The 576,716-nt window shown below is 42.9% G+C and overlaps 4 protein-coding genes and 1 non-coding gene across 7 annotated transcripts in view; 4 read left to right on the forward strand and 1 right to left on the reverse strand.

Moving 5' to 3' along the window:
* Positions 1 to 2,237: 2,237 nt before the first annotated feature.
* Positions 2,238 to 336,728, forward strand: DAB1 (DAB adaptor protein 1). Of its 2 annotated transcripts, XM_040231048.1 has the most exons (16): positions 2,238 to 2,289; positions 21,326 to 21,528; positions 176,966 to 177,105; positions 186,136 to 186,234; positions 260,691 to 260,822; positions 261,452 to 261,571; positions 262,033 to 262,071; positions 263,644 to 263,709; positions 270,729 to 270,788; positions 299,857 to 299,907; positions 299,999 to 300,046; positions 305,432 to 305,494; positions 307,705 to 307,813; positions 315,777 to 316,325; positions 319,976 to 320,103; positions 333,326 to 336,728. In XM_040231048.1, exons 2-16 carry the CDS (start codon positions 21,462 to 21,464, stop codon positions 333,368 to 333,370), a joined length of 1,716 nt encoding a protein of 571 aa, XP_040086982.1. In that variant the 5' UTR covers positions 2,238 to 2,289; positions 21,326 to 21,461; the 3' UTR covers positions 333,371 to 336,728. The 2 variants fall into 2 exon arrangements, with proteins under 2 accessions (XP_040086982.1, XP_040086983.1); XM_040231049.1 differs by lacking the exons at positions 2,238 to 2,289; positions 299,857 to 299,907; positions 299,999 to 300,046; positions 333,326 to 336,728 and adding an exon at positions 320,459 to 321,647 and having other exon boundaries at positions 21,456 to 21,528.
* TRNAR-ACG lies at positions 173,380 to 173,451 on the forward strand. The gene has a single exon. It is a non-coding gene; the product is annotated as a tRNA-Arg (tRNA).
* A 27,104-nt stretch (positions 336,729 to 363,832) lies between the features above and the next one.
* On the forward strand, positions 363,833 to 409,058 carry C8B (complement C8 beta chain). Its single transcript, XM_040231050.1, has 12 exons — positions 363,833 to 364,010; positions 370,892 to 371,048; positions 374,162 to 374,303; positions 376,248 to 376,389; positions 379,243 to 379,375; positions 382,339 to 382,536; positions 388,136 to 388,376; positions 390,430 to 390,558; positions 393,162 to 393,325; positions 402,913 to 403,066; positions 405,443 to 405,511; positions 408,494 to 409,058. The coding sequence occupies exons 1-12, from the start codon at positions 363,919 to 363,921 to the stop codon at positions 408,643 to 408,645; spliced, it is 1,773 nt and encodes a 590-aa protein (XP_040086984.1). The 5' UTR covers positions 363,833 to 363,918; the 3' UTR covers positions 408,646 to 409,058.
* Positions 409,059 to 413,263: 4,205 nt separating this feature from the next.
* Positions 413,264 to 491,959, reverse strand: C8A (complement C8 alpha chain). Of its 2 annotated transcripts, none has more exons than XM_040231051.1 (11): positions 491,804 to 491,959; positions 475,543 to 475,645; positions 469,740 to 469,884; positions 468,213 to 468,360; positions 462,465 to 462,654; positions 458,421 to 458,621; positions 456,459 to 456,699; positions 430,370 to 430,495; positions 429,078 to 429,235; positions 424,753 to 424,975; positions 413,264 to 413,774 (listed from the first exon to the last, which is right to left on the reverse strand). In XM_040231051.1, the coding sequence occupies exons 1-11, from the start codon at positions 491,878 to 491,880 to the stop codon at positions 413,482 to 413,484; spliced, it is 1,905 nt and encodes a 634-aa protein (XP_040086985.1). In that variant the 5' UTR covers positions 491,881 to 491,959; the 3' UTR covers positions 413,264 to 413,481. The 2 variants fall into 2 exon arrangements, with proteins under 2 accessions (XP_040086985.1, XP_040086986.1); XM_040231052.1 differs by lacking the exon at positions 413,264 to 413,774 and adding an exon at positions 420,118 to 420,851.
* Positions 491,960 to 521,685: 29,726 nt separating this feature from the next.
* Positions 521,686 to 576,716, forward strand: part of FYB2 (FYN binding protein 2) — a 151,668-nt gene continuing 96,637 nt past the window's right edge. Inside the window, exons 1-2 of the mRNA XM_040231938.1 lie at positions 521,686 to 521,834; positions 538,039 to 538,471. Coding sequence (XP_040087872.1) covers positions 521,686 to 521,834; positions 538,039 to 538,471 — 582 coding nt within the window. The remainder of the gene's footprint in view (positions 521,835 to 538,038; positions 538,472 to 576,716) is intronic.

Genomic DNA, 576,716 nt, shown 5'->3' on the forward strand with positions numbered 1-576,716 from the left:
CATGATTATCTGGGTCATGAGATCTTTTTTGTATAGCTCTTCCATGTATTCTTGCCACCTCTTCTTAATATCTTCTGCTTCTGTTAGGTCCATACCATTTCTGTCCTTTATCAAGCTCATTTTTGCATGAAATGTTCCCTTTGTATCTCTAATTTTCTTGAAGAGATCTCTAGTCTTTCCCATTCTGTTGTTTTCCTCTATTTCTTTGCATTGATCACTGAAGAAGGCTTTCTTATCTCTTCTTGCTATTCTTTGGAACTCGGCATTCAGATGCTTGTATCTTTCGTTTTCTCCTTTGCTTTTTGCTTCTCTTCTTTTCACAGCTATTTGTAAGGCCTGCCCAGACAGCCATTTTGCTTTTTTTGCATTACTTTTCCATGAGGATGGTCTTGATCCCTGTCTCCTATACAATGTCACGAACCTCATTCCATAGTTCATCAGGCACTCTGTCAGATCTAGCCCCTTAAATCTATTTCTCACTTCCACTGTATAATCATAAGGGATTTGATTTAGGTCATACCTGAATGGTCTAGAGGTTTTCCCTACTTTCTTCAATTTGAGTCTGAATTTGGTAATAAGGAGTTCATGATCTGAGCCACAGTCAGCTCCTGGTCTTGTTTTTGTTGACTGTATAGAGCTTCTCCATCTTTGGCTGCAAAGAATGTAATCAGTCTGTTTTGGCTGGCCAAAAGTTAATTCTGTTATTTCACTAACACTTTGCAGGTTGTCACATTTAATGGTTATAACTGACACACCTGTAAAATATTTTAATTTTTGTATAATGTTGTCTTCAATGCAGTTTTCTCAGAAGGAATGGAGCATACTCCAGCACCATGAGTTTCATTTTCCCTTTACATATCAGAGTCAATTTCTAAGGTTGTTTGTCTGTTTGTTGGTCTAGTATTCACATTATCTGAATCAGAACTATATTCTGAAGTACCGTCATCCCCTGAGACACTAATATATATGTTGCTCCAACTATCGGAAAGTATCTGCTTAAAACTCACCGAAAAATTCTCCTTCACTCAAAATTTTGTGATGTGTCATTTTTAAAAATGTTGCATTTGTAATATACACCAGGCTGGAACAGAAACCTAACGGAGCCAAATGTGAATGATAATGACAATCGTAAGTTGTATAATGAACCCTTCATCAATTTTAAGCTCTAACAGCTTTGCATGGTAATGTTAATTACATCACCCTCTAAAAACACTCTCTAAAACTCTAACACTCTCTAAAAATGTCTTCAGTCAATAACATCCAGGTAACAAAAGACCTAACCGCTTCCCTTGGGGCTCAGTGGTAAAGCATCCGCCTGCCAGTGCAGAAGTCATAGGTTCAGTCTCTGGGTCAGGAAGATCCCTTGGAGGAGGAAATGGCAACCCACTCCAGTATTCTTGCCTGAGAAATCCCATGAACAGAAAGAGTCTGGAGGGACACAGTCCATGGGGTCACAAAAGAATTGGATGGGACTTAGCGACTAAACAACAGTAATGAACGATGTATTAATATATCTCTGGTCAGTAATGTGTTAACAGATTGACAGTGTGGGGAAACCCTGTGTTGAACAAGTCTATCCTCAGCATTTTTCCTACAGCATTTAGTTACTTCATATTTCTGCGTCACATTTTGATAATTCTTGCAGTTATTTCAAACGCTCCACTAGCAAAAAGATTATGACTCACTGAAGGCTCAGATGATGGTTAGCATTTTTCAAGTAATAAAGGGTTTTTAAATTAAGGCATGTATATTGTGTTTTTAGACCTAATGCTAATGCACACTTAATCGACTGCAGTATAGCGCAATCTTAACTTTTATATGCACGGGGAAACCAAAAAACTCGCGTGACTTGCTTTATTGTGCTGTTTGCTTAATTGCAGAAAGTCTGGAACCCACATCTCTGAGGTCTGCCTACACTTGACTTTTTCATTTGTTTTTGTCTGTCTTCTGTCACTAGGACAGAAGCCACATTCCCACAACTGAGCAATGCATGGCAAACAGTCTGCAGTCAGTAAATTAAACTCTTTTGACTGAATAAATAAAGAAATGTATTTGGAGTTGGAAGGGGGCGGGTGCTCTGCTTGCACTTCCTTGCTCTGATGGTGTTCATGGCAGAACACGTATGCTTCTCCCCACGTGATCACGCCTTGCCAAACCCCTTCTCTGGCAATCACTGAAGCTCCTAATTATGATTCCCAGCTGTGAACTTTGCCCTTCCTTCTTTGTGGGGTGGCTCTGGGCTGGGCAGTTGTCCCTTCAGAAGCTGTTCTTTGCAGGCTGATCATATGGGTAATGTAACATTTAATTTTTAAAAATCTCTGAGTAGAGCTCTTTATTAGAAATTAATCTGCTCAGGTTCTCGGGTGTTGTTTACTTCTAGTGTGCTGAAGTGTCTCCCCTGGTAGGATCTCTTTCTGTCCTCTGCCTGAAGTTCTAGGGAAATGCTTTCTAGAATGTCACCCTGTGCAGCTCAGGTTTTGTAAATTATGTTCTGAGCAGGGGGCACCTTCTGTCTATATCGTGAGCTGAAGTCTAACTCTCCTTTTTTTTTTTTTTTTTAAAGGTTTCCTTTATGCTTTTTGAAATGTTTAAAAAAACAGCTTGTTCTTGGGGCAGGAATTTTGTTAAAGCAAATGATACATTAGAAATTGTCTAATAAAATGAAACTGAATAGAAGTGTTTTCTATGGCTTACATTACAAATGGTGTATATGTTGGACCATGGTGGTATCAGAAAAGGACTAGGAATCAGATGACCTGGCTAGTTGTTTTATATAGCTTATTATTTGGGTGACTCTGGGCAAACCATTCAGTCTCTCTAAGATACAGTTCTTATTTGAAAATGAAGTCTCTAGGCCATGGTCTTAATGGCATCCAAGATCCTTTCTAGCTTTAGAGCTGACTGGAAGCCTAACAACTTCAGTCTTAACTTGGATATAGCTGGTTACTAGTACTGGGCCCCTGGGTAAGTCAGCTTCTTTCTCAGAGCTCTAGCTTCTCAGTCTTTCAAAAAGAGACAAAGAGTTTGTGTTTTTTCCAAGGGCATTAAGAGAATTTTATTTGGACACACAAAGGTGAGCATACTTTTTAGCTGTAGAATCCTGATTTATTAGAAGCAACTTCTTACTTTATTGTGATTTCATGGCACTGTGCCAACAGAATGGTTGGATAAAAGGAGATGAAAAGTCATTACATATCAAATTGGCAGTTTTTAAATGGTACTTAAAAATATATGGATGTTATGATTCACTTTTGATTTTTTTTTTAATTCCCATCTTAAGTTCTTGACTTGAGCTTGGGGAAGGGATTCAGGCATAGCTTTCATTTTCAAAGGAGTATTTTCAAAGGGGTATTTCATGTCCCCGTTTTTAACCACTGAATTTTTTGTGGGTGTTTCTCCCTGGAATTCCTGGGGAAAGAGATCTTTTCATGCTTCTTCTGATCATGTATCCCTTCGTCTGTGGACAGATATTAGCAGGTAATACCTACAAAATCACAAATGCCATGCGAATGACTCTGCAGGACCTGCTAGCTGCTTTCTGGAAACCTATTGATAGGTACCTGATTGACAATGACTCTGTTTTTTTTTTTTTATTAATTTATTTATATTTTATTGAAGGATAATTGCTTTACAGAATTTTGCTATTTTCTGGACACAACTCATTTTTTAAAGATAAGCCTAATTAAAAATCTGGAGTCATTCATTTACCAGTTTGGCTCTTGGAAGTCATTTAGTATTGTTATCTCTATAACAATAGAGTTAACATGGGTATTATTTCTAATATAATGAATATTCCTGATTTAGACTGTACATTTGAAATGATGAATATTCCTAATTTAGACTGTAAATTTGAATGACCAGAGGCTGAAGTTCCCTCCAGGGAGGGAAAAGGCATCATTTTATTGGGGCCAGTGACCCTACTGGCTTGGCCCAGGTGGCTGTGCAAAGGTACAGAGCTCCATCAGACCGGAGGAGGTGTGGCCTGGAGTAAGCAGATAAAGGAGGTGTGGTCTTGGCAGCTGGGCGTGAGAGAGGAGGGTTGGGACCAGCTAACAGGCCAGGCATCCTGGCCATAGGGTCCTGCCCTCTTATTCTCATCCTGCCCTCATCCCCATAGTATTAATTTTAACTCTAGATGATCCACAGGAAAACATAAGACAGAGCTAGGTGTCAAGGTATGAAAAAAAGATCTTGGAATCCAGAAGATGTGAATTCCAGTCCCAATTTCAACACTACCCAGCTGGCAAACCACTGGCCCATCTCTTCTTGTCCGAACCTGGCGAAATAGGGACAGCAAAGCCTACCTCCCTGCAGTGTCGTGTAGATGAAATGAGTGTGTGGACCGGAAAGTAGTTGGCAAAACGTTGACAGTCTTTAGAAAGGAAATGTCAAATGAGTGCAGAGATGAAGGGGAGACCAGAGGGTACCGTCTAAAGAGAAGCAGGAGATCTTTTCCTCTTCCTGTTGCTGTGTTCTGACAAGGGTATGTTGTCTTCCTACCAAATGAAGATGGGAGTGTGGAATAGAGCTGTTTGGGCTTCAGACCTCAACCTCCACGTGGAGCTCAGGCCAGCTCACCTTTGCCTCCCTGCAGAGAGGGCTAAAGGAGTTAATGATAAAATATCAGAAAGGTATTTGAAGGCTTTTAGAAACACCAGATAACATTGCACACATGTAACCATGTAATATCAGCTATTCAGAGCTGCATGGTTGTGTTATTTATTAATCATATTGTGTGTGTGTGTGTGTGTGTTTTCAAATTAGTATTAAAGTCTTGAACCAGAGCCCATTAAAATAAAGAAACTATTGTTGGGTGTGCTTAAGGAAACTAGCAAAATATTTCTTTTAAAACTTTGTTTAAGAGAAGTCTACCCAGAATCCTCATTCTTGGCAGGCAGAAATTCATCTAAATTGTTTTCCAGATTTACCAAGTGCTTTCCTGAATAGACAAGGAGCCTGGGGGTATTTCTTGCAGGAGTGATGAGTTGTGAATCCCAATATGAGATGTGTGTAAAAAAAAAAAAAAAGTCTGTTTAAAGAGGAAAAAGAAGTTTCTGACTGGCAAAACAGGTTATTTTTAAACTGAAGAAAAATAGGATTGTGGGGATTTCAAAGATTTTTGTGATTTTATTTGTTCATCTATAGGTGGGACTTTCTAACATCTCATTAGCACAGGGCAAACTGAGATGTAAAAGGAATGGAAGACTGTCCATCACCTCAGGTGGCCTTCATGCTCATCAAGGGACAAGTTGTAGGCAGTTCAGAAAGTGTCAATGTATGCAACGTAGGGTGAATTTATGGAAATAGTGTGATGTTGGGAGATAGGTACACGTGGGTTCTAGATCTGGATCCACCTGGAGCTTGGTGTTTCATCAGTTCGATGCCTCAGTTTCTACTTACTCAAAACAAAGGTAATAAACCTTCCTAGGTTGTAAAGATGAATGAGACAAGGCATGTAGAATGCTTATCACAGGATGTGGCATGTAGTAGTACAATCACAACTGTAATTATAGTTTCCTTTCTTTGTTTCTCCCTTCACTTTCATGCTCTGTCACAAGAGACATATAGGCTTAGGAATGCTGAAGGCTGTGACTAGCTTTCGTGGAGGAGGAGCTGCCCTTGGACCTTGAACTGGCTGTCTTCTGCCAGCTCTTCCAGGATGCACTCTGCTCTCCCTCTTGCCTTCCTCCCTCTACATGGACTGCTTCCATGGGCTTCCTGGCCTCTTGGCCTCTTCTTAGAAAGAGCCAATGCTGAGTTCTAGCAAGAGGCTGGAGGGTGGGCCGGAAGGAGAGTGAAGAAGTCTGTGTGCTTTGCTCAGCTTTTCGGCTTTCTCTTATCTGGGTTGCCTTGGACTTGCTATATCCTAGACTGAATTTCACCACTCCATTTATGGCAATGTTTTCTACTGAGTTTGCTCCCCATTCTGGTCACCCTTCCCTTCTCTAACCCCTTTAAGCCTAAGAGAAGTAACAAGTTCTGCTATGCTAGCCCTGGGATCCTGGCCTGTCCTTCAAGGTTAAGCTTCCACTCAGCCCACCCTTGGGCACATAATCTTTGTACTAACTCTTTACAATAGTACTATCTTCAGTTTGTCATCTGTTTCAGGATGGGCCCTCAAAGAGTGGGCTGTGTTTGAGTAGGTGAGGAGGTATGGCATTGGGTAACCAAGGTGTGCTCTGGGGTCTATGACTGGCGTAGTGTGGCCACAGTGTGTGTTTCCTTCAAGGAGAATGGACTGGACTGTAAGTCTGGGGAAGATGTGCTGGATGAGAGCCTGAAGGTCTGGTTAACATATCAGACTTCACATCATAGCAGAGGTGGTTCTTGGTAATTGTTTCCTGATTCATTTTGACAGGTGTCTATTGAAAAGTTAATAGGTATATGGTATAGGAAATAAATAGCAGAAATTTCTCCCCTTTCCTTCCAAATAATGATATGCAAATGAACTAGAGGGAAGGGAAAGAGAACAATATGGAATGACTCTCTCCTGTACAATTTGCATATATCATCTTATTTATTCTGCTCAGCAGCCATTAGGGGTAAGGTACAAACTTCAGTGGAGTTGCCAAAGGTCACAGAACTTAGTGGAGCCGTAATTTGAAAGCCCAAGGCCAGTCTGTGAAATGGTGATGTTCATGAATTTCCAGCATTGTCAGCTGCAAGATATGAAGAGTGATGCAATTAAGGGTTCAAATGAGAGGTACAGGTAAGAAAGCAGGGTGTGAGTCATAGGTTGTTTGTTATAGCCCCACCCCAGGAAGGAGTGTGACATTGTAAAGCCATGCACAGCAGGAATTTCTGCAAGAGTAATCTATGCAGAAGGTGTTCCTCTATAATCTCAGAGTAGTCACACAGCCTGGCATCCCAGACATTGGGGTGTGATTTCATAACAGAAAGGATCCTGGATATCTCTTGGGAACTAGGTCAACTCATTCCAATTGCACAGGACATCGTTCTCTCTGCCATTGGGTTCCCTGTTTCTACTTCTACTGAAAGTTATCCCTGTTTCTCCCCTGCTGCTGCTGCTGCTAAGTCACTTCAGTCATGTCCAACTCTGTGCGACCCCACAGACAGCAGCCCACCAGGCTCCTCTGTCCCTGGGATTCTCCAGGCAAGAACACTGGAGTGGGTTGCCAGTTCCTTCTCCAATACATGCATGCTAAGTTGCTTCAGTCATGTTCGACTCTGTGCGACCCCATGGGCAGCAGCCCACCAGGCTCCCCTGTCCACGGGATTCTCCAGGCAAGAATACTGGAGTGGGTTGCCATTTCCTTCTCCTGTCTCTCCCCTAATTGTACATATATTTCTCTGCCTGGTGGCTTCTCCACTTCTGCTAACTCACTCATAACTTCTGCTCAGTCTCCCCTTGCTGCCTCAGAGCCTCTTTATGTGTATCTTTTCACTTCTGGCCCTGTTACTTGTGGACAGAATCTGTATTAATGAGTTCAGATTCTTGGGAGAGAGAATATACCCATCTTTTCATAAGTCCAATCTGGATCTAACTCTTTCTGAGAGGCCAAACTGTGACTCTGATCATCCAGTCAATTGTCCTTGGGTAAGGGATAGACTTAGTCAAAGCTATGGTTTTTCCAGTAGTCATGTATGGATATGAGAGTTGGACCATAACGAAGGCTGAGTGCTGAAGAATTGATGCTTTCAAATTGTGGTGCTGGACAAGACTCTTGAGAGTCCCTTGGACTGGGAGGAGATCAAACTAGAATGTTCATTGGAAGGACTGATGCTGAACCTGAAGCTCCAACACTTTGGCCACCTAATGCGAAGAGCTAACTCATTGTAAAAGACCCTGATGCTGGGAAAGACTGAAGGCAGAAGGGTATGGCAGAGGATGAGATGGTTACATAGTATCACCAAATCAATGGACATGAATCTGAGCAAACTCCCGGAAATAGTGAAAGACAGAGAAACCTGGCATGTTACAGTTTATACAAAGAGTCAGGCACTATTTAGTGACTGAACAACACAAAGAATAGACTCTGTGAAGCTGAAAAGTTTGTGCCTTACCCCTAATGGTTGCTAAGCTGGGACTCAGATTAGGGAGTGGACATCTCCAGGAGGGGGCATTATTCTGACTATTCTGGTCCACTTTCTGGCCCCCTCAAATTCACATCCAGTCCAAATGCAGAATACAGGCAAGGCCTCTCTATGACCTCATCAGTTCAGAAGTCCAGCTTCCCATTATCTAAATTATCTAAAATCATATTCCAGTGACCAGGGCATGGACGTCTTTGCGAGGTAGGGTATTTTCCTACCTAACCCCAGCACTTACCACTGTGTGTTAAGCATCTTAAATAAATTATGTCATTTAATACACTCACCATATCTGGTGAATATTCTCAGAGCCGTTGTATTTTGCAGTGTTCAGAGTCAGGGGAATCCAATAAAAGGCCCAGTCATGTGGAACCAGGGAGTGGGTCACAAAGGCCTGGAAACTTGTGAATTCTCTTTACCATTGTGCCTGCATTTCCCTACTATGTTGCCGCATATTCAGATTACTTGGGGAGATCTTTAAGCATCCCAGTCCCCAGGTGGAACCTCAGAGCAGTTAAATGAGAACCCTGAAATGGGCGTATGTGCTCAGTTGCTAAATTGTGTCTGACTCTTTGCAACCCCATGGACTTGAGCCTGCCAGGCTCTTCTATCCATGGGATTTGCCAGGCACCAGTACTAGAGTGGGTTGCCATTTCCTCCTCCAGGGGATCTTCCCAGTCCAGGGGTGGAACCTGGGTCTCCTGCATTGGCAGGCAGATTCTTTATCACTGAGCCTCCTGGGAAGCCAAAAGTAAGTAGTCTTTCTACCTCCTCAGATGATTTCAACATGCAACAAAGCTTGGGAGCCTCTGCCCTGCATTGTTTTAGTCATCACTAGAGGCCAGTGCTCCAGGGGAAGGGTACTGATGGTAAGGAAGCCTTCCCCACGGAGGGGCGCTTCAGCTGACAGTCGAAGGGCGTTGGCTGGGTGTGACAGTGAAGAGGGTATTGTGTGGATAGGAGACATCTACTAGCATATGGCAGGCTTGTCTGATAGCTCAGTTGGTAAAGAATCCGTGTTTGCAGTTTGCTCGTTATTTGCTGAATGTGATAGAAGTTTTTTAAGATCCCGTGAGAAGGTTCACATAAATACATTCACAAATCAGGAAACAACGGGAAGTACGTTCTCCTTTGTCAGAGCATCCGTCCTCATTTATGGCTTGAGCAAAACACAGACCCACGGTTATCATTGTTGTGGATATGTTTTGTGAGCGAGATAATTGTGGAAATTGGGTTGCTTCCCATCAAGACCAAATCCTTTTGTAGAGAAAATCTGAGCTATCCATGTATTCCATTTTACAGTAATTGAGATTGGACTAGTAAGTCATTAGTGAAGCAAAGGAAAATGATGGGCTCTTTAGTTTTTTTCCCAAAGGAAGGTAGAAAAAATTGATGTTTGAGAAGAGAGAAGAATTAAAATGGGTTGTCAGTGGTGGGAGGGAACATGCCCATCTCTTGGCTCTCTGGTTAATGAGAGGGTGGCATCTCTGTGCTGAGATCTCCCTTGAGTGCAGCCAGTGGGAAGGTACCCCCTGTGATCAGAACAGGCACTGGGATGTAGACCATCTAGGGATGAGCCCATGCCCAGGGCCACCCTGGGTACCGCACAGCTTGGGGACATCTGTCTCTTTCTCACCCAGCTTACCACTGGCAGATGTTAGTCTGTGTGGTTCTCTTCCCCACTGTCAACTTTGAAGATAATGAAATGCAGCTTGAGCAAAGGAGAGCCAATAACAGCGGTATATATTTTAGATACATCAGTAGGTGAAGCTGCCAAATGCGATGCTTGCTTATTTAAAATCTGCTTCACTGGGAGGGCCTCATTAAATACTTGTCTTTTCTTCCTATAAGGCCTCAGGGAATGGCCATAGTTCCAAGTTACTCAGTCACATCATGGAGGAAGTGGGGATGATAGTAGAGGACATTCAGTCTCCAAGAGCAAACAGACATTGTGCCCCGCAATGTCCTGTGGCTTGTGTGGTTAAAATGAGGACAGGCATTGGCTAAAAAGCTAGGTGATGAGGGAGGTAGAGTTTTAGGACTGGTGTTGGGGAACAGGTAGGAAGACCACCTGAGGCCAGTCCCTATTCCTGGGAGGGTGTAGCAGTCACCAGGCTTTGATTCATCTCTCTCTGTAACTCGCCCATGTAGTCTTCTGGGTACAGAGTAGGTGCTTAGAAACGTATATAGAATTGATTTGGTTTACAGAACCAGTAACTTGCTGGCTATGTGCTGAAGGAGTTAGAGATGTTTGTTCTTTGAGTATCTTTGGAAAGAACAATTGAAGAGCATAAGCTTTTTAACTCAGGGGCTCCGCTGATGCAAGCAGTCTCCCAGTTGGTCCCCTTGTCCCCATCATTGTTGGTCTACAGCCCCAGGGTGATTCCTAGGTTAGCATCTTCTTGAAAGAATTGACTGTGTCAGCCACCCTCCTCTTCAATCACTTTGGTAGCCCTCTGTCACCTCCTGGTGAGGTGAAAGTCGCTCAGTTGTGTCCGACTCTTTTCGACCACGTGGACAATACAGTTCATGGAATTCTCCAGACCAGAATACTGGAATGGGTAGCCTTTCTCTTCTCCAGGGGATCTTCCCAACCCAGGGATCAAACCGGGGTCTCCTGCATTGCAGGCGGATTCTTTACCAACTGAGCTATCAGGAAAGCCTGTCACTTCTTTCACCCACTAATGAATCAATCTGAAGTTTGCACCTGTCAGCAGCATGTGAATTTTTAGATACAAAATTTATATACATACGCTACTGTGAATCTTCATGTTAAAACTATCTATTTTTCATATTAAAATAATTATAAGTATCGATTACAGAGATTGATGTCTTCACTCCAGTGGACTTTTTTTCAGTCCTGCCTGGGGTCTCCGGATTGCCCATTTTACAGATGAATAAATTGAGGCTCAGACTAGTTTGATAGCTTAAGTGCCTAAAAGTACATAAGCGGTCAGTGGGAGAGTAAGGCAAGAGTCCAACCCAGCCCTCAGCTATTGCTTTAGATTCTGCCAGTTTCTGATACACTTTTGTAAAATCATAGGTAAAGATTTTAGAAGATTGGTTAGAAGTCAGGCCCCAAGAATTGAAAACACTAATGGAATTGTTTTAAGCTTATACACTTTTTCTGATCCTCTATTAGTTTATGTAATGAATTTCCATGGTGCAGTAAATACTCAATGAAACTGTGTGATCCATTAGTTAAATGAAATGTTCCTAAGTATGCCATGTTGCTGTCACATAAATTCCTTCAATATTGCTGAAATCTGGTTCTGACTTTTGTGAGCTTTGAGTTTGATTAAAGAAACACCTTCTGTTCCTCCTGTCATCTCCTTACTAAATGATGTCAGATACCTGAGTAATAACAGGACCTGCCTTCTGGAGTGGAGCATTTTATTTTCTCCAAAGTACTTTCATTTATTCCTGTTCATTTAATCCCATGAATTATAGCCCACATTATCCCATTTTACAGATGAGTAAACTGATGGACTATTTAGGTTTTTTCATTCTAGATCTGCCCTAGAAATGTCAGACCACCAGATAATTGTATAGCAAGATCCCAGTGGTTTATTTTTCAAGTTAAAAGAAAGCGTGCTTTGTTCAGAGAGAGTTTAAAACAACTTGAGTCAGATTGTTTTGACTATATTTAAAAATACTACTGCTATTATGCTTTAGGGGCTTCCCTGGTAGCTCAGCTGGTAAAGAATCTGCCTGCAGGGCAGGAGATCCCAGTTTAATTCCTGGGTCAGGAAGATCCCCTGGAGAAAGGGATAGGCTACCCACTCCAGTATTCTTGGGTTTCCATGGTGGGCTCAGTCAGTAAAGAATCTACCTGCAATGTGGGAGGCCTGGGTTTGATCCCTGGGTTGCAAAGATCCCTTGGAGGAGGGCATGGCAACCCACTCCAGTATTCTTGCCTAGAGATTCTCCATGGAAAGAGAAGCCTGGCGAGCTACAGTCCATGGGGGTCACAAAGAGTTGGACATGACTGAGCGACTGAGCACATTAGGCTTTAGTATTATACTCTTCACATAGGTTAAGGAACACTGAAAGTTCCCTGTTGGATTTTTTTTTTAAAGAGAGAGAGTGCTGATGTTCATGTCCATGGTACCATACACTGTTGATTTTATGAACGCCTATAGACCCTTTTCATTTTGTGTCTGGCTTCAGGTTATTTGGGCATGGCCTTTGTGGAACCTGTAACCGATCATATGTCCATTTTTGCCCTGTCCTCTAGGACTGTCAATAAATTTACAGCTTATTTTCTGCAACTTCAAGATTGTTTTTGTGCCCTATTCTTTTTTCTACCTCTAGCTTCATTTCCAATTCTTTGTTCCTCTTCACTCCAGTTTTCTTCATTCATTAATTTTATCCTTTTCTGGAGAATGATTGTATATAAAACTTTATATAAGCTCCCTGACTTCTTTTTATTTTTTTTTCATAATGTCAGGTGAACATAACCAACAAGCAACACAATAAACATGATGTCTCAGGCCAAGAGAGGTCTCCTACTTCTGTGATTATTTTCCATCATTTTCTGACATATACAGTTGTGGCAAAACAGGTCTGCTGTGAGGCTGTTAATTTATCAACTTTGTGGCCTTCAGAGTTTTAAAACCCAGGATATGTTCTATCAATGTAGGTATCTTTCTGGATGGGTTTGGTCTAAGCAAATGATGGCTATGAGGATGGTGCTATTTTATCAGTAGAGATGTACTACCTTGAGATATCCTACCACGGTTTTTATAGTCTTTGTACTTCTGATATCCCTGGCAGAATTAAATAAGCACTGCCATTGGGCTCCACAAAACCTTGCTCTTTCCTATTCTCTTGACCCTGAAAAGAAGGATTATAGAGAAGGAGCAAATTTTGGGCAGTTTCCAAATGGAATATATCAGATCAGTTAGCCCTTGACATTAAAAAAATAGAAAAAAGGTTGACAGTTTAAAGTCATAGTCCCAGGCATGGAGAGGGAGATGGTCCAACAAAGGCTGACTCTGGCTACATAATTAGTGCTACCAACCAGGGTTCTTGGCCTCTTTAATCAATAGAAATTGATCAGAGGCCAGACAAGAAATCCTTTATTGGGGCACCTGCTGCAGCAGGGGTGAATGAGAACAAACAGTAGGTTCCCTTGCTGGCTGGCTCCCAGAGAGGGGCAAGCTTTTTCCTTATATGGAGTGAGGATAGGGGTGTGTCCAGGGGTCAGGCTGGGTAGATGGCTTAGGTGTTTTGCCCACCCCTTAGGTGGTGTTGCATGCAAGGGGCATGCACAGTATGCTGCTTTTTGCTCCCAGCTCCTCCAAAGTAGCAGTTGGGTTTTTGGTCTCCTTGTATCTTTGGGGTTCAGAATTTGCCCCAACTGCACATGCATGCAGTTCCATACAGTTTCTTTGTATTTTATTGTTCCAGGAGAGGTATGTTCAGTTGCAGGCATTGAAACACTGAAGCAAAGGGTCCCTGTTTCCAGGCCTGTCTCAAAAGGAGCTTATGGTGATTTCTGGGGTTAACAGATTAAAAAGTCTTGGGGTGCAATTCCTGGCATGGAGGGAAGTCTGGAGGGGAGGTCCAGGGCTCAGGAAGAGAGAGACCTGCTTGAAACAACCTTGGTCAAGAGACTTGTGTCAAGTCAAGCATTCCAGGCAGATACAGGATGAAGTTGGAATCTATAATAAGAACTGACAGCCATAAACTAATTTTAAACTCAACTAGCCTTGGGAATTAGAGAGCAGTCCATCCAGGGAGCTGGAATTGGGTCTGAGATTTTTTTTTTTTTTTAAAAAGGTGTTGCCAGAATTTGCTTTGTTACATACTTGGGTGTGTTATGGCCTGAGCTAGGCTTTTTTTTTTTTTTTTTTTAATTTGAAGATAATTTCAGAATTACAGAAAAAAGTGTAAGAATATACAAAAAATACCCTACACCCTTTACTTAGGTTCACCTGCTAATATTTTTATCACATTTGCTTTAGCATTTGTGTATTCTCTCTGTGTATATCCATAGATACGCATACATGTATGCTGCATATACATATATACCTGTCCGAGATTTGTTTTTCCTGAATCATTTGGATGGTGCATGTAGCTTAGCCCTTTCTACCTAAATATTTGGTATGTATTCTCTAAGAACGGGCTTCCCATGTGGTTCAGTGGGTAAAGGATCTACCTGCAATGCAGGTGATGCAGGCAGATGCGAGTTTGATCTCCAGGTCAGGAAGATCCCCTGAATGAGGGCATGGCTGCTGCTGCTAAGTCACTTCAGTCGTGTCCGACTCTGTGCGACCCCATAGACGGCAGCCCACCAGGCTCCCCCATCCCTGGGATTCTCCAGGCAAGAACACTTCCTTCTCCAATGCATGAAAGTGAAAAGTGAAAGTGAAGTCTCTCAGTCGTATCTGACTCTTAGCGACCCCATGGACTGCAGCCTACAAGGCTCCTCCGTCCATAGGATTTTCCAGGCAAGAGTACTGGAGTGGGGTGCCATTGCCTTCTGCGGAGGGCATGGCAACCCACTCTAATATTCTTGCCTGGAGATTCCCATCGACAGAGGAGCCTGGCAGGCTACAGTCCAGAGGGTTGCAAAGGGTTGGACATGACTGAAGCAACTGAATACGCACACACACGTTCTCTAAGAATAGGTATATTCTCTTACATAGCCATAGGAAACTTATCAATTAAAATAAATTTAACATTGATAGAATATTTTTACCTAATTTGCCATCCATATTCAAATTTGTCGATTGGCTCTCTGATTTCCTTTGTAGCATTTATTTTCTCTCCAAAAAGAGGACCTAATATTTCATTTAGTTGTTGCACCTGTTTAGGTTGTTTTCATCTAAAATATTTCCACAGCCTCCCTTTGTCTTTGGTTTGCCATTTTTGAAGAATGGACTTTTCTCCACATTTTTGTGTGCATGTTCTTATTAGATTCCTGGCCAGGATACTACCTCACAGTGATGTGGTCTTGTCAGGATATTACCTGGTATCCATCGGCTCATCTCTGTTAATGTTAATTTTGATAACCTGATTGAGGTGTTGTTCAGTGTCTCCATTATATGATCACAGATTTTCTGCTTGCAACTACAGACAACAAGTGAGAACACATGTTAAGACCTATGGATGGCTTCCTGGATTTAGCATTTACTGACTTTCTGGGACAACAAGATACGTTGGACTCATCTTGTACCTGCCCTTCACAGCTCTGGAATAACCCACTTCTAGAAACTCTCAGTCTTTTGACTAAGAGTTGTAGTAGAAACTAAAATCTGAGTATTAAGGTATCACCTTGTCACTAGGAAATCTTGCTTCTAGACCTGTTCAGTGGACAGGGCTAGGAAATATATGCATATAAACACGTGCACACACACCTACATGCAGATGCATGTTTATTTTATAAACCATGAGTTTAAACCCTGAAATCTCCAGTTTCCAAACTGTCCACACAGTGCTCCTTCCTGGCTTCCCCCTTCCCCCTTTCCATATTTTAATGGTTATTCTTGAACAGTGAAAGTCTTAGCTCCCAAGAACATTAAAGAATTTTCTTCTTTGCCCAATCCTATAATACATTTAGAATAGTTTCGTAATTGCTTTTCCCATAACACTACCAAAAAAAGCCTACTAAAAAGAGTTCCAGGTTTGTTTGTGGTGTTCCCTGCCCTGGTCCTGTTCATGACAGGTTGTAAACAGTTAAATTCTGTGTTTGTAAGTTATTCATATTAATGATTTCTCTCCCACCCCTTCAGTGACTGTGTTTATGATGCTCCTTTGAAATACAATTGAATTTGTTTCAGTTCACTTCCAGTTTTAGCCCTTCCCCCACTTTCCATTGCTGTATTTTTTATCTAAGATGTGAAGCATTAATATGCTTCCACATGTAGAAATTAAGTAAAAATCTACTCTGATAAGTAGGACCCTTTGCCATGTCTTTCTACCTGGTCATCCTGTCATTTTAACATCTAGGATCTCCCCATGTAGAGAAACAGCTTCATTGTTTTCTGGTTTGTTTGTCCTGTTTCTTAGCAGATTTATATATCCTCCTTTCTTACATAAAGCCTGGCATACTATATATTGAGCTAGGCTTTAAAAGTGCCCAAATCTCATGATCTTCCAAACCTTGCACTCTTGGTGGTGGTCTTCCCATTATACTGATGTGGAAACTGAGACTCCTTATCGGTACTGTTGCGAACCTTTGTGCCTTATTGATAAATAGCCTGTTTTCAGTGGTTTATACTTTAGATGAAAGTAAGATGTGCCAAATCATGAAGCATCAGTTAGTAGTACATACAATTTTTCATCCTTCAAATTGCTGCCACTTGAAGTCCTACTTCTTGGAAGTCTACCTCTTCATCTGGTTTTTAAAACTGGGTGTCCCTTTAGACTGGAATTTTCAGTGTCTTAACATCTCACACAATGCTTAAATAAGGATGCGGCACCTGGCCCGGAGACTTGTTTTTGACTTTCTGTTTTTCCTTTTTAAAATTGAGATGAAATTCACATAATGTGAAATTAACCATTTTAATGTATATAATTCAATGTCACTTACTTTACTTATAATGCTGTTCAACCATCACTGCTATCTAGTTCCAAAGCACCTCGTCTCTACCACAGGAGACCCTGTAACCATGAAGGTGTCAGTCCCCGTCCCCTGCTTCCCCCAGCACCTGGCAGCCCCTGCTCTGCTTTCCATCTCCCTTTGGATTATTTGTTTTCGATAGTCTGGAGTAAAATGGAATCATTTTCACAATAAGTGACCTTTCGTCTTAACTTCTTTCACTTGGCATGTTGTTTGCCGAGTTCATTCACCTTGCAGCCTATATTAGTACTTCATTTTGTTTATGGCTTGGATAATATTCCATTGTATAGATAGACTATTTTGTTAATTCATTCTCCAGCTGATGGACCTCCAAGGGGGTCTTGAATGAAACTGGGGAGAAGAGTGGCTTGTACCACCCTGCCTTGTTCTGCAGCCTACTAGCCACATGACTGAACAAGCTGCTAAACTGACTTGTGCCTCCCTTTTCTCATTTGTCAAGTAAACATAGTAACACTATATAACTTCAAGTGACTGAAGGGTCGGATAAGATAATATATGAGAAGTTCATAGAAGAGAACCTGGCGAACAGTAGTAGTAATAGCAGAGTAGTAGTAGTAGTGTTAGTCGCTCAGTTGTGTCCGACTCTTGCGACCCCATGGACTGCAGCCCGCCAGGCTCCCCTGACCATGGCGTTCTCCAGGCCAGAATACTGGAGTGGATTGCCATTCCCTTCTCCATGGCAAATCGTGGGTCCTCATAAGATTAGCTGTTTGACCTTTGGATTGTATGAGGGTGGGAGGGAGGGAGTGTGAACATAAGTGTGTATTACAGTAGGTGTTTCAGTGAGTGTTTGTTGGAGCTGCTCAAACCTTTGTACTTTGTTTTATTAAAAAAGGCCTATCTGTTTTCTCTGCTTTGTGGTTTGGTGTTTTTGCACCCCGGTCCTCCCTCCATCACTGAACATGGGGTTTTACATTTAGAAGCAGTTCAGTAGACAGAATGTCTGTAGTGGAATGTTACATAATTCACATTTAGATTTGAAGAGCTCATTATAAAAAACCTGACACACTTCAGGAATATTAAATTACTGCAGATTGTGTGGAGCAAAGAAACATTATTGAAGCATTTCAAAATTCTAGGCGAGCCTGAATTTAACTGATAGGGTTTCACAGCTTTTACTGGGGAAAAATGATTTGAGTTGTCACGTGGTTTTCTGGGCCTCAAGGACTTTAATCTCCTTAATTACAAAGAAACGAATTTCCTAAATAATTTGGAGCTACTTCACAGCATTTGCTCAACCTCTGGCTTTTGGAAAATTAAAGGGAATGCCAGGGCCCTGGCCGTAGAATGTTCTCTTCTTACTGAAGCTTCCTCATGCACATTTTTATTCAAGATGATGCTAGTTTCCTTTCTTTATTGATATGGGGATGTACTTCAGGAATTCACAAGTAATGCTTATAACACCTGAACACAATCTCATTTTGTTAAACAAGTCGGACACTGGAGATGCCCACAGAATAGACAGAGGTGCTATATTATGGCTTACAAAGTCAAAGGGAAGAAAATGGTGCAAATCTAATCCCGTTTTTTTTTTTCTTTTCTAACTAACTTTTTTTTTTTTTTACTAATCCAGTTTTATACACTGACTTTTAAGAGTGTTTGGAATGGTTTAAAACCCACATATTTCAGTCCATGACAATGTTTAGGATCAGGTACCTACTGTGTGCAAGCCCAGCATGATGGAAATATCTTAGCTCCTACCATTTCCTACAATTTGTCTTTAGAAAGCAAACCTAACCTGCCATGGTTTCCTCCTCTGTGAAAAGAGGATAGCAATATGACGCTGGGTCTGTGTTGTGACCTTGTATTCCTGTGTTTATAACACAGGAAACTATTAGTGCCTAATATTTATTGAGTACCTGCCAGGAGATATGTCAGACACTCTTCCAAGCATGTTACATGTGTGATTACAATTTCCTTAGCCACTCCATTAAGTTGATACTGTTACTCCATTATAAAGGTAGAGAAACTAGGCAAAGAGGGGTTCAGTTATTTCCTTAATATCACATTGCTCTTAAGTGGCTCAGACTATGACGGTTTCCAAGAATCAGATCATAAGTAAGAAGATACACTGTTTTCAGTGAAAGCTCATACTGCTGCTGCACAACAGGCCCCAATAAGTCAAGAGATAAGTTGTTGAGGCAAGGAATAGTGACTTTATTTAGAAAGCCAGCAGAGCAAAAAGATAGTGGACTAGTTTGTCAAAGAACCATCTTACCTGAGTTAGAATTCAGGCTTCTTTTATACTAAAAGGTGAGGGTATATGGTTGGTTGTTGCAAACCTCTAGATGTTTTAATCCTTTGTTCTTGCAGCTGTCCATGTAGGTCAGGTCGCAATGTTCCTCTAAACCTTCAACAAGACAAATGTTTCTTTCTGCCTTACAACTTTTTATCTCTATATGAATGGGAAAATGTTACACCTTTAAAGGTCAGAGCCTTGTGAATGGGCTATCCTGTATATTTCAGGCTATAGACAACATTCTTATCTTATAGCAAAAACAGTAGAGTACAAAGGTTAAAGTAAAAGAAACAGATCTAATATGGAGTCAGATTTGTTCTTCCCTATTACAGTTCCATTTAACAGAGAGATCAGAAAATCTTTCTGCCTAAGATACCTCTTTGAACTGAACCTTGAGAATGTCAAGGTAGGCTTGAATAATTCCACAGAAAAGTAACAGCACAATTGAAAATTGGGAGGTTAGGAAAGTATATCACCTCCCTACTAGACTTCTGCTTCCTTTTGTTGTTTTGGTTGTTAACTTAAAGCCTCCCTGGACATGCTGATACTTCTGCTTGAGACAACCATTTACTCACTTATTATACGTGCATTAGTACCCGTTGGTCCTTTCCCTTGCCTTCCACCTGACGAAAGCATCATTCTTCAAGATCACACAGTTCATAGCTTCTTGTCTGTGAAGCTTTATTGACTCTTTCAAACAAAGCAAAAAACCTTGCTCCTTTGTGCCCCAATCTGGTTTTGTTCTGATCCTGTGTATTTCAGTCTCTTACACGACTAACACCTCTGCTAGACTGAGCTGCTTTGAGGATGAGAGGTCAGGCCTTGACTCTGTACTCTTGGGTTGCATGGTTGTACAGTACACATCTGTTGACCTGAATGAGCCAGCACTTGCACCTGGCCCTTCTTATGTTCTTAGTAGATATCTGTTACAATGAAGTGACTAGTATCATTAATAAAATTATTTATTCCCTTATAGGACCAAATTTTGTGACTCTGTCGTCTCTTAGGGAATGTTGTCTTTTGGGGGCAAGAGGTTAGGAATGAGATGAGAGCTTTAGTGGCATGATACAGATAAATGGCACAAAAGTGATGGGAAAAGTGCTCATTTTCAAATAGTTTTCCATTCGAGGAAAGTAATATTCCATTTTCTTTAGTTGCAGTCTTAGGTACTATACTTTAAGTACATTCATTCAGGGCTACTGTCCTTGTTAAAAAATAGTTTGTTAACAACAAGCAAATAAGATATCTTTGGATAAAGGTGTGAATTTCCCCATATTTAAGCCCTATTACATTTTTGTGTGCCTTTTACATTAAACGTTTTCTAGTTAAACCATCTTTAATTGGCATGATTAAGGGGCTTGGGTTATTATTCTTATCGAGCTGAAACTGGCATTCCGGGTCACCTTTTTCAGATTAAACAGTTCTAGATCTATTGCAGGAGCTAAGAATTGGCTGCACAGTTTGAAGATCCATTTCCAGTAGCTTTATCTTAATATTCTTCAAAAATGGATAACTCCTGAATGTTTATTTTCAACTGAACTCTCACATGTAACTATCAGAGATAGAGAGTCACTGGGAAAGATTGTTGACTTGACACCGGGAATACATTCATTCAATTTAAATGAAATCAAATGAGATAATGTATGTGCAGCAGGAGCTGAGGGCACAGTATATAGTAAATGTATAGTAAATACTGGCCGTAATTGAAGTGGTATTATTATCATTATTATCTCTTCCCAGCACAGTGTCTGAGCTTAAGAGTATCTAGTAGTGTGCAATGCATGTTTATTACAGAAAGAGGGGTGAAATGTGTGTCTGCCTGCTCCTTTTCCTTTTCTCTCCCTCCCCACATTAAATGCTTGTCTGCTCATATAGCTGGGGGGGAAAGCTGACATAAAAATTGGCTTGCTGGAAAGTTTCTCAGCCCCATTTGTCACCTTACCCTTGAAGCCCAATTGTATGTCAACTGCATGTCCCTTCTGATGCCTGCTCGTGAGGGACACACCACAGGTCACTTCCCTATGATCTGCTTCAGCTGCCAAGGCTCTGGTCAAGCTCGCCTGATGGATGGGTGCCTTATTGTTGGAAATGCCTCCACGGAGCTGCTCAGGAAATACGCCTGTGCTGCATTTTCTGGGTGGTTTTCCATGCTTGACAATAAGAAACATGGAAAATAAAGCATTGAGTTTTGCTTTTCTTGAAAGTCCAGTGTTTTAAAGGTCTGCTATTTGTTTTCTAGTTTGAGTTTTGCAAATAAGGCCTCTCAAGCTCTTTGTTTGAGAGCATATGGCCCTGTCAGTGGCTTAATGAAATCATGTGGGCAGTTTATACATGGAGACCAAGGTTTTCCTGTTTTTTTTGTATGTTTGACAGTTCCTTTTTGCCCTTCTAATTTCTGACTTCACCAGGGTGGTTATTCTTAGTATTCTCTTCTCTTTTTGCAGCGCTCAGAAGGAGTGAATGAAATGTGCAACTCGGGGTGTCATTTCTGAAAGGAGGAGTCATTTTCTTGAAGAGGAGTCCTCAATGAGCCTGGCCAAGGCCCGGGATCTGTGTGAAGTGGACTAAGGATTTAGTAGGATGTCAACTGAGACAGAACTTCAAGTAGCTGTGAAAACCAGCGCCAAGAAAGACTCCAGAAAGAAAGGTACGGCTCAATCTGTTCCTTTCCCAATGGCTACTTATTGTGCAGGAGTGGGTTTTCGGTCTTTGGAATAGTACTTGGTACTATCTTTGTGATTGCATATAGTTTTAGAGTCACCAGCATTATTTGGTGTCTTTTGTATTTACAGCACCATGTTTTAATGGCTCATCCTTCTCTGGGTAAAGTCAAAAAAAAAAATCTTCATAATATGCAAGGCCCTTCTTAACCTGGCTTCTACCTATCTCTCCATCCCTCTAGCAATATCGCTGCCTAAATCTGTGCCACATCCCCACCCTATTTGCATTCCAGGCATTGTGTCTTGTAGTTCACATTTGAATATATTAGGTTTGTCAAAAAGTTTGTTCAGATTTTTCTTTAAGTCTTACGTAACAAACAAACTTTTTGTCTAGCCCAGTGCCAGTGATTCTCGAACTCCAGGCATGCAAGCATGACATAGAAATTTGTTAAAATACAGACTGCTGAATCTTGTTCTTGGAGTGTTTGGTTCACTAGGTCTAGGGTGGGGCCCAAGATGCATTTATAACAAGTTCTCAGATGATGCAGATGCTGGTAGTTCAGAGACCAGATTTTGAGAGCACCTAGGCTATCAGTTAAGCCCCAGATCCTTTTGTTGCTCTCCACTTTTCTTAGACTGACCTTCTCCTCGTTATTTTTCAGGGTTAAGCTTAGAAGGGCTCCTGAAGGGCCTTTCCTTACTCCCCAAATTGGGTTACTTCTTTTGTTTTCACCAGCACTTTATTAGTATCTGACTTTATTAAAAACACCCTGTATTTTCACTGGAGAGCTGTACTATACATTCCTTCAGAGCTGGATCTCTCATTCACCCTTTTAACTCCCAGCAATTAGAAAGTGTCTGACATAGAGAAGGCACACAGGCATCTGGTAGAGAAGACTGGCGTGCATAGTGTGATAACAAAATGATTCTATTGCTGTTCATGATTTTTGGAGGATTTGTTGCTATGGCTTTATGACCATGTCTCCTTGTTATAATTAGATGTAAGCAACTTGTTGCTTGGTGTATATGTGTGTGTGTCTGTGGTGTGGTGTGTGTTTTCTGTCTGTGTCTTCTCTTTTCCTCCCTTGTCTTTAAGACTGTGTGGAAGAGGATTAATAGAACTCTCTTTCAAGTCTTAAAATCTGTCAGTATGGGACTGCAAACAAGCTGTCATTGGTTGCTTTGTATAGGCAGTGATTTGTCTGAGACATAGCCATGCCTGCCCAGTCATGTTTTCTGATGGCATTGTCTGATGCTCCGTAGGAAGCAAAGGACATATATGTAATACATATGCAGTTCTTGGACAGTCAGAACCCTAAGAAGGACTACAAATTTTGCTTTAGATGTTTATTTGAAACACAAGTATTTTGGAAGAAGTCTATTTTATCCTTTAAAACCTAATACAAGCCTTGCTTTTTATGCATGAGAGTATAAGAATAATAGAAGGAAAGCAAGTGAGAGAACAGGTCTTAGGAGAACTGCTACATGGAAAAAAAATTATTGCAGAGCCCGGTATGTACTAGAATTCAAATGCTTTTTCACTGGAAACTGACAAGTTATATTTTTGCTTCAGATTTAACCTTTCCACTAAACTTATGCTCTTGAATGCTTAATACATTAGAATTGTACTTAATGCATATCTTTTCATTCTTAATTTAAATACACAAAAGCTGCAGCATTCTAAAGAGAGGATTCAGGTTTTTCAGAACATTGGCTTAGTTAAAGATTTGGAATGGGACTGTGAAGGTGACCTTTTGAACTCCTCGTCTTTACGTCTTTGGTAGGTCTAAAGTCAACAGCGTACCTGTGCAAAGAGTACCCTCTAGTGAGTGGCTAATACTGTGAAGGCTGGGCAGGCAGACCTGTGTTCATATTCCGCTATATTACTTCCAGACTGTGTGACCATAGCAGGTGACTTCACCTCTCTGAGACTCAGTTTCCTTTCCCTTAAAATGAAGATGGAATATTACAACGCACAAAGGCTCACTAGAAGATTAATTGAAATAAGGCAAATAAAATACGTAATATAGAACTTGGCATATGCTAAAAACTCAAAAAAGTTTATCTGTAATCTTCTTCTTCTCTTCTTCCCATTTCCCCCTCCTCTTCTCCTTCCTTCTTCTCATCTTCTTCTTTCCCTGTCATCTTTCTCCATCTTTCCCACCTATTGCTTCTTTTTCATATTTCTCTTCTGCCTTTACCATTCTACCTTCCCCTTCTTTGTCATCTTTATCAGAATCATCACACTGTTTTCTCTTACCCAAGGGGATCTTAAAAAGTATATAGCTGATTTGTCCAGAACAAGATTTTACAATTATTTGAAATTATGCAACAGTGTTCAGTTCAGTTGCTCAGACATGTCCGATTCTTTGCGACCACATGAATCGCAGCACACCAGGCCTCCCTGTCCATCACCAACTCCTGGAGTTCACTCAAACTCACATCCATCGAGTCGGTGATGCCATCCAGCCATCTCATCCTCTGTTGTCCCCTTCTCCTCCTGCCCCCAATCCCTCCCAGCATCAGTGTCTTTCCAGTGAGTCAACTCTCCTCATGAGGTGGCCAAAGTACTGGAGTTTCAGCTTTAGCATCATTCCTTCCAAAGAACACCCAGGACTGATCTCTTTTAGAATGGACTGGTTGGATCTCCTTGCAGTCCAAGGGACTCTCAAGAGTTTTTTCCAACACCACAGTCCAAAAGCATCAATTATTTGATGCTCAGCCTTCTTCACAGTCCAACTCTCACATCCATACATGACCACTGGAAAAACCATAGCCTTGACTAAATGGACCAGAGTCGGCAAAGTAATGTCTCTGCTTTTGAATATGCCATCTAGGTTGGTCATAACTTTTCTTCCAGGGAGTAAGTGCCTTTTAATTTCATGGGTGCAATCATCATCTGCAGTGATTCTGGAGCCCCAAAAAAGAAAGTCTGACACTGTTTCCCCGTCTATTTCCCATGAAGTGATGGGACCAGATGCCATGATCTTTGTTTTCTGAATGTTGAGCTTTAAGCCAACTTTTTCGCTCTCCTCTTTCACTTTCATCAAGAGGCTTTTTAGTTCCTCTTCACTTTCTGCCGTAAGGGTGATGTCATCTGCATATGTGAGGTTATTGATATTTCTCCTGGCCATCTTGATTCCAGCTTGTGCTTCTTCCAGCCCAGCATTTCTCATGATGTACTCTGCATAGAAGTTAAATAAGCAGGGTGACAATATACAGCCTTGACGTACTCCTTTTCCTATTTGGAACCAGTCTGTTGTTCCATGTCCAGTTCTAACTGTTGCTTCCTGATCTGCATATAGGTTTCTCAAGAGGCAGGTCAGGTGGTCTGGTATTCCCATCTCTTTCAGAATTTTCCACAGTTTATTGTGATCCACACAGTCAAAGGCTTTGGCATAGTCAATAAAGCAGAAATAGATGTTTTTCTGGAACTCTCTTGCTTTTTTGATGATCCAGCCGATGTTGACAGTTTGATTTCTGGTTCCTTTGCCTTTTCTAAAACCACCTTGAACATCTTGAAGTTCACGGTTCATGTATTTCTGAAGCCTTGCTTGGAAAATTTTGAGCATTACTTTGCTAGCGTGCGAGGTGAGTGCAGTGGTGCGGTAGTTTGAGCATTCTTTGGCATTGCCTTTCTTTGGAATTGGAATGAAAACTGACCTTTCCAGTCCTGTGGCCACTGCTGAGTTTTCCAGGTTTGCTGGCATATTGAGTGCAGCACTTTCACAGCATCATCTTTCAGGATTTGAAATAGTTCAACTGGAATTCTATAACCTCCACTAGCTTTGTTTGTCGTGATGCTTTCTAAGGCCCACTTGACTTCACATTCCAGGATGTCTGGCTCTAGATGAATGATCACACCATTGTGATTATCTTAGTCGTGAAGATCTTTTTTGTACAGTTCTTCTGTGTATTCTTGCCACCTCTTCTTACTGTCTTCTGCTTCTGTTAGGTCCATACCATTTCTGTCCTTTACCGAGCTCGTCTTTGCATGAAATGTTCCCTTGGTCTCTCTAATTTTCTTGAAGAGATCTCTAGTCTTTCCCATTCTGTTGTTTTCCTCTCTTTCTTTGCATTGACCACTGAAGAAGGCTTTCTTATCTCTTCTTACTATTCTTTGGAACTCTGCATTCAGATGATTATATCTTTCCTTTTCTCCTTTGCTTTTTGCTTCTCTTCTTTTCACAGCTCTTTGTAAGGCCTCCCCAGACAGCCATTTTGCTTTTTTGCATTTCTTTTCCATGGGGATGGTCTTGATTCCTGTCTCCTATACAATGTCACGAACCTCATTCCATAGTTCATCAGGCACTCTATCAAATCTAGTCCTTTAAGTCTATATCTCACTTCCACTGTATAATCATAAGGGATTTTATTTAGGTCATACCTGAATGGTCTAGTGGTTTTCCCTAATTTCTTCAATTTAAGTATGAATTTGGCTATAAGGAGTTCATGATCTGAGCCACAGTCAGCTCCCAGTCTTGTTTTTGCTGACTGTATAGAGCTTCTCCATCTTTGGCTGCAAAGAATATAATCAATCTGATTTCAGTGTTGACCATCTGGTGATGTCCATGTGTAGAGTCTTCTCTTGTTTTGTTGGAAGAGGGTGTTCGCTATGACCAGTGCGTTTTCTTGCCGAAACTCTATTAGCCCTTGCCCTGCTTCATTCTGCATTCCAAGGCCAAATTTGCCTGTTACTCCAGGTGTTTCTTGTCTTCCTACTTTTGCATTCCAGTCCCCTATAATGAAAAGGACATCTTTTTTGGGTGTTAGTTCTAAAAGGTCTTGTAGGTCTTCATAGAACCATTCAACTTCAGCTTCTTCAGCGTTACTGGTTGGGGCATAGACTTGGATGGTGATATTGAATGGTTTGCCTTGGAAGCGAACAGAGATCTTTCTGTCGTTTTTGAGCTTGCATCCAAGTACTGCATTTCGGACTCTTTTGTTGACCATGATGGCTACTCCATTTCTTCTAAGGGATTCTTGCCTGCAGTAGTAGATATAATGGACATCTGGGTTAAATTCACCCATTTCAGTCCATTTTAATACTGATTCCTAGAATCACTCGATGTTCACTCTTGCCATAGCAGTTTTTTTTCTTGATACCCTTGTATCTGGACCAAGGCACAGGAAAGCACACATATACATTAAAAAGAGAGGAAAAGAATGTGCTGGAAATAGGATTAATTCATTTCCTGTTCTTTGGTTTCAGCTATGGGATTGTATAAGTATTCCATTAAACAAATGTTGCTGGCTGGGCCAAAATAAGTAGAACTTTAAAAGGAAGTAAGTAGTTTATGTATTCATTGGTCTTGAATCTTGAATATAATAGTGTTACTAAACTCTTTTAGTAATAGTTTTCTATGACTCCTCTTTGATTTTCTAATGAAGCAATATATAACCTTATAAGTAAGTTTCAGGATTCTTCCCTATCTTTAAATATTTGTTCTCTTTCTTATTTTATTACATTGTCTCAGCCTGGTAGTACAATAGACTTTCCTGGTGACTCAGATGATAGAGAATCTGCCTGCAATGCAGGATACCTGGGTTCAGTCCTTGGATTGGGAAGATCCCCTAGGGAAGGGATTGGCAACCCAGTCTATTATTCTTGCCTGGAGAATTCCATGGACAGAGGACCCTGGTGGGCTACAGTCTGGGGGCGGGTTATAAAGAATCATTAATATGATATTTAGTAGAGAGTAGGTCATGGCATCTGGTCCCATCACTTCATGGGAAATAGACGAGGAAACAGTGGAAACAGCGTCAGACTTTATTTTGGGGGGCTCCAAAATCACTGCAGATGGTGACTGCAGCCATGAAATTAAAAGACGCTTACTCCTTGAAAGGAAAGTTATGACCAACCTAGATAGCATATTCAAAAGCAGAGACATTACTTTGCCGACTAAGGTCCATCTAGTCAAGGCTATGGTTTTTCCTGTGGTCATGTATGGATGTGAGAGTTGGACTGTGAAGAAGGCTGAGTGCCAAAGAATTGATGCTTTTGAACTGTGGTGTTGGAGAAGACTCTTGAGAGTCCCTTGGACTGCAAGGAGATCCAACCAGTCCATTCTGAAGGAGATCAGTCCTGAGTGTTCTTTGGAAGGAATGATGCTAAAGGTGAAACTCCAGTACTTTGGCCACCTCATGGGAAAAGTTGACTCATTGGAAAAGACTCTGATGCTGGGAGGGATTGGGGGCAGGAGGAGAAGGGGACAACAGAGGATGAGATGGCTGGATGGCATCACCAACTCAATGGATGTGAGTTTGAGTGAACTCCGGGAGTTGGTGATGGACAGGGAGGCCTGGCGTGCTGCAATTCATGGGGTCGCGAATAGTCGGACACGACTGAGTGACTGAACTGAACTGAGGTATCCTTAACTTTTTCTTAAGTTAATGAAAATGCCTTAAATTACCTGTAAGTGTGATATTTAAGTTTGTTTTAATATTCATTATTAGTTCCCCTTCATTTATCATTTCTGGGAATTATTTTTTAAGTCTTGAATTTTCATGTTGAAGTTTATGATGCTTTTTCTATATTTATTTCAATGATTATACATGTATTTTTTCGTTTAGTTTAAAATCAGTAATAAATCATGTATTTTACTGATAGATTTTCTAATCTTCATTTCTGTTTATATCTTATTTTATAAACCCTGTGGTTTTAGTTTGATGTTTTACTTAATATTTTGTTATTTATTTTCATCAGCAAGGTTGGTATATATTTTTCTTTTCTTGAACAATCTTCGTGCCTGACATAGGTCAAATTTAATAACCTTACATAATGATATTGGTGGTAAGGAAACACAATAATTTTAAACTTCTTTATGAACAATAAATATTTTTTTCTTTTTTAATAGTTTCATTAGACTTTTTAAAAGTTATAGATGCCTGTTACTGAAAACTAGAAAAGACAAGGTACGCATGCATTATCCTAAAAATTAAAAATAACTTAAGTTACTTCCTTCTGAACTGACTTTCCTGGGTAATGTATATACTTGAGATTATGCTGTTCATATGATTTTACATGCTGCTTTGTCATTTGACATTCTATCATAAGTATATTTCTCATTTTACTACCTGGTATTACAGAATGGAAACGTTTTTCTTTTCTTGGCAAGATTTAGATGGTTGGTGGGGCAGAGATTTTGCTTCCTAAAAAAAAACACCTTGACAATGTGAGACATCTATCATGACAAACAGCGGCATAAAGAATGTTAATAGGCCATTAATAATTCTTCAAAACCCTATCACCCTAGTTCTTTGACCCATGCTGTTGAAAGTAAGTCAGACAGATTCACAAACAAGTCACACTGGAGCATATTTCACCACAAAATGAGTTTCTAGACAGGCCATGTATGAGATGCAACTAGAGTATTCATAGTTCAAATAAGGAGGGGATGAAAGTAGTGAGAAATAAAGTTGTTTCCTTCATTTCATTTTTATTGGGTTGTGTCACTAGACATACAGCTTGTCAGAGGAGCCTATTCTGGGAGTGGAATTTGATGGAGGACCAGAGAGAAAGAATGTATACTTTCAGGTTCATTATCTGCTGTTAAAGGGAGAGGTTTAGCCGACACAGTTTGTGGTGATCCTGGCCTTAGGACACCCAGTAGAAGACTGGGGTAGAGGAGTGGGTCCCAGCATTAACAGACATATCTGGGGGTGATTTTAGTCAGCACCATCTGGAAGCTTAGTGTCGTGGAAGAGCACTAATTGTGGAGTCCAGCAGACCTGGTTTTTCCTCTGTAACTCTTGTTTTTATCTATTGTGTAACCAGAATTTAGCTCCATTGACCCTTGTCTTTAAGTGTGTGATTCAAGTGTGTGTGTAGGGGGAGGTGGTGGGCGTTACTACTCTGCTTGTTATCAGAAAGGTGAGTGAAATTATCTTGGATAAAGGGCCAGCTTGGGATCTGCAATATGGTCAGAGTTAACTTTTTTGTCCTCTTCCTTCTGAGATCACGGGTTAGTATTTTCTCCCTATTTTACAGAAACACTTGGACATAAACTTAGTCACTTTCCTTATATTTATTTTGGAGCTCTACTCAAGGATAATTAATGAAGAACAGTGACACAGCAACATGCTACCTGATTATTTCCTCCCAAACTGTGTTTGAACCCTAGCTGTGTGCCTCAGTAGCTGTGCAGACTTTGGGGAGGTTTCTTATACAATTTCTGTCAGTTGTGGCAAAGGAATGGTTTCAGGAACGGCATGCTCAGGGTCCTAATCTTACCTCCACTGACTGGTGAGTCCTGGGAAAGAACTCTGTTAATAATAACTGGCTTACCACTTAGAAGCTCATAAACTTTCATATTTATTATCCCACTGGTCCTTAGGAGCTTGGGAGAGTAAATTTGGAAAGTCATTTTATCAGCCCTTTGGTGCAGAGAGAGCTGCTATTTCATCACTTTTGTCTGCTGCTTTTATCCTGCAGGGAGGCAGACTTGGGGTCATCAAGACCTTGAATTTGTGTTTGTACCCCAGACTCCCGCTCTCTCATTGTTCGTCTCCAGGCAAGTCACTTCCACACTTTGAGCCTTACTTTCCACAGGCACTCAGTGGATGTAGAACTTATATTTTCCAAGTGTGACATGTAGAAGAGGCATATGTAATTAATTACTTTGTCTGCAAATGTTTATTCAGTCCTAGCCATGAGCCCAGTGGGAGCTTGGTGTTCTGGAATTGGAGCTGGGGGACAGAGACACTGGAGAAGGAGATTCGGACTCCAGCCAGTACCTATAGTCCAAGAACTTCTGCCTGAGGGGAGGCTCTTCAGACTTCTGTGGGTCTCATCCTTGTGGCTCAGTGGTAAAGAATCCACTTGCAGTGCAGAAGATGCAGTTTCGATCCCTGGGTCAGGAAGATCCCCTAGAGGAGGAAATAGCAACCCATTCCAGTATTCTTGCCTGGGAAATCTCATGGACAGAGGAGCCTGGCAGGCTACAGTCCATGGGGTCAAAAAGAGTAGGACCTAACTGAGTACACACACATGCATGTATCCCTCAGGGAAAAAAAAAAAAACAAACATATATATATGTTTCCATGTTACTACTTTTCTTCATTTCCATCTGTTACTATTCATAAATTTTGTGTTTCATTTTTACTCCAATTTATATTTACCAAGTAAAATACTTGGACTGTGAAGAAGGCTGAGCGCCAAAGAATTGATGCGTTTGAACTGTGGTGTTGGAGAAGACTCTTGAGAGTCCCTTGGACTGCAAGGAGATCCAACCAGTCCATTCTGAAGGAGATCAGCCCTGGGATTTCTTTGGAAGGAATGATGCTAAAGCTGAAACTCCAGTACTTTGGCCACCTCATGCGAAGGGTTGACTCATTGGAAAAGACTCTGATGCTGGGAGGGATTGGGGGCAGGAGGAGAAGGGGACGACAGAGGATGAGATGGCTGGATGGCATCACGGACTCAATGGACGTGAGTCTGAGTGAACTCCGGGAGGTGGTGATGGACAGAGAGGCCTGGCATGCTGAGATTCATGGGGTTGCAAAGAATCGGACATGACTGAGCGACTGAACTGAACTGAACTGAAATTATGAAAACTTTTTTCACTGCTTTCCTGACCCAAAGCAGGTGGATTTCAGCTTAATATAAGTAACATGATACTCCAAATGTCTCTTTACGTTAAAACATGAATAACTTGTCTAGAAGTACAGGGAAGTTTAGAAGGAATTAGTGTTTGGGGGCTGGAAGAGCCTCTCTTTCAAGACGCGTTCTTAAGAGAAGAATGACTTGCCCCGTTAGTCACTCAGTCAGTTAGTGGCGGAGACAGAGCTGGAAGTCAGGAATAACTCCTGGATGGTGTTGCTTGAGTTTATAACTTCTCAACAACTTCCCTTCTTAGGATTAAGCTCTTCATGTGTTCGCTTCCTCTTTTGTATTGAAGCCTCCTGGAAGAGCTCATGCTTTAGAAGCAGACAGACTGACATGTGCCATCAAGGCTCAGGACCTTTATTACATGTATATCTCAGGCTAACTGCTTAATTGTTTCAAGTCTCAGCTCCTTCATCTTAAAACGGAGGTAATAATACCTGTCGCAAAGTGTTGTCATGACTATTATATGCGTCAAACATATAAAACACTTAACAGTTCTCTGTATACAGACTCAAGGAAATTTTCCCTTTCCCCTCTGGCCCCCCAGCTGCCTACCTGAAAGGTGACCTTTTTCTTAGTGCTGCAGGATATAAAAAAAAAACGTAGAAGGTACCCTTTTTCCAGAGGTGCATGGGGGTAATCAGGCAGTGAAAAAAACATACTGGTCAGTCTTCAAAAGGATGCTTTTTCCAAGAATAACTGGGAAGGTAAAGAGGAGATACAAGGAAAATGGCCCATGTTGTCAAGCTACATTCATTAATAACCATCATTTCTTGTGTGCTTTCTGCATGCTAGCCATTTTCGATAAATTGTCCCCAATGAGCCCAAACTTTACATTGCCCCATGGAACATATAAGAAAATAGTGTTCAGAGAGATCGAGGGACTTGCCTGAGGTCATATAGCTGGTCTACGCTAGCTGGAATGCACTAACGAGTTGGTCTGATGTGTAAGTTGGTGCCCTCTAAACACATGTGTTGGCTCTGTTCCTTGATGTGGAAGGTGAAAAATGTGAAAAAGGGCCACACTCTTTTGGGGGGATGGACACAGAAACAGGTTAGCCACTTGAAGTCAATTTATGGCACCATTCTGTTTTCTCAGAGTTGGATCTTGGTGAGCTAATCACTCTCTACTGGTGGTGTGATTTGCAGGCTTTGGAAATTCAGTGTCAAGGATTCAAGGATTTAGTAGCAAGACAAGATACATTTCTCTGGGGTTGGTCCATGAAGTTCTTGGGCTAAAGAGTTTGAAAAGGAGGAAACACCATTTTGGGTCCCAAAGTCTAGTTTTTATGGAAAGACTGCTGTATCACGTTACATGCAGTAGGCAGAGTCTTCTGTATTCTCCACAAGCACGTGGCCTTGAACTTATTACAGGACACCTCACCCACTGTGGCCATTCCCTGAAGATAAATTCGTTTCTGGCTTCATTGGTGACTTTATTTTAACTGATTTCTTTAGAAAGTCGGTTTTCTTCAAATCCCATTGCACACCTGCTCTCCTCCGTGAACATATTTTGTAACCCCAGCAGAGCAAGCTGCAGCAGGCAGAGCAGAAAGCCAGCCTTCTGAGACCTGGTCCATGCCTCTATGTCCCTTTTTCTCTCCCCATCCTGCACCATCAGAGCCCTGGTCTCAGGACACACTTCTGCGACTTTCATGCATGCTGCTCCCTTACTTGGATCATCTTTCTCACCCTGTTCTCTGGGCTGACTCTTGGTTATCCTTCAGAACCCGGCAACCATTTGACAGATCCATCGTCCTTGACAGTTAAAGCTTCCAAGTGCCCTCGATGAATTAATCAATGATATTAGTTCCTGCAACCTCCTAAATATCTCTCAAATCCACTCATCCTCTCTCTCCACACTCCCCCTCTCCTCAGGATAGTTTGGGCTGCCTTCATCTGTCATCCAGACCATCCCATCACCCTCCTGAGCAGTCCTCAGGTTTTCAGAATCATCCATCTCCAAGCTCTTCCTGACACTGCTCACTAATGGGAAGATCTGATAAGTTCTGACCTTTGCTTCAGACCCTTCTGTGAACGGTCCCCACTGCCCTCAGGATAAAGTCCACCAGGTTTATCAGGGCTTCAGGGAAGCCCTGCCTGGCCTGTCCCCTTCTTATCTTTCCAGTCACATCCCTCACCACTCTTGCAGAATGATACTCCACTCCCTGGCTTAACCGAATTCATTTCAGTTTCCTGATTGTACCATGGTATATTTTGCATTTGGAATTTTGCAAATGTTTTTTCTTCTTCCAAGAATAGTGCTTAAAAATAATTCTCTTCAAAGCAACTCCACTTCTGCTTTAGCTTCAAGTTAGCTATTACATCACTGGAAATATTCAGGGGACCCATTGCAACCCACCCAATACGATCCCCAGTTGTGATCAGGACCAGTCTGTGTGCTCACAAAGCACCTCATTTTGCCCATCTTAACACATGGTTTTAATCATCTTTCAGTTCCTCTTTATCCCTCACTACGCTGGGAGTTCTGTGAGTGCATGAACTCTATCTGGCTTCAGTTTAAAAAGAATAATCACAATTTAAAATTTTTATTTATCTTTGGATGTGCTGGGTCTTTGTTGCAGCAGGCTTTTCTCTAGTCGTGACCAGCAGGGAGCTACTCTAGTTGCAGTTCTTGAGCTTTCATTGCAGAGGCTTCTCTTGTTGTAGAGCGTGGACTCTAGGGCACTCGGGCTTCTGTAGCTGTGTTTCCCAGGCTATAGAGCACGTGCTCAATAGCTGTGGTGGCTGGGCTTAGTTGCTCCATGGCACATGGGATCTTCTCTTACCAGGGATCAAACTCATTTCTCCTGCATTGGCAGGCAGATTCTTTGCCACTGAGGCATCAGGCAAGCTCCTAACTTCACTTTTACCACTAAGCACAGTGTTGGAAGATGTAGGTGTACAGCCTTGTTGAATGAATAAGAGAATGAATGACTAAAAAAGCCTCTCATGCCTTGATTTGTGAAGGCTCTTATAGCACACTTCGTTTATTCAAATCATTACATCTACCACATTTTTCTTATGCTTTTTTGTTTATTTCTCTGCCTCTGCCACTAACTATGAGTTCCCAGCACAGCATTTGGAGCGTGGTAGGTATTCATTAGATGTTTGTTGAATTAATTATCATAAAGTGTGGGGGAGAATGATTTGCACAAGCAGAAAGAAAATTTAAAACCATAAACATTTCTCTTAAGAGCTTGCTCTAGTTCTATCTTATTATGTGGCATTGAAAATTCCTCCCATTCAGTGAACCACCTCTCCCTTTTGCAGTGTGTGTCCAATCATGTTTGGTGCTATAATTCAGCATGATATGGGCCATATTGGTAGTAAGAGCTATAAGATTTGCCATATTAGTTCATCCCACTGCTTCATTAAGCTCAGTGTGCTGCCTCTGGCAGTGGCTGGGCTTGAATTTTGATGTTTGGAAGAACAAAGCCCTTCATATCAGCCCTCCGATTTCTATGAGTCAGGTAAAGTTACAGTCCTACCTAGTGTCTGAGAGTCTTCATCTTTGCAGATAATCAGTAAGTGGCCCAGAGCATGGGGTTTTATTATCTGTGTGGATTTCTGAGCAGACAAAGAAAGCCCCAGGTGTGTCAGGATGTGAGCAACCCCATCCTATAGTGACAGTTTCTGGGATGGTCAGAGTACAGCATGTTGCAGGATTGCATGTTTCTGCCCAGTCCATGAAGAGAGCACCCATAGGTCAAAGGGAGTGGTGAGGGTGGAGTGGAGATGTCTCATTTAAGCTTGAACACAAGCATCCCCTTATTTCATGAGAAGCAGCTGAGGCTCAGATTGGTGAACAGCTTGCTTGAGATCACACAGCATGTGACAAGTTAGGGACACATTTGCACCTTAATCTGTCTGACCGCAGAGCCTGTGCCTGTGCTGAACAGTGGACTGAACTTCTCCCTACTGAATGACTGTCCTCTTGTTAATTACCGAGTGATACTTACACTGAAAGACATCTTCCTACAGATTCCAGTAGCCACAGCATTGGGCTGAGATGGCCTCGGCAGCATAAAGGAGTGATAGTAGACCACGTGGTGGAGGCAGAAAGGGAGTTAGCAAAGCATAGAAGCCCCAGCACTTTACCCCTGTGACTGTGGTGTGTGAAAGGCTGCTAGCTATAAGGGTTCTAGAAGCTGAGAAGGAAACATTTTGCTTTCTTTAGGAGGATGCCAGAGAGTCCAGGCTTTCCAGATGTTTTCCAGTTTTCACAGAGTTCAGGATGAGGGGTACTTGAAGGATTTTGGCTGCATATAAATCAAAATACATTTTGATCTGAATTTGGAACAGGTGCTCTGATTTTGCAGGTGCCCCAGTTCCATGAATAGTGTCATTGGCTCAGTTTACCTCCCAGTGGGCACCTCCACATCAGAAATACCAATGAGGATGATGGTGATGAAGGTAACTACTCTCTGCACACAACTACAGAATAATAGGCAATGTATTCACGCCTTTATATATTTTTTCTCTTGCAGAAAAACCCCTTGAGTTAGCTCCTTATTTGGAATCTCATGTTTGCAGGGGAGAAAACAGAAATAGAAGAAGGGAGACAGAGTGAATGCTGTAATCTCAGAATCAATGCTCTGAAGAGCCCTGTGGTTCTGTCTCATGCATCCATGTAGCAGGTATTACATGTGCCTTACATGTACCTGGCACATTCTGAACAGGGTGACCTGCTTGAACCTCCTAAACATGCTTGAGTTTGCTCCAGCAGCTCTCCTTTCAATCTGAAAAAAATCCCCTTCTCTCCTGTCTGCTTTCAAGGTTCATCTGATCCTCTGAGACCCAGCTAGATGGCATCCCCCTCCTGCATGTAATTCAACCTTCCTTTCTCCATGATTTTCAGCATACCATTTTAGAACATTTTTAATTTAGATGAAGCTCTCCTTCCTTTCTTCCGTCTATTAACATTTGACTTACAGACTTCTCTTCCTTGCTGGATTGATAGAGGGGACTGTGTCTTGTGCATCATTTTATCCTCTCAAAGTTGAGAGGAGGAGAATTTTTAAGAATTCCCAGTGAGAGAAATGGGAAATGGCATTAATTAGTTGACCACTCAATACAGGCAGAGAATGCAATGAGAATCCAAAAGATTTATGAAGTCTGTAGCACTCCCATTTTTCAGATGAATAAACATACTCAGATAAGTTCAAAGTTTGTTCAGCATCACTCATCATATGAATGGAAGAGCGGAAATGTTAAACTCAGGTCTAAATGATCCAGAGCACAGGACCTTTTTGATATATTCTGTATTTTCTCCACAGTGGTCATTGAATAGAACCTCAGTGCAAGCTCATTTCCTAGGGGTCTGGTTGCTCTTGCAAAGCAGTGGCAACATACGCAGTTTACTTTTATAAAGAGTTTCTATATCAACAGAGATTTCACTTCCTTCTACTTGGGGACTGTGGTCACTTAAGTCTTTCAACCTTTCCTGGCTGGCACTGCTGCTCTAGGAAGAACATGCATTCCAATTGTTAAACCAGAGGCAAGAAAAGCCACGCAGGAACTCACATTGGAAGAAGCCCAGCGGATGATGAATAGCAGACCTGAATCTTATCATGTATTTCAGGATGATGTACGGGACTGTTGGAAACTGCCTTTGACAAATGTGCCCGGGAAGGGGAATTATCTCCAACAATGAAAAATGTTCTTATTATGTGATCCTAAAAAAGGATCAAGACCCCTATCATTGGGGAAATGATTATCCCCACATCCTTTATTAACAGAGATATGGAAGCGTGTGCTAAAGACGATGGACATGGCAATGATGCTGTGATGGATAGCTGTGAGTGCTGGAGTCAGGCTGGACTTAGGAAAGGTAGCTCGATGCTTGATGGCAGACGGGAAATGTGTAACTCTCTCAGGTCGCTTTTAGCCCTTGCTTCCTAAGCCCTGCAAGACTTGTCCGTGCTGTCTTAGTTGAGTATTCAGTGGCTTTTGGTCAGGCTGAGGCTCTGATTAAATAGTAGGAGGGATATAAGTTTGTAGGAAATAAAGCTATTTTTATAGGGGGAAGAAAATGGTGTGCCCAGCATGTTAAATATTTAATCTCATTTTATTTTCACATTTCACATGCATATGTAGAAACCTGGAGTCATAGAGATTCAGTAGCCTGTCCAAGGCTGGAAGCCAGCAAAGAGAGGATTTGAACCTGAGCAGTCTGATTTCCGATTCTACGTGCTTTGGTAGCTTTTAATAAATAACGTTCTGGCTGGAGTTCAAAACAGTGGGAGAAGCAGCTAAATGAGGTGTGTATATAAAGGTGCCTACTGTCATCTTTAGTGCAGAGTAGATGTTCAGGAAATGCTAGTTAGGTCAAGACTTTCGAGACAGCAGAGAGAGCTCAAGTGGGTGCTCTGTGATGACCTGCATGGGTGGGATGGGAGGTCTTTGAAAGTTCCTTCCTTTCTTCTCCCCTCCCCTGTCTCTTTCCTACCTTCTTCCCTTCATTCCATTTGTGAGCTTTTTCTAAAGCCAGGCAGAGTGCTGGCCACAGAAGAAGATTGTAAACAAGTCCCTGGCTTAAAGACCCTAAAATCTAATGTGAAAGGCAGACAACTGAGAAGCAATTATAGTTCCTTGGAGTTAAGTTAAAATCCCCAAACAGAGATAACCAGGTTTCCAAGGACTTCCCAGGGTTTGTGAGACTTAAATAAGATTCTTGGAGTTCAGATTTCTTTTTTTTTTTTCAATGAATGCTTTGTGAAATATCTCCTATTATTACAGGCATTATCTACCTATTAGATTTAAGCCCCCAGTTGTGAAAAATAAATCTTACTCTGTCTTCCAGTGAATGGAAGGCCAGTGGACCAGACCTCTCACTGGGTAGCAACTTGCTCCCCCTTCTTGAGTAAAATCTCCTTCAATATACGCATATATTTTATTCATTTCCTATTATGCATAGGACCAGGTACATAGTATGTGCTCATTAAGTGTGTGTTGAACAATAGAGCAGCCTATATTAGAGGTGATTCTTTGGCCTTTGGCCTACATTTTACTAGAATCAGTAATTTATATTCCATTAGTTTTCCTTTGATGTTTTAAAATAATGATTACTGTAGTTTCTCCTGCTCTCAGAGTTATAGATTGCAAATAGATTTTGTGTAATTCGCCAAAGCCAGTCAATTTTAATGGCTGCTTGGAGCACTGTGTAGAGGATTCTGAAATCGTATCCTAGCTTTGAGTGAAAGCAGTTAACACTCAGGTGTGTACCTTTTCAGTCTTTTTAGTTTTTTTAGTTTTTCTGCATAAAAGTCTGTGCACACAAGCCTGCAAACACATACCTTCTAGTTTGATCTTCCTGCGTATTTAATTGCACGCTTTCTCACTAAACCTTACATTTTAAGCTGTTTCATGTCGTTATAAACTTTTGACAGTCATCATTTCCAAAAAGCCCAAGTGATCTCGTTTTCTTTAGCTTTTACTCAGGAAATATCTCTCCCAACCCTTCTGTCACTGTTGCCATTCTTCAGTGGCCCATTCCCAACTTTGTCAAATCTTGCTGAAGTTGGGGCATATACAGGACAGTTTCAATAGCCAGGGATTCATTTTGCTTTTCCTCCTTCAGCTGATGCAGTGTTTGTCTTCTGTATTTTGTGGCCTAGGGAAGATGGTAACTTATTTCCTACAGTGAGAAGAAAATGAGAGATTTGGGGGTGGGCTTCCCTTTGTAGGAGGGCCACCAGCATGGGCCGCTATTCTGGTACAACCTTGGCCTTGAGCTTTGCCAATGGAGGCCTCTGAGCTCTAGTGCTTTTGCCGTTCAAATCTTTTAACCTCAGCTTATCAACTTTAATACATTGTCCTGGTGCCTTGATTTTTTGGTTCATCTATTTTAATGTGATGAAATGTAAAAACCAAGAACAGCCTTGTCCCCTCACAATGACTTTAGAGTTTTTCAGCTGATTAACGTAGCTTTCATCTGTTAAGGATTCGAATTTTAAACAGTCAAAAATACATTTTCCTGGTATCTATCATCAAGTGATTAGTGCAACTATTTAGTTCTGGTCATCTTTCCTATTCTTGGTAGATTTATTTTCTCTTCTTAGAATTCTCCCATCGCCCTCTCTGTCTGGGAGACTGGAGATGTCATTTAAACCTTGCTTATTAGGATTCCATTATTTGTCTCTCATATACAGTCAGCTAAATCAAAAAGTCAGACAGTGTTTTTCAATTGCAAATTTAAATGACAATTTATAGACCAGGTCTACTGGAAATTTTCTGTCCTTGGCATCCATCATTGTTTCTGTGTGCATAATTTTATGTTCTCCCTTTTTATCTTCTTGAGAGCACAGCACACATGTCTATCAGTAGAATCAGAACTGCTTGCAATTGAACAAAAAAGGCAATAAAGATCTTGAAAGGAAATGAAGACAAACACCCTATACCAGATCTTACTTAAATATTAGCTCTTTTCCTCCTCCTTCCCCTCCTATGCCTCTTAAAGAAGAAACTTGCGCTAGTCACTTTTCCTTTTTTTAAGTATTGAAACTCGTGGTTTAGATTCAGAGAAAGTAAACATTTGCCCAGGGCCTGAAATATGCCAAATACTCTTAATCTCAGTTAATCTTTGTGATAAACCAGTGATCATGACACTGTTATTGATATTGTGATAGCTAATATTTATTGAACACTTACTCTGCACTAAGGATTCTTGTATCTTTTGCTTACTGTGACTCATTCAAAATAATAATAGATTGCTTTCTGAAGGGGGAAACTGACATTTCATGGGAGGCAACTTGCTCAAGGCCCAAAGCTGAGTGAATGATGCAACTCCCGCTTCCAATTAGAACTCTGCCCACCACACTAGTTTCTATTTTTATTTTCAGTAAAGAAAATTTTATTTCACTAAGAAAATTGGGGACCTATTTAGTATCTCTATTTTATAAGAATGACAGGCTGAAAAGTCATCTCACTATGCCTTGCTGAGTTTTAATTTTGAGCAGGTTGCCTTCGATGGGGTAGCTTTAAACTTTGAAATCATCTTCTTTTATCGGTCCATTTTCTCTGGGATCAGAGTAGATTGGCAAAAGCATTATGATCTTCCATTTCAAAGTTGAAGGATTATGTATCTTGATGGGGCAAATCATCTCTAAAATCCTTCTAAAGCCGGCTGCAGAGGTTGGTACATTTCAGAAAATAACCTGTGGTACCCAGGAACTTCAGTGATGGGAACCAGTGGAATAAGATTTATATCGGGAGGGCCCACCTTTAACACATGGTCCCAGGGCATCTGTTGTGTTAGGCATTTCCATCTGTAGCAGGAGCCTGAAGTTCCTCCTTGCAGCTTCAGCTCACTGCCCGGCTACAGTGTCAGCAGCAGCTGGTGGAGTCAAGAACTTGTAGGATTCCAGTCAGACATGGGAGATTAGGATATGGGGCCATGAGGAGATTTCCTTGTGTCTGGAAAAATAAAAAAGAGAGGGAGCCAGAGGAGGCTAAGGGAGCCATAAGACCATAAATGCAGGTTTGACCTTATATGCAACAAAGAGGAAAGGAAGGAAGATAGGATGGGTGGAAGCATCTTAGACATCAACAAGGTCTTTGTAGAGTCATTGAGCCAAAGTCTCTCATCAGAGGAATCCTGTGTCTCCTGGGAATGGGTTGGCCAGAGTATTCCTGCCCTGATCTATTTTTTGGCTGGAAACAGCTTGTGGGAAGCATAATCTTGGTGCAGATGGATTTCTTTCTGTTTCTGATTTTTATTTTATATTGTACTATAGTTGGTTTACAGTGTCATGTAGGTTTAAGACATTTAGCAAAGTGATTCAGTTATACATAGGCATATATCTGTTTGTCAGATTATTTTCCCATATCGGTTATTGCAGAACATTGAGTAGAGTTCCTTGTGCTGTACAATAAGCCCTTGTTGATTCAGTTCAGTCTCTCAGTTGTGTCCAACTCTTTGCAACCCCATGGATTGTGCACGCCAGGCTTCCCTGTCCATCACCAACTCCTGGAGCTTACTCAAACTCACATCCATTGAGTCAGTGATGCCATCTAACCATCTCATCCTCTGTCATCTCCTTCTCCTCCTGCCTTCAATCTTTCTCAGCATCAGGGTCTTTTCCAATGAGTCAGTTCTTTGCATCAGGTGGCCAAAGAATTGGAGTTTCAGCTTCGGCATCAGTCCTTCCCATGACTATTCAGGACTGGTTTCCTTTAGGATTGACTGGTTTGATTTCCTTGCAGTCCAAGGGACTCTCAAGAGCCTTCTCCAACACCAAAGTTCAAAAGCATCAATTCTTCGGTGCTCAGCTTTCTTTGTGGTCCAACTCTCACATCCATACATGACTACTGGAAAAACCATAGCTTTGACTTGACGGACCTTTGTTGGCAAAGTAACGTCTCTGCTTTTTATATGCTGTCTAAGTTGGTCAAAGCTTTTCTTCCAAGGATCATCTATCTTATATATAGTAGTAGTGTGTATATGTTGATCCCATCCTCCTAAATTTATTTCCCTGCCACCTTTCCCTTTTGATAACCATAGTTTATTTTTCATGTCTGTGAGTCTATTTCTGTTTTATACATAAGTTAATTTGTATATTTTTTAGGTTACACATATAAATCATATTATATCATGTTTGTCTGAATTACTTTACTTATTATGATAACCTCTAGGTCCATTTGTGTTGCTGCAAATGGCATCATTTCATTCTTTTTTATGACCAAGTAATATTTCATTGGATGCATGTACCATATCTTTATCCATTCATCTGTCGACGGTTGCTTCAATGTCTTGGCTGTTGTGAGTAGTGCTGCAGTGAACACTGGGGTGCATGTATCTTTTCAGATTATGATTTTCTCTGGTTATATGTCCAGGAGTGGGGTTCTTGGTTAATATAGCAGCTCTAGTTTTAGTTTTTTAAGGACCCTCCATACTGCTCTCCAGAGTGAATTTCTGAGTGTAGCACCTGGGGCACCAGGCTGTTTTCTTCCCTGCTGTTGGTTGTCTGCAAGATGCGTCCTCACGGCCCTCTCTTGCCACCAAACTGATACTCATAAAGCCCAAGTATGATAAGTTGTTATCAGATGTTCCCTCTGACTTCTTCATCTTGCTGCCATTTGGTACAAACCAGCCATTCAGAGTCCTCTCCCCAGGTCACACTATTCTCAGATAGAAGTGGGCAACTGTGGGGTCGCAGGTGAAGCTCAATGAGCTAGATTCTCTGGCCAGTTAGTCCAACAAGTTCCAGAACATTCTGTCCTTTCACAGCCTGCAAGGACCAAATAAGAGGGGAGCTACAGCAGCTATTTGGTTAACAACCTGAGAAGAAAGCCTTCTTAGCACCTACCATTCTTCCTGCACACAAAAGGAGAATGGCTATCCCAACCCCTACTGCTGCCCCCGGCCACGAAGGCCTGGAGTCACATTTCTTGAACATCTTGCTGATGGCTGGTGTGCACAGGGCCTTATGTAAGTCAGCTCCATCAGCCTTCACAACCTGTGAGGCATATAGCCTAGTGATTCTGTTAATGTCTTCAGAATTACAAAGTGACTAGTCTCACCCCTTTCTATTTATTAAGTTATGTGACCTTGAAAGTGAAAGTCACTCAGTCGTGTCTGACTCTTTGCGACTCCGTGGACTGTACAGTCCATGGAATTCTCCAGGCCAGAATACTGGAGTGGGTAGCCATTCCCTTCTCCAGGGGATCTTCCCAACCCAGGGATTGAAGCCCTGTCTCCTACAGTGCAGGCAGATTCTTTACCAGCTGAATTACCAGGGAAACCCTACGTGACCTTGGGCAACTTCTAAATCCTTTAAGCCTTACTGTTCATATGTAAAAGGGGAGTGATAGGACTCATCTCTGGGGGAGATAATTCAGACCAAATGAAATCATATATGTAAATGTCAGCACACACACACTCTAGTTTGCTGCTCCTGTGACCTTGACAAAACTAAAGCCCATGTATCATGACTGATTGTTGGGACCGTAAGGTTTTGAGGGGTAGACTGTGCAAGGCCTTGTGTGTCTGTCCGTTGCTGCCTGGCTTTGTGCTGGAGGTGCTGCTGGTGGTGGAGAGATACCATCTGCCCCCTGCCTGCCTTCAAGGAGGTCACAGCTGAGCGTTCCAGTGTCACCTATTGGTCTCTAAGCACACCGGGCTACTTCACGGCTCCCTGCTCAGCCTTCACCTTGGCCTCCCTCAGAATCACTGTTGCTTGGAACAGAACCTACTCATAAAAGAAGCAACCTGGAAGGCTGGGCATCCTGAGGGCACAAGCCCCACCCTGAGAAGCCAGACACTGACCTGTCCCCTTTCCATCTCTCCAGAGCTGTTCTTGCCTTTTTCAGCTCTGCTTCCTGCTTCTCCCTCCCTGCAGCAGGCTTTCCTCGGTCACTGTGCTCGTGGCCAGCTTTACTGATTTGTTCATTCAAGATCCCAAGTAAGACCTGAGTCACAAAATCTCAATTCTAGGGAAAGAAATTCTGTACATCTCAGCCCAGTTCTGACAGTGGTCACTCCTGGTCTTCAAGAGTTAGGGATATGTAATATGAGCCAGGTATTATAGCCCACCTTATGGATCATGGGAGGAGATCACTGTGCAAAGTAAGGAGGCACAGGCTGAATACAGCTACTGAAAAGGCTCAGTTGAGATGTCACTTCCTCCAAGAAGCCTTCCTGGACCAAGCTAAACAAGGTGCAAGGATGGTTTAGACCCTCCTGTGTGCCACTTGAAGTTGGGGCTCTCGCCTCTGTTACATTAGATCTCAAGTTGTGCTAATGCGCTTTCCTCAACCACATGTCTGTCTTCATACCACATCCTGCCTCCTGCGAGCAGGAACAGGATATAGTTCCTCTTTGCAGTCCCTTCCTGTTGCACAGTGCCTGCTGCACAGTAGTTACTCTGTAAGTGTTAACAAAGTTGAGCGTCACTGGGGATACAGACACATAATTGCAATGTGGAATGAGAAATACTTCCTCGTGACAACACGAAATGGTCCCTTGGGCAAAAATAACAGTTGTCCCCAGCCTTCTCCCACCCAAGGTGCCTTCAACATCCATGGATAGCAGCAGAGTGATGGCCATTTTACCATTTATACTCATGTTCTGTGTCTTTAACATTCAAAACCTAAAGAGTTTGGAATCAAAGAGCTGGCTGCAGTTCCTCACTTGACAGCCATCCTGTGCCCCACCCATTCGTGCCAGTTAGCCACCAAAAGATGAAAAGTTGGGGTTCATAATGAGCTGAGTTGGCACTTGTTCACTCAGCATCTCTTGAGCTAATTAAACTGCTGGAAGGTATCAGGCTTAACCTTTCTGAGGAAGGGCTTACAAAGGCACTTTTGCTATAGCTTTTTCCAACCCTCATTTTATTTTGGGTGACTGACCTAAAGATCTTAAAGTGAAAAATCTTACAAACCCAGGGCTCAAGCCATTCCCATATGCAAATACCCATCTCAGACACGGCCCATGAGAGCTGAGGCACTGAGAACAGGCAACAAGGCAGAATGTTAGTGCTGGACACAGAACAGGTGTGACCTTCCCACTGGCCTGGCCACTTAGGAGAAGTACAATAGACCAAGTGTGGTACCTGGTGCCAAGGTTCTTGTTATTTAGTCGCTGAGTTGTGTCTGACTCTTTACAACTCCATGGACTGCAGCACATCAGGCTTCCCTGTCCTTTACCATCTCCCGGAGTTTCCTCAAACTCATGTCCATTGAGTTGGTGATGCTATCCAACCATCTCATCCTCTGTAATCCCCTTCTCCTTTTGCCTTCAATCTTTCCCAGCATCAGGGTCTTTTCCGATGAGTTGGCTTTTCACATCAGGTAGCCAAAGTATTGGAGTTTCAGCTTTAACATCAGTCCTTCCAATGAATATTCAGGATTGCTTTTTTTTTTTTTTAGGATTGACTGGTTTGATCTCCTTGCAGTCCAAGGTATTGTCAAGAATCTTCTTCAGCACCACAGTTCGAAGGCATCATTCTTTGGCAGTCAGTCTTCTTTATGGTCCAACTCTCACATCTGTAGATGACTATTGGAAAAACCATAGCTTTGACTTTGCAGACCTTTTTTGTCAAAGAAATGTCACTGCTTTTTAATAGGCTGTCTAGATTTGTATTGCTTTTCTTCCAAGGAGCAATTATCTTTTAATTTCATGGCTGCAGTCACCATCCACAGTGATTTTGGAGCCCAAGAAAATAAAATCTGTCACTGTTTCCATTGTTTCCCCATCTGTTTGCCATGAAGTGATGGGACCAGATGCCATGGTCTTCGTTTTTTAAATGTTGAGTTTTAAGCCAGCTTTTTCACTCTCTTCTTTCACCTTTACCAGGAGGATCTTTAATTCTTCTTCTCTTTCTGCCATAAGGGTGGTGTTATCTGCATATCTGAAATTATTGGTATTTCTCCCAGCAATCTTGATTCCAGCTTGTGATTCATCCAGCCCAGCATTTCTCATGATGTACTCTGCATATAAGTTAAATAAGCAGGGTAACAGCATACAGCCTTGACGTGCTCCTTTCCCAATTTGGAACCAGTCTGTTGTTCCATGTCCAGTTCTAACTGTGGCTTCTTGACCTGCATACAGTTTTCTCAGGAGGCAGGTCAGGTGGTCTGGTATTCCCATCTCTTTAAGAATTTTCCACAGTTTGTTTGATCTACAAAGTCAAGGGCTCTAGTGTAATCAATGAAGCAGAAGTAGATATTTTTCTCTGGAATTCCCTAGGTTTTTCTGTGATCCCGTGGGTGTTGGCAATTTCATCTCTAGTTCCTCTGCCTTTTTTAAATCTGGCTTGTATATCTGGAAGTTCTTGGTTCACTACTGTTGAAGCCTGGCTTGAAGGATTTTGAGCATTACTTTGCTACCATGTGAAATGAGTGCAATTGTTTGATAGTTTGAATATTCTTTGACCTTCTTTGGGATTTCCAGTCCTGTGGCCACTGCTGAGTTTTCCAAATATGCTGGCATATTGAGTGCAGCACTTTAATAGCATCATCTTTTAGGATTTGAAATAGCTGAGCTGGAATTCCTTCACCCCCACTAGCTTTGTTTGTCGTGATGCTTTCTAAGGCCCACTTGACTTCATACTCCATGATATCTGGCTCTAGGGAGTGATCACACCATCGTGGTTATCTGGCTCATTAAGATCTTTTTTGTACAGTTCTGTGTATTCTTGCACCTCTTCTTAATATTTTCTGCTTCTGTTATGTCCATACCATTTCTGTCCTTTATTGTGCCCATCTTTGCATGAAATGTTCCCTTGGTATTTCTGATTTTCTAGAAGAGATCTCTAGTCTTTCCCATTCTGTTCTTTTCCTCTATTTCTTTGCATTGTTCACGTAGGAAGGCTTTCTTATCGCTCCTTGCTGTTCTTTGGAACTCTGCATTCAGATGGGTCTATCTTTCCTTTTCCCCTTTACCTTTCACACGGTGCCAAGATGCTCCATCCCTTTTGATGGAAGGATTGTCCCCAACACCCTGCAATGTCACAAAAGAGAGAGTCTCCTTCCCAAAGACACTGCTGTGTCTGTGGCAGTGTGACCAGCACCTCCACCAGTGCCCAGCACACAGCACATGCCTGATAAATATCTGCTGAGTGAACAAACGAACCAATGATGAACAGTGAATAAGAACTCTTGAAGGAGAGAGACTTCGATTTGAATCTTGCTTCTCCTACTTCTGAATGTGGTTAACACAAGCCTTTTATGCAGGCTCTTTCAGATCCTGGTCCTTCATTGTTCATTGAGAAGACCAGTATCTCTTATGGTTTGAGACTTAACTATGAAACGCTTGGGTTGGTGTCTGGTGTCTGGTATGTAGTAGGGCTTCCCTAGAGGCTCAGATGGTAAGGAATCTACCTGTAGTGTGGGAGACCCTTTTTTGATCCCTGGGTTGGGAAAATCCCCTGAAAAAGGGAATAGCTGCCCATTCCAGTTTTCTTGCCTGGAGAATTCCATGGACAAAGGAGCCTGATGGAGCCTGATGGGACAAAGGGTCACAAAGAATCAGACAAGACTGAATGACTAACACTTTTGCCTTTTTTCCCTCATGGCCTGGGGCTTAACTGTGGAACACTTAGCATGGTGTGTCGTATGTGCTGTGCTGTGCTTAGTCACTCAGTCATGTCCAACTCTTTGCAACCCCATGGACTGTAGCCCGCCAGGCTCCTCTGTCCATGGGGAGTCTCCAGGCAAGAGTACATATCTAACAAATATAGCTGTTTTTAGTAACTTCTATTGTTAATGGAGTAACTTTAAATACAGCACTTGATACCATGTCTCAATCTATTCATTTACCAAATGAAAATACTCTTATGTGCTATACAGGGTGAGGACTAGTATAAGATGGGGAACAGACTTATATGCCTGGGATCAGTGGTTCATAAATGGTGTATGAGACACCAGCACCTTTAGTAGAAGACCTCGAAGGCTCAGCTAGTAACCCCTCACCTCCCAGAGCAGCAAGCATGTTTGTAGCCAGGCCTGTCTAGAATGTGATGGCAGCTTTCCTGGGCAGACACCCAGGTTCTGCCCTTTCCTTGGCCTTTCTCCCTGAAAGAACTGAGGCTTTTCACAGGCATCTGAGACTGTATTATCAGACTTTCACCTAGCAAGCTGTTCTTTTCAGCAGCCCGACTGTTACAGTTCTCATGACTGAGCACCAACCCTTCTTTACCAAAAACCCCTTAATCCTTTGATCTTGTCTCAGTCACAAGAAATAATTGTCTGTTACCTCTTGCCATACAGGAGTTAGAGAGGATTACCAGGCAGCAGCCTCAGTCCAGCCTTAACCTTCTTCTCCCCCAACAGCCAGTCATTTCCTGATGTGAAATCCTTCTCCTCTCTCCAGTCCCTGGAAAATATCCTTGGGAATAGCAGAGCTGAGCAAGGTATCTGGGTTAGAGCAAAGGGCATCTCAGGATGTGGCTGATGGGAATATCCTGGTGGTTCCCTGGTATGCTCAGAGGTTAAAGCGTCTGCCTGGAATGCGAGAGACCGGGGTTCGATCCCTGGGTCAGGAAGATCCCCTGGAGAAGGAAATGGCAACCCACTCCAGTACTCTTGCCTGAAGAATCCCATGGAGGGAGGAACCTGGTAGGCTACAGTCCATGGGGTCGCAAAGAGTCGGACACGACTGAGTGACTTCACTTTCACTTTCACTTTCACTGGAAAGATATACAGTACTGCTAAGTGAAGGAAAATCTGCTGTGTGGTTCAGGAGCACACCAGGGCCTCACAGTCGACAAAGGCCCGGTGTCCAGGCCATCCTGCCTGGCCCTCAGATCAGCTCCAGGAGTTGGCAGTGCCAGGCGTAACAAGGACACGAGGCTTTTCCAAAACAGGCCCAGGACTCGTGCAGCTCGCATGTGGTCCCGTGGTGGACAGTGGCCTCTTCAAGACCAGACCTCAGCTGCTTCTCATGATGTAGTGTTTTTCTGTCGGCAAGGCCAAGGGCTGAGAAGTAACCCAGGTCTTGGCATCCTGATCACTTGCTTGTTTGCTCTCAGATGCATCCTCCTCATGCGCATGGCAGGGTACTCTGTGTATCCCAGGGAACGGACATTGCAAACTCCATTCCCTTAAGCTCTCCGGACATTGGGTCTTCCGGCGGGGCTCAGCCAGTAGGAGGTCATGGGGGGAGCTTGGGTACTTTTCCCTCTCCCTCTTCTTCCACTTGTGGCTTTGGCAGGCACTGCGTGTGCTCTGTGGATCTGGGTCCTGCTGGACGGTGACGCCGCCCTGGACCACACAGCCATAGTCCCCGTCCCTTGTCTTGCATCCTGGTCACAGCATCTCCTTTTTCTGTTGGTCTAATCCCAGGACTGCTCACAGCTTCCTGCTCTCGCTAATCCCTGGATCAGTTCCTTTTTCCCTGGCTTTTCAGCTTTTCTAACACCATTGTAAGGGTTCCCCACATAAAATTCTCTCTTTGAAAAGTTGGCAAGGACTCTGCTTGTCTGATTGGCCCCTGACTGATTCCTTTGTTTCAAACCTGGCTCCACATTATATGAGAAAACTTTGGACAAGCTGGTTAACCTGCAGAACCTCTTTACTGATGAGATACATATATAGAACCTAACAGAGGGCTTGGGACATAGTAGGTATTTAAGAAGTGACAACTCTTATTATTATTATTGCTAATCATTTAGGGAGAGAGTCAGAACGTCTCAAGGAAGGAACCTGGTCTTTTTATTTTTCAATTCCTTGCAGGATGCCTCACATTTAATAAAGAAAACAAACTTAATAAAGTTATATATACATACATATATTTATATACACACACAGAGACACACACACACAGATGTCTCAACTGAAAGAGTTGGATGAATTGAGAGACTCTGCCAACATTATTCTAGGATTCTTTTTTCTTAATTAATTGACCATATATGTGAGAGTCTATTTTTGTCTATTGTTTTCTGTTGGTCTAAATGTCTGTTTTTATGTACCATAGAGCACCACATTTTAAAAAAATTGTTTATTTTTGGCTGTGCTGGGTCTTCCTTGCTACACATGAGCTTTCTCTAGTTGCAGCAAGCAGGGGCTACTCGTCCCTGTGCTGCACTTTCTTATTGAGATGGCTTCGCTTGTTGCAGAACATGGGCTCTCGGGCATGCAGGCTTCAGTAGCTGCAGCGTGCGAGTTCAGTACTTGTGGCTCAGAGGCCCTAGAGTGTGGGCTCAGTAGTTGTGCGTGGGCTCAGTTGCTGTGTGGCATGTGGGAAGCTTCTGGACCAGGAATCGAACCTGTGTCCCCTGCATTGGCAGGCAGATTCTTATCTACCGTACCGCCGGGGAAGTCCTATTCCAGGATTCTTCAATTTCTTGGTGAATTCTCTAGTGAAATTATATCACTGTTTTCACTTTGGAAGCCCGTTTTAAATGTTAATCACCATAAAGTTAACAATTGGAAAATACCACAGGGTCCTTTGGAAGGTATTTACTATAGCAACATTGTCAGTTTCCCCTTTTTATGGAGGGAGGTGTCACTGATTCTTCTTCCCTAAACTCGCTGTTCAAAGCTGAATCCCTTAGCAGTTCTCAGTGATCATGGCTGCACCCCAGGCTCACACACACTGTTCCTTGCATCGGGACTCTTGCAGGAGTGGGCAGATGTTCCCCGTTTGGGGGGTAGGGGATTGTAAGGTTTCCTTAGTCATACTTGGTAAAACTGCACAACTTCCAGGGGGCTTGTCAAACATGCAGAAATCTCTATGTGTAGATATTTATGGATTAGGAATCCAATGTTAAATATTTACTTCAGCTCCTTGGAATTAGAAATGAATTAACAAACACTTTGGGGAGTTGGAATGGCTTTGGTTTAGAACCAGCCCATATATTTTTCTTCCCGGCCCCCACTCACTCTTTTATGACATAGCAGCATTGGGGAGATGCCCATGAAAAAGATGGAGAGCTCAGCTTTTAATTTGGAGGTTGGGTTCATTCGTTTTTGCTTTCTATATTGCATAATCTGTATTTTCAGAGTGGCCATTCACGCAGGACTGTGAGGGCGAAAACTCCACCCTTCAGTGGCAGCCTTCACAACCACACTATAACACAAACCACCTGGATGTTTATCAGAAGACACAGCCCTTCCTCAGATCCAGTGAGTGGGTATCTCCACAGGTAGGGACTGAGCATCTGTATGCGTCCAAGCTTGCACTGAGAACCTGAGGAGGTTTCTCTCTGTGGAGCCCCTGGGAGGATCCTGACGTCACAGAGAACACAGTCTTCAGAATGAGACAGGCCCAGATCTGAATCTCATCTCTGCTGGTGGATAGCTGTGTACCTTGAAAAAACTTTTCCTCTCTCAATTTCAATTTCCTTGTCTTGATAGCAGAGATAAAGGTAACTCTCTGTACTAGTTTCCCAAGGCTGCTGTGAAAAATTGCCACAAGCTTAATGGCTTAAAAAAACAACAGGGACTTACTTGGTGGCCCAGTGGTAAAGAATCTGCCTTGCAATGCACAGGACATGATTCCAATCCCCGGTCTGGCAAGATTCCACATGCCATGAGGCACCTAAACCCACACACTACAACTAAGATTCAGTGCAGCCAAATAAATAATTAATATAAAAAAAAAAAACAGGAATGTATTCTTTCACAATTCCAGAGGCTGGAAAGTCAAAATCAAAGTGTCCATGTGAAGGTTTTAGAGGAGAATCTGTCCCTTGCCTTTTCTGGCTTCTGGTGTTGGCTGAAATCCCTTGGTGTGTGGCCACATCTCTTTATCCTCTTACTCCTCTAGTTTGTCCTTGGATTTAGTACCCACCCAAATAATCTAGAATGATCTCTTTATGTTGAAGTACTTAAATACATCTGTAAAGACCTTTATACTAAATAAGGTCACATACACACACAGGATCCCCGAATTAGGACACGATAAAGATCATTTAAGGGTTGCCATTTAGCCCATTATTGTTGTTCAGTTGCTAAGTCGTGTCCAACTCTTTGCAACCCCATGGACTGCAGCATGCCAGGCTACTTTGTTCTCTACTATCTCCTGGAGTTTGCTCAAAATTCATGTCTGTTGAGTCAGTGATGCCATGTAACCATTTCATCCTCTGTCACCCCCTTCTCCGCCTGCCTTCAGTCTTTCCAAGCATCAGGGTCTTTTCCATTGAGTCAGCTCTTCACGTCAGGTGGCCAAAGTATTGGAGCTTCAACTTTAACACCAGTCCCTCCAGTGAATATTCTGGGTTGATTTCCTTTAAGATTGACTGGTTTGATTTCTTTCTTTCTTTCCATCTGTTCTGAATGGCTAGTACCCATGCCATGAATTTACTTGTAACAAGTCTACTTTGTAGAGATATTGTGGTTGATTGAAACTATATGCATGTACCTATGTGCCTGGGGCATAGTAAGCATTTATTAAACAGTAGCTTCTTTTGTTGCAGTTTGCAAGGTCTTCGCATGTGTTATTCATCCTTCATTTGGTTGTTTATTCATTCATTCACTTTATATTAATTTAAACAGCAGTTGGTGGAGTACCTGTCTACCATGGGCCAGTCACTAGCCAGGCCGTGAAGATATAAAATGTAAAACACAGTTTCTTTCTTGAGACACCAGCCCTATGTGAGAATAGACAGTGACTATAGCTCGGTGTGACATCTTCATGTAGGTATTTACCAGGGATTGGAGAACGCTTCACAGAAGAGGTAGCCTTCAAGCTCACTTATGAAAGTTGATTAGGAGTTGACTAAACAAAAGGAAGACGTGCATGAACCGCTTGCAATGCTGCATGTATTGAGGCAGAAGAAATCTTAGCGTTTTTGAGGGATGGTGACAAAGTCAGGGTGTGGGGGCACAAGGTTTATGCAGGGGAGATGGGACAGCCATAGGAAACAAAAGCCAGATTTTATGTGATGCTCACAAGGTAAAAGTAGAGTTGATCTCATTTTACTGGGGAAGAAAGAGAAATGGACTTGCCCAGCATCATGTACCTGGTTAGCAAGAGGGCTTGTGCTCAGCTGTCTGCCTCTCCTTTCTCATAAGACGAGCATACCTGAATGCCCTTCTTTCACTGTCTGCCAGGATTCTCTGCAAGGTAGTTTTATTCTCTCTCTATTGTGGTCCCTTTGATGCTAGGGGCCATGCCTTGTGACTAGCATGCACCCCTGGCCTGCCTTGTGCCTGGCACCCATTCGGCTTCAAGCAAATCTTTGTTAAATGAGTTTCATTGCAGCTGAAATTCTGGTATCAAGCAGGAGAGCTCACTGTGATTCTTTTTTAAGTCCGCCCTGACCTCAGGCGTCTAGATTGAGTTTGCTTATGTGGGAAGGTGAGGTTTTCTTTGGGGGTCAAAAGACATGGATACCACCTGGGGCCTGTTGTTACTTATTTCTCTGGGGTAGCAGGGGAGTATTGTTTCCCTGCAGAGCCTACTCCCCGTCTGTCACATGCTTTTTTATTGGTTTACAAGGATAGATCTATTTATATTTGCCGTCCACGAGTGCTGCTTTCTCAATAATTCATGGAAACGTCGCGCAAAATTAATCTACAACAAGAACTTGAACTTGACTGAAGCTGAAGCCCTTGCTTGCAAATGTCTTTGTTACTGACAGCATATCCATTGGAGCTCTTTTCTGCATTTCCCAAGTTCCGAATTCTCCTTTAAGAAGAAGCAGATTGAGGAAATCATTAATCTCTGACAGTTGTATAGATATAATTAAAGATATATGAATTTAAAAATACCTGCTCTTTCAAATTACTTCCTAAAAGAACAGGGAAGGGAAGAGAGAGTGCTATTTAAAATGTCAGATACAGACACATTAGGCTGGGTAGTCAAAGCACTGTATGCCTGTCACTCATGAAAACTGACAATTAGGTCCATAAATAGATTTTACAGGCTTCCACACAAGAACACACATCCTGCTCTTCTTATCCGCATAAAGATGAGCGTGGATGGCAGCCTCCCCTGACTCGCTGACTCACGGGAAGGGAGCAGGGCTTGGGAGATACTGAATGAGACATTCAGAGCAAATTCACTGTGCCTGGGGGCTGGGTGTGGGGCTGGTGGGAGGTGGGGAGCCCACTGATGTTGGAGAAGGATGTGTCAGAGAAGCCCTTCCTGGCTCTTTCATGTAGCACCCATGCAAACCCTAGCTGGTCTCATCTTTCCTGTTGTAGGTTTATTTCCCCATGTGCAAAATGAAATTGGCAGTAACCATCTCTACCATTCCCATCTCCTACTTCTAAGGGTTGTCAGATCAAATGAGGTTAGAGAACTCCTTGGAAACTTGGAAAGACTGTACATACATAAACCATTGATTTATTATTACTAACTTGTTAATATTGACAGCTGAGATATTGACATATATACCAGGAAGAGATTGAGTAGATGATCAGAAAGGTGTTAAGACCAAGACAACAGAGGATCAAAGAGAAATGCCAGAGTTACACTGAAATTTGCCTCACCTTTGAGAGAAGAAAATTCAGCCACACCTGCATGGGTGAGAGCCTGGGAGGTTGGGGGACAGGATTGGGAGATTAGGAGACCAGCTTTCAGTGTTTAGGCTGCATGCTCAGGGGTCTTTACTCTCTAGGGGTCAGTCTTCTTCTCCACAAAATAGGGCACATGGTTCTGTGCTTCCCTTCTCCACAGGATTGATGTGAAATCAGTTAAAATCTCAGATCTGTGTTACAAATTATAAAGCCAATATAAACTTTCTGGTTGAAAATAGGTTCATAATCAAATTGAAAAGGGGTCAGAGTCAGGTCAAGCATTCACCTTCTGGCATTCATTCATTTGTTTACCTCATTAAATAAGCATCTATTTATTTATTATGTTTCCTGTGTTGATTGGATGTTAAATTCCACAAAAGTGGGAATATTTTTGTGTTTATTGTTCATTGAGGTTTCCCAAGTGCCAAGAAGGGTCCCCATCATCTGGTAGGTGAACAGTAGATATTTCATGAGTTAAGTTTGTTACATGTTAGGTATTAGGATTTGGGCAGGTGCTTGGGTACAGAGAAGACTGTTGTCCTTCAAAGAGTTCATCATTTGGTTGAGGGGTTAGTGTACGGGAGATATATGGACAGATGACTCTAAAGCAACATGTTAAGAGCAGTATGATATATACAGAAGATATATACACTGTTTGGGCTTCCCTGGTAGCTCAGCTGGTAAAGAATCTTCCTGCAATATGGAAGACCTGGTTTCGATCCCTGGGTTGGGAAGATCCCCTGGAGGAGGGTGTGACAGCCCACTCCATTATTGTTGCCTGAAGAATTCCACGGACAGAGGAGCCGGACAGACTACAGTCCACGGGGTCACAGAGAGTTGGACACGACTGAATGACTAAGCACAGCACAGCACACACACATACACCATATACATATAATATTGCTTATTATATGTATATAAATATATGTTAAGATATTTGGGATTGACAAAAAAATTCAGGATTTTCCATAACAACTTATAGAAAAACTGAAAGGAAGCTTTTGCCTATCTCAATAAACAGATTCAGAGATATATAGAGAAAGTAAGAAGTGAATACAGATGTATCAATATTTATAGTGAATATATATAGAAAGTCGGGGAGCATAAAAAAAGGTATTCTCCCAGGCCAGAATAGGCGTCTGTATTCCTGGTGTCTCCAGTTTGCCCACTGTGTTCTGTTGTATGGCAAAGAGCCTGGTATTCTTGGAGTGTGGGACCCATATTTCCTGAATCAGAGACGACTGCCAAGGGACCTTCTGTCTTAGCCTTGGGCTGCGGGCAGAGATGCGAGGATGGTGAGCCTCTGCCCACGCACCCTCTGAGATGCTTTGGATCCCACTTCACATGATGGGCTCAGTACCTTACAAAGAGGAAGAGCAGCCCCAGTGGCCTGGCTTGATGCAAATGAGCCTCTTAGAGATGCAAATGACTTTCCCACAAAGAGCAAAAGAGCTCTGGGTGTGAGCTGAAAGACTGAGTGACTTAAACCACTGTCTGCTAAAAAAAAGGAGGCAGACTTCCCTCAGGTACTTGCCAGCTCATTAGCAGCCCTGCTTGGTGGCCTGTGGAGTGAGTTAATCTGTGGGTCTAGTTCTCAGTCTTCATCCTTGTGGGCAGCCCTGGGGAGAAACCCCCAGGCCAGAGCACAGATCTTGGGCCCTGGAGTTCCAAATCACATGGCACCAGTGTTGTTCACAGCTCTCTGGCAAAACTAAACTTCTCCAGGACTGTTTTGCCTAATGATTCTTATATGATGTGATTGCACTCCAGCAGGCCTGGTTCAAATGTGGCTTCTGTCATATAAATCTGTGTGACCTTGGGTAAGTTACTGAACCTCTCTGAGCCTTGATTTCCTCATTGGTGTCATAGGAATAGCAATGCTCCGTGACAGGAGTAGTTCTGAGTATTAACAGGGACAAGCTCCTTGGCATGTTGAATAGCTTCGTACACAGGAGGGCCTAGAGGAGCTATCCCACGTTGAAGGTCAGAAACGGCGGCGGTAAGGAGATACCCCTCGTCCAAGGAAAGGAACAACAGCTGTGCTTTGCTGGAGCAACCATGAAGAGATACCCCACGCCAAGGTAAGAGAAACCCAAGTAAGATGGTAAGTGTTGCAGGAGGGCATCAGAGGACAGACACAATGAAACCATACTCACAGAAAACTAGTCAATCTAATCACACTAGGACCACAGACTTGTCTAACTCAATGAAACCAAGCCATGCCTGCGGGGCAACCCAAGACGGGCGGGTCATTGTGGAGAGGCCTGACAGAATGTGGTCCACTGGAGAAGGGAATGGCAAGCCACTTCAGTATTCTTGCTTTGAGAAACCCATGAACAGTAGGAAAAGGCAAAATGATAGGATACCAAAAGAGGAACTCCCCAGGTCATTAGGTGCCCAATATGCTACTGGAGATCAGTGGAGGACTAACTCCAGAAAAATGAAGGGATGGAGCCAAAGCAAAATAATACCCAGTTGTGCATGTGACTGGTGATAGAAGCAAGATCTGATGCTATGAAGAGCAATATTGCATAGGAACCTGGAATGTGAGGTCCATGAATCAAGGCAAATTGGAAGTGGTCAAACGAGATGGCAAGGGTGAATGTCGACATTCTAGGAATCAGCAAACTAAAATGGACTGGAATGGGTGAATTTAACTCAGATGAACATTATATCTACTACTGCGGTCAGGAATCCCTCAGAAGAAATGGAGTAGCCATCATGGTCAACAAAAGAGTCCAAAAGGCAGTACTTGGATGCAATCTCAAAAACGACAGAAAGATCTGTTTGTCTCCAAGGCAAACCATTCAATATCACAGTTATCCAACTCTATGCCCCAACCAGTAACGCTGAAGAAACTGAAGTTGAACAGTTTTATGAAGACCTACAAGACCTTTTAGAACTAACACCCCAAAAACATGCCCTTTTCATTATAGGGGACTGGAATGCAAAAGTAGGAAGTCAAGAAACACCTGGAGTAATAGGCAAATTTGGCCTTGAAATGCTGGAATGAAGCAGGGCAAAGACTAATATTTTGCCAACAAAACGCACCGGTCATAGCAAACACCCTCTTCCAACAACACAAGAGAAGACTCTACACATGGACATCACGAGATGGTCAACACCAAAATCAGATTGATTATATTCTTTGCAGGCAAAGATGGAGAAGCTCTATCAGTTCAGTTCAGTCTGCATATAAGTTAAATAAGCAGGGTGACAATATACAGCCTTGACGTACTCCTTTTCCTATTTGGAACCAGTCTGTTGTTCCATGTCCAGTTCTAACTGTTACTTCCTGACCTGCATACAGATTTCTCAAGAGGCAGGTTAGGTGGTCTGGTATTCCCATCTATTGAACAATTTTCCACAGTTTATTGTGATCCACACAGTCAAAGGCTTTGGCATAGTCAATAAAGCAGAAATAGATGTTTTTCTGGAACTCTCTTGCTTCTTCCATGATCCAGTGGATGTTGGCAATTTGATCTCTTATATGCAGAGTATATCATGAGAAACGCTGGACTGGAAGAAACACAAGCTGGAATCAAGATTGCCGGGAGAAACATCAATAACCTCAGATATGCAGATGACACCACCTTTATGGCAGAAAGTGAAGAGGAGCTAAAAAGCCTCTTGATGAAAGTGAAGGAGGAGAGTGAAAAACTTGGCTTAAAGCTCAACATTCAGAAAACGAAGATCATGGCATCTGGTCCCATAACTTCATGGGAAATAGATGGGGGAAAGTGGAAACAGTGTCAGACTTTATATTTTGGGGCTCCAAAATCACTGCAGATGGTGACTGCAGCCATGAAATTAAAAGACGCTTACTCCTTGGAAGAAAAGTTATGACCAACCTAGATAGCATATTCAAAAGCAGAGACATTACTTTGCCGACTAAGGTCCATCTAGTCAAGGCTATGGTTTTTCCTGTGGTCATGTGTGGATGTGAGAGTTGGACTGTGAAGAAGGCTGAGCGCTGAAGAATTGATGCTTTTGAACTGTGGTGTTGGAGAAGACTCTTGAGAGTCCCTTGGACTGCAAGGAGATCCAACCAGTCCATTCTGAAGGAGATCAGCCCTGGGATTTCTCTGGAAGGAATGATGCTGAAGCTGAAACTCCAGTACTTTGGCCACCTCATGCAAAGAGTTGACTCATTGGAAAAGACTCTGATGCTGGGAGGGATTGGAGGCAGGAGGAGAAAGGGCCGACAGAGGATGAGATGGCTGGATGGCATCACCGACTCTATGGACATGAGTCTGAGTGAACTCCAGGAGATGGTGATGAACAGGGAGGCCTGGCGTGCTGCAATTCATGGGGTTGCAAAGAGTCGGACACGACTGAGCGACTGACCTGAACTGAACTCACTGGGTGCATCCCTTCTTCCTCTCTCTGCCTTGCTTTCCTAGATTCCACTTTTGTGGCATTGGTTTCCTCTGTGGACTGGCTGGAAAACACCCCCCCCGCCCAAAGCCTCTGCTATTTTGTCCTCCGCACCAGTAAACTCCTCGAGGACGGTGGCTGCGCCATGTTCACTTGAGTTTGTTCAGTGCACGTCCTAGATGAATGATGAGTAAATGACATCCCTGTCATTCCATACACAAGAGCAACAATGACATTTCTGTACTACACTTCAGTTTGGAAAAGTAATTTTACTATTCACTTGAGACAGGATATATTGGTATCATTGTACAGTGACTTGCAAGTGACTTGTAAGTTGCAGTGACTTGCCCAAGGTCAGCCTGCTGATGTGGCATGTCTCATGCTTCATTCGCTTGTTAGCAAGTGTGCATAGAGCACTTCCTGTGTGTTTGCAGAACAAGGACTGCCTTTGGAGGTTCCCATGGGAAGCAGATTTGATTCCTGCTGAGACCCATCTCTTCAATGACTATTTCTAGCTGCTTGAGATGAGCCAAAATAAACATGGATCACTGCCTTCATAGAGCTTGCTTTCAGTTCATGGGAACAGAGTGCAGGGATAAGCAGCACCTTCTGAGCTTTCCTGGGGACTCAGACTGTAGTCTGCCTGCAGTGCAGGAGACCTGGGTTCAATCCCTGGATCAGGAAGATCCCCTGGAGAAGGAAAGGACAACCCTCTCCAGTATTCTTGCCTGGAGAATTCCATGAGCAGAGGAGCCTGATATGCTATAGTCCACGGGGTTGCAAAGAGTCAGATATAACAGCGACTAACTTTCGCTTGTTAAATGAGTAAGTTGTCAAGAACATTAGAAGATGTTACCAGATATAGGAAACAGATGAGTTAAGGGCTCTGATAGCTCTGAAAGGACTCTGTAGCCTCTAACATCTCTGGTTATAAAACAAATTTTCTTTGATACTGATCTGCTGCTGCTGTTGCTAAGTTGCTTCAGTCATGTCTCACTCTGTGCGACCCCGTAGACAGCAGCCCGCCAGGCTCCCCCGTCCCTGGGATTCTCCAGGCAAGAACACTGGAGTGAGCTGCCATTTCCTTCTCCATTGCGTGAAAGTGGAAAGTGAAAGTGAAGCTGCTCAGTTGTGTCCGACTCTTAGCGACCCCATGGACTGCAACCCACCAGGATCCTCTGTCCATTGGATTTTCCAGGCAAGAGTACTGGAGTGGGGTGCCATTGCCTTCTCCGATACTGATCTGCATTTTGAGAAAATATATGCCAGATCCCGAGGAGATTCATTGCCAAATGCAAGAATTAAATCCAGGTAGTCCATGCTTTCTTTCAAAGGCTGGGGTGGTAGTGGTGGTTGCAGGAGGGTATCAGAGAACCAGAGTGCCAGTGTATCCCAACAGATTAGGAGGGTATCTTAGATATCTGAGTTCCTTACATGTAGTAACTCATTTAATCCTGAGAACAAACCTGATTGATAGCTATTGGGCCTCATTTCATGCAGTGGAAAACTAGCACAGAGAGGTTAATAACTTGCTGAAGTTCACACAAGAGATCTAGGCTGGGAACCCAGGCTGACTGTCTCCAGAATGAGCTCCTTTAACCGCGCTACCTGCTGCAGAGTAGAAACCAACCCTCTCTGATTAAAAGAGCTGGCACTGTGTGGCCTGAAAACAGCCCAATTCCTGTTGACATGGGCCGCAGAGTGATAGGGGCAAATGTATAGCAAAATCACTCTGAGTGTGAGGAACCAAGAGCGCTGGACACTTCCAAGTTGTTTTTGAACTTTAGAGGGTCACCTGACTGCTGTGTGCCTCAGTTTTCTAATTCATACCCTGGGGGGTTATTGGGTTAGAGGATCTTGTAAAGACCCTTTTCTGTGCTATGTAGCCTCAGGATCTTTGCAATTTATGCTGTTGCATTGGCTCTTGACAGTCAAGTTGTCAGTGGCAAAGGTTCTAAGTTTGGAATTCAACCTCATTTAAGTTTGAATTGTGAGTCTATGTTTTCCTGAGGGTAGTGAGGTGGCTTGGAAAAAGAGCTTAAATTGGGTAACTTGAGACTCAGTTTTATGGTCTGCTAAATGGATGTGCCAAATGATCCTGTCCCATAAGCTTTTTATGAAATTTAAATGAGATCATGCATGCAGTGAGTTTGCTATTCTCTCTGGCATTCAATAAGCATCCAGGTGCTGGTGGATTCCTCTAACCATAATATGGTGAGAATTGTCCGGATCACGCACCCTAAAGTGTGGTCATCTTGACGGAAAGCAGGGACTGTGTTCTCCCTTTCTCCCTGCTCTGGACCCGAGGACGGCACCTGGTGTGGAACCAGCCTTGTTGAGTGTGGGTGAAGCAATGGAGGCTTTCTGTCTCTCTGCCCATTGAACTGGGCAGCAAGATGCTTCTTGGCAGTGTTCTTAGTGTACCTGAGAGTCAGTGCTGCATATATTGTAGAGTTCTGAGTCTTTAAGGATGCTTTCCGTGTTGATTAGACAATGAAGAACAACCTTGACGTTTGCAAACTTGTGTCATTTTTAAAAAATCACCTCACTCCTTTCTTGCTCAGTATAATAGCAAACAAGAATCAATACAGGATAATGTAAAACCACAACTACAGCAACCAAAACCCAGACCTGATTATCCTGAAGCTGTGAAAGCCATCTCAGTTAGTTTTGAGGTCCCTGTCTGTTTTTAATCATTCAGATCCCACAGCAGGATTGCATAAACCTGCAAAATCATTGGCAGCAGTTGGCAAGGCAATAAAGTTCTCCTAAAACTTATTCGTAATCTTTTTACTACTTTTTGTGCACTAGTTGGGCTTCCCAGGTGGCTCAGTGGTAAAGAATCCACCTGCCAAGCAGGAGACATGGATTTGATCCCTAGGTAGGGAAGATTCCCTCAAAAAGGAAATGGCAACCCACTCTGGTATTCTTGCCTGCGAGAATCCCATGGACAGCGGAACCTGGCAGGCTACAGTCCATGAGGTCGAAAAGAGTTGGACATGACGTAGTGACTAATAGCAGCAGCACACTAATTGCCTTGTGACCCAAGTAAATTACAAATGACAGTGCCTTCACTTGTGTGTTATTTAGTCTGTTTTCTGCAGTTTCTCACCATTGCTTTGCTTTGCCTTTGCCCACCAGGAACTAGCAGGGCCTCGAACCTCCCAGAACCTTCCCTGCCCTCTCCTCCTTTAGGTCTTTGCATGTGCCCTCTTCTCAGCTGGGCGTGCTCCTCTCCCTCTCTCAAGGCCAACTCCTGCCTGCCAGTTAAGAATTAGTTCAGCTATCCCTCTTTCTGGAATCGGATGCCCTGATGGGCTGGCCCCAGTTTGAATTAGGTAACTTTCTTCTCTACTCTTCTAGAATAACCTGCTTCCCTCCTCCAGGCCTCACTTCACTGTTTCAATCACTTCTTTACTTGTCTGCCTTGCATCTAAACTGTGAGTCTCCCAAGGACAAGAGCAAGTTCTGTGGCCATTACGTCCTCAGCTGGTTCTTAGTATATTTCGTTGGCTGAATGGTTCATGAACAGGAAGAGATCAAACAGGGGCCTGGATACAGTGAACACCCTGCACAGGGAAGGCAGAGACCAGAGGATATGCTGTAGACACAGGGACTTCCACTTTTCACAACAGCTACTGTGCAACTTCATCTAGTTGTCAATTAACTGTGTCGTGTTGCTCTCCAAGGTGCTTAATCAAACCCATCTCATTAATCCTCAGAAATCTTCCAAGGAGGCGAGAACGTAGAATTCATTTCTTTGTAGCATGAGGAAATGAGACATCAAAGGTGCCAAACCTGCTGCATTTGGATATTCATACAGTTAACTCCCCAGCTCCTGCGGGAGTGGGTCCAGAATTCACTCCCCACCTCGAGCCTGCGCCTCCCATTCTGTCTCTGACATCATCCTGACACGTCTCCCCCACCTCATCCCATCACCCACCTTCCCACTGCCGTCTATTTATGATTTGCTGTGTCACATCCAGGTTCACAGATGATTTTAGAAGTGGAAAGCCAGCAGTTTAACCAGAATCAAAAGGATTTGGATCATTTGCGTAATTGGGCTAGCCAGATGGTAAATGTAGTTCAAAGTACAAAAATGTAGAATAATTACAAGGGGAAAAAGTAATGCAGTTTATAGATGAGGGAAGTGATTTGGGAGAAAAACTCATTGAAATCATTATCTCGATGTGTTAGAAATGAAGGAGAAACAGCACCACTCTGGGTAATAGAGCACGCAGAGTGCCCTGGTGACTCCCCACCTGCTTGGAATGCGGGAGAGAGGACATTTCCTGAAGCTAGGAAGGGAATGGATAGGGTGGAGAAGGGTCTGGGAGAAGGGATGGTGATTGGTCAGGCAGAAGAGCATTCATGCTAACCTTATTGGGTGCACGCCTCACATGCTTCCGTCTTAACTTGTGACCCTCAGTGAAAATCTGTGTCCCCCTGAGCTTCGATTTCCCATGCGGTAGCATGAATAGGCTAATGCCTGCTTTCCTGATGCTTTGAAGAATATATGAGATCTTGGATGTGAGAAATACATGCACATTGTTCTGGAAACTGAGCAAGTTAACTCTTATGAATATTAATACTATATTTACAATGCCAAAAAAAGAGTCCAGTGCTTTCAACGAAAGGAAGTTGGGAATGGATTGTTTACCAATATGATAGGCTGAACAATGACCCCCTAAGGTATCCATGTCCTAATCCTAAGATCCTGTGAATGTTAACATTTATGGGACTTTGTAGATGTGATTAAATTACAGATCTGGCATTAGGGAGATTGTCCTGCATTATTCAGGTATAAATTAAATGCAATCACAAATGTTTTGTTTTTTTTTTTAAAAAAGAGGGAGACTAAGGGAGATTGACATAAAAGAATGTAACGTAACCACAGAGGCAGAGATAGGAGTGATGAGGCCATAAGCCTAGGAATGCCAGCAACCATCAGAAGCTGGCAGGGACAAGAATAGGATTCTCTCCCAGGGCCTCTGGAGGGAGCAGAGCATTTCCAGGACTTTGATTTCAGCCCAGTGAAACTGATTGTAGACTTCTAGCTTCTGTAACTCTTGAGAGAATAAATAGCTGTTGCATTAAGACACCATGTTTGGGATAATTTTTTTACAGCCACCACAAGAAGTTAATATAAATAGAGAATCCATCCAGCGCAGTAAAGATCTGGATCAAGTCCAGTCTCTAATTTTCACTTCAGTGGCACCCTGGATCATCTAATTTTCTTCGTCTTTAAAATGGGATAAAAGCATTTTCCATATGTGGATTGTTGGGAATACATAAAAGAGATAATGCAAGTACCTTATCCACTGTAGATACTTTAAAAACAATTGCTATGCTTAGTTTTACATCAGGTGCTATTTAGCCAGTTCTCAAAGTTCCAGAGAAGCTGACAGGGCAAGTTTTGGAGAATGGAGGTAAGAGTCAGTACTGTGGAGGCTGCCGGCAGTGTTAATATCCCCTGCACAGTGTGTTAGGAGAAGGCAGGACCATGGAACCAGAAAGAGGCTCAAGTCTGACTCCTATCCTAGAGAAGGTTAGGGTGGTAGGCAGAGCAATCCAGCAGAACCCAGGATTTGCACAGGGAAGTCATTCTGGGCCTCTTGATCCCAGGTCTGACTGCTAGCTGAAGAACCTCAGGTAAGACTGCTGGGCCCAGAGCCTAGGTTTCTAAGGACAAATAATGCCGAGCCATAAGATTTTGAAGTCAATGATATAAATCCTGCTTTTATCAGAATGGGCCCAGGGACTGATATGGGTCTGGTCCAGGAACAATGACTGCCAGACTATTGGGTCAGTGAAGGCTGCTTTGAAAAATGGGACCACCTGGTTAAGGAAGTCTAAGCTGGACTTAGATGCTTCTAGAGAGGGCCAGGGTTTGTACCACTTCAAAAAACAGCCAAGCTGATCAGTTCACACCTTGATCAAGAAGGAAAACCAGAATACAGAGCTGGCCACAGTCTTCAAAGATTTGAGTCTGAAGGACAAAGCAAGGTGACAGGAAGTGAGGCACAAGGTCAGGATCTGAAAAGATCAGCCATGTCTAGAAAGCTGGGTGCCAGATGGGTGCGAGCTAGCAGTTCTAGCTAAAACTGTGGCTGAAGGTAGGGCCTGAGGGACCCTAGGTGTGTGGGGGTGTGATGTTGGCTCTGATACAGGGAGGCTCTGATGGATAAATATGGAACCCAAAGACCAGAGGGATTTAGCAACTTGCTTAAGGATGTGGCATGTTAGAAACAGAGCTGGACCTAGACATTTTGTCTTTGGCCAAATTTTTCAGCTGATCAAATATCACCTTTTTGTAGGTTTCAGAGACACTTTGCTCTTGCATTTGCAGAGCTTCAGTTCCAGATCTTGCCTCTGTTCTAATTAGCATTCACCATTTAACAACTTTTGTGCTCTCTGATTACACCTCAAGTTTTTGACCATCATTTGAGGAAAGAATGAGCAGGGAGAAAGGGAGGATTCAGGAATAAAAAGTAATTAAACATAATAAGTCTGTTGAGATTAGCCATTAATTTGGATGTGAAATATAAAATTGCCTTTAAAGTAATAAGGGATAATATTGAGCAATTGTAATATCCAGCCTGGGAAGTACCATGCTGATAATATTGCATAGGGCAGGATAATACATGTGGCAGTTCCCTGATTTTTGTAGAATTAATGATGTTGGTTTCATTTCACTGCTGATTTAAGATATACATTTCACAAATGGCACATTAAAGCAAATGTATCAAAATTGCACCAAAAGAGCTGAATAGTCGGGAAATGGCAGCCCCTTGAACTTAGCAATTTGATGATATCTTATGTTTAATGCTTAATCAGTAGATATTTACAACTGTTTATTTTAATGTCTTGAAGTCCCAGTTCAAGAGAATTATCGGAACTATTATAAGAGAGGCTTTTTAGTATGCTGGGATAGCATTCTGATTTAGACAGTAGACTGGAAAAGAGACCAGATACTCTTAAAGAAAAGACACAGTATTTTTTTTTTTTTTTAACAGAACAGAGGGCCTGGATTTTTCTTGTCATCCTGGAAGAGATGTGTTGTTTGGATTTCAGAGAATATATTGATACATAAAGCATATAATAAAGTGAGTTAGGACAATTTCATAACCAGGTTTGACACATACTATATTAACTCCAGACTTTTATCATGATGGTGCCTGCTTCTGACCTAATGGTTTCTAGGAGAAGCAGTGGGATTGTACAGCTGAATTATTTCAATGTTTTCAGGGTAAAACCATTCATTCATTCATTGTTTGTTCTTTTATGCTATTTAATTTATCCTTTCATCAGATGTTTATTGAGTGCCTGCTAACTGCCAGGCGCTGTTTTGAATGTTGAGGATTCAGTAATTAAAAAAGAATCAGTAGTCTCTTAAATTCTGTGTTATGGTCTTAAGATAGAGTATCATATGCCATAAGTTTTTTAAAATGGTTAAGGACTTGACAAGATTCTTAAGATCTCAGTGCAAAAGCAGAATGAATGTCTGCTTCAGTTTGAATCTTCAGTTTTATCTCTGTGTGTATGTATGTGGATAGGAGTAGAGGAATTAATTATTAGAGTGAAACACTCCAGATAGTAAATGTGTATACTTTGATTTTGTAGATTAAGTGTGCATTTTGTTTTCATTTTTGTATTTGTATTGTCTTCCACAGTAAATATTCATGGCTTAGCAAGATGAGAAAAGGAAATGGGTATCCAGAATGATTACTGGTTATATAACTGACCAGCATGGATGAGTAGAGGATTTTTAGGAGGTTAGCTAGGGTACAGAGGAAACTTTGTGTAAAACAGTAATGTATTTGGATCCTTTGTTTATCATGTTTTAAAGTCAAGAAGTCCTCTCCTTTCTTTGGCACATTCTTATCACTGACAAGAGCAATGATTTCTGACATGATGAAGGGATTTCACATTAGTGAAGGATTATTAAAAACTGGCCGCTTTTGGTAATTGATTATTTTGTGTGTGTTACCTTAATGATACTGTCTGAAGGATGAAATATCTTTCCTGCATTTGCCAAAGCAGCCTTCTGTAACCCTGGTGACACTGGGTTTTCCTCACTGCCTTTAATTACTCCGTGCAGAAGCCCCTGTTTCAAGTCTGAGTGTGCTTCATCCACAGTGAGGGGACCCAGCTGATGAACTAGCCCACAAGAGCTTCCAGAGCTAGTCATGGAATTTGGAAACCATTAGAAAGCCGGGCAATTTCATTATTCATTCACTTGAAATAATCCTGAGACTGCTTTCAGTGACATGGTTCCTTCAGCAAATAAAGATAAGGCAAATCCCTGGGCACTCGAAGAAGGAGAAGATTCTCTAAATTAATTCCAGGCTCAAATAATTCAGCAGTATTTGTAATATTCTGTGCATAAATTGGCAATTTGCTAGAGAGATCAGGAAATGATAAAGGCTTTCTTTCCCCTCCCCCTTCTCATCTTAACAACTGCTGAGGCAGCTATTGGGATAAAAGAAATGTTTTATCCTTAATAAATGTCCTATCGGGTAATGCGCTGATTAAGGATGTCCAAACAACATCCGCCCCTCCCCCTTCAAAGCAATTATTTTTCATCAGAGAGACTGAAATACTTGGGACGTAGAAGATGGTCTTAACATGTCTTTTTTTGACACAAAGAAGTTTTATATGAAAAATAAATATATACCAACAATATAAAGAAATATAGAAATATTAGTGCTAAATTCCAGGGTTTCCTCTTGGCAGTTGAAAGGTGTTTTAGTGGTTTTGTTTTGTGGTGACTTTTGAAAGATCGTTCACTGATGTACTGCTGATCCAGATCCCAAATCCAGCCTTCAGTATCTCTGAAATCTCTTTTTGTCCTTTTCAGCCCCACTGCCATTTGTATGATTTGGATTCTTCTTGGGGAATCTTTATAAGAATTAAGTACTTGTGTGTCCTTCCCTCTCTGCATTTTGAGCTAACTGCAAATGCGACATGGGGAACCAGATATAGAAAATACCTACATGTTGCTGGCAAAGCTGGGCCTGGAGTATGTGGCTTAGATTTAAGGTTGCAATCAGTCTTCATCCTCCTTGCCCTCCAACTCTGGAGAAGGCAGTGGCAACCCACTCCAGTACTCTTGCCTGGAAAATCCCATGGGTGGAGGAGCCTGGTAGACTGCAGTCCATGGGGTTGCACAGAGTCAGACACGACTGAGCGACTGCACTTTCACTTTTCACTTTGATGCATTGGAGAAGGAAATGGCACCCCACTCCAGTGTTCTTGTCTGGAGAATCCCAGGGACGGGGGAGCCTGGTGGGCTGCTGTCTATGGGGTCGCACAGAGTCGGACATGACTGAAGCAACTTAGCAGCAGCAGCAGCCCTCTAAGTCTGTATCTGGAGACCTCCTGGAGTCAAAGTTCCAGTTACTCAGCTGGTCAAGGAGGGGTAAAGACAGTGTTATACTAATATCCTCCCCTTGCTTCTTCCCCACCCAAACAGGGGCAGAGGCAGGACTTGCCCTGATTAGCCCAACACTAGCGCGCTCACTCTCATTATGTAGATCCTGAAACAGAACCACAGATGGTCTGCGCTCCACTCCCCACATTCATTCCCAGTCCCGAGGATCAGATCACACACCCCTTCTCTTACTAGAAATTGCAATAGAGAGGGATGAAAGGGCTAATGCTACCCTCCTGTCCTTTGAAAGAGGGTGAGGGGCTCCACTGTGTGGACTCACTTCAGCTTGATCCATACACCCATCTACCTGGCCCTTGGATGTCTGACATCATCTGTCTACAACACAGAACTGGTCCTGCTACTCTTCTGCTTTCTAGTCTTCCAGGTTAGCATGGTTTTAAGCCCATTCATGATGTTCCTGCCATCTACTCCCCCTGATTCATAGCTACACTCCGGCCATGCGCAGCTATTTGTTGGTAGGACCTTAGAGCCTATGCTCTCTCAGCCCTGAAGCTTTGCCTCTAATTCATGCCCCATTGTGCTGGGGGTGGGTGCCCTTCATCTCAGAGAGCCAGGCATCTGCATTTATTTTACATCCACTGTGTTTCTTACCACAGCGTATTTTCACTGGCAGTATACTTTTCCATATCTCCAACTAGACATGTGAGATGTCATATTTGGTACACAGTAGAGGCTCATTAACTTATAGTTGAGTAAGTAAATGCATGCACATTTGGAAATAAAGAGGAATTAGCCTTACATTGAATCCATCTGAAGGGAGGTTATCAAATTGATTTCTTGTTGCGATCTGCTTTTTTGTTTTCATGGAAATAAATACTTCCTAATGCAGTTCTTCATTGTTTTAAAGATACCTTTAAAATAGCCCTGAGGTTTGTTGTTATGATCACTGGAATCAGAATAATAGCCTTCACCTCATCTTGGCTCCTTTGTAATAAGCTGCATGAGTTCTTCCTCCAGTACTTAGGTTGCAGGGACTGGTTTTACTTGCAGGACATTTTATCTTGTTGGATGCAGAATCACATAGGAGAACATGGGCTGTGGGCCAGGTTTGTACTGATAATTAGCAATGGATGAAAGATTTTTTTTTTTTTTAATATAAGAGAAGGACAAATGAATGTATCTTTGTATTGGCTGCAATAGGAATTTTCCCCTATTATTAAATGTGTTCTTTTCAGTTATAGAGAGCCCTTCTTTGATGTCTCTGACTCACTAATATTGGGGTAACAATGGCTGTGATTTATTCTTAAGGACTTAAAGGAAAAAGAAGACAGCCGCAGGTGTGTTTTACTTTCATCCTGCCCAGAGAGTCTCTGCTCAGTGTTCAGGCTTGTGGTCCCAGAGGTTTCTATGGAGCGCGGCTGCTGGAGGGCTCACGGTGACAAAGGTCATTCCCTATTAGTGCCTTGCATCAGTGAACACGGGCCCCTCCCACACCCTCTGATCGCATAGAAAGGCCACCATTTTCTGTTTCCAGAATCACTGTCTCCAAAGAAAGAAAGAAAGAACTTCTCTCAGCAGGTTTTGTTTGGAAGAAAATGGTTTCAGGGACCAGGAAGGGAAAAAAAAAAAAAATCCTTTCTCTTTCCATAAGCAAGTTAAAAGGAAGGATTTTTTTTTTTTTTTTTTTTTTGCTTTGCTTTATTTTTTGTTAAGGCTGAGCTGATAAAAGTCCTGAAATGAGAAAATCAGGGGGGCAGCAGTTATAAGCACTTGTCTAATGATGTCTTTTTCTGTCTCCTCAAGAGCGAGTTTAAGCTTCTTACTGGCCATTTCAATGTTCTCGGGGTTACTCGCTGTATCACACACTAAACCTTTTAAATACTTCGTTTACAAAATTATTCATCTCCAGCAGGCTAGACAGTTTTAAGAGGTTGGCCTCTTAAGGAGCTGTCTGGTTAGAAGATGAAGCTGTGTACATCCTTACAAAATATTCCATAAATCTCAGCATTTCAATAGGTGCTAAGGACACTGGTGAGTAACAGTGATATCAAGGCAGTATGATGACTGGGTTTTCAGAAATGGCCCTGGAAGCTGGCAGCCCCAATGCCATTGTTTTTCTGCTTTGAAGCAAGACTTTCCACTTCAAAAAAATGTTTCACATTTACACAGACAGTTGACTATTTAAACTAGCATATTTAAGGGACTACCATTCACATTGGTAAGATGTATTGACTTTTTTGGTAGCCCAGGGTGAAATGTGGACAACTAAACATATCAAGGCCTTTATTTAAAATAATATATGGGGACTTCCTTGGTGATCCAGTGGTTAGGTTAAGGCTTTGTGCTTCCGTGTAGGAGGCACAGGTTTAATACTTGGTCAGGGAGCTAAGATGCCACGTGCTGCACTGTGTGGTCAAAAAAATTTATTTGAAAAGTTTTTAAAAGATACATTATTTGCTAAAAAAAATTTAAAAATAATATATGATTTTGTCTATGAATTCAGTGATACCACATTTTGTTTTTCCCAGCCAATTAATACTACCCCTTCCTGCCCCCCACCCTCATGGCACTACCACACACACACAATTTTTGAACAGTTTAAATTTTGGGTCAGAAAAATGCTGTCTGGATAACTTTAATCAAGTTAGTTCACCTTTATGGATATCAGATTTCTTTTCTGTAAAATAAGGAATAGAAGCATTTCCCTTAAAAGAAATACATGAAATTATGCATATAAAGCTTTTAATAATTTACTGATGTAAAAAAACCTAACTATGTGTATTTACCAAAATAATGAATTAATGAAAAGCTGTTGGCTGGTGAATGAATCTTTGCTGTGGGCCCATTATTCTGTATTGATAAGCATGCACAAATTATGAAAGGCTATAGATTTTTGCTGTAATGTCAGGAACTGGAATATCTTAAAAAGATTTTTAGAGTGAGTCTGTTTTATATAGACTTTATTGGAACCTAGCTTTCTGTGCTAGGTAATAGGAAAGTCCCATTAAAGAACTCTCTCAGTTTGTCCTTAAAGGATTTTATAGTAGGGTAGAAAGAGGAAGCTAAATGTTCTAGTTTTTAGTATATTTGCCATCTCCCTAGGTTATGACCCCCTTGTATAGGAACTACCTTAGTTTTACATATTTTTATTCCTTAGTAAATATTATCTGATTATAAAAGATTGAAAGATTACTGACATAAATATAGTACAAAACCTAGACAGATGGATGCACTATATTCTGCCAATTGAAATGAGGAACTAACATTTGTCTCCAGACAAAACTGCAAACCACAAAGTCCATGGCAGTGTATTTGATTCATCTGAGCAAGGGCATGAATTGGTTTCAGCTCTTCTACCAACTAGTTCTGTTGTCTTGGGCAGGCACTTCCATTTCAGTGGGATTTGATTTCCTTCTTTGCAGTTGAGCTTAGGACAGCAAAGATTGACTGAAGTTTTGTGGGCCAGCTGATTCTAGGCCCTGGGACTTACTCAAGCCTTGCCTTCGGTTGCCACCTTTGGAGAAGAGGTAGACCTGTACATCCCAATTGTGTGTTAGTCGCTCAGTCGTGTCTGGTTCTTTGTGATCCCATGGCTCCTCTGTCCATGGAATTCTCCAGGCAGGAATACTGGAGTGGGTAGCCATTCTCTTCTCCAGGGGATCTTTCCAACCCAGAATCAAACCCGGGTCTCCTGCATTGCAGGCGGATTGTTTACTAGCTGAGTCACCAAGGAAGCCTGAATGCAAAAAGAAAATTATTGCAAGACACGGGTTTTAGTCTAAAAAAAATAAATTATCAGAGCAGTATAATAGAGGAGGAAATGCCCAGGCAGAATTTTGAATGGAGATAGTTGTCAGACACAGGAAGTTAAACAGATGGAGTGGAGTAATGGAAAGAGCACCAGGCATTCTGGGTAGAGAGAGAACATGTACAAAATCAGAAGAGATATGGTATGTTAAGATCAAATTATAAGCAGGACTGTTTTGTTGAGAGCTTCATGAGAGTGGGGGACATTGTTTTATACAGAGATATAGCTCCAGTTCCTAGAATAAGGTCTGAGACATGATACTCAATAAACTAAAACATGATGGAGGAGATAAATCAGCATAATACAGAAAATGGATATTTTTCTCTATATGTCCAAGGACCACATCAAAATTCTGTGCCCGTGCTCAATTGTTTGTCACATTTCACAAGTAAATCATGCATTCCTCACCAGCAAAAACCACTTGGAAGGCCTTCAGTAAACACGTGACAGTTGAATAATCAGTTCAAGTCTGAATCACTGCTTAAAACCTGTAGAGAAGGTCTAACTTGGCATTGCCCATATCTAGTGTTCCTGAGCTTAACATGCCTCCCTTGTTGAGGGGCATCACAGATCAAGAGGGTTAATTCTCATGATTGTCCTGGGAAGCCTGTTAGTGAAGGCAACATAGCATCTGCAAGAGACTTGACTGGGTTTCATAAGGAGGAGAAAAAGTGTTAGGGAAAAATTCATTGAAGATTAAATAACATCCCATACACTATAATGAGGGCCTGAGCAAAGGCAGATACCTGTGGTTAAAGAAAATCACAGCTGCTACCCTCCCAGCACAATTGTGGGCGTCAGGGACCTTCCTGCTTCATTATTCTGAGGAATAGCATTATCAGGGAATTGCAAAGATTTGAGCTTCAAAATCAATATGTGCTGAGAATTACACGGCAGGAAAGCAAGAAACTATAATACTTTGAACACTGTTTTTATAGTCAATTTTGACAAAGTCCATGAAGTCAAACTCAAGGACACATTTTCAGCCCTGACACTTGTTAGCTGATGTAGGTGTGGGTTTCTTCATTTTTTTTTTCCCCTTCATTTCTTTTAGAATCCTTAGATGAGTATATACCTTTGGCCAAGCACTGTTCTGGTTCTATGGTATGTTCAGTGCTGTGGATCTGGGTGTCAAGGAGCATACAGTGATATTAGTTTAGGAGAATTCCAGCCACTCAGCCAAAATGCATAATTTAAGAGAAAGCAGAGTGAACTTCTTTATCCTGTAGTAGCCCTGGACAGTTGATCTGATTGGCAGGCATCTCTTTTCCATGAGCTGTTCAGGAATATAGGCTAAGGGAAGTCCCACCATTTCCTGTAAGTAGGTCCAGGGCCTTCCTGGTGCTGGTTTCCATTCCAGAAAAGTAAAAAAGGCCAAAGGAAGAGGGTCTTTATGAACAAGAGCTGAAAATGGCCCTTTTCATTTCTATTGATACTTTTGGTCCATGGGCTAGAACCAGTCAGAAGCCCACACCTAGCTGCAAGGGAGGTTGGTAAATGTGGCCCAGTGGAGGGGTACAGGTTGCAGTCTCTACCATAGCAGACTACACGAGAAGATAAGTTAGATTCAGAACCCATGGTAATATAAGAGAAAGGAGGACCATGTGCATTTATTGGCTACTGGGTGATAAGCCCCTCGCTTTACACTGCCCCATGAATTATAGCATGTTGTCCTCCAAGTAACTTCAAATTATATATTAAAGTTATTTTACAAAAGAAGAAGTGGAGATGTGGAGCATTTTAAGTGACTTTTGATGGTGTTTATTTGAAGCTACAGGTAGAGAATGAAAGGAAGATTTGATGCAGTCCCTGTGTCTATGATTTGCAGGGCAAATGTTTTCACTGGTCAGGAGTAACAGTGCAATGAATACTATTCTGCATCTCTCGAGACAGGGTTTTCAGCTGGAGATCATCTGCCCAGGTTCACCATTAGCATATTTTGGTGATATGTGACTTCCAGTAGCAGTTTAGTGGATAACACTCCTCTAAGGCATGGAACAGAGAGTCATTCACTTGTTTGCCCATCTATCCACCTTTCCTTCATTGGTCCATTTGTTTGTTTGTTCATTTTTTCTTTTATCAAACATATCTAATATTTACTGTGCACATTGAATGTGTTTAGCACTATGTTAGGTATTTGGAATACAAAGGAAAGTGTGGTGCCTTGCCTTTGACAAGTTCACTTTGTAGCCAGGCAGTCAGACATAGAAAACAATAATTAAAATGTTGTAAGATTTTGAAAAGGACATGAGGCAGAAAATGCAACTGGACTGAGAAAAGGGAAAACTGATTCTTCCAAAAAAGGGTCCAAAAGAGAGGATGCACAAAAAAGGAATACATAGATTTGGGGAAATGGAAAGTTTTCCCAAATTAAAGAAGCAATGTGCAGAACATTACAGGTAGAGGAAATGGCACAGATAAAGGAAAAGAGGCATGTGAAAATGAGGTATGTTCAAGATTGGTTTAAAAAACAAAAGCCATGAGGTAAATGACTGTGGGGAGTGGCAGGAGATGTGCATGGATTGGCTCTGAATGTTAAGAATGTTCATCTGTTTCAGTGATGAGCTGGGGTCCAGGTGGTTGTCAAGGTTGGTCTGTACCCTTGGTATGCAGGATGTCACCACCACTCCCACTGTTTATGTCACATAATAGGCAGTGCCAGGATCCGTCTGCCCCAGTGGACCTCTCCAGAGTCTGAAAGAAGACATGACCTCTGCAAGGAGTAAATTTCCAGTGCATCAAAAACTGGAATTGCCTTGTCCAGCAGGCAAGCCTGACATGCAGAATGAGTCCTAGAGGTCAGACATTGGACAGATGCAAGATTTAAGGAGACAGCAGCAGAGAAGGGACAAGGGCGGTGGGGAGCCAGGACTTGACCGCCCCCCATTCCTGGCATTCTTCCTCCTTCCCAAAAACGTGTATGTGCACACATATGGATTGTGATTCTTCTACTTAGTGAGAGCTTAGAATTTTTAGAATTTTATTAGCTTAGTCATAAGGAAGAAAACACAGACTTGGGGGCCAAAAAGTGTTGGAAAAACTACCGTGCATGTCAGGATGCGTGGGAGAGATGCACCATTAACCACTAATCCTCTATGGATTTTTTCCAAGTATGTCTCAGCTGTTATATTCATTCACAGTGATTTCAGGGACCACTCATAATTACAAGTAAGGCAATCTTTAAGAATGATTAAAGCAAAAATAATAAAAATAAACATGAAGGTATTGATGCATCATGGCTGATCAGTCATATCTTTTCCATTTAGCGGGTAGTTAGCACCGTTAACAGGTGGGATGGCTCAAACGTAAACTAGAGTAGCTCAGTCGAAGGAACCTCAGAGCACCCACTTTAGGACTCTCACAGCTGACAACCCATTTCAACCCATTTCAACTCACAGCTGACAACCCACTCTCACAGTGACAACCCATTTCAAGTCAATTCAGTAAGTATTTATTGAGTATATACTAAGCAAGCACATGAATTGTGCTGCCAGAGTAAGAGTGATCAAAGGATACTGATCTGAATGAAATTCTGCTTGAAGTTTTTTCCAGTTGGTTAATTATGTTTAGAATTGTGGCTCTAGGGGATGACAAATGGAGATAGTCTAAGAACATAGTTCTGTTTAGATGTGTTTTGAAATGCTTTGTGAGACTTTTGGCTCTTTTATAATGAAAAGCAGGTTAAAAGTTGCTTGAAGAATGGCTGGAAGGTTAATGACCTTTAGTATTAAAATATTTGGCAGAAATTAGGAGTCATAATAAGTGACTCCAAAAATTTTAAATGGATTGGGAAAAATTAAGTTACATAGATGAATTATTTAAGCATGATGAAGCAGCCAGCAAGGGGTTGTATGTAGACCTGAGGAGTTACATGCATGTTACTCTTGTCATTGTGAATGTCCTTGTATTTTTCTTCCTCCTGTTTTTACTTTTTTCTTAAGAAGTAAGAATAAGGAAATTGTAAGGGCCAATAGGTTCTGAGATGGTCTGTGTTCTGAGCATCTCCTTTAGAAATGCAGGCACCTCCTGTAGCTCCCTGATGTATATCTCCCTCCACCCCCACCCTAGGAAAGAGCCTTGGCCCTTTTTCCACTCCAGAGGACTCCCTTTCTGTCTCTCTGCCTTTGCCCAAGCAAAGTCCTTTATGACCCCTTTGCCCAGAGTTAGAAGATTAAAGGCAGAAGGGAAGCACCTGAAAATGCTTTTGTCTCCAAGATGCTCTGAATCCCCGAAGGGGGAAATCTGTAAAGATGCTTTCAACTCTTAGAAATAAGTTCAGGGAAAGTTTGAAGTTTGCTTTTTTCTAAGACCTTGGAGTTGGGCTTTAATAATTTCAACCATAAATCTATAACCATTTACTTGTGATATCTTTTTCACGTCCAGTACCTAGAAAAAAGTATATGAAATGATGCACATATACACATATGAAAAGATCATACGAGTGAAACTAGCTCCCGCAAACCTGAGACTATATGGTTGTCATAACTCAAGCAGACTCTTCTATGAGATTTTGTAACTTTAATGTAAGATTGAGAAATAGGAATTAGGGGAAATTACTTGACTGAGACTGAAGGCATTAACAAGCCGTAGATAGCTCCTGAAAATATGGGCTTTCCTTCAGCTGGTCTTAGAATGCAGGGGGATTAATAATGTAGCTGGGGCCTCGCTGCAGAAGGGATAAACACTGGGTGTTTGAATCTCTGCAAGTTAGAGGAACAGCCCCATGGCTTCCTTTCCATGGCAGAACCCTGCCAAGAGCTCATAGCATGGAGAGAAGAGAAGTGAAGTTGCTTATTCGTGTCTGACTCTTTGCAATCCCATGGGCTGTGGCCTGCCAGGTTTCTCTGTCCATGGGATTTTCCAGGCAAGAATACCCGAGTAGGTTGCCATTTCCTGCTCCAGAGGATCTTCCCAACCCAGGGAGTGAGCCCAGGTCTCCTGCATTGCAGGCAGACTCCTTATCGGCTGAGCCAGAGGGAAGTCGTAGTAAGAAGAGTAAGGCCCTAATTCCCAGGATAGGATCTGGCAAGGGCTAGATGGACTCGGAAAGACCCTCTGTGTAAATAGTGACATTCCCATTTCCAGTGAGAAACACTGTGCCGCTGCCAAGCAAGTTAGCAATACAGTCCTATCCTCAGGGCCAGGTTTGCAGACAGATAGTAACTCAGTTATTCTCTGGATGTCCAGGCCCTGTTCTAAGCCCAGTGGCTATTAATTAGATCTATGGCCAGATGACCAATTCCAGGCCCTACATTCTAGTGAGACTGATGATCTATTTTCTGCTCCGGGTGATAGACTTGAGACTTGATAGGCTAGAACCTGGGATGTTTCAAATGCATGTCTTATTTCTCGATTAGAGGAGGACGGAAGAAGGCAGGAGAAGGCTGACAAAGGTCATAGCCATATAGAACAGTTTATTTCTCAAGGCCTTATTCCTGTTCTTCTTCCTCCCTCCCCTTGTTACATGGAATATTTGTGTATTCCTTTTGGCTGTTGTGCAACACATACTGTGTTGATTAATAGTTGGCAAGAAACACAAAGCAGTTAAGTTCATGAGTACAGTACACTTATATGGAGCACCTAATCTGGGTCAGGAGATACAATGGTGAATAAGATAATATCTGCCAGATTTCTATATTGCACCCTCAGTTTTCTTTCTTAATATACCTACTGTGCTAGTGGTTACATACATAGAAAAGATATATGCACGTGTAACTGTTGTCCATTATTTAATATATTTGGATGTGCACAGCTCAGATAACCGTACCAGGAGGTACAAGAAGACACAAGGTCTGCATTTATCTTAAATAAGGCCTTTCCCAGAACAACAGTTAATCCCAGAGGGAAGGTTGATATAATTAACCAAACGTTGATAACAATAGTAATCTCTGTAGTTTAATCACATACACTGAATCTGCAATGGTAAACTCCATGTAATGACTGAAATTTTAATTTCCGTAGTACTATCATATCCATCCTTCATTTTCCAAGCCCATCCTCCTCAGCTCATTCTAGCCTATGTTCATCATTCTTACCTTTCATTAGTTAATTTGTAACATTAGAGGCAATGTTGTCTAGTGGAAGAAATAGTGGATATGCAGTCAGAACACCTGAGTTTGGGTCTTGGTGCCTGTATTATTTGTGACTTTGGTCCAGGCTTTCCTGAAGGCTCAGACAGTGACGAATCTGCCCACAGTGCGGGAGACCCGGGTTTGATCCCTGGGTTAGGACGATGTCCTAGAGAAGGAAATGGCTGCCCACTCTAGTGTTCTTGCCTGGAGAATTCCATGGACAGAGGAAGCTGGTGGGCTGAAGACTATGGGTCACAAAAAGTCAGCCACAATGGAGCCACTAACACTCTCCCTTTCACTGGTCTGGCTACCATCTTCTGAGCCTGAGTTTTCCTCATCTGTAATGATTCTGGCATTTTAGGGTTGGTGAGTCCAATCAGATGATGCATGAAAATTGCTTAAGAGTGGAGCTGTTTTTCCAAAACACCTTGCACTGTGTATGGCACTTTGTAGACGATCGATAAATGTGTGCAGTAAAACCATTATTTGTCATATATCCTGTATGAGATTCAAATTTGCCTTTTTGAGTGTATTCTTCTCTGATTTATTACATTTCAACTTTTTATAAATGTCTTGTCTCCCTAATCAGATTCTCTACTCCTTAGGGAAGTGCCTTTTCCTTTTATTTGTTTTGTCCCTCTTTCTCTCTGCTCCCACGTCTTATCACAGTGTAGAGATTTAAGAAATGCTCAGTAAATAGTAAAATAGTGCTTCTAATTTCTTTTCTACCACCAATTAATACATATTTGTCATCAGTATGAATGATGTCACTGCTAGCATGCCTAGCATGTTTGATGGTGAGTGAGGTTTGCAGTGTGCCTTAGACAAATGAAATTAAAAAATGAATACTAGTTCAATTCAAAATAATCAGGGTCAAGAGACAAGAAAGCTTAAGCTTCTAGAAGATACAGGCTGTTTCCTTTCTCATCTATGAATTCCGGGTAGAGGGACTGGTTCACAACAGGGGCTTCTTAAAAGTTTGCCAGTTGGATGGATGGATAAATTAATTAGTTAACTGACAAATGACTTGACAAACAGCAAAAGTCTTTGAGAATCAGAAGGCAAAGAATTTATTAATAGAGTTTTTTTTTTTTTTTTCTGAAGAGTAACCTAATTAGTCTGTTTGGATTCTTTCAGGATGAAATAATCCTTTGGGTAAATAAAAAGAAAAAAGGGAATATCTCTCCAGGCAGGGGAAATAGAACAGGCAAAACTTGTCTTTAATTTTCTTATGTTGAAATCTAATCCAGTCTTCGAGATCTACATATAATTCATTCTAGTTAACTCAAAGTGTTTTCTGTACATTGGTAGGAGCTTCTTAGATCAACCTGGTTTTCAGTTTTAACTCTACCTCATAAAGCTTTGAATTTTTGAATAATTTGGAGAATTGCTCTGAGCCTTTACTTTTTCTGTAAAATGAAAATGATGATTAGAAACTTTCAAGGCTATTGTTGGGATCAAACTCATCAGTGCATGGGCAAATGTTTCATAAACTGTGAAGTGCTACTTAACACTAGTTATTTGGGCTATTATTTTTTCTTAGACTGTGTCCTATATACTCAAGACTATTAGGAAAATTATAATGAACATTTTTGCTTAGCTCATTAGCAGTAGGAAATAGGAGTGGCCTTATGAGAAAGAAAGAAAATCTTCCTGTTTCTTTATATAGAGCCCTGATGCTAAAAAGAAGCAAAGAAATTCTTTTGGTTGGATGATAAATGTAAGCAGGGATAATTTATTTTCCAACTTAGCTTACTTCTGGGCTATTAAAAATAAGTCTCAGAGGTGGTTTGTGTTTAATTATAAAGCTTCCCTAAGAGACGATAAGTCATCTCCCCGTGGGGAAACATTGCCTTTCATCTGGGCAGTACTGCTTCCGCTCAACATACGTTCCTCATGTCAGGTCCTGAGCTGGGCACTTTGGGTATACTCCCATAGAAGAGGGACAATTTCTGCCCTCAAAGAATTCAAATCCAGTAGTGACAGGGGTCAGAAATGCCCACCACCACCATGGGATAGTCTCTCTTATCCACATGTACGGGGAGGCTGGATCCCTTGAGAAGAGAGAGTGGAGATGGAAACACCCAAAGAATTCTAACTCAGTGTTCTCCTATAAAGCTGCTGCTTGCCACACATGGCAAGTTTAAAATTCAATTAATTTAAATGCATTTACATGAAAAATTCAATTCATCAGTTACACTAGCCACATGTCCATTGCTCAAAAGCTTCATGTGGCCCACAGCTACCCTATCAAACAGCACAGAATATTTCCATCGTGTTAGAGGGTATGATGGGGAAGCTCCAGGAATCCAGTTCCTGTGCCTTCTCTAGGGGACTAAGGACCTGGTGGGATCCATGGTGTCTGTTTTCACTAGCTTTCTGTCCCTTCATCTTGATCTACCCTGGCATCAGAGTGATATGTTCTACTCTCAAATGGCAAGATTTCTCATTTAGAAGAAAAATCAGTCCTTAGCTTCTTATGCAGTGAGAAAAAAAGAATGTGTTCAGCATGACATAAAAAGAGCATCCTTGGGATTCTTCCCTGTGCCCTCCCTATCCCATGCCCCATGTGTGCTATTGCTGGGTTGAATTCACCATTTTTCAGTCACAACTTGTAGTTTCATTCTCCGAGCCCTTTGCCTGCCTCTTACCCCTTCCCTCTTATCCACATTCTTTGTGTCCATCCTTCAAGGCACCTGTTAAATGTCTACTGACAGGGACTTGCCTGGTGGTCCAATGGTTAAGAGTCCATCTTGCAATGAAGGGGATGCAGGTTCAGTCCCTGGTTGGGGAACTAAGATCCTGCATACCGTCGAACAACTAAACCCGTGTGCTGCAATTAGAGAGCCTGTGCACCGCAACTAAGACTCGATGCAGCCAAATAAAAAAATAAATTGACTTTCAAAAAAAATGTCTACTGATAGTTGGTCTCTTCCTTCATTGTGCTTTAGAGCTTTGCTGTGGCATTTCCCATGTCCTGCTGTAATGAACCTTTAATACGTCCCTCTTCCTCCTCGACGGAGAGCTCCTTGTGAGCAAGACCTCACTTAGTCACCTTCGAAGGCCATGCTTCTCATAAAAGACAAAGTCGAAAGTGACTGTTTGAATGAATGGGTTCCCACATGAATGAATGAACTGCAATGCAAATGGGTGAACGAAAGAGTACACGTGGGACTTCCCAGGCCAAATGAGAATGAAAGAGCCTTGTTAAAGCTTTTGGATCCCCAGACCAATTCTGTTATTTTCTTGGCTATAGAATTCTAGCTGATCTCTCAGTGTCCAGAGCCAAATACCTTTGAACTTAGGGTGTTAACCCAAATACTAGGGCACTACCCCCCCAAATGAGTTAATCATACTAGGGAAAATGTAGGTCGGAAATAAGGAAGCTTGCTGGCTTCTGTTGAGACAGATGTTGCTAACAGGCCCTGTGTGTCCTCCTAATGAAGTGGACTATCAATTCTGCGCTGTGCACACCGCAGCAAGCGGGGACGCTGGCATTGTGATGAGTCTGCATGATTCTGTGAGCTTAGCGGTAAGGGGATTAAAATGCAAGCCATAAAATTGTGCTTACTGTGGTGGGTGCAGCAGACGTGATTCAGTAATACACTAGGCGATTGTTATTTGAAAGTTTCAGATGGAAAGCACAGTGCTAAGGACTAAGACAGGTCTAAGTTTGAGTTTTGGCTGGCTCTGCTCTCATTTAATGAGGGACACTGAATAAATTACTTGACCCTTTCTTACCTGTAAAGCACCGGTAATAATAGCTCAACACCTGACATGGGTTTGTGAAACCTACATGAGAAGACACACCACCATGTTCAACACAGACTCCAGGAGGAAAGGAACTGTTGTATATCAGGCACCTTCTGTGACCCAGGCCCTATACTAGATGCTGTATCACAGTTAATTCCCATCACAATCCTCAAAATGTAATGTGATCATTACCACAAAATGATGTCTCCTGTCTTAGATCATTCTCTCCATTTCTGACTTCTATCAGACATTAGTTAATTTCCCAGGTGGAACTTCAGTAAATCCTCATACTAGGTAAACTAGTTCATAACATCCTCCACTTAATTATGATGAGCTGACTCACTCGAAAAGACTTTCATGCTGAGAAAGATTGAAGGCAAAAGAAGAGGGTAGCAGAGGATGAGATGGTTGGATGGCATCACCGACTCAATGGCCATGAGTTTGTGCAAACTCCAGGAGAGAGTGAAGGACAGGGAAGCCTGGCGTGCTGCAGTCCACAGGGTCCCAGAGTTACTTAGCAACTGAACAACAACAGCAAAACTATGATGAGAGAGATGTTCAGAGAAATTAAGTATCTTGTCTAGAGATTAAATGGCAGAGCAAGAGTCTAACCCAACATTACAACTACAACTGAGACTTGCCCCACTGACTCAGTTGGCCATAGCTGTGTGCAAGGCAGCACTTCTAATATTATGCCCTGATCTCTGGAATCTGTGCTACAATGAGATGCCAGCCTAGTGATTACATTAGGCTATGTGGATAGTTTACATTAAGAAGGAAGATTTTCCAGGTGGGGATGATCTAATCACTCAAGCCCTTGAAAGCAGAGAGATTTCTGCTTTTAAGGTAAGATTTTAAGATTTCTGCTTTAGAAAAGGAGTCAGAGAGGTTCAAATCACGAGGGCAATTTACTGTGCTGCTGCTGTCTTAGAGATGGAGAAGGGTCCCTAAAAGGTATTGGCATGAGCTTGAAGAGCCGTGAGTGGCACTAGCTCACAGCTGTAACTACAGAGAACCAAATTCTGCCAACAACCTGGATGTGTTTGCAGGTGGGTTCTTCTCTAGAGCCCCAGATGAGAACACCTCTGGCCAGCACCTTGATTTTGGCCTGGCCAGACCCTGAGCCTGGCCCGTTGAGCCTGCCTGAGCTGTGAACTCATAAACAGGTGTGAGGTTAAGCTGCCAAATTTGCGATAACTTGTTACTCAGCAACAGGAAACTAATACAAATGCTTTAAGATTAGTTTCTGTTCGTTAATAGCATCTATCTGATGAGGTTATGAGGTGAAAAAAGTATAAAGCACTTAGCACTATTCTTAACATTTTGTTGTTGTTATTTAGTTGATAAGTCATGTCTGACTCTTTTGTGGCCCTGTGACTGTAGCATGCCAGGCTCCTCTGTCCTCCACTATCTCCCGGAGTTTTCTCAAATTCATGTCCATTGAGTTGGTGATGCTATTCAACCATCTCATCCTCTGCCACCCCCTTCTCCTTTTGCCTTCAGTCTTGCCCAGCATCAGCGTCTTTTCCAATGAGCCAGTTTCTTGACATTTAGGAAGAACTTAAAAATTGTTCTTCCTTTTACCATTGCACTGATTTTACAGATTGGGAAACTGAGGTTAAATAGGTTAAATAGCATGCCCAAGGCTGTAGAGCTGGAGGGAGTGATGGTGAGAATCTGCAAGAAGGGCTGCCCTCTTATAAAAGTGTGTGATTTTTAACCAGGAATGCATGTTGGAATTATTGGCAGAACTTGCTGAAATACCAGTTCTTATGTCCTGATTAGTTATTATGATTCAAGGTCTTGGGTGATCTTGGGCAGCTGTCTTTTGTAATAAAAAGCTTTGTGGACACTTTTAATGTATACACCTGTAGAGTTATTGCCCTAGACTATGAGCTTCTTGAGTTTTTTTTTTTTTTTAATTGAAATATAGTTGATTTATATCATTGTGTTAGTTTCAGGTATACAGAAAAGTGATTCATATGTGTGTGTGTGTGTTTCAGATTCTTTTCCACTATAGATTACTATAAGATATTGAATATAATTTCCTGTGCTATACAGTAGGTCCTTGTTCTTTATCTATTTTATATATAATAGTATGTATCTCTTAATCCCAAACTGCTAATTTATCCCTTTCTTGATCCTTTCTGCTCGGGTAATCATAAGTTTGTTTTCTGTGTCAGGAGTCTGTTTGTATTTTGTAGTTAAGTTAATTTGCATTTTTTAAAAGATTCTATATATGTGATATATAATATGTGACTTCCCTGGTGGCTCAGATGGTAAAGCGTTTGCCTACAATGTGGGAGACCCAGGTTCGATCCCTGGGTCGGGAAGATTCCCTGGAGAAGGAAATGGCAACCCACTCCAGTATTCTTGCCTGGAAAATCCCATGGACGGAGGAGCCCAGTTGGCTACTGTCCATGGGGTCGCAAAGAGTCGGACACGACTGAGCGACTTCACTGTCTATCCACTATATAATATTTGTCTGTCTGACTTACATCTCTTAGCATGATAATCTCTAGGTCCATCCATGTTGCTGCAAATGGCATGATTTCATTCCTCTTTTGTGGCTAACAGTCCATTGTACCAATACACCACATCTTCAGTATCCACTCAACTGTGGATGGACATTTAGGTTGTTTCCATGTCTTGGCTATTATAAACAGTGGTGCTGTGAACACAGAGGTGCATGTATCTTTTCAAATTAGTTTTTGTCTTTTCCAGATACATGCCCAGAGAGTTTGCAGGATCATATGGTACTTCTTTTTAAGTTTTTAAGGAGCCTTCATGCTGTTATCCGTAGTGGCGTACCAATTTATGTTGCCACCAACTATGTAGGAGGATTTTCTTTCCTCCACACCCAGTTAGGGGCCTTTTTAATCATCATCATCATCACAAAAGGACCTGGACTTGTAAATACATGGATATATATGCTACATATTATCCTTCCAATGGATTGCTGGGACTTTACTGTTTCAGCTAAGGTCCCATTGACCTTGCAGTGGTTGTGGGTGAAATGCTTCCCTACCTTTCTCCTGAATCGCCCCCATCTTGGTGACTAGCATGAGGCCAGCATTTAATGTATCTGACAACTCTCAGCCCTTATGGGTAAGCTTCCCTGGGCCCTACCTCCACACTTATATCCATGTCTATAGTTTTTGTTTTTTTTCTTAGTCCATGGAGGAGGCCTTGCCACTCATCTGACAGCAGCAGGTTTAAATAAGTTTAAGAATAGGAGCAGGAGCTTGCAGCTGTATTGCTGCGATGGGCAAAGCCTTCTTGAGCTGGCAGAGCTGTTGGAGAAGGGCAGTGAAATGCAGCGGGGAGCAGGAGCGGGGTAAGCCCGAGAGGGAGCCCAACTTGGAGTGCTGGCACTTGGCTTTTCATTTCAGGCTCAGAAGTGGGTGCCAGTGTCTTTCGGTTTCTCCTACTCAGTTTTACCTTTAAAACAGTTCCCTTTTCTCCAGACAGCCCACACAGTCCTGTTAGTAATAAATCATGCAATGAACACCTTCAAGGAGACAAAGGAAGGCCACTCCACCTCCTCAGAGACATTGGCTGCCTGCTGAAAGTTTGACTGGACATGGTCGTGATAATGACAGTCCCGTTCTAAAAAATTTATACGGCTCCTGCTGTCTTTCCAAAGAAACCACACTCTGCTGTCAAATTAGTTTCTAGTGCTTCTGGGGAGCTGAATGCCAGGCCTTTTGAAATGTCCCTGCTTACATGGTGCCTAATAAATGCCAACTCACATGTTGCTCATCAGATGGGCGCCGTCTGGTGTATTGGACAGAGATTTCAATTGGAAACAGCAGAGAAACGGGCATTTACTAGACTTCTGGGTCTGAGTTTCCTCTCTAAAACTGGGAAAGAGTGTTTAGACAATCTTTAAGGTACATTTCATCTGTTAGAGCTCAAGCAATATATTAAGGATGGAAGTAAGCTTCATGAGGGGTGGCCATCTGTCTTGTTCATTTCGTATTCCCATTGTCTGGCATGGTGACCAGCAGGTAGCAGTTGTAGAGTAAATATTTGTTGAATAATGCCTGACTGACTGAATGGATGACTAAACTAATGTCAAAGTAATGATGAAATCCACGGCATGTATTATTGTCTTTTATGCTCATTTTAATGGGATTTATGAAAAAAAAAAAAAAACCACAGGAAAAGGAAAAAGATGTCTGCTTATATAGTGCCTTTGACAAGTGTATTAGCTGTGATGTATGAGAGTAATGATAGATTTGTTCCTCTTGACTCATCAAACCCCTGGACAGTTAGTCTCTTTATTGGTCTTGGGTGTTTTATAAAACCTTGCAGTGTACCAGTCTGAAATAAATGTCCTGATGGGCTATGGTTGGCAGTGGCCACCAAGGGTGGTGAGTGAGAGAACTCAGAATTCATTTTCCCCTTAGACCTCAGGTTTAAGTTGCTAAGAGATGAAATCTAAGAAACTCAGTTTAGACAAAATAGAGAAACTTTACAGGTTAAGAGCTTAACCTGGGCGGCTTAACCTGGGCTTCCCAGGTGGCGTTAGTGGTAAAGAACCCATCTGCTAATGCAGGAGATGGAAGAGATGCTAGTTTAATCCCTATGTTGGGAAGATCCCCTGGAGAAGGAAATGGAACCCACTCCAGGATTCATGTCTGGAAAATCCCATGGACAGGGGAGCCTGGCAGGCTACAGTCCATGGAGTCACAAAGAGTAGAACACGACTGAAGTGTCTTAGCACATGCCCTACAAGTAATCCATAGGTTAAGGGAGATGGTGTACAGACCCAGTGAGTGAGGAACTCAGGAGAAACAGTTAAGGAATAGGGAGCTTGGTATCTGATATCAGAGTGAAGACTGGATGAGTCAGAAACAGATGTTTCATTCTAGGGCCCCACACGTGAGAGTCTTCATTCTAAAAGTTCCTGTGTGCCTCCATTTTTCCCAAAGAGAGTTTGTTCTGTAAGGTGGGTGATCTAGATGAATGGAGAGAATAACAGTTTGAGCATTAGACCAAAGCGACATTGAAAGCTGGTGCCATCATTTACTACTTTCATACTCTGGGATGGCGTCTTTCTCGGAATCTTGGTTTCTCCATCTTTAATATGTAGTTAGTAGCAGTGCCTACTTGCCAGTGTTACTGTCAAGACTAGGTCAGGTGACAGGTATGTAAAGCACCTAACTCTGTGTCTGGCACACAGCAAGTACTTGGTAAATGTTTGTTTTATTTTCTCTTTCTCATTCCTAACAGTCATTAATTATTCATTGAGCACCCAGAGTTTGGTAAGCTCTGTGCTTGACACAGACGTGAAAGGAACAGTCTCTTCTCCCCTGTAGCTCACGGCTGAGTGGAAGGAGCAGTAAAAACAGTAAGTATAGTAGAAATATAGAAGTATGAACTGGGAGTATCGAGAAAAAGAAATGCTCAGTTCTGTTTTGAGGAGTCAGGGAATTTATCCACTTCACTCCATGTCAGGTATTTTGAAGATGCCTACGAAGATCCCCAGTTTGGGGAAAGAAAATGTTCTCTCACATCTTAAATGTTGTTGCGTGGGATTTTCATTTTAAAGGTTTTAATTCTTCGAGTCGTAGGAATCAGGAACACTTTCTTGATGATCTGTTAGAAATAGCAAGGTCTCACACATGTCAATTATGTGTGGCAAGTGATAATAATAATAGCTAATATTTATCCCTGGTGGCTCAGACAGTAAAGTGTCTGCCTACAATGCGGGAGACCCGGGTTCGATCCCTGGGTCGGGAAGATCCCCTGGAGAAGGAAATGGCAACCCACTCCAGTATTCTTGCCTGGAAAATCCCATGGATGGAGGAGCTTGGTTGGCTACTGTCCATGGGGTCGCAAAGAGTTGGACACGACTGAACGACTTCACTATCTAAGAATATGACTAATAATGACTAATTCATCTTTATTATGTGACAAGCATTTTTGGAAGCCCTTTCATTCATCATCTCAGTTAATTCTTCACAGATTCCTATAATATACATTTTATTATCCCATAACACTTTTGTTATCCCCATTTTACAAGGGAGGAAAGTGGAGTTGACAGAAGTTAAGTGATTTCTGTAAGGTCACCAGTTAATAATTTGCAGAATTGTGACTTGAACCCAGTTTTGTCTTCAAAATTCATGCTCTATAAGAGAACATGCTGCCTCCAGAAATCTCTTTATTTAGAAAAGAGAAATAGCATGGTTGAGTTTAACTGCAAATCCAAATTAGAATATTGGAAATGATGTTTGTTCACTTCTATATAATCATTTAATTTTAATGATCCTATTTCCTTATCAAGATGACATTCTTTTGGAAGATCTGATGAATACATTTGATATCTTTGTTGTCATTTAATTCACTTAACATCTGGAGCAGCTGTTCTCCCCACCCCACCCCTGCCCTAAGGGGTGGTAATTGTAATCTTTAGGGAAATTTTTTGCTTTTTCTTATACATCTTCAATATTGAAAAACAAAGCAAATGGTTAAACCAATCTCTGAGTCATAGCTGACACATTTTCAGAGTAGTTCTTAGCTTGCATAAAAAAAGATAATGTAGACACTGTCAGAATGAGAGTTAAAGAGCTCAATTTTGGGTTGCTAGAGAAATCATCTGTAATCAGGAGAGAGATTACTTGGGTGTTCATTGAGTTTAGAGCTCAAATATAGAATTTTCTGTAATAGTCACATATTTTTCATATTTTGGGAAGGAGAAATGTATGCTTCAATAAACAAGTCTTGGTGATAAAGACCAAATAAGGAAGGTGGGAACTGTGCATAACTCAAATCTTAGGCTCTTGCAAATTTCCCTCTGATGTTTGGGGCAACAAATCAGGGGTGCTCATCTCAGATAGAGTTCAGTTGAAAGACACTCAACTCAAAGTGAACCCTACAGAAAAAAAGGCAAATTCAACTTTTTTGACAATGAATGTAACACAGGGTTTTTGCTTTTGCTTGGAAGCAGAAACATAATTTTGGGAAGATGCATATGGCCATATAGTTCTACAGATGGCCACCAAAATGTTGAAAAAGTCTCACTTGCAACCCAAAAAACCATTCTGATGTTTCATTGTTGCTTTTTAAAATTATGCAGATTTTAAACATACAGATAAATACAGAGGCTATTATTATAGATATCAGCATATCTACTTCCTGGTTTGGACAAAGCTTCAGATTTTTTTTCTTTAAGAATTGAACCTATTCCAACTTTCCTCAAGTGAAAATCAGTATTTTGAGTATGATGTTTGACGTTTCTTCAAGAGTTTAAAATTTTACTGCATATGACATATCTAAAACAAAATGTGCTTTAGATGTTGTGTATTTTAAAACTTTGCAAAAATGCATTCATACTTAATATGAACTTATCTCTTTACTCTTTGGGTTTAGTATCAATTTTGAGATTTATCCCTGTTGATATATAAGTAGTTCTGATTCATTCATTTTAACTGCTACTTAGTATTTAGTTAAATGGATATAAAAATATTTATTTACCACATCTTCTGATGATGAACCCTTAGGTAGTTAACAATGTGGGGCTATAAACAATCTTTAATAACTATTTTTATCTATCCCTTTGGCCTCAAGTGAGAAGATATTGTAAAGCAGAATGTCTAGGACCAGATTGTTGGATCTTGCTATATATGCATTTTCAGTTTTAGTGGCAATTTCCAAATTATATTTTAAAGAGGGTTTCCCAATTTATATATCCAGAAGTAGGGTGTATAAGAGTACCCTGTGCTCCATATAAAAAGCAATAACTAAATCATTTGTTACTGTTAGACTTTTAGTTTTTGCCAATCTTATGGGCATAGAATGATTCCTCATCTTCGTTTTAATTTGCATTTGCCAGAAATACATTTGAGGTTAGGCTATTTTTATCTGTTAATTGGCTATTCAGGTTTTCTCTTCTAGGTTTCATGTTCATACCCCTTGCCCTGTTTTTATCTGGAGTGAATTTCCTTTTTCTTATTGATATGTAGATCTTATGTGTTCTATCTACAGATTTTTTCTTGGTGCCTTTTAAAAATTTTGGGGGTGTTGTTTTTGCAGATGATACAATAAATTCAGTGCAGTCCAGCTCAAAATCCTAACAGGTATGGGTATGTTCGTGTGTTATTTGATGGCTTCTAAAAACTCAGCAGTGCCCACAGGACTGGAAAAGGTCAGTTTTCATTCCAATTCCAAAGAAAGGCAATGCCAAAGAATGCTCAAACTAGTGCACAATTGCATTCATCTCACATGCTAGTAAAGTAATGCTCAAAATTCTCCAAGCCAGGCTTCAGCAATACGTGAACCGTGAACTCCCTGATGTTCAAGCTGGTTTTAGAAAAAGCAGAGGAAGCAGAGATCAAATTGCCAACATCCACTGGATCATGGAAAAAGCAAGGGAGTTCCAGAAAAACATCTATTTCTGCTTTATTGACTATGACAAAGCCTTTGACTGTGGGATCACAATAAACTGTGGAAAATTCTGAAAGAGATGGGAATACCAGACCACCTGACCTGCCTCTTGAGAAATCTGTTGCAGGTCAGGAAACAATAGTTAGAACTGGTCATGGAACAGCAGATGAGTTCCAAACAGGAAAAGGAGTACGTCAAGGCTGTATCTTGTCACCCTGCTTACTTAACTTCTATGCAGAGTACATCATGAGAAACGCTGGACTGGAAGAAACACAAGCTGGAATCAAGACTGCTGGGAGAAATATCAATAACGTCAGATATGCAGATGACACCACCCTTATGGCAGAAAGTGAAGAGGAGCTAAACAGCCTCTTGATGAAAGTGAAAGAGGAGAGTGAAAAAGTTGTCTTAAAGCTCAACATTCAGAAAACGAAGATCATGGCATTCGGTCCCATCCTTTCATGGGAAATAGATGGGTAAACAGTGGAAACAGTGTCAGACTTTATTTTTTTGGGCTCCAAAATCACTGCAGATGGTGACTGCAGCCATGAAATTAAAAGACGCTTACTCCTTGGAAGAAAAGTTATGACCAACCCAGATAGCATGTTCAAAAGCAGAGATATTACTTTGCCAACAAAGGTCTCTCTAGTCAAGGCTATCGTTTTTCCTGTGGTCATGTATGGATGTGAGAGTTGGACTGTGAAGAAAGCTGAGTGCCGAAGAATTGATGCTTTTAAACTGTGGTGTTGGAGAAGACTCTTGAGAATCCCTTGGACTGCAAGGAGATCCAACCAGTCCATTCTGAAGGAGATCAGCCCTGGGATTTCTCTGGAAGGAATGATGCTAAAGCTGAAACTCCAGTACTTTGGCCACCTCATGTGAAGAGTTGACTCATTGGAAAAGACTCTGATGCTGGGAGGGATTGGGGGCAGGAAAAGAAGGGGATGACAGAGGATGAGATGGCTGGATGGCATCACTGGAAGTGAGTCTGAGTGAACTCTGGGAGTTGGTGATGGACAGGGAGGCCTGGCATGCTGCGATTCATGGGGTCGCAGAGTCAGACACGACTGAGCGACTGAACTGAACTGAAAATTTATATATCAGAATGCAGATGTCTACGGATAGTGAAGACTATTTTGAAAAAGAACAAAGTGGCAAATATAATAGTTCTGGATATCGGTCTTATTGAGCATATATTACATGCCAGGTATTATTACAGACACTTAGTCTGTTAATAAAATGGAAGATTAGAGGTATTCCTTTTAATGCCTCAGTTTAGTTCAGTTCAGTCACTCAGTCGTGTCCAACTCTTTGCAACTCCATGAATCGCAGCACGCCAGGCCTCTCTGTCCATCACCATCTCCCGGAGTTCACTCAGACTCATGTCCATCGAGTCAGTGATGCCATCCAGCCATCTCATCCTCTGTTGTCCCCTTCTCCTCCTGCCTCCAGTCCCTCCCAGCATCAGAGTCTTTTCCAATGAGTCAGCTCTTCGTGTGAGGTGGCCAAAGTACTGGAGCTTCAGCTTTAGCATCATTCCTTCCAAAGAAATCCCAGGGTTGATCTCCTTCAGAATGGACTGGTTGGATCTCCTTGCAGTCCAAGGGACCCTCAAGAGTCTTCTCCAACACCACAGTTCAAAAGCATCAATTCTTCGGCACTCAGCCTTCTTCACAGTCCAACTCTCACATCCATACATGACCACTGGAAAAACCATAGCCTTGACTAGATGGACCTTAGTCGGCAAAGTAATGTCTCTGCTTTTGAATATACTATCTAGGTTGGTCATCACTTTTCTTCCAAGGAGTAAGCGTCTTTTAATTTCATGGCTGCAGTCAACATCTGCAGTGATTTTGGAGCCCAAGAAAATAAAGTCTGACACTGTTTCCACTGTTTACCCATCTATTTCCCATGAAGTGATGGGACCAGATGCCATGATCTTCGTTTTCTGAATGTTGAGCTTTAAGACAACTTTTTCACTCTCCTCTTTCACTTTCATCAAGAGGCTTTTTAGCTCCTCTTCACTTTCTGCCATAAGGGTGGTGTCATCTGCATATCAGACATTATTGATATTTCTCCCGGCAATCTTGATTCCAGCTTGTGTTTCTTCCAGTCCAGCATTTCTCATGATATACTCTGCACATAAGTTAAATAAGCAGGGTGACAATATACAGCCTTGATGTGCTCCTTTTCCTATTTGGAACCAGTCTGTTGTTCCATGACCAGTTCTAACTGTTGCTTCCTGACCTGCATACGGATTCCTCAAGGGGCAGGTCAGGTGGTCTGGTATTCCCATCTCTCTCAGAGTTTTCCACAGTTGATTGTGATCCACACAGTCAAAGGCTTTGGCATAGTCAATAAAGCAGAAAGAGATGTTTTTCTGGAACTCTCTTGCTTTTTCCATGATCCAGTGGATGTTGGCAATTTGATCTCTGGATCCTCTGCATTTTCTAAAACCAGCTTGAACATCAGGTAGTTCACGGTTCACATATTGCTGAAGCCTGGCTTGGAAATTTTTGAGCATTACTTTACTAGCCTGTGAGATGAATGCAATTGTGCGGTAGTTTGAGCATTCTTTGGCATTGCCTTTCTTTGGAATTGGAATGAAAACTGACATTTTCCAGTCCTGTGGCCACTGCTGAGTTTTCCAAACTTGCTGGCATATTGAGTGCAGCACTTTCACAGCATCATCTTTCAGGATTTGAAACAGCTCAACTGGAATTCTGTCACCTCCACTAGCTTTGTTCGTAGTGATGCTTTCTAAGGCCCACTTGACTTCACATTCCAAGATGTTTGGCTCTAGATTAGTGATCACATCATCATGGTTATCTGGGTCGTGAAGATCTTTTTTGTACAGTTTTTCCGTGTATTCTTGCCACCTCTTCTTACTGTCTTCTGCTTCTGTTAGGTCCATACCATTTCTATCCTTTATCGAGCCCATCTTTGCATGAAATGTTCCTTTGGTATCTCTAATTTTCTTGAAGAGATCTCTAGTCTTTCCCATTCTTTTGTTTTCCTCTATTTCTTTGCATTGATCGCTGAAGAAGTCTTTCTTATCTCTTCTTGCTATTCTTTGGAACTCTGTATTCAGATGCACATATCTTTCCTTTTCTCCTTTGGTTTTTGCCTCTCTTCTTTTCACAGCTCTTTGTAAGGCCTCCCCGGACAGCCATTTTGCTTTTTTGCATTTCTTTTCCATGGGGATGGTCTTGATCCCTGTCTCCTGTACAATGTCACGAACTCATTCCATAGTTCATCTGGTACTCTATCAGATCTAGGCCCTTAAATCTATTTCCCACTTCCACTGTATAATCATAAGGGATTTGATTTAGGTCATACCTGAATGGTCCAGCGGCTTTCCGTGCTTTCTTCAATTTGAGTCTGAATTTGGTAATAAGGAGTTCATGATCTGAACCACAGTCAGCTCTCAGTCTTGTTTTTGTTGACTGTATAGTGCTTCTCCATCTTTGGCTGCAAAGAATATAATCAATCTGATTTCGGTGTTGACCATCTGGTGATGTCCTTGTGTAGAGTCTTCTCTTGTGTTGTTGGAAGAGGGTGTTTGCTATGACCAGTACATTTTCTTGGCAAAACTCTATGAGTCTTTGCCCTGCTTCACTCTGCATTCCAAGGCCAAATTTGCCTGTTACTCCAGGTGTTTCTTGACTTCCTACTTTTGCATTCCAGTCTCTTATAATGAACAGGATGTCTTTTTTGGGTGTTAGTTCTAAAAGGTCTTGTAGGTCTTTATAAAACCGTTCAACTTCAGGTTCTTCAGCATTACTGGTTGGGACATAGATTTGGATAACTGTGATATTATATGGTTTGCCTTGGAGACAAACAGAGATCATTCTGTCGTTTTTGAGATTGCATCCAAGTTCCACATTTCAGACTCTTTTGTTGACCATGATGGCTACTCCATTTCTTCTGAGGGATTCCTGCCCACAGTAGTAGATATAATGGCCATCTGAGTTAAATTCACCCATTCCAGTCCACTTTAGTTCGCTGATTCCTAGAATGTCAACGTTCACCCTTGCCATCTCTTGTCTGATCACTTCCAATTTGCCTTGATTCATGGACCTGACATTCCAGGTTCCCATGCAATATTGCTCTTTATAGCATCGGACCTTGCTTCTGTCACCAGTCACATCCACAACTGGGTATTGTTTTTGCTTTGGCTCCATCCCTTCATTCTCAGGAACCAAAAGAATTTCTGCTGGTTCTCTTTCAGGTGATGAGGCAGGCAATAACTAATGCTTCTCTCCTCACTCTTCACCATTAGATGTAATGTTTCTGCCCAGTTTTCACCTGGCAGCTCCTCTGCTGAAGAATAGCTGGCCTCTTGCTGTTGCTTCAGTGCACTGAGCGCATCCCTGTCTGCTGCTTTACAGTCCTCATTCTCTGTTGCTCCATCTTCTGTACCCAGCTCTATCACTCTGTTTATTTTGTTGTAGTCACTAAGTTGTATCCTGTTCTTTGCAACCCCATGGACTGTAGCACACCAGCCTCTTCTGTCTTCCACTATCTCCCAGAGTTTGCTCAGATCCATTTCCATTGAGTCGTTATCTGTTTTGTTTTATTGTACATCTTCCTCTTTAGACTATAAGTTCTCTGGGGATAGTTTCCTGTATTCATTGCTGAACCAACAGGTCTAGAGTTCTGTAAGATATGTAATAGATTTTCAAATAGTACCTGCTGCATGAATCTATTCTATACTTCAGAATCTTGTCTATATATTTCAGTTCCACCAAGGCCTAGTATATAAATGTAGTTTGCATTGAATGTACCAGTGGCTTCTTGACAGTAGGGACTTATGATTGAGAGTGTGGGCTTTGCATTCAGGAGGAGTTGGTTTTCAATCATTCTTTCTGTACCATTTATTGGTGGTATGATTATTTACTTAACCTAAGACTGTTTCCCCCCTTGTAAATGTTGCCACAATTACAGCAGTCTTGAGTAACAAGATCTGACTTGCTTTTTCAAAGACTTGCTGTGGTGACTGCAATGGGGGTAAGGGAGGTAAGGGGGTGGTGAGGGAATGCGTGTGGAAACAAGGAGATGATGAGGGGATGTAGACAATTGGGGTGATGAGCGTACTCGGCTTGCAGAGGAAATGATGGAGGGGATGAGAAACAGCCAACTTCCCCATTAATTTTGAGGTTAGAGCCTGCAGAGTGTATTAAGAGTTTCACTTGTAAAAAAGCAATTGAGAATGTCTCCAAACGTTTTGGGCTGAGAAATTGGGAAGGTTGGAGTTGCCATTTACTAAGCTGGGAAATGTTCAAGGAAGAAAAGGTTGGGGGAGTGTTACTATGGACATTTAAGTTTGAGATGTGGTTTAGAGGCCCGTGCGTAGTTGTGGAGTCGGCAGCTGGGTGGAGGAATCTAGAGGTCAGGAAGGATATAGATGCAATCAGAAACCATGAGAACGTGTAGAAGTATTGAAGCAATGAGTTTGAGGAGAGAAGAAAAGAGTTTTGAGGTCTGAGTCGTGCTCTCTCAACATTTAGAGGGTGAGGAGATAAGAAGGAACCAGTGAAGAAGACTGAGAAAAGTGGCCAGTAAGGAAGGAAAAAATCCAGGAGAGTAACAGCCAAGAGAAGAGGTGTTTCCAGGAGGCAGGGGAGGCCGACTATGTTAGTACTGCTGGCCTGTCAAGTAAGATGAGGACTAAGAATTGACCCACATTAAGTTAAATGTAAATAGTTCTATACCTTGTCTTAAAGGTAAATGCTGTGGTGGAGTTTGACCCAGGAAACTTCTGAAAACCTCTTTTATAAAAAATAAAAAATAGACAAAAATTCTCTCCATAATTGATCTCTTTAAAATGTTCATGAATTATGCTTTTCAGAGACCATTGATTTACAGCTGGGTGCACTTGAATTGGCAATCACTTAGTTGTGTTTTTTATTTTAAAGACTTTTATAGAAAACTTTTAGGTTTACAACAAAGTTGAGAAGAAGGTATAGAGACTTCCCATATCTCTCCTTCCCGCACACAAACATAACCTCCTCTGTTATCATTATCAACAAACTGAAGTGGTACAACCACTTTCACGAAGGATGAACTTACATTGATACATCATAATCACCCAGAGTCCATAGTTTACCTTGGTATTCACTCTTGGTGGTGTACATTTTATGGGTTTGGACAAAAGAATAATGACATATATCCACCATTATAATACATGCAGAGTGTTCTCACTACCGTAAAAATAGTTTGTGCTCTGCCTGTTCATGTCTCCCCTCTTCCTCCACATGCACCCCTGGCAAACACTGATCTCTTTATTGTCTCTGTAGTCTTGCCTTTTGTAGATTAACATATGGTTGGAATCATATTCACCTTTTTTAGATTGGCTTCTTTCACTCAATAATGTGCATTTAAGGTTCATTTCTTTTTAATTGACTAATATTCATTGTCTAAATGTACCATTGTTTATTTATCCATTCACCTACTGAAGGACATCTTGTTTGCTTCCAGGCTTTGGCAATTACGAACAAAATGACTATAAACATATGAATGCAGGTTTTTATGTGGACATACATTTTCAGCTCCTTTCATTAAATGCCAAGGAACACAATTGCTGGATCAGATGGTAAGAGTGTGCTTAGTTATGTTAGAAACCTCCAAATTGTCTTCCGTACCATTTTGGATTTCCACCAGCAGTGAATAAGAGTTCCTGTTGCTGCACATCCTTGCTAGCACTTGGAGTTATCAGTGTTTTAGATTTTCCCATTCTAATAGGTGCATAGTGGTATCTCATTGTTGCTTTAATTTGCACTTCCTCATGATATGTAAGGTAGACTGTATAAGTTTTCATACACTTATTTGTCATCTGTGTATCTTTTTTAGTGAAGTGTCTGTTAAAGCTCCCAGCCCATTTTTTATTTTAATTTTTCACTTTTTTAATTGGAGTATGATTGCTTTACAGTGTTGTATTTGTTTCTACTGTTGGGGAAGACTACCCCTCCCCACATCAGACCCCAGCTGCAAGAATAACCAGAAAAACTATTTAAAAAAAAAGGGGGGGGGTCTTAATGACCCAGACAACCATGATGGTGTGTGACTCACCTAGAGCCAGACATCTTGGAATGTGAAGTCAAATGGGCCTTAGGAAGTATTACTATAATCAAAGGCTAGTGGAGGTGATGGAATTCCAGCAGAGCTATTTTGAATCCTAAAAGATAATGCTGTTAAAGTGTTGCACTCAGTATGGCAGCAAATTTGGAAAATTCAGCAGTGGCTACAGGACTGGAAAAGGTCAGTTTTCGCTCCAACCTCAAAGAAGGAAAATGCCAAAGAATGTTCAAATTACCACATAATTGCACTCATTTCACATGCTAGCAACGTCTTACTCAAAATCCTTAAGCTAGACTTCAACAGTACATGAACAGAGAACTTCAAGATGTACAAGCTGGATTTAGAAAAGGCAGAGGAACCAGAGATCAAATTGCTAACATCCACTGGATCATAAAAAAGGACGGAAATTCCAGAGAAACATCTACTTCTGCTTCACTGACTACAGTAAAGCCTTTGTGTAAATAACACACACACACACAAAAAAAAAAACTGTAGAAAATTCTTAAAGAGATGGGAATACCAGACCAACTTACCTGCTTCCTGAGAAACCTGTATGGAGGCCAAGAAGCAACAGGTAGAACCAGACATGGAACAATGGACTGGTTCAAAATTGGGAAAGGAGTATGTCAAGGCTGTAATTGTCAGCCTGCTTATTTAACTTATATGCAGATTACATCATGCAAAAATGCCAGGTTAGATGAATCACAAGCTGGAATCAAGATTGCTGGGAGAAATATCAATAACCTCAGATATGCAGATAACACTACCCTAATGGCAGAAAGGGAAGAGGAACTGAAGAGCCTCTTGATAGGTGAAAGAGGAGAGTGAAAAAGCTGGCTTAAAACTCAACTTATAGAAAACTAAGATCATGGCATCCAGTTCCATCACTTCAGGGCAAATAGATGAGGAAACAAATGGAAACAGTGACAGACTTTATTTTCTTGGGCTCCAAAATCACTGTGAACAGTGACTACAGCCATGAAATTAAAAGATGTTTGCTCCTTGGAAGAAAAACTGTGACAAACTTAGAGTGGAGACATTACTTTGCTGACAAAGGTCCATGTGGCCAGAGCTACGGTTTTCCCAGTAGTTGTGTACCAATGTGAGAGTTAGACCATAAAGTAGGCTGATCACCAAGAATTGATGCTTTCACACTATGTTGCTGGAGAGGACTCTTGACAGTCCCTTGGACAGCAAGGAGATCAAACCAATCAATCCTAAAGAATTTCAATCCTGAATATTCATTGGAAGGGCTGATGCTGAAGCCCCAGTACTTTGGCCACCTGATGCGAAGAGATGACTCATTGGAGGAGACCTTGATTCTGGGAAAGATTGAGGGCAGGAGGAGAAGTGGGTGACAGAGGATGAGATGATTGGATGGCATCGCTGACTCAATGGACATGAGTTTGAGCAAACTCTGGGAGACAGTGAAGGACAGGGAAGCCTGGTGTCCTGCAGTCCATGGGCCTGCAAAGAGTCAGACACGATGGAGCAACTGAACAACAACAACAAAATAAACCCACACTTCTGTCTGGCTCTCTACAAGCTGCAGGATTTGCATGGCCTCTTCACGTTCAGAAATTTGTTGGAATACCTCCCAGAATTCAAGAAAGCAGTACACTTGTGATCCTCCTTTTATAATAGAGGATCCAGATGAATAGACAAATGAGGAGATACACAGAGCAGCCAAATGGGGGAGGGGAGGGTGTAAGAACATTCATCCCTGTGGAGTCAGGGTGCCCTCCAGTACATCGGTATATTCATCAACCAGCAACCTCCCTGAGCCTGACTGTTCAGAATTTTTGTTGAGGTCTCACTATATAAGCGTTATAGAGTGCGTCATTGGTCACGTGATTAAATTCAATGCCCACAGAGGGCAGGGGACCAAGCTGAGGTTCCACCCCTCCAGTCACGTGGTTCGCCTCTCTGGTGACCAGCCCCCATCCCGAGTCTATCTCAGGGCCCTTCCAGAAGTCACCTTACAAGCAAGGGATTTTTGAATTCTCTTTCAGGAACTGGGGATATATATTTTTTGTTAGACCACAGTGATCATCTTAAAGAGGACTGGAGGAATAATTGAGCTCCAGATCTGCCTCAAAGGAAGATGCTAAAAGTGAAATGCTGTCCAAAGAAAGGCAGGGGAAGGACTCCAGTGTGACTCAGGTTGGCATTGATGACCAAGGAAGGCCTGGCTTTTGGGTGGTGTTGGGTAGGACATGGCAGTCAGACCAGTTAGTTGGCAGCATCTTGGCTCAAGAATGGTCCATCCTTTTGAAACAATGTTCTACCATTGTCAGAAGGGAGGTGGAAGATAGGTTGATCCTATTCTCAAACAGTGGGTTAACTAAGATCCTATTCTCCAGCCAGGGAGTTATTAGCTAGGATATATCTAGTAGGTAATAACTGAGGTTGGCCATAATCCCAGCAGAACCCAAGTAGTAGTCAGGGAAGGGAAGGGACAAGGTTAAGAGAAACAGCACTTATTAAGGGCTCCAATGATGGCCCACTGTCCCGGGTTCTTTACACCTTCCACGGCCGTGCTTTTAGGTAGAGATTCAGTATTCATCTACATAGGTTTGTTGAGTTATGTCATGTCTCAGGCACTGTAGTAGTCGCTGGGGATAAGACTGTGAATAAGCCTGAGGTGGTATCTATTTGAGGAACTTTAAATCTAGTTGAGGATAGTTACAAACTGACCAGAACAGTAAAATATGTTACTCACAATGCAGGATGCTTGATAAATGCATAGAAAGAAGGTGATAAGAATTAGCCCAAACAGTAAAGAATCTGCCTATAATGTGGGAGACCCAGGATCGATCATGGGTTGGGAACATCCCCTGGTGAAGGGACTGGCTACCCACACCAGTATTCTTGCCTGGAGAATTCCACTGGACAGAGGAGCCTGGCAGGCTACAGTCCATTGGACCTCAAAGAGTTGGATACGACTGAGCAACTAACACTTTACTTACTTAAGTCTGTCTAGTTAAGGATACCTACAAACTGGCAAGAACAGTAAAATGTGTCAAGCATAATGCAAGATGCTTGGGAAATATATAAAGAGAAGGTAATGTTAAAAGAATCAGAGAGAGGCTAACTTACCTACAGCCACCTAGCTGATAAGTGGTGGAGCCAAGAATTGAACCCAGGTTTTTCTGACTCCACAGCTAGTCTTTCCACAGTGTCACAGTCTACCCTGAAGAGGCATGGTGGTGAGAAGAACGGCTATGCACCGTGGCTCCCAGCCCCAGGGACTGTGGCCCTGGGACTCACTCCAGCCATGCCCACAGGTGTATGGCGATTGGCATGTGGACTGAGTGAAGCTGGGAGTGCCCACCGAAGAGCCCCTGTGCTGCCTGCTAAGTAGGACTGCCCCAGAGGATCCACTGGGGGTGCTTCTCTTGGTTTATTACAGGTCCACTGCAGAGCCCTAGGTGTTCTACAGCACCTGCCTGCCTCTGTCCAGAGTCTGCTGAGGCAGCACATTCTGGGATGGGCTTGTCTTCCATCCACATTGCTAACTAGGAGGTGGTTGGTGTGAGAGACCACTTCTTTTTACTTAATGAATGGATAGCTCTGCTGAGCATAAGAACCAGAGACAAGGCTCCAGTCTGGTCACTTGTAGCTCAGAAAGGGAGTGACAGATAGAACTGCAGCGACCTGCTGTCAGTTTCTAAGCCAGCAAGGCTAATTTCCAATTTCTGGTGGGGGGAGACTTGGGCCATAAGGCCCTGGCAGATCCTGTACTTGGGGACAAAAGCCTTGCTGTTACCACACAAAGCATCCTCCTCTGTAACACCTCCTGTTTTGAAATCTCTTTTTATCTATTTTCTTCTCTCCTTTAAAAATAAAATTGATTCCCAAAGTTGTCACTGAAAGTGCTTTTGGAAACCTCCACTGTCCAGGGTGGTGGTTATTCTCCTCGGCCTCTTGGTCCCTTCTCCCTTTTGCTTCTCTAACAAATGACCATATTGATCGTACTCTGAATAGCACTCGCCTCTGGTTTCTGACAAGCTGAAACAGTGGAGAGGTTTCTGTGCAAAGGTGAGCTAAGCGCTGAGCCCTATGTAGTGGGGCTCTTGGAGACGTTCTCCTGCCAGGGCATCCAGAGGAAGGATGGGGAGATTTTATACTGCTACAAGTACCACTGCAAGGCTCCACCAGAAGCCATGCTGGAGTCTTTGTGCCCCGATGAGGCATCTGGTGTGGGGCAGCTGTGCCCAGACTCAGGCGTGAAAGGCATTATAAGTCATTAATAATAAAATACAAACAATTGCCAATATGTACTTGTTAAAAGAACAGTTAGATTGGATATAGGATTGTTCCTGTCATTAATTCCCATGATGCTTAATCCTTTCATTTCCCAATGGGACAAAAATGGGGATAGATTTTCCACTCGCATGCGTGAAATTGAACATCGTTATATTTACATCTATGAGAATGGGTCAACTGTGTGAATGTTTTGTGACTTGTGAGTCTAAAGGAAATCAAAACATGTGAGCCTGGGCTGTGGTGGAATAACTGTAGATTCCTTAGCATTGCATAAACGGCCCTAGCCTGGGTTGCCCTGTCCAGCTAGCTGTATCTCTGCCACCCGTTATTCACATTCTGTATCCCAGATTTGCTGACCACTGATCTGCTGGTGCCAAGCCTCCCGGGCTTATGTCCACCTGCACTGTGTTACCTGAAGCTCATGCCCACCCCTAGCCCCGTGGAGGACTCGGCTGGGCTTTACCCACAGTTCAGGCACTGACCTGTTCCAGCTTCCACTCCCCGTGTGTAGTCCCCATCACAATATTGCAGACTTTTCTATTATTCACTACATCAACACTCCTTAGGATAGAACCAGAACTTTGTATCCCTAGTGGCAGAATTTGTTCATGTATTTGGAAGGAGGTCAAAGGGAGGGAGGAAGGAAGGAAAGAAAGAAAGATGAAAGACAGGTAGGCTGGAGAGTCCTATATGCTTGGTACCTTTCAGAGTTTTTCTGTGTCATCTCAAGCAGATCTCTTCAACCCTTAAGGTTTTGTTTCTTCAGCTGGGAAAAAAAAGGAATAACAAAAATAATATTTTCCTCACTGAAGTATTACATTTGTAAAAGACCTAACAGTGCCTGGCCCTCGGAAAGTAAGATTAAATGCCAGTTTCCTGCCCAAGTAGTCACTTTGGGCAAAGAAAAATAAAAAGGAATTCTTGTGAAAGGAACTGGGAAAAATAATCTATAAAAGCCCCACCCCCACCCCCACTGCCACAATCAACTATTAACTACTGCCCATTTTAGGGTTAAAAAAAATTCTGTTCTTTAAATATGATGCAGAGGGCAGTGTTGCAGAGAGCAAATGATATCTTGGGATATTTTGTGGCAGAGAATGAAACGATGTGTGTATTTTTAATCTTTTTCTTAGAACAGTTAACAGTTCAGTCGCTCAGTTATGTCCAACTCTTTGCAACCCCATGGACTGCAGCACACCAGGCCTCCCTGTCCATCGCCAACTCCCAGAGTTTATTCAGACTCATGTCCATCGAGTCAGTGATGCCGTCCAACCAGAACACTCACCGCAAATTTTGTCTTGATTTCTCAAGGCTAAAGTAGGGAGGGTGTGATTGTACTGAAAGCATAAGTTAAGTATCTTCATGCTACCATTCTCCAGGGTCTTAGCTCACACTTGCTAGCTCAGGAGGGAAGGATGTGGAGATTAGGATTCTCATAAATTGTGGACTTAAGCCCCATGTGTGCCCGACAGTATGATTCCAGAGCATCATAGTTTTGTGAAAATATCACTAGATCTGGGGAAAAGAGATTGTTTATATTATTACTGATTAGGTGACCTTGGTCATATAGCTCCTCTAAACCTTAGTTGTACAGTGAATATACTGCTTATAATATCTGATGTCAGAAGATTGCCAAAAGGATCACGAGTGATGCTGAGTAAGCAGTCTTTTGTGAAATCTGCATGGTGTACCAGGGTCAGTCAGGGTTATGGTTGCTACCAAACATGTCCACAATTCAGGCCTCACCCCATCCAACCTTCTTGGGAATTTTTGTCTTAGACCTCGGTGAAACAGTGCAGTTGAATGTCTGATTTACAGCTCAGAACACACAGTCTACAAATGCTCTTCTACTAGTGTCCTTGGGAAGATCCTCTTGGGTTTCCAGAAGGATTCTTGCAACATGACTGCAGCCCAGAGGGATGTCAAAGGATTTGGGAACCAAGGAGACCGCCATGTCATAGCTACAATTGCATGGTTTCCAGGGCTTTGGAAACCTGAAAAACGGAGGCAACTGTTACTGTCAGCCTTAAGCCAGGGCTCCTCCAGATCAATCTGGAGCGTTTATTCCCTAGCATTTATGTGCAGAACCATTTCTAGCCCTGTGAAATCTTTTCTGAATAAGCTGGTGAAAAGGTTAGTTGCTCAGTCCTGTCTGACTCCTTGCAATCCCATGGAGTGTAGCCAACCAGGCTCCTCTGTCCAGGGAATTCTCCAGGCAAGAATACTGAAGTGGGTAGCCATTCCCTTCTCCAGGGGTTCTGCCCCACCCCGGGATTGAACCCGAGTCTCTCACATAGCAGGCAGATTCTCTACCATCTGAGCCTCCAGGGAAGATAAGAGTCTTGCAGAATTTATGTAATCACAGGAGTCAGTGACTGCCCTCTCACTGTGCTGTATTTTGTTGAGAAGAAAGAAGTAACAGGACCTGTCAGCACTCAAAGGCAGCAAACTATACAGAGGCGTGGGTCACATCAAGTGGGTCTCCTTTGGGTGGATCAGTCCCATATGGTGTCGGGTAGGGTCTCTAAATAAAGAAATTTTAAAGCACTGACTTGCCTAATCTGAGCTGGTCTCGTTTTTAGTAGGAAAAATAACAGTCTTGTGTATTTTTCATAAAGCCATATTGATTATTTTGAGACAAAATTTTATTTTGAGACATTTTCTATATTTTAGTGTTTAAATGCCTTTCTTGGATGAAACAACAGCCATAGTACATATATTTAAAAAAAATTCTTGGTGAGTTAAATATGAGGATAGCAATACTATAATAGTTCTTGTGAATTTTTTTTTATTGAAAATTTCACTAATGTGTAAAAGTCCACGACTGAAACTCCTCATTTAACATTAGCACTTGATTACTGTCCACTTGAGAGACCTAGATGATCTTGTATCAATGTAATAGAAAAAAAAGTTAACATGTTTCACTTAGGTTATTTATAGACTAAGCATAGTCTTGTCAGTGCCCTTCCCCTGCAAAGCTTTACCTTTACCCTGAAGAATACCCTGATGAGAGAGCAGAGAGTACCGATCTGGCTCTGTAAGTCCCTCTCCCACACCTGTGCAGCCGTCATCCTAAGGGAGAGGAATGGGGACTAAGACCCCAGCATCCTTTGTCTTGGCCCAAGCTGCTTTGTCAAAGCACTGCTCCTGTCACCTACTCGTGAGCCCAGCTCTCTTCTTGACACTGTTACTTCGTTTCCTTGTCACCATGAACACAGAGCAGACTGCAAGGTGCTAAAATGTGGGTTATGGGAGCAAAAAGGAAGGAAGAGAAATTTTGTCTTTAATAGTAAACAAAGATGAATTAGAATCGTTCAAGCTAGGTCCTAACAAAATAGGTAAAATTTTAAGAAGTAGATGGAGTGAAGATATTTTAAGTAGATAAAGGCTTAGGTGGTACTAGTGGTAAAGAACCCACCTGCCAGTGTAGGAGACATTAAGAGTTAAGGGTTCAATCCCTGGGTTGAGAAGATTCCCTGGAGGAGGGCATGGCAACCCAATCCAGTATTCTTGCTTGAAGAATCCAATGGATAGAGGAGCCTGGTGGGCTACAGTCCATAGGATCACAGAGTCAGACACAACAGAGGTGGCTTAGCATGCACGCATACAGAAAGGCTTTTACGCCAGAAGACACAAAACCAGGAGATGCTTTTTCTCTGCCCAGTGCCTGTGCACGCACTGTGTCTTCCCCCTTCAGTGCCTTTCCCCAACCTTGTCCCATTTGTGAGCACCATTATTGACTTTCACAACACGGCTCAGCTGTTTGAGACCTTTTTTGCTTTCCTGTAGCATGGTATGGTACCGTCCTAAGGTACTTGTCAACCTTCTGTAATTATGGGCCTCCTTTTCTAGACTGTGAGCTCTTAGAGGCCAAGGATTGTCATTTGTTTTACATCCCCAGTGCCTGGAGACAGTGTACCCGTGTTTGGATGTATGAATCATGACTGAATGGTGATTTGGCAAAGGCAGTGTGAATGTGCGCTCTGCTGCTGCTGCTGCTGCTGAGTCGGCAGCAGTCGTGTCCGACTCTGTGCGACCCCATAGATGGCAACCCAACAGGCTCCTCTGTCTCTGGGATTTTTCAGGCAAGAACACTGGAGTGGGTTGCCATTTCCTTCTCCAGTGCATGAAAGTGAAAAGTGAAAGTGAAGTTGCTCAGTTGTGTCCGACTCAGCGACCCCTTGGACTGCAGCCCACCAGGCTCCTCCATCCATGGGATTTTCCAGGCAGGAGTACTGGAGTGGGGTGCCATTGCCTCTCGTGCCCGACTCTTTGCGACCCCATAGATAGTAGCCTGCACCAAGCTCCTCTGTCCATGAAATTTTCAAGGCAAGAGTACAGGAGTGGGTTGCCATTTCCTTCTCCAGGGAATCTTCCCAACCCAGGGATTGAACCCAGGTCTTTCGCATTGTAGACAGACACTTTATGGTCTGAGCCACCAGGGAACTGCGCCATTGCCTTTACAAGGAGGCATATCTGGAGATCAGGGGGTGGAGCGGGAGAGGGCGCTGGTGCATGGGATCAGATCTTGGAAGAGTTTTAATGCAATTGCAATCATTTACTCCTCAGATTAGGGGGCTGTTGTCTCTGAAGAAGACAGTGACTGTCAGAACCATGGCTTAGGGCGATCATTTTATCAGGGGGGTGAAAAACAGTTCCCAGCCTTCCCCTTCCCTGGCCCTGTGGTTCCGTCAGCCTAGAGAGTTGCCAGGTATCTTCTGAACTCTCTTTCCATCATCGTGCTCTCCGTGCCTGGCCTGTTTTGTGTCTCAGTGCTCTGCTTCTGTGTTTTCAAAGTGTTTCTTTTTGAATTCCTATGGCCAAGGAATATAGTGACATAAGTTGAAGTTAACGTGATTTTGTTTCTGAACCAGTTGGGAAGTGTTCCTCGGGAACCTGTATCCACTGCCGACAGAGAGCCCAGCTCTGTCTGGTCCGTTGTAGCAGGCTGACCTTCCCACAGCCCTCAGGAGGTTGGCCAAGGTATACTAGAGTTAAAATCAATTTCCTTAATGCACTTTAGTGTAGAACCTAAAACACATAGTCTTTAATTTAAATATTCCTATCTTAGAGTGGCATAAGAAGTCAATTAAGATACCAAGTCCTTTAAGTATTGTGAAGTAAATAAGAGGTATTTAGGGAGGAAATTACAAGTGATACCCTGCTTTATGAAGACTAGTTTCTTTTCTTAGGCAGTCTTCCAGTAGAATTATCTGTGCCAGGCTGAGAAGGCCAGTTGGTTTGGCCTTCCACTTCAGATCCTAGAGGGGTTGTGCTTAGGGCCCTTTGCAGGTGTGCTGATCAGTAATAGGTTCCAGTGCCACTCACCCTTGCCACACACAATTACTTGTCTGGGCTGGTCCAAAAGGGGACTTTCTGAAACCTCTGGATGTTCCCCAGAATATATGCAGAAGGAAGAAAGGAGGTGCAGATCTGCCTAGGTCTAGTCATGGAGGAATAAGGTTGATGGAAGGAGGCAATTTTTTACTTTCAGTGATCATCGTGTTTCCATTAGGAGCAGATGACCTTCTCAGAAAGGTTATAGGATTGTTATTAGAGATCGTCAGAGCTGGGTAGACATTGGATTAATGGCAATTTGCTAAGTTTCTATCAAGAGTGCTTGAACGCAAAATTCATGGGCCAGCACAAAGACATATTTTCAAACCTCAAAGATTGTGTGCTCAAAAGTTTTGGGCTTTAGGAGGCTAATGTGTGTGTGTGTGTGTGTGCATGTGTGTGTGTGTGTGCATGTGTGTGCATGCACACACGTGCGCTCAGTCCTAATTCACAGTTCGGAGTTTTCAGGTGAACTGATCAAGGGTGGGGCTGGCTTTCCTGGTGATGCTTTGATTTGATTTCCTCTTCTCCCACATTCTGAGTGCAGTGTCAAACATGGAACAGTTGGTTTGTTCTAGCAAGTCCTCCTGGGAACAAATGTTTTCTGTTTTTATTAAGTTTCTACTTGCAGATTCTTCCCGAATGCTTCGTCTCCATCTGATTTGGAAAACTGTTTTTCCCCTCCATGTTTCATATCAAGCTAATATTATGCATCCATCACAGCATGGAAAACTGTGAGATCACAGCTTAGGCTGAAACCCCAGTGCTAACAGTCTCCAGGGGATAAGTGGACCTTCACCATCTCAATCGGAGTAGGAGAGAGATTGTAAGGCAAGTGATCATTGCCTTACAAGTGCCTCAGTTGCCTTAAGGCAAGTGGCCATTCCCCATTCTGGAATTCCACATGGCCCCTGATGCTCAGATCTCACGAACCCTCATGATTTCTCACTCTGTGTTTTGTTTCATTGTGTTTTTCTAATCTGAAACAGAAACCATGCCTTCGTCCTCTAAGGCTGGATTGGCGAACATCAATGTCAAGTTTCTTTGCTTTGGATTTGGATTTATCAACTTACTGTGACCATACTGGAAGGCTCTTGGTTACACTGGGGAAGAAAACTGGAAAAAAGAAATGATGACTTAGTAACTGAGGATGACAGATAAAAAAAAAAAACCTCACCTCTTTGAGGCTGTTTATGATCCCCCTCAAACCAAAGGATGGTCACATTCTTTCTCCTTGTTGACCCCGTTATACTTTGCATCCCTCTAAAATACCTTTTTGTTCATCTGTTTCCCACCACATCTAACTTCTGAGGGCAGGGACTGTGTTCCTCAACTCTAAGTCCCCAACAACTAGCCCAGGGCTTGTCCACAGCACATGCTCAGTGGATGATGACGTTTATACAGGAGGAGGACCAGAGGGAAATGGAGGCAGGCAGGGAGAAAGAGATTGGGAGAGAAGGCATATTAACAAGTTGATCAGTCTAGACTCTCCAGAACCCATATGATATAGATATATGGAAATATTTGTGTATATGTGGGTGTATATATATAAATATGTGTCATATCTGTTTATGTGATATATAAATGATTATAAATACAGACATACAGAGAGAGATTTATTAATATAAGACATTAGCTGACATGATTGTGGAGGCTGTGACATTCCATCATCTGCCATCTGTGAGCTGAAGACCCAGGAAGGCTGGGAGTGTAGTTCCAATCTAGCCCTAAGGGCCCTGAAGGTGCAAGTTCAGGGACAGGAAAAGACAGATGTTCCAGATCAAGGAGTTAGGCAGAGAGCAGATTCTGTCTTCTTTTGTTCTATTTGGGTTGTCAGTGGATAGGGGAATGCCTGCACCCCCATCAGGGAGGGCAGTTAGCTTTACCCAGTCTACTGACATAAATGCTAATCTCTTACAGAAATATCCTTCCAGACACACCCAGAAATAATGTTTAGCCAGATAACCAGCTGGTTATCTCATGGCCCAGGCAAATCAACACATAAAATTAACTGTCAGAGTCACCCAAGAATGGAAAAAAGACTGGTGAAATATTACAAGGATCCTGGGTTAGTCAAATCATCTCATTTTATAGGGAAAGCCTCAGGGTCTAAAAGAGGTCACCTGCCTATAACACACTGCACCCCAAGCTTTGTTCTGCAGTTTTGGTACCTTCTGCTTCCTCTCTCATTCTTTCCCCAGGGAGAGAAAGGAGGAAGACCAGGCCAATGTGATGAGCTTCCTTTTTGTGTTCTGGGTGGAGACTGCGTGTTGTGTGATGGTAGACTCAGATGAGTTGTAGGAAAAGTACTGTCTTTCTCCCCTTCCCTTTGGGTCTGTCCAGGACCCAGAGATCAGGACCTGGTCCCCTACCCACTACCTGAACTCTAGATCTGCACTGTCCAGGATGGTGGCCATGGAGCACCTGATTGTGTGATTCGTCAAAAATGGGATGTACTGGAAGCAAAAAAATACACCCCAGATTTTACTACCTTGGTGCATAAGAAAGGAGTATGGTGGGAGGGGGGTGCAGGATGGGGAACACGTGTACACCCATGGTGATTCATGTTGATGTATGGCAAAACCAATACAATATTGTAAAGTAAAAAAAAGGAATATGGAATATCTCATAAGTGATTTTTGCATTGAGTGTATGTTGAAATGATAATATTTTGGATGGGTTGAATAAGATATATTTGTGAAATCCACCTGTTTCTTTTTACCTTTTTCAATGTGACTAGGAGAAAGTGTTCAATTGCATCTGTAACACACATTTGATTTCTTTTGGACCTCAGTGCTCTAGATCTGCTAGTAATATGCTGGGCCTTCAGCCACACAGTGCACCTAGCGCTTGGACTCATCTCCCACCTGCTGACTCTGTACCCTCCTGTTCTCTGTTGTGGCCAGCCGCTACCCATCCCTATTCCTGCCACTTTTCACTGGCCAGACTAGGTCCTCAGGTTCCCGGTGCTGCCTTTTCTGTAGCTCAGTTGAGGATGGTAGAAATCGAGGTCAGATCCAGCCTTCAGTCCACATTCTGCCACTGATTAGCCAGTTAACCTTGGAAAGGTCAATGCACCGCTTTGAATGCTGGATTCTCCCTTGTTTAAAATGAGAGTAACAGTATTACCCTGCCTGTCTCATAGGGTGCTGTCAAGATAAGAATAAAAGAGAATTAGTCCATGTGAAGGTGACTTGTAAATTATTGGGTCGGCCAAAAAGTTCATTTGGGTTCTTCCAGAAGGAAACGGCAACTGACTCCAGTACTCCTGCCTGGAAAATCCCACGGAAGGAGGAGCCTGGTAGGCTACAGTCCATGGGGTCGCAAAGAGTCGGACAGGACTGAGCGACTTCACTTTGGGATGTTACAGAAAAACCTGACCAAACCTTTTAGCCAGACCAGTACAAAGTGACATGCACATGTAATATTACCACTGGAGATGTTTTAATTTTTAAGTTCATAATCCTTATTGCCATTATTTAACTCCTGCCTCTAAGTTCCTTTGTGGCCATTTGAAACATAAAAGGATGGGCTAGGTATTCCTCCAGCTCTGTGACTTTATGGCAGGATGCAGGATGCTATGACATAGAGAACAGGAGTTTGAAAACTGCCAGCTCCCTGCTCTGTAACCATAGTTGGGTCTCTCTTTCTGGCCCCCTCCACAGAGTGGCTGGAGTGGTCAGTGTTCCTGCTCATGTGAACACTATAGTCTCTGCAGTGGTGCTGGGGGCAGCTTCATCCTGGTTGGTATTGTATCATGGCCCTTGAGATGGGGAAACACATTGGGGCCTTCCCAGACCATGGCTTCTTCGGGACTGGAGCTCAGGAAGCTGATCAAGGCTGGTTAGCAGGGCATGGCAGATCACGGCAGTGCTCAGCAAGGACGCCTTCTGGTGCCTGCAGCCCTTTTATCCTCACCAGCAAGAAGCCCAGTCTCTCAAGGTGGTGGATCCCATCCCCAAGTAGCTGCTACTGCAGTACCCTGCTCTTGGGGTTTCCAGGCCAAGGGCTAAGTGTAGTGACGGATGTGCCCTGCCCAGTAGTCAAGGAGGGAACGAGAGAGGGTCACATACATTTTTAAAAAATTTTACTGGAGTATAATTGATTTACAATGTTGTGTTAGTTTCAGGTGTACAGCAAAGTGTCAGTTATATATATCTGTGTGTGTGTGTGTGTGTATCCATTTTGGGGCTTATTCATTTAATGACCACAATCATTTACCTTTTAAAATAGAATTGTAGTTGACATACAATAGTTGTTTCAGGTATATATAGTGAGAGATGTTTACTAAACTTCTGCCCATTGTTTTTCAGATTCTTTTCCCATTTACATTATTACAGAATATTGAGTTGAGTTCCCTGTGCTATACAGTAGCTACAAAAACCTAGGTCTTTGTAATCTGTTTTATACATGGTAGTGTGCATTTGTTAATCCCAATCTCCTAATTTGTCACTCCTCCCCTCACATTTCCTCTTTGAAAACCATAAATTTGATTTCAAAATCTATGAGTCTGTTTCTGCTTTGTAAGTTCATTTGTATCACTTTTTAAAAATTGGATTTCACATATCAGAAATATCATACGGCATTTGTCTTTCTCTAGTTTACTTCACTTGGTATCTCTAGATACATCCGTGTTGTTGCACATGGCATTATTTCATCCTTTTTATGGCTGAGTAGTAGTCCATTGCATACGTGTACCTCATCTTCTTTCTCCATTCCTCTGTTGATGAACCTAAAGGTTGATTGAATGTTTCCACAGCACTTTGGAATTCTTATTCTGTAGCCCTAGTTTGCAGATGATTTAATGGAGACACCCAGTAGTTAAGTGATGTCTCCTAGGTCATTCATCTGTAAAATGGGAAGGAAGGTTTGAATGGGTACCTCATATTCCTTCCTATGCATCATGTTGTATCTGGTAAAATATAGAGAAGAGGAAAACCTTCCTTTATAGTTCAGTGTAACTCTCATCCCTCTTCCCAGTATGGCCTCTGTGCAGATGTTCCCAGGTGGTCCCACCTCTTTCCAGTGGTGAAGCATTTTAGAGACTCCAGTTCTTTCTTCCAAAAGCTTCCTCACTGAAGAGCCTAAATGAACCCTCAGTGTTTTCATTGACTTTTCTGATCTTCCAACTCAAGTTAAAAGCATCATTTTGCTTCACTGTCAGTCAATTTCACTTTTGTAAGAATTTTAAAGATGTATAAGCCCCTAAGGTGACAGTCTCAGCCTGATGCTGTCACACTGAGCTGTGTCATATTGAATTCTGTCACTGAAAAGAAACAAAATGAAATGCGCCCAGGTGTAAAATTCCAGGCCTTGTTCCTTCTTATCGATACCAGATTAGAATGGCAATGCCTAATATTATGAAATGGATATGATGAAGATGGATGTTTTCACTTTAATGGGCGGGTAGTAAAATGTACCATTTGTGTATTTGTGCACACATGGTGAAAACCAGTTCAGTTTTAAGTGTGTTCTATTGGTAATTAGACCTGATGCCTGTTAAAATGTAAATACTCTCTTTTTACCCTCTTTTTGAAAGCCAATGAATTTGATTGCAACCACATGGTGTTTCCATCAAATTTACTGATAAGTCTATTGGTTTGAGATGAACTTTTATCTGCGTGTGTATATGGGTATGTGTATTTAGGTCTGATGTCTTGCCGTGTTTCTCAAAATGCAGATTATTTTTTGAGATGGCAAGTTGATGAATGAGGCCTTTGGTATACTGCTGATGAGACACAGCAGTCTACAAGACATGAGGCTCTTATAACATTTACCAAGAAACCACTATCCCTCAATCTCCATGTCCCCCAGCAAGCTGGATAGGCTAGCTCCTGCTGACTTTACCTCCCAGGAAACAGGCTGGGATGTTTTATTTATTATTTTTGAGTTTTATCTTTATTCAGTAGAACAGTTTATTTTCAAGAGTTTAATGGCAAGAAAATTTTAAACGACTGTCTTATCTTACCATCTTTTTCAGGTATGATTTTGGTTATGTTTTCAAATTATAGCAATAGACGTTTTCCCCTAAAATATTAATGGAAAATTGTATGTCTTTAAATCACACAATAATGATGACTCTAGCAACATGATGCTTATTAATATTAATACCAGTGCTAATGAGAGTAGCTTCCACAGGTCAAGTTTTTAAGCACTCATTCAGATTTTTTTTTTCTATCTTCCCATTTAATCTTCACCATAATCCTAGAAGTTAGACATTATTATCTCAGTTTTCTTAATGAGGAAACCGAGGCTTAAAGAGGTTAATTCATTCGGCTAAGGTCACACCATTTGTAAGAAACTAAACTGACATTTTAGTTTTAGGCTTTTTATTCCAAGCTATGTGACTTTTCTATAATCATATAAAGAACTTTTCTTACAAAATTGTGTTGTGTTTATATCACAGTAGACCAGGTATACTGAGGAAGTGCCTGGTATGTATGAGGGAAAGATTGAGGATGCAGGTATTGGGATCAGAGGAGGAACAATAGTGAGCCATTGAATTAAACAACAGTAAGAGGGCAGTGTGTTGTGAACCAGGCATTACGCCCATTGGTTTCTCCCACTTTGTAGTTGCTGGTTATCCAGTAGCAGTAGTCAAAGTTCAAGAGCAGATTAAGGTCAAATAAATCAGCCAAAGTTAGCTGTCAGATCTGTTCAGCTCAGTGATGGGAGATGTGAGTTATATTACAGGGTGGTCCCTTAGCTGGCAAAACAAAGGTATGGTGAGGAATGGAAGCTGACTTCTAGGCATTCACTCCTTCCTTAGGTAAAAGACATTATTGATGGCACCAAACACAGGCCACAACAGAGGCACAGTTTTTGGTGAGAAGGTCGGAGTGATAGCTTACTGTGAAAGGTGTTGGATTCATGATCGCTGAAGAAGAAGATGTAGCTTCGGGACCAGGGACTAGGGTTGATCACTCAAGAGCTTTTGTGTAGCAGAGTTTTATTAAAGTGAAAAAGGGAAGAAAAACTTCTGACATAGACATCAGAAGACGGATGGGGAGTGCCCCCTTTACTAGTGTTAGCGAGGGAGTTATATACTTTTTAAATTATTACAATAAATCTAAAGAATGTCTCAAGGTTGTAAAGATCTTACTAGACCCACTCCCATAATTTACATTTTAAGATAACAGGATTAGCCAGAAGGTTTTCAGGAAGGAGAAACTGTCCTCAAGCAGGATACATTGTTGTTACATAATCCTTAGCACAGAGTTTAAACTGAGTTGTTTGTTGTGTAATCATCAGTTCTGAGCTTAAAGAAAAAAATATTTCATGTGACTTACACTAAGGAATGTAGGTCTGCCCTCTGATGCCCTTTTGCAACACCTACTGTCTTACTTGGGTTTCTCTTACCTTGGACGTGGGATAAGATCATGGCATCTGGTTCCATCACTTCATGGGAAATAGATGGGGAAACAGTGGAAACAGTGTCAGATTTATTTTGGGGGGTTCCAAAATCACTGCAAATGGTGACTGCAGCCATAAAATTAAAAGACACGTACTCCTTGGAAGAAAAGTTATGACCAACCTAGATAGCATATTCAAAACCAGAGACATTACTTTGCCAACAAAGGTCCATCTAGTCAAGGCTATGGTTTTTCCAGTGGTCATGTATGGATGTGAGAGTTGGACTGTGAAGAAGGCTGAGCTCTGAAGAATTGATGCTTTTGAACTGTGGTGTTGGAGAAGACTCTTGAGAGTCCCATGGACTGCAATGAGATCCAACCAATCCATTCTGAAGGAGATCAGCCCTGGCATTTCTTTGGAAGGAATGATGCTAAAGCTGAAGCTCCAATACTTTGGCCACCTCATGCGAAGAGTTGACCTATTGGAAAAGACTCTGATGCTGGGAGGGATTGGAGGCGGGAGGAGAAGGGGACGACAGAGGATGAGACGGCTGGATGGCATCACTGACTCGATGGACGTGAGTTTGAGTGAACTCCGGGAGTTGGTGATGGACAGGGAAGGCAGGCGTGCTGCGATTCATGGGGTCGCAAAGAGTCGGACATGACTGAGCGATGGAACTGAACGGAATTGAAGGAATGTAGAGAAGAAAGATGTTTGTTCTTTTTCCTCCTTGAGAATTCCAGACCCCTATCTCCTCCTCAGGGACCCTGGACTTCTTATTAACCTGCCCAGGAATTGACTCTCTCTGGAGGGAGTTTGTTTTATCTAAGGGAACATTATGATCTGTGGCATTTAGATGAGAAACCTTTTTAGGAAGGGGAGCAGATGCTCCAGAGCCCTTCCGTATCCAGATCCATTGTCTTCTGCCATTCCAGTACCATCCATCGCTGCATTTCTGTGCCAACTTTTCTGGAACTAAGGATAGCCATTCTGCTAATCAGGATTGTTAACATCTCTTGCAGCCCTTAACCAATGACTCTGGCCATTATTATATAAATACCCCAGCTCCTTCATCCTTTGGGTAGAATAGTTGAGGTTGTGTGTTTTACTCTATTTTCTAGACTTTTCTGGCTTCTGGTTTAATAATGGACTTTCTACTGGCCGTCTTCCTTCCCTGAATCACCTTTCCTTCCCCTGCCAGTGTTTCTTTCCTCTCCTGAGTCAGTTACCTGCACTGGAATCCTTATTTCAGGGCCTGCTTTATGGCATCTAAAAGTAAGACAAGGAAGTGTTTTCCCAGCTTGGTGTCCCAGAAGGTCATATGCTATTTCAAGGTCTTTGACCTTTGTGAACACTTTGCACATGACCTGACAAATCGGCCATCAGTTTGTCTTTAGCTGTGGCTTTATTAAACTTTTAAGAACTAAGCCCTTTAAGATATAAATACCTAGTCCATCCCAAGACTTGCAGCTTAGCCAGAGGAAATAAATATCTAGCAAAGCTTCCTGGTAGCTCAGTTGGTAAAGTATCCACCTGCAATGCACGAGACTCCAGTTTGATTCCTGTGTTGGGAAGATCTCCTGGAGAAGGGAAGGGCTCCAGTATATTCCAGTATTCTGGCCTGGAGAATTCCATGAACTATATAGTCCTTGGGGTTGCAAAGAGTTGGACTGGACTGAGCGACTTTCACACTTTCACAAAGGCAGCTTAAGCTCCTTTTAAAAAGAGAGAGAGAGGTTAGAAATTTAATTCATTAAACTACTTCTGTAAAGGGACACACACTTTTTTTTTTTTTTTTTTGCTGCTCTTCTTTTGGGGAAAATCACGAACTGAAGAAAATGTCATCATCTACATTCCCATGATACCTGGAGTAAATGGTATTTGTTAACAATAAAAATAAGTGTGACTTTCTTTGGAATGTTCTACACAAGTCAGACATTGTACACAGATCATGACACGTGCCTGTTGTGATGCCCTATCTGACACACGAACTTCAGAGGGGCTGCAGGAGCATATAATTAAGCCCAGGTCTTCCTGACCTCAAAGCTCCTTCATGTTTCCCTTTGTCTACACACTGCCTCTTGATGGAGCCCCACGCTTGGGACTCAGCTCTGATCTGTAGACACAGGCCTGCAGCAGAACCGAAAGGATCGTGGACTTTTACATGTGTCTTTAGAGGCAAGAGAAACTGTGTGAGAGCCAGATCTGAGCTGCAGCACAGTCCTTTGAGGAAAAGAAACAGCCACCAACCACAGCCTGGCATGTGATGGTGCTCCTTTGTCTCGTCTAGTGAGAGAAACAGCACATGGAGGAGACAGGCCTGGGTCCTAAAATGTTCACTGAAATACAAAGGAAAGGTGAAAATAACCCGAGTGGTGTTGAAGGCTCAACGGTTTTTTTGTAGAAACTTAGACTATTCCCACATTACCACTATGCATGTGTGTATAGTCATGTCTGACTCTTTGCAACCCCTGGACTGTAGCCTGCCAGGCTCCTCTTGCCCATGGAATTTTCCAGGCAAGAATACTGGAGTGGGTTGCCATTTCCTTCTCCAGAGGATCTTCCTGACCCAGGGATCGAACCTGCATCTGTTGTGTCTTCCACATTGGCAGGCAGGTTCTTCCCTAGCTGAGCCACTGGGGACACATCTTATCAATAAGGCAGTCAGAGTTAGGCATTTGGGTAACCAGAGCCTGGATCTTGGACTGCCCAGTGAAGCTCTGTCTGGTAGATGGAGTCCCCATTCCTTCAAGTTGGGGAGGAGGGTGGTGATGAAAGAGATCATCTGGTCCACCCTGATGTCTTTAGTTCTATTTGCTGAGCATTCCTTCCTTCCTTCCCTTCTCCCTCCTCTCTCTCCCTGCCTCCCTCCTATCCCCACCTCTTCCGCAAAGCCTTTCTAACAAGCTCTCTCTTACCTAAATTACAGAACAAAACCAGCTTCCTGCTAACCCCTTTGGACTTCAATTAAAGGCATATTTAAATGTGTTCCGTGCTCCAGTACCATCAACCCTAAAGAGCACATAAGCACTTTTGCAGTGCTTAATGTAAATTTGTTGAAAATGTACATTATTCTTCATTGACTTTAAATTGGATAAATGCTCATTGAAAAGGATAAAGTGAATTGATATTGGAGAGAGCTTTAAAAAAGAGAGTGACCAAGAGAAGAGCCAAGAAAGGCGTGTGGTTTCTAAATGCAGATACGCTCATTTTTCTTTTCGGCCCTCATTCGGTTGCACTGTGTGAATGTACTTGGAGATGTTGTACATATTAATGAAATGAGGTTTGTTAAGCTTGTGTGCTGGAGATCCAAGTTGAAATAGCATTGCCTTTGAGACTAAACAGTCTCAAGTGGCCGCTTAGTTAGGTGCCTGACCTGAGAAGGGAAGTTTACCTTTTTTGAGGTTCAGTTTTGATTATTAGAAAATCTGGCTGAGATGATGTATTGAAGGTGGTTCAGATGGTGAAGAATCTGCCTGCAATGCGGAAGACCCAGATTTGATTCCTGGGTCAGGAAGATCCCCGTGGAGAAGGGAATGGCCACCCATTCCAGTATTCTTTCCTGGAGAATCCCATGAACAGAGGAGCCTGGTGGGCCTAGTCCATGGGGTCACAAAGAGTCAGATGTGACTGGACAACTAATGCACTTTCGCTTTGGTTATTAGAAAACTGGATGAGATGACGTATAGACACATCCTGGTCTCTGATGCATAGTAGGTGGTCAGTTACTCAGTTCTCTTTCTAGGTAAGTAAAGTCTCTGACTTTGGGGGCTCTAGTAGGGGAACTTTGACACCTGATCCCCTATTGCCTCTTTTTAAAAAAATTTAGGGTATAATTGCTTTACAATGTTGTGTTGGTTTTTGCTGTACAACAACATGAGTCAGCTATAATTATACATATGTCCCCTCCCTCCTGAGTCCCCTACTTGCCTCTTGATTAAGTTCAGAAAGTGCTAGACCTACCTCTTTTGTTTACTGCCTAGCACCTGGAAGGTAAATAATAAATATATGTTAGAAAGAATAATTGGTGACATTAGCTGAACCAGCACGCTGCAGTGGAGGTAGAACTGCCGGGAAACCCAATTTCCCGTGAGAGGTTTTGGTTTTCAGGACTCATGAGGTACCCTGCCTTTTATTAGATGGTCTCACAAATTCTCTTTTGTGTTGGGTGAAGAGAGACTTTCCCCCCATGCTTTAAGATAACCAAGGAACTCTTTAATAATGAGAGAATACAGGAAGGAACCCAGTGCCTTCAGAGGAGCCCCATTTTTTTTCTGGAATTCCATTAACACCCTTCAGTGGATGGTCTTGAATTTCCCACACAGCAACTTTGTTTTTCAAAGGTGACAGACTCCTCTGGGAAATTGCTGCAACCATCTTTTTTTCTCTGTATTGAAATCTCCTTAAAATTAGTGTTGCTGATGCTGCTGCTAAGTTGCTTCAGTTGTGTCCGACTCCGTGCGACCTCATAGATGGCAGCCCACCAAGCTCTCCCGTCCCTGGGATTCTCCAGGCAAGAACACTGGTTGCCATTTCCTTCTCCAATGCATGAAAGTGAAAGTGAAGTTGCTCAGTCATGTCCAACTCTTATCGACCCCATGGACTGCAGCCCACCAGGCTCCTCCGTCCATGGGATTTCCAGGCCAAGAGTACTGGAGTGGGATGCCATTGCCTTCTCCGAAATTAGTGTTGCCATTTGTATTTTAATAGGGGAGGGCGGTTGAAGATCAATTGCCATTTTTCAGAGCCTCCTAGACATATATCTGATCACAATCAATAAAAGACAACTTCGGTAAAAGTCAATGGCAATAATAGACAGCACATCAGCCTTAGTTACATATGCTAATTCAACTTATATTTGCTGCTTCCCTACTCTATGAAATATTTTACATACACTTCTTTAACCCTCCTGACAGTCCCAGCAAAGCCTTTTTTAGGGTCCCCATCCCTGCTGTGCCTAGAAGGAGCCTAAAATTATTTTTCTGAGATCATGTCATCAAAGTGCCCAGGTCTGGAATCAAACTCTGCTGACCCCATCAGAGGACCACGTTCCTTGATGTTTCAGGGATGGACTAATTGCTAACCTCCTAGACCCACTTGGAGAGACATTTAGCATTTTTCTAGACTGATATTTCCATTTCTTGTTCTGTGGATCCTTAGATCTGTGGAGGTTCATCAGGAGTGGAAGCAAGGGTGAGTCTGAATAAATGCTACCCATCCCCCCCTACTCCCATTTCAAAAGATCTTATTATTTTTAGATTTGGGGGTTTCTAAATACTATTTAATTTGGAAAAAATATGCTCTTATTGTTTTTAAAGCACAGCTCTAAGAAGACTTTGAGCCAAGCCCACAGAGTGTGCCTCCTTGTCCTCACTAGTTTTCTAGAACTAGGCTATGTTGTGTTATATCCTTCAAGGAAGGAGGCCTTGGGAGTCTTAGAAGATGAAAAACATAATGATGTTGGCTTGGGTTGGAATGGAGACAGTGTGTCTGATGCAAAGGCCACAGAATGCAGTAAGCTTTACCATTAACAGTCCCTCAGAGGCCTTTCTCAGCGGTCACGTGGTGGGGTTGTGTAAGGATCCCCACTGGCCAGTTTGTTCTTGGTCAGTTTAGTTTAAAGGCTGGCTCAGTTGGTTTTCTAGCTGCCACTGCAACTGCATGGTGACAGCTGGTCTCAGGCGTGACTGATTCCTACCCCTCCAAAGTCCCCTTTCTCACTGTCCCAGACAGAAGATCCTGCTCAGCTCATCCACACACTTGGGTGTCAAGTCCCACACTTTCCTCTCCCTTCCCTCAGGGAGCTTATAGTCTAGCAGAAAGGGATACATGCATAAGCAAAGGTAAATGGAGAAGCCAAGAAAATGGACGGGGAGATGACAAGAGGGGACTTGAAGGATTAGTAAGTGTTTATCTAGTGGAGAGAGAATGAGGGATCTTTCTATCAGATTGTCTGAAACTTTGATGTGTGACCAGTGGCTGGCATTTAATTTGGGGGGTTGTGTTTGGGGTTGTGGGCAGGTGACATTCTTTCTCATACTGCTTTGTAGCCAGTTTCCTCTGCCTGAAACCATCTCTGCATGACTACTCCAAACATTTCATCCACGTAACACAGGTCCCCACTTAACACATGTCAACTTAAATCCCCTTTCCTACAGAAGTCCCTGTGATGGGACTTCTTAACATGCATTTGCTCAGATTGATTGTCTGTCTGTCTTCCCTGCTTCTACTGAAAGATCTTGGGAAACAAGGCCTGTGCCTGCATGCTCATCACTGAGGAATGAATAATGGAAGACACATCTCGGAATGTGGGTTAAATCCAGTTACGGCAAGCCTTGACTTTGGACTTCAACTTGAAAGCAGAAGGATTCCTCTGAATTTACTGAAGTTGGGGAGCTACATGATCTGATTTGTACAGAAAAAAGATAATTGGTGCCTATGTGATAACTTAACCATAGGTTTTCAATGAGAATCAAATGAAATAATGAATAGATGTGTATTTTTTTTAAATGCTCTTCTAAACTGTAAAGTGCTTATCCAAATGGAGGGAATAGCCACTATATATATTTTTTGACATCTGCTGTTCAGAATTAGTATATCAGAGAATGAATCCTCTGCATCATCTTGCAGTTTCTAATCTTGATTCAACTGTTAATTCAGTGATTAATTCCACATTCCATTTTCTCTTCTTCCTGAGTGAATGCAGGTAAAGGGATCCTAGTTAGAGACCTGGCCTCTCTTTGCATCTCAATACGCTCCCACGTGGAACTGCCAAATTCCAAAATGCTATTAAAATGAGCAGCACACCAGCAAAAATCTGTCCTCATCAAAAATTCAGGAAAATAAAATGAAAAGATGTAAGGCCACATTTTCAAAGGATTCTGCTTGACCCCCTTGTATTTCTTTGTGTATGCGAAATGTATTTTTTTGCACCTGCAAGCACAGTCTCTATAAGCCAACTATAGCCTCCAAATTGCCAGGGCTTAAAAAAAATTAATCTGCTTTTCAAATCCAGCCCAGAAACCAGCAATGAAACAAGAATGGGGTGGAGGGCTGCCTAAATCTATTTATAGGAATATTGGGCAAGATAATTACCACCTTGCAGCTTGTTCTCAAATACCTCTGCTTGGCAGAAATATGTATACCACACTCAGAGATTGAAGGGAATCCTTAAAGATGGCGGATTACTTGAATTTGTGACAGTAGCAACTTGAATGCCTTCTTTTTCCTTGTGTGTGCTTGCATGTGGTCAGTTGTGTCTGTGTCTGACTCTTTACAACCCCATAGACTATAGCCCACGGGGCTCCTCTGTCCATGGAATTTTCCAGCCAAGAATACTGGAGTGGGTTGCCATTTCCTTCTCCAGGGGTTCTTCCTGACCCAAGGATTGAACCTGTGTGTCTTGTGTCTCCTGCATTGGCAGAGAGATCCTTTATCACATGGGAAGTTCTTTCCTTTGACCTATTTTTAAAAACAATCTATATAAGATGTTTTTGGAATTTGAACTGCTCACTCACTCATTCATGTATGCAGTCATCTTTCATTGGAACTTCATAGAGCTCATCTATTAAGTACCTGCCAGGTTTCAGGCTCTGTGCTAGGCTCTGTGGATTTATTGGTGAACACGAAGCCAAACCCCTATTCTTATCCATCTTCCACGTGAGTATGAATTACGGCCAGCTATTGATCATTCAAAGAATTCTTTACAGTTGTGATAAGAGCTCTAGGAGAACATGCTACCTCTGTCTAGAAAGGAAATTTTGATGAGAGCAGTGAGTTTATCTGTTGTATTCCTGCTGAATTCTCAGGTCCTGCAACTAACTGTCCTCACATACCTTTCTGCGTGAATTTAGAAACACAGAGTGTACTTTCAGAGTACAGATGAGAGGGCTGACATGGACAGTGAAGCCCAGGAAAGTGGATTCTTCTCAGGATGTGACATTTAAGCTGAGACCCGAGGAGTGACTGGGAATTTGCTGGTTAAGAATGGGCACAGGTAGGGAGTGGAGAGTTATGAGGGAGGGAAGAGTTTGTGAGAAGGCCTTCCAGGGAGACTGAGCTGAGTGCCCTTGATGAGCAAGTCTGGAGACAAAAGCAGGACCTGGGTCATGTGAGTTGTTGAAGGTGACAACCAACATGTGGAAGAAGTGCTTAAAAGGGTCCTGCTCTGGGATAGTCCTGCTGGGGGAAGCCAGAAAACTGTGCAAGGTGGTGGCATCATGTGTACTGGGTCTTAACCGGACTGGTTCGTGGGAAAGATTTGGAAGCTGATGGATACCGTCTTTTGGCCAAGGCTGTAGACACACAGCTAAGTTCCAGGGGAGTAGGGTGGACACAGTGAATGTTTTTTGCCTAACAATGAATGAATGAATGAATGCTACTCATACCCACCGTGAGGGCCTACTGTGTGTCACGCAATAAGCGGTTTTATTGACAAAGGTACAGAAACTTGATGGCAAGGGGGTTTCTTTGCACTTTTTCTTTTAAATTTTATTTATTTTTGGCTACTCTGTGTCTTTGTTGCTATGCATGGGCCTTCTCTAGTTGTGGCGAGCAGGGCTGACTCTTGTTGTGGAGCATGGGCTCTAGAAGGTGCGGGCTTCAGTAGTTCTGGTGTGTGGGCGCAGTCGTCACAGCTTATGGGGCACATGAGCTTAGTTGCCCTGCAGCATGTGGAATCTTTGCAGACCAGGAATTGAACCTATGTCCTCTGTACTGGCAGGCAGACTCCTAAACACCAGAGCACCAGGGGAGTTGTCTTTGTGCTTTTTTCTGATGGTTTTGCAGAAGTAGCAGTAGCTTCTGATGTCAGACTTAGCCCCTAGTGTTGCTTAGCTGTATGGCCTTGAGAGAATCACTAAGCTCTCCAAATTTAATGTGTGTAATGCATCAAGCATAGTGGCAATCTCATAGGAAATGATACCTCAATCCTCTCATCTTCATTTGTTCATTCAAGAAACATCTTTTGCACACCTAGTATGTCTCTCACCCTGGGCTTAAGTGCTGAGGACCCTATGAAGAATTAAGACGTTAAGAAAAATGTCTTGCCTTGCCTACCTACTGCAGGTAGCTTTGTTTTGATTATCAAGTGAAAATATGTATGAAGATGTTTTGTAAATTGGAAAGTCATGTATAAACATGAGTTGTTTTTTATTCTGTAACTTTGCCTGTTTATTGACCATCACCTTCAAGCATTAACTTACAAAATTACAAGTGAAATAACTTGTGGGGTTGGTCAAATGTAATTATTAAAATTTTCACTAGCATTTATTTTAGTTCTTATTAAGTTCTAGGTGCTGTCTTAAGGGCTTTATGTATATTAACTCATTGAGTCTTTGTCACATCTCTATGCAGAAACTGAGGCCCAGAAGGACAAAAACTCTTGACCTAGAGTATACCATGGCAAGCACCAGACTGGAATTTGTACCCAGACTGAACTGCCTCCAGATCACACTCTGGTCACCAGTGTATAACATAGTGTACCAAGATTAGATTTTTATTTCATCATCAGGTTAATCCTGGCTTAATGCCTCCCCTCTGTGTCACAGACTGAACTGCATGTTACATGAGGGCTGAGACCATGGAGATGTTTACCCACTTTGCCTAGAATGGTACCTGGCGCATAGTACGTGTTCAATAAATATATGCTGGATGCATCCTTTCTAGCAACTTAAACACATTGTTTGAGGCAAACCGGTTGACCTCAGGCTAGAGTGTTGCTGAACCACGGCTATGCAGCAGCTAAAGATAGTCAAGGTGAAGGGGGGACAGGTGTGTGTGCGTTCCAAGTTCTTCAGTCATGTCCTATTCTTTGTGACCCTGTGGACTGTAGCCTGCTTACCTTCTCTGTCCATGGGATTTTCCATGCAAGAATACTGGAATGGGTTGCCATTTCCTTCTTCAGGGCATCTTCCCCGACCCAGGGGTCAAACTCGCATCTCTTATGTCTCCTGCGGTTGGTAGGTGGCTGCTCTGTGTGCATGTACTTAGTTGTTTAGTCATGTCCGACTCTTTGCGACCCCGTGGACTCTAGCCCACCAGGCTCCTCTGTCCATGGAATTCTCTGTGCAAGGATACTGCAGTGAGTTACCATGCCTTCCTCCAGGGATCTTGCCAACCCAGGGATCGAACCCAGATATCCCAAACTGTAGTTGGATTCTTTACCGTCTGAGCCACCAGGGAAGCCCAAGAGTACTGGAGAGGGTAGCCTGTCCCTTCCGCAGGGGAAATTCCCTACCCAGGAACTGAACTGGCGTCTCCTGCATTGCAGGCAGATTCTTTACCAGCTGAGCTGCCAGGGAAGTTTGTGGCTGCTGCATGGTCACCAACAGTTTTGTATCCGGTAGGGGGCAGTATTCCGTTTTGCCTAAAGCTGCTCTAATGATCTCATCTGAAATATAGGGACTTGATTAAATGAAATATTGATTTGCTTCACATAGGCCTACGAGGACTACAGCATTGACAGGGCTGATATCTTAGAGACCAAGATCTCTTGGTTCTAAGCCCATAGGCTTCAGGAGTGCTCACAGTTCAGGAGCTTGGGGACCTGTCCTTGGCCACACAGCTTGTTGATGGCACAGAACTAGGGTTTTGGCTCAGGAAATAAAGTGGCGATCTGCTATACCCATAGTTCTGGGACTGCTGTTTTAGTTCGTGTCCCATGTTTTCCGAATTTTGAGACTGACTGATTTGGAGGTCAGGTAGGTGATCAACATGGGGATTGACAGGAGAGCAGGAACAGCCCCAGGGCTTCTCATTCGGGTCCGCATTCGTTATTCCCCTTCTTGGTGAACTGAAGGGAACATATTGTTCCCCTGCTTTAAGCCCTCGTTGCCTGCTAATATGGTATAGAGAGATTCCCGTGTTCGCTTTGCAGATGGATTCTGCAGGTTCTGACTCCTGCCTAATTGCCACCATGCCCTGCTCGTAGCACCCTCCTGACCTCAGGGCACCCCTCTACCATATCTGTGCTCTCGCTTCCTTCCTCCAGCTTCCAGCCCTGCTCACCTCCTGCTCAGATTATTAAACTCAACACAGACATCACCTCCTCCAGGAAGCCATCCTTGAGTTCCCCTTCCCAAGCTTTTAGGGCCAATCCCCTTTCCTCCCCTACTATCTGGTGCTTGCCTGGGGGTGCTAACTACTGTGAAAGTTTTGATAGAAGGCGTAGTCTGGATTCTTCTGTGAAATCAGAGTTGATTTCAGTATATGGCACACAGTAAATACCTAAAACATGGCATCATGGACTCGATGGACATGAGTCTGAGTGAACTCCGGGAGATGGTGATGAACAGGGAGGCCTGGCGTGCTGCGATTCATGGGGTCGCAAAGAGTCGGACATGACTGAGCGACTGAACTGAACTGATATTTGTTCAAACATGTAAGTAACGAATTAAGTATTCTGCTAGGTGGCAGATTACATTGGGTGGGCCTCAGCTGTCTTTCACCTATCTTTGGAACTCTTTATTTTATGCTCTTTCCTGTACCTTTCTACTCAAGTGACCCTTATGGCAGAAAGCGAAGAGGAACTAAAGAGCTTCTTGATCAAAGTGAAAGAGGAGAGTGAAAAAGTTGGCTTAAAGCTCAACATTCAGAAAACAAAGATCATGGCATCCAGTCCCATCACTTCATGGAAAATAGATGGGGAAACAGTGGAAACAGTGGCTGACTTTAGTTTTCTGGCTCCAAAATCACTGCAGATGGTGATTGCAGCCATGAAATTAAAAGACGCTTACTCCTTGGAAGGAAAGTTATGACCAACCTAGATAGCATATTAAAAAGCAGGGACATTACTTTGTCAACAAAGGTCTGTCTAGACAAGGCTATGGTTTTACCAGTAGTCGTGTATGGATGTGAGAGTTGGACTATAAAGAAAGCTGAGCACTGAAGAATTGATGCTTTTGAACTGTGGTGTTGGAGAAGACTCTTGAGAGTCCCTTGGACTGCAAGGAGATCCAACAAGTCCATCCTAAAGGAAATCAGTCCTGGGTGTTCATTGGAAGGACTGATGTTGAAGCTGAAACTCCAATATTTTGGCCACCTGATGGTGAAGAGCTGACTCATTTGAAAAGACCCTGATGTTGGGAAAGATTGAAGGCAGGAGGAGAAGGGGACCCCAGAGGATGAGATGGTTAGATGGCATCATCAACTCAATGGACATGAGTTTGGGTAAACTCTGTGAGTTGGTGATGGACAGGGAGGCCTGGCGTGCTGCGGTTCATGGGGTCTCAAAGAGTTGGACACAAGTGAGCGACTGAACTGAACTGAGACTGAATCCTCAACCTGGCCAGACCTTCCCCCACCCCCAACAGACTCTGGACCCTCCTTGAGAAGGTTTTTGAGACTATATATTGCATCTTGGATTAATTTGGACCCCTCAGTATGCTGTTGTGTGTTAGCTCTACTTGGCACTAGGCTAGACCATCCTGCAATGGACCAGTCATTCTTCTCATTTAATGGACAATGAAGCATGGGCTCAGACATGGGAGTCTCTTGCCTCACAGTCACAGAAGTGGTCATGGGGCTGCCATTGGGCCTAGGGCTTCTGACTCCAGATCCCATCATGTCTTCTTTCCACATGGCCCCATTTTTGGTAACAATGATCTTATTCCCTAGGCATCCACAGTTGCGCTACCAATGACTTCCGTGATTGCTATAGTCAGAGTTGTTCTTGCACCAAGAAGATGTGGAAGAAATGATCCATCCTCTTGCTTACTCAGGGGCTTCCCTCATAGCTCAGTCAGTAAAGAATCTGCCTGCAATGCAGGAGACCTGGGTTCAGTCCCTGGGTCAGGAAGATCCCCTGGAGAAGGAAATGGCAACCCACTCCAGTATTCTTGCCTGGAGAATCCCGCGGACAGAGGAGCCTAGCAGGCTACAGTCCATGGGGTCACAAGAGTCAGACAGGACTTAGCGACGAAATCGCCACCACCACTTGCTTACTCGTGGCTGTCATGGCTGTGGTCACATCCACCCCACCCCCCCACAGTGTGACACAGTTTCACGTAATGATGGCCACCAGACCATTAGGAGACAAGCCAGCTGTCGCTTCCCTCCAGGTTGTTAAGTGAGGGTGACAAAGTACCCAGATGTTGGGCACATCTCTTTGGAACTGCCCTTGTGAGGCCTTTGTGAGCTGCCCTGGGCACTTAATGATACCCTGTTCCTGGCCGAAGTATCCTTTATGTGGGTATCTTAAAAGATAGCCACTAGTTCATCCGCCTTTTCAAAAGCTTTAGTAGTTAGAATTTTTACTTTGCAAAAGAAGTTATTCAAAACTTTAGGGGCACTGTTCTTTAAAAAAATTTTTTTATTGAAGTATAGTTGATTTACAATGTCGTGTTACTTTGTGTTATACAACAAAGGGATTTAGTGATATATATATACATTCTTTTTGAGCCCAGTTCTTTTGGTTCCATTTCAGAGGGAACTGCTTAACAGCTTCTTGGCAAGGTAGCAAGGAAGCTACCTAGACTGTGGAAGCTACCAACTGGGACTCAGGTACAATGGTGGTTTTTGGTCCACACACCATTGTAACCTTAGAAAGTGTTTCCCTTCCCCAGCCCATTTCCTCATCTGGTCAAGCTTAGTCTCTCCTCCACACAGCTGCCACAGGCTTTTTCTTTCAAAACAAAGGTTTCTACCACCACTACCTTCCTTTGTTCCTTTCTGGGGCCTGGCAGAGTGCACACAGCTCACTGCAGGGTACTGACCTTGACAGGCAGACCTTTGGGAGCTGGATTCCTTCTTGTCTTATTTGCACTCCACCCATCCTTCCATTCTAGGGCTTCCCTGAGAGCTCAGTTGGTAAAGAATCCGCCATGCAGGAGAATCTCTGCAGTGCAGGAAGACTCCGGTTCGATTCCTGGGTCAGGAAGATCCACTGGAGAAGGGATAGGTTACCTACCCACTCTAGTATCCTTGGGCTTCCCTTGTGGCTCAGCTGGTAAAGAATCTGCCTGCAATGTGGGAGACCTGGGTTCGATCCCTGGAGAAGGGAAAGGCTAGCCGCTCCAGTGTTCTGGCCTGCAGAACTCCCTGGACTGTGTAGTCCATGGGGTCGTAAAGAATCGGACACTACTGAGCGACTTCCACTTTCACGTTCATCCTTCCATTCACTGAGTCTGCCTGCTTTCTCGGGGGTCAGCACCTCTCCTCACCAGATCTCTGCCTCTCCTCTCTGTCCCATTTGAAATAGCCCATCTCCTCTAGATTCCAGCTGACATGCCACTGCCGCGCGTGTGTGTGTGTGTGTGCGTGCGGTGCGTGCGTGCGTGCGTGCGTGTGTGTGTGTTGGGCCAGGATGGGATGGAGAGGTAGTTTCCAGGAAAGGAAACAGAGACTGCAGAGGAGAAAGAATTTGGTGGCTGTGTGTGTGTTGGGCCAGGATGTGGATGAAGGGGGCATTTCCAGGGAAGGAAAAAGAAAATGCAAAGGAGAAAGAGTTTGGGGCACTCACTGAGGGACCGAGGAAGGCTTATATTCCTGGCATGTAGAGAGAGTAGCGGGAAATGAATCTCTAAACTTAGGGCTTTGGGACTATGCTCAGGAGTTTGGATTTTACTCAATGTGGTACAGAGGTTATGAGAGGTTATATTATATTTTGCTTTAGGACTATGTCTGTCTTCCCCTCTAGGCTGTGAATTTCTTGCGGATGGAATCATACCTTCAGCACCTCCCTTGTCCCCTCCCCACCCTCCTGCCATCTCTTACTCTGTATGTGGTGGGTGTTAGTACAAGTTCAGTGTTCAGTAGAATAGGTGCCAAGGAGGGACGGCTGAGGTAATGAACCTAAAGATGCTAGAAGTTATTGAGATCCCTTCTCATTTCTCCCAGCTCATGGTTTAATGTCTTTGAACTCTATTGGTATAAGTTCAGCAGACAGAATTTATAAGAAAAGCAAGTTTTCATTGATTGTAATTGATGTTTATTATGGGTACTGTAGCCTCATTATTTTATATGCAAAGAATGTTTCTTTAGTGATACTCTTTGGGGAGATAATATGCAAAGAGTTCTTCTCTTTCATTTTTACTAACACCTCTGCAGTTTGCTAAATCATCACCTTCAAACCATAGTCTAATCCACTGGATTGCTTTCCAAAGCACTTCTAACATTACATTCCCTGGGTATTAAAAAAAAAAATAACTGACTCTAAAAGAAATAATAACTGACAAGTGAAGCTAAACAGGTGTTTGTCCCCTTCAGCCTTTTGGTGTCTGTGTGCCCATCTCTCATAGCTGAGTGATGGAATTTGCGGTCTTGAGGAGACGATGTTACTCAAAGGGGAGGTGAAACCACGCTCTCTAATGAGTAGTCTCTGGATATGGAGGGAGCTGAATCTGGTTCTAAAATCAGGCTCTACTGCTAATTAGCAGTGTGAGATCTTGAACAAATGTCCTAATACGTGAAAGCTCCAGTGTCCCCATTTGTAAGTAAAGTAAGTATTCATATTGTGGTTTTAACATCAGTGTTTGAAAAGAAAATGTAGAAAGTGCTAAGAAGAGTTCAAACAATAGCAAGTACTAAAGACACAGCAGTTGTTGTCATTTATAGTTAAAACCTTGCTTCTTGCCATGGGGTTTTAATTGAGTTAGTGAACTTTGGTGCTTCCATATCTTTATCTCTAAAATGGGGAGTAATGTTAGCAGTAAAAGGTGTATTAAGTGGATCACGTGATCAAGAGTTTAGGAAGTGCTTGGCATATGGTAAATCCTCGATTAATGTTAGCTTCTCTTATTACTAATATCAGTTATCATCAGTATGGTTGCTTCCTACTTTCAAATGTCAAATAAAAGTGAATTTCCAGACTACATAAAGACTAAGTTTTGAACAAGCAAAAGGGACTGTATCAGACATTATTGATACTTCACTTAATGTGATATGCCTGGAGCTAAGAGTATTTTCAGTTTCTGATTTATCTGAATGGTTGTCTGTGTTGTGGTAACTGTAGTATTCTGGAGTCTCCCCAGTTTGGTTGATGCCATTGAAAGATGCCCAATAACTCAAGGCTCAAAAATTATCTTCATTAAACAGAATTGTTACTTCTGCTTAGATCAGTGTTGGGTGAAGACCAAGAATTATTAAAATGGTCCAGTCACAAAAGGACAAATAGTGAATCATTTCACTTATATGAGCTACCTGCTAAGTCGCTTCAGTCGTGTCTGACTCTGTGCGACCCCATAAACAGCAGCCCACCAGGCTTCGCCATCCCTGGGATTCTCCAGGCAAGAACACTGGAGTGGGTTGCCATTTCCTTCTCCAATATATGAGCTACCTAGAGGTGTTAAATTCATAGAGTCAGAAATAGATTGGTAGTTGCCAGGGGCTGGAGTTGGGGGGGAGGAGAAATGGAAAGCTATTATTGAATGGATACAATATCTCAGTTTTGAAAGATGAAAAGAGTTGTGGAGATTGGTTGGACAACAATGTGAATATATTTAACACTACTGAACAGTATACTTAAAAATGATTAAAATAGTAAATTTTATGCTATGTGTGTTTTATCACATTTTATAAAAATACAGGATGTGATAAAAAGCACAGCTTAATGGCTTTTAAAGAATAGGCATGATAGTGGAATTGTAAGGTTTTTTTTTTAAGCACGGAAGGGCTAAACTGCACCCCCTCTGCGCATATCATCAACACTGCTGTGCCCCTTGTGGAGAAAGGACAGGAAGGTACCCAGAAGGGCCCTGCCAGCTGCAGGTGGAGAGCATGGAAGGAGGGGATGGCAGTGCTATAATAAGAAAGACAAGTAGCCAAAGCAGAGGAAGGATGATATGGATGGTGCTGGTACAGCAGTTTGCCTTTCCTGGGTGCAGGGCACAGTTCACAAGGCTTTGCCTGTTTTAACTCAGTCCCCTTTCACAGGTGAGTAACCCAAAGCCAAGAGAGAGTAAATGACTTAGCCAAAGGCACACCTATAGTTAATGGAAGAGCTGGGATTTAGCTTATGTGCAGAGTACATCATGAGAAATGCTGGACTGGATGAAGCACAAGCTGGAATCAGATTTCCAGGAGAAATATCAATAACCTCAGATATGCAGATAACATGACCCTTATGGCAGAAAGCGAAGAAGAACCAAAGAGCCTCTTGATGAAAGTGAAAGAGGAGAATGAAAAAGTTGGCTTAAAACTCAACATTCAGAAAACTAAGATCATAGTATCTCGTACCATCACTTCATGGCAAACAAATGGTGGAAACAGTAGAAACAGTGACAGATTTTATTTTGGGGGGCTACAAAATCACTGTAGATGGTGACTGCAGCCATGAAATTAAAAGACGCTTGCTCCTTGGAAAAAAAGTTATGACCAACCTAGACAGCACGTTAAAAAGCAGAGCATTACTTTGCCAACTAAGGTCCATCTAGTCAAGGCTATGGTTTTTCCTGTGGTCATGTATGGATGTGAGAGTTGGACTGTGAAGAAGGCTGAGCGCTGAAGAATTGATGCTTTTGAACTGTGGTGTTGGAGAAGACTCTTGAGAGTCTCTTGGACTGTAAGGAGACATGAGTTTGAGTAGACTCCGGGGGTTGGTGATGGACAGGGAGGCCTGATATGCTGTAGTCCATGGGGTCACAGAGAGTCAGACGTGACTGAGCGACTGAACTGAACTTAATTTTCTGAAGGGCTTCCTCAATGGCTCAGTGGGTGTGAATCCACCTGCAATGCAGGAGACATGAATTTGATCCTCAGGTCAGGAAGATCCCCTGGAGAAGGAAATGGCAACCCACTCCAGTATTCTTGCCTGGAGAATCCCATAGACAGAGGAGCCTGGTGGGCTACGGTTCATGGGGTCACAGAGAGTCAGATGTAAGTTGGCCTGCACGCACGCACGCAGGCCCAGAGCCCATAGTTTAAGTACTGTGCTCAGCCGCGGTGCCGTGTTGTTTTTCTGACACTAACAGCAGTTCCTATGGTTTCGTCTATTGCAGTGCTGCGCTGTTGTTACAGTAAGGCCCTCTGTTCAGTCTCACATCCATCCTATCTTTTGCTTTTCACCACAACCCTGGGAGATGAGCAGGAGTGGGCATTATCACCCACTTGTTACAGATTAGGCAGTTTGCAGCTCACTGACCCAAACAGAGTCACCACCCCCTTGAACACCAGGATTTTCCCCTCAACTCTGCACGAGTGGTCCAAGACTGACTGTACACTCTAAACTTTGCACAGGTTTACTTCGACATTAGGATCAAGATAGAAATCTCCCATCACCGTTATGGAACTATACATGGTTCAGAACTTTGAGTGGAATGGTGATTATAAAGGTTCGTTTAACTTTCTCTGAGCAGGGGATAGGCAGGGGAGGATGATGAGAAGTTATCAAGGAGGCAGGAGGACATGGTTCTCAGAGCCTTGCCTCAGGAGCATGTAAGAAGGCACAGTCAGGGTGACCCTCAAGACATGAGTCAGTGGTAAAGGAAGGGCTAATGGACAGCCAGACCCAAGTACAGACTGGACAGTGACCGGGCTATAGGTAATGCTGAGTTGTTGTTTTGAGTCTTTAAATCTGTTTAAGCATCCCCTAAAAATTCTCAGATCTGAAAGTGTGCCATGAATATAAAAAGATAAAACGTTGTACCATTCTGTGAGGTCTTGCAGGTGGAGGCATCTCCATATCTTAGTTAAGGAAAGGCAGTCCAGGAAGGTAATAGCTTTTTGATAAAAATGCAAAATCCCAAAGTAAAGAAGTCAAAGTCAAATTCTCCTTGAAGAGCTCCTATCTTCAAGTTCCTTTCTCATGAGCATGCATTCCCCATCACTCTTGATTCCTATTGCTTTTTATTGTTTTGGCAGCTGACAACTCACCAAATATATACATATTTCACTGTATATATTTCACCATAGCATTATTTCACTCCTTCTGTCCTTTGTCCTGTGAAGTAGTGTGGCTCATGTTGGCAGCTCCTGTTTTCAGGTGAAGAAACTAAAACTGACTGGAGTTAAGGGACTTAACTGACAAATAAGCAATTACTTCCCGATATTAAGTCTCATCTTTAGACCAGGTGCACAGTCCTTGGTACCAAACAACATGTAATTCTGAAGGATCTCCAATTTTGCACTTAGACGATAAGTCACGGAGCCCCTTAGATGGTACTGTAGCACGCCACTCTTCCAGACCCCCAACAGAACCCAGCTCTGAATTGCACATGGTTCTGTCTGTCTGTACTTCGTTTGTGGTCGTCTCTGGGTGGTGCATGTGCCTTCCCCTGTGCATTTCATCTTGGGTCTGTTGGATGTGGGCAAAAGTCTCACAGAATGGATTGAGTTGTTGTATACTGGGGGAAAGCTCCAAATGGGCATTTTACAGAAGATGGAGTAGTCTCAGGAGCTAAGAGGTCTTCCTGAGGTTCATCAGGAACTGGAACTTTTTCTTGAGAACAAATGTGGCTATTTTAAGGTCTCGAGGACCCTGATTCTGATCCTGGATCTGCTCCTTTATTAGCTGTGTGACCACGACCAGCTCACTTCACCTCTCTGTGCCTTAACGTCCTCATCTGCAGAATGGGGTTTAGAAAGTCTGCTTTTGTGTTTAAAAAAATTGAGTGAGAGCATCCTTATGGAGTGGGAAGCACTTTGGCACATGTTGGTTATAGTTGAAGCTGACATAACCCTCGTTGCTTTCCCTTCTCTTCTCGGAAGCAGTGGTTCTCAAAGTGTGGCCCCCAGGCCAGATTAACCTCACCAGTATACTTAGCAGAAGCAGAAACTCACATTTTAGGCACCTACTCTGGGGACTGGGTCTGTGATCCGTTCCTTAACAAGCCCTCCAGGTGATGCTATGCTCACTCATATTTGAGAACCACTTTTCTCAAGTCACCTCCCTTTAGGAGTCTGTTCCTGTTTCTAGCTTCTGAGTGGGAATGAACACTGATTTAAGCATGATGCCTCAGGCTCTGGGTCCTTCCCTAACACCAGTTTCTGTTCAGCCCTAGCGTGAGCTGCTCTACACTCCTGGATATCCTGCATGGTCCCTCGGGCATGATGGGCCATTATGGTAGTTTTGTTTAATTTATTTTTCCCTCTGCTATTCTCTGCCAACAAATGTTGAACACTTCTGCGAGCCAGCCAAATATCCCGGTTTTAGACAAGCCTCCTTGTCTTCTTAATTGCTCTCCTGTGTGTCTCCCTGGAATGGCTGTGCCCATCCATCCAGGCTCCTCTGCAGACGGTGGGTGGACGGGCCTCATTGTCCTCATCAGTGACAATGCGGTGGCACCTTTGTCGCTCCAGGCTCAACATCATGACCTGCCTGCCCTCTCGCTGTCAGAGATGACAGGGGTCTCAGGAAAGCAGGTGGCAAGTGCTGTGGAGAATCTATTAGGGTTAGTGATTCCTGCAAAACCATTTGCTCCAGACAAGAGATTGCTTACAAATAACTCTGTCTCAACAAGCCAGGGTCTGTTATCCACTAATTATTTTTGGATTAGGAAGGGCTAACAGGACTTGGCCTCGGGAGGTCCGAGTAGTTTGAGTAGATAACTAGGTTGCTAGGTTCCCCAGAGGAAAGAAGCATCTGTGAGATCAAGGCTTCAGTGTTTTGACTGAAAGGAAACCATGCTCTTGTTTTTTCTCTGATAAATGTGGATACAGGACTACCTTTGTATGATTTGCCAAATGTCAGCTATTGTATCTTGTGGTTGAACCACTTGGAGGATACTGATGCTGTGGCATCAGCAGCAAAACTCTTAGTAGGTGACAAGGAGCAGGAGAAGAAGGAAGAAGACTAATGATTAGGAGGTGACTGGGATCATCCAGATAAGTGGTAATCATGATTAAGGCCATGGAGTGGAGTGGTCAAGTGAAGTCCATCAAGCCTGGACTTGAATTTCTGTGCCCTCACCCTCCCCTCTCCTCTGAGACCTTGGACAAATTAAGAAAGAGTCTCTGCTGATTTCTAAACTAAGAGAAAATAAATAATCCTGTGGCATCACTATGAAGATTAAGTAGAAAACTTTTTAAGATGAATTTATTTTAGCAAAGGATCCAGTACATAGTAAAGATTCAACAAAGGCGAGCTCTAGATATTCTTACAGGAATAGTGGTCATGAATTGATGTGGTGAGTGAGGCAGAGAGTAATGTCTAGGACTGTACCCTGGGAGTCTTGGGATCACTGGTAAATGAAACAGTTTGGGGTAATGAGAGAAACAAGATAGAAATCAAGCCAAAGACCAGAAAGTAGCAAGGAGAAACCAGGTAGATGTGAATAAAAGCACTGAGACTTTGAGTAAGTCACACACACCCCCACACACACATACCCACACACACCCACACACCCACACACCCACACCCACCCACCCACCCACTTTGATGATGACATCAGACAAATCAGGTGTGAGAATATTTAAATAATGGCTCCCAGTGCCTCTTCTCTGGGTCATTATGAAACAGTGTCCAATTAGCTATGAACCAAATTCTGACCTTATTTTTTTCTTTAGTCCGGGACACTTTTTTCTCTGTAAAGCCCCATTTATAATTTCTTTCTTCGTACCTTCTCTTATAGATCACACACATTGAACTATTATCATATGGTAGTGACTCATGATGAAAAATTCCATTTCAGAGTGTAAATAGTCAATGTACTTAATTGAATAAGAATTCTAAATTAATTCTGAGGTGGATTATCAGTGAAATGGTTTGCCTGAGCGGTCTCTGCATTGTACTCAGGCACGGCACAGGGCCATAGGGCATGGCCTTTCCCTTTTCACTCTGTTTGCTAAAGAGCCAGACAGACTTTGGGTGAAATCCCAGCTCAACCAATTATTGGGCAAGTAATTTTTGGCAATTTACTTAACCTCTTTGTTAGCCTTACTTTTGTCTGCCGTACAGTGGGGATAAGAACATACATGTGTGTCTTATATTTACAGAGTCTTCCCTAATTTCCCAAGCCTGGTTTATATGTGTCTCTGCTGTGTTCCCACAGCACCCTAGACCTTCCTTGTCATGGGCTTTTGCATGTTCACTTAGAATTATCCGAATATCTGTCACCCTTAGATGTCTGTGTTGTATATCGCTGTGTCCCCGGCTCCATCCTGAGTGTGCAGAATATAGTAGCTGCTCAGTAAAGACTGGCTGAGTTGAATTGAATAGTGTGTCTTGGAGAAGTTGCTTTGTCCTGCCCCTTTCATGTGCCTCTCAGTCATCTTCAATCTCAGGAGGTGACCATGGAAAGATTCTTTCCCTGCAGATTTTTATTAATAACAGTCCTTTGAATCCAGTGACTGCTTCATTGTTCCCATGGCCCTTTTGTGTCTGGGGCATCCGTGGGGGTACAGGGCTTGTACAGCTGAAGGGGCAGAGTGGAGCTCAGCAGACAGGCACTAGGTCTCTATCATCACAGGTATGAAGTCAGGTCAGTTGAAGAGCTGCTATCTGCACCCGAGCTGGCATGACTCCACAGCCCTGGTTCTTTGCACTCTGTGTTCCCTCTCCTAATTCCTCTCTGTCTTGGGGTTTGCTCTTAGATGTATCTCCATCACTTTTCCTGCCAGTATTCTTTGCCACTTCTGTAATGGTTGCCTGAAAGAAGATGACATTCTACATATGATACGGGAAAATTTGCTCAACCTAAGGATTTAAAGATCAGAGACCCACCTCTTTCTTTAGAGATAAGCACAATCATTTTGATAACTTCGGTCAGTTGTTTTAGAAGTTGATCACTGATGTGCCAGGGTTAAAAAATGGAGGGAAACTTCTTCCTTTCCGTAGTTAATTTTGAACTTCTATCCTCAGCCCCCAGACTTTATTCAGAAATTAATGCTTTTATTCTTGACTCAGATTTTCCTTGTGGTTATTTGTGGGGCACTCTCCAGCCTTAACTTGGCAATCTCAAAGGACAGGATAGCAATTCTCAGGGGGATTGCCCTAAGGGAGGGGTGCTGTGTGAGCAGTGGCCACATGACCAGATTCCCTGGGAAGTTTCTAGTTTTCAGTATGCTGTTGCACAAGCCAACAACATTGACACCTTTGGTACGTGCACTTTCCAGAATCACTTGGAATTTGCTATGATGCATTATCATAAGATGCTGTGGAGTTTCTTTACATTCTACCTTACTACAAAGATGGTGTGAGTGGATTTATAGTGGTACCTAATTATAAGGCATATTAGTTACATAACTAATATGAAAACAAGAGATAGTGGATAAAAATCATGCAGTCAGGTCCTGTTTGGTGTGAGCTACAGTTTTGATTCTGAGCTTCCTGGTGTTCACAGGAAAAAGACAAACACAACCAGTTTTAATATTTATAGTGTCAGCTCAAAGCAGAGTTGGTCAGGGGAGTCACAGAAGGTATGTGCTTCATTTAATGTGGCTGCACATTTTTAAATTCAACATGCAGTATGAGGTTTTTATACCACATGCGTGCTAAGTTGCTTCAGTTGTGTCCCAAACTCTTTGCAACTCTTTGGACTGTAGCCAGAGAGTCTGGAGCCAGGCTCCTCTGTCTATGAGATTCTTCAGGCAAAAATACTGGAGTGGGTTGCCATGCCCTCTTCCAGGGAAGTTGTTATACTACGGACTTAAAAATTGGAAAATGTGTATCCTGGGATCTTTTCAGAGTGTACCTTTCTGGGTGGGGAAATGACAATAGCCATCAAAATTTGGCATTCCCATACAAAATGGAAATCAAACAGCCTTGAACTAACAATTTAGGAATTTTCTAGACCCACTCAATAGACAAATAGACTGTTATTCAATTATAGAACATATATTATTTCTTATGTAATTGAAAGAGAGTAATTTTCCAGCAAAGCATCCTAAGACTGCTGGCAAGAGTTCATTTGGAACACAGATGTCTTTATATCACTAATGGAACTTCACTAATGCTAAAATTCTTTAAGTTCAGCACTGAAAGAAGACTGTTTTGCACACTTTACAAATAATATGCCTCTGTGGGGGTGAATGCTGACTCGTACAATTCAGGTGGTGGCTTATTTGGATATTCATAAGATCCCTCTTTGCTGATTATGTCAGCACAACCTCTATTGAATTATGGATTGGGTATTTAATCAAGGCCTGTACCTTATTATTAGCTGTGTAACATTCCATTGTTTCAGTGGAAAATGAAATTTGTAAAACCTGATTCACATGAAGAGCTAGGGGTCCACTAATAAACAGTGTTTTACAGGGTACTCTCTTTTATTTTTATAATCCTTACCTGCCAGGGAAATGAGAATACATGAAGTACACCTCGCACCGGTGGATCGGGGAAGCACTCCTGTCAGTGGTGGCCAGCTAGACCCCATGTGCGTGTTTCATGAGCTTGCTTCTCCTATCATAATCCTGAACTTTGAGTCAGGGCTGTTTTTGGAGAAACACTAATATATGTTAGAGAGAGTTTGTATTCTAATGTAATCACTCAGGAGGTTTGATTTAGTCCGGTGATTCTGACCTCTTGGTTGCATCTTAAGTAGAACACTTAAAAGTACCAGTGCCAAGGATGTCCCTGGTGATCCAGTCGTTAAGACTTTGAGCTTCCAATGCAGGGAGCATGGGTTCGATCTCTGGTCAGGAAACTAAGAGAGGAGACCAAATCAGAGGAGAGCAGGGATGGAGGCAGTATAACCTCTAACGCGTGCTCGCTCATTGAATTAGAGAATCCTTTCCCTCTAAAGTATGTTACAAGTTTCTACCTGAATCAAACTGTTGTAATTTGCCAGGTCCTGAAATACCTATGACTCACAGAGGGCTTTCACCCACATTCTCCTTCCCTGGGTGGGAGGGGAGAGTTTTCTCTAGCCCCGAGGCCCATGTCAGTGTAAGGAGGAGTGAGGTGCCTGGATGTGGAGAAGCAGAAGTTCTGACTCTTTTCACATTCTTGTTATGTGATGGGCAATTAACTCTTTTTAGGAAAGTCTTGATTAAACAAAAACAAAAACAAAATGATGGTAAGAAAAAGTGGAGTGCAGCAGGGAGAATTGGTCCATTCTTAATAAATTCCCTACCCACCATCAGTCTTGTCTAACGATGCCCTTTCAGGCTTTAAGACAACTGCATCTCCTCCATGAAACCTCCCGCATTCTCTTTTGCTTATCTTCCTCTCCATTCTCCCATCATTTTGCTGACTTCTTCTGGTCTCCCTAATAGCGTCTATTTCATGAGAGCACTGCCTGTCTCCCCTGGAAATCATGAATCCTCTGGAGAGAGGGATTAGTTACTCATTTTTTCTAATTATTTTCCTCCACAGTCAAATGCTTGGTGCGCAGAAGGCTTTATTGCTCCAGGTGAGCTGGTTTATGGCTCACAAGTTATTAGGAAGCAACTGTAGTTTGATGAAATGGCCCTGGGGTTTCTGCATCTGATTGCCTGGTGGGCATCTCCATCAGAATATGCCAAAGGCAAGAGGTAAACGTGCCCAGAAAGGAAGGGATCAACTCTCTCAGCCCCTTTCCAATCTCCCTTCTCTGTTTCTCGCCCCAGGTAATAGTAACGTTATACAAATACGTTTTCTCAGCCCATGATCCTGGGAATTCTTTATTCTTCCCCTCTCAATACACCCAATAGTAATTCTCTGACTTCATCTCCTGCGTATATTTCTCCATATGTTCCTGTCTCTCCATCTCTACAAGTTTAAGCCCAGGTTTCACTGCGCTTCCCGCAGTATCTATGCCTTGTTGTCTGCGCCTTGCAGCTGGAGTGACCTTTCTAACACCCAGACATGTTACCTAAGTTTTCTATTTAGAATTCTCAACAGCTCACCATCATCTTTGCCTCCTCGTGATCAGCTCTGTGCTTCCCCCTCTAGCCTCTTCTGTTTGTGCTATAATGCTTTGTATTTTATTGTCTAAAAATCTCATCCTCCCTTGCTGTTGCACTGAATTTTTTGTGATGATAGAAATAGTCTACATCTTTGCTCTCCAGTATGGTAGCCATTAGCCACATAGGCCTGTTGGGTACTTGAAATACGGTTGATGTGACAGGTAAATCGAATTTTTAATTTTAGTTAATCTTAGTTAATTTAGATGTGAATAGCCATATACTCGGAGAAGGCAATGGCACCTCACTCCAGTAATCTTGCCTGGAAAATCCCATGGACGGAAGAGCCTGATAGGCTGCAGTCCATGAGGTTGCTAAGAGTCAGACACGACTGAGCGACTTCACTTTCACGCATTGGAGAAGGAAGGCTTCTCCAATGCATGAAAGAGGCTGTCAGGCTAGAGTCCCTGGGGTCACAAAAGAGTCAGACACAACTTAGCGACTAAACAACAACCATATTGGACAGCACTGTTCTGGGCCCTTTATACTAAAGTATCCTTTACCGCTGTACCTTGGATCAAGGTTTGCTCTCTTTCCAGAATGCTTGTCACTGAATCCTTTCCAAGAAAACTCGTACCGGTCTGTAAGAATCAGCTCTGCTACTCTCCCTCACTCCTGCTAAAACCTTTCCTGAACATGAGGCTGAATGTGGTGCTGCTTCAGCCTTGTCCTCACCCCCAGCATAAAACTCATCGTGTCTTTTACTTTTACATTGTACAGTCTCTTGCTTCTGTCTTTTCCCTTCCATCTCCTCCACTGAACAGAGGCTACCTCCGGCATGTGCATGCTCCAGTCGCTTCTGACAGGTCTGATTCTATGCAAACCCACGGACTGTAGCTCACCAGGCTCCTCCGTCCATGGGATTCTCCAGGCAAGAATACTAGAGAGGGTTGCCATGCCCTCCTCTAGGGGATCGTCCTGACCCAGGGATCGAACCCACATCTCCTGCATTGGCAGGCGGGTTCTTTACCACTAGTGCCTCCTGGGAAGCAGCTGCCTCCAGAGTAGGGACTAAATCTCTCCCTCATGGTATCCCAAGGATATTGCACAGTACCTGCTGCCCCCAACACAGCAAGGAGCCCTGTGATACAGGGTAAGTGGACAGGCAGTTCTACATTCTGGCCCCCTTTCTGCTACTTAACAATTCTGCAGCTTTGGCCAAGTCCACCTCCCTGAGCCTTAATTTTTTTTTGCCTGTCAACGGACCTTCATTGTTCAAACGATTATGAGGATTACTGATAAAGTACATCAAGGCCCTGGGACATGTGCACCTTTGGTAACTGATAGCTACTTTTATTAGATGTTCTGAACATGTTTGAGCTTTTCGCTCTGCAATTCCTCAGGTACTTGAGTGCTAATCAGTGTGTTAACTAGTTAATTAGGATTCACTTTTTACGACAGCCCTAATAAGGCAGTTATGACTATCACATTTGATGGTTGAAGTCATACTCCACAGCTAGGAAATGGCTTAACTGGGATGCAAACCCAAGTTTGTTTGAATGCAAAGCCCATGCTAAATTTCCCCAAGACCACTCTCACATGAATTTGTACTTAATTCCAGGCAATGATGCACATATTCAATTAAAGCAAATCATGGGGGAGATCATTTTAACACAGCCAACAGAATAAGTGGAGAAGGTAGTGGCACCCCACTCCAGTACTCTTGCCTGGAAAAATCCCGTGGATGGAGGAGCCTGGTAGGCTGCAGTCCCATGGGGTCGCAAAGAGTGGGACATGACTGAGTAACTTCACTTTCACTTTTCACTTTCATGCATTGGAAAAGAAAATGACAACCCACTCCAGTGGTCTTGTCTGGAGAATCCCAGGGACAGCAGAGCCTGGTGGGCTGCCGTCTATTGGGTCACACAGTCAGACACGACTGAAGCAACTTAGCAGCAGCAACAGAATAAGCAGAAGAAGTACATTTGGGAGACTGCAGTTGCATGCTTTGTACAGAGTTTCCATTCCCTGCCTGCAATTTTTAGGTAAAGAGATAAGGAAACATTTAATCCTTCCTCTCAATTAGCCTGTGTAATAGATTGTCATGAGCATTTTCAAGATAAGTGTTCAATGATAGTGTTGTGAAGTGCATTGATCACCTGCATTCCCAGAAGTCTCATTGATTATCAGGTCTGTGTAAAGCAGAAAGGCTGCTACTGTCTGAACCTTGGAGGACTCAAACTTGAGGGTTTGAAGGTAGTTCATAGGAGCTTCAAGTCAAGCCCTCACTTTCTTTATTTGTACAATAAGCTTTGCTTTTGAAGAGACTCAACTGGAGCCGAGATGCTGGCCCCTTTATTGACATCACTGGGTTCCTTCCCCTTCAGTTGCTTTTTGTTTTCTGAACATCAGTTCCCTTCTCTGCCACTTTAATGGAGTATCTTACTATATAAAGGCACTAGGTTTTATGGGCACTGGGTCAACCAGCTCTGGAAAGGTACCTGTCACTAAGATAGAGCTCAGCATTGACGTTTGAGTAGACAGCACCAAGATAAAGAGGCCCACATGTGATGTTAGTGAACACCTGTGGTAAGAAGCATCCACCACACCTAAGAGCCTTACACAGAGCAATCCATTTAATCCCCACCACAGTCCTATGTGTTAGATACTGTCTGTCCCCATTTTATAACTGGGAAAACAGACACACAGAGATTGCATAACTTGCCAAAGATCACACAGCCAGTAAGGTTAGAGCTTTAGAGTCTTTGCTTACACTTACAGCGCTGTATTGCCTTTCCATTGTCATATAGACGATTATAATATGAGGTCAGATGGTGTTAGTGGTTAAGATTGGTTCCCAAAAGTCTACATCACAGGACTACTCATATATTAAAAGCTTTTTAGTAAAGACCACTGCAATGGATCACTGTAGGTTTACTGAGTCTGAATCCCTAAGAGAGGGCCCAAATTAAAAAGTATCTCCAATTGATTTATATGGACAGCCAGATTTGGGCATCATACCATGAGAAAAGCACAAGCTGGAATCAAGATTGCTGGGAGAAATAACAATAACCTCAGATATGCAGATGACACTATCCTTATGGCAGAAAGTGAAGAGGAACTAAAAAGCCTCTTGATGAAAGTGAAAGAGGAGAGTAAAAAAATTGGCTTAAAGTGAAAACGAAGATCATGGAATCTGGCGCCATCACTTCATGGGAAATAGGTGGGGAAACAGTGGAAACTGTGTCAGACGTTCTTTTTTGGGGCTCCCAAATCACTGCAGATGGTGATTGCAGCCATGAAATTAAAAGATGCTTACTCCTTGGAAGGAAAGTTATGACCAACCTAGATAGCATATTGAAAAGCAGAGACATTACTTTGCCCAATAATGGTCCGTCTAGTCAAGGCTATGATTTTTCCAGTGGTCATGTATGAATGTGAGAGTTGGACTGTGAAGAAGGCCGAGTGCCGAAGAATTGATGCTTTTGAACTGTGGTGTTGGAGAAGACTCTTGAGAGTCCCTTGGACTGCAAGGAGATCCAACCAATCCATTCTAAAGGAGATCAGTCCTGGGTGTTCTTTGGAAGGACTGATGCTAAAGCTGAAACTCCAGTACTTTGGCCACCTCATGCGAAGAGTTGACTCATTGGAAAAGACCCTGATGCTGGGAGGGATTGGGGGCAGGAGGAGAAGGGGACGACCGAGGATGAGATGGCTGGATGGCATCACTGACTTGATGGACGTGAGTTTGAGTGAACTCCGGGAGTTGGTGATGGACAGGGAAGGCAGGCGTGCTGCGATTCATGGGGTCACAAAGAGTCGGACACGACTGAGCGACTGAACTGAACCATGAGAAAACAATACACCAAGTGCTGTGACGGTGCGGATGAAGGAGTGAACCAAAGGCAATACTCAAGAGGCAAGTGTTGGTTAGAAAAGGAGAGATTGCTTTATTCAGGAGGCCAGCAACCTGGGGAGAAGGTGGACTTATGTCCCACAATCAACTCCGTAGATTCTGCTTGGCCATGAACGTTTTTAAAGGGAAAAGAGGGAAATGATCTTAGTTAATCTTTGAGGTTGGGGGTCAGACTCTTCCTCATTTTCCATTGCATGCAGATATGCTGACTCACTGTGGCCTTTCTTCCGATGCCGTCCCGTTCACACAGTTTGCTTACAGTGTTACTGAAGGGGAAGCTGGCCAAGAGATGCAGTCACCTGCTGATTACTTATTCTTCATTCCTACTTCTTTAACCTGAGAAGAGAGTCAACAAGTTCTAGACAAGGCATTGTATGATCAGGGAGTTGCAAATGCCATCCAGTTTTGATGCATGGGGCATGTGCTCCAGGGGTTAGATTGAATATTGCCTAGTTATCTCACAGCTATAATTAAGATTTTAAAGTTTGAGGTGAACAGAAATAGGCAAACAGGAAACGGCCAAAAGAGCTAATTCTTCTGCAGAATTGTGAAGTGAGGAGAGAGCAGGTTTTAAGGAGAGTTGGCATTTGAACTGGTATTGAAAGATCAATAGTGGTTAGCTTGGTTTCCTCTGTGGGAATAAATCTGGACTGTGCCTGGAAGGTTATGGGCTCTCAGGGGAGAGTAACAGGGACAGAGACACCTCTATTACTTCCTCTTCAGTTTTAAGTGTATGTAGGGAGCTTAGTGATAAGAATGTCATGTTACCCAGGACCAAAATTAGAGTGAAGTGTGTGCTGCAGTTCAGAGGGTTGCAAAGAGTCAGACATGACTGGGTGACTGAACAACGACAAGCATATCCTATATGGAATGACATCAGAGCCTTCACAAAATTGCTTCTGAAAATCCTTGCCCATATGTCCAGAAACCTTGAAATCTCTCCCAGTTTTGCTTTTTGGCTTACTTTTGTTTGCAGCTGGAAAATAAAAAGTCTTGGGTGGCTGACACATTAAAACGTTAAATATTAATAACATCACAACTGTTTTAATCTTTACGGCATATACCCCTAGGGCCATAGCAGAACTGAGGGTGCAGGTAAAAATTGTTATTCTACAAAATAAAGTTTGGGTTAAAACTACTTGTGAAAATAGAGTGAGATGGTCCTGGTTGGGGAGGGGGATGGTGGAGATCAGAGGTAAGAGGACAAGACAGGGATCCCTTGGTCCCCTTTGCTGTGCTCTGTTACCTAAGACTGGCTGGTCATTTCCATAGCCTGTAAACCAGATTGTTCTTAGAGTCTGTAGAAGAGCAAAGAGAAGATTTATAGCTTGGCGGGAGGATTAACACTTTAGCTGGGTGTGAAGAGTGTGTGCTGAGGAAGGGGTTCTTGCAAGGCTGCCATGTTTTCATTTTTCTTTCCCTTTCCCTCCTTCAACTAGGACAAAAAGAAAACAGAAAGACTAATTTGAAAACACTAGAACTGGTTGGTGAAAATCGGCATGCTGCTGGCATCCTCTGGTTGACTGATTAATATCCTAGGATCCGTGTTCACCATCTGTCCTTATGCTATTCTTGTTTAAATAGTACTTTTCCTTATTAGATATAAAAACAAGCCATTGGGAAAACAACAACAACAACAAAACAAGCCATTAGATATACTACTACAAACTTACAGGAAACTAAAACTTCATACTGCCTCTGTCTCCAGCACACATGCCCACACACACAGACGTGCACACACACCCCACGCACACACACACACACACACACACACACCAGGAAAAAATTCAACTTAATAGCTAGTCATTGTCTCAAGTGCACAAAAATATTTCATGTATGTATTTTCTAAAGAGGATTTCACTGCTTTCCCCCGGCTTTTAAAGCAGGTAGAATTGAGGATTAGAGGTGATTTATTTGGATGATTTCAATAATAAAACTCAAGGGGAAAATTGGTTCATACTGAATACAACCACTTTTCATAAAATGCAGCTAAAGGCCTAAGAATGAATCTGAAATGGAGACTAGACCTGCCATTTGAATCAGGGACAAATACACACTTTGCATCTGACATAAATTCTCCCAGGCTCCCATTAGGAGTGAGGCAAGCAGGCAGTGAAATTGATATCTCACCTGTTGTTGCCCCTTCCTGAGCTCTGCTTCTAGAAGCGATTAAGTGACTCCAGGTACAATGGCTGGGATGTAGCAGTTGGGGGTTCCCCCTGTCCCTGAGATGTTTAGCAGATTGCTGCATTTTAGGCCTTGATCCATCATCCACCTAGGCTGCTGCTGCGCTGGAATCTCCTTTAAATAAAAGCAGCAGGGGTCTCTGAGCGCCACAGCCTGGAAGAACAGCCTTATGTCATTAAACAGGGTGCTGAAGCCTCACTTCTAATCCACCTCAAATCCCCAGGTGCCCTTAGGCTATGTGGTAAAGTCTGAATATGGAATTTCAGGATTGCTATGTAAGATTGAACTCTGATGATACTCTTCTCCCCAAACAAAATATTCATTCCTCCTCCATTAAAAGTAACCTGAGTTTATTGTTTTCAGTTAAAGAAAACCTTTAAATTGTTATATAATATTTTGTGTCTCATTCTCAGTGAACCTTTAATCTCTAGGAGGTACAGAAGGGGTTGGGGGGGCAGCTCCCCTTTTATTTCACCTAAAAGATGCCACACACTTTGCTAGGTACCTGTGTGATTGGGTATCTTTGAGTTATTTTCAGTTTTGTATTATGTAACATGATAAAAATAAAAAAGTACAGAAACATTAATAAGACATAAATGGACAGCCTAATGAATGATTATAAAATGAATGCTTATAAAACTCATATCCAAATCAAGACATTATAACATAACCAGCATCCTTAGAATTTTCCCATGTCCCTTCTTAAGCATAGTCCCCTCCTTTCCTCTAAGAGAAACACTTCTGTTTTTTATGACACTTTCTTCCTTGCTTTTCTTCATGTGCTGCTGTGCTTAGTCACTCAGTCGTGTCCAAGTCTTTGTGACGCTATAGATTGTGGCCTGCCTGGCTCCTCTGTCCATGGGGATTCTCCAGGCAAGAATACTGGAGTGGGTTGCTATCCCCTTCTCCAGGGGATCTTCCCAACCCAGGGATCAAACCCATGTCTCCCAGATTACAGGTGGATTCTTTACCATTTGAGCCACCATAGTTGATCCATAAATAAAACAATCCATAGTTTTATTTTTCAAGATTTTGAATTTCATATAAATGTGAGCACACAGCGTATATTCTATCAGGATTATCTAGTTTTGCACAACTCTATAATGCATCCACATTGCCGCAGGTAATAAAATATTTTTTAGTTCATCTGTTTTTATTGGCATAGAGTATTCCATTGTGTAAATATGCCACAGTTAAAAAAATCCATCCTAAAACATCTGTGCTTGGAGCTCCTAGAACAATTTTTTAAAGTGTATACTCTCATTTACATTAGCTTACATTCAGATGAAATGGGACTGCTAGGTTGGAGGATGTATATATGTTTATATTTAAATAGAGGGTTTATATTTAAACATATAAGGACACACCTCTGCAATACTGGTTAATGCTGAAACTAAAATGCCAGTCATCCAAGGGAAGCCGAGAATATTCCTACCCTGACATGCATCCTCTTCTTTGACCCTCACAATCATCCCATGAAGTAGATACAGCCATAACTAGTTGTTGATGGGGAAACTGTTCTTTAGAAAGGTTCAGTCGCTTGCCCCAAATCACGTGGCTTCAATGTGACAGAGTCTGCATTTGAATCCAGGTCCATCTGTGTCGCGCTTAACTGCTCTACAGTAATGCTCCAGATAAGGAAGAAAAATTCAAGGAGGAAAATCTAGCCTATTAAGAATGTCAGCCTGGAAGCCAGCTTTCCCGAAAAGGAGACTGCAGGGACTGTCATTCTGCTAGGTTTTGCATTGCGTGTCCAATATTTGATACTCTCTGCATCGTCCAGTAGTATTTGAAAGTGAAAGTGAAGTTGCTCAGTCGTGTCCGACTCTTTACAAGAATGCTATTAGCAGAGAACAAGCAACATCTGGAATTTGCAAGGAACACTGCAGTCTTTCTGAGAAATTCTCCAGGATTGGCCATTGTGATGCTATGTTGAGGCCCTTCTATTTCGGTGCAGATATGCCATGCAAATGGTTAAATTTTCCTCCTGTTCACCACAGAGCTAAATGCAAAGGCTTTAGTTGTAATTTGGATGTAATTTTTTGTGGTGATATAAATACGACTCTATTTGAAGTGGGTTGAATTAGAAAACTCATGAATAAAATGCTTTGACATAATCAGAATTATAGAGCAAGGAATTGACCTACTTTGCAGGAAGACTCCCCCAGAGTTCCTTAGCTAATAGTACATTAACCCAACAGAGAAATCTTCTTGCTAATAGCACTTAGCAGAGAAGATTGGAATCTGCAGTTGGTCAGGTAATCAAAAAAAAAATTATTTAAACTGGGAAATCATTTAAGAAATGACTCATGTTCCCTTTATATTGCATTTCAACTGAAGACATATAATAAATGTACATAAGGTTATTGACCTTTTGATGTCAATATAAGGACTTTTCTTGGGATACAGATTTGCTAATTGCAGTGCTATACACTCTCCTAATAAACTCCATGCCTGTAAAACATATCTTCTATGATCACCAGTTTTGGTTTCTTATAAGTGGCATGAGGATTTACAAACATTTCCAAAGTAACCAGAGGAGAGAATCCTTCTGGGTTTGTGTGCTTTTTCACCTAATTTTTTTTTTTTTTTAGAACACTTTCTTTTCACAACTTGCCCATTTTGATTGTTTCCAGTTGTTGAACTTCATAGAAATAACACCTCCCCTTTCTTTTTGTATTCATGTTTCACTGATACATGTAGTATTTACTGATTATATACTTAATAATAACAAGTATAATTCTCATAAGCAGGTATGGGAACAAATGTGTGAGATTCTTGGTAAACACCTAACTTGACGGAATCAAACAGGAATCAAGTAGCCTACCTAACCGTGTGAGGAAGGCAGCATCAGATAGTGAGGAAGGCAGCATCAGATAGTGAGAAAGGTCAAATACATTACATTGGTTAGCTTAGGAGATTTTTTTTTTCCTGTATGTCTTCTATAGAGTTATTCTGTGGATATGATGTATAGTAAGGCATATATAAACAGACTAGCATAAAAAAGTGATGAGTACATAGTAGGATCTCAGAAAATCATAGCTTAATTTTTTCATCTTTTCCCACACCTATCAATTCATTCTCACTGGACGGTTATCATTGGTTTCCATATTTAGTTTTTCTACTAGCCTGTGAGCCTGTGGGGATAAAGGGCATGCCAGAGTCATTTGCTTTCTCTCCATTATATTGCTTAGCATCTAGTAGGCAACCTGAAAATGTGTTTTAACTTTTGCACTTGGAGCAGGATAGGGATTACTCTTAGGGGGAAGAGCAGGAGAATTCTGGTCAAAGGGCCTGTGTCTGGGGTGGGGATGCCAAGAGCAAATGCTAGGGATTGGCACGTGACAGGCGAGGGGATAAGTATGGAGATACCATCACAGGTACCAAGGCTGTAACGCCCATGACTTGATCCTGATGGGGTTGGTGGGGCCACAAAGTGCCAAATCAGCCTGATTTTCTCAAGTACCCTTCTGGGAGCTTCTTCCCTTTGTGTTTTAGTCTAGCCTGCTGCCAGGTAAGATCATTTTATCAAAGTTTATGGAGAGGTTTTCCACCAGGCAAGAGGATTCTTGCAAAAGTAACCAAACATAATTCCAATCCTAGAAACTTCTTAAGAGCAGTGACCATATCTTATTCATTTTTAGGTCTGTCTCTTTAAAAAGACAAATTGGAAATTCCATGAGTTTCCAGACTTTCAACAGTCAAAAGCCTCAGAGCCCCCTGCATGGACTGAACTTACTGTGATGCTTCCTTCCTGGGAGAAAAATATATTTTCCAGTTGTTGACAACTCTGTTAATAAGAAGCAAACCCTCTTTATTAAAGCCATGTGTAAACAATAAAATGTTTCTTGGACCCTATGCCAGGTTACAAAGAAAAGAAGTGGAATGGCCTTTATGAAATGTGGAGAGCAAGACCCTTTCTGTGTTAGCTTGCTTTAATTTGAGAAAGCTGTCTTGAGCGAGTCACAGAATGCAGTCTCCTCTCTCTTGCTTTTCTCTCTGGCAAGTCTCTCTCTCTCTGTCTTTCTCTCTCTGTCTTTTCTCTCTCTCAGTCTTTCTCTCTCCACCTGCTTTTCTGTCTGGCAGTTAGTCTCTCTCTCCACCTGGGGGCTGTTTCTAGCTTTAATAACCCATAATTTGGAATCCGCACAGTATAAGGGGTAAGTGGCTGATAGCAAGGGCCAGGTGCCTCTGATCACTATGCCTGTCACATACAGCGCTGTTTTTCTGATGTCGACACTCAATATCAAGGACCACTCCTTGGGACCAGTCATCAGTGGCAGCAGGCAGATCAAGTAACCAGTTTCATTATGGTCAGAGGTTATATAGCAGAAAGGGCACAGATGGGCTCATTAGGTTCAGGTTCACAGTTCAGCTCCATTCTTCCTACCTCTGCAGTTTGGCCAGATCACTTCGCCTTATTGAGCCTGCCCCTCTTCATCAGTAGACAAGAAAGCGTTATGTCTTTTCTTTTCCATGAAATTGTTTTGAAGATGAAATGAGCTAACATGGCCAAAGCACCTGTGTAATGAATTGTGTACCCACCATCCCTTCCAGTTTTCATGTGTTGACGTCCTAACTCCTGGCCCCTCAGAATGTGACCTTCCTTGAAAAATAAAGTTGTTGCTGATGCAATTAATTAGCATGATACCATTAGGGCGGGTCCTAGTCCAATATGGCTGCCGTCCTCACAAAAAGGAGAAATTAGTACATAGAGACAGACATACAGGGAGAATGCTGTGTGGAGATGATGGCAGGGATTAGAGTGATGCATCTGTTAGCCAAACAGTGCCAAAGACTGGCAATAAAAGCTAGGCAGGAGCCTGGAACAGAGTTTCAATTACAGTCCTCACAGGGAACCAGCCCTGTCGACACCTTGATCTTGGACTTCTAGCCTCCAGAACTGAAAGACTATATATTTCGGTTGAAAGCTGCTCAGTTTGTGGTACTTTGTTCCAGCATCCCTAGGACACTAATGCACATGTCAGTCCATCTTAGTTCCTGACCTTTCTTCCATCTGTCCCTCCTTCTCTCCTCTTGTTCAGGCGCTCAGTCGTGTCCAACTCTTTGTCACCCCATGGCCTACAGCCATCAGGCTCCTCTGTCCACGGGATTTCCCAGGCAAGAATATTGGAGTTGGTTGCGATTTTCTTCTCCAGGGGATCTTCCTGAACCAGGGATCAAACCCACACTTCCTGCTTGGCTGATGGATTCTTTATCGCCGAGCCACCTGGGAAACCTCTTTCTCTTTCTGTGGCCTCCTTTAAATGTATCATGTAAGTGTGCTGCAGGACCCTTTTCGGGGATGTATATCTGGGTGTGCTGAACATGACATTTATGCTCTTCCTAAGAACGCAGAGAAGAGGGGTCATCTTTTCTCAGATATGTAATGTGTATTTTTTAATCCTCTGGGTTGTGCATGCAGTCATCTTCAGCACACACATCCTGCTGCAGGAAATTTGACAATAAGAACAGACTCATGATACCAGCCTGAAAAGGAACAGATAGAAACACACTACTGTTTTTGTCATCTTGAAACAGCATTTTTAAGGCATCTCAGAGAGCTGGGAAAAGAGGAATTCTTCTAGGCCTCCTGTTTTTCCAGTGGCAGGAAAAGATATTTACAGGTGTGCAGAGGCCGCTAGAGGGACCAAGGAGAGTGGCTTTCCTGAAACCATTCTGAGTGATTTGCATTGTACAGAGAGAGCACAGAACATTTCACTTTGCCATTCATATTTATTGAGCAATTTTTAAATGTAAAAGGGAGTTTCTTCTGCGTGGATAGTCAAGGCCATGCCCCAGTGCATCACTGGACATTTCCTTAATATTGTCTTTATTTGGTACAGCTTCACTTCAAGTTGGTGCTCCATGGAAAAACCTCCACCAGACTGGATGACAGCGTACTTGTTGTCACCACTCTCAGCAGCTTTCTCATAAAGAAACTCAGACTCTGGGAACCAGCAACCCTGATCCCCTGACTCAGAGGAGTTTTCCAGCCACAACGCAAAACAGTTTCTCTTTTCTCCTGAGCCATATTGAACCCTTTGCCTTGATCTGAGAACCTAGGATTTTAGCTCCTTCAAGTGTTCAGGTAGCAGTGAGGGAGCCAGGGCTCCTGCAGAGCAAGCCGCCTGCAGGCTGCAAAGTTCCAGCAGAGAGAGGGTTTTTGAAGTATCAAAAGCTCCCCACCTGTGGGTGATTTCCATGCAGAGACTGAGAGCAAGAGTAGCCAACCCATGACCTCTCTAAAACTCACATCTATCCCAGCCCTTTGAGGAACAGAACCATCCCTTTTGTTTTCCCAGACATTGCAGGAATATAAAGAAGATGAAATGTGTATAGATTAGGGAGAGAAAAGAGACAATGGGGCCATCTCAGAGGGCACTGGAGCTGGACTTAGAGATGTGCGTTCCAATTCTGCACTTGCCAAGTTACCAGGTGGGGAAGCTTTTCAAATACCCTGTAGCTGCTAGCATCACAGTATCTTTATTTGTAACATCAGTTCATAATAAGTACCTGGCAGTTCTGTTGCCAGGATTTTGTGTTGCAGTGTATATGAATGCATCTTACACTTTTGTATTTATCTGTCAACCTGTTTTCTCTCCCCCATCTATCATCTGTCACATTTATTGAATGATTACTTTATGTCAGGCACTTTGCTAAGTATGTCATATTTATCAGTTACACACTTAAAGGAGGCAGGGTGTTGTTAATAGTTAAAAATCACACTGAAAGTGAAGTCGCTCAGTTGTGTCCGCCTCTTTGCGACCCCGTGGACTGTAGCCCACCAGGCTCTTCTGTCCATGGGATTCTCCAGGCAAGAATACTGGAGTGGGTTGCCATTTCCTTCTCCAGGGGATCTTCCCGACCCAGGGATCGAACCCAGGTGTCCCACATTGCAGGCAGGCACTTTAACCTCTGAGCCACCAGGCACTACTTAAGTTCAAATGAATTCCAGCTGCCTGTGTGACCTTGGCCAAGCCCTTTTTATCTCTGTAAGCCTTGGTTTGGGCTTCCCAGGTGGCGCTAGTAGTAAAGAACCTGCCTGACGATGCAGGAGACTTAAGAGACACAGGTGTGATCCCTGGGTCAGAAAGATCCCCTGGAGGAGGGCATGGCAACCCACTCCAATATTCTTGCCTGGAGAATGCCATAGACAGAGGATCCTGGCATGGTACAGTCCATAGGGTTGCAAAGAGTCAGATATGACTGAAGCAACTTAGCATGCACACATGCAAGCCTTGGTTTCCTCAGTGTGTATAATGGAGAGAATAACAGTGTGTTCATTAAGGGATTTTTGTGAGAAATCAGTGAGACGGAGTTTGCAAAATATATGCACAAAGCCTGGCACACACTAAGTGCTCAGTTCAGTTCAGTCACTCAGTCATGTCCAGCTCTTTGTGACCCCATGTACTGCAGCACGCCAGGCCTCCCTGTCCATCACCAACTGCTGAAGTCTACCCAAACCATGTCCATTGAGTCGGTGATGCCATCCAGCCATCTTATGCTCTGTCATCCCCTTCTCCTCCTGCCCTCAATCCTTCTCAGCATCAGGGTCTTTTCAAATGAGTCAGCTCTTCGCATCAGGTGGCCAAAGTAAATATTAGTAAAAACAAAAAGAACTCGTTGAAGAGTGAGTTTCTCCATAACTGCTGAAGGGATACACATACCTATAAGGTTGTCAGGTACCTCTCTCTGTGTCTAGATTTTAGCTATGTTAGAAAATGTATTTTGTAAATCACTTGAGTTCTTTGTTAACATGCATGTGTGCCCATTTCAGTTTAATCTGTATTTCTTTTGTTCATAAGAAACTTTTCAGTATGAACTAAAGAGAAAAGGACATTTGGCAATGTCTGTGAATGGAATTCATAGATTGAGGGAGAGAGATCAAGGGAAAAATGTATTTTGGAAGAAACTCAATTCATCACATAAGAGAAAACTAGGAGGCAAGACTCTAAAGATTTTGGACTGGTGGACAGAGGTGGGAACAGGAAGGTGATTGGCAGGTGGGGTAAGACAGACTCTTGCTTGTGCCGGAAAACGTGCAGGAAAATTCATGGATATGCAAACATGGAGAATGTATTTGGGGACCTGGCTTCCAGTGGGCTTTGCTTGACTGAAGCAAAGATCTTATGTTGGGGAAAATAGGAGTGAGGAAAAAGAAATGAAATTTTTTTTTTCCTAATTGAAAAGGCTGTGGTCTTCACAAGGGCAGGGAATTTATCCGTAAGGTTCTCCTCTAGCTCCCCAATATTTAGCAAGTAGGCGTATAGTAAATATTAATGAAATACTGAATCATTGACTGAGAAATTTCTGTTTCATTTGCTTTGGAGGGAAGTGGAACCATTGAAGACTTGTGAATAATGGAATTGCATTTATAAGAGTATACTGTCTGAAGAGCATCTTATAGTTCTTTATCAAATGGGCTTGAATAGGCAGAAATATTAACAGATAAACCAGGATACCATGGAATTATCTAGGGAAGACTGAGGACCTGAATAAACGTGGTGACAGTGAGGATATTTTGAAAATATTATTTAGAGTTCTTATAATGTGTGTGAAAGCTATGGTAAGGTAAAAGGGAAATAAAAGTCTTTCCAAGGTTTCTACCTGAATAAAGGGTGGACTGCTTGTGACAGTTATTTGACACGTTACCTGTATTACACTGGGCATTGTCCTAGACACTGAGGACTCAGCGATGAGTGAAAATCACAAGTGGTACCTCAAACCTGCGAGCCCAGTGCGCTCAGTGCTTTTGCTGATGTTGCCCTAAACGAACAGTTAGGTGGTGGTGACTGCACTTAAACTCGGCCTGGTGAGGCTTCGTGGAGGGTGGGGAGTTGGCAATGGCATTGGGCATTGAGATGGAAGAGCTGGTTTGAGTAAAGGAGAAATTAGTCATCTGAGTTGTATACATATTGAATTTTGCTCATTGTAATAAATTCAGATGGCGGCATTTATAAGGCAGTCAAAAAAGTGAGCATGGAGCTCAGGAGAGGCATTAAAGCTAAATATATTAACTAGGATGTCATCTAGGAGAGGTGAGATTGTCCAGTGCAAAATGAAGACCACAGACAGAATGTTAGGGAAGACCTCCGGTAAAGATCTGGCAAGAAAAGATACAGCAGTCAGGAAAGGAGGAGAACCAAGATATTAGTCACAGAAGCATAAAAGGGGTGATACCTTTTGGAAAGTGGAGACAGTGAGATGTCCAGTTGTGTGCAGGGGTCGAGAAGAGTGAGCGTGGCGAGAGGACTGTTGAAATAATAATTCCTTGATGTGTTTACCTTCATGAGAACACATTGTATGTCATCAACTCCATAGTGGTCTGTTGCTGTGTCATTTTTAGTCAATCTGGAACCAGATATGTCTGTTTGCAGATCTGGTTGCCTTTACGATGCTTCACTTCTCATTTGAGTCCTAGCCTAAAATGAGAAGTAAAAGACTGAATTTCCACCTTAATTCCTCTTATTTCACCCAGACTTAGACACTTTCTCCATAATGCGGACCATGTGACAATAGTGTTGCTTAGCGAAGATACCCTGAACACCCACAGAAAAGAGGTGGTCTTCAGGTCCCTTCAAAATCTAAGCACAGGTAATGGATCATACTGGAAAGAGAGTGAACTTTGGAGTCAAATTGGCACCATTGAATGCAGCTGCCTGTCTTTCTTGGCCAACTCATGCCCCCTCTGATGCCCAGTATATTTTCTGTACATGAGGATCATTTACCACGTGCCTAGTATCCGGAGGGGCTCAGGAGGGATGCCCAATAATGTGGGGCAGTTATTACTGTGCAGAGTTAGGTAAAGGCTCCCTTGCGGCTTTTCTCATCTTGCTTTTGCCTTTAACCAAGGCAGAGACTGGACCTCTATCCCCTACTTGATGTAAATTGTGCATCATTTGAAACCAGACTTCTTCAGTCTCACCTCTTCCTGAAAATTTTCTCCAAGGACCTTGCTTCAAAGTCCTGTGTCTTTTCTCCAAACCCCTAGGACGCTGCTCAGTATAATATACGTGCTAGTTATTCCTGGGCTGTGATGTTTTTTGTTCTTAACTTGTTTTTCTACCTTGATTTCTTGTTTCAGAGTGTATGTTTAGTTCCTTGACTTGACTGTAAATTCCCTGAGGGTAGAAAGAGGCCTTATAATTTATTGCACCTATAATTTGTAGCTATTGTTTTTTCCTTCTTTGTCTTTCCATTCTTTGGAAGATATGACCTAGCAGGGGAAAATATATTATTTAGAATAAAAAATGCCTGGACTGGAAATAATTAGCAGCTAAATGAAGATTATGTGACATGGGAGAAATTACCCTCCTACTGGGAACACAACTTTCTTCCTCTGTAAAATTGAGAAAAGAATAATACCTCCCTCATAATGTCACTGATGGCCTAAACACTGCATAACTGGTCCTCAGTTATGATGTTTTCACCACTTCCCTAGATCTTACTAAGGTGTGCAATACTGAATATATCTATTTTCTCTGGACTCCTTAAAAGATTTGCCCTGGAAGCCTGTGCATCCCATAGTCCCCCACTGAAATGCCACCTCTTTGATACAGCCAGTCTGTGTTTTATCCATCAGAATATGAGATTCTTCCCTGGTCCTCCCTTTTCACATCGGTGGTACCTTCATTTGATGAAACACCACCTTTGATGAAACTGTACTTCTTCCATTAGACTGTGATTTTCTTAAAGGGAGTAATTCCATTTACTCACTTTCTCAGGGAGAAAACTTAGGCAGAGCAGAAATATATACAGATATGGAAATAATATACCTGGAGTGAATCCTGTGCATCATATCTCTTTATTGGCTATGTGAACTCTGGGCAGGTTTCTTGATTTCAGAAGTCTTCATCTGCACATAGGAAGGTCATAGCACCCATTAGGGCTGTTGTATGAGATAGATGAAAAGTAATGTATATAAAAATGTTCATCACTGTATCTGGAGCACAGTAGGTGTTTAATACATGGCAGCTCTAGCCCCGGGCATCGTATCAGTTACATGAAAGATGCTCACAAAATGTTGGCTGAATTAAACTGAAAGGGATTTAATACTTATTTGTTTTCCATTGATCTGTTATATCATACTATTGCTGATTATCAACATTTGTCACATTTTCTCCCTGGCACTTTACTACAGTGGTTTAAGAAGCATTAGGATTGTGCTTGCAATCCTATGTTGAGCTCTTTGGAAAGGAGGTGCTTTGCTGAAATCACCAAGGCCGTGTAGGCATTCAAGCTTTTGTTATCCGATCAAATAGACTTGTCTATTTTTCCTTGTTAGCAGAAAGGAGACCAAAAGAAGTTGCTTAGAAGATAATTGGCTCTTATACATAAAATTAACTGAAAGCTAAAGTTAATCTCCAAGGAGATAAACTACAAAATTAAACAATTTGTGGCCTGAGATCTTGGTGATGACAGTGGGGAAAGATCATCAAAATTGGAATTCTTTCTCTTTTCCTGGCTTTATTAGCAGGTATGAAGCTAGGTAGAAAGACTCAAAGATAAAGCAGATTCCCTGGGGCAGTGCCCTGAGTACCACCATCTACATCCCTTCCGTTCGACAAGCATTTACTGACTGTCTGCTGACCACACAGAGGTGGGCCAGGGGCCAGATGTACAGAAATTAATATCCATTATTAGTGAAAGCTTTGTAGTTGCAAGTAATGAAAGTCGACTTGAATGGACTTAAATATAACAAAGGGACACATTATTAGTACTGAGAGTTGTCTCACAGACTTAAATAAGGGCATGTGTGAACTGAGCCTCTGGAAGATGAATCAGGGGTTGGGAATCAGTAAGGATATTCCGGGGTTTCCCAGGTGGCTCAGTGATAAAGAATCCACCTGCCAATGCAGGAAACACAGGTGACACGAGTTCGATCCCTGGGTTTGGAAGATCCCCTGCAGAAGGAAATGGCAACACACTCCAGAATTCTTGCTTGGAAATCCCATGGACAGAGGAGCCTGGTGGGCTGCAAAAGAGTCAGACACGACTGAGTGAGTGAGCAGGAGCACAAGCAAGGATACTCTACTTTCTGATTCTTCTTTCTCCTTTTCATTTTTTTACACTGTTTTTTCTCTGTGGTCACCCTCTTCCAGAACAGCTTTTCCCTTGGCTTTTTACAAGATTGCCTTTCTGTTACCCAAGCCAATGGCAGGAAAAGTTGGCCACCCAGAATTCTATAATCTAGCCACAAGGAAAGATTGACTCCTTTCTGCTTCGGTTCTCAATTCCCAAGGCTGGGGCTCTGATCACCACAGCCTGGACCAGGTGTTAGCATCTGGTCTGGTCAGCAGGGGCCTGAGGGGTCAGGTCATATTGTATAAACAAGGTCACTGTAATGATACTGCTGTGTGGGAGGGGGCAGTCAGCTGGGGGTTCAGTCACTAAGATTGGATAGATATCTTTAAAGTTGTCTAGTCTTGCTGAATGAGGCCAAGTCCCAAATCTCACACAGTCAGTGAGATAGGGGAAAAAAAGTGTTTTTAGATGATGATATGGTTTTTCAGCATCGACATAGCTCAGTCTGTACTCTGGGGCTACATTTAAACTGGAGGGAAAAGACCTCATACTTACGGAGCACCACTCTGCCAGATGGACTCCTCTCCAACATCCTGGTTTCATACTCACACATCCAGGTAGGTCTTGTCTATTCCTTACGATAAATAAGAAAACTTCCCGAGACTTGGTGGGGTCTGGGGCCCTCATGACAGAACCAGCATTTGGGGGTTGCATCCATCTGCTTCTGAATTCCACACACAGTCCACAGAGCTGGAATCTGAAAGGTCTTAAAGGGAACCTGAAGTAACCCGGATCCCTTGACTCTGTCTCCATCACTGATTAGAATGGCTTTATCTCAGGAAGGGAGCCTGCCTTCCACTTGGCTCCCTAAGCCATAATCAAGAATCATACTGGACTCCTTCCTTTTCCTGTCTCTCCCACAGACAATCTGTGAATGAGTCCTATCTGCCTTCCTGCAGTGTCTGTTTTGATTCAGCCCATTTTTCTCTGTGTTAATCCATGAACCTGATCTCTTCTCTCACCTGGATCACTACCTTCACCCCCTTTTACCAAAGAGCAGTTGGAGAAATGGTTATAAATGCCATCATGTACCTGCATAGCGCCGTCCCCCCTCAACGCCATGGCTTTTAGATGGGCTTAGAAACAAATCCACACCCCTTACCTGACCTCCTAAAGAGACACATGCGAGAGGCCTGCCTCTCTCTTCCCTGCAGCCCCCGCCCCTCCTTCTTGGATCGGCTTCCATCACACTAGTGTCTTTCTGTTTTGTAAACAGGCCAAGCACATTCCCTCCTGGCACGACTGCCCTTTTCTTGATGTTCACATCTCGCTTCAAATGTCATTTCTCCCGAAATGTCTTCCTGGGCCAGCCTGTCGAAATTAATTGTTCCCCACCCTGCCCCAGTCACTCTTCATCTCATCAAACTGTTTTATCATCTTCATAACACTTATCACTCTCTGGAATGAGCTCGTTCATTATTTATTTATAGGCTTATTCACTTTCTTTCCTGTTCAGGTCTGCAGCTCTAGGAGAGCAGGAGCTTTCTCTCTCTTGTCCGTGACTGTTGCCTGAGACCTGGGCCAGTGTTGTGTGGCGGGCATTCAACACATGTTTGTGGGGTGAATGGATGAATATTAGGCTGCCTGTGTTAGAAATCCAGGGGTGTCAGGGCTGGGCCTGTGCCCTTGCATTCATTACTGGCAATGTCGGGGGGCACTTAGTCACTGTCTCTTCCAGCACATTCCACTTAAACCCTCCATCACTGTGATTTATCTCTGAGTTTAATCAAATGTAATTTATATCGCAGCCTCCTCAGTAAATAATTGATTTGCCCTCTCTGTTGTCTTCATCACAAATACTTCTTTGTACTCTAAAGAAATCATTTAATCAGTCGATAGCATACACAGCCCTCTTGTTTAAAAGGCAGATGGAAGATAAAGAGTGAGTCTCGCTCCCACCAGAATCTTTTAGGACCAAAATAATCTCCTTAAAAAATAGTCTGTGGGCAAGTTGGCAGCAGAGAGACTCAATTAAACCCTCTTCTTTTTTTTTTTTTCCTCCTAATGGAGATGACCCTGTGAAAGTTGTGACTACTGCAGAAGAAAGTTCTTGGCCAATTGTAAGCTCATACGAAAATAGAAACCCTTGTTCATTTGTGATTTAATTAACCAGTGTCTGGGTCCAAAAACAGGCTTTCAGATGTTGGGTGTTTGTGCATGGGGGGTGACAACTTAAAACTGGGAGTTTAGCTGTTCTGTGCTGTGCTATGACCTCAGCTTACTGACTAAAGCTGACTCTACTGCTTCTCTCTCTGATCTCAGTTGTCTGGCTTCCCATGGGCAGCATGTTCAGAGCTTACAAGGGATTCGTGTGTGATCCAAACCAGACTTCCTTCCTTCACCCTCATTGCTTCTCCCGCTGAAAAACTCTGGGAGAGGTAAATTTTGCATTCGTTTTCACATTTGCACTTGTCTGTCTGAGCCCACACTTCTCTGGAGCGGAAGGGTAGGGGGAAATAACGAAACATCATCGCTGATACATGTAGAAAGATTCCATGAAGTTGTTCTCACAGGGAAAATCCATCTTCCTCCTGTCTTCAGCAGAAATTCTCAATATTGTATCTCTTTGCACTGTTTTAATGGGAAAGATCTTAACTGTCCAATGATAGGGAGTTGGTTAGATAAATTACACCATGTCTATAGAATGGAGATATTAGGCAGCCACTAAGAATCATGTTACAAAAAAAAATCAATATGGAAGAAAAGATGTCCTGCCCTGCCAAATGAAAGAAGCAAACTGCAGATGTATAGTATGAAAACATTTTTGAGAAATGTACATTTTTGTGTGTATACTTAGGAAATTTTAGTAGGGCATGTCCTCAAATGCAACCATAGATATCCCTAGAAGGAATTCTGGATAACTTGCCCTCTTTTTCCTCTCTTGCATTTTCCAGATTTTAAGATTTTGAGCATGTTTGTTTTGAAATTGAAAAGGAAAAAAAAAGTTGTGTTTTTTTTTAAAGAATGGAAATAGAAAAAGTGTTAAAATATATCTGTTATTTTTCATTGGAAAACAAGATAACCTTCACTTGTCATCAGCTCCCAGGGCTTTGTAGGTGCCTACTCCAGTACTCTTGCCTGGAAAATCCCATGGACAGAGAAGCCTGGTGGGCTGCAATCCATGGGGTCGTGAAAAGTCAGACACCACTGAGCGACTTCACTTTCACTTTTCACTTACGTGCATTGGAGAAAGCAATGGCAACCCACTCTAGTGTTCTTGCCTGGAGAATCCCAGGGATGGGGGAGCCTGGTGGGCTGCCATCTATGGGGTCGAACAGAGTTGGACACGGTTGAAGTGACTTAGCAGCAGCAGCAGCAGTATCTGCTATCATGTGCATTTGCCAAAGGGAGACAAGTTGTGAACTTTAGAAAAGCAAACCCCAGTGGACTTCCCAGTTCTGGTGGTGGCAGGGATGCCCTTGGATGGGTGATCACCTAGCTGACTCCTACAGACTCAGCTGCCCAAAACAGCTTTGCCAGGGGCCTTTGAGTTGTATTTGGTGAGTGTTAGCCCTGGATTTGCCCTTTTGATTAGGTTTAGCCTCATGGAGTATCAAACCTGGTTACATTATTGGCACATTCAGCGCTGCTCCCCCAACCCCCACCCCCAAGCCCTCTCCCTGTTACTCTTGGGTTATTACAGACACTTGCTGGCTTGCATCTCCATGTCAAGAACTCCTCGGTATCATCTATCAGAATGCTTTCTCTCAAATGCACTGCTTTTGTACTGTCTTCCATCACGTTCCCAGGAAACCAGTGGTGGAGATGGAGATTTGCTTAGGAAGCTTATTGGGCAAGTGCCTCAGAGTCAGTGCTGATGAGGAGTGTGGGTGGCAGGGCTGGGCAGAGGGAGGAGTTGACCCTGATGCAGCTGCAACAAAGGCCTCAGCTGATCCCCACCATTCCCCAGGGAGCTCTTGAGCTGCCTTCAGCGGCATCCCCAGTGGAGGGCTGGGCTGTGGGTCTTCATATTCAACCTCATCTAATCAGCCAGTTTTTGATTGGATGCAAGCTTTAGGGGGGTGACAGAGTGAGATGAGGGGAACCTGGCCTTGGGTGAGGGACTCTTTGGTGGTGGACAGTTCTCTGAGAGCAGCTTACCCAAGAGCCTTCCTGGGTCAGCATGTCACCTGGGGGAGGAGTCTTCAGACCAGAAACTGGGTCTCACCACATGCAGACTGCAGTTCACAGGGAAGAAAGTGAAAATATTATCAATATATGATGTGAGCCAGGAGGTGTACGGCTCTGTTAGCTGCTTCACCCCTACAATGGCATACAGTTCTTCCAGTAATCCTGCAGGAGGAACATTGTTAACTGTCTTCTGTGGAGAGATGAAATGACTTGCTCCAGGCCAGGAGCCTTCGAATGACAAGTCCCCCCTGAACTCCGTTCTTTCCCTTTCATCATCCTGCCCCTCCCCACCCTTATGTGCATCATCCTGACCTGCCTTCATCCCTGCAGCCCTGCAACCATAACAGGACCCTTTCTTTTGCAAATAACAGAATCAAAAATGAATTCCATGGCTATGGATTTAGACCTGCCCTTCCCTTGCTTTTTGTTTCTTTCTTGCTTTTATGGGTTTTTGTTGTTGTTGTTTTGTAGTTTTTTATTGGTGTAACATTGGTTTGTAACAATATATAACTTTTTCATGTGCTCAACCTTATAGTTCCATTTCTATATCCTCTACAACATGTTCACCACTAAGACTTTCCATCCATCACCATGTAGTTGATTCCATTTACCCATTTTACCCTCCCTCTAGCCTCTTCCTCTCTAGCAACCACTACTCTGTTCTCTGTATCTACCTGTTTGCCTTAAAACTTTGACTTCAACACTATTGATTTTCCATCACTCCTGGCTCCACCTTTTCTGAGCTCTGTGGTCTTAGGCCAAACTTTACCTTTTGGAGCCTCTATTTTCTCGTCTGTAAGAAGGGACTAAGAATGCCTGCCATGCTAGGTTGTTGTGAGAAACAAAAGAACAGTGAAGGGGAACATACACATTGTTTAAAGCACATTCTATGCCTTGCACTGTGGCATCAGCATGAGATAAAATATTGCACACCTGGTGCCTTCCCTTACACACGGTGGCAGCACACACTGGTTTTACCCTCTCTGCCCCATGACCACTAAGAAGAAGACACACACCCAGCTACCCAAAGACCTGAGAAGAAATGGTGTTTGCCGTCCTTAGGCTCTTGGTAAGCAAGTGAGAACAGAGAAAGCTTCAGATTAGAGGCCAGGATGGTTAATCCTTGAAAGAGGCTCAAGTTAGCAGGATCTACCAAGCTGGTACACCTTCATGGAGGACTTCAGGACTCAGAAATGGAGGATTATATGTATCTTTATAATCTTAAACCAGAATAGCTCTATTTTTTTTTTTCCATCTCAATGTTCCTTCTTACATGGAAATATGATTGACATTATGCCTGACTTCTGATTGAGAAACATTGGTGGGTTTGCAGTGCCGCTAACCTGATTAATAACACCTGAGACTTTGGGCATCATGATGAGAACTTAAACTTGACTTTCCAAAGTTATAAAAGGCTATGTCTGTGTGTTTGGGAGAGAATATTGAAAACTCAGGATTAGTGAGAGCAAGTTCCCTTACTGAGTATATCTTTAGTCAGCAAGTATTTGTTGAGTACCCACTCAATGCCCGGACTGTCCTAGATGCTTGGGATGCACAGGATGGCCACACGAGCCCTGTGGGAGCAGCTGCCAGTCCAGTGAGGGGACTCCTGGGCCCAGATTCTTCCTGCCACAACATGCCTCCCGGCACCAGGAGTCGCCGCAAGGAGTACAATTCACACCCCACACTGACTTAACATGATGGTCTCTGCAGTTGTCCTTCACAGAAACTTGAAAACGGGGTTTGAAAGAGTGCTGGCAGGAAATTGTTGGTTTAAGGATCTGTCAGAGTGGCATGACGTGCCCAATGATTGTTTTCAGCTGTTATTGAGCTTATTAATGATGTCATACAATGTTTGTAATAGATTTGTTAAATGAACACCTGGCAGAAAGAAAACAAGCACTAGTAGACCTCTGTCAGGAAAATGAAAGAAGGGCCAATTATCCGAGCATAAGAATTGGCTCACGTATGTTTCACTGAAGGACCTGCCTTGTTCCTGTGTGGTTCCTAATCTGACTCTGCCTAGGAGTCAAGCTTTGAAAATGCAGATGGCCAGCCCCTCACATTAGAATCTGTAGAAATCTTGGTGCTCCATTCTCCAGATGCCCTTTATATGGAGAGCATATTTCCAAAATTACCAGAGAGGAGCATTTTTAAAGAAAATGCCTGTAGGAGTTACAGGTTGAATACTTATTTTAGTTCTCTAATTAGTTTACCTTTTAGCAATGATGACAGCAACCATGTTCATAAAAGTGCCTTTTAACAGCCCCTTAACAGTGTTGTTCCCCTTCTTCTGCTCACTGCCCAGCTAGTTAATTACAGAAAAATCAGCATTCTCCCCTACACAGTCAGCATACATAATTTTTTGTCCACTGCAAATCAATACCTGGATAACTGCAAGATAGAATTCTAAATAAAATAATGCTCCTGGGCCCTGAGATTCTCCCCACAATCTGTTCTTAAATCGGACAACATAACAAACAATAGAGCTTTCTCAGCAATGGACAGAATGATGTTGGTAGGCTCGAGGTGGGGAACTGTTTGAAATTTTCTATCATCAAGATGGATGGCCTAGTAATTCAGAGAGATATGCAGAAGAAGGGAGGGGTTCTGTTTGGATACTGTGTTAATAATTCATAAGGTCATTTCCCTGTAGCCTTCAGGAAGGAACTTCCTGTTCCTAATTGCAACCTTATTCCCAGGAAACCAAAAAAAAAAAAAAAAAAAAAAAAATCCCAAACAGCTGGGACCATTACTTCTAAAGTGGTATGACTTTGCTATGTTTAGCTTTGGGCCACTGGTCCTTAATGTGAAATATATTATTTGGGGAGGAGGAAAGCAGTAAATACTTATTGAAAGACTGCCATGTGCCTGGGAGTGTGCTAAGAGCAAAATGTGTATTATCTCACCAAATCCTTCTAAATGTTCTAATTGTTGTTTAGTCACTAAGACATGTCCAGCTCTCTTGCAACTCTTTGGGCTGTAACCTGCCAGGATCTTCTGTCCATGGAATTGAGTTCTCCAGGCAAGAATACTGGAGTGTGTTGCCATTTCCTTCTCCAAAGGATCTTCCTGACCCAGGGATCAAACCCTTGTCTCCTGCATTGGCAGGCAGATTTTTGACCACTGAGCCACCAGGGAAGCAACTACCATAGTTCAGTTAAGTTTAGTAGCTCAGTCATGTCCAACTCCTTGCAACCCCATGGACTGCAGCACGCCAGGCCTCCCTGTCCATCAACTACTCCCAAAGTTTACTCAGACTCATGTTCATCGAGTCGGTGATGCCATCCAACATCTCATCCTCTGTCGTCCCCTTCTCTTCCTGCCTTCAATCTTTCCCAGCCTCAGGGTTTTTTCAAATGAGTCAGTTCTTCACATCAGGTGGCCAAAGTATTGGAGTTTCATCTTCAGCCACTCAGTCCTTCCAATGAATATTCAGGACTGATTTCCTTTAGGATGGACTGGTTGGATCTCCTTGCAGTCCAAGGGACTCTCAAGAGTCTTCTCCAACACCACAGTTCAAAAGCATCAATTCTTCAGTGCTCAGCTTTCTTTATAGTCCAACTCTCACATCCATACTTGACTACTGGAAATACCATAGCCTTGACTAGATGGACCTTTGTTGGCAAAGTAATGTCTCTGCTTTTTAATGTGCTGTCTAGGTCGGTCATAACTTTTCTTCCAAGGAGCAAGCATCTTTTAATTTCATGGCTGCAATCACCATCTGCAGTGATTTTGGAGCCCCCAAAAATAAAGTCTACCACTGTTTTCACTGTTTCCCCATCTATTTGCCATGAAATAATGGGACCAGATATCATGATCTTAGTTTTCTGAATGTTGAGTTTTAAGCCAACTTTTTTGCTCTCCTCTTTCACGTTCATCAAGAGGCACTTTAGTTCTTCACTTTCTGCCGCAGGGGTGGTGTCATCTGCATATCTGAGGTTATTGATGTTTCTCCAAGAAATCTTGATTCCAGCTTGTGCTTCTTCCAGCCCAGTGTTTCTCATGATTTAATCTGCATATAAGTTAAATAAGCAGGTTGACAGTATACAGCCTTGACGTACTCCTGTTCCTATTTGAAACCAGTCTGTTGGTCTATGTCCAGTTCTAACTGTTGCTTCCTGACCTGCATACACATTTCTCAAGAGGCAGGTCAGGTGGTCTGGTATTCCCATCCCTTTCAGAATTTTCCACAGTTTATTGTGATCCACACAGTCAAAGGCTTTGGCATAGTCAATAAAGCAGAAGTAGATATTTTTCTGGAATTCTCTTGCTTTTTCAATGATCCAGAGGATGTTGACAATTTGATCTCTGGTTCCTCTGCCTTTTCTAAAACCAGCTTGAACATCTGGAAGCTCACAGTTCACGTATTGCTGAAGCCTGGCTTGGAGAATTTTGAACGTTACTTTACTAGCATGTAAGATGCGTGCAATTGTGCAGTAGTTTGAGCATTCTTTGGCATTGCCTTTCTTTGGGATTGGAATGAAAACTGACCTTTTCCAGGCCTGTGGCCACTGCTGAGTTTTCCAAATTTGCTGGCATATTGAGTGCAGCACTTTCATAGCATCATCTTTCAGGATTTGAAATAGCTCAACTGGAATTCCATCACCTCCACTAGCTTTGTTCATAATGATGCTTCCTAAGGCCCACTTGAGTTCATATTCCAGGATGTCTGGCTCTAGGTGAGTGATCATACCATTGTGGTTATCTTGGTCATGAAGGTCTTTTTTGTATAGTTCTTCTGTGTTCTTACCACCTCTTCTTAATATCTTCTGCTTCTATTAGGTACATACCATTTCTGTCCTTTATTGAGCCCATCTTTGCATGAAATGTTCCCTTGGTATCTTTAATTTTCTTGAGATCTCTAGTCTTTCCCATTCTGTTGTTTTCCTCTATTTCTTTGCATTGATCACTGAGGAAGGCTTTCTTATCTCTCCTTGCTATTCTTTGGAACTCTGCATTCAGATGGGTATATCTTTCTTCCTTTGCTTTTCGCTTCTCTTCTTTTCACAGTCATTTGTAAGGCCTCCTCAGACAAGCATTTTGCCTTTTTGCATTTCTTTTCCCTTGGGATGGTCTTGATCCCTGACTCCTGTACAATGTCATGAACCTCTGTTCATAGTTCTTTAGGCACTCTGTCCATCGGATCTAATCCCTTGAATATATTTCTCACTTCCACTGTATAATCGTAAGGGATTTGATTTAGGTCATATGTGAGTGGTCTAGTGGTTTTCCCTACTTTCTTCAAGTTAAGTCTGAATTTGGCAAGGAGTATCCTAGAGAGGACTACAAGTAACTATAGACTCTACAGATGGAGACTAACACTTAAAAGTTAAATGACTACCCCGGAATCCCATATACACAGGTAGGCACAGAGCTACTGCAGTGCCTTCTCACCCCGGAGTTAGGCAACCATGCCCCTCACTAGCAGTGTGGCCTTGTATTCAATACCACTGACCTCAATTCCCTTCTGACCTCCATTCCCTCATCTCTCAGTGGGATGCAGTCTGCCTCCAAGGTGGTTCTCAATTTTCAATTAAATAGTTTATGATTATGGAACAGACACACCTGCTTTCGGATGTCATCCAGCTTTTCCCTTTTCCTTCCTCATTCCAGCCTCTTGTTACAGAATGAACGTTTGTGTCTCCTCCCCCAACACCCTCCAAAAGTTTATATATTGAAGCCTTAACCTCTGACGAGATGACATTGAAAGTGGGGTCTTTTGGAGATAATTAGGTTTTGATTAGGTCATGAGGGTGGGCCCCCATTGGTGGGATTCATGCCCTTAGAAGAAGAGGAAGACAGAATCAGAGCTCTCTCACTTGCTCTTTATCTCCACTGTGTGAGGATACAGCAAGAGGGTAGCCATCTGCCAGCAAAAAAGAGGGACCTTCCCAGGGTCAAGTATGCCAGCACCTTGCTGTTAGACTTCACAGACGTCAGAACAGGGAGAAATCGATGCCTGCCATTTAAGTCACCCTGTATGTGGTATTTTGTTATAGCAGCCTGAGCTAAGACACCTCCTTAGGTATTTAAGTATCTAAAAAAGAGAATTGAACATTCAGCTTAACATAAGAAATATGTTGGTGTTGACCTCTGCTAGACAGAGAAATATGGTAACTGTCAAAAGTTAGATGAATTCACAGCCAGACTGCCCACAGTAGAAAAAACAATCCTGGCTCTTGCGTGGCTTTCGGTGGCCATGATCATTATAATGTAGGATGCATGGGGGAGGTAAAGAGAGAACAATCGTGGGTGTGAAATCTCGTTTATTTGGCCATTAGCCGTCCTGAGTGAACAGCCTAGAGTGGGAGACCGATTATGACTCCAGTGAATTCTGTGGGCTCTCTGCCTCATTGTCGCAGGAAATGCTAATTGCCTGCTTCTCTGTAATCTAGGCTTCCGGCCAAGGGGCTTGTTTTTATTGATGTTTCTACAAGGTCACTCCCAGTGTGGGACTTCCATGCTGGGAGTGCCTTCTGCTCCAACACAGGGACATGGTCTTCTTCCTGACAGCATCCTTGAGGCCGCTCAAAACAGGGAGCTTCCTGGGTGTCCTCAGCACTGTCTCCATCTAAATTCAGAGGGTCATTTCTCGGTTATGAGGTGAGCAGGTTGTGATGAGACTGAGGAACGCTCTTCCCCTAATGGCATGAAACGAAGGCAACAGTGAACTTAACTGCAGGTGTGACATTTGCTTCCTCCCATTAGGGATTTTATTCCTTGAAGACTTAGAGACCCACGCTCATGCAGTGGATTGGAGATAAAGTCTGTTTGGAAAGGGTTTATAGTGACCCTGTCCACTTCCCCAGAGTGATCCAAACTCTGGGAGTCAGTGGCCTCTTTTGAATCAATACATAACTGTATTCGTGTATCCAGTTATTCAGTAGAGCTGGGAACCGTGGGTCCATTCTCTGCCTGGAACCATGCTACGTTCAGAGAACGCACCCCATCCACAGGGATCGAAAGTGCAGAGAAAGAAATAGGCTTGAAGACAAAGTCGTTGAGGTGCCACAGTACTGTGACAGATGCTGTGAGGGAATTGAGTGAAAACGTGTCTGTCTGTTAGGAAAACGCCAGTCTCCAGAGTCTAATCTCCAGATTCTCCAGGGATACCTTGGCTAACAAATCTAACAGAGGCCTGGGCTTTCTGGACCTTCCAGAGGGATGAGAAGGAGGAATTTAAACAGACGATTACAAATGAGATTAATTTGTTGCAAGAAGGCAGGGGGCTTATCAGGAGAGTACTGTGGTCACATCTCAGAGGGGACCTCCTAGAGAGACCGCTGGGGTAGAGAATCCTGGGCCTGTGGCATTGTGCTGAGACTTCAGGTGTCAAAGGGAAGTGGGGAGGGGCTAGGGGGATGAGACAGGATGAGGATGGGGGTGTGGTGGCTTCAAGGTCTGAAGAACAGCAGGTGCAAAACTGCAGAGCCCAGCATACATTTGCTCAGAATATGGCTTTTTGGAGAGACGGGATGAAGGCCATTGTGGCGAGAATGTGAGAAGTAGAGGGGAGGGTGGTCCAAAAATGAGGCCATGCATTCAACAAGGACCAGATTTGTCAGGGCTTTGTAAGATATGTTAAGGACATTAATTTTAATTATATTGAATATATACCTATCTTAAAGTTGTATGCTCACTCTAGAAAAATAAAAATAAAAAAAAATAAAGTTGTATGCTCAAAAATATTTTACAGATAGAGATGTGATTTTAAAAACTAAAAAAATTCCCAGAGACCCTGCTTCTGTAGATTTAGGCAGACCTGAGTTTAAATCTTCGCTGTAGAATTTATCTGCTGCTACTGCTGCTAAGTCACTTCAGTCGTGTCCGACTCTGTACGACCCCATAGATGGCAGCCCATCAGGCTCCACCGTCCCTGGGATTCTCCAGGCAAGAATACTGGAGTGGGGTGCCATTTCCTTCTTCAATACATGCAACTTACCTATATGAGTCAATTTAAGCTACGTGACCTCTCTGAATTTCTGGCTCTGGATTCAAAATATGTGGACAGCATCACATTTAATGTGAAACAGTATACTGAGCTCTACAACGCGCAACCATACAGGTCTGGCCATGGTCAGAGTCTCTAAGTATTAGTTCTAAATGGCAAAACTTTGTTTTGAAATTCTCATTCTGAGGGCTCAGTTTGAGAAATAGCACCTCCCAGGAAATTTTCTGCATAAGAAGGTTGCTGTTTGACTTCTTTCTGTTCCTGGTGAACTTCCAGAATTACTAGTGTCTGAATCAACTCAATTTGCTGGGTCTCTGCCACTAGTTTCAGTATCTGAATGGGTGGGATTTAGGAATCCCTGCTTTTTGTGTGTATGTAGGGTGTGTGTGTGTTTTAAATGGGCAGTTCTTAATTAAACTATACTTAGAAAATGACTGCAATAATCTATTGATTTTTCCACCAGCATGTAAGCTCTGTAAGTACAGAGATATTTCTGTATTTTGGTCACTACTATATCTCTAGCACCTTAGAACTTATAGTGAGCACTCACTATATATATACACACACACACATATACACATATATATTTTTGAATATGAATGATCTATCAACCAATAAAGAATCAATGAGAGTTTTATACTTCTCCAAATGTTGCTACACTATTGTTACTATTTTAATCTAATCTATCCTCACAACAGACCATAGCATTAATAGCTCCTGTGGTCTAAAGAAGCCCAAAAGCTTTGGCTTGACTTCTAAAACTCTTCTTGATCAAGTCCCTCCAGCCTTTGTTAGCATCACTTGAGCTGTGTGCTTAAACAGAGTACTTTGCAAGCATATTGATTGGCTCAGGCTCACTCCAGATCAATATACTAAAAATCTATGGAGTAGTATTTGAAAAAGTTGCCAAGATAATTCTAAAACATGTCTAAAAGATGTGCATATATACAATGGAATATTACTCAGCCATTAAAAATGAAATAATGCCATTTGCAGGAACATGAATGGCCCTAGAGATTATAATACTGAGGGAATTAAGTTGGTCAGAGAAAGAGAAATATCATATGATATCACTTATATGCAGAATCTAAAAAGAAATGATACAAATGAACTTTTTACCAAACAGAAACCATTGAGCAAACTTATGGTTACCAGGAAGGAGAGGTGGGAGGAAGGAATAGGCAGTTTGGGATTGACTTTTAAATTCTACTGTATTTTAAATGGATAAGCAACAAGGACCTACAGGAAACGCTGCTCAACATTATTCAACAACCTAAATGGGAAAAGAATTTGAAAAAGAATAGATACATGTATATGTATAACTGAGTTACTTTGCTGTACACTTGATAGTGTCACAGTATTATTAATCAACTATATTCCAATATAAAATAAAAGTTTAAATAAAAGAAACAAATCCAAGCAAACAAATAAAACTTAGCTAGGGTTGAGAAACAGTCTAACATGACTACTCCCTGTCTTTGAATATTACCATAATCTTAATTCCTCTAGAAAACTTCTTCCTTACTTTTCTATTTGTTGAATCTCTGCTTCTTACAATCCTTCCTCAAATGTCATCTCACCTCTGCAGCGGTTGCTCGTCCTCTCCCGGTCAAGCAGAAACAATTTCTCCTCCTTTCAGCTCTATATGACGTTCACAGTTCTGATCACCTCAACATTTTGTAAAGCTATCTGTGTCTCTTTTTGAAATGTGGCTTCCAGACCGGAGAAGAGACACTTCTCACTCCCCCAGGTGCCACAGGAATCTGCACAGTGCCTTGCACAGAGAACATGCCGAGGCAGTACAATGTACAGATGGTGATAATATAATTCGGGTGACCACACACTTCATCATCCAAACTGGGATACTTCTCAGAATAATGAGCGGTGCTACATAGCAATGTCAGGACATAAGGTATAAACAGGGACTGTCCCAGACACACTGGGAATATGAGCATCTAGATGGCAGCAGCCAACATCGATTACCTCTTACTGTTTGCCCCTCACTCTCCTCCATACTGTCTGTGTGGCATTTCGTTGACCTACACAGTGACCCTATATGGGAGCAACTGTCCTTTTCTACACTGAACAGAGAAAGATGCTGTGGAAGACATTGTAAAGGAACTTACCTAAGGCAATGCAGTTACGGCAGGGGTGGGAGAGCTGGGACTTGAACTCAGGTCATCTGAATCCAGAGCTCAGGGCTCCCCGTGGAGGAGCTCAGGCCTCAGAGTACCACAGGATGAGGCTCTGTTCTGAGCCCTAACTGAAATAACTTTAGTTACCTTTCTGGATTTAATTTCTTCCTCTTGAATAATGATGGCATGTCCTTGCAGTAACCTTAGAAGATTAAATCAGACAAGGTACGAGAATATCAGGTGAGGTTTATGTACTTGTGCTTGTCTTAGCAGTAAGCTATCTTGCAATTTACAACAAGCTCCATATGACATCTACTCAAGTAACCGTGGCACAAAGTGAGAAGTAGTGCTGTGACAGGTCACAGGAGGCCCCATAGCCTAATGGTTAAAAAAGCATGGCATTTTGCCTAAGACCTGGAGTCAAATTCAGCATATCATGTTTGAATAGGCATTTCACCAAAGTGGATAGGCCAATGGGCAATGAACACATGAAAAGATGTTCAACATCACTAGTCCTGCAGACAGTGCAAAACACAACCATGGTGAGATATCATTAAACCCCTACTGGGATGACTAAAAAGCAGTGACGATAAGAGATGTTGGCAAGAACAGCTGGTGGAGAAATTGGAACCCTCATACTTTGTGAGATTTTAAACTGGTAGAACCACTTTGGAAAAACAGTTTGATAATTCTTCAAAAAGTTTTAACAGAGTTACTGTATGACCCAGCAATTTCTCTCCTAAGTATAATCCTAAGAGAACTGAAAAATATGACTATATAAAAACTGGTACAAAAATAGTTCATTTTAGTATTATTCATAATACTAAAGAAATAGAAGCTAAATGTCCACCAAGTGTTGTGGTATATCCTTACAATGGAATATTATTCAGAAAGAAAAAGACAATAATGATACATGCTATTACATGGAATGATCTTGAAAATGTGATGCTAAGTGAAGGAAGCCAGTCACAAAAGACCACATATTACATGATCCCATTTGTGTGAAATGTAATTGGCTCCAGAGGCAGAAAGTAGATTAGTGGTTGTCTAGGGCTGATGGGTTTGGGGAAGATAGGGAATTACTGCAAACAAGTACAACGTTTCCTTCTGGGTTGATGAAAATGTTATGAAATTAGCTACCAGTGATGGTTGTATAACTATGAATGTACTAAAACCACTGAATTGTATACTTTAAAATGGTGAATTGAATGGTATAGGAATTAAATCTCAGCAATGCCCTTGGCATTGCCCTTGGCTTTGGGCATTGGTGTCATCTTCTATGGGGCTTCCCTGGTGGCTCAGAGGTTAAAGCGTCTGCCTACGATGCAGGAGACCTGGGTTCGATCCCTGGTCTGGCTTTGGGCATTGGTGTCATCTTCTATGGGGCTTCCCTGGTGGCTCAGAGGTTAAAGCGTCTGCCTACGATGCAGAAGACCTGGGTTCGATCCCTGGGTTGGGAAGATCCCCTGGAGAAGGAAATGGCAACCCACTCCAAAATAGAGCTCATGACAAAGACAAACTCAAAAAGCAGATATGAAAATTAAATAAAAAATTGCATGTAAAACTTCTGGCTCAGTGACCAATATCATAAATGCTTGATGATAGATGATTTTCCTTAAACACATGGCCTTTCTCTTGCCCATCCGAAAACAGAGGGTCAGTGGTACTTTCAGCCGACAAAGCTGGGGATTCATGATGACTTCGGATGCGTGAAGATTGACCCTCCCTTCAACACCCTCAAGTCATATGTGCCCCTGAAGGAATAGCCTATGGCTCTGGTATCTGTTATTTATTTCTTAACTTATATATCTGAGACCTCGCTCAAGATGTGCTCATGAAAAATTACCCTTTTAATGGTGGAGCATTTAATGAGAAACTGGATTATCTACTGCATAAGTGCCCTTCATACAAATTAGCTTGGCCCTGGGTCCTAATCTAAATTGGACTCTCTACTTTCCTCTAAATGGCCTAATATTTTCTTATTAATCTCTGCCCTCATTCACCTGATCTCGCTCTGCCTCCTCTTACAAAGTGTGCTCCTCAGCAGAGCTCTGTGCCCTGACAAATGTTTCTTAAGGCTGTCTTTGTATCTGACTTATGGACGTTTTTGGGACATGACCTGGAGTCTGGAATGTGTATGTTCTATTTTCAAGCCATCTCTCCAGTGGCGTTTTAATGCTGCCAGTATATTAAAGATTTGGGTGAGGTGAGTTTTTGTATAAGTATCATCTCAAGGGCTTCCCATGGTGACTCAGATGGTAAAGAATCTGCCTGCAATGTGGGAGACCCAGGTTTGATCCCTGGTTTGGGAAGATCCCCTGGAGAAGGGAATGGTTACACACTCTAGTATTCTTGCCTGGAGAATTCCATGGACAGAGGAGCCTGGCAGGCTACAGTCCATAGGGTCACAAAGAGTTGGACATGACTGAGTGACTGACACTTTTATAGGGAAGTCGGATAGATGAGAAACAATTAATCATTATAATTAAGAGAACAAGCTTGAAGACATAGACCATAAGCAAACTGCAAGCATGGGCTTTGGCATCAGACAGATCTGGGTTCAGGTCCCACTCAGTGAGTGTGTACAAGTTGCTTGGCCTCTCAGACCTTCAATTTAGATCCTAGTCTGGAAGATCTGAGTAAGAGTACCTACCTCTAGGATTATTTTAAGGACCAGACAAATTGATGAATATAATGTGCTGTACATAACATGATAAATACTATCTGGTATTGCCATTATAGTTAACTTTTAGAGGAAGTTCCAGATAGTCAAAGAGATGTCATTAGTGATTGAAATAGTGTCAGGAATTGAAGAAAGAGTAAGATAAACTTCCCAAGAAATAGATCAAACCATAGGCCACTCCTACCAAATATTGTTTAACAATGCAGGGAGAGGTGACCTGTAGTGCCCACAGCTAGATGTCAGTATAGGGTGTATCATGGCAAATGTTATTCTTTTTGTTCTTAGCTTTAGTCTCTGACATCTGCCCTCACTGATCCCAGAGGCTTAATTTTTACATTGATTACACATTCAGACAAACCATCCATGTGTTATATTTGCTTAATGGAATTAATTCAGAGACTTCAATATACCAGGAGTCAGCAAGAGTGTGGTAGAAAAAATATCAAGTGGGATTTGGGGACGACAGGTCCAGGACTAACTCTGCAGACACCCCTTCTCTGTGCTCTCCTGCTCTCAGAACTGTATCTTCTAGGTGCTTCTTTTACTGAGCTGATAACAGGGGCGGCAGCTACCGTGTATAGAGAACTTACCATGTGAATGCATGCTATTCACATGCTATCTCATGTAAGTTACTGTTCATAATAACTCTGAAAGTGAATATTTAATCTTCATTCAATAGTTAGGAGATGGAGGCTCAGCAGACAGTTTAGTTGCCTTACAAGTGAGAGCCATGATTTGACATGAGGATGTCTAGCTGTAAAGCTTTTGCCTTCTTGTATACCTAGCATAACACACTACACATTTTTGTTTGCAGTCATCAAAAACTTGAGCCTCTAGGGGCATAGACTTTGTCTCATTCATCTATTGCCAGTGAGTAATAGCATCTGGCACAGAGCTGATACGCAGTAAGGGATGAGTGAATAAGTGAATGAAATGATGCCGTGTTCTGTCAGTAGAAAAGCATCACACAGTGGTTAGCTACTACCGTGGTGTTTTTTTTTTCCTGTTTTAATAATTCTCAGCCCCACTTAATAGAAGGGCCTCAATACGTGCATCATGTGGATAGAGAGAAATAGGCTGAATTATCTCTGATATCCTCACCTCTAAATTTCCAGCAGATGAAGGAAGGCATGATGGAGGGGGTATCAGAAGTTGAAGTCCATGATGTTCCAGGGGATGAATATCAGAAGCCTATGGCATTCCAGGCTTAAGGACCGCGTGTTTGGGACTTCCCTAGTGGTCCAGTGATTGTGACTCTGTGCAGGGGGTACAGGTTTGATCCCTGATCAGGGAACTAAGATTCCATATGTGACCCCCCCCAAAAAAAAGAAAAAAGAAGCACAGGAGCAATGCCCCAACCTGTGACTCCTCTGATGGACATGTGATGAAGTTAGAGATTCAGATTCCTATATATTCTGTTTCTTCTGACTGTGTCAATATGGACAAGCTATTTGAATTCCATGACCTTCATCTGGGAGCTGGATATGGTTGAGCTGTGAAGAATGGGAATAAAGTTTATAAAACATCTCACAAGAAACACATTCTCTGTTCACAGTAACTTTACTGCCTTTATTTTATGTGGATGTGTTTGAACTTCTGGTTGATGTGTCGTAGCAAAATATTATGCTAATAATTACTTGGAAATCCCACTGCAAGTTATGGGGGCACCATACCAAGGAGTGTGGAAGCTTATTTCTGTGCACACATGAGTTAACAGAAGAGATATTGTAAAACCATTCTTTGATAATTGACCCTGGGTCATTACTTGATACAAAACAATTACTCTGGAGCCTCGTTATAAAACCGCCCATAGAATTGGGTATAAGGAGGGTCTTGGACCCTGGCCAAAGTCATTTTAAATGCTGGAAATACCAGAGAGACTCACGGCTAATACTATTCTAACAAGGGTGTCAGACGTAAACTTGTAGTGGGTAATGATCATTTGTTGACAGTCTAGTGTGCATCAGACTCCATATTGGATATTTTATATGTGTTATCTGGCTTTTTAAAATCTTAATGCCACTTTGTGGTTTGTTACTTTTTAATTTTTTTCTTTGTTTCTGCCTGAGAAAACACAATTTTAGAGAAAATCATGTAATCTTCCTGAGGATTTGGAAGGATAGAGCCAGAATTTGCATCCAGGAGTGTCATCATTCTTTTGTACATGATCCAATGATTTGACTTGCCTTGAACTTAGGTAAACCAGAGAACCAGTCTTGGAACTGTGGATATTTAAAGTCAATGGGTCCTGAACACCTACACATCCAAATGCTGCTTTTCTTTCTTTTTAGGTCAGGATCGCAGTGAAGCCACTTTGATAAAGAGGTTTAAAGGTGAAGGGGTCCGGTACAAGGCCAAACTGATTGGAATCGATGAGGTTTCCGCAGCTCGGGGAGACAAGTTATGCCAAGACTCGATGATGAAGCTCAAGGTACTGTGCCAACATTTTATTTTAAACAGTGTACATTTGATATGACCGAGAGGGAAAAATGATTACAATCACTCTGGCAAACATATTTTTATTTATTCACATACTGCTATACTACTTAGTATCCTGGTGACTCACTGCATTTATATATTGGGAGGATATGTCCCTCATTTAGCAAATATTTATTAAGCATCTCCTATGGGGATGTGTTTTGCTACTCCATGTTTTGCAGTTATTGATATGATAAAAACACATCACATTTTATTCAATTGTATCTTCATTGTGTGGTTCCAACAAAAATAAAAGTACCAAATCATCAAATCCTACAGTCACTCAGATTTTATAGATTTTTCTACTTTATTTTTAAATAACTTTTCTATATTCTACCATATGAATATGATAAAAGATTTTATGTTAATAAAACTTATTTTATTCATCCATGTAATTTTTAAAATTTTATTTATTATTTTAATTGGAGGCTAATTACTTTACAATATTATAGTGCTTTTTGCCATACATTGACATGAATCAGCCATGGATGTACATGTGTTCCCCATCCTGAACCCCCCTCCCACCTTCCTCCCCATCCCATTCCTCAGGGTCATCCCAGTGCACCAGCCCTGAGCACCCTGTCTCATCCACTGAACCTGGACTGGCGATCTGTTTCACACATGGTAATATATATGTTTCAATGCTATTCTCTCAAATCATCCCACCCTCGCCTTATCCCACAGAGTCCAAAAGTCTTTTCTTTACATCTGTGCCTCCTTTGCTGTCTCGCATACAGGGTTATCGTTACCGTCTTTCTACATTCCATATATATGCATTAATATACTATATTGGTGTTTTTCTTTCTGACTTACTTCACTCTCTATAACAGATTCCAGTTTCATCTACCTCATTAGAACTGATTCAAATGCATTCTTTCCAATAGCTGAGTAATATTCCATTGTGTATATGTACCATAGCTTTCTTATCCATTCATGTGCTGATGGACATCTAGGTTGTTTCCATGTCCTGGCTGTTGTAAACAGTGCTTCAGTGAACATTGGGGTACATGTGTCTCTTTCAATTCTGGTTTCGTCGGTGTGTATGCCCAGCAGTGGGATTGCTAGGTCATAAGGTAGTTCTATTTCCAGTTTTTTAAGGAATCTCCAGACTGTTCTCCATAGTGGCTGTACTAGTTTGCATTCCCACCAACAGTGTAAGAGGGTTCCCTTTCCTCTGCACCCTCTCCAGGATTTATTGTTTGTAGACTTTTTGGTAGCAGCCATTCTGACTGGTGTGAGATGGTACCTCATTGTGGTTTTGATTTGCATTTCTCTGATAATGAGTGATGTTGAGCATCTTTTCATGTGTTTGTTAGCCATCTGTATGTCTTCTTTGGAGAAATGTCTGTTTAGTTCTTTGGCCCATTTTTTGATGGGTCATTTATTTTTCTGGTATTGAGCTGCTTGTATATTTTTACGATTAAGTCTTTGTCAGTTGCTTCGTTTTCTATTATTTTCTCCCATTCTGAAGGCTCTCTTTTCACCTTGCTTATAGTTTCCTTTGTTGTGCAAATGCTTTTAAGTTTAATTAGGTCCCATTTGTTTATTTTTGCTTTTATTTCCATTATTCTGGGAGGTGGGTCTCCTTGTAATTTTTATTAATATTCCCCTCATACCTTACAATAAAGGGAAAATATTTTTTTAAGTGATGTATAACCAGATATTGGTATTTGGAGATAGCACAAAGAGATTTCTGATTTAAAATGTTTTAAAGAAGCCTTTTCCTTGAGAAATCTAAGAAATTGGGAAAAATTTTAATATAGAAAATAAGAAAATTATATTATTAAGCAGCCTTTAAAAGCATACAAAATCATGTATTGTCTGTTCCCAGATTCCAGTCTCCATGTAGTCTATGCTTCTTTTTTTAAAAGAATATAAAATATTAGAAAAAATAATTAACAAGAAATCTATAAGTATCATATACATTTAAGATCTATAATTTAATTCTTTTTTTGATTATAGAATTCAAAAAAATGCTGTGTAAAAAGTTTGAAAATACAGAAAAGTGTAAGAGGGAAAATTAACTTATAATCACACTACACAAAGAAAATCAGTATCAACATTTTTGTGTTATTAACAATCTTTGTATTTTTATATACATTTGTGTATATATATGTGAATCATATGCATATATGTAGTGTAATTGGAATGACCATTTATAGTTTCATATCTTATTTTCTTCCTTACCTAATAATATACATCATATACATTTTTTTCATATTTTCAAATAGTCCCTGAGGATACAACTTGGTCAATATAATTTTTTTAATGTAAGAAAAAGGGAAAGAAAAAACGGCTGGCCAAGTGCCTAGTAATATTATATGGGATAGTGTCTATAAAATGACTTCTCTGCCTTTTCTTTGATAAATGTTTAATAAGGCACAGTTATTATCTTTGTTTATATTGTACACATTTTCTCAATGGTTTATTTTAACATGTGTGTCAGATTCTAAGACTCTTTGTAGTCTAGCTATAGGAATCATTCTTTTTAAAAACTCTTAATTTTCTAAACTGTGTATCCATTACTTTCTTTTCTGTTACAAAGCAAATTTTATTTTAATATTTATAAATCTACCAGAAGGCATACCAGAAAACGTATAAAAGATGTTAAAATCACAAGTTCACAGATTGCCTCCTTGGAAGAGGTTAATGTATCTTTTTATGAAAAGAATAATTAAACGATGTTATGAGATTTTAGGACAGTCTAATAATGAGCCCTCTTCTTTTGCCAAATTCAAATCTGGGTAGTAAGCAGACAAAGGAGTCCAACAGGAAGAACTCTAAATTTCAGCTTTATGACTGATAAATGCTGGTCTGGAAGGCATGATACAGCTACACAGCCACAAGGCATCCTTGAAGAAGACAGGCTGTCCAGTGGTTCTGCAGGACAGTTGGCTAACTGCAGCCCTCCCTGTTCACTCCCACTGCCCTAGAGCAGCACTGTGACCCATGTATGAGATCACATCAGAACTCACCCTCCCTACCAACAGGTGGATTTTAGAGAGAACCCAGAGGAGACTGTGCCATGCCTGCTTCCCCACTGAGACTCTAATCAAGGATGGGGATAAAGGCCAGGACCTTAATTCTTGGTGAAGTTGGTCCTTACTGAGTATGAGGCCAGGCAGGTAAAGACGTGCTTTTGACAAATATGAATTAAAAGACATCAAGAAAATCTCCAGGGACTGTTTCTCACCCAGAGCTACAAGTCTGCTCAGGACAAGAACGAGGCTGATGCATCCTCACCCAGCATCCTGATAGATAGCATTCACCAGTCATGGGTCACAGACAACCTCATTGGCCATCTGCCTCCATAGAAGCATAGAGGTCTCAGCAGATGTGAGGCAGGAGTTGGCTTGTGTGCCCTGAAGTCCTCCCTAAAGATTAACATTCACACAGGCTAGCTGGACCAGCCTGGTGATGACTGCTAAGCTTGTACGTGTGTGTGTGTCTTGGTTACCTGCAGTAAAGTGTCCTACACGTCACCCCTTGTAACCAAGTGGTCCCCAAACCCCTGAGGCTTGGTCTGACCATAACACACTCCTGCCAAATGCTCTGAACTTGTAGAGAGTTCTTGGTTTCCAGACAACTGTCTTTCATTATTTGCAAGTTGCAGAGAAGAATGTTGACATTTCTGCTCCCCGTGGTGTTTCTTTAGGAAGCACAGAAACATAAATGATCGATTCTCCATTTGGCTACCGGCCCAGGAAAGAAAGACAAAGAAGTAAAAAATGTCTGTTAGCCTTGCAAAAAGGCCCACTTGTTCATGTCAGGCCATATGAGAAATTTTAAAAAAAAAATTCTGTTTGCTAGACTCTCTGACGCTGGTGCCTGTTATAGAGGTTTTTCTCTTGGATTATAGAGATTTAAAAGGGGATTCGTAATGTGAGTTTGCGTGAGCCATTGCCTGTCCACCAGCGAAACCTCTTTGTCATTGTATTTTAATTTAGTCAAAAGCACTTTTATATATATTATCTCTTTTGATCTTGTGAGGTAGCTATTAGCCTCCTTGTTTGTAAGTAAGAAATCTGAGGCTCACAGAAGTTATAGGATTTGCCCCAGAGCCTTCATTTTAATCTGGAATAAGCCCAGAATTCACACCCAGATCTCCAGATACCTCGTGTTTGATGGGATATTGTTCACTGCTTCCTTCTATTCTGTTTTGTATCTGCACTGAAATCTCTCTTGGTTGCCCAGCTAGATTTTTAAACCCTACCTGTAAGCTACTATGCAGTAGCCCCACATCATTAACTTACAAAGTACTCACCTCTCAGAGATATTGGGCAAAATGGTGTCTCATAAAGACAATGCCTGGAGGACTGATTGCAGAGCCTCAAGTGAATCTATTAGTCAGGATCCTGTAGGAAACAGTCACCCCAGCTAGGTCCGATGAGGACACTTTAATGAAGGAGCAACTCGTGCAGGGTAGGCCAGCTTAAGGTAGCAAACAGGCTGGTGAGGCTCCAAAAACTAGAAACAGTGGGAAGCTGTTCCACCCCAAGGAGAGATGTTAACTGGAACCCAGGGAGGGTGGGGTTGAGGAGGAAGTCCCCTTGCCAAGCAAAAATATAGCTACTGCTGGAGATTGTAGAACAGGGATGGGAAGGAAGAAGAAAGAAATACCCAGACCTCTCTCCTTCCCCCGCTCTGACGTCCTGTCTGTGCCTTCCTTGGTGGAATCCAGAGGACGGGATGCTCAGAGGACCTGAAAGGGTAAAGCTCAGGGGCCAGCCTCTGGGTGTAAAGTGAGGAAGATATCTGTATCCCCTTCTTAACTGGGAAAAAGTGAAACTTACCATGAGTTTTCCCCCAGAGACTGTACAGCTGATTTAACTCCTAGGGCTGAGATTGGAGACCAGGTTTAGTTCATGGAGCTTTCTGACATACCATTCTAGATATATGCTAGGCCTGCAGCCTGTTGTGTGGGCTCACCTGCTTGACCTGTTCCCTGGGATCACAGTCATCCCATCACGGGCATGCACCCTGGTGCACGAGGTCTCAGTTCTTTCCTGTGCAGCATCTTATTGGACTCTCATGGCAATCCCTGACCGGACAGGTCAATCCTGCCTGGTGTGCTTGACCCTGTCTGCGTGTATACATTCCTTCAGTAAGATGCTGCCTTGGTGTGATTCCCTCAGGGATGCCTGCATCAGTCATTCCACACAGTGCCCAGCACATAGCATTGTTTCACAATATCAGGATTAATACCAGTGGCGATGGTCAGTCAAGTTTGCTGGCTCTCCCTGCATGCTGCACCCCATGATATGTGCAATACGTGCACGGTTTGCTCTTGTTAAAAGTACGAGTAATCTCCTTCACTCTTAAAAGTAAGAGTTCTCCTTCACTACTGCATCTGGAAGCTGGGGGTTCCACCTTTTTTCCATCCATGCTACCCCATAGAACCCTTCCATAGGAAGGAACCCTAACATTGAAATTCAAAAGATCGCTGTTGGAATTCCTTCTGTGTTTTCTTAGTTCTGCAAGGTTTGAGGCAGTCACTTGACCCCCTGACCTTATATTTTGTCATATGTAAAGTAAGGGAGGTAATTCTTCCTTCCTAGAACTGTGGGATGAGCTAAGTTATATAACATGTTAGAGAACTCCTTCCACTTGGTAGATACCCAGAAAACACCTGACTCTCATTTCCAGGTTCCCAACAATGACTTCATAGGCCAGGTGGCTAATATTAAACCCAGAAACCCCAAAAGATGCCTATATACATATCTTCTAATTCTCCAACCAGCCCTGTCACCTGATCCTCCGTTGGCTCTGCAAAACACCATGGGGAGGTGTGACCCTCCGGCAGGCTATCTGGCGGCAGGCTTTCTTGGACTTCGAGTAGTTTTTCAGGGCTTGACTCAGGGTTGTGTCTCACAGGAGAAATGTGCTTGGTAGAACTGGAGTTTATTTTCCCCAAAGATTGTACCATGTACATCATCCTTCTCTCTTGTATTTGTCCTGGGAAGCTGTATCACCAACAGTCCCAAGTGGAAATGCTCTCAAACATGCTCTTTCTATCCCTCTTTACCTGCAGCCATATTCTGCCAGGGAATTCTTGGAACCATTTGGACCAGAAAGTGAAGGGTAGCATTAGCTAGTCAGCATCACTGTGTGTTGGGAATTAGTGCTGTTTGATGTTAGGTAATTCCAAGAGCTGGGGGTTGTTAGGACTGTTTCGGAGATGGGGTCGTTGAAGCTACTCTTTTTGACCAGAGGAACTGTGATGTCTTCACGTTGGAAGGTCTCAGACAAGAAAGAGAGGCTTCCTACCCATTGCCACAGTCCTTCCAATGCCTCCATTTATAACAGGACTACTTCTTGTTCTCTCTTTTGCATACTTCTGGATCCTGAAATTGAAGGTCAGGCTGCAGAGGGATGGCAGCATCAATTACTTTTCTCCAAATCAAACTAAGAACACAGATCTCAAAGTCAAGGTTTTCATAGATTCAAAACCTAGATTGTTCACTACTCGAGTGAGGGGAGAGTCACTTCACTTGTTTGAGTGCCTTTTTTATTCCAGGCTCCATTCTTGACACTGAGCACACAGAATGAATAAAACAGAGTTCCCATTGTGCCTGTTGAGCTTTTGTCCTATTGGACAGAGGCAGACAGTCAACAAATGAATATACAGTATGCCAGAGGGTTCCATAATGGAAAAAGATGCAGGGAGAAAGATCAGATGCAGTTTGGAGTGGAGGGTGGAGGGGTCAGAGACAGCATCTTTGCTTGGGTGACACTGAAGAGAAATAAGAACTACCCCTGGGATTGCAAAGACTTTGAGCCTTCTCCCATGGCCATAAAACCATCTCTCAGTGAATTTATGGGAAAGCAAGCAGCACATTGAGGAATCTAGAGACCTTTGAACAGGAGGAGGGGTTGAAGACACAGAGGGCTTCGCTTGGAGTAAGTCACCCTGTAACTATGTAAAGGGCAGTCATTGAAGGAGAGATCTTATGTCAGTGGGTACATCCCTAAAGGTCAAAAGAAGAACACCAGGTAGGATTACAGGAAAGAGCTCTGGGCTTATTAGAAAGAAGACATATATAAGGAAGTAATGACTCTTGCACCAAGAGTCTTGAAAGTGGATGTGTGGTCTCAACTTTCTAACCAGTTCTCTGTACCATCTTGAAACTGTCTACCCAGCTTATAGAACATCATTTTTCTCAGCTGTCAGTTCAGAAATTTAGACTGATTACTTTGAAGGTTTCCTGTGACTCTAACATTCTGTACATCTGTATGTCGGAGGTGCCTGAGGATGAATGGGTGACTCCCGAGGGAGTGAATTTCTTGTTACTAGTTCCCAAACAGAAACTGGACCACAAATGCTAAGGGTTGGTTATGACATCCTACAGTGTGCCAAGCACAATGTACTAGGTACTTGCCATGCATTTTCATTTCCTTTTCTCAAACATGCAAGAGAAGTATTTACATTCAAGAAAGTAGAGCTAGGAGTTAAGTCATTTGTCCAAGATCACAGCCAGAAGTATAATCCAGATGTTTTGATTCCATAGACTGTTTACAGTACCCAGAGTGAGTATGATCACACAACCTTAAGAGAATGCCCCTTCCTTGTGCTGGTCATACTGCTGACTCTGTTCCAGAACATGCTGTGCTGAGAACGACACAAAGGACTCTTTTCTCTTGGGAATATGAAATCATTATGATTTTAGACTTTCCTACTCTGAAAAAAGCCCAGAATGATTACTGGTTAAAGATGGACATAATCTCCCCTTCTGTGGAAGCCAGTAGGGATGAACGGGTTAGAAGCTTCAAAACTCCTAATGCAGAGTCTGCAACAGTCCTAGAACGTAAAGCCCTTGAATGTCCTCATCCTCTGAGTTGTGCCCTAGTATGATGCCCGTGAAAAGGAAGTGAAAGTGAAAGCTTCTCAGTCGTATCTGACTTTGCAACCCTAAGGACTATACAGTCCACAGAATTCTCCAGGCCAGAATACCGGAGTAGGTAGCCTTTCCTTTCTCCAAGGGATCTTCCCAACCCAGGGATCAAACCCAGGTCTCCTACATTGCAGGTAGATTCTTTACCAGCTGAGCCACAAGGGAAGCCTGTGCTTGCCTATAATTGGCCACCACAGAGGCTAATTTAAGAAACAAGTGTTTTTACTCTTAACTTGCATCATATCAACTTTGGAGGGGACTCTTGATAGCACATTCATTTCATAATAATCTCTTGAGTGTCTCCCACCCTCCAGGGACTGTCCTAGGTACTAGAGAGACAGTAGTGAGCAGAGTAACATACCCACCTTTTGTGACATTTACCTTCTAATTGATTCATACACATATCTTCAGTATATTAAAAAAAAAATTGGAAAAGTGGGGAAACAGGTTTTTGAGAAATAGAAGCTCTTGGTAGGTGCTTTTATTGAAAGCACAAGAATGATTGGGAAAATGGTAGACGAACATACAAAATGTGTGGGTAAAAACTCAAGCCATAGGCAGATGACGATCACATTTTTCTAAACAGACTTGAGACATGCAGTCTGGCAATATTTTTTCTTTTCTTTTTAATCTCTATAATTAATTCATATGAAAAGTTTTTTCCAGAAGTATGAAATTAAAATCACATTTAGGAACATATCCCATGACTTATCTTTATTTAAAAGGTTAAAACCATATCTAATACAAAACCCAGAAAAGATCTTAACAAGAAAACCATATTGTGTTTATCCTAGGATCTCAGATTCTGAGCCGACTATCTAGGCACAAAGTAGGCACTCTGTAAATCTTGGTTTGCCCAATGAATCTAAGTTCAGATATTTGTTTATACAGTTTTTGAGCAGTGAGGACAAGTGTTACCCTGAGACATCAAGAGGATGCAAGCCCATTGGGAAAGATAGTGTGGAAGTGGGGAGGAGAAAGAGTGTGCGTGATTGGTAGCATTGGTTCATGGTATCTGACATGCCTTTGGGACCAGAGGGAATTTTCAAATGAAAACACTAAAGTAAAAACCACATCCTTCTTTTCCACAGGGCGTTGTTGCTGGCGCTCGTTCCAAAGGAGAACACAAACAGAAAATCTTTTTAACCATCTCCTTTGGAGGAATCAAAATCTTTGATGAGAAGACAGGGGTAAGTAAAAGAATCACATGGCATGGTGAAATTGAATCCATTGACAGATGTGCCCTTAAAAGCCTCCGCTCTTCTGGGCAGGAATATCAAACAAGCATAAAAACACATAAAGCAACTGACAAACTTGATCAACTGTGATCGTTCATCAAAGGGAGGCCCTTCCCTGACTTGGCCACAGTATGACTGCACCGTGTTTCTTACAGTGTAATTGGGATAAAAGTGTCACACAGTCCTGGTAATGCAATGGGAGATTGATGTGCTTTGAAGAGCAGTGGGTAATGTGACAGTTTCAGTTAAATTTCCTTGTGTGTTGGCAACTTTAATGACATGCGTCCTAGAGGGAGATGTACGGGGGTCTTTTGACTTGGTCAAATCATTCAGACTCCCTTGAATTGAACCTGTGGCACCTTGCAATTGGTGTCATCAAAAAGAATAAATGGAGTTTTCAATGTTAAAAAAAAAATCTATCACTGCATGATGAGGAAATGTAAGGGCTGATCTGTGTGTTGAACCCACTGAAGATGTGGTTTGTATTTTCATCCACCTCCTAGCAGCAATTATCCCCTAGGTTTATCCCCAGGACTTGCCTAGCATTGTTGACCGTGTTCGTTGATGGTAAGGGAAAAAGAGAAAAGGTTTTTATGATCCGTTTTGTCCAGAGAGCAAGAGTCAGATGGACATGATTTTCTTTTATCCACTCAGTGCTTTATAGGTTCTAATATACTTCCACTGTATCACCTCCTATGAACTTCACAGGTAGTTTATCAAGCAATGTATAAACAACACTCAGTTAACCAAGCTACTTAACTTTGTCATTTTGCATTACAAAATTTCCCCTTTTGTTCTGACTCATATTAAGAGACCATAAGGTTAGCAGGATGATAATTTAATAGTAAAAAAATGATTTTCTTGAAGAAAAGTTACTCCTGATTAGTAATAGCACGGACACGCCATGGCCTATTGCGATCCTGGGTAACACACAGGGGACAGAGAGCTTTGGAACTGTAGAAACTTGGAGGATATTATTCATCCTTTATCACCCTTCATGGGAGGCAACCAAGTAATGTGGACCATGCCTAACTGAGAGATACTTTCACAAGGATTCATACACCCCAATATATGTCATCATCTCCAGTCTCTTCCCAAGTCCACACCTGCCCATCACTGTCACACTGGCATCCCCAAAGGGACAGAAACGGCAGGGATAGAGTATCAGATACTTTATCTCGTATATCTTACTTTTTATTCTTGTGTTTTGGGGTCCTGTTATTCCATCATGTACCCCAGCATCAAATAGTCCTAATCACCCAACTTTAGCTAATGAGTAGAGGGAATTTATACTCTTTACTTTTATCTAAATCCTCACTCAAGGGTGGCTAAACTGGCCCCGAAGAAAGATACCACCAAACCTCGAAATGTGATTTTTGATTCTTTCTTTAGACACACACAAAAAAATACCTGAAAAATCATCGTTTCGGCTCAAAGCCATTTGGCTTTGTGGGGGAAAAAATGTCATATCATAGTGGAGATTGAGGATGAAGGCAGAATTAAATGTTATCTGTCTGACTTAGTCTGCTGACTTACCTTAGGCTCTGACCTTAGGGCTTTTGCAACCATAGCTTGTTAATTTGTCTTAACACAAGTCTAGGGAAGACTGGTAGAGAGGGCTGAACGTTTTAACCCTGAAGTAGAGGTGAGTGTGGGGCAAGGCACTCTGTATTAGTAGGGTTGATCTCTCCAAAGCCTTGTTCAGTGTTCTGTGTGACTCAGGGAACAGAACCAAGACTTGGTGATAGAAGTTTCTAGGAAGCGGTTTCAGTTTATGAGGAAGAAGAGTTTCCCACAAGTCAGTGCTGTTCAGCATTGAGATGGACCACCTTCTGTGCCAGTGAGTACACCATCCCTTGGAGGATTCAAGCAACAGTCATACGATGGAGATATTGTGGAAGGAAGTCAAGTAGAAGATGAGGTGTTGACCAAAGTCACATCTTAGTCAATTGCCCAGACTAGTTTTGATAGTTTGTTTCTCCTTTAAATCTATCCCTATTGGATGTGAGTTATCTTCAGATAACTGGAGGTTTTTCAAAACCTCCACTGGAGGTTATGAGCATGAACAATTTACTAAATTGTTATCATTGCCCAGCAGGGACCCAACTGAGTTTTGCAGAATAAGAGTCTCAGTGGTGTTTTGTCCTGCTTATCAAAGAAGTGGAAAACTGGGTCTTTTTCATTTGGAATGACAAATTTTAGTTGTTTATCATGTCAGAAGTATTCCTGTTCAAGCTTGGCTGTGCTATGTTTTTCAAAACCAAGAAAAGAAACATTAGCAGAACGTGACAATAGCTAGAATTTTAAAAATCCAAAAGCTGTCAAAAATGTTTTGATCCCAATTAGAGAGACCCTTTGCAGCAATTTACACCTTGTCTTGTATTTCAAAGGGGTTCTTGATCCCAATCCTTATGTGAGTAAATTTTATTAGTAGTATGTTGCAGGAAATAAATCAATATCAAAGGCTGTCCATATGTTCAGATATCTAGGTATTGCTAATATATCAAAAGTATCAGTGAGAATGCAGAAAATGTCATAAATGAGCTCATGGTTACTAGTAATAGTAGGAACAATAGCAAATTAGGAGTAGAAATGGTTTCATGTCAGTATGTGACTAGGTCCTCAAAGCAGACCAATGCGGGAGTGATGTCATCTTCATTTCACAAATAAGGAAATTGAAATTCTGGGATTATTCCTGATTTGACTAGAAACTCAAATCAGACCTTCCAATCCCAAATGCTATGTATTTCCAGGGAAACTCACTAGCTTTCTTCTCTCCTCACTTGCAATTTTATTCTACCATATTATTATTATGTATGCCATTAAAAATCATAAATATTGCAGGAGCCTAAAGTTAAGTCTGTTACTTGGGATAGAGGGCAGTGGTCTGATTCAACTATTTAAGATAATACCACATTCTGTTGCCAGTCACAAATGGATTTTGCCTGTTCACTTAGTTTAGCTGGCACTGATTTGTCACTATTATGTGCACTATTTTATGCATATTTTGTACATTACAGCAATTCTATAAAGTACTATTATTAGCACCATTTTACAGATGAGAACACTGAGGCCCAATCAGTTTAATTATACAGTGCTCAAATGGCAGAGCTGAGATTCAAACCCAAAGTCCTTGGTGCTAGTAAGGTACAACTAATAATTACATATTTTTCTTAGTATTTGGACTCCTAAAACAGAAACCTTATAAACTAGGTGGCTTATAAACAAAAGATATTTATTTCACAGTTCTAGAGGCAGGAAAGCCCAGGATCCTGGCCCCAGGATTTGGAGTCTGGTGAGAGCCCACTTTCTCCTAGATAGTACCTTTTTACTGTGTCTTCTCATGGTGGGAGAGGGAGAGGGGGAGGATGCCTTCTAGGGCCTCTTTTATAAGGGTTCTACTCCCATGTATCAGGGCTCCACCCTCAGGACCTGCAAAGGCCCCACCTCCTAATATTAATGCCATCAGAATTTCAGCATATGAAGTTTGAGCACACACTTAGAGTCAGACACAACTGCAGTGACTTAGCAGCGGCAGCAGCAGCAAACAGACCATAGCAATCTCAAAGTTTATAAATGATTTCCTTTCATATGTATTAGAGCAGATTCACTATTATCCCTGTTCTACTGTCATCATTATTCACTTTCATTTTAATGAGCTTTCCTGAGTGAAGATAATGGGGGTGGCGTTACCACTGGGACTGTCTTGTGGGTAGAATGTTGGCAGGGTAACCATGGTTACCATGTGGTCAGGAAAGACTGCAGTGGATGCTTGTTCTGTGCTGCATGATGTTCTGTTTCCTGAGGATCAAAGATGAAGATGTGTCCTTGTCCCTGAGGTGGTGAAACCAGACTCACAAAATGAACTGACACGTGCTGAGACACAGGTGTGAATGGAGTTGTCAGTACTCAGGGGATGCAGATAGAGCTTTGCTTGAAATAATCAGCAAAGTTTGCACAGAAAATGGCACACTGATTTAGCCATGGAGGAGTGAATTGGAGAGGACCAGATGAGCAAGTAAGGGAAGAGGAAAACGTATACTATCATGTAAGAAACGAATTGCTAGTCTAGGTTCGATACAGGATACAGGATGCTTGGGGCTGGTACACTGGGATGACCCAGAGAGATGATATGGGGAGGGTGGTGGGAGGGAGGTTCAGGGTTGGGAACTCATGTACACCTGTGGTGGATTCATGTCAATGTACGGCAAAACCAATACAGTAAAGTAAAAAGATAAAATTTAAATTAAAAAAATAAAATAAATGCACAGATGTCTAAAGGAGAAAGGTGTGTGTGCGTGCGCACATGTGTTCCTTCTTTCTTCAGGAAATATTTATGGAACACGTGTATCAACACACAGGTTAACAAGGCTGTGTATTTTTGTTTATCACTCCTATATGTCTGGTTAGCACTTGAAGTCTACATAGTAGGTGCTCAGTAGTACCTATTGCACACAAACTAAAATGACTTAATAATCATGAATCAGCAAATGTATGCAGAACAACTAGGGCATAACAGGGGAGAGGTGGAGAGTGGCCCAAGGTTGAATGTTGTCCCTCATAATAGAGGGGTAATGATGTTTTAAATGCAGTGGCTACCCTTACATTTCAGGACTGATTTAAGCTCTTATTTTTCAGTGGAAACCAGATTTTACCCTTGTTTGTATCTCATCGAAAGCAGGACTGTTCTCCCTTTATTTCTAACAGAATATTTGGAATGGACTTGGGGAGAGCAGTTGAGGTGGAGCAAAGGAAAGTGGTCCTAGGGAGGGAGACAGGAAGGTGGATAAAGGGGCTACAAAGCAGGATGCTGGGACCTGGGATACCCCTGTCATCCTAGAGCTGCTGAAGCAGTACACAGGACCCTCAGGGACTGGATATGATGATTAGCCTCTAAGCAAGACCATATGGTCTATAGCAGGTCTGTAGACAGGCTTTCGTGATCCTGTCTCATTTGACACCCAACAATTCTTGGAGGTTTTATTACCCTCCTTTTACAGATGGAGCTTCCCTGGTGGCTCAGACAGTAAAGAATCTGCCTGCAAGGAAGAAGACCCAGGTTTGATCCCTGGGTTGAGAACATTCCCTGGAGAAGAGAATGGCTAGCTACTCCAGTATTCTTGCCTAGAGGAGAATTCCATGGACAGAGGAGCCTGGCAGGCTACAGTCCATGGAGTTGGACATGACTGAGTGACTAAATGTTTTACAGATGAGTCATCTAAAATATAAGTGGAGTGTGTGGCTTGCCTGAGGCTACACTGAGTAGCAGAAATTGAATTTAAATTCACATTTGTAACTCCTAAGCTTGTTGTCTTTCCTTTACCCCAGAGATTCTCCACTTGATTGGTTCCATACCCATAAGGGCTGTTTTGGAACTTAATGTAGGCATTTTGGATGTTCACAACTTTTGGGGAAGGGCGTGCTTATATAGGAATTCAGTAGAGGCAAGGATGCTAGACACTCCACAACATACACACATTCACACACAATAAAAACATTTCCTGGCTATATGACTTTAAATGCCTTACCACACTTTCATGTACGTGAAAATTTTATTTATAATTATCTGAATGTAAAACCCAACTCTACAAATAAAAATGTAACTTCATATTCATAATAGTGCATTTTCCAGAGTGCACCTAAACAGAAAGATGTGCTTTGTTTTGATGGAAACTCACCAAGAGTCGGTGGTCACTTTGGAAAACCACCCCCCTGTGATTGCTCTTCTTACTAAGTCTACAATAGGGCGCAGCTCTATCTGTTCCATGTCTAGCTATCATGTTCACAGTTCAGTTCAGTTCAGTCACTCGGTTGTGTCCAACTCTTTGCGACCCCATGGATCACAGCACACCAGGCCTCCCTGTCCATCACTAACTCCCGGAGTTCACTCAAACTCATGTCCATTGAATTGCTGATGCCATCTAACCATCTCATCCTCTGTCATGCCCTTCTCCTCCCGCCTTCAATCTTTCCCAGCATCAGGGTCTTTTCAGATGAGTCAGCTGTTCACATCAGGTGGCCAAAGTATTGGAGTTTAGGCTTCAACGTTAGTCCTTCCAATGAACAACCAGGACTGATCTCCTTTAGGATGGACTGGTTGGATCTCCCTGCAGTCCAAGGGACTCTCAGGGTCTTCTCCAACACCACAGTTGAAGAACATCAATTCTTCAGTGCTCAGCTTTCTTTACAGTCCAACTCTCACATCCATACATGACTACTGAAAAAGCCATAGCCTTGAGTAGACAGACCTTTGTTGGCAAAGTAATGTCTCTGCTTTTTAATATGCTGTCTAGGTTGGTCATAACTTTCCTTCCAAGGAGTAAGCATCTTTTAATATCATGGTTGCAGTCACCATCTGCAGTGATTTTGGAACCCCCCAAAAATAAAGTCAGCCACTGTTTCCATTGTTTCCCCATCTATTTCCCATGAAGTGATGGGACCAGATATCATGATCTTTGTTTTCTGAATGTTGAGCTTTAAGCCAACTTTTAACTCTCCTCTTTCACTATCATCAAGAAGCTCTTTAGTTCTTCTTCACTTTCTGCCCTAAGGGTGGTGTTATCTGCATATCTGAGGTTATTGATATTTCTCCCAGTAATCTTTTTTTAAATTTAAATTTATTTATTTTAATTGGAGGCTAATTACTAATTACAATATTGTATTGGTTTTGCCATCCATCAACATGAATCTGCCACAGGTGTACACGTGTTCCCCATCCTGAACCCCCCTCCCGCCTCCCTCCCCGTACCATCCCTCTGGTTCATCCCAGTGCACCAGCCCCAAGCATCCTGTATCCTGCATCGAACACTCATTATCAGAGAAATGCAAATAAAAACCCCAATGAGGTACCATTTCACACCAGTCAGAATGGCTGCGATCCAAGTCTACAAGCAATAAATGCTGGAGAGGGTGTGCAGAAAAGGGAACCCTCTTATAGTGTTGGTGGGAATGCAGACTAATACAGCCACTATGGAGAACAGTGTGGAGATTCTCCTGGTAATCTTGATTCCAGCTTGTGCTTCCTCCAGCCCAGCATTTCTCATGGTGTACTCTGCATATAAGTTAAATAAGCAGGGTGACAATATATAGCCTTAACATACTCCTTTTCCTATTTAGAACCAGTCTGTTGTTCCATGTCCAGTTGCTTCCTGACCTGCATACAGATTTCTCAAGAGGCAGGTCAGGTGGTCTGATATTCCCATCTCTTTCAGAATTTTCCATAGTTTATTGTGATCCACACAGTCAAAGGCTTTGGCATAGTCAAAAAAGCAGAAGTAGATGTTTTTCTGGAACTCTCTTGCTTTTTCAATGATCCAGCGGATGTTGGCAATTTGACCTCTGGTTCCTCTGCCTTTTCTAAAACCAGCTTGAACATCTGGAAGTTCATGGTTTATGTATTGCTGAAGCCTGGCTTGGAGAATTTTGAGCATTACTTTGCTAGCGTGTGAGATGAGTGCAATTGTGCGGTAGTTTGAACATTCTTTGGCATTGTCTTTATTTGAGATTGGAATGAATACTGACCTTTTATCTGGACTTATTTGACTTCTTTATAAACATCAAATATAAAGGAAAGTTACTCTTCAGTTGCTAAGTTGTGTCCAATTCTTTTTGACCCCATGGACTGCAGCATACCAAGCTTCGCTGCCCTTACTATCTCTCAGAGTTTGGTCAAACTTGTGTCCATTGAGTCAGTGATGGTTGAATGCTTTCTTAAACCAAAATTTATTCATTAATTAAAAGAAGGCTCATTGTCATTATGTTCTTCATTTGTAGTTGTAACTAAGCCTTTATATATAGAAACACATAATTTTTTGATTGGAAATCATCTTTTTTTTTATTCTTTGTGTTTTAATTAGGACATTTTGATTTGCTTGAACTTTATATGTGTAGTTAGATTATATAATCACTACCAGACAATACAGTAAGATACAAGATACTGTTATATAAAAAGGAGATAAGGTTAAGAATCCATGTATAGATCATGCTGCCACTTTCTTTGGTTTATTCATTTATTCATTCCACAAATACTTATTAAGGGAAAGGGACATTCTACATGCTGGGTGGGGATGAACTAGCCTGAAACCTTTTCTTCAAGAAACCTACAGCCTAGGAGGTAAGACATATATAATTAAAAACTCAAGGCAAGAATAACAAGAGAAAAATGCAAAGTGATCATGAGAGTTCAAAAGAAGAAATTATTTCTTCCATCTGGAAAAAAAAAAAAGATATGGAATGATTTAGGACCAGAGGGTTGACCTTGAAGAAAGAGCAGAGTTTCAAGTTGGAGACGTAAGAGGACCAGTGAGTGACCAGACAAAAGGAATTATGGGAAGTGTTTACTGAGGCCCTAGAATGAGAAAGCAATGAAGGAGGCCAGGTGTGGAGAAGAGAGATGGCCAGATATTCTGGACTGGAGGATGTGAGTTTGCTATCAGTGAGATAAAACTGAGAAGGTAGGCAGGGCCCATTTGTGAGACCTGGGATGTAAGACCAAAGAGCTTTGGTTGAATCAGGTCCATTACAGCTCAGTTATTATTCAGTATATGCTATGGCCCTGAAGCTGCACTAGTTACAGAGAGGTAAGTACATGACTGTAAGGTCGTCCTTCACCTGTAAGCTGCCTTTGTGCAAATCAAGGGAAAATCCCTTTCTTTAGGGCTCACTGCCTGGGGTGACTTCTGTTGGGAAATGGTTACAATAATTAGACACGTTTTTGATGACTGTGTGGTGACTGGCTCTCCATAGAGCTGTGCAGTGCACCCCCTGCTCCATGGAAGGTAGCAGATCTGGGAGCATCATCCGTGAATGAGCAGAAAGCTGGGGGTCCCGTCTTACCATTTCTTGTACCCACCACGCACTGCCCAGCTTTCAGGACTAGGTCAAGGAGACCCCTCCACTCTGCACATCCCTTTGCCCTTCATCACTCAGTGAATACCTCAAGGTCCGCTAATGTCAACAACGCTAACAACAGCAACACAGGACAATAGTGACCACACTTATCAAGACCTTTCTTGGGCCAGGTACTTTGTTAAACTAAGTGCTTTATGCATTTCATTCTCCAAGCAGGATTCATACTGGGTCTGTCTGAATCTACAGCCCACACTCCTCACCACTGTGGTACGGGCAGCAGAGAGTGAACAGAGTGGAAGGAGCTGCCTTGGATCTGGTCATGCCCAGCTATGTGGTCATAAAGCAGTGCTTTTTATGAATAACTTTGTACCTCTTTTGCTCATCTGTAAGATGGGGATTATCAAAGCACCTATGTTTTAGGGTTGGTCCAAGATTAAATTTAATCACTTTAAATCATTTAAATTGTGATTTAATTTAATCACTTAAGACTTAGAATTGTGCCTGTTATAGTAAAAAGCTCTAGATGTTATTAATAGAACTATTATTAGTTCTATTAATAACAGAATAATAATAACAATCTATTGTTCTGTCTCTGATATGGGCTTTCTTGTGTCCTCCCCTCAGAATTAAGAAATCCTATCACATTCATCCTGCATCATCCTCCACTCACCTTTATCACAGCACATGGTGGTCCGCATCATAATGAGCTTACTCATGCTTCCATCAGACTACAGGCTCCATGAGGTACCTGGTCTCATCCATTGCGGTGTCTGCAGGGTTTACCACAGGTCCTGGCAAGTGACAGAGATGAGAACGGCACACGGAAGGAAGGGAGAGGGGAGGAAGTCAGAGAGAGATGGAATGAAAGAGGAAAGGAAGGAAGAGGAAGTAGTGAATAAGTAAACTTATAACAAAATACTGATTGTCTGGGCTAGATATTGGAGCCCAAGATGCTGTGTACCAAAGATGCTAGTTTTGCCAGGCAGGCAGTGAGCATGGAAAAAAAATATGTACATGGTTCAGGGTTCCTCAGTCCTAGGATGTCAGGGATGGAAGGTTCCTTAGGCATTGACTCACCCACAAGGGAGTCATTTACAAGTGAAGAAATCCAGAACCCGAAGAGAGGAAGTGGCTCCTGAACCTTTTATTAAATGATGTGCAAAACACCTAGGTTTGAACATCTCTCGGGACAGATCTGAGTCACTCCCTGATGCTCACAAAACAGAAAGTGGAAAGCATCCTCTTCCCTCCCTCCTCTTCCTCACTTTACCTTCCTTCCTCTATGCTTTTTTCTCTTTCTGTCTCTACCATCTCTGTACTTTTTGCTCATTTGCTTCAATGTCGGGCTCCCACAGCCTGGTAGCTGCCCCAGATCCATTTTAATATCAAAGAGAATGAACATCTAAGGGGAAAAATTGGGCCTCTGTATGTTCACTGTCTTGTTGGATGATATTGGATTTTAATTTATCACAATAAGAAATCAATTTATAGCTCAAAACCAACATATTTTTAGAAATTGGCCCTGTCACGAAGCTGCCACTGTTAGATAATTTAGACAGGATAATTCATGACAGAGGAGAAAGGATGCTCATATTACTCTGGAAAATGAGACCACGAATGTTGTCAAGTAGATTCGGTAAACTCAGAAATATACTGTCTTTCCCCTTAATGAATCATTTTTATGAATTTTGGTCTTTAAGGAGATAAAGAGATGATATTTTCTGGGCTAGCTGCTTTTACATGTTTGGTCTCATTTAATTCAATGCCCTAAGAACTCAGCTACATATTATTTTTCCCATTAAACAGAAGGGGAAACTGAGAGAAGTTAAGGAATTTAAACAAGGCCAAGTGACCAACAAATTAGAGAGCCAGGCACTAACTCTAGCCTGGCATGGGGGGAGGGCCCATGTTCTTGTCAGTGCCCAGCAGTGGTCTTTCTCTTTTCCTGTTTTTAAATTAAATTGGAGTTGTCTTACAATGTTATTAGTTTCTCCTGTGCAGCAAAGTGAATCAACTACATAATGTCCATCCCCTCTCTGTCACCACGTAACATTGAGTAGAGTTCCCCGTGCTATGCAGTAGGTTGTCATTAGTTACCTGTTTTTTACTTAGTAGTGTATATATGCGAATCCCAATCTCCAAATTAATTCCACTTGCCCTTTCTCCCATTGGTGCCCATACGTTTATTCTTTATGTCTGTGTCTCTATTTCTGCTTTGCACATAAATTCATCTGTACCATTTTTTTAGATTCCACATATATGCATTAATATACGATATTTGTTTTTTCCTCTTTCTGACTTATTTCACTGTGTATGACAGTCTCTAGCTCCATCCACATCTCTGTAAATGGCATAATGTTGATCCTCTTTATGGCTGAGTAATATTCCATTGTATAAATGTGCCACATCTTCTTTATCTCTTTCTCTGTTCATGGACATTTAGGATGCTTCCACACCTGGCTATCATCTGTATTGAACCCTCTTACAGTTGGTGGGAATGTAAATTGATACAGCTACTATGGAGAAGAATATAAAGGTTCCTTAAAAAATTAAAAATAGAACGACCATCAGTTAGGTTCAGTTTCTCAGTTGTGTCCGACTTTTAGCGACCCCATGGACTGCAGCACGCCAGGCCTCCCTGCCTATCACCAACTCCCAGAGTTTACTCAAACTCATATCCATTGAGTCAGTGATGCCATCCAACCATCTCATCCTCTGTCATCCCCTTCTCCTCCCGCCTTCAGTCTTTCCCAGCATCAGGGTCTTTTCAGATGAGTCAGTTCTTCACATCAGGTGGCCAAAGTATTGGAGTTTCAGCTTCAGTATCAGTCCTTCCAATGAATATTCAGGACTAATCTCCTTTAGGATGGACTGGTTGGATCTCCTTGCAGTCCAAGGGACTGTCAAGACTCTTCTCCAACACCACAGTTCAAAAGCATCAATTCTTTGGCCCTCAGCTTTCTTTATACTCCAGCATTCATACATGACTACTGAAAAAAACATAGCCTTGACTAGATGGACCTTTGTTGGCAAAGTAATGTCTCTGCTTTTTAATATGCCATCTAGGTTGGTCATAACTTTCCTTCCAAGGAGTAAGCGTCTTTTAATTTCATGGCTGCAGTCACCATCTGAAGAGCTTTTGGAGCCCAAAACAACAAAATCTGCCACTGTTTCCACTGTTCCCCCATCTATATGCCATGAAGTGATGAGACCGGATGCCATGGTCTTAGTTTTCTGAATGATGAGCTTTAAGCCAACTTTTCCCCCTCTCCTCTTTCACTTTCATCAAGAGGCTCTTTAGTACTTCTTCACTTTCTGCCACAAGGGTGGTGTTATCTGCGTATCTGAGGTTATTGATATTTCTCCTGGCAATCTTGATTCCAGCTTGTGGTTCCTCAAGCCCAGCATTTCTCATGATATACTCTGCATAGAAGTTAAATATGCAGAGTGTTTATATAAAGCCTTGACGTACTCCTTTTCCTATTTGGAACCAGTCTGTTGTTCCATGTCCAGTTCTAATCGTTGCTTCCTGACCTGTATACAGATTTCTCAAGAGTCAGATCAGGTGGTCTGGTATTCCCATCTCTTTCAGAATTTTCCATGGTTTATTATGATCCACACAGTCAAAGGCTTTGGCATAGTCAATAAAGCAGAAATACATATTTTTCTGGAACTCTCTTGCTTTTTTGATGATCCAGCGGATGTTGGCAATTTGATCTCTGGTTCCTCTGCCTTTTCTAATCCAGCTTGAACATCTGGAAGTTCACGGTTCACTTATTGCTGAAGCCTGGCTTGGAGAATTTTGAGCATTACTTTACTAGCATGTGAGATGAGTGCAATTATGTGGTAGTTTGAGCATTCTTTGGCATTGCCTTTCTTTGGGATTGGAATGAAAACTGACTTTTTCCAGTCCTGTGGCCACTGCTGAGTTTTCCAAATTTGCTGGCATTGAGTGCAGCACTTTCACAGCATCATCTTTTAGGTTTTGAAGTAGTTCAACTGGAATTCTGTCACCTCCACTAGCTTTGTTCGTAGTGATGCCTAAGGCCCAGTTGACTTCACATTCCAGGATGTCTGGCTCTAGGTGAGTTATCACAGCATCGTGATTTCTGGGTCATGAAGATCCTTTTTGTACAGTTCTTCCGTGTATTCTTGCCACCTCTTCTTAATATCCTCTGCTTCTGTTAGGTCTGTATGATTTCTGTCCTTTTTTGTGCCCTTCTTTGCATGAAATGTTCCCTTGGTATCTCTGATTTTCTTGAAGAGATCTCTAGTCTTTCCCATTGTATTGTTTCCTCTATTTCTTTACACTGAACACAGAGGATAGCTTTCTTATTTCTCTGCTATTCTTTGGAACTCTGCATTCAGATGCATATATCTTTCCTTTTCTCCTTTGCTTTTCTCTTCTCTTCTTTTCACAGCTGTTTGTAAGGCTTTCTCAGACAGCCATTGTGCTTTTTCATATTTCTTTTTCTTGGGGATGGTCTTGCTCCCTGTCTCCTGTACAATGTCATGAACCTCTGTCCATAGTTCATCAGGCACTCTGTCAGATCTAGTCGCTTAAATCTATTTCTCACTTCCACTGTATAATCGTTAGGGATTTGATTTGGGTCATACCTGAATGGTCTAGTGGTTTTCCCTACTTTCTTCAATTTCAGTCTGAATTTGGCAATAAGCAGTTCATGATCTGAGCCACAGTTAGCTCCCAGTCTTGTTTTTGCTGACTGTATAGAGCTTCTCCATCTTTGGCTGCAAAGAATATAATCAATCTGATTTGGTGTTGACCATCTGGTGATGTCCGTGTGTAGAGTCTTCTCTTGTGTTGTTGGAAGAGGGTGTTTGCTATGACCAGTGCGTTCTCTTGCCAAAGGTTCAATGAGCTTTTGCCCCGCTTTATTCTGTACTCCAAGGCCAAATTTGCCTGTTCCTCCAGACCATATGGCTCAGCAATCCTACTCCTGGGTATATACCCAGTGAAAACCATACTTGTGAAAGATACATGCACCCCAATGTTCATTGCAAAAGTATTTACAATAGTTAGAACGTGGAAGCACTCTCTTCTTTCCATGGGCATAGTTGGGGCCTCTGGCAAGCAAGCAATCATTCATTTGTTCTTCAGGGGAGAGCTCTAACTGCTCTTCGGGTTGTTGTTATTCAGGCCACCCTTGTGACGAAGGGTTTATGAGCTACCATTTGGGCCTCTGAGGGGTGTGTGGGGTGCTGGTCTCAAAGTAGTAAGTGCCTTGATGTGCAGTGTGACCTTGGGTGGCTCCTCTGCCCACTCTTTGGTACTCATTCCTTACCTGAAGACCGTGGTCATTCCTCAGACTTCTTATTAAGGTCCAGGTAGTAAACTTGGCAGCCTTATGGCCTCCTAACCATTTTTTCTTGCTGGTTTCATTTGAAGGCCCCCACAGATGGTATGTAGACAAATGAGCTTGGCGAGTTCCCATAAAACTTGCTTTGTGAAAATGAGTAGCTGGCCCACGAGCCATAAGCTGCTGGCTCTGTGCTTGATGGTTACTGTGGAATCTTCTAATTTCCTCATTCTCACCCCATGACAAGCCTTGCAGGAGCTTGGGGTGAGCACTAGCTGGAGATCTCTGGTTTCTCATCTCTGGGCCCTTGCTCTTTCTTTGGTGGCTTACTTTGGGGATGACATTGAAGATAAATATTCAGCTTTAGGAATCGTGTCAGTTAGTTCTACCATTTGTGGTAGAATAATTGCCAGACTCTGTGCTGAGTGCTTCATATATATTTTTCTCATGTAATTCTTACAGTCCAAGGGTTAGTTACTTGTTATCATTCCCATTTTACAGAGGAGGTGACTGACTACCCTTAAATTTTAATCCATTTGTGAATTCAGCAAATGTTCATTGAGTACGTACTATGTGCGAAGTAGTATTCTCAGGGGTGAGCATACATTGATGGATAAAAGGAGGTTGTCTCTCTAGTGTTTATGTTTTAATGCAGGGAGACATACAAGAAACAATGCACGTAAATAATATGTGCATCTAATACTTTTTTAAAAAGTAATGAGTGCTAGCATTTCCCCACTGTACCTCGTTTGTCCTTGCAAAAAGGCCTGTGACATACGTGCCTTGTAAATCAAAGATATGTATGTGCTCTCGGAGCTTCCTTTAGATTTGAGGGTCAACTGAGTAATGGAAAAAGATACTTCTGAAAATTCTCATCCAAGTTCCAGAGGCCGTTATACTTGATAAATCAGAGCTGTCCATTTGGCTGTCTCTGCCTTTGTTTAGATGGCTGATTGCTTTATATGGGGTCTGCTATTTATTGTTTTTCTATCTTACATGCTTATTTTAAATTTTAATTTAGAACTCATTTTCTAAGACTGTGCCTCGTTTATTTAATAGGTACTTCTATTTTAATGAAAACATGCCTTTCAGGAGCTGTTTGTATTGAAATGGTGATGCTGTGATTAGGCCCAGCCCTGATCAGATGGTTCTTTGTGTTTGTCTCAAGTACTTCTCGGTGGCAGCCAGAGGTGGAGCAGCATTAATAATTCTGGGAACAGTAGAGAAATGCATGTCATAGAAACTGAGACCCCCAGGTCAAGGTGAAAGTGAAAGTGTTAGTCGCTCAGTTGTGTCCGACTCTTTGTGACCCCTGACTATAAGCAGCCAGGCTCTTCTGTCCATGGGATTTCCCAGGCAAGAATACTGGAGTGGGTTGCCATTGCCTTCTCCAGGGGATCTCAACCAAGGGATCGAACCCTGGCCTCCTACATTACAGGCAGATTCTTTACCATCTGAACCACCAGGCAAGTCCCAAGTCAAAGTGAGAGCTGGTAAAATCCACCTCTCAGAGGAGAAACTCTGTCTGGGGAGATGTGAATGGTGGAACCTGGGGTCTGGATGACCCGTGTCATGCAAAGAAGTCTGGGCTTGTTTTCAGAGGGCCTGAATTCTTATTGTCACTTGAGCTGTAATGATAAATATAACAGTAGCCATAATAGTGATGATAGTGATAGCTCTTACTGTTGTCCCAGATCTTGTTGTATGTGCTTTACACACATCTCATACTTTTATGAATCACTGAACCTCTTAGTGGCTCCATGTTCTCCTCTAGAGTGTGAAGGCATAGTTAACTAACCACACTTTATAGCAGTCTTACCAAATGGCGTATTATCTCTGGCTTACACAGGATGGCACTGAGTTTCAGAGAGATGTAATGAACTGCCAAGATATCTCGGTTAATGAGGACTGCCCTGTCCACCACATTATTTTGTACCACACTGGTTTGCTGACCACGACAGGGAAGCTGATGTGTGGTTGTATCTCATGTGAGTGGTTAGGTTACCTGTAACAAAACACTTCAGTGATATCCTGGCTGACCTTTTCATCAGTCAGGATATCACTGAAGCTCCTGTTGTTTTGTGCTATAGTTACAGACTTTATTTATTTGAATTTGAATATTTATATGTTGATGCTAAAATTTAAAAATACATATTTTTTTAAAAATCTAGCATCATCAGTGAGATGAATCTAATGCCCTCCCATTTTTTGTCTTATGCTCTTGGTCACTACTTCTTTCTTATACCTTTTCCTGCTTTTCTATAAATGAGGAAAAACTGTGCTAAGCTGTTAAACCAGTTGCCCTCCCTGATAACTTCCAAACATGAAAAGTAGAGAGAATTTTAAACAAGAAACAAAAATGCTACGTGTGAGTAATTGGAAGCCAGAGTCCACTATTGGGTCACTCTTGTATCTACCACCTTCTGGCACATAGTAAGCTCCCAGGAGATATTTGTGGAATTTCACTGAATTCCTTCATTGTAGACATCAGGCAGCCCTCTGATCCACCTTCTTGTCTAGCTGTGTCCACTTGAAACCTTTGGGCACTGTGGGCGGCATCTGAATTTTAAGAACAGTTATCTCCCTGAGAACAGTAAGTAGCAGCTCTGCTCCCTCTGCCATGGGAAGTCATATCTGCCCTTCCTAGAGTTCCTTTAACTTCCAGATGAATAGAAGGTTCCAGAAAATGCCTTAAAGTTTTCATATAATGTATTCAGCCTCAACTGTTATTAATGACCTTTATGCATATGTAACTTGTTTTCCCTCATTTTCCTTTTCCCCATCCATCTAATTTACCTTTGTCGTCGTCGTCTTCCCTTTTCTCTGCTCTCATATGCATGTAGGTATAGTCACTTTTTCCCTATTGCCATATATGTTTTCCAAAGACATTACTAAGTACCTACTAGGTATATAACATAGAAAGTAAAGAAATATAGTGTATTATGCAAATAATGGAAAGGTAGTATCTAATTTAGGGGAAGGAAAGACTAATATTTTGACCATCTACTGTCTGTTGAACTCTATACTGTGTGTCCTCAGATCATCAGTCATGTCTGACTCTTTGCAGTCCCTTTGGCTATAGCCCACCAGGCTCCTCTGTCCATGGGATTCTCCAGACAAGAATACTGGAGTGGATTGCCATTTCATCCTCCAGGGAACCTTCCTGACCCAGGGATCAAACCTGCATCTCTACGTCTCCTATGTTGGCAAGCAGATTCTTTACCACTAGAACCACCTGGGAAGCCCCAACTCTAAACTAAATATTACAATATAAGTTCCTGGAGAATAAAAATCCTTGCCTTCTCCCACTCATCCTGTACCCTGCCAGCAGGCGGAGCTTCCCCCAGGGATAGGAGTCCCTTCAGGGTCCGGGAATCTGTGCCTCAGAATTTTGATACCTGGGCTCCCTGCAGCCTGGAACATGTGCAGATATGCTTTGATGCAAAGGATGAGAGAAAGGAGGTTAGCCTGGGAGAGGGGGTGAGGTTGTGAGGGATGACCTAGGTTATATCCATTGTGCTGAGTGAGTTACATGCATGGTCTCAATTCCTTTAGGTCACACTGTAACCATGAAAGTGAAAGTGAAAGTGAAGTCGTGTCCAACTCCTTACGACCCCATGGACTGTAGCCTACCAGGCTCCTCCCTCCATGGGATTCTCCAGGCAAGAGTATTGGAGTGGGTTGCCATTTCCTTCTCCAGGGGATCTTCCCGACCCAGGGATCGAACCCAGGTCTCCCGCATTCCAGGCAGACACTTTAACCTCTGAGCCACCAGGTATCAACAAACCCATTCTAGATGGAGTCCTGATCATGGCAGGTGGCAGAGAATAGAGGTACTCTAGGCACTGAGGACAAAGACCAGTAATCTCTCAGTTCTGACTCGAGCCCTAGGTTTCCATCTGTCTGATGAGCCCACATTGGATGCAGCATGCAGCCATCTCAGCCATAGGCAGCTCAGTCAATATTTCTTTTGGGATCACCCCAGTACTCCCTTCCTTCCAGCTGCCTCACTCACATAGCTCAGGGATTTGCCTGGCAGGATGGATTTGACTTCTTAAGTGATTTAGAAAATCAGATTTCAGAGGTGCAAGAAATTACATGAGAAGCATGGCCTCAATATCTAAATACAAAATGCCTGCCCCTCCAGAGACGGAGGTTTGAATTTTTCATGATATCTAAGAGATGTGTAGACTATTTTGAAATTACATGTTTAAAGTTTTGAAAATAAAGATTGTATTGGCTAGTGTCTAAACTCAAGACAGTCGTAACCTCACTTTTAAGGAAAAGATGCTTCATCTTCAGTATAAATGGGTCCAAGGAGAGTGTCTGAGGCTCAGATACAGAGATATATCATCTCATGACTCCATGCAGGGTCATCTGTTCACCCACATAAATGGACATGCACATTTTTTCATGTGTATTTCTGTGCTGTCAGAGTCTGTGCCTGTATTTTTTCCTGCCTATCTCTGGCCTGTGATACAACCTCCCTAGCACTTAACAAAAGTTTCTTCATCAGATACAATGATTTAAAAAAAAAACAAAAAAGTATCTCTTAGGTTTGAGAATCTCTTTGTAGTTTGGGAAGTATTTTCACTTTTTTCTTATAGCTGATCTTTGCATTAATCTTACAATATGTGGACAGAGGAGCCCAACAGGCTACAGTCCATGGGGTCACAGAGAGTCAGATACAACTTAGTGACTGAACAACAATGCGTATTACACGTGCAGTTTTATTGGTGATAAACCTGGAACCCAGAGAGTCTTAATTGCCAGCCCAATGTCACACAGTGATAATGGACAGAGACTAATCCTTATTTGTATTTTATGCCTTTTCTATTTATAATATAAAAGTAGCATATATTTATTATAGGCAATGTATAAAATATAGGAAAGTCATAAGGAAGAAAATGCAAGTTACCTGAAATCCCACCACTGAAAGAGAAACCCAGTCATTATTTTGGTGTATATACCAACAGTCTTCTTTAATGTGAGTATATATATATTTTTTTAATTGAAATTATACTATAATACTGCTTTGTGATCTACTTTATTACTTATCCACATTTTTCCTTTTACTAAATATTTTTAAAATATTTAAAAATTTGTTTTTAAAATTTTAATTAAATCTAATTAAATAAAATTTAAATAAAAATTAAAATGAAATATTTCATTTTATTAAATGTTTCTACGGAATCAGTTTTATCTACTATAAAGAATTCTAGTATGAGTGTAATGTTTTTTAATATATACCATATTGTTAGTATCTGTATCTGTGGGCACATATTTTTATACACATCTGTTTGTACTTCTTTTAGTTAATTTCCAGAATTCCTGGGTCAACAAGTATGTATATTTTTAATGCTTTGGTCTTTTTTTCTCCAGGGAGGTTGATATTATGTTCTAGAAAGTTGTACCACCAGAGATACAAATACTGTCTGTTTCACTGCATATTTGTCAGCATGAAATATTACCATTTATTTTAAAGTATAAATTTTTAAACTTTATGATATTAAACTTTAGTTTTAATGCCTCTATCTTAATTTCCTTATCTGTTCATAATAGTCATTATAAGGCAGCGGCATAATAATGGAAGAATCTGTCTTCTGCGCTGAGACTAATGGTCCATTAGTTTTACCTGCAGATCTGAATGATGTCAAAGGGCATTGAGAATTGGCTGAAAATGAATTTCTCATAGGCCTTGGCTTATCAGTTCTCAAGGTGTTAACTAGCTGTTATCTATTTTGCCCTTGGTCATGTACTTTATCTGAGCAATATTTAGGGCATTATTATTGATTCTCCATATCTGAATAAATGTCACCAAGAAGAGAAAACTTGGCAATCTTTACTGTTATAATTTAAGATTTATGATCTTCGGCTTTCAGGCAGAATAAAATTTTTTTGTATATTCATTCCTGCACATAAAGCTGTACAATCTTGGCCAAGACCTTTGATAACTCTGAGTCTGTTCTGCAGAGGTCTGTTGCAGTAATTCCAGGGAACAGAGTGTGTTTGGAAGTTCTTTCCAAATAAATGCTCCTTGTTGATGTATTAATACATTATTTTTGTCAGAAGAATGAAGCTGGCACTTACCAAATGTTTAGGAATGAATAAATTCCTCCTTTGACATTCTTTCTAAGAACTTTGTCTAACTTATGCAGAACAGTTTTATTGAGCAAGAGATGGTGCCTAGGTCCCGACATTCAGAATTAGTAGGATCTAACCAGTCCATCCTAAAGGGGATCAGTCCTGGGTGTTCATTGGGAGGACTGATGCTAAAGCTGAAACTCCAGTACTTTGGCCACCTCATGCGAAGAGTTGACTCATTGGAAAAGACCCTGATGCTGGGAGGGATTGGGGGCAGGAGGAGAAGGGGACGACCGAGGATGAGATGGCTGGATGGCATCACCGACTCAATGGACATGAGTCTGAGTGAACTCCAGGAATTTGTGATGGACAGGGAGGCCTGGCATGCTGTGATTCATGGGGTCGCAAAGAGTCGGACAGGACTGAGCGACTGAACTGAAAATAATGAGATTTGACTGTAGCCCTCTTTAGGACAACTCTGGGATCCTCAGGGCACTCATCATGTTGGTCTTCTGCCTCCAGTGCCTATGTTCCAGCCACCTAGATAAGGTCTTCAACAAGAGAACTGAATGTACCTTACACCTCATTTCTCTAGCCTCAGAGTACTTTCTGCACAAATCTGCCTTTGTGTATATTTCTCTTTGTGAAACTAGTATGTGAATATCATTGGGAAAGTTAAGGTTAATTATTTTATAGAGAGTAAAATTCCACCCTTAAAAAACCAGAGCTCCCATCGGCACCTTGGTGAAGTCATTTGTTTTTCTTTCCCTGATACTCTCATCTGTAAAAATTAAATTCTTCTATCAAACATTCACCTAGTGTGCCTTGTGTCCCAGTCACAGAGATATGAAGATGTATTGGAAAAACCCCCTTCCTCCCCAGGACTCATGATCCAGCAGCTGAGTAAACAGTCAATTATATGACTGTGTGATAAGCAGGATCATGGGATGACCGCCTCACCTCAGGTTCATATGTGCATGCTTCTGTACTAATGACCTGAAAAGGAAAGCAAACAGAGTTATTCTAATTAAACCAGCAGATGATACTTAATTGGTCTGTATGGAGAATGTTGGTGAAGTAGACATCTAATGCAGATACTGTGTAGAGAACAGAATCACCAACATGATCTCAGATCATTTCAAAAATCCTCTCAGCATCATCCCCAACTGACCCCCATGATGAAAGAGAACCACTGTCATTTCTAAATGTGCCTGTCTTTCTCGACCTTTGTACATGGATTGGTGTGGTTTGGCTTTATTTTTTCCCCTGCCTTCCCTCCACCTACGCTCTCTGTGCTCCTTCCTTTATTTGGCTCACTCCCGTTGCTCCTCAAGTCTTCTCAGCTTGGGTACCATTTGTTAGAAATTCTTCCCTAACCTACCAAATTAGGTATGGTTGTTTATAGTTTCATACACCAGCCACTTTGATTACAGTAGTTATTAAACTCTATTGTACCAAAGGTAGAAGCAACCCAAGTGTCCATCAGTGGGTGAATGGATAACCTAAGTGTGGTCTATACAGACAGTAGGATAGTGTTCAGCCCTAACAAGAAGGGAATTCTGACACGTGCGATAACATGAGTGACCCTTGAAGACACTGTGCTAAGTGAAATGAGTCAGTCTCACAAAAAAGCAAATATTGTAGGGTTCCACTTACATAAGGTTCCTAGAGTGGTCAAGTTCATAGACACAGAGAGTAGAAGGGTGTTTTCCAAGGGTGGAGTTGGGGGAAAAGGGGAGTATTTGTTTGACAGGTACAGTGTTTCAGTTGGGGATGATAAAAAGGTGGTGGAAATTGTTGGTGGTGATGTTGGCACAACAGTGTAAATATGCTCAGTGCCATTGAACTGTATACTTAAAATGATTAGAATGCTGGTTTCTCTGTTATGTATGTTTTATCACGGTTGTTTAAAATGTGTTATAGTTGGGTATATCCTGACAGCATTTTTTCCAATACATATGTGCCCTTGGGAGCAGGAACCAGGAATTTTCATCAGTATATCCTCAGTGCTGGCACACATCTTGCAGATAGTAGGTACTCAATTAAAAAAAAAAAAACAGTTGAGTAACAGAATAAATGTAGAAGCTATCTTATTATGACAATATCAAGGTAATCCATCCTGATTTTATAAAGGAAACTCAAACTATGAAAGGAAAAGTGCCCAGACTAAATCGCACAAGTAGTTAGTGTCCGAGTCAGGATCGAAACTCAGGTGCTGTCAGCTCCAATCCAGAGATACCCTTTTCATCATGCCAGGCTTTATGTGCCATCGCTTTTCACATACAACTCAATAGAACCAGAGGAGTTGGATGCCGATAAGTGAATGTAAAATGCCATATCTTAAATTAAAAATGATTTCAGAAGACTGAAAAGAGGATGGAAAAGGAAGGGGGGATAAAGAGGCTGATGTCAGACTTTCCCTGTGAGAGAGTCACTTTTCATTTGCTTTTTGTTTTTTTCCAATCTGTTGCTGTGTAACCAAAAGAATTGGAATGGGGAGATTGATTGGACAATCAGCTGTTTCCCAAGGGCTGTAACAGAATCCCAGTCTTTTAGGTAATTTAACCTGGAAGGGGGTTTTGCTATAGGGAACAGCCTACATGGTTGGGGATGGACAAGATGATTTAATAGGCCTCTTTCTGCCCTAATTGCTAATCTTCCTTGTGGGAACCCCCTTCTTGTGCTGCATTAAAGACTCCATTAATTTGTTTGTATATAAATTCAAGCCACTTTGGTTCTGTCACACTTCTAAGAGGCTCCCATTCAAGAGTCTGTGGCTTGCATCACCCATTAGGATTTACTGATAAGAAAGACACATTGTATATTTTATTACCTTGTCTGTGAAGCACATGTGACAACTATAAAGTACATTCACGTATAGTATGAATAACTGTCAGGGTAATTGATAAAGTAGTCTGTAATAAAGGTAACTAGAATGGCATTCCTAAATGCTGAGGTCTCTAAGTGCTGAAGGGGGGGTGGTGGTGAAAGGCACTAAATAAATCCAGTCTTTCAGAAATTGCTGGCATTTAAAAAAAATAGCCAACCAGAATCCTTAGGCCTGCATTTCACTTTCAAGTGTAATTATTTTATGTTGCAATTCATATCTGCTGACACATTGGAATCAACTCAAATAAAGGAATGCTATAAATCTTGCATTGTTTGGATTAAGCACATGTTGATGCTGGGACAAGTCTAGGAGGAGGCTGCTCCTATGTGTAAATAGTTGAAGAAAATCAAATGGCTGGAAAAGATGAAGATGCAGTTAAGATAAACGGTCTACCAGCAGCCTTCCAGCCTGTTTAAACATCCAAAGATGTGAGAGGCTCAGTACTTTATCCTGGTAGTGAATGGTAGCAGGCCATTATAATAATATGAATAATAATATTAGCTGACACTATCAATTATTGGGCTTCCTCTACATGTCTGCTACCTACATATATTAGCATTTTATCCTCAAGACAGCCTTACATGGGAAGTATAACCAGTTGTGTTATCTGGAGCATGCTATTTAATTTATCTATAACCCAGATTATTCATTTGGAAGTGGAAAATGATTACAACAACCCTCACAAATGCCATGGGGTTGTTGAAAGTATTCAGTGAGGTCAGTGAACATATAGTGCCTAGAACAGTGCCTGGCACACAGTAAGTGCTTGAAAAGTAGAAGCTGGCAGTATCATTTTCACTTTAAAGAGGAGAAAGTTATAGAGAGGTTCTGAAACTTGCCTATTTGGAAGATATGAACTTGGGTCTTTTTCATTCCAAAGTAAATCCACACCATACTGGCTGCCTGTGTGCTACATGTTTTCTGTGTTAACATCATGCTTTGGTCTTTGTTCTGATTTTTGAGCCTGAGATGCAGTAGCTTTGTCTTCCCTTCATCCCTGTTGGTCTCCCAGCCTGTCAAAGCTGGGGAAGGTGATGGAGCAAGAGTCCTTGGTAGAATCTTTTGTTTTCAACTGATAACCTGCTGGCATGCTACAGTCCCTGAGGTGCCTGCCATGCTGCAGTCCATGGGGTTGCAAAGAGTCAGACAAGACTGAATGACTGAGCTGGTCTGTTACCTGCTAGTACCTTACTACAGCTTGTGTCTTGTCCATATGTGAATTAATGTGGCCCCTCAGGGGGTGCATTGGTAAAGAATCCACCTGCCAATGTGGGAGATTTAAGAAATGTGCATTCAAGATCCCCTGGTGTAGGGAATGGCAACCCACTCCAGCCTTCTTGCTTGGAAAGTTCCATGGACAGAGAAGTCTAGCAGGCTACAGTCATAGGGTCCCAAAGAGTCAGATGTGATTGAGCACACATTCACTCTTTTTTGTATTTTTTGAAGGATAATGCTTTACAGAATTTTGTTGTTTTCTGTCAAAGCTCAACATGTATCAGCCATAGGTATACATTTATCCCCTCCCTTTTGAACCTCCCTCCCATCTCCCTCTCCATCCCACTCCTCTGGGTTGATACAGAGCCCCTGTTTGACTTTCCTGAACCATACAGCAAACTCCTGTTGGATATCTATTTTATGTTCACTCCTTTTTGCCCCATGATCTGTCTGCACTTCGTCACCACCCCACCATGAAAATCCATTGGCAGTTGTGATGGCAGCTCTATACTCTTAACTAGAAAGTCTGTTTGAATGATGACAGACATTGTTGACTTTGGCCAAATGTTTTTCTTCTCCAGCTGTTTGTAATTATACTGGTTTTGTGAGCTAGAAAAAGTACTAGAGACAGGATTGGGCCACCTCATATACCTTTATCTAAATGTCCTGTATCAAAAGACATAATAAAATGCAAGCTCTTCCTCTGATGGGCTGTGTATCCTTGAAGGCCACTGGGCTACAGTTTCCCCAGATGTGCCAGGCTATATCCTCAACTCTTTCTGCAAATGTACCAACCAGCAGAGCTGCGGGTCACAGAGTACAGGCTGAGGACACGTGAGGACTGACTCTTCACACCCCTTTCCCTACATTGTGTTGAAAATCCCACTCTTTTCATAAGACTTTTATAACTAGGGCTGGAAAAGAAGTAGACTACAACATTCTAGAAAGATTTTCAATGTGAGAGTGCAGATAAAATAGCTTAGGAACAGAACGAATGCTTGGTATCAATACAGAATCAGAAGGGAATGTACACGGTCAATCCTAGTTATACTTGTCAGCTGCATTGTCCTGGCAGGTGATACAAATGCTCTGGAAACTCAGTTTCTTCAGTTGTAGGTAATGATATATATTGCACTGCCCTGAGGATTTGAACTATACTATGTGTGTCAGAAATGCCTTGAAAACTGCAAAATCCCATGCGAAGTGTTAATTGCTGCAAAAGTGGAAAGAGGGTGGCATTTAAGGACTGAGACAGAAGCTCAAAGAGCAGCTCTCCAACTGACCAGTTGTGTGATCTTGGGCATTTAACCTCCATGAGCCTCATTTTCTTTTTCTGTAAAATGGTCAAAATAATCTACATACCCCACACCTCTTTCCCAGAGTGGTTGTCAGGCTCCAGTACAATGTAAGTGAAAGTGTTGGTTTCAGACTTGAACTCTAGAGTTCTACAAACGTTAACAGGTTTATTATAGGGATGGCCAGGCCACGGAGTGGCTCTGTTGTTACAAATCCAAAGGGCATCTCTGTAAATGCAGTTAATTTTCCCATTGAGAACCCCTTACTTTTTACTACAAGACAATTTCCAGCTTTCTCAGCCAAATGACTCTTCTCATCTATTTCATAACCTTCACTAGAGAAAGTATAGAGAGGAAACAGAAATCAAAGCCAGGAATCATTGGGCTTTTCCACATAAGTGTGAATTAGAAGAGCTGTGACTGTCTTGGCCTCTCATTTTGCTGTCTGCTGGTCGATGTTTGTACAGGGGTGGGATGAAGTCACTGAGATCTCTATTCAGGATAAATGCTAGTTCTGCTTTGTAGCCAAAGATATATGCCAGGACATAAAAAGAATTCTTTCCATGGTGCTCCTATTAATTCATAGCAGTTATAGAGAGCTGTAAAAAGCCACCTAATTACTTCTTCTTCCTGTGTATATTTCAAAGATGGCAAGTATCTTAGTAGTTCAAGGTAAGTCTAGTATTAAAGCCATTGGGCTATAATCTTCTTTCTTTCTCCTGTCTTGTAACCATCAGCTGAGTCAGTGAAAGAGAAAAGCAACTCCAAGAACCATTTTTATCCTTGTGCTCCCTTTATCCTTGTATGAGCAGATGAGTCCCTGAGTTGTCCTCTTTGCTCCTGCTGTTATCTGTTTGGCCACTTGTAAAATGAGGACAATTGTTGGAACAGCTTCTAAAGAAGTGTGGTTCGTGAAGGCAGTATGGCTGAGGGACCCTGCGAAGGCCTCCACCTGCCTTCTGAGCTAATCTGTGTACAAAGGCAAAGCACTCTGAGATGAGAACTATGTCTCTAAACAATCCCTGAGCACAGTCTGCTGAGCTGCAGAAAGAGTATTTACACATGTTGTTGACATGTATTTGTGATGCATTAGCTCATGGATGGGTGAGGAGAGATGGGCTAGCATGCCCATGTAACACTTGGCAGTACAGGCAGGAACTACTGTTTCATGTCATCTGCTCTCTGTGGAACACCACATGACCTATTGGGGATCCCTCACTAGCTTGGTAGGGCTTTCCAGGTGGCACAGTGGTAAAAAAAAAAATCCACCTGCCAATGCAGCAGATGTAAGAGACGAGGGTTCGACCCCTGGGGTGGGAAGATGCCCTGGAGCAGGAAATAGCAACCCACTCCAGTATTCTTGCCTAGAGAATTGCATGGACAGAGAAGCCTGGGGACTGTAGTCCATGGGGTCACAAAAGAGTCGGATGCAACTGAGCACTCACATCAGGTTGTTAGTCAGACCCTTCCAAGAGAGGCTCCAACCCAGCTCAGCTTCACATCCTTTTAAGAAATGGCTCGTTTCCTGTCACTCAAAGTGACGACCAGCCTTCTACAGGTCAGAATCTGTTCTTTAAGGGGCCAGCTCAGGAAAAAACCCTAGCCCATTTGAAAACCCTGCTTTTGCCTTCTAAAGACCCGAGAAACTTTAGCTCATCCTTCTAGAACTGGTGTTGTCCAGTGTAGTAGCCTCTAGCTGCGTGTGGCTATCTGGGTTTAAAGTAGTTAGATTTTGATAAAATTTGAGAACACAGTTTCTCACTCACCCCAGGCACACTTCAAGTGCTCAAAAGCCATATATGGCTAGTGGCTACCTGTGAAATAATAGGAGAGAGAGAGAGAGTGTGTGTGTGTTTGTGTGTTTGCGTGCGTGTGTGTACGCTCATGTGCTCAGTCGCTCAGTTATTTCCAACACTTGCAACCCCTCAGACTGTAGCCTGCCAGATTCCTCTGTCCATGGGATTTCCCAGGCAAGAATACTGGAGTGGATTCCCATTTCTTCCTCCAGGGGATCTTCCTGACCCAGGGATTGAAACTGTGTCTCCTGAGTCTCTGGTATTGGCAGGTGAATTCTTTTAACACGGAGCCACCTGGGAAGCCCAAAATTATAGGAAATATATACATATTGGTCTCTACCTCCAGTTCTTTGCACAGAGCTCCTAAATCCCTCAGAATTTCCTGGGTGTTAGAGTTTCATCTGTTCTAATGGAGCGACTCTGTGTGGGCTTCTGGATGGCTCTTACGTGGGGGCTGGACACACCAGGAAGATCAAGCCATGATAAGAAGCTTGCAGTTTTCAGCGTGACCCCCTTCTCCTGAGAATGGGAAAATGGGCTGGAGATTGAGGTACTGATCAGTCATGCCTACGTGACGAAGCCTCCACAAATTGACCAGAAATGTGGGGTCAGAGAGCTTCTAGGTTGGTGCCCAGGGAAGTCCTGGGAGAGTAGCTCCCTTGGGGAGGTTGCAGAGCTCTATGCTCCTTCCACAGACCTCACCCTGTGCAGCTCCTCCATCTGGCTGTTACTGTCCTATCCTTTTATACCAAATAAGTATTCTAGTAAGGAAATGGTTTTCCTGAGTTCTGGGAGCTGCTGTGGCCGGTTAATCAAGCCTGAGAAGGGAGTCATGGGCACTTCTGACCCATTGGTGAGAAGCTCAGGTAACAACTGGGACCTGTAAATGGCATCTGAACAAGGAGAAAGTTTTATGGAAACCAACCCTTACCTGTTCTATCTAACCCTATGGCCAGGTCCTATCAGAGGTGAGTTACATTGTAGCTCACCCAGCTGTTGTCTCAGAGCATTGCTTGTTGTATGTCGGGAGAACCACATACATTTAATGTGAGAAGTATAGTAAGCATGGTTGTAGTGTAAGTAAGAGTAAAGGAAAAACATATAGGAGGAGTTATTTTTTTTCCTAAAAACTACCATATTGGAAAGTGTGCATATATAACATTTCCTTCATTATAGAAAGTTCATTCAGACAGGACTGTTCTAAAGAGTTGGTTTCACACCACCCTGTGATGGAATTGCCCACTTCACACTGTGCCAAACCCATGCTAAATACTTTATAATGCCCTGAACATTTTTAGAACTAAGTGTGATTTAACACACGAGCAGCCTGAGGCTTAGTGGTGTCAACCTGCCTGAGGATACATGGCTCAGAAGAAGGTGAGCTGGGACTGGATTCTGAATCTCTCTGCTCTGAAACTCACTTTCTGAACCGCTCTTCTGCACTAGCTGTTGGTGTCTGTGTCCTGCAGTAGATGCAGTCATTGCCTCTGTTAGTTCCTGCGTAGCATTTTCTGTGAGCCAGTGGGATGTGGCTGGGCTGAGACGGTCTAGGCTGATGCTGGCACTAGGGGTGCTGAGGATGGTTTTGGCCATCCATTTTGCACGTGCTCCTTTGTTAGGAACTTAGCTGACTAAGCACTTTCCATGCACATACCATATTTAACTCTCCTAATAACTCCATCATGTAGATACAATTATCATCTTCCCCCTGCAGATGGAAAACATCACAGCTTAAAAGTTAAATAATCATCATGGTGGTTGGTATGTGACAGAGGTTGAGACCCAGGTGTTCTGAACGCAGAAGCCCCTGTTGTGTCTGCTGGGTCTTGTTACTTTGACCCTCTTCAGTCTGATTTCAGTCTTAGTACCCACAGAAGGGTTTTCCACCTCTTTTGAAATGTAGAGGACCTTGGTGCATCTTCTGCTTGCTTTGGGAGAGTAAACAGAGCCAGGTGTCTGAGTGCAGTGGATGCTTCTGAGCATGGGAACTTATCTAGTCTCTGGAGAGCTGGCCTTGTGCAAAGGCTGGCCTTCTCCCTTGGCCACTGAAGTGTCAATCGATGCAGCAAATACAGCTGATTTACTTCTTGTCAGAGCCCCATTTCGCAACAATGGACAACATCTTCTGTAATTTGAAAACTGATTACAGACCTGCAGTACTGGTTTGCTTTTTTTCCCCAAACATAAATGGAATTTCTTGAGCAAAAGCTTTTCTGGTTGATTCTGATACATGTCCAAGGAGGTTTCTTTGCCAGCCCCCTTTAAGTTAATCTGTTCAATTATAGTAACTGAACTTGAAGATACAGCAAAGAAGAAAATAGCACCATGTGCATTCCATTTTCATTCATTAAGAACTCTGAGCCTAATAAAAAAGATGAACCTTCATGAACAGTGTTTATTCATTCCATTTTCTTGTTTATCTGGAGTGGTCTGTTAACTAATAAATTATATCTATGAAGTTGGTGTATCTGAAGTCCTAAATACAAGATGGCTGGGGAGGATAGATGCAAACATAGTAGGTGGTCCCCACCTCTGCATTCATATTTTGGTCAGGGAAGAAAATTTAAACAAGGATCACCAAGGCATAGGGACCAGGTCAGTTGCCATAGAAACTGCTTCTTACAGTGACTCTAAGGCATCACCAAAAGCAGTAAGAAAGTGTTCCAGCCCCAAGTTGAATTCCACTCTGAGAGTGTGTACATTCTGTATTCCTTAGCCATCCTTGTCAATACTCTTCAGGAATAGGGGCATTTATGAGAACGAGCACGTGCATTGGAATGAGAGAAGTTTGGATTTTGAGGGTGTGCCCTGTACTTGCTAGTGAAGAGAACAGCCTCTAACATCAACTGGAATGGATTTACATCCTGGATCTGGAGTCAGAGTCAGCCTGTAGCCTAAATGGAGTCCACCACCTGTGTTTGTACAATCACAACTTAAGAATGCCTTTTATGTTTGTTCATGGTTGGAAAAAATGAAAGAAGAAGATTTCATGATGTGTGAAAAGTACATGAAATTTAAATTTCATTGTCCATAAATAAAAGTTCATTGCAGCACAGCTAGTCTCCTTGGTTTACATGGCTGCTTGCATACATCATGGCTTGGCGGCACTCTCCATCCTTGCTTCTTGGAAGTCCAGCAGGATTTCTCAGGTGGAAGATACCATGAGGGTCTGCGAGGCCAGGAAGTGGTCCACCCCCACATTGATTCACCCACTGGGCTGAAACAGGAGACATTCACGGGCATGATGAGAACTTGCTAAGCAGCTGTGTTGATGTCCACTGACTCAGGATGGGCTGGCCTGGAGATTCACAGTGGATGGCTACAGCCCCTCCCCTGAAGCCCATCTTTGACTGTCAGAACACAGGTCCCTGAGGCTATTCTATACTCTTAGCATCCAAGACTGGAAGCAAATTTCTAGATAGGTGGAAAGGATATTGAAATTAAGTAGACACTTTGACTTTCCCCGTTAGACCCTAGAGTAAAAGAAGGTGTGACAGCAAGAATGTCATAATGATATTACAGACTTTTAGGTGTTCGAAACTCAATTTATCTGTAAGTGCTTAATGGGAGGAGTATTACCTTAGTTGGCAGATGCTGAAACTGAGATTCTACTAATAGAATATTTCAGAGCCTGGAGCACAAATTAAGTTTTTTGACTCCTGAACCTTACCAACAAATCCACCCTAAATTTTAAGCAGAGATTATTTAGTCATTTATCTGTGCAACAACTATTTATTGATCATCTATAATAAGCCTGGAGGCTTCAGCACTCAGGGAACAAGACAGATGAGGCCATGATCCTTTTTGCCTTCTATTTTATTGGAGGAATCTGACAGTAACCACATAAGTAAATAAATAATTTCAGTTAGCAGTAAGTATTGTGATTTTTTTTAATTCAGGGTAAACTGATAGGGAGTGGCTGGCAAAATTAGATAACAGGAATGAGGGAAGGCATCTCTGAATAGGGGACACAGGCTAGAGCTTGAATTGGATCAGAATGAATGAATGAATGAGAGCATGGGATAAGGGAAGAGTGCTGTGGGGAGACAGGTACCAGCAGGCACTTGTGCTCACAAGAGGAAACTGATATATCCCAGGCTTGATGGTGCAACAAGGACCATGTCACCAGCTGAAGAGGGGCTGAAGGTGCAGATTGGTCAACCTTACTTGCTCTTGTTGACAATTCCATCTCTCCCCTTTTCTCCCATCCAAAACCCACCCATCTTTCAGCTCCTCTCTCAGAAACTTTCCTGGGTTTCACCACCAGTAAGTAGTCTCCTTACTTAAACCCTTTATCTATACTCCTCTTTTCTTTTTAATTCTAACATATTCTCTCCTGTGTTGTATATCAGTTCAGTTCAGTTCAGTTACTCAGTTGTGTCTGACTCTTTGCAACCCCATGGACTGCAGTACACCAGGCCTCCCTATCCATCTCCAACTCCTGGAATTTGTGAAACTAAATTCCACATATATGCATTAATATACAATATTTGTTTTTTCCTCTTTCTGACTTATTTCGCTATGTATGACAGTCTCTAGCTCCATCCATGTCTCTGCAAATGGTATAATGTTGTTCCTCTTTATGGCTGAGTAATATTCCATTGTATAAATGTGCTATATCTTCTTTATCTCTTTCTCTGCTTCCATGCCTGGCTATCATATGTATTGAACCTCTTACACTGTTGGTGGGAATGTAAATTGATACAGCCACTATGGAGAACAATATAAAGGTTCCTTAAAAAAACTAAAAATAGAACTGCCATTAGTTCAGTTCAGTTCCGTTGCCCAGTCGTGTCCGACTCTTTGCGACCCCATGGACTGCAGCACGCCAGGCCTCCCTATCCATCACTGTCTCCCGGAGTTTACTCAAACTCTGGGAGTTGAGTTGGTGATGCCATCCAATCATCTCATCCTCTGTTGTCCCCTTCTCCTCCTGCCTTCAATCTTTCCCAGCATCAGGGTCTTTTCAAATGAGTCAGTTATTCACATCAGGTGGCCAAAGTATTGGAGTTTCAGCTTCAGCATCAGTCCTTCCAATGAATATTCAGGACTGATTTCCTTTAGGATGGACTGTTGGATCTCCTTGCAGTCCAAGGGACTCTCAAGAGTCTTCTCAAACACCACATTTCAAAAGCATCAATTCTTCGGTGCTCAGCTTTCTTTATAGTCCAACTCTCATATCCATACATGACTATTGGAAAAACCATAGCTTTGATTAGATGGACCTTTATTGGCAAAGTAACATCTCTGCTTTTTAATATGCTGTCTAGGTTGGTCATAACTTTTCTTCCAAGGAGCAAGGATCTTTTAATTTCTTGACTGCAGTTACCATCTGCAGTGATTTTGGAGCCCCCCAAAATAAAGTCTGTCACTGTTTCCGCTGTTTCCCCGTTTGCCATGAATTGATGGGACCGGATGCCATGATCTTAGTTTTCCGAATGTTGAGTTTTAAGCCAACTTTTTCACTCTCTGTCCATTTATCAAGACCAGAGTGTAGTGTAGTAATTAAGACCATGGCAATGGAGTTAACACTAACTCTGGGTTTGAGTCCCAGCTATCTAATGGATTATTTGAGATAATCGCTTGATCTTCCTAGACCTCAGTTTCATAATGCATGAATGGGCATAATTATAATGCCTATAGCATAGGGTTATAGCTGAAACTGAAATAATACCCATCAAACACTTAGTTCATAGTAAGCACTCAATAGATGCAAACAATTGTAATTATTATGCCTCATAGCCAGTTGTTTGAGAGCAGTGACTGTGTATCATAGACGTTTATGTGTGCATTACCTAGCCTAGTGCCTAGAACACAAATTCAGTTCAGTCACTCAGTTGTGTCCGGCTGTTTGTGACCCCATGAATGGCAGCACACCAGGCCTCCCTGTCCATCACCAACTCCTGGAGTTTACCCAAACTCATGTCTGTTGAGTCGGTGATGCCATCCAACCATCTCAACCTCTGTCGTCCCCTTCTCCTCCTGCCCTCAATCTTTCCCAGCATCAAGGTCTTTTCAAATGAGTCAGCTCTTCGAATCAGGTGGCCAAAGTATTCTAGTTTTAGCTTCAGCATCAGTTCTTCCAATGAACACCCAGGACTGATCTCCTTTAGGATGGAATGGTTGGATCTCCTTGCAGTCCAAGGGACTCTCAAGAGTCTTCTCCAACACCACAGTTCAAAAGCATCAATTCTTCAGTGCTCAGCTTTCTTTATAGTCCAACTCTCACATCTATACATGACCACTGGAAAAACCATAGCCTTTACTAGACGGACCTTTGTTGACAAAGCGATGTCTCTGCTTTTTAATATGCTGTCTAGGTTGGTCATGGAGAAGGCAATGGCACCCCACTCCAGTACTCTTGCCTGGAAAATCCCATGGATGGAGGAGCCTGGTAGGCTGCAGTCCATGGGGTCGCTAAGAGTCGGACACAACTGAGCAACTTCACTTTCACTTTTCACTTTCATGCTTTGGAGAAGGAAATGGCAACCCACTCCAATGTTCTTGCCTGGAGAATCCCAGGGACGGCGGGGCCTGGTGAGGTGCCATCTATGGGGTCGCACAGAGTCGGACACAACTGAAGTGACTTAGCAGCAGCAGCAGGTTGGTCATAACTTTCTTTCCAAGGAGTAAGAACACAAACAGTGCATAGTAAATATTTTGAGCAAATGAATGAAATCTTCATTTTCTCTGTAGATGTAACACTGAAACATTATAGGATTTCAGAACTAGAAGGAACCTTTAGCTGTCAAGAGGAAATGGAGGCCAACAGAGATTCAAGAGTTTAAGCCCAACATTACAAAACCTATTGGTGGTAGATCTCAAAGCAATATCTAGTCCCTCTCAGAACAGCAGTGTACATAAAAGCAAGTTATTGATAGCTCTGAGGCTAACAGAGCTCCAGTTCTCCAAGATGAGCCCCAATTTAGAATATTGTGTCCCATTAGAATACCTGTTTCTCTTGAACATATGGCCTAGTTTTTTTCTAAATTAATTTATTTGTTCTAATTGGAGCCTAATTACTTTACAGTATTGTGGTTTTTGCCATACATTGACACGAATCAGCCAAGGGTGTATATGTGTCCCCCATCCTGAACCCCTCCTCCCACCTCCTTCCCTATCCCATCCCTCTGGGTTGTCTCGTGCACCAGCTTTGAGTGCCCTGTTTCATGCATTGAACTTGGACTGGTGATCTGTTTCACATATGGTAATAACATGTTTCAATGCTATTCTCAAATCCCACCCTCACCTTCTCCCACAGAGTCCAAGTCTGTTCTTTATATCTTTGTCTCTTTGGCTGTCTCGCATATAGGGTTATCGTTACCATCTTTCTAAATTCCATATGTATGTGTCAGTATACTGTATTGGTATTTTTCTTTCTGACTTACTTCACTCTGTATAATAGGCTCCAGTTTCATCCACCTCATTAGAAACTGATTCAAATGTGTTCTTTTTAATGGCTGAGTGATATTCCATTGTGTATATGTACCACAACTTTCTTATGCATTCATCTGCCGATGGACATCTAGGTTGCTTCCTTGTCCTAGCTATTGTAAACAGTGCTGTGATGAACATTGGGGTACATGTGTCTCTTTTTATTCTGATTTCCTCAGTGTGTATGCCCAGCAGTGGGATTGCTGGGTCATAAGGCAGTTCTATTTTCAGTTTTTTAAGGAATCTCCGCACTGTTCTGGAAATGGTGACAGAGGCTGGTCTCATTCATCTTTTCATTCTCAGCAGAGCACAAACCCTTGGACAGAATAGATGCTCTGTCTACATACAATAAACGAATGGACACATATGGCTACCTTACTTACAGCTCATTAATGTAAAGTGCTTATGTGCAAACTCATGTCCAGGTTTGAGCAAAACAAAGTGTCTGTTGAGTTACGCTTCCTGTGTCACAGAGTAACTTTCATAATCTCGGGCCTTGCCCTGTCCCCATGGCCCGTCTGATAAGAAAAATGTCTCCCTGGAAATTTCCTCCTCCCTTGGAAGTAATATGCATTGATCCATCCGTGATTTGACAGCTTGTGAGCCTTTAAATGACAGCTGGGATATTGATTTTTGAAGCACAGCAGATTGTCTTTAGAAATCATTTAAGGGGTTTGGATTCATGTAATCATTCAGCAAATACAGAGGAACACCTACTGTGTGCAAGGCCCTTTTCCTTTTCCTATTTAGAAACTAAGAATTTAGAAATTAAAAATTAGGAAAAATAATATCTCCGTCACAAGGCTGCCGCAAGGAGGGATAAGTGAGACAGAGCATGTAGAGGACTGAACACAATGCCCAGCACACAATAATTCCTCAGAATATAGCTGGCATTTCTAAAGTCTCTATATTCAGAAGATTGTGACAGTGACTTCAGTGATGAAGAAAGTGATGCAGAATACTTGGAATTTGCACACTGCAAAGCTGCTTTTCTTCCTTACTTTTTCCTATTTATTTTTTTGAAGTATAGTTGATTTCCAGTGTTGTTAACTCCTATTGTACAGCAAAGATATTCAGTGAGGCTCAAGAAGAATGGGAGAGGACATATATGTATATACTTATAGCTGAGTCACATAGTTGTACAACAGAAACTGTACAACACTGTAAAGCAGTTATCCTCCAATTAAATAAATATCCTATGATCAACCATAATGGAAAAGAGTATTTTTAAAAATGTATATATATGTATGACTGAATCTTCCTTATTTTTTAATACACCTTCTCATTAAATCACCTTACCTATGAATCAGGGATATCAGGCAAGATGATGCCCGAAATCCTCTCCATTCTCATGATACCCTGACCCCCTCTGTATTGATACAGCCCTGCTCCCCGGAGACCCTGATGGTACTGATCATTCTTCTACTGCTCCCTCTCTTCCTTTTTGTCTGCTTTTGTTTATTTTGTTATAATGCACTTGTTTATCTGGTTCTGCCCTCCGTCAATCTGTGAGTCTTGAGGACAAGAGTAGGTTCTAATCCATCTTGGTTTCCACCAAGTTTAACAACAGAAGTTACTCAGGAAGTGAAAGATGTGTGGGTTCTATTCCTTTAGTCCTTTATCAACTTTATGCCTTTAGAGGGACCTCTTTTCTTTCTACCATTCAGTCAAAAGGAAGCCACTCTATATGTCTCAAACACTTTTCTGTCTTTGAAGGCCTCATACTGTATAAGTGAAAATTCACATTTTTATGATCTCTGATCCTTCATGGCTCTCCTTGGACAAGAAACAGAGAGGAAGCTCCACCCTACCAACTGGACCTCTTTGGGACTGATCCAGACCCACATACATCAAAGATGGGTTATGCTTGTTGTTTATAAAAGAGCCGCACACCCTGTGGAATGTGGGAAATGACCTAAAATTTGTGATGCAGTAGTTAAATTGGGCGAACAGAACACTCACTCCTCCCACCCACTGTGTGGAGCTGGTCTTAATGAGCCTGGGTCTTGTTGAGATTAAAGGAACTAAAAATTCCCCCCCAAGGTTTGGTGCAAAGAAATAATACTGGGAGAAAATAAATGAACAGAAAGAGAGATTTCAAAACATCAAATAAAATAGCAGAGGCTTTATGTGTCATTTCAGATCTTATTTCTTTTTTAGAAAAGGTTAACCTGATGTGATCATGGTTGCCTAAGAGAAAGAGAAAGAAATTAACAGGAGCTGAGCACCTACCACATAAGACAGATGAGGCAGCAAGGCAGAATTTAGTCTTTGTGTTTGACAGATACGGATGCTGAGTCTACCGAGGGCAAGGCATCTGCCTGAGGTCATCCCAAATAGGAAGCAAGGGAGCCTGGATTCAGACTCTGGGCTCCCAGCCCCACACTCATGTTTTTCTCCCCAAACCCATCAAACAGGGGCATTAGGAATAGGGCTCTGAATGCCATGTATGCACTAGAAGGAAATCATATCAGTTATCAAATTAGAATAGGAAAACAGAAAAAAGCAAAAGGACAGAAAGAAAACTTTAAGGAAAATCAAAGTGGCACGGTACAATCAAGCTGGGTTGTGGAGGCTGTCTTTGCACAGACTGTTTAATTGGCATTGTATTTTGAGGGTTAGATTAGAGGAAGAAGAAAAAAGACAGTGTTCAACCTGATTTACATGAAAATGAGAAGAAGGGGAAAAAGTGGGGTATTAAAATATGTGAGTTGAATCCTTAGATCTCTGCTTCGCGAGTGGTGCACGGTAGAACTTTTAAATTGGCTACATTGCTTTAATTGAAATATAGAATTGTAATAACACAATGTGACAGGCACCTACTGAGGAGGACTGCGGCTGCTCCCACCTCTCCCTGGAGCAGCAAACAACAGGAGGATGGAAAAAATATACACACCGAGAGCACTTGAAAGGGCTTTGTTCTTTTCCAGGCTCTTTTGAGGTTGGCTTTTTGAAAACTGCATTTTTTTTTCTCATTTGCTCCAGGGTCCAATTAATCCACACCACCCCACACCACCCCCATTCCCAGCATGTGCTTCCTGTAGAGGTATTTTGCATCAATTAGGGTGTTTGTTGTATACTGGGTACAAGCAAAAGAATTTGTAAAATATCCAGATTTGTCTGCAAGGATCCTGAATCTGTTGATAGCCTGAACTAAACTGAAGAGTTGGATGGGATCTTAGGTCCCCCTGAGGTTCCCCTTCTGTCGCTGCATGGCTGTGATCATTTTAAGTGTACCTAGATATTGACGTTTATTGCATAGATACTTGACCTAGAGTCAGCACTGGGAGATGGGCTTTAGTGATCAGGGATAGATGTTCATGAGGGCATGCAGTGAAGTGACCTAATACTGGAGGTGGACAGCTAGTTTTCTTTCTGACATAGCTTCTGAAAGTCCCAGCACACCTCTATTGACAGAATTTGCACTGTGATAGGATTTAGTTATGACCAATCCTGATAGAGCACTCCCTCAGCCCTCTTCCAGCTTTTTCTATAACACACACTCATGTCTCATTTCTCAAGCCTCTCCTTCCATTTCTTAACGTATATCTCAACCAGATGCCAGGGAGTCCAGGTTGTCTTGATGTCAATGTTGACCCCATCCTGCTTTATCCTATAGGTACACTGGCTGGTAACACATCAGCTCTGTTTCTACTCACTTCATCTTTTCCCATAGTTTATGCCTGAAACATACAGTTCCCTGGAAATATACAGCTTTTCTAAACCATAGAGCATAGATTCAAGTAGGAGGCTGTGACTGAAACCAATTTAAGCCCTTCCTACCTTCATTCCCAGCACATCTTGTCTTAAGGTCAACTCGCTTTAGTGTTAAAAATCAGCAAATGTTAATTGCCAAAAAAAAAAAAAAGGTAAACTGTCAGGTATAGATTACGATGGTGTTCCTCTTTAAGCTAGTTGTGAAGGACAGGTCACTTAATTTTCTAATTCATCGAGGGCCAAGAGGTGGTCTTGCAGTGAATGCCCTGTGCCACGCATGACTTACCATGTGAGTGCCATGGTAGCTAACCTCACCAGCACCCCTCTCAGTGAGATGGGACTGCTGAGCACACACCTGGATGCTGCAGCAACATTGTCATAGAAGTTTCTGGACAACGTCTTTGTACTTACCTTGTCATGCACTAGTAGTAATTAACAGGCCATTTCTGGTCTGCAGACCACAAAATGTGATTCTGGACATTCTTACCTTCTCATTCCCCATGGCACATGGTGTTCTGAGGTGGAAGAGACCCGTTCCCTCCAGGACCTCTTGTCTCTGGCACCGTTGTTCATCCATTCACACAAGCCATACACTTGATCCCCACACTCTGTGTTAAGTCTTGTTGAATTTGCCTCTTACCCATCTTAGACCCACCCAATTGCCTCATCTCACCGTCCATCACTGTAATCACAGCACCACCATCTCACCTGGATGCTGGGCCTCCTACTTGGTTGGTCTTTCTTACAAACTCTCTGGACCTAGTTCTCTCTATTCTGCAAAATCAAGCCCCAGCAACCTCTTTAATATATACACAGAGCAGGTTTCTCTTCTACTTAAAACTCTTTGGTGGCTTCCTTTGCTAAAGATTACAGCACTCAACATGGTCTGTGAGGTGCTGGGGGCCTTCGTCCCTGTCTGCCTCCCTGAGTCACCCTGTCCCCACTCAGTCCTCCCCAGCAAACCTGGCCTTCTCTCAGTTCTTTGTAAGTCCTCTGCCTTCCCACACAAAACCTACTCAGGGCCTTTGCTCCTGCTGTTCTCCCCAGAAACCCAGTACATATCACTCCTCTACTCTAGGGCTCTGTACCTAGGTACTTTGTAAAGAGGGATCACACTTAATCCTTATATCCACAAGGTGTGATTAATCCTATTTTTAAAATGAGAAATCTGAAGCTCAGGGTAAATAGCTTGCTGTGTTAGTCGCTGAGTTGTGTCTGACTCTTTGCAACCCCATGGACTGTAGCCTGCCAAGCTCCTCTGTCCATGGAATTCTCCAGGCAAGAATACTGGAGTGGATTACCATCCCCTTCTCCAGGGGATCTTCCCAACCCAGAGATCAAACCTGAGTCTCCTGCATTGCAGGCAGATTCTTTACCATCCAAGCCACCAGGGAAGCCCCAAGAATACTGGAGCAGGTAGCTATTCCCTTCTCTGGAGGATCTTCCCGATCTAGGTATCAAACCTGGGTCTTCTGCATTGCAGGCAGATTCTTTCACCATCAGAGCCAAGCAGCTTGCCTGGGGTAAAATGAACAGCTTATTAGTGAGATCCACACACAGCCTGGGAGATCCTGGGGTCTCTCCAGAGCCCTCACCTAGTTCTGGGTCTTAGAGGGCCTACGTGTGCTGAGATTAGGGAATCATACTGTCTTCCTGTCTGCCTCCTCCCTTGCCACAATGAGATATGCCCTTCCATGAATCTCTGGGTTTTGCTTTTTACCACCATCCTCCCCACCAGAGCTGACCCTACTTTCCTTTTAGCCTCTCATCTCACTTTCTAGATGATGTTAGCACCCAGGGATTCAGTATTAGGCAGAGACTGAAGAATGACTTGAAATATTCCCACTTTGTCCATTTTCTTTGGAGAGGCCTGGGTTTGTGGATTTCATAGATGAGGAAACAGTGGAAACAGTGTCAGACTTTATTTTTTTGGGTTCCAAAATCACTGAAGATGGTGACTGCAGCCGTGAAATTAAAAGACGTTTACTCCTTGGAAGAAAAGTTATGACCAACCTAGATAGCATGTTGAAAAGCAGAGACATTACTTTGCCAACTAAGGTCCGTCTAGTCAAGGCTATGGTTTTTCCAGTGGTCCTGTTTGGATGTGAGAGTTGGACTGTGAAGAAGGCTGAGTGCCAAAGAATTGATGCTTTTGAACTGTGGTGTTGGAGAAGACTCTTGAGAGTCCCTTGGACTGCAAGGAGATCCAACCAGTCCATTCTGAAGGAGATCAGCCCTGGGTGTTCTTTGGAAGGAATGATGCTAAACCTGAAGCTCCAGTACTTTTGCCACCTCATGCGAAGAGTTGACTCATCGGAAAAGACCCTGATGCTGGGAGGGATTGGGGGCAGGAGGAGAAGGGGACGACCGAGGATGAGATGGCTGGATGGCATCACTGACTCGATGGATGTGAGTCTGAGTGAACTCCGGGAGTTGGTGATGAACAGGGAGACCTGGCGTGCTGCGATTCATGGGTTCGCAAAGAGTCAGACACGACTGAGTGACTGAACTGAACCGAAGACCAGGTCTTAAATTCAAGGACTTTCCTCTCCCTGATCCAACTCTGCCATTTTGAGGAGGAAGCTGTCTGACTCATATCCAGGACTTGGCCATTTTCCACTTCTTGTCTGGAGCTTCCTTGGGCACCAGACAGAAAGCTTCTGAGCTAACAATTTCCAGGAGGCCTCAGCATATTCTGGCCTCTTCACACATGTGAATATAAAGTTAAAAATGCATTTACATGAATAAATGAACTATTCAGGAGATGAAAAACATTTTTTTTTCCATTTAAAATATGAGAAAGAGAATCCCCTGAACTTTGCAACTTCATGATATCCTATACTTTGTGTCATGGGCCTCCACTGGAAGCGAGAAGAGCTCTGAAAAGAGGAGAATAAAAGCTTTCTTGATGAAAATAGTTGAACAGGCACTGGCAATGGGAAAAATTCATGTGCCGTAATTATAGATTTTTGTTTGTTTTAAATCCTGGCACTCAATCTGTGAGCTCGGTTTAATAATAAAATACTAGAATTATGCATGCAAGTGCAAATTTGGTACCATGTCAGTCAATTCCAAACACTATTTACAGACTGGAATCATTACAGTGCATTAATATAATGAAGACGGCAGTGTAGTCTACTTCAGTGTAGTGTCGTTAAAACATCACCATAGGGTGGTGGCTGTAGCTCTTCTCAAGCTTTTAAGTTTATCTCAATCCATCTTAACATCTTTTGAGCTTTGTTACTGAAATGGTTTGGATTTTGCTATTAGCAAAATATGTGTATGTTAATTGTAATTCTACAGAGAGAGAGGGAGGGATGGGGGGTGAGCAGGGTGGGCCGAGAGAGCTTGGGGAAGGGAGAGAGAGAGAATGAATGAATGCAGCAGGGAAGATCCTCTGGCCAAGGTTTTATATAAACATGCTGCCGTCACTGCAAAGATAACACTGCTTTGGCATTCGATTGATCATGTGTCTACTGCCTCACTAGTTGGGGAGCTCACTGAGAGCATGGACCCTTGTTTGTTTACCCCCAAAATAGTAGGCAGTGTGATATAGTGATAAAAGCAGTGACTCTGGAGCCAGATAGCCTTCATTCAGTTCTCAGTCCACCAACCTATGAGCTTGGCAGCTTTGTGTAGTTAGTTCTGTTCTCTGTGCCTCAGTGGCCTGACTCATAGAGTGGTTATGAGAATTAAATAAGTAGGACCCTAGAAATAAGCCTGGTGCATCGAAAATGCTCACTGAATATCAACTGTAATCCTTATCTCTCTACTCCTAGTGCCCTGAACAGTGACTGGTATAGAGTCAATGATGAACCAGTGTATGAAGGGTGGGAGGATAAATGGATGGTTGGGTGAATAAACAGCATAGCTATAGTCCAGAGCACACATTGCTTATTTGCATCTATAGTGTTCTTTGTATTTCAGTGGCTCTGCCAGAATCCAGGCCTCTTTGTTGAAACTTGAGGCTGCCTGGAGATGACTGGACTTGGTTCAGATAGCTAACAGAGAGGCAAAGAAGTTTGCACATTAGGGACTGAAGTTGAGCCTTTGCAAATGTGCAAAACTGAGAACTGATGCAGAGGTCGTTATTAACTCAGACATTTAACAGGATGTTTGCCTTTCAACAAAGGGTGACTAATTAACGTAACAGTTGATTTTGTAGCTCCCTTAATTTGTTACTGATTTTCAAATACCAAAGTAATTATATCACTAAGGGAGGACAGTTCTTAGAAAGTCAGTGTAGAAAAGAGATGGAAAAGGGCTTGACTGTTGATTCTGAGTTCTGTTTGAACAGAGCCCTGTGTTGTGTCTGACTCAGTAGCAGTTTCCAAGGCCCTGAGCAGAAGTCAAACCCTGTGCCCTGGCAAGGGTGAGACTCAAGGAACAGGGCCTGGTGAGTGGATATGAAAGAACTTTGGAGTCAGGCTGACGGTTCAGATTCTGCCCCTGCTGTGGACCTAGAGTGTCTCCAGCACCCACCTCTGGAAATGGGACTACTAAGAGTATCTCCCTCATGGTGGGGAAGTTGGAAGGATTGCAGTGCTTAAACAGTGTCTGCCTTACAAGGGCTGAAAATTATATTTGATGTTATTATTTATGATCTGATAAATCTGCTGCAAAGAGATGACTCACCAGAAAAGGACCTGATGCTGGGCAAAATTGAAGGCAAAAGGAGAAGGGGTTAGCAGAGGATGAGATGGATAGATGGCATCACCGACTCAACGGACATGAATTTGAGCAAACTCCAGGAAATAGTAAAGGACAGGGAAGCCTGGTGTGCTGCAATCCGTGGGGTTGCAAAGAGTTGAACACAACTTAGCAACTGAACAGAACAGAATTATTTATGATCTATCTTCTGCTTTTTCTCTCCAGTTTCATCTCTAGCCTTCTCCTCTGTGGATCTTATTTCTCATTCCCTGCCCTCCACAGTGAGCCATGCCTACTCATACCGCTCCCTGGGACTCACTGCTTCAGTCTCCTGTCCCCACCTCTCCTGCCCGTACCCCTCTTCCAGCTTGGCAAGCTCCTATTTAACCTGCGTTCTTTTTCTCAATTTTTCTTATTGAGGTATATGTTGATTTACAATACTGTGATTATTTTAGGTATACAGCAAAGCAATTCAGAGATGTATATGTATTTTTTTCTTATTTCAATTCTTTTCCATTATAGGTTATTACAAGACATTGAACATAGTTCCTTGTGCTATTATTGTTTATCTGTTTTCATATATGATAGTGTGTATCTGTTAATCCCATAATCCTAATTTATCATTTCCCTTTTCTCCTCTTTGGTAATTGTAAGTTTGTTTTCTGTATCTATGAATGTCTATTTTGTAAATAAATTCATTTGTACTAATGTTTTAGATTCCATGTATAAGTGCAATCATACAATAGAATATTTCTCTTTGTCTGATTTACTTCACTTAGTATGATAATCTCTGGATCTATTTATGTTGGCATTATTTTGTTCTTTTTTATGACTGAGTAGTATTCCAGTGTGTGTGTGTGTGTGTGTGTGTTATACATGTGCATGCAAGCATGTATAGCGCATCTTTTACATTTCACCTGAACACTTAGGTTACTTCTACGACTTGACAGTTGTAAATAGTGCTGCTGTGAACACTGGGGTGCATGTATCTTTTCAAATTAGAGTTTTCGTCTTTTCTAGATATATTCCCTGGAGTGGAATTTCTGGGTCATATGATAACTATTTTTAGTTTTGTAAGTAACTTTCATACTGTTCTCCACAGGGACTGTACCAGTTTATACTCCCACCAGCAGTATAGAAAGTTTCCCTTACTTTGCACTCTCTCTAACGTTTATTATTTGTAGAGTTTTTGATAATGGCCATTCTAACTGGTATGTAGTGATACTTCACTGCAGTTTTGATTTGCATTTCTCTAATAATTAATGATGTTGAATGTCTTTTCATGTGCCTGGTGACCATCAGTATGTCTTTGGAGAAATGTCTATTTAGGTCTTCTGGCCAATTTATTGTTTTTTTGATGTTGAACTATATGAGCTATTTGGAAATTAAACCCTTGTCAGTTGCATCATTTGCAAATATATCAATAGGTGTTCTTTTAATTTTGTCAACAGTCTTTTGGTGTGAAAAAAAAACTTTTACATTTAATTAGATTCCACTTGTTTATTTTTGCTTTTGTTTCCTTTGCATTAGGACACATATCCCAAAAAATATTGCTACGATTCATGTCAAAGAATGTTCCACCTATGTTTTCTTCTAGGAGTTTTATGGTTTCCAGTCTTACATTTACATCTTTAATCCATTTAAAGTTTCTTTTGCTTTGGGAGAATGACCTAGGAAAATATTGTAATGCAAAGAATATTGTGCCTACATTTTTTCTAAGAGTTTTATGGTCTCATATTTTATTTTTAAATCTTTTAGCCATTTTGAGTTTATTTTTGTGTGTGGCATGAGGGAGTGTTCTGACTTCATTGATTTACATGCAGCTACCTGGCTTCCCCCTCACTCCTTGTTGAAAAGACTGTCTTTTCTCCTTTGTACATCCTTGCCCCCTTTGTCAAACATTAGTTAGCTGTAGTTGTGTGAGTTTATTTCTGAGTTCTCTATTCTGTTCCATTGATCTATGTCTGTTTTTGTGCCAATGTCATGCTGGTTTGATTACTGTTGCTTTGCAGTATTGTCTGAAGTCTGGAAGAGTTATTCCTCCAGCTTTGTTCTTTTTCCTCAGCATTGACTGCTTTGGCAATTCTGGGTTTTTTATGGTTCCATATACATTTTAGAGTCATTTGCTCTAGTTCTGTGGAAAATATCTTGGATAATTTGAGAGGAATTACATTTAATCTGTAGATTGCTTGTGTAGTATGGCCATTTTAACTATAATAATTCTTCTAATCCAAGAGCACAGGATAGCATAGGATATCTTTCCATTTCCTTGAATCATCTTCGATTTCCTTTATCAGTGTTTTGTAATACTCAGTGTGTAAGTTTTAAACTTCCTTGGTTAGGTTTGTTCCAAGGTACTTTATTATTTTTTATGTGATTCTCCATGGGATTATTTTTTTACTTTCTCTTTCTGGTATTTCATTGTTAGTGTAAAGAAATGCAGCAGATTTCTGTATATTAATCTTGTATCCTGCTACCTTGCTGAATTGATTTACCACTTCCAGTAGTTTTTATGTCTATAGATTCTATAGAGTTTTCTGTATAGAATATTACATCATCTGCATATAATGATAATTTTATGCAGAGGTAATTTTGTACCTCTTCCCTTCCAATTTAGATACTTTTATTTCTTTTCCTTGTCTGATCACTGTGGCTAGAGCTTCCATTACTATGTTGAATAGACGTGGTGAGAGTGGGCATTGTGTCTTGTTCTTTTAGCAGGAAAGCTTTCAGCTTTTCACTGTTTAGTATTATGTTGGCTGTGGGTTTTTTCATAAATGGCTTTTATTATACAGAGGTATGTTCCTCTATACCCACTTTGGCAAGAGATTTTTACCATGAATGGATGTTGACTTTTATCAAATGCTTTTTCTGCATCTATTGAGATGATCATATGGCTTTTGGTTTTTGTTGATGTGGTATATCACATTCATTGATTTGCATATGTTATGATCCTGGGATTAATCCAACTTGGTCATGGTCTATGATCCTTTTTATACATTAGTGGATTTTGCTTACTAACATTTTGTTGAGAATTTTTGCATATATATTCATCAAAGTTATTGGCCTGTGATTTTCTTTTTGTTTTTAGTGTCTTGGTTTTGATATATGGGTAAAGGTGCTTTCATAGAATGACTTGGGCAGTATTCCTTCTTTCTGCTTTAATCTTTTAGAAGAGTATGGGAAAGATCAGTATAAGTTCTTCATTGTATGTCTAGTAGAATTTCCCAGTGACTCCATCCAGCCCTGGAACTTTGTTTGTATAACCTGCAGTTCTTAATCTAACTAAACCTTCTTCCTTGAAGCAGCCCTGTTTCTTCCAGGCAGAATTGGGCACTCCTCCCCTTCTACTTCTTTATATCTTGAACATATTATGTTTCAGTGATTTTAAGATATTTTTTCTTTCCCAGTTTAATATTTCTGCAATAAGCAGTTAGCTTACAGTCTGTAGTATCTTGCAGTCAGTGCAATACAGTTTGTTCTGTGTCTAGTATCATTATTTATATCTGAACCACCTGAGGATAGAGACTGTGATGTATTGTCTTTGTATTCCCTAGTGCCTAGACAAAGCACACAGCCAGGGCTGTTAAACAAATAGGAAAATAAATTGACATACAATATGACTAGGAGTCTGACTTTGTTGGATAGTACTATCTTTTTGGATGTATGCTACCATCTGAAAAATAATAGCAGCTATGTAGCACTTACTATGTTCCAGGCAATATTTAAAGCACTTACATATATAAACTGTTTACTTACTTCTTCTTTGTGATAATCTGATGAGGTAGATTCTATTTTAATCTTTGTTTCATAGATAAGGAAACAGGTTCAGAAAGGTTATGCAATGTAGTGGAGCTAAAATCATCACCCCAAAATGTCTCTTTGGCATGTGAATTAGTTCAAGCTAAAACAGTCAAGCTCAGGAGAGTCAGGAAGAAACTTTGACCTTCCCCCTAATTCCCTAAAAAAAATTTAGAGAGAGGACCTCTTTCCAGAATAGAGCTGTCACCAGAGATAACCTGCAAAGAACATGAGCTAGGTAGGGCAAGAATACAGGAGTCCATTCGTTTCCCATTGTCTCCGCATGGCCCAGAACATTTATTTACCAAACCTTTGCTTTTGTAACTCCATGTGAATTGTCCTCCTCCCATTTGAAGCCCCAGACAAGTACCCCCAACATCCACTTTTATCTTTAGCCATTCTGAAGATCAGCCCTGGAGTTTCTTTGGAAGGAATGATGCTAAACCTGAAGCTCCAGTACTTTGGCCACCTCATGCAAAGAGTTGACTCATTGGAAAAGACTCTGATGCTGGGAGGGATTGGGGGCAGGAGAAAAAGGGGATGACTGAGGATGAGATGGCTGGATGGCATCACTGACTCGATGGACGCGAGTCTGAGTGAACTCCGGGAGTTGATGATGGACAGGGAGGCCTGGCGTGCTGCGATTCATGGGGTCGCAAAGAGTCGGACACGAACTGAACTGAACTGAAAGATGATTTTTAAGGTGATGGCTTCAGCTGTTTTCGCAAGTTACTTAGATTTCCTCAGTCTTTCCCGTGTATACATGTTACAGACTTTTGTTAGATGTTTTCTCCTGTTAATCTGTCTCATGGAAGTTTAATTCTTAGACCAGCCAGAAGAATGCAGAAGGGTAGAGGAAAATTTCTTCCTCCCAGACAGCAGCATCCCCAAGATCCTATAGCTTAGTGATGATGGAGCTGGTCTTTGACCCCAGGTGGTCTCGCTCCGGAGCCTGCAAAGCTCAAATAATATGATCCCCAGGGCTGTCAACAGTAGGTATATTTAGTGTATAATCCTAACAGTTTCCCCAATTGTTGTTGATTATTATTTTGGTTTCCTAAATGGGGTCCCATGATTGCTCATGGTCTGATAGAACATCAGTCCTTGAGTTGTAATCTTCCATTTTTCCTTTCACAACTTTAAACAAGGAATAAGCCATAACTTATTCATGACAAGTCAGTGACCTTTATATAATACAGTTTGAATTTTCTCCACTGTGGCTTATGCTTTCATAGGATGTTAGGGTTCAAAGGGACAGTAGAAAGAAACAATCCCAGCAGTTTATTTCCTCTTTCCTTCACATACACTGGGCCCCAGTTAGATAATTATGGGTTCTAAGAGCTGTTGTCACATAAACTTGAGTTCAAACTCCAGTTGGATTCTTATTATTTGTCTGTCTTTTTCAAGAATCTTAATCCTTCTGATGCTTAGTCTCCTCATTTTTAAAACTGGAGTTATAATATTATTTTATATGGGTGTTGGGAGGATTAGATACTATATAAATAAAAGACCAACCACAATGGCACCAAGTAGACAGTAAATAAATGTGAGCTATTATTTTAAAAAGAAAGAGGCTATATATCTACCTTCAATAAAGTTGTCAACAGTAATCAAAATGGAATTTTTTCCTGCCTTTGGTTGAAGTTATATCAACTGTGTGAAGTCATACTCTATAGCCTATTCAAGAAAAATAAAGCTCCAATTGGTAGTTAACCATGTCTTTAACAAATAAATAAAAGTTAGACAGTGATGAACTACTACTTTGTAAAACTAAAGTGTTGGGTGACATGTCCCCAAACCTGGAACTCATGTAAGTCTTAGTGCTTCGTGTGGCTTTTAGGAGTTATGTAATGCCCAAGTAGGGAAGAGACTTGCTCCCCACCTCATACCCAAGGCTCCTCCGCATTTTCAGCTCCTGCTGGAGCCACAGGAGTATATCTGACTATGAACTGAAGTGACATACATCACTTTTTGGCCCCGCTCATAAGCATCAGATGCAACCCTCTGGCTACTTCTTCTCCTACCTTAACAACTATAGGGCCATGGGATGTGACTTGAAGGCATCCATTAACCTGAGCCCAGTGAGACTGTACATCAGAGCCCCTGCCAACCCGTGTAGCTGCGATCCAGTATGAACTTTAGTTGTAACAAGCCATTTAGTTTCATGGTTAATCTACTATATATTTAATATAGTAAATCATAGACCTTCAAAGGTACAATATTTCAGGCAATATTTGTAAATGTTAATTTTTACAAGTGAAAAAAATTTATTATCCATTCTTTCTTTACTTCCTTTATTGTATCCATCCATGCATCAATCAGCCTATGTATTCAACAGACATTTTTCTACCACTTGCTCATTGCTTTGTTCTTGTCTGGGTGCGTATATGCATGTTAAGTCAGTTCAGTCATGTCTGACTCTTGGCGACCCTGGGGACTGTAACCCACCCGGCTCCTCTGTCCATGGGGTTCTCCAGGCAAGAATACAGGAATGGGTTGCCATGTCCTCCTCCGGGGGATCTTCCCAACCCAGGGATCGAACCTGCATCTCTTATATCTCCTGCATTGGCAGGCAAGTTCTTTATCACTAGCACCACTTGGAAAGCCCCTCTAGTCCGGATACTAAGGATATAATACTTAAAGGCTCCATCATCCTACCTTCTTGGGGCTGGGATCTAGCTGGAGAAACAGGCAAGAAAAATCTAGAATTATAATTGATAAGAGCTGATAAATAAGAAAAGTGTTATGGGAATCCAGAAAGAAGGACACTGATCCCAATTTGGGGAGGAAATTGAACTGGGTGTTGGTGGATAAGCAGGAGCTTTTTGTTGGTTCTACAGCTGTTAGTCAGCTACTATATGCTAGGTTCTAGGCACTGTGGATATAGTAACAAACAAAGCAGGCAAGACAATATATAAAGACATAAATAAGGGAACAAATTAATTTCAGAGTAATATTATGAAGCCCACAAAAAAAGGTGATGTCTTAGGGATGAGCTGAAGGGGGCAACTTTAATTGGGGTCAACAGGGAGGCTCTTGGGAGGAAGTGACCTATGAACTGGGTTTACCAGGGCCAAGGGGCTTCAAGGCCCCAAGGAGACATGAAAAATGCAGCCCTCGGGGTAGACAGGGATGTGGAGCAGAATCTTCACAAGCTTAATGCTATGTCAGGTATGGCTGGGACACTTCATTTTTCTTTTGCTGAGTGTTTTAAGTTCCTTTGCTTGAAACAGGGAGTTTAAATCTATTTTCATGCAGCGGCATGCATGCTGTCACTTCAGTTGTATCCAACTCTGTGTGACCCTGTGGACAGCAGCCCACCAGGCTCCTCTGTCCACAGGATTCTCTAGGCAAGAATACTGGAGTGGGTTGCCATTTCCTTCTCCTCATGCAGTGGGGGTATCTATTATTGGACTTACGTGTGTTTACTGTAGGCATTTCAGAAAGCAGTATTCTGAGAAGAACCAAGAAAGAATGAGCAGTAAGCATTTAAGCAAAGAAGTTGAGCTAGGCAATTGGTGTGCTTTGTGCATTTGGAGAATCTACAGGCTCTGTTGTTAGAAAGGCCTGGGTATGAAGCCTAGCCCCAGTGCCTTTCAAACTGGTTGATGTTGGGCAAAGGATGATCTCTCTCTGCTTCAGTTTCTCATCAATTAACTGGTGATATTAATAATAATAGCATCTTTTGTATAGGCTAATTATGAGGCTGAAATAAGATAGTACATAAAAGTTCTTAGCATAGCAAGTTGCAAGACTTCCCTGGTGGTCCAGTGGTTAGGAATCCACCTGCCAGAGCAGGGGGCACGGGTTTGATCCCTGGTTCAAGAAGATCCCATCCTTACCAAAGCCCATGTGCCTAAAGCCTGTGCTCCCCACACACTGCAACTAGAGAGTAGCCCCTGCTCGCAGCAAGTAGAAAAAGCTGGTGCACAGCAGCGAGGACCCAGCACAGCCAAAAATTAATTAATTTTTTTTTAAAAAAGAGTCAAGTGAGTCAGCTCAGAATGAGGGAGAGTGTGAATTTTAGTTGATGGAGAAATTGTAGTTGATGGAGTCTTGGAAAGCTGTAGCCAAAGAAAGGGTTTTAACAGGAAGCCATCAGTTGGTAAAACAGGGAAATTATGTGGGTGAGGATGCAAGGCAAGTGATGAAGATGTAAGGTTGTCAACAGTATCAGCCAGGGTGATTGGAAGGTGCTTTTCTGTGTTACAGAAGGAAGGCAGGGCTTCTTTCCCTGAAACCAATTCTGCAAAGCCCTGCCTCATGACTACCCAGCCTGGCCTCCTGGGAATTTGCCTCCAGTGATCCTGGTGTGATTCAGGCATGAGAGACAAGGGATGGAGCATAGGCAGTGATGAGGTCCTTCAGGACCTGACCCCGGAGAGTTCCTCACAGGAGGCACTCTCTGGTACAAATTTCCAAATAATTTTAGGAGATATAAAGTGGTCAGAAGGAAAGCCTACCCATCCTAAGAAAGTTAGTATGTCATGGAAGTCTAGGATGGAACTGGCTGATTTCAGCATGACTGCACCCAAAGTTCCCCCTTCTTTTCCTATCTGTAACCGCTCTGATCTCAGACCCTCTAATCTTTATAGAGAGGCAGCTGAGAAAATGCATCTAGAAACCAAATCTCCATGCATGTAGATGAAAGGAACAAATGTTTGGATGTTGCTGCTAGAATTGCTCAGACTCATGAGGAGGGGAGAACGATGGAAAGGTTTGCAAGGTGATGTTGGGCTCTGTTTCTTCTTTGAAAATGGCTGTAGTAAAGGAGACACAACCAAAGCTGCCCTGCAGTGTGTCTGCCTGAGAGCAAGTACTCCATAAATATTACTGAAGGAGTGAAAAAATAATGAACAAGTAAAAAAACTATGTTCAAGTGGAAGAAAAAGGAAAAATAAAAGGTTTCAAGATGTCAGCTCCTAGATTCTTGGCAGTAGATCCCAGGGACATTCTGAGCCCTCTCCTAGGTTCCTACAGAAATCATCTTATTTAACTCACAAGTTTATGATGTGAAGTTTATTAGTCCCCATTTTACAGATCAGGAAACTGAGGCACTTAGAAGTAAAATTATTGCCTACAGCCATACAGGTTGTTGGAAGACTGGGATTAACTCATCACCACCATTGATTGGAAGCTTATTAAGAGGCTGATCATGTGTATTATATGCAATATCCATTTTATTCCTCATAGTCACCCTGCATGGAAGCTGTTGTTCCTAGCCCCATTTTGTAGATGAGGAAACTAAGGCCAGGTTTCCCATTGCATGTTAGATGAAGAGAGAGTCCTCCAGTGCTGCTTCAATGTCTGGCTTCCAGGCATGAGTCTGGAAATGGGTTCACAGGGCATTCAGTTCAGTTCAGTCGCTCAGTCGTGTCTGACTCTTTGCGACCCCATGAACCGCAGCACGCCAGGCCTCCCTGCCCATCACCAACTCCTGGAGTTTACACAAACTCCTGTCCATTGAGTCGGTGATGCCATCTAACTATCTCATCCTCTGCCGTCTCCTTCTCGTCCTGCCTTTAATCTTTCCCAACATCAGGGTCTTTTCCAATGAGTCAGCTCTTCGCATCAGGTGGCCAAAATACTGGAGTTTCAGCTTCAACATCAGTCCTTCCAATGAACACCCAGGACTGATTTCCTTTAGGATGGACTGGTTGGATCTCCTTGCAGTCCAAGGGACTCTCAGGAGTCTTCTCCAACACCAGAGTTCAAAAGCATCAGTTCTTCTGTACTCAGCTTTCTTTGTAGTCCAACTTAGCTATATGTTGTTTCTATGCTAAGAAGCCTCCAAGCCAGCAAAGGACAACAGCTTTTCAGCAGCATAAGGTGCTCAAACTCCCAAATTTTTGTCATGCCTCCATAATGCCACAAACGAGGTGATGGGGAGCCACCTTCCTCTCCCTGAACCTGTGTTTCACTCCTGTCATCTGTGCTGCTCAGCAGCTCTGGAATCAGCCAGAGAAAGAACAGTCTGAATTCAGCCAGGCACTGGCGGAGTAGCTGTGAGCACCCAGCACTGTCTGGCTTTTGCATTGTCTCATCAGGCCTTTTACCTGTTTTTCTTCTCCTTGTGGGAATGATGTGAGTGAAGCCCCCTCCACCCCCTCTCAGTCATTTGTCACTCCTTGCCTCAACCAGAAACAGACTACTTCATTTTGTGTATAGGAAAGGGAGGCCTAAGAAGAATATATATATTTTTTTAAATTAGGAAAAGAAATTGTATGATTTCTAAATGCTTGTGTTTAGTCTCAGAATGCAAGTACTTAGGGCTTACCCCATCCCTATACTGGTTAAAGGCATCTCCCATGGATTCCTCATCAATCACCCTGTACTTCCTCTCTCAGGGCACCTAGCACATCACATTGCTATTTCTCCTGTATGGCTTCCCACTAGACCTTGAACCTGGGGGGTGGGGTGGGGGACAGGGGCCATATCTGTATCATTATCGTGTCCCTAGGTTCCAGTGCAGTGCTCAAAACATAGCAATTACTCAATGAATAATTCTGTTGAATGAATAAAGACATATATAGAGTGGAGATGACTCATGTCACCCTGAGAATGTGTCCTTATGATGCTGTGGTTCTCCCAGGAGGCACACTTCCTTTTTCTGGCTCAGTATAGAGACTCAGCTTCAGTCTTTTTCTACAACTAACCGCATGTTCCATAAAGAGAGGCATGCAAGTGAGTCTTCAGGATACACCTCAAAGTGTCAGACAAGCCTCAGTTCAAATCCTAACTCTACCAGTTCCTTTCTGGGGAGTTTTGGGCCAGTTACAGGATGCTCTCCAATGGGGAGGGGTGGGGGAGAGGACTTCCCACAGTAGGAGAAAGGTACATATTCAAAAAGAAATAAGAACTGAAAAAAATAAACAAAAACCTAAAACTTGAATGATATTTACTAGATGTAAGACACTATTTTAAGTGTATTGAATATTATAATCTACTTAATCAGTGAGGGACAGGGAGGCCTGGCGGTGCTGCAGTCAATGGGGTCACAAAAAGTCGGACACAACTCGGTGACTGAATAACAAGGATCATCACAGTTCCTTGTGGTGTAGGAACTTTCTAACCTGAGGCTCATTTTACAGACCTGCAAACTCAGACACAGAGAGCATACATGTTTACCCAAGGCCCCATAGCTAGTGAGTGGCAGAGCCAAGACTTGAACCCAGCAGCCTTATTCCCAGAGTCCATATTCTTAACCCCTGCATGTATTGTTTCTATCAAGATGACACAGAAGGAGCTTGGATGTCAGCCTCAGAAGGTCTTTATGGGTGCTGATTTCCCATCTGCTGCTACATATGACTTTGGGCAGAATACTTAGCCGCTCTGGGCTATGTAGGTTCCTTATCTTATCATGAGGGGAACAAAACAAGATAGTGAATGAGATAATACATTAGATAGAGCTTGAAAAGCTGTAAAACTCTTAGCATCTCTAAGTATGAAGTGGATATTATTTGTAGATGTCAAAAAGCCTTGAATGATAAGATGAGATACTTGCCTTATATGCATGCCTTGAGCCTGCAAAAACAGTGTTTTTTTTTTTTTTTTCAAAACAGGTCAGGATAGAGGTGAGGAGGGAGAGTATGTGGATGGATGGAGAGAGAATTTATCAGTATTTTAGAAGACATACTTCAAGTAGAGGACACTTAACAAAGGAAATGTATAAGAAACAGCATATTATCCTGGCCTTGGATTTGGGGATTAGGCAGTTGCAGTGGGTGTGGTGGGTTGGATGTCCAATCCCAGGGCTTCCACCTTATAGCTCTTGGAGCCTAAACCTGCAGCTTCACCTCTCTGAGCCCCAGTATCCTTTTCTGTCAAATAAGTGAGAATAACACCTTTCTCATTGGCTTATTAGAATTAAGTTTGATCCTGTAAGAAGAGCATCAGGCTAGTAGGAGGTGCTCCAAGATGTCCCCCTCTTTCCCACTCACTGAGCCCCTTTTCCTCTTGCATCAACATGATGTGAAATTTCTAGATCCCTACTTTGTTGGAATTAATTTCCTAAAGTGGGGAGATGGCATCCAGAATAAACACTGTGTATTTCACCCTTTTGCTTTCCTGCTGCAGATGCAACTGGTGGGGGCAACTCTCTTCAGCAGGGGTCTTTGTTCTGCAGCAATTAAGGCACCTCGCTAATCCTTCTCCTTCCCAGATGCTCTTGAAGCTGTATTTTTAGCTCATCTCTTTTATACGCCTCACTCAAAAAACATCTTATTATTCATTTCAAAACTTGACAACTCCTATCACTTTGTCCCCTCGTTCCATTCTCATACACAAAGGAAGAATGAAATGTAGCAGCCTCAAGGCAACCTTCTGCTCAGTGGAGACCAGAGATGCAACAGTTTCTTCTGGCCGCATCCACTCCTGGACTAGTGCTGGGAGTCAGCTGGGAGGCACAGATGTGTGTTCCCATCCGTATCCGCCTTGTATTATAAGATGTGCAATTAGATGTGGTGTGTAGATGCACTCAAGGGTCCCGACGTGCTCCTGTGCAGACACAAGCCAGGAGTGGCCACACAGTTCTGGGACCAGACTGAAAAATCATAACAGAGCAAGGATGAGCATTTCAATGTTGAGTCACCTACTCAACAAACACTTATTAAGCATTGACTATGCATAAGAGTTTGTGCTAGGTTAGGGCACGTATTTTGCATAAACAGAGAAGATATTCCCTCACAGGATATGTTTTGAATGACTTTGAAATAACAATGGCACATTTATTAAGCCCTTACTGTGTTCTGGGCTCAACATGCTGTGTCTGTGTGTGTGTGTGTGTGTGTGTGATTCATATAGTTCTCATAACAACTCTGAGAGATGGAGACAGTTATTCCCAGGATCCAGGTGAGAAAGCTGAGTCACATAAAAGGTTTGTGCCTAACCCAGGGGTCAGAGCCCATGAATCGAGAGGCCAGGCCTTGACCTCTGGCTCCAGAGGTCCTGGGCTCTTAACCTTAACCACTGAGTCATCCCCTCCCTTTTCTCTGTGCAGACTGCCTTCCACTCCAGGGCCATAATAAATGAGGTCAACCCATTTAGCCCAGGGCCTGGGCTTTGCACTGTGGTTGGAGATTGTCATCACTTGTATGGTGTCAAAGATAAACACAGCTGGATGTGACCATAGTAAAACAGATTTTGTTTAGGAACTCCTCCCAGTAGGGAAAAGAACTGAACTTCTTTCCAGTTTGGGCAGAGGTGACTGGAGTTTGAGGTGAGAATGACAGGATGGGGACCAGGGGAAGTTGGTGAGTGGGGACCATGTAGTGTCAGGGAGCAAAACGACAGAAAGCAGGAAATGGGGGAACTCATCTGGGTTTGATAACTGGCCCTTATCCAAGCTTAGGCGCTAGCCTCTCACAGAGGGTGGACACAACCCTGTCTCCAAGTGTGGCTGGAACAATCAATAAATTCTTTTGGCAGCCTTGAATTTTCTTAGGCAGGGACTTTGATGGGTGCCAGGGCCATTAGGAATGTGGCCTTGAGCTGTCAGAAATGATGTTAGTGATTTATTCAAATCTTCAAAGGCCAAGGTGGAGGTCTCATCCTACAGAGGGCTAGACAAGAGGAGGAGTCCAGCAGAGAAGTCTGGCTGGAGTTAGACAAGGAGAGTCTTTATCACTAGTTCATCCTGCTTTCCATTGCTGGTCCCCATGATCCTTGCACCAGCTTGGCTCTGGGTGAGCCACTACTGTTCTTATTCTCATGAAGATTCCTGAATGGACAGCCAGACAAGGTACAGAAAGGTGCACAGATAACAGGTCACCAGGTGACAAAAGGGCAAGTGTTTTGAGCATGAGGACAGCAGACAAGAGGCTTAGGGTACAGATTTGTTCAGTTGCTCAGTCGTGTCCAACTCTTTGTAACTCCATGGACTGCAGCACGCCATGCTTCCCTGTCCTTCACCATCTCCTGGAGTTTGCTCAAACTCATGTCCATTGAGTTAGTGATGCCATCCAGCCATCTCATCCTCTGTCACCCCCTTCTCTTGTCTTCAATCTTTCCCAGCATCAGGGTCTTTTCCAATGAGTCATCTTGTCACATCAAGTGGCCACAGAATTGGAGTTCAGCTTCAACATCAGCCCCTTCAATGAATATTCAGGGTTGATTTGCTTTAGGGCTGACTGGTTTGATCTCCTTTCTGTCCAAGGGACTCTCAAGAATCTTTTCCAGCACCATAATTCAAAAGCATCAGTTCTTCAGCGCTCGGTAACAGAAACCCGTCAGAAGTCCCAGCACCTTCCTCAGTGGTTCATCCCCGAGATCTTGGTAGAATCCTCAGAGCCACGTGACAGGCCTCTGCAATGGGCCCCTGCCAGCCTCTCTGTCCTTCAGATCACACTAGAAGGTAGTTCTGTAAAGAATACACAGAATGGTCAGGCAGATAACCTCATATCTGTACCCCTTGACCCCTCAATCCCAGAACCCCTCAAAATTACTTCAAGTCAACTATTTTCCTTCAGCTTTTGCACGTGCTGCTCCCCTTTCTTGCCTTGCTAGCTCCTTATCTTTTTGCGAGTCAGCCCAAATGCTGACTCTTCCAAGCGGCCTGCCCGGCAGGGTTAACTGCCCCTATTGGCAGTTCTTAGCATCTCTAAGTAGGCACCACACCTGACTGTGATTGTCTAGCCCCAGCTGTGTCTTTCAGACTATGTGCTCGGGAGGGCAAAGACCGCCTCCAGCCACGTGCCCTTCATGTGCCCTGTGCCACCATGTAAGTCACCTCGTAGCACGCCTTCAGCTGAGGCCTGATGTAAGAACCCGGTTGTTCACCTCTTTGCCTGCGTGCTTCCTGGCCCTCCCAGATCCCCCATCACTTAAGGTCCCCAGCACCTGACGGCAGGCACGTGCAGTCCTTCCGGTGGCCTTCTGAGCCAGCACCTACCGAAAGGGCATGTGGAGGCCTGTTACCAAGATGTTCCAGACCCATCTGACCCTGGCACGCAGAGCCTTGTGCTGTGAGATTGGGAGCATTTCCAGTTATCTTCAGAAACTACCAGGGCAGCCAGTGAAACAAAGCGGCACCCAGCCCTTATCACTGCCACCACCAGCACCGCCATTCATGTTTTTGTAAGGCAGAACTCCTGTTCATCTGTGGATCTTGGATGGTGGGCAGGGAGCAGGGGTTAGAGGTGGATGAAGGTGGGACCTATCTTCAGCTTGCAAACGTTTTTGCCATGTTGTCACCAGACCAGAGAGCATCCGGCTTTTAGAAGCCCAGTCTGCAATCTGACCAGTGCCCTCAGGGCCTCCTCTCCACAGAACAGCCCAGGTCACTTGAAACCATCTGTCCACCTGTGAGCCTCCATCTCAGATGCCTCAGCTATGCTGATGCTTGGCTCCCATGCTGATGGCCCCCAGCAAGGAGGGGCTGCTCAGTTCTCTGTCCTTCTCTAGCCTGAGTATGGACTCCCTTCACAGCCTCCTGAAAGGGTCAATTACAGAGTTGAATGGGGCTTTCCAGGTAGCTCAGTGGTAAAAGAGTCTGCCAGTCAAGCAGGAGACATGAGATATGATCCCTGGGTCAGGAAAATCCTCTGGAGAAGGAAATGGCAACTCACCCCAGTATTCTTGCCTGGTAAATCCCATGGACGGAGGCAGGGGATTGTAACCCTGGCAACCTGCAGGGACTGTAACCCTGGCAGGCTACAGTCCATGGGGTTGCAAAGAGTTGGACATGACTTTGCGACTAAACAGCAGGAGCAGAAGAGTCAAATAGAAAGCCACTGACAATTTTAACCACCTTAGTGTTTTAACGGGCTTCCCTGGTGGCTCAGACAGTTGCCTGCAATGCGGGAGACCCGGGTTTGATTCCTGGGTTGGGAAGATCCCCTGGAAGAGAAAATGGCAATGCACTCCAGCACTCTTGCCTGGAAAATCCCATAGACGGAGGAGCCTGATAGGCTACAGTCCATGGCGTCGCAAAGAGTTGGCCACGACTGAGCGACTTCACTTTTCTGGTCGCTCAGAGGGTAAGGCATCTGCCTGCCATGCAGGAGACCCGGGTTGGATCCCTGGGTCAGGAAGATCCCCTAGGGAAGGAAATGGCAACCCACTCCAGTACTCTTGCTTGGAGAATCCCATGGACGGAGGAGCTGGGTAGGCTACAGTCGATAGGTTTGCAAAGAGTTGGATATGACTGAGCGACTTTATTTTCACTTTTTGTAAGTTTTTTCACCTGGCCTTCAAAAGCCTACATTCCCTGCTCTCAAGTCTATCTTAGCACACTCCACTCTCTGCTAGCCTTATGGATTAACCATCCCAAACTGATTATAGTTCCCTATCTGTAATATGATGTTTGATGCCATCAGGTCTCTTTGGTATGCCTTTAAATGGAACATCGTTCTTTTTTTTTTTTTAACTTTTTATTTTATATTGGAGTATAGTTGGTTTACAATGCTGTGTTAGTTTCAGGTGTACAACAAAATGACTCAGTTATATATATATATACACATACATATCCATTCTTCCTTCAGATTCTTTTCCCATATAGATTATTAGAGTATTGAATAGAGTTCCCTGTGCTATACAGTAGGTCCTTGATGATTATCGACTTTAACAACAGACTGGTTCCAAATAGGAAAAGGAGTGGGTCAAGGCTGTATATTGTCATCCTGCTTATTTAACTTAAATGCAGAGTACATCATGAGAAATGCTGGACTGGAAGAAACATAAGCTGGAATCAAGATTGCTGGGAGAAATATCAATAACCTCAGATATGCAGATGACACCACCCTTATGGCAGAAAGTGAAGAGGAGCTAAAAAGCCTCTTGATGAAAGTGAAAGAGGAGAGTGAAGAAGTTGGCTTAAAGCTCAACATTCAGAAAACGAAGATCATGGCATCCGGTCCTATCCCTTCATGGGAAATAGATGGGGAAACAGTGGAAACAGTGTCAGACTTTATTTTTGGGGGCTCCAAAATCACTGCAGATGGTGACTGCAGCCATGAAATTAAAAGATGCTTACTCCTTGGAAGAAAAGTTATGACCAACCTAGATAGCATATTCAAAAGCAGAGACATTACTTTGCCAACTAAGGTCCGTCTAGTCAAGGCTGTGGTTTTTCCTGTGGTCATGTATGGATGTGAGAGTTGGACTGTGAAGAAGGCTGAGTGCCAAAGAATTGATGCTTTTGAACTGTGGTGTTGGATAAGACTCTTGAGAGTCCCTTGGACTGCAAGGAGATTCAACCAGTCCATTCTGAAGGAGATCAGCCCTGGGATTTCTTTGGAAGGACTGATGCTAAAGCTGAAGCTCCAGTACTTTGGCCACCTCATGCGAGAGTTGACTCATTGGAAAAGACTCTGATGCTGGGAGGGATTGGGGGCAGGAGGAGAAGGGGACGACCGAGGATGAGATGGCTGGATGGCATCACTGACTCGATGGACGTGAGTCTGAGTGAACTCTGGGAGTTGGTGATGGACAGGGAGGCCTGGCGTACTCCAATTCATGGGGTCGCAAAAAGTCGGACACGACTGAGTGACTGAACTGAACTTTATATATACACCAATCTATATATGTCAACACCAAACTCCAATGACAGGTAGCATTTAGATTTATATGTGGAATCTAAAAAACTGATACAAATGAACTTACTTACAAAACAGAAACAGACTCACAGACTTCAGAAACAAATTTGTGATTGTAAAAGGGGAAGGGTGGTGGGGGAGGGATACATTAGGAGTCTGGATGGAACATCTTAATCCCCACCACCCCCAGGAGCACTAATTTGTAGCTAGTCAACTCTTACTAATCTAGTCCATTCTGGCTTCTGTTCCCACCCTGTTTATACCTTTATTATGGCATGAACACAGTTTTCTCTTATTCACTCAAAAAACTGTGACTGGGCACCCACTAAGTGTCAGTCACTGTGTTGGGGATGCAGAGATGACCAGAGCCTGACGCGAGGACTGCTTCCCTAGTCTTCACAGACCAATGGAAGATACAGATGGTAACCAGGTGATCATGCCCATGAAGGGATAACTACAGACTGTGCTAGGTATTAGGAAGAAAGAGCGTGGGTTTCTTTGGAACCATTAAACAAAGGCACCGAGCACCCCATCTTCCCAGAGATAGGAGATTCCCCCAGGGCCAGGATTCTGCCCTGTATTCCCCCCACAGTGCCTGCCACAGAGTCAGGGGAGATGCTCCGTCACTAGAGCTGAGTTGTGGAAATAAGTCAGAGCTGGCCCAGCAGGCTGTGGTATTTGGTGCAGGAAGTGCAGAGTGACCAAGCCAAGCCTCCTGATAGCTGCCCTCACTTGAGTGCTGCTCTCTCTTGAGTCCAGTAGAGACAGAGGCCCGAAGGAGGAGATGTGAGGATAAGAGAGTAGAGAGGTAGGCAGAACCTGCGGATTGCTGCCCTGCAGGAGGCACTCTGATGTGATAGAATGGGCGTGGAGTTTGCTGCCATCCCACCTACTTTCAGCACCAGCTCTGAATTTCACCATTGACTGAACATTGACTGTACAAGTGGCTTACCAGTGAGCGGTCCCCAGCATTTTTGGCACCAGGGTCCAGTTTCGTGTAAGACAATTTTTCCATGGACGGGGGGTGGGGGAATGGTTTTGGTATGATTCAAGCACATTACATTTATTGTGCATTTTATTTCTTACATTATTACATCAGCTCCACCCCAGATCATCAGGTGTTAGATCCCGAAGGTTGGGGACCCCTGGGCCCCTGTGAGCCTCAGTTTTCTCATCTCTAATCAGAAAATAATAGGGCCAAGGGTTGGAAGGTATTACTTCATGTCAGTTTTGCCCCTGAGACCCTGAGGTGAGTTGGAGGACACAGTTGCAGGATGGTGTTTGGTGCTTTTTAACGAAAGGGGCGATTTTGTGCTAATTTCTTTTCCTGACAGTTCATTTTCCAAGGCAGCAGCCTAACAAATCATGGGGCCAATTAGTGTAAAAGAAACAGTTGATCCTGGTTCTCAGCTCAGCCCACCGCCTCAGTGGTTTGGTGGTGTTTATTCAGGGAAGCGCTACGCAGCACTAAATGGGAACTAATTGGATAGACACTATTATAAATTGCATGGCCTTGCAACCACACTCAGCGTCTGAGTCAAGTCGCCAGGTCTGGCAGAAATAGGAGGACTAAAGGCTTTGCTGTCCTGCATTGACAAGCGGAGCAAAGCTGGTAGGGGCCCATCTTGCCCCTCATTTTACAGATGGGAAAACTGAATCTCACTGAGGGAGCAGAGATGGGGCTAGAAACCAAAGATTTTATTGTTTCACTGTGGTATTCTTTTGGTAAACTCGTCAAACAAAGGGATCTGGAGATAAAATTAAGGCGATTGTTGTGTTTCTTTCCTGGAGCTGCTGTCACAAAGTATGACAATCCAGGGGTTTAAACAGAAGTTGGCTGGCTCATAGTTGTAGAGGCTAAAAGTCCGAGATCAAGTTTAGGCAAGGTTGAGTCCTTCTGACCACTGTGAGGGAGGGTCTGTGCCAGTCTCCCGGTTCTGGTGGTTTGTTGGCAGTCCTGGGTATTCCTGCACTTTTGGACACATGGATCTGTGCCTTCAGGTTTGAAAGGCAATCGTCCATGTGTCCGTGTCTACATTTCTTTTTTTTTTTTTTTTAATTGTTATAAGGGCCTTAGTCATATTGGATTAGGGGCATACCCTATTCTAGCACATGGCACAGTGGTAAAGAATCTGCCTGCCAAGCAGGAAACACAAGAGATGAGAGTTCAATCCTGGGTTGGGAAGATCCCCTGGAGAAGGAAGTGACAACCCACTCCAGAATTCTTGCTTGGGAAATCCCATGAACAGAGGAGGCTGGTGGGCTGCAGTCCATAGGGTTGCAAAGAGTCAGACATGATTTAGCAACTAAACCACCAACATGTCACTGTTTAGTTAACCCTTTAATAACATGGGTTTGAATTGCACAGGTCCACTTATATGCAGATGTATGCAACAGATACATATTCCAGTACACACAGTGTGTGGTTGGATGCAGAACTGCAAATACAGAGGGCTGACTGTAAAGTTATATGTGGACTTTCTACCACACAGGGTGGGGAAGAGTGGGGCATAGTGTCCCTAATCCTCCTGTTGTTTAAGGATCTGCTGTATTTCCAGATAAGGTCATAAAGTCCCAAAGTTTAGGACTTCAACTTAAAGAGTTTGGATAGGCTACATTAAACATGTAATGATGACAGACAATTTACAGAATAAAATCTTTGAACTACCATTTATTAAGTGTGCCAGGCAGGGTACCAGGATCTTACTTAGTTTCCCCCCAAACAAGTGGACTTACAGGTGAAGGTACTAAAGTTTAGAGAAGCTAAGTAATTTGCCCAAGGTGGCATAAGTAGTACAGAATAGATTTGAATTTCAAGTGCTGGCTTGTGTCTATCCAAAGTCATGTGTTTCTTCAACATGCAAGTATCTAACTAAAATGGATCTTAGAAGCCATATTCACCACCACCACCTGCTATTCACCTCAGTCTGTTAATATAAATGAAAACACCAGCCTTCTCACTCCTAATCCAGCGTTCTTTCCACTGGCTCCATTTTAGTCACATCACTTTCTCCTAAGTTTCTGTCTGGCGTTCAAGACTTCTTTGTGACCAAGGCAGAGGTTAATTTCAGGCTGGTTACAACTCAAAAAGTAATTTTCCATTAAATATAATGACCTCGTTTCTGCAGTGACTTGTGGCAAAACATGCTGTTTCATTTCTATTCATTCACACTCATTTGCCTACTTGCTACAATAATTTTACACCATAAGCTGAAATGTTGAAATCATTGGTTACATTACTAAACACCTACAATGGTTATTAGGATCCTTCATGCAGAAAGAGACAGAAATAAAAACACGAATTTTAGGAGAACGAGAGTAGAGGCAGTTAAAATACATTGGATACTGTATTCAAGTGCACAGAGGCTACCAGCCATACCTGGCGTCGGTCCAGGGTCTACCTTATCAGCAGTGTGACCTGAAGTGAGTTCCTCAGCCTCTCTGTGTCTCACTTACCTCATCAGTAAAAGGAGGGGAAATAAATAACATGTAAAGCTGTTGGCTGAGTGAAATAAATGAGGATTACATACGTAGAGAACCTGGCGTGATGCTCAACACATAGTAGTCATTCTCTGGATGACTACTGTGAGGGAGGGTCTGTGCCATTATATATTTAAAATATATAATGAAAGTTAAATCTGAATCTGTATGAATATTTGGAGAATCTTCCAAGTTTGGGATATTTTCCCATCCAGAGTTTTGAAAGTATAAATTGTTCTCATATTTATTCATCCTGTACTTTTACAAATATTGTTGCAAATAGAACCACAACTGGCTGATGTTTATTTATGCTGGCCTTGGGAAAGCACAAAGGAACAAAGGAAACTGGCAGCTCTGTACTGAGCTCTTCTGAATGCGCTGAACGACCTCTTGTGTTTTGGACCAATGGCTGCCTGAGGTGGACTTGATAAAGGCCTTTTGTCTGCAGCCTACTTTCAATTAAGTCATTGAAGTGTTCAGTGCCTTGATTTCTCCTGTTCTCAGAGAGAGGAAAAGGGAATGGGACATAGAGAAAGGAGCACATTGAGATTTTCAAACACACAGAAAATTTCACCTTTTGCCATATTTGCTTTACCTGATTCTCCTTCTCTTTAGATAGGTTAAGAGATCAATAGATAAACGGATATCTAGCTAATAAGCAGCTGCCTTAGGTGTGCTCATTGCTCCTGGGGTCTCATGCTTCTAGTCCCTTTCTGCAAACAGTGCTAAGAATATAGTTTTTAAATGATGAGCTCATATTGATATTTCCAATTCAAATTACAATTATTGGCTTATTTCTTAAAGTCTATATATAGATCTAATTTTTCTTTCACTGGAAAGCTTGCTTTCTAATAACATTGTATTTGTATATATATTTATCTTAAAGTATAACCAAAGCACTTTCAAAATTGGAATTCCAACATGAATTACTGCTAGCAATAAACCAGGCGTAGATTTGAGTGACAATGAAATTTGCTAAAATTTCCTGTTAGCCTGATATTCCCTGGGCGAGTCACTTCTTGCTAAGCCTGCTTCCTTTGGTCTAAGATAGGGATAATGATGATCACTGATTCTGAAATCTTTTCATTGCGAGTAATATGAAACTCACCTCAGTCTTAAGCAATGAAAGGAATTCACTGATTATGTAACTGGAAACTGCAGGGTTAAATTTCCCAGGATAGTAGGATCCAGCCTGTTAGATAGCATCATAAAGTGTGATGCTCTCTCTCTCTCTCAGCTCTTCTCTCCTTCCTGATGACCTGATTTCCCAGCAGATTTTCTCACCATCCTCTGGTTACTCCAAGATTCTTATCCGGGGAGCTCTAGGGAAGGCCTAACCTGTGGGAACCATGCGTGGTGACTGAACACTGTGTCACATAGCAATTAGATCTTAAACTCAGTTGTCTGAGGAAAGATCCAAAGTATGAAAACCTTACTGTCTATCAGACACTCTGCTAGACACATTAAGTGATCTTCTTCACATTCCTTTGAGGGAGGGATCATTCCCATTGTACAGATGAAGCAACTGAGGCTCAGTGAGGTAAGGTGACTTGCCCACGGCCACATAGATGAGATCCAACTCCTTTCATCACACGACATGCTTTTTTTGAAATGGGGAAGGACAACACGATATGCGGAGTACTCTGAGAGTGAAGCAAAAGAGGAGCACCCTGACTTATGCAGGCACACTTACTGCCAGCTTTTGAGAACACAGACTGCATCTTCTTCATCTCCATATTTCCAGGGCCTAGTGTATCCTAGTCCCGATGGGCCTTTAGGCATGAATGTGAACTGAATGTGAGAGGATAGCTAGTCCACCTTTCCGCCAACTGTGACTATGTGATAGCACATCCTAGGTCATGGGATGTTGGATTTTGATTGAACCCCAGTGTTAGGAAACTAGTACTTCATACAGAAGCTGCTTTCCTGTGGAAGGTGGTTTTTATTTCTCCTGAGCAGAAATCTGCTTCCTTGTCACTGTGGTGATTGCTAATTGATTCAGCACACCTGGCTCCACTTTGCCTGTTAGACAAATTTAAGCCAAAATCATAGGTTGGGAATGCTTTCAGCCAGTTAACTAGTTCATCTCCCTATTTTTAGGCTAGAACTTTACTCACACGGTTGCAGAGCTGTTTTCATAACACATGTTCAGAGAGTTACTGAGAAGAAGCTGTCTTTTATAACTGTTGTCTTGTTACAAAGTTTCAGAAGAAGTGTCAAGAGCAGAAAAGGACATGAGTATTTATTGAATTCAACCTCCTTATTTTAACAGCTGAGAGAATAAAGTGTTAGAGAAACAGAAGTAGAGCCAGTAGGGTTTTGTGTGTGGGGGTGGTGGGGTTCAGGGACAGACTTGGACTCAGGATTTTGCTGACAGATTCATTCATTCACATTATTCATTTAAAAATAGATACTGACAAAGTCATAGCGACAGAAAGTAGAACATGGTTTCCAGGTTGGCTGTAAGAAGGAGAGTGAGAAGTTAGTGTTTCATGATACGGATGGTCACTCTGGGAAATGGATGGCGGTGATGGTTGCAGAGCAGTGTGAATGTACTTAATGTCAGAGAACCATGCACTTCATAATGTTAAAATGTAAATTAAAATTGTGTATCTTTTTCTATGATAAAAATATGTAAGTACTAAATCCTTGCTATCTATCAGGCACTTTACCTGATTTGGGGATAAAGATGAGAAAAATATTGTTGCTACCACTCTGGAGTGGAAATATCTATGTCTTTATATTGTTGTTGTTTAGTTGCTCAGTCTTGTTTGACTCTTGTTGCAACAGCATGGACTGTAGCCCACCAGGCTCCTCTGTCCATGGGATTTCCTAGTCAGGAATACTGCAGTGGGTTGCCATTACCTACTCCACGGGATCTTCCCAACCCAAAGATCAAACCCGAGCCTCCTGCGTTGCAGGTGGGTTCCTTACCACTGAGCCACCAGGGAGGCCTTATATCCATATATACAACATGGCAAACTAAAGAATGGTACCACGTGGTAAAGTCCAGGAAGCTTAGTATTTTTATGTGACTTGTATAAATTAGAATACTTTTTTGCAAAAAAATTAGTATAAGTGAACAAACGTCCAGTTTTTAAAATCACTAGTAAATTCACCATTGAAAGGAAAAACTCCTATTAAGATTTTGTTGAATGTACTTCCAGACTTTTTATACACATACATATATGGAGAATCATACTTTTTTTTCAGAAACAGGATTATACTGAGCATACTATTTGGTGATATGCTATTTTTCATTCATTAGGATGTTTTAAATATATTTCCACGGCAAAAAGTACATACATTCCCAAGATGATTTTTGGCTAGCTGCATATTATTTCATCTTATAGCAAAATGCAGTTACTTCAACCAGTTAGTTAATGCTCAACACTTCAGACATTTCTAACTTTTCACTATTCTAAACACTGCAGAGAATATCTCATATCTAAGTCTTTTACCACATCTTGCATTATTTATAGATACTTGAATCCCTACAAGAAGAATCATAAGGTCAAAATTTATGCATATCTTTAATGCTTTGAGATAGCCAGTCTGCCCTTCAGAAAAGTTGCACCAAGTCACACTCCCACAAGTAACAAAAATAACCGTAATGGCCAACATTTACAAAGCCCTTGCAGTACGTGCCTTGCACTGCTCCAAACCCTTTACATATACCAGACTAACTCCTCAGTCTTTCTAACAGGACCATGAGAGAGGCACTCTTTGTCCCATTGTATTAATACATATATTAATGAAATCCAGTAGCCCAAGAAAGTATCTGTTTCCCCACACTTTTGTTAACACTGTGTATTACGTTTTGTTTTTTTTTTTTCATTCTGGTGGAGAAAAGTGGCATCTCACTTGTATCTGGTATATTTTATATGAATCAATTTAATATTCTCAACAATTTATTGGGTTCTGTATCATTCTTTGTATACTATAAAAAGAGAAGGCTCAGAAAGTTAGACATTCCCAAAGCTATGCAGTCGATGATACAGCTTGGATTTGAATTATGTTCTCTCTGGCTTCAGTGTTAACATTCTTTCCTCTGTTAGCATGCTACCTCTTTAGCTAGAGTCTGGGATCTTTGGAAATCTGGTCTTGTCCTTGAGTAAAACATTCTAGAAGATTTCAGGATGGGAACTTAGAGAAAAATTTACTCTGACCTGCTCCATTGAGTCTCAGATAATGGGGTTCCTGGGGGCTGGTACAGAGGTTGCCTCCCAGTCTTGCTGGCACTGCCATATAGCAAATGCATCCAAAAATATGTTGAAAAAGAGAAAGGCCTTTATAATGAGCCTGGGCCTCTCTTTGTCTAGTGAGATTTTAACTACTGTAATTGCCTGTAGTGTGAAGTAGTGTATTTTTCATGTATCTATTTTTATTCTGTATCTATCTGCATATCTGTTTTTTTGTTTTGCTTTTTTGTTAACTCACTTGAATCCTGGTGGGTATTTTTCCTGTGAATAGGATAGCCTCGGGAAACCACACCCTCTCATACACACATATACCCACACACAATAATAATATGAAGGCTAAATAGGCTAGAATTTATTCTTTAAAAAAAGCTAATGGTAAAGTCTGAGCAGATGACTTTCTAATCCATACTGTATTTAATTGGCTGTATTGAACCATACTACAAATTAAGTCTTCTCCGTAATTTATTCTGTCAGACAATAACCCTGCAAACAATTTGATACTTCATTTAAACATTGGTAAATGGCTCATGGAAATGCTAAGAAAAAAATGGTAATCAGAGAAGGAACCCTCTGTTTACAGAATAAATCCTATGTGAAATATCATGAATTAACCTGATGTAGTCAGTCATTGAGCATTTATTGAGTGACTACCTTGTGCACTGTATGTCTTTGGATAGCTTGGTTCCCCCTTTCTCTCTCTCTCTTTTTAAAAATTATTTCTTTATTTATTTTGGGCTGTGCTGGTCGTCATTGTTTTTTTGCGCAGGCTTTCTCTACTTACAGCCAGCGGGGACCACTTTGTTGTGGTGTGCAGGCTTCTCGTGTTGCACAATGCAGGCTCTAGGCACACGAGCTTCCGTAGATGCAGCTCATGGGCCCTAGAGTGCTGACTCAGTAGTTCCGGGGCACAGGCATGTGGAATCTTCCCAGATCAGGAATTGAACCCATTTCCCATGCATTGGCAAGCAGATTCTTATCCACTGAGCTACCAGGGAAGTCCCTTTTTTCCTTCTTTAATTCACGAAACCTTACTTGTGAATTTGCTCAGTCGTGTCCGACTCTTTGCGACCCCATGGACTGTAGCCTACCAGCTTCCACCATCCATGGGATTTTCCAGGCAAGAATACTGGAGTGGGTTGCCATTTCCTTCTCCAGGAGATCTTCCCAACCCAGGGATTGAACCCGGGTCTCCCACATTGTAGGCAGACGTTTTACTGTCTGAGCCACCAGGGAAACTTTAGTTAGCACTTGTTCAAAAGGAACAGTATTAGGACCTAGGATAAGGCTGAGGAGAAAACTGACATTATCTTTTTTTTTTTTTTTTGAAGAGTTAACATCCCAAAGTAGAGAAAAAACATGTGCACAGGTGTTCTTCAGATATTTTTTTTCAGGACCTAGAGGCATCTGCCTGCTTCATTCTTTCTGCCTAGAATGCCCTTTCTCTGGTTTTCTAAGGATTTCCCCTTTATCCTTGGAGACTGAGTCCAAGGTCAGCTCCTTTGTCAAGTCTTCCCTGATGCTCCTGCCCATTTCTCCTCTGCTCCTTTCCTTCTCCAGGGGATCTTCCTGACCCAGGGATTGAACCCGGGTCTCCCGCCTTGCAGGCAAACGCTTTAACCTCTGAGCCACCAGGGAAGCCCTCTGCTCCTTTACAACACCTTTAATATCAAGTTTGTCTTAGTGTGATTGTTAGATTCTTTGCCTGCCAAGGGTCTTGAGGAAGGGACCATGTTTTAATCATTTGGGCAGATGTAGCACTTAGAATGAGACCTAGAAAGTATTAGGCACTCAGTAATACAGTTATACAGTGTGAATAACTATATGCATGGACAAATGTGTAACAAAACTAAGAAGGTTGGAGCATCCCAGATAGAAGAAAAAAAGTACAACCCAGTGAATTCTAGAGTTGGGAATTATTATTACAGGGAATAGGGGAGTTTAGGAAGGTCCCTAGATGAGCATGATGTTGGAGCTAGGCCTTGAAGCATAGGTACAATATAGTTAGGTAGAGTTGATGAAACATGGTTAGGGTAAGAAGAGGCAGTCAGCAGAGAAAACAACATACATAATGGCACAGAGACGGGAAAGTCCAGAGCCCAAAGGGGATGATGACCCCTTCAGATTATTTTTATTCCTAGGAGGAAAGTCAGACTGGGTTGGCAAGGCTGATCTCTGAATTGGCCTTGGAATTCTGTAGCAACAATCTCATCCACAATGAGAGGGTTCAGAATAGGAGTAAATGAAGCGGTAGCAGAAAAATCGGGAAAACTCTCTTTTTAAAACCAAATTATCTGCTTTGATTTTTCGGCAGTGGTTTAACACCTAGATTTGGCTTCCCCGGTGGCTCAGATGGTAAAGAATCTGCCTGCAATGCAGGAGACTCTTGTTTGATACCTGGGTTGGGAAGATCCCCTGGAGAAAGAAAATGGCTACCCACTCTAGTATTCTTGCCTGGAGAATCTCATGGACAGAGGAGCCTGGCGGGCTACAGTCCATGGGGTTGCAAAGAGTTGGACATGACTGAGTCACTAATACCTAGATTATGTTTTTCCAAGACAAAAACTCTTTTCTGAAGGAAGGGTGGAAGAAGGGCCACCAGCACCTGCCTTTCTTCCACTCTCTCCCTCTCCCTCTGGCCCAGTATTCTCTGCATCTCCAGAACATGTGATGCCTTGAAACTCCGCACAGAAACACTCTTGGGATGAAATGGTCTTTTGTGTTTTCTGTTACCAAGGACTTCACCTCCCCTTTCTGGCCTTGGCTGCTCAGCAGATACTGCAAGTGGCAAGCCCCTGAAAGTGCCCCTCCAGACCAGGTGGTCTTGACCTTTTTCTTTGAGATCCTAATAGCTGGCCTTGACCCCAGACCTTCTGACTGGTGACCCTTTCTGACCTTAGCAATCTACTGGAATCCAGAACACCCTCAGTTTGACCTCCTTCCTTAGTTTCCCTTCCTCATCCTAACTTATCAGGGATCATGGTTTTGTTGTTGATCTATGGAGCCAAGAGTCTAAGGAAAGGAGACCTTGGTTCTAAATGACCTTGTTTCCTTTATTCAATGCTTTTCCATTATGAGTAGGGAGAGTGGGGCCTGGATTAAGTATTGGTCCAGCAGAACACCTTCTGGCCCTCAGTCCTTCCATGAATGAACTCACAGTTAAACTATATGATGTTTACATTTCCTCTGGCTCCACCTGCCTTTGATTTGTGCTGATAAAACCTCCTTGAAGACATGGAGCAATTTGGAGGCTCAGTGAGCAAGTATTTGCAATGTCCTCTGAGTTGCCAAGATGAATGTGATGATATGGGATTAGAAGGATTCTAATATGTTTGTATTTCCAAGGATCTTTATGATGTTTGCATGGTTAAGGTTGGAGACAGTGGAGACATAATCCCTATCTGACTTCGTTTCCAAATGATTGAGCCAATTTCAGAGCAATCCTTTTTAACACATGATAAAATTAACTATGGGAAAAGATAATGTTACAATATTTTTAAGCCCTTCATGCGCACACACAGCTACACCTTGTGAGGAAATATTAGGTATAATCAGGCATTAAAAAAAAAAAATAATCAGGCATTAAAAATGTTTTGACTTTAAAACACTTAATGAGGATTCACAGATAAATTAAAACATCTCCATCTGCTGTCTTGCATAGTAGGTGATATTTTACCATTGCACAATCATCTCTGAATCTAATTCCACCAGGAAGACTTCTAATCGTGGTTTAATTTTAGAGCAATATTCCACTTGGCAATCAATAAAGTACTGTCGTCAAACTTTGATTTAATAGGATACGTGGATAACATTCACTGTATTATGCAGAGAAAGAAATACTTGCAGGAAAGAAAGAGAAGGAGGATGCCTTTGTCTCTCACTTTTCTCTGCTGTATCCCATTCAAGCTCACAAAAGCCTCTAAATCAATACCGCCTTGTTTCGTGAATATAAATCTCATCAATTTTACATCATTAACACCATGGAAAAGCTACTGCTTTCTGAGCAGTTTTTCTCTGCTAGATAAATATGCCCTCTTAATAAAGCAGAAACAAATGGATCCTGGTCATTTTACTAATAAACACTTGCTTCTTCCCCAACTTTGTGTCAAAATCCACTAAAATTATAAAGTTGTCTTATGGCCACTTAAGGGGCTAGGGTGACCAAGTAGTGATACCACCCTCCATGCTTTATGTCTAGTTGACAGTGGACAACCTAGACAGGCATGAAACCCACAGGGAGCATCTTAAGAGTAAGGAAGAGGTGAGCGAATGGCTGGCCTCTGGAAGGTAAAGGTGCAACAGCAAATTCTATTGCAGAAATGATTCCTAAGGGCAGAAGCCTGAAAAGATGGCAACAGGCCGGGAATGGACATTTCTGAAGGTCAGGGCCAGCAATCCAGAACTAAGTAGTGGTCATCATAAGAGGCAGGCGCCACTGTCCTGAGAGGCTGGCTGTGTGATGTGAGATCTAGATGATTAAAGGATCTGGGAAGATGGAAGGAATCCTGCGGGAAAATCTACTTCAGTGGTTCTCGATATTTTCATAACCAAATTCTCCTCGTGTTAAATTTCTCCTTCCCTTCACAGATTCAGTAACATAGGAGCCTTTGTTCAGTAAAATTCATTTATACTCATTTACTTTCCGATTTGGATTATTTGAATCCATCACTGATTGCCAAAGAGAATCTGCTCCAAGGTGAGCTAAGGGGTACAACAGTAACCAGATATAATTCTCAGCATTTTTATTTGTGTGCACAATAAAAGAAGTCATCTTATTAGGAATAGTTATAAATTTATGTTTAGCTTTTTGAAATGTTGAAAATTGTCTGGGACCTCTTTTTTTTATTTTTAATGATCCCTATAGATCCAAGACTTTGGGTTAGAAGCCACTGGTCTGGTTCAGAGTTGTCTTTTAATAGAGGAATAAACAGAGATCCAGAGAGATACAGTGAGTGCCTTGTGTTCACGTATAGTGGCTAGAATTCAAGCTTCTTAGCACCCAGTATAATGAAAAGGTCCTTTGTAAGGACTTGAAACACATCATATAATGCCTAGATACATATATAAACCTTTACAGAGTACTGTTTAATGAGGATTATTTTAGGTACATTTAATCTAGAAAAATGACTATAAAGATCACCATCGCTTAATAGGATGGTGGATATTGCTTGTTGAAGTTTAGTTAACAAGGGCAGGAAGGTCAGTTTCAAATGATGTTTGAATTACTGATCAGCAGTCCCAGTTTAGTTCAACAACTGTGGGTCAGGCACAGCACTAGGTACTAGATGACAAAGATGAAGACAGAGTCAGGTGTGGAAGACCAGGATTTAGGAAAATGTATCAGAGAAGGAAGATCCATGAAAGCAGGAGCCCAGGGAGCTGTGTGTAAGAAATCCTTTGGGAGTTCCAGTACCACTAGACTGAAGTTCTGGGAAACACAGAAGAGGGAGGAATCTCCTCTGCAGGGAAAGAAAGGGCAAGCCTTGTTCAGGGGATTTCACAAGGTGGTGTGATTTCAAATGGGCTTTTCAAGAGCAATAGAATTCAGGCAGGTGGGTGTCTTGCAGACAGGGGACCAACGCACGAAAAACCTCAGCGGTATGGGTCTAACCCAGTTGGTGACCTGGGACAAAACAAAGAAGGGTGTTTGATCCTCAGGTCAGTCTTATCACTGCCACCTGTTGGAAGATTGGCATAACCGTGCACATCTGTGGTTCTCTGAATGCAAAGGGCACCCCTGGTCTTTGTACAGTGTACCCCGTCCAGCAGTACAAGCAGAGGCCCTGGTTACATGAGTGAACTAAATATCAGTGCAGAGCTTAGACTGGGCTGTGTCATGAGGAAAGATGTGGAAGGAGCCTCTACCATGGAGTGAGGCCCAGCAAGCGGAAGAAAGAGCCACCATCACAGCTGCTCACTCAGCATCTGAACAGTCCTATTTATCTCTCTGGTCACAGCATCAAGACCATGGAAGGAAGCCTCCATTTCTCAAGGGCAGGCACAGCTCTTTTTTTCCTTCCATCTGGACCAAACAGCTTTTCCAAAGCCCTCTGGGCTTGTTCACACATAGCAGAAACACATCTCTTATTGATCAACAGCTCGGAGGGAAAGTCCCCTGAAATAGGCTCTTCTTTTTGTCTCTCACAGGCCCTTCAGCATCATCATGCTGTTCACGAAATTTCCTACATCGCAAAGGATATCACAGATCACCGGGCCTTCGGATACGTTTGCGGGAAGGAAGGGAATCACAGATTTGTGGCCATAAAAACAGCCCAAGCGGTGAGTAGCCCCCTTCCAAGGAGGATGCTTTTCCTCGTACCTTTTCTGGGATAGCACAGTCACACCATTAGTCTTCGGGGGCCGATTGTGACATGTGACTCAGTGATGCTGACACTCAGCTTCCCATCTAGAAAAGATAAACAGCCTCAGAGCAAAGAAACAGGCTCACGCCCATCCAGTTGTGTTGTTGTTGCTTTTTCTAATGGGTATTTCGTAATGACTAATTATTTTCCTTTCTGATTAAGCTGGATGGAGGCGCAGTATACAAATAAGTTTCCTTGTGTTGCTAGCCTCATTTAAAAAGAAAATAAGAGAAAACAAATAGCTGTTTTGCATAAGGCCTACCCTAATTTTATTGTATTCGAAATTACTAATAAATAAAAGCAGTGCCTTTTATGCTTATGATTATTATGAATTTGCAAATATAATTAGTTGAAGAAATGAACTTTAGCCTAGATGCAATTTGCTAAACCAATATAACAAGGTAGAATTAATTAAAGATGGAATGCTTTCAGTTTAATAGAAAAAGGAAGGGCTGTGGGTTGTAACCAGCAAAAACAAAAATTGGTCGCTGCAGCTCAGTAAGTAACCATCCCCTTATTCATGTGCTTTACCACCTTTTACTCCAGGCTGAACCTGTTATTCTGGACTTGAGAGATCTCTTTCAACTTATTTATGAATTGAAGCAAAGAGAAGAATTGGAAAAAAAGGCACAAAAGGATAAGCAGTGTGAACAAGCTGTGTATCAGGTATACCTGTGAATTTATCCTGGTACCAGAGACAGCAGGGGCTTAAAATAAACAGATATGAAAACTGACAGTCAAGGCTTCTCCTCCTGCTGCCAAGTAGAAATAAACAAAGATGAAAGGTTCCTGTGTAAATTACAGGCACCAAATGCATGCCATTAGAAATGATCCCTATTCCCTGAGATTCTAGACATATGAGAGAAAGTGAAGTCTTAAAAGTGGGGAAGATTTCAGGGGAGGAGATCTAAGGAAAGTCAATTGCATTTGCTTCTTGTTAACAGTGGGGGTGGAGCGGCTACAAGGGTTTTCTTTTTTTTTCCCTGCCAGTTTTCTGCCTTAATAACCCACCAGCCTCTCCTACCCAGAGCTGGTTTCTTCACTGTCCTGTAATTTCTGAGTACAGTCTCACATCTCTCGCTTTATATCCTCTGCTTTTCATCCTCCCTTCCCTCACTCTGCTGTAGACAATTCTGGAAGAGGACGTTGAAGATCCTGTATATCAGGTAATTTTGGAAACTAGTCGGGGTTGAGGGTCAGGAAAGGCCTGGGCCTGTGGTATAGGCATTTTGTCTCCACTGGCTGCAGAGCCTGGAGAAGGACCAAGATTATTTCTGAAGATGAGGCCTGCCAAGCCCTCCAGGAGCAAATTTCCATAAAAACTAACAGAAGTTTGGCCAGCATCAGTAGCATGGGATTTAGAAATAGGCTTCTCCCTTCTTGCCCCTGCTTCAGCCTTCTCAGCAATCTGTGTAAGTTTGATCCCAGAGCTGAATGTTTGCAAGAGTCCCTGAATATTCTGAGTTCATTAGAGAGACTGAATAATGAGGTGGCTTCAGTGAGTTAAGAACCAGAGATGGGGACTGACATTTTGGCAACATTTGAACACACATCCAAAGGATGGTTTGTGAGCTGGGGAAAGGACTGTGAGGAGAAGTCTCTCTGGCCCCTGGTTGTCCAGGCTGCCACCCCTGACTCCCTGGCTCATGCCAGAGGGGCTTTTGTGAGTGGGGGAACAGGAGATCCCACAGATGTGCCTGCCCGTAGCTTTCTCTGCACTTTCTTCAAGGTTGCAGCCTAAATGTGGGTAGAGATGGCTTCTCTTCGGTTCAAGTATGCTCTGTTTTAACAGATGCAGATGAGAGAGGAGGCCTCTCCCACTCTGTGCTTATTTCCAAGGAGAGAAAGCAGCCAAACATTTGACTTACGGGACATAAAAGACAATCTGCAATGTACATTTCTAACTGGGACACACGTGGGTTCTATGTATGTGTGTCCCACGTGCATTCTGTAGTTTCACAGAATGCAGAGTTTCACACGAAAGCTGCCACTGCTATGATGAAGAGAAAATAATGTGGATAAGAAATTAATAGAATCTGAATAATTTGAAAGAGAAGAAGTATCTAACATGGGTGTAAATAAAAGTCAAAGGTTCATTTGATGTCAGGCTTTGCCTTAGAATACAAGGGGTGTGGATTCATCTATAGTATGAGCTCAGCCCCTGGCTCATGGGCTTGGACCGTGAAGAACATAGTCCTTTTTGAAATGGCCCAGTCTTTTAGAATCTGAAACGTGTATATGGAAAATTTGACTTCAGTATTTAAAACTGAGAATGTAAAGTAAGGTGATATGTATGAGATGAAGGCGTTTGTGGCTTCTAAGCACATCAGAATTGGCTTAGGACTGTGGGCCTTAGGGAGCAAAGGGGAGAGACCACTGTAACCCAGAGCTGGCAAAGTTGGAGTCCCAGGAGGCATCATCCCCACACAGCAGTTCCCGCACAGGGAGACACTGCTGAGATCAGTGCCACTGAAGGAAGGGGTTATATCTCCAGAAAGGTCTGCAGTGCCTACGCAGTCCTGACTAAAAGGCTGACCATCGGACCATGGCAATTTTCCTTAGAAGAGGCAGGAATGTGCCAGGCCACGTGGAATGTCAGTAATGTCTCTTCAGGGTGTTTTCTCTTGTGCCTGTGTCTTTAATGCTTACTACAATTTGTATCCTGAATTCCAAATGCTTTTTTTTTTTCCTCTTTCATTTTCTCCTTAACTTTTCCTCTCTGGCTGCTGCTGTCATAGTACATTGTGTTTGAGGCTGGACACGAGCCAATCCGTGATCCCGAAACGGAAGAAAACATTTATCAGGTATAAATCACTTTCCTCTCCTTCCTTAGCACCGCCACCAGTGAACACACAGAAGGGGCTGAGCCACCAGGGGCTCTCTTCTCACTCCCAGTCTCCACCTTGCTCTGTTGGTCTCGTTCTGTGCTTGTTAAAATACCTCTGTGTGAACTGGCTCCTAGTTCCCTGCCGTTTGCCAGTAGTTTTCATGCTTGATCATTGACATGTTTAATGGCCAACTGGGTAGAATATTTTAATTTTTAATGGATCTTAACTATTTTCAGTTGACACAGAAATCAAACATTCCATTTTACTAAATTAATCCTTTGGAGGGTTGTTGTTCAGAATATGAGGGTCCTTCATTTCTCAAAAGAACATGCTGCTGAATTTCTTTAAAAAGTCAATTGCACCACTGAAAATGAAGGCCAAATTCAAAAATGCTGTTTGGAGACAACACTGGGAATATTAACTGAATGAAATAAAGTTGAGCTAAAGGTTTTACCCCTTCTGAAGGGAAGGTAAATTAATATTCTTAAAAATGTCTGCTTATGTGAAGAAGCCTAAACACGTTTTTTTTTTTTTTAATTTATTTTGCCAAAGTATAATTGATTTACAATGTTGTGTTAATTTCTGCTATACAACACGATGATTCATTTATACATGTATATGCCTTCTTTCTCATACTTTTCTATTATGGTTTATCACAGGATATGGAACATAGCTCCTTGTGCATTACACAGTAGGACCTTGCTGTTTATCCATTCTGTAGATAACAGTTTGCATCTGTTAATCCCAAACTCCCAATCCTTACCCCCACCTCCCTCCCTTGGCAACCACAAGTCTGCTGTACACTTTTAAACTCATTAGTTCTCCTAAATATGCTGTAAAGTAGGTATTTTAATGCCACTTTTTTAAGGAGAGACTGAGGCTCTGAGAGGTTGAGTAGCTTCTTCAGGACTGTACAGCTGTTAAGAGCTGGGACCAAACCCACACTGCTTCCCCTGTGCTTTTCCACCAAAGAATCCATGTAATTACAGCACAGCCACACATCAAACAAATGTGCGACCTCCAATATTTCATTAATTAGAATTTTAGCCCTAATTTGAAATATAAACATTATGAAAGCAGGAAAATTTTTAATGTATTTAAATAAGTGATTTTAATTTTCTTAATTTACTCAGTTGTGTGGTCTGTTATTCTGCCTTGGGCATGCATTACTTGTGTAATAAAAGTAAAACATATTTTCAGTTTTCATCAAATGCAGAGAATTCTAAATGACTAAAGTATGTAAGTTCTACCAGCACCTCAGTTTAACCGGCCCTAGGGGGTAATGATCTATTTCTATCCACAGGTTCCATCTGGGTTCAAGTGCGAGCTTGCTCTTTGAGAATTTGTCTAAAATCATCGTTTACAAAGTTTCTGTCTTTGAACAGAAAAGTTGCATATCTGTCCTCAGTGTCAAATTTTAAAGTCCAACATTGCAGTGTCTCAGTATTGTTACTGAACCAAACTTGGGTCCACAGACAAATCTACTGACACTGGATTATGGTGAAGGAAAGACCAGAGTTTATTGCAGGGCACCAAGCAGGGAGCCTGGGGCTGCTAGTACTCAAAACACCCAAACTCCCCTCAGGAAAGCATTTTAAAGGTCAGGTGAGAGAAGGGAGTTGCAGGGTATGTGATCAGCTTGTGTACAACTCTCTGGTTAATCATTTGGTAACAGGATGGTGTCACAGTATCATTCCTTAGGCATCAGTAGGTCTGGGCGCTACATGCTCATGGGCATCAAGTAGTTAATTTCTTCAATTTGTTGGCAGTTTTAGCATCTGCAGAGCAGCTCAGGAAATGTGTATCAGATCCTATTATCTAGGTACTTCCAGAAGATATGAGGCAGGAGCCTGTTCTGGGAACGCCCCTTAGGGTCCTGCTCAGTTACAATGTGATGCCAGAGGAAACACTAACCAGTCATCTGATGAAGAGAGAGAACCTTTTAAAATAAAATTGGGTTTTCCAATATAAGAGGTTCTTGAATTTAGACTTATCTGTAGTTGGCAGGGCTTCTTTTGTGCCCTGTTGGGGTCTCTGGGGGGCAGTCTAGTGTACTAGGAAGAACTGGCTTTGGGAAGCAGCGAACTGGGATATAATTCTGATTCTGTCACCACTACCTTTGGCTAAGGGGTAGCAAGCAAGGCACTTGCGCTCTCTGAGACTCAGTTTCCCCAGTGATAAAGTAGGAGAGTAAGTTCTTCCTAAATCACATGTAGGCATGAGAATGAAACAAGATCACAAGGAGACTGTAAAGAAGAGGTTTCATCCCAGGTCACACACTGCATCCGCAGCCATTAAGCCACCTTGTCAATCCCTTTTCTTCTCTGGGCCTCAGTTTACTTATCTCTAAAATGAGCAAATAAGATGGAAGTTTCTCCTGGGCATGGCCCTTTTCTGTTCTTTGCAACTAGTGCCTCAGCACAGGACTGTTAGAGAAGCATGCTACCTTGCTTTACAGAGCAACAAGACTTAGAAGTGCTGTGCTTGCGTGTGTGTGTGTGTGTGTGTATATGTATATATAGTTTTGGTAACATTTCTCAAACAAGGTCTCTGTGAATGGAGGCTTACATACCGTATCTTCTATGTCTCTATCCCAAGTGGCTCGAGTCATAATTCCCACTTTACAGATGAGGAAAGAGAGTGTCACAGACATAACATATGTTACCCAGGCTTACAGAGCTAGCAAGAGGTAGAACCTCCCACTCGCTGACTTCTGTACATAAATAAATAAATCCAAGGGCTCTTTTCAGTTCAGAATATCCTTGATGATAAGTTTTATAAATAGATTCTATATAGGTTTCAAGTCAGTATCTGAAAGTCACCCTTGGGTTAACAGTTCTGACATCCAGGATCCTCCCCTCTGTCCATAATTAATAGGAAGTACCATTTAAGGGAATGACTGTTTTATTGCTCTCTGTTGGAAAGGCCTCTGGTCTCTTTCTCTCTTGTCTTGCCAGTCCACTGGGTCTCATTTTGCTTTACAAGAAATAAGCTCTTGGGCCTGAAGATAGCCTGTGCTTTTAAGGAGCTGCTATTGGGAGCCTCAACATTTTTTAGGGCCTACGAGTGTCCCATATCTATTCTTCTTGGGTAGACTTCAATGTTTCTTATACTTCTGCTTGGTCAAGGTAGTCTCAGATTATATTTTATTTTATTTATCCTCTGTTTTCTGGAATGAGGGCCTAAGGTTTTAGCTGTTTTGCGGCCTCAGGAGAAGTACCTAACTTTTGTGTCTCAATTTCCTGGGCCACAGAATATAGATACTATAGCCTCTGCTTCTAGAAGTAGTATGAATATGTAAAGCAACCAGGACAACACTTGGTACATAGTAGGTTTTGTGTAAATGTTAGTTCCTTTCACTTCCTAATGCCATCAATATCAGTTGCTGCTTGAGACGTCTTATGATGATGTATTAAGTGAAGTAGAACATGACTTGTTCACCTTATCTTGTCAGAGAGACCAGTGGAAAGCTGCAGCCTCACTTGACTTTGCTATTTATAACTCCAACACAAGGGAGGGAGAGACTCTTGAGTAAATGTCACCTCTCTTTGAGGATCAGTAGTCTCATTTTCCAAACTGGATTAATAATAATAATAATTGTCTTTCTATTTGCATGCCTCAGAAAAAATTATTAGTTGTCTTTTTTAAAACAACTCAGAACCCCACAGTACAAAGCGTTTTTACCCATCACTTAATTCTGACCCTTCCAACAACTCGGTGAGATGAGAACAGTTGTAATAACTACCATTTTAAATGTGAGAAATTTAAGTCCTTCATACTTAAGTGATGGGCCCAAGGCCAGAGCCTCTGATTTTAAAACCTAGTGTTCCTTCAGACTTTAGCAAGCTTCCAGCATCAGTGAGATCGCAGCTTGCCAAGGGCACATTCTCCAAGTTTGTTCATTCGAAAATCATTTTTAATTACCCAAGATTTGTTATACATTGTTATTTTAAAACGACATGTCTCTAATCCTATGTCACCCAGCCGTCAACCTGCCCCTCCACACTATTAATATATCGCTGCACTAAAAGTGTCTTCTGTATGGATGGTCCTTAATGTATAGTTTTTAGAGTAATTTCATTTATTCATTCAATAAATTGTTATGTATGGAGCACCAGCCTGTGCTGGGTACATCAGGATATAGTAGTGACACACAGCCTGGTCCCCGCCTTCAAGGTGTTTGTAGGTAACCCCTTGGATACTCATGACAACCAGACAAGGAAACAGGTTCAGAGAACAGTGGCTTCTCCAGGGTCATAGAGCCTGTGGCAGAGCCAGGATTAGGAACCAGACCTTCCACCTCCTTTTGGTCCAGGACGGTTATCACTCTATACAACATCGTATTACTGAGATGGTCCACAGATGGGATACACCAGTTAGGGGAAGATGAGAGCCGAGACCAAGGCACTGTCTGGTCTTCATCCTTTTAGTGCTTCTGCTAGGTTTTCTGTCTTTAGCACATGTGGTAAATGTGTGATGCTTAGAAGTTTCTTGTTTAACCGGTTATTTACAGATGGGGAAACAACGGTAATAAAATAGCTACTGAGCCCTCAGCAGGCTTATAAATCAGTCAGAATTCAGAGTGACCAGGAAGCTGCAGTGTGGTTTGACTGTGTATTTATCTTACAAATAAAGCTCCTTTTACGCCCTCCTTCAGTAGCCTGATGACTTTTCCATCTCCCTCAGTGAGACAAGGAGCGCTGATGAGTCAGGGGCCACATTCGTCTTGTTCACCACATCATCCTAGGAAGAGCACAGAGCGCAGACACTTAGTAGGTTCTTGGTAACTTTTATTTCTTAATGAAAGGATGCACCAGATATTATGAGTACAGAGGAATGCTCCACCAGTACTCTAGTGGTGCTCCCAACATGATGTTTTAGCTGAAATAATTCTTAAAAGACAAACAGGCAGGCTAATGTCTCACCCATGGGACAGCCAAGCGGAAAAGCTTTTTCAATTATACACAGTTTGGGTTTCTCCATCCTACTGCTTCTCCTCCATTTGCAGGCATAATTGAGAGTCAGCTGCGGTTCAACTTACTAAGTGCCCATAGTGAGCAGTGAATTGCAGGGAAGAGAAAAACACTGTTCATTTTGCTCAGGCAAAGGTGAGCTGCTAGTGAAAATAAAAGTGAGGGCTTGTAATTTACTGGCCCTTGTTAACAAGGACTCTGTAGGCATCCTTAGAGGGTTCCTTTTGGAGGGAGCTTACTTATCCGGAGCAAAGAAATTACATTCTTCATGGGCTGCCTGCAACTAAAGTTTGCAGGAGTAACTGAAAGCGCATCTTCTGCACAGCCATGCTCAGAGTCCTGTTGTTTTGCCAGGATGTGCATGAGCTTCCAGGAGTATAGAATGGATGTCAGAGGACAAGAAGCACCCAGATCTCCTGTGGGAATGGTGGGAGCAGGGGGGAGCTGCGGCTGTCTGTATAATGCAGTAGTTCAAGGCAGACCATGCAGGCGGATGCTCCTGGCTTCCCACTCACAGAGATTAAATGAGGATGTATGTGAACATAAATGTTTAGAAAACTGCCTGGCACATGGAAAATGCTCTGGCAGTGTTAGCTCATACCGTTAGTGATAAATGTCTTGTTCCATAGCCAGAATGAGATACCTTTGACTCTGATCACTTCCTAGCTATGAAACTTTGGGCACATTTCCCTAACATCTCTGAGCCTCACTCTCTACTACTTAAAGTGGATATTTTACTACCAACTTCTCAGGGTTAGTATAAAGATTTTAAGGTAAGTGAGAGTGAAAATGGCAAAGGGACTCCTGGAATAAGCTCAAATTCTTCTCTAAGCTGGTCCAAGCTTAAAAGATAATTTTTCTTAACTATTCTCCACAATCCTGGATGATATACTTACGTAGCAGACACCTGCTGAATGACTACTGGCTCTTATGTGCCATGCCTGCTTTTAAGGGGCTCCCTGTCTGATCAAAGAGAGACCAGTTATCAGACAGAAAACCACTACTCGCTGATCCTCCCATGGAGGGTTTGAGTTAAGCTTTGCTGGTCGCTGAGGATGAACTAGTGTCAGAAACTGGAATGTTTCCAAGCAAGGCCCCTGATAGACTCATTTGAAAAGTATTCCACAAGTCCATTGTTATTCACATGTATTTGGGTACATATTTACATAATATAGCAATGGCAAAGACCTTACCGTTCTAACACTTGACAGTATGATGGTGCTGAATAGACTTTTATTATTTACTCTCTTTTCTCTTTGATGTATAACCTAAGCAAGAAGCAGAGCTGAAGTTCCCATTTCAGTGAGGCTCAGAGGAGCTAAGTGACTTGCTTAGGGCTTGACAGTTATCACATGGCCCAGTAAGGCCAGATGGAAGAGGAAGAGGAGAGGGAGGAAAGAAGTTACAGAGAAGTGTTGGAAAACCATCGGAGAGTTTTTTGATTCTAGTTGCATGCTTTTCCTGCCATGGATGGACCCTTTCCTTAAAGAAAAACCTTTGGCGATTATCAGATAGTATGTGAGTGATCCCAACAGAAGCTGTATTTTGTTTTAGGACCTGGATATTTGTTGAATTTTAAATAACCTGGATCTCAAATCAGCCTGGAGTACTTCAAGCTCAGCTGAAAACTGTTTTTAACAACTTTAGGCAACTCCTAGCACCTCCCTGGCATCATTTTTGTCTTTGGTGAGATGATTATTTTTTTCACCACATGATCTCTGAGGTCTCTGCCTTTTGCTTCCTCTGCTGTGGTACTGTGAGGAGTCCAGTGGCAAAGACATCCTGCAAACCTTTGTGGAATGATTCACACCTCCTCTCCTCCTCCAGCTTGCCTGAGAGAAGGAGCCTGGCCTGACATTTTCATGATACTAGCAGCTCCTTCTTCTGCTGGAAGTTGGCCCCTCGGGCCTCAGGGGCTGAGTTCACACACACTTAGCCAGTGGAAGGAAAGCCTGCTTGCTTTGTTCTTCAAAAGCAGAGGACCAGAGTGTTTTGACTGTGTTGAATTTGATTTTTTCGTAGGTTCCCACCAGCCAAAAGAAGGAAGGTGTTTATGATGTGCCAAAAAGTCAACCTGTAAGTGTAAGTACATCTCCTCTCTTCTGCTGGGTCCCCACAACCTGGCTTTATACCAAGGCTTGGTCTGCAATCCGAGGAAGGGAGTCCACAATCCGCTCTTATGGATACAGATCACCACCTATATGGCTTTGCTGGGGACGGCATGCTGGGGACTCCTCAGTGGGTGAGGGGAAGCGGGTTAGAGGTGGAGATGATGGGGCTGAGTCTTCATGAAGGTCTGGCTCCCTGAGTGGTAATCTGCTGAATCATGAAAACTCTTATGTCCAAGGGATTCAGAGTCTCAGGTGTTTTATGGAAAAAGTCTCCAGCCAAAGACTCCATGATGCCTGGTCAAGTAGGGGCAGTTCTTGGTTCTGGGAAGAGAGTTGTCCACTGAATTTGAAAGTGGTCAAGAAGCTTCAGAGAGACAGAACAAGGGCTGGCCAGGGCCTTTGGAGTGTGTTAAGGGTCCAGTCAGTGATCAGCACACTATAGAAAAGGCCATGTGTTGTCGACTTGCAGAGAACCCAGGGGGCCCACTGCACCTGGACCCCATCTGCTAGGGGGACTCCTGGAAGTCTGAGATACAAAGGAAAATGTTCAGTTGTGTGTCACTGCTGGGCTCAGAACCATGTTTGAGGCCTTCAGTTGCACTCAGAAGTCACCCTCTACCTAACCCAGGCAGCCCTGAGGAGCCAGTGCAGGCTTTGAGTTGGGGGGAACTGTGACTTTACCTCAGCTTGTGTAAAAAGAACTGGGGTGTGTAGTCTCTGTTGACTTCATTCAACCATGGGTGGGAAGAGCACCAGTTTTGAAGTCATACTGACCCTCAGGAACCCAGCTCTGGTCCTAACAGAGCTGTTGTGAGGCTAAATGACCTCATCTGGAACACTGTTATCAGTCCTGGATGCCACACCATGAGAGACATAGAGACAGCCCTGTATGTTTCAAGATAGGATTAATAATGGGGTTTGAAACGCAATTGGGTGAACAGGTAGCAGAAGGACCTGTAAACCTTTGGCCTGGAGAAATGAAACCATGACTATGGAGGTGGGCATCCCTAGGACCATTAAATGGAAGAGGGATTATACTGTTCTGTATCTGCCAACTCTTGGAACTGAGACAGGGGGGTGGCCCTACAAGAAGGTCAGTTCTAACTCCAACTAAGGGTGATCTCTGATGGTTAGAACTGCTCAAGGGTAGAACTCTGGCACCTCAGAGATTAAGCTCCCCATCACTGGAGCTGTACAGGCAGAGCCTTGAAGACCACCTATCAGAAAGATGATGGGCTGAAGGTGGGGGGAGGGGCAGGGATGCAGACATTGAATGGCCAGAGGGGCAAGCCTTTGATACCTTTTCCAAGCCTGAGTTTCTGGATTCCTGCAATCAGGAGTCTTTCTGGTCCCTTCTTACCCTCCCCTGGCTCCACTCCCCTTTTTCCTAGTAAACTTTCTTTCTGACTTATTTCCATTTCTCTATCCACTCTGCCAGTATCTTGAAACCATCCTATCCCACCTAAATACGGCTTCCAAAAGTCCATGCATGTTAGTTTTAGTAAAGACATATCTGAATACCAGCCCCTTTAAAAACACCGAGTGTAGAAACAGAGCAGAAGGCATGCAGTGTAGGGCCGTTCGGAAAAAGCAGTTTTTCTCTCAGAGGCCTTTGCATTTAATCAAGCCTGCTTGTCACCAAGACACCGGTCTGCTCTTCTTGTTTCAGTTTGGTCCAGCCCCCATTGCACAGCTCCCTCCAGTTCAATTTGTGCCTAAATTGCCTTACTTGCCCCTAACAGGCTTAGATACGTGAGGAAACATGCTCCATTTGCTGCCTTGCTTTTGTGAATTTATTAACCAGTCTGGCCACACCACCTCCATGCTTAGTAGCTCCAAAAAAAGAAAAAGAAAATCCAGACTTCTCAACCTGACATAGACGGCACTCGGGTCCCAGCCTCTGCTGTATCTTTGGCCTGCCTCCTCCTGGTCCAGCTCCCCTAGACTCCTCAGCTTTCCGAAGCGGTCACTCCCTCCCCACCCTCCCTGAAGCCCTCCCCCAACATCCTGCCTGTGTTTGGAGGAGTCTTTCTTGATTCTCCCAACAGTGTCAGCACGTCACCCCTGCATTTGTGCCTCCACAACTGTCATTCCTCCAGGAGTAGACCACACAGTGTTGGAATCCTTCTTCCTCAGGAGCTTCTGGGAGCTTCCTGAGGTCCTTGTGTTACCAGAAGCAAGCCCAGGGCCTGGTTCGTAGCAGCCAGACACAACACGGCTACTCTAGGGATAGTTAACAGATATATGAAAGCTTCTTCTTGTAGAAGGGATTTATGAAAATTCTTGCTGTTTTTTTTTTAATGAGAATTTCCTGTTTCTCTGATTCCAAGTAGTCATTGAGGACGTATGCTAAGATTTTCCTTAGAAAATGTTGGGGCTGCCTGAATGCCCCACAGTGGCTTCCAACCCATTGTTACACAGACTCTCAGAAGCATCTGATGGTGATAATGGCTTTTCCATGAAATATCTCAGTATTTGTAAAAATCTGAGAGAGGGAGAAAGTGAAAAGCATAGTCTCAAGTTAGAGGCAGATGGATGCACCTGGAATCTCAACTCCTGTCTATCCTTACTGCCTGTAAGGCTTCTGATAGGTCTCCTTGCCTCTGAGGCACAGTGTTCTCATCTTCCAAAAGGAGTTACTGATACTAACTTGCAAGGTGATGTTGAGGATAAAATAGTCCGTGTATTGGAAAGTTGCTCCCACTTGCCTAAACCTCCCGGAGATGTCTTATGTATCCTGTGTCCCCCTTGCTCTGACGTCTTCCCTTGCTCCAGGGTTCCCCCCAAAGCCCCTCCTCTCTGCCAAGTGCCTTTCCCCAGAATATATCTATGCACTGAGAATCTCTGCCATACTGTCGCTGTTCACACCTTCACCACCTGCTCCTTACCCAGAAACACAAACCAAAGACAGCCAGGGATCTTCCAAGGGAATCTGGGGGCTCCTACAAGTTTCCCACAAGAAGGGAGACTGCCCAGTGGTCTGTTAGCCTGGGGACCACCTGGTTTCTTCTTCCTTGGGACAGATCTGCACAGAGACAGGAGTTGAGATTCCTTTACATGCATGCAGGACTCAGCTTGGGGCTGTCATTGAGGAAAACCACCAACCAGCCCAGAAATATACAACCACCTGATCTTCAGAGTCAGATCTGGGTATGGCTCTCATCCTGACCACCTATTAAGGGTCCTTAAGTAGCTTTTTGCATCTCTAAGCCTCAGTGTCATCATCCGTACAAAGAAAGTAATGTCTGTCTTGTAGCTTTGTTTGGCAGATTAAAGATTTATGTAAAACCTTTAATAGAGGTCATGGAGTAGATTAAATGAGAACATTTCCACTTGTTGCTGAAACAAGCAACGCTCCGGCCAACAGTTCTCACATTGCTGAGGATTGCCAAGTATTCTAAGGACAGCCCACCTCCACCAGGAAGCCTTCCTTGCCCCAGAGTAATCAGCCTCTGGGATACATCTGTCCTTCTCTTTGTGATGATCATAAAGGATTATTTTCTCTTAATGTATCCACTGAGCCATTGGACCTTGGGTCCCTTAAAAGCCTGGCTTTGGGTTAATGATAGCACTTACCTTAGAGTTTTTGCTAGGGACTAAATGAGCTTAAATATGTGAATGAGCACAGGACTTGGTACACAGTGAGGATTCAGTAGCTCTGAACTGTTAATATGCTATTTGTTTCCCTTTCTTTTCTGTGAGCTCCTTGAGGACAAGAATTACTTTTAGTCATCACTATGCATAAAGAAACTTCTCTTCGGATTTCTGTTCTTGAAATTTTGCTTATAGACTCATTCCCCAGAAAGAAACACATGTCCATATGTAAATTTTTGTAGGCCTTGAAGCCAGTGAGATCCCTTGATCTCAGCTCTAGAACCTCTGTTCTAAAGCCTCAGTTTGTGGCTCATCATCACTCTTTCATGGTCAGAGAGATACTTAGTAAGGGGCAAATTTGACGTATTAGGGATTTCAGAGGTTTAAGGCAGCAGAAGTCCAAATTCATTGTGTTCGTTACGTTGTTCCCAGGTGGCACTAGTCGTAAAGAACCTGCCTGCCAGTGCAGGAGATGTAAGAGATGCTGGTTCAGTCCGTGGGTTGGGAAGATCCCGTGGAGAAGGGCATAGCAACCACCCTAGTTATTTTTGCCTAGGAAATCCCATGGACGGAAGAACCTGGCAGTCCACAGGGTCACAAAGAGCTGGACAGGACTGAAGTGACTTAGCACGCACACATGCATGCAGGTTCAGACAGAAAGCCAGTTCTGTGTTTCTGCTCCCTCACATTCACCTTCCCTGCTGGCTCAGATGGTAAAGAATCTGCCTGAAATGAGGGAGACCGGGGTTCAACCCCTGGATCTGGAAGATCCTTTGGAGTAGGAAATGGCCACTCCTTCCTGTATTCTTACCTGGAAAATCCCGTGGACAGAGGAGCCTAATGGTCTACAGTCCATGGGGTTGCAAAGAGTGAGCGACTAACACTTCCACTTTCACATTTGCTCATCCCTGTCCTAGTTGAACACCCTCCTTGTCCCATAAACTTAGGATGCTCAGCTGTACTGGCCCTTTTCCTGTTCTGTTCTCGTAAATAACGCATTAGGATGCTTTGGTTTGCTTATTTTACTTTGCACCTATAATATCACCTTCTTCCAGCAGATTTGTTCTTGAGATCATGCTTTGCTTCCCACCATCATTTCCTGGGAATTTGAGCCCAAATAAGGATTAATCCCACTCACTGCTAGAAATATACATTCCATCCCTTCAAGGAAGTTAGAAGCTATGCACAGGGTCTGATCTACTCTGTATCTTAAACAGGTGGGTCTGTCTCTATGTCAAGGTCTCTGAAACCTGGTGGCATAAATGCTTGCTGCCAGGAAATGTTAGTTGGCTAAAGAGTTAGGAAGGAGACACAGATGTATAGAACAGTCTTTTGGACTCTGTGGGAGAGGGTGAGGGTGGGATGATTTGCGAGAATGGCATTGAAACATGTATAATATCATATAAGAAATGAGTCGCCAGTTCAGGATCGATGCATGATACTGGATGCTTGGGGCTAGTGCACTGAGATGACCCAGAGGGATGGATGGTACGGGTAGGGAGGAGGGAGGGGGGTTCAGGATGGGGAACCCATGTATACCTGTGGCGGATTCATGTTGATGTATGGCAAAACCAATACAATATTGTAAAGTAATTAACCTCCAATTAAAATAAATAAATTTATATTTAAAAAAAAGAAGGTACAACTTGGGCAAAGCCCTGAAGAATGAGAGGATTTGAACAGGCAAAAGAGACATGGATGCACCTCTGGGCAAATCACTGGGGTCCTGGTTCCTGAGTCCAAACTGCCTCTAAGTAGCAACACTCAGCAGTTTCTCATCAGTTTCCTTCTCAAAGAGGTGGGCTAGGCAGGTAGTCTCCCTTTCTGCCAGCTGATGATGCTGTCATATTCTTTAGACAAATACCCTGGCCTCTTTGGGGATGTCAAAAATGTACATTCCTAAACGGAGAGGAAAGTGTCTACATTCATTATTTACTGCCTTTTGCACGCTGTTAACCTTTGGACATGGTCTAGTTTCACAGCGAGGCATTCTCAGGCTGCTGAAGGGCCCATTCCAGACCCTTTTGTGCCTCACAGCGCTGAACTTGGTTGAGATTCTCTGTGAAGGTCAACAGTTTCAACAACAGGAAATACTCTGCATTCTTCTTCTCCCCTACGCTCACCCCCTCATATAATATTCTTACAACTGAATAAGGTCTTTTATCCTTCACCTTATAATTGCCCGGTTTAAAAGCTTTTTATGTAGTTGTATTAGACATAAAAGACTTTCTAGTTATTAGTAATAACGAGTCGGTGATTACTAGCTGAACTTTTTTTGGCCTTCAAAAGAAATTCTGGGAAGTTTGGCATAGTGGTAAATAGGAAGGACATAGGTTGTCAAATGGATGCTTTGGTCTCAACATTAATTTCCTTTTGGTGTAACATGGATTCAGAAATTGAAAGGAATGATAAGACCTTCTTGAGATTCTCTCTTCCCTTTGTCAGTCGCTTTGACTTTCTGAAACTCCTTTTCTTGGGCTGCAAAGTGGAAAGGATCACCATCTGCTAGTAACACTTCAGGGCTTTCATGAGACTCACACATCAACATGAAACATTTTCTGTGATGCTCAGGGGTCACTTTTATGAGATGCTGGGCAAGTAAAGATTGAAGGATAGTATATATTCATTACCTCTACTGATTTTATGTGCTGTTCTATGATTAAGAGAGGGTCTTCCCAGGTGGCTCAGACAGTAAAAACTCTGCCTGGAATGTGGGAGACCCAGGTTGAGTCCCTGGGTTGGGAAGATCCCCTGGAGAAGGGAATGGCTACCCACTCCAGTATTCTTAACTGGAGAATTCTGTGGACAGAGGAGCCTGGCAGGCTACAGTCTATGGGGTCACAAAACGTTTGACACGACTGAGCAACTAACACTTTGACCTGATTAAGAGAATGGCCCATGTTTAATGACAAGAGAGGTCAAAACTGCTCTAAATATATGAAAGAAATTGAAGACCATCTGAGCTGATTTTCAGAAATGACAGCTGCTCAAAGTAGGGGGTACTCTGGCCCTAGGAGTGTTCAGGCAGAACATAGTGGTTCTATAAGGAATCCTTATATTGTAAAGGTGACTACAGTGCTAGGCTTCAAATTCTCTTATCTCCTCTGGCATTCCATTTGCCCTCATGTATTAATACTTATCTCATCATCTTGCTCCCAAATAGCTCAGCTGCCAAGCCATGTACCCCAGAGACCTCCTCTCTGTCTTCATTATTATCATCTGGCTTCATTATTAGAATCCTGTCTTCAGAAGTCTACTCTGAAATGCCCATCAGTAAGTTGTGGCCTTGCCCAGTGAAATTAGTGCTCTGGATAAGAAGTTAACCAACTAGTGTAATCAGCTCACCTCACTGAGCAAGCACTGGCCCAGAGTAGATGCTTAGAAATCTGTTCCTCCTTAATTTCCTCCTATAGAACTTGAAATCAAGGCTCTAGACCAGTCTGTATCCTCAAGGCTGTAGGCCAGTCTGTATCCTGTATCCAGTTTATCAGGCTGGATGAAACTGATAAACATCCCAATGATCAGATTTGAAGTCGAGGGTTCCATCCGGTTTCTTTTATGATACCAGGACAGTAGCCATATGTACCGGATCTAAGGCTAACATAGCTGTGGGAAAAGCAGAAAAACCCCACTGAGCATCTCTGCCCCAGACAGCCTAGGCTCTGGTCTTGGATGATCTCCTTCAGTAACCACAAACCTGCAAGGTAGTTGTCATTTACATATAAGGAGTCTGAGGCTTTAAGATTTCACAAAACTCACAAAGCCAGAATCTGAACTCTGTGTTATTCTGACTCAGGTACCCACACAATTCCACTAAAATAAAGCTGCCATTAGGTTTCCAGAAAGTGGAAAGTCCTCCACCTCCTCACCCTCAACTGATCAGAACCAGTGCTTGGAACTCAGTCCCCAGCTCTGATTACTCATTGCTTTTGAGTTTTTATAAACACTCGGAGCTCAGGAGGCCTGAGGCTCTGTGTATGACTGTGAACACCTCTCTCCTTCTCTAGACCCTCACTCTGCCTGGCACCACTGCTTTCCTCATCCTGCTGTTGAAAAGATGTTTTTGAATCCCAGAGAACAAATCTTAATGAGAGCAGCCTACCTCTGAAACTCAGAAACCTGCTTGTTTTACTGCCCCTGCCTCCTGCACTCCAAATTGCTTGGTGTTTTTCTATGAGACCCCTGTCCCCCAGCAGTCAGCCTCTGGATGGCTTTCCTTGCCCCGGATTCATTTCCATTTTGCTGCTGCAAATGTAGGAAGAGGCAATCCATTCATGGGAAGAATTGCAAGAGTTCTCTGGACAATTGTTTCCTGCACCCCCAGTCCCCATCATTCACTGCAAATAAATTTTCATTCACAATTTAGCAGTTGGTTTTTCCTTTAGTTTGAACTCTGAATCAAGATGTTGCATAATTGGATTAAGTCTAGTCTGAGCATTTGTCACTCACTTCCTGATTAAGCACCACATTGTAGAGGAATTATAATGATCACAACACAGTGAATAGAGGTGTCACAAGAGAGGAGATCATCTCAAAGTGAGAAAAAGGAATCTGAATCTGCATATTCCCACAAATGAAAGAGAAGCTTGCCTCTTCTGATGTTTCTTGAGTGGACTTTCTTTGAGCTGTATGTAAACTTTTTCCTGGGATAGAATCCTAAATTTCTAGAATCTTAAAGTTAATAGGAATGTTAAAAACGCTGTCTCGTTTAACCTGTCCACCAAAGCAAAAATCCTTCAAGGCTTGTGATAAGTGCAAATAAGCATTCCTGACTCTTGGGCTTCAGCTCACATACCTGCAGTGACAGACCTTCATTACTTTTGTAATCCCAGACCTCTGATTCCTATAAAACCCTTCTCTCTTTGGAGTTCCCTTACAACTTCTATTCATTTCACTCTATTTCATTCTACTTTAATTTCATTTCATTCTTTTCTATTCATCCTATTCTTTCATTCATCCATTTGGCAAATGGTTACTAAGAATCTCCTACCTGCCGTACAGTGTTCTATTCCATAGCAATATAAAGATGAATAAGACCACCGGCTTAAGAAAGTAAATGGTCTCAAAAAGAAGATAGAATATAAAAGCAATCCCAATCAATATAATCAAGGCTGTAAGAGGCTGTGTACAAGAGGCCCTGGGGGCAGTGGAGGGGCAGTAAACTTTGACTGAGGAAGTTTAGTAAGGTATTTACCTGTGGGATAGAGTTTGAAAACTGGAGAAAGGATGGAACTCTATACAGGAAGAGGAAATTGAGTGTTTCAGTTCAGTTCAGTCGCTCAGTCATGTCCGACTCTTTGGGACCCCATGAATTGCAGCACTCCAGGCCTCCCTGTCCATCACTAACTCCCGGAGTTCACTCAAACTCATGTCCATCGAGTCAGTGATGACATCCAGCCATCTCATCCTCTGTCGTCCCCTTCTCCTCCTGCCCCTGATCCCTCCCACGATGAGAGTTTTTTTCCAATGAGTCAACTCTTCGCATGAGGTGCCCAAAGTACTGGAGTTTCAGCTTTAGCATCATTCCTTCCAAAGAAATCCCAGGGCTGATCTCCTGCAGAATGGACTGGTTGGATCTCCTTGCAGTCCAAGGGACTCTCAAGAGTTTTCTACAACACCACAGTTCAAAAGCATCCATTCTTTGGTGCTCAGCTTTCTTCACAGTCCAACTCTCACATCCATACATGACCACTGGGAAAACCATAGCCTTGACTGGACAGACTTTGTTGGCAAAGTAATGTCTCTGCTTTTAGTGTGCTGTCTAGGTTGATCATAACTTTTCTTCGAAGGAGTAAGGGTCTTTTAATTTCATGGCTGCAGTCACCATCTGCAGTGATTTTGGAGCCCAAAAAAGTCTGACACTGTTTCCACTGTTTCTGCATCTATTTCCCATGAAGTGATGGGACCAGATGCCATGATCTTTGTCTTCTGAATGTTGAGCTTTAAGCCAACTTCTTCACTCTCCTCTTTCACTTTCATCAAGAGGCTTTTTAGTTCCTCTTCACTTTCTGCCATAAGGGTGATGTCATCTGCATACCTGAGGTTATTGATATTTCTCCCGGCAGTCTTGATTCCAGCTTGTGTTTCTTCCAGTCCAGCGTTTCTCATGATGTATTCTGCATAGAAGTTAAATAAGCAGGGTGACAATATACAGCCTTGACATACTCCTTTTCCTATTTGGAACCAGTCTGTTGTTCCATGTCCAGTTCTAACTGTTGCTTGCTGACCTGCATATAGGTTTCTCAAGAGGCACATCAGGTGGTCTGGTATTCCCATCTCTTTCAAAATTTTCCACAGTTTATTGTAATCCACACAGTCAAAGGCTTTGGCATAGTCAATAAAGCAGAAATAGATGTTTTTCTGGAACTCTCTTGCTTTTTCCATGATCCAGCAGATGTTGGCAATTTGATCTCTGGTTCCTCTGCCTTTCCTAAAACCAGCTTGAACATCTGGAAGTTCACGGTTCACTTATTGTTGAAGCCTGGCTTGGAGAATTTTGAGCATTACTTTCCTAGCATGTGAGATGAGTGCAATTATGCGGTAGTTTGAGCATTCTTTGGCATTGCCTTTCTTTGGGATCGGAATGAAAACTGACCTTTTGCAGTCCTGTGGCCACTGCCTAGTTTTCCAAATGTGCTGGCATATTGAGTGCAGCACTTTCACAGCATCATCTTAATTCCATCACCTCCACTAGCTTTGTTTGTAGTGATGCTTTCTAAGGCCTACTTGACTTCACATTCCAGGATGTCTGGCTCTAGGTGAGTGATCACACCATCATGATTATCTTGGTCATGAAGATCTTTTTTGTACAGTTCTTCTGTATTCTTGCCACCTCTTCTTAATATCTTCTGCTTCTGTTAGGTCCATACCATTTCTGTCCTTTATCGAGCCCATCTTTGCATAAAATGTTCCCTTGGTATCTTTAATTTTCTTGAAGAGATCTCTAGTCTTACCCTTTCCGTTGTTTTCCTCTATTTCTTTGCATTGATCGCTGAGGAAGGCTTTCTTATCTCTCCTTGCTATTCTTTGGAACTCTGCATTCAGATGCTTATATCTTTCCTTTTCTCCTTTGCTTTTCACTTCTCTTCTTTTCACAGCTATTTGTAAGACCTCCCCAGACAGCCATTTTGCTTTTTTGCATTTCTTTTCCATAGGATGGTCTTGATCTCTGTCTCCTGTACAATGTCACGAACCTGTGTCCATAGTTCATCAGGCACTCTATCTATCATATCTAGTCCCTTAAATCTGTTTCTCACTTCCACTGTGTAATCATAAGGAATTCGATTTAGGCATACCTGAATGGTCTAGTGGCTTTCCCTACTTTCTTCAATTTAAGTTTGAATTTGGCAATAAGAAGTTCATGATCTGAGCCACAGTCAGCTCCCGGTCTTGTTTTTGCTGACTGTGTAGAGCTTCTCCATCTTTGGCTGCAAAGAATATAATCAATCTGATTTTGATGTTGACCATCTGGTGATGTCCATGTGTAGAGTCTTCTCTTGTGTTGTTGGAAGAGGGTGTTTGCTATGACCAGTGCATTCTCTTGGCAAAACTGTATGAGCCTTTGCCCTGCTTCATTCTGTATTCCAAGGCCAAATTTGCCTGTTACCCCAGGTGTTTCTTGACTTCCTACTTTTGCATTCCAGTCCCCTATAATGAAAAGGACATCTTTTGGGGGTGTTAGCTCTATAAGGTGTTGTAGGTCTTCATAGAACCGTTCACTTCAGCTTCTTCAGCATTACTGATTGGGGCATAGACTTGGATTATTGTGATATTGAATGGTTTGCCTTGGAGACGAACAGAGATCATTCTGTCATTTTTGAGATTGCATCCAAGTTCCACATTTCAGACTCTTTTGTTGACCATGATGGCTACTCCATTTCTTCTAAGGGATTCCTGCCCACAGTAGTAGATATAATGGTCATCTAAATTAAATTCACCCATTCCAGTCCATTTTAGTTTGCTGATTCCTAGAATGTCAACGTTCACTCTTGCCATCTCCTGTTTGACCACTTCCAATTTGCCTTGATTCATGGACCTGACATTCAGGTTCCTATGCAATATTGCTCTTTATAGCATCGGACCTTGCTTCTCTCACCAGTCACATCCACAGCTAGGTATTGTTTTTGCTTTGGCTCCATCCCTTCATTCTTTCTGGAGTTGTTTCTCCACTGATCTCTAGTAGCATGTTGGGCACCTACCGACCTGGGGAGTTCCTCTTTCAGTATCCTATCATTTTGTGTTTTCATACTGTTCATGGGATTCTCAAGGCAAGGATACTGAAGTGGTTTGCCATTCCCTTCTCCAGTGGACCACATTCTGTCAGACCTCTCCACCATGACCCACCCATCTTGGGTGGCCCAACACGGCGTGGCTTAGTTTCATTGAGTTAGACAATGCTATAGTCCTAGTGTGATTAGATTGACTAGTTTTCTGTGATTATGGTTTCAGTGTGTCTGCCCTCTGATGCCCTCTTGCAACACCTACCATCTTACTTGGGATTCTCTTACCTTGGCTGTGGGGTATCTCTTCATGGCTGTTCCAGCAAAGCACAGCCGCTGCTCCTTACCTTTGATGAGGGCTATCTCACAGCCACCCTTCCTGACCTTGAACGTGATATTTAAAGGCACTGAAATGTGGACAAGCCTCACATATCCCAGGGGCTGATAAACAGTCTGGGATGACAGGACCATAGCATGCCCTCTTGGGAAAGGAGACAGGGATCCCAAGGGGAGGGGAGGAAAGGGCCTGAAGTGTGACGCTGAGAACCTGGGGATTTTGGCGAGACCACTGTCGCTTTCAGGAGGTGGAGTGACCCTGTTGGAGACATTTTTCAGCATCACTCTGGCGTATGGCAGGTGGCTTAGCAGGTGGGGAGGTTGTCACATAGCTAATGGAGTTATCTATGCATCTACATCAGGATGAAGTCCGGAACACAGAGTCCATACCAGGCAATTTAAAAAAGAGACATGAACATGAGGAACTAGTTACAAAGGTGTTCAGTTCAGTTCAGTCGCTCAGTAGTGTCTGTCTCTTTGTAACCCCATGGACTGCAGCATGCCAGGCCTCCCTGTCATATCATTTCCCATCAAGGCTTTGTTATTGGACAGTCAAATTCTGAGTGCAGACCAGGACTGTAGTCTTTAAGAAGCAGTGAAACAGCAGAAAGAGCGTGACTTTTTTTAAAAATTAGAGTATAATTGCTTTACAATGTTGTTGAAACTGCATGTTAGTTGCTCAGTCATGTCCAGCTCTTTGCAACCCCATGGACTGCATGCTGCCAGGCCCTGTGTCCATGGGATTCTCCAGGCAAGAATGCTGGAGTGGGTCACCATTCCCTTCTCCAGGGGATCTTCCTGACCCAAGGATTGAACCTGGTTTCTGCTATACAGTGGAGTGAGTCAGCCATATGTACCCATGTATCTCCTCCCTCTTGGGCCTCACTCACACCCCCGACCCGCATTTCCTACCCATCAAGGTCATCACAGAGCACCGAGCTGAGCTCCATATCACTTCACACGTGGTACTGTATGTATGTCAATCCTAGTTTCCCACTTTGTCCCACCCTTCCCTTCTTCCCCTGTGTGCCCGTGTCCATTCTCTATGTCTGCCTCTCTATTCCTGCCCTGGAAACTGGTTCCTCTGTACCATTTTTCTAGATTCCATATGTATACATTATTATTCTTAACTGTGTGAATCTAGGCAAGGTACTTTATCTTTCAGATTCTTCTTAGTGATCAGTTAACAATGTGGGGAGAGCTACCTCCCTGGATTCCTGTAAGGATTAAATTAGAAAACAGATGTGATTTCTGTTGTGTTTGCCCAGAGTAGGTATTCAGTACTTGATAGGCAGCATGGGAGTACACTTAAAAATGTGAGCCTTGCAGACTGACTACTTAACTCTTGAAAATTTTCTGCCTCTGTTACCAGCTATGTAAACGTGGGTGGGTTATTTAACCTTCTCTGAGCCTCAGTGTATTTGCTTATAACGTGAGAATAATGACTGTGGTACCTACCTTCTGAGAACTTGAATAAGGTAATGCATGTGAAGCATTTAGAACAGCGCCTGGCATATAGTAAGTACTACTTAATAAATGTTAGCCATAGTTGTTGTTATGAGCTATTCTATGAACAAAGGGCTATATCAAATATTTCAAGAAATATGATGATGAGTAAGACCTGGCTTAACCACTAGGGTGCTTTTAGGGTCCTGAGAGCGCTGGAGGGAAGGGTAAGAGGCTGGAACGTTTTCCATTCTCCTTGCTCAAGCAATAATGCTAACAAGACCAAGCTTAAATGGGGTGGGGCTGAGCCTGCAGGAGAGTGCCAGGGCTGTGGGGTGAGGGTAACAAACAGTTGTGATACCAGATGTTGAGCACGCTTACCAAGCAAGGGACTGTAGAAGGCACAACATACTATGTCAGGGCGTTCCCAGATTACTCTGAGACGTACATCTCTTCTCTATGTAAAGGCTACTGGGGATCAGAGAAGTTAAACAGCACAGCGAGAAGAGGCATCACTAAGGATCTAATCCTGCTCTCTCTGACCCTAAAGTTAGGGTGACCTAGTTTATCATCCGAACTGGGTCACTTTTAAAGGGAAAGGGGGATTGCTATTAATAATTATGTCAGGACAATAAGTAGGAACGGGAGTGATCTGAGGTAACCCAGGGTGCAGGTCCACCCTACCCACACACAAGAAATGCTTTTCCCACTGGGTCCAGCTGTCTCTAAGACCAGAACACAGTGAGATTTCAAACAGAGGTGGGAGCTCTCTATCCGCTTTGTTCCTGAAACTCTTTGCAGTCACACTATCTATTCTAAAACAAAGACAGTACTGCCCCCAAGATACAGGTGCCCCAATACACGCCTGCTCCTTCAGTGGGCATAAATCAGATTCCTCGGAGCTCTCTGATGTGGGAAGAAAATGGGATTCCGGGGTATCTGTTAACTGCTGCTGCTGCTGCAAGTCTTTCCTTATCCCTCTAATATAGATCGTTAACATCCATAGGACGTTAACTGCAACATCTCTAATGAGCAGAGCTGTGATATACCGTTTCCCCATAAATATCCATTGAGGCTGACACTCATTCTCTCCCGGTACAGTAATTCCGTGTTTCTGGATAAATCATCGTGCTAAGGCTCTTTCTTTCTCCCTAAATGTTGTTGTTAGTGGTTGCAGAAGAATAATGAATGAATTCTAGTTGTACAAAAGGGGAAAGAGATGAATAAATGGTCACGGAGAATAAGAGAATATAGATCAGTGACAGTCCCAACCCAAAGTGTGTGAAGCCTGTTTTTGCGATGACTTAGAAAGGAGGCAAGAAACAAGTATTTGCATAGTATTTACTGGGGACCAGGGAGTACATACAGTGCTTGGCAAGCTGCATCCAGATCAGTGATTCCCAAATACCGCATTGCCAAACAGTCATTGGTGACACGTTTTTTTGGCGGTGTGGCATGTGGGAACTTAGTTCCCTGACCAGGGATCAAACCTGTGCCCTGACCCCCTGCATTAGAAGGTGAAGTCTTAACTGCTGGATTGCCAGGGAAGTCCTTGGTGACACTTTTAAACTTTCTGGGCCCTCCCCCCTATAGATGTGCTTTTGTAGGGGTTGCATGTGTTTATATTTAAAGAGAGATTGATAAAGTTCCCCCAGTGGATTCCAATGCTTCACATTTATCTAGTTTAATTAACATGCCAACTATTATTTTCTCTATTTTGTGGATGAGAAGAGTGAGGTTTAGTTGCTAAAGGGAGAGGGAAGTAAAGTCTGATGATGCAGGAGTCTCTTGCTTCTCCAGTTGTGCACAAGGAACAGCTCGTGTTAAGGGAACATTCACGCTCACTTTTCACCCCACTTTCTCCCGTCTCCATCTCTCATTTTTCTGTCTGTCACAGAGACCTGTCAGTATGTCATCACATTTCTTTCCAGCAGCTTAGCTGCTGCCTGATCTTCTGTATTACTCCTCTTTCCCACCATCCCATGCCATCAACCCAGTAGTCTGGTTGTCCCCCTTTTCCTGTGTTTGTAATCTCATAGCCTCGTCTCTTTGGCTGTCTCTAGGTTGTTGTTTCCATGGTCACCTCGAGAGTCCTAGACGCTTACCCTATCATCATTGTAGAGATGACACTTGCCGTGTGATCAGGCCCTGGTCCTCCAGAGAGGATGTAGTGGACTGGGAGGGGTGGGCTTCTGAACAGCCCCTCTCCCCAGTGGCTGCTCCTTCCCAACCCCTTACTTTGACCCTCATCGTAAAACACACATTGTCTTACACCTTTTGTTCTCCTCGCCCTAGAGTACTGGTTAAGAACATGTACTTTAAAGCTCACTCACTTTGGCAAACATCCTAACTCTGCCACTTACTAGCTGTGTGACCTTGGGCAAGGTCATTGACCCTTCTGTGCCTCAGTTCCCTTCTCTGAAAGTGAGGACAACAATAGCACCTACGTTTGCCCTGGTAATTAAGTGAATTATTATATGAACACACCTTAGAGTGGTGTCTGGCTCATGGAGAGGAACTTTTATCTAAGCATCAACTATTATGATTATCGTCATGCTTGATCCCTGCTTGGCCAAGAACAGATGAGGTCTTGATATTACTATTTAGCTCCTTCCTTCCTCTTTAGACCAGAATGGATTGTTTGGTGGTGTGTTCTATAGATAGAGTCAGTATTTCTTATAATGACTGGATGTCAAGATGTGGAAGAGAGAGGGATCAAGAGGAGCTTATATATTTAGGAACTTAATGGATCTATCAAAACAAGGAATAATGATGTCAACCACTTGTGACCAAACCAGAAATATCGATTAAATCAAAAAGGTCTTTCATAGAACAGATATAGCAAGGAGGTGGCTAAAGAGGGTTTCTTCTTGTGGGATCTGTATGGGATCTTGCCAAATCTGCCATCCTCTAGCCCTGGCTCCATGGTCTTCAGAAATGGGTTGCCTAGCATCAGAGAACAGGCAGGAAAAGAGACCAGAGTGACAAACAGAGTGTTCCCTTGTCCCTGTAGAGGTATGTACAAAATGTCCTTTTTGTTTTAATTTTATAGTTTCTGCAGTACTGGAAGGTACCTCCTAGAACTAGCCATTGGTCACTTAAGCATTTTTCTATTCAAGCATTCTTTCCTTCCTCCTTCTACAAATACAGTCTAGTGATCAACGCGTATGACACACAGACACAGGTGCTGTACAAGTCAGACCAGGCCCCATCCCTTGCCCAGTTCACATTTCACAAGAGAAGGCTGCCAACGATCTAGTAAACAGACACAGTGCATGCTGCTGCCGCCGCTGCTGCTAAGTCGCTTCAGTCGTACCTGACTCTGTGCGACCCTGTAGACAGCAGCCCACCAGGCTCTTCTGTCCCTGGGATTCTCCAGGCAAGAATACTGGAGTGAGTTGCCATTTCCTTCTCCAATACATGCATGCGTGCTAACTCACTTCAGTCGTGTCCGACTCTGTGCAACCCTACGGACAGCAGCCCACCAGGCCCCTCTGTCCCCGGGATTCTCTAGGCAAGAATACTGGAGTGGGTTGCCATTTCCTTCTCCAAACAGTGCATGAATGCTAGCCAGAAAACCAAACAGGAAAACGTGATAAGAGCTGGGAGCTAGGACTGCATTTAAGTAAATAGTCAGAGGAGGTCTAGGGATTTGACACCTGAGCCAAGTCTGAATTTTGAGAAACCAGCCTGATGTAGAATGGGATCGGGACAGGGAAAGGTAGGGTCAAAGGCCTGGGACAGAAATGTTCTAGGGGTCCAGGGGGAACAGAGGGAAGGCTGATGTTGGCCAGAGTTTGGTGGGAAGGGGAGAGTGGTGGAAGATGGGTTCTGACTCAGAGGCAGCAGCTGAATGTGGACAGTGGTATGGACAGTGGTATAGACAGCGGTAAGGAGTTTGAATTTTATCGCAGGTGTAATGGAAGTCAGTGGGGGGTGTTCATCAGGAAGTGAACTTGATCTGACATTTTAAAAATATCACTCTGGCTGCTGTATAGGAGATGAACTTAAGGGAGAAAGTGTTAAAAGCAACAGTCCAGGCAAAAGAGGATACCACCAAGATGAGGGAAAGGGCAGGCAGAGGTGGGGTATGTTCTAGAAATGGAGTCAGCATTTCTTAAAGAATGATTGGATGTCAGTGTGTGGAAGAGAGAGGGGTAGAGGATTACCTTTGAGGATTTGAGCATCCAGGCCTGAATTGGTAGCCTTTGTAGAAACCAGAAGACAAGGAACAAACAGACTTTAGGAGATCAAAAATTCTTTGAACAAGTTAAGTTTGAGAGTCTAAACAGTATGGGATACTATCATTTCATCACTTGCTGGGAAGGAGCGTAAGCCTAGGCATTGGCTGGACTTTGAATGGTGAGGAATGTCAGAGATTGACTGCTTCCCTTGAGCCACTGATGGATGTTGCTAATGGAACAGGCTTGATTAGAAGAGCTAGAAGAAGAGCATATTCCTGTTCTTATGACTTTTTCTGGAACATCTCCCTAGTATTTCTTTGAAGTTAGAAGCAGAGTTATTTACTGATTGTGAAGTCTCATTCAGTCAAATGACAGTGGATATGACATCCTTTCTGGAGTTTACAATAGCAAATGCCATGTCTCAGTGAGTTAGTGTGTGTGTGTGCATGCACACGCGTACATGCTGAGCATTTGAAAGCACCATATGGACCAGCATACCCTCTGCCTTGTAAATCGTACTATCACCATGTTTCTTTCTGTTCACTTGTCTATTCTCTTGTATAAACAAGTGCCTCCATTTACTCATTCCGGGTTGTTGTTGTTTTTTTTTTAATCTGTCAATTCAGTGAGTTTCCTTTTGTGTGCTAGCCAACTGGGGTATTTAGACATTAGGAATATGAAGAATAAGGTACAGCTTCCCATGCAAGGAACTTAGTGTCACGAGGTGATAGTCTGTGTAGAGAAGAGAGAAAGTAATCAACCATTACAGCATATATGATGCCCAGAGGAGGATCATGTAACCCCTTCTAAGGGTTTGAGACAGATGACTATACCCAATTCTCCAGGGTCTCCTGATGAACGAGGATGGGAAGGGCTGCCAGTCATGAGGAGTGGCTTATACCAGTGCCTGAGAGAGTAAGAAATATAATATACTGAGAGACCTGTTAAGAGAGCAAGGGAAATCATGACACAGAGTTACAAACTATTTATAGGCTGGACAATCAATCTGAGATAATTATAGATAATGCTCTTGTAAATTTCCTCTGCCTCCAACCTGTAGGCTGCCTTCCAAGTCTAGTTTATTGGTGAACATCACCTCCCTTGATACTCAGCTCTATGAAGGAGTCATTTTCCTCACTGTCTTGCATATGAACAAGCTCGTTAGGGCCTTAGTTTCCTTGTTGTAAATTGTGAGCCAGGTTTCTCTGCTCTGACTTCTTGTCTCCTCTTAGTTTGTTCACCCATGAGGGGAGTTGTGATGGAAATTCAGGAACTAGACTAGGAGTTGGGAACTTGGGGTTTCATCCCAGCTTTGCTGCTAACATTATCATGACTTTGAAAATCTTAAAGACCTCAGTTTCTTCATCTGAAGAATATATGGGTTGAGTTGGGTTGGAGATGTTTATAGCCTCTTCTAGTTCTCCTTCCCTGCAATCCTGCAATTCATAAAACTGTCCAAAAGGCCACAAAATACCATCATACTCTGCAAGGATCCTGCATTGTATTATTGACTTAATGTTTAACCCACTGATGGAGATTTTGGGCTTCCCTGGTGGTTCAGTGAGTAAAGAATCCACCTGCAATGTGGGAGACCTGGGTTCAGTCCCTGGGGAGGGAAGATCCCCTGGAGGAAGGCATGGAAACCCACTCCAGTATTCTTGCCTGGAGAATCCCAGTGGACATAGGAGCCTGGTGGGCTGCAGTCCATGGGGTCACAAAGAGCTGGACACGGCTGAGCAACTAAGCACAGCACAGTGGGGATCTTGCTGTGTCTCAGTCACTTTGCTCACTAAGCTGTTACCTCAAATCTTATTTAGGGAAGTCCTGTCTTAGAAGGTAGATAGTTCCCTAATTCTATGATAAAGAAGATTCAAGAGATGGGTAAACTAGTCAAATTCCAACCACATAGAAATGGAATTCTTATTTTGGTCATTTACAGAGGAGTTGGCTTCAGTCCTGCAGCAGTGAAATGGTCCATGGGCTGTGAGAGTCCTCCGTGCGGTGCCCCTGTCATCACGCTCCTCGTGCTCTGACCCAGACGGGCTTCCTCCCACTTCCCTCACTTGACGGTTGCAGCTCAGAGAAGGGACAGCATTCCAGTCCTCACAAGATTGGCCCAGTGCCTTCCTCCACGCACACATTCAGGAAAGGCTTATTAATTATGAAATGAATGCCTAAGATGTAAAATCTGCATTCTTCCAGAGAAGAAAAGGAAAAAACATTGTGCAGGGAACGGCTGTCAGAGCAGCAGGCAAAGCCCAATGTGACTATTTTTTCCTCTGCTGTGACATCTCTCCATTTGTGATTTCCTCCGATTTGCTCTGCCTTCAGCCTGAGCCTCTGCTGCTCTTGCCTAGTTTCAGCTCCATCCGATATTTCTCGTTACCGTTTGGGTGCCATCTGGACCGCGGGAGTAGCCTCTCTAAGAGAGACACAGCCACGGAGAAGGAGCTGACTGCCTGCCTGAGCATCCCCCTGCCCTCCTCCCCAGGAGTGTGCTGAGAGCCTGTCATCCCGCTGACAGGAGCCGATTTCCCTGTCCTGTGATTCTCATTCACCCCTTTTCAAAGTACTGAACGAGCGCCAAATCTTGTTAGGAGTTTTTGAAAAATCCTTTGAGTGTTTGCTAATGTGGAACTAGAATAATAGATTTTTTTTAAAGGAGATGAGATCAAGAAAGAGAGAATGAAAAACAAATAATTAGAAGCTTCAGGAGATGATTTCCCTTATCATCTCCAACGAGATGGTGTCTCGTTGTCACTGTACATTTAGACCTGGGCAGGTGTGTTTATTCTGTTGACAACCAGCAGAGTAGCCAAGCCATCTTGCAGCCTGCCCCTCACCCCACAGAGGAGCCACAGCACGGAAGGGGCCCTATATTCTAAAATCCTCATGGTCACACATCAGAGCTTTGGAATGAGGTCATGGGTTGGGACCAGGATCTAGAGCCCAGGAAGCTTCCATGAGTATCAGAGCATAAAGTCATCTCCAGGGCTTCTAGAGAAGCTCCGTGGCAGGCTGGTGTTTTCAGCATTTATTCTCAATTCCCAACACTGCCACATCTGGAGCTATCACCATATTAACAACTATACCATCATCTCTTTATAAGCACTGCCTCATGACAATAGTATTGAAACTATTAAAACCCCCAGCACTACAGATGCCACTGTCTCAAAATGTCTGACCCACCACGATGGGATCAGTTACCAGCGGTAGTAACCACTGGCATGAATCCTGTTGTTACTCTGAACTATGTATTACAAGCTTCATGTGAATTGTCTCATTTCTGACACCAATCATATGATCATTGCCTGTCTTCTTCTTAGGGCAAGGATTGTATCTTCGCATAATCGCTCAATAAATAGATATGGAGGGGCTGAGGGACAGGTTAGGACAGACGTCACTGTCACCACCGCCATCACCCCACACTCTGGGCGCTCTCATTTCCTGAGATCAAACTCACTGAGCGCTTAGTATCTTAGCACAATTTGCAGCCTGCAAATTGCACCTCCAATCCCATCTTTAAGTGTATTTTTCAAGAAAATAAGGGATGTGTTTTAAAAAGATACGGGCCTGAAAGCATAGAGTCGCCCTCTGGAGGTCTGAAATTAAGGAAGGCAGGGGAGAAAAGAAGGGTATGGGGTAGATGGAATGAATGATGTGGCTGATGGACTTCACAGTGCTCCAGCCTTGCTAGTGTTAAGCTTTGGGTAAAATGTGCGGGAGCAGGAACCCGCCGTGACCAGTGTCTGCCGTGTGACAGTCATGTCACACCTTTAGCTTCTCTTCCGAGTGACTCTGTTCCTTCCCTGGACTAGTGTTTCCCAAATTTTGCCATAGCCTGAAACCTGCCCACAGTCACGTACCAAGCATATAATCTCGTGGCTTTCCTTTCTTCTTCCCTTCCTTTCTTTCCTCCTCTTCTTTCTCTTCCTTTCCTCTCTCCTCCCCCTCTTTCTCCTCTTCACCTGCCATCTCTTCCTCCTCCCTTCTTCCCCCTCCTCCTCTCTTCCTCCCTCCCACCGTCCTTCCCTCTCTGTACTTTTGGGAAGGGAACTGACATCCTTTGAGATGTTACTCTGTCAGCTGCTGTGCTAATTCTTTTCATGTGTATAAACCTTCTCAGCAATTGCATGTTATAAGCATTATTTTCCCTATTTTCTCTGGGGAGAAAACTGAGGCTCAGAGTAAGGAAGGAATTCATCCAAGGATATATCAATGATGAAGTAGATGTTCAAACTGAAAGCTGGTTTTGGAGTATAGTCTATTTACAATGTTGGATTCGTTTCAGGTGTACAGCAAAGTGAATCAGTTATACGTATACATATGTCTATACTTTTTCAGATTCTTTTCCCATTTAAGTTATTACAGAATATTAAGTAGCATTCCTCCTCTATACAGTGGGTCTTTGTTGGGATTATTTTATATATAGTAGTGTGTATATACTACTCACAAACTCCTAGTTTATCCCTTACTTCCCACTTTCCCCTTTGGTAACCATGTTTGTTTTCAAAGTCTATGAGTCTGTTTCCGTTTGGTAAATAAGTTCATTTGGGTACTTAGATTCCATGTGTAAGTGATATCATATGATATTTGTCTTTGTCTAACTTATATCACTATCATAATCTCTAGGTCCATCCATGTTGCTGAAAATGGCATTATTCTTTTATGGTTGAGTAATATTCCATTATATAAATGTACCACGTCTTCTTTACCCACTCATCTGTCGTTGGACATTTACTCTCATGTCTTGCGAAAGCCACTGTTTCTAACATTTGTCTTCCCAGTGCCCCTGGCCTGTCCCCCCTAAAATCATGAAGTTTCTCACTTTAAAAGCATGCACATTGGTTTCCTTGGCCTGAGATTAAAGTTGGAGAGTTCAAGACTCCAGATTTAGGGTCTGTAACCACAGATGCCCCTGTTCATTCACATTAGCCCAGTTTGGGCAACTTAGTGCCCTAATCTTCATGAAAGGAGTCTACCTTTCTCTTACATGCCCCTGAATGAAGCACCAGCAAATTCCTTCTACCTCTAGTTGGCATCCTGACTGTCTTCTTGCATGTTAAGAAAGGCCATTTCAACGTAAATATCTATTGACACATGAATGGATAAAGAAAATGTGGTATATACACGTGGTGGAATATTATATAGTCTTGAAAAAGAAGTCTGTCCTTGCTTACATAACAACTGGGCTGAACCTTGAGGACATTATGCTGCATGAAATAAAGCCAACACAGAGAGGCAAATACTGCAGGATACTGCTTATATGAGGCCCATAAAGTAGTCAGACACATATAGGCAGAGAATAGAATGGTGGTTGTGGAGGTTGGGGAAGGGGAAATGGGGAGATGCTATTAATTGGTATTAAGTTTGTTGTGCAGGAAGATTAACTCCTAGAGATTGTGCCCCTAAGAATACTGTATCGTACACTTGAAAACTTGTTAAGAAGATAGATTTCATGTTGTGTTCTTATCACAATTAAAAAATGAAGAAAAATGAGGGCTGTTTTAAACCAATTTCATTTTTAGAAAGTTGGATATAAATATTTCATTGTCCCAGGGATTAGCAGATATATTACACTTGGGTGCACTTCAAGGGAAGATGTAACTCTCATTATAAGATCTAAGCATTTCCCTCCACCCTCTAGCTGTCTAGACAACCTTGGGGCCCTCCTAAAATGTTAATTGGCAGAAGGAGAGCTGTTAACTGCTGAAATACAGCCCAGCTTTGAGTAGAGCCAATTTCTCAATCACTACAAGGACGGAGCCACAAAGCAGGACCAAATCCTCTATTAGATCAAGGCATTCAGTCGCCCAAAACCACTGAGCCCCAGATCTCAGTAGGCTGGGACATTTTGGCCTTTAAAGGGAGTTCCATGCTGTTGGAATGATGATCAGGCTCCATGGATTTCCACCTGAAGTTCATTAAAAGTTTTTGACTTTTAAGGTTAAAGTTGTTAACCTCCTTTAAAAAAAAAAAGAAACCCACCAATATTTGGCTCTGGCTTAGCCCAGGCAATGACAAAACTTACATCCAGAAGAAGGCTGTGGTTTTTGCAAACTGAATTTGATTCATGGCTATCTAGACATAGCAAAGAGTTCAATGTTCCCATAGAAACTTTCTCATCAACACAAAGGTAGGATATTCTTTAAAAGAATAGAAGAGACTATATAAAGAAGGAATATGTCTGGTATTTAGAAAGCACCTAAATCAGGCATCTGAAGTTTGTTTTTTTTTTTTTTTTTTAATGTCTATTCTCTAGAGCTTTGCTGTCCAATACAGTAGCCACTGGTCACATGTGGCTATTTACAATGAAGCTAATTAAAAATAAATAAAACTTAAAATGCAATTTATTAGTCATACAAGCCATATTTGAAGTGCTTAATAGCCATGTGCAGCCATGGCTGCCAAATTGGAAGTACAGGTGTAGGACTTTCCATCATCACAGAAAGTTCTGTTGGACAGGGATGCTCATGAGAAAAATCATTTGTTAACATCACATTTTCTACTCCCCATCTCAAATCCACCCCCTACTTTTTCATCAGGTGTCAAACGGAGTTTCTGCTGTTTTCTCTGCCAAGAAGTAGGAAAGTGACTGTTGACTCTTGGCTAAAGGTGATAGAGAGCATAAACTCCTAGATACCTCAGAGGGAATTAGTCTTCATTAGCATGTTGTCTTCATGGATAAATCACTCACCAGGGAAAGGCACGCAATTCAAATGCTTGGAATCACTAGGTGCGTTAATGGTGCCCACCGTGGTGCACTTACAGATCACTTAAGGTAATCCGTTTCTCCTGAGCCTTTTAAATGGATAATTGAATTCATTCTTTTGCAGCGCTGGCTTAGGTTCTGTCTGAATTGAGATCTTGATGCCTTGCGAGCTCCCTGTCCCACTCCTGTCCCACCTTCCATGCTAGAATGATGATATATCCTGGCTCTGCTCTGAACTTTAAGAAAACATGGCCCATGTATCAGTCATCTTTGTATCTCCAATGCCTAGTCAGAACACAGCGTGTGGAAAGCACCCAGTGAATATTTGCTGGAGAAATTCATTAATCAATTATGTAATCAATCAAGATGTCTTCATTTTTCCCAGTAGGACTTTCACTAATTATTCCTACAGAGAGTTCATTCCCCAGCACAGTGCTTCACAAGTTTGGCTTCCTATTAGACTCACCTGGGGAGCTTTTAGAACCTACCGATGCCAGGACCTCACCCCAGACCAACAGAATCCAAATCTCAGCTGGCGAGGCCCAAGTATGTGTAGCTGTGGAAAATCTCCCTCAGAGGGTTACATTGTGCAGCCAGGGGTGAGAACCACTGCAGGTTTCTGATTTGGCAGCTATAAATAAGTTGTCATCCTTTTTGATGTGTTCACCCCAAGTCCCATCTCATCCACTCACATTTTTTTAATTGGTAAGACCGTTTTAAAAAAATAATTTTTATTGGAGTACAGTTGCTTTACAACCTTATGTTAGTTTCTATCGTACAACAAAGTGAACCACCTCTATGTATATGTATATCCCCTCATTTTTGGATTTCCTTTCCATTTATGTTACTGTAGAACATTGAGTAGAGTTCCCTGTGCTATACAGTAGGTTTTCCTTAGTTACCTATTTTAGATATAGTAGTATAAATATATCAGTCCCAATCTCCCAGTTCCTCCCTCCATCCCCTTTCCCCCTTGGTGTGTATACATCTTTGCACATAAGATCATCTCTACCATTTTTCTAGATTCCACGTATGTGCATTAATAATACAATATTTGTTTTTCTCCTTCTGACTTACTTTACTTGGTATGACTGTAGGTTCATTCACATCTCTACAAATGACTCAATGTCATTCCTTTTTATGGCTGAGTAATATTCCATTGTATGCATGTTCCACAACTTCTTTATCCATTCACTTTTGCTGTAAGAGTAACATGAATCTGATCTTCTTACATCCATGGGATTTTCCAGGCAAGAGTACTGGAGTGGGGTGCCATTGCCTTCTCCGTCTTAAGAGTTACCCTACTCAGTTATGGGACAGTAGTGTCCCACTGCTCGAGATAGATTGCGGGAAAGTAAACTTGATGTGGAAGCTTTATTTCAGTGTCTTAATGATGCTTTGGGCTAGAATTGTACTGAAACAACAGAAGAGAATCTCTTCTTTTAAACCTTCACCAGAAATGGAAGTTGTGAGTAAACTAGATTGCCATATTGAGATTTTAAGAGCAGAATTCAAAGCTGCATGCATGCTATGATAGTAAGTGTGAGGAATATATCTAATAAGGGGAGAACAAGACTTGAAGGTAAATGAACAAAGGCTCTAATAGAGAATGTGGATAAAGCAGGACCTGTGGATGCAGGGAGACTAGGGAATGGATTCCAGGTTCCCCCCCTTAAGAGTCAACTGAGAGAAAAATGCAGGGCCTGGAAGAGTCTTCTGATGGCTGGGTGAAGTGCCCTGAGTATTCCTTAAGGCTGTCCCAGGCAGGAGGAAGGAAGTCCAAGAAATGACTGAGCTAGTATCAAAACAGGAATGTAACCATATATGCCAGGTACAAAGGGTATGGATGGGAAGATGCTCCCAGCAAGACTGTGTCAATAAGAGGGAAAAGATGGGCTCAAGAGTGGACTGGGCATTCAGAACTAAGAGCAGGAAGTGTTTGGCATCCTTTTACACAGGACCTAGTCCATGTTCTGAAGTGGGGTGGTTTCTAAAGAGGGGCTTTCCACAAGATATTTTTACTTCTCCTTTTCCCCGATATCATAGAGTAATAGTTTCTTAATATTAAAAGATGGGTGCCTGTGCATTGCAGAAATGAGCTAAAAGAAATTGATTGAGAGGATCCTAATAATAGCTATGGTTTATTAAGCGTCTCTGTGCGCCAAACAGCAAACAAAGCGCTGCACACACATCTCAGTTAATCCTCTCCATGACCCTAAGATGATGTTAACACTGTCATCCCACGGAGAAAACCTAGGCTTCACGACTTGTCCAGGGTCACACAGCCAGCATGGGGCACAGTCAGGATTGAGTCCATATCTGTGTGACTCCAAAAAGGCACATTGACGCCCACATCTGGACCAGTCTCCATCTGGATTTACGGAAATGGCCTCCTCACACCCTGGCCCCACCCCTCATCAGAGACCGCCTCTTCTGTCACCAGCAAAGTGACAGTCTCACACCAGTGCTGGCTATCCTCACATGTTTTCATTATATGGTGGGGGTTTTATGAGACTCTACCACCGGCTGTTTTTCAAATTTATTTAATTCATCCATCATGCTCTGAAGCCATTTGCTTTTTTTATATTGGACAGATGTAATGAGATTTTGGACACTAAAAAATGTTTTTATTAAAAGTTATGACCCAGAGCTAGCTGGTAGGGGCTATGCCATAAATCCCAGGAAGTGTGGGAATTTATAAAGGAGGTAGCGATATAACCTTAACCTTTCAGGCCACACCAGAGGTTATAGGGTAACACTGCCTCCCCGTCTCTAGCCAAATAATAATAATTGTTATTACTGTTATTTCTGCCATTATCCAACATGATCCTTCCTCCTCTTCTCTCAGCCACTGTTGAATCCTGGCAAGCCAGCGCCTAGTAGGAGCAGGTGGTTGATGACAGAACTTGCTGGTGTTTGGCTTGAAGGCTCTGCCGTGGTGGGCACGGGCATGTGCGTTGCCCTTCTCTATGACCCTGTAACTGGGGCTGATTGATGTACAGTCACATTTGCTACAGACAGAGTGGAAGTGTTCATGGCTGATGGTTCCTCCACTCCTCCATGGCCAGCAGGAAGCTCTCCTGAAAATTAAGGAACAATGCAATTCTGTTCAAGCATAATCATTCCAAGTTAATGTCAATATTATCAGACTTAGACTACTGTTACACTGCTTGGAATTCATCCCAAGCATAATTAGTTTGGACATATAGACCAAAAACATGGTCATTGTGTACATATGGAGATATTATGCGTATTACCTACAATATGTATTAATGTTGTGACTTTGTTCAATTAACATTCTTTAAATAAAGCTCTGGGGTATCGGATAGTAAGCCAGGGTTCAACAGAAGACCACCAGGGAGTTGAAACAGAGGAGTTTATTAGTGCCGGTCCTGGAGGAAGGGCCATATGCAGAGGTTAAGGGAAGAAGCAGGCAGAGAGAGCAAGGCAGGGTCTGGGGCACTTGCCTTTATTAGAGCCCCAGGTAGAGTGCTTTAGCGTTCCGGGTCTGAGGCCAGATTGGTCATTTCAAACCAAAAAGAGCAGGGTTTTGGTAAGTGTCTAAGGAATCTTATCTAAGGGTCCATAAGGCAAAGCCCTGGGAGGCTGGGGAGAGCATAGCCATAAGAGCTGTTAGGATGGTCAGATCAGGAACTGACATTGACTTGTGACTCTGTGGGCTGTTATTCAGGACCTACTTCACTGGAGAAGCTGGTGTCAGTTCAAGGCCCCTGGAGGCTGCTTGGCCACACAAAGAGGATGCTGAGGCAGCAGTATTATGGAGTGGTATAGCAAAGCTCTCAGCAATTATAAACAACAAAGTAAAAAATTAACAAAATGATTAGGTTTGGTCAGCTGCCGCCTGTTTTTAAAATCATCTATTCACTCATATGAATTGTTTTCGAGCACTGCCACGGACAGATCTCCCATGACCTGCTGGGGATGCAGGAACGAACACACTGTGGTCCCTGCTTCAGGAAGATCACTGCGTAATGGGTACAGGTGATATGCTGTTGCTCACAGAGGATGGATTTCAGCTCAGGGGACCAAAGAAAGCTTCACAGAAGAGATGGCCTTTCAGCTGGGTTTGAGGAACTCGGTGAGCTTTGAGCTTGCCAGGCTAACAGAAGCATTTCAGGCAGAAAAGGCACTTACAAAACCAGCTGTTCACAGACTGCTCCAAAGGTTAAGTTTGGCTAAAGCACATGATAACACTTTTTTCCTTTTAAAACAAAAATCTCAAGAGTACACATCATGCTCTTATCTGCTGTCACCATTGAGACTGGCTGGGTCAGGTCTGTACTTTCAGGAAGATGGACTTTAAAATTACAAACTCCCTGTGGCTTGTATTTCCTAGCCAGGCACGTGTTTTATCATCAGTTTATGCTGGGAACATATTCCAGGGTTTTCACAGCACATTGGCCACCACTCCCGCCTCCTGTGACCGTAAGAGTGTAAACCATAGATAATGTCATCATTAAACACATAAATCCATGTCATTTGTGTGTCATTCACTTCATCCTCATTCATCATCCCTTACGCTTTCAGAACGGCCGTGCGTTTGAGGATTTTGACGAGCGGTTTGCCGCAGCCACCCCGGTAAGCGCAAGAGGGCCCAGCCTGCTTAACAGTTTTGCATCATTGTCCCATCACTCATTTCATGCTCATAAGTCATGCCTTGTGGTTACAGAACAGAAACCTGCCAATGGACTTTGACGAGATATTTGAGGCAACAAAGGTAAGGGCTCCACGGTCTTGTGAAGTGAGGGTTGTTCTGGTCATTCTTATCCGCTCTGTGCAGCCTCACTCTCCTCAGTGCTCTGCTCTGGTGCCGGCCTGTGCTGATGTGCAGAGACTCCTGGTGGGCCCCGCAGTGAGGGCGAAAAGTAGGAGCGCGTGTGTGTGTGAGAGAGAGAGAGAGAGAAACTGTATGTTGGAGAGGAAATGACACCCCTTCATTTCATTCAGCAAATATTTTTCAATCTCCTAATGTGTCCCAGGCGTTCTAATAGATGCTAGAGATGCAGTAGAGAGGAGGACACAACCCTTATCCTCAGGGAGCTCAAAGTGTAACACAGTGTGGTATTGCATAGCATAGGAGAGGGCAGATGGGATTGGTAGAGAAGGCTAGGGTAAGATTGCCTAGTGGAGTGGAGTGTAACATATTATAGTGGAGATTCAGCACTGAACAGGAGCTGCTCAGTGCACCTATGGAGATAAAAACCCATGTGGGTGGTGGGGGGGAAGGCAATGGCACCCCACTCTAGTACTCTTGCCTGGAAAATCCCATGGATGGAAGAGCCTGGTAGGCTGCAGTCCATGGAGTTGCAAAGAGTCGGACACGACTGAGCAACTTCACTTTCACTTTTCACTTTCTTGCATTGGAGAAGGAAATGGCAACCCACTCCAGTGTTCTTGCCTGGAGAATCCCAGGGATGGGGGAGCCTGGTGGGCTGCTGTCTATGAGGTCACACAGAGTCGGACACGACTGAAGTGACTTAGCAGCAGCAGCAGCAGCACCTGTGGAGATAAGACTGCTATTTTGTCCCCATCACCTGGAACAGAGGTGCTGGTTTGCAGCCAGTGTTTATTCAGATTGGTTAATACATTGGCGAGTGAATGTTGTCACTCCTGAGTACATGTGTTTGGGAAGTCTGCAGGACAAGAGTTCTCAACCTGGGCTGCAAATTAGAATCATCAGGAAAAATTTTAAACTTTGAGTTACTAAACTACCTCAAACCACGTAATTAAGAACCTCGAGGGGTGGGGACCAGGCAGCCATATTTTTCCCTTGGGTGTGTGTGCCTAGTCGCTCAGTCGTGTCTGACTCTTTGCAACCCCATGGACTTAGACATTCCAGGCTCCTCTGTCCATGGGGATTCTCCAGGCAAGAATACTGGAGTGGGTTGCCATGCCCTCCTCCAGGGGATTTTCCCAACCCAGGAATCAAACCCAGGTCTCTCGCATTACAGGCATATTCTTGACCAGCTGAGCCACTGGGGATCCAAGGCTGACAGTCCATCTAAGGGTCTCACATAAGCTGTTTGGGGGCAGTGGGATGGGGTGCACATTGAGTTAGAAAATACTTCCCAGGAAGAAATAAAGGTGTCTAGTTTGTGTCTCGAAAGATCGGTAGGAAAGGCAGTTGGGGAAGGTCTGAGTGTTCTGGTCAGAGGAGGAGCATGTGCCAAGGCCCTGAGGGGGCCCCTCCTTTCGTGACCCCTGGGGCTTCTCTAGTAACACGGTCCTCACTGTGTCTATAGGTCTGTCTTCCCATAGAACAGGCAGCTCACGAGACTCAGTGCGGGAAGATGCCTTATGCACCCGTGCGTCCCCTGCTCTCGGCACAGTCGCCGACGCACAGTAGGAACTACGTGCTTGCCCTAAAGGAGGGAGCACCTAGTGCCAAGCTGAGGGAGCGGGTTATGTACGTGTGTCCTGTGGTCGGTCACGGACGCCTCTGCCTTCTCCAGTGGTGCTCCCAGAGCTGCTCTGCAGGAGGGGTCTAGGAGTCCACTTGCAAAGGGTTAGTGGAAAGAAGGACCAGGGGACTAATTACGAAACAGCAGCTGTAGGGCATTCCAGATGCTACTGGAAAACCATCACTGATTCATAACAGACAGTGGCTTGGGAGGGGACAGGCCTGACTGAGATACTGAGGAGCTCCAATAGCAAGCGTCTCCTCATCCTTTTCACTGGCTTTGGCAGCTTCCAGGGTCACTCTGTTGACCCTGGAGGATGCCCAGGACCTAGAGAAGGGGCAGAATCTGCCATCAACAACCGCATTTTACCTGAAGATGTCTGAAGGGCCAGGAAGGGAAGGCAAGGAGGAATCTTGGGTTGACCTTGGAGATGACTCCTTCAGAGGGACGTGAATCGTGGCAGGACTTGTAAGAACCCTGGCTTCTGGTTAGAGAATATTATGGGGCTGGGCTTCCACCATGAAGGATGGCTAAGTAGGGCTGGGTAAAGGGACACAAGGATAAACAAAGTGCTGCTTGGTCTATGGGTCAAGCCCAGCTTTTTTTTAGCTGACCAATCCGAGGTAAGTCACCTTAACTTCAGGCCTCTAGTAGCTCATCTGCAAACTAGAGATAGTGGGAGAGATTCCTGTGCTGCCAACTTCACACAGTTCAGGGAGCATCCAATGTTACAGTAATGTGTTGGAAAATACGTTATAAACTATGAAGTGCTCTACAAATGTGAATGGTTAGTTCTATTCTCACGAGGCTGTTAAAATGATTAATTACGACAATATTATCAGATGGAACATGGCTTCTTAAGTTACAAATAAAAGAACCAGGGTTAACAAGGGGGGGAGGGGCTGTGAAAATAGACATTATTCCAGATCCTCAATCATATACTGTTATTAGAATTATTTTTAATTTTATGGCCTAAGAATCCCCTTTTTCTATAAAATTTAATTAACTCAAGGTTCTGTTTAAGCAGCAAATCCAATGGAATGAAATAACAATCTATGTTTTATGCCTCTGCATGTTTTTTCTCGTTTAATCCTTGAATGGAAATCATCTGGCAAGAGGAGAGTCTGTAGCTCAAGAATGAAGGTTATTTTAAAAGTTGTGCTTAAGGAGAAAATTAGCCAATAAATTATATTTATGATGTTAGTAAAAGTGTGCCACGAGTTCACCACATTTGAAATGTAAATTGTGCAACTTAATTATTAACTTCATTTTAATATTTTCCTACCACTGAAAACAGTCATGGGCCATTTGCAAAGCATTGAGCTTCAAGGGCCAAGAAGCCCAGAAACCTCCTTTGAACGCATTAAATAGAATTATCCCTTCTGTGGGTTTGGGAGAGAGCCTAAGGATCGGTACTGTTTCACCAAATAATATAAAATATTGCTCACATGCTAAATAAGCCTTCCCAAAGACAAGCAAACATTTATTATTATATCTGTGGATTGTCCCCACTAGACTGTAAGCTCCCTGAAGGCTGAAAATTGACATTCCTCCTAATTATGTTCCTAGCACCGAGCACAGGGCCTAACACCTTACAGTTGTCCAGTGTGTACCAGCATATTATGTAGTTCAGTTCAGTCACTCAGTCATGTCCAACTCTTTGCAACCCCATGGACTGCAGCACGCCAGGCCTCCCTGTCCATCACCAACTCCTGGAGTTTACCCAAACTCATGTCCATGGAGTCAGTGATGCCATCCAACCATCTCATCCTCTGTCGTCCCCTTCTCCTCCCACCCTTAGTCTTTCCCAGCATCAGGGTCTTTTCAAATGAGTCAGCTCCTCTCATCAGGTGGCCAAAGTATTAGAGTTTCAGCTTCAACATCAGTCCTTCCAATGAATATTCAGGATTGATTTCCTTTAGGATTGACTGGTTGAATCTCTTTGCAGTCCAAGGGACTCTCAAGAGTCTTCTCCAACACCATAGTTCAAAAGCATCAATTCTTCGGCACTCAGCTTTCTTTATAGTCCAACTCTCATATCCATACGTGACTACTGGAAAAACCATAGCCTTGACTAGACAGACCTTTATTGGCAATGTAACGTCTCTGCTTTTTAATATGCTGTCTAGGTTGGTCATAACTTTTCTCCCAAGAAGTAAGCGTCTTTTAATTTAATGGCTGCAGTCACCATCTGCAGTGATTTTGGAGTCCCCAAAAATTATGTAGTTGGGAAAGAAATTAATATGTGTAGGGCCCTACTGTGTGCCAGGAACCATTTATTCGATCTGAAACCTGAAGAGGAAGGACTGAAAGTGAGTTTATCAGGCTAAGGTGCTTGCTTTTCAGCAAAAAAAAAAAAAAAAAAAGAGAATCTTTTGTACCTGTTTCACCAAGCTTACGCAAACTTCAGAGTCCTTCTAGTAATATAATCAATAAATCTCCAAAGGAGATATTACCATCTCTAATGTCCAGGTAAGAGAAAAGTGGCCCCAAGGAGCTGCAGAGATTGTCAGTGGTAGAACTCAGATGCAACCCCAAGGATGGGACTCTTCCCTGGGCTTAGAGCTCACAAGTTTGTCAGTAGTGGAGAGTGTTCCTTTCTTTGTGTGAATCTTGGTGATCCCACTTTGCCTGGTTAAAACAGATTTCTAGGGCAGGAGTCCTGTCTGCCAAGACAGACTCTCCCAGTGGTGTTTTTCAGTCCCCTGATTAGAAACTATCACTTAAAAGTCGGAAGATGAGCAGAAAGTTGTTTTTTTTTTTTTTTTTTTGGGTTTTTTTTTTTTTTTTGCAGTGGGCAAATTTGCACAAAACATGATTATATACTTTAAGTCAGGCTATTTGACTCCTGGCCATAGACCTCCTGCAGACTCTGAAGCTGGAAGTGTACACTGATTAATTTCTGAGTGTATCTTAAACGGCTTCTCCCACTGCTCTGGCTGGCCTTGCTCACACTGAGGGATGATGGATGGGAATATAGTTGATACAGTATCCACAGTGATAGAGCTCCTCAGAGTGATTAATCGTGTATATACTGGGTTGTTTTTGATACCCTTCCTGGTATTAAATGATACATTTTCTCCTCCTCCAACTGTATTTTTTATCTTGAAGATGGATTCTTTCAAGGACTGTCATTTGACTGCCTGCTCTACATGCAGAAAATTCAAGTCCTGGCCTAGGTGGTCTTGAGGTGATCTCTGTGAAACTCAGTTTATTCATCTCTAAAAATGGGGATGGCAGTTGATACCTTTCAGGGTCAGTGATATTTACTGAGAAGTGGTGACTTGCTATACTTGGTACAGGAAAAGCACTTTGTAACATGCGGATATACTCAGGAAAGAGAAGCAAATGATAAAATTACCTCTTGCCTTTGTCTCCTGGAGAAGAGAGACAGTGATGACACTGGATGGTAAATATGTATAAAATGGTATTATTATTACTTATGCAAGGTGGCTAAGCCCAGATCTGCTTGACTAAGCCCAGATAGACAGCCAGGCACACTGAAACAATAACTGATTCTGGCTGCATCTGAGATGCTGTCTTTGGGATCAAGAAGTATCATAATGACCAACTGGGTTTATTGTTTATATAGTCATGATGAAAAAGGGAAATACATGTCCTCATATCATACTGTTTTTAAAGCATTGCCCAGCAGCATCAGCTCCCCTTGTGGTTACATCATTATCTTTTTGTCTTTTCAGGCTGTGACCCAATTAGAACTTTTTGGGGACATGTCCACCCCTCCTGATATAACCTCTCCCCCTGTAAGTATGCACTGTGCTTGGAGCCCTGCGTCTCTTTCCTTTCCTTCTTCAGTTTCATGGTGACAAATATATGGGCTTTGGGTAAAAGAAGCTGCTGGTGGATTTCAACTCGGACTCTTCCAGCTGTGTGACTTGGGCATACTAACTAGCAATTCTAAATGTCAATTTCCTCTGCCTTTTTTTTTTTAAGGAATTATGATGCATGCTCTGTTTTGACAAATAAATGAAATCATGCATCAGCAATTACAGACTATCACTGGGGTGCTTGCCATTATGCTGGGCAGTGGAAAGAGACAGGAGCAGGATGTGGTCCTTGCCTGCAAGGTGTACAGGGTCTACCTGGGAATATGGGTGAGAAGCTCCACAAGAAAGCAGATGAGATGAGACATTTGTCATCTCCTACCCAGAACCCGCCCAGCGGAGTGGTCAACCCAGTAAAGGAAGCCTCTTCTCCCCCGAACCTTTCAGCTCTCTCTTGTCTTATTCCCTTCTTTCCTTCCTTTCTTCCTCTTTTCATTTCTTCCTCCCTTGCCCTTTGCTTGCTGGCTTCTCTGAGCTTCTCAGGAAGCTTCGGATTCCCAACTTTAGTTTCAGCCATGCTATCTCAGTCATTGCTTGCACTAGGGCAGAGTTCGCAGGGAGCTGAAGTAAAATAGAATCCCAGTGCTTTGAGAATGGGAGGCATTCAGAGGCAACCCTGCAGCCACGGCAAAGAGCCAGGCTAGCCCCTCCAGCTCCTGCCCAGTCCACTCCCCGGAGGTGGGCGGAGAGCAGTCAGCCACAGCTGCACCCGCTGAAGCTGCTGGGAGGGGGCGGCCCCTCTGGGGACCGTGCTACAGTTCATTGGCAAGCTGCGCCTCCCAGAGAAAAGGCTGTAACCTCACTGAGGACAGATGGCAGGAAAGCCTGCTGCCCACAGCTGCCGCCAGGGAATCTGAGCACAGTTGCCCTGCTTCCAACACCTGGTACCCAGAGCAGCCGTGAAGGAGGGGCCAGCAGCTCCTATCTCCAGGGAGGCTGGTTGGTTCTAGTGAGGCTTTCTCTCCTCTCTTCCAGGGAAGGCAGCTGCATTTCTGAACCATGGGGCCATGGAGCTAGAAAGGTCTGGAGTGATCTTCTAGCCTTATTTAGCACCTTCGTTTTACAGATGAACACACTAAGTTCCAGACAGGGCATGTGACTCACCCAAGGTCACACTGGAAGAAAGCAAACGGCATTGATTATGGTCTAACGTGCTTAATGCAGCAGCTCATGGCTGTGTTTCTGGCCCTGAACCTGAGTACCATCCAAATGGGTATTTAATAATCCTCAGAACAATGCTATGCCTCCTGCTAGCTGCTAATCTAAAAATAGCCTTGTCTGATTGCCATGGTTTCAGGATTAATTGCTTGCCCCAATCTATTCCAAGGGGAAAGAAAGAAAGATATTATGTCATCAAATATGCATACTCTGTTGGCAAAAGGTTTCTGGAAAGGCATGGACCTTTAAAGAAACAAGTACTCAAGTTTTTATTTCAGTAGCCCTCACCTTATCCACCACCACATCATGGAGGAGACATTTCTGAAATTCCAGCATGAGCTAGGATCTAGAGTTGGCAGATGCTCTAGAATCATTTTTATCATCTTCTTGAGAACATTTGCTTCTTTTTGCAAGTGAAGTTTCAGGCAGGATTCTTCTGGGAGGCACAAGGACCCAAGGATCTCTGTTCCACTTGCTAATCTTTATTTATTTAGCCAATGCCTGTTTATTAACCATGTATTCAGTGACAGCCTTGAGCTGGGTGCACAGTAGGTCCTGAGTGAGTGTATGTCAGTTTGAATTAACTTCTAAAGGACGAAAGCCAGATATTATGGGATAATATGAGGGCCTGAAGACACCCCCAGAGGGTATGGGCTCAAGCTAAATAGTCGTGAGGCTGGCCAGTGTTAGCTGAGCACCTGTTCTGTGCTTCAGCATAGTACTACGTGATTTAAATGCATGATCTCACTGAAGCCTCTCAGCAGCTCTGGAGATAGATATTGATTTTCTCACTGTATGCTCTGTATACATAGCAGCTCATGGTCTGCAATTCACAAAAAGTGGCCAGGACCAGGGCTTGCTTCTGCAGCGTCTCCCCGCTTAACTTCCCCTGCTGCCTCCCGTCCTGGTCGGCAGTAAGGCTCTCCCGGGAGCCTCACAGCCTCCTGCCTCTCTCTGCCTCTCTCTGACAGACTCCCGCAACTCCAGGTGATGCCTTTATCCCGTCTTCATCTCAGACACTTCCGGCGAGTGCAGACGTGTTTGGTTCTGTACCTTTTGGCACTGCTGCTGTACCCTCAGGTAAGCCCTCTTCCACCTTCCTCCCACCTCCATCCACCAAGGAAAAGAAAAGGCTGACTGAACCAGCTGCCAGGTTACGCCAGACACCTGTGGGATGACCACTCTCTCCCTGTGACTCTTCAGGTGACACCGAGAAGCTGCCATGGGCAGGGAGTGGTATGCTTACCAAGCTTTGGTATGTCGGAGGCTGGAAACCAGTCATGTCTTGAACCTGAGAGGTCAAGATTCCAGATGTATAGCTTTGGGGAGCTCAGTGCACACACAGCTGTGTGAATCAGTGCAAATCCTGATTGGCACTGTCAGCTCAGTTGGATGCGGGGAAGGTGAGGCTGGGAAGGGGCAGCTGTGCTCCACTGACCTCTTGAGATCTGAGTGATAGAAGGGGTGGAGGCCCAAGGAAGGGGAGGTTCCCCATGCAAAGAGGAACACTTAGGAGTTCTGCTGACAGTGAACAGTGAATTGCAATGGGGCTTAGTGACTTAGAGAGTATTTGTTCTATTTTCCAAATATTCTTTTACAACAGGGCAAAAATACAGATAGTAACAGTGTTACAGGTACACATTGGTGGGGTCTGAGGCATCTTGTTTCCATGGCATTAGGCAGTCCATGAAGCCAGCCTGTTCTACCTGGACATGGCCAAAGGTGATATTTTGCTGTTGGTTTTGTTCAGTCGTGTCTGACTCTTTGTGACCCCAGGGACTGCAGTGTGCCCAGCTTCCCTGTCCTTCACTACCTCCCAGAATTTGCTCAAATTCATTGAGCAGAGATAAGTGGTATTACTTATGCTGTTTGCATACAGGGGTTCTTAAAGACCTTTTTTTCCTTAACTACATATTTGAAATATGTGGCTTTATCTTTCTTTTTCTACTTTATTTCTATAAATGATGGAGTTGATATGTTTTAAAATATCAATTTCTTGCATTTTTCTATAAATAACTACTTTTAATTATATAGTGTTAGAAACAAATTCTTGCCACCAGATATAAACCTTATTGTTACTTAAAGTAAAATTAAAATTTCATACTCTGTTCTGAAATAGTTATTCCTCCTGAGCTGAAGGATCACTTCTAGAAGCAACAGAGATTGGTAGCTAATATGTCTAACTTACAGTTGAGAATCTATAGGTAGCCTAGAAATGTCTTTAATTGCTAAGCCTCCCAATCAAATCTGTTTTACCCAAACCTATAATGGAACAATGGCAATAGTTTTCCATACCTAAACTGGATATTAAAATGTCCTTGGGAATAGTGCAATGGAATCTGTCGTTTTAAGTAAGAATAATAGTTTTCCATCAGAGATGGACAGTCTTCCTGGGCTGTCAGCCTTGCATTCAGAATAACCATGCTTTGTCCCATTTGATTCATGAAGATATATTGGGACAGAGGATGGGACCTCTAGGCACCAAATTTACTCATTTTCAGGCATGTTTATGCCATAAATGTTCACTGAGTGTGCACTGTCGGCCAGCTCCTATTCAAGGTGTCTGGGGTGTGTCAGTGACTACAATAGACACAGACCCCTGGCCACAGAGAGCTTACTTTCCAGTGCGGAGAAGGACAACATGAAAATGAGTAACAACATAGTCTGTTAGGAATGGTGGATGAGGGGTACGAACAGAAGAAAATGTGGAGCAGGGCAGGTGTGAATGGAGGTGATGGTCAGGAGGAGGGGCTCATGCAAATATGTGATATGAGCCAGGAAGGTGTCAGGGTCAAGAGTACTCCCAGTGGCCCCTCCCAGCCTCCACCCGCCTTTCTCTGTAAGCAAGAGGGGCTGGATTCAGTTCTGGCCCTTACACTCGACTAAAATGCCTGAGAACCCGCCTGTACTGCTCTGGGGCCCTCTGCCCAGCCGGGGCCAGGTGATGGCTTTAAAGAACTCTATTTTACAATCTTACCACTTGATCAGCCATGTTGCACACTGTGGACAAACCACTCCACCCATTCAGATTCTGTTTCTTTAGCTGGTTAAAAAAAATGATAGATTACCTCCAAGATTTCAGTTTTTACAATGTAAGTCTAAAATTAATTTCAGTTATTTTTGCTTTCTTACTCTACTTAAGCTCTGCTGAGAAACAAAACTGGGCTTCAGCTGGTGTTAAACTGTCTGCCTTCTTCTTCCTTTAACTGGCCTTTAAAACCTCTGCAGCTGCTGAATCTCGCATCTTGCTGTCCCTAATTGCCCTGCCAGCGACAGGGAGGTGGGAAATGACCTGGGGTGTGTAGTGCAGTGAACAGGCTGAGTTTGAGCCCTGGCTCAGCCATTTATCTATAAGCTTTAGACTCCTGGGCAAATTATTTAACCAGTCAGAGCCAGAGTTTTTTTACTTTTATAACTGAATTTAAAATAATACTTACCTTGCAACAATATCATGAGAATTAAATGAAATAAAATCAAGTGCTTCTGAAAAATGCTGGCATGTTATAAATGCTTTGTGTAGAAAATGCTAGTATTATTGTTACTCTGACATCTAAAGTAGAAGAAAAAATGTCTTGTTTTTACCTTTTTTTTTTTTCCTTTTCCTTCTTGGGTTGTTCCCTTTAAAAAAAAAAATGCACGTAATACAGTTTAGGTTTTTGACCTTACGAGCACATAGCAGAGCTGGCCTGAAGGGCTGGAGAGTATACTCTATAAATACAGACCTTTCTACTAACCAGCTGTGTGACACTCAGCTATATAATTTCAGAGCCTCAGGGAACTTATCTGTAAAATGGGGATGATGATTCTACCTCATCGAGCTGTTCCCGAATTAATCACATGTAGTAAAACATTTAAAACAGTACCTGGCAGTGTTTACATAAGTAAGCCCTCAGTAAAAGTTCTCTGCCCTACTCACCAGGGATCCTGACTCTTCTACCCATACTCTGGGTGGCCACGTGAAACCTTCCACTCTGGAAGCTGTCAGTTCCTTGTATGCAGATTAAAGAGATATATTTCAATATTTATTTATTTATTTGGCAGTGCCAGATCTTAGTTGTGGCAGGTGGGATTTAGTTCCCTGATTAGGGATTGAACCCAGGTTCCCTGCATTGAGAGCATAGACTCTTAGCCACTGGACTACCAGGGAAGTCCCAAATAAAGAGCTATTGATAACAGCCACCCCAGAGACTTGTTGAAGGATCAGCTTCACAAAAGCATGTGAGCTCCACTAGGGTAAGGATTTATTTTATCTATTTATTTATTTTTAATACTGTCTTGTTCTTCACTGAATCTCCAGAGACAAACAGTGTTTGCCATCCAGGAGGACTACTTTTGAACAAATGCATCAAATGACATATGTAGGTGAGAGGTACCATACAAGTTCTGTAATATGGTGGAGAAATCCTTCAGTTTTCAGTGTTTTCTTTTTCTTTTCAGTGTTTCCCCCCCCGCCAAATAATGAGGGTATTCCCAGGTGCAGCATCTGGTTATAAATTGCAGTTTTCAACACTTTAAAAAATCTAACTGCAAGGCAGTAATGCAGGTGGTTCCTTTCATTGCAGAGAGAGATTTATGATTGATCTGAACTTCATGGCATAAACAGATGCTCATTGGCACCTCCTTCCTCTGCTGTTGAATGTTAGCGAATAAACAGTTACTAAGCTGTTAAGTGGCTGCAGTGGCCGCCATGCAACGGCTTTCCATGTCTAATGCTAGCGCAGCCCTGCCACTGAGATGTCCCATCAGGGACACACAATGCCACGTGGCCAGAGAGCCTTAGCTCACAGGTCTGGGGAAAGCCCCACTGTTGGGACCCCCCTCAGGAAAACCAAGTGAGACCTGCAAGTTCCAAAACATGATACCTAATTACCCTTGCTGCCTCTTTTTTTTTTTTTCTTTTGAATATTGTACCTTGGTGTGAAGCAGATGGCATGAAGCCAGGGAGACATGCTAACAGCTCTCTCCAGAAATGTATGTACAGCCCATCTGTTGGTTCCTTGTGGAAAAAAGGGAAAAAAGGATAGAGGGGAAAAGCCTGCCACCAGCAGTAGACTGACTCATCAGAGATCATAGCACTTATGGTTGCTGGAGTTGGCTTGGACACAGAAAAATACAGTGAATTTATTCCACTGTGACTCAGTCACCTCTATCTAGAGCCTTTCTCCAGCCTTAAGCATTTATGGAGCAGTGGATGTGTGCCCACAACTGTGCTAGACACAGATGGGAGAGGCAGAAAGAAAAGGTTCCTACTCACAGGGGCTCTCTAGTCTAATGAGGCTCTCTAGTCAAAATCGCTGTGCAGTTACAACACTGACTTTTTACTTTTTACTGCACCACGATAGAGAAGAACACGAGGAACTGTGCATGACCAGAGGAGAGCCCACTGAGTACAGAGGGCAGCAGTGATGCTGAATTGAGTCTCCAAGAGCGGAGGAGGGACGTGAAGTAGGGATGAGTTTCCATGCGGGTAGACCAGCAGAGGTGAGGGAGCAGTTTGTGTCGTTTGCAACTGCTGCAGGGAAGGGTGCCAATGAGAGAGTAAATGGGAAATAGGGGTGAAGAGGTGAAAACGGGCTGACCCCATAGCCCCAAAGATAAGCTAAGTTCTCTGGGCCTCACTTTCTAGGTGATGAAGCACTATACCGCTGACCTTTGAACAATAAAGGCCTGAATTGCACGGGTCCACTTATATGTGGATATCTTTCAATAAATACTACAGGAGTATTATGTATGATCCAAGGTTGGTTGGTTCCATGGGTGCAGAACCAGGTACATGGAGGGTCAACTGTAAGTTACACGTGGGTTTTCCATTGCTCAGGACTCAGTGCCCTTAACGTGAGCATTATTCAAGGGACAACCGTATTGGCATTTTAGAATATGGTGGCAGTGAGGAGGGTGGGATGGAAGCCAAGCATAAAAGTCTGACTGGAGACTGAAGGCTTCCATCCATGTACCAAAATGGGCATCGGGGTTGGCATGGTAGGAAAATCCATGGGCAGGTCTTCACCCTGTCAGACTCAGTGCCCCTTTTTATAACAAGGATTTATTCTCCTTTTCTATCATGAAATGAAATTCATCAAGAATACAAACTATCTACACAGTTGTTCAAATCAATGTAGTGTCTTAGCTGTAATAGAAGAAATAAAAGCAAATTTATAATAACAAGATATGTTTTTCCATTAGGAAATATCCAGGTGCCACCACACTGGCTTCCCTCATAGCTCAGTTGTTAAAGAATCTGCCTGCAATGCAGGAGACCTGGGTTTGATTCCTGGGTTGGGAAGATCCCCTGGAGAAGGAAATGGCAATCCACTCCAGTATTCTTGCCTAGAAAATCCCCATGGACGGAGGATGCTGGCAGGCTACAGTCCATAGGGTCTCAAGAGTCGGACATGACTTAGCAACTACACCACCACCACGCTAGAACACATACTAAGTGATCAGATGTGTGCACCGAAAGCCAACGATAGAATAGACCAACCAGAATAGGGGTGTTAACGCTGTCTCCAGTGCCGTGAACAGGGACCACGATTTTCCAAGTTGTTGATCAACTCTTGACTATGTTCCAAAGAAACAAAGTATAATCTTCCCCAGTGTATGCATTTCTGAAAAATTAAGTGAATTAAAACTGTGCAAAGAAACTTTAAATTTCCATGTGATTCAGAGTGCACTCAAATAATCACAAATTCTTTGTCAGGCACGTCATCTCCCATATTATAGGAGGTCTAGTATCAACGCTCTTGGCCCTTAAATGTCAGTACTGCCCCCAACCCCACCAAGTTTTCCTGACAATCAAAACACACCCCAGGAATTTTCTAATCATCCCCTAGGAGGCAGTAGAGCTCCCACCAAGAACCATTGAACCCCGTCAAAGTCAATGGGAAAATAAGAAAAAGGAAGTGCAGTTAAAAGTCATTGTATTATTCTATCGCAGGCAACCTAAGCAAGCTGTCAGCACCAAGCCTCTTCACTTTTTGCTGCAGAAAGATACAATGATTTTAAAAGGAGCACAAGTGATACTTTATACCATAATAACGGAAACAATATAATTTCCACTTATTAAGTGCTTACAACATGTTAGGTATAGTATTAGGTGCTTCGCAAAATCCCTGCAGGGCCGATATCATTATCTCCATTTTAGGGATAAGGTGATTGGTGCTCAGAGAGGAAAAGTAGGGTGTTAGTATTTGTTCTCATTTCCTTGCACTAGGACCAAGGTGATCTGATAAGGATATTGTGTTTTGTTGTTGCCACTCCTGCCTCATTCCATAAAAGTATTAAACACAATTAATTAGCAGGAAGCCTGTGTTTCTGTGTCCACCCCTTCTGGAGCCTCCTCTCACCTTGTAAGGAAATGGACTGGCTTTGAAAGTTGGCTCCCTCTCTTATGAATCAGTTGAAGGGCAGGTGGATCTAAGGCTAGCGCATGGGTGAGGCAGCCCCCGTGTCATTTCTCTGGGTTCACCAGTCATCAACACAACCCAGGTCATTTTGGAAGCTGCTAGGATACCATACATCCACCCTCTTTTTTTTTTCTTTTCTCACCGTTCTGTACCTGCAAATTCCTTCTGGCAGCCATAAAAATGCTTATTTTGAGAGATCAGCCTTCATCTTCTACTCTGCCTAGACTGGTCATCTGTCTCCTGGGCTTGATTGCACCCTGAGAAGGGTGGGAACCCCTGGAAGGACATGGGAGTCTCCTCCAGGCCCACAGTAAGCTAAAACATCTGATGGTTGGACCAACTTTATGGACTGTGCTAAGATCAGAAGTCAGTCTTGGCCATCTGGGTGAGGTAGTAGGGGGCAGTGGAGAGAATGCTGGCTTTGGGGACAGATAACCTCAGTTCAGACCCTGATTTCAGCTTAATGTCCACTGTGTGACCCTGTGCGAGTTACTTTCCTCTCTGAGCACCAATCACCTTATCCCTAAAATGGAGATAATGATACTGACCCTGCAGGTATTTTGTGAAGATGTGTAGCACCTAATACTAACCTAACATGTTGTAAGCACTTAATAAGTGGAAATTATGTTGATTCTGTTATTATGGTATAGAGTATCACTTGTACTCCTTTTAAAATGATTATATCTCACCGTAGCAAAATATTATGGTAATGTAAGTGAGTACACCCCCTGGAGTTTTGCATTGACCCATCTGTGCCACTGTATGTGGTATTCCTAACTACATTACTAAGCTACATTTTTTAATCTCTAAGATTGGCCTAACAATAATATATAATAATACCTAGAGCTACCTTTTATTGCATGTTTTTTACATATCAAAGAAGGTATTAAGTAATTTTATAGGCTGTGATTCAAATCATACTAATGGTTAACATTTACTCAATATTCATTCTGTGTCAGCCACAGTTCTCTATATCTTAAATGTATAATCTCAGTCTTTAACCCAACGAGGCAGAAGGTATTTTCTGCCCATTTTACAGATAAGGAGAGGCTTAGAGACCTTCTTAAGCTCTCCCCAGATTCCACAGATAAGAAGTGGCAGTCTGAATTTTAACCTTGGTCTCAGTCATCTTGCACACGGTTTTGATGTGGAGAAGGAAGATGTTGTAGCCCGATTTTACAACAAAGAGCTTGACTCTTAGCAGAAGCAATGGGGATGCCCTCAGTCTAGCAAGAAGGGGAAGCAAGATTCAAACCCAGATGTGCCCATTACCAGCACTCTGCCCTTCCCACTGAGCACACTGGTTCCTGAGCTGTATGATGTCAGAAACCTTTAAGAATGATAAGACTATAACTACTCTGAGAACTATACCATTATTATTATTACCCCCAAATGCCTGCCTGGCTTGTTCCCTCACTGCATTCTAGTTTCTACTTACAAGTCATCTCCTTAGAGCAGTTTTTCCTGACCACAGCTGTAGAAGGCAGACCCCGGGAGAGCAGGGACTTCTGTCATACTCACCTTTGCATCCTAGCACACAGCCTGACTCTGAGTAGTCACTTGATACCTTCCTGCCGATCACTTGACTCCATGAATGCTTCTTGCCCAGGGCTCCTGACTCTTCTTTTTCACGCCTGCAGGTTATGTTGCTATGGGCGCCGTCCTCCCATCCTTCTGGGGCCAGCAGCCCATTGTCCAACAGCAGATCGCCATGGGTGCTCAGCCGCCAGTCGCTCAGGTGATGCCGGGGGCTCAGCCCATCGCATGGGGCCAGCCGGGTCTCTTCCCTGCCACTCAGCAGCCCTGGCCCACCGTGGCCGGGCAGTTTCCGCCAGCCGCCTTCATGCCCACACAAACTGTTATGCCTTTGCCAGCTGCCATGTTCCAAGGTCCCCTCACCCCCCTGGCAACCGTCCCAGCCACGGGTGACTCCGCCAGGTCAAGTCCACAGACCGACAAGCCCAGGCAGAAAATGGGAAAAGAAATGTTTAAGGATTTCCAGATGGCCCAGCCTCCGCCTGTGCCCTCCCGCAAACCCGACCAGCCCTCCCTCACCTGCACCTCAGAGGCCTTCTCCAGTTACTTCAACAAAGTCGGGGTGGCACAGGATACGGATGACTGTGATGACTTTGACATCTCCCAGTTGAACTTGACACCTGTGACTTCTACCACGCCATCGACCAACTCACGTGAGTGTCCTTCTCTGGAGACATAAACCCCTGAGAGCCACTGATGCCTTGTTTCTGGTGTCAGAGAAACCAGCTCAGTTGCATTCAACAGGCCTCTTTGTTTATATCACTACTACTACTGCTAACAATAGCCTCCCATTATTAGATGCCAATTACATGTACCTTCTCCGTGCTTTACATGTGTTATTTCTATACTCCTAACAATGCTTATGGCAAGTTTCGTTAGACCTGTTTGACAGATAATGAAAGTGAGATTCAAAGACAAAGAAAATAGACTAAAAGGTAGAATTGAATACAAGCCTGTTGTTTTTCTAGCATGTCACCCTGCTTCTTCTGGTTTTGTTCATTCGCTCCTTCATGAGTTCATGTATGTAGATCCCAGCTCTGATACATAGTTTTGGGTATGGCTTATTGAACTAAAACTGAATGGAGTATGTGCATTTAAAATTTTTTAGGAACAAGGATAAAAAAAATTAGAAAATTAAGATCAGGAGAAAACGCAGGCCAGAGATAGAGCAGTCGTAAAGCCTCCCACAACAAGTAGAGTAGCAGCCAGAATTTGGCTCAAAGCTTCGCGTAGTCAAAGGGAAAACAAAATAAGTTGTTGTAGCAGAACACTCTGGACTAGGACTCCAGAGAGCAGCTTGATTGCTTCTTAGTTCTGTGCCAATGAGCAAGTCACTTTATTTCTTTGTGCCTCAGTTTCCTCAACTATCTCAGGCTAAAGGTCATAAAAAGCATTCAGTGGCACAGGTGCTAAGACATCACAACCCTCAGAGAGTAGGAAGTATTTTTATCATCATTGTTACGGCACACCGAGCGGATTTACGCAGAGTTCTAGACTGAGGTTCTAATCCTGCCTTCTCTACCCCAAGCTGTATCTTTGGGCAAGTGTGTGACTTCTTGTAACCTCCCTTGTGTCTTGGGTAGGATAAATGAGCTGGCTTCGATATCTGTGTGCCTTGTCCTGTTTGTGGCATTCAGTGATTCCCCCCCCGACTCACTTTTCTATTGCCAGCCTCTGGCAAACCAGTACCATGTAGCCAAACAGAATCCACATACACTGGGGTACACTGATGCCAGGTTGACACCAACCCAGGAAGGTGCCTGGTGATCCAGCCTGTGCCTTATCAGTTGATAAGAGGAAGGAAAAGGCTCATGACACGGCAAGGTTGGTGTTCTTATTACTGTCGGATGATACAGATCACTGCTTAGCCAATAGCATGAATTGTTAAAAGAATCTAAAATATTAACACAATTAGATAATGTCACTTCAGCCAGGTCTGGCTGGCTGAACCTCTTCTATGGGTATAAATAGCCTGCTTCTCAGGCCATATGATCTACATGGTGGGGGCATCTCTGTTTACTCCAACTCACAAGGTTTCAATGAAGAATCATGAATTTTTAAAAAAAAAATGAAATGCTATAAGAAATGACATCCATGCATAAATAAGCAAGCATCTTTTGAAAGCAAATGTCTCTCTTTCAAGGGGCTGGTGTGCTAGCTACATATAAAAGAGGGAAGTATAAATTCTTTGAGGACAGGGAATATGTCTTAGTCATCCTCGTGTTGCTACACTTTTTTTGATGCTCCTGTGGTATCTGGCACATGGGAGGTATTTTGGAAGATTGTAGAGAATGAAGGAAAAGGAACAAAAGCCACTTCGTAACTCTTGTGTTTCAGAGCAGGGCTTTGTGTCCTTGGCACTGTTGAGATTTGGGGCCAGATAATTCTTCATTGTGGGTGGTTGTCCTATGGATTGCAGGTGTTTAGCAGCATCCTTGACGTCTACCCACTGGATGCCCAGTGATCACATTCTCTTCCCCTAGCTTTGATGATGAAAAATGACTCTTGATAATGGCAAATGTCCCTTTGGGAATAAAACTGTCCCAGATTGAGAACTACTGTTTTAGAGTATAGAGGTATTCTATAAAACCTTCTAAAGGTCCCAGATTGAGAACTACTGTTTTAGAGTACAGAGGTATTCTATAAAACCTTCTAAAGGTTAAACACTTGCATAAACAAACAGTTTTGCATCCCACTGATTACATCCAGGAAGTATGAGCAGCATATCTCTCAGTATTGGTGGCTTGGTCAGGATTCTTAGCCTTTAGTAAGAAACCACATCAAACTCACTTCAGAATCCAATTTCACTAATACATATTAAATGTGTGCTGCATATCAAGGTGTTTTCACCTAAACTATCTCTTTAAACCTACTTCCTTTTAATTTAAAAAAAAATCCTAGGTTTTAAAGAAAATGAGTGCAGCCTATCTTTATGTCCTCTGTCCATCAGCATCACCTTTCAAATGTTTTGGGTAGAGCAGAACCAATAGCGGTCCTCAGATAGAAAGAGAAAGGCACAGTGGGGCTGAGCAGGATCAGATTTGTGCTGACTCCCGGGACTCCTGCTTCTTCACAGCTGTGTTAACTCTGAGAAAGGCACTTCATCTCTTTGAGTGGCAGTTTCTTCATCAGAAAAAGACAGCAGGTACAGTAGCACCTGCAGTGTTTATATTAGAGGGCGTGATGAATGCAAAGTGCCCAGCACCGTGTCTGGCTCACTGACATGCAATAAATAACGTTGTTCTAAAGACGTTAAGAGTTACAGAAGCAACTCACTAAGGTTTATAATCACTCACTGTCTGAGGAGCAGCCAGATTTTGTAAATTCTGGGAAGTAATGGCAGGGAGACCTTATCAATGGCTTTCAGTTCAACTAGTAAATCAAGTCCTATCCTCCTCCCCCTTCCTTGGGGCTGAGCCAGTGAGGAGTATTTTCCATGCCAAGTTAGAAATTATGGAAAGGAAAGTGGTTTCCAGTGGCATATTTATTATAAACCTCTGGAATAAAGAAGACAAGGAAATTGTGGGAAGGTCAGGACAGAAAATGCAGATCCTTATGGAACGAGGGAAGAAGCCTCAGCTGTGAAGTTGCCTTCAGCCCTGTCCATTTCCCCAGATCACTGAGACACTCTTCATTCACTGTTCACTCAGTAGGTTTATCAGACACCTACTACATGCCAGGATACAAAGCCTGCTTCCACCTCTTGCCAAGTCTGAGACCTTGAGCAATTTAGCAACCTTCACTGTCCTTATCTGTAAAATTGGAGGACCCCTACCTCAAAATGGCTTTATGAGGATCACAGATATTACCTGTGAAATTTGATGGCCTCTGATACATGCAAGGCATCCAATAAATGTGTCACACTGTCATCTTTATTCTTATTGAAATAATTATATGAAATTAAGAAATGGAAAGAAAACTATAGTCCAGTGGGTCTCAACGTCAGTCTGTGGAAACATGGAGTTTCTGATTCAGCAGGTGTATCTAGGGTAGGGTCCAAGAATATGTATTACCAACAAGTCCCCAAATGTGACTGATGCTACCAGTCCAGGGAACATCCCTTGAGGACCATTGCCTCACCCATCCCAGTGGACCAGCTCCTCCTGACTGTCAAGTATGTGAGAGGACAGGATAAAGAGATAGAGAAGAGAGATTAAACTGTTCAACTGATTTGACTTGTGATGGGAAGAGGTGTCCTGGGATTTGACTCAAACATAACCAGATCCCTGGGGTTTCCGTGGGTTAGAAACAGTTGCCTCCAGACACTTAGGATGTTTTCTCTTTTTGTATGGTCTCCATGTAGCTCCAACCCCAGCCCCTAGACAGAGCTCTCCATCCAAATCATCTGCATCCCACGCCAGTGATCCGACCACCGATGACATCTTTGAAGAGGGCTTTGAGAGCCCCAGCAAAAGTGAAGAGCAAGAAGCTGTAAGTGGCCAGTTTGTTCTGAGTTGTTGTTGTTGTTTTTCCCCATTTAAAACTTCTGTATCTAAAATGAACAATGCATGAGGAACCCTGTGTAGAATAGAATGCTGACTCAGACTCTTAGGTTCTAAAGGGGTGGCTAAAGGGGTTTTCTTTTATGTTCAAATGAGCAGCTGAAAACTGTTATCCTTTCGTTACATTGTTGCAAGTTCTCACATTTGCAGAAGTGGCATCCTCTCAATGGAGTGCTGCCTTCTTTAATATAATGGATGATATGTGTGCATGAAAATGTACCCAGCTGTCTTATATTTTAAATTACTGAAAAGAAAAAAAAAAGTGTTATCTTCTTGTGTTCTAGCCTGATGGGTCACAGGCCTCATCCAACAGTGATCCCTTTGGTGAGCCCAGTGGGGAGCCCAGTGGTGATAATATAAGTCCACAGGCCGGTAGCTAGATAGCACAGGTCTGGGTAGGTATCTGTCCTTTTGATCTCCCATAAGCCATCCGCTCTCCCTGTTGCTTGTTCATTGCCTCTGCCGGTCACATCCCTGATGTTCGCACCATCTTCCTGGCCTGAGCGTATCCCTGATGTTTGCATCATCTCGCCTTGCCTGGTGTCTGTTTTCCACCTTGTTTATCCTCATGGATGCATGACCTTTGACATGTATTGGGATTAGGGGTAAAGGTGAGGAGTGGGGAATGGTCATACTATTTTATTACCATATGTTCTGAGTGGGGGCAGGGGGTGGTGAGGCATGGTCAGAGCTGCTTAATGTGGATTCAGTGTCTGAAAGCATCAACATTCTGAGATGGACACATTCTTTCTCAGTGAGATGTGGTCCAGATGCTTAGACCCCTTCAGCAATGTGTCACAGAATTTGCCTACGCTCCACAGATCTAAAAGAAGAAAAAAAAAAATCACCAACCAAACACACTTCGAGAAGGCAGACTAAGAAACAAAACAAGCAGTGCTTGAAATAAAATTGCTAGAGATGTGAGATCATGGTAGCCTGTTTTGTCTGGCCAAAAGGGGCCCTGCACCCTTTCTGAAGTGAAAGTGGAATTCAGAGCTGCGAAAGTGGAATTCAAAGACATGTGGCATTCGCTTCTGAGGCTCTGCTGTTTGCACCTGTCTGACAGCCGGTGGCTTGCCACCAAACCACTTCAGACTCCATCAGCAGCAACTTTGAGAGAGGTGTACTTACATTTACTAGAAGTGGGTTTAGGCACTTGAATTTCAATATATCTGATTTGATGGAAAGAAAGAGGGGCTGATGAAGCCAACTTTCCCAGGAGACATGAGTACCCCCTTGTTACCCAGACATGAGTTCTAAGGTCACTCCTTGACAAATGTCTTCAATTTTCAGGTGCTTTTCTAGTTTTCCATAAATGCCTAGGACCGCAAGGCCCTAACCGGCAGAGCTCCATTTTTAGGCCTGAGTAGCATGGTCAGAACCATTAAAATGGTAAATAGCTTTCACTGTTCACAAATGGATTCTGACGCTACCTTGGAATCAGTTGCCATTTGTGTATAAGTTATTTTGATAGTTATTGAAAGCTTATAGAGTATTTTCAAAGTGTGTTTTGTTCATAGATTTTATGATTAGAGCATACCATACATTCTGCCACATTTCACCTCAGTACAGTATATAGCACACAAGAATACCATTGTGCCATGCAAACACCCAACTAAAAATGTAGACTTGCAAAGCTATTTGGGGGGCTTGTGATAATAGACAGAGTTGATGTTCCAGGAAAGGCAGAAGTTGGAGATGATGGGAAGATGCCCCAACAAGTTATTCTACCCCTTTCATATGTTTTGTTTCACATGCTCACCTTTGCCTTGAAAAATGTGATGAAGTATGGGTGACAAGAGCCATTCGTCAGCATAACAGCCAACGTCTGATCCTAAAACTGAACTTCTAGAGAACAGAGATGACGGACAGCACTTGCAGATCGATGCCTCACACCCTCATCTTTACACGTCTGTTCTGCTTGAGATAGTTGTGCAAGCTGTTTTGTGGGGCTTCAGCCTGTTCCGCGTTGTGTTTGATGCTCTGTCTAGAACCCCAGGCCAGGGCTGAGTTGTGAATGGATGTGGCACAGTCTTGTGGGAAGAGCTCAGAATTTGGAACTTGAGTTCAGATTCTAGCTCAGCTACCTAATAGCAGGAAATCTTGGCCAAGAACCATACTTGCTGTTGAGTCTTGGTGTGCTTATCTGCTGCAGGGCCTGGAATATCCATTACCTTAACTGAGATGGCACATAAAGACAGACACTCAGTACTCAGCTTAAAAATCTGGGTTCTGGAACAAGAGTGAATTCAGAATCTGGCACTAGCACTTATAAGCTATGTGACCCTGAGGAGATGTCATAATAATTCTCTATCTTATTTAGAAAGATAAGGATAAAAATATCCTTCCTCATGAGGTTATTGTTTGGACTAAGTGATATGTCTGGAATTCTTAACACCGCGTCTGACACACAGAAAGTAGCTGAGCTGTTAGTTGCCATCAGCAACACCAACACCATCACCCCAAACCGTCATCACATGTGCTCAATAAATATGGTTTACCACTCCCTTGGATTTTATACATTTAGCCCTTGTGTTGAATAAATTCCACCATAAGGACCCAGGCCATTGCCTGGGAGGTTTTGCTTTGTACTTTCTATTTGTAGGTAATTAGTTTTCAATATGCCTTAAAAGAGCTTTGGGAGAAAAAGAAAAACCCTATTTCTTAGTTCTCTGGCTCACCCTGCCCCATAATCAGAATGACACCTTTTAGGGCCTCAGGGGCCAACTCTCACTTCTCCAAACAGAGCAGCCTTATCTTATATTCACATGTAAATCATAATAAGTAGTTCCCAGCTCCAAAGGAGGGCTGGGCTGTAATCTTCTGTGAAGCAGTTTTCTCCCTTTGAAAGCTTAGTCTGGCAATTTCACAATGGCCTATCAAGGATCACATGCCAAGAGGCCGTTGCCAGCCTTGCTGACACATCCCACGTAGCCTTAGCCTTGCTAAGACACCCATATAGTGGTGGTGGTGGTTTAGTCGCTAAGTCGTGTCCGACTCTTGCGACCCCATGGACTGTAGCCTGCTAGGTTCCTCTGTTCATAGGATTCTCCAGGCAAGAATACTGGAGTGGGTTGCCATTTCCTTCTCCAGGGGATCTTCCCCACCCAGGAATCAAACCCAGGTCTCCTGCATTGCAGGCAGATTCTTTACCAACTGAGCTACAAGGGAAGCTCCCAAGACACCCGTGACGGAAGTCCAAAAGGGGCTTCTGGGCCCCTCCTTCAACACAGAACAAGCCACATTTGATCCTTCTGTCTCCGTTCCATTCACCCATCCATCCAACCGGAAATTTACTGGCTGCTATTTCTTAGCGCTTTTCCAGGCATTTGGAGAAAGGATACACCATGCAGGGCAAGTTACGTCCACAGCTCTATTTTCCCCTCTGCCTCCATGCAGTTGGGAAGCAGGAGTCTCAGCCTTATCATCGTTGCAACCATTATCACCAGCTGCTTTTTATTAGAAATGCCCACACAATCCTGAGTAGGTAGGGGTGACATCTGTTGATAAGTTAAAACCATATCGCACCCTTGTAAGAGGAAACAGACGGCCTCAGTCCTCACAGGTGGATGCTTTGGGGCCAATCTCAAATAGCATTTCTGTTTTAGCAATAAGGGAGAATATCTTCAATTATTTCATGTTTTCCCCTACCCTCCCATCTGGGAGAATCACGTGTCTGTGAAAGACTGGGTCAACAAGGGCACAAAAAAAGAACCCAAATAATATTATAATAGCTGGTGTGGGAATGGCAGGTAATTTATACTCCACTGATATGTTGCTGGAGCAATTTTAAAGGCGAAATGTTAGCTTTTGAGGAGATGAAAGAAAAATGAAAACATTTATTTGGTTAAATAGCTAAGTAAATAAACTGCCTATCAGACTTCCCCAGCTGTCAAGTCAAAGTAGCATCTGTAACAATGGAGAATTGTTTGGTCTGTCTCCCTTAGTAACAATAGATATTGCCATAAATAATAAGTTACTGTCGTTTTTTTTTTAAAGACCAATCTTCATAGTGGGAACCCAAGACACATAAAATATTACCTGATGGATTTTTAGTTTTCAAGGGAAAGAAAAGCAGAACTTTAGATGCTTTGGGAGAGAGATTTGGAAAAATAAAAATAAAAAAAGGAGAGAGTAGAAACAGATGCCCAGAGTCAGAGTCTTGGGTCTGAATTACAGTTCCTAAGGACATGATCTTAGGTGGGACCTTAGCTAACCCCTGGAACCCCATTTCTCACACATAGATGAAAATGAATCATGATAACAGCTCCCTCCTCAGGCTCTTCTAGGATCAGAAGATATCATGAGTATGAGAGTGCTTTATAAGCTTTGAAAGTAAAATAGCACATATTTGGCCTTATTATTACTATTTTGCTTTTAAACAGAATCACATAGCAAAAAGCCTTAAAACAGAGAACCACAGAAATGGAAAATAACCACTTCTTTACCGGAGCATAGTGGTGCTCTGAAGCTAGTCCAAGCCAACCTGGTCCAGGCAGGAGATGGCAAAGCCTGGCTGAGGGCAGCGGTGGCCAGGTTAGAGACGTTGGCTTGATGCCCAGGGAAAGGATGGAATCAGGAGGAGGTTAAGGCTGAAGGCAAGTGGGAAGAGAGGAAGAAGAGGGCATGCACTGGGATGACTCCCCGGGTTCCTGCCTGCCCCGGAGATCTAGGTGGGGCCAGGAACTATGCTAAGGAACACAGAGCAGCAGGCTTAAGCAGAGAAAAAGGCAAGTTTACTTTGGGACCAAGTGTTCTTGAGGTTCCTTTGAACTTCTAAGTTCAGATGCTGGTAGACTGCTGAACATGAGACTCTGGAGGACAAAGGCCCAGAGATGGAGGTTTCAGCATGATTTTCAGCCCCTAGAGTAGTGGGCAGAGCTAGAATCCACTGATCATTTAGACCTGAGTTCAGCAAACACTCTGTGAACGATGTATGCTTTGTGGGCCCTTCAGGCCTGTCACAGCTAATCTGTTACACTGTTGTAGCAGGAAAACAGCAAAAGACAGTGCCTAAGGACTGGCTGTGGTGAGTTCCAGTAAGACTTTATTTACAGTAGAACTGGCCATCACTAAAACAGGCTGAAGGGCTGCCCTTTGCTGAGCTGAGTTAGATCATGCTCGTTGTTTCTAGAATCACCCTGTAGAAGGCAATGCAAGTAGCCTTGCACTTACTACTACTAATGAGATAACTTAAAAGTCAGCAGCGTGTTTATAGCGCGTTGATTAAATATCACCTAGTTCAATCCTCAGAGAGACACTCTTAAGTATTTTTTATTATTCCTGTTTCACAAATATGGCAGGTACGGTAGAGAGGTTAATAACTTGTTGAAATCACAAGAATCACATGTAAGGAGGCTAGGATTTGACTCTAGACCCTGATTAGAGAACTTAAGAGCACTCAACCAAGACCAGGACACCTGGGTTTTAGCAGCCTCTGTTTGACTTAATTGCTTGTGATGTGAGGCAGATGGCTTCATTTCTGACCTTTGGTCTTCTCTTCAGAAAAGCAGTTCCTCAGCCCTTCTAGCTCTTACATTCTAGGACTTCTAACTTTTCCAGTGTCAGCCAGCTAGAGCATGGAAGACCCACTCCTCAAAAAGTCTTCCAACAGCACCCTTCTCCCAGGTTGTCCTTATTCCCGTCTAATGAAGGAAAGGCCAGAAGTCCCTGAAATGTGGGGACTCTTTAGGGGTTCCGGTGACTCTCCATGTGAGATGTAGGACCCTCTCCTGACCACCGGGAGCCTACTCAGGACAGGCCCACTTGCTTTTGGCAGAGAACAGGCATCAGCAACCTTAGTGCCATCATCTGCTACAGGACAAGTTAAAAAAAAAAAAAGTGATGTCAACATGCAAAGCAGATTTGCAGAGTTGATCAGAATGAGTGTGGACCTCCTGGGAACTCAGATTGTGCACCTATGTTCACCAAGTGGGTTTTGGTACCGTGAGGCCCCTGGAAGCAAGTGCATTCGGCAGCAACTTCAGACTCTAAGGTATTACCATCATATCCATCCTTTGTTTTGAAGGCTTTCCTATCCTAAAAGCCAGATTTTCAGGCTGAAAGTAGTCAGAAAGCTTTGTCATTTCCCCTTTCCTTTGAATAAAAAAAGAAAGGAAGACTCCTGCCACTTGTTAAAATTCTTTATGTCATATGAGCTCACTTATTACATGTTACATACAGGACCATGATGTTGGTGTTACAAGCCCCATTGTAGAGATGAGAAAACCCAGGTGAAAAGCCTGCCTCAGTTCATACAGGTAGTTAAGAAGATTGCGGGAGTCTTTATGGCTCTAAACATTTTTCATGGATTTAGATGGCACTTTGAGTTCTTTCCACCTTAGTTTTACTCCATGGTTACCATCCCCTTTTTCATTTTGCCAAGCCAGGAAATGTAAGACCCTGCTGAGGTAGGCCCCAGTGTTGGGGCTTTAAAGACCCTGAGGCTGAAGTTGCTGCCTAGGCAGGGTGATGCTGAGGGCCTCAAGCTTTGGCTCACCTCCCAGCTGCAATCTGACCCCCAGCTTGGCTCAGCGTGGCTCTCACTCCCCAGGCGCCCAGGATGGGGCAGAAACGGGCTTGCTCAGTAACCAGATTGCATGGCGCGCGACCTCACGTCCAAGACCACCTTTCTCAGCATGCCGCGTCTTCTCCCCACTCATCATCTGTTTTGGACCAACCTTTGCTTAATGTGGCCAAGCTTCCCCAAAACAAACACAGTAAATTTAAAGTGAAGTCATAAGCACAATTGAAGTGGCTTTCCAAAGGGGCTCATGAAAATGTGGGATTGAAAACTATGTACCTTTGTACTTCAAGCCAAACGGCTGGGAAGAGGTAGGGAGAGTGAGGGAATATGCACGGAAAGGGGAGTCCGGACCCTGGGCTGCCCTCCTGGCTCTCCACTGTTTCCTGTGGACTTTTGTAAAACACCTCTCACATCCGGAGCCCTTCATTTCTTCCTGCCAGAAAGGAACTGTCAGACTGAGAGCCCTTCTTGCTTTGACATTTTACAAAAGGGATCACATGGCAGTGGAGAGGACAGTGGGCTTAGGAAAGACCTGGGTGTGTTTACATGAAATGCTCGAGAAAACAAATCTAACCTACAGTGGTCAAAAGCAGATCAGTGTGGCCACAGTGGAATGAGGGGCTGGCTGAGCAGGACATGGGGGAAGTTTGTAGGGTGAGGAAATGATCTACAGCTTGATGGCTCTGGGGAGGCCCAGATAAGTATATGTATTTGTCACAGCTTATGAAACTGTACACTTAAAATGGGAACATTTCATTGGATGCAAATTACACCTCAGTGAAGTTGATTTAAAAATAAGAAATAGGTAAATTCATAGGGATGGAAAAGTAGATGAGAGACTAGTTATTAGGAGTTAGGGGTCAAGGGGACTAGGAAGTCACTGCTTAATGGGTCTATTTGGGGTAAAGAGAGAGATTTAATAATGAATGTCTCTGAATTATATGCTTAAAAATGATCGAAATGGAAAATGCTCTGCTCTAAATATTTTACTGCAATAAAAAAGCTAAAAATGTAACAAATGTGATTATATCCCAGTTCTTCCCTGTGCTGGCTGAGTGACCTTGGGCCAGTCACCAAACTCTAGGGAGCCCTGCTTCTTCCCTGTAAAAGGAGCTAGGAATACCCAGGGTACAGACTCTATGATGTCCAAACGAGACCACAGCTGTGATCAAGGAAAGCCCTCTATAGACTGTAATTTGGTTTCTGTAAACATATAGTCTATTAATACTCTTCCTTCTGTGATTCTACTTGGTTTTTCGGCATGAGCTCATACCTCATACTTAAATTTGTCTGCAGACACATGGAAGTCTCTGCTATCCACAGGGCCCTGCAGCCAAGCCCTTTAAATGTACTCTGCAATCTTTCCACATAGTTTCCCAGGACAGATCCTGTGCCATTATTAGGTTTCTTAACAGCCCAGTTACACTATAAAGAAGTGTCAATGAAAGAGATGGAATTATTAAAGCCACCTACTGGTTATTTTTAGGCTGAAAACCATCTTCTATAAAGGAAGGATAGAATCACTCACCCAGATAGAAGAAGCCTTACCATTTGGGGAGTAATTTCTCTGTGTCAGACGGTGTGCTCCAGTGTGTGTTTTCTCTTTCAATCTTCAATGAGGACTTCTAGCCTCATTTTACAGATGAGAAAACTGACACCCAGAAGGGTTAAATAACCTGCATGGAGTTGTAAGGTTACTAAGTAGGTGACAGTAGAAAGAGAACATCAGCATGACAGCCAGGAGCCAGCCCAGCCCTCACAGCTGGGCCCTTGGTGTTCTATTGCATGTAAGCAGTTTCACAGATGAGCATCAGACAAGGCACCATGATGGGTCAAGGCCCATTCAAGACCACTCAGTAGCCATGGCTGCCATGAACATCGTCCAAGCTCCAAAAATGACCAAACATTATTTGCTCCTGGCCCTAGTCTTACTCTGTGCGTTCTGCCTCCCAGGTAAGAATTATTAAGATAATCATGCTTCCTGAAAGCACCTAACCCAGAGAGAAACCTTACTTTCTGGACCCTCCCCGTAAACATCTAATATAAGCTTAATCCCATAAGAAGCCCTCTCGAATCACTTCTTCCAGACTTGCCCCTGGTTCCCCTCATTGCAATGAGCAATAAATCAAACATGCTCAAGTGCAAGTGTGTTCCCAGTGGTCTGCAGGCAATTGGTAGTAGGAATACCAGCCTGGATCTGCCCAATTTCACATCAGTGTGGGTATACTCTTCACTGCATCTCCCAAAACATAGGGTATTCAACTTACATCAAAGGCTAGAGCATTGATTTGTTTTCATCTTTACTTCATGGTTTCTATCTACTTTGTTGTCCTCTAGAAACAAAGATTATTAATATGCCAGATTCACAAATGAGCTTATTAAAGTTCATAAGTATTTGCCAACTCAGTGGCACCCCACTCCAGTGCTCTTGCCTGGAAAGTCCCATGGATGGAGGAACCTGGTGGGCTGCAGTCCATGGGGTCGCTAGGAGTCGGACACGACTGAGCAGCTTCACTTTCACGCATTGGAGAAGGAAATGGTAACCCACTCCAGTGTTCTTGCCTGGAGAATCCCAGGGACAGGGGAGCCTGGTGGGCTGCCGTCTATGGGGTCGCATAGAGTCGGACACAGCTGAAGCGACTTAGCAGCAGTAGCAGCAGCAGTAAGAGAAGCAACTTTTTATTCACTCATTCATATCCTCGTGCTCTGTGTTGTAAGTAGTGTGCCTGCCAGGTTCCAAGCTTGTGCTCAGAATGTGAGACACAGATATGAAAGGTACAGCAGAGCTCACTGTGTAGACAGCACTAGGAGGTAATGTGATGGCAGTGTAGACATGGGTCTCTGCAGGGCACTGCTGGAGTCCACGAGCAGAGTGGTCTGCGTTACCTGCATAGTCCAAGAAGCCCTTCTATTGGGGCTAGCTCTGAAAGTATGAACCTATAGGCGTGGGACAAGGAGAGGTCCCCAAAGTGGAAGAAACTGTCTAAGCAGAGTCTCAGGGGTGGGGAATCTTACCATGTCAAGGGGACCAGGAGCTTCCCTGGTGGCTCAGACGGGTAAAGAATCTGCCTACAATGCAGGAGACCCAGGTTTGGTCCCTGGGTTGGGAAGATCTCCTGGAAAAGGGAATGGCAACCCACTGCAGTATTCTTGCCTGGAAAATGCCATGGACAGAGGAGCCTGGAAGGCTACAGTCCATGGGGGGGCAAAGAGTTGGACACAACTGAGCAACTAACACTTTCACTTTCAAGGGGACCAGGAGAACAGAGCAGAAGTGACCTAAAAGAGAGTGGAAGTAGATGAAGCCAATGGGAAAGGGAGCCACGTTGGAAGGGCCTCATGGGTCATTCTGAGGGGGTGTGTCTGCAGTATCCCTAGGGACTTAAGGGAGCCTTGAGGGTTGTTTCAGTCAGGAAACTGGTATGACAAAATCCCTTGCAGAAAGATCATCCTGACAGAAGCATGAAGAATTTTTTTTTTTTTTAAGCATGATATATGTGATCAGAAGGGTGACTTGATTCATGGTCTGGAAAGGGGCATTTATTAGTTCTAATGGGCTATGAGACTAATAGGTCTTATGTGCCCAGTGAAGGAACTTTGACCTTACCCTGTGGCTAATGAGGAGACTTTGAAGGATTTGAAGCAGGGCAGAGATATGGTCAGATCTGACAAAAGAAAACAACAGATATCAAAAATGTGCTGTGTTAATGTGTGATTCCATTTAGGCTTTTTGGAATGTCAAAAACAGCCTAAAGACCCCACGGTGACCTTGCCAGAAGTCAGGTCAGAAATTTCTGGATCAAATGATTTCTTAGTTCCCCTCTAGCTCTTGACAGTCTTAAGATTCTGTAACAAGGAAGGTAAAGCTGTTTCCAAAACGTATAATGCATCAGAGTGTCAGACTTTGGGATTATCTGCTGCTTGGGGTTTTCCACACCAGTGCTCCCCTTCATTAGTGGGGATAATTGAGAGTTGACTACAGTCGTTACTGCTGTTGTGATGGGTATTTGAAGCTAAATTCCGGCAAGCAGGAGATGTGTGAATATTTATCTCAGCTGCGGAAAGTTAATGCAGTGTGGCATTAATTACCCTGTCTGAGCCTGCTGTCTTCTTCTGTTTTTAGGTGTCATTCTCAGTTGAATAAATTAGTTTCCAAAATTAGAATAAAGCAAATGGTAGGGTGAGATCAAGGCAGCCTGACTTCTTAGGGCATCCAGAAAGCTGAGTGAGCTGAGAAAGTCTACCCAGAAAGAGGAAGCTGCATTCTTGCGGCCCAGCACAGGACAAGGAGATGTTGTTTCCCACTAATGGTACTTCACTACTTTACCCCTTTACCTTTGCTCCACTTACTCCACCCCCAGAACACAAACACACAGAAAAGTTCCATGTTTAGCCTTACCACAAGTATCTGAAACATTTCAAGACATTGGCAGAGCATAAATTAGGTGCTTAATAAATCATCTTGCTATAGCTTTTGCTCAGAATTTGATGCTCAGAGAATAAAGCCAAGGGAGAGTGTGTTTAGGACAAAGGGATCAGAACAGTGAAAAAAGTAGAAACTGTATCCTAGACATTCACATTCATTCAGCAGACCTTCTTTGAGCACCTACTATGCTAATTCTATGTGTAAAATGGCAGACAGAATGCACAGGTGGTAACTCAGAAGTCAGGCATGGAAGAATAAGCTCTCCTACTTTATGTCATCAGATATTTGGAAGCAGTATTATACTTTTTTTTTTTTAACCTTTTCAAGGACAGTATGAATTCCCATGGTTGGAAACCATGCAGGTTTCCAATTGGCAAAGTGTTTTATTACACAACTGTGTGCCTCCAAGAGTAGGAAGCTCCTTGTTCCTGGAAGAATACAGAGATGATGAACTCTAGAAGAAAATATGCTGGACTTGATCTCAGGAGAACTGGATTCTATTTACGGCCTGGTTACTAAGTAACCTTGTGACTCTGGGGAAGCAAAAGCTCTCTTCATTGGGCTTCACATTCCGTCTTCTTGCCCGTCCCCACTTCACAATAAAAGCAAGCAATACAACATATTAAATCTATGAGAGCAGCACAATGACTTTGAGTTTGCACAACCTCTTTGATTTTCAGTTTTTACCTACAAAATAAAGATAGAAAGAATAAAAGCCACTCCCGGGATGGTTAGGCAGATAAAATATTGGAATGGCCAAGAAGTTCGCTTGACTTTCTCATAAGATGTTATAGATGAACTTTTTGGCCAACCCGGTAAGACATAAAGGTGTTTTATATAAATTCCAAAACACTCTACGACACCATAGCTGGAAGGCTTTTTGCTTGTTTATTATGGGGTTTGTTGTTGTTGTTATTTAATGGCAGGTATTGTAATAAATGAGAAAAAGCACTGGAACTTACTTTTAATTCTCAAGTCCCATGTGACTTACTAGCCATGTGACCATGGTCAAATTACTTAACTTCTCTGTGTGTGGTTTCTCATTTGCAAAAGAGATAAATCACTGCCTTAATCACTACATTCAGAAGACAATGTACTTGAAAATAGGTAGCATGGTGTCAGACACATGGTAGAGCTACAGAATGCCAGTTCCATCTGCTGGTTCAAGAAAATAAGCAGTTGAAAAGGATCTATACCCACATAGCAGGAGGCAGGCTAATATACAAAATGTGGCGGAATTAAAATGTCATTGTGTCCATTTAATTCTGGTACAAATATCCGAGAGTGACAGCATGAAAGTCAACTTTAACAGAAGGGCCTGTGCGTGCTTCAGACCAATATATTGACCTGATCTGCTTGGCCAGTGCACCCTGGTCCATTTCAGTATGAACTGAAGTCTGAAGTGACTTCAATGAGGCCAAACGCCATTTCCCATCTACATTAGGATTGAATTTTTGCTATGTCATATATTGGTCAAAGCCTTGTGTATATTTTAGGACAGCCCCAGGGCTGCAGGTAAGTGACTGACCAAACCTGAAGCTGCCGCAGGAGTGGATGGAAACAAGCCCTAGAAGCTTTTAACTAAGAGCTGATGGCATGATTGCCATTCTCTTGCTCTAAAGCATGCCCAGTCATCACTGCTTGCAGAAACCAAAGAGCAGTTTGAGACAGAATTTCAGCCATCTCAAGTGGACGTTCATAAAACTGTCTTGGAAAAACGTTCACTTGATGTATGATCATTGTTACCGTGTTCTGAAGATCCCTTTCAACTGCTTATTTTCTTGAACGTTCCTGCCAAACACTATGCTAGAGGCTTTATATATATTCTCTCTAATTCTCACAAGAACCCTGGAGGGTAAATGGTATTATTCCCATTTCATAGTTGGGGAAACTAAGGCTCAGAAAGTAAAAGTATCTTGTCCATATCACACAACTGGTCCAGCTCTGTCTGCTAGACCCTGTGATTTCCCTAACAGGCTCAGCTTTAAACCAAGGGCACAACTGGGTGAGTTGTTCTTCTTAGGGATGAAAAAGGATGCCAAAATGACATGCACCATGACTGAATAATCCCCAAATAACCTAAGGTCATTCATCATAAACTGTCATCTTTCTGTTCTAATCCCAAACCCTCCTTCCCAAGCTGTCTCGGAAAACCCTATTGGGAAAAGAGCGGGTCTCATTTTGTCCCTCTGTCCATAGGAGCCGGAGCCTCTCTATGCGCAGATCAACAGATGTAAGAAATAGCATCAGTGCGGGCTTGTGGCAGGTGCTTCAAGACTGGCATGGAAATCCGCATCGCGACAGGCTCTCTTGTATTCTTTCACCTCACGTCATCCCACGAAGAAATTCACGATTGCCCAATGGAACTCCTTTGGAAGAGGGAACTAAGAGGTTTTGGCAACCACTGGCAGAGGTCTATGGCAGCACAAAAACAAACACACTGAAGTATAAAAAACCAGACCCAGCATCAAGTCACAAATCAAGCAAGTGCTCACCCAACAAATATTCCAGGCTCTCTTAGCGTGGGTTTAAGATGACCCAGTATGTGAAACCCTAATTCTCTTTTTATTTCTCAGCCTGTTGACCACTGTAAAGACATCTGATTTGGAGTGACAGGGCTCAGAGAGGTACATCAGGGTTGGCACTGACGTCATTTAGGCGAATGTAAGGTCTCTGTCACCACAAGATGCTCATTCGTATGCCTTGTCACATAGGATGGTATAATTACAATGCTCCACAAGGCCTGGTCTGCCATTTTTTTCCCCTTTCCTTTCTTTGTCATGTTTGAAATTAATGAGTGTACAAATTTTTGTATTGCTTTTGACTTTTTGTTTTTTAAATATTGATGAAGAAATCCAATTGGGAAAAAAGAAAAAACCGTATATGAAATGAATTCACCTGAAATCATCACAAGACAAGTAAGTGGCTGATGATTCTTTTTGATTAAGAATGTTGCCAAAACAACCCTTTAAGCTCTTCTGCATCCTGGTGAAGAAAGACAGATTTCGGTTTAACCTTCACTCTGTGAGTAGGAAAGGACATCGAATCCCATTGATGAGAAAGATGAAAAGTACATCTGATTTCCTCAGAAGGTCTAAACTCTTTAAGTCCAATAAAATGAGATTTTTTATTTTTCCGATATCTTGCTGCTGTGATGCTATGCAGACAAGTGTCTTCTCCATGTGCCATTTCAAAGAAAAGTCATTTGCCAAATACTTCTGGTACAATCCTGGTAATGTGGTTTGGGATTTTAAAAAATCGACTTGCTAATGGAACAGTGGTGACATGAATATTCAGAGTAACAAACTGATTCTGTGGCCACCGTGGTTCATCTCTATCTCTTTTTGTACATCAGAAAATTCAAATGGGATTTTTATTTTATAACTTAAAAAAAAAAAAAAACCTTACCATTAAACTCTTTAAATATTTAAGGGAAATGGCTTTAAGGAGTTCTAATGAAAAAAAAAAATTGCCCGTTTGTGTTTTTTTTTTTTGTAAATATAAATGTTAATGAAAATGCTTTTTTAATAATGCCATTACACTGTAGAGAAGGTAGCAGAGTGAGTGCAGAATGTGACAAACTTGATGGGTGGGGCTCACTTTCCAGAAACTACTCTGGAGCCTATGGTAGGAAGTTGGAGTTCAGGGACAACTGACAGGAACGGTCAGCCAATCAGCGGCTAGTGATCAGGAAGGGAGCACGTGACTCCAGCCTCTCATCTAAGTCTTTCTGCGAGAGTACAACCCTCTGTGTAAAACAAGAAAACAGACAGTTCATGCTCTGAAGGCCTGTCCTTCAGATTCTGAAACTCCCTCCCACCTCTCCACTCCCACTGACCCTGTAGACATCACTGGACTGTTTGTACGTGAAACAGAAGAATTTAAGCTTCCTTTTTTTTTACATTTATGAGACAAAAAGTGCAGTGTTTGGTTCGTATGTTTAGCACATGATTTTCATAAAGAATCTATATATTTTTGCCCTACAGAGAATATTGTTCTACAGGTCAACTGTGTTTTCCTGATGTTCCTATGCAGTTACAGTATGTTGAATTGAATGGTTTAACACTAAGAAGAAAACTTTAAAGAATCATGGGATGAATTGGATTGGGGGTGGGGCTGATTATCCTTACTTGGTTTTAAAATTTGAAAAGTAGAATTTACCTTGATATGATTGACTGCCATCGGCCTGTGTACTTTGATACTTTGTATCAACAGAAACTAAAATGATTTGGAAGAAGGTATACTTGGTGACCAAGGAAAAAATTGAGAAGTCAAGGTAATTGTTACTGTTTGAAGCCCATGTTTTGCACCGTCAGGTCACTGGAATCTAAATGTTTTCCAGTTAACTGGCAAATGTCCATTGCAGAATAAATGTGTCACCTTAGCATGGAAAGTCTGAAGAACTCGAGAGCTGAAAAGGGCCATTACCTTCCTCTGTAGCTGTCACATTTTGGTTGACATGACTTCTCCAGGAACGTGCATACTTTGGATGAGCTGATCCTTCCATGTGAAGGGGACAATGGGAAAGGTGTGATAACCGTGAGAGTTGTCCTGAGACCAGTTCAATTGCGTTTTCTGGGGATTTGATGAGATAGGCGGTTCCCACAGGGAAGTAACTTAAATTGCTCTGTTGTCCGTGATTCTGATTCTAAACCAGTGGTGCTATCTTCTCCCTCAATATGGTTGTCTTGAGTTTGTCTTGCAGTATCACACCCTTCCACTGATTCTGCGGGTTGCTTCTGACACATTCAAACTGAACTCTGGCTGATGTGGCTGTTTCAGGCCCACCTTCTGGAGCTCATTTCATAGCGGAAAGTGACAGCCCAGTGGACCTGTCGTCGTTCATTGAGTGTGGGTGAAAATGTAGCTGGCTCTGAACTTAATGAAAATGGCCCCTGTAATACATTAAAGTGAGGGAAATAAAGTCAAGATTTTAAACTGCCATCCATGTTATCATTGGCTGAATTCTGCCGTCCGATAAGCACTGTTTGGGGAACTCAGAACCACCGTATCCTATCCCAGGAAAACAGTGAGATTTCCAAATAAGAGCTGAGGTGCAGATACCAAAAGGCCATGGGGAGTGTGCACAGTTCCAGTTAGACTGATAGAAAATCCACGTGTACAACTGTTAATTCCTCATCCTTCACTAGCACGAAATTTGTCACTTTAAATTTTGAAACCAGGGAAACACCACCTGTCATTCTGTTCCCATTCCCCATAGCTCTCTTTACATGCCGCAAGACTTTTTTGATAATTCGTACTCATCCCTGTGTCTACTGAATCCCCATCGTGTAATGTACCGGGCACCTTCTTTAAAAAAAAAAAAAAAATGTTTACTCTGTGGGTTTGATTCATTTCAATTTCTGTGTTCTGACACATATTTTTTTAATAAAGATGAGAAAGAGAAAATGACTGTTGCAGTACATTTCTAGATCTACTTTAACTTTACCTCAGATGACAGTTTGTTAACATATATGGACACATTATTTTTAACTTTATGTACAATGCATTCAACAGAACAGCAAAATTTTTAGAAATTTTCCATTAATTTCTGTAACACACCATGTAAAACTGTTACAAATAAACATGTTTGAGAACAACATGGTTTTCTCAGCCTGGTTTTCTCAGCCTGGTTTTATTCCATAAGCTTCTACTGGATATTCAGGTTGAGGAACTGGAAGAAACTGCTTCTCTCGAAACTTCCATTGGACCAGGGGAAGGCCTGTTTTCCTGGCAAAGGACCAGAAAAAGAAAGCTCCACTGAGGAGTTAGGTCAGTTTGTCTTCAGTTCAATTCAGGTACTGGCTCTGTTTGGAAAATCACAGTGAGGAATGTGGAGGCTGTTGTCAGAAAAAGCACCCTCTGTGTAGATGCGGGGTTTGGACCACACTTAGCATGGGACTTTAGAAGTTGGGGAAGACCCCAGGACTTACCCTATGGATTTGTATCTTCTTCTAAAAAATATAAAAAAGAAAACATAAAACCTGCTAAACTGTTGATTAGAAGACCAAGCGTAACCTAGACTGTCAAAGAATTTGCCCCATAGTTCAAGATCATCTGCTCTAAGAGACCCAAAGAATGAAGGCTTTCTCTTCCTTCACATTCTGCACACAATCCACACCAAAAAACATGAAAAGAAGTCTGGAGCTGGACCTTGACTTTTATGTTTTGAAGAACAGAAAGAAAAAAAGTGTGTGTGTATTTATGTGTGTGTGTATATGTGTATCATTTTTATTTTCTCGTTATTGATCAGCTTGTTGATGCAGTAATCAGCTAGATTACAGATTATGATTAGATCTTTGGGATGCCAAAAAACCCCTCTGTTTAGGACTGGTTATGTTAATGGTTGTATAAACATATGCCCTCAGTCTGGTGTCATTAAATAGAACGTATTAAACAGATGTTACCACCAACTTGGAAAAAATGAGAGAAAGGATTCTAGCAAAATAAATTTGGACCAGATAGAAGGAAAAACTTTCATACATTAAGAAATGGACTCAGTTGTTAGAAGATGTTATAGAAGACTTTCTGAATAATAGTGCCTCATACTTGTTGAGCAGCTATTAGGTGCCTCAAAGACACTCCATGCTAGATGGCCATTGCCTTAATCTTCCAAGCGTTAGACATTATCCTCAATTTATAAAGAAACTGAGACGGAGAGATCAAATAACTTCTTCAGCTAGCCGATGGTAAAGTTAAGAAGTTTCTTTACTCACAGTTGATTTTAACTTTTTTTAAAAAGCTGGATATTCACCCTTTTTAATAGTTCTAAATAGTCCTGTTGAAAAGCTTGATCGCCTATGCCTCTTCCCAGAACTGTAGTTGGTGTTTGGTAAATAAGTTAGATTTCTAAGTTCCACCAGTTGAAAATTTAAAAAACATGAGATCTTAGTATCTTTAATATGTTGCTAACTTTGTAATTTCTTTTTTAATTAGCACTTTGAAAGGGTATGTGTCAGAGGGATTTAAAAAAATAAAAATACACCTTTCTGCCCAGCTGGTTCAAGTTTAGCTGAAACCAAGAACTGGTGATTTACTTTCCCAACCGAAATGTATCTTAAAGAAGTGACAAATTAAAAGGTGTCCTATTTAACTGTTAGGCGGATGCCAAAATAAATCAGGCAGACATATCTGCTTTCATTTTGTGCTTGAGAGCAAACCCTTGTTGTTTTGACAGTAAATGGTTTTTGTTTTACTCAGAATGACAGTAGGAAAAATGCCTAGAATAAAAACAGGTTTCATTGAAATCAACCTTCAAAGCTTTGAAACCTTTTAAAAGATGTTTAAATTCCAGGGAATTGGAACAACAGTGCCTGAAAGATTTTTTTTTTTTTTTTAATGAACAGATGTAAATGGCTTTCAAGCCATTTAGTAGCCAGTTCTCAGTATTTATGTTAAAATCTTCATAATAGCTGTTACTCTCGCGCTGCTCCTACTATGTATGTGTCACTCATGCTCTAGCTGTCATTTCCACATTTTTACACAAGAAGAAAAGAAATGGGCCCCCCACTTTACAACTGAGGAAACTGAAACTTGGAGATGTTACAAAACAGCTATTAATTAACAGAGCCAGCGAGCGCTCCCGGAGGCTGTTGAGGTTCCCAGGGTGTCACCTCCACGTCTCTTTCCTCTCTCCCATGTTTGCTTCTGTCTGCAGGCTTTCTAAGATGTCAGATGGCTCACGCACCCTCTGTAAGATACTTTGAAAGTCTCTCTCTATTCCACTAAAAGTGGTGTCTATTAGAAAAATCACGCCCAGCCTTACCTGGGCTGACTTAGTGCAGAAATGGATTCTTCAGTAAAATGACTGTAGATATTTTTTTAAAAAAGGAAAAATTCAGTTTTATTTTTAAGAACAGTGAGAACTTTAACCCAATCCAGTGAGTATATAATTGCAAACAAAACACTAGCATTCATTTTCTCATCTAAGATACAGAGGTCTGAAAAGGGAGTCTTTTTGAACAGGTTCATCATTCGCTGAAGAATATTAATGACTGCCAAGTGGAAAATGTCCAAATATTCTTGCAAGATGGCAGCCTCTGATGACTTAGGTCTTTAATCTTCAGAACAACCTCTTGCCACTCTGTCACTCATGCAGGGGCCACAGCCTGGATAGGGAACCAGCAGGGATGGTGGACGAGGAAACAGGCAGTGATCAGGGCTGACATCTTGTCAACAGTAAAATGCTCAGCTGTCTTTTTTCCTATTGTAAGGAACTCTACCCTGCCTCTTGGGGAGGCACCCTGAAATCTGTCTTGTTTCAGATGATAGAAGTTAGTTACCATAGTTCACGACCATGAGCTCAAGAACCTAGGAACTTAGTTATTAAAGGGAAATTATTTCTTCTTACCTGTCTGTGCCCCTTCAAACTTTCATAGGTGGTAAAAGAAAGGTGGTCAGTGACCACACAGTCCCTGTTTATTCTTTTAAAATAAAGCAACATCATATCATAAACTAAAAGGAACCCATAGTTGATGGTTAGTCCTCTTTCAGCAGAAGAGAAGTGATGCAAAAGTCAAGCAGCTGGGTAATCAATAGTTTTCTTGCTGTTGGGTACTAACCTTAGGCAGAACCTGGAAAGTCGAGTATTTGACCAGATCATGCTTTGCTTAGCATTTGTCTCTCTTCTCCCAAAAGTGGAATGTACTGTCTTTACTGGTGAGTTAATATAAATTAAAGAGGGTAGACTCTGAATTCAGAAAGTCTTGGTAGTCTATAGCCGTACCACTTTGAACTCACCCAGTCTTATCAGGAAGTCTCCATGTAGGTTCTAGCCCCCAACTTTCTAGTTGTTTGACCTCAGGTCACTGAATGTAATGTTGAGATGACAATATCTTCCTCATAAGGCTGCTATGAGACATAAATTTGAAAATTTCATACCTGGACATAGTAAATCCTCAAGTTGTAGTTGTTTAGTCCTGCCCGACTCTTTTACGATCCCATGGACTGTAGCCAGCCAGGCTCCTCTCTCCAGAGGATTTCCCAAGCAAGAACACTAGAGCACGTTGCCATTTCCTTCTGCAGGGGAATCTGTGTGACCGAGGGATGGAACCCGCATTTCTTGCCTTGGCAGGTGGGTCCTTTACCACTAAGCCACCAAGGAATCCCACACATCTGCTCAGTACACGTTACAGTACAGTAAAGAAAGTGATAGCTAGTGTATATTTTTTGTATTTAATTCTTTTACTTTATCCTTTCACATTTATTATCCCAGAATGGCAATGGATGATTATTAACTCTGTTTTATTGTCAAAGAAAAGCCAAGAAGCATACATATATCTCTTTGAAATCTTTTTCACTGGCAAACTTTGAAACAAAAACATCATGGATTTTTTCATGTAACAAAGAGTTTTTAAGCACATGCTATGTATGAGGATCTGTGATAAGCACTGGAGATTCAGAATTTTTTTTAAGATGTCTATATGATTATTCCCACTTTAAGAAGTTCAGAGTCTAGTCAGGGAAAAAAGACTAATAGGTGAGTATAGTAGGGTGAGTGCTGGAAGAAAGGCATAAGCTAATACTATGGGAATGGTGGAAGAAAGCTATACAGAAGCACTGATGGTTGAGTTGTGTCTTTATAAATGAGTAGGATTCCTCGTGAAGCAGTGGCAGTGGAGGCCAAAGCTGTAGCTGAACCTGCACGACCAGTGAGCGTGACGTGCCCGGAGTAAGTAAAGTGAGAAAATGATGCACTATTTAAGCTCTTGAATAACACAGAAAAACCAGTTTCTCAATTCATATTTCCAAGCTAAAATAATAAAACATCAAAAATAGTACCAATTATAGCCTGATCTTCCTAATGTATAATCAGAAGTTCCTAAATAGTAGCCAATTAAACACAACTGTAAACCATGACCAAATAAAGTTAATTCTTGGAATGCAATTAATAGGTCAAGAGAGACTGTCTCGTCTTAGTGTCTGCCAGAAAGGCATCTGGTAAAATTCATTATCCTCTTTGAGAAAAACATTAGAAGCTAAAATTATAGAATTTCCTTCACATGATAAAGAACGTCAATCTCAAACCAATAGGAAATATAGCAGTAAAACTTGAAGGTATCTGCTAAAATGAGGTGAAGGTCAAGGCTGTCAACCATTACCTCTATCACTTAGCAATATTCTGAATTTAAGGCATTTAAAATGGGAAAGTTGTCAGTGTTTGCAGACAATATTTTCTAATGGAAAATATCTACCAGAAGCTGTAAGAACTAATAAAAGAATCAAGGTGGTTATTTTTTAAATATATAAAAATCAGTATTTTCAATATTAGTGTAAATAACCTTTTAGAACACTTATTTTTAATGGAAAAATACATTCCATAAAAATAAGAATAAAATATGCAAAAGTAAATTTAATACTGGTGTAAGTTCATAAGATCTAGATATTTTTTCATTATAAAACCTTGTAACATGGCACAGAGAAACAACAAATTCAGAGAGGAAGTTTCAAGATTATACAAATGTTGGTTCTTAATTTGCCGCAGTTCAGTTTCAATCATAATCTCAGTTCTCTATCTTCAATCACATATTTATATTCAGTAATGTTCAAAAGCATATCTGAAGAGAAAATCATGTGAGAATATGCAAGAAAAACGTAATGAGGATAGACAGTCTATTAGATCTCAAAACATAAAGCTAAAATCACTTAAAGTTTTTGGTATAGGACAAAGAATAAAATGACCTATGAAACAATGTAAACTGTAGAAGCTAGCTCAAGAAATTAGTGTGTAATTAATCAATGGATAGTTGTAAGTATTCAGAGCAGTGGGGATAAAGACTATTCAATAAATAAAAATGGGATAATAAACACTGTTAGAAAAAAGAGTCTTACTTCACATCATTAGTTAATTAAAATCCACAGAAATTAAATATCATATGTAACCATCAAAGCATATGAGAAAAAATTAATGAATATTCATATGGGGTAGAAAACAACCTCATAAGTCTAATACCAAATGAAGAAAATACATATTTATATAAATGGGTGGAGATTTAATTTCATGAAAATTTATGTTTAAAAATGCCGTAAACAACAGTAAAAGGTCATGGAAAAGTTAGGGAAGTATTATTAAAAAAAAACTTTATTATCCTGAATACACAGAAAGCTCCTAAAAGCTTACAGGAAAATACTTATAGAAAAGTAAAGAATATGAACAAACAGTACCCAAAGAAATGCAAAAAGCCCATAAATAATAGCTAGAGGTAGAAAACAGCAAAATGTTTTATCAGTAGGGAGCATATTAAATTACAGTACTATGCAGCCTTTCTTCAAAATGAAATAAGTCTAAATAAGCCTATATGAAATAGTGTCAGCAATTAATAAGAGTGGGTTTGGTAAGTTCCCATTTCTATTAATAGTATAAAAAATATGTATGTGGGTATTTCTGTATCCATGAAAGATTTTTATTATGTTATTCATGAAACTGCTCATTCATTTAGTAAGTATCTATTGAGTGCCTCCTGTATGCCAGGAGTATTGTTTTCACGGAGCAATGTGAGACTTGTGCTAACCCTGCAGTGAGTAACCTTAGAGAGGGGGACCTCAAAAGGGAGAAAACAAACTTTTCACTTCATTGTGCTTTTTGAAATTTTATATTGCTACAAACCTTATGTTTCCAATATTGTTATGGGCCAAGAAGTATTTCTTTGGCTGTATAAAATTTTGTAATCAAAGAAATTCATCAAGACAATGTTTTCCTATCAGATTAGCAATGATTATTTCTTTGTTGATGAAGATATGAGGAAACAGGTACCCTCAAACACTTTGATTGATTCAAAGGAATTTTTAAATCAAAATCTTTAAAAGTTGCATAACTTTCAACATGGTAATTCCATGTATAAGACAATTTAAAAGATGGAAATTCCCATGATAAGGAACAAATAGATATTAAGATAGTCTTCACTTGTTATGTATAATAATGAAATATTAGAAATTAAATTTCTAATACTGTGAGACTATCTAAATGTTATATCTGTAGAAAAGGAGGCTATGCCTTTATCATCAGTGATAAGCTCCTTGAAGACAAGGGGCCATGTCTTTTTATTTATCTTTAGCATCAGTAAGTATATATTTATGCATATGAGTATGCAGTCACTAAAATAATGTTGTAGAACCTATCTTTTGTCTCAGGGTTTCCCATGCCATTTTTCATTAATAATTCAGTATAGCAGAGGATAAAATCGTGCACTTTATGATCCAGTTTTGGTTTTATATATATACCTACATTCATAGAGAAAGCTTACACAAACTTTGGTAGTAGGATTCATATAACTTCCATTTTGCTTCTTGTGCTGAGTTTTTTTGGGTCTGTTTTCCAGTTTCACACATAAGTGATTTCTCACTGTAAGCTTCAAACCCTGCTAATGAAGCAGTTGATAGAGATCCATCAGTCCCCTTCTCAAAGCAAGCTGATCTTTGGCCAAGGTTTAAGTGACTCACTACCATCCTCTAAACAGGTTCAAGGGAACCACAAGAAAGACCAAGTATCCTGCCCTGCATGCATTCTTCAAGAGGTGAGAATGGTTTGGGGAGGGCTGGCCAGTTGTATAACTTGAATAGACAGCAACTCTGCTAATACAGCAAACACGAAATTCCACTCCAGAGCCAAAGAAGTGTCAGAGATCATGGCACTAGGTAATCTGGAATGAGGAGAGGGCACGGAGATGCCTATTTCCAAGCCCCTGCAACCTGCCTCTCTTCTCACTGCTGTCACAGCACCAACATGCCCCCACCTCCCCTCACCCCAAAACATCATGCCATGATCGGAAAACAACAGCCCAAGTCCATCTATGCCCTTTGTTTATCATTTACAACTTATAATAATGTTGTTTTATTCAGCATGCATGTTTTATCTGTTTTAATAAAGATTATGAATAAAATTTTATATAAATATATATTTATTTTTAATATATATTAAAAATAAAATTATAGTAAAAGAAATAAAGCTCTCATAAGTTTCCTCCTAACTCTGCTCTCTCTGCCAACTTATTTTGCCATTAATGTTTTTTTAGCTTTTTTAATTTTGAAAAATTTGTTTATTTTAATTGGAGGCTAATTACTTTAATTTGTACTTAATGTTAAATTTAAATTCTATGTTTTTAATTACATAGAAATCATAAATATATTCTTAATAATAAATTTGATCTGACATAAAAAATGAACTTTTGACCATCCTTCCCAGAGAAAACCAGTTTTCAATTGTCTTTTCTAGATTTTCTAAGTATTTCCACTCACAAATGTTTACCTCAGAAATACATAGTTTTACCTTATAGAAGTTTGATTTTTTAATATGCAAGTAGTATGCTATGCATAGAATATGTTTTTCTTCATGGAACCGTGAGTCTGGAATATTATGTCTCATGCATGCATAAATCAATACAGATGAATGTGTGTGTATTAAATACTGAGGAACAATATTCCTACCATAAGGTATACAAATCTTCATGGTACAATTCAAATTCCAGCTGCCCAGCTCTGTCACACAATAACTCTGTGATGTTGGCTGAATTAACTTCTTTGAGCTACCATATCCTCATCGTAAAATGGAGATGAGATGATCATTGTATTAATAATGAGGCAGAAATGAGCTGGTGTTTATAAAGTGCTTGACACACCTAAACCCTAGTTTCGTGTCTGTTAAATATGAATACAGTGAGGTCTGCAATGGGTAAAGAATGGAGCTAGATCTGGTCTCGCAGGCCCGTGTGGCTGCTGGTGCGCCATGAGCTCCATCATGATCCTCTCTGGGAAGAAGGAGTGAACACCAACTCCCACACTGCCAGTAGGAAGTAGAGACCCAGCAGAGAAGTGGCTTCATTCAACTATGGTGTGAGCTACTGTGACCCTCATCTTCCCACTTTCAAGGCCCTACCTGGGCTGCTCCACATGGTTAGACTCTCAGCCTCACCCTTTCTCACTTTCTGAGCTTCTCCATTGCAAGGGGCAGTGTGGTAGGGGGAGTGTGGTAGGTGAAGCCTCCAGCCTTTCTCCTACAGAGACAGAGTACCCTGAAGAGGCCAGCGACGAAGTGCTACCTGACTCACCACCATCCACACCTCTTTCCCTATAAGAATTCTTACAGCTCCGCCTTGATCACGCATGTCCACCTGTACCCCCTTCTACATCCCACTAACACTGCAGGACAAGCCTTGGAAGGTGGTCTCCTTGTCTTTCCTCTGAAACAATGTCTGCAAAATATTCCTAAGCATTTCTCTGCCTATTGACTCTCTTCTAAGAACTTCCATGGCTCCTTGTTATTAATTCCTGTAGACTTAAATCTGGGTAAGTTTAATATTTCCACTCAGGCTTTCCAAGAGACAAGGAAAAATTAAAATGACATGTAGCAGGTTTCTGGAATTCCATCATAAAGTTGCACCCTAAGCAGTTGTTACCTCTCCTCCCTAGATCCCCTAGAAGCTTTGATGGCAGCCCCACCCTGCTCAGCACTGAGCTAGTTCTGACCATGGAGGGAGTTGGTGAACACTACCAGCAAGTGGGGTTTGGAGTTGACTTTGCTGTCCCCATCAGAGTGGGAGAGAGGAGTCCCCCAAGAGTGGCCACAGGTCTGACTCTTTCTTGAGCCAATCTTCTGATTCTCCCCAGAGGTGGGATCACTTCCTATCTCATCAGACTGGACCGCTGCTTGAAGTCCCTCCTCAGTCTCCCAGAGTCTCCCTCTGCCTCGTTTCTGAACTGGCCCAAACACAGTGGTGCACTCGCCTTAGACGGGGCTGATCTGTGACCCCCCAATCCCTTCTGCCTCCTTACCCCCAAACAGCTAGTCACGATTCTGTCCCTTAGCAGCTCACTACTTAATTCCCCTTTCAAGTTTCCCCCCTTTTCACCAGGCCCTTCTTTCCCCACCTCCTCCTCAGGGCCTTTTTTTTTTTTTTTTTAAATAGAGGATGGTATTTGAGATGAAACATATCTATATTTTTGGTTTTCTTCTCACAACAGGCCATGAGGTGAGTGTTTTAACTTGCATTTTAGAAGAAAAAAAAAAAGGAAATTCAAGTCAGAAAACATGCTCTCCAGATAAATGGTGTGGCCAGAATTAGATGGGGACAGACCCCTCTTCCCTTGACTGCTCTATGCTTCCTGGGGACAATGAGTGAGTAACTGCCTTCCCACTTTTGTTTGCAATACACCTAGATTTCAGGAAACTGCTGCTTGTGGTTGGCTATAATAGCTTTCTCTAGCTCTTTGTGTATTTACCTGAACCAAAGATGGAAGGCGCTTAGTTAATAACTGTTACATTAATGCATGTGCTTTGCCACTAACAATGCCGTGTTCTCTCAGTGGAAATGTCTGGCTTATAGATCATAAGGAGAAGGATTTATCAAATCTACATGGGCTTAACTCAAAAAATAATATTCTTCAAAGCCATCCATGCTTTGTGCTGATGATGTTTTAGGTGGAGTGAGGATTGAATTTTTGCAAGTGCTTCTATCATTTGCAAACCATGGGCAGCACTGGAAACTATCACCTCAAGGAAGATGTGCTTTAGCAGATGTGTTCTTCAATGAAAGAAAACCAGCATGCCAGAGGCACAAGGAAAGTTGGCCAAGGGAAGTATCTCTGTAATGGTGCCAGATTCAAGTTAATTTCACTGTGGATCCTGGGACTCACCTGAGGAATATTGAGGAGGGTGGCAGTGGCATTTTGTGGGGCTAGGAACCAGAGAAGGGAATCTATGTCAAGAAAGCAAGAGCGAGATTGAGAAGAGCCTCAAGATCGTGAAAGAGAGCCTGAGGATAAAACACAAGGGAGAAGAAGCCAGTCTCCAAACAGGTGAACAGGGGGCAGAATGTGGGTAGAGACACCTGTCAAAGCCAGAGGATAGAGTGAAGGGCTCTGAGTCAGGGGAGTGAGGCAGCTCAAGTGTCACAAGTAGTATCCTAGAGATAATGCTATGGAGCCAAAAGAGGAAGTAGTTCCTTTCCTTGGGATAGTCAAGGAAGGCTTTGCAAAGGAGGTGACATTTAGGATGGATCTTGAAAAGATGAACATGGGTTCTCAGGATGGAGGATGGGGATCCGAGAGGAAAGCCCATCCAGACAGAGGAAATGACAGGTACCAAGTAGCAGAAGTCACAACATTTAGAATTTATCAAAGGAGATCCAGGATTTGACCCAGAATATCATGCATTTTCTTGTAGAAAAGAAGGAAAGGAAAAGAAAATAGGAGAGGGAAAGCAATGAGGGAAAAGAGAGAAAATGCCATTCCATATTAGAGATATATTTTTTTCTGTCTTACCTACCTTTTGTGTAATATCCAATAGTTAATACAGAAAGCTATGAAATAGGAAGTATGAAAATGGATTTCAGTTCTGGAGCACTGAAGCCATAGAAAGTGAGTTCCAGGAGAAAATTAGAAAATTAGTCATTCAAGATGAAGTTTCCTAACATGAACATTTTTTCTTTCTTTTATGCATCCTTCTGCCTACTTCTTCCCTTCTCTAATTTCTGAGGTTGGAAATGGGACAGGGGTGGAATTTAAATTATTTTTTTGGTTTCTAGCAGAATTTAGGATGGGAACAAAATTACAAGTAAGCACTTTCATTTTTTTAATTTTTATTTTTACTTTATTTTACTTTACAATACTGTATTGGTTTTGCCATACATTGACATGAATCCACCACGGGTGTACATGAGTTCCCAAACATGAACCCCCCTCCCACCCCATATCATCTCTCTGGATCATCCAGTTGAGGTCAGAGTACAGAAGATTACTTTCTCAAGACCTCAGAGCTAGTGAATGCCAAGACTGGGAGTAAAGCCCCTATCCCTCCTTTCTTAACTCAAGTCTGGGATCCTCATAACTTCTCCAAGCTACACTGAGAACCTCTGCCTGCCCCTTCATCCTGCCTTGACGCAGGACACAAGTACGGCAGGATACCCCCAGGGTCCAGGACCATCCCATGTGGCAACTTCAGGATTCTCCAGTGAATCCTACTCCAGAGAAAAAGACTCAGGTGTGTTGATGCCTATCAGCTAGCTCTTTCTTCTCCAGGGACTTCCAGGGATCCAACTGAAGAATCTTTGGTTTATTGTCATTCCCTGGGGATTTAAGAGTAAAGAAAAGAGATGAGGTTAGGAAGGAGAGCGAGAGAAACCAGATTCCAATTTCTCTCCAGCAAAGGAGAACTAAGGTTTGATGTAAGAGTCTTTGACTCAGACCTTACCTTTATTGAATAATAATGTTATTGCAATGGCACCCCACTCCAGTACTCTTGCCTGGAAAATCCCATGGATGGAGGAGCCTGGTGGGCTGCAGTCCACGGGGTCGCTAAGAGTCAGACATGACTAAGTGACTTCACTTCACTTTTCGCTTTCACACACTGGAGAAGGAAATGGCAACCCACTCCAGTGTTCTTGCCTGGAGAATCCCAGGGATGGGGGAGCCTGGTGGGCTGCCGTCTGTGGGGTCGCATAGAGTCGGACACGACTGAAGCAACTTAGCAGCAGCAGCAGCAGCATTGGACTTTACTTTGGTTCCAGGTACTATGCAGGTGGTGTGTCCACATTATCTTTAACCCTTAAAAATCCCAGAAAGGCTTCAGCATTCCCATTTTGTTGGTAAAAAAAAAAACCATAGAGAGTTTAAAGCCCTCATCCAAGGTTACACGTTGACAAATTTGGCAGCCTCAGGATTTGAGTGCAGATCACCCTGACTCCAAATCTTATTTTTAAGAGCTGTGTGACCTTGAGCAATGCAAGTTCCTCATCTGTGACACAGCAAATAATAATAAAAATTCATGTTGTGGAAAGACTCATAGAATAAATAAATCAAAATAAATAAAGTAACTGCTACCTATCAGGATTGCCATCAGGATTAAATGAGTTAATAGGAGAAAGTGCTTTGTAAACTGCAATACACCATACAAATTTTATCAGTATTATTATTTCCAAAAATATGGTAGTTCCCATAAAGTAGTCTGTGGCATATATTTATGGCAACATGACTCAGAAACAATTTTCATTCTGATGGGTTGCCTCCCTATCATGTTATTAAAAGGTTAAGGAAAATGAACAATGGAGGATTAAGATTAGATCTTTCACACATGAAACCACAAAATCAATAAAGCCCCCCCCCCATAATCCTTCCGACGTTATGAAGAAATATACCCGAGGCACCTGGAACGATTACTCAAGGAAATGTCAACAGGTATTGACAAGAAACCTGGCAAGGCAGGCTTGGCCGCCTGCCTCCCCTCACTCTAGCATCCTCTGGAAGGCTGAGACTCACTTTTGGAGACAGACATGGAGCAGTGAGGGGACTGAGAAGAGGGGCACTTTTCCTTCTTACAAAGGTCTGTAAAATTTGTTTCTGCAGTTGGGTCAGAGCTGCCTGGGAAAAATGATAGCCTGAGCATCACCATGGGGAGCATGTGATTACACTTTTCTGTGGTCAGTGTGAAAGCCCATTTTTTATAAAATCCGCTGTGATTGTCCTTATGCTATGATGGTCATTAGCACGGTTCTTATTCCATGTTTAGAGGATGCCAACTCTGTGGCTGAACACCTGTGTGATTGGGGCCAAGGCTGAAAACTCAAAGCAGTGCATTCTCCTTGGAGGGTTTCTTCTTCCTGCCCACCTAGGAAGGGATGCCTGGAGATGTCAGAGTTCTGGGGATTGTTGTGGCCCGCTTTTGGTCAAAAGTCTGAGATTTGGCTAAATTTAAAGCCTGGCCCTAGGGTGCCTTAAGATAGCATGCTAGAGCTCCCTCGTCCTTTCTACTTAGATAAGGATACATCAAGTTGGAAAACGGCTATGAACCAAGAAGGGAGTGTCACCAGATACCAAATCTGCTGGCACCATGATCTTGGACTCCCAACCTCCAGAACTGTGAGAAATAAGTTTATGTTGTTTATTAGCTACCCAACCTGGTGTTTTGTGATAGCAACCCGAATGGACTGAGACACTCACATTTGCACCCTGCAGCAGGGCTACAGAGTCTGTGAATACCCAGGACCCACACTGTCCTCTCAGGAGACGGGGCATTCCTTCTTGTCTGGCTCGTGCACAAAGATTGTGGTGTCAGTTTCCAGGATCAAGAGAGCCTCTGAGAAAGTGGAGTGACACACCTAGGCAAATGCAGTTATTCAAACATGGGTCCAGAGTCATTTGACTAGTACATTCAGGGCAAATAGAAACTAGCGAAGTAATATTTTGCATAAAAATCAGAATTGTATTGAAATTCACACAAGATTTCTAAAATAATTCGTTTGTACATCAAGCGGTTTTTAAAAATACCTTTCTTGGGCTGGTGGCATCTTCGTTCAATCACTCAGTTGTGTCTGACTCTTTGCCACCACATGGACTGCAGCACACCAGGCTTCCCTGTCATTCACGATCTCCCGGAGTTTGCTCAAACTCCCGTCCATTGAGTGAGTGATGCCACCCAGCTATTCATCCTCTGTTGCCCCCTTCTCCTCCTGCTTTCAACCTTTCCCAGCATCAGGGTCTTTTCCCACGAATCAGTTCTTTGCATCAGGTGGCCAAAATATTTATTGGAGCTTCAGCTTCAGCATCAGTCCTTCCAGTGAATATTCAGGACTGATTTCCTTTAGGATTGACTGGTTTGATCTCCTTGCAGTCCAAGGGACTCTCAAAAGTTTTCTCCAACACCACAGTTCAAAACCATCAATTCTTCGGTGCTTAGTTTTCTTTATAGTCCAACTCACATCCATACATGACTATGGGAAAAACCATAGCTTTGACTATACAGACCTTTGTAGGGAAAGTAATGTCTCTGCTTTTTAATACAGTGTCTAGGTTTGTCATAGCTTTTCAGGATGAGATGGTTGGATGGCAGCACCGACTTGATGGACGTGAGTTTCAGCAAGCTCCGGGAGTTGGTGATGGACAGGGAAGCCTGAGGTGCTGCAGTCCATACTGTCGCAAAGAGTCGGACACAACTGAGCGACTGAACTGAACTGAACTACTTCCAAGGAGCCAGTGTCTTTTAATTTCATGGCTGCAGTCACCATCCACAGTGATTTTGGAGCCCAAGAAAATAAAGTCTGTCACTGTTTCTATTGTTTCCCCATCTATTTGCCATGAAGTGATGGGACTGAAAGCCATGACCTTTGTTTTTTGAATGTTGAGTTTTAAGTCAGCTTTTTCATTTTCCTCTTTCACCTCTATCAAGAGGCTCTTTAAATCCTCTTAGCTTTATGCCATAAAGGTGGTATCATCTGTATATCTGAGGTCATTGGTACTTCTCCTGGCAATCTTGATTCCAGCTTGTGCTTCATCCAGCCAGGCATTTCACACGATGTACTCTGCATGTAAGTCAAATAAGCAGGGTGGCAATATGCAGATTTGACGTACTCCTTTAAACCAGTCCATTGTTCCATGTCCAGTTCTAACTGTTGCTTCTTGACCTGCATAGAGGTTTCACAGGAAGCAGGTAAGGTGTCTGGTATTCCCATCTCCTGAAGAATTTCCCACAGTTTGTTGTGATCCACACAGTCAAAGGCTTTAGTGTAGTCAATGAAGAAGAAGTAAATGTTTTTCTGGAATTCTCTAGTTTTTTTCCTATGATCCAACTGATATTGGCAATTTGATCTCTGGTTCCCCTACCTTTTCTAAATCCAGCTTGTACATTTGGGAGTTCTCAGTTCACATACTGTTGAACTCTAGCTTGAAGGATTTTTAGCATTGCTTTGCTAACATGTGAGATGAGTGCAATTGGGTGGTAGTTTGAACATTCTGTGGCATTGCCTTTCTTTGGGATTAGAATGAAAACTGACCTTTTCCAGTCCTGTGGCCACTGCTGAGTTTTCCAAATTTGCTGGCATATTGAGGGCAGCATCATCTTTTAGGACTTGAAATAGCTCAGCTGGTGAGTCAGTATGATTTAGATGCCCAGGGGATTCAGCCTTAACATCGACTCTGCTATTCATCAATACTGTGTAGGAACCAAGGCCACAGCCTTCCTCCTCAGCACAAGCTGCAAGGTGGGTACTGGCTGCACCTAGATAGATATTAATGTTCCCTCTGCCAAGAGGGCTGTCATTCTAGTCTTGTCCGCTCTGGGTGCTAAAATTATCTCATCAGTAAGTAGACAGATACAGGAGCCCACTGAATTGTGTATCCTGCCAGAGGGACATATACATTGGAATTTATGAAATTAACCATCAGGACAATGGCAATAATATTAATTGTTAAAATTTTTTGAAATCCTGCTATACATGGCACTGTGCTAAACACTGTCACCAACCTAAACAAAAAAAGTCAATAATTTGACACAAGTCCACTCATCCAGCAAGAGGCAGGCTTTGTTTACAACCAGACATTCTGACTGCAAAGCCAGTTCTCTTAATGTGTATGCAAGGCAGGCCCAGTGTCAGCTGTCTGTTGTGACCCAGTAAAGCTGAAATAAGGTAGAACATGCTAAGGAGATGCTGGGCTGGGGTCCTGATGTTGACGTCTTCCTCAGCTAAGGGTGCAGCCTCCGTGCAGGCTGAGCTTTGCCTCCTGCTTTGTTTGGCTCGTCTGCTCTGTTGATTCTCTTCTGAGCGTCCCTGCTCTTCTCTCTGGTGCTGTCTCAGCATTGTGTCATTTCCATGTATCCGGAGTCTTTAATCCTTTGAAGGCAGACCTTGGTCTTACACCTGCCAGTTCTCAAAGTTGGTGTGAGTCTTGAATCCTGATCAGAGAATTGCTGCCTTACCTGTGAGTCTGGGGGTGGTGTTCTCCCATGGTGGTGGGACAGTGGCATACCCAGCTCTCTAATCAAAAACGCCCACCTCCCTCTGTGAGCCATAGATTCTGGAAACAGTGGTTAAAGAAAGGTATTTTCAGACTCTTTGGAGGAGAAAGAGGCTCTCCTGATTAAGACATAGGGCTTTCCTGGTGGCTCAGAGGTTAAAGCGTCTGCCTGGAATGAGGGAGAACCAGGTTCGATCCCTGGGTTGGGAAGATCCCCTGGAGAAGGAAATGGCAACCCACTCCAGTACTCTTGCCTGGAAAATCCCATGGAAGGAGGAGCCTGGTAGGCTACAGTCCATGGGGTTGCAAAGAGTCGGACATGGACTTCACTCACTCACTTAAAAACAACGTTACTAAACGATGCCACTTCTTGAATGAGGTAGCTGGTCTCCAAAGATGGTTCCCAGTGAACCACACCTCCCTGTATTCACACCTGTGTATCTCTTCCTTCCCCAAGGGCAGGCCCTGTGACTCACTATAACCCATAGAATGAGACAGAAGCAAAGTAGCACCAGTTCCAGACTAGAGCTTTGGTCTAGCAGCTTCTTGGAGCTCTGAACTGGCATGTAAGAATCCCCAAGTGGAGTGGTCACCTAAAGAAGAGGCCCTGAGGACAGAGGCCCCAGAAAACTGTCCAGCCGAGTCAACAGGCATATGAGTGGAGAAGCCATCTGGAATGTTCCAGAACCAGTAGACATCATATAGAACAGAGATGACCATTCCTGCTGGGCCCTGTTTAAATTCTTGACCTCCAGAATTGTAAGTAATAGTAAAATAATTGATGTTTTAAGTCACTAAGTTTTGGGATGATCCTTTTTTAAAATGTATTTTATTGCCATCTTCCCGCGCGGGGATGACCCAGAGAGATGTTGTGAGGAGGGGGGTGGGAGGGGGGTTCATGTTTGGGAGCGCATGTACACCTGTGGTGGATTCATGTCAATCTATGCCAAAACCAATACAGAATTGTAAAGTGAAAATTAAAAATAAATAAATTAATTTAAAAAAATGTATTTTATTGAAATATAGTTGATTTGCAATGTTGTATTAATTTCTACTATACAGCAAAGTAATTCAATTATACATGTATATATATATATACATTTATATATGTTTATATGTGTATGTGTACATTCATTTTCATATTCTTTCCCATTAGAGTTTTTCACAAGATATTGAGTATAGCTCCCTGTGCTTTATAGTAGGACCTTGTCCATCCTGTGTAATAGTTTGCATCTGCTAATTCCAAATTCTTAATCCTTCCCTCCCCCTTGGCAAGCAAAAGTCTGCTCTATGTGTCTGTGAGTCTGTTTCTGTTTTGTGGATACATTCTTCTGTGTCATGCTTTAGATTCCACAGACAACTGACATCATATGGTACTAGTTTTTCTCTAACTTATTTCACTTAGTGTGATCATCCCGAGCCCCACCCGTGTCACTGCAGATGGGACTACTTTATTATTTTTGAGGGATGGGTAATATTCCATTGTATATGCACACCACATTTTCTTTATCCATTCATCTGTCAATGGACATTTAGGTTGCTTCTGTGTCTTGGCTGTTGTAAACAGTGCTGCAGTGAACACTGGGGTGCGTGTATCTTTTTAAATTATACTTTTCTCCAGATACATGCCCAGGAGTGGGATTACAGGATTTTATGGCAACTCTGCTTTTAGTTTTCTGAAGGCCTCCATACTGTTCCCCATAGTGGCTGTACCAATGGTATAGAGGTTCTTTGAGATGATTCTTCCTGGCAACACTGGATAACAGAAACTCTGTGTGACAGAATGGAACATTATTAATTGCATCAGTAATTCAAAATCTGATCACTTAACCACTATACTGTTTGGTTTGGGTTCCCAAGTGTAGGTAAATTTTCCCACAGTTTCTTCCCCTCCCCAAGCCATCACCCTAAGAATATCAGGCAAGTATATGATTTTACTTACAGTTACTCAGGTCATCATCATAGATACGTACAATTACTCAAGTTTATTTCCGCTAGGAACCTGGGAGCTCCGAGTGGGCAAGGAACATGGGTTTTATTTACTGCTACATCCCCCACTTTAACCCAAGGCTTCCTGCACAGTAGACATCAAAAATATCTAGATATTTGAATAAATATAAATACACTGGCATGAAGTTCAGAAGAACTAAAGCATAGACTGAGAAATATTCATTTGCCAGGCTAAGAAGTTTGAACTTGATCCACTAGTGAGTGAATGAACAGATGAACAAGGTGGCTTAAATTTCACCATTTTCCACAGTTAATCCACAAAATCAATGCAACTACATAATCCACTGAGTCATTTCAAGTCCCCCAGGTAATTAGTTTCCTGGCATATTGCCAGGCAGAATCCTATTTCCCCTTCTCATGCATTTCTAGCATTCCTGGAAGTAATCTGAAATTAGAAAATGAGTACTCAATATTTTATTTTTAAATAATTGCCTATACTTTAATCTAAAAACATTTACAAAAGCGTGTTACTCTGTGTTGAACTCCAGGCATTTCATTGCCTATGCCAGTAAGGCCAATGGACTTTACAGGGTCAGTGAAAAATCCTTAGACACTGGAAACCAGAAGAGTGTTTCATAGAAAATGTGATGCACTGTGCTCCAATCTGAAACATGCAATTATGTATAGATTCTGAGAACCACTAGGTGACCTATGAGTCATCCACTTTGCCCACGTGTGGATCCCGGACACGCTGCTGCTGCATGATCTTCCTTGAAGTTTTCCCCAGTTTGAGGACTACGTTAAAAGTATACTTTTCATCACTGTCAGGACCCATCTGTCTGCTAATGTTTCTTCTTTACCCCTTCTTCTCACATATACTGTAGAGTCTCTCTGATCAGTGCTCTTGTCAATAACTAGGAACGAAGCAGTATGTCCTTTCCAGCCCTAAGTCACTAGCATTAAGTCTATTTGTACCTAGGAGGGCTCTCCCTGATCTTTCCAAATGCATTTGATAAGTACATCCCAGATGATGGAGGGAGAACCTGCACAGCTGCCTCTCCTCTCAGCATTCTGGCCAGCCCTGCCTTTGGAGCCCACCACTGCCTTTCCCCATCTATCTGGCCTTTACAGTGCTGACCACCCCATCAGTGCTGATCCTCTGTTCTTGACACACTCCCTCTGTTTTCCTGAACTGTCCTGCTTATGCTCAGTGTCTTATGTCTGTTCCTCTCTACTTGCAGCCAGAGAGAAATACATACCTACCCTTTATCAACCATCGAGAACAGAAGAAACAGGGCATCTGTGTAGATCCAGAGAGAAACACATATCCACATTTATTTGCAGAGATATACATATAATAGAGGAACAGAATCCCATACTCATCAGCAGAAAGGACAAACCAAACCCTGGCGTAGACAGGGAGCCTCCTCTGCTGCTTTTCTGCGAGCATCAGCACTGTGTCGAAGATACTGGCTACTGTTTAGAACCCATGACTCCTTTCCAGGGGATATTTGCCGGTTCCATGGGGATAAGAATGAGAACTGTGGGAAAAAGAGTGTATTAGTTTAGGTAATGTGCCATAGCAGGAAAACACTGAAATCTCTGCAGCTCAGCACAATAGAAGTTTATTTCCTTTTTTTTGGCATTTCTTATGTTTTTATTTTTAATTAAAAATTTCCCTTAATCTTTATACAATTTTAAGATTACACTCTATAGTTATTGCAAAATATTGGCTATATTTTTTGTGTGTTGTACAACACATCCTTGAACTTACATTACATCCAATAGTTTGTACCTCCCACTCCCTGACCCCTTTTGTCCCTTCCCTCTTCTCTCCACTGGTAAACACTAGTTTGTTTTCTGTATCTGTGAGTCAACTTCTTTTTTGTTATAGTTACTATTTTGTTCTACATTTTAGATTCCACATTTAAGTGACATCACAGAGTATTTGTCTTTCTCCATCTGACTTCTTTCACTTAGCATAATGCCCCCCAAGGTCATCCATATTGTTGCAAAATTTTGTTCTTTATATGGTTGAGTAGTATTTCATTGTATATACTCTTAGCAGCTCAGCACAATAGAAGTTACTTTCTTGCTCAGGCACAGACCATTCAGCAGGGAGTGGGGAGAGTTTCTGCTCCACACAGTCATACAAGAATCAAGCCTGCCAGAGTTTCCACTCTCTCCAATACTGACTTCCAAGTTCATCATAAGTATCCACATTTGGCAGGTGGTTGAAGGAAAAGAAGGAGAGTAGTGTTAACTAAAAAAAAAAAAAAAACACAATGTTAAAGTTGTGAGTTAAGTATTATCTGGGGCAAAATGAGAACTATATCCTGGGAGACGGCATCCTAGGTAGCTCTTGAGAAACTGCTCCAAAGAGGTAGTGGGAAGGCTCAGTATACATGTGATTTTGGTAAAGAAGTCAAGCACATTTATTTATTTATTTGCAGAATGTTTTCTGCTAGTCCTGAGGAGCAGATGTCACCATGAAGGAATTAAGTGCTTTTCTAAATATGAGGGAATGCAAGAATTGGGCTCATAAAATCAGCTCCTGAAAATATCTATCTCTCTGGAGGTCTGTTCTGCCAGTTTTTCCAGAGCACAGAGTGCCTCATTTCTGCTCTCCAACCTGAACTCCCTTCAGGGGATGCTGAAGGTCAGCAGCTACAGCAGCACCTGATTTAATCCTTGCAGAGGTAGATGGCAAGGGCCAATTTGTAGTTGACGGTAGAATAGCCCAAGGGAGGGTAAAGTGGCACTCACACTTCTCCCTGTATTTCACGTGACTTTAGTCATAGGCCCAGGCGGAGCTGTGGGGGTGCCAGGAATGCAGGGTAGCCAAGTGCCTCAGAGGAAGGGGCTGGGGGTCCATATTCTCTTTCCATGAAAAGACTGGAGTCTTCATTCATTTTACCGGCTATTTTTTCCCCCCTCTCGTGTTTCTATTTCAGAATAGAGACATTTCCTTTTCTCCCAGGGGTTATTGTTTTGCCAATTAGTCCTCCAAAGAGCCTGCTGCCCTCTCAGCCCATTCATACTTCTATCTGGCCCCATTTGGCACCACCCTAGTGATAACACCCCTGCCATGGATGAGTCCCAGTCACCGCCACTGGTGATGCAATCATCACAGCAGGATGCCAAGGGCTGTTTTAAATCAGGTTCCCCAAGACTCGCAGAAAAACCTACAGTGGAAACCTTGGAGATTAGGGACTCCCAGACACTGATGAGGACTCTGAAACAGCAGGAGGGGCGTAAAGCTTTTCCTCCAGAATTCTGAAAGGTGAGCCTGGAAGACAAGGAACGCGACTTAAGATAGACAAGTCTGGGCACATTAATCCACAGGACCAGGTGACCAAGAAGAGAGCATGAGCTGTGTGGAGGGGGGCTCCTTGAAACAGCTGCTAAGCTTAGCCCTGGGTACTTAATATACCCTTCTTAACAGAGAACCATAATCTCAGTCATAATAATCCCACCTCTGTGCACAGTTGCATTGTTTACAAAGCCATTCACAAAGAGTATGTTATTTGCTTTTCTCAACGACAGGAGACAGATACTATGTTCATGCCCTCTTTTCCTCTGGCACCACCACTGCCCTAATTCAGGCCCTCATCATCTTTCAGAGGACTATTATAACAGTCTGCTAACCGGTCTCTCTGCTCCGATTTGCCTCCCTCTAATGCATTCTCTATACTGCAGCCTAGCAATCTCTCTCACAAAGAAAGCTGCCCCCTTCCTTCCCTCCTGAAACCCATCAAGAGTTCCCCCTTGCACTGAGGATAAAATCCCTATCATTAGCCCTGCCCATCGAGCCCCACTCCTGACTGCCATCTGCCTCTCTAGTTTCATTCCTTTCCACTACTCAAGCTGAACTCCAGACTCCAGCAACACTGACTGTCTTAGGTCCCCCACACAAGCTGTGTAATTTCTCACCTTTGCATCTTGATTTTTCTGGCCTCTTCCTGAACTGCCACACACCCTCCCTTTGGTGCTTGGTTTGTTAACTCCTCCTGACCCTGAGGGGCCAACTCAAGCATTACTTCTGAGAAATATTTCCCAGTGACCACATGCACACACATGCAGCTGCACACATGTGCACACACACACTCGGCTAAATCCAAACCACAGTCCTGCCCTGATATATGACTGTGTCTGTCCCTCTCACCGTGGTGCCAGCTCTTACAGGAAGGTCTATTACATATTCATTTGTATATCTAGGCACTGAGGATTGTGCCTGGCATCTCGTAGCTCTCAGTAAATGATTATTGAAATATTATTTCAACAAGCCTACACTGGAAACTAGGGAAACCGGTGCTCGGAGGGCTTAAGGGATTTGTTCAGGATATAAACTAATAAGTGAGAGAAATGAAATGCCAATCTAGGTCTGTCTGATGTCCCAAACATTTCAGACTACTCTGCACTGCCTTCAAAGAGACCACAGGTAATTCTGTGAGCTGAAGAAGTTCTAGCTCTTGAGGGAATTCTTGCTTCTTGTGTCATTTTATTTTTACTTCTTTTGAGTCTCATATCCTTCTGGAATCTGAGGAAGGCTATAGACTTTTTCCTATAGAAAAGCACGCATACACACTGAATTTTGTATGTAACAGAAAAGTGTATTAGCCAGGGTAGGGTAGCTGTTGCTGTAGTAACATATAGACCACAAAGTCTCAATGAAATAGCACAATTAAAGTTTAAATCTCACTCATAGGAAGTTCCTCATGGATCAGCAGGGACTCTCCTCAACCAGGTCAGGGCTGTAGGCTCCCTCCATCATAAGACACTTTACCTTAGCGCATGCTTTGAAGTCATCAGCATAGAAGGAGAGAGAAATGGAGAAGGCACGCTAGCTCTTAACTGCTTCGGCATGAAGATAGCATGTTTGAGGTGGATTGCAAAATGTCCACAAATTCTCTCCAGCAAGCCCTGATGCATACCCCTTTGCAAACTGACTCTGCTTTTTCTCCTATCAACAGATATTATCTATGTCTGTATCTCTTGAATGTGGATTTGGCCATGTCTTAAGATAAATACTGCAGTCAGAGGCTTTAAAAGCACTTGTGCTTTGGAGCCTATGCTTTCCTGCTGCTCTTTGGAACCATGAAGACCACTGTGAAAAAGCCTTGGTTAATTAGTCTTTTTTGGAGACATGCTGCTCAGTTATCCCATCACATTGGCCAACAACCAACATGTACAGACTGAAAGGATGGATCCTCAGGTTGATAAGTAAGGCCATTCTATAGTAACCAGCCCCCTGCCAACACTCTTAACTGGCTGAGGTTGCATGAGTGAACCCAGGCAAGACTAGCAGAACCACCCAGCTTATTTAGCCCAGAGTTACTTGATGACCCAAATAATTTTGAGCTTATAAATGGCCATTCTTTTAAGCTAGCAAGTTTGGGGAGTATTTGTTATGCAGCAAAAGCTAACTGCTACAAAAAAAGTAGGTACCAGGAGTAGAATGTTGCTGTAACAAAAACCTAAAACATGTAGCATTGACTGTGGAGCTGGAGGCTAGAAAATTAATTATCAAAGTGGGGAAAAACAACACTGTCAGTAGATCCACAGACCTGGAGCTATGAATTACTACATATCATTTAAAAGCCTGAAGGCCCGTGATTGTTTTAAAAACCTCTTCCCTGGCCAGAGAAGAGAGCTATGGCCAGAGAATGGAGAGGGAGGTGTGATCATTGTACTAGACATTCACCAGTCCTGGAAATTCCTAACAGGATGTTTGTAAAGCCTAGGAATTATAAAAAGAAGAGGTTAGGAATCAGGAAAAAAAAAAAAAACTTGAATCTAGTCATAGATTTATCTCTTAGCAACTATAGACCCAATTGAGGAAGCTTATCTCAGAGGCATGTAAGATTACACTTCATTTTTTTTTTTGTCAAGATCAAATAAGATGATATATGGGGAAAACCGGAGAAGGCAATGGCACCCCAGCCCAGTCCTCTTGCCTGGAAAATCCTATGAACGAGGGAGCCTGGTGGGCTGCAGTCCATGGGGTCGCTAAGAGTCGGATACGACTGAGCGACTTCCCTTTCACTTTTCACTTTCATGCATTGGAGAAGGAAATGGCAACCCACTCCAGTGTTCTTGCCTGGAGAATTCCGGAGACAGGGGAGCCTGGTGGGCTGCCGTCTATGGGGTCACACAGAGTCAGACACGACTGAAGTGATTTAGCAGTAGCAATGGGGAAAACTGTTAAATTGCTAAGAACTGGAGAAGGAAATGGCAACCCACTCCAGTGTTCTTGCCTGGAGAATCCCAGGGACAGGGGAGCCTGGAGGGCTGCCATCTATGGGGTCGCACAGAATCGGACACAACTGAAGTGACTTAGCAGCAGCAGTCCATGAAAAATACCTGTATTATCACCACAGCCTGAGGCTGAGGAGCACCTAAAGCCACCAGGGGGCGCTATGAGGCTGGAATTCCAGGAGACCCAGTGGTGCCTGGAATCAAGCCCAGAAAAGTCCATTGGGAAGACTTTCTTGAGAAAGTGATGTTAATATGAAACATAAGGAATGACTCATATTTAGCTACATGGCACATATTCTGAGCAGAAGGAACAGCATGCATAAAAAATCTAGAGGTGAGTGAGCACCTGTTTCATTCATGTAACTGTTCTCTCTAAAACGTGTGGCTTTCTCCATGAGTCCTTCAAGTTTAGGAGGTTGAATAAGAGCCCCATTGTGTAGAGATGTGGCCCCTCTTAAAGGCAAGCAGAAATGAGAAAGGACATGGATCTTTCTTGAAATGCAATTTTCTGCTTGTTTACAAATGATTAACTACCACAATCAATTGTGTCAAAGTTCAGGTCACTGCATCCTTTGGGACAGCGATGAGATGGTGCCTTGAGCTTGGGATAATGACAAGTGGAATGCACACGGGATGGTCTGAGAGCAGAGCTTGTGTTCTGTGTTCTGGGCACAATTAATGTGAAGGGCCTTTGCCCTCTGTGGCTTTCCATCCATCCCCTTGCCACTCTTCCTTATTTGCACTCCCAAACCCCAGCTTAGCTGTTTCAGCAGACAGGGCAGGACGGGGAGCAGGCCAGTGCTTCCAAGCTGTGTCAGGAAATAAGTCAAGGGTTTAATGTTTTATATAGTTAAGCCTCAAAACAACCTATGAGCTAAGTATAAATGAATCGTGATCCCCATTTTCCAGATGGAAAAAAATAGTCTCAAAGAAATTAGGTAGCTTGTTCAAAGAAGTCAAATCCAGCCTGTGTTCTTTTTACCAGACCACCCTCAAGTTGCCCACTGCCTGTTCCCTCTTAGGACCCTCACCTACACCCGCCTGAACAACAGAGATAGGATGGTTGTCGGCCACATTCCTTCAACTCTCTATGGTCTGAACATTGGTTTTGTAAATGCCTGGTCAGTGAAGTTTGGACTTTAACTTGTTGATTCTGAGAGGTCAGTGGTAGGGGTACATTTGAGAGCTGGGGCTATTTGTATATAACCTTTGAGTTTGCACTATGCCTCTTTCACACCACACTTCTGTGCTCCTTGCCACAGGCAGGGTGGGTACCACCTCCAGGTTGGGAGTCAGGGCTAACGCTTTGGCTGCAATGGACCTGAAAATGTAAAGAAGCACCTCACATGTGGCCACAGACAATCGTTTCTAGGAATCATTTCTACAGGTATCAAAGTGAACGTTTGCTTCGATTATGCCATTTCAGGAGACCGTTAGAGCACATTCTTAGTGGTCCAGTGGATAAGACTCCATTCTTCCAATGCACGGGGCACGGGTATGGTCCTTTGGTTGGGGAACTAAGATCCTGCATGCCTCGTGGAATGGCCAAAAATGAAAACGGGAGACCCTGAGAATCACATTTTGTCTTCATCCTGTTTAACGGTGAAGTTACATAAAAATGACGGGGCACAGGGTGCCATTCAGAATAATGAAAAGACAAAGGGGAAGCACTTTTCTAGGCTCAAATAAAACAAGTCTGAATTACCCTACATGAGGGGCACCTGGTTTTGCTGTGCTAAACCATTGAGTCTCTTACATTTGACATGGGTGAGGTGATAGGTGAAGGGTGCAGGTGATAAGTAAAAGGTGTTTATTGAATTTTTTCATGTGCTGCTATCACTGTGGCTCTCAGGGTTACCAGTAAATGCTGGAGACAAGTGTTCAATCTGTTACTAATACTCTACTAAACATCACTTTGTAACAAGGTTAGGGCAACCATCTCTTTATCCCTAAATATAATAAAGTCCTACATTACTTATGTAGTAACAGTGTGTATTTGGTTAATTAGTCTTTTATATTCAGTGTCTCATCTGCCCCTCCCAACTCTTAGGGATGACTAGGCAGGGCCCTCCCAGTTTTACATGTGAGGGAACAGAGACCGGAAGAAAGTACCAGCTCGCTCAGAGATGAAACAGCATGTGCCAGGCACTGTTCAAAGTGCTTTAACTGTTTAGATTTATCTAATTTGCATGACAGTCCTGTGAGGTGGGCACTCTTATGATCCCTGTTTGGTAGAGGAAGAAATTGGGGCCCAGAGAGGTTATTCTTTGGCCCAGAGTCACACAGCTGGCAGCTTGAACCTAGACAAGCTCTAAAGCTCTGTAGCCTCTTAAAATCATTTAGCTAGAAAGGGGAAAACCAGAATTCAAAGCCTGCCTCCAGACCCTGTATTCTACTTCATAAAAATAACTCACGTGTCTGAGTGCTCAGTATGGGCCTGTTCTAAGCACTTGACTTATATGTACTTATTTGATCCACCCCACTTTCCAAGTGAGGAAACTGAAATGAAGTGACTTGCCCAAGGTCCCAAAGCTGGTAAGTTACAGAGAAAGGATTTGAACCCAGGCAGTCTGGACCGAGAGCACAGAGTCCTTATTGCCCCACTAACTGCCTGTCCTCTCAGCAGCTTACCCCAGAATCTGTTGCCCATGAATACAATCTAAGCTTTCCAGCATTCTCATTGGTGTCTGGAGTCCCAGATAAGTCTTCTGTCTGTGCAAAGTCTAGGTGTTTCTGGTCACTGGTGGCTTTCTGTTTACTTTGCCCAGCTGTTTACTCTCCAGAAACAGAAGCTGACGGCAGAACTCCCTGGGTAGACTCTTCATGGAACCGGGAGCTGCAGTCAGATTTCCTGTCACAGAGGGAAAATGAAGACCCCCAGGACATGGGCTTGGAGAGTACCGGCAGAACTGTTTCTTCTCTGTGCTGCCCTGGGATCTTTCAGTGTGCCCAGCTCCAGGTAGGTGATAGTTCCAAATGACTTCCTAATCAATAATATGATGGGGAATATAAAGCCACATCATGCTGACCCTCTCTCCTTGTCACATGCCTATTGAATAAGGAACATCTCCTGAAACAATTTACATGCATCTGATAACACCATATCAACAACTCTTCAAATTATTGTGGAACCCAGCCACCAACTTCAACAAAAGTTCTTGTAGGAAACTGACATGTTTAAAGGTATTTTATCACGCTAAGAAGAATAGGATCCTTGCTCTGTTTTCTGAGCAAAGCCTCAGCATACTTCTTTAAGCAAATGGCCTGTTATGTATGGAGAAAGAAAAGACAAATTATAGCAATGATTTTAATACGAGAGTGACCTACTCTACCTCTTCATCAGGCTAAATTTTTGCTCTCAAACCACCCCCCTCACACACACACACACACACACACACACACTCCAGATATTCACAGGAATTATGTGGTAACTGATTTATTTCATCTTTTAGGGTTATTTTTAATTGAGTGCAAAACAGGCTAAAGAAACTATCTGAGCTGAAAGCTCAAACTTAATCTGAGTGAAAGTTCAAGGTGGGACCCAGTGAAAGAAGCCCCAGTGACGTATCAGCTGGGGGATCTTCCTGGTGCAGGAGAAGCTGCTGCCCTTACAGTGAGAAGCTGAAGCTGTCTTGTGTCCCAGGCTCCTTGTGAGCCGCCCCATCAGAGGAAGGACTGTTAATGTCATTCCTCTCACTCGTCACATAAAGGCTGTGCACGCACAGCCTCTCGTGGGAGGAGCACCTGGTGCCCATTGGACGGCCCCTGGTGTCAGCTCTGCTGAGCACTCAGCCCCTACTGGGCACCACCCGAGACCAGGGCAGTGAGTTTTCACTACCCGTTGGGCACTCAATGACTGTTAGCTATTACGATACCAAGAACCTCAACTTGGTCCTGAGAAGAATGAAGCAGCCAAGGCCTTCCTTGTGTGTCTTATCAGGATCCAAGGAAATGTGTCTGGAATGGAGGGTTTAAAGGGGTCATAGCAACCCTACCCACATGTGGACCCCTGTGTGGGACCTCTCACAGGCTCTGAGGATGCTGAGATGAATAGGGCACAAAGGGGTCATGTTCTCGTGGAGAAAACCAACATGAGAGCATATCTGGGTGTACTGTTGCGAGAGAGAGTACAGGAGCAAGTGGAAAACAGGGGAAGAAGGGGCGATTGGCTTTACCAGAGTATGGAGAGGCTTCTAGAAGAGAGGACGATTGAGCTGAATATTTCTGTAGGAGTAGGTGTTTGCCAAATGGGAGAGGGTGAGGGGCATCCAGGAAGAAGCAGCAGCCTGGACAAGCACGTGGAGATGAGAGAGCCTGGCTTGTTCCTGCAGGTGCACGTCCAGGCCAAGGTGTAGTAGTAGTGTTAGTCGCTTAGTTGTGTCCGACTCTTTGTGACTTCATGGACAGTAGCCCACCAGGCTCCTCTGCCATGGGATTCTCCAGGCCAGAATACTGGAGTGGGTTGCCATGCCCTTCTCCAGAGGATCTTTCAACCCAGGGATTGAACTCAGGTCTCCCGTATTGCCAGCAGACTCTATCATTTGAGCTACCCAGGGAGCAGGCTAAGCTGAGGAGTTGCCAAAGACAGGACCGAGTCAGAGTCGGCAGGAGTCAGATCCTGGAAAGAGCTCGGAGGGGGCACCAGTACTCTGGCTAAGGACCTTGAACTTTTGCCTCAGTAGCGGGGAGCCATGGAAGGATTGACACAGTCAGACTTCCATGTTAGGAAGTTCACTTGGATGTAGGACATGAAGGGGTAAGATGAGTGTAGCTGACAGGCTGGGGAACCTTGCTGAACCCTCCAGTGACGTCATGAGATGGCTGTTGTCCCTATTCACACTATGTAGAGGAGCAAGTGGGTCCTCAGAAAGGAGGAGATTCATTCACAGCTCGTGAGTCTCAGACCCTTCACTGAATCCAGATTCAGTGCATCGGCCTCGACCTGTGATTCCCATGGAGCAGTCTTGAACATGGCATGTCTTTGAATCCCTTAGATGAAATGGAAGAATAGCCTTCAGTTCTGCAACAGAAAATGCTGAGACCTTCATATTAGCTAAGAAAGGCTACCAATTTTAGTTACTCTTATAATCAAGTCAGATGAAATACTCATTCCATCTTCATAAGACAGACCTATGTTTATTTATTGCTCCTCTGTGTAAGGCATTTAGATGTATTAGGTCTAATCCTCACAGCTATTTGAGTTAAGTGCTATCATTTACAGTTTACAGAGAAGGAAACTGAAGTTTGGAGAGAGAATGTAACTATTTCAGGATTCCTCACTTAATGCGTAACAAAATATGGATTCAAATCCATTTTTTTTTTCTGGTTCCAGAGACCCTGTATTTTTCTGCCTCTTGCTAATACATTATCCTTTCTCCACCTGCATTGTGGATCTGACTTGCTGGACTCCAAGGCCATTTCTCTATCTCTGGGCCACACATGTGCTGCCTTGAGATGTGGCTTTAAATTCCATGTCTACAACAGCAAATGACACAGAGAAGAGAAATTGAGAATCTGCCACCCAGAAGCTGCCCCTTCCAGCAAAGAGGAAGGATTTTATTTGCAAAGGAGATGCAGCTGCCTAACAAATTGTGTGTGACAAGAAAGTTGTTGTGTCAGGGCATTTCTACAGAAAGCCAAAATATATTGACATACCCCATCTATATAAGCTGATGGCTCGCAATTTACTGCTGACCTAATCCTGCCGTGCATGATGGATCCATCTTTATTTTGATCAGAGACTCCTGTTAGAAAGACTAGGAGACAAGAACTGAGTGAACTATGTCCTCAGCATTCCACACACCTCGAGGAAAGGCAGGTTCATTCTTGTCAGACTTTATGAGGGGGATACATTCCAACACCTTGTAGAAGGGTGTTTGCTGTTGCATTGTTTGCAATTGCAAAACAGTGAGAAACTGTAAATGTCCTTCAGAAAGAAAATGTTAAATGCCTATCTTATGACGGAACATTTAGATAAAAGGAAGGAACAAGATGTCTTTATGAGTCAACATATATGGGCCAGAAATGCAGTGCTTTTTAATATTTCTTTTTAAAATTTCTTTGTTTGGCTGCACTGGGTCTGAGTCGTGGCACACGGGATCTTTAGTCTTCACTGTGGCACGTAGAATCTTTTTGTCATGGGATGGTTTATGGGATCTAGTTCCCTAATTGGGGATTGAACCCGGGCCCTCTGCACTGGGAGCACAGAGCCTTAGCCACTGGGCCACCAGGGCAGTCCCCGGAAACACAATGCTGATTGACAAAAGCAAGTTATAGGATACTATGCCTCGTATGAGTGCAGCTCACAAAAGCAATGCTATATCTTGTGTCTATATGTGTGTATGTAAACATTTGAAAGCCTGGAAGGATATACACCGATTGATGACTGTAGTATCCTCTGAAGAATATGAGAGGAAAATGGATCTGGAGCTGGTGTCAACCACAGATATCAAATTTATGAGGTTATTTTTTATTAAAAAAAAAAAGACTAGAAGGAAGTATACCAAAATGTTAACAATTGCCAACCTGGGTTGTGAGTACCTGAGTGTTTATTATTTCTTTTCTGTAGTTCTCTGGGCATGTTTAATTTTTCAACATTAGAAGCATTCAGAGAATTTTGAATGACAGAGTCAAGTCAGTTGGTCAGAACACCCATCTGATTCATCTCTGTAAATTCATAGTGTGAAGGCACGTGTTACAGTAGCCATACACAGAGGTCCTGACTGCCCCTGTCTTCTGTTGGGTCCATGCTAGTCCTAGGAATTAAAGCTGCAATTGAATGCTAGCCTTGCTTGCAGGTGGCTTCCAAGTGGTCCCAGTGGTAAAGAACCCACCTGCCAATGCAGGAGACTTAAGAGATGAGGGTTTGATCCCTGGGTCAGGAAGATCCCCTGGAGGAGGGCATGGCAACCCACTCCAGTATTCTTGCCTGGAGAATCCCATGGGCAGAGGAGCCTGGTGGGTTACAGTCCACAGGGTAGCAAAGAGTGGGACACAACTGAAGAGACTTAGCATGCACACACTTGCTTTCAGATTTGCCTTTTGTAGTACTAATAAACCACACACATCTCATCCAGTGTAATTTACAAACAGACTATTTATTCAGCTGGTTTCCTCATTATGTTGCCACCTCTGAAATGAAAATTGAGTGCAAAAATTAGAGATCTGGTGGTTATAAATACTTTTTACCAAGTTCCTTCTATAAGTGATCATCTTGCCCATTAACAGGCTTTGAAATCTCAGAGAAGAACGTAATTGTGACTCTTAATAGCATGTGTGCACATTACTTATCTGCTCAGTCTCCACTGTGGCCCGAATTGGGGGGATAGTTGCTAAAAACACAATGTAGCGGTTTCTTAGTGGAAGGAAGCAGGAAGAGGATACCCTGCAGCGCTGTCAAATACATACTTAAGGCGAAGCCAAATCACAGACAGTGTTGTTTTGTCACACTTGGGCAAATTAGTAGATAAGAGCACATTCTAAACCACCCCCTGCCCCCCACTGCTGTGCAAGTCCTGCCTCAAGTAACCATTTTAAAGAACCCACCTGTGGTTTCCAGTAGTCTTTGACCTTTCATTAAACATTCAACTTTCCGAGCCAATTGATTTTTGCTGGTCTCTGGGATGGTCATGGAGATGGATTTCACTGTAGTTAATATTATCCTCTTTTTAGGACTTTTGCCAAGTGAGAATGTATTGCTAATGACCTTGTCTGGAATAATGTGCTAGTGGAGATTATGTGATGCTCTGCCTAAGGACTGAGCCTTGGACAAGCAGATGGGAGAGGCCTTGCCTGGAGATGGAGGGGACTGGTAGAGGGAATGCTGGCCCGGTTCTTTCTGGGTAGCAGATGGAAATGAATGCAGCACAGAGACTAGAGGCGAGCAGAGCTCAGCTCGGACCCCAGTGTGACCACCACGTGGCTCTTGACCATTTCCCTCATCTGTCTAGGAGGTTGCTACCTTCTAGCATTGCTGTCAGGATTAGATGAGATGGCAAGGGTGAAATATCTCATGCAGGACCTGACAAGTCCTGGATGCTCACCAAATCTTACTTCTCTTTCTTTTCTCCCTTTTTGCCTTGAAAAGAAACACAAATTACAATGAATTTTACACTGGTATACATTTTTTCAAATGGAAGAAAAATAGAAATTATACCCATCGTATTACACGTGGGGAAACTGGAGGCACCCACAGATTAAAGAACATGACCTTTCTTTCCCTGTTTTACTCAATGTCCCATGAGTGCCAGGGACTCAGCAAAAAGTGTTACCTTATTTTCTAGACAGATTCCAGGTTTCCTGTTGTCTGACTGCTCTGCAGGTGTAGCAGCACCTACCTCTCCCACCCCCCACTCACCTCTATGTACTATCTTCCCTCTAGCCTGGCAGACACTAGTCTCTCCAGGGCTTAGTCTTGGCTGGTGTCTCTCAGGAATATTTTTATCCTTTCCCGTAGCTTTTCGTGATCAGATCTGTATCTCTAGTGCAAATCTCGCTCCTGAGTTCCAGATCTACAGAGGAATTATTTATTGAGTGGCTCCACAGGCACCTGGAACTCAGCATGCCCCAACTCCATCTTCCACAACAAATTCCTTTGCTCCTGCTTTCCCCACCCACCCAACCACACACCCAAACTAGAAACCAGCATCATCCTAGGCCCTTTTCTCTCTCTAATCCACACCCCATCCAGTTACCCATCACTCTGTCCATTCCCCCTGAAAAACATCTCGTATGTCTGTCTCCCCCACTCTCTATCCCCTGGATGCCAGAGTGGTTCAGGCTCACACCACTCATTGGTACCATTGCGTGAGCCTCCTATCGGCTTATCCTGCCTCTGGGCTTTCCCCGCCTCCATTTAGCTTCCACGCTGCAGCCACAGTGATGTCCTAAAGCTCAACTCAGACCATCCATCCTGCATGCTTAAAAACCCTGCCTCCTTGGTAAAGTCCGGAAGAGCTAAGGAAGGAGACATGTTTGTCTTCTCTCGTCCTAAGACAAACTGTGAGTCCCAGAGCCGAGGCTGTGTCTTACATTTCTGTGTCCTCTTGAGCACAGTATCCTGAAAATGATTCATTCTCAGAAAAAGTTTCATAGACTCATAACATGAGAGGGTGACTTAAAGACCACCTAGTCCAAACTTCTCCTTTTCCAGGGGATAAAACAGAGGCCCTAAGATGGGGGGGCGCGCCCCCCGGTACTGCATGAGGTCATACATCTAGCTGTGGTTGTAATCCCTGTATATCTCAAGCACTTTAGACCTTATAAAGTGCTTTCACATATACTTTCTTATTTAATCCTTCAAATAGCCTTATGAGGTATGTTCTCTCATTATATAGGTGAGAAAAATGAAGCACACAGGGGCTGAAAAACCAAACCAAGATCACCCAGCTGCTGATGGACGATCTTCTGTTCAGAGTTCAATACTCTTTTGACTGTAGCTAGCCATAATCTGAGGCAATAACTGAGGGTTCCATAAATATTGCTGAATGAGTTAACCGATACTTGACTGATAAACTAATGTTCTGTCCTTAGTCCCTCAGTCGTGTGCAACTCTTTGAGACCCCATGGACTGTATGTAGCCTGCCAAGCTCCTCTGTCCATGGAATTCTCCAGGCAAGAATACTGGAGTGGGTTGCCATGCCCTTCTCCAGGGGATCTTCCCAACCCAGAGATTGAACCCAGGTCTCCCACATTGCAGGCAGATTCTTTACCACTGAGCCACCAGGGAAGCTAGCCTTGCATAAATGACCAAATACATATTTATTGAATGGAGGATAGGCAGTGGAATGTAGACTTAATTACCTTCTGATACTTCACTCTCTTCTCTGTGATGACCTTTAGAGGTGAAAGGCCACCCTCTCTTGGGTCAAACGCAGTCAATGAGAGCCTTGCCAAGACTAGACAGACGCGGAGTGTGGATGTCACGCCGTTGCCTATTGATTGCGAGCTGTCCAGCTGGTCCTCCTGGACCACATGTGATCCCTGTCAGAAGAAAAGGGTAGGTACCCAGATCTTGGGAGACCTCTAAGCTTCCAGGAGCCCTATCCCTCAGCAAGATCAGTTAATGCACTACTGACAGTAACTGATCATAGTAGGAGTTTGATAAATGTTGGCTGATTTAATGAATGAATTTTATTCCTCTGAGCTTCCAAGGGGCAGTCAGATCCTGCCTTTGATCCTTCAGGTTTGTTTTGAAGCATATCTGTCCTTTCTCCCATTAGCAGCTTCCTAATTAGACTTCCTGCCTCCAGCCTTATTCTTTCAATCCATCTTTCATGGGGCAGCCAGGGGAGCCATTGAAAATGAAAGTCTGGTTGGTCTTTCCCCTGCTTGAACATCCAAAGCCTACACATGGCCCTTAGGATCAAGTCCAGACTCATGGTCTTCAAGGCCCCCACACCTTAGATAGACCTGGCCCACATCTTCACAGAACATCCCTCATGCCAGCGCACAGAACACATGTGTTTTTCTGACCATTTCATACTCTGTTCTCAGGCTGAAATGTCCTTCCCACTTCCTTCACTGACTAACACCTACTCATGATTTGAAACTTTGCTTAGGGGCCGCCTCTTTTGAGAAGCCTTCCTTGAGTTCTCAGCACCCCTTGCCCTTAGCCAGACACTCCTTTATGAACTGCAACAGCTCCTTATTCCTGCTGTGTCCTAACACTCATCATTTACTTTTATTTGCCTTTCCATTAAACTGCAAGCACCTAAAAACTTATTCAATTCTGTGTCTTTGGTGTATAGGCCAATGTTTAACATGTTTGAGGTGCTCCATAAATATGTGTTTGATCTCGTTACATTTCCTGAAATCTCCGTAAGGGAGGATAATTGTTACCTTTTCTATTAGGCAGATAGATCAACAGAGACCCAGAGCAGGTGAGTGAATTCTTGGATTCACTTAGTAGTAAAGACAGATCTTGAACTTGGGCCATCGGCTTCTTGTCTAGCCAGTTCAATAGTCAAAACACACAGTCTCTGTGGTATTTGTTCTTTGCACTTTCTTGTCACAGAAAGGCTGATGCAGGATCCAGGTCTAAGAATAGCACATTTGTCAGAGAATAGAGAACAGTTCTCACTTTCCCCAGCTCCTTGGGAAACCAAAGCAGCCATGAGCTAAGACCCTAAAGAGGCAGTGGAATAGGCCCAAGACAATTACACACTTAATTGCATCAATGTGGAGAGCCAAGCAGATACATTCAGTTCCCAAAGCAGGCTTTATTGCTGACGTGATTAACATTGATCCAGTTATTTGGATAATTGCTTCATCTGCACCATAAACCAGGAAGACCCAGTGTGAGCCATCCATCCATCCACTCATCCAGTCAGAGCTCTACACGCAGACTTTGCTATGCATGTTCCCTCAGTTGGACATCATGTCTGTGGGGTCAGTGGCTGGGAGTTCAACATCATTTTTTTCAACAGGGATTGAGAGATGTCTTTCCTTTATCATCTCCACAGTCCTCAAACGCATTTTGTCTCTGGTGCCTGGTGCTAGCCTTCTGGTATCTTCTTTGCAGACCTTATCCCTGTCCTGCCAGCCTCCGCATTCTAGGAAGAAAGACGCTCTAGAAATGCAAAGAGCAGAGGTGGATGGTTGTCTATATTTCTTTTCTGGATTTCCGGATGCCACGCACATAATAACTGTGGCTGTTAACGTGTCAGTCTTCAGAGGGACTGCTATCAGGTCTGCTCCCCTTAGTAAGTAAGTAAGTGAAGTCGCTTAGTCGTGTCCAACTCTTTGCGACCCCATGGACTGTAGCGTACCAGGCTCCTCTGTCCATGGGATTTTCCAGGCAATAGTACTGGAGTGGATTGCCATTTCCTTCTCCAGAGGATCTTCCTGACCCAGGGATCAAACCCGGGTCTCCCGCATTGTAGACAGACACTTTACCATCTGAGCCACCAGGGAAGTCCAAAATCTTGACTGCAGCTAGCATTTGGAAGTCACCCACATCTGATCATTTCCTTCCCCTGCAGTGGCCTCTCATTGCACCATGAAGTACTAAATGCAACCTTATTAGGGCCCAGGAGGGCCTGCCTTAGCTGCTCCTGGCTCCGTGTCCCTCGGTCTCTTCTCACTCTCCCTCTAACTCTTCTCTCCAGCCAGGATGGATTTCTTGTTTCCTGGAATAAGGCACATGCTCTCTAGCCTCTCGGGTCTGGCACAACAATTCCCTCCATCCGGATTGCCCTTCTCTCCCCTCCTCATGCCAGCATTCCACGCTTGCCTGGCGTGTCTCCTCACTCTTCGGGGCTCAGCTCAGATGCGCTTCTGTGTCTCCTAAGTCTGCGCCGAGGCCTCCCCTCTGTGTTTATGAGCACTCTGTCCTGACCCCGCCGCGGCTCCCCTCTTGCTGGGTTGCCACTGCCTGTGCTTGCCATCATGACCACCACCAGCAGCTGTGACCTCCTTGAAGACAGTCCACAGGACATGATTAGGATCAAACACAAACAAGCGTCAAAAGCACCCAGGGTTTTCCAGCATTGTGTAGCTGAATCAATATTTTGGAAATCCAGTCAATATTTCTGAAATAAGCAAACAGGAAAGTAGAGACAGAGAAATATTTACTGCTAAAATTATTAATCATTCAAAAGAAAAGTAAGCAGAAGAAATTGAATGCCTATTCTGTACCAGACAACATAATGAGATTTCATATATAATTGAAACTACATAGCTGTACATAATTATCCCCGTTTTACAGATTAGTAAGTTGAGATCACAGTGCTTAAGTAACTTACCCAGTATCACATAACTAGAAAGTAACAGAGTCAGTGGCTCCAAAGTGGATACTTCTGCCTTTTAAGCTACTTAGTAAATGAGAATACTTGAATCAAGCCATTGGATTAATCAAGCTGAAAGACTGAACTGGCCCCATCAATTCACTTACTACCTTTGACTCGAAAGTCCATGCTTTCCCCACATTCAACAAACCTGTATTGATCACTGTGATACAGAGATTGAAGATAAAGTCCCTGCCCTCAGAGAGTTCCCAGGCTATTTGAAATAGGCAATCAGCCAGTGGCAATATAGATCTTTAAGTGTGCCCTCTGCTCCCCATGTCCCTGAGGCTCTGGCTTTGTCTCACCTTGCTCCTCTCTGCTATAGTACAGACATGCCTACTTGATCCGGCCCTCTCAGTTCCATGGGGAACCATGCAGCTTCTCCGACAAGGAAGTTGAAGACTGTGTTTCTAACAGACCATGCAGAAGTCAAGTGCGATGTGAAGGCTTTGTGTGTGCGCAGACAGGTATAAAGGGACACAGCAGTGGGAAGGGATGGGTATCAAGCGAGGTGATGGCATGTGATGATGGGAGCTCAAGATCAAAGTCCTGTGTCAGGCCAGGAGGCCTCCTTGTCCTCCTTGACCTCTTTTTACACATATTATTTCATAAAAACAACCTTACCATGTAGGTGTTAATATTACCCCCATTTTACTAATTGAGAAATTGAGACTTGGAGAAGTTACTCACCCACAACACTTAAGAGGTAAGTGGAGGAGATACAATTAGGCATTTGGAAATGCAAATTACATTCACTGACATTAAGGACACCAAAATTCTGTGTGCTGGAATCAGAAATCCTAAGTCAAATTTTATTTTGACTTTGTAATTTAGAAGAAGTCATTTGAACCTTTCTTCATGTTGGTTGTCTACACAGAAAGTCAGAAGTGATATTAATACCTTATAAGTTTGCTATAAGCATCAAGTAACACAGTGGGTATAAGAGGTCCTTACAGACCATGAGCTCTGCTGGCTTTCTCAGAGGTTTGGGGCTAAATACAATGTAGCCACACTCTGCAACAGTTCAAACAGGTGGTAGCATCATTTGTCTCTGAAAACTTTGGTGAGATAGTCCCTGCATTTCTCTATCACCAAGTTTAAGCATACCCCTAATGCATGAGATAGTCTTTGAAATATTTTTGATTCAAAGAAGGAAGGAAAAAAGGAAGGACTGATGGATGGGCAGACAGAGGGAAGGAAGGAAGGAGCACACAATGAATTATTTTGAGCTGCAGAACTCAGTAAACACTTTCTTTTCAATTAATTCCTTTAACTAATTCAAGAAAACCTGACTCTTTTTCTCGAAGGCTCCAGCAAAAATGAGAGTATTTTGACCCAGATTACCTAGATGCAACTTATAACTCTCTACATTTGCCACAACTTTGTGAACTGTGCTTTAGTATCTTTACAGAAAGAATTAGGGATTCTTAGAGCAATTTCTAGGCATTATTGCAAACGCAGAGCTCCATCTAGTAAATCTGAAAGATGTTTACATGTATCCATGGACTCATTATGACTGGTGTTCCATGATTCTGACCAAAGCCAATAATGGTTATTCAGGCCAGCTTTAGTTTAAATGTCTTGTAACAAACATTTGAAGACCAGATTGTTACTTTTCTGCCTTTAATACCCAAAGAACATTGGTTTAAAATGAACAGACATGCTTCAGTAAAAATGGCCACCTGTTTTATGGGCTTTACACCCAAAAGATATGCAAATAAGAAAGGAAGTCAAATCAATGGGGAAAAGAGTTTCAAGGAAGTGGAGGTGCCTCAAATAACTTTAAATATACAGTCTAAATATTTTTAATATCTACTAGTCTGGATGGCTCTGATGTTGAAGGCAGTGCCATTTAATGGGGTGAGTTTGTGTGAAAGCTACAGCTTCCAATCCTCCTGCCAGTACTTACCAGCAGTGTGCATTTGGACCGTCAAAGCACTAATAATAGTAATAACAACACTTATCCAGCTCTTACCATGAGTCGGTACTGTTGCATTTATTTGTTTGAATCCCCAGCGACCTTTGGGAGTAAGTATGATGGTGTCCCTACTTTACAGATGAGTACATTGAGACAGGGAGTCAGGAAACTCCTGCAAGGTGCCACAGCAGGTACTGTTGCAGGACCCTCTGAACCCACCTCCTCTCTCCAGTCCCAAGCAGAGGAGTCCAGCCTTCCTTCCGGTCTGTGTGGCAAATCTGCCCTCAAGAGCATTCAGAAATACAACACTGGCTTCTGGCGGGGAGTAAACAGTGAATTCCATGACCACTCACCCCCCAAGTATATGAGGACTAATGCAAACAGAGCTGTAAAGTTGCAGCCAAGAATCTGGGTCATGGTGGGTCTCAAGCCATGTGAACCCCCCCACCCCATCCTGCCTCGACCTGTGGGTAACCCCATTTCTCCTTCCCAGGGAGGTGCATAAACCGAAGACTTCTTTGCAATGGGGACAATGACTGTGGAGACCAGTCAGATGAGGCGAACTGTAGAAAGATATATAAAAAATGTCAGCAGGAAATGGAGCAATACTGGGCCATTGGCAGGCTGGCCAGTGGGTAAGTTACCTTCTTTCTGTTGTGGAGTGGGAAGAACATATAAGTAAATGTGATCTGGAGAAGAGAGGGAGGGAACGGTAGACAGAGTAGCTCCTCTGTTCCTTTCTGGAAAAGGCTGGTGTGTTAGCAGATGCTCGCAGCTGCTTCGTGATGACAGACCTGGAGGCTCTGGGAGCACGTGCCGTGGCCAGATGGACCAGATGTGACTGCAGGGAGGGAGCACTGAAGAGAGAGCTGTGGTGGGGGGGGTGCCATAGCAGCCCCACACGAGGGCTGAGGGAAGGGTTATTTGATGGCGGCTCTGTGACCATGTCAGTTACTTTCTAAGCATTACCTTTGAATGCTATTGACAACCGCCAGGGAGCTTTATCTGTTTCTCTATCCCGAGGCCTCAGCAGAGAGGCTGGCTCAGAGCAAAGGCCACTAAGTGACTGGCCAGTGCAGGAGTGCATTTCCAGCGTGGCTCTGCCGGCAGCCTGTGTGCAGTTAGTCTGGGGGCTCTCAGTTGGTTAAATCCTCCAGGGAGGTGAGAGATCAAAAGGGCTGACTGGCCTGGCACTCAGCCTCCTTTCTTGCTGCGCTGTGCAGCCTCTCAGCCTCCAGGGGAAAAGTCAGGGCCTCCCCTCACAAATCAGCGTATGTGACATAGTGTGGGAAGCAGAGAGGCCGTGGATGGCATTCTCCTTCTTCCTAAGCAAACATCAGCTCTCCATCCTGAAAGGTTGCTGTTAGAGACACAGCCTCCTCATGTGGGAAAGACCTCCTCCCAGGACGGCCTCAGACACTAGTGATGGTAAGCCCTATCTCCTTGATGAGGAAACTGAGGTCTGGGAAGTTAGAGCTCCTGGGGGTTCACAGGTCAAAGAGGGTGACAGAGTGGGCAGACAGAGCCAGCAGCAGAAGCCAGCTGGACCCTGCAAGAGGGGCAGAAGGACGGCTTTGTGCCTTAGTTTTGTCATTTGTAGACAGAAGTCAGTCATACCCTTCTTTTCAGGTCTGTGAGGGATAAATAAGCTAATGCCGTGGTAATAAACTAACACATGAGAGGCAAGATACATGGTGGGGAGAAAGCGGACTCTGCTCTTGACTAGACTTAGATGCTCAGACTTTGAGTCCTGGCCCCACCAGCTGCTAGGCAGGTCAGTTGCCCTCTCTGTGTCTTACTTTCTTCATCTGGTAAATGAGTATAGTAGTAATACCTATGGATTCATTGAACCAACATGTGTAAATGATTATTATGGTATTAAAGAAAATCAATGAATATACATTATTATGCTACATGAAACCCTATCACAGGAAAGACAGCCTGAAATGATTCTGGTAGGAGCAGAGCAGACCAATAGGCAGAAGCTGAAAGGAGACAGAACTCCTTTTAACAAAAGAAACAGAGCTGTCAGTCATAGTCAAAGTAGGTCAGGAAATGGAGGCTTGCCTTAGGAGGTGGTCAGAAAATAATGTTGAGGTAGAGATGAGATTTTCATCCTTTCTAAACGGACATAATGACATCTACTACTCAGGGCTTTGAGGACACTACATAAGGTGATGTCCTGAGCCATCCATGACTGTGCCTGTTTCCAGTTAGAAACTCAGTAAATTGGAATTAATTTAGTGTCTTGTGATGGGAAGCATACAGAAATTTAAAGGGAAACCACCATCTCTAAGGAGCACAGAATCTTGGGGAGATGACAGACACGTAAATAATAATAAGCCTTTATCGCAGACCAAGCCATGTTCTAAGAACTTAGTAAATATGGATACATGTAATCCTCACAGGCACTCCAAGAGATAGAATTTTCTTTGTTCTCATTTTATAGATAAGGAGACCTAGGTACAGAGGCTAACTGCTATGCCTGAGGTTACATAACTCGTGAATGCCAGCACATTGGCTCATCACCTCCCATGTAGACTATTCTTCTAAGGTAACTACAGTAGGTGCAGAACAATAAATGTGTGAATGGGGCAAGCATGGGATCTAGTAAAGGCCTCTACCGTAGCTTAGTTCAGTTCAGTTCAGTTCAGTCGCTCAGTTGTGTCCAACTCTTTGCGACCCCATGAATCACAGCACACCAGGCCTCCCTGTCCATCACCAACTCCCGGAGTTCACTCAAACTCGTGTCCATCGAGTCGGTGATGCCATCCAGCCATCTCATCCTGTCATCCCCTTCTCCTTCTACCCCTAATCCCTCCCAGCATCAGAGTCTTTTCCAATGAGTCAAACTCTTCGCATGAGGTGGCCAAAACTGATGCTGAGTTTCAGCTTCAGCATCAGTCCTTCCAATGAACACCCAGGACTGATCTCTTTTAGAATGGACTGGTTGGATCTCCTTGAAGCTCAGTATAACAAAAGAACTTAGTCTAGAAAGATGAGTAAGAGATAAAGCAGTGAGTATGGCTTCCCTGGCAGCTCAGTGGTAAAGAATCCTCCTGCCAATGCAGGGAGAATCAGGTTCGATCCCTGGGTCAGGAAGATCTGGAGGAGGGCATGGTAACCCACTCCAGTATTCTTGCCCAATAAATCCCATGGTCAGAGGAGCCTGGTGGTATACAGTCCTTGGGGTCACAAAGAGTCGGACACAACTGAGCAACTAAGCAAGTGATGAGTGGCTGGAAGGGTATTTAGGCATAGGGAACAGCCCTTACCAAGAAGAGAAGGAGCAAAACAGACTGGAGGGAGACCACCTCTGTGTAATAGGGGACTGGCTTTGCGGTTGTGGCTGGAAGTGGCAGGGGATAAAGCCACAACAGATACTGAGGGCCATGTGTGCTGTGCCCAGGAATTTGGGTGTCCTTTAGCAGGTCCACCAGTTGGGATTATATCCTCACCTCACCCCCTTTTCTGCCTCTTCCCTGCAGGATTAATTTGTTCACAAACAACTTGGAGGGCCCAGTTCTAGATCATAGATATTACGCCGGTGTGTGCTCCCCACATTACATTCTCAACACGAGGTTTCGGAAGCCATACAACGTGGAGAACTTCATTCCACAGGTATGTGCCAGCCAGGAAGCCACTACAGGGCCATGGCAGGGACACTGGCAGAGGAGCCAGAAGCATGGGTCCGGACCTGGTCAGCAGTCCCCTGCTGGGCCAGCTCAGACGCATCGCCTTTTCTCTCTGAGCTTCAATTCTTCATAGGTAAAATGGGTGGTGGCTTCCTCCAGACACAGCGGTGAGGGCAACCTACGATGTATAGTAGAGGCAGTGCAGATATGTGGTAGCATAATTATACCAACGACAATATCAAAAACTGCCATAAAGAGACAAGCACAGCTTAGGATTTAGAGTCTCAGATGACTTTGCAACTTACCATCTATGTCATCTTATATACCCTGAGCCTCCATTTTCCTATCTTTAAATTGGGATTTTAAAGGTTCTACCTGCATAGAGGGGATAAGTGAGTGTAAATGCTTAGCACACACAATACCTGGTTTAATTGTGAGCCTCAGGAAGTGTTAACTGTTGTTTTAAAATGAAAAAAGGCTATTTTTGCTTTCTGATTTATAACTGGTAGCTTCACTTTCACATTTGGATCAAAGGCAAATACAGACACTGTAGGTCCTTTATTTTTCCTTTGATAAATTTCATAGACTTTCATATATAAACAGTGGTATCACAGCTGGGACTTGCTAGCTAGACTTCCAGAGTTCATCCAGACGTTGTGTGTGTGTGTGTGTGCTAGTTGCTTAGTTGTGTCCCACTCTTTTGCGACCCTATGAACTATAGCCTGCCAGGCTCCTCTGTCCATGGAATTCTCCAGGCAAGAATACTGGAGTGGGTTGCCATTCCCTTCTTCAGGGGAACTTCTGACCCAGGGATCGAACCTGGGTCTCCTGCATTGCAGGCGGATCCTTTATCGTCTGAGCCCTGAAGAATTATATCGGTCGGGTAGGAAGTGACCCAAGCAACTTAACCTCGTGACTGGAATCACTGGTCAGTCAATGATTTGCATGAACGTAGTCAGTTGAGTGGCAAAAATGTAGATATCCCAGATGGTGGGTGATACTGGAGACATCACGACAGACATGCAAGAATCCTAGCATCCAGAGACAGCCGGACAACAGGAATCAACTTCTCTTATTATCAAATCCTTGCCTATTAGAATCAGGCATTGTTCTAAGCATTTCTGTAAGTTATAAAATGTTCTACCAAGATAAGCCTGTGTTATTAAAACAGAGACGTAAAAGCAATCTCACAGGGAGTGGGGTTCAGAGTAGACGATGTCACTGCATAATGCATATATAAGACAGGGGGAAGAGCTGGGTGCCAGGCCTCGCTGTACCCCAGGACCCCGTTGTACTTTAGGCTAAATTCTTGCTCTGTCCTGGACCTGTTTCCTCATCTGTAAAATGAGAGGACTGGACTGGATGACCAGGTTGACAGTTTTCATGTCTAAAATTATGCAGTCCTAGGATTTCCCTGGTGGTCCAAAGGCTAAAACTCTTGCATTTCCAATGTAGGAGGCCTGGGTTCAATCCCTGGTCAGGGAACTAGACCACATAAGCTGCAACTAAGACCTGGTGCAGCCAAATAAATACATAAATAAATAAAAATTTTAAAATAAAATAAAAGGGTATAGTCCTGAATGTTAAGCTGCTACCTCTCCTTTCTCTTCCTTCCTGGTCCCCTTCACACTCCCACGCAGATATTGGCTAAAAATTACAAAATTAGTCTTGGGACAGATACACCCTCCCCCATGTTGACCAGCACCATCCCTCTGGCCTCCACTTTTTTTTTGGTATCTCTATTTTTTAATATAAATTTATTTATTTTAATTGAAGGCTAATTACTTTACCATATTATAGTGGTTTTGCCATACATGGCCTCCACTTTCAAAGGAGAATCTCAGAGCAGACGTTTCTCTCCTCCTGGTAACCCAGGCCGGCTAAGTATCTCGGGGTCTCCTCTCTCTGTAACTGTTTTTGGAGCACGTGGCAGGCACTGTGCAGTGTTTTACCCACATAGACTCAACCCCCAGAACAAGCCCCACTGGCAGGAACTGTTACTGTTTCCATTTTATACAGGAAGAAAAGAGAGGTTAAGCCCAAAGTCCAGGGTTACCCAGTGAGAAAATGGTGCACTCCACCTCAGGCGTCTCACTCCAGACCATGTTTTTGGAATCACATCTGCTTTTCTTCCTCAGAAACTGAGGTGTTATGGGGGACTGCAAGCATCCGGAAGCCAGTGGGATGGGGATGGAGACAATTTGGGGCTGGTCACTTGGGGGCCACCGAGGCAGCACCCTAGATATTTCCCTGTGCACAGCACCACGAGCACCAATTTTCAAGCAAACAGCTCCTCTAAGTTCACAAAGGCTTTCTGCTGTTCTGTCCCTTCATCTTCCCACCCCCATGCCGTATCCCAAGACCTTTCACCAGCCCCTCATGAGCTGTCACTGAGCTCCTCCTCTGCACCGGTTTGCCTCTGACCCCAAATCCATCCCTTCCAACCCAACCGCTATTCTGTCCTGAGTTTCCTGGTGCTCAGCCACTTCCTCTATTGGCTTTTCAGCAAGTCATCCCAAAGCCCCAGTATCTGGATGCCAGCCCACTCTCTCCTGAGCCCCTTGGCTTCTCTCTCTTGTATCTTCTGGTCCAACCACACTCGCATTTTCAACCCCCTGCAGTTTCTGGCCCCACCCTGCCCTCTTCTACCTTCACATTTCTGCCTGCACCCAAGTCCACAGCCTAGAATGTTCTCCTGCATTTCTGCCCATTGAAACCCAAATCAAGCACCCACCTCTGAGTGTCAGCTCACCGTGTTGGGCTCATCTGTTTCTCCTGCTGGATCAAGAGCCCTGGGGGTGGAGATATGGGTGCCTCTGAGATTTTTGCACCCAATGTACTTAGTTTAGCACCTGCAACATATTAAGAATATGGTGTGTGCCTGTTGAGTTGAATTGAACTGATGTGAGTCAAATGACATACGGAACATTCATTTTTTTCTTCCTTCAGACCCGAGGCAAATCTGAATTTACGTTGACAGAATATGAATCGTACTCAGATTTCGAACATAATGTCACAGGGACGGCAATTAGCAAGTCTAGTTTCAGCTTGGGTTTCAAAATTTCTGGAATATTTGAACTTGGCTATAGCAGCACGAGTAATATTGGCCAACATTTTATTAGCAGGATCAAACGATTCTCTCATACGGTAGGTACCCTTTGCTTGCTTTTCCATTCCTATGTATTCATTTGAATTTTCATATCCATGGATGTCTATATACTGTATTGCTGTTAGTCCTGACAACCAATTATATTTGTTACATTGAAAAGCTTTTCACAAAAAATACCTTGGTCTTATATTAACTTTACTTTTCAGAAAGACCAGCCAGTGGTGGCCTTCTATAATTATTTACTTTACTTTTTTAAAAGGAGTCCGTCAAGGCTGTATATTGTCACCCTGCTTATTTAACTTATATGCAGAGTACATCATGAGAAATGCTGGGCTGGAAGAAACACAAGCTGGAATCAAGATTGCCGGGAGAAATATCAATAACCTCAGATATGCAGATGACACCACCCTCATGGCAGAAAGTGAAGAGGAACTAAAAAGCCTCTTGATGAAAGTGAAAGAGGAGAGTGAAAAAGTTGGCTTAAAGCTCAACATTCAGAAAACGAAGATCATGGCATCTGGTCCCATCACTTCATGGGAAATAGATGGGGAAACAGTGGAAACAGTGTCAGACTTTATTTTGGGGGGCTCCAAAATCACTGCAGATGATGACTGCAGCCATGAAATTAAAAGATGCTTACTCCTTGGAAGAAAAGTTATGACCAACCTAGATAGTATATTCAAAAGCGAAGACATTGCTTTGCTGACTAAGGTCCGTCTAGTCAAGGCTATGGTTTTTCCTGTGGTCATGTATAGATTTGAGAATTGGACTGTGAAGAAGGCTGAGCACCAAAGAATTGATGCTTTTGAACTGTGGTGTTGGAGAAGACTCTTGAGAGTCCCTTGGACTGCAAGGATATCCAACCAGTCCATCCTAAAGGAGATCAGCCCTGGGTGTTCTTTGGAAGGAATGATGCTAAAGCTGAAACTCCAGTACTTTGGCCACCTCATGATGGGAGGGATTGTGGGCAGGAGGAGAAGGGGACAACAGAGGATGAGATAGCTGGATGGCATCACTGACTCAATGGACTTGAGTTTGAGTGAACTCTGGGAGATGGTGATGGACAGGAAGGCCTGGCGTGCTGTGATTCATGGGGTTGCAAGGAGTCGGACACAACTGAGCAACTGAACTGAAATGTTTATTTTTAAATTGTTTTAATTTTATTGGAGTACAGTTGATTCACAATGTGCTAATTTCTGTTGCAGCCAAGTGATTCAGTTATACATATATATACATTCTTTCCCATTATGGTTTGTCATAGGATATCGAATATAGTTCTCTGTGTACTCTCATTTTCTTTTCTTATTTTTTTTACTCTTATTTACTAATAAACTTTTCACTTGGTTTTTATTAAACTAAGGAGCATAGTTTTGCCAAAACTAAATTATTTCTGGAGACTTCGACTCCCAGCTACTTGACTTCTATTCTAAACCTTCAGCTGAAATTCCTTTCCAGAATGTTATCCAAGACCTCATCTCCAACTTCTTGGAGCTGTTGATGGAGTCACATTCCTATTCCCATGGCTGCTTTCTGCTCCTTATCAGTTAGTTTTCTTCCTGGTTTCTAACAGCCCCACTTGTTCTCTATTTAATTTTTGTTCATCTTTTCTTCTTCCTCTATAGCCACCCACCCCAAGTGTCCTTTTCTACTCACCCTGCTCCTCTACCAGGGCCTTTACCACCAGTTCTGCCCTTTCTGGGAAGCTCAGACCTGCACCACACTCTCTTCTGGGTATCATTACCCAGATGCCTTGTGGACACTCCAAAGCAAGTTCCTCTTCCCAAGCTCTCTATGTTAAATAGCATTCTTTTCCTTCTGCCTTTCCAGGCTAAGAATATCTGAGTCGTATTTGGTTCTCTTTTCTCTTTATTCCCACGTGTGGCTTGTGGCTTGTGCTAAGTCACTTCAGTCGTGTCTGACTCTTTGCGATCCTATGGACCATAGCCCGCCAGCCTCCTCTGTCCATGGGATTCTCCAGGCAAGAATACTGGTGGATTGCCATACCCTCCACCAGGGGATCTTTCTGATCCAGGGATTGAACCCATGTCTCTATGTCTCCTGCAGTGACAGGCAGTTTCTTTACCACTAGCGCCACCTGGGAAGCCCACCAGATCTTTCACTCATCAATATTTCTTCATTTTTTAAATTGAAGTCTAGTTGATTTACAATGTTGTATTAATTTCTGCTCTAGCAAAAAGTGGTTCAGGGGTGTATATATATACATATATATATTAAATTTCACATGTAAGTGATATTCTATGGTACTTGCCTTTCTCTGTTTGACTTACTTCACTTAGTATGACAGTCTCTAGGCTCAACCATGTTGCTGCAAATGGCGTTATTTTGTTCTCTTTCTGGCTGAAGCAGCCCATTGTATATGTGCAATGTCTTCTCTGTCCATTTATCTGTTGATGGACATTAGGTTGTTTCCACGTCTTGGTGGTGGTGGTTTAGTCACTACGTCATATCAGACACTCTTGTAACCCCATGGACTATAGCCCACCAGACTCCTCTGTCCGTGGGATTACCCAAGCAAGAATACTAGAGTGAATTGCTGTTTCCTTCTCCAGGGGATCATTCTGACCCAGGAATCGAACCTGGGTCTTCTGCATTGCAGGCAGATTCTTTACTAAGTTATGGCTATCCAATATTTCTTAATCAAACTCTGATCACATCTTCACTAGCCTAGGCCCTTTCACCTCTGGCTCCAGCCCTCCTAATGAGACTCCTGTCTTTCAATTTGCCCCTTCAAATGGATGTGCTGCCAGAAAAATGCTTTTCTGATACTAACCTGATCATATCACCTGTTTCCTGTTGCCTCTAAGGTGAAGGTCAAAGCGCATGACTTAATGGAAGGGGAGCAGTTGGAATGGGAAGTAAGGTGACAAGAGGCCTTGGATTCCAGAAAGGACTAGGTGTATTTATTCCCTGGTCACTGAGAGTTTGCCACATGGCGTGATGTTGTAGAAAACTAATCTGAGAGGAACATGGAGGAAATTAAAAGTCTCAGTGATTTATGTGAGAAAAAAGGAATGGTGAGGGGCTTAAGTTCTGCTGCCAAATTGCCAACCAGCAGAAAATGAGCCATAACCATGAATTAGACTGTAATCGTCCCTGCTTGTTTTTCTTCATCTTCTTGGCTGTGAGCAGCTTGGGCACAGAGGCTGTTTCTTCCATCTTTAGGTTCAGGATGGCACTTGGTAAGTGGTGCTCAAGACTGAAATATAGTGATGAAGGACAGGACTGATTATAAAGGAACTTGTCTTATTAGGAGGGAAAGAGAGGGGTACCATCCTTGTCTCCTTTTCTTTCTCCGTCTCTCTCCCCTTCCCTCCCAGCTCCCTAATTTAAACAGCCAGTTACATAATGTTACTTCATGCTAGGTACTAATCTAGGTACTTGGAACCTAGAGACAAGTATAGCACAGTTCTTGCCTTCAAGTTCACAGTCTGGTGGGAGCACAAACATGTGCTCAGATAATGGTCCTGATTTTGACATCAGTTGTAATGCAGCAAGTGTATGTGTGTGCACTAAGTCGCTTCAGTTGTGTCTGACTCTTTGCAGCTCCATGGATTGTAGCCCACCAGCCTCCTCTGTTCATGATATTCTCCAGGCAAGAATACTGGAGTGGGTTGCCATGCCCTCCTTCAGGGGATCTTCCCGACCCAGGGATTGAACCCATGTCTCCTGTGGCTCCTGCATTGCTGGTCAATTCTTTACTGTTGAGCCACCAGGAAAGCCCAATACAGCATGGCTTATTCTATAAAGGAAATATAAGCAACATGCAATGCAGTCCTGGGAGGTGGATGTCAGGGAAATTCAAGGGTGCCATCACATAGAAAGCACAGCTAAGCAGAAATGTTTAAAATGAGAAGGTGTGTGCCAGGCAGAAAAGAGAGGGAAGAGCATGTCTGGCAGAAGGAACATGTGCAAAATTATATTATGAGAAAGAATGACAGATGTGGGGAAAAGTAATGTGCTAGATGGATATTGAGGTACAATGTAGGTGTTAGAGAAAAATACACTGTGGTAGAGGGTGAATTTCATGGTTGTAAAAGTTGAAGCCAGGAGGACAGATTGTGACATGCTTACATTCCAAGTAATGGAGATGATTTTATTCTTGGGCAATGGAGAGACTGATGCTGGGTTTTGTCTTAAGCCCAGAGTGGCATTTAATGGTATTAACAGTTTTAGGACATCAGCTCTGATTGGAGCACTGAAGGCAGCTAGAGGGAGAAGGGAGATCAGTGGGAAAGCTTTTGTCATAACCCAAGCAGAAGAGGAAACCTAAAATATTTAGAAAGACCATGAACAGAGCATCTAGCAGCTGCAGAGTTGGAAAGATGAGGAAGAAGCAGTCATGGATGGCTGTGGCAGGACTAGGGTGGGTGAGCAGGGCAGGGAACAGAGGTGGCATGACTTATAGAGCTGACAGGTCAAGCTGGCTAAGAGTTTCAAGATGCGGGAGGAATGTGCATTTCTTACTCATTCACCTTTTCCTCAGCCTTCACCACAGTGTAGGAACACCTCATCTCGGGTTGTATTAACATCCCTGGATGTTTGCCCTTCATCTAGCATGGCCATCTTTCAGCCTCTTCCACACACCAGGGGTCACCAGACTTGTTCTCTACGGGGCCAGAGAGTAAATATTTCAGGCTTTGCAAGGCTTCAGGGTCTCTGTAGCAACCACAGAGCTCTGCCGTCATAGGCTGACAGCAGTGATGAACAATGAACAGATATCTGGGCATGGATGTACTGCAATGAAACTGGATTGCAAAACCAAATACCAGATCCTGTGTGCAGGCTGTGGTCTGCTGACCCTTGGCATGCACTGCAGTGTCCAGCCTTCCTAAAGCCTCACTTTTACTCTTTCTCAAGCGCCTTTTCTTCAGAGTTTAAACAGCATCAACTGCCCCCTCTTACCTTCTGAGATGGCCCATCCTTTGTCTGTGGAGTGTGTTTTTCCCATGGCTTCTCTTGCCTTCCAAGATGGCCCACACTCTTCCTGTGCAGTGTATAGCTCCCTGAATAAACATTGTTTTCTCTTTAAAAGAGACTTTCCTGGTGGCTCAGAAGGTAAAGAATCTGCCTGCAATGCAGACTTGGATTCAGTCCCTGGGTCAGGAAGTTTCCCTTCTCCCCTGGAGAACGGAATGGCTACCCACTCCAGTATTGTGCCTGGAGAATTCCTTGGACAGAGGAGCCTGGCGGGCTATATTCAGTCCATGGAGTTTCGATGAGTTGGGCACCACTGAGTAACACTTCTTCTCTTTAAAAAAAGAAGCATCAACCAAGATGTTGCCTTTGCCGGTCAGCACAACCTGTCTCCCCTTGGAATGCAGCACAGGCACCTGCTGCTGCCTGCCCTGTCTGCTGCTGCTTCCCTTCCTTCTCCTTGCTTATTTGCCACTGTAAAGAAATGAGCAAAGAGCAAGCTCTTCCAAGCCGAAAAGGACATCAGAATATTTCTGAAAAAATGAAGGCTTGTCAAAGGGACCGTCTTCCCTCAGGTCTCCTAAAGGAATCACGAGTGATGACCCCTGGCCAGAACATTGGATGATATTTGCAAAGTTCATCTTCTCGTTCCAGATTCCTAACTTTAAAGGTCTGCTTTTCCCTTGTTGGTGTTTCATTTAGAAAAGCAACTTCCTGCACGCACGCGCTGACCTTGAAGTAGCACATTACAAGCTGAAACCCAGAAACCTCATGCTGCATCACGAATTCCTTCAGCGAGTCAAGCGGCTGCCCTTGGAGTACAGCTACGGGGAGTACAGAGATCTCTTCCGTGATTTTGGAACCCACTACATCACAGAGGCCGTGCTTGGGGGCATTTATGAATACACACTCATCATGAACAAGGAGGCGATGGAGAGAGGAGGTACACTGCCCAAGGACCATGTCTTTACTGATGGGGCGTGTGGAACTATGAGTTAACAGGGAGAGAGGCTTCTATTCCTTGTTGGGGGAGGGGTTGTAAGTTATGCTCCCAGTTTTCCTTCTCCCTCCCTGGTTTTCCTTTCACAGTTTCATTTGCAGATTCCTCATCCTTTGTTGATGTGTTGATGGTGGTCCTCCTCTGCCAGCCCTCTCTCTGGACAGTCCTGTTTTCTACATAACTCCTTCTAGACAATAACATCCGGAGAAGGCAGTGGCACCCCACTCCAGTACTCTTGCCTGGAAAATCCCATGGATGGAGGAGCCTGGTGGGCTGCAGTCCATGGGGTCGCGAAGAGTCAGACACGACTGAGCGATATCACTTTCACTTTTCACTTTCCTGCATTGGAGAAGGAAATGGCAACCCACTCCAGTGTTCTTGCCTGGAGAATCCCAGGGACGGGGGAGCCTGGTGGGCTGCCATCTATGGGGTGGCACAGAGTCAGACACGACTGAAGCGATTTAGCTGCAGCAGCAGACAATAACATCTAATCTCCTGGTTCTAAATGCTTTATACATGCAGATGTATATGTCTATCCTGGATCTCTTCTGTGTACTGAAGAGCTCGTGTATAAATGCCTCTTTGAGATCTCCATCTGAATGTCTGCTGACCATCAAAAACTTAACATGCCCCCAAGAGAACTTTCACATGTTTCTTCTGTAGTCATCTGCATCGCAGAATGATTCCACCTTTCAGTCAGCTTTGAGGTGATACCAGTGCTGCTGGTTCCTAAATCACACTTTGAGCAGCAATGTCTTAGATTATCAGAGCTTCCAAACTAATATTCAACTCCCATTTTCCTTCCACAATCCATTCTCCATACAGACATTACTAGTTGTCTTTCTAGTTGTAATCAGTGTCAAGTCTAAGATATGATATCTTCCTCCCAATTCTGTACTCTTTCCTGCAATATGGCATTTGTCAGCCTAAGAGACCTGCCCCAGGTCTCCCAGATTACAGTGGCAGAGCCAGGTTTCGGGTATAGGTCCAGTGAACTTGCAAGGGGACAGAAGGCATGTAAGGTAAATTAAGGTCAGTATGGCCTCCCTCAGTCTTGCCAAGATTAAGGGTACTGTACTCCATACCAGAGCTTTCAAAAGTACTTGTCATAATTCCTCTGATTGCTTTCTACAGAAAGCTTCTATGATCAAGTTGTGGAAACATAATAGATCCCACTTTGAGAGTTTCACAGGCATACTGAAATCAAGTGACCTCTCCATCACTTTTGATACCACATTTATCACACTGACTTGACTGCAGAAGCCTGGTTTCTTGTCATTCTTGCTCTTAAACAAATATAAGAGATATCATCATGGGATTCATGTTTCAAGGAACATGCTTTGGGGAAAACTGATCCACATTAACGTTTCTAGCAATCCCAGGTGTTAAAGCTGTTCTCCTCTCCTTTCCTTGACCTCAAATGCTATAAAAAGTGCTCATATGTCATATGGAAGACTTCAGCAAGCCCAGGATGGGAAGATGACTTGGGGAGAATTGGAGAGGAATAGGTGGGAAATGGTCCAGAAATGAAGACGAAATAAGGGATATTGATTCTTCTCTTTGTCAGGGACTATACCAGACATTTCATAAACATTATCTCAACGATCAAGTAACTGTTTGTACTACATCAAAGAGTAGAGAAGGGAGGACAGCTCACAGCAGCCTCTGTTCACTGGATCAATACCTAGAGACTTGATAAGAAGCCATATTTTTAGAAAGTGACTCCGAGCTCTTCCTGTCTTTGGAGAGCAGCAAAAACCCTCTGAGTATTTGTAGAGGCTGAAAGGGGAAGTTGTTGCTGATCCCAAATGCGGTCTCTGGCCTGGTGCCAGGAGCTGCCTGCTGCGTTTCTTGTCCCTAGTCTGGCCACCCGTTAATTTACACCTGAGTTCCTACGAGCCTCCAGGAAGGGTTTGGCGTCAGGGATCGACTGCAGGAAAAGGCCCAGGACAAACTGCCGTTTTAGGTCATGAGCCACTTATCTTGCTTCCTTCAGATTACTCTCTTAAGGACGTCCGTGACTGTGCTAAACATGATTTTAAAATCGGCGCCGCCATAAAAGCGGTCTACGTGAAGCTGGGTGTGACGGAGGCCACGTGCCGTAACATTCTCAATGAGATAAAAGGTGAGTGGCCAGGGCATGTGACTTCTCTGCTTTTCATCCTTCCTTCTTCAGGAGCCCAGACCCATCACTCTTTAAGCTAAAGATTGAATATTCCAAGACATTTCAATTAAAATACTAATTCATTCAATAAAAACCTACCTAGCTCCTACTATGTATTGGTATGCAGAAATGAATAAGATGGTCTTCCTATCTTCATGATGTTCACATGAGTAGGCAAACAATTGAAAAATTGAGGACCAGGCAGTGATAAGCACCAAACTCAGTCTGGCTTCCGGGAACAGGTATCATTTGAAGGGCAACTTGAGGAGTAAGGTATCAAGGTTGCTTTTAGGTAGGAATAAAAAATCTAACAATGAAAATTTGCTCTGGGGGCCAGAAGTGGGCCTGGCTAGAGGTAGGATGCTCTAGGCTGAAGAGGTAGGAGCCAGGTAGAGGCAGTGGGGGATACAGTTGAGGCAGCTAGTCCTTACCTGAAGCAATGGGCAAGATGGAAACTAGAAAAGCAGGCAAAGCCACAAGTCATGTAGCAAGAGTCCACATGGCAGGTGAGACTAGGAGTGAGTGCTAGAGCCAATCTGGGAGCAGAGATCTCGGAGGCCACACAGGGGAGCTGGGAATCAACACCGAAAGTAGAGTAGGAGAGGAAGGCTGATCAGCAGGGCTCTAATCCCGACCTCTTCTGCACCCTGAGCTACTCTCCTTCATCCTCTCTACAGACTAAGCTTGTCCTTATTTCTGTGATCATATGTGAATGAAGAGTTCCACAGCCAAAGCAAAACAAAATTAACCAACAACAAAATGAACTGCTGGTCTAGAAGAGTTTCTTGTGACTGATGGGCAGTGGATACTGTTGTTTGTTTATTTTGATGGGGCTGGATTGGAACATGCATCCTACATAGGGAGGCAGGCAAAAGACATACACGCTCTTCAAAGAAAACTTGTAAAGTCACCCCCAATCCAAGTTACTGTATAGAGCATTACCCAGTACCCTGGGACCCTTATCAGTTACAACTCCTCCCTCCCTTTGGAGATAACACCATCCTTAAGTCTCTGTTAAACACGTCCTTCCTTTCATGGATGGAAAAGCCTGGTGGGCTACAGTCCATGGGGTTGCAAAGAGTCAGACACAACTGAGCGACTTCACTTCACTTCACTTCACTTCCTTTCATGATAGTTTTACCACCTACATGTATTGCTAACCTCTATGACTTGGAGTTGGGCTTCCCTGATAACTCAGTGGTAAAGAATTCACTTGCCAATGCAAGAGATGCGAGTTCAATCCCTGCGCTGGGAAGATCCCATAGAGAAGGAAATGGCAACCCACTCCTGAATTCTTGCCTAGGAAATTCCATGGGCAGAGGAGCCTGGAAGGCTACAACCCATGGCATTGCAAAAAAGTTGGACAGGACTTAGCAACTAAATAAAAACAGTGACTTAGAGTTGCTTGTTTTTGAACTTTATTTGGATGAAATGTAATCTTTCAGTTCTGTTTTTTTTATTTTGTTTTTCTTTAATATCATGTTTTGTGTAAAACTATAGTTACTTCATTTTCACTGCTGCATAGTATTTTATTGTATGAATATATCAGTTTGTTCATTCTGTTGTTAAATTTGGATTCTTTCCTGTGCCAAGCCATTATATTCAGAGCTGCTGTGAGCATTCTTACACACTCTTCTGATGCACATGTGCAAGGGCTACTCTAGGGAATGTATCCAGGAGTGAAACTGTTGGGTTGTAGAGTATGTACTTATTCTATACTAGGTAATACTGAGATTTTTTCTGAAATGGCTGCATCAATTTACAGTATGACCAGTAGTATACAAGACTCCTTTTGTATGATGCTCAAGTGCTGCAAGCTCAGAGTAGAATAGTCACTTTATACCAGTTTCTTTGGCTTCAGGCACAAGAAAAATTAGAATAGGAATGACTTACTGATATGATTGAGGGCTTCCTGGGAAACTGCTTGAGAAGTCAAAATAATAACAGTAGACATTAAAAGAAAAACAGTAGACATTATTTAGTGAGTATCTATTACATTCATGCCCACACCTTATAGATTTTCCCACTTTTGTCATATGAGACAAAGAAGTGGTATAGCTCAGAGACTGGCATGGTACGGTGAGTAAATTCTTTCCCTCTAGTGCCTAAGTTTTCGTATCTGCAAAGGAAGGATTATATACTTCCTATTTCATACTGAAGATTAAGTGAGTTAGTACATGTACAGTGTTAGATTAGTGGATGACACATAAATGATGAATAATCTTTGCCTATTTACCTATCTATGATCTGTCCCTATGAATGTATGTATGTATCTGTCCATCAGCTATTTTCCGTAGACTCACTTAGCGACTGCTACTTACAGATGCTAAAAATAAACGTCCCTTTCTCATCCTGTCTCCAGCTTGTGTCATACGTGATTGAGTGCACTGCCCTTTGCCCTTGCGCTGTGACTCCCTTGCTGGCAGGGATGCGTACTGTCCCACTTACATCTCCAGGGCGACCTCCCTGAACGTTCTAGTCACCAGGTTGTCAGGTGGGTTGCAGCAAATTTCAAGGTGTGAAGATGGATCCCCTGACATGCCAGGGCTCCGTATCCATTCCAGACAGAAACAAGACAGACAGCATGGTGGAAGACTTGGTGGTCCTTGTACGAGGAGGAGCGAGTGAGTATGTCACTGCCCTGGCATACAGAGAGCTGCCAACAGCGGACCTGATGCAGGAATGGGGAGATGCGGTGCAGTACAATCCGGACATCATCAAAGTTAAGGTACATGTGCCCACCCCACCCATCCTTTCCTCTACTCAGAAAACAGCTTCTAAAGGCTTTCCCTGAGCCAGGGTATAGAATACAGAGTGCAGCAAGACACAAGCCCTAACCTTGGGATAGATACCTTATAGTAGAAAATGTATCCAGACTGAACTGATTGTAATACACTGCACACCGCCAGCTAGAGACCCCTCACTCCCTCTCACTTGGGCTCCCAAGTTGCTCAAGTAAGTTAATCATCGGCTTCTAGTTCCAGGTTCTTAAATCAATATCATTTGCAGTTTATTGGGGAATCCCTCATTTAGTTCTTTGTTCATTTAAATATTCATTCCTACAACCAACAAGTCATTGCTAAGTTCCTGTGATGTGATGGGAACGAAGGCACTGGAGGAAAACAGAGGAGGATGCCAAGATGAAAAATGCAGTCTATGCTGAACGGTAAGATCCATGAATGCATTATTGTTTTACAGGGCAGCATAATACATAGTGGTAATCACTAACACGTTTTGGGCACCTACCATGTTCATGATACTCTGCCAAGGACTTTGGGAATGTTATTTCATCTAATTCTCATGAGCCTGCAAATTTGGTATGCTTATCTCCATTTTATGGCTGATAAAAAAATCAAGGTCACAGAGGTTTCATCCATCTGTGACTAAGTCCAGACCTGAAAAGTTGACCTCTTCCCTCCCCTCCAAATTTTCCTGTGGGTTTGGTAAATAGAAAATAATGATCCCAACCAACTGTCACCCAAACAATGGCAGTTTTACAACCTTAAACCAAAAAGACGTTTGCTAGAGCAGTGCTGTCATACACATCAGCAGGGCTGGCCCTTGCCTGTGGGAACTTTAGCACGGTGTCCATGTCACATCTTACACTGTCCTCTTCTTGCTATTGTCTGTACAATTATTGATGATCCAGCATCCACCCTCCGGAGATCTACTCTTGCAGCCAAGGAGAGGAGTTAAGGGGCTGGAGCTCTGATGAGAGGCTGTGCAGTTCCCGAACTTGGCAGTTTTCCAGTGTCTTTATTTATATGTCAGTTGCATGGTTGCTGCAGAACAAGAAGGCTGCCATTCAAATCCTTTCCACTGCCACTTATTCAGTAGTTACACTTAGGGTTTAGTTGCTGGCAAGCATCGAGAAAGGTAAAGTGAGCCATAGCTCGCAGGCAGCTCTAGAGAAATCTGGGATGGGCTGATGACATGATGACATTGGCTGGTACCACAAACAAGCATGGGAGAGAAGAGAGTTCATGGAAAAATAGACCCCTGGTCTCTACTTTTCCCTGTTATCTTATCTGAATTTTGTTTTAAGCTTAGAATTAATGGATTGCTCGGATTACCTATCCATTTAGGTTGGAAGTGTCGTCATGGGCACTGGGAATGTCAAGTATCCAGCAGCACGGGATATGATCATGGGATGTGTGTTTTGTGTGTCTGTGAGAAAGAGAGAGAGCACATGTTAGCATGCTAAGCATCTCAGACCTGCCACCATCCTCAGAGATGTGGTATTCACTGATGGCACAGAGGCTTTACCCAGCATGTATGTGATGCCCTGAAAAGTATCCTATGTACTATGAGTATGGTGCTGTGAAGGGTTGTGGGGACTGAAAGGGGAGAGATTAGAAAATCAGAGATATTTCCAGTAGTGATGGAGGTGAATTTGTTGAAGGCTTTTATGCATTTCTCCTATATATCCCTAACTTGACTTGGAAACAACTATTGTAGTCATAGATTCTTTCTGGAAAGAGAAAACTGTGTATGACTTCATATTATCTCAAAATAATTCTGTGCAGAATCAGCTTACTAGGTAGTTGGAGCAGCAAGTGCTTTCCAAGAGAGCAGAAACCACTCGATAAAGAATTCCTAGACACAGAGTATTGGCCAAGGCTCATGTACATAGACCAGTCTTAAAGATCAATATCTGAAAACACAGTTCCTATAAGAGCTGGGTAGGCAGGAAAGAAGACCAGAGAAGAACCCATTCACATTGTTTATTGGTGAACATTAGATATAGAGACATGGCACTTTGTTCAAAGAAGAGGTAGAGAAATAACTGGACATACATAAAGAGAACTTTGAACACAAACGATTGAAATTATATCCAAGATAAAATAGACAAGCATACATCTAAACATAGAAGTAAATTTTACAATATATTTGCTTTGTGATTATAAGAAAATAAAGAATTTATGAACTAAAAAATAGAAGCCGAGATGTTTAGACACTAATCAGATGGAAAGGGTAATGGCTGAATGTAGGAAGCCAAAAGCACAATAGTAGAATCAAAACCTACATTGAAAACGATAAAGAACAAAATTGACACTGCAGAAAATTGAGTCAGTGATGTGGAAGGTGCTGTAAAAATGCTCCTATAATGCAGAAGCAAAAGACAAAGAGATTAAAACAATGATATAAAAGAAATATGATGGACACAGAGTACAGAAGTGGAAATCTAAAACCCAGAGCATTCTTCCTGAGAAATATACAGAATTAAATGTGAAGATGCATTAATCAAGCACATAATAAGGGAAACTTCCCTGAGCTGATAATGCAAAATGAACAGCTCATTGAAAAGCAGGCTAAAGTACTGAAGATAAAACAATACCAAAATACAGCGTGGTGAAATTTTTTACTTTGAGGAACAAATAGATCCTACAAAAATAGTAGTCATACTGATCTTAGAATTATTTGCAGTGTTAAATGCCTAAAGACTGTGGAGCAACAACCATGAAGGAAAAAGCTTGTGTCCCAGTGAAGTGGTCTTTAAAGGATGAAAAAATTCCCCAAGACATTCCGAGGAGCCTGGCAATAGATGTCCAAATAATTCTGAACTTAAGACAAATAAGGAATTTTTTTTTAGGATAAGCAGCTTTCAAATATTTGTTGTGACGTATTTGGTGGCTCAGATGGTAAAGAATCTGCCTGCAGTGCAGGAGACCTGGCTTTGATCCCTGGGTGGGGAAGATCCCCTGGAGAAAGAAATGGCAACCCACTCCAGTGTTCTTGCTTGGGAAATCCCATGGAGGAGGAGCCTGGCGGGCTACAGTCCATGGCAGAGTCAGACATGACTAAGTGACTAACACTTTTTCACTTCATACTAAAATTTCATCTGTCACTTATCTGAAATTCAATTTTAACTCAGAATACTACATTTGATTGTCAATCTTCGTCACAAAGCCTGTCATCCACGTACATATCCATTGTGGTTGGGGCGGCTAGGTTGTGGTCTGGGGTTCAGGCTGATGGAGAGTCCATGGTACAGAACATGGCATGACCAAGTGTAGAAGGGAAAATACAGTGGTGAGTGGTTCAACGAGGCATCAGGAGAGCCTCGGTTACGCCACCATGAAACAGCCCCAAATTTCAACGACTTAGCCCAGCAAAAGTTTATTGCTTAGTCACATATCATGTCCAAAGTGTACTGGTAAAGGGGCTTTTCTGAATATCACTGTGGGATCTGGGCAGTGGAGGTTTTCTCTTGTCATTTGCTCCCAATATCATCACAGCAATGGTAAGGGAATGGGAAAATTCACCACACTCTGCTGCCAAAGCTTCAACCTGGAAGGGATGCTCCCTCTGCTTACCTCTCACAGCTCAGAAAAAGCCACGCTGCAAACCTGTCCTTAAGGATGGTTCAGGGAAAAGCAATCCTGCCAAGTGCCCAGAAGGAAAAGAAGCTGATACATTTGGTAAACAGTGATAATGACCGTTACACTTTACTGAAGCATTTTAGTCAAAGATTCTCTAAAAGCAAGTTACTCTGATCAACAGAAGGTTTAAAATGTAAATGCCGTGGTAGCATGAATCAGGAAGATATTTCAGACTTAGGCCAATCTCACTGGAAATAATAAATTCTGAATTTCAAACAAGGAAACCCACAAATATTATTAAGTGGAAGATAAAGTGAAAGTTTGAAAGTGAAGTCGCTCAGTCGTGTCTGACTCTTTGTGACCCCGTGAACTGTAGCCCACCAGGCTCCTCTGTCCTTGGGATTCTCCAGGCAAGAATACTGGAGTGGGTTGCCATTTCCTTCTCCAGGGGAACTTCCCGACCCAGGGATCGAACCCAGGTCTCCCTCATTGCAGGCAGACGCTTTAACCTCTGAGCCACCATAACACAACAACAAAATAATTTGCCACACATGAAATCTTTCATGTGTAAGGAATGATACTGTTTATAAGAAAAATATCTCAAAGAAATAGATAACTCTCAGAAGAACTCAGATGATAAATAAGCAAAATTTTAACTTCTCAACAATAAAAATAAAAATTAAAGTAACAATACAAAGTATCTTTTGCCTATCAGATTAATGATGATTAAAAATCTTTAATACTCAACCTTATTGGGAGCAATAAGATGGAAACTTTTATATTATGAAATAGGACTATAAAATGGTACAACCTTTTAGGAAAAGAATTTATCTGTGTATATCCAAGACATTAAAAATGTTTACAGTGTTTGATCCAATAACCCTAAGCGCAAAAATCGACTATAGAAATCATTTTAAAAATTGGTAAAGGTGTTTCTATAAAGACCCGCCTCATCTTATGCTGCTGCAGTCTCACTTTATCTGAAGTTTTGCTTTCTGAGGTCAGTTACTCATGGTCAACCATGGTCTGAAAATATTAAATGGAAAACTCTAGAAAGAGACAATTTTTAGGTTTTTAATTGCAAGCCATTCTGACTAGTGTGATGAAATCTTACACTGTCCCACTGCATCCCCACCTGGGATCCCCAGCCATCAGCACCGTCTGCTCCTGACATCCAACCCCTGACATGACCACGGTTCAGTAATCCAGGACCCCCTGAAGCAGATGAACTTTCTGATGACACATCAACAGTAGCCTGACGCTATGTCATAATGCCTCTGTCATTCACTCACTTCATCTGATCACGTTAGCACTTTATGATCTCATGTCATCACCAGTAGAAGAAGGGTAAGTACAGTACAGTCAGATATTTTGAGAGACAGAGAAAGCACATTCACATGACTTTTATTACAGTGTATTGTTATAATTGTTCTATTTTTAGTTACCATTGTTAATCTTCTCTTATCACGCTTAATTCATAAATTAAATTAATCAAATTAAACAAAATTAAATAATCCTATACCCATAAATAGTATATGGGTATAAGAAAAAACATAGTATATGTTAAGTTTGGTACTCTTCATCATCAAGGGTCTTGGAATGTATCCTGACTGATAAGGGAGGACAACCATATTTGTAGTAGCAAAAGGAAAAATAAAAGTGGAAGCAACCTAAAGATTCAATAACATAGTTGAATACATTGTAGTTCACCAGGACAACAGGATACCCTGTAGTCATGAAAATCATTTTATCAAGGATTATTGAAGAGCATAGGAAAATGTTCATAATATGATATTAAGTGAAAAAAGTGAATGTAAACATGTGCTTTTCTTATGCCATCAGTTTGGTATTAGTATCTGTCCAGCTACCCTTCCAAAAATATATTTGGAAAGGGCACAAATCACAATGATAACAATTCATATCTTCTGCTGCTTACTGAGTGTTACTCTGATAAATTTCTTTAAGTTTTCTGTGCCTCAGCTTTGCCATCTATAAAATGGGGATACAGAAGTCTATGTAAACTGGGGATACAGAAGTCTACCTGACTCCTAAGATTGTTGTAAAGATTAAGTTAGATCACATATGTTTTTAGTTCAGCAGCTAATGAATCCTAGCTATGGCAATAATCAAGAATGCCAATCACCGGGGTCCATCATAGAGAACTGCATGGAGTTTTACAGACCGTGCCTGCCTGGCGTGCTGCACTTAAGGGGGTCACAAAGAGTTGGACATAACTTAGTGACTGAACAGCCACCACCGTCTCTGTGCAGCAATGTAATCAACAGTTTTCACAAGTGCAGGTGTGCTAAGGAACCAGTGATCAATGTGAGTAGTTAGGATTGGGTGTCTAGGGGAGAGATGTAGAAGAAAGAGGGAGGAAGGGAGGAAAGAAGAAGAGGACAAAAGAGAAAAAGACAGGAAAAAGGAACCAGCAAACCAAAAAAAAAAAGACAAGTGAGCCACATTAAGTTAAAAAGGAAACTGTGGAGGGAATCTTAGGACTTGCTGCCAAGTTCCAAGGCAAACTGTCCTGGAGAACCCTGGGATAGAGGTTGGAAAAGAGAATAATCACCATTTTTATCACCAGTTTTCATAAACTTGTAGGAGAAGCACAGATTTGGGATTAGAATCCTGGCAGCGCTATTCAATTTCTTCAACTTAACCTTACCTGAAATGGCGCTGGTAATTTCTCCCATGCGAGGATGAAGGAGGATCATAGCACAGCCCCTGGCACACAATGCCACTGACTTGATCTCCTGGAGCAGATCTCAGAACTAGTGGAAAATGCCTGGTAGGTTAAAAGCAGGTTAAAGGCAACCTTTCGAGGTGCTCTGGCAGGGAGAGCAGGCTATTGGAGGAGCTCATTGTGGGTGTACAGCAACCCCCTATGTATCCCCGCCTACCCACCATGTGTGGCCAGAAACTGGACCATTCTGCAAACAGCCTATGGATCAATTCATTGACCTCAAAACGGTGAGACAATGGGACCACCAAGGGGCCTTGCTTTGCCCACTGGAGTGAAGGTCAGCATCAGATGCATTAAGAAATGGAAGCAATTTTCTTCCCACTGGAGGCTTCTATTAGGCATGATTGCCTGTGTTTAGACGGACCCTAAACTCTCCAGGGCTGGATTAGGGCAGGATCACAAACAAAATCTGGTGAGGAACCTGACCCTGGAGCTGAAACTCTGGGCCAAGAGGCTCTGAACATGTTTAGCTGCCTCTTTGGATTTTGCCTCTGTCTTTTCCAAGGCCACAAACACCCTCCACATCCATCTATAGCCTCCTTCTCTCAGACACAGCCATGCCCACTGAGAGCATCTTTCTCTCTGCTTGCCACACCCTGGCCTCCATGCCAGCTGCTGTTACCCTAATGAGGCCTCCCATTCCCTTTTCATCCTTCTACCCACTCTTATTAGCCACTCTCACTAAGCTTGGGGCTGAACCCTCGAGATACAGCTGAGCAGTATATAGGTTTGATCTTCAGGAGCTTACAGTCTACTTAGAGATGAAGGAAAAGGGACTTCAGCCCAAAGCATTGACCACGAGGAAAAAAGGAGATAAAATTTGCATTGGATGAGTAGTGTAGACATGCTGAGCGTTTCATAGTAGGAAGCTGTTCTGGAAGCTTCAAAGCTCAGGGGAAGTTTCCCTAATGGTGGCTCTTGCATGACAAGAATTTTCACGGGTTTGAAGTGGGGGGTATTGCTAGAACAGGACTCCCATAATACTTCCAAAGAGGGGCTTGCAAATCATCTCCCCTCTCCCACCAAAGAGAGATTAACCAGCTGCTCCTCTCTACCCTGATTACTGTCCTGCAATTGGAGAAGGAAATGGCAACCCACTGCAATATTCTTGCCTGGAAAATCCCATGAACGGAGGAGCCTGGAAGGCTACAGTCCATGGGGTTGCAAAGGGTCGGACATGATTGAGTGACTTCATTTTCTTCTCTACCCATTACAAGTTACCTGTAATCACTGTTCAGTTCAGTTTAGTCACTCAGTTGTGTCTGACTCTTTGCGACCCCATGAATCACAGCACACCAGGCCTCCCTATCCATCACCAACTCCCGGAGTTCACTCAGACTCACGTCCATCGAGTCCGTGATGCCATCCAGCCATCTCATCCTCTGTCGTCCCCTTCTCCTCCTGCCCCCAATCCCTCCCAGCATCAGAGTCTTTTCCAATGAGTCAACTCTTTGCATGAGGTGGCCAAAGTACTGGAGTTTCAGCTTTAGCATCATTCCTTCCAAAGAACACCCAGGGCTGATCTCCTTCAGAATGGACTGGTTGGATCTCCTTACAGTCCAAGGGACTCTCAAGAGTCTTCTCCAACACCACAGTTCAAAAGCATCAATTCTTCAGCACTCAGCTTTCTTCACAATCCAACTCTCACATCCATACATTACCAGTGGAAAAACCATAGCCTTGACTAGACAGACCTTTGTTGGCAAAGTATTGTCTCTGCTTTTCAACATGCTATCTAGGTTGGTCATAACTTTCCTTCCAAGGAGTAAGTGTCTTTTAACTTCATGGCTGCAATCACCATCTGTAGTGATTTTGAAGCCCCCCAAAATAAAGGCTGACACTGTTTCCACTGTTTCCCCATCTATTTCCCATGAAGTGATGGGACTGGATGCCATGATCTTCGTTTTCTGAATGTTGAGCTTTAAGCCAACTTTTTCACTCTCTTCTTTCACTTTCATTAAGAGGCTTTTTAGTTCCTCTTCACTTTCTGCCATAAGAGTGGTGTCATCTGCATATCTGAGGTTATTGATATTTCTCCAGGCAATCTTGATTCCAGCTTGTGCTTCTTCCAGTTCAGCGTTTCTCATGATGTATTCTGCATAGAAGTTAAATAAGCAGGGTGACAATATACAGCCCTGATGTACTCCTTTTCCTATTTGGAACTAGTCTGTTGTTCCATGTCCAGTTCTAACTGTTGCCTCCTGACCTGCATATAGTTTCTCAAGAGGCAGGTCAGGTGTTCTGGTATTCCCATCTCTTTCAGAATTTTCCACAGTTTATTGTGATCCACACAGTCAAAGGCTTTGGCATAGTCAATAAAGCAGAAATAGATGTTTTTCTGGAACTCTCTTGCTTTTTCCAGGATCCAGAAGATGTTGGCAATTTGATCTCTGGTTCCTCTGCCTTTTCTAAAACCAGCTTTAACAGCTGGGAGTTCACGGTTCACGTATTGCTGAAGCCTGGCTTGGAGAATTTTGAGCATTACTTTACTAGTGTGTGAGATGAGTGCAATTGTGCAGTAGTTTGAGCATTCTTTGGCATTGCCTTTCTTTGGGATTGGAATGAAAACTGCCCTTTTCCAGTCCTGTGGCCACTACTGAGTTTTCCAAATGTGCTGGCATATTGAGTGCAGCCCTTTCACAGCATCATCTTTCAGGACTTGAAAAAGCTCAACTGGAATTCCATCACTTCCACTAGCTTTGTTAGTAGTGATGCTTTTTAAGGCCCACTTGACTTCACATTCCAAGATGTCTGGCTCCAGGTGAGTGATCACATCGTGATTATCTTGGTTGTGAAGATCTTTTTTGTACAGTTCTTCTATGTATTCTTGCCACCTCTTCTTAATATCTTCTGCTTCTGTTAGGTCCATACCACTTCTGTCCTTTATTGAGTATCCATTAATACGACTGTCTGTATCTCTAGATTCTGAGTTCTGGGGGAGTGAAGTGGGGATTTTATCTTATTCCTTACTATGCTTCATACCTGGCACTGGGAAGGTATTCAGCAAGTGTTCATTGACCTGAACTTGAATGCGCTTGTTTGTGGCTATTGGGTGGGATGGGAAAGAGAAAGGATGGGGTGTCCATCTGCATGCTGTACTGTCCATCCAGTTCCATATGAATCTACTGTGATCTGCATGCACCAAACCTGCCCGTTCCTATGGAGCCTTACTTTGGGCTTTTTTTTTTTTTTTTTCTCTATGACCAATGTATTCTGTTGAAAGCAACACCTTTGCTGCTTTCCCAGGTAATGCCTCTGTATGAACTGGTGACAGGCACGGACTTTGCCTATTCCAGCACAGTGAAGCAGAACATGATGAAGGCCCTGGAGGAGTTTCAGAAGGAAGTCAGCTCCTGCCAGTGTGCTCCCTGCCAGGGGAACGGAGTCCCTGTCCTGAAAGGTACCGTTTCCAGTGTTGTTTGTGGAAGCTACCATCTGGATGGGCTGGTTCTGGGGCCAGATCACATTGTCAGATCCACACACCCTCCAGAGGTGTGTTTCTACGTCAAGGTTTGATGTGTATCTCTAGGGGAATTTCTAGGTCATTCCCCAGTCTTCTGTCTCAAGCTCCAGGGATTGTCATAAAGCTCCCTTCTTTGTCTCAGAGGAAAAAATATGAGCCCCTGGCCATTTGGAGCCTTTTAAAGCTGAGCTTCTCCATCCTGGTTGGGCATTAGAACCACTGGGGATCTTTAGAACTACTGATGCTCGGGCCCCACATGTGGTCATCACATGAAACTCTAGGGAAGAGACCTTCATCAGGATGGTTAAACCCTCTCCTCTTCTGGTAGTTCTAATTTGTGGCTAGGGTGTGACTCACCATTGCTAAAGCCCCCACCTTCCTGGAGCACAGTGAGGTGGGCTTGGCCTAAGGAGGTGCCTGTGCTCAGGTGGCACTAATGGCAAGGTGCACGATGCTCCTGTCAAGTGAATGTGAGAATCACCCAGGGAGCTTTTCACAGACACGAAGTCCTGGGCCTCAGCCCAAAACAGTGAAAGCAAATCACTGGGACTGGCCTTTTAAAAAGCCTACCAGATAACTCAGTGTACAGTGAGAGCTGGACAACTGTTCCACAGCTGAATTCACTGGCAGACAGAATCCATGATTTTGCCGAGCTTTTAGACTAACGGGAGAGCTAGACTTGACCCAAGGTTACATTGAAATGTACCAGTGTTGGGACCAGGAAGTCAGAATGCAGGCAGCTAGAAGAGGCTGCTTGGACTGTCAGGATACCTAGGTTCTAGCCACAAGGGAAAACATTAAACTGAAGGCAGGATGAGCTGAGATGCTATGGCCTGTAATAGGGAGTGGGGAGGGACTCTGGAACTCTGTCCTGGTCAGACAAAAGGCCCTCCCTGGGCAGAGCAGGGGAAACCCCTCCTGCATATCCTGACTAATACATGGTGAGACAATTGGAAGATGGGGAGGTAGCAGCATGGATGGGCCGCAAGAACTTCATTGCTAACTTGAGGGTCACATCCGGGGTCACCGCAGTGGGCAGAGCAAACATGGGCAGGACTGGGGCCTGGGGTCGTCTGCTCTTGTTTTGATGGGCTAAGGGAGGGTCTGGTCCAGCATAATGCCGAAACAGGGTGCCAAGAGCACCTGGGTACGGCAGATCCCAGCCTAGGGAGCCAACCGGCAGAACTCATGTGGATAGAGTGAGTTCAACAGAGGGGACACGAGAGGAGATCTGTTCTCAGGGAGAAAGATCCCACCTCCATCTGCTCAGCTGAGATGGATGGATGTGTGTCTAGCTTCTCATAGGGGATGGAGATGAGCAAAGCAGGCATAAGTGACAGTCTAAGGATGGAGAGTTCTCCTTCAGGAACAGGACCTGTAAGTGAGGGTCAGTTCAGCAGGAAGTAGGATCCATTCACCTGCTCCAAATTTTGATCTAGGGTTGCTGAAATCCCCCTTGCCTTGTGTGTAATTTGGACCTAGAGACTGGAACTCCCTGGAGGCTCTACTTTGGAGGTGAGGGAGAAAAGGAAGCCAGAGGCTGAAAGGGCCTGGCCTGTAAAGGACAGTCCTGTAAAAAGAGTTCATGTGGTTGATGTGAGAGAAGCTCCAGGGTGACATGTGACAGATTAACGTAAAGAATAATTTCTAAAATGTCAGAACCGGCCAAAGGGAACATAAAAGTGAAAAGTGAAAGAAAGTGAAAGTCGCTCAGTCGTGTCCCACTCTTTGCGACCCCATGGACTATACACACAGTCCATAGAATTCTCCAAGCCAGAATACTGGAGTGGGTAGCCTTTACCTTCTCCAGGGGATCTTCCCAACCCAGGGATTGAACCCAGGTCTCCCTCATTGCAGGTGAATTCTTTGCCAGCTGAGCCACAAGGGAAGCCCAAGGTAGCATGAGACGTCCAACAGTAGTGAGTTCCCCATCACTAGAGGTGTTCAAGCAGAGACTAGGAAATTACTTGATGTGCAATTGAGCACCAATGACCACTGGCCCCAGTGACCTCAGTAATGTATCTTCTGACCCCCAAAATCTATAAGTCTAGGTCAAAGGTCAGCTAATGGGTAATTTTTCTCAGTAGCTCTACATCATTTTCTGTGGTGGAATAAACACCCTTTCATGAGCAAAGGACCTTCAAGAAAGGAGTGGGTATTCTTGGCACTGAACCTTCTTATTTCAACCCTTCAGTTAAACGTTTGTCCTATTTTAACCTAATGGAAAAGCTGTGAAGTGGAGGGAGGGTTGAACTCCAGGAGCTCTTTGTTTCACATGGTGTGATTCACGTTTTCTCTGCCTTGTCTTCTTAGGAACACGCTGTGACTGCATCTGTCCCGCTGGATTCCAAGGCTCAGCCTGTGAGGTCACACTTCGGAAAAGTAAGGAGTCTGTGAGAATGGGTTGGGAAAGGGAAGTTTAAGGAAGTCCAGAAAATAATTCGAAAGAGCAAGAGCAAAGTCAGGGCATGGACTAGGGAACTGGACACTATGAAACTTGAGATCCATCTCTTTTTTTTTTAAGCTTTATTTGTTTAATGTTTTGGCTGCGCTAGGTCTTCAATGATGTGAGTGCAAGCTTTCTCTGGTTGCGAGGAGCTGGGCTCATTCTTCATTGTGGTGTGCGGGCTTCTCATTGTGATAGCTTCTTCTCTTGTGGAGCATGGGCTCCAGCAAATAGTGGGCTTCAGTAGTTGCAACATCCAGGCTAAGTAGTTGCGGCACTTGGGCTCTAGAACTCGGGCTCAGTAATTGTGGTGCCTGGGCTTAGTTGCCTTGCTGCATGTGGGAGCTTACTGGACCTACCAAGGCTTGAACCCATGTCCCCTGCATTGGCAGGTGGATTCTTAATCACTGGACCCCCAGGGAAGCCCTTGAGATCCATCTTGACTCCTGATTTTGTATTTTCACAACTGAGAGTACTCCATGTTACAAGCCTGCTCATGCATGGCAGCTGCAAGTCATCTCTTCAAATCATTCTGGAATGTTTATCATTTCTTCTTTTATTTTTTTCAAATGTAGTGAACTCCTATTCAACCCTCGAAATCCAACACAGATGCCCTTTCTTCTGTAAAAAGTATTCTAATCCAAGTAGAATTAATTTCTACTGTGGGATCCCATAGGACTTCAAACATGTTTATTATAGCTCTTAGCACATTTTATTTTGGGTTGTGTTTGTCTCCCTCCCCTGTCTGTGAGTAGAGATCGTGTCCCATTTATATCTCTGAGTCCTCAGGTTCCCACACAGTTACTGCTGTTGAATTAACAACTGAAAGACTGGATTACCATTCTTTAGCCAGTTTATTATCTAAGAATTCTTAACACCACCTATTCCCCACCCCCACCTGTTTCTTTTCCTTTCTGTGAATTTTTGGTGACATCATTAAAAAAGGAAATAGCATATCCAATAAAAACACTAAACATGTATTAAATTCTCCACTAGGGAGATCTCCTGGAAGAGGAAATGGCAGCGCACTCTAGTATTCTTGCCTAGTCCACAGGGTCACTAAGTGTCAGATATGACAGAGCAACTGAACACACACACACACACACACACACACACCCCATTTGGTAGCAGACAACTTGGTGTGAGGGCTTTGACTCAGCATGGATTCACATTCCATCTCATCATTTAATAGCAAATTACTTGACCTCTTTGTGCCTTGATTTCCTCATTTTTAAAATGGAGATGATGATATTAACACATCATTGACCAGAGATGTATTGGCTTGACCACAGAGTTCTTTCATATTTTTCTATAAGAACATATGGAACAATCTGAACAAACTTTTTGGTCAACCCAATATTGATGTTTCCCTGATGGCTCAGTGGTAAAGAATTTGCCTGCAGTGCAGGAGACACAGGAGACATGGGTTTGATCCCTGGGTCAGGAAGCTCCCCTGAAGGAGGAAATGGCAACCTACTCCAGTATTCTTGCCTGGATAATCCCTTGGACAGAGGATCCTGGTGGGCTACAGTCCATCGGGTCAGACATGACTGAATGACTGAGCACGCATGCATGTACACATATGCAATATTAATGTCACATGTGTTAGTTTCTGCAAAAATCCCCTGGTCAATAATGTGTTAACTACCTCAAAGAGTTGTCTTGAGTCTCTCTTGAGACATAAAAAGCTCTTGGAAGGATGCCTAACCCATTGAAAGAGCAAAATAAATATTTGTTTTAGAGAAAAATATATAGTTAATTTTTATTTCACATATATTAAATCCTTTTATCCTCTCAACCTCATGAAGTAGATACTGCCAATACCCCCGTTTTATAGATGAAGAATCTGAGGTTCAGTGGGTGCCTAAATAACTTGCCCACATAGTAGATATGGGGACCCAGTTTCATGTCCAGTGAGCCTGTCTCTGTTGCCTTTGCTCTTGGTGCCTGCTCTGCCCTCCTCCCCAGTAAAAGGTTCAGGGGTTTGTTCACCCCCTCTCCTGCTATATCTCAACCAGACCCCTGGCAGTGATCTGTCCAGTAAGAGTGTAATGACAAAAATCACAGGATTTCTACTGGTTGGAGGAGACCTTGGAAATCTCCTTCTCCTGGTATCTCGTGTTACCAGTGGTGAGGCCCAGAGATATTAAATAATGTACCCAGAACTACACTGCAAGTTAGAGGCTCAGCCATGTGCATATCCATTATGGTGAATATAACTGGCTATTTTCCAGTCTCATCAACAACCAGAAATCCTAAAGGGAAAGGCAAATGTCCGGGAGGGGTGAGCACAGTGTTATCACTTCACTGAAAGCACACAATGACTGCTATGGATAACAGAGCTCCCATTTGATATGCTGAGAAGACGTTAACTATCTAGCATGTATACCTTGGAAGTGTCTAAGCTAGAAACCATTTATTCCACTAATATGGACTCAGGGATTCCTATGTGCCAGTTTAGGTGCTGGAGTTCATTTGGGGTGGGGGGAATCAGATATAATTCCTCTCACCATGGAGACTGCTCTTTAGAAAGACGAACATTTGAATCGTCTGTTTTGACTGTAAGTGCTACAAAATGCTCTGAGAGCTTAAAATATGAAATATTGATGGGGAGTTAGGAATCAGGAAAGGTTTCCCTGCAGAAATAACACTTAAACTGAGATCTGGAGGATGGATTGGATTGACCAGAGGAACAGAGGACAGAAGAGTATTTGGGGCCAGGAGAACAGCATGTGCAAGGGCCCTGTGGTTAAAAGGAGCATAGTGAGTCAGTGGCCTGAGAGAAGGACAGTGGACTGGAGTGGGGAGATCAGAGATTCAGATTCCCAGTGCCCTAGGGTTCATACACCTCACCCCTCCTGTAGGGCACTCATGTATAATAAAGGCTAGTTAACATTCATTGACCTTCTTTCTTATAGATGTCCCCATCGACGGGAAGTGGAATTGCTGGTCAAACTGGTCTCCATGTTCTGGAGGACATAAAACAAGACAAAGGCAGTGCACCAATCCACCTCCTGGAAATGGGGGTAACCCCTGCTTGGGCCCTGCTTCAGAAACACTTAACTGTTAAAGAAGGAAAAGCATTTGGCAGGCGATTCTCCTGTGGGCTGCGCACAGCATACGTCCTGAGCCCTTAGAAATCAAGCCAGCTCAGCCCCACGCCTGCTCCCACCTGGAGCTGGCCCACGGGTGGAGGGCTGTGCCATTCAGAATGTTTAAAATAAAGATATTATTTGTCAACTGCACATTGATTTGAACAAATAGTAAGTTAAACAGTAATTAGGGTCTCCTGAAGGGCTTAACCATCCTGATAATCTTCACTTTGCTCATCTCAGCAATTTTATTTTACTCACATTTACTACCAGCCAGGATTGTGTTGGAAGTTGTCTATGTGAAAGTCCCACTATCCACTAGTGACCTGCACAGAGTAGGTTCCCAATGATGGATCCTTGAATAGATATTAAACTGTTCCTATCCTGAGGACGTACTGTCTCATTCATCATGTCATTGGGCAATTCAGGTTTATTGAATGATTTAGTATGTGCCAGCCATGGTGCTCAGTGCATTTATTCATTCATTCCATCCTCAAGACCTTATAAGGTGGATACTTTATTAGCCCTATTAAACAGCAGGACAGAGAAAGCAATGGCGACCCACTCTAGCACTCTTGCCTGGAAAATCCCATAGACGGAAGAGCCTGGTGGGCTGCAGTCCATGGGGTCACAAAGTCAGAAACGACTGAGTGACTTCACTTTCACTTTTCACTTTCATGCATTGGAGAAGGCAATGGCACCCCACTCCAGTGTTCTTGCCTGGAGAATCCCAGGGACGGGGGAGCCTGGTGGGCTGCCGTCTATGGGGTCGCACAGAGTCAGACACGACTGAAGTGACTTAGCAGCAGCAGCAGCAAACAGCAGGAGAGCCAGCTTAGAAGAGTTCAGTTACTTACTTTTCCAAGGTTATACAGTTAGGGAGTTGGGGAGCTGGACTGCAAACCTGGGCACTCAGGCTCCAGAGTTTTAAACTCTTAACAGTGATGCTCCCCTCCTCTCCATACTGGACATTGGATTAACAAAGAATTTTTTATGAAATGTAGAAGAAGGTGCTATGTGTATGTGTAAGTGATTGACAAATCCCCACCCACTCCATCCCAAAGAGCATGGATCCAGGGTCCTCAGCTTCTTTTGATGCTGAGCACAGGAAGTAAGTGTTTGTTCTGGGGCAGAGCTGAGTTGTTGTGACATGAGTGGGTACCCAGAGAAGATGCTGAACAAGAGACAAGAACAAGGGAAATTCATCACTGAATGAGAGACAGTTTGAAAAGAAAGAAAAAAAGAGAGGTTGTGGTGTTTCGAAGAGGAAACACATCAGGAGATGTTCAAGCTGATGGCTGTGGAGTGATGGGCAGTGTAAACCTCTGTGCCTCTGTACACTGTAGTCTGCTCACTCATGCTTTGTGAAAATCTCGTTTGGGAAGGGAAGTACTTAAAGATGAGAATAAGAGTACAGTTGATCTTTAGGTTACTAAGCACCAAATTATTTTTATTTTTTAGACTGAGTCAAGTGATCATTTAAGCTCTGTTGTTCTCTCTCATTCCATCTCATTAGAACATCCGTTAATATTTCCTTTGCTCTCAGGCACTTCCTGTTGGATTGCATAACATCATGTGAATTTGTTGAAATCAAATTGGTGGGGGAAAAACAAAACAGTTGATTGAAGGTGAATTGGTTCATCCTGTATTTTTTCAACCGATTTGTTTTCAGCCACATGATCTGCTGTAAGTTTGCCGCTGGGCTAGGTACTTGGACCCAAGACCCTAACATGTCCATGACACCAAAGCACAGGTCCCCAGCACCCACCAATCACGCCGCCTAGCTCTCTGGAATTGAGTCAGTAGAACATTGTAGAAGAAGCTGATCCTTTGCTGCTCAGGGCTTGCTGCAGCGAGCATGTCCATTCTGTCTGCCTCTGCATCCTCGTGTCCCCTGCAATTGAACTGACGGGTCCAGGCCCTTGTTTGGCTTAATATTATTGCTTTGCCGTCTGCTGTTATTTCAACAGGCTAATCCAATAATGTTTTATCTCTTTCATTATACCGAGGCTGTATAATTTTCTTGTGTTATAATCTATCTTCTTTTAAGATTCCCCAGAGACGGGGAAGAGAGGTTCTGTCTTGGGTTGATGGCAGGCTCCCATGAAGCTGATACAGGCACGTGGAAGGCAGCACTGCCAAATTAAATTCTGAATCTCAATCACAGCCACTGCTTCTAATGGGAAATTTGAGTTGATTATGGAGATGACAGCACAGGTTCACGTTTATTGCATTTAGCAGAAATTGTTTATCCTATTAAATACAGTCTTGAAGGAGAGACAATTGAATTGTAGAGCACCGGTGAATACCCGGGTGACGCCCAGGCACAGCTAAACTGTGTAATAATTATATTCTTATTTGTGGGCTGAACTTCCCCTCGTGGCTCTTTTTGCAAACAAATGCATTTAGGAGGAGGCTGAAACAGAGCGTAAGAATTAAACAAAATAAATGCAGACTGTGCTTTTGGAAAACCTTGGCAACTGTAGCTCACACCGGCATCCTCGTGAAGGAGCTGTAGCATCCGTGGGGCCTGGGGCCAGGCAGTGTGGGGCCTGGGGCCAGGCAGTTTGTAGCCTGGCAGTGGTCCTGGACACTTGATCACAACCCAGGATACCTGGGGGTGGGTGGGTTTTGCATCTCAGAGTGTGAATCTCTGAAATGCTGGGGGCTTGGCCATGTGCTTGATGTCAAGACAGGGAGTTCTGTGTCTACACTTCCTCTGTGACCTTGGGGTAATAATATAACTTCTGTGGGAATAGTAAGTATTATAATTATTTTCACAATAGTAGTAATAATAATAGCTGCCAATTATACAGCACTTCTCTGTTTATGAAATCTTTTAACCTGCATCATCTCGTTTAATCTTTATTTGAATTTGATGGGGTAGATATTAATACAGTCAGCAGGTGACATGTAGGGAAAGCTTCAAAGGGAAACATGATCCTTGCCACGAATGGGCTGAATATGAAAATCAACATAGATGCTGAGGCTGGGAGAAGAGCATCTGGTGGCAGAGAATCCAGAGGAAAATGGCATCTTTGTTTTAAAGGAGAGGGCTCTGGTCTGCTCCCAAGCACATATACAAAAATCCCACTGGAAAGAGTGGGGCTGGAGCAGAAAGCCCTCAGGACACTTGGCCAAGTCTCCCTGGCTGCTGCTGCTAAGTCGCTTCAGTCGTGTCTGACTCTGTGCGACCCCATAGACGGCAGCCCACCAGGCTCCTCCGTCCCTGGGATTCTCCAGGCAAGAACACTGGGGACCTTTGCAATTAGCATCTTGTTGGACATATTTTCTTTTACAGGTTGAAGATGTCCTTAATGACAGCTGTCTATTTGCCGGTGTTTCCAGGCTCTGCAGATACTGTATTATATTTTGTTTGCTGTCTCCTATTCTTTCTGAAATATCATGTCCCTGAAGCAGAGATAGTGTCTATCTACTGCACTCACGTGTCCCAAGTACCCAGTACAGGGCCTGGCACAACAGGCAACAATAAGTCATTGCTGCATGAATTAGTGAGAAGGAATGTGAGTGGGGCCGAGGGCAGAACCATCCCAGGCCAGATAGACTCTTTAGTGGACCGGTGGTATGTGATGGTGGCGTCATAAAACTTGGGGTATTGCAACCTTGAGATGGTGGCGACCACCCAGCGCTGACAGCGAGGTGCATTCAGCTAGCTTGGTGGACAGCTCTGTGGAAGAAGAGGAAAACAAAAGAGGCAGAAAAATTGCTGATGCAGGTAAGGCTGAAAGCACAATCCTTGTTAGGGGACTTCAGGACACATCCTGGGGACCACCAGAAAGCTCCAGGGAGACTTTACAGAGGAAGAGAGCTGAAGACTGTCATCATTGGTGAGGTAAACCTGAGAAGCACATATATATATAGCGAGAGAGGAAGAAACCAAAACTCAAGAGGGTTAAAAAGCCTGCCCAGTCTGCGGCAGAGGTAGGAGAGGAATAAAGAAAAACTTAGAAAAAAAATCTTCCAACATCCTGTCTTCACCTCATTTTCTCCTTGGTGGATTAGTATGGAACCTAGTGTGACCACCTCAACCCTAACAGCAGCACACGGAATAGTACACTCGACACCTTTGAGAATCCCTGTTTATAGGATGCCGTCATGAAATCTGATGTTTCTATTTGGTGTCTTCCTCTTTGAGTTGTCTTTCTGGAATGTTAATTCCAATACTGAGGGATGAGGGGTTCAGAAACTCAAGGGTGAGTTTGCTGCGATTCCTTGGCGGGGGGAGGGGGTGGGGGGAGCACCACGACCTCTTGGGCAGAGCTGGAAGCAGGCCAACAGAGACGGCGTGAGACTGCTGAGAAGTGTGTGCCCTGGTGCCAGGCTGCTGCTTTTGTATCCTTGCCTGGCTCTGTGATTTCCTAGCTCTGTGGCCTTATATAAGTTCCGTGCCCCTCTGTGCCTCGTTTGCTCATCTAGACGATGGGGATAGTCACAGCAATGTCCTCCTAGGGTTCAGGAGGATATGAATTAACCATACTCAGGAGAGTACCTGGAACAGTCAGTACTCCATAGTATCCTTGACATCACTGCTTCTGGGGATTTTCAAAACATCAGCAAGAACTATAGTTTGTGTGTTTGGTTTTTTTTTTTTTTTAAGTCATTTCAGACTGCTTTAAACTGGTTTAGTACATTTCAGTACTAAACCCACTGTAACACACAAGGACAAGAAAGACATAAAATAGCTTAGCTCCTAGGAGATATCTTAATAAAGGACATGGAAGGCTTTTATATCCCAAGCTCTGGGTTATTAAGGGAAAATGTAACAGCATAATAACTAATATTTGCAGAGGGCATTACCAGTTACAAAGAACTTTCACATATCTAATCCAGCTTAATCCTCTCAGTGCCTGCAAGAGGAAGGATTTATTATCTGCCTTTGACAGGTGATGAGACAGAGCCTCAGAGAGTCTGGGTGATTTGCCCAAGACCACACAGCTTGAAAGTGGTGGAACTGCCTCAGTCCGTGGGTGGCTGCCACAGGGCTCCCCAACTTGCTGCAGGTCCAGTTTCATTGTAGGGTGGGTGCCTACCCACCTGCCCACTTTCAAAGAAGAGATAGAGAGGCCCCTGCTCTGGCATTCCTCCACTAGAGAAGCAGAGTCATTTATTAATAGAAGACTTTGGGGCAGACAGACAGACAGAGAGGTCAGACCCCACACCACCATTTCCTAGCTGAGAAGCCTAGGTGATTCCCTTATCCCCTCTGTGCCTGTGTCCTCATCAGAATATAGGGTCAGTAATCCCCACAGCACAAGCATGAGGCTTGAATGACATGGCACGTGCAAAGGGACTGCTCTCACCCCAGAATGCTTGGTCCACAGCGATGCTCAACTGCCTGACCTCTGCTCGATTGCACTCTGCCTAGCGGCTCTCCCTGGTTGAGCGTGGAGATTGCATTTTGAAGAATGGAAGAGGAGAGGAAATGGGGCTTGCTTTTACAGCAGGGAATTCTTGGAGGACAGTCAAAGGAAAGCAAGTGGCTGGTCTGACATTCACCTCTGTGCAGGAGGCTGCATCGGAGCCTGGACACTCCCATTATCGGAGGCTGCGGCCCGCAGTTATCTCGTGTCTACACCTTGTAACCCCAGGTGCTCCTTCATCCATCACTGACCATTGTCTGGTACCCATTCCTCCTTCCTCCACCACTTCCCGCCAAAGGGGCCTCCTTGTTAATAAGCCAGTTTGTTCAGATCCTGAAAACTATCTGATTCTGGTTCCTTTTATCCCAAACACCATCCATCCATCAACTGCCTGTTCCATGTGCTTGGTTAGGAAAATGGGAATGGTGGGGGGAGAGAGACAAATAATAGATAAAACTTCTTAGCTGCTATCTCTAAAGAAATAGAATGGATAAATAGATCCGTCAGACATGTATCATGCTATTGGACAGCAAAGTCCATTTGTGAAAAACAGGATGGGAGGATTTATCTCACATTTTAAGCTGTTAATATAGGAGGGAAACATATTTTCCTTTATCTCTCCCAGAGGAGAGGGGAGCCCCTAAGCTAAAAATGCATAATTTTTAATTCAGTTTGATGGTTTTCCCTTCACTAAGGTGGAAAAGGTGAGGGTCTCCCTTAAATGTATGGTGTGGGCTTCCCTCTGATGTGCCAGGAAGGAGGTAGGACCTGAGAGCACTATGAAAACGTCTTCCATGGGGTATTCTCTCACCAGTTCCTACATGCTATGTGCAGAGGCTGTTTCAGAGCCTTTGCCTCTAGCACGGAGGGACCAGAGGGAGAACAGCATCTCAGTTTTTACTGGGAAACTCCTAGGTGTTCAAGAGCTATGCTAGATACTGGGGCTTCAAAAGTAAATCTCAGTCCCCATCTGCCCTGCAAGATGTCACTGTGTAACTTGGCTACAGTGATGGGGTATGGAAAGTTCTGGAATCCAGAGCTATGTGAGGGAGTAGGATCTGATGAAGTGTAGGGGGGCTTTCTGGGTAAACGGACAGCTAATTCTTAGCCTGCAGAGTGTGGTTAAGAGTTGGGAGAAGGTGGGGACCAGTAGGCAACCGTGCTTCTCAGGCAGTATGTACAAAAACCTGGAGGGGACATGAAGCCTATATAGGGGATTAAACTGGAAATATTATGTTGGCCAAAAAGTTTGTTCAGCATTTTCCATAAGCTCTTATGGAGAAACCTGAACAAACTTTTTGACCAATTCAGTAGTTCATTCAGACAACAAATATTTATTTAGTCCCCTCCTAAGGAGAAATACTATTCTAGATACTGGGGATCCAGTCATGAAAAAGCTTTCGTATTAATGAGGGGAGGCACACCAAGAAAAATATCTATAATCTCAGGTAGTGATGAGTGCCATATGAGAAAAAATAAAAGAGGGTAAGGTGTTTAGAGGGGAATTATTTGAGCAGAGAGGGGAGTGAAACAAGAAAATGAGTCTTGGATGAACTCCTTTAGAGGATGAGCATTTCAGGTGCAGGAGAAAGCAGGTGCAAAAGTCCTGAGGCCTGAGAGAGCTGGACATGTATGAGTAACAGCAAAAAGACTCCCATGACTGGAACAGCAGGACTGTGGAAAGAGTGAGTGGAAGGAAATGACATCAGAGAGCAGTGAGGGCTCAGCATTGAGGGCTTTGTTGTCCTGTTAGGGACAACAGATGTGTTAGTCGATTGGCTCACAAAGTCTGCAAAGGGAGAAAAGATGGTGTGATCCATGGCATCAGAGCAGAGAAAACCTTGTGAATCTAGCTTTAGATTCTTATGCTTTAATATGACATCTGTGGAGTGCTGAAGCTCCAGGACCTCTCAAGGAGGGCAGGGTCATGACTGAAAAGTGACCCTCTGTGGAAATCTCCCTAGGACCACAAGCTGCTGCCATCAGGAAAGGCCCCATGACCAAACCAAAACATCAAACTCAGCTCTTCTCAGCCTGAGGAGGACCAGGGAGGGACCACCCCCAGGAGCTGAGCAGAAACTATCTTCCACCCCCTCGTGAAATTGGCCACCTCGCAGCCCTGCACACACTCTTTCCTCTGAGATGTCCAACCCTTCTTCACCTGTCTTTGCTTTTCTAGTGTTAGTCACTCAATCGTGTCTGACTCTTTGCGACCCCATGGACTATAGGCCCACCAAACTTCTCTGTCCATGGAATTCTCCAGGCAAGAATACTGGAGTGGGTTGCCATTCCCATCTCCAGGCATCTTCCTGACTCAGGGATCAAACCTGGGTCTCCTTCATTGTAAGCAGATTCTTTACCGACTGAGTCAACTCCCACACACTTCTTAGCCTCTGCTGGGCATCGTCTCCTGTCCTATTCAGGCTGTCTTACTGCTCCCCAGGTTGGGCTTCCTGCTGATTTGGGACCTGAGGCCCTGTTCACAGGCCTCCTCCCTCAGACCAGATGGTCTTCCAGTGCTGGGGCTGTGTCTGATTCATTTCTGTTCCCCAGCACCCAGCCTAGGGCAAGGTACAGGCGTCCCTAGAGTGCTCACCCATATCCCAAGCAAGGGGGTAGCCTCTCTGATTTTCTTCACAGAGGATAAGCCTCTTTCTGCCAAGCTGAATCACTTGCCCTTCCTCAAACGGCGCCCGGCAGCTTCCTCTGCTGTTTCTCATTTCTGCACCGTGGTTTTTGAAGCCTCCCCTTTCTCTCTGTCCATTTTCTTCACCCTAAAGGCATCTAGTTCAGAAGAGATTCATTGAGTGCTGAACTCTTTAGATCTTCTTCTATCTCAAAGCAGAAAAAAAGAAAAAAGCCTCTCCTTATTGCTTTTCATTCTGTCATTAATTTACTTTTCAAAAGACACCTTGTCAAGCTGAAGATTATATCTTTAAACCGTGTTTTTACATCCACTACCTATAAAACTGTAGATTATAGATCTTCTGAAAAGACCTGAGGGAGAATACATTTGACGGGTTTTATGCCTTTTGCGTGATGAGAGCCAGACATTCTTGGAGAGGGAGAGATGCTGATCTGGTAAAGGGTGGCTGCTGCTGCTGCTGAAACTGCTGGTGCTGGTGCTATATTTTCATTTCTAAAGATGCTGGGGATTCAGCATCCTCAGAGGAGCAGGGCAGACACTGGCCTTGCTTCTGTGGTTCAGACGACAGGAAGTTGGCATTGCTCAGCTGGTTGTTTTGGCTCACAGGTGGGCCAGGCAATTGTTTAATCCTGGAGTTCTCGTCTTGTGTCTAAAGGACTACACTTCCTAATGAGCTCCCTGGCCTCTGTTTCTCCCCTCTCCCCTGCACCCCACACGCCACATCCCTCCACTGGCGGGGAGCCCAGAGCAAAGGTTGGGGAGCGCATGCTTGATGGACTGTATTCACACCCTTGCCAGCCTGTCGGCTCTGTGGCCTGCCAGAGGCAGCCTCACTGAGACTCAGTTTCATTAGCTATAAAATGGGACTCGTAAAACACACCTAAGAGGTCTTCATTAAGGCTAGATAAAGCACACAGGTAAACAGTCCTGCGGCGCCCTTTTGTCACACGTTTCACAAACGTGTAATGACTCCTCCACTCTCAGGAATGCTCAGCCTTGACTGCACTGAAATTGCCTGGGAAGCGTTCATTGATTTATTTACTTTTAATTGAAGTGATACTACTTAATTGAAGTATAGTTGATTTACAACATTGTGTTACTTTCAAGTATGTAGCAAAGTGATTCAGATATATATACACATTTTATGTATGTATACATATATATAGATAGATAGATATTTCTCGTTGTTGTTTAGCTGCAGAGTTGTGTCTGACTCTCTTGTAACCCCATAGGGGGTTCCCCATAGGAACCCCGCTAGGTTCCTCTGTCTGTTGGGATTGCCCAGGCTGGAATACTGGTTGCCATTTCCTTCTATGGGGAATCTTCCCATCCCAGGAATCAAACCCGTGTCTCTTATGTCTCCTGCTTTGGCAAGCGGGTTCTTTACCACTAGCGCCACCTGGGAAGCCCCCGATAAATAATAAGTGGAAATTACTTATTATGATAAATTAAGTTTAAAAAGTAGGAAGAGCCTGGTAGGCTGCAGTCCATGGGGTCGCAAAGAGTTGGACACAACTGAGCGACTTCCCTTTCACTTTTCACTTTCATGCATTGGAGAAGGAAATGGCAACCCACTCCAGTGTTCTTGCCTGGAGAATCCCAGGGACGGGGGAGCCTGGTGGGCTGCCATCTATGGGGTTTCACAGAGTCGGACATGAGTGAAGCGACTTAGCAGCAACAGCAGCAAGTTAATGACAGGATGAGAAGCAATATAAGAGTCTTTTTTTTTTTTTTCTTTCAGATCAGTCTAGAGTACAGAAATAAACTTCTAAACTATAAGCTTTAGTTCGTAATAGTAACAGTGAGAGTGATGCTAATAATTTCACATATGACTGGCATTGTGCCAAGTATTTTATATAACTTAGTTTATTCCCCACTCCCTATTCCAACACATATGCACCCACACACACCCCTAATACACTTTCTCGGGTTCAAACTTTCTCACATGCTGTATTCTATCTTAAAGTTCTTCTCCCTTTCTACCTAGTTCAAAAATCCCTCAAGGTCTAGGTCAAGCCCCATTCCATATATTTAATATACACAAGGAAAGGTAAATCTCTCTTTCACCTGGTCTCCTTTGGCACTTATTTTATATGCCATATATTTTGGCATTAATTCAGCAGTTAACTTCCTGTGACCCTAACTTCTGATTTTTTTTTTAATATATATGAATGGTTGAGGGGCTCCCCAAGTGGTGCTAATGGTAATAGAACCTGCCGGCCAATGTAGGAGACATATGAGACATGAGTTCAGTCCCTGGATGGGAAGATCCCCTGGAGGAGGGCTTGGCAACACACACCAGTGGATTCTCTTGCCTGGAGAATCCCATGGACTGAGGAGCCTGGCGGGTTACAGTCCATAGGGTCACGAAGCACTGGACGCGACTGAAGTGACTTAGCATGTATGATTGAGGATTCTGGAAGGATAGGGAGATATATACATATATATATGTGTGTGTGTGTGTGTGTCCGGAGAAGGTGATGGCACCCCACTCCAGTACACTTGCCTGGAAAATCCCATGGACGGAGGAGCCTGGTAGGCTGAAGTCCAAGGGGTCGCTAAGAGTCGGACACGACTGAGCAAATTCCCTTTCACTTTTCACTTTCATGCATTGGAGAAGGAAATGGCAACCCACTCCAGTGTTCTTGCCTGGAGAATCCCAGGGACAGGGGAGCCTGGTGGGCTGCCGTCTATGGGGTTACACAGAGTCGGACACGACTGAAGTGACTTAGCAGCAGCAGTGTGTGTGTCAGTCAATACACGGTTTTTGTACCAAATGAGAGGGCAGGTTTTACCCTCAAGGAGCTCACAATCTTTGGGTCAACAGAAAACTCAGTGCAACACCCATGTTTGCTCTTTGAGGACTGATTGGAATACTGTGGGGACAGTGAGGCAGGCTGATTGACTGGCTCTTCCACAGGTGGGCAAAGTCACAGCACAGGGAAAATCACTCAGTCGCATCTGACTTTGCGACCCCACGGACTATACAGTCCATGGAATTCTCCAGGCCAGAATACTGGAGTAGGGAGCCGTTCCCTTCTCTGGGGGATCTTCCCAACCCAGGGATCGAATCCAGGTCTCCTGCACTGCAGGCGAATTCTTTACCAGCTGAATCCGAAGGGGAGCTCGAGGTGCCTGGCAGATGCATGGATTTCACACTTCCCTCTGGGAGTGGAGGAGAGACCACATTTCTGAAGTGACTCTTCGTTCAGTCCCTCACTTCACCCACAGATGCTTGTTAATTCCCTCCAATTCAAGGCACAGCCCTGACCTCTGGGGACGCAGTGCTGAATGAGACAAAGCTGATCCCTGCCTTCCAGATTACCATCCATGGGGAGAGAGGTCAAAAATAGTCACAGGAAATGTGGGATCCAGTATATAATTACTAATTGTGAAAAAGGCAATGAAAGAAAAGACTAGTGTGCTGTGAGAAAATAAGTGGGAGAAAGGTGATATTTGTGGTAAGAACTCAAGCAAACACGAGAGATTAGTTGAAGGAATACAAGAATATGTTGAGTCCCAGTGAAGGAAAATTGAAGGAACTTGAGTCAGTCTTTAACTTTTCTGTTTGTTTCAGTATGTCTTCTTATCTTGCAAACTAATAATGGTTCTCCAAATGAACAAATGTTATCAAAGAACTGAGACCATTTTCATGGTACTTTGTTTTATTGGTAATTGATGGTTTCAAAAATATCTGCCTGCCTTGTCCCTCCACCATCCTAAAAGTTCCTCTAAGACATGGAGATAGTTTCTTTTCTTTTCTTTTCTTTTTGGATGATCCAAAGTGCCATGAGCAGCTAACCTCTAATTAACTCTCAACACCCAGTTTTGACTGAGTTATGTGGGTGATAGAACTGTTGATTATTGATGGCACAGTCTGGTCCAGGACAAAGAAAAAGTCCATGCTGATGGGTATCTTCTGTCAGCTGAGTGAGGTCTGTATCCATTGGTCAGCACAAGCAGTGACATCTTCTGTGCCCACTCCAGCCTGGGCCCGGAGGCACTCAGCACGTCTGGGTCTGCACCCTGTGGCCTGGACATGAGGCACCTCCGTTCTGGGGTGCGGGATTGTTACACTCTCTCCTCCTCTCCTGGGTGCCCGATCTGCAAGCCGACCAGGAGCTCCAGCAGCTCCAACGACCATCTGCTTTGGCTCCTGCAAGGATGATTTCCCGGGGAACAAGGTTAGCATACCAGCAGCAGCTCGGATAGTGAAGAGTGAAGCCCATCCTACCGCCCTAGAGTGGTCTATATTCTCTCCTTGGGGAAATGCCTGGGTGTAGCCAACCAAGACCTCTGTGCTTGCTGCCTCACACTTAATTTGAAACTCTTGAGTGGAGTGAGAAGAGGCCACTGGGAGCCCATCTCATGAAATTGGAACCTGCGGTTCCATGGAAGATGGATAGCAGAGAGAGGCATGGAGGCATGTGCCTCTGGAAGAATGACTCCAAGCCAGTGAAGTGTGTGCAGAGAGGGAGCTCATCCCAGCTAGAGCTTCACAGACAAAGGCCAGCCAGACATCCCTAGGGAAAGGATTACTGGGCTTTTAAATGAGGGTTCAAAAACCAACCCCCTCAGTCTCTGATGGAGCCTCAGTGGTTGATAGATTCTCTGCACAGAGCATCAGAACCCGTGCTGAACATGCACTGTCTCTAGAAACCCAGCTTACACAATCCCTCCAGCCTGGGACTGCTGCCTTCCACTGTCTGTATGCCTCTGGACCAGCTCATCTCCTCTCTTAGCCTGAGTTTTCACTTCTGTAAAGGAAAAGGATGGATTCATCCAATGGGGTTTTTCCATCATAACTTTTTTCATTACTGTTGTTGTTGTTGTTGTTTTTTCCTTAAATGAAATCTTGGATGGGACCCGACATGGAAGTCAGATGAAAGTGAAGCTGTCCTATTTGTAGCTGGGGTGTCTATTAGGTTTCCCTGCTCCCCTGGGGCAGCCCCTAGGAGACCGCAGGCTTCGTCAGATCCCAGTGTGAATACCATTGGGTTAGATTATCTTCAAGTCCCTTCCAGCTCTGTAATTATACTCCCTGGTGGGGCAGCCACAGCAGCGTTCTCTATTCCTCTCACCTCTGTGGCTTGGTCCCTACAGGCAAAGATTTGCTGGGAAAATCCCTCGGGCCCTCCATTAGTGGGTCTCCATGGTGGCTGATTCCCCAGCCTTAGATTTCCTTGCCAGATTGATCTCTGTCTGGCTGAAAGTTCAGTCTGATAGCCTCATGGCCACCCAAGGTCCATACCCTGCTTAGAACAAGGTTAATGGAACCCCCATGAGCTGAATGCAACTGACTGAATTTACCCTTGCCGGGAAAGCAGGGCTGTGAGGAGGACCCAGCGCTCTGTGCCCTGCCACCCCTTAGATTGTTGTTATCATGTCCCCATTCTCTAGTGCCCGCCCTGGCTCATGTGACTCAGTGTGGTCACCACCAAGCCCAGCACTGGATCGCTGGCGAGGCATCTCTGGGCAGTCCACACCCCCTGTTCCCTTTGCACTATGCTGTGTGGACAGGAATCCAAATAAGGCCCTGGCTCTAGGGGCCCTTGACATGCTCTGATTCTAATCATCCAGATAGAGCGGACATCTGTTCTTTTAAACCAGGTCACCTTATAACCAGCACTTGGACCATATCCTCCCTGTCCACCCCCCAAAGAGATAGTCATTGCACTCATCTCAGACTCTCTGCCCTCATTCCCCACATGTCCTGAGTCTTAGGACAGTAGTCCCCAGCCTTTTTGGCACCAGGGACCAGTTTCACAGAAGATAGTTATTCATAGACCGGGGTGCAGGGGAGATGGTTTCAGGATGATTTCAGTGCATTGCGTTTATTGTGCACTTTTATTTCTAATCTAATGCCACCTACAGGTGCACAGCCTGAAGGTTGGGGACCCCTGTCTTAGAATGTAAATTAATAGAATGTAACAGTTAAGAGCCTGGGTCCTAACATCAGATCACCTGGATCCAAACGCTGGCTCTGACTCTCCCCAGATAGATGACCCAGCAAGTTCTTTCACCTTCTTTCTGCCCCCGTATCCTTATCTGGGAACTGCGGTGATAAAGCATCACTGACTCTATGAATACGACTTTGAGCAAACTCCAGGAGATACTGAAGGGCGTGCTGCAGTCCCTGGAGTCGCAAAGATTCAGATAGAATTTAGCAACTGAACAGCGACAACATCACATTCTTGGAGGGACAAAGGAGTTCATGCACACGAAGTGTTGCAATAGTGCCTGGTGCAGAATTTGTTATTCTTTCTGTTCACTGACCTTTGGTTCCTCTGGAAAGTTGCCTGGCCAATGAGGCAAATGGGAGCTGAAACGCAGTCCAAACTCTGCTTGAAAAGTTAAGAAATCCCTGGGCCTTGGAGCTGGGCAGTATCAACCCTGCACGATTTTCTGTGTATCTTCCAACTTACACACCTAACAGGCAGTTTCTTTTTTTTCCAGTTCCCATGAGGAAACTGTACCAGGCTTGGCCCATGTAATTGTTCTGATTGGGTTTTGTTCTCTGCCTCTTCCTTCATACGGACTCTAGAATTGACTCACATCTTGGCTTACCCCTCTTGGAATTCTTCCTACAGGATATCAGGCAGCTTCTTGGGACCCCAGTTATATTCCCTTTAGCTCCAACTCAGGACAGGTCTTCTACCAGGAGAGTTCTCTCTTCTTTTTTCTTACATGAATGAGCTTGCCACACAATACTGTGATGCAGGTACCAACATCATCCCTACTTTACAGGGGACGCCTACCCAACATGAAAATTAGCACCACTGGGATGTGAAGGCCTATTTGACACCACAGCTGTGTTATCTTGCCTCCCATTTAGAACAACACTCCCATCAATAAAATTGTTACCCACCATCATCTCACTCTAAAACCAGGATCCTATCTCATCTACCCCATGCCTCAATAGTTTGTTTTACAGATAACCTTAGATAGACCCTTCCAGAATTATTTTTCTTTACATTTTCATCATTGCAGTTGTCAAATGAGACTGATGTATACATTAATTTGGTAGCCTATATTTTTACCATCATTCTGTGTACAAGTATACATGGAAAAATTGGAAGCTTATGAATTAAAACATGCATAGAGAGTCTTGAAGCTCAAATGGAAACATAGATGAGAGAGATGGGTCCCAGAAAGAAGAAATGATTATCAGCATATCAGTAAGTTAGTGAAACAGCTGAGATTCACACACAGGTCTCTAGACTTCATCTTTAAGGGACTTGGACCCTCATTTGAGAAACTTTTTTTCTGATGCAGTTGCTTTGTGTTGCAGCTTAATAGGTTTAACTTTGAAACCTTAAGCATTACATTACTTGCCACAAGCTTGTGTTTAGTCATGACAACTTACTTATCCCTTGTAGTGGATCGAATAGTGCCCCTCAAAAGATAGGTTGATGTTCAACTCCATTACCTGCAAATGTTACCGTATTTGGATATAGGGTATTTGAAGATAAAATCAAGTTAATATGATGTCATGTTGGATTAGGGGAGGTCCTAGTCCAATGACTAGTGTTTCTATAAGAAAACAGAGATGTGGAATGGAGACCACCACGTGAAGACAGAGGCAGAGACTAGAATGGTGTAGCTACAAGCCAAGAATGCTTAGTGTTGCTGACAAGCGCCTGAGGCTAGGAGTAAGAACAGATTCCCTCATGGAGCCTCCAGAAGAAAGCAGCCTGGCCAGTACACCCAGAATGGGATTTCTGATTTCTAGAAGTCTGAGACAATACATTTCCATTGCTATAAGCCACCCAATTTTTGATACTTTGTTGTGGCAGCCTTCGGAAATGAATACATCCCTCCAGAAATGAGCCCTGTTGTCCATATGCGCCTCGGTCTAAAACTGTTCTCATCTGAGAGAGGGTCCTGATAGCAGGGAGAGAGCATAAGAACTGGTAAACGCAGGGGTCAGTCGTAGAGCTCAGAATGTGGGTTCCTAGAGCAGTGGGCAAGAGTGCACAGAGGAGAGAGGCTAGGAACCCCAAGAACCCTCTGAGCTGGAGTAGGCTAGAAGCTGAGTGAGGATGCACAGCCCTTACCCTCTGACTGCATTTGTTCACAGGCAAGGCCCTGGCGACCCGCGGGGCACTGACACTTGCAGCTGGTACCCTCAAGGATGGGCTCCCCATTGTTGAAGCAGGGCCCACAGCGGCAGGCGTTGAATTCCATCAGGTACTGGTCCAGGGCCCGCCGCAGGTTCTGGCGCTTGGTCTCCAGGGACCCCAGGTTCGTGTGCCGCAGTATCTCATGGATCGGCCTTATCTGTGGGCACAGAAAGAACAGAGGACTGCACCCTGGACTCTGTACAGCCTCCCAGAGCCCAAGAACTGGTCATCAAGCCTTGGGAAGGCCTGCTGCATGCCAGGCATGCCAGATTATCCTGTTGCCTTAGATCCAAGCAGCCACTCTGTAAAGCGGGTATTAGGTTTCCCAGGCCATGGATGAAGAATCAGAGTTGAAGAGTGTTTGAGTGACCAGCTCAGTACCACACACAATGGACCATACTGAACATGGTGCTACATAACTCTGAAACCTGTGGTCCCCAGATCCCAGAGGAAGACAAGAACCCAAAAGCTAGCTGTGCCAACTCATCCACCCACTCCAGCATTCTTAGGAGGCAGGAAGAGTATAAAGTACTTACATGTCTATGTGTATGTTTTATTGTCAGCCTTCAATGCAGGGATTAATAAAGTTCTTGATAGGCAGTTGTGTTGCCACTGCTGAGCACAACCCCTAATGGTGTGAGTGTGGGGTTTGCCTGTGTGTATGCTGGGGTTCTCTTATATTTGCAGCAGCCCATGCTAGGCAGGAATGTAGTCCAGGGTTTCTCAGCCTCAGCACTATTGCATCTCCAGCTGAATAACTCTTTATTGGCAGGGATGGGCTGGCCTGTGCATTGTATGATCATTAGCACCATTGCTGGCATTTACCCACCAGATGCCAATAGCATCTTCTAGCCATGAAAACCAAAACTGTTTTCTGATATTGCTAGATATCCCCTAGTGGGGCAAGGGTGGTCAACTCCTGCTTGGAAAGTCACAGCTAGAACAGAGAAGACTGAATCGGGGGCTAGAAAACCTGGCTTCAAATCCCAGCTCTGCTTCCAGCTGTGTGATTTCTGTCCCTTTACACATGGAGCCTTCCTTCCTTATCTGTAAAGCGAGAAAAATAGTCCTACACTCCTGGTTTATCAAGAGGATTAAAGTTGAAAGACAGGCAAGGGCTGTCACACAGTCACAGCTAAATGAATGCCGCTCACTTCTCAGCTGTGTGGCCCAGAACTGCCCCTCCTAAGCCTGAACCCCATTATCTATAAAATGGGAATAATAACTTAAAATTCACGTGAGGATCTAAGGAAATAATGAATGTGAGATACCATTGCAAAGAGGAAGAACAGAATAAAATAAAGCACCACTTTTATTAGATGTGATGATAGTAAAAAAAAATTTTTTTTAACTGCATGTATATATGATTATCTGCAATATGCTTATAACACTATTTTTTAAACACATAAACATGAAAATTCTTTCCCAGGTCTCTCATTTTACAGGAGAGGAACCTGAGGAGCTGAGAGAGGAAGGATTTGCCAAGGTTGCAGAGCCATTCTGAGATGGGACTGAACGCTACTGGAGCAAACTTACTTCTCAAGAATCAGAGGTCAGGAAGGGCACTCGCCATGCTTTGAGTGGGTTCCTGGAAATGTGTACAGAGAGACCTGTGGCAAACAAAACTTGTCCTGTGACCAGGGGCTGTGGCTGAGGTCACCTGGCTGGTCATGTTGGGATTGGCTGGGCCCCCAGCCAAGGGGAGGAGACCATTACTGGAAGTGCAGGGAATCTGGCCCCACTGTTAGGAAACTGGTGCAGAATGGACTGCCCTGGATAAATATGACTTTTAGTTCCAGAGAAAGCCAGGACCTTTGGGCAGCTTCCCTTTGACCTTCTGGGGGAGCCCAGAACTCAGACCTCCATCTCTCCTTTCTATTCCCTGAATCCTCAAGAAGAGGGTGTGGAAGGGCTGGTGGGACTTAAAGAGGGAAGAAGATTGGGGAAATGATTCTTAAAATGTTAGAGCTTGAAAGCTATTGGCAATGGTCTTGTTCCCATTTTACAAATGAAAAAAAAAATCAGAGAAGGAAAGTAGTGTGATATAACACACTATAAAATAACAGATAACATATAATAATGTATACCATAGCAACATCATCACATGGCCAGATTCCTGTGTTCACTCAATCTAAGCACCTGCCTTAAACAGACACTGCTAAGCTCTGGGAATATGCAAGTGAAAGATTCTTTCCACTCTGAGCATCAAGTTCCAAATAACTCTCTAACTGGCCTCCCCTCCATGTCTGTAGTCTGATTGCCTAACTGTCTAACTGTCTATCTGTCTATCTGTCTCTGAGCATTTTCGTTTAAAGCACAGCTTTAGTTGCATCAATCCCCTGCTCTATGACCTGCCAACAGCCTCATGCATCGAATCCAAATTTCCAGGGGTCATCACGGGTTGTGAAGAGATCCTGAGCATTAGAATCAGTCAGTCTTGGCTCCAGCTGGGCTGTGCCATTTTCTAGTTCTGAGATTTGGCCAGCTTCCTTAACCTCCACAAACCTGCCTCCTTATCTGACTTCACTAAGTACTGATATCTCTTTCCCTAACTTTGAGATATAACATTTTACTATCCCCATGTTACACAGCAGAACCCTGAGCCTCAGGAAATGAAGTAACTCATCCAAGGTCACACACACACATCAAAAAGGTGGCTGATCTGTGAGCCAAACTACCTCTTTTTCACTCCAAACCCAAGCTCTCTCTCCCAAAAGACAGTATTGAGTCTTCTCCAAATCATGCACGTCAGTCTTCCCCTTGGATGTTTTGCTCAAAGCAAACAAAGAGCTTACCTCTTGCCCATGAAAGCTGATATATTACTCCTGATATCAATTTTACAGTTTTGCCCAAATCACTAATAGCTTGATGATTGCAATTTTCAGACCCTATGTGAATTACAGGTGCGTGAAAATGGTCCCTTACTTATTGGAGAAGAAATGAAATCAAGGTTAATCCATCTGACCTCTTTCTTCATAGAAAAGAGGGTGTTGTAATAGATTTTTAGGTTTAACTGTTTGTATATATTTTAAAGAGAAGGAATGTGTCCACACCTGGAATTTTTACCTATATATAGAAAATGAGCAAAGGTCAGGAAAAATGGGCAAGAAAACAATAATATTTTACTTAAAAGCCCAAAATGCAACTCTCATTTTCTAATGGCTTACATCTTCTTCACCCTAAACTCAAGCTCTCTCTCCCAAAAGACAGTATTGGGTTTTCTTGCATATGAATTGAATAGTGTGATGATACTGGTGGAACAATTTACTTGCTTTACAGTTTGAATACAACTTTGCTTCCTTTGTGGGGTTGGAGACTTAAGGCAAGCTTTCTCAATTTTGGCGCTGTTAGCACCAGCAGCCAGGTGTTTCCTTGCTGTGGGGGCTGCCCTGTGCATTGGGCAGTGTTTAGCAGGCTCCCTGGCTTCTGGCCCCTAGATGCCAATAGCATCTTCTCAGTTGTTACAAGCAAAAATGTCTTCAGATTGCCCAATGTCTCCTGGGGGAGAAAAATTGACCCTAGTGGCTGAGAACCATGGCTGTAAGGACAGTGCTAGAATAGAGAGAAGAGGGAACTGGACATGAAGTCCAAAGGTCTTGGATCCAAGTACTTCCACTTATGGGCTCTGTGACCCTAAATGATTCCCTCGATGACTTGGAACCTCAGTTTCCTAATCTTTTCAATGGGGAGAATCCTGTCTGTGCCAGAGGTCATCGTGATGAGATCATGTAGAGCAGGGGCAGCAGACTGTAGCTTGAAATCACACTAAGCCCACAGCTTGTTTTTGTATGACCTTTGAGCTAATAATGACTAACATTTTTACAAGATTGGAGAAAAAGAAGAACTTGTATGAAAGAGACTGTATATAACCTAGAAACCTAAAGTATTTACTATCTGCTCTTTACAGAAAAAAGTTTGCCAACCTCCAACTTAACAGATGTGATTTTTAAAGTCTTTTATGTATAAATGGGAATAGTGCTTTTTTTTATAAGGTGGCCTACTCCTGAAGAAGTTCTAGGACTACTAGTATAACACTAGACCCTAACCAGATAGTAAGCTTGTGACCCCAGCTCTCCTGTGGCCTGCACATAGAATCACACATCCCTGTAGTCAGGCTTGGGTAAGGCCACCAGTTCAGCGTGCCGTTACATTTAATCTTGTTTTTTGATGGACTCATAATAAGAAATATAAAATGATCTGGTCTGCTTCACTTTCATTCCTTGTGGACCTAGAGTTTCTTCAACTGCGAAAAGACTTACCTCAAAATCAATAACAGCAGGATTATACTTTAATGACCTCCCCCAGGAACGGTACGTAATGATGCTGGTGTCTTGTGTCAAGCCACCTCCCCAGCCAGAGGTGCCACCGCGCACCCGAGAAATGAAGTCTTCCACTCCCATGGCCTTCTCGTCTTCAGCTACCATTGAGAGAATAATCACATTAGCGCATTTCCTTAGATGCCAAAGGACCAGTTGGCAAGCTCCACTAGATGAGATTGGGAACAGAGTTTAAGTGCTCTCCTTAAAGCTGTCTCCCAGTCTTCTACCTTGCTCAATTAACTAGCAGGACAAGGCAGAAAAGAAGCACCAACACTTGGAAATTGACTCATCCTTTGGATTAGAGCAGGCCCTGGGAAGACAGCTCAACCCAACATGGAGGAGGGAGAAGATGGAAAAATGGATAATGACTGATTAATTCATGTATTCATTTACAGGCCAAATGTTTGCTTGGTGCTTACTATATGCCAAATAGCTTCAACCAAATATTATGGGTGCTATAACTGATTTCTCAGTAGGGGTTCAGAGAAAGATATGGTCAGATCTACAGTAGGAGGGGGGAGGTGGTCAGGTAAAAAGTCAGTTACCTAGAAGAATGGATAAATCTTGGCAGGTAAATGGAGGGAGGAGGGAAAAAGGCAACTGAGAGAAGTATTTGACTTAAGACCCTGAGACATGAGTAGCCCAGGGCAATGGAAGTAACTTGAACCTCATCTACTCATCCATCTATTATAAACTATTTCAGCATCCTTGCATCTTGTGTGTCTTCCACCTGGAAAAAAATGACTCAATAATGTTGAATGAATGAATTAATACATGAGCATGTATCATCACCTGTGCAGGAGATGTTATAAAGTATTCTTGCACAATTTTTCTCTAATAATTATTCTTTGAACTTGGACTTGGTAACCACATTTTTATCTCTCAGCAAACTTGTGTCCTCCCTCTGAGCTGTACCTGATGGGACTTGATCTCAATTGTTAACTTTCCAGATTCTGTCTGCACATGCATTTCCTCCCAGCTCTTACTCAGATCTTTGGTGCTTGAAATCTAGGACACTGTACAAATAGGAAGACAGGCATTTCTAAGGTGATCTCAGCCCATGTTGGGATTCAAAATAGGGTCACTACAGGTCATTGGTTTGGGGTATTCAGCAGATACACAGTGTGACCATCAACTGAAATGGAATCAATTGGGAAGAATATATATGCCTCGATTATGTATCCAAGGGGGAATCTGGCTTCTTTTGGGGGAAGCCCATTATGAATACTTGCTTAGTTTGCCATCTCCAGATTTTTTACAGGGTCCTAATGATAAACTTTCTCTAGCTTGTATCTTCTCTGAATACTCAATGCCCAAAGAGACTCCAAAGCATCTCTTGATTTCAGTGCTGGTAATACCTGCAACAGGAAGCAGAGAAACACAGAATGCTGAGACATGAAAGACAGTGAATATGTACAACCAGCTCATAATATTAGTTCATAGCTCACCAGCTCACAGTAGTAAAAACTAGCTTCTATTTTAGAGTCTATGAGATCTGGGTTGAAATCCCTGTTCTTTAACTCAGGTTCAGTGTTTTCTTCCCTACGGTCCCAATGCAAATATTCTTGAAATAAGAAGGAATATGCATTGCACATGCTAGTTGGTCAAAAGTGCTTGTTCCTTTTCCTTTGCACATTCTCCACGGGGCCTCCTTGAGAAGGTGATTCTGTCTGATCCATCTCCTTTACCACTGTGCCTAGTGCAGTGCCTGGCCCATGATTGGCACCAATCTTGCATATGTTGCCCCTTCCTCTCTCCTTTTTCACTGTCATTCTGAAGTCCACACAAGCTCCAATTTAAATACCATTTTTCCGTGAAGCACTTTTGAATCAGAACACGTCCCCCTTTCTTCAAAGATACCCATGTGCTTTGTTTGGGCCTGAATGATCATTTGTGTCCCAATTCTTTTTGCCCAGGTCCTCTTTGCACCTCAGAGAGGCTAGGTGCTGTTAGAAGATTGATAAATCTCCATGGGAAGGCTGCCTGACTTCTGACCCATGAGAACCATGAGGCCCACGTTAGCTGCCTGTCTATATCTGAGGAGCTGCTGAGGAATCTGCATTTTGCAAATGAAGAACATAATTCTCAAATGAATGATGTCATTTTGCCCCCAATCCTACAGCTTGTAGGTGAACAGATTGGGGTTTCCAACCCTTGGTCAAGTGGCAAGATAAGGCTGGAAAAGCAGACCGGAGCAAGATATTGACCATTGCTACAAAGTTCAATTTCCTCTGTAGCTAAAGTCTTCTGAAGGCTGTGAACTTGAGTTTGTATTTTCAGCACATCATTGCTTTTCATTGCAACTATAAATAATTTTAACTAGTCAGTGTAGTATCCCGGCAACCACAAAGGAAAGATCATTTAGGTTGTAGTTCAGTTAAGCTAAAGATTAGATTCAATATTTTCAAGGGACTTTTGGGCAGCAAGTTTACTTGCTGGCATTCCTATGAAACTAAACTCTATGAGGTCAGGCATTTATATCTTATTTACCACTCTGTCAGAGTGCCGTGGAGGAGGATCTCCATAAATACTCTTAGGATAAATGATTGATGAATGAAAATGAATGCCAAGAATTGTTTGGTAACAGCTTCTGATGGAAAGAACCTTAGAAGCCAGGAATCACAAATTCAAATCCCAGTCGCTTAGATGAATGGACAAAGAAATTACTATATATAGAATAATTATATACATATTATATAATTAATAATGATCAAATAGTTATATATAATTATAACTTATATATAATCATTAAATTATATAAATTATGTTATATACTTATATATAAATAATGTGTGATAACATAATTATATGTATTAGTGTATATAATATAATTATAATATATAATACTTGTAATTGTTATATATTAAAAATTGTATACATATGTATATACTCTGTATAGCTCATATATATGTGTATATATATGTATGACATATATATATACACACACACACCCTATAGATATATCCCATATAAAGAGATCCTACCTTAAAATGTAAAGAAATCCTGCCATTTGGGACAATGTGGATGAAACTAGAGGACATTATACTAAATGAAGTAAGTCATACACAAAAAGAAAAAAAACTTTACGATCGTGCTTATCATGAGCTCTACAAAAGTCACATATATAGAAGCAGAGAGTAGAATGGTGGTTTCCCAGGACAAGGAGGTGGTTGGCAAAAGGGGAGATGTGGCACAAGGTTGCGGTTGTGTTGGAGAAATAAACCTAGAGAGCTAATACACAGCCTGGCGACTCTAGTTAATAATACTGTATTGAAAACTGGAAATTTGCAAAGGGAGTAGATTGCAAGTACTCTTATCACACACACACACACCTGACTATGTGAGAAGAATATGTGTTAATTAGCTTGACTGTGATAATCATTTCATATATATATATATAATCATCATACTGTATATTTTAAATTTATAGTATATAAATTTATAGTATTATATAGTATATAAATTTATAGCATAAAATTTTGTTTTTTTTAAAAAGTGAAACAAAACACATCCCAGTCCCTGACACTCTGTATGAACTGAGAAAATGTCCCCAATCTCACGGGGTCTCAGTTTCCCATTTATGGAGAGAAGGAGTTAGACTTGTTCATCCCCAGGCCTCTTTTGGCCAGGGCTCTCTGAGCCTCTGTGCGCAGTGGTTTCTGAATAACTCTGAGCTGAGAGTTTCTGGGAGAAGTGATCCTTTAAGTACTAGCACTCAGCACCAAGCAAACGGCTTCTTCTGCCATTTCCGTTCAAGTACTTTTAATTTTTAATGCACTACTAATTGAGGAAGATTTAGCATATTTAATTGTTTTGATTAAAAATTGCTTCAACAGTGATAAACAAAAGTGGATGAAAGGAATTCATGGGCAGAAGCCAGAGTGATTACTTAGGTGAGTAGTGGAGTGCTGCTGAATTAAAGTGACAGGACGGGCTGATTAGTGGGGGCTGGAGGATGCCTATGGAGTGATTATGCTCATGAAGGGTCTGCCGACAGCTTGGCAGGCGCTGTTGGGAGAAGCGAATTCTACAGTAAGGCTTGATTGCAAAGAATTGCCTCCTGAGGACCCTGAAGGAGGGTACCAGCCAGCAAGGGGAGGTCTGTGACTTAAGAACCACACAGCGTGAGGGCTAAAAGTATCCTTAGTCACCTACCTGACATGTCTCACGTTTAGCTGTGACATGTTTGGTTCATAAAGATTAATTGTCTTGCCTAAGACCACACAGGTAAAAAGAACAGTGGAGCTGAGATTCAAACACGTCTGTTGTGCTTAGAAGAATTAGTGGTACTTTCACTAATTCCAGTTATTTCATCAGAATAAATTCTGCTGAAAATTTTAGTAATCATCTACTATTACCATCCCAGGCATACTGTATGTTGGACAAGGTAGACACTCTGAGGATAAAACTGATATAAATATGATGCCAATCTGAACAAGTAAGGTCCTGGCCTTGAGAAGATAGTAGATGTGGGCCATATAGTCAGTGAAGACTCAGTTGGATCTGAGAGTTGCTCATTTCGATACACCAGGGCTAGAAGAGGAGTCTCTTGCCAGAAGTCATGGGTACTGCAAGTCAGAGCCGTCTAGAGAGCACCCATGGAAAACCAAGACCAGTAAGCTGGGATAGGGCCTGCGGGAGGTCAAATGTGATGCCAAAATCCAGGACTTGAGGCTGGTATAGAAGCTAAGACACAAAGCCAGAGTGACAGATGCAGAGAGCAGAGGAGAGGGTGAGGGGAAGAGCAGAAGTATGTCCAGCATGATTGAGTAACACTTGCCCAGATGGGCACATGGCATGAGTGGACAGACTACAGGACCAGGCGGTGTTCTGGCAGGGCTCCACCCCATCTCAGCAGCCTGACTCCTTACATGTCAGCTCTGGACCAGATCAAACTGGCATTTGCTTTAGGCTTTTGAACTCAGTGAATTGGAGTTGATGTTTGCTGAACCTGGGTACATAGTGAGATCTTCTGGAGTGCTTATTGAAAACAGGTTCCAGGTCCCCACTTCTCTCGATTCTGATTCTGTATTTCAGAGTAATTAGCAAATGATATTTTAAACAAGTATCTCGTATGAAACCTATGCAGTGCATCTGGGATCAGATATTAAGTACTATCGTCCTACAGAGAACCTCCGGTGACCTGTCACAGCAAGGTGGCCTCCACCTTTTCCTAGTTAATGCCTTAAATAAGGACCTAGCAGCCAGGCTCATTGTATCTACCCAGGCAGAAGGAACTAGAAAATGAACCAGGATCCAAAAAGCCCTCAGAAGGCTGATGAACAGACAGACCAAGCACGAGAAATGAGATTCAGATTGGAAAGTTACAAGATCCTGTCCTGGAGATAAAATACCAAGTACATGAGCACAGTAAGGGATAGAGTCAGCTTAGCAGGAGAACCAGAGAAAAGGCCTAAGGGTTTTAGATAACTTCCAGCTCAGTAGGGCAGTGACGCCAAGTGAAAATTATAATCAATAGAGGAAAGGCAGTGATAACCTCACTCCTTCTGCACAGATTAGAGAAACCAGTTTCTGGAGCCACGTTCTGGGAGCTATACTTTTTAAAGGAAATAAGAAAATGAGACATTCACTGGACACCACACAGCCTTTGAAAAAAAGGAAATCCTGCTGTATGCAACACCATGGCTGAACCCTGAGGACATTATGCTAAGAAGCCAGTCACAGAAAGACCAGAACTGCATGATTCTACTTAGTGTGAAGTATGTAGAGTGGTCAAACTCACAGAGGCAAAGCACAGAATTGTGTTTCCCAGGGGCAGAGGGAGAGGGTGATGAGGCATAAACTCTCAGTTACCCTAGATGAATAAGTTCCAGAGTTCCTGTTGTATCACTCTGTCCCTAGACTGAATAATTCTGTATTGTATGCTAAAACATTTGGTAAAAGAGTAAATCATGTGACAGGTGTTCTTACCACAATAAGATAAAAAAAGAAACTGGGGAATGATTGGGCAAGAAGAAGCATAAGGTTGAAGAAATCCAAAGCCTGGTCCTTTTTGGAATGTTTAAGGTGATGTGAACTTCCAGATGTTCAAGCTGGTTTTAGAAAAGGCAGAGGAACCAGAGATCAAACTGCCAACATCCTCCGGATCATCAAAAAAGCAAGAGAGTTCCAGAAAAACATCTACTTCTGCTTTATTGACTATGCCAATGCCTTTGATTGTGTGGATCACGATAAACTGTGGGAAATTCTGAAAGAGATGGGAATACCAGACCACCTGGCCTGCCTCTTGAGAAACCTATAAGCAGGTGAGGAAGCAACAGTTAGAACTGGACATGGAACAAGAGACTGATTCCAAATAGGGAAAGGAATACATCAAGGCTGTATATTATCATCATGCTTATTTAACTTATATGCAGGGTACATCATGAGAAACACTGGGCTGGATGAAGCACAAACTGGAATCAAGATTGCTGGGAGAAATATCAACAACTTCAGATATGCAGATGACACCACCCTTATGGCAGAAAGTGAAGAAGAACTAAAGAGCCTCTTGGTGGAAGTGAAAGAGGAGAATGAAAAAGTTGACTTAAAGCTCAACATTCAGAAAACAAAGATCATGGCATCTGGTCCCATCACTTCATGGGAAATAGAGGGAGAAACAGTGGAAACAGTGGCAGACTTTATTTTGGGGGGCTCCAAAATCACTGCAGATGGTGCCTGCGTCATGAAATAAAAAGGCACTTACTCCTTGGAAGGAAAGTTATGACCAACCTAAACAGAGGATAGGTTAGTTATGACCAACCTAAACAGTAAGCAGAAGTAGAGCATATTAAAAAACAGAGACATTACTTTGTCAACAAAAGTCCATGTAGTCAAGGCTATTGTCTTTCCAGTAGTCATGTATGGATGTGAGAGTGGACTATAAAGAAAGCTGAGCACCTAAGAATGGATGCTTTTGACCTGTGGTGTTGGAGAAGACTCTGGAGAGTCCCTTGGACTGCAAGAAGATCCAACCAGTCCATTCTGAAGGAGATCAGTCCTGGGTGTTCATTGGAAGGACTGATGTGAAAGCTGAAACTCCAAAACTTTGGCCACCTGATGGGGAGAACTGACTCCTTGAGAAAGACTCTGATGCTGGGAAACATTGAGGGTGAGAGGAGAAGGGGACAACGGAGGATGAGATGGTTGGATAGCATCACTGACTCAATGGACATGAGTTTGGGTAAACTCTGGCAGTTGGTAATGGACAGGGAAGCCTGGTGTGCTGCAGTCCATGAGGTCACAGATAGTCGGACACAACTGAGCAACTGAACTGAACTGAACTGAACTGAAGGTGATGTGGGATGTTTATCGGAACGAGGAAGGAGAGATTTCTCTCTCAGAGAATGAGACTAAACTTCCCAGAGAGTTGTCTTAAGGAAAAGGAATTAATGGCTTGTTGGTGGGGATACAAGGGCAAGAACTAGGACCAAAAGGGCAGATGCTACAGAGAAAGAGTTTGAGACTCAATGTAAGGTAAATCACTGCAGCACTCAGAGGCCAAGGAGATCATTGCTTCGTGAGGCAGTGAGCTCCCCACAACTGGAGGGTACCAAGCAGAAGCTGGCTGTGTGCTTGTGAGTAGAAGGGTTTGGAGTATTGACAAGTGGTCTTTTAAGAGCTCCTCTAAAGTCAAGATTCTGAAACTTTAAGAACATACCAGAATACTTGAGGAACATTTGGGATAACTTCATCATGTCCTTAGTAATTTCTTATTGTGTGCCAGGCATCTGGGAAATAAAGAAGAGTAAGGGGAGTGTTTGCTTTCAGGGCGCTTACAGCCAGGTGTGGAGACATGGATAGGTGAGCTGACAGTTCTTGTACTGTGTGGTGAGGACTTTGAAAGAAGGCAACAAATGCACAGGTATAAAAGGAAGGGTACCAGAGGCAAGTGTGAAAGGATGAATAGGGATTAACCAAATTGTGAGGAGGACATTGAGAGCAGAGGGTGGGCACGAGGAGGCCTGGGGACCCCGGCAGCAAGATTCTGCTCAGAGAGGCCAACATGGTCTAAACTCAAGAGTGGAAGAAAGGGAGACGCAGGTCAGTCCAGGAAGTGCTGGGAGACCCCTGGGGTCCTCCACACTCTCATCTGGTCCCTAGAGGAGCTGCTGTGCCCGCCAGGGAGGCCAGGAGCCCAGGAGACGTGTCTCCGGCCACCGCGTCTGCTCCTTGTTTTCCACCTGGTCTGGGCTGTGTGCAGGTGCGAGAGCTCTCCTCACACCTCGCATCTCCGTGTGGAGATGCTGGATCCACACGGCTCCGAGGCAGAACCAGGCAGCCTGACTTCTGAGGTGCCAGAAGCAGCAAGTCTCTGTCATTCCTCAGATGAAAAGCATCGAGTGGAAACAGCAGGTGTGATGCATTATTTATCTCTATGCAACAAACAAATGCCACTCAGGTGGCTGTGGTTTATGTGTTGTGTTGCTTTGCTACACTGGTTGCTCCCAAAGACAGCCTCAGAAAGGAAAGGAAGAATCGTATAGTCTATTTCATGCCGTAACACTGGAAAAGATGATTGTTTAGTGTGTGGCTGGATGAGCCGGGAAGTGTTGGCTAACTTACTTGCCCTGTCTGTGCTTCTGTGTATCCATTAAAATGCATGCTTCTTCCCAACTACCTGAGAATAAGAGTGCCAGTAACTTTGCCCTGGCATGTGCTGTTCCCTGTAAAAGTCCCCTTACTTCCTTCCCTGAGCTCCTCCCACTCAGTTCGAGGAAGCATTCCCTTACCCCAAAGGCCCTGTATCTGTGTCCCCACGGCATCCCTATGTGTCCATCATGGTATTCCCGTGCCTCCCTATAGCATAGTATTTAGCGCACTATGGCAATCGTCAATTTCTTGATCTGTTTTTCCAATTATTCTGCAAACTTAAAATGTCGTCTCTTGGGTTTTCAAGACTTAGCATGTGACAGGCCCCAGAAGTGCCCAGGGATGCGCTAATTCCAACCTATCTAGACAATACCTCTAAAATGTTTCTTTGAGAGTCACTGGTCTTCTTTTGGTTGATGATACAAATTGCATCTTTGTAATATCTCCTGTTTGATTGAGTTGGTATTTTATAAAGCTGTTTCATCAACATTATCTTATCAGAGCCTCAAAACAATCTTATGGGACCAGGAGCCTTTGCTCTTTCTGCAGGCAAACTAGGGTTAGAAAAGGAAGTAACTGTGGGGGTTAAGCGTGTGAACTCAGGAGGCAGAGTTCTACCCATCCCTGGGAGTGTGGCTTTGGGTGAATGACTGAGCCTCTCTGTGCCTCATGTTGCCCATTTGAAAATGGAGATGAAAATGGATTCTATACATGAGTCTCTAAAACCAGTGTCTGGTACAATTAAGTGTTCAACAAATTTTGTTAGTCTTTGCTGTGGTTGTTAGGTAACTTGCCTTAAGATCTATGACTAATAAGCCCAAGAATCAGGGTTTGATGTGAGGTGTGCTATACCCAAACTCAGGGCCCACTCCATCTCATCAAGGCAGTCCTACTCTGCAGGAAACATTCATCATGGGGCATGAGTAGCAGTGGCCTCACCAAGACTTTCATTCCATGACCCCCTCATTCCACAAAGCAGAAAAGGACTCCGTGCTTCCTATGGCTAATCTGGGGGCTGCAATCTCTTATACTCCCCTGCCTGATGAGAGGCTACCCTGAGAAACTCTGGCCCACAAGATGACTGTGGTCATGACTAGAGGCTGGAGGATAGCTGAGGGCCAGGCACTGTAGTGGAGACTAATAGAGCTGGAATGTCCACGCACACTGACTATCTGGACCTCTATATCACAGTTATCTATAGTGTGGAGATTAGAACACTCTCTGTCTCACAGGGTTGCCCTAAGGGTTAAATGAGTTAATCCATGCCACGTACAGTGCTTCAGATAGTTCCTGGCTTGAAAGTAGCCAAAATGGTCAAGAATTACTATTATTACTGCTGCCAGAAATGCCACACCATACACAGGCTGTGCTGTTGGCTCCTGATTCTGAACTGGAAAAATCAGAGGCTAAGGGAGGCTGAAGAGTTTATGAACATATTTTCTTAATCAACTTCTCTGTGGTGTTAGCTGTACTGTAAACTGAGACGGAATGAATGAAGAAGATGGAACATCCACATTATGTGCTGGGTAAAAATTTTCCAGGCATTATTTAATATGCACAGATCATTCCACAGCATGTACACTTTTTCCCATTTTAGAGATGAGCAATTCAAGGCTTAGATGGTTTCAGCCACTTGCCCAAAATGATACAATAAATAAATAGTAGACCAGGGATTGAACCAAGATCTGTGTCCAGAGCCCATTTTCTCCTTGCCACATCACTTGGGGGAGAGGGAGCTAAGGGTCGCCCTGGGTGTAATTTTGACATCATCATCACCTTCCTTTCGGGCTGAGGCTGTTTTCAGTGATAGAGGTGGAAAGTCAAAATCAGGATAAATTCAGGAGGATGGTGCTAAGGGTGTCAATTCCATGTGTATGTAAATGACTTAAGGGGGGTGGGGACAGAGCCAAGACACCAGGAGTCTGTCAGTCAATCAATATCATCCATCACTGTGAAGCCTGGTTGTCATGGTAACTGAGGATAAAGCCCAGAGCTTGTTAGAATCTAGTGCCTCTCTGTTCAGGATGACTGGGTTGGATAGCAAACAGTGAAAGACCTTTTGGGCCAACCCAGACTACTTAGCCATAAGTACAAGACCCTTTGCAGTCAGGTTCCTGCCCAGCTCACCATCCTCACTGTTCAATCCCACTCAGTCTCTGTAGGGATTCACCTCTGACTCTTCAGAGTATAAGAGAAGCTCCAGAGGGTGCCCAGCATCTATGGGTTTAGATTCTGAATCAGCCCTGCTAGAAAGCACTGAGTCTCTAATGTGAGTCAGCCTCAGCCTCAGGGCAAAATTCCAGGGACCCAACATTCACAAGATGAACTGTGGAAGCAGGTGGTTGTAATAGTGTGATATACACAGAGCTATGTCCTGGGTGCATTGAAGTACCCAAGACAGGCTCCCAACCCAGAGCCGGGGGGATGGAAAGACTGCCTGGAAAATCCTGTGTGAGCAGAGACCAAGGGTGAGTAAGCATTAGCCAGGTGATGAAGACTGAAGGAGAGGAAGGGAACAGAGTCTCAGGGGGAAGGAACAGCACCAAGGAGAAAGTGTGATTAAGTCAAGGGACCAGCAAGTAGCTCAGTACAACACAGACCCAGGGGAGCCATGGGCTGGAGGGCTGAGCGCATGGTCCCTTGTCCAGGGCAGGGGCCCTCCTATCTCAATGCTCACTTTTGCGTGGTTCCAGCAGCTTGCTGTTCTGTGACTCGTCACCCTCTCTGTGGCTTCCTGGAAGCCAACACTGACTACATTTCCAGGTTACTGATACATCATCACTCCTGCAATAACCTAAACACTGGATTGTTCTCATGTATGCACTGGCCTCAGGGGCAAGCCCTCCTCAGAAAGTCTGGCCTTGGGGTGAATCACTCCTCTCCTGTTGCTCATTCTTACCCCTTGCTGCTTCAGCCACTCCCACGCAACTCTCTCCTCTTAGAAAGATCCAGCTACATGTTCCACCAGGCACGCTCCTACTCCATCTAATTTTAGAAGATCAGGTTTCAGTGTCTCTGGAGTCTAGAAGATGGGATGGAAGAAAGGGGGGGGTGCTCCCTCCTTTGTACTTCTACTGAATTTTTTTTTTTTAATCACAGTGTATTATTCTTAGCCCCCAACTAACTACATATTTCTCCAGGATGGAGATCTATGTGTTTTACCCCATATCTCTGGAAATCATGGGTTCTCTCTGAATATTTACTAGATGAGTAGATAGATTGCTGAGTGGATGGAGATTGGATTATGAAAGAGTTTTCCTCTGAGATTGTTTCCTGCCTCTTAAGAAGGGAAAAATGCTCTGCTCAGAACCTTCCTGAAAGGGAATTATAAGCAAAAAATAGCAATAATATATAAATGTGATGGAATACATGAAAAATTTGAGAAACTTAGATTACACATCCATCTTCCCCAATTATTCCTCATATACAGCTTAACCATCTGGGCTGCTTTTGTCCCATTCTAGTAAAGGAACAGAAAATACATAGCTCAGAGGTTCTCAGTCCCTGCTCAGACCCTTTAGGAATCCACCCCTGACTCTCCAGAGTGCAAGGAAAGCTCTGGAGGATGTCCAGGATTGGTGGGATTGGATACTGAATTATCCTAGCCAGAAAGACACTGAAGCTCCACCATGGGTCAGTCTCTAATGCTGACAGACATCACTGATTGACCACAGCACTTTCTGGCTGAGCCCTTATCTGGTGTCACAGTCCTCGACTCAACAGTCAGTCCCAGTAGCATTTGCTATTAAAACTCCCTGCCATTGGTGGCTTAGATATGTTTTATGGCCTACAGGTCTTTAAGGCTCACTTCTTTGCATGCCCTGGGTGCCAGCACACCATGCTTGTTCCTAGCTCTGTGAATGTACCCAAGCTTCAGAACAGACCATCAGTAGCTAGTCAGGTTAACCCTTAAGAATTCTCTGTTATAATTCCCAGTCAAGGTTCAAACTGACCTAATACTGCCCTTAGGAGTGAATATAGAGTATAATACAACTTTGTGTGTGCATGCAGGCTAAGTCCCTTCAGTTGTGTTCAACTCTTCTGTGAGCCCATGGACTGGAGCCCACCAGGATCCTCTGTCCATGGGACTCTCTGGGCAAAAATACTGGAGTAGGTTTCCATGCCCTCCTCCAGGGGATCTCCCCAACTCAAGGCCAGAACCCATGTTTCTTAATCTCCTGCACTGGCAGGCTGACTCTTTACCACCAGTGCCACCTGGGAAGCCGATAATACTCCCTTCAGTTCAGTCGCTCAGTCGTGTCCGACTCTTTGTGACCCTATGAATCGCAGCACGCCAGGCCTCCCTGTCCATCACCAACTCCCGGAGTTCACTCAGACTCACGTCCATCGAGTTGGTGATGCCATCCAGCCATCTCATCCTCGGTCGTCCCCTTCTCCTCCTGCCCCCAGTCCCTCCCAGCATCAGAGTCTTTTCCAATGAGTCAACTCTTCACATGAGGTGGTCAAAGTATTGGAGTTTCAGCTTTAGCATCAGTCCTTCCAAAGAATACCCAGGACTGATCTCATGCAGAATGGACTGGTTGGATCTCCTTGCAGTCCAAGGGATTCTCAAGAGTCTTCTCCAACACCACAGTTCAAAACTATCAATTCTTCGGCACTCAGCTTTCTTCACAGTCCAACTCTCACATCCATACATGACCACAGGAAAAACCATAGCCTTGACTAGACGGACCTTTGTTGGCAAAGTAATGTCTCTGCTTTTTAATATACTGTCTAGGTTGGTCATAACTTTCCTTTCAAGGAGTAAGGGTCTTTTAACTTCATGGCTGCAATCACCATCTGCAGTGATTTTGGAATCCAAAAAAATTAAGTCTGCCACTGTTTCCACTGTTTCCCCATCTATTTCCCATGAAGTGACGGGACCAGATGTCATGATTTTAGTTTTCTGAATGTTGAGCTTTAAGCAAACTTTTTCACTCTCCACTTTACTTTCATCAAGAGGCTTTTTAGTTCCTCTTCACTTTCTGCCATAAGGGTGGTGTCATCTGCATATTTGAGGTTATTGATATTTCTCCTGGCAATCTTGAGTCCACCTTGTGCTTCTTCCAACCCAGCGTTTCTCATGATGTACTCTGCATATAAGTTAAATAAGCAGGGTGACAATATACAGCCTTGACGTACTCCTTTTCCTATTTGTAACCAGTCTGTTGTTCCATGTCCAGTTCTAACTGCTGCTTCCTGACCTGCATATAGGTTTCTCAAGAGGCAGGTCAGGTGGTCTGGTATTCCCATCTCTTTCAAAATTTCCCAGTTTATTTTGATCCACACAGTCAAAGGCTTTGGCATAGTCAATAAAGCAGAAATAGATGTTTTTCTGGAAGTCTCTTGCTTTTTCAATGATCCAGCGGATGTTGGCAATTTGATCTCTGGTTCCTCTGCCTTTTCTAAAACCAGCTTGAACATCTGGAAGTTCACGGTTCACATATTGCTGAAGCCTGGCTTGGAGAATTTTGAGCATTAGTTTGCTAGCATGTGAGATGAGTGCAATTGTGCGGTAGTTTGAGCATTCTTTGGCATTGCCTTTCTTTGGGATTGGAATGAAAACTGACCTTTTCCAGTCCTGTGACCACTGCTGAGTTTTCCAAATGTGCTGGCATATTGAGTGCAGCACTTTCACAACATCATGTTTCAGGATTTGAAATAGCTCAACTGGAATTCCATCACCTCCACTAGCTTGTTCTTAGTGATGCTTTCTAAGGCCCTTGGGTATTTTTAAAACCTCACTTAACCACTTTCAAATCACAAGTGGTTTAATAGTTTTAAAAAAAGAAGATAAGCAAAATAATATCCAGAGATATCACAGAAGCAATGAACCAAGAATTAGAAATCCTTATTTCATCGTTCACTTTGCTTCTAAGCGGTGGTGTCACCTTGGATACGTCATTTATCATTCAGTACCCTGTTTTCATCATTTGTAGAATGGCTACAGCCATAAAATACAGCTCAAAGCATTGCCAGGGAGCTTAAATGGGATGAAATTCATGTAAGCACTCAGTATGCTGCCTGCCACAGAGTTAGAACTCAGTGATTGCTTGTTTTTTCATTTTTATTTGGATACGCTGTTTCATTACATGAGACTTCACACACCTGTCTCAGCAGTTAATACTAACAGCTGCCTCTAGATTTCCCCTTTGACTACCTTCCTATGATGGTTAATTGCCTGCATCAATTTGACTGGGCCAGGGTGTCCAGATATTTGAGCAAATGTTATTCTGGGTGTTTCTGTGAGCTATTTTTGGATGAGATCAACATTTAAATCAGTAGCTTGAGGAAAGCAGATTGCTCTCCCTAAACTGGGTGGGCCTCATTCAATTTGAAATCCTGAATAGACAAAAAGACTGACCCTTCCCTGAGTGAGAGAGGGTTCTTCCTGCCTAACATTCCTTGACATAAATCACAGCAAAATCCTCTATGACCCATCTCCTAAAGTCATGGAAATAAAAGCAAAAGTAAACAAATGGGACCTAATTAAACTTAAAAGCTTTTTCACAGCGAAGAAAACTATAAACTAGGTGAAAAGACAACCCTCAGAATGGGAGAAAATAATAGTAGATGAAACAACTGACAAAGAATTAATCTCCAAAATATACAAGCAGCTCATGAAGCTCAATACCAGAGAAAGAAACAACCCAGTCAAAAAGTGGGCAGAAGACCTAAATAGGCATTTTCCCAAAGAAGACATAGAGATGGCTAATAAGCACATGAAAAGATGCTTAACATTGCTCATTATTAAATAAATGCAGATCAAAACTGCAATGAGGTATTACCTTGCAAGGATCAGAATGGGCATCATCAAAAAATCTACAAACAATAAATCCTGGAGGGGGTGTGGAGAAAAAGGATCTTCCTGTACTGTTGTTGGAAATGCAAATTGATACAGCTACTATGGAAAACAGTATGGATTCCCAACACATTATTGTAAAGAAATTATCCTCCAATTAAAATTAAATAAACTTTTTTAAAAAGGGAGGATTCTTCCTGCCTAATTGCCTTGAACTGGAAAATTGGCTTTTTTCTTGCCTTTGGACTCAAACTAAAACATCAGCTATTTCTGGGTCTCAAACCTCCAACCTTCAGATTGGGACTACACCATAAGCTCCCCTTATTCTTAGGCCTTTGAACTCAAACTGGAACTAAACCATCAACTCCCCTAAGCCCATAGCTTGCCAAATATGGATCTTGGGACTTGTCAGGCTCTATCGTTGTGTGAGCCAATATTTTATAAGAACTCTCTTTACTTATATAAGTAAAGTATGTATTGGAGAACCCTAACTAATATACTTCCTAGTGCCTTTGTTATGGCTAGTGATGATTTTTCCTTTATTTAAAGTGATTAGATGAGTGGCTACAGTCAGCGGAGCACACTGGGTTAAGACAGTATGACTACCCCCAAAAGTAAGCAATACAGTTGACATCATGATCCAGCCCATTTATAGCCAGCTAAAATAAGTTGCAGTTCTTAACCATACTTTCTGTGATGCTTGCTGAGGCTTTCCTTCCTACTGTATTCTGTTTCATTTTATTAAATGCTAGTCATGGCTCACTAAATTTCTCTTACAATCTGCTAGTGGGCTGTAGCCTGTAGTTTGAAAAACCCTAGGTAAACCATCTGTGAGGCATTATAGAATGTTTATTAATATCACAGGTTCTCACACTGAACTTGGACTCCACCCATAATAACAAGGCAAACTTGACCTTGCACAAGATATTTAACATTGCTGAGCTTCAGTTCTTCATTTGTAAATTGAGTGTTATAGTATGCTCTTCCCAGGTCTTTCCTGAGGATAAAATGAGATAGTGCATTTAAATGCCTAATTCAGTGTCTGCCATGTGATGAAATACTCAGTAACTGTTAGCCATTTTACCACTGCTACTAGAGTTTAAGCCCTTGGAATATAGTACCAGAATGAATGACAGAGTATGAAGAAATGGGGAGGAGGTGATGGGAGGTAAATACATGGACAAGATATAAACTCTATATCAGACCTTAATTCAATACTAATTGAATCATGTTGAGCCAGTTACTTGGGCTCTTTAGACCTAAGCTTTCTCTATAGAATTGGGGAGAAAAATATTAATAAATTCCTTATAAGCAATTATGAAGATCATTTTCAATACCAGATGTGAATGACTGTATTTTACCAACCTTAGGAGTTAATATATTTATTAGAATCAAATATTTTAAATATATTTTGTTAGAACCAAATATTTTAGTTATTTCTAAGTACTGTGAAAACAAAAATAGTTAATTCACTATGGGTTGTCCCTATAATAAATCATCCCTGACTATAATCACATGATTATAACAGAGAAACCCTGTTACCTGCTATATGAGATAATAGGATCCATGTTGGTGTCTAGATAGTGCTAACCATATGTTGTGTGCTTAATATATGTTTGTTGAATGAAAAGCTATTGAATAAATAAAGAGAAGGAAAGAGGACAAAGGAAAACAATGTAAAACTATAATTGACATCAACTTTAGTGAGATTTTTCTCATGTCCCTATGGCTTTTTCTACCCAGTGTGTTAGGTAGTAGACCAGTTGGCCCAAGGACCCTAGTTGGAAAGTGATGATCAGTGATGGGCTGAATGTATTGCATTTTCACTGAAAGGGTCATTTCCAGGGTCACTGTTATCTGGCATCTATCAAAGGGAGGCATGATGGAACACAGGCACTGATTGGGCTTGTTAAGACTTTGAAAGATAGTGAAAAGAATTCAAACTGACCTTGATCAATGGGAGGAGCAGTCCCTCCAAAATGGGATGAAGCTCTAGGGACAGAAATGAATGACCTTGATTTTTAAAAATGGCCAGGTAAGGGACGGAGGCATGAATGCTAAGATTCCAAGTCTTACAGCAGAAGTGTTGGCCACTGCAGGCTGGGCATAATGATGTTTCTTCCATTTGAATAATGTTTCAAAGCTGACCAATTGCAGAGACCTATGAGATAGGTTGCCTTATTGTCCCCGCATTACAGATGAGAGGATAGTTAAGATTGTAGAATTAACAACTGGACAGCTGGGAGTAATGAATATGGTAATAGTAACACCAACATTGTTGTTGTTCAGTCACTCAGTCATGCCTGACTCTTTGCAACCCCATGGACTGCAGCACGCCAGGCTTCCCTGACCTTCACTATCTCCCTGAGTTTGCCCAAACTCATGTCCATTGAGTCAATGATGTCATCCAACTATCTCATCCTCTGTCATCCCCTTCTCCTCCTGCCCTCAATCTTTCCCAGCAGCAGGGTCTTTTCCAATGAGTTGGCTCTTTGCATCAAGTGGCCAAAGTATTGGAGCTTCAGTATCAGTCCTTCCAATGAACATTCACGGTTGATTTCCTTTAGGATCGACTGGTTTGATCTCCTTGCTGTCGAAAAGACTCTCAAGAGTCTTCTCCAGCACCGCAGTTCACAAGCATTGATTCTTTGGTGCTCAGCCTTTTTTATTGTCCAGCTCTCACATCCATACATGACTATTGGAAAAACCACAGCTTTGACTAGATGGACCTTTGTTGGCAACGTGATGTCTCTGCTTTATAATATGCTGTCTAGGTTTGTCATAGCCTTTCTGCCAAGGAGCAAGAGTCTTTTAATTTCATGGCTGCAGTCAACATCTTCAGTGATTTTGTAGTGCAAGAAAATAAAGTCTGTCACTATTTTCATTGTTTCCCATCCTATTTGCCACGAAGTGATGGAACTGGATGCTGTGATCAAAGTTTTTTGAATGTTGAGTTTTAAGCCAGCTTTTTCACTCTCCTCTTTCACCTTCATCCAGAGGCTCTGTAGTTCCTCTTCATTTTCTGCCATTAGGGTGGTGTCATCTGCACATCTGAGGTCATTGATATTTCTCCCCACAATCTTGATTCTAGTTTGTGCTTCATCCAGCCTGGCATTTCTCATGATGTACTCTGCATATAAGTTAATAAACAAGGGGACAATATACAGAGCCTTGATGTACTCTTTTCCCAATTTGGAACTAATCTGTTGTTCCATTTCTGTTTCTAACTGTTGCTTCTTGACCTGCATACAGATTTCTCAGGAGGCAGGTAAGGTGGTCTGGTATTCCCATCTCTAAGAATTTTCCACAGTTTGTTGTAATACACACAGCCAAAGGCTTCAGCATAGTCAGTGAAGCAGAATTAGATGTTTTCCTGGAATTCTCTTGCTTTTCCTATGATTCAACAGATATTGGCAATTTGATCTCTGGTTCTTCTGCCTTTTCTAAATCCAACTTGTACATCTGGAAGTTCTCAGTTCATGTAGTGTTGATACCTAGCTTGAAGGATTTTGAACATTACCTTGCTAGCATGTGACATGAACACAATTGTGTGGTAGTTTGAACATTCTTTGACATTGCCTTTCTTTGGGATTGGAATGAAAACTGACCTTTTCCAGTCTTGTGGGCAATGCTGAGTTTTCCAAATTTGCTGGCATATTGACTGCAGCACTTTACAGCATCTTTCAGGATTTGAAATAACTGGCTGGAATTCCATTACCTCCACTAGCTTTGTTAGTAGTATTGCTTACTAAGACCCACTTGATTTCACACTCCAGGATGTCTGGCTCTAGATGAGTGATCACACCATTGTGGTTATCCAGGTCATTAAGATCTTTTTTGTAGAGTTCTTCTGTGTATTCTTGCCACCTCTTCTTAATATCTTCTGCTTCTTTTAAGTTCATGCCATTTCTGTCTTTTATTGTGTCCATCTTTGCGTGAAATACTCCTTTGATATCTCCAATTTTCTTGAAGAGATCTCCAGTCTGTCCCATTCTATGGTTTCCCTCTATTTCTTTGCATTGTTCACTTAAGAAAGCTTTCTTATCTCTCCTTTCTATTCTTTGGAACTGTGCATTCAGGTAGGTGTATCTTTCCCTTTCTCCTTTGCCTTTCACTTCTCTTCTTTACTCAGCTATTTGTAAGGCCTCCTCAGACAACCATTTTGCCTTATTGCATTTCTTTTTCTTGGGAATGGTTTTGGTCTCCGCCTCCTGTACAATGTTATGAACCTCCGTCCATCATTCTTCAGGCACTTTTGTCTATCAGATCTAATCCCTTAAATCTATTTGTCACTTCCACTGTGTAATCATAAGGGATTTGTTTTAGGTCATTCTTGAATGGCCTAGTGATTTTCCCTACTTTCTTCAATTAAAGTCTGAATTTTGCAATAAGGAGCTCATGATCTGAGCCACAGTCAACTCCTGGTCTTGTTTTGCTGACTGTAAAGAGCGTCTACATCTTCAGCTGCAAAGAATATAATCAGTCTGATCTTGGTATTGACCATCTAGTGATGTCCATGTAAACAGTCTTCTCTTATGTTGCTGGAAGAGGATGTTTGCTATGATCAATGCATTCTCTTGGCAAACTCTGCTAGCCTTTGCCCTGCTTCATTTTGTACTCCACGCCCAAACTTGCCTGTTTCTCCAGATATCTCTTGACTTCCTAATTTTGCATTTCAGTCCCCTATGATGAAAAGGACTTCTTCTTCTTTTTTTTTTTTTTTTTGGTGTTATTTCTATAAAGTCTTTTTAGTCTTCACAGAACAGTTTAACTTCATCTTTTTCAGCTTTAGTGGTTGGGGCATAGACTTGAATCACTGTGATATTGAATGGTTTGCCTTGAAAATAAACCAGGTTCATTCTATCATTTTTTGAGATTGCACTCAAGCACTGCATTTCAAACTCTTTTGATCATGAGGGCTACTCCTTTTCTTCTAAGGGATTCTTGCCCATGGTAGTAGATATAATGGTCATCTGAATTAAATTCACCCATTTCCATCATAGTTTTACTGCACCAACGTAGTGCAGCAATAAGTACTATTTTTTAACTCTTATTACTATATGTCAGGCCCTGGGCCACCTGATCACATCTCTTTCTCTCTCTTAGTCACTAAGTTGTGTCTAACTCTTGTGACCCCATGGACTGTAGCCTGCCAGTCTCCTCTGTCCATGGGATTCTCCAGGCAAGAATACTAGAGTGGATTGCCATGTCCTTCTCCAGGGGATCTTCCTGACCCAGGAATCGAACCCAGGTCTCCTGCATTGCAGGCAGATTCTTTACCGATTGAGCTTTGAGGGAAGCCCTGATCACATAGACTGTTTCATTTCATATTCATAACAGTCCTATGAAGTGTCTTCTGTCATTGTCTTATTTAGGGGAACATAAACCAGGCAGGAAGAGGGAGACATATGCCTGAGGGCATTTGCCCAAGGGTCCCATGGTCAGTCAGTGGTAGAGATGAGATGTGAACACAAGGAATCTAAATTAGAACCCTTTTCAGTAATTGATGCTTAATGAGTGCTCATTATCATTAGCATTACTCTAAATATTTTCTGTGGATAACTTTTCTTATTCCTCACAATTAATATGGGTTAAATGCCATTAATACCTCCAGCTTAAGGGATGAAGAAATTAAGACTTAAATGATTAAATAATCTGCCAATAATCACACAGTAACGTGACAGAACTTATATTTTCAAACACTAAGCTATACTAACATTCTGCATTCAAGGGAAAACAAATCTCTTTAAACACTTGCCATACAAAATGTACTGATGCTTGGAATTATTCTCAAACAAGCCTTTATTATCACTCCTATTTGGGTCTTAAAAAAAACTGAGGTTCAGAGAAGTTAAGTTCCCTGATCGGGGTCATGCAATACTAAATGGTAGAACCAAGCTCTCCACCCAGATGTGTCTGACTCCCAAGTTTAGATTCCTCACTACCATCTGCCAGCATATTTCTTCATTCCACAGACCTTTATCAAATGATTCTGCTACTTACTCACCCCACCTAAAACTGTAATCTATAATAATAACCACTGTTTACACAGTATTTTCTTTATCATGATGCTTTTTAGAAATATCTTCATTAATCCTCATAATGGTTTTTAAAAGTAGTTTATTATACTTACATTAGCTGTGGGAAAACTGAAACTCAGAGATACAAAGTAGTAGCTTTTAAATGGCAGAACTAAAAGCAAAGATATCTTTGTAAAAAGAACCCTTTTCACTACCACATTGCCTGATGGCTTTCATGGGGCCATAAAGTACTGTTGGCTTCCTTCACAAATGGAGCATCAATAGAAGTCACTCTCTGTAAGATCTTTGCAGACCTTCTCAATATTCCAAACTACAGAATCAAGAGACTTCCCTGGTGGCTCAGCAGTGAAGAATCCACCTGTAATGCAGGGGACTCAGAGACATAGGTTCAATCCCTGGGTCAGGAAGATTCCCTGGAGGAGGAAATGGCAACTCACTCCAGTAATCTTGCCCGAAAAAATCCCATAAACAGAGGATCTTCGTGGACTATTGTCCATGGTGCCACAGAAGAGTTGGACACACCTGAGTGTCTAACACTCAGCAATAGAATCCTAAACCTTTAGAGCTTTGAGGGCTATTAGTTTACTTTCTATTCCATGCATAGCTTCCCTCACATCATCCCAGATGGAGGTATCTTATCTGACTTACTTAGATTCCTTAACTTATAAGAAAATCTGTTTCATGTGGCATTTGAGAGACAAAGGTCACTGAAGCTAAGCTAAATGTGTCAAGGAAGCCCAAATGCCTCAAGAGGTAAAGAATCTGCCTGCAATGCAGGAGATACAGGAGACAAGGGTTCGATTCCTGGGCTGGGAGGATACTTTGGAGAAGGAAATGGCAACCCCCTCCAGTATTCTTGCCTGAAAAATTCCGTGGACAGAGGAGCCTGGCAGCTACAGTCCATAGGGTCACAAAGAGTCGGACACACCTGAGCATGCATGTGTAAGACCTACCTACACTGGCCATCAAGGGAAAGTCTAATCCATTGTCTAGCAGAAAAGACACATAGATAATTACAATTAGTATGGTGTATGAATTTATATATACATACATGTATATTCTGGGTTATTTTCCCGGCTCGAGAATCCCTGCCATATTTCCAAATGCCTAGAGGTACCTCTCCTAGGAAGTTGGCCCTCCCAGGCACACTCATCATGTTCTTCTCACCCTATTATGTGTGTGTGTGTGGTTGAAATATAATGTAGAAGGAGTGTTTACACTTCACAATTCACACCCAGGTCATCTGCAAATTACCCAAACTCTATTTCAAAATATGTCTCGAATCGATTATGTTCTTTCATCTCCGTTCTGATTCCTTACCTGGATATCAACAGGAGTCTTCTAACTGTGCTCCCTGAGTCTGCTCTCACCCCCTCTAATCTGTGCTCTCCAGACAGTGGAGTGACCTACTGACACAGAGATTAGACCATGGCACTGCTGGGTAACATTTTAGTGATTTCCTTTTCACTACAGACAAAGTCTATACTTTTTACTACAACCAGCAAGACCATCTGCAGCTACTTCCAACCTCAGCTCCCTCCATCCCCCACCTTATCTGCAGGCTTCAGCCACACATTCTTATTTCAGTTCTCAAACACTCCAGGTTGTCCATTCTGCCCAGGGCACCTTCCCTCTGGTCTTGGGAATCTCCTTCTGAGTATCTTTTTGGACCTTATCCTATTTACTCAAGAGATTTTCCCAGATAATCCTAAACTGATTGTCTTCTCCCTCTCTTTCCGCAGTTAGTCTCTATTTCTACAACCTGTTCATTTTTCTAAGTAGCTCATATCACAATTTGCAATTGGCTCAGCTGGTAAAGAATCTACCTGCAATGAGGAAGACCTGGGTTTGATCCCTGGGTTGGGAAGATTCCCTGGAGAAGGGAAAGGCTACCCACTCGAGTACTCTGGCGTGGAGAATTCCGTAGACTATATAGTCCATGGGGTCTCCAAAAGTCAGACACGACTGAGGGACTTTCATTTCACTTCACTTCATGTATCTATTCATTAGCTCACTCAACAGAAGCTATTAAGTCCAAACACTGTTCTAGGAAATGAATATATAATAGCAAACAAAACATATGAGGTCTCTGCTCTCATGGAACATGCATACTAGGAGGAAGAGGTTGACAATAAATAAGCATGTGAACATGCTAATTACTGAATATGTGATAGCCTGAGAATTAAAATAGGGTGCTATACCAAAGAAGGACTTGCTACATGGTCATAAAAGGCCTTTTGGAAAGGGGGGTATTTAAGTTGAGATTTGAATGGTTAGAATACAGCTATGCAAACATCAGAGGGAAGGGTAGCCCAGACAGAGAGAACTGCTAATACCAAGGCTGTAGGCTAAAATAAGCTTGCTATGTTAGAGTGTTTGCAGAACAACAATGACAACAACAAGAATAGAAAGAAATGAAAGAAAAAGTAAAAGGAAAGAGGAGAAAACTAAAGAAAGGCAAAATAAAAGCCATCATACTCTAGCAGTGGCCAGAAAAGAGATCACAGTGGTTCGGATCAGTTAGATGGTAATGGAGATGTGGTCAGATGCCATGTATGCTTTAGAAATAAAAGATGACAGATCTCACTGATGAGGGGCAGAAAGTAAAGGAGGAACCAAGAATGACATCTGGATTTTAAGGTGTTTATTTAGTTTCTTCCACTAGATTGTAAGCTTTGCAAGAACAGGAACCATATCGATTTTGTTTACCTGCCGCATAATAGAAACATATTTGATGAATGCATATCTGTATGAACAAAACTATGAAAGAATGGGCAGAGGGATGTCAGGGCAGGTTTCACAGAGGTGGGGATACCCAGACAAGGTTCCAAATAATAAGCTGAAATCTGTCAGGTTGGCAAGACGGGGAAGCATTTTGGAGGCTGACAGACAGCACCCACAAAAGGAGGCAGGAAGCATACATGAACAGAACAGTGTCCCTGGAGTACTAGGTAAATTATCAGCTTGGTAACGGGGCCAGACTCCAGAGAGACCAGATGGTGAATGCACTATTCTCTTTGTCATATTTTTATATAAAGACAAATAATAGGAGCTCCAAAGAAGGGGTGAAGGAGAAAAAAATATCTAAATCCAGAAATTCCAGCCCAAAGCCATACTGACCCCTGTAGAATGTAGAAAGCTGTCAGCAGCAGCCCTTGAGGAAAGTCTAGGGTCCCACTGAAGTCTAACATCACCTCCCCAATATCCAAGACGTCCCTTGATATTTGATGCATGGTTTCATGCTGTCTTTAGGGGAGATGCATTTTATCTAAAGGACACATTAGAAGAAAACAGCCTTGCGCATCCTCTGGGATGAACCCATAGAGGATCTGAGGCAAACCCAAGGACAGATGAGTCCCCAAAGCAAAGCAGCCCATGTGTTCATTTAAATCATTCCATTCCAAGCTCAGCTCTTTGAGGGAGGGCATGTATTCCACACAGTGTGTCTCTTAGAAACAAGCACTTAATAGAGTATAAATATTATTAAAGTCATATAGATCAGAGAGAAAAAAAGACATTGAAAAAGAGGAGAGCAAGAGAAAGAGTGAGAGAGAGGGTGAGAAAGAGACAAAGAGAAAATTAGACAAACATCAAACATGGAGTGAGAGTATGCGTGATTCTGTTTGTCAAAGGGAAAGAAGGTAGATGTTTTTGTTCTTTGTAGGTTAATATGTAAATGACATTCTGATTTATTAGCGGGCTCCAGCAGATGAGGTGATGATTAGCACATTTCCATATTTATAGAAAAGCAACACTAACTTTCCGGATTTATAGAAAATCAGCTCTTCACAAATAGCAAATTGTGCTATTATCGACATATGGCTTTCTATAAACAGAGCTGAGGTAATTATCCCTGGGACAATTCTTTGGTGGGCTCCTTTTGAATATTAACCACATTGGAAGCCCATTTCTGCCTCACAGATTTTAAAGCGGAGGGGGCTTGAGATACCCCAGGCAATTAATTAGTAATCCAGTACCAAAGACAGAGCCCAGATGAAAGGCTGTACCAGAACACATGGTGAAAAGACGCAGGTCCAGGGGTCTGAGGCCAGTTTCCTGCAGCCCTGGGCCAAATATAGGGAAGTAATTAACTTCCCTAAGGAGCCTCAGCACTTCTGGGGCTAAAACTAGAATAACACCAACCTCCAAATGTTGTCAAGAATATTAAATAAGAATATATACAACAGCCCCGGAACTTAGTAAGTTCTCAATAAATGTTAGCTCTTTGTTCTTCCTCATGGTTTTGAGTGACTCTTAACAAGATCCACTTGAAGTAAGTTTTTCAAACTCTTTTTTTATACTGATCTATCCTGAACTATTTCATTTGTCATGACTCTGCACATATATATGTCTTTAACCAAAAGAAGTTTCTTGAAGCAATAACTTATCCTCGCTGCCTACAAACCATTATGATATTTTCTCTTCTGTTCTGTGTTGTTCAAAATGTTTGTGATCCACACATTGATTTCAGGATCTACTATTTGTTTTCAACCTACAGTTTAAGTATTATGCCGTAGGAAGGTAGGGACTGTATTTAGATTTGCTTGCCTTTGTATCCCTAGCACAAACCTGTAGAAGATACTGAATAGATATTTGAATTATAAAAGAATGGATACAGAGATAGATGGACAAGTTTATGAATGGCCCTAGTTAGGAATCTAAGTGAACGCCCTCTTCAAACTCAATGTCTTGTTTTGCTCACTCACTGTGTACTAAACCCTGTGTTGAGCAATAAAGAGGTGGAAAAGTGTCAGACACGATGCTTGCTTTCAAGGATCTTGCTGTCTAGATGACAAGAGAAATAATTAACATTTGGAAAACTGCTCTAAAGACTAAACTGTGGCATTTATATGAATGTGTTGAAGGAAGGAAGGAATTGACCAGCCTGAACTGGTGCAGTCAGAGAAACTTCTTGAAACTCGGAGGTTGAACTTGGGCTTGAAAAATGGATACACCTCTCACCCTTCTACTCATTCACTGGTCCTCAAACTATACTAAGCATCAGAATGACCTGGAGGGTGATTGTCGAAACACACTGCTGGACCTACTCCCAGGGTTTCCCATTTAGCAGGTTTGGGATGAGAACCTGAGAATTTGCATTCTAACACATCCCCAGGTGATGCTAAGGCTGTTGGTGGGAGTCCGCATGGTTTAGAACCACTATTCTAGCAGTTTGGAGTGAGACCATGGAGATTGTTGATGTCTTGCTAAGGATTTTAGGTTTTAGTATTAGCCTTGTAGGATCTTGGGCAAGGAGGTGACATCCTAAGATCTGTGAGGCAGAAATATCCTTCTGGTAGCAGTGTTGAGAATGGATTGGAAGGAGTGAGTCTTCCTTTGAAGACCATTTAGGAGTTGCTGCAGTAGTAAGTGAAAGATATAAACCCAGCCTCCCATTGCAGGAGGGGATGTAGAAGAAAGGATGGAGGAGAGCTGCTCAGGAAAGAGAGCTGAAGGGTCTTAGAGATCTACAGGGATGGAAGGGAAGGAGGGTCTGGGATGACTCTAGGTTTTTGCCATCACTGACTGCTTGGATGGTCGTTCTACCCACCAATAATCTACATTTAAAGTATTTAAACATTTTAAACAGCAAAACCCCAGAGACCCTTTATTATTAAAGAGATAACTATGGTGCCATAGAAAATGCATGATTTTGGACAGCTAGACAAGTCTGCCTTCAAACTCTATTTGTGGTGCTTCCTAGCAAGCCACTTCACCCTGTTGAACCTCAAGTTTCTATAAATAATAATACCAATGCTACCTTAGAGAGCTGTCATGGAGACTAAGTGAGATCACACGTGGCTGAGAGTCAGTGACTAGAAAACTGCTCACCACGTCTGGTATATGCGTTGAACACCATGTGCGTCGTGCACCCATTCTACTTACCAGCTGTTTCCATTTTTTCTCTGTTAAGCACGAGGATATACTCATAGACACCACCCATCGATCCAGACGTTATGTAATGGGTGCCATAGTCATTGATGAACTTGGCGTACATGCCATAGTGGTATCGCTCTGGAAGCTCCATTAGTGACTGCTGCATACCTTCATCCAGCATGATGTTTTCCCTCCTCATCTTAAAATGAGCAGTCTGCACCTTTGTGAAAATTCTCATAAAGGTGTATTTCTGCCAACAACAACGACCACCATTAAATGAAGGAAAAGAATACAGAGAGCATATATTTTACCACATGAGATCACGTAAAAGGTCAGCATTTAGTACCTGCAGATACATATACACCTACGTATAACTGTGGGAATTATATGTAAAGGTATAGATATACTTACATATATAAGTATATAAATATATTTAAGGGGGGATTACTACGTTTTGCAAGCATATATTAGGCACCAGTGTGTACCTGGCTTCTCCTGTGCCTTCCTCTCTTTCCTACTATGCCGCCCAGGTCAGGTTCTCATCAGCCCTCCCTGGGTTCATTATCACAGTGTGCTTCACTGTGTTCCTTGCCTCTACCCTGCCCTCAGCCCACTCTTGCCTCCACATCTTTCTCTAATTAAAGCAGTATGCAACTTCCAACATAAGTATTAGGCATCCATTAAAAATTATGCTTGGGAATATTTTGATGACATTGTGAAATGCCAATATCATTTAATTTATTGAACAAATTCCTATCAGTGCCTGTCATCACATGCTTTCTGCTAGGTGCAGGGAACATGATCTTGAATGAGACAGTCCCTGCCCTCATAGAGCTTATATTTTAGTGGTAATCTTATACCATTCAGTAATCAAGAAATGCAGGATCCTGATATAATAATGAAAAAAAAAAAAAAAAAGACAGGACCAGGGTGAGGTTGGATTGGTTTAAGAGGAAGTGGGTTATGCATGTGCTTTCCTTGCAGGGAATGTAACCCTTGTTCCAAAGTGATAGTGAAAGTTGAAGGAAACAACCTGGTTTTTGAAAAGTCCACATTACCCTGAGAGTTGTTATCTCAGAACAACATTTCCCTTCAGATCAGTAGCTTATTTGTGGCAAAGCTCTAAAATGTAATTTATATTTGTTAACAAAGTTAACTTTTATAACTGTTTTTTCATCATGTAAAATCATGTTTTGAGTCCTCTGTAAATCCCAAGTTCTGGTACAATGTTTTGAGGCTTTGGGGTAAATTTCTGATCAATTCGAGGAATATTGCTCTGGCTCCTGATTGCCTCCCCACCCTTATCACTCCCTGTTTTCCCTTCCCACCCGGGCTTCAGACAGTGGAAGTCCTTTCAGTCCACATCCGTGTGAGGCAGTTTCTCATCTCCAGGCTTTTGCCCATGCTCTTTCCCAGGCTGAGAATAGCCTTCTCTTAGCTTCTGCCTCACTTCATCCAGACAGCTGGTACTAGTCTTTAGATATCTTTTAAGTCAGACTCCCTGACTTCCTCAAGGAAACATTGCCTGATAATAGACAGGATAATAGGCAATTAGTAGTAAATGGTTGATGAAGAAAGATTCATTGAGCAGGCCAACCATCCAATCTATGGAAAAGCCTGGAAAAGCCAGGCTTGCTGTAAAATTCTTCCAAGTCTAGTTTAGAGGGCTTAGCTGTTTCTTTTTAAGACATTACCATTCTAAGTATTTCCCTGTATGCTCCAGGTAACCATGAAAAAGGATGGGGAAATGATAAGAGTCCTAGTCTTATCATGCAATGTTATTCCCTTTGTGATGATTCTGTATGTGAAAGTGTAATAAGAAAACAAACATGATTACCACTGATCAGACATTTCCAATTATACAAGCAAATGAAGGTTCAATTACTACTGTACTTTTTAATGCAGTTAAGGTAGTATGTGTTTGGCATAGATTATGGGATACTGTGCAACATGGGCATTATGTTTTAATACCTTCTCATTATACTTGCTTAACTTTTTTAAGAAGGAAGCATCTTGTGACGTGGATACACCTGTAGTCACCATGACTGGTTTGCGTGTAGAGCTCACACCAACGGTCAATCCCTTTGACACAGAATTGTCATTTTTCACTTTAGTAAGAAGATCATTTGCGTCATTATATATCTCTGAAGAGAATTTAGTATCTGCCAGGGCCTGAAAGGAAACACATAATGTTAGCTTTGTACACATAAAGTTATATTCCAATTCATAGGTAATATTTAAATCTTTTCTCTGTAAATAACCAATGTTTCAGATTATTATAAATACTCCTTTAAAAAGGCTATTCCAAATTGATACTAAAATGCAGAAAATTCAGCAGTGCTTAGTAATTAGTGGTACTACTAAAATATTTATTTAAACATAGACACATGATTCTGATAAAATGTTATAATGTTCTGTGCATTTGTTTCTTTCCAGAGGGCTTATCCTTCCTGTGTAGAAGATAGGAAGATAGATACCCTTCCTTCCTGCTTGACTCTGTAGTGGGGAAATACGGAAAGCCATATCTAGGCATGGACAAGAGGCAAAGGCAGGCAGGTGGTGACAGTTCTAAGTAGAGGTACACTTAGGGACCACCCAAAAGTGTTTGGTTATTTCATTCCAGGATTGCATTTCTCAGCCAGCTTGACCTGAGGTCTGGTCATGTGCTCTGCTTGAGCCAAGGAAGTGAGGGTTAGGAGCCCATGGGTAGTTCGCTCTGTAATCACAAGAGCACGTGTTGAGATGGAGGCTCCATTAATTTGGGTCCTGAGTGTCTGTGATGATGAGAGTTTCCTTTCCATGTTACGATGAATGAATAGCAGAAGAGGGGCGTTACTGTTTTAAGCACTGAGACTGAAGAATCTTTTGTTGCCACAGCGTAGCCTTGTCTATCTTGCCTGACACATAGGCCCTAGGCTGTCCTCTGGTTAGGAAAACAGCATTGCCTGTCTTCCAGCTTGGCTTACTTAGACCTGATGGCAGAAGTGGAAGTGGGCTGGAGAGAGCCAGTTTCTTTTTTTTTTAATGTAACTATAGTTGATTTACAGCATTGTGTTAGTTTCAGGTATGTAACTTCAGATTCATTTCCGTTATAGTTTATTACAGGACATTGAATATGTTCTCTGTGCTATACAGTAAATCCTCATTGTTTATTTTATATGTAGTGGTTTGCATCTGTTACTCTCATACTCCTGATTTATCTCTCCCCTTCCCCTTTCCCCTTTGGTAGCCCTAAGTTTGTGTTATATGTATGCGAGTCTATTATTATTTTGTGCTTGAGATGATTTGTATTAATTTCTTAGATTCCTCATATAAGTGATCGTATGATGTTTATCTTTGCCTGGCTTATTTAGTGTGATAATGTCTAGGTCCAACCATGTTGTTGCAAATGGCATTGTCATTCTTTTTTTATGACTGAGTAATATTTTATTGTATATGTGTACCACATCTTCTTCATCCATTCCTCTGTTGATGGACATTTGCTTCCACATCTTAGCTATTGCGGACAGTGGGATGCAACTTCTTAAAACAGAATCCATAAGCCTAGCCTTATCCTCTGTCAATATTTTTCTTTTTAGAAACTTGGGGGGGGTGGTGAAGGATGTGACTAGATAATTGTTCAGGGTCCTGGCATCCTATCATCTCTTTCTATAGGTAGAATGTAGATAGAATACATATGATACAGAGAGAATTTGCATCATCTAGCCTCCCTTCTAAATGCTGTATAGCCAGGCTTAGTTCAGATAGATCTGGATTTAAATCTTGTCTCTGCTACCTATTGGGCCTGACATTTATCCCTCTAAGTCTCTGGGATTTTTTTTTTCTTTCTTTTTTTTTTTTTGTTATTTTACTTAACAATACTGTATTGGTTTTGCCATACATTGACATGAATCCCCCTCGGGTGTATATGAGTTCCCAATCCTGAACCCCGCTCCCACCTCCGTCCCCATATCATCTCTCTGGGTCATCCCAGTGCACCAGCCCCAAGCATCCTGTATCCTGTATCAAACCTAGACTGGTGATTCATTTCTTACATGATAGTATACATGTTTCAATGCCATTCTCCCACATCATCCCACCCTCTCCCTCTCCCACAGAGTCCAAAAGTCTGTTCTATACATCTGTGTCTCTTTTGCTGTCTCACATACAGGGTTATCATTACCATCTTTCTAAATTCCATATATATGTGTTAGTATACTGTATTGGTGGTTTTTTTTTTTTCTGGCTTACTTCACTCTGTATAATCGGCTCCAGTTTCATCCACCTCATTAGAACTGATTCAAATGTATTCTTTTTAATGGCTGAGTAATACTCCATTGTGTATATGTACCACAGCTTTCTTATCCATTCATCTGCTGATGGACATCTAGGTTGCTTCCATGTCCTGGCTATTATAAACAGTGCTGCGATGAACACTGGGGTACACGTGTCTCTTTCAATTCTGGTTTCCTCAGTGTGTATGCCCAGCAGTGGGATTGCTGGGTCATAAGGCAGTTCTATTTCCAGTTTTTTAAGGAATCTCCACACTGTTCTCCATAGTGGCTGTACTAGTTTGCATTCCCACAAACAGTGTAAGAGGGTTCCCTTTTCTCCACACCCTCTCCAGCATTTATTGCTTGTAGACTTTTGGATCACAGCCATTCTGACTGGCGTGAAATGGTACCTCATTGTGGTCTTGATTTGCATTTCTCTGATAAAGAGTGATGCTGAGCATCTTTTCATGTGTTTGTTAGCCATCTGTATGTCTTCTTTGGAAAAATGTCTATTTAGTTCTTTGACCCATTTTTTGATTGGGTCGTTTATTTTTCTGGAATTGAGCTGCAGGAGTTGCTTGTATATTTTTGAGATCAGTTGTTTGTCAGTTGCTTCATTTGCTATTATTTTCTCCCATTCCGAAGGCTGTCTTTTCACCTTGCTTATAGTTTCCTTTGTTGTGCAGAAGCTTTTAATTTTAATTAGATCCCATTTGTTTATTTTTGCTTTTATTTCCAGTATTCTGGTTGGTGGATCCTAGAGGATCCTGCTGTGATTTATGTCGAATAGTGTTTTGCCTATGTTCTCCTCTAGGAGTTTTATAGTTTCTGGTCTTACGTTTAGATCTTTAATCCATTTTGAGTTTATTTTTGTGTATGGTGTTAGAAAGTGTTCTAGTTTCATTCTTTTACAAGTAGTTGACCAGTTTTCCCGGCACCGCTTGTTAAAGAGATTGTCTTTAATATCTAAAATGGGTCAATGGTAATATCTGTTCCACTGTCTTGTAATGAGGATTCAGTGGGAGAATTTGTGTGAACGTAGGAGGGGACACTTGGTAAGCCTGCAGTGAGGTGTGCTGTGTAGATGGCTCACCCACAGGGTGAGGGGCAGAGAAATGAATGGTTAGGAGCAGGCCCTGGAGCTGACTGTGAGCTCCATGGCAACCAGGAGACTGCAGAATTTTAAAGATGTGGAGAATCTTAGGAAACCTTAGCAGTTTTCAAGCACTTTTTGATAGCAGAACCTTTTCTTCCAACAAAATCATGTACAGAAAGCCAAGAGATGAAGGTCATCAGTGAAGACCTGCCCTTGGGGAAGCAGGGGCGCAGGTCTCAGGACCCACAGCCACCTCCTATCTTGCCCCCACTTTACATCTTAGGAACCTGAGCCTGGGGAGGGACAGTGAGCTGCTCAAGGTCTGATATACATCTGTTCTAATAGTGTCAAAACCTGGAAATAGGGCTTCTGACTAGCAGCCCAGAAAATAGGGCCTCAGTCTATTTCACTACTTTAGGACCAGAACCGAGATCTAGCGGAGGTGGTCCCATTTACAGTACGGTCCCATTTACAGAGGCTGCCTGGCCCTGACCTTGACTCTTTAGCCCTGAGCATGTGTGGGAGCAGGTGCATTGGGAGCTTCAGCCACCAGCAAGCCCTATAGGAAGTAAAATCTTCCAAAGCAAGTCATCCTATCTTCACCAATAGACTTCCCCTCCATGCCTCCCTGCCACAGTGGCCTGTGAGCACCCCGTTCAGACTTACTTCAAAGTGATATTTCAGGAAATTGTAGGGTTTCCGGAAGTACTTATCATCATCTCCATAGTAGAGACGCTCACAGGCGGGGTCATACTGAAGCTCCCTCCATTCCCCATTGTATACAGTCTCACACTGGCCCCCGTAGTACCTGGCATCATACACATTCTGAGTTTCTTCCTGGGTCAGGATATTATACCTAAATTGAAAAGGAAAGCAGCTTCTAAGAGAGAGCACTGGAAAAGCAAAGAATAACACAAAATCTCCTCTGCACGTTGATGTAACTGGTAGGCTGAGCAGTGTTTCTCCAACTGAGTTATGTGAGGCATTAGGTTTCCTTGAAGTACCTTATGGGCCATTTTGGGTAAAGGTGGGAAACCAAGTGGGCTGGGCTTGAGCCCCCACCTTCCCTTAAACCAGATCAGCTAGACAACGTCATTCAGCACCTAGGACAGGGCTCCCACATAGGAGGCCCTCCTAAATATTTGTTGAGTAAACTGAAGAAGAATATGCATGATTATCAAAATTCTGAGCCCAGGAACTAGACAGCCAGACCTGTTTCCTGTCTCTCCCACATCTAGCTGTGTGATTGACCTTGGGCAGATCATTTAATCTCTCTGTGTTTCAGCTTAGTCGTTTGTAAAAAACAAAACAGAACAGCTAATACTACTGCCCTCACAGAGTTAAGCAGGGGTGAAAACAAGTAAAGGAATCATAATAGTACTCATATGAAATATTTAAAAAATGTTGCTGGTTTTTGTTAGTATTATTTCAGAAGAAGTTCTGCTGCTAAAAACTAACTTTGAAATATTAGTATAGTTCATAGTGGTAAGCTGATGATCTAATCCTCAGAAAGGCTCTAGTCTTCTAGGCAGCATGGAGAAACAGTGTGAAGTCAGGGAGTTGAGTCGCTAAGTCATATCTGACTCTTTGCGACCCCATGGACGGTATTGCCCACCAGGCTCCTCTGTCCAATGGGATTCTCCAGGCAAGAATGCTGGAGTAGGTTGCCATTTCCTTCTCCAGAAGTCAGGGAGACACCTGGTTAATTTCTGGCTCTGTCATTTACTAGCTGTGTGACTTCGCAGAAAGTTTCTACAAACTTCCTGAAGATCATTTTCCTCATTTGAAGAACAGAATAGTAAAAGTGTCATTTAGTGAAGTCTAAATGAGAGCATTAGGGTAAAACAGAAAAATACTTGATAGTAATTATTCTTTCCCCTTGGCCCAATACCTTTCCAGAAATATTTTCTGATACTTCCCTCTCTGAAGGTGTTTCACGTCTATCTGCCTAAGTCCTATGTTTTAGGTCATGGATGGTTTAAGCATATTTAGGTAAAAATAATGTGAAACTGGTGAAAGACAGCTTTAATTTCTTAAAAAGAGGAAGTTAACTGAACAAAAGCATGAAACTTCACTATGAGTTCAAAGACCTTACAATCTAAGCCTCTTATGTTGTAGACAATAAAATGATTGCTTTGCTTTTCATCTCAAACTTCTGTTCAGCCTTTAAGACCCAACTTGAATGTTGCCTCCTCTGTATCACCTTTGATTATCCTGGACAGATAATTGTCCCTCCTCTGTGTTCCCATGGCATTCAGTGTTTGCCTCTGGTATAGCATACGTCATGTTTGTTTATTTCCTTTGTGAGAAACCACAAAGGCAAATTAGCAGGGGAAGGATTATGAATAAAACCTGCTTCAAAAGAATAAATGGATAATTATAGAGCACTTGGCATATAGTAGAAATTCAATGTAAGTAAACTTCCTTCTTCTCTTCCTTTCTCCATCTCTTTCTTCCTATTAGTGGAAGTGATGTAATAATAGCTGTGATGAATTGAATACACATTTTACCAGACATTTAGTATACATTAGCTTTCAACCTCATAACAATTTTGCAAATGTGAAAACTGAAGCTCAGAAAAATTAAGTAACTTGCCTATAGTCAGAACTGGGATTTTTTCCTAGATTTTTTGGACACTACAATCTAGGTTCTTACTGTTTACCCTGCAATTTCTATCTTTCCACCTATGGGACATGTTGCTGCCTATAGCTGATAAATACAGTCTCTCTAATGGACCAAAGAAAAACTCAAAAGAACCATAAGCTCCAAGATTGTACTGCAATCTCTAACCATAAGTAAAGCCTATGTATATTTGGAAAATCTGATTGCAGAAGCCCTGGTGGGAATAAAAAGAGAGAAATTCCACTTTTTGGAAACTTCTTCTGCAGAAATATTCATACATGTGTACAAAATTATATATATGAAAATGTTCATTGTAGCACTGTTTATGAAAGGGAAAAGGGGAAAATAATCTAATTATCTTTCAGTTCCATAGGAAGTAATTTAATTATCATACAGTTACACTGAAGAATTGGGAAATTGTTTTGTTTTTCTTTTTTTTTTAAATTCTTTTTACAAAGGTCCATATAGTAAATAATTTAGGCCTTGCAGGTTGTGTAGATTTATGCTGCAACTACTCAACTCTTCCACTGTAGGGCAAAAGCTGTGTTTCAATAAAACTTTATTTAAAAACAGACTGCAGGCTGAATTTTGCACCTAGGCCATGATTTGCTGATCCTTGTTATGGAATACTACATTGTTGCTTAGAAAAAGACAATAGACGATATGGTAGGAAATCTTCAAAATATTAAGTGAAAACAAGTTGTGGGCAGTATGTATAGTCTAATCATATTTATATAAAATATACGTATGCCTATAATGCACAGTACATTTAATTGAATTCTTTCCATACAGTGTATGTTGGCAGTGCATTTTCACATGATTGGGAAGTCCCAACTTAACAAGGGTCAGCTCCAGGGAAGGAAGAGAGAGAGGGTAAGTGGGTGGGACAAGGTTAAGGACAGTGACGGAAAAAGTTCAGTTTTTACCTCAAATAGTTATTACTTTTGTAACAATAAATAAAAATTAAAAACTGGGAAATGCCTAAATAAGAAAAAATTAAAATATCAGGAAAGGCCTCTAAGATCTTATAGATGAATGGAAAAACCACCATAATGTCAGCTGTTGGGAGTGGAGGTGGCCCCTTTCTGCTGTTTTCAGTGTTCAGTGTGAGCAAAGTACTCTACCCTACAAGTATTAATATATTTGAAATTCTCCTGATCAAATCACATGAGATCAGGGTCATGGTCTGAGATCTTTTTGTCAATAAGGAGGTAGTCGTTTTCCAAGTCAGCACCTCAGTATTTCATGCTCATACTCTTTGCATCCCATAGTCACTTTCAAAATCAAGATTTTGGTGGTAGAGCCTGAAATAGGCCCTCCCGATATTCAGATGTTGAAGTCCTGACTCCCCAAACCTCAGAAATTTACAGTATTTTGGTGATAGGATCCTTAACACGGCAACTGAGGTAGAATGAGCTTGTTAGGGAAGGCCCTAATCCAATATGACTGGTGTCCTTACAAGAAGAGGAAGTTAGGGCACAGCCGTGGGCAGAGGGAAGACACTGTGAGGACCTGGGAGAAGACGGCCATTCAGCAGCCATGGAGGGAGGCCTCAGGAAAAGCAGTCCTGCCTTCATCCCAGGTTTCTAGCCTCCTGAGAAGAAAGTTTTTATTGCTTTAAGCCACTAGTTCGTGGCATTTTGTTATGGCAGTCCCAGAAAATTAATATTATTGGTCAAAAAGAAACAAATACTTGTTCATCTTTTCATGTGTGCGTGGCCACAGGCACTTACAGGATTCTGCCCTATCTGGTAGGTGGGCTGTGATCTGAAGATGATTAAAGCACAGTGAATGAGCGCTGCATGTCACAGAACCCACACGTGACTGGGAGTGGGCTGCCACATGGCCCAGCTGCTGTGTGATGATCACTACCTCTCTCTGTCTCCTCGTCTGTAAAGATCCAGCTGCTCCTATTGATTTGTCTCACTGCAATCAATACTCAGTGACAGACTGTTCTAGGAAAAGCTCTGATACAGAGGCTGAGGAGATGAAAAACATGAATCAGAGCAGCCTCTGCCCTCAAAGAGTTTATGTTCAAGTTAGGGGACAAGGCCCAAAGCAAAGACTAGCAACGCCATGTGTCCCTATAAGCTCAGCCCTGGTCTGGGTGCTGGAGAAGCAGAGATGATGAGGGATCCCTCAGCCTGGGAAACAGATGTCTCTGCCCTGTTGGCTAAGCGCTGAGAGGGGAGGACACACAGGGATGCTAGGAGCAGTGGGAGGGGACTAAGTCAGCCTAAGCAGCATTGAGAGGAGGAGAGGGGGTGTCAAAAAGACCAGCTAGAGGAGATGATGCCTGGGTGTCTTAACTGAGCTATCATAGCAAAATACACCCAAAACAATACCCCAGTCTGAGTGACTCAAAGAATTTTGACAAATTTATGTTCTCTCAGTTCTGGAAGCTGGAAGTCTAGGAGAAAGGTACCATCAGGGTTGGTTTCTGATAAGGCCTCTCTTCCTGGGTTGCAGATAGCCACCTTCTCACCATGTCCTCACATGGTGCCTTCTCTGTGCATGCGGTGAGAGAGAGCTCTCTGGTGTCTTTTCTTCCTCATATAAGTATACCAGTCCTATTGGATTAGGGCCCCACCCTTATGACCTCATTTGACCCTAATTACCTCTGTAAAGGTATCTCTAAATATAATCTCTAAATATATTTAGAGATTATATATCTAATATATATATCTAAACCTATCTCTAAATATAATCACATAGGTGTTAGGGCTTCCACATATGAATTTTAGGGGGATGCAATTCAGTGCATAACACTAGGTAAAAAGGTAACCAGATAGGAATATAGGGAAGGATATTCCAGAAAGAAGGAACTAACTTTATGAAATCTCAGAAGAAAAGTGAGTGTTGTGTGGGTGGGTTTGAACCTAAACATAAGGTATACAATGAAGTAAAGTTAGAATCAAGGATGATTGGATCTCAACAGATAAAAAAAAAAACAAAAATGTGTCCTGAGAGGTATAAGTCAGCAGTCGCAAAGTGGAGATTCAAGCTCCACTGTGTCTCACCTTAAAGTCCATTTCTTGTGTCACTATGTTGGCCTTGGTTGTATCAGCAACTACAGTGCAGAGCAGAGTATGAATAAGGCTACTGGAAAGTGCACTTAGAGAAGAGTTATTTGGGGGAATATTGGAAGCCTTCGTAGAAAATGTAGCTTCATAAATGGGCCTTGGAAATGGAATTGGGGCAAGAGGAAAGAGCAGTAGAGTGGGAAAGGGTGAAATAAGGATATGCGGATAGAGACATAGGGGCGAAAACAGGGGCTATGTCATGTAAACAGGACTGAGCAAGTCACCTGCTATGGACTGAACTTTGTGCCCCTCCCAAATTCACATGCTAAAACTCTAACCCCGCATGTGGTGGTATATAGACGGAGACCTTTGGGAGGTGCTTTGGTCATCAGGGTGGACCCCTCATGAATGGAGCTACTACTCTTACAGAGGAAACCCACAGGGCACCCTGATCCCTTCCACCATGGGAGGACACAGCAAGAAGACTGCTAACTGAAAGAACACCCTCACCTGGCCAGGCTGGCACCCTGACCTCAGACTTGCAGCGGCAGAAGTCTGAGAAATAAATTTCTGTTGTTTATAGGTCACCCAGTGTGCGGTAGCTTGTTGGAGCAGCCTGAATGAACTAAGGCACTAGAGGGACAGTGGCCTCTCAGGGTGCACTCTAGAGGAATTCCTCCCAAAGACCCTCTTGTTTCCCTGAAACCAATACTCACGACTGATGAGAGATCATGCCCGAGACTCACAGAGCCAGCGGGCAGTGACTCACCCCAAGGTCGCCCTCTCTGATCCTGGAATTGGGTCATACTGGCTGCAGTCATTTTCCGGAATCCTGAAGTCTTCACAGTCATCCTCATCAGAGCCATCCAGGCAGTCCTGGTCTCCATTACACACCAGGTGGCGTTTCAGGCAGCGACCTGAGCAAGGAGAGGCAGTGGATGCTTCTAGAGCCTCCAGGACTCCTCCCCCTCCCTCATGATCCATATCAGTTCAGTTCAGTTCAGTTCAGTCGCTCAGTCGTGTCCGACTCTTTTCGACCCCATGGACTGCATGCAGCACGCCAGGCCTCCCTGTCCGTCACCAACTCCCAGAGTTTACTCAAACTCCTGTCCATTGAGTCAGTGATGCTATCCAACCATCTCATCCTCTGTTGTCCCCTTCTCCTCCCGCCTTCAATCTTTCCCAGGGTCTTTTCAAAGTCAGCTCTTCGCATCAGGTGGCCAAAGTACTGGAGTTTCAGCTTCAACATCAGTCCTTCCAATGAATATTCAGGGCTGATTTCCTTTAGGATTGACTGGTTGGATCTCCTTGCAGTCCAAGGGACTCTCAGGAGTCTTCTCCAACACCACAGTTCAAAGGCATCCATTCCTTGATGCTCAGCTTTCTTTATAGTCCAACCCTCACATCCATACATGACCACTGGATCTGTTTAATCTATGAAACAGCCCTTCAGTCCTCGGTGCTGTCCCAAATCCTCCTTTAATCCTCACTACCTCCACCCTCCTCCCAGCCTCGCTGTCTCCCACCTGCAGACCCTCAGCTCAGACCCTGCCCCAGGCTCCTCCTCTCTATTCAGTCTCCACATCACATCCCCAGGGGTCTAAAATGCTCTGCACCCTCCAGAGTCTCCCCATTCCTCTGTCTCCAAATGCCACTATGTGGTCCCCAGTTAAAAACCTGGCCCGTCCCCTGCCTCTCTTCCCAGAGCACTTATTTTGGGATGATTGCAAGTTCCTAAACCCTTGTGCTTTTGTACATCTTGTCTATTAGCAAACTTGTTCATTTTCTAAGCCTCAGTTCAAGTACCGTGTTGAAGCCTGCCCTGACTCTCCAAAGCAGATTTAGGTACCCCCTGCCAGAGAATCTGTACATTGGACACTATACATACACTCATTACACTGGCTATCACAGGATATTGTCATTGATGGCTTATTGGTCTGTCTCCCAAAGAGTCTAGGAGTACTGAGGGTCAAGCACATGAATTTTTTAATCTCTGCATCACCAGCAGGTAGTACATTACTTGGTCATCATATGCACTCAATTAATATTTATTCAATGAATGGATGGATGTGTGAATTGTACCTCTTTAAAATCAACATATGTTCCCAAAAACTTGCATCAAGATTACTTGGATTGCTGGCTTGGCTTCAAATTCAGGTTCCTAGGTCCCATCCAAAACTTCCAGAATGATAACTTCCAAGGCTGTGGAGTTCTACATTCTAACAAGCTCCTGGAGAACTGTTTTGTACATTAAGTTTGACAGGCACAGCTGTTATCCTGCTGAGATGCTACTCACCTGTCTCCTTACACTGGAAATCCTGTCCACACTGTGCTTGACTCAGACAAGCTGTGGGACTGTGACAGCTGGCTTGGTCCCAGACATTCCCACTGCAGATGGTTCCCCCAAATTTGTTTGGCTGCAAGAGGCTCCGGTATCTGTACTAAATCAGATTTGGAAACAGACACATTCATTGTCTTATCAATCAACCGAGATTGGTGCAGGCAGGTCTCAGCTCGACATAAGGAATGACTGTCTTAATGATTGAGAGCTCCCTGCAAAGCTGTCTTTTGAGGGGATGAATAATCATAAATGGTGATGTTCAACCAGAGGTTGTCATCAGCTGGAATATTGAATTAGGGCCTCCAAACATCAAATGAGAAGTTTGGACTAGGTATTTCTAGGGTCTTCCTCCTTGTCAGGAAGGACCTCCATCTTCTCTTTCTGAAAGTACCAGCTAGTACCTATTCATCTTTCAAGACTCATGGTCTGCCTTCTTGGGAAAAAAACTTCTATAACTCAGTTATATATTCTCAGTTCCCTATGAACCCTCTCTCCTAGCACTTGTCATACAAGGTTGTTATTGTCTACTTCTTTCTTTACCTATCTCCTTATTTTAGGAACAATTTTCATATGGGGTTAGGGCTGCCAAAGGGAGGACCTACTTTTTACTTTACTTCTACTACTTACTTTATTTCTTACTGTCTTATTTGGCTTCATATACTTAGCATTTGATCTATGATGCATTGCATGGGAGGCACTTTTAGAAGATGTTTATTGCTTCTCCTTTGTAAAATTTTTTCTGCTCATGGCATCTCCTCTTTCCTTGTGACATATCTCATTTATTCAGGTAGGGGTGATGTCACCCCCTTAGTCACAGGGTTGTGTGGATAAGAATGAGGCAGGGAAACCAGGGCCCCATATCTGCCAAGTCGCCATGATTGGTTCATGACTCAGCCTTATGGCAATCATAGTCCTCTCTGGGAATTTTCTTTCAGAACTTTTGGAAAAGACAGTTCGTTTTTAGCTGAAGTTGCCTGGTATCAAGTGATCATGTTGCCTACGAGGTAGAAAGAGCCCATGCAAGAGGTCGAGAGACAAAGAGAGCTCTGAAGACACCATCTGAGCCTCTGTGTCCAGCTTTGATGGCAGATTAATAAATACTTACTGAAGGAAGGATAGAAAGAATAAAATGCATACCAATCTTGGGCTCAGTGTTTTTATGTTACCATTTTCTATAGGGTGTACAGTATGAGGTACTAGTGTAAAAGGAGGAAGCTGAACAGTAAGATATTCCAAGAAATTGAAGTTCCATCCCTGTCTTTGAGAAGCTCAGAGCCTAGTTGATGAGATGAAAACATATAACAACACAGAACATGGGGGTAGAGAGAGCTTCATACAGAGTGTCAGTCAGCACCATATTTTCTGCTGCCTCTTATACTGGCTCAGCCCACAGGCTAGGAAGGCAATGTCTTGAAAAGCAAGAGAATTGAGTTCCTGACTTGAATCTACCCCTGACTCACTGTGTACAGTATCAGTGCCTGGTACTTTCTGCCTCAGTTACCAAATCTGTAAAATGAGGTGGTTGACCTAGTTGATTCACTAATCATAACTACTAATGATTCCTCCACTTGTGTCCTATAGTTGGAAGAGCACAGGCATGAAATTAGCCCAAAATTAGACCCACTTGGGTTCAAACCCCAGATTCACTTACCAACTGCCCAGGAGCAAGCCACTTATCTTTTCTGAGCGTCTGTTGTCTAATATGTAAAGTGGTTGTGATGATACCTTAGCTCAAAAGGGTTTTGTGAGAGCTAAGCTAGAGGTCTGAGACCATGTAGCCTTGTGCCTTGCATATCATTGGTACTTAATAAGCAGAAATTTCTACATCATTACCATTATCAATGCAGCCTTTTCCAGATGCTTCCAGGGATGAGTGCAAAGCAATGTGACTTCCCTTCTCTTTCATCTTGCTCACTTCTGCCTACCTGACTGCTCCCTAGCAAAGAGGCAGTTGTAGCAAAAAGAAGTGAGGTTCCAACCAGTCCATCTGCCTTTCATGCCTGTCACTTAATAACAGCGATGGCAGATCTGTAAACTTGGTGGGAAGAGATTATAATTAATGGTCAATGTGGGAATAGAAGATATTTTCCGTGTCTACCCACATTCTTGTTCCACAATGCAGTAAATACAAGAGAGCTTGTCATACCAATATAGAGCCAGTGCTCTTCTCTTCCTTGCCCTTAAAAACCTTCATCAGTTATGAGACCTGCAGTTACCTATGTGTTGATGATGGTGGTGGTGGCTACCAGCTATTGAGTGCTTACTATTGGCTAAACACTTTACATTCTCTTAAAAAATATTAGTATTTATTTATTTGGCTGTGCCTGGTCTCCGTAGCAGCATATGGGATCTTTAGTTGAGGCATGCAAGCTCTCAGTTCGTGGCATGTGGGATCTAGTTTCCTGTGCGCATGCGTGAGGGCTAAGTCACTAGTCATGACTGACTCTGCTGTCCATAGGATTCTCCAGGCAAGATACTGGAATGGGTTGTCATGCCTCTTCCAGGGGATCTTCTCCACCCAGGGATTGAACCTGTGTCTCTTATGTCTCCTGCATTGGCAGGCAGGTTCTAGCACCACCTGGGAAGCCCTCTCGTTCCCTGATCAGGAATCAGACCTGGGTCCCGTGCACCGGGAGTGTGGAATCTGAGCCACTGGACCAACACGAAAGTCCCTCTACCTTGTTCATCTCACTTAATTCTCACAAGTCTAGGAGGTTACATTCTATTAATGATCCCATCTTAAACTGGGTTAGAATTCCAGTTCTGCAACTCACAGTGTGTGTGTCACTGGATAAATTCCTTAATTCGTCTGCCCCTCGGTGTTCTCATCCATAACATGAGAGAGATCTGAGAGTGTTCTGAAGATTAGTGGTCACATAGGTAAAGACATCAGCTCTCTGTTCCATTCTGGTGTGTGCCCAGTAATAAGAGCTGTCAACTTTGTCATCATCCTTGTAGCTGTTGGATTACTCTGGAACAATTATGACTGAGAAGGTATTGGATTAGGTAACCACTAATATCACTCACTACTCTCCATATAGCTCCAGGAGAGGCATACAGTTCAGATTCATGGGCATTTTGGAATCAGACTGGCCAGATTTTAAATTGAGGCTCTGCTGCATTCTTAATGGGCAACCTAAGTAAAGGGTAGGACGGTGTCTATCACACACTACTGGCTGCCAAAGTCAAATAAGAAGATGATTTATTTAAAGCATTAGCATAGTCCTTGGTCTACAGAAATTATTTAATAAATGGCCACTATTATTGTCATTAACATCCTTTCTGTGGTTTCTATACTTGGAATGCTGGTGCAGGCATCAGGTTCATTCCCACCCACTCCCTAGTTTCTAGGTTGTTATCAAATAATAAAGAAATTGTATTGCAGACAGGTTGATAAGGATACTCCCCCAGGGACTTCTCGGTGCCATTGCCCATGGTTGGTATCATTAAGACATAATTTTCTTTACTACCTAGTAGACAATGTTTCTTTTCAGAAATGCACATCTTTGGGAGATTTTGAGAGGAAGAAACATATTAATAAAAAGAAACTCAGATGGCCTTTCAATAAAATAGTTAACAGAATCATTTTAAGAATTCCCTTAAAGACACGACTTTTTGAATCACTAAGAAAGTAATCAATGCTGATGTAAACTGTAAGTCAGTCACCTGTGCTATCTGCTATCTAAACTGTAAAACAAGAGAAAAATGTAGCTTTAGGATGTTATTTCAATGTATAATAGGTTGAATAATGGCCACGCAAAGAAATCAAATCCTAATCCTTGAAAGTAGTAAATGTTACCTTATTTGGGGAAAGGATCTTTGCAGACATCATTAATTTGGAAAAATTACTCTGGATTATCCAGGTGGACTCTGAATGGCATCACAGTGTCCTTGTAAGAGGAAGGCAGAGGGGGATTTCACTTATACACATAAGGGAAACACACAGAGGGGAGGGAGTGAGGCAGACAGAGGAGCAGAGATTGGAGCAAGCAGCCCCCAGAAACTGGAAGAAGCAAAGAACAGCCTTCTCCTCTGAAGCTTCCAGAGAGAGCCTGACTCTACTGACAGCTCGATTGCCGACTTCTGGCCTCCAGAACTGTGTGAGAATACATTTCTGCTGTTCTAAGCCACCCAGTTTGTGGTATTTATCACAGCAGATTCAGAAAATTAATCCAGAATGTCAAAGCAGAATGAGAATTGGGGGACAGATATTTTTAAACGGAATGCCTAAAATTCTTTGGCATACCCAGAGGTGGGAGAGGCAAGATCATAAATTTTAGACTTCAGAATTGAATAAACTAGGTCCAAATGGTGTTGGTGATGGACAGGGAGGCCTGGCGTGCTGCGATTCATGAGGTTGCAAAGAGTCGGACACGACTGAGCGACTGAACTGAACTGAGATGGTGTTTCCACCACTGTCATCAGATCTTCCCAGAGCACTTTCCTGTCTCACTGAGGAGGGGGCTGGAGGCAGGAGAACCATCCGCAGAGTCTGTAAGAGGTCAAATGAGAAAAGAGCAGGGCTTGATTCGAGGCAGAGGGAGTAGGGGTAGAGAGGAGGACACAGAAAGGATGTAAAACCGCTCACATTTATTGAACACTTGCTATGTGCCCTGGTGACTCAGCCAGTAAAGAATCCTTCTGCAATGTGGGAGACCTGGGTTCGATCCCTGGGTTGGGAAGATCCTCTGGAGAAGAGAACAGCTAACCCACTCCAGTATTCTGGCCTTGAGAATTCCATGGACTGTATAGTCCTTGGGGTCACAAAGAGTCAGACACAACTGAGTGACTTTCACTTCCACTGTGCACCAGATGCCATGAAAAGCGCTTTTGTATGCATTATTCATTTGATGTTCTCAAAAACTCTATAATGTACATACTGTTCCTACTTATAGATTAGGAATCAGAGGCACAGAGAAGGTAAAAGATATGTCCAAAGTAACACAGCAAATAAGGTGCAAACCAGAATCTAAGCTGTTCAATCAAAGCTGAAACACAGGCTTGACAGCAACAGGCTAGTAGAGAAGGCTGAGGCAGTGGTGTACCACGTAAGGGGGTGTATACCCACCCCTGTATCCAGTGAAGGTGTGTGTTATCTGCAGAGATTTTCAAATACTAAGAAAACAGAATAGAAGGTAGTCTTTTTACTATCATGATAGGCCAGTGATTCTGAGCAAAGACAGAGCTGTAATACTTTTCCCTGCCAGAGCAGAGTGCACCCAACATCCCCCTTATGCTACTGAGTTTAGCAATCATTTTGGACCAATTAAAACCACTTATGTGGGCAAGATAGATATACATCTGTTCATTGGACATGTCAGCCTTTTTCAGTGCATGAAAGTGAAATCCTCAGAAACACCCTGTGTGGCACGTTTTGGTTTATCTCAGTTTTCCATAGGTCATGGACAGCTTGGCATTTGTTCCCAAGTCATTGGTCCCTCCAGATGACTCTCACTAGAGCGCAGTAGGTTGGCCAAGACCCAGAGGGGCCAGTGGGTATCAGTGTGCCCATGTCTGGAAGGCTACTTTTTTCCATCTAAGCCATAACATACATGTCTGTGTAGCCTCATCCAAATGCCTTACAGACAAAATCAGAAGAAGCAGAAATATGCTCCACCGTCATGTGTTTATGGCTTCTGAATACCTATTTCTAGACCCATTTTCTCCCCAGACTTCTAGATTTATAGTGCCAACTGCTTATCCCATTTGGATGCATACTACACAATTCAAATGCTAAATGCTCCAGAATTGGTCTTACCTTTTTGTCCTGGCATGGAAAGCAGTCTGTCCACTCTGCCCAGTTGTCCAGCTGGCAGGAGACAGCTATCGGGGTGAAACTCTCAACAGCTCGACTGACTCTCCTAAAGAGACGGAGGACTTCGATTCAGTTTTTAATTTTTTGTCATGATCATTTTAATTTCTGTAATTATAAATGTGAAAAGGTGTTTTAATATGATGGCATCTTAATAATATGTAAACAGATGCTGAATTTTTCCCCAGCTTTATTGAGGCATAATTGATAAAAAATTGTATAGTATATTTATGATGACGGGTGTGATAGTTTGATATACACATACATTGTGAAACATATACCTTACCTCCCATAATTACCTTTTTTTCCTTTTTTGGTGTGCTAAGACATTTCAGACTTACTCTCTTAGCAAATTCCAAGTGTACACTATGCTATTACTAACTCTAATCACCATGCTGCACGCTAGAAACCCAGAACTTTTCATCCTGGGAATTCAGAGAGTCAATCCCAGGCAGGCTGATAAGAAGTCCGGGGTCCCTGAGGAGGAGAAAGTGGTCTGGGGCTCTCAAAGTGGAGATGGGGTCTGGAATTCTCAAGGAGGAGGAAGGGACAAACATCTTTCTTTTTTCCTCTTTACATTCCTTAGTCTTAGTCACATAGTTTTTTTCTGATGATTACACAACAAACAACTCAGTTTAAACTCTGTACTAAGGATTATATAACAACAGTGTATTCTGCTTGAGGACAGTTTCTCCTTCCTGAAAACCTTCTGGCTAATCCTGTTATCTTAAAATTATGGGAGTGGGTCTAGCAAGATCTTTACAACCTTGGGACTTTCTTTTGATTTATTGTAATAACTAATTTAAAATGTATATAACTCCCTTACTTAGACTAGCGAGGGGGGCACTGTCTGCTCCCTTTCTGATGTCTATGTCAGAAGCTTTGCTGTCCCTTTTTCACTTTAATAAAACTCTGCTACACAAACGCTCTTGAGTGATCAAGCCTGGTCCCTTATCCCAAAGCTAAACCTTCTTCGGAGATCATGAATCCGACATCCTTCACCATAAGCTATCACTATGACAGAAGGTTTGTATCCTGTGACCAACCTCTGCCCATGTTGCTCTCGCCCCAATCCCCTCTATTCTATCTCTGGTTCTAGGAGTTAGACTTTTCTTTAGATTCCCACATATACCTGCAGTATTGCCTCCTTTCTGCCTGGCTTATTTCACTTAGCATAATGTACTCCAGGTTCATTTATGTTGTTACAAATGGCAGAATTTCCCCGTTTTTTATGGCTGAACAGATGCTTAATTTTTTTAAATTTGTACAGGTTGCCCATTGATTTGGGCATCTGGGTACTTGTAGCCACAGAACATGAAACAATATCACAATATATATTCCCTTAACCTTCAAATTATCCAGAAGTAGGAGTGGGGATAGAGCAAGGAAATGAAAGGAACATTCATGAAGGCACAGTTTTTACTTGGAACCCTGGGCTGCAGGAGTATTTCCAATACTTGATTAATTCTATCATCCTTCTTAAAAATTGCATGTGCTCTTTGTAAAACAAAAGATGTATGGCCTATTGCTCTTTTTACCCCAATATTTTATTGTGGCAAAATATGCATAGCATAAAACTTATACTTTACCATAATCATTTTTAAGTGTATAGTTCAGTGGCATTGAGTACATTCATATTGTTGTACAACCATCACCAGCTTCCATCCCCAGAACTCTTTTCATTTCCATGCATCAATTTTGAGATGTAAAATTTAAGCAAAAATAAATAAATAAATAAATAACTGTGCATGTTTTCCCTTCTGTCAATCACAGTTTTAAGAAATAAAGAATAAAAATATATTGTGGCTCTACCACATACAAGGATGACGCTGCAGTGCTTCAAAACTCAGTCTGATTATGCCATGAGCTGGTCCTCATAATGAATGATGCCCTCCTAGGCTGCAACCCCAGACAGGAAGCCCTAGGATCCTCAGGAGAGTGGTGTTCCCATTTATCATTAGTTCTCAAACTTTGGTCCTAGGAACCCTTTATACACTAACATACTATGAGGACCCTGAAGAGCTTTTATTTAAGGGGACTAGACCTGTTGATAGTCACAGAATTAAAAATCAAAACTGAGAAATTTTGAAGTGTTTATTTTCCCATTTAAAATCGCTGTGAAATTGTTACATGTTACCATGTATATTTATTTAAAAATCCATTTCCAAGAAAAATAATTATTGAAAAGTGTTATGTGTTATGGTTTTGCAAATCTCTTTGATGCCTGGTTTATAGGAAGCAGCTAGACTCTCACCTCTGCTTCTTCACTGAATATGTTGCTTTATGTTGCCTTAATTGAAATCTATGAAGAAACTCCAGCATCATACAGTTATGCAGCTGAAAAAGTAATGTAGTTGAGGAGTGTTTTAATAGTCTTCTCAGATAATTGTGGATGTTCTTTGATGTTGCACCAACACTTTAAAAGCAGTAATTTCTTAAATGTTAGTTGTAATCTGAAAGCCTATCGGTGAATTTTTAACTTCTCTGTTACATTAAAACTCATTGGTCTCTGCACGCCTTAAATGGATCCAGGACCCGTGCATGGCCTTCCCTGGTGGCTCAGTGGTAAAGAGTCACCTGCCAGTGCAGGAAATATATGCTCAGTCCCTGTGTGGGGAAGACCACCTGGAGAAGGAAATGGCAACCCACTCCAGTGTTCTTGCCTGGGAAATCCCATGGACAGAGGAACCTAGTGGGCTACAGTCCATGGGGTCTCAAGAGAGTTGGACATGACTTAGCAAGTAAACAACAACAACATCCACACATAATTTTTATAATAGCAAACATTGGAAATTGAGAAAATAATGGCTCCCAGAGTGAATGTATCTTAAAAATATTCACATATTTCAGTATAAAATATTTTAAAGTCAAATTTATTAATATTAACAGTGATCTCAAGCTCATAGTAGTGAATATGTTTTCCAAAATTTTAGTTTTCATTTGAAAGCCCAAATTTTGTCATTGGTAACAAATAATGCTATCTGTTTTCCTGGAAGTAATGGGCCCTCTGCTCATTTTTGAGACAATGTCTACCAATTATCTTAGCCTGAATAACAGTAGTTTGTCTAGCAGTCATCTTGTCAAGTAAAAACAATGTTCTAGGAAAAAGACATCAACATTGACTTAACTCAAACAGTTGCTTTTTGTCAAGACAGTCATCATACTCAGGTACAGTAGAAGTTCTATGTGCATTCTTTTCATTTGGCCACAAATATATTTAAATAACATGTTTTCAAAGATTGTGTTTTAATAAAATTAACAATTTTAACTGTTTTAAGGAATTTTCTAAGTGAAACTTCTTTCCTATAAGTTTGACATCACTTCCTTGATTTGTGTCAAGGCCACAGTAGCTTTATTCAACATTAATTTTATACCATCAGGGGAAACATAAACACAGTGAAAAGAGAAAATAATATCTTAATTTATTGTGAAATTGTTTTGAATTCCCAGATACTGCCCTCATAAGATCTTGGGGACTGCCTACAGTCTGCAGACCACACTTTGAGAAACTCTGATTTATAAAATGATGTTGGTATAGAACACCAGCTCTATCATCCCTTCAAAGAAAACTTTAGTGTTCAGCTTATCATCTTCCTCTCTACTCCAGTTCCTCTCATCACCCTGGGAGACCTCAGCATCACTATATACGAACCACTCAATGCTCTCTGCTCTCAGTTGTTCCTTTTCTTCCTCTTGAGTAACTCTTTTCTTTGTTCCATTATCTTCCATGATTTCATCCTGGACGTTTGCTCTCTGAAACAGCTTCCCTTCCAAATGACTAATTCATGGGTCACCTATGAAGTTATTTGGGGTTCCACAACCTCTTTTCCTTCTATTTCTATATACTCAAGGATTCCTGCGAACTTTTCTTGGACCTCGTTGGGGCCTCCATTGACTCCTAAGCTTTCTCTCTATCAATAACACCTCCCCTGTTTTCATTTTCCTTCACAATCAGTTTTTATTTCATGACCCATCATTTTAAAATTGTAATTATGTCCCCAATTCCTGGAACTCACTGTTCTGTTGATCACACCTACCAATGAAACCCAGTCTTGAAAGAATCCAAGTATCTTTCTCCTGGTTAATTCCTAGGTGTCTTCAGCCTCATCATAAACATCAGTTCCTCAGGAAAACATTCCTCAATACTCTGACTGATGAGATATCTCTCTTCACATGATTTGGCAAATCTCTGCACATTTTTGTCTCAAAACTTAGCACACTTATAATATTTGTGTAGTTTCTGCCATCTCCACCAGATCATAAGCTGTATGAATGTGGGTACTTGTACTGTTCACATGTTTGCTACTGAATTCCCAGCACTTATCATGGTGCCAGACCCAGGGAAGGTGTTCAGTAAATGTTTAGGAAAGGAAAGAAAGGGAGAAAGAGAGAAGGAGAGGAGAAGGAAGGGAGGGAGGGAAGGAGGGAGAATTAAAGGGGATGGAAAGAATGAAACCAGTTTATGGAAAATAGATGGACATTGTTTAGAAATTTATTTGAACTTAATTTCCAGTTAGAATCTAATTAAATAATCTTGGTGTCTAGACATTCAGATGCCTCAAAGTTTGGTCCATATGTTATTTTTCTAATAGATTGTCCTAATATTAAAAGTGTGAAGCATAGAAACACAGAGAAAAGCAAGGGTTCTAATCACCAGAAGATGGGAGAGAAGTTACAAGGGCAGAGGTTTGGGAACAGAAAATGACTACAGCATTAGTTCTGCGTCTCACTGTAGAACTGTCAAGATAATGTCATTGTAAGCCCACAGAGACTGCATTATGATGTCGAAATGGAAGGAAACAGTATTAATGGATGGAAGCAAAAGTTTAGACAGAGCAGTGGTGTGTTGCTGTGGTTTTAAAAGCTTTGTGACATGATGTCTAGACAGAGGCACACAGAGTCATGAAGCAAGGCTACAGAAGGTACACAAGGACCATTCATTAAGTCGTTACAGGGCTCCAACCTTTTAGCCAATATCAATATGACTGGCGTTTTCTCTTATCATGCCAATGAATTTTTTAATGTAGTTTATTTTTTATGGATTTTGAAAGTTATGCATTCTCCTTAAGAGAACATAGAAAAGATTATAAAAGAAAAAAATTATCCCAACTTTCCACCACCATTAATTCTGTTTCTTTCCCTTCTTTATTTCCATAAAAGAGTTGAGGTCATACTATTACATTTTTATATGTTTATCTTTCCATTTAATATTATCAAGGAAATATAAATTTTTATGATGACTGCACATTGTTCCATTCCACTAACATTAAACAATTAGAGTATTGAGCACCTAGTTTTTCTGTATTCTAAGTTATTTACTGAAGATACATTCTGTAGAATAAGATGGCTAAATTGAAGGATACAAATGGTTTTAAAGTTTATGATACATATAGCCAAATGGCTTTCCAAAAGAACTGTATCAATTTTTCAATTACTTAAGGGACATTTTTTTTCTGTTTATTTATTTATTTTACTTTATAATATTGTATTGGTTTTGCCATACATTGACTTGATGCTGCCATGGGTGTACATGTGTTCCCCCTCCTGAACCCCCCTCCCACCTCCCATCCCTCTGGGTCATCCCAGTACACCAGCCCCGAGCACCCTGTATCATGCATTGAACCTGGACTGGCAATTAGTTTCACATATGATAATTTACATGTTTCAGTGCCATTCTCCCATATCATCCCACCCTCGCCCTCTCCCACAGAGTCCAAAAGACTATTCTATACATCTGTGTCTCTTTTGCTGTCTCACATACAGGGTTATCATTATCATCTTTCTAAATTCCATATATATGCATTAGTATACTGTATTGGTGTTTTTCTTTCTGGCTTACTTCACTAATAAATCTGTGGCCTAGTAAATCTTGGCAGATAGTTTGAAAGCATCTCCAAGCTACTGAAAATTTACTCCAACAGTAAGATCCAGGAGTCTTTGGTACTAGTCTTTAGTTGGCATCTACCTTGCTGTGCCACTCTGAGCAGAACCCAGAGAGGCTTTTAAGTTTTTCATCTGTGGAATCAACACAAGGAAACATAGTGGTCTGTGCAGGGTTCCTTCCACTCTGCACGGTGTGCTCTGTGGGGTACTGCATCCTGAATTATGCACTAGAGGTGGAAAAGGAAAAGAAGCAAAGTTACCTGGTCAAATAGATTTGGATAAATTGCATACAACATACTGCTCTTGGAGATTTAAATGTCCAGTAATACTTTAAAGGCACTGAGAAGTTCTGCATTTTATTTACTTAATCCAGCAGTTACCCAATTTTTGACCATAGGTCTTTTTTTTTTTTTTTTTTTCATGTAATAAGACCATACAGCACAGTTGAAGAAACACTGATGTAACAGAAAGGAGTTTAGAGTATACCAAAGATGTATATAATCCAGATTCTGCTATTTAAAGCTGAAAATCAGAGATGGTAAAAACTTGTGAGACTGTTTTGAATATGGGAATAAGATTACATATGCAAAGCCCTAAGCATCAGCCTGACATACATGCTAATTTCTTCTCCATAACCTTCTCAACCCCAGACATGCTCATCAAACCTCTTCATCTTTATCAAAAACATATTGAATGCCCACTCTGTGGAGTGCCAGAGACTAGTGATTTGCTTCCCACCTGCCTTTTTAGATAGGGTGACATATTGGGCAAAAGGCCTAAAACCTGGAATTGAATGTGGCCATCTTAGCAATGTAGATCACAGAATAATTAATTAGCTACCCATCCCAGGTTAGAAGATCAGAAAGCCCAACCCCGATTACTTCCAGTGGGTCATCTTAATAAATTGGCTATGCTTATATTCAAGGCTGATTGTCACTAATTATACAACCTTGAGCCACTCCCATTCAATTACGTGGAAATTTACCTCATGAAACAAGTATTGGAAATTGGACTTTCAAAGTGCTGAGTCCCCAGTGACCTACATGTTGCTAAATTCAGTAGAAAGCTTTCTGGCTTGGTCTTAATTGCCCTCTGTTAACCAGCATTTCCTTCTTGAAATATTTCTTCTCTTGGACTTCTTCAGCACCAAACTTCCTTGCTCCCTTCTTACCGCTGTGGCCAGTTCTCTTTGATGTCTCTGAAAACTAGAATCCTCCAGGGTACAGTCTTGTCTTTTTGCTTTTCTCATTTTTGAGAAAGTGGGATCCATTTCCTGGGCTTCTCATACCATCTGCAGTAATGCCTCTAGACTGAGATCTTCAAGCTTGGAAAATTTGTCTTATTTATCCAATTGTCCCATTTTATATCTCCACTCATGCCTCTCAGGCATGGTGAACTTAATGGCTCCACGTTTAACCCCTTAATTTTCTTCTTTTAACCTCTTCCTCTCTCAGTTTTACCCACGTCAGTAATTGGAACGACACTAACACATGCTTGCTCAAGCCAGGTACCTAGCTGCTGCTGCTGCTGCTGCTGCTGCTGCTAAGTCACATCAGTCGTGTCCGACTCTGTGTGACCCCACAGACGGCAGCCCACCAGGTCCCCCGTCCCTGGGATTCTCCAGGCAGGAACACTGGAGTGGGTTGCCATTTCCTTCTCCAATGCATGAAAGTGAAAAGTGAAAGTGAAGTCGCTCAGTCGTGTCCGACCCTTAGTGACCCCATGGACTTCAGCCTACCAGGCTCCTCCGTCCATGGGGTTTTCCAGGCAAGAGTACTGGATTGGTTTGCCAGTACCTAGCAGTGGCCTTTAATTCCTTCCATCCCCTCACACCCATATCCAGTCCTTTGGAAATTTCTGTCGGGTTTGCTTTCAAGATGTATCTCAAATATCTTCCCCTCTGCCTATCTAGACTGCCTCATCCTGATTTTAGACATTATTATCTCTCACCTAGATCATTGCTTGGCCTCCCATGGTCTGAGATGGTCCACTCAGTTTCCTCCAATCTTTGCTCTGCACAGACACATTTTAAAATGAGAAATCAGATAATACCCACCCTATAGAAGACATTCCATGTGATTTTTTGTTTGTTTTTCACTACACATAGACTAAAATCCAAATTCCTCATGAAGGTGCCAAAGAATCTCTATGATCTGGCCCCTGACCACCTTTTTGACATCTTCCCAGGACACAATCCCCTGATCTCATGCTGTCCCAGTCCTGCAGGTCCTTGAACCTGACAAGCCATTTCCCCTGGGGTTCCTAGCGTGTACCGACTTCTCCACTCTCCCTGCTCTTCACATGGTTCCTCCCTCTTCACCATCCTTCATCTCTCAGCTTAAGTTTTAACCACCTCCACAGAGAACCCCTCACTTGCCTATTTTTAGATTGTTCTAGAGAAGGTAACAGGCAGGAAGGCCAGGAGTCTGCAAATGAAGGAAATAGGCTGCAAGTGTTAGACATTTTTTTCTCTCTCTCTTAAGTGGCAGAAGGAAACAAGCTACAAGTATTAGATTTTTTCCCCTTCTCTATACAAATTTAAAAAGGTGTCTTTTAAAATTCTATGTTGCCATAACACATACCTGATTCCACCTGAACTTAACTTTTCTCAAACATTGAGCTAACCAACGCATTTTTTTTTTATGGAAATGTTTTTCTTAAGCTATGTTAATGAACTATGTACTTACCCTAAACTCTGTCTTTAACTTGGTTCCACTAAGACTCAGAATCCATCTGACAAACCAGTATGTTTTACTCATACAGTTGTTCTCTTAATCTATGTTAATGAAACCATACATTTGCTTGGAAATCTGCCTTTCTTCAAGATTCATGTCAATCATTTTATGGCCTGGGATGACTCACCTTGTGCAATATTACCTCAAAATGCATGTTGTGGGTGAGGGGTCTGGTGCCACTCTGAGTTTTGAGACATCTCCTTTCTCTAATTAACAGTTTGCTGATAGGTATATAACATACTGCTAAGGGCTAGCAGGGCAGCACTCTTTCTGACCCCTTCTGATGTCTATGTCAGAAGCTTTCTCTATCTCTTTTATACTTTAATAGAACTTTATTACACAAAAGCTCTGAGCGATCAAGCTTTGTCACTGGCCCTGGATTGAATTCCTCTCCTCTGGAGGTCAAGAATCCCAGCATCTTTCATGGCTCAGCAACAACCTTTCACTTTGATAGCCTCTATTAAAGACGCTTTTTGTTTACTTCATAGTATTTACCACAAATTTTACTGAAATGTTCAGTATACATGTTTATTGATTAATTCCATCACTACACTGTAAATTCCATGAGAGTAAGGACATTATCTGTTTTGTTTCCTATGTACCATACCTCTTTTTTTGTTTGTTTGTCTAGTCACTAAGTCGTGTTGGACTCTTGCGACCCCGAGGATTATAGCCAATGAGGCTCCTCTGTCCACGGGATTTTTCAGGTAAGAATACTGGAGAGGGTTGCCATTTCCTTCTCCAGGGGATCTTCCCAATCCAGGGATCAAACCCAGATCGCCCTCATTGGATTCTTTACCACTGAGCCACCTGGGAAGCCCATAAGCATACCTGGAATATGTATTAAATGAATGAATGAAAAGAAATGAATGAATGAAAAGAAATGAATGAAAGAATGAGCAGTATCTACTGTGTTCCAGGTACACATAGAATTCCACACAGAACTTCTAGCTCTGACCCTTTTCCAGGCTCTCCTACAATATGCATAATACTCTTTCTTCCACATGGAGTAATCACACCCCATCCATCTGCCCAGACTGTCCCAGTTCAGTTAGGTCTCATTTCCTCCAGATGGTTTTCTGCATCCCACTGTGCATATTAAGTCTCATCAGTCATGTCTGACTCTTTGCAACCCTGTGGACTGTAGGCCACCAGGCTCCTCTGTCCATGGGGATTCTCTAGGCAAGAATACTGAAGTGAGTTTTCATGCCCTCTTCCAGGGGATCCTCCCAACCCAGGGATTGAACTTGGGTCTCCTGTCACTCCTGCAGTGCTGGGGGATTCTTTACTGCTGAGCCGCCAGAGAAGCCCACCTACCCTCTGCTAACATAATCTCACATGTACAGAACCTCCCGCACTTTATGTCCACCCCTATGCCGCAAATTCTGCAAGGTAGGGGAGCATGACTCTACTGATCACTGTGGTCCCCTAGTGCTGAGCACAGTACCTGGCATAGAGTGGGAATTCAATAAACACTTTGGAATGAATATATCATCTCATTCAATCTTATATAATTTAAATTTTATCAGGCTCCTGTGGAATATTATATCTATTTTATAGATAAGTAAAACAGATTCAGAGGAAGATGAAATAATGTGCTTAAAGTTATAATATATTGATTGTAAGCGGTGAAGCAAGAATTCACACCAAGACTTTTTTTGACTCCTTTGATTGAAAATGAACAAATGAATTTTTAAAAAGTATCTGCTGTGTTCCAGGTACACAGAGAATTCCACACTGAACTATACATATTTAGAAAACATTCCAATATATACTAGAATAAATTCCATATTGGAAAACATTCCAACATATATTCCAATATGTATTGGAAGATTTTTAGAAAACATTTCAATTTATACTGTGAAGGATTGCTGACAAAAGGGAAATAAAGTAATAAAAGTAGTTTTCTAAAAGCTTAACATGTGCCAGCTTCTATGATCAGTGCTTTATGTGAACTCTTTTAACTCTTGACAAACACTCATGAAATATGTATTATCTCTATAGATGAGAAAGTTAGCCTTGAAGGGTTTAAGCAACTTACCCAAGCTTCATAGCCACTAAGAGGTGAAGCCAGGATTTAAAACCTGGTTGATCACACATCAAAGCCCACACCCAATGCTGCTTGAAGTACAGCTAGAGATTAGTTAAAAGTGAAGTTGCTCAGTTGTGTCCAACTCTTTGCGACCCCATGGACTGTAGCCTACCAGGCTTCTCTGTCCATGGGATTCTCCAGGCAAGAGTACTGGAGTGGGTTGCCATTTCCTTCTCCAAGAGATTAGTTACCCTGAAAGAAAAAAAGTGTCCACAGTAATGAGACTCATTTTGAGTCACATCGACTGCTGCACTGTTTATATTAGCTGAAATTTCATGTAGCCTGAATACATATTGATTTCCAGGCATCTGGACAACTACAGAAAATATTCACAAGGCCCTGGCCCAGGATACTTTGGTGAATACCCTGATGCCCATGAAATAAAATAAAAAAAGAAGAGAGTGATTTAAATTTCATTAGGCTCCACTGCCTATTTCATCTGTTTAGAGAAACAAACAGACCCATGTAATTATTCTGTATGTTTGAGATCTTCACTTGTATTTCTTTAACTCCCCCGCCCCAAGGGACTTATGTTCATTCTTCATTGGTGGAAATGTTGGATTGGAAGTAGTATAAAAGCCTTTGGGTATCTTAATTCCAAATTAAATATTTTTTTTTTTACTTTTTAAAAAATTTGTTGGAGTATATTTGGTTTATAATATTGTGTTAGTTTCTGGTATATAGCAAATTAAGTCAGTTATACACATACATATATCCACTCTTTTTTGGATTCTTTTCTCGATAGGTCATTACAGAGTATTGAGTAGATTTCCCTGTGCTATACTACAGATCCATATTAGTTATCTATTGTACATATATGTGTGTATATGTCATATATACACATATATACACACATATGTGTGTATATGTCAATCCCAATCTTTCAATTTATCCTCCCCCACTTATCCCCTCTGATAACTGTTAAGTGTGTTTTCTTACATCTGTGACTCTATTTCTGTTTTGTAAATAAGTTCATTTGTGCTATTTGTTTTAAATGTGGGTATTGTTGCTTTACCATGTTGTATCAGTTTCTGCTATACAACAAAGTGAATCAGCTATATGTATATATATTCCCTCCTTCTTGGATCTGCCTCCCACCCACACCTCATCTCACCCATCTAGGTAAGTGGTATAATGTGATGTCTATATTTCTCTGTCTGATTTATTTCACTCAGTATAACCATCTCTAGGTTCATCCGTGTTGCTGCAAATGCCATTATTTCATTCTTTTTATGTCTGAGTAATGTTCCATTGTATATATGGACCACGTCTTCTTTAGCCATTCCTCTGTCGATGGACATTTAGATTGCTTCCATGTCCTAGGTGTTGTAAACAGTGCTTATCAAAATGGGTGCTCAGTTTGGAAAGATTTTTTTTCTGATGGGCGAAGTGAAGTCAAGTCACTCAGCTGTGTCCGACTCTTTGCGACCCCATGGACTGTAGCCTACCAGGCTCCTCTGTCCATGGGATTTTCCAGGCAAGAGTACTGGAGTGGCGTGCCATTTCCTTCTCCAGGTGATCTTCCCAACCCAGGGATCGAACCTGGGTCTCCCGCATTGTCGGCAGACACTTTATCGTCTGAGCCACCAGGGAAGTCCCTGTAATAATACCGATCTAGGAATTAGAAAGCCTGACTGTGCCACTAGGAAGCTGTGTGACTTACATATGAAATTGCTTTGTTTCCTCTCTGGCCCTCAACTGCTGGGGATAATAATTACAACAATCTCAGAGGAAAATAATAAGGATTGAATTTGTCAATACTCATAAAATGCCTAGAGAAAACAGTCTGGTTGTTATTTAATATTCCACTTCTCTTTCTGGGACTCAGTTTCCTTATCTGTAACATGAGTGGATTCAGTTTGATGTCAAAGTCCTTCCTAATTCTAAAGACCCATGAAATAAAAGTGATGAAAGTCACAAACAACAATTTTAAGAGAGTTATTTTAAGTATATTAAAGGGAATCATAAACATTATGAGAAGTGAAAGATGTCAAAAAAGTACCAAATGAAACTTTTAAAGCTGAAAAATTATAATAACCAAAATGAAAGATTCATTGAATGGGCTAAAAAAAGATTAAATATTGCAGAAGAAAAGATCAGTAAACTTGAAGTTGTGATAGTATTTCCAAAATGAAACAGAGAAAAAATACTGCCAAAAACCATTTTTTAAAAAAGAAGAGAGCCTCAGGGCCCTGTAAGATCATATGAAGTAGTAAACTATATCTACAGTCAGAAGGAGAGGAGAGGGTATGGGGCAGAAAACATATTTGAATTAATAAAAGCAAATTTCCCCCCAAATTTGATGTGAACTATAAATCCACAGAATCACACCAAGGCACATCATAATCAAACTGCTGGAAATCAATGATAAAATATTTGAGTCCATTTTTAAAAAATGTTTGATACACAAAGAATAGCAAAGTAGACTTTTCCTCAAAGACTATACAAGCCTAAGATAATGGAATGATATCTTCAAAGTCATGTGGAAGGGAAAGATGAAACTTTTCATGTAGAATTTCATATTCATCAAAGATATCCTTCAAAAAAGGCAAAATAAAGAGCTCTTCTGACTAATAAAAACGGATCATTCTCTCACCAAAATTCATTCTGACCACAAGAAAGGTCAAAAGAAGTTTTTGGGGAAAATAATAATGGTATTAGAAGTGAGATGATATTATTTGAAGGTAGGCTGTGATAAGTTAATGATGAATGTTGCAAAGCTTAGAGTAACAGCCAAAATAAATAAATAAAATAGAATCACTAATAAGTGATTTGGAATTAGAAAAAAAAATAAATCCAAAAGAAGACAAAAAAGGAGAAAAACAGAAACAAAGAACAGATGGGACAAGTAGAAAACAAATAGAAAATCAGTAAACCCAAACCCATGAGTATCAGTAATTACATCTTATATAAGTGGAATAAATACTATGATTAAAAGACAGAGATTGTTAGACTAGACAATAAAGTAAGACCCGCCTATATGTTATCTGCATGAGTCATACTGCAAAATATAAAGAGTCAGATAAGTTAAAACAAAATATTGGGGGAAAAATCACCATGCACAGCCCAGGGATATGAAAGCCTTTTGTAATGATAAAGGGGCAAATCATGAATAAACCTGTATATAGATAGATAATAAGAGAGCTTCAAAATACATGAGGCAAACAACTAAAAGGAGAAACAGATAAATGCAAAATATAGTTGAGGACTGCAGCATCTTTCCCTCAGTAATTGTTAGACAAGGAGGTGAAACTTAAGCACTTTAAAAACCAACTTAATGACTTAAAACTGCACCCAACAACAGATGAGAGCACACTTTGAAATACCCGTGAAATATATTCACTAAGAGCATATTCTTTGTCGTAAAACAAATCTCAATAAATTAAAAAGATGGAAAAAATCTTTTAACTTTTTAAAGCAACACACATGCTGAAATGTATTTTTTGTGTAAAACACATAAAAGAGAGTCATGATTTTTGAGCTGAATATTATAATGTCTTTTCATCAACATTATCTTAAAATATTTTTTTCTCAAGCAATTCCATTTTTCTAAGAATTTATAGTAATGGTGTAATAACACACAGGCTGTATAGTTTATAATAATGGTAAATATGAGCTTATAAAAGTAAATGTATACCATTAAAAATGTAAATATATACCATCTGTTTTCAATATTAGTGTTTATATAAGATTTTATTTGAGAAAAATAGTTATTTATTTTGCCATTGTTAAATTTTCTTAAAGTTTGAAATAACAGACTAATCCAAAAGATGCATACTAATTGGCACATTACAAATTTATTCTCATTTTTATCAACCATTGGAGAGAAGAAAATACCCCAAAAATGACAATAACAGTCACATAGCACCACTGGTAACAGCTGTCATTGAATGCTTATTAAGTACCAAGTGTCATTTTAAGTACTTTTATGCACTTAATTGTTCCTGTTACTTGCCTCCCACTTTACAGCCCAGAAAACTTGAATAACTTGCCTAAGATCACACAAATAGTACATGCTGATGCCAGAATTTGAACCCAGTCAAGTTATTTCACCATGTAATTTTGCATTTGCAAAGCCAGGGTCAGACAGTCTGGTTATAGACACAAGACCTTGTGATTTCCTACTTCAGCATTTTGCAACATATTTAATTGGTTCTCTTTTGCCTTGACTTCAAATTTGCCTCTTCACTGGTCTGTCTTATTTGATAAGTTCATCAAACATCAAGACTCTTTGTTCATTTTCAAAAAGGATTACAATGATAAGCTTTTATAATTAAGGGTATCTCAGCAGAGATTTCCTTTACCACAGTTCTCTGGCCTTTTATCTTCTAATTATTAGAGATGAATTTTCTGATTTTTCAAAATGGTATTTGCTTGAAATACAAGTTGCAAATTAACTGCTTGTAAAAATGCCTTTCCCCCTTCTGAACTGTTGTTAGTTAAAGGAAATCTCTTGCTTAGCATTTAAAAGCAATAATGATTCAAAATTGAATCATCCAACAAGAATTTTAATAAAATTGCTCTACTTGAAATTTTCAATGTTTAGGAGACAGGGACTCCTTTAAAACTATCCCACGGGCAAAATAAGAGGCTATTTAAGCACTACAAAATACTTGATGTTAAGATTAAAAAAAAAAAAAAACACACATGAAGCCAGTTTGGGATATTCAAGATAAAGGAATGCATAAAATGCAGCGTACATAGATAAATATCTCTTCCATTCATTCCTCCATAGCAAAAGGTTGACTTTCTGGAATGAAATGACTCTATCTTTATAGTCTCTTGTGTTTCCCAAGAAAATTTTATATACTTTATCTAATTTTATCCTCCCCCAAACACTATGAGATGTGTATTCTTATAATTCACAAATGGACAAGCAGAGGTTAAATTGTCCAATATCATTCAAGAGAATTATCATTTATTAAGCTGAATATATTTTATATCCAGGATCTTATTTCATGTTCATTAAGGCTATCCAGATGGTGCACGTGGTAGAACCGACCTGGCAATGCAGGAGACATAAGAGATTCAGGTTCGACCCCTGGTTGGGAAGACCCCCTGGAGAAGGAAATGGCAACCCACACCAGTATTCTTGCCTGGAGAATTCCATGGACAGTAGAGTTTGGTGGGCTACAGTCCATGGGGTCGCAAAGACTCGGACATGATTGAAGCAACTTAGCTAAACAACTGTGCTAAGCAACTCTTACAGAAGAGGTATCATCATTTTCATTTGACCAATCGAGAAGCAAGTGAAAATAGATTAGGTGATTTAGTCCAGATGACCCAGCTCCTAAGTCTTGGATTTGCACACAGGCCTATCTGACACCAAGTGAATGCTCTTTTTACTGACCTGGAGTCCTTCACTGAATTAGCAATAGCGTGGAAAAAGAGTCACGTTCCATCCTATAACAGCCTGTTGCAAAAATGACAGCAGCTCATTTCCCGGCTAAGTAACCCTTTAAACTGCAAATTTTGCAGAAGCTTTTGGCCAACTCACCAGTTCACCTTCTCCTGTATGGTTACCCCAGGCTGATAAGTCATCAAAAATAAGAGGAAAAAAGCAGCAGCAAACATCTCATCCAGGAGCTACCAACCTGTGTTACCTAGAGAGCAATAAAACCACTCAGGGAGTTGGAATAAAAGACATCTACAGTCTGGGGTCTATCTAATGTTTGAAACTTAAAAAAAAAAAAAAAACCAACAAAAAAAAAACCTCACTTGATTCTCATTCAAATATGGTTAATTACTTACTAGGGTATTGATTAGCCAAATGTCCTAAAATCCTAAACACCAAAGGCCACTGCTCCTCGGATCTTTGGAAAAACAATATATATATGGTTGAGGAAAGGAGGATATTTATAATAACTAATATCAGCTGAGCAGAGGGATCTTATTTTCAGAATGAGGCAAAAACCAAAGCAAGATATAGCTCCAGAATTCATGATCTTTTCAAGTAGCTGCTGGAATTTCTAAGGTCAGATCAATTTGTTTTGTAAGACTGAAATAAGGCTAATACTGGCATTTCAACTCAGTCATAAACAGCCAGCAAAATACAGGAAATGCTACCAGTTACATGGGGAAGTTCTCCAATGTATTGCCAAACATCTGGGGTCTGAGAAATGTGGATAACTGAATGGGCTTTCCACCTCTCATCCAGACATTGGGTATCATTACCATCTTGTTTTTGTTTTTTACCTTTTTAAAAATATTGGAGTATAGCCAGTTAACAATGTTGTGATAGTTTCAGGTAGACAGCAAAAGGATTCAGCCATATATATACATGTATCCATTCTTCCCCAAACTCCCCTCCCATACAGGCTGCCACATAACACTGAGCAGAGTTCCCCTTGCTATACAGTAGGTCCTTGTTGGTTATCCATTTTACATATAGCAGTGTGTACGTATTCATCCTAAACTCTCTAATTCTTCCTTCTCCCTATTCCTCCCCCTTGGCAACCATAAATTTATTCTCTAAGTCTGTGAGTCTGTTTCTGTTTTGTAAATAAGTTCATTTGAATCATTTCTTTTTTTAGGGTCCACATATAAGAGTCATACAATATTTCTAGCATATTTGTGTCTTCAAGGAACCAGTTGCCTTAAATGGACATCTCCAGAAGCATCCTCTAGAATTTCAACAACAACCACACACTAGACTGATGGCGCCATGTCTACATATCTTCTCCTACTCGTCCAGACATAGTCATAAATCAATTACATAGAGATGGTTAGATAGAAAGATAATAATTGAACGTGTGTCAGGCATTTCATTTGACTTATTTTACTTAATCCTCACACTAAGTTTACGAGATGGAAATGATTCATTTCATTTTGCAGTTGAAGAAATGAAGATCCAGAGAAGTTAAGCTGCTCAGGAATAGACAACTGTCTTGATATCCTCAGCAATCATTAGATTCTATCATTAGCAGGATTGGCCAGTACTCTCATTATTCATCTCAAAATTATTTTTTAAAAATGTACTGAATAGCTTGCATGCCTAAGAAATCTGTTCGTGGTTTAATTGTGGAGATTTAAACAAGGTCCTAGGTTGTTATTATCTCTATTTCTTCAGAGATTAAGGTGCAGTTTGACAGAGGTGAATACCAATTATTCCAGGCCCTAGAAACCGCGCCCCGTCCCCCACCTGCCCCGTCTCTGATTTCTGTGTCTCTCTTCCTCCCTGTCTTTGTTTTGACTCCTGGGTCCTCTTGGCTGTAATTTTACAATCCTTCTGACCTATTTGGAAAACTCTGTTCTTTTACTTTTTCCTCAAGTAATCTAGTCATGATTAATACCTCATAATGCTTTTACTGACATGTGGATGTGATGGGAGGTGTTACATCTGGACACCCTAGCGGCAGCTCTGGGAGGCACACCTGGAACCCACTTCTTTCCACCAACTCCCTAAGTGCCTCTGTCTTCCCTCTAGGTCCATCCAAAGTCCAGAGTCTGAACCAGGTCATCAGCCCCCCGGGGCATGTGGCTCAGAGTTTCCTTCCACACTTCTGCAGCGATTCTCATAAGGAGCAGACCTTTCCCTATGACAGGGGTCTCAGTGGCAATAACTTTGCCCCTCGGGGAATATTTGGAAATTTCCAGGGACTTTTATGGTTGTCACAACTTTGGAGGTTGTGTGGCTGGCATCTAGTGGGTGCTAAACACCCTACAGTTCAGAGGGCAGGTCCCCCAGCAAAGAATTCTCCAGCCCCAGATGTCAATAGTGCTAAGGTTGGGAAATACCACCAAAAGAGTGGTCTGCTCTTCCCTGACCGCTGGAATCCTGGTGAATTAAGTTTCTTTTTCTTTTTGCATGCAGATAATCTTGTCTTTTTTGTTAGATCAGTTCCTTCTTGGCATTCCCCTGTGCAAGTCCCCTCAACCAGGACTTCAGTGGCACTCAGGATTCCTCCTTAACTTCAGGTAACTTCTCTCACCTTCCACACCTCCAACTTGCTTCCTTAAATCCTATAATATTTTCCCTCCAAGCTTCTCTCCTTCACTTTCCCTTTGATCCATTTCAGGGCCTTGGCTCTCTCCTAAACTTGTCTAATAGACTCCTAGGGTGCCTCTGTTTCACCTCACTCCAACACTCCCTAGGCATTACAGCTGGATTCACCTTCAGGAAAACTGGATCTGGAAACATCACTCTCCTGCTCAAAGACCTTCTGTGGATCCTCCATTTTCTGTGAGGTTAGAAGTCCAAATTCCTCCATAAAAGCCCAATCCATCTTTGCAACCTTATCAGCCACAACCCTCTAATTATCCTGCACATTATGGTCTAGGTTCCCCTCACCTTTCTCACACTTTCTCACTGCCGTGATCATGCTCATGCTGGATCTGGACGACTTTTATCCATTATCTGCTTCTCTTCAGCCAAGTGTTTTCTCAAATAGCAGGTCCATCATAGAGCCTTGGCTGATGGTCCCATCTGGAAGGTGTCTCCTTGTTATCTTTGAACCTTACAAATACATCACCAGCATGTTTCATTTTTGCCATATGTTATGTTCTTCCAACAGAGTACTGTATATCTTGAGAATGAAGGTTTCTTGAGGGTAAAGTCTGTCTGATTCTCATTTGTTGTCACCCTTATCATTGACCACTGAATCTTTCCTGAGAAATATAGAGTAAGTGAGTGATTGACCAAAGGACTAAAAATACTTTTTTCATGGTAGTTTCAGGTATATTTTCTCATTTAATCCTTAATATAATGTTGCAGATAAATGTCATTATTCTGAAGAGAATCCTGAGAGTCAATGATACAGTGATTAAGGTAGAAAACAGAACTAAGAGATACAGAGTACCACTTTTTGTGTTTTTTTATAAATCTCCTTTAATGTATTTAATCTTTACATGATCTTGCAAGACCAATAATAACAGTGTTGTTTTGCAAATGAGGATATTGAATTTCAGAGTAGTTAAGTACTTTGCCTGCAGCTGCACAGCTGGTGAGTCTCAGAGTCATGGGTTTATTTGTCCAGCTTTAAAAACTGAGATAGTTTTTGGTCTGGTCACACAATGACTAAAGCAATGTATCAGGGCTGACACCTGGGTCTTCTAGCTCCAAGTCCAGTTCTGTTTATTATGCCTTAGCTCAGAGAATGAATACCATTTTCAAAGGCAAAAAAGCAAAATAAAGTGAATGGAGAGAGGCTCACAGGATAGTCTCAAGAGAGAAGCTAAATCAGATGGGATCATTCCCTGCTTCTGTGACTAAGTGTATGAGTGCAAGTGTATGTGTGTGTGTGTTGGAATGGGGGCAGGGCACTCATCTGCTTTCAGCCAAAATCTTCTAAGATGAATGGGAAATGCCAAAAAGTTGTTAACTTTGCATATGCAGATTTCACCTTAATTGTAGCATTCTGTTATCAGAGATAGATAGTTATAAAGTATCGTGCAGAGTAGACAGAAAGATGGCAGTTCATTTTGAAAACACATAACTTGTCTCGGGGAAATCCTTTCCACTATCTAAGTCAGCTTGTGAATTATGGCCTCAGAATGGAACATGTCCTGTGTCAGCCTGGACTCTCACTGCAGGGTGACAGCCAGGCCTGCGCTCTTTGAAAAGCTACGGAAGCCCTAGGCCCATTCCCCTGTGCTGGGCCTGCAGGGTGCTCAATGCAGACACATCAAAGTTCTGCAAAATGAATGCAAATAGAGGCAATTTGCTAGAATGGAAAGAGTGCAGCAGTAGGTCAGAAGACAACATTAACCCATAATTGTTTCCTAACCTCAGTTTCTTTGTCTGTAAGATGGGCAAAATATTAACTATCAGATAGGATTGAAGAATTGTAGAGGAAATTAGAAAATATATCAACTGGGAATTCTGAACATTAGTAACTTGTTTATTAAAACAATCCTTCCCCCTCTTTTTGCTCCTTCTTCCCAATACCAGTTTATCTCTTTCATAGTGTGGAAGCTTTCATTTAAGAACCAAGGAAGGTGAGGCCTGGCAAAGAGAATGATGAAGGAGGATGAAATACATGTGGGAGGTTCGTGTCTCCAGGTATCCTGGGCTTGTTGCAGGAAAATGGAGCATAAGAGAGTGGTCATGTCTCAGGTCTTGGGTGAGTCCCTGGGACAGGCTGCCAATGAGGGTTGTTAACTTCTCGCAGGAAATAATTCAAGAATGGGTCAGGGGAAACTGAAAGCAGGTTTACTGAGATACACATTCCATAGGCAGAATGAGGTCTGTCTCAGAAGGCGAGAGCAACCCAAGGGCTTAGAGTCATCTTGGAAGGTGATAGTGGCCTAAAATATTGGGAAGTTAGTGTTTATGGTCTGGGTAATTTTATAGGTTAATGAATGGGAGGATTTTTAAAACTATTTTCAGGAAGGGGCAGGGATTTCCAAAAGTTGGGCCACCATCCACTTTTTGACCTGTTAAGGCAAAGGAGAAGCCCCAACAAGACGGTAGGAGGGGCACAATCATGTTTAAAATCAAATATCCTACCCGCCAGAGATGCTCAGAGGGCACAAATGAAACCTCGTGCACACCAGGACCAAGGGAGAGGGCCAGTGACCTCCACAAGAGACTGGGCCAGGCCTGCCTGTGAGTGTTTGAGTGTCTCCAGTGGAGGCACGGGTCAGCAGTGGCCCATCTTGGGGACAGGGGCTCTGGCTGCCACAGACCTGAGAGGCACGGTGTGTGGCATAAGTCCTCTTAGAGAAGGTCACCATTAGCCCCACCATAGGACTGCCGAGCAGACGACCCACAAACTAGAGAACAGTTACACCAAAGAGGTTCTCATACTGTTGCATAAGTAGTAGGGCCCACAACAGACTTCCCAACCTGGGGATTTGGCAAAGGCACTGAGAACGCCCAGGGAATTTGACTTTGAAGGCCGGAGGGATTTGATTACAGAAGTTCCACTGCACTGAGGAAACAGACTCTTGGAGGGCACAAACAAAACCTTTAGCACACCAGGACCCTGGAGAAAGGAGCAGTGGCCCTACAAGAGACTCAGCCAGACTTGCCTGTGAGTGTCCGAGTCTCCTGCAGAGGCGTGGTCAACAGTGGCCTGCTGCAGAGTCAGGGCACTGACCACAACAGTCCTGGGAGCCTCAGCGGGCTGGCATAAGTCCTTTTTGGCCTCAAACCAAACTTCAGGGAGGGAGCACAGCCCCACTCATCAGCAGAAAATTGGATTAAAGATTTACTAAACACGGCCTTGCCCACCAGAACAAGACCCAATTTTCCCCACAGCCTGTCCTTCCCATCAGGAAGCTTCTACAAGGCTCTTGTCCTTATCCATCAGAGGGCAGACAGAATGAAAACCATAATCACAGAAAACTAACCAAACTGACCACATGCCTTGTCTAATTCAGTGAAACTATGAACTATGCCATGTAGGGCCTCCCAAGATGGAAGGGTCATGGTGGCGAGTTCTGACAAAACGTGGTTCACTGGAGTAGGGAATGGCAAATCACTTCAGCATTCTTGCCTTGAAAACCCCACGAACAGTATGAACAGGCAGAAACATATGACATGGAAAGATGAACTCTCCAGTTTGGTAGTTGTGCAATATGCTACTGGAGAAGAGTGGAGAAATAGCTCCAGAAGGAACGAAAAAGGCTGAACCAAAGTGGAAACAACACCCAGTTGTGGATGCAACTGGTGATGGAAGTAAAGTCTGATGCTGTATAGGAACCTGGAATGTTAGGGCCATGAATCAAGGTAAATTGGAAGTGGTCAAACAGGAGATGGCAAGACTTAATATCTATTTTAGGAATCAGTGAACTAAAATGTACTGGAATGGGTGAATTTTATTCAGATGACCGTTATATCAACTACTGTGAGCAAGAATCCATTAGAAGAAATGGAGTAGCCCTCATAGTCAACAAAAGGTTCCAAAATGCAGTAATTGGGTCCAATCACAAAAAACAACAGTATGATCCCGGTTCATTTCCAAGATAAACCATTCAATATCACAATAATCCAAGTCTAAGCCCCAGCCCTAATGCCAAAGAAACTGAAGTTGAACAGTTCTATGAAGAACTGAGAGCTTATAGAACTAACACCAAAAAAAGATGTCCTCTTCATCATAGGGGACTGGAATGCAAAAGTAGGAAATCGAGAGATACCTGGAATAACAGGCAAGTTTGGCCTTGGAGTACAAAATGAAGCAGGACAAAGTCTAATAGAGTTTTGCCAAGAGAACAAACTAGTCATAGCAAACATCCTCTTCCAACAACACAAGAGACAACTTTACATATGGACATCACCAGATGGTCAGTATGGAAATCAGACTGATTATATTCTTTGCAGTTGAAGGTGGAGAAGCTCTATACAGTCAGCTAAAAAAAGACCAGGAGCTGACTGTGGCTCAGATCATGAGCTCCGTATTGCAAAATTCAGACTTACATTGAAGAAAGTAGCGAAAACTACTAGACCATTCAGGTATAACCTAAATAAAATACCTTATGATTCTACAGTGGAAGTGACAGATAGATTCAAGAGATTAGATCTGATAGACAGAGTGCCTGAAGAACTATGGACAGAAGTTCATAACATTGTACAAGAGGTGGTGATCAAAAGCATCCACAAGAAAAAAGAAATGCAAAACAGCAAAATGGTTGTCTGAGGAGGCCTTAAAAAGAGCTGAGAAAAGAAGAGAAGCAAAATGCAAAGGAGAAAAGGAAAGATATACCCATCTGGATGCAGAATTCCAAAGAACAGCAAGGAGAGATAAGAAAGCCTTCCTAAGTGAACAGTGCAAAGAAATAGAGGAAAACAACAGAATGGGAATGACTAGAGATCTCTTCAAGAAAATTAGAGGTACCAAGGGAATATTTTATACAAAGATGGGCACAATAAAAGACAGAAACACTATGGACCTAACAGAAGCAGAAGATTTTAAGAAGAGGTGGCAAGAATACACAGAAGAACTACCCCAAAAAGAGATCTTAATGACCCAGATGACCACAGTGGTGTGATTGCTCACCTGGAGCCAGACATCTTGGTGTGTGAAGTCAAGCAGGCCTTAGGAAGCATCACTACAGCTAGTGGAGGTGATGAAATTCCAGCTGAAAGACTCTTCACGAACCCATGGCCTATATAGTCCATGCAATTCTCTAGGCCAGAATACTGAAGTGTGTAGTCTTTCCCTTCTCCAGGGGATCTTCCCAACCCATGGATCAAACCCAGGTCTCCCACATTGCAGGCAGATTCTTAACCAGCTGAGCCATGAGGAAAGCCCAAGAATACTGGAGTGGGTTGCCTATCCCTTTTCCAGTGGATCTTCCCAACCTAGGAATCGAACCAGGGTCTCCTGCATGGCAGGCAGATTCTTTACCAGCTGAGCTATTTCAAATCCTAAAAGATGATGCTGTGAAAGTACTGCACTCAGTATTCCAACAAATTTGGAAAACTCAGCAGTGGCCACAGGACTGGAAAAGTTTAGTTTATATTCTAATCCCAAAAAAGGGCAATGCCAAAGAATGTTCAAACTATTGCACAATTACACTCATTTCACATGCTAGCAAAATAATCTCAAAATTCTCCAAGGTAGTCTTCAACAGTATGTGAACTGAGAACTTCCAGATGTTCAAGCTGGATTTAGAAAAGGCAGAGGAACCAGAGATCAAATTGCCAATATCTGTTGGAATATAGAAAAAGCAAGAAAATTCCTGAAAAACTCCTACTTCTGTTTCATTGACTATGCTAAAGCATTTCACTGTGTGGATCACAACAAACTGAAAAATCCTTCAAGAGATGGGAATACCAGGCCACCTTACCTGCCTCCTGAGAAGCCTGTATGCAGGTCAAGAAGCAACAGTTAGAACCTGACAGGGAACAATGAACTGGTTCCAAATTGGACAAGGAGTACATCAAGGCTGTATATTGTCACACTACTTATTTAACTTAAATGCAGAGTACATCATGCAACATGCTGGGCTGGATGAAACACAAGCTGGAATCAAGATTGCTGGGAGAAATATTAATGACCTCAGATATGCAGATGACACCACTCTTATGGCAGAAAGAAAAGAGGAACTACAGAGCCTCTTGATGAAAGTAAAAGAGGAGAGTGAAAAAGCTGGCTTAAAACTCAACTTTCAAAAAATGAAGATCATGGCATCTGGTCCCATCACTTCATGGAAAATAGATGGGGAAACAATGGAAGCCGTGACAGACTTTATTTTGGGGGGCTCCAAAATCACTGCAGATGGTGAGTGCAGCCATGAAATTAAAAGATGCTTGCTCCTTGGAAGAAAAGCAGTGACAAACCTAGGCAGCATAATAAAAAAGCAGAGACATTGCTTTGCCGACAAAGGTCCATCTAGCCAAAGCTATGGTTTTTCCAGTTGTCATGTATGGATATGAGAGTTGGACCATAAAGAAAGCTGCACTGAAGAATTGATGCTTTTGAGCTGTGGTGTTGGAGAAGATTCTTGAGAGTCCCTTGGATGCAAGGAGATAAAACCAGTCAATCCTAATGGAAATCAATCCTGAATATTCATTGGGAGGACTGATGCTGAAGCTGAAGCTTCAGTACTTTGGCCACCTGATTCAAAGAACTGACTCACTTGAAAAGACTCTGATGCTGGGAGAGATTGAAGGCAGGAGGAGAAGGGGACGATAGAGGATAAGATGTTTGGATGGCATCACTGACACATGGACATGAGTTTGAACAAACTCCAGCAGATGGTGAAGGACAGGGAAGCCTGGTGTACTGCAGTCATGGGGTCACAAAGAGTCAGACATGACTGAGTGACTGAACAACAACAAATGGACAGTCTCTGAACTGTCATGGCACTGGTGGGTGTGTCGTCTAGAATATACTAATACATTACAATGAGCCTATAATGAGGCTCCAGGTCCACTGGAAGTCAAATCTCCCACCATCTTTGATGTAGTTGATTCTAACTAGTTTTTGTCCACTGTCTCTGTCATTCTCTACCAGTTGTGTGCTGCCCCTTTCCCTCCTGTCTCAGGCTGATTTTGAGCCTTCTGGAGGGAGATTGCTACCAGCAGAAGCTGATAGAATGATTTCAGCTGTGGGGCCTGGGTGACCAAGTGGCAGAGGGCCTGTTACCCTATCACTGTCCGGTTTCCAGGACCATTCCAGCATCTTAAGGGTTGAAAACTTGGGGGACAATTCAAAGTAGCAACTTCAGGTGGGATAAGCCCAATCCCACAATGATTAGAAGCTAATGAAGTTTCTCCAAGCAGCTTACTGGTTGGCAGTCCACACAGATGCCAAAACAATTTTTTATTAGTTTGTCTGACATCTCTCTCCTGGGTGTCTATGGGAGTGTGGGTGTGGGGGTGTGTGTTTATGTGTGTGTTGGGCTTGGGTGATGACCTTCTACTCCATGCAGAAACTGCCAAAATATTCCAAGACCTGGCACAAACTCTGCAAGTAGTTTGCAGTCCATGTCTGCTGCATTGCCTTTTCCCCAATCCTTCCTCAATCCTTTGCAAGACTGTGTGTCTCTGATATCTGTTTTTCCTTCTGATTACTTCATCAGCCTGGGGTTGCAGCCAACAGATTTCAGTAGAGGGTATTCGGCTGGAAATGAAGTTGGGCTGGTTTGAGTAATTGGTCTCAGAGGCTTTACAGTGGGAGGGCTAATGCACGCCTACTGCTCCCATGCTCTCACTTCCTGGTGAAGCTTTGCCTTTGCATTTAAGGGTTAGGATGAGAGGGAGTCAGTGCCTGGCTCATTGCATAGGAATTAAAGACCTTTCCTCAAAGACGGTGCAGAGTACTTAAGCAGCTGTGACCAAATCAGGGTGGTCCTTTGGGAAGTTCCTCTTGGACTTTGGCTGCAATAAAAACCAGAGTATATTTTGCACCTGAGCTAGTTCTCCAGGCAGCATCAGTTAATTGTCTCCTGTGTGATACCTTCACTCACAGCACGCTGTGCAGCATCCTTCTCCCCTCCTCCCATTATATACCCTGGCCTCATCCCCTTCTCTGAAAGACAGTGGACTTATGATTCTGCAACTCTAGGAAGACAAGGCCATGCTGACCCACAGTCTCCATGAACCAGATTTATGAGAGTTCAGGAATAGAGCTAGCCTTTCTACAGCCAGACTGATTCCCTGTGCCCCATGAGTAGACAGCAGACAATAAGGGACCACAGAGTGTCCACAGGTATTAAGAACAATAATAAAGCCCACCGGAAGTCAGTCTGGCTTTTGGACGCTTACCATATATAGGCAATTATAAGCCATGTCTGAGGTGAAGTTTCCTTCCACACAGCTTTCCATCCTCCGTTCCCTGCCAGCATCACCCTGAGAGAGCTGGTTCCTTTCCATACCCCCAGGACACTGGGGTCTTCTTGAGGGCAGAGGCCAAGTTTCCATCACCTTTGTGTCCCCAGCTCTGGCACAGAGTAGGTGCTCCGTAATATGCAACCCAGTAGGAAGACTGCAGTTTCCAAGTCCGACACACCTAGATTGAAGTCCTAGCACCGTCATGAACCAACAGTGCGGATTTGGACCAGATATTTTGCCCCTCCTGTGTAATGGGTTTGATAACATCATGCTATGAGTGAAGGCATCACAGAAAAGGAGACAACTGTTCAATATATGTGTAAGTCCATCTGTGGTACACATATGCACATCAGCTCATTCAGTCACTCAGTCGTGTCCGACTCTGTGCGACCCCATGAATCGCAGCACACCAGGCCTCCCTGTCCATCACCAACTCCCAGAGTTCACTCAGACTCACGTCTATCGAGTCAGTGATGCCATCCAGCCATCTCATCCTCTGTCGTCCGCTTCTCCTCCTGCCCCCAATCCCTCCCAACAACAGAGTCTTTTCCAATGAATCAACTCTTTGCATGAGGTGGCCAAAGTACTGGAGTTTCAGCTTTAGAGTCAGTCCTTCCAAAGAACACCCAGGACTGATCTCCTTTAGAATGGACTGGTTGGATCTCCTTGCAGTCCAAGGGACTCTCAAGAGTCTTCTCCAGCATCACAGTTCAAAAGCATCAATTCTTCGGCGCTCAGCTTTCTTCACAGTCCAACTTTCACATCCATACATATATGCACATGAGTGAAAGTGAGTGAAAGTCGCTCAGTCGTGTCCGACTCTTTGTGACCCCATAAACTATACAGTCCATGGAATTCTCTAGGCCAGAATACTGTAGTGGGTAGCCTTTGCCTTCTCCAGGAGATCTTCCCAACTCAGGGATCGAACCCAGGTCTCCCACATTGCAGGTGGATTCTTTACCAGCTGAGCCATAGTACCTCATAAATCTCTGGAGAAGGAAATGGCAACAAACTCCAGCATTCTTGCCTGGAAAATCCCATGAACAGAGGAGCCTGATGGGCTACAGTCCATGGGGTTGCAAGAGTCAGACACAACTTAGTGAGTAAACCACCACCACCACCACCACCTCATAAATATTTGTTGAATTGACCTAAATTAACACGTATTTCCATGCAAAATCAAGATGGATCCTGTTTTTCTTTGCAATCCTCTTGCTTCTTGCCTTCTCTGTCATGACCGTCTGCTCTAGAAAGAGCCCCCTGTGACACTGAGGTGGGGCTGCCCTCACCTGAGCAGCAGGTGTTTACGTGCCATCTGAGGACTCAGTGATGCAGTGAGGGCCACCGAGAAACCGAAAAAAATGGACCTACGCAGCTGTCATTTTTCTCTATATTACTGCTGCTACTCAGTCGCTTCAGTCGTGTCCGACTCTGTGCGACCCCATAGACGGCAGCCCACCAGGCTCCCCCGTCCCTGGGATTCTCCAGGCAAGAATACTGGAGTGGGTTGCCATTTCCTTCTCCAATGCATGAATGTGAAAAGCGAAAGTAAAGTAGCTCAGTCGTGCCCGACTCTTGGCGACCCCATGGACTGCAGCCTACCAGGCTCCTCTGTCCATGGGATTTTCCAGGCAAGAGTACTGGAGTGGGTTGCCATTGCCTTCTCTATATTAGGCATCTGTTATCAGGCCATAGGCATTTACTGCTTAAATGAGGCTTCTTAAAGACAGTAGCACCTGTAAAACTCCAGCTAACAGTAACCCAGGGGATTGATCAGTCAGACCGTAAGCTCTGGGAGGACTGCCCAGGCATATTTTGTTCCTTGTCGTATCACCAAGTAGTTGCGGATTATAACCAATCAGCTTGTTACCTTCATTCTGTCAGAGGTTGGCACTCAGTACTATGGTGGGCACTAAAATACTCAGGGGTGGGTGAAGGGAACGCAGTCCCTGCCATCACAGTGCCCTGCCCAGATTCACTGTGCCATGGGGACCTGTAGGAGGCCAAGTCGGGAGCATCATGAACAGCTGCTTATATGTGGTTTGGGCTTTGAAGAAGGCAGGGGGGGTGGGTGGGAGGGAGAAGTTACTTTAGACAGAGGGGCGATGAACAGCATTCCAGGTGGAAGAAACTATGTGAGTGAAATCATGAAGACGCAAAGGGACGTGGCCAGTTTGAGGACCAACAGCTACTTGCTGGAACAGGCAGACACATAGGTAAGGACCACATCAAAGGGCTCCTTTCTTTTGCCAAGACTAAGATGTAGATTTTACCCCTAAGTGCATGGAGGGGCTACTGCATAAACTGATGTGGCAGGGCCCCCTGATCACAGCCCTTTGCACTCTGGGGACACGTGCTGCAGCTGAGGCAGAGGAACCAGCTTAGAGACAGACCCCGGGGGGGTGGAACCTGACACACAAGAGGAAATGCTTGGGGGTGGCCAGAGAGGATACTTGGAGCTCAGAAGCCCGGGAGTCAGGCCTCAGCATGCATATGCTGCCCTCTGCAGGGTGACATCGCATACCCTTGGGACAGTCACCTCAGTTTCCATACCTGAGGGCTGGCTCTTCTCTACAGCCTCCTTTGGTATGAAATCTTAGGCTTCTGCGATTCTGACCTGAGACCTTCCCCTTTGACTACAGGACAGGGAAACAAAGCTCTATCTATTTCCAAACCCGCCAAGTCTCTCTTAATACTTTTATTCAGGACCTGTCTTCCCAGGAGACACTCGGGGCTGTCAGTCTGTAATTAGACTCTCTCCCCACTCATACAGCCAGGCGTGCAGCACGGTTGCTGAAGCCGGATTAACCCACTGTAAACAAATTTGGTCAGTCCCCTTCTCGCCAGCCTCCGTTCCAGTTGAGCAGATTTCAGCAGCTCCTGGGTGAATGTTAATGCCTCCTACATATGTGGTTGCAAGAAAATTATCACGTGTGCCTTTCCTTCTTGAGATGCTGTGGGTTTCACTTCTCAAACATCTCTGTGACACAGCGTGGGGTAGGGGTGTGGGAGGGGGCAGGGAGACAGCACAAAGACATTCGAAAGAGCCTCAGGCAGGAGCTGGCGGACCTGGCTTTCAAGGCAAGCTCAGTCACTAATTTTCTTTGTAACCTTGCAAAAGTCACTTCAGTTCCCTGAGCCTCAGGTATCTCAACTGTAAAATGAGTCTGAGAACACCTGCCTCGCAGGCCTACTGAAAAGGGTAATTGAGGTAATGGACGTGAGAGCCTTTGGTAAAGCTTTGTGGGCAAGGGGCCAGCGTTGAGGATCACAGGCTCAGCTTTCCTGTGCAAAGGATGAGGGAGTCAATGCAGGCCTAGATCATGTGGGGGTGTGAGGTTCAACAACCTCATCAGCATCAGTCCTCGAAAACAGGAGGAGAGCATACCTGATGCCCCATGCTCTGCCCTCTGACCGAAATTGCCCGGAAAGTGGACGTAGGTTTTCAGTCTACAAGAAGAAGAGTAGTAACATTTATCGAATTTATTTAACTGTGTTCTTCTTGGGATCTTTATGACAGCTTCAGATGAGAATTCTTATGCCCAGTCCAAAGATGGAGAAACAGACCAGAGAGGGAGGTAGAATTTGAGGCCACATTAGTCAGCCTGACATTAAAGTCTATCTCCACTCACTGTCTTTGGAATTACAAGCAGATGAAAGTCAGATTTAGTTGTGAGACAGATATATAGTGTGTGGTAAGTCATTTCAGTCATGTCCAATTCTTTGTGACCCTGTGGACTGTAGCCCGCCAGGCTCTTCAGTCCATGGGATTCTCTAGGCAAGAATACTGGAGTGGGTTGCCATGCCCTCCTCCAGGGATCTTCCTGACCCAGGCACACCTCTATGTCTCCTGAGTTGGCAGTTAGGTTCTTTACCACTAGTGCCAGCTGGGAAATCCATAGTAGGTGATGAAGAAGACAAAGGTTGTGTTTGGTGCAGAACTACTAGTCTTTTCCCAGGGAATCTAGGAGGATGAATCTATGTCATAAACTATAAGCATCAGGCAGGCAGTGACTGTGTTCATCACGATGCCCCCCCTCCCACCCACCCCCCACCCCCCCATACCTAGAACACTGCCTGGGATAGAGCAGGCACTCAGTAAACATTTGTTGAATGAATTAATGAATGAACCCCATGAGGCTCATAGTCACCCCTTTAGCTTTTCTGGCTGATCACAAATAGAAAGTGCTTCACAAAAATTGCCCAAGGAATTTATACACCTTTCTTCCTCCAATTGTTTCCATCTCTATTGCTATATAACAAACTATCCCACAGTTCAGTGACTGGAAACAACACTGATTCATTATTTCATGGGATCCTGTGGAAGGTCACTGATGGGACTGCATTCAGCTGAGAGCTCACCTAGAGCTGGAATAACCGTAGTGGCCTCTCTGCCTTCTGGATTTTTTTCTACAAGTCCTCTCAGCATGCGGTAGTCTAGCCGAGGTTTCTTTCTAGCAGAGCAACTGACTTCCAAGAAAGAATGCTCTGCTTATAGCATACCTGCTAATGTCCAATTGGTAAAGCAAGTTGAATAGGATCACTGTGGGAGGAGGCCACACAGGAATGTCAGGATGTTTGGTTCATAGAGACCTATTGTTCCCATCAATCTTCACAAGCAGCACATAATAATGAATTTATGTGTGTAAAGTGGTTAGAAATGGGCCTGACACTTAGTTTACACTATTTCAGTATTAGTAATAGCTGTTTAGTGTTAATAGCTAATTACTATAAGTAAGTTAGTCACTGCAGTTGTCTTTATTTTATTGACTATGAAATAAGAAAACTTCCCAGGTGGCTCAGTGGTAAAGAATCTGCCTGCCAGTGTAGGAGATGCAAGAGACGCAGGTTCAATCCCTGTGTGGGGAAGATACCCTGGAGTAGAAAATGGCAATCTGCTCCAATATTCTTGCCTGGAAAATCCCAGGGGCAGAGGAGCCTGGTGGGGTCACAAAAGAGTCTGACACAGTCCTTGGGGTTGCAAAAGAGTCTGACACGACTTAGCAACTATACAACAACAATGAAACAAGAACCCCCATGCTAGGGACACTCTAGTGTATCCCTCTTGGTCTGAGCATAGTAGTCACTGTGTTACTGAAATGACATAACTGTGTTTGAAGACCGGCATCAGCAAGAAAATATGAAACTGAATACTTATTTCATCTTTTCCCCTACTCATGTCTTTTTACATACCTTCCCTAACTTGGGTATGCTTTTTGCTTATTCCTAAAAGTGATGTCAGACCCTAAATGAGGATTACTTCTTTCTGTAAGAACCCATTCACTGAACAACAGTGTTCTTGCCTGGAGAATCCCAGGGACGGTGGAGCCTGGTGGGCTGCCATCTATGGGGTTGCACAGAGTCGGACATGACTGAAGCGACTTAGCAGCAGCAGCAGCAGCATTGTGGTATCTTTTCCCTTTTCCAGAGACTCATTTGGGGATGGACAGGAAGCCCAGTTCTGACAGATGAGCTGTACAGAGAAATCTGTTGAGGAAGGCATTCCACCCTGATGAAAAGGAAAAGGTATGCAAGGAGAATCCCTGTTTCTCTTCCTGCTTTTGGACATAGTTGTGTGCAGGCATGAGCTTCCCTGGTAAAGAATCCGTCTGCAATGCAAGAGATATGGGTTTGATCCCTGGGTTAGGAAGATCTCCTGGAGAAGGAAATGGCAACTCACCCCAGTATTCTTGCCTGGAGAAACCCATGGATGGAGGAGCCAGACAGGCTACAATCCACAGGCTCACAAAAGTGTTGGACATGACTTAACTAACTAAACAACAACAACAACGTATCCTGGCATGATAATCAGAGATGCCTTTTAAGCTTCTGCTCTCACCATGAGAAGAATATGCTCTGGGTAGCCCTCTAGTCCCAGAGGATAAAGACACATAAAATAGAAAAACTCAAGAAGTATGCAGACCTTCAGCTTGAAGTAAGAGTTGCTCAGTTAGATCCAGACTCAATCTGGCTGCCGCACCTCAAGCAGAGCTGCTTAACTGGCCATAGCTGGATCTGTGGGGAAGGAATGTGGTTTAAGCCACTGAGCCTGGGGATAGCTTGTCATGCAGCACTATGTGGCAATAGCTAACCCACGTTATTCCCTAGTCTACTGTCAGCTGAGCTTCTGAACTTGATGTCTCAGCCCAGAACCACCCTGAAATGAAGGGGAGTAAAGAAAGTTCTTGAGAGCGCTGCCCTTGGAGTTTAGGGATTTAAGAAAATGCAAGGCCTCCTCCAGGTTTATGAACACCAGAGACTTGCTGACATGGCACATGTGAGCAAGGTTAAGTAGGGACCAAGGAATAGACCAGGGAAGTCGTTCTTAAGTTGTTCTTAACTTCCTTGGGACAAGGAAGTTAAAATGCTGGGTTGAGTCTATCCTAATTCCAGAGAGAAACCAAAAAGCTAGATTTACAAATAAAATATGAGAAAGCCGATTTCAAGGGAGCTTAGCTGAAGGCCACGACTGGAAAAGAAGTGAAACTGTATCCGGTTTATACTCCTCGTTGTAATTATTCAATAAATCTGCTCCACCTGGTACTTCACTCTGCCTCAAAAATAGTGTCACTTTCAACATGGAAATGTCACTGTGCCCTCTGTCACCTGGGCCATCAGTGAAATTCTCAGCACTGCTCTCAGTATGTCTCCCATTCTGTTTGTATTTTATTTTCTCACTTTGTGCCAATATATTCCTTCTATACCCGGCTTTTGCAGGAGAAATCTTTCAAAAGATATTTCAATGTATACATAATTTAAACCTTGTCTCCACGCTTATAGAAACTTTCAAGGGATATTAGGAATTTAGTCAAGTGTGATCAACACTGTTATTGCTAAAAATTAAAATTATTAACGGCAGCAGCAATGGCAACTACCATTTCCTGGGCACTTTCTACTTGCCTAGCTCCATGGAGGTGTTTTGCATGTAATTTATTTAATACTCCTGCCAGTTGATTAGATGGATATTATTAGCCCATGTTCTTCTAATAATAATAAAGCAACATCTGCCAGCATTGCCTCCACACCAGGCATTGAAGTGAACTCATTACATGCACTGCCCCCTCCCCACCCACCTTCTCACACAATCCTGTCAGCTGGAGTGATCGTTTCCCCATTTGTCAGATAAGAAAGCTAGACATCCTGAGGATAAAGGGACTTGCCCACAGCACACAGTCAAGAAGAGGCAGTGCCAGGATTTGAACCTTGATCTTCAGACTTCTAATTCCATATTCAGCTGTTCCAGGATTATTTATCAGAAGCAGAGACCATGTACCCATCTTGCTACTCTGACCTTGTGGCCCCAGTCTAGACTGGGGCTCATTTGCTCCAGAAATCTCACCTAGCATCAAAAAAAAAAAAAAAAAAAGAACTGGATTATAAGATTCAAGTGTGATCCATGTGGATGAAATATGGTGACTTCAGGGCAAAGGCAAGCACACAAAAAAAAGTCGAATGACTTTTAGCTAACATCCAAGTAGCAGCTCTCTTCTGTCCCCTCTGCCTCAGAGATCAAACTGTCACCAGCCCCAGTATGGAGGGGACCACACCCTGCTGATGTTGGGGCTTTGACTAGGGAGCAGCCAGTGGGGGTTTAACAAAGGAAACACACACACATTTTCCTTTCATAAAATGTTACAGCTCTCAACTTCCCTTTTATATACTTTGAGTCCTGCATTCGCTCTGTGAAATAAATATCATGATGCCCAGTTTATTTGTATATCTCCAGTTTCAAATTCGACTTTGCTTTATAGACGACCTAATATATGTTAGGAACTTTGCTGGACTGTTTCTGGACCTCATTTTTTTTTTTTATGTTTTCTTTTTTAAAAGTTTTTGTAAATTTGTTCATTTTAATTGCAGGGTAATTACTCTACAATATTGTAGTGGTTTTGGACCTCATTTAAATCTCAAAAATTCTCTATGAAGTAGAGATTATTCTTCCCATCTTGAAGAAGAGGGAATGACGTCTCCAAGCAATGGATAATATATTCAATACTGACCACCAGATCAGTGCTAGAGTCAGGATTTGAACCCAGGTCATCTGTGATCACAGCTGTGCCTGGCACTAGGCTGCTACAGAAAGGTCCCCGCTAGATTCTAACACAGCAGCCCGGCTTCTGCTGAGCTCTGATGGTCTGGTGCTCTGTCTCAGTGTTGTATGAGGAAGTAGACATCTTGTCTCTTTAGCTGACGGGACTTCTGATCAATAAGGAGCTGTAGCTCAGTCGGTATTCAAGGAGCCTCACTGACACCTCGACCTGATTAAATGACAAGAGCCTGAACCCAACACCATAATGAGAGGAGACTTTTCAGGATATTAGGAGGTGCTGGGTATAGTTTGTACTTGGAATACATATAAATAATTTGTGGCCCGAGGACAGACTTTGGCGGGGTTGTTTTTAGAACATCCGGAGACTCATCTATGCGTTCCCAATCAAAAGAGGATTCTGTGTCACTCCCCTTGAATCTGGACTCTAGGATGGGTTGGCTAGCAGAATATGACAGAAGTGGCGCTGTGAGAGTGTCAGGCCCAAGATGCAATAAATTGACAGCTTTCACTCCCTGTCTCTTGGGACACCTACTCTTCAAACCTCACCACTGCACTGTGAGGAGACCCACACCATGCTGTGGAGAGACTCGGGCAAGAGGCACCCCCAAGTAGCTTTGCTGGCCACAGGGGTAAGCCGTCCTGGAGGAGGGTCCCGCTGAGCCACCCCAAGTCAGTGATGCGTGGAGCAGGGGTGAGGTGTCTCTACAGAGCCCTGACCCCATTGCCCATTCACAGGCGAAATAGAGGATTGTTGCAGTTTGGGAGTGCTTAGTTACAAAGCAGGCTTCCCAGGTGGCACAGTGATAAAGAATCTGCCTGCCAGTACAGAAGACATGAGAGACGTGGATTCTATCCCTGGGTTGGGAAGATCCCCTGAAGAAGGAAATGGCAACCCACTCCAGTATTCTTGCCTGGAGAATTCCATGGACAGAGGAGCCTGGAGGGCCACCGTCCATGGGGTCACTGTGTCAGACACAGTGAGGGACTGAACACACACACAGTTAGAGAGCAAGAGGTGACTGGATGAAGGTGAATGACCCTGACGTCTGTGGAGCCTGGACTGTCTGACAAGGTCACTGCAGTGATGATCATTTTGACTTCTTAGAGAAACCCACTGAACCAGACAGAGAAACTGAGGCTCAGAAAGGAGAGATGGCTTTCTTGAGGTCTCAGATTCGTAAGTGGATCAGCAGGGATTTGGATTCAGTCCGGATAAGGCTTCCAATCCCCCTCAGTTCACTCAACCCCAGGGCAGTGAAACAGAGACAGCTGCTCTCTAGCTCTCTGACTACTGGTCCCTAAAGAATCCACCTACAATGCAGGGGATGCGAATTCGATCCCTGGGTCGAGAAGATCCCCTGGAGAAGGAAATGGCAACCCACTCCAGTATTCTTGCCTGGGAAATCCCATGGACAGAGGGGCCTGGTGGGCTACAGGCCAATGGGTCACAGAGAGTCGGACACAACTGAGAACACATGCGTGACCTGCCTCTTTCTAGCAAGATCCCGTGCAGACTATAAATGCAAAACAAATATACTAGACACCTCTTTGTATTTTCTGTTTCTTTTCATGGAAAGGCATTTTATTTTAAATATAGCAGTGTGTATATGTCAATCTCAAATTCCAAATCTATCAGACAACCGTTTTTATATCGCATGATGCTTATTTAGGTGTAAATTCCAGGTAGAACTCCAGGGGGCAGGGGGGCAGATGAGCAGCTTCTGGCTATGTCACCTTGGGCTTAACATTTACCTTCTCTGAGACTCAGTTTCTCCTCATCCATAAGATAAGGACAAGCACATCAACCTCACAGAGCTGTTATCAGATCTAAGAAGGACATGTTAGGTAAATGACTTCACACAGCATTTGTATCTTAGTCACTCAGTTCTGTCTGACTCTGTGTTATCCCATGGACTGTAACCCACCAGGCTCCTCTGTCCACTGGATTTCACAGGCAAGAATACTGGAGTGGGTTGCCATGCCCTCCTCCAGGGGATATTCCCCACCCAGGGATCGAACCTGCGTCTCCTGCATTGCAGGCAGACACAGTACCCGGCTGCAAAGAAACATTCAATACATGGAGTATCCCTGACCTTGAGAATTCCAAGTCAGAAGAGTTTTCTTCCCTCATCCCTCCTGACCCAGAGACAGACTCCCTAGGGTCACAACGAGACAGATGCATCCGACCCCTGAGCAACATTCATTTTCACCTCAAAGACTGAGCTGCGTATGCCTGCACTCCCGCAGCCCCTCTGGACAAGAAGGAAGCACAAGTCACAGCCAGTGAGCTTTGCTCACAAATTCCTCCTTCACGACTGACTGAGCCCCGATCCGGAAAGAAACATTCTGTTGAAACATGTAAATCCCCACTCATCTCCAAACTGGGTGCTGGAGTGCCTCGGGGAAGTGATTTTACAAGCTCACTGACTCCAGCCAAGGTAGATGCCAATTGCTCTTGCGAGATAATTCAGCCTGACCTCCGCTCCCCCCCACCCCACACCCCCCACCCCAGAAGCAAGATTGAGGGGCTCCCTCCCTTCTCACTAGAGGAATGGCCCCCTGAGCTGCTAGGGAGCAGCCCCTTCTCCCAGGAGGCAGAAGGAGAGAGTCCATAAGCCGCCTGCTTCTAGCCGCCCTCCCCAGACAGCACAGGGGGAGTTCAGTGTCTCCCAGCTTGCATTGTCACTTGAACAAAGGATCTCTGATACTGGTAGGGAGGGCTATCTTGAGAGAAGGTGTCTGGACTACACGGACAAGCTTGCCTGTGCTTTCTCTCATAGCTTCCTGGATTCCAGAGGCAGGGGAATGCTTTGGTGGACCTAGCCACCATTGCAACTCTGTGCAAGAAAATGCTTTCTAGCCTGCTGTGCCTCTGGGGAGAACTGTTATCTTTTCTTGTACTGCTTCCTTTTAAAAAAATTTATTTCCAGAGCTCAGTTTCACCAGTATTCAACTCATAGCCAAGTGGGCTGCATGAAGTGCCCAGCCAGCCCTATGTAACTCAAGACGCTGTATCTGCCTCATCGTCAATAGCAAGACTACTCATGTTAGTTGGAAAGATTATTTCCCTCCTAAGTCTTTGGGAGCCCAAGTCCAGTCTAATATTTGGGAGCAAATATTAGAAAATCGGTCAGCAGTTCCACTAATACTCATAATCATAAAAATTACTATCCACTTCTGAGAGCTCAGTCTCCAAGGACTTAATAACCACTCTATCATGGACTTCTTGCTTCCGCTCCAAAAGGTAGATCTTATTGCCTGCATTTTATACATGCAGAAACGGGTTCAATAATCAAGTAATTTGTTCAAGGTCACACGGCTCATATGTGGCAGTGCTGGGATTTCCATTCTGCCATCACTGACACTGCTAAACCCTGTGGGGTGAGTTCTCCTCTGACGGCTGTCCACAGGAAAGAGGACCTCCCCATCCAGGCTGGCTAAGTGACAACGCTTGACTGCCCCAGGCTCAGTCAGAGCCCTCTGGGATCTCCATCCATAGCTCACCTTCTCCAGGTTCTGAGTCAGTTTGGAACTGGCTGTGTCCTCATGAGCAGATGGTGTCTTGGAATTCTCTTGCAGTCTCTAGGTCACTGTCTGCTATGTTGGGAACCAATGACCTCACCAAACTGTAGTGCCTGCTTTTTTGGTCCAGGTTATGTTCCCTCTGCTGTATGCATCCTGCTCTTGAGGCTGGAGTAGATCAGCAAAAGAATTCCCTACAGAGGATGGAGCCATAGCAGAGTCTCCCAGGGGCCTGAGGCTACCAGAATCAACAGATGCTTGCAAATCACTCATAGTCTCTTTATGACAAGCACAGATGATTGACAGTGCCCTTGTCCACAGCTCTGCCCACACACACCCAGCCCCTGTTCAGCATGCGACACCCTGGGAGCCTGTGACCGCACTAAGAGAAGACACCTGACCAAAGGCCGGCTCTGATGTGGCCAAACATGGAAAATTCCACCCAGAGAGAAGTGAGCTGACCAATCAGATTTTCACTCTGGGGAAGCTGAATTAAAAGATGTAAGGAAAATCCAATTATGTGTAGCAGAAACTAAGACAGGTGGAAGCCAAGAGAAAGGTTGTCAGGTAGAAGAGAAACCCTGGAAAGCTGATATGACGTGCAGACAAAAGTCATGACGATGTGGAAGTCTGGGCAAGCAGAAGCTGTGAGGAAGACCGTAGACAAGCGAGAGAGTGGATTGCTGGCAGAAAGAGAAGCAGAGAATCCAGCCTTTGGACACAACTTAGCTGTGCTAGCAACAGAGCATAGTATGGACGCCAACCATTCCTTTCAGAAGGTTCTGCAGGGGTCCTGGATCCCAGCCATGACTGGGGGGCCCGGCCACACTGTGGTTCCTGCTCCTAGATTCCCAGGATATCAGTTTCTCTCTCACTGCCAGGCCCATCCTTACAGTGACACCCTGCCTGCTTCCTTCCCTTTTTGACGTTGTCTGCACAATCCTCTTTTCATTACAGCTAAGAGAATGCTGTTAAAACCCCTATCTCCACACACTTTTGTGTGTGCAGGGTAATTGGCTTATTTGTATTTTATAGACTTGGAACTTAATAGATGTGAGAATCTGTGGGCATTTGGAAGCCAAGGGGCTGCATGTGTGCCCTGCTTGATCGAGGGGAGAGATTATTATGCATGCAGTTGTCTTAGTTTTATCTTTAATTCCAATGCATGCCCTGGTACGTGCTTAGTCGCTCAGTCGTTTCCGACTCTTTGTGACCCCATGGACTGTAGCCTGCCAGTCCCATCTGTGTCCATGGGATTCTCCAGGCAAGAATACTAGAGTGGGTAGCCGTTCCCTTCTCCAGGGCGATCTTCACCAACCAGAGATCAAACCTGGCCCTCCTGCATTGCAGGCGGATTCTTTACCATCTGAACCACCAAGGAAGCACATGCCCTGGTACCCGTGATTTTTAACTCCACTTTTAACTGTGGTGATTTCATGTGGTATACATTCTGATAAGCTCCTTTATAAAACAAGATAATGTATAAATAAATCTTCGCAAAGAGATGATATATACATGAGGGCCCTTGTGGAAGTCAAGATTCAGCTCAGGTCATTCAAAAATGAGATCTGAATGACAGGGCCTCTCAGGGAGGGGTGGACAGGGTTGAGGGAACTGACAAGGGGCAGTGAGACACCTAGAGATTTGCAAGCGCAGGAAGCCCTTATCTCCCAGATGACTGGGGGGAAGGTGGACGCAGAGGGTATGGGGCCAGGAGGAGAGTGGGGGAGTGCAGTGATGCTCCAAGCAGGGAGTGGGTCGGGGGGAAATGCCCACCTCCTTCTCATCCCGCCTTTGGTGTTTCCACGGGCGCTTTACAACCTGTTGATTCAGTCTGTGTGGGTCAGCCTCCGGGGGCCCAGAAAAACACTGAGGGAGGGGGAAGAAGGGAAGGGCCTGAGTCTGAGCAACTGTGACGAACATGAGTTCGCAAGCAGGAATCAGACCAGGAGGAGGGGGAGGGAAGAGAGCTGAGTGTTCAGGACCAGTTCTGAGGGTGGGGAGCTGGCTCTGGGCTCTCGACACGGTGTGCTGGTGGTCCCTGCAGCATGGGGACCTTCCTTCTTAGGATCATCAGTGTTCTCTCAGGGCTGGGGTGCTGACCTGACTCTACCCACCCCCACCCCACCCCCAGAGTGCGGCGATTGCAGGATACCTCCAATGCTCTCTGCTCCCAAGCCTGCACTCGGCGCACCCCAGTTCCCTAGATGCTAGTTGAGGCTCTCAGTTTCACCAGGGCCTGTTGTGCTTCTCACACAGTGGAGGAAAGGGTGTCTAAGTAACCGTGGCAGCTGGTGGGGAACATGGGCTCTACCTGTTCTCATTCCCACTCTCTCCTTTGGTCCCTGTGCTTGAGAAAGCCTACTCAGCTCAGTTACGTGCCTGGGTGCCCTGGAGACGGCACTCCCCAACAAATAGGCTGCATGGTCCAGAGCTGAGGCATTCAGGGAGAGAACTCCCACCATGCCTTCTAAGTAAGTTCTTCTGTATCCAGGTCCACAGACTCAGAATTTGTGGAAGTGTAGAACCAGGCTCTGTTCAGACTTATTTGTTGCCATCCTTAGGAAAACAAGGGGGCTTATCAGAGTAGAAAGCTGATATTCACTGACCACTCGTGATGAGATAGGTACTTATGTATCCCATTACATTTCATCTTTATGGTTACTCTGTGAGATGGGCTTTGCAGAAACTGCAGATCATAAAGGTTAAGTAATTTGCCCATAGTCTCACTTTTGCTGGCCCACAGATGTAAGATTCAGGCTGTCTCTCTGGAGCCAGGGACCATGGTTGTCTCATTAGCACAGGCTGATGCTTAGCCAGAGTTCTGCTCAGGGGATTGACTGGAGAGGGCAGAAGGGCCTGTCTTCACACAACAACCTGGTTTATGAAAGCGGGATCTTCTGAGCTCCATTACTTGGTATGAAAATAATAAAACCATACTTCCTAAAATAATTCTATAATGTTCATTATGTAGTTGTTGGGACGAGATTATTCTACCCTACCTCCCCTGTGCTAGGGAAGAGTAAGTCACATTCACTGTAGGCATACATGTGCACACACACACACAACCACACACACATACATACACACTTCCAGCTACCTCCCACAAGCCCATCAAACTCCACTGCCTTCAGGGCAAATATCTCATGTCCATCAGGGCCAGAACTCACATCCTCTGATTTGAATTTTGAAGACAGAGATTTACACAGGATTACAATCTTTTTTTTTTTTTTTAATTTTATTGTGGTTGCTTCCGATTTCTATTGTCTGAATCATAGCCGTGGAAATAATTGAATCTTTTTGTAGCATAGAATATATTACTCTTGAAATAGTAGGAAATGTTGATAATTGCCTTTTATTGGACTCACAAATAATTTATAAGTTGGTCCGATTTGAAAAAAAAAATCAGTCTTTTATTTCTTTGGCTTCTTCCTTGAGGCTAGAAGCAGCCTCCAAAAATAGCTGCCTGTGCAGGCATGGGTCTAGCTCTCCCCCTTGTGGCCACTGTGTGGGATTGCGGACCCAGTAAATGGACCCCAAACCGCAGACACTGGCATTTGAATAATTCTTTCTCCCCTAAGTACACAGAGAAATCTGATTTATTCTTCACAGTCATGTCTGCATTACAGAGCACTTCTCCTTATAAAGTCCATCTGCTTTGAGGATAAGTAAATGATCAATCCCTCATATACATTATCATGCAGTGAGCACTTCTCTGAGGTAGTAACAGCTTCTGTGGTTTTACCAAATGTCAGGAAAGCTGAGAGTTTCTTCTTTCCTTAAGAAGATACTGAAAAGAAATACAAATTGACCTTTATGTAACTGCTTACTGTGGGAATTAACAAAAATGCGAAAGTGTATGAGAGGGGAGGGGGTGTTAGAGGAAAAAGAAGAAACTGGAGAAATAGAAGGCCGTGGAAATGCATTGCTTAGCTTAGAATCCAGGCTCTGCTAAATGGCAACCCACCCCAGTATTCTTGCCTGGGAAATCCCATGGTCAGAGAAACCTAATGGGCTACAGTCCATGGGGTCACAAAAGAGTTGGACACGACCGAGGAAAAGTTCAGAATCCCGCCTCTGCTTACAAACTGTGGTAGCCCTCCGCTGGGTAACAGACAGACGGAGGAAGACTATTTCCTAGCTCACCTTACAACTGGGAGCCACCCACTGAGTTCTGGCCAATGGGCAGAATGACAAGCCTATTTAAACCTTACTCCTGAAGCTCCCTAGTGATTTTTGACACTGTCTCTGTATCCACACCATGGGAACAGAACATTCCGGGATGTCAGGGTTAGGGAAGTAAGCCAGAGTCATCACTTAAGGACACTCACTTATGAAAAGCACTTGATTGCCTTCAAACTGTGATGTGAACAAGAAATAAATTTACATATGCTAAGCAACCACGATTTGAGAGTTGTTACAACAGCCAGTGTTAATTATCCTTTTAAAGCAAGTCACCTTTCAGCCACAGTTTTGTCAACTAAAAATAAAGATAATGCGTGAATATTCAATGAAACAATGTATGTGAAAACATTTGGCACAGACTTGGGGCTCAATCAATGCTGGTTAAAAAGCAGTTGTTTCTCACATAAGCAATATTTTCATGCTACAAAAGAATTTTTATTGTTATTACACAGATTTCTATCACAGGAAAAAGACGACCCAACTCCAACTGGCAAGCCAAATGGGGATTTTATTGGCTCCCAGAGCTAGAAATTTCAAGTGTAGATTAAGCCTTAGTGCTGATTTAATCTATCCAACGACTCCAAGAACCTGTGTTCTTTCTTCTGCCTGGTAAGCTTCATGTTTTGTTATTGAATTACAATTGATTTACAGGGTTGTATTAGTTTTAGGTGTTCTAAACCGGACTCTCCCGATGCTTAAAGATGGCTGTCAGTAGTCCCCACTACTACATGCTCCTAGGGTACTTTGAGAGCAAGAAGAAGTCTCATTCCAGTATTCTGAGAATCATCTGGCTCCTTTGTTTGGACTGGTTTAGATCACATTATCACCACTGAACCAACTGTTGAAGTTAAGGGTGTGTACTGTTGACCTGTCAATCAAGACCCATACCTGGAACTAGAGGTGGATCACCTCTACTTTTCTCTACATCACTTGGGCTTATGGGGGAAGAATGAGTGCATACATTTTTTGAAGGTATATTTTCAAGCACAAAAAAAGACGAAGCAGGGGGAAATGAATGCTAGCTACAAAAAGCATGTGCTAAAATTGGTAAGTTTATTTTCCTTGAAGCAAAAAAAAAAGGACAAGTTGTAGGAGTAAATGTTATTTTGTGATCACTCTAAGTGATCACCCAACCTTTCAGAAATCTGTAAGTTAACTAGATGTTATGGTTTTCAAATTCCAAACCTCTTACAATGAGTTCCCTAAAATATCCTCAGATATTGACTTCTTGAAATATACTTGGATATTGACTTTCTGTCTCTCTTGACAGTGCAGTGTAAAAAAAAAAGTCTCTTAAGAATAATTTATTTCTTTGCACTTTCCTTTGATTTTGTGCAAGTGTTTTAAAAAGCCTAAGATGCTATACCAGTGGGAGGGGCTGTCCTTTTCATCTGCTCCTCATGCCTAAACTAAATCATATGATGCTCAATCATAAAATAATGAGACTGACTTTTAAACAGACTCCTTAGATGTAAGAATGAGTACTGCTCTTCCGAGCAGTCACCTAGAGAAGTGATCTTCACATTCCAGTGATGTAACCATAGCTCAAATTGCATTAATTACACCTCAGTTTTGGCCACAAAAAGTACAGTGACATGTCTAACCATACTCTTCCTCTGATTGGACTCCCAATCCCCTGCGAGGTTTCAAAAAGGTGAATCTGTTGAGAGTCCCTTAGGCAGCAAGGAGATCAAACCACTCAATTCTAAAGAAAATCAACTCTGAATATTCACTGGAAGGACTGATGCTGAAGTTGAAGCTCCAATACTTTGGCCACCTGATGCAAAGAGCTGACTCATTGGAAAAGACCCTGACGCTGGGGAAGATTGAGGGCAAGAGAAGGGGATGACAGAGGATAAGAGGGTTGGATGGCATCACCGACTCGATGGACATGAGTTTGAGCAAGCTTCCGGAGATGGTGAAGGACAGGGAAGCCTGCTGTGCTGCAGTCCATGGGGTCACAAAGGGTGGGACATGGTTGTGACTGGACAACCACAGTCTTCCAAAGCAGAGGTGTGCCTTTTCAAATATAGTATCTTGAGCTCAGAAGACAATCACCAGGCCAGAGAATTCCTACCTTATTTTGAATAAATGTAAAATATGAGCACCCAGGAGGACACTGGAGTTCCCCACTGGCTTAGCAGGAGGAGAGAGGGTCTTGGGGTATTAGACTCTGCCTCTACAATGGAGCTCATCTGACTACCACCCTCTTTCAGTCACCCTACAGCTGAATTCCACAAGCCTCCAGGCTACTCTGAGCTCAGCAGACCCTTCAGGCCTCGAGCCGCCCCTGTGTTCCGCTGTGGCCCCCTCTGGTCTGCTTTTCTGCCCACCCTCTTAGTTAGATTCTCTCTGCTCCCTGGGAACACTGGCCGCTCTCCTAAAGCTGAGGTCCTGTGCCTGCCATCGCCTCTCCTGAATGTCCTTTCCCTGCTTTCACTTCATTCTCTCAAGGCTCACTCAAGACCTGGCTCATCTGTCATCTCCAAGAAGTTTTCTAACCCCTTCCATACACACAAAAAGGGCACTTTGTTACTCTTTCTCTTTTTTTTTTTGATCTTGAGAAAAACATTTGGCCAGTAGGAGGCATGACCGGAGATGGGATGGATGGAAGGGAGAAACCAGGCTAATTGCCTCTTTTCTATAGAAGCCCTAGGAGGTTAATGTGCCAATGGCCATTTCTCTCTCATCTCCTCTGCCCGATCCAGCCCTGAGCCCTGATAACACCACCTCTTCTTTGTTATGTCAGCCTGCTGCTGCTGCTGCTAAGTTGCTTCAGTCGTGTCCAACTCGGCAGCCCACCAGGCTCCCCCGTCCCTAGGATTCTCCAGGCAAGAATACTGGAGTGGGTTGCCATTTCCTCCTCCAGTGCATGAAAGTGAAAAGTGAAAGTGAAGTTGCTCAGTTGTGTCTGACTCTTAGTGACCCCATGGACTGCAGCCCACCAGGCTCCTCCGTCCAGGGGATTTTCCAGGCAAGAGTACTGGAGTGGGATGCCATTGCCTTCTCCGTGTTATGTCAGCCTAGTGGTTCCCAATTTTTGAGAATCTCTGGGTTTCCTTGTGGTCCTCATTTTGGTCCTAGTTCTTCCATCCCTGGTGTAACCAGTTCTTTGGGTTAAATCCCTTCTGTTTCAAACATTTAGAGTGATTTCCTTTTTCCTGACTGGGTCCTGACTGAGAATGGTGGTGAAGTGAACGCACCAGTGAATGGGTGAGCAGACGATGTCTACCTGTCATATAGAATGTTTATGTTTCCACTTTCTGAGACACTTTCATGACTCTTCCTGTCACTCTCTTTCCTTCTGCCACCCCTAATATTTGTTTTCGAGCCCTATCCACTTTTCCTAGCTGGATTCCCCCACCCTAACCCCTTGTTCAAGTTTACCCACACTCAGTCCTGTATGGCCTCTGCGTCGCTGACAGATGGTGAAGACATCGGGTGTAGAGTGAATCATCAGGCCGAGAACAGCTGCAGAGTCCAGCAAGCCCAGGCTGTTGGCCGGAACCCACAGGACGATGGTGGAGGATTCATAATCTCTCCGCTCTTCAGGTCTGTCTGTGACTTCAGCCAGAGCCAGGCCAATTTACAGTGATTCCCAGAGCCCAGTGCAATTTGCAGATAAAATGGAAGATGTACATTTGTGGCCAAAGTGGAAGATTCAAGTATTAGCTTGGCTGCTAAAATGCTCCCCTGTGCGTGAGACCAGCACACAGCCGGATGGTCTCCTCAGCGCTGCCCAGACCATCATTTTATTGCCGTGGTCTGGAGGCCAAGTGAATACTACAAACCAGGCATTTGGAAGGGATCTGGGAGTGGGGCAGGTTAATGCTTCTGCTCCAGGAAGAAGGAGGGGTGGGGTGTCACCCAATTTCTTGCCCCTTCCTGCCCCACACAGAGTCTCTCAAATCACTTTGACCCCACGTGACTTGGCTGTAAATGAGGCTGACCAGCTGTTGGGAAGAAGCTTAGCACTCAAGGGAGAAAAGGAAAATAATACAATTTCATGACATCTCCCCTGAAAGGTAACACATTTAGGGAGGAAACATGTATTGTGGGCCCAGCATTCAGTTGGATACAGAGGATAAAAGTGAATAAGAAATAATCCCTTCCCTTGAAGGTGCTCCTGTCTACTCAGCGGAGACAGACCTGGGGAGAAGGGGCCAAAGGCAGTTTATGGGCTGAGCTGGAGTCCCAACAGTCTATGTGGGTCCACGCTCAGCGCAGAGGAATATGTGCCCTGGGTGAGGAGACTGGGCTAATCCCAGCTCACACACTTCCCAGCCTGGTGACCTTGATCTGTGACTAACTTCACTGAGTCTCAGCTTCCTCATCATTTTTACAATAAAGTTAGTGTAGTTGGGAGAATGGGTTTACAAGTGGAAAGTTCTTTCTACCTTGTCTGATTCAAGGTCAGCCTCAGGACACTGGTGTCCTCCTGGGTGGTCACCCTGGGTGGTGGTTCCTCTACCCATTTTATAGGCCCTGTACTTTGCAAGGAGGAGCCAGGGTCGGAAAGGGAGCCCTCAGTGAATGCCACGTGATGACTGCAGCTGACTCCATCCTGCTTAGTGGACACCTAAGAAGCCCTTTTTGAAGATTCTCAGACATCCCCGAGGGGTGGGGAGTTTGTAGTGGACTCAGAGACGTTATCCCCTGTTTCTACAGGACCAGCTCTGTAGTCACAGCTGGGTTGTAAAGTAAATGATGAGGGAACTGTGGGAACAGAGGGTTGAGTATATCACCCTGCCTGAAATCATCAGGAATGGCTAGATGCACCAACTCTGCAAGGCTAAAGTGGGAGGGGTGCCCAGGTGAATGGCAGGGATGCCAAGGATGGCACTCCAGGTAAAGGAAATGGAATAGGCAAACATCCAGAAGCAAGAAATAGCACCAGGGGCCCAGGAATAAACTCTGTATGGCAGTGTGTGGAGTCGAGCGACAGGGGCTGCAGAAGCTCCACGAGGCCAATTCTGAAGCCTGTGTGTCCTGGGAGAGCGTCTGTGGCATCAGAGTCAGAGGAGGTTTTTGGTGGTGGAGTACATACACGGTCAGAGGCGCTTCCCAGGTGGCTCAGATGGTAAAGAATCTGTCTGCAGTGCAGGAGACCTGGGTTCGATCCCTAAGTGGGGAAGATCGCCTGGAGAAGGGAATGGCTATCTACTCCAGTATCCTTGCCTGGAGAATTCCATGGACAGAGGAGCTTGGCAGGCTACAGTCCATGGGGTCACAAAGAGTTGGACACGACTGAGAGACTAACACTTTCACTTTCACTATATGGTCAGATTTGTGATGGGGAAGACCACTCAGGTGCCACTAAGAAAGCTTAGCTGATGGGAAGTGGGATGTTAGAGGCAGTGTCATTAGATTAAGAGTCCGGCTTGTTGCTCACTACTTACAAAATCAATAGAGTAAGTCCCCAACATACAAATGAGTTCTGTTCTAAGAGTGCATTCATAGGTCCAGTTTGTTATAAATCCAACAAAGTTAGCCTAGGTACCCAGATAACACAATTGGCTATATAAAACTGTACTGTAGTAGGTTTATAATACTTTTCACACAAATAACACATAAAAACAAAGCAAGCACAAAAAGTAAAACATTTTTAATGTTATGGTACAGTAAACCTACAGGTCAACTAACTTATATGATTGGACATGCAAACACATCTTTGAAAGTTCACAGCATCTTTTAAAGTTCACTTGAAGTTTTGTTTGTAGGGGACTTGTATCTCACAAAAGCTTGTAGCAAAGGAAAAGTGTCTTTAATCACAATGCTGGCAATGTGGGGAGATGGCTTACTCAGTGTCCCCCCAAAACTACCTCCAAAGACTGCTTGATCATGAAACTTTTATAGGGAAAGAGAAAGTAATCTCGGCTAAGCATTGAGATAGGGGGTCAGACTTATCACCATCCCCATCTGCATGCAGGCTCGCTGACTCCTTGTGATCTTTCTTTAGACGCTGTCTTGTTCACAGTTTGTTTGGGAGATTACTGAAGGGGAAGCTAGGGAAGCAATCTGGTCATTTGTTAATTACTTATTCTTCATTCCTCCTTTCAGTCTATGGAAAGAACTGATCAGTTGTTAGGCAAAGTATTATGTGATTAAAAGATTTGAAAGGTGTGCTTGGGCTGCAGATGAATAGAGCCTGGGAGTGCCTGATTTAAAAGTTACTTACAATAAAATGTTGCTAAAGTGACAGGAAAAAGGGCTTCTGTGGAGAGAGATTTCATGCAAAGGGCATCCTACAGCAGGGGGACCACCAGCCTAAACCTCCCTCCTCCCATAATAGGGAATCGGTCAGTTCAGTTCAGGTGCTCCGTCATGTCTGACTCTTTGTGACCCCATGGACTGCAGCATGCCATCACCAACTCCTGGAGCATGCACAAATTCATGTCCATTGAGTTGGTGTTGCCATCCAATGATCTCATCCTCTGTCATCCCCTTCTCCTCCCACCTTCAATCTTTCCCAGCATCAGGGTCTTTTCAAATGAGTCAGTTCTTCCCGTCAGATGGCCAAAGTATTGGAGTTTCAGCTTCAGCATCAGTCCTTCCAATGACTATTCAGGACTCATTTTCTTTAGGATTGATTGGTTTGATCTCCTCGCAGTCCAAGGGACTGTCACGTCTTCTGCAGCACCATAGTTCAAAAGCATCAATTCTTCAGTGCTCAGCTTTCCTTATGGTCCCACTCTCACATCCATACATGACTACTTGGAAAAACCATAGCTCTGACTAGACGGACCTTTGTTGGCAAAGTAATGTCCCTGCTTTTTAATATGCTGTCTAGGTTGGTCATAGCTTTTCTTCCAAGGAGCAAATGCTTTTTTAAATTTCATGGCTGCAGTCTCCATCTGCAGTGGTTTTGGAGCCCAAGAAAATAAAGTTGGTCAGGGCTTCCATTGTTTCCCCATCCATTTGTCATGAAGTGATGGGACCAGATGCCATGATCTTAGCTTTTTGAATGTTGATTTTTAAGCTAGGTTTTTCACTTTCCTCTTTCACTTTCATCAAGAGGCTCTTTAGTTTTTTGGTTTCTGCCATAAGGGTGGTGTCATCTGCATATCTGAGGCTATTGATATTTCTCCCAGGAATCTTGATTTCAGCTTGTGCTTCATCCAGACCAGCATTTTGCATGATGTACTCTGCCAACGCCTTTGACTGTGTGGATCACAATAAACTGTGGAAAATTCTGAAAGACATGGGAATATCAGACCACCCGACCTGCCTCTTGAGAAACCTGTATGCAGGGCAGGAAGCAACAGTTAGACCTGGACATGAAACAACAGACTGGTTCCAAATAGGGAAAGGAATATGTCAAGGCTGTATATTGTCACCCTGCTTATTTAATTTATATGCAGAGTACATCATGAGAAATGCTGGGCTGGAAGAAGCACAAGCTGCAATCAAGATTGCCAGGAGAAATATCAATAATCTCAGAGATGCAGATGACACCACCTGTATGGCAGAAAGTGAAGAAGAACTAAAGAGCCTCTTGATGAAAGTGAAAGAGGAAAGTGAAAAAGTTGGCTTAAAGCACAACATTCAGAAAACTAAGATCATGGCATCCAGTCCCATCTCTTCATGTGAAATAGATGGGGAAACAGTGGAAACAGTGGCAGACTTAATTTTTTTGGATTCCAAAATCACTGCAGATGGTGATTGCAGCCATGAAATTAAAACATGCTTACTCCTTGGAATGAAAGTTATGACCAGCCTAGACAGCATATTAAAAAGCAGAGACATTACTTTGTCAACAAAGGTCCATCTAGTCAAGGCTATGGTTTTTCCAGTGGTCATGTATGGATGTGATAGTTGGACCATAAAGAAAGCTGAGCGCTGAAGAATTGATGCTTTTGAACTGTGGTGTTGGAGAAGACTCTTGAGAGTCCCTTGGACTGCAAGGAGATCCAACCAGTCCATCCTAAAGGAGATCAGTCTTGGGTGCTCATTGGAAGGACTGATGCTGAAGCTGAAACTCTAATACTTTGGCCACCTGATGGGAAGAACTGACTTCTTGGGAAAGACCCTGATGCTGGGAAAGATTGAGGGCAGGACGAGAAGGGGACAACAAAGGATGAGATGGTTGGATGGCATCACCGACTCAATGGACATGAGTTTGGGTGAACTCCGGGAGTTAGTGATGGACAGGGAGGCCTGGTGTGCTGCAGTCCATGGGGTGGAAAAGTGCGTGACACGACTGAGTGACTGAACTGAACTCTGCATATAAGTTAAATAAGCAGGGTGTCATACTTGATGTACTCCTTTCCCAATTTGAAACCAGTCCCTTGTTCCATGTCTGGTTCTAACTGTTGCTTCTTGACCTGCATACTGATTTCTCAGGAGGCTCATAAGGTGGTCTGTTATTCCCATTTCTTTATGGATTTTTCACAGTTTGTTGTGACCCATATATATAGTCAATGGTTCTTTGTGACTCCATGGACTGTAGACCACCAGGCTCCTCCGTCCATGGAGTTCTCCAGGCAAGAATACTGGACTGGGTTGCCATTCCTTTCTCCAGGGGATCTTCCCAACCCAGGGATTGAACCCAGGTTTCCTGCATTACAGGCAGATTCTTTATCATCTGAGCCACCTGGGAAGCGATAATAGGAGATGGAGAGAAGAAAACTAGTTGGAGAGATGTTTTTGAGTAGTCTTGTCATTCTCTTAGGTGAAACTAGACTGTGAGCCTCCTGAGGGAAAGGACTGTCCGCTTTTGTGTCAGAAAACTTCAACTGCCTCACACCAAAATGAGCACTAAGTAAGTACCAGTGAATGTTGTTGAATGAGGCACAATCAACTGCACGTGAAAAGTGAGGATTGATGGAGTCAGGAATGGCAAGGTTTCATGAGCTGTTTGTACATTTTGGAGATTAATCCTTATTAGTTGCTCCATTTGCAAATATTTTCTCCCATGTAGCTCAATATTAAAAAAAAAAGCCAAATAACCCAATCAAAAAATGGGCAGAAGATCTAAACAGGCATTAAACCAAAGAAGACATACAGATGGCCAAAAAGCACATGAAAAGATTCTCACCATCTTTATAGAGAAATTCAAATCAAAACTACAGTGAAGTATCACCCACACTGGTCAGAATAACCTTAATCAAAAAGCCTACAAACAATAGTGTTGGAGAGGGTGTAGGCAGAATATAAATTGGTACAATCATTATGTAGAACAGTATGAAGATTCCTGAAAAAGACTAAGGCTTCCCAGGTGGCTCAGTGGTAAAGAATCCACTTGCCAATGCAGGAGACACAGATGTGGGTTCCGTCCCTGGGTCAGGAATATCGCCTGGAAGAGGAAATGGCAGCCCACACCAGTATGACTGCCTGGAAAATCCCATGGACAGAGGAGCCTGGTGGGGCACAGTCCATTGGGTCACAGAGAATCAGACATGACTCAGCATGAGTCCCTGAAAAACTAAAATAGAGCTACCATATGGCCCAGGAATCCTACTCCTGGGCGTATATCCTGCTGCTGCTGAGAAAGCTCTAATTTGAAAAGATACATGTACCTCAATGTTCAGCACTATTTATAATAGCCAAGACATGGAAGAAACCAAAATGTCCATTGACAGATGAAGGAATAAAGAAGACGTTACATATATATACAATGGAATATTACTTAGCCATAAAAAGAATGAAATAATGCCATTTGCAGCAACATGCATGGACCGAGAGTTTATCATACTAAGTGAAGTAAGCCAAACAGACAAATATTATGTGAAATTACTTACATGGGGAATCTAAAAATGGATACAAACTTATTTACAGAACAGAAACAGATTCACAGGCTTGGAAATCAAACTATCATTACCAAAGGGAAAAGGGGAGAAGGATAAATTAGGAAGTTGGGATGAACATGTACACACTACTGTATATAAAATAATCAACAAGGACCTACTGTATAGTACAGGGAACTCTACTCAATAGTCTGTAATAACCCAAATGGGAAAATAATTTGAAAAAGAAGAGGTATATGTATAACTGAATCACTTTGCTGTATACTTGAAGCTAACAAAGCATTGTAAATCAGCTATACTCCAATATAAAATTAAAAGTAAGGTTTCTGTTTTGGAAAGTAGATGAACTTGACCCCATTTGAGTGGGTTTAAAGGATCAAGGCATTGGCTTAGTTATGACTGAGTTGAGTACGAGGTGTCTGTGGAATGCCCAGGTGAGCAGTCCAGCAGAGAGCTGAATAAGTGGATCAGGGTTGAGTCCTCAATATATAGAACAGTGCCTCGCTCAACACACTGAGGAGGTGCTCAGTAAATACTTGCGGGGTGAATGAATGGGTCTGGAATTCAGTTATGACTTAGACACTTTGCCCACCTCTGTGAAGTTGTTATTGCGCTCCCTGTTGTTTTCCTTCACAGCACTTGTGGTGTGACACATCAGATGACGATTCACTGGTTTGTTAAATGCCCGACCCCCTCACTAGACTGCAGGCTCCTTTGTGGTGAGGACAGTGTGTGTTTTCTTCTCCACTGAATGTCTTGGCCTAACCTAGCTCAGAGTCAAGATGAGGTCAGTATTTTTTGAATGACACAGGATGTAGGCAGGAGCCAAGGTAAAGGATGGGTCTTGGTGAGCTGGAGCTTCCAGGTTCAAAGTTACTTATTTGTAACATTTTTCTCCAACCTTCTCAGTTCCCTCCTCTTCTCCACATGCCACTCCCTCCCAATCTAATCCTGATCAAATCCTTTTGGGTCCTTCTCTGAGCTTCTGTTCCTTCATCTGTATAATGGGGGTTTATTATGTGCCCTGGCTGTGAGCACTGAATGAGGTAATTCAACTCAACAAATGTTTATATAGGTAATTAAATGCCACGGTCAGAAATGCCTTTGAATAAACACACTGACCTTCCTGCTCTGTTCCACCTGGCTTGGAGCAGCCTCCTCTGCTCTGGGAAAGAGTGGGAAACAAGTTCTCTTTGACACATGTCACTCCCCCCCCCCAGGAAACCCTTCATTTCAACCACAAAAGACTCTCATCTTGCAACCTGAACAGGGGCCAAATGGCCTGTCCCATCCAACACCCTCGTTCAGACTTGATTGAGGTCTTTAACATGGGGCTGTGCAGGCAGGGGGCCCTGGCTGCAACCCACCTCCCTACAAGCTGCTGCACCAGCTTTTGGCAGCATGGAGCCTGAGGTCCTGGCCACTCTGACAATGTACTTAGTGAGTGAGAAAATAGCATAAGAGCAGAAAAGAATGTGCCATCATGGGGCTGCTTTCAGGATGATGAAGGGTCAGGAACAGCAACTCCTGAAAGTGGAGACCAAGTTTTTTAAGACTTTTCTCCCTCTTAAAGGGTCTACATAGAAGGCTTGATGATTGAAGCCAGAGCTTTGCACAAGGCACTCTCTCCCTCTAGACGTCCCCTCCTTGACTACTGTAGGACTAAGATCAAGACTTATTTAGACTCAGAAGCCTCTTTCCAACCTCTGGGCAGAGATTGATACCTCCTTCTCTATGGAGAAGGAAGAGGGGAGAGAACCAGCCTTTACTGAATGCATGTTAGGTGTCAATTACTGTATGTTACTCTTTATATTACTGTGTACCATTTCATACCAGAACCATCTGTGGGACTGAGTTTGTTAGACCCATTTTACAGATCAAAAAGCTGAGGGTCAAAGACATGAGTCACTTGGTTGAAGGAATGCTTGTAATTGGCTGAGCCAAGGTGAAGGTGAAGTCGCTCAGTTGTGTCCGACTCTTTGTGACCCCGTGGACTGTAACCTACTAGACTTCTCCGTCCGTGGGATTCTCCAGGCAAGAACACTGGAGTGGATTGCCATTTCCTGGACTGATCAAAAATCAAATACCCAGTATATTTGCTTTCTCCATATTTCTAATGGGATATAATTGTGGTTTTGAATATTTATTTTGGTTTTTTTTTTTTTTTTTGGCTCTTCTTGGTCTTGGTTGCTGTGTGGCTTTTCTCTAGTTGTGGCGAGTGGGGGCTCCTCCCTAGCTGCAGCACGTGGGCTTCTCATTGCAGTGGTTTTTCTCGTGGAGCATGGGCTCGAGGGCGAGCAGGCCTCAGTGATTGCAGCTCAGTAGTGGTGGCACACAGACTTAGCTGCTCCGCAGCATGTGAGATCTTCCTGGATCAGGGATTGAACCCGTGTCTCCTGCTTTGGCAGGTAGATTCTTTACCACTGAGCCACCAGGGAAAACCCCAGTTGTATGGTTTTAGTTGATCTGTTCACAAGTGAGTGCCTCTAGGGCCAGAACCCCTTCTCATCCATCTCCCCTCCTGCCCCTGCTATACACTGAGCAGGTCTAGAGGCCTTTGATCACCAGGCCCAGGTCTGCTCAGACCCTTAGCATCTCCTAACCGAGTGGGAGGGTGGTAGGGGCATCCACACCGGCAGGGGAAGGAGGGCTGGTGCTAATCCTGCTACTCTGGTCTCGTGCCCACTGTCTCCTGGGGTAAATTTTCTATCACCAGTGTGCTGTTGTGCCTCAGCTGTCACCCAGCCTTTGCTGTGTGTACCTTGTCACACTGATTAAACATTTGCCTCTATTCTTGATTTCTACTCATTTTTTCCCCTTCGTAATGCCTTAAACCCTAGTTTGCTTGCCCACTGCCCTAATAAATTGTCTAGATGCTGCGCTTCTTTCCCCAGCTGCTGAAGTCTGTCTCAGGATGCTGTCAATAATCCTTTAGCTAACTGATACAGTCCCTCTCCTAGAATCACAGTGATGCCACCTCTGTGAGCTTTAGCTTGGCTACTGCCTATAGCGTTGTGATTAATAGCACTTGACTCCAATAGAACAGATGGATTTGAACCTAATTCTGCCTCTTATAGGCTGTGGAAAACAGAGGAAAAACTCTCAGTCTCTTTGTGCCTCAGTTTCTTCATCCGTATAAAGGGAATAATGACATCTAACTCCTAAGATTATTGCAAAGACTGAATGGTATATATATTTAATGTACAAAGGAAATTTGGTATATGTAGTGACCATTGAGCCTGATACAAAACAAGCATTCGGTGCATAAAGGGTGCCTGTTGTTATTTCTAACAGCCCAGGTCATGACATTTAAGCATAGAAATCTGGTCTTCAATTCAGTCCTCAAGAAGCTGGCTAAATCCCCCTAAGGATTCGTTTCCTTATTTGCTGACCCAGCCCTTGCTATGTTCTCTTCTTTTCCTGCCAGCTTGCTGCCAGTTTTACTACAGCTCACTAATAATTGCATTAGTCAGAATAAGATAGGTTATGCTGCACGAACAATTAACCCCTCCGATTTTAATAGCTTTATACAGCAAAGGTTTATTTACATCAAAATCTGATGACTGCTGGACAGGTCTCCTTAGAAGCTCTCTCTTAAAAGAACAGACTTTGGGATCCAGGCTCCTTCTGTCTTGTGATTCCACTCTTCTGAGATTACTGCAAAAGGAGAAAAGAGAAAGTGGACCCCTGAGTAGGCAGCCTTACAAGTAACATTCCCTACTCTCCCCATCGATGAGAACCTAGTCATACACCCAAATCTAATTGCAAGGGAGATTGGAAAATATAGCCTTCTCAGATACCCAAGAAAGGGAGAAAGAATTGGGATTTGGTGAATACAAGCATTTTGTCTGCTCATACCAGGCTCCTCTGTCCATGGGATTCTCCAGGCAAGACTACTGGAGTGGGTTGCCATTTCCTTCTCCAGGGGATCTTCCCGACCCAGGGATCGAACCCAGATCTCCCACATTGCAGGCAGATGATTTAACCTCTGAACCACCAGGGAAGCCCTCTTAGTAAAATAACCTCCATATTATTTAGCTACCAGAAGAGGTAGCTAAATCTCAGAACCTTGAGTCTTCTATCCCTCCTCCTCCAGGCTCATCAGCACTGTGCTGCTGCTGCTGCTGAGTCGCTTCAGTCGTGTCCGACTCTGTGCGACCCCATGGAGTGCAGCCTACCAGGCTCGTCCGTCTGTGAGATTTTCCAGGCAAGAGTACTGGAGTGGGGTGCCATTGCCTTCTCCACTTGTCAGCACTGTGAATCTCTTGTTAATCAGTACTGTACCCATGCTGACCTCAGTGGACACTGCTCTTTATTTAACATTTCATCCCAAATGTAGACCAAAGGTGCTTCCTTTTTCACTATTCCAAAGCTGAGGCTAAATATCAAATTATATTAGACTTTACTAAAGACTGGGGAATGATATATGAGGAATAAATACAGAGAAATCTACAGTTGCTAATTTGCTTCTTTATAAACAGATTTTATGCATCTTCAACTGAGTCTTCCATAGGACCACCTGCCTGCCACACTCCTGTCCTGCAGCCACAGGTCATCGGCCATCTGACCCATCCTATTGAGGAATGCCATACATGTGTCTCAAGTCCACAAAGTAAAGCATGGCATTTGTGGGGGAGTGATTAGAGGCAGGGGGATGGGTACTTGGGTGGAGGAGAGAAGCTATTCCTCCGTAACTCCTTGCAAGGAAAGCAGATCCAACACTTACCCTTTGATAGAGCTTTCAAATACATGTAAAATCAGCTAACCCAAATTAGGATTCACGAGTCATATGCCAGTTGACCTGTGCCACTCCTATCCTCAGTACTCCGAGCCTCCGAGTTGCAATCGTGCGGCATTCCATGCGGTATTCCAGGCGGTATTCCATGTGGTAGTCCTATGTTTTCCAAGGAAACATGACCAAAGAGAGACAGAGAGTTTCCTGATAGAATCGCCCATCTGAAGAACCCCTTTTCTGGATGATGGGATATGGGCGTGACTGATATTGGGAACAATTCCCTACTTTCAGGCAAGCCCAGCTCCTTCCCGCTGAGGAGTGGTATTCCTTTGATCTCTACAAGAAAAGCAGATCAGAAAAACATATTAATAATTCATCTGAGTGATGCATACATAATGTAACTGGTGTTAATAGAGGAAGATGGCTTCCTTACAAGAGCCTAAAGGGTTGCTATGTCTCCAGCTCCAAGCAGAACTCGACACAAACTAGATGCTCAGATTCTTGATAAAAGGCTGTTAAAGGGAAAGCAACTTGCCTTAGCCATGTTTGTTAAAGGGAAAGCAACTTGCCTTGGTCATGTTTATTTAGCATCCTTCAAAAAAGCTCTTACTAAATTATGATATACTATTAAGACGATGAGCTAGATAAGCACAAAATTCAGATGTGAGCTTCCTTCCAGAAAAAAGACAAACCATCTGGCTTGTACAGTTTTCACAAACTGGTAGGAAGGAAGCAGACCCTTTCTTGAACCCACACATCTCGTAACATAATCTGAGGTATTTTATCCTTAAATTATGTCCATTTAATTGCATACCTTGTAGTAATCATCTCATATTTCCACACTGTTCATCAATCCTTTCTGCCTTCCCATCCACCCTGTCCTCTGTATGGCTTTTATCTTTCTGTTTAATCATCCTATTTGGCTCTGTATTGCCCAGTCCTTCAAGTCCTTCTGGATGCATCATGGAGGGGAGGAAGAAGCCATGGGTGAAGGTAGCTGCTGCTACTGCTGCTGCTAAGTCGCTTCAATCGTGTCCAACTCTGTGCGACCCCATAGACGGCAGCCCACCAGGCTCCCCCGTCCCTGGGATTCTCCAGGCAAGAACACTGGAGTGGGTTGTCTTTTCCTTCTCCAATGCATGAAAGTGAAAAGTGAAAGTGAAGTTGCTTAGTCATGCCCCACTCTTAGTGACCCATGGACTGCAGCCTACCAGACTCCTCTGTCCATGGATTTTCCAGTGAAAGTAGAGTAGAATCAAAGCAGAGAGTCAGACTTGGACTTTGCATGGCCGGAGAATTTGCCTTGACTTTCCTGAGTCTCATGTGCTTCACTTGTCCACCAGAGATAACCTCTCTTATCTCACCATTGTCCTGAGGAACAGAAGAAAATATACGCAAACCACATAGCTTGTTACACAATGGATTCTCAATAAATTGAAGTTCCCTTCATCTTTCCTTCTCTCCCTTTTGAAAGTAGTCAGGATATAAATTATACATAAATAAACCACACATTGCACTGGAAATCCTCAGAAATGATTAATGTAACCAATAATAATTTTAATATTAATAATGGGTTGCTTCAGCCGCACATCCTGATTCTGACAATCAATGTGCTCCAGCTTTGTCTTCACATCACGAACAGTGCTCAGAGCTTTACCCTAGGAAGAGGTGAATGCACAGCATTTCCCATTTGTGGATATTACTTAAATCTTCCTTTTTAAAAAAATATCACAGTATTCTGCTACAAACCCTTACTTACGGTGCAAAGTGTAAGCAATATGTTTGCCAAGAAATGAAAAACAGACATGAATGGAAACACTAAAAAGCTACCAGCAGTGTCCAGGACTGAAAGTAAGGTTTGGAATCATGAAGAACGTGCTGGAAATACTGATTTCTACTGCTCAGTATGCACAAGAATGGATAAGACCCCATTGGTGAGTATGGTCCATTATCCCCACTACAAGGAGGAGCAAACTGAAGCTAGGGGCTTGAAAGACAGCAATACCTATGAGATATGGAGCCTAACTTTAGCCCAAGGATCTGCTAAGCTTTCTCAGTGACTACAAGAGGGTTCAAATAACCCTCCAAGCTCTCAGATTCTGTGTTTATGAGTCTCTATTTCTCAAGGATGCAAGTGGAAGCAACCAGAGGGGTGGTGAGTGTGGGCTCTGGAGACAGACTGCCTGGATTGCAGTGTCTGCTTTCCCATTTGTTAACTGCCTTAGCCTGGGATCAGTGACTTTCTGACTTCCTGGGTCTGTGGCTCATTTTCCTCCACTGGAAAATGAGAATCACAATAAAAACTAAATAAGGTGACATTTGTAAAGTCTGGGACACTGTTCCCTAGGAGAGTCCGAACTCGGTCAGTCATTTCCTGCTCCATGATTAAGTGCAGGTCACAGTGGGCCACCTACCACCTTGCCAGTACAGGAGGACCCCACACTTCTTTCTTCAGTTGAATTATTTTTCCTGAAGTGTTCAGTTCAGTTCAGTCACTCAGTCGTGTCCGACGTGTTGTGACCCCATGGACTACAGCATGCCAGGCCTCCCTGTCCGTCACCAACTCCTGGAGCTTGTTCAAACTCATGTCCATCGAGATGGTGATGCCATCCAACCATCTCATCCTCTGTTGTCCCCTTCTTCCACCTTCAATGTTTCCCAGCATCAAGATCTTTTCCAATTAGTCAGTTCTTTGCATCAGGTGGCCAAAGTATTGGAGTTTCAGCTTCAGCATCAGTCCTTCCAATGAATATTCAGGACTGATCTCCTTTAGGATGGACTGGTTGGATCTCCTTGCAGTCCAAAGGACTCTCAAGAGTCTTCTCCAACACCACAGTTCAAAAGCATCAATTCTTCAGCGCTCAGCTTTCTTTATAGTCGAACTCTCACATTCCTATATGACTACTGGAAAAACCATAGCCTTGACTAGATGGACCTTTGTCGGCAAAGTAATGTTGCTGCTTTTTAATAAGCAGTCTAGGTTTGTCATAGCTTTTCTTCCAAGGAGCAAACATCTTTTAATTTCATGGCTTCAGTCACCATCTGCAGTGATTTTGGAGCCCCTCAAAATAAAGTCTGTCACTGTTTCTATTGTTTTCCCATCTATTTGCCATGAAGTGATGAGATCTCAACTTAGATCAAACCTCAAACTTCACATCTCCAATCCCCCTACCCACAGTGTCTCCACTATGAACCTTCTTTTCTGCCTCTCCCCTCCCACGTAAGCATGTGTGAGTTCTCCTACCAAGCTGAATGCAAAGGCCTGCTTACTCATGGGATGGGGCTCCCGAGCACACTGGGACCATTACAGGGAAATAGAGCAGTGTTCCTGCCTCAGTACATCCAAATGCAGCATGGGCATTTTGGCAGTGACAGAGCCATCAGGAATTGAGGAGAAAAGAAACAAGGAAGAGAGGAGCTTTTGGTGCTTATTTAGCAGTAAACACTGTAGAGATTTTTGCCTGGCACTGTAATCCTCAAGCCAACATTGTCAGCCCTCTTATCTAGTTGTACACACCAGGAACATACACCCCAGGAGTTTGTTGAGAATCCCAAGGCCAACATCTAGTGGTGAAACTGAGTTGAGCACCTAGAGGATCATAAGGTAATAACAGGGAATCCTACAGAGTCACAGAGTCACAGCTCTTAAGCCCACTTGCAAAACACTCCTAACAGCTACCAATAAGTAGTGCCCATGACATCCTTTGACCTACCACTGTAACGTGTCCTAAACCAAACCAGAAGTACAGCGCGGTCAGTCCTGCCAGGTCCAGAGAGATGAAAGCCCTTCTGACCTGCCTACTCCATCCCTCTGTCTTTGTAGGCTGGCCTGAAGCCACCAGGGGGTGCCCTAGCATTAAGAGCAAAAGGTATTTGACAGCCTAATTATCACCCGGGGTCGGGAGAGGCTTCCCTTCCTGAGAGCTTGCCCATGATTTCTCATCATATGTTGTAAACAAGTACGCAAAGCATCCTTGCCTTGACCTGAGTGAAGGCCGGGCTTGGAAGGAAAGTTACAGAGAATCTTGGGCTTGAGCCTCATTTAGCTTGGAGGAGTGACACCCCCATCTGTTCGTGGGCAGAGCCCATACCACCACAGTGTGGAGCAAACTGGGAGTTATGAAATCAATGGAGTGAGTGGGCTGGCCATCGACTTTTTTTAATTAAACAGCACATCGGGGCTCAGAAATAGAAAATATCAGGGTGATCACACACAGCACGAGCAACTATTGCTTTGAAAAATTTTAATTGTAGTGTGTGTGTGTGTCTGTGTGCTGACTGATGAGATAAAAGGTAGATCTGTGAGTCATTTATTATTAAAACACCTTGACCTAAAAATCGGATTAAAATTCAGATTCCCAGACCCTAGACCAGAAGAGGGTGCTCCTGTCTGCCCTAGGGCCTTGAAGCCTGCCTATAGTTTTAACACATTCCTTGGCAGCTGTGATGATCAGCTCAGTATGGGAGCCACCTGTTAGAAGAAAGGGCACTTAACTGAGTTTTCTCACCTACTTCCCCTCTTCCCCTTTCCCTGGACAGGGTAGGGCAGGCTTTTCATTTCTTGTGAACTTGGCCTAACAAAGCAAGAAAAGTCACACTGACTGTACTTGAAACAGAGAAGAAGCTGCTGGCTGGAACCCCAACTCCAGGACAGCTGTGAGCTCTGAACAACTAGAGATTGGGTTTCCAGCACCAGCTCTGTCAGAAAACAAACAAAAGCATGAACACACAAGAAGCCAGAAAAACAAAATCCTTTTAGAATTAGCCAGACCTATGCTGATGGAGAAGTAAACGGCAACCCACTCCAGTGTTCTTGCCTGAAGAATCCCAGGGACGGGGGAGCCTGGTGGGCTGCTGTCTATGGGGTCACACAGAGTCGGATACGACTGAAGCGACTTAGCAGCAGCAGACCTGTGTTGAAACCCCGAGCCTTCTACTTACCACCTATGTGACCATGGGGCAGGTTATTGATCCTGTTTCCTTCCCTCGTTTTAAATGGGATTATAAGCCTCCCCAGGGTAAATGGAAGATTTGGGTAGAATAATGTATCCACATGCTCAGATACGGCCTGACCAAAACAGGTGCCCTGCTCTAACAGCTCTCTTTCTGGCTCCCTGAAATCCCCCGTGAGCTTGGGCAGGCTCTGTCCCCTTTGGGCTTTGGTTTCCCGTTGTTAACAAGAGGGAAAGCACCCATTCTCAGGGCTGGAGTGGGGCCGAAACTGTGACCGAGAAAAATTACATTGTATGGTCTGAGCCTTCTGTCCTAACCGGAGCCCCGCCAGCCGCCTTGTTCACCAGCTACTCCCACGAGCGCACAACGTGAACTCCCTGCAGGGCGACGGGCGGACCAGCCTGGGAGAGAACAGCGGGCAGAGGCGCTGGCTGAGTAGCGCCAGAGTCTGCGGATCTTTGGACGGAAAGATCCCTCGCCCCCTGCAGGTGCCGGACCTGCGAACTCGGCGGATGGAGGCCGGCGCGCGCCCCGCCGCGGGCGAGAGCGCTCCAGCCCCAGCAGAGGGAGGAGCCGCCGCCCAGGCGGGACAGGTGGGGAGCCCGGGCTCAGGTGTTTCCGCGGCGGCGGCCAGGGGAAGCGATTGCTCCCTGGCAGGCGCAGGCAGAGCCCAACAGACCCTTGGCCTTAGGATCCAGCTCTGGGAAACCGGTTTTGTCTTCCAGACTCTACCTCGGAAGAAAGTCATGGAAGTGGTAAGTAGTGGTGGGTTTGGCCGTGGGCTTTCTTGTGCGTCCAGTTCCTCCCGGAGAAAGCGTGGGGAGAGGCTGCCTGTGCACCCCGCCTCCAGGAGAGGAGTAAACTTTCATGCCCTCCAGCTCACACTGGCCTGGCCGGGCGGGGGTAGGGTGGGGAGACTGAAGAGGGGTGTGTGTACCTGTCCTGTGCCACCTTGGAGGCTGAAGGGCAAGGGTCTCAGGAGGGGTGGTGTGAGGGACTCTATACCTCCAGCGCCGTGAGCTAGGCTTCTAACCTCCTCTCCCCCGACTCATCCCCCCCACCCCCGTCCCCCCACCAGCCTGGGTGTCAGTGAGTGTTGCTCTCTGTCTGCTTGTCCTTTTGCCAGTCCTCTCGAGAGAGCTTCCTGGTCGGAGGCTGCAGGGGCTCTTCTGTGGCTTGTGGTTTTCCTGCGGGCTCTGCTTCTTATAAACTGTATGGCCTGGGGCCAGTAAGTTCATTTCCCTTAGCCTCTTGTTCTTCACTTGTAAAATAGGATTACTATTAGAATAACTAGTGAGATGATTGGAGGTGTTTGTTAAAAAAACAAAAATTGGGGAAGTGCCCCGCACCGAGCAGGTGAACTTCCCTTCTGCTTGGATGGATGGCCACATCCTGTTTGCCTAGTTGGAGAGTTTTTTCACCTGACTGACCATATTTTCCTCTTTGCTTTTCTAATTCTCCGCTGCCTCCCTGCCTCTCTAAAATAAGCCAGTTTCTCTACAAGGGGGCAGGGCGATGATAGTTTCACCTTCATTGTCTTCTTTATTATACATCTGGAATCGAGTCATTTTCTTCTGTGAGTCAGGCACTTCCTTCCCAGAGGTTGGTTGTATGTGGGCATGGAGGAGCCATTTTAGCGGTCACCGATCAGAAGCAGCTCCCCTTGGTCCAAGGGCAGTGGACACATGTCTCTCTCTGGCTGACCCTCCATTCCAGCTAGCTGAGTTTTGGAAGAGAGAACAAAGGCATGCTAGTATGGTTTCTGTCTCCCCTCCTCTGAATTCTCTCTCTATCCTACAATTTTAGCAATTTCTGAGAAACTCCTAATTGATGGGAAAATGTCAGGGTGACTAGATCCAGTATGGTTGTGACCAAAAAAAAAAAAGAAACAAACTTATATTTTGCCCTCTCTGATATGCCAGGGTATGCACTAGCTTCCATTGTTTCAGTGTATCTAGGTAACAACACAGTGAGGTCGAGGTCAGTGCTTTCTGCCCCAGTTCTTACAGGGAGGAAACAGAATGTTGTTTGTTACTCAATATCACACAGCGGGTAAGCAGCAGAGCCAAAGCATGGACTGCGATTTGTCAATAACAAATATTGAGTGCCAACTATATGCCAGGCACTGCCGGCAAGGATGACAACTGGAAGACAGGGGAATGTTAGGTAACTGGAGAGAAAAATGTACCAAAGGGCATGTTAGCTCATGGCATTTTTATGGGACAAGATAATGCAGTTATGGGATAAGCTGATGTGGTTATGCAATGTTTTCTGCTCAGAGAAAGAGGGGGGAAAAGATCAAAAGAGAAATATGGGTTATTTCTCATTTTAAAAGGAGGATTTGTTTATTGTAAAGCTAACAAAATACCCAGTCCATATGCATAACTAAGCACTTGCATTGTGTTGTTAGGCCTCTTTCAGGGGCTGCAGATGCAGCAGTGACCCAGCCAGAAATGCCTGCCTTCATACAACTTGTGTTCTACTGGTGAAGACACACACACATTAGGTCAAATAGCAGTGAATTCAATGTAGAACCACAGAGGAAGGCAGAGTTTAAGGACTCTGAGGCAGTGAGCAGGAGAGGCTGATATTTTAAATGGGATAGTTTCAAGAAAGGCATCAATACAAGGTGCCATTTGAGCAGAAGCTTGAAGCAGGTGAGAACTTTGGTGCTGTGGATCTTTTAGGGACGAGCACTCTACAGAGGGATAAAAAAACAAGTGCAAAAAGGCCCTGGGGCAGAAGCTTGTCTGATATGTTCAAGGAGTCAGTAAGATGCCCAGCGTGGAGAGATCAAAGGAGAGCGTGGGAAGAAGAGGAGGTCAGGTCACGTAGGATGCTGGAGGCCATTGTGGGAATTCCAGGTACTCCTCCAACTGAGATGGAGAGCACCTGAGTGTAATGAGTGGCAGAAGAGAATGACCCAACTTACTTTTTAAAAGGATCACCTGGCTGTTGTTTAGAAACTAAATGGTAGAAGAAGCAGGATTAGAAGCTGGCTGACCAGTTAGGAGGCTCTTGCCCAAATTCAAGCAAGAGAATATGGAGGCTCAGGCCAGAGTCTTAGCAATAAAGGTGACTAGAAATGGTTAGGTTCTGGATATGTATTAAAGGTGGATTTAACAAGATTAACTGAGGGATGAAACAAAAAATGTGAAAGAAAGTGATGCCAGGGTGTGAAGTCTAAGCACCTTGAAGAATGTAGTTGACATTGAATGAGATGATTTAAGGTGGAACAGGTTTGCAAGACCAGGGGGTCAGTTTTAGACATAGTAAATTATAGGTTGAGGGGCTGAGTATACAGATATTGAGTTTAGAGTTTGAGGGGGAGGCCCAGGCAGGAATATGATTAACATAAAAAATTTTCATTGCTTGGCATAATGCTGAGTGCATAGCAGCATTTAGTATATGTTACGGTGGTGGTTTTCAAACTTGGCTGCACATTCTCTGACATTCCTCCCATCAAGATGTGGAGTCTGTGTTCCCTTGCCTTGAATCTGGGCAGAATCATGACTGGTTTGGCCAATAGACTGTGACACAAGTAACATTATGTGATTTTAGAGGCTGTGTCGTAAAGGACTATACAGCTGCTCTGGTTGACAGTTCCTGCTAAACCTAGCCTTCCAGCATTCCTGCATGACAAAGAACCAGGGTTCTGCAGACCAGCCCATTCACTGGTGAGATACCACTGGGGCAATTTTATTGCCACCCTGTGGAACAAAAGGGTCACCCTACTGAACCTAGCTCAAATTCCTATCCCAGCTCAATTGTGAGATAAGGAAAAATGGTTATTGTTTTAGGCCACTCAGTTGTGAGGTGGTCTGTTTTTGCAACAGTAGATACTGGAACTATTAATTCTTTCATTCTTTTAGTTATAAAAGTATCATTCTCCCCCATGGATATAAGGCTCCAGGGAGTTCTGTAAAAATATACTATGTTACATAGTTCAGAGGTTGATGAAGTTCTACCTTGGTGCCTTCCCTCAGCTGAGTAGTTCCCCAGTCTTGGCAAGAGAGAATCCTAGCATTTTTAAGCTGAGATTGCTTGTCAGTGGGGGCGCTTAGAAAGTGGTACTTGAATTCTTGATGAATGAGCACTGGCTGCTGCTGCTGCTAAGTTGCTTCAGTCGTGTCCAACTCTGTGCGACCCCATAGACAGCAGCCTGCCAGGCTCCCCCATCCCTGGGATTCTCCAGGCAAGAATTCTGGAGTGGGCCGCCATTTCCTTCTCCAATGCATGAAAGTGAAAAGGGAAAGTGAAGTCTCTCAGTCGTGTCCGACTCTTAGCAACCCCATGGACTGCAGTTTACCAGGCTCCTCCGTCCATGGGATTTTCCAGGCAAGAGTACTGGAGTAGGGTGCCATTGCCTTCTCCTGAGCATTGGCATTGGAGTCCAGATACCTGTATTTATGTTTGCTTCTGCCTCTTACTAGCCAAGTGATTTGGGCCAACCATTGAATAATAAAATGTAGGAGTTGGGAGATTTTTCAAAGACCAGTCAGTCTAATGACTCCCGTTTTAGAGATGGGAAACTTGGAGCCCAGGAGGGAAAAGTTGCACATTTTGTAACTACTTCTCAGCTATGCTTCATACATAATGGATGCTCTTAAATGATTTTGTTATTTTTTGAGAGTAAACTCTAGCATCATCAGATTATTAGGCTCTCCTCTTGCATTGTTCAGCAGAAAATCACCAAACATCTTCTCTGAGTCAGGGCCTAGCTTAGAATTTCTGAGAGGGGGTCTATCATACATGTCCTTTAGGTGCTCAGTTTGGCAGGGGAGAGTGTCAAGAAAACAGACAATTGCAGTATTAATGAAAAGTAGGATAATGAAGAAAGGCTCAGGTTTTACCAGGAGCACCAAGAATGGGGACCTAACTCTAAGTGGGACGTCCAGGGTCTGTTGGAGGAGCTGGTATCTGAGATGCATGTCAGAGGAAGGACAGAAAGGGGAGGGAGGGACAAGGGAAGAGCCAAATCCCAAGAAGTAAATCAGAGCCAGACACTGAAAGCATCAGTATCTGGATAGCATCACCAACTCAATGGACGTGAGTCTGAGCAAACACTGGGAGATAGTGAACAGGGAAGCTTGGCGTGCTGCAGTCCATGGGAGTCGGACATGACTTAGTGACTGAACAATACCTGAAGCCCTTGAACACAGATGTGCTTCATGCTGGAGACCAAGGGAGCCACTGAGGGCCAGCACCTCTGGGATGGGACTAAACACGCCCCTGTAGTCTTTGTCATGCTCTGACGTCATAGGACTGTCTTAAGGTCATAGGGGGCTTATTTTTGACAGTTCTGTCTAGAACCCAGGTTCTGAATGCTAAGTGAGACCACTTAGCAAGCCCTCAAGAACGATTTCAGGGGTTTCTCCTGAATATTCTGATTCTTAATAAATAGGTCATGAAGCAGGGTAGCGTCTGGAAAGGGATGGGCCCACTGAGAAAGATATTACTGAGAAGATGGTCTATTGTTAATGAGCTTGTCCTTGGACAAGTGGAGTGCACAGGGATTCAGATCAGATGGTTGGGTGAAGCTTCTTGGGAATTCCAAGAGGTGGCCTTAAGACTGGTCACCTCCTTTCTATCTTTGCCGAGAAGCTGTGCTGCAGAGGCCTCTTGAACAGTGTTGCTTAGTCCTTGATCATGAAACATGAAGTGACCTGCATAGCTGCAGGGCTGATGTTCAGTCTTAACCAGCAGCTTGTACCCTGGAGTTACCCAGTTACCTTGACATTGAGTCAAGCTTTCTCTTCCTCAAACTAGGCATCCACATTTCTCCACTGGAGAAGTGGTTCTAACAGGCGAGTTTGATCATGTCACACCCCTGCCAGATCCCCTCAAATTGTCCCCCATTGCCTGTGCAGCAGAGCCCAGGGGCTTCTGGACAAGGTCAAGGTACTCTCACTTCAGCTCCCTGATCCTGCATCCCTTATGCTCCAGCCTGTTCTGCACCATGCACATTCCTCTCGCTAGAATCTTACTTGTCACTTCATTAATACTCAGCTCAGCTATCACCTTCCTGAGAAGCCTTCTCTTGTTCCTGGGTGGTCATGATTGGTTTTTCTCCAGCTTGCAAGTTCCCAGCCTTTTGACCAGCCCTAGGTCTGGACTGTGAGATCCCAAAGGTATCACAGCCTGAGGCTTAAAGGCATGGGCTCTGGGGCAGCCCAACTGGTTTCAGTTTCTTGCTCCACAATTTACTAGCTTTTTTTCTTTGAGCAAGTTACCTATCTCTCTGTGCCCAGGTACCCGATCTGTAAAGGGGAGCATGGCATCTACCTCTCGGCAGTCAGCTGAGTTTTATATAAAGAGCTTAGGTCAGCTCAGTGAGGTCACAGGGCAGGTAATTCTACAAGCTAAAATAGTGATATGGTACAGTAAAAGAATCTGCCTGCAATGCAGGAGACCTGGGTTTGGTCCCTGGGTTGGAAAGATCCCCTGGAGAAGGGAAGGGCTACCCACTCCAGTATTCTGGCCTGGAGAATTACATGGACTGTATACTCCATCGGGTCTCAAAGAGTTGGACATAACTTAGTGACTTTCACTTCACTTCCCAGTAATAATACATGGACCATTATGAATTGAACTCTGTCCCCTCCCCCAGTCCCATATGTTGACATCTTAACTCCCACTGTCTCGGAAGTTGGCCTTATTTGGAGACAGAGCCTTTACATAAGTCACCAAGATAAAGTGAGGTCACTGGGGCAGGTCTAATCCAATATGACTGATGTCCTGATGAAAAGGAGGGATGGACACGGAGATACACACGGAGGGAGGACGGTGTGAAGATAAAGCGAGAACATCTTGTGAACATGGAGATGGCCACCCACAGGCCAAGGAGAAGGGAACAGACCCTTCCCTCGTAGCCCTCAGAAGGCACCACACCGATGGCCCTTGATCTTTGACTTCCAGCCCCCAGAACCATGGGGCAACACATTTCTGTTGTTTGAGTCACACAGTCAGGGGTACCTTTTCAGAGCAGGCCTAGCAAGCTCCTACATGGACCTGACTGTTAAAGAGAGTTCACTTGAATACTCAACACAGTGCCCTTCCCCCATCAACCTGGGAAGGATTTGGGGCCATGTTGTTGTTCTGATGATCAAAAAAGACAGCTGTGCTTAGCTCTTCAAAGAAGAAATCTGAGAGGTTATTTATCAGCACCTGGCTTGGGAAATGGAGTGAAATGATCTCAGCATCCTGGTCAGTATTCCTTCCTGATCACCGAGCCCTGGGTTTGGTTTTTCTCATCTGTAAAACTCTAAAATACCCAAGTCTTGGGGTGATTTTTCAAAATGAATACTCATATTTTGTTAGGACATACTAAATACAGGCAAGTTAAATTATGTGCTTCAGAAAGAATAAGCAGCTTTTGTTTGTTTTTAATTATTTTTTTTAATTGCTAGATCTTCACTACTGTGCTCAGGCTTTCTCTAGCTGCAGCGAGCAGGGGCTGTTCTTTGTCATGGTAAATGGGCTTCTCCTTGTGGTAGCTTCTCTTGCTGCGGGGCACGGGCTCTCGAGTGCACGGCCTTCAGTGATCTGTGGCACAGGGGCTCAGTAGTTGTGGTATACAGCCTCAGTGGCTCGGAGGCCTGTGGAGTCTTCTCAGACCAGGAATTGCACCCATCCCCCGCATTGGCAGGCAGATTGTTATCCACTGCACCACCAGGGAAGTCCAGAATAAGCAGTTTTGGGTTATAATATAGGAAAAAGTTGGTTTTTATTTCTTATTGTTCACTCTTACTGTTTTCATCTTCTCCATTTTACATATAAGGCAGACTCAAGATTCAAACTCAGATATATTTGACTCAGAGTCATCTTGACCTTTGGTTTGGTTCAATTACGGTTATATTGAATGGTTTTTTGGACAGAGATATTTCGAAAATTTTAAAACAGAACACCTGACCAATTCATGTTGATGTTTAGCAGAAACCAACAAAATTCTGTAAATCAATAAAGAAAAAAAGTACACCTGAATTCGAGTCTAGGTCTATCATCCCAATCACTCTACTTCTCTGAGACCCAGTGTTCTTATCTCTGTGTCTAATAATACCTATCTGATATTTTGTCCATGAGGATTATTTAGGATAATGTCTGTAAAGTACTGTTGTAAATAATAGAATGCCATAAAAATATTCAGAATTGTTGATATTATCACAATTCCCCATTCCAAAATTTGAGCAGAGGAGACAGTAGAGTTCAAAGCACTCTCTACTTTGTGTGAGCCAATCAAGAGCTCACCTTAAAGATCAGTGTGTTATCTTCGGTAGGAATAAGGAAATCATACTTGGGAACAATGTTTAACAATTCGAAGTTGATATACAAGAACAAACCAGCATTTTTCCCTTAAGCACTTAAAGGATCAGGACAGAGGTCCATCTTCCACATCCTTAAAAATATCACCCCAAAGTCTCCTGTGTTTTATTTTTTACCCAGTGCTGTTTCTGTGTAGGGACGTTCCCCCAAGCTGTGGTACCCAGGAAAGGGCACTGAATTGGGAGTCTGAAGATCATGATCTGAATTTAGTCTCTGCCACTCCTGCCTGTGTGCATTGAGGCTGTGGTCTACCCAGGGGAATGGGGAGGGGCCCTCAGTTTTTATTTTTAAAAAGTTATAAAAATATATTTTTATTCAGTTCAGTCACTCAGTCATGTCCAACTTTTTGTGACCCCAAGGACTGCAGCACACCAGGCCTCCCTGTCCATCACCAACTCCTGGAGTTTACTCAAACTCATGTCCACTGAGTCGGTGATGCCATCCAACCATCTCATCCTCTGTCATCCCCTTCTCCTCCCACTTTCAATCATTCCCAGCATCAGGGTCTTTTCCAATGAGTCAGCTCTTTCCATCAGGTGGCCCAAGTACTGGAGTTTCAGTTTCAGCCTCAGTCCTTCCAATGAATATTCAGGACTGATCTCCTTCAGGATGGACTGGTTGGATCTTCTTGCATCCAAGGGACTCTCAAGAATCTCCTCCAACACCACAGTTCAAAAGCATCAATTCTTTGGCACTCAGCTTTCTTTATAGTACAACTTTCACGTCCATACTGGAAAGAACCATAACTTTGACTAGACGGACCTTTGTTGGCAAAGTAATGTCTCCACTTTTTAATATTCTGTCTAGGTTGGTCATAACTTTTTTTCCAAGGAGCAAGGATCTTTTAATTTCATGGCTGCAGTCACTATCCTCACTTATTAAACAGGATTAAATGAATGAGATGACATATTGGAAAAAAAATAGCATCAAATATATCCATGTGAAAAGTGAAAGTGTTAGCTGCTCAGTCATGCCCAACTCTTTGTGACCCCATGGACTGTAGCCCACCAGGTTTCTCTGTCCACAGAATTCTCCAGGCAGAAATACTGGAGTGGGTTGCCATTTCCTACTCCAGGGGATCTTCCTAACCCGGGGATCAAATCTGGGTCTCCCACATTGCAAGCAGATTCTTTACCATCTAAGTCACCAGGGAAGCCCAACATCCATGTACTCTTAGTCTAACCTGCTATTCACTTTTAAGCTGGGTGGTGGAGACCCTAAGAAGAACTAAGATATTTCTGCTTCATTCTGGTGTACATGTCATGGACAAGGACCCTAATGTCTGGATCTATAGTTCTCGGAAACAAAGGAATTACCAGTTCTGTGCTAACCAGCTCTGAGCTCTTAATTCCCTGTTAATGCCCACTCCCATCCCTTGCTTAGTGACTCTTTTGTTGACCTATATTCCAGGAAAGAAGAAGGATAATACTGGTGGAGCACTCACTCCGTGCCACCCCTTGCATCTAGATGCATTGTTTTGTTCAAACCTCACAAATCATCTGTGAGAAATATTATCCCCATTTTACAGATGAGTAAACAGAAGTTCTCTGGGGCTACGTGGTTTCACGCTTGTCATGATTAGCAATAGTGGCTAACGCTGACACTTAGATACATCAGCCATGACTCTTGGGGCTTGTTATGTACTACCTCTCAGCCACTCTAGAACAGGCACTGTCATTAGGCAGGTAGGCACTCCCTGGATGTCTCCAGTATTATGAGAGACCCAGAGAGGATGGGCAATTTGCTGAAAGTCACACAGCCAGTTGTGGTGGCACTGGGAGTCCAACCCAGAAGCCGAAGCTTTGAAGAACACATTCTGTAAGAGTTCATCTCTCCCAGAAAGTCTATAGAATAGTGGTGTCAAGGTGTGAAAAGGACAGAGCTGGCTGAAAACGGGATCCCAATACCAACACCAGGAAACCCTAGGACACAACTAGCCACATTCTCTGCTTAGAAAAACAAAAGCATTTTTGGCAGTATACAACCCCTAGGGGAAATGGCATCGTTGAAACATTCTTACCATTCCTCGCACCTCTCTTTCAGGCAAGACATCTCTTCCTAGCATGCATTCACAGTGAAAACCAGTAAGAAATCTCCTAGCAGAAAAATAGATTCTGGCTACACCCTTCATCTGAAAAGTTGTTTCTGAATATGTTGTTCTGAGTGCTTTCCAGTTAACTCCTTAAAATATCAACTGGTGAAGGCATTCATCTTTGCTTCATGGGGTATAAATCTCCCACATCTTTACTAAGTGCCAGAGACAAATTTATATCGACTTTTGGCTTCACAAGTTTGATTTAGGAGAGAATATTCAACTTTTAGACTGTTGGGAACATTTCCCGTGTTTTCCTCCAATCCAGGAATGCAGTGTGAAACTGGGGACTGTAAAGGATAAGGAATTCCATTATTGCCTTTCCATGCCACCAGCACTGATGAAGAGAGGGCTGCATCCTCCCAGAGGAGGTGGCGTAGTATAGGTTAGGAACCTGGGCAGGGTTCCAGAGGCTCAAAGTTAAGCTCTGCTCCTTGGGACTTTAACTCCATGGACCTGTTTTTCTTCAGTCTGAACAGCTGGAGTACTGTCTGAACATATCGCATCCTCCACCCAGTTTGGGCTTCCCTGGTGGCTCAGACGGTAAAGCGTCTGCCGGCAATGTGGGAGATTTGGGTTTGATCCCTGGGTCGGGAAGATCCCCTGGAGAAGGAAATGGCACCCCACTCCAGTACTCTTGCCTAGAAAATGCTATGGAGGGAGGAGCCTGGTGGGCTACAGTCCATGGGGTTGCAGAGTCGGACACGACTGAGTGATGTCACTTTTTCTTTCTATATCTTATGAAAATGATTCATAGACGTACATGAAATGTCTTTCTCTGCTTCAGTTCTCCCACTCAAAATGTTAGGAAACATGTTGTTTTGAGAAACAGCTTGGCCTTGGGAGGAAATCTATGTGACTTTGGACAAGTCTTCAGTATCTTCATCTGCAAAACGAGGGTGGAATCAGAGTCTTCAGTTACCACTTTGAGACATGTGAAGAATTTCTGGTTCGTGGGGGAGGTTAAGAGGATTAGTGATGTTTTTCTTCTTCTTTATTGGTAAACCCACTGTTTTGCCCCAAGTAGAATCTGAAGCAACTTAATGTTGTTTACATAGCTTTATGCTTTTGCATATGCTTTATGCATTTCTTTATGCTTCTCTGGCTAATGAACTCCAAATATAGGATTGTAGTCAATACTGAGCATCCAACAGCTTCAAGTCAAACATTTGGTGCAGATTCTGGCTGTCTGACTTCCAAGTCATGTGTGGAGAGGGTGACGTCACCAGTGGTGGGTCCCTCAGTGGGTATTACCAGCTCACGTCAACATGTAGTGTGTGTGTATATGTGTATGTATGAGTGAGAGACCGACCGACCCACCCTGACCTTTAGGTTAAGCCACTGAGATTGAGGAGTTGCTTGGTTACAATAAAACCTCGTCTATCCTAAGTACTGTATACCCCACAAGTCTTACTTCAGAGCATGTATGTGAGTTTCCAGTTGATAACATTTTGGGAGATAAGCATGAACACGACTGAGTGACTGACACAGCCACGCTGTGTCTAGCTCTTCCTTTGAATGTGCTGTGCTAAGTCACTTTAGTCGTGTCCGGCTCTTTGCAGCGCTATGGACTGAGCCTTCCCTGCTCCTCTGTCTGTGGGCTTGTTCAGGTTAGAATACTGGAGTGGGTTGCCACGCCCTTCTCCAGGGGATATTCCCATCCCCAGAACTGAACCCAGCTCTCCTACATTGTAGGTGGATTCTTTACTGTCTGAGGCACCAGGGAAGCCCGCCCTTTGCATAATATAGTCTAATCTGCACAGCAGTCTGGCAAAGATGAGTACCATTACTGTTTCTGTCTTCAGTTGGTGAGAGTGGGCTTCAGTGAGTGTAAGTGACTAGCCCCCCAAACCGTTAAGCTGATCCCAACATTGAATCCATCTGACCTCAGAGATCTTTAACAGACAAGGTACTGAGGGACCAAAAAGAAAGTTACTCAGTTGTATACTACTCTTTGTGAGCCCAAGGACTATACAGTCCATGGAATTCTCCAGGCCAAAATACTGGAGTGGGTAGTCTTTCCCTTCTCTAGGGGGATCTTCCCAACCCAAGGATCAAACCCCGGTCTCCCGCATTGCAGGCAGATTCTTTACCAGCTGAGCCACCAGGGAAGCCCAAGAATACTGTACTGGGTAGCCTATCCCTTCTCCAGTGGATCTTCCTGACCCAAGAATCGAACCAGGGTCTGCTGCACTGCAGGCGGATTCTTTACCAACTGAGCTATGAGGGAAGCCCGAGGGACCGAAAACTCAAACACAATTTAGACCTTCTTCAGATTGCTCTGAGTTTAGTAGAGAAGATCTATAAAAATAGCATGTTTTTAATACAGTGTGACAGTTATAATATGAACAATGACATTATGTCCAAATAACTAAGGGGAAAGAGAGAGAATCTTTTAACTCGACTTGGGTGAGGCAGAAAAACCTCTCCCAAGGGAGGTAACTTCTGATTTGGGTTTTAAAAGATGAAAAGCATTTACCGGGCAGTGGGATATGGGAGAGGGAAAGGCATTCCAGGCACATGTGTGTGCTTAGTCATGTCTGACTGTGTAACCTCATGGACTATAGGCCACCAGGTTCCTCTATCCAGAGAATTTTCCAGGCAAGAATATTAGAGTGGGTTGCCATTTCCTACTCCAGGGGATCTTCCGACCCATTGATTGAACCCACATCTCCTGCGTTGGCAGGTGGATTCTTGACCACTGGGAAGCCCTATTCCAGGCATGGGGAATAGCATATATGAAGGAATGGAGGCAGAAAAGTGGCATATTTGGGAACAAGGAGACATGAGGCAAAGGAAAAGATGGGGACTTGTGTGCCTCTGTTGAAGACTGCATCCTCTGCACAGCACTGGATAAATACTGGGTGAAGAGTAGGCGGGGGGCGGGGTGGGTGGCAGGAAGAATAGAGCAGATGCTGAATTAACTAAGTCCTTCTCCCCTTCCTCAAGTTGCTTATGACCCAGTGGGTATGTGGCTAGAGAACTGCTTGTTTCAAGGTTTCAGATAGAGCTTCAGAGAATCATTATAATGAGTCCTGCTTTAAGCCATTCCCCTTTTTTACCCCATCCCCCTCACCATGAGGTTTATTCATCTGTTCATTAGTTTAGTATCTAGTTTTGAGTATCCACCATGGGGCAGGTGCTGTGTTGAACACTGGAATCCCAAGCTAATTGCTTTTTCTCTTTGGTAAGCCCATTCCAAGGGTTGACTGCTCTTTCTATGTGGAAAATCCTTTTGTGTCAGATCTATGGCATTTATATATATTTAATGTCTTAAATCTAGGTTGCATTCCATTTATTTTTTGCTTTATTCAAAGTGTCCTTATAATTCATTTAATATGATATTTATAAGAACTTCACAGGGTAGATAGAATAGAATTATTTATATTTCAAGTATCACCCAAAAAGGATGTGATTTTATCTCTTTAATTGGTCAATAAGTATAGTGAATAACTTATTCAGTATAAGTTATTGAATAATAATTGAATTATTATTATATAATTATATTCAATAACATACTTATCCAGTATATATAATATGTATATACTTATACAATAAGTATATCGAATAACTAACTTCCTCAAGCCATGATAAGTACTTGTGAGAAACAGTTTCTATATGGTTGAATACAATTATGATTAACAAAGTTCATGTATGCATATTCCTTTAGTCAATATAAGTTTATTAACTGCTTATTGGGTGATCAGCATCAAATGTTAGAATCAGGGATTTCTAACCCTTACAACAGACTTTCAAAATCAAGGGTCCCATTCTGTAGATGAACAAATTGAAACTCTGAGAAACTAAGGGACTTCTCAAAAATCACAGAGCAACATATTCAATCCTGGGCTGATTCAGATATTATTTTTCTATTCAGTTTGACTTCAACAAGTCAAAAGCTCACACATTCTTCATAAGGATCCAGGGTATGACACCTTAAAAATCAGCTAGACCACTTCTCTTCTATTTATCATATTTCTTCTCTTGAAGTTAAGCAATTGTCAATGATTATTTTTTGTTTGCCAGCATCATTTGTTACTAAAACCTTATTATGTTCTCTAGTCAATAATCCAAAGAAAAATCTCAGTTAATATTCCATTAAGTGCTACATTCCCATTCTGCCTTGCAGTTATTCTGCCTGTTTCTCAAGATCGTATCCCTGAGCTAAGTGACAATCTGAATCATGAGATCAGTACAAGGCCATCTCCATCTAGTTGCCTGGTCGTTTTTTTCCTTGCCAAGTGGCACTAGTGGTAAAGAACCTGTCTGCCAATACAAGAGACTTAAGAAATGCAGATTCCATCCCTGGGTCGGGAAGATCCCCTGGAGGAGGGCATGGCAACACACTCCAGTATTCTCCAGTGCCTAGAAAATCCCATGGGTGGACAGAGGAGCCTGGCAGGCTACAGTCCGTGGAGTTGCAGAGAGATGGACAGGACTGAGCACACACTTACTTACTGGAGAAACCTTCAGGACAGAGTGCAATTGTGGATTGAGCATAAGAAAAGCCAAACAATGTTTGAAAGGTGAGTCCTTTGTTGTCCATTGTTCTGAACTAGTTTCGCTGGCTGGGCTGGAGCACAGGTGAAGAATTGTGAGGGATAAGGAGATTGGAGAATCCTGTGGACAGAGCAGCCTGGATGGCTGTGGTCCACAGCGTTGCAAAGAGTTGGATACAACTGAAGTGACTTAGCACACACACACATGGAGATTTCACAGAATGAGGAGAACTAGAACTGAGGGGTAAAATCCATGGATACTTCAGGTCAGTGAATGCAGAAGAGGAGGAAGGTCAAAATGGAAGCATTGGAAATTAGAATACCACCTATCAGAAATAATGCAATTTTTCATCTGAAACCAGCAGGCCGATTAATTCTGTACATATTTCTTAAGCATGTGCTTTTTGCCACAGACATTCATTTCATCGTAAAAATCACCACAATAATCATAGTCATCAACATCAGTGTCCTCTTCCTCCTTCTCATCATCATCATCATCATTCTCTTTATTCACATCACAACCCTTCTCATCACAATATCATTACTGAAGGCCTCTTTTGTGTCAGGCCCTGGGCCAGTCTTGATGTCCATGGCAGTTCTATGATGTGTATCTTCAACTTACTCATCCAGAAATAGGGAACAGAGAACTGAGATAGCTTTGTCAAAGTGACAGAGCCATAATTCATAGAGATGGGGTTTTAAGTTAAGACTCTCCACCCCAAGGCCCATGTGCTTATCCCTATTGCTGCACTTAAGGTAGCTCTTAGTCTAGGAAGGAAAGGGGAAATGTAGAAGACAGTAATTGTAATAAACACTGCAACTGAGAGAAGTACAGGGTTTCTTGGAGCACAGAGGAGTGAGCACTCTCACTGCATACTTGTTAGAAGGCTTCCTCCTGGAGTTGCAAGCAATCTGAGTCAAGCAATACATATGTTCCAGACAAGGAAAGGGGAGAAGAGAATTCCAGGCAGAGGATGAAATGTGTGCAAAAGCATGGATGCCTTCATTCTTTCAACAAATATTTACTGCCTTCTCTGCTTCAGGTACTGTTAGGAAACCCAAGGGTGAATTTAAAAAGAGAGAAATGTATCCAGTGCAGTGGAGAAGATAAGTCTGGAAGCTTCAAGGACAGTAAGAATTTACAGGAGAAAATGAGAAGAAAACAAGCTGTTGATAATATCCTGTATTATGATGCCTACAACACTACCTAGTAGATAACGGGCACTTGACTAGTGAATGACCGAATGATCTCTGTTGACCTTTACCACAATCCAGTTGCTTATCATAAGTCCCATGAGGACAGAACATTTATTCACCACGATCACTGCTTGTATCTGCAGTGGAGCCACCAAGTTGCACATCTCCAGGGGACTCTGCCCACAGGGTAGCCTTTGTGAATGGTCTGTGTGATCATAATGTGACGAATGCGTCTGGGAGTCTGCAGCTGGGCAGCCTGGGTTCACTTCTGCTCCAGGGGATTCATGATTATTGATTGAATTAGCTAGCAAATGAAAAAGGCAGGCTCAACAGAGATTAGTGTTCTTCAGCCTCTTAGTTGTGTAGAAGGCATTAGTTAACTCTCGTGCTGTAAATCAGCATGTCTTATTTCACGGGTGGGGAAGAGATACAGAAAGCTTGTCTCTAAAGACACATTTAGGGAGTGTAAGAGCCGAAAGAGGAACCCAGGCTTCCCTTAGTCAGTGTTTTTCTACTACAGCCTGCAGTTTCTCTGTAAATCCATCAGTTCATGGTTTCCTCCAAGGATGCCTCTTTCTCGGAAATAGCTGGGTTACAGAGAGCATCCTTGGCCCCCTCCCAAGGTAAAGGAACTTGGGAGCTGTGTCAGGGATCAGTGTGTAACTAATTGCTGCTGTAAACCTCTCGCAAGAGGCTGTGACTTCACTAGCTCTTTGAGTAAAGATGATCCTGAGATTTAGTGAGCAGATTAGTAGAATACATATTTAGAAAGCATAAAGACTGCTGAGCATCAGTTTGGATGAAGAAATTCTGCCCCAGATGAAGGGCCTTGCATATACTCTTCAGTTGCATTTATCTTAACTGTTTTCAGACAAAAATTGAGGCTGCAGTAGTATGCTAGAAAGAACTAGGGATTGAGCTCTGAAGGTCTAAATCAGTCTTTCATTAATCTTTGATCTACTTGGCCCCTCCAGTTTAGTTTCTTCATCTGTAAAATGAAGTTAACCATTTCTCCACTGCAGTATTGTGGGAATCTTAACAAAATAATGTAAGAAGAGGGTCTAACCCAATGTAGTGGAGTGAAAAGAACTTAAGTTTTGGAATCAGACTTGATTTTTAAATCCAAATTTGCCTCTTAATAATGATGCAAACTTCAACAACATCAGTAATAGTGATAGCAATCATGATAATAGCATTTATAGAAAACATGCTAGGCACCAGGCACTGTGATAACCTCTTAACAAGGATGGTCTAAATTAATAGGCAACAATAAAGTAAGCTCTATTGTCTCCATTTTATTGATGAGAACTCAGGTGATAAAGTTGGACATGGCCTCACTGAGAGTAAAAGGGCACAATCCAAAAAATTTTACCTGATGCTAAAGCCCACAGTGTGGCTTTTTATTGAAGTACACTTGATTTACAATAAATATTACATTAGTTTCAGGTATACGGCATAGTGATTCTTTTGCAAATTTATTCCATTATAGGTTATTATAAGATGTTGGTATAATTATCTGTGTTACATAGTAAATCCTTGTCGCTTATATATTTTATGTGCAGTAGTTTGTATCTATTAATCCCATACTCCTAATTTACCTGTCAGCCCTCCCTCTCCCCTTTGGTAACCATATTTTCTATGTCTGTGAGTTTATGCTTTGTGTTTGAATTCATATGTATTATTTTTTAGACTCTACATATAAGTGAGTTCAGTTCAGTCAATCAGTCATGTCCGACTCTGTGTCCCCATGGACTGCAGCACACCAGGCTTCCCTGTCCATCACCAACTTCCAGAGCCTGCTCAAACTCATGTCTATCATGTCAGTGATGCCATCCAGCCATCTCATCCTCGGTCGTCCCCTTCTCCTCCTGCCCCCAATCCCTCCCAGCATCAGAGTCTTTTCCAATGAGTCAACTCTTCGCATGAGGTGGCCAAAGTATTGGAGTTTCAGTCTCAACATCAGTCCTTCCAATGAATATTCAGGATTTATTTCCTTTAGGATTGACTGGTTTGCTTTGCTTGCTGTCCAAAGGACTCTCAAAGAGTCTTCTCCAGTGCTACAGTTCAAAAGCATCTATTCTTTGGCACTCTGCCTTCTTTATGGTCCAATGCTCACATCCATACATGACTATGGAAAAACCATAGCTTTGACTATGTGGACCTTTTTTAGCAAGGTAATGTCTCTGCTTTTTAATATGCTGTCTAGGTTATTCATAGCTTTTCTTCCAAGGAGCAAACGTCTTTTAATTTCATGACTGCAGTCACCATCTGCAGTGATTTTGGAGCCCCCCAAAATAAAGTCTGTCACTGTTTCCATTGTTTCCCATCTATTTGCCATGAAGTGATGGGACCAGATGCAATGATCTTAGTTTTTTGAATATTGAGGTTTAAGCCAACTTTTTCACTCTCCTTTTTCACTTTCATCAAGAGGCTCTTTAGTTCTGCATATCTGAAGTTATTGATATTTCTCCCCACAATCTTGATTCCAGCTTGTGCTTCATCCAGCCTAGCATTTTGCATGATATACTCTGCATATAAATTAAATAAGCAAGGTGACAATATACCACCCAACATTCTCTTTTCCCAATTTTGAACCAGTCCGTTGTTCCATGTCTGGTCCTAATTGCTACTTCTTGACCTGAATAGAGGTTTCACAGGAGGCAGGTAAGGTGGTCTGGTATTCCCATCTCTTTAAGAATTTTTCAGTTTCTTGTGATCCATGAAGTCAAAGGCTTTAGCATAGTCAAGAAAGCAGTAGATGCTTTTCTGGAATTCTCTTGCTTTTTCCATGACCCAATAGATGTTGGCAATTTTGTCTCTGGTTCCTCTGCCTTTTCTAAATCCACCTTGAACATCTGGAAGTTCTCAGTCACATACTGTTGAAGCTTGTCTTGGAGAATTTTGAGCATTACTTCGCTAGCATGTGAGATGAGTACAATTGTGTGGTAGTTTGAACATTCTTTGATTGCCCTTCTTTGGGACTGAATTGAAAACTGACTTATAAGTGATACCATATACTATTTGTCGTTCTCTGTCTGCCTTACTTTACTTAGAAAGATCATCTCTAGGTCCAGCCTTCTCCAGGAGATCTTCCCGACCCAGGGATTGAACCCAGGTCTCCTGCACTGTAGGCAGACGCTTTACTGTCTGAACCACCGGGGACGTCCCAGGCCCATCCGTGTTGCTGCAAATGACAATATCTCATTCTTTTTATGGCTGAGTAATACATATCTTCTTAAGCCAATTGTATGTTGATGGACACTTAGATTTTTTCCATGTCTTGACTACTATAAATAGTGCTGTTATAAAAATTGGGGTGCACATACATTTTCAAATTTGAGTTTTCATCTGTTCTGGATATATGCCCAGAAGTGGGATTGCAGGATCATATGGAAACTCTCGTTTCTCAAGGAACCTCCATACTATTCTCCATAGTGGCTGCATGACTTCACATTCCCACAAACAGTGTGAGAGGGTTCCCTTTTCTTCACACCTTCTTCAGTGTTTATTATTTGTAGACTTTTGATGATGGCCATTTTACCTGATATGAGGTGATACTTCACTGTGGTTTTGATTTGCATCTCTCTAATACTTAGTGATCACAGCATGGTTTTTAATCTCTAAACTGTTCTCTCTCTCCAAACCTCAGCTTTCTTTTCCATAAAATGGGGATGGTAACACCTGCCCAGCCTGGTTAGTAGAAGGTGATATCTGGAAAGCACCTGTTGCAGGGGTCCAAGTAGCTTAACATGTGGTATCGTGATGGGCCCATGGTAGAGGGGATTGGTGATACCTATGAGGATTATTGGTGCCACAGATCTTCCAGATAACTTCTATGGCTGCTATTGGAGAGAGAAGATGCTGCATAGACAGAAAACCAGATAGGAGCTGCTATCTCTTCTTTAAAAAAACAAAATCACTGAACACCTGTAAAACTGCTCCCTGTACCGCCTCCCCTCTGTTGCATATAGAATGCTGTCTTTGATTTCTTTTACTATTTCTTTGTGCAGCTGGGACTCTAATATGAAAAGCAAACCTAGGAACTAAAAATGGCTGCATTGGCTAAGGAGTTTACATCACATGCTGTAGGGCGAAAGCTTATAAAGTGACTCAAAGAAGTTATTCAGCCCTTCTCTTTTCAGTGCTCAGTAAATTGCTCCTTAAGTAAAACCATCACAACCCAAAGGACACTGAATGACTGTTCTCCCTGGGGCACGAGAGGGCAGCACGGAGAGCAGGCGGTGCTCTCAAATAAGGACCCTCTTGTGGTCGATTTTTCCAACCTGCCGGCAGTCAGTTTCTAAGGAACTTTCCCTGTTCTTGCCCCAAGTTTCAGTGACAAACAAGCATGGAGAGTGTAATGAGGAGGCTGTAACGGAATAGTTCAAGGACTGGTCTGCTGGCAGGGTCATAAATTTTGACTCCAGGCCCTTATCCCCAGACTATTAACTCAGTCATACGTTAGCCCTTCTGCTGGGAACCGCATTTTAAATGAGGCATTTGAGGACATATGACCCAAGTTATCCCTTGAGACCCTCCCCCCCACCACAAAATGCCATTAACAAGCAACATTTTGGTATCTTAAAGCAATTTCTAGCCCATTGCCCTTTTTCTGTTTTGTTTTAGGTTGTTAGTATTTTTTTTTCTTCTTTTCCTGATTTCCTAAAAGGCATTATAACCTTATTGGTTTGAAATGAATAGCCCTCTCCGTTTTCTTCATCCTGAGGGTTTCTGTGCTGCTGTACCTTGAATGAAGTTATGTAACTTGCAAAATTGATCTCTAACTCACTATTTGCCTGTATAGCCTGTGAAGGTATTTAGAAGCATAAAAATGCAAATGTATATTGATAAGTTTGTTTTTAATGGCTATCAGGGCCTTTCAGGATGCAGCCTCAGCCCTATTTCTTACCCCTCTTTGCCTCACATTTCAGCCACGCTCCCCACTTTGGAAACCCACACATGCCAGACTCTCTCTCTCATGCATCATGTGTGCATACCTGCTCAGTACTTCAGTTGTGTCCGACTTTTTGCGACCCTCAGGACTGTAGCCCTCCAAGCTCCTCCATCCATGGAATTTCCCAGGCAAGAATACTGGAGTGTGTCACCATGCCCTCCTCTAGGGTTTCTTCCCAACCCAGATATCTAACTTGTGTCTCCTACATTGCAGGCAGATTCTTTACTGCTAGCCCACCAGGAAAAAGCCCTTCTCATGCCTCAGGTCTTATAAATGTGTCCTCCACCTAGAATGCCCCCCACCTTCTGACAGTCACGCTCCTGTTTGTTCTTTGCATCTGATTTCTCCAGGAAAGACTTTGTACTCATCAAACCTGGTTGGTTATCCCTCTGTCTGCCCTGGTACTGCCTGTTCACAGTGACCACTGGGTGCTGTTATCATCATTGTTTACCTGTCTGTCTTTTCCAATAGACTCTGAACATCATGAAGGCAAGTCCTGTGTCTGTCTTACTCATTTGTGTTAACCATTGTAGAAATGCAATAACTAATTGCCGAATAAATTTGGGGAAAGACAAATGACAGCCTGTCACAGAGAAAAGGCATGCTATAGCATTAAGTTCATTTGAAACATCACAAGGTTTAACTCTTTAGATAAGACATGGGAACAAATGTCTATCAACAGATGAATGAATAAAGAATATGTGTATACAAACACACACATACACAGGAATATTACTCAGTCATAAAAAAGGATGAAAGAATTCTATTGCAGTAACATGGATGGATCTAAAGATGATCACACTAAGGTAAGCCACACAAAGACAAGTATTATAGGTCATCACTTATATGTGGGAATCTAAAATATGACACTGGTGAACATATCTACAAAACAGAAACAGATTCACAGATACAGTGAACAGACTTTGGTTGCCCAGAGCAGAGTGGAGAGGAAAGAATTGGGAGTTTGGGATTAGCAGATACAAGCTATTATATATAGGATGGATGAACAACAAGGTCCTACTGTATAACCCAGGGAACTGTATTCAATATCCTATGATAAACTATAATGGAAAAGACTGAATACACATACATACATACATATACATATACATATATATCTATATATATCTCTCTCTATATATATATATGGGCTTCCCTGGTGGCTCAAATGGTAAAGAACAGGAGACCTGGCTCTGATCCCTGAGTCAGGAAGATCCCCTGCAGATGGGAATGGCTACTGATTCTAGTATTCTTGCTGGGAGAATTCCATTGACAGAGGAGCATGGTGGGCTACAGTCCATGAGGTCACAAAGAGTTGGACGTGACTGAGTGACCAACACTTTTACTTTCCTGTATATGTATAAACTGAATCACTTTGCTGAACAGAAAATTTTTTAATAGGGTATTGAGTTTTTAAGAAATTGAAGGATAGTTTCTTTACCATGTTGTTTTGTCCCTGCTGTACAACAGCATGAATCAGCTATAAGCATACATATATTCGATCCCTCTTCGGCCTTCTTCCCACCCTCTACCCCCATCCCAGCTCTACAGGTCATCACGGAGCACCAAGCTGAGTTCCCTGTGCTATGCAGCTGTTTGCTGTTAGCTAGCTATTTTGAACTGGACATGGAACAACAGACTGGTTCAAAATAGGAAAAGGAGTACATCAAGGATGTATTTTGTCACCCTGCTTATTTAACTTATATGTGGAGTACATGATGAGAAACGCTGGGCTGGAAGAAGCACAAGCTGGAATCAAGATTGCCGGGAGAAATATCAATCACCTCAGATATGCAGATGACACCACCCTTATGGCAGAAGGTGAAGAGGAACTAAAAAGCCTCTTGATGAAAGTGAGAGAGGAGAGTGAACAAGTTGGCTTAAAGCTCAACATTCAGAAAACTAAGATTGTGGCATCTGTTCCCATCACTTCATGGGAAATAGATGGGGAGACAGTGGAAATAGTGTCAGACTTTATTTTGGGGGGCTCCAAAATCACTGCAGATGGTGATTGCAGCCATGAAATTAAAAGACACTTACTCCTTGGAAGGAAAGTTATGACCAACCTAGATAGCATATTCAAAAGCAGAGACATTACTTTGCAACAAAGGTCCGTCTAGTCAAGGCTGTGGTTTTTCCATTGGTCATGTATGGATGTGAGAGTTGGACTGTGAAGAAAGCTGAGCACTGAAGAATTGATGTTCTTGAACTGTGGTGTTGGAGAAGACTCTTGAGAGTCCCTTGGACTGCAAGGTGATCCAACCAGTCCATTCTAAAGGAGATCAGCCCTGGGTGTTCTTTGGAAGGAATGATGCTAAAGCTGAAACTCCAGCACTTTGGACACCTCATGCGAAGAGTTGACTCATTGGAAAAGACTCTGATGCTGGGAGGGATTGGGGGCAGGAGGAGAGGGGGACGACAGAGGATGAGATGGCTGGATGGCATCATGGACTCGATGGACTTGAGTTTGAGTGACTTGGGAGATGGTGATGGACAGGGAGGCCTGGCGTGCTGCGATTCATGGGGTCGCAAAGAGTCGGACACGACTGAGCGACTGAACTGAACTGATGTCAATGCTGGTGTCTCAGGTTGTCCTGCCCACTCCTTCCCCTCCTGTGTCCACAGGCCTGTTCTGTGCATCTGGACCTCTATTCCTGTCCTGGAAATAGGTTCATCATGGACTGCAGAAATTAACACATTGTAAATCAGCCACAGTTCAATACAATGACAAATAATAATAATGAAATGTCATAGGCTTTACTGTCTGGACTGGGTTCTGCCATTGGCTAAGGTACTCATTAGCTATGTGACGTGAGCAAGCTACAGAAGACTGTGATCCTTGAGTTTTTCCTCATTTTCAGGAGCACGACTCAGAAGCCCATGATAAGGATTAAAATAATTGAGAGGAATACATGTGTGCACCGTGACTGAAAGCATAACAACATAATAAGGATTCAGTACATCTTTCATATCCTTTTATCTGGACTTACTAACTTTCCCTCAGTTTCCTCCATCCGTAAATACATCTAAATACTTTCTAATCAGCTCAGTTCAATTTAAAATAAAACCCATTTTCCATCTAAATTCAGTGTGCCCAAGCATAGTGAGGCAAGAATGAGTAGAAAAGAATACATGCAGTCTGGTCTAAGACCTTGAGGACCTCACAGTGTGAATGGGATGTAAGTAAAGCAGACATAAATATGGACTTTTTTTTTTTAAAAATAATTCCAAAATTGTGTCTTCCTTCTTGAAGTTGTTTTAGTAAATAGCCTTCTGATTCACAAGTAAAATATCTGTGATTTTATTACTCCGTTTTTAGAACCTTCTAGAAGCTGTTAATAAAATTAAATGGGAAAATGGCAGTAAGCCAAATGTGCCACAGAATATGGATCAGGTACTGCTAGGGCTTTCCTGGTGGCTCAGTGGTAACGAACCCATCTGCTAATACAGGAGATATGGATTTGATCCCTGGTTCGGGAAGATCCCCTGGAGAAGGAAATGACAACCCACTCCAGGATTCTTGCCTGGAAAACCCCATGGACAGAGAAGTCTGATAGGCTACCATCCATGGGGTCTCAAAGAATCAAACATGACTTGGCAACGGAACAACAACAACAATTTCTAGCCTAACCTAAGAACTGGAAGGAGCTTTTGGGATAGATTGATAACTTGGCTAAATCTCAAAAGATGAATAACTTTAACCAGATGAATAAGTATTTAGAAGGCATTCCAAGCAGAGGGAACAGCATGAATAAGTGCATAGGGCAAGTTAAGATTTGCTGGAAAGTGAAAGAAAGTCAAATCGCTCAGTCATGTCCAATTCTTTGCAAACCTGTCATCTGTAGCCCACCAGGCTCCTCCGTCCATGGGATTCTCCAGGCAAGAGTACTGGAGTGGGTTGCCATTTCCTTCTCCAGGGGATCTTCCCGACCCAGGGATTGAAGCCAGATCTCCCTCATCGTAGGCAGACCCTTTATAGTCTGAGCCACCAGGGAAGTTCAAAAGATTTGCTGGAGGGGTTAGCTAAAGACAGGGAGTAGGAAATGAAGCTGGTGATGGAGGCAGGAAAAGAACAGAGGGGCATATGTGGATGGCTAAGGAAAGTCTGATTTATCATAAAGACAGTGGGGAACCACTAAAGGATTTAGCAGGGAGAGATATAATCAGAATTGCATTTTAGATGCATCATTAGCGTGGACTTGATTTATAAGTCTCTAAGAAAGACCTTTTAAAGAGCATCCCCTCTAGGTCATTACCCCTGAAAACCTATTTATTTTTTTTTCATTCAGTAGTCATTTGGTAAGTACTTACTGAATACTTACTAGGAATAAAGCATTATGCTTTATTCCTGTGGGCTCTATAGAGGTACATATGGTTTTCTACCTGCTGCGGAGTTCACAGGCTTTTGGGGAAGATGAGGCATCTACTTGAGTAATTGTGTAGTAGGACATGGAATGTAGTAAGAGGCATGAGACCAAAAGAGATATGTAGGTAAAATTGTATAGATACGTTTCCCAGTCTGTTCCTTGGACAAGATATAGGCTTCATAATAAATCCCTTGTGATAATTCATAATATATGGGCTCTCCAGAAATTGTTTTATTGGGGTAGGTTTAGGATTCCCCAGAACATTCCAGTGTACTGCAAGATTTGAGAACCATTGCCAGAAGGGATCTGATAAAGGAGTGGTTACATTTTAAAGGGGGCCAGTGATAAGGGTTTCATGGCATAGGAAGCATTTGAGCTGTGTCAGAGAAAAAGGAGATGTGGGTTTGATCCTGGATTGGGAAGATCCCCTGGAGGAGGAAATGGCAACCCACTCCAGCATTCTTATCTGGAGAATCCCATGGACAGAGGAGCCTGGTGGGCTATGGTCCATAGGTCTCAAAAAGTTGGGCACAACTGAGAGAGCTTATCCTTTCCTAGAGAGATGAGTAGAATTTGGACAGTAGATATCTGGCAAGGCCATTCCAAGTAGCAGATGAAGCACAGGTTATGGTGGGATTCAGGAAAAGAAAGCACCTGTTGGGAAAACCCCAAGAGTTCTGCACAACTGTAACATAAAGAGGTACGATGGTTGTTTGGGACCAGATTAAGGAGGCAAAGGAGTTAATACTTTAATTGCTAGATAATTATAAAATTTTACTAATTTTTCAAAAATGGAAAGGCATAACCAGAACTATATTTTAAATCTATCAGGTCACTGAAAAAATGTCTAAAGAGGCTAGATCACCTGTTAGAAAGTGATTGCAAAAATTTAAGTAGATAAAGATGACCAGCTAGACAAGGGGTAATTGGTGGCTCAGATAGTTGGTGGCTCAGTATTCTTGCCTGGAGAATCCCTGGGGACAGAGGAGTCTGGCAGTCTGCAGTCCATGGGGTCGAAAAGTGTTGGGCACAACTGAGTGACTAAGCAGCAGCAGCAAGTAGATGATAGCCAACTAGACAAGGGATAATTATAGTAACAGCTGCCATTCACTATGCTTAGGATAATTGTTGTGTGCTTTTCTTCTGCTTTAAGCCTTGAAAAACCCTCAGAAATGAATAGGAACCAGTCCATGATTTCTTAACCATAATTCCAAAATCCAATAAACACTAAAAACCAGTGGTTTGTTTTTTTTTTTTAATTCTTTTGGTGTCAGAAACCTACCTGAACCAACACAAGCCATTTTACAGTCTTTATTTTTGCTATATTAGATGAACATTAATGTCTTACCACAGAAATAGTACCATGTTTGATCATAGCCTGCTGCCTCAGACCACATGTATAGAATTTGTAATATAAAACCTTTCTAAAATTGCAAATTTTCTGGATTCCAAAGTACACCTGGGCCAAGGGTTTTGTTGTAGAGGGATTGTAGACCAAATTAGTATTGTTTTGTAAAGGTGGAAACTCAATCTGAAAGAACCCAAGTAATTTTCCAAGGAAAGAGTAAGAAAGGGGCCTGAGCTCCTATAAAGGGGAAGGCACAGATGGAAGGGCCTTTGCAGAGGTAGAGCTAACCTACAAGATTCCATGTTGAACACAAAGGAGATCATTATTTGTGTTGGTGCCAAAGTACAATTGGGATTCTGGGATGAAAGGTCAAATGGCTCTGTAATTAGTGATGGTTTAGCAAACAGGCTCTCATGAAGAGAAGGATGTAGGCAGATAAAGACAGGAAAGCAGCAAGGGGATTGGATATTAAATCCACCAAAAGGCTCTCTGCAGCAACATATCATCTCTCTTTCATTGTCCATCAAATGCAACTTAAATTGCTTATGTCTAAAAAAAAAAATTGCTTACGTTTTTGAGTGAAAACTTTGCAGCACTAAGTGAGAAGGGCTTCAGGGACAAACAATGATTTTCTCCTTCCACTTCACCTGCTCTATCTACTCGCTTGAAAATTCAGTGTGTTCACTGCCTCCCGCCTCTGCCTGTGCTGTTCTTTTAGCCTTGAATGTCTCCAGAGCCCCACTTCTCTCCAATGAACACCCGTTTATACCCTTCAATCTTACCTCCTTGGGAAGGACTCCTTGAACAGACCAGTCCAAACTAATTTTTTACTTCCCTGTATTTTCATGAATCCCATACATAGACTTTGTTAGGTTATTGTTTAGTAATTGTCTTCACTGAGAATCGAATGTTTTGAATTGGTCTGTTTAACTAGCCTAGCTATCAGCAGAAGATACAGTGATGGAATGACATGGTCTTTGCCCTGGGAAAAGATCGAATTTAGTGGGAGAGACAGACCAGTAAGCAATTATGATAAGCTGGAGTGTGATAAGCACTGAGACGGACGTCAGCAGAGGGAGGCATTTGGCTTGGAACTGAGAGAGGACAGGAAGTCTGGGAAAACAGTGCCACAAATGAGACTTGAGTGCATAGGGGTTACCTACTGTGTCTCTTTCCTGCTTGCAGTCTTTAGAGACTTTCCAGTACCTACTGAATAAAATCCTAAATCCTTAACTCCAATTTTCGCATGCACCCACTTTAATAGAGAATTCCAGTTTTTATACACTGCAAGGTACGAGCTACCCTGGGTAACTCTAGGTAAAGATAAAGAGTAGAAAGAGAGTTTAACTTGGGAATTCTAGGAACAAGTAATGTGAAATGGGAGGGAGGTAAGAGAGATAATATACTCCAGAGTGATTACAGTGCCCATGCATGGGGTCTAATTTGGTATATGGGGGAAATGAAGATAGCAGGAAAGAGTAACAGGGAAGAAATATTGGGGCCTGAGGATTAATGTGCTGGGGTCAAAGAATTGCTGGAGTTGAGGTACCAGAATAGGCAAGTGGCTGAAATAGGAGGTGATGATGCAAGAATAGGATATTGAAATTGATGTGTTAGAGATGGCCCAGTTATTGGTAAAGATGAATGAAGACTCGGGTGTATCCTTGGAAACCAGTGGCTGAGGTTGGGTGGAGGACAAGGTCATCAGCAATGAATCTAGGGTGTTGAAAGGATTATCTATATGGATTCTAAATTTGCTTGTTGTCATGGCTGTCGTAGGGAAGAGAGAGGAGTAAGCCAGCTGCTAAAATCTTCAGTAAAGAAGAGGAATGGCCAGAGCATTGTAGACGACTTCCATAAGAAGCAGTGGGTTTAGTTTGGTATCCTGTTAGGTGGAATTGGTATCTCTAACTAAGAAGAATGATCTGGAAGCAGCAGTGAAGAGCTAAGAGAACATTTACCCACCTCCTGGCCCAGGAGAAGAGGGTGGTAAAAAACAGCCACATTTGGGAGGGCGTCAGGGGAAACTGTGTGTCCAAGGGAGACAGCAGTTTGAGTTAGAAGAGGCAGAGAGCAGATTCATAAATGAGATTGAGAACCTGAGGAATTTTCCTAACCACTGACTGCAATGTCCCCAGATTGCTTAATGAAAGGATTGGGGGGGTGAGGGAAGGGTGAGAAATGGGATTCAACTGGGGACATTATTAATATAAAGGTCTGTGGGAGCTAAGTCCCTGTGTTAATGGACTAGCTTGGCTTTCTGATAATGACCAAGGTAAATGGGGATATAAGCCATGATGGCCTGTTGTTTTAGGAGGAGCTGAGTCATTGGCTAACTATTGCCCACTACAGCTTTCAGGGTGACGCATGGGGTATAGTGGTGAAGGAAGCAAAGCAGTCTTATTAGGACCCCATGGGACTCTGTGGACTGCTTTTAAAGGCAACAGTGGGCAGTGTCACGGCTGAAGGAGGAGAGGTTTTACAGGCAGCCTGGGGGAGCTCTAGATGCCTCCTTTTTAACATGCAGCATATGAGGTTGCAACCAGAGGAGGGGCAGTCTTACCAAAAGCACCAGCCTGGGGTAGACACTTACCAGGCTTTGTTCCCATTTGACTGAAAGCTTACAGTAGCCCCATGTCACAGGCATTATTAGCCCCATTTTACAGATGCTGAGAGGTTTAGTGGCTTGCTCAAGATCACACATGTAGCAGAGCTGGGCTTCTTGCCTATATTTAACCTGAAGGATGAAAAGTACTGACATTACCTATTGGATAATGAGAGAGGGTTTGTGCAGTTATTGGTTCTTGTACCTTTATAATGGAAGTTTAAAAAATTTTTTATTTTTTAATTGAATGAAAATTGCTTACAATGTTGTATTGGTTTCTGTTGTACAACAACATGAATCAGCTCTAAGTATACATATATCCCTCTTCCTCTTGAACCTCTCCACCCTCCCCACATCCCATCCTTTAGGTCATCACAGAGCACCGAACTGGGCTCCCTGTGTTGTTTAGCAACTTCTCACTAGCTATCTATTTGACTGGAGAATCCCAGGGATGGGGGAGCCTGGTGGGCTGCCATCTATGGGGTCGCACAGAGTTGGACACAACTGAAGCGACTTAGCAGCAACAGCAGCAGCAGTGGGCATATACCCTGAGAAAACTGTAATTGAAAAAGATACATGTATCCCAATGTCCATAGCAGCACTATTTACAATAGTTTGGACGTGGAAGCAACCTAGATGTCCATTGGCTATGATGGAAGTTTTTAACCTTTCTATACCAGACCACCTGACCTACCTCTTGAGAAACCTATATGCAGGTCAGGAAGCAACAGTTAGAACTGGACATGGAACAACAGACTGGTTCCAAATAGGAAAAGGAGTATGTCAAGGCTGTATATTGTCACCCTGCTTATTTAACTTCTATGCAGAGTACACCATGAGAAACTCTGGGCTGGAAGAAGCACAGGCTGGAATCAAGCTTGCCGGGAGAAATATCAATCACCTCAGATATGCAGATGACACCACCCTTATGGCAGAAAGTGAAGAGGAACTAAAAAGACTCTTGATGAAAGTGAAAGAGGAGAGTGAAAAAGTTGGCTTAAAGCTCAACATTCACAAAACTAAGATCATGGCATCTGGTCCCATCACTTCATGGCAAATAGATGGGGAAACAGTGGAAACAGTGTCAGACTTTATTTTGGGGGGCTCCAAAATCACTGCAGATGGTGACTGCAGCCATGAAATTAAAAGACGCTTACTCCTTGGAAGAAAAGTTATGACCAACCTAGATAGCATATTGAAAAGCAGAGACATTACTTTGCCAACAAAGGTATGTCCAGTGAAGGCTATGGTTTGTCCAGTGGTCATGTATGGATGTGAGAGATGGACTGTGAAGAAAGCTGAATGCTGAAGAATGGATGCTCTTGAACTGTGGTGTTGGAGAAGACTCTTGAGAGTCCCTTGGACTGCAAGGAGATCCAACCAGTCCATTCTGAAGGAGATCAGCCCTGAGATTTCTTTGGAAGGAATGATGCTAAAGCTGAAACTCCAGTACTTTGGACACCTCATGTGAAGAGATGACTCATTGGAAAAGACTCTGATGCTGGGAGGGATTGGGGGCAGAAGGAGAAGGGGACAACAGAGGATGAGATGTCTGGATGGCATCACTGACTCGATGGACATGAGTCTGAGTGAACTCTGGGAGTTGGTGATGGACAGGGCGGCCTGGCATGCTGCGATTCATGGGATCGCAAAGAGTTGGACACGACTGAGTGGCTGAACTGATCCTGGGTCTGTTCAGAGGGCAGGTGGGAGGACTTTAAACATCACTTTTATGCTCTGTTATCCCTACCCCTTCCCTGGGGGTTTTGGAATCAGTTATTGATATCAAGAACACAGGCCACTTTTTCCCATTGTTAACAGCTCTTGTAGTATTGAATAGATGCCCTTTTATTTGTGAAGGATGAGTCAGGTGTTAATATTAATCAACTTTTGCTTCTTTACTTGTTAGGGATGATTTGATAGCTCTTACTTGGGCTTATAATTTCTTGGCTTCTACTGCCTTCCCTGTGCTTCAGATTTTGAGTTTGTGTTCTCCTTAAGCATCTTGCCTTTGATGAGATGGCTGGATGGCATCACTGACTCGATGGACGTGAGTCTGAGTGAACTCCGGGAGTTGGTGATGGACAGGGAGGCCTGGCGTGCTGCGATTCATGGGGTCGCAAAGAGTCGGACATGACTGAACTGAACTGAACTAAGGATCTTGCCTTTGCTTACCAGAAGAATGTTCACTATAAACTGTTGCCGTTGATGTTGGTCACTGTTTCTTCCTGTGGAAGGCACTATTCAGTGATTTGCAGAAATTTGGGAACGAGTTCACTTTTGTTTTTAAACCAGCATCAAAACTGTCTTCTGCTAATATCCTATGATATCCCTTATGTGTGGAATCTAAAAAGAAGTGATACGAATGAACTTAGGTACAAAACAGAGACAGACTTGAAGACTTCCAGAAGGAGCTTTTGGTTGCCCGGGGGAAGGAATACTTAGGGAGTTTGGATCATCTTGTAAACACTGCTATATTTAAAATGGATAACCAACAAGGACTGTATAGCACATGGAACTCTGCTCAGTGTTATGTAGCCTGGATGAGAGAGGGGTTTGGGGGATAACATATATGTGTGGTTGAGTCCCTTTGCTGTCCACCTGAAACTGTCACAACATTGTTAATCAGCTATACCCCAATACAAAATAAATTTTTTTTAAAACCTGTCTTCTCCTTTGGGAACTTATTTTATGTATATTCTGATGGTGACTTTCACTTTCTGAGTCACTGTGAATTCTGAGCACCTGTAGTCCTTGTTCACTGCAGTTTGCAGTGTGCTGGAATGTATGTCATTGTAGATTAAACTCAGGGAGCTATGATGCAGGAGTGGGTTACCAAGCAGCCTACCATAGCAGGGCAAACTCCAGAGAGGGTGGAGCAGCTCTCTATACCATATTTTATAAATCAGAAGTCAGGACATGTGACTTGACACAGAATTTATTCTCATTTGCAGATCTCTTTTGAAAGGTATTTAAATTGTATTTTGTTATCTGGTTCTGCATTTTCTTATCACCATTTAAATTACGTTAAGTCAGGAGTGCCTTGAAAATGCAAGATACATGGACATGGTGTAATATAGTTAAGTGTTTTTTTTTTTTATTTCATTGAAGTATAGTTGATTTATAATGTTGTTTTACTTCTGTACAGCAAAGTGATTCATATGTATATACATATATATGTAAAATTTGTATATATATTCTTTTTCATATTCTTTTCCCTTATGGTTTGCCACAGGATACTGAGTATAGTCCCCTGTACTATACAGTAGGACCTTGTTTAACCATCCTGTATGTAATAGTTGACCTCTGCTAATCCCAGGCTTCCATTTCTTCCCTCCTCTCCCCACCTCTCCCACTGGCAACAACAAGTCTGTTCTCTGTATTGTTGATTTGTATTGTATTTTAGATTCCACACTTAAATAGCATCATATGATATTGTCTTTATCTTTCTGGCTCATCAGTACTTAGAATAGTAATCTCTAGATCCGCCCATGCTGAGATATGTATATACGCCTCACGTCTCGTCTACGCACTCAATTGGCTGTGGACATTAGGCTGTTCCCATGCTGTGGCTGTTATGGATAGTGCTGTGGTGAGCACAGGGGTGCATGTGTCTTGCTGAGGTACAGCTTTGTCTGGGTGTGTGCTCAGCAGTGGGGTTTCTGGATCACACCACAACTCGACTTTTAGTTTTTTGAGGAACCTCCATACTGTCTTTTATAATTGCTGCGCTGGTTTGTATTTCCACCAACTGTGTAGGTGGGTTCCCTTCTCTTCACACCCTCTCCTGCATGTTTGTTTGTAGACTTTTTAATGATGGCCATTCTGGCTAGTGTGAGGTGGTACCTCATTGTAGTTTTGACTTGCCTGTCTCAAATAATTTGTGATATTGAGCATCTTTTCGTGTGCCTGTTGGTCTTCTGTATGTTGTTTTGGAGAAATATATATTTAGGTCTTCTGCTCATTTTTCAGTTGGTTTGTTTGGTGTGATGTTGTTGGTTAGTTAAGTGTCTAAACAGTGCCTGGCCCATAGTGATGTCATGTAAAGCATAGATGCGTCAAACAGGCATTTAATGGCTATCTTGGTTATTATTATTATCATTATTCTTCCTTAGTTTCCTGTAAAATAAATAGTGAGCGAGAGAGGCCTGTTTGGAGCTTTCCCCCTTAGTTTGGCTCTACATATTCTTGTAGATATAATAATACCACATATAGAGAACTAGGGTTCGGCTTATAACCATCTCACTCTGTTCTCCCTATTCTTCTAGAATAGTAAGTGAAATGAAGTGGCTCAGTCATGTCTGACTCTTTGCAACCCGATGGACTGTAGCCTACCAGGCTTCTCCATCTATGGGATTTTCCAGGCAAGAATACTGTAGTGAGTTGCCATTTCCTTCTCCAGGAGATCTTCCTGACTGAGGGATTGAACCTGGATCTCCCACATTATAGGCAGACACTTTACCGTCTGAGCCACCAGGGTCTTTGTTTTTCTTGGCTAAGTGGCTATGTCCTTGGTTCCTTGGTTAATTTCCATATCAAAGGAAATAAATCCCGTTTAGAGGACACCATTGTCTTTTATCTTAGGTTGTTCCTACAATATCTGGAATTGTTTTGGCTTTGCTTCCCCAGTGAGGTATTTGAGTCTTGCTCCATCCAGATCAGAAGCACCAAGGCTATCTTTGATGGCTATTTTCAGGGTTGTCTTCTAACATTATAGCATATAGATAATTTATTTCTCTGTGAAAAAATAAAATTCTGTAAAGTTATAGTGCATGAATTATGTGAACCCACTAATTTTTCTAAATGTTCTGTTCTTTAAAAAAAAAAAAACAAAAAACTAATTTATTCATTCAACAGGGCTTCCCTGGTAGCTCAACTGGTAAAGAATCTGGCTGCAATGCAGGAGACCCTGGTTCAATTCTTGGATCAGGAAGATCCCCTGGAGAAGGGAAAGGCTACCCACTCTAGTACTCTGGCCTAGAGAATTCCATGGACTGTACAGTCCATGGACTTGCAAAGAGTCAGACATGACTGAGCAACTTTCACTTACATTCATGCAACAAGTGTTTGGTGCTCTCTGGGGCTGGTACTGGGAGTACCAAAATAAATGAGACACCTTCTCTTGAAAGGATGCTGAAAGACTTGAAAATAAAGAATTCATTCATTTACCTCACTTTTATTGAGCACCTATTATGGGTCAAATATGCTTTTGGCCACTGGTGCTATTGCAATGAACACATGCTGACAAAGTGTGTGTGTGTGTGTGCGCACTATAATGCCTGTTCTCAGAGAGTTTACCTTCTGACAGAGGGAGTTATGGGGCTTCCCAGGTGGCACTAGTGGTAAAGAACCTGCCTGCCGATGCAGGAAATATAAGATGTGGGTTTGATCTCTGGGTTGGGGAGATCCCCTGGAGGAGGGCATGACAGTCCACTCCAGTATACTTGCCTGGAGAATCCCATGGACAGAGGAGCTTGGCATGCTTCAGTCCATAGGGTCACAAAGAGTCAGACACAACTGAAGCAACTTAGCACTCACTCACTACAGAGGGAGATAGATGGTATATTGGGCATTGATTGGCACTATGAAGAAACAAAAACCTAAGATGTACTGGTTAGTGGTTTTCATTATAGACAACCAGATCTCTTGTTGCCAATCCGAGCAGAAAAGATTTATAATGGGTTATGTTAGGAATCTCCGGAAGGGCTGAGGATGGGCTTGTATGCTATATCTAAGCGAAATGTCCAACATGGGACCTTTCCAGTGGGAATCCATCAATAACTGCTGCCCAGTGCACAGCACGGGAACATCTGTCACAGCTCCTCCACAGGGGGTCCACCGTCACCCTAAGTGGATGTGCTCGAATGGACTTGTTTTCCTTGCCCTGTGGATGTCTGTGCTTGTCAGAATTCTAGCTGAAAGAGCGCCTGGGAAGTAGAGTTCTTTGCTTTCCAGGATCTGTACTAGGGTAAGGCTCAGTAGGAAGAAAAATTAATTTAAAACCTTGGGTGGATATTGAATCCCTTTGGGGGATATTGAATTCCCCTCTCCTTTCTTTGCCATGCCCACTTCCTAAAAGAAAAGTTACAGTCATTTATTTTACTCCCTCACTTCCCATTCATTCTGGAGGCCACAGCAGCTTTGCTTCTGCCATGATATTCCTTTGCAATGTCCATGCAGTGGTTTCCACCGGAAACCACTTGACAGATTCCACCAGACACTTTTTCATCTTTATCTTACAGAATTTATCTGCTGCACTTGATGCTGCAGGCACTCGTTCCTCACTAATACCGCCCAGCCCTTCTCCTTCTCTCCTAACCTCCCACCTCTCTGCTGCTTCTTGGCCTCTGCCATTGTCCCTTGGCTCTGATCTCACTGCACTTCTCCTCCATCCCCTCCAGTTTCATGGCCTCAACAACCACTTCTAATAGTAACAGCAAGAGTTAACACTCAATGAGCACTTATTATGCCTTCTAAATGCTTTGTATGTATTTAACAAGTTAATCCACATAACAGGTGTGTTAATTTCCTAGGCTGCTCTAACAGATTACCATGAGTTAGTAGGCTGCAGTAACACACAGTGATTATCTTACAGTCTGGACATGAGTTGCCTAAAATCAGTGTTTGCCAATGGCATTCTTTCTGGAGGCTCTAGAGAAGACTGTTTCCTTACCTTTCCCACTTCTGGAGACTACCTGCTCTCCTTGACTCATGGGCCCTTCCTCCATCTTTATGGCCATACGTAGCATCTTCAGCCCTTACCTCCTTATGTCTACTTCTTCTTTCCTGACTCTCCTGCTTCCTTCTTATAAGGACCCTTGTTATTACATTAAACCTATCTGGATAATCCAGGATAATCTTCCCATCTGAAGGTCCTTACCTTAATTACATCTGTAAAGTCACAAGGTAACATAGTCACAGGTTCCAGGAACTAGGATGTGGACATTTTTGAGGTGCCATTGGCCTCCTGGGTGTCTCAAATGGTAAGGAGTTCACCTGAATGCAGGAAACTCAGGTTTGATCCCTGGCTCAGAAAGATCCCCTGGAGAAGGGAGTGGCAACCCACTCCAATATTCTTGCCTGGAGAATTCCATGGACAGAGGAGCTTGGTGGGCTACAATCCATGGGATTGCAAAGAGTTGGATACGACTGAGTGACTAACACTTTCACTTTTTTTTTTCTTTCAGTTTATCTTACCTATGACATCCACCCTATGAGGAATGCAGTTATTATCTCAGATAAGGCAAAAAATATAGTATAGTTAAGTAATTTGCTCGGAGTCATAAAGCTAATAATTGGCAGAGCTGGCATTTAAGCTTATTTGGACTTCAGGGTCCATGCTCTTAAGCTCCATGTGAACCAATAAGCCAGTAACTCCAAATCTAAGTTTCTATCTCCCACAAATTTCACATATATAATTGCCTGTTAGATGGCTTCCCTAAAAATGCAAACCATCATATCCCAAACGGGGCTCATCCTCTCCTCCAGTATCTGTATCTCCAGTCCTCAGTCTTAGCGTCGGGTACTAGCATTCATCTCTCACCCAGTTTAGAAACTGGGCATCATCCTGGAGTCCTTCTTCCCATTTCCTTCGGACCCAGTGGATCTCCAGGCCCAGTTCAGACCACTCTGCATGTTTTTCTTACCTACCCGCTTCTCCTGTGCCCACCAACACTGCCCAAGTCCAGCCTCTCATCATTTTTACTTGACCATTGTAGTGGCCTCTTAATTGGTTTCTGCTCCATAATCAGCATGAAGTATAAGCCTAACCATGTCATTGCCCTTTGTAAACCTCATCAGTAGCTCCAGTTACTGTGTAAACCTCTTCATCCACTCTGAAAAGGAAGCCCAACTACTTAAAGGAGACTTGACCTCTACTCCCTCCTCCAGCCTTACATTCTGAACACTGGGACTCTAAGAATAAGGAATTCTGTTCTTATATGTCCTCTTATTTCACATGCCGTGCCTCCTGTGTTGATGCTCTTCTCTCATCTTAACTGCGTTCCCACTGTTCTTTGCTTGACTGCCTGTTTTATCCAAGGAGTCAACTCTAGGAAGCCTTCTTTATACCCTCTCCCCCCAACTGGCCTCATGATCTCTTCTCTGTGTTCTCACAGCAGACTTTATACTTTGTATCTGATAACTTTGCTTTATGCTAGAATGATCAGTTTGTGCCTGCTTCCCTCATTCAGCAAGTTCTGAAAGGTCCTGACTGTTTTGTTCTTTTTTAAACTGTAGTACAATTGACATAAAAATTATATTAGCTTCAGGTATGTAACATAATGATTTGATAATTATATACACTGTATACAGTTTATACACTGGAAAATTATCACTTCAGTAAGTCTGGAAACATCCACCACCATGCATAGATACAAAATACTTTTCTTGTAATAAATTTTAAGGTTTACTCCCCTGGCAACTTTCAAATATGCAATACAGTGTTATTAATTGTAGTCACTATGTAGTACATTACATACCCATGACTTATTTGCTCTATAACTGGATGTTTGTACCTTTTTATTTTCTTCACCAATTGCTCATATCTCCCAGCCCCCACCTCTGGCAGCCACCAATTTGTTCTCTGTATCTACAAACTGGATGGAATTTTTGTTTTGTTTTAGATTCCACATTAACTGAGATCATACAGTATTTTTCTTTCTCTGTTGGACTTATTTCACTTAGCATAATACCCTTGAGGACTATCTACATTGTCAAAAGTGTTATTTTCTCCTTCTATGGCTGAATAATACTCCATTGTATATGTGTGTATAACATTTTGTTTATCCATTCATCTATCGACAGGCATTTAAGTTGTTTCCATATGTTGGCTATTGTAAATAATCCTACAGTGAGCATGGAGGTGCATGTCTTTTTGAGGTACTGTTTTCCTTTTCTTTAGAGAAATAATCAGAAGTGAAATTGCTGGAGATCATATGGTAGTTCTATTTTTAGTTTTTTGAGGTATCTCCATACTGTTTTCCATAGTGGCTGTACCAACTAACATTCCCATCGACAGTACACAGGGTTCCCTTTTCTCCACATCTATTCTGCCACTTGTTATTTCCTATCTTTCAGATAATAGCCATCCTAACAGCTGTGAGGTAATATATCATTGTGGTTTTGATTTGCATTTTCCTGGTTATTAATAATGTTGAGCACTTTTTCAAGTACCTGTTGGCCATCTGTATGTCTTCTTCGGAAAAAGATGTATTCAGATCTTTTGCCCATTTAAAAACTGGTTTCTCTGTTATATTACAGTTGAGTTGTATGAGTTTTTATATATTTTGGATATTAAACCCTCAGGTATATGATTTGCAAGTGTTTCCATTCAGTTCATGGTCTTTTCATTTTGTTATTTCCTTGGCTGTGCAGAAGCTTTTTAGTTTGATGTAGTACCATTTGCCTTTGCTTTTGGAGTCAGATCCAAAAAGGCTGTCACCAAGACTGATATCAAGGAACCTACCACCTATGTTTTCTTCTGTGAGTTTTGTGGTTTCAGGTCTTATATTCAAGTTGTTAATCCATTTTGAGTTGATTTTTGTGTATGGTGTAAGATAGTAGTTTGATTTCATTCTTTTGCATCTGGTTGTCCAGTTTTCCCAACACCATTTAT

This window comes from Oryx dammah, unplaced genomic scaffold, assembly GCF_014754425.2.
Source record: "Oryx dammah isolate SB20612 unplaced genomic scaffold, SCBI_Odam_1.1 HiC_scaffold_28, whole genome shotgun sequence".
NCBI classification, from domain to species: domain Eukaryota; kingdom Metazoa; phylum Chordata; class Mammalia; order Artiodactyla; family Bovidae; genus Oryx; species Oryx dammah.

Coding starts and splice junctions, on each gene's coding strand:
- DAB1 (XM_040231048.1), top strand. CDS start 21,462: ATGTCAACTGAGACAGAACTTCAAGTAGCTGTGAAAACCAGCGCCAAG. Junction 177,106..186,135: donor ACTCGATGATGAAGCTCAAG/GTACTGTGCCAA, acceptor TCTTTTCCACAG/GGCGTTGTTGCTGGCGCTCG. Junction 263,710..270,728: donor CGGAAGAAAACATTTATCAG/GTATAAATCACT, acceptor ATTTTTTCGTAG/GTTCCCACCAGCCAAAAGAA.
- C8B (XM_040231050.1), top strand. CDS start 363,919: ATGAAGACCCCCAGGACATGGGCTTGGAGAGTACCGGCAGAACTGTTT. Junction 371,049..374,161: donor ATCCCTGTCAGAAGAAAAGG/GTAGGTACCCAG, acceptor TCTCTGCTATAG/TACAGACATGCCTACTTGAT. Junction 376,390..379,242: donor ATTGGCAGGCTGGCCAGTGG/GTAAGTTACCTT, acceptor TCTTCCCTGCAG/GATTAATTTGTTCACAAACA.
- C8A (XM_040231051.1), bottom strand. CDS start 491,880: ATGTTTGCTGCTGCTTTTTTCCTCTTATTTTTGATGACTTATCAGCCT. Junction 430,496..456,458: donor AGAAAAAATGGAAACAGCTG/GTAAGTAGAATG, acceptor TTCCTGTTGCAG/GTATTACCAGCACTGAAATC. Junction 413,775..424,752: donor TGAACAAATGCAGTCAGAGG/GTAAGGGCTGTG, acceptor CTGCTTCTCTAG/TGGAGGAATGCCAGAGCAGG.